Source organism: Scyliorhinus canicula, chromosome 8, assembly GCF_902713615.1.
Source record: "Scyliorhinus canicula chromosome 8, sScyCan1.1, whole genome shotgun sequence".
In the NCBI taxonomy this organism is placed as follows: Eukaryota; Metazoa; Chordata; class Chondrichthyes; order Carcharhiniformes; family Scyliorhinidae; genus Scyliorhinus; species Scyliorhinus canicula.
Window position 1 is genome coordinate 72546357 of NC_052153.1, and position 576716 is coordinate 73123072.

General features: G+C 47.8%; 2 protein-coding genes across 3 annotated transcripts; both read left to right on the top strand.

Annotated features, from left to right (window-relative positions):
* The first annotated feature begins 30951 nt into the window (after positions 1 to 30951).
* nfil3 (nuclear factor, interleukin 3 regulated) lies at positions 30952 to 42616 on the top strand. Of its 2 annotated transcripts, none has more exons than XM_038804726.1 (2): positions 30952 to 31292; positions 40544 to 42616. In XM_038804726.1, exon 2 carries the CDS (start codon positions 40804 to 40806, stop codon positions 42307 to 42309), a length of 1506 nt encoding a protein of 501 aa, XP_038660654.1. In that variant the 5' UTR covers positions 30952 to 31292; positions 40544 to 40803; the 3' UTR covers positions 42310 to 42616. The 2 variants fall into 2 exon arrangements, with proteins under 2 accessions (XP_038660654.1, XP_038660655.1); XM_038804727.1 differs by lacking the exon at positions 30952 to 31292 and adding an exon at positions 31959 to 32406.
* A 57174-nt stretch (positions 42617 to 99790) lies between these two features.
* On the top strand, positions 99791 to 447863 carry auh (AU RNA binding protein/enoyl-CoA hydratase). The gene is made up of 10 exons (XM_038804728.1): positions 99791 to 100063; positions 136788 to 136855; positions 142481 to 142568; positions 226765 to 226851; positions 315662 to 315754; positions 319777 to 319833; positions 410039 to 410226; positions 418249 to 418299; positions 434036 to 434083; positions 447375 to 447863. Exons 1-10 carry the CDS (start codon positions 99814 to 99816, stop codon positions 447450 to 447452), a joined length of 1008 nt encoding a protein of 335 aa, XP_038660656.1. The 5' UTR covers positions 99791 to 99813; the 3' UTR covers positions 447453 to 447863.
* Positions 447864 to 576716: the final 128853 nt, after the last annotated feature.

Consider the following 576716-nt stretch of genomic DNA (forward strand, 5'->3'; position numbering starts at 1 on the left):
TGATGGGAAATCCTTGAAGAAACCAAGCATTAATAGTGACAGTACGTCAGACTGCAGTCAGAGGTTAGTAATATTGTACATTTCCCCACTGCACACAGATAATAGAAAACCTGGTCAGTTTGCAATAAATATTTGCACTAAGCTACATAGCTATAATTGAGTGAATGCCCAATCTGATCTTTTTCCAAGGCGTATTATGATTTATACAATCCAGTCCTAAGTTGTCTGTTGTAAAGCCCTAGAAATTTTGTTACACATTTAGTAAAGCTTACTCATTGTAATTGCAATTTATGTCACAATCCATTTATTGTTCGGAAGCAAGTCAATAACCATTAATTATATAACTATTACTCCAATCCATTTTTTCGTACGTCATAATAGATCTGTTTTATGGCACTCTTTCCTAGCTTAGAGAAATTCAACCAACCTGACAATTGATGTGAACATTAATTCCTTGACCTGAGTTAATTGCATAACATTTTCTCTCACCTTAAACAGCTAAATGTTATTCAAACAACCTTGATTTGTTATTGTATAAGCTCTCTTCCTGTCATTCCTGTTTTCTAATGTTTGCTTCTCAACACTATACCTTACCTGTTTTAACACCGCAGATCTTTCTTTATTTTATTCACATTTTTATTCACTTTAATTTCTTTGTCTTCCTTGCAAATTTTAAACAGATATATAGTCAATTATTCTCCCTTTCCAAGCTTTGTACTCATACCAGTCTTTCCTTCACTCTTCAATGAATGAGAATAAGTCAACCTGGGTTGTAGTTATCCCAGGTGAAACTTTAGAAAGTCTGGAGGAATGAAAAAGAATCTGGTTGGTGGAACCTCCGATCTCAATTAATCATCAGTTATAAGAGTACTGAGCCTGATTTATCAAATCTTTTACGCTCTTTGGCAGTGATGGAGTGGAATTGATATGTATCATTTTTAGGATCTGCTTTAACATTCAATTAATGATTTTAAACAGAACACCACTACCATAGGTTTTACAATCAATTATAACCTTAACCCCATTTCACTTCAGTGTTTTGGGGCTGCTAATGGAAATCCTATTGGATTGTTTGTCACTCATTTACATTTATTTTGTAAACTGATAGCAGTTTCTTAAAAAAAAAAATTTAGAGTGCCTAATTCTTTATTTTTCCAATAAAGGGGCAATTAAACGTGGGCAATCCACCTAACCTGCACATCTTTGGGTTGTGGGGGTGAAACACTCGCAGACATGGGGAGAATGTGTAAACTCCACATGGACAGTGACCCAGGGCCGGGATTCAAACCCACCGATAGCAGTTTCATCCTGGTATCAATTAGTAGGATGCTCCGTCCCGCGCTGCCACATTTCTGCTTCCCCCGCCGGTGGGATGATTCATTTCGCCAGCCGGTCCCATTGTGGGGCAGCCCCACGCCGTTGGGAAACTCCGGCCGGCCGGCAAAGGAGTGCCACAGTTCGGTATCTGTGCCACGTCCTCATAGACTTGCCTCCCAATGGACGTGAAGGTCACCGCAGCCCTCAACCTTTATGTCACCGGTTCATTCCAGGGCTGGAGCAGGCACCAGTGTGGCATTTCACAATCTACAGCCACTAGGTGCATCCAAGAGATAACGGATGGCCTGTATGCCCATGCAACTATTCCACTCCCTGAATGTTCAGATTGTGTGCGACGACTGCCTCCATATCATGCACGGTTGTGCCTGCTACCCAGGGTGTGCATGACAGCCACGTCCTGGGATACTTGGAGATCCCCGGCATCTTTGAGGAACACTCAGGGTGATGGGTTGGTTCTTGGGGGACAAGATACCCCCTAAGGTCCTGACTGATGATGCTGATGTAGAGGCCTGAGACCGAGGTGGAGACCCAATATAATGAGGCACATGTTGCCACCTGTGCTGAGACCTGTGCATCGAACTGCTGAAAATGTGGTTCTGATGTCTGGACCGCTCTGGTGGTGCCTTGCAGTACACCTCCCAGAGGGTCTCCCACTTTGTGGTGGTCTGCTGTGCCCTCCACAACATGGCACAGCATCGAGGCAACATACTGGAGGAGGATGGATATGCAGCCTTTTCTCAGGAGGAGAAGGCGGCGGACCAGGAGGGGCTGGATGATTACCTCAGGGAAGGGCCAGCGTGGGGTCAGGGGCTGGAGCTCAGGCCGCAGCATAGTTCTGACACACCCGGAGGACCAGGGTGGCCCTCATCCCTGCCAGATTTGCATAGGACGAGGTAATGTCTGTCAGCTCAATACCCCTTCCCCCATTTCCCACTTCTCCCCCAAAGTCCCCTCTCCTGAATCCACTCTACATTTCCCTCATTTCCCCATTTTCTTCCTTCCCTGCCATTTCCTCCCTCCCCCATTTCACTACTCCCCCCATTTCCCCGAATCCCTCCTCCCATTTCCCTCCTACCCCATCCTCCCTGCCCCCATTTCCCTCCTTCCCCCATTTCCCCTCATCCCCCATTTCCTTCCTTACCCCCAATGCCCTCTCCTTCATCCCCCTTCCTGACCATTTCCTTCCTTCCCCTCTCCCAATCCCCTTCTCCCAACCAATTTCCCTATTTACCGTCATTCCCTGCATACCCCCCCAATTACACAGCCCCCTACCCATGCACCCTGTTCCACCCTCCACAGGTCTGTGTAACATAAGCCCAGGGTGATGGGCCCTTGTTGACACTATCAGCAGACAAATACACAAGGCAGGAGCGTAATGATAACTTGTTGTGAGGAAATATCTGATGCTCCTCAGTTTCTGCAACAACCAGACTCCTGTCCTTATGCTTACAATGCACTCTCACCCATCTCACCCGGGGCTGTTTAGCTCACTGGGCTAATCGCTGGCTTTGAAGGCAGACCAAGGCAAGCTAGCAGCACGGTTCAATTCCCGTAACAGCCTCCCCGAACAGGCGCCGGAATGTGGCGACTAGGGACTTTTCACAGTAACTTCATTTGAAGACTACTCGTGACAATAAGCAATTTTCATTTCATTCATTTCTTCATTTCATTTCCTCTGAACGGGTCTGCATCAGGGGCATTTTATTTTGGACCGCTGTGCCCGGGGGAGGTGGGGAGTGGAGGGAGTGGAGGGCAACAAGGGGCAGGGGTGCAGGCAGGCCCGCTGTGAAGATTAACATCACAAAGGCTTCACATGTATGAGGTGCAACATGTTTTAATAGTGAATATTTGACATTTCCATTCCCCCTAGCTACGGATAGTGACCCCCCAGTTCCCATCAGCGTTCCTCAATCTTCTTGATCGTTCGTGGTTTACTGCTATGTCTAGGTGTGTCTCCAGGATGCACATCAGAGGTGGAGGCAGTCAGCTGCTTTCCTCACCCTGTGGCCTTCAATGGTGGACTTCCTCTGGAAGATCTGGAGTCGGAGAGCCCTGGCTGACTTGCTATAGCCTCAAGCGTTGCCATGCCACCCTGTTCTGCTTGCTGCCCTTGAGATGCACCAGTGTCAGGAGGGGAGGAATTCAGAAACTCTCGGGTTGGTCTCCAGCACTTCCTCCTTGCTGATGGTGTCCGTAGGGGGAGGCAGTGGCGTAGTGGTATTGTCACTGAACGAGTAATCAGTGACCCAGGGTAATGCTCCTGACCTGAGTTCGAATCAGGGTGGATTTGAATTCAATAAAAAATCTGGAAGTAAAAGTCTGACGATGGCCATGAAACCATTGTCGATTGTTGTCAAAATCCATATGGTTCACTAATGTCCTTTATGAAGGAAATCTGTCATCCTTACCTGGTCTGGCCGACAGATGAGTCCAGGTCCATAGCAATATGGTTGACTCTTAAATGCCCTTAGGAATGGGCAATAAATGCTGGCTCAGCCAGCAACGCCCTCATCAATGGACGGAGGGTAGTTGGAGTGAGCTTCAGATACCTCTGAGGCATCTTGCTCTGGGAATGACGGCTCCCCATTGTCTGCACCATGGTGTTGATGCCCTCAGCGATGCTCCTCAGTGACTGGACCATGCTCTGCAGCGCCTCGGCAATACCCAGCTGCATCTGGGACACATAACTCAGCGACTGGGACATGGGGTGTTGACATGGTCGTCACAGACTGAGCCATGGCTTAGGCATGACCACTCAAGATGTGACATCATGACTTCTGGTGGCGCTTGAGAGCGGGACAGCCGCATCGGGAAGAGCTTCCGCCAGTGGCCACGATTTGCGGCGCTTTCAGGGGTTTCCCCGACTTTTCGATCGCCCCCCCCAACTATTGACAGCCTTTGGGACCGTCATGGGCAGCTAGCGGGGCCAGTTGAAAAACCTGCGAAGAACCCCGTGCGGGTGTCGGCCGGCGGGTGCCGAGGCGTCGGGCCCAGCATGCGCTCGAAGGGCAGAGCAGTGGGGGTGGAGTCAAGCGGGGGCCGACGCGGCAGGCCTGAAGCCAGGGTGGGATGTAGAAGAGATGTCCCACGACAGATGGCTCCCACCTAGAGTGTGCTAAGAAGGTTGAAGTCCAGTCCCAGGGAAAGTCTGGAGGGATGCAAAAAAGAAGAGAAAAAAGTTTTAAATAATTTTGGTGAAAGTTTTTTTTTCTCTTCCCCCGCACCCCCCCTTTGAAAAATTGACTGTTTTTCAAAGAAAAAAGCGGATTGAAGGACAGGAGGGTGAAGGGGGAAAAAGGGGAAAGGAAAAAAAAGAAAGGAAAAACAATACACTGTTAAAGGATGCGAAAAGCAGCGTCGAAAAAGAGAGGAAACATGGGCTCGCTGCTGAATGAGAAGACGAGCAAAAGTGCTGACAGAATGGCGGATGCCGAACCGCATGGTGGGGCGCACTACGTACGGTGCAGAAGATGACTGAGGTGATGGCGGTAGAGCTGGAAAAACAGTTTGCGACGCACTTGGAAGCCTTGAGGAAAGAGACGGCGGCCGCATTGAAACCAATGGTGGAGGAGGCAATCACCCTGATGAGGGTAGCTGTGGCAAAGACATCGGCCGAGGTGAGAGAGCAGGGCGAGAAGATGAAGGAAGTGGAGGAGGCCGTGTCGCAGCACAGCAACCAGTTCACCTCGAGGGGGAAGAGCTGCGGAGGGTGGTGGAGGTCAACAGAGGACTCCAAGCAAAATTTGAGGACTTGGAGAACCGCTCGAGACGGCACAATTTGAGAATTGTGGGCTTGCCCGAAGGGACAGAGGGCCCAAGGCCAACAGAGTACTTCGCTAAGAAGTTGGCAGAGCTGATGGGGGAGGGTGAGAACCCGTCCCGGTATGAGCTGGACCAAGCTCATCGGTCATTAAGGCCGAAGCCCAAAGTGAACGAGCCGCCAAGAGCAGGAATTATCTGCTTCAGTAAGTTCTGCATGAAGGAGAAGATGTTAAGCTGGGTGAAGCAGAAGTGTGAGGTGCAGTGGGATGGTACTGCAGTTCGGATCTACCAGGACTTGACGGTGGAGTTGGCAAAAAGACGAGCGGCGTTTGGGCGAGTGAAGGTGGCACTGTTCAAAAAAGGAGTGCGATTTGGTATGGTGTACACGGCGAAGCTGAGGGTAACGTATGAGGCCAAAGACTTTTATTTCGAGACAGCGGAGGCGGCTGAGGCGTTCGTGAGGGCAGAAGGCTTGGGACAATGTGAGGAGCGGAGCTGGAAGAGAGACTGTGGATTGTGTTTGGGCAGCTAGAAAATGTATAAATGCTACAGCTTTCTTTTTACTGATGTGTATTGTAATTTACTTCTCTTCACATTGTTATAGAGTTCAAGTTAATGGTTGGGTTGATTGGCGTTCTGTGTTGCGACAGTTATATCTTATTTCAGTGAATTGTATGGGTTGGATTGTTGTTTTTGTTTTTTCTTGCTCTGGGACTGGGTGGAAGGGGACGATATATCTTGGCGGGGGAGCCACCCGCGCTAGATAACTAAAGTCGGCGAGTGAACTGTGATGAATGGTTACTGTACCCTTAACACCATGTAGGTGATGCCCCTTTAAGACCGGGGGTCTGGAACCCTGGGGGACTCCTCCTCCTCCTCCATATATAAGGTGATGCCCTGTAGGCGGCACTCAGTGAGTACACATCTCTGTAGCTGGCTAGTTCTCTGCTTATTAAAGCCTTCATTTACGATTCCAGACTCCCGTGTCGTTATTGAGGGTACTACAATTTAATAAGCAGAGAACGTTAGGATGGAAGCAGGGACACCGGAGGCCAAAGACATTTTTAAGTACTGGCTCCGCTGCTTCGAGGCCTACCTGGAATCCTCGGCCGCTCCCATCGAAGGGTCTCACAAGCTGCGCCTACTCCACCCCCGGGTGAGCCACAGAATCTCCGCCATGATCGAGAAGGCGACCACATACAACGAGGTGATCGAGATCCTGCGAAAGCGTTTCATCAAATCCATAAATGAGGTACATGCATGGCACCTGCTATCTACCTGCCGGCAGTGCTCAGGGGAAACGCTGGACGAGTACGTGGAAAAGCTCACAGCGCTCGCCAGGAACTGCAACCATCAGGATGTGATGGGGGAAGTCCACATGAACCTGCACATCTGAGACGCCTTCATGTCCGACATCCGTTCGACCTATATCAGGCAGCGCATCCTTGAAAATGGAGCTAAAGACCTCCAGGACCAGGTAACACTCGCCACCTCACTGGAAGTGGCCCGCCACAACCTAGACACGTACCCCGCGGACCCTGCGAGCCCCCCGCGGACTTCCCCAGACTTGGCCACGCTACGGACCTGCGCCGCGTGGCGACCCGCCCAGACCGGGGGCACACCATGCTATTTCTGTGGGCAGGGCCAGCATCCACGCCAACGCTGCCCTGCCCGCTCCGCCATCTGCAGCAACTGCGGAAAGAAGGGGCATTTCGCGAGGGTCTGCCTGGCCAGGTCCAAGGCTCAGAAACAAAAAGCTCACCAGGCCCAAAAATCGAGCTCACAGGCCCGCAGGCCCTGCAACGCGGCTGCGCACCGGCCGGACACGCCCCTTTCTGACGCGTCATCGACTTTGTGCGAGTCATGGGGTCCTCGTCACTGCTCGGTACCTGGGATTCTGACAGGGGTTGGGAGGGGGAAAAACGAGAAAGGCTCACCCCATCACCAGCTGCTCCTGCAAGACAAGATGCATGATTGTATCGCGGGCCAGGGGTAGGGGGGTAGTTGGGATGGAAGGGATGTGTTAGGGAGGGGGGCATAAGGGTGGTGGTGGTGATGGAGCCAGGGTGTGGGGTGATGTAGGGCTGGTGGTGGGTGTGTGGGTGGCGTAAGGGTGGTGAGGGTGGTGTGAGAGTGGTGTGGGGGTGAGGGTGGTGTCGGGGTGGGGGGGGGGGGTAACACACATGCCATGGAGAACTTCAACTCAGCGAGGTTTCACTTCCTCACCCAATGCCGACCTCCACCTCAGTGACAGCCCTTTCTTGGGCCCACCGACCATGTTCAGTGCCCTCTGCTCTGCTGCGTTGTGGGGCTGCAGTCCGACAGTTCCCCTCCAGTTTTCTCCCGCTCTTGCCGGTTATGAGCGGCCTTCTCCAGTGTGGGGGAAATAGAAAACACAATGTTAGACAGTCTGACACATGCAGCCCAGAGGTGGGTAACTCTTGGCTCCAATGGCCAGGGATCCCGGCCATGGCGGCCGGTATGGGTGCCGGCATGTGGTGCTGGGTGGGGGTTCAGCTGCCTTCAGCGGGGGAGGGGTGGTGGTTACGGGTGTGTCGGATGGGGGTTGGTCCTCGGGACACAGTGCTGCCTACTCACCCTGGCCGCCCTGAGGAGGTTGTGCAGTCTGGACCACCTCTGCCACCTGGGTCCAGGCCTAGTGAATGGCAGCCTCCCACCCACTGCAGTGTACAGGGTCACCCGCCCCTCCTATATGGCATCTAGCAGAGTCTCCAGTTCTGCATCGGTGAACCTCGGGGCCGCACGTCTTGCTGCCATCTTGTTGGCTGGGATGTATGTGTGGGGAATGAAGTGTGTATATGCAGCTGCAGCTTGACAGCCTCCTGAGTGCCAATGATGGACCCGCCGGATCCAACCCCATTTCTCATTGGAATCGATTGTGTTCCTCGTGGCACCAGTGCTAGCCCCTTAATGGTCGTTGATCGGTCCAGGTGCGGCGCCAGTTTTGCTGTCATACAATTCCGCGAATTTTGCTCTGTCGTCAACACTTAGTCTCAGGAACAGAGAATTCTGCCACTTACCTTTAGCAGAGTGCTTCGACCATGTACAAAGCCTGGATTAAGCTGAGAAGTAGCAGAGCTGGTGTCGTAGGTTTACCAGCTACAGAACTACTTCAGGACTAGCAGAGAAGAGATGCAAAGAACAAGTATTACCCTTCACTTCTCCGTAGGCAGTAGTGAAGACAACGTAATGGTCAGACACGGATAAACAAAGAGACGGTGACATGCAAAGTGGTTCTAAAAGCCGTTGATACATATTTCAGCCTTAGAAGAAACAGCATTATAGAAAGAGTAAAGTTCAATAAATGTATTCGAGGACCTTCAGTAACGATTTACATTGATTAGTTAAGAGATGCGAATATGGAAACCTAAAAGATGAATTAATTTGGGATCTCATTGCTGTAAGAGTCTTAGAGGAAACTTTATTAGATTTTCTGTTGTCAGAGGGTGATTTGAGGCTATAGAAAGCTGTGCAGTAAACAAGGCAGGCAGAAGTTAAAAAGCAAATTAGTGTAACTATTCAAGGCGGCAAGAAGGCTTTGTGGAGAAAGTGGCTCACACAGTGCAGTTTGTAGGACATACTCAAAAACAGCAAAAGAGTGAAAAGGGTTTGGTAACCGTCATTACTCAACATTCTTGCTGTGGCGGGAAGAGGATGCAGTGACATAAAGAATGCCCCAACAAAAAAGAGTGCAATTCCTAGAAGTCGAGAAGACAATTTAAAAATGTACGCTGCAGGAAAAGTCTTTGAAATGAAAAATTAAAGGAGAAATCGCTTAAAACGTAGAGCATTCAAGGATTTAAAGGTGGACAAGACAACAAAGTGCCATTCTTGAAATAAATTACGGCGTATAATGGGAACTCTTGGAGTGCAAATATTATGGTTGACACTGGAGCAAGAGTTTCAGTTCTTTCAGACACAGAACAATGATTGATGCAAGACTTCCTCCAGCGATCAAACTTATTAATGCATCGGGGGAGGCAGTAATGTAGTGGTATCATCGCTGGTCTAGTAACCCAGAGACCTAAAATCATTGCTTTGGGGACCCAGGTTCGAATCCCTCCATGGCAGATGGTGAAATTTGAATTCAATAAAAATCTGGAATTAAAAGTCTAATGATGACCATGAATCGATTGTCATAAATGCTGTTCACTTATGTCCTTTAGGGGAGGAAATTTGTTGTCCTTACCTGGTCTGGCCAATGTGTGACTCCAGACCCACAGCAATGTGGTTGACTCTTCAATGCCCTCAGGGATGGGCAATAAATGCTGGCCCAGCCAGCAACACCCACATCCCGTGAACAAATAAAACAAAAAGTTACGGTTGATCCCCAAAAGACCCAGGCAATCAAAGATTTTCCACATCCTCGCAATGTTATGGGAATGGCCAATCAAATAGGTGAGATCTTACCTAACCTGGCACATGTGAATTTAAGGATTGCTTAAGCAGGACCAAACTTGGTGATGGGGAGAACATCAACAAATCTTGCACCAGAAATGAAAAGAGGTGCTCATTTCATTGAACATATTGGCATACTATGACCTGCAACTGCCTACGATAGCTGCTGCAGATGCACCAGCCACTGGTATATGAGCAGTATTCTTTCAAATCCAAAAAGATGGAACACACAGACCAATATATTATGCATCTTGTTCATTGACTGAATCAGAATGAAGATGTGCTCTGATTGAAAAAGAGGTATTAGTAGCCACATGGACCTGTGAGAATGTTTCTAACTATGTCTCAGGCCAAAGGTTTACTAATGAAGCAAACCATAAGTAATTATTATTACAGACGAAAGAACCATCAAGACTTCAGAGAATTTGGCTGAGACTCATGAAATTCAATGCCAGCACTGAGTGCTGAATTTGGGTGCATTTGAGTGCTATAGTGAGAGTTTGGTGACTGAGGGATAATAAGGGTTCATTTTTATCTAAAGTCTAGTCTTTCTTTTATTTAGTTAATTAATTTTAAAGTTGCTGTTTGGTTTAGAAGAAGGTGAATTTTCAATCAGCTTTAAACAAAGGGCACGATTCTCCGCACTCACGACGGGGCGGAGAATAGTGGAAGTGGGATAGTGAGAAGAAACAGAAGCACACTTACATCTATAGACAGAAGACCATTAATGGAATGGACCAACTATCCAGATGATCAGGACGATAACCTGAACAGAGAGCCATTGGTCCCTGAAGATTCTACATAGACTATGAGTTTGAGAGAGAACAGGGAGAATTTGAATCCTATGCAACCTCAGAGAGCTGAGAGCAAGGTCATAAAGATTGCTGAAACTAGTGAACTAGGGATGAAGCCAGAGACTTTCAGGAGAGATGTAAGGTAATATAAATAATATAAGTAATAGGGTCAGAGATTGAAGGGCATGTAATATAAAGGATTAATAGTAAATATGTAAATAGTCTATACCATGGATTTTCAAATTGTGGGTTGATGTCGGGAGGAAGCGAACGATAGCACGGTTCCCATGGTGGTCCCAATCATGGGATAAGCACCCTATGGCTGCGACCAGTTTTTACATTGAGAATGGCAGCTGCTGTCGCCTTTTAAATGAAAATAAATTAGGCTGTGTGGAGTCTTCCGGCCAGAAGCAGTAGCAGAGAGCAGGTCACACACCCAGCACGTACATCGCATGTTAAGCACCCTCCATTATGTGCTTTTGCTGCCAAATCACGAGCAGAGTTGCTTCCATTTTACAGTTTCTGACAAGACGTCTGTGAAGCTGGATCATTTTCTGAAATGTAAGAGAAGGCCAGAGACTCAAATAGGCAGTTACCTATTGGACAAGATCTCACAACAGAATCTGCAAGAGAGAGCTGCGCAGGAGAGTCCAGGGCAGAATAGAGCAATGCTAGTGTTAGCTCTGTACAGAGCTCCAGGGCCTTTGGTTAACAACCTACAAAGAAGAAACTTAACTTGGGAACAAAGCAGCATAAAGATGATGTCTTGAGGTATTGTTTTATCAATTGTTTCAGTGAAAAAAGGATGCAAAGCCCATGTGTGTTATATGCAGGCAAGTACTGGCAAATGAGAGAAATTTCAGATTTTGAAAGAGAAGTGGTGGATGAAAAATTAATTCTGAGGTTGAGACGCTTGAGCCAGTTATTAATTTAGAGCTGACTCCAAATTAAAGATTACACTGCTGTAGCTGACCTGTGATACCACATTAAAAACACACCAAAAGCCAATGAGGCTGGCAGCATTCTGTAGTAGCATCTCCCAGGAGTAACCAGTGCTGAGTAAAACATGCATTTTGTTGTTGCCCTTCACGATGACCGACATGTGTGAGGTTGAATTTTCTGTTTTCATAAAGATGAAGACAGTACAAAGGAACTGGCTGAAGTTCCTTTGATATGCGCATTGCCCTCTGATCCTTTGCAGCACTTGGAAAACCTGGATATCATACGCCTGATCCCGTTCACGGTGGTCCCAGTGTTGAAACTGGATAAGTCAGTCCACAAGTTGACAGCGAAGAGGGCCTCTCGCATGGACTGGTATCCCGTGCCACGTGTAGATGAAGCTAGCCAGGACTATTCATTCACAAAGCTGGACATGAACCATGAGTATCTTCAATTGGAGCTGGACACAGCATCGCGGAAGTTCGCTACCATCAATACCCACATGGGTTTGTACGAATATAATCAACTCACTTTTGGGGTTTCATCCGCATGTGCGATCTTTCAAGAATTAATGGAAGGCATCCTCCAGGGACTGTCCAAAGTAGCTGTATAGCAGGATGATGTGCTCATTACAGGAGTCACTGAGAAGGAACATCTGAATAACCTTGAAGAGGTCCTCAGGCAGTTCTCCAAAGCAGACATCCACCTGAAGAGAAGTAAGTGTTGTTCCAGGCAAAAGCTGTCACGTACCTGAGTAACCGCATGGATAAGGATGGTTTAGGCCTGTTACTATAAAACCAGGCCATAAAGGGCATCCCAACACCTGACAACATGACTAAACTGAATTTGTATTTGGGGCTCGGGATCGACTATGGGAAGCTTATCCCAAACTTGGCCATTCTATTGGCACCCCCACATGTTCTGCTGAAAAAGAACCAAAAATGGGCATGGGGACTACCACAAAAGGAGACATTTGCCAGGGTAAAGAGGCAGTTACTATTCTCCCAGCTGTTAACACTCCAACCCTTCAAGGCTGCTTGTCCTCCCCGTATGGCATTGGAGCAGCGTTGTCCCACCGGTGGGACAATGGCACGGAATGTCAAATAGCATATGCGTCCAGGACCCTCGCTGATGCCGAGTGCTGCTACGCCTAAATAGACAAAGAAGGAGTGCCCATGATAAACACGGTGAAAAGGTTTCACCAGTACATCTATGGGAGCCATTACATCACAGACCATAAGCCCCTACTGGACCGCTTCAAAGAGGTTAAGGGGTTTCCTCTGATCCAATGCTGGGCGTTACTATTAGTGGCTTACGAATATACATTTGAACATCAGCCGGGTGCACAGATAACAAACGCAGGCACCCTCAGTCAACTCCCGCTGCATGTGAGCCTGCCCCCTCTCCACCAGTAAAGGACAAAGTCGTGGGGCCTCTGAACGTTCTGGGCACCCTGCCCGTGATAGCCAGGTGGAATCAAAGGGAACACACGCTGGAAAAACCATGCCAGATCATCCTGCACAGCAGGTGCGAGGAAGTCCCCTGCAGGAGCTGCAGCCCTGTCTCACAAAGCAGCAGGAGCTTAGTGTGAAGGAGGGTATCCTCCTGTGGAGAGCTCATGATCATCCTGCAGCCAGGTTGGCACACAATCGGACCTCAAAGATAAAGATGCTCACAAGGAGCTATGTGTAATAGCCTGGAATCGATGGTAACATCGGGAACGTAAAGGTGCCAGGAACACCAGAAGCACCCTCCATCAGCCTTGCTCCACCTCTGGGAATGGCAAGGGCACCTTAGGTGTACTTGCACGCTGACGTTGTTGGGTTGTTCATGGGATCGATGTATTTGGTCCTTGTGGATGCCCAGTCAAAATGTACACCGGATGCCCATCAAGGGCTACCGTGGAGAAACTGCGCCAATCATTTAGCACCGACAGGATACCAGAGGTATTTGAAAAATGAAAATCGCTTATTGTCACGAGTAGGCTTCAATGAAGTTACTGTGAAAAGCCCCTAGTCACCAGCAAAGAGTTCCAATCATTCATGCATGTCAATGGGGTAAAGGACATCCAGACTGCTCCGTACCATCCGTCCTTGAATGATTTGGCAGAGAAGGTGGTTCAAACATTCAAGCAAGGCTTGAGGAAACAGAGTATGGGCTCCCTCGAAACAAAGCTGAAGCAGTTCCTGTTCCACTATCCAACTATGCCGCATATCACAGCCAGGGTAGCACAGGTGGAACTACTGATCAGCTGACGTCTCTGAACCTGCCTAAGCCTAACATTCCCCTGCCTTGCCAGGAAAGTAGAGGCAAAGCGAGACTTCCAAACAAAATACCAAACCACCAGACACATGATAGAGGTTTCATACCAGGGGACGCCATGCTTGTCCCCAGTTTCGGGTACGGTTTCCAGTGTATCCCTGGGGCTGTGATGGAAAAATCAGGTATTGTTTCATACTGAGTCAGAACCAGGGAGAAGACTGTATGAAAGCACCTGACGCCCTTAAGGGCAGGAGCCCACCTCGGAGGAAACCACGCCGGACATTTCAGTGCCTCCACTGCCGTTGTACAGTCAGGAGGCACAACGCACCATGGACTAACATCCAGGCCAGCAGTCAACAACGATTCGGCCTCAGAAATGGACATGGAAGCATCAGACCTTCCAGACAACACTACAATCCGACCAAGCCCCTGGCAATGACCCTCCATCGTTCTTCACAGAAAAGACGAACGATGACTCAATAAACATGCCAACCCAGCCCCACCACTGGCAGAGGCACAGCCACATGCTACGCAGCGAAGAAGATCCTCTAAGCTGACCTCTGGAGGGGAACCTTTGGACTTGAAGGGGAGGGGTATAATAACCCTTATGAGGCTGACAGTGATACACCAACTAATCTCCCTGTGGGACTCAAAGTATACGAACTTCCCATTAGTGTGTGGAAACCGGCCCAGCTGGGGCTCTTACTTTGCTCTGTAAAAGCCAGCCCACACTGGGACCGGCACTTCCATAGTCCCGGCTGGGACCTATTGTGTTGTACGTCACTGTATCAGACGTTTCTTTGACCTTAAATAAACTCCAGATTATAACTATATCAGGTTAAATAAACTGCAGATTATGACTATATCATAGATTCATAGAATTTACAGTGCAGAAGGAGGCCATTCGGCCTATCAAGTCTGCACAGGCTCTTGTAAAGGGCACCCTACCCAAGGTCAACACCTCCACCCTATCCCCATAACCCAGTAACCCCACCCAACCCAGCAACTCACCCAACACTAAGGGAAATTTTGGACACTAAGGGCAATTTAGCATGGCCAATCCACCTAACCCGCACATCTTTGGACTGTGGGAGGAAACCGGAGCACCTGGAGGAAACCCACGCACACACGGGGAGGATGTGCAGACTCCGCACAAACAGTGACCCAAGCCGGAATCGAACCTGGGACCCTGGAGCTGTGAAGCGATTGTGCTATCCACAATGCTACCGTGCTGCTGTTAGTGGGATGGACTTTGCAGGGTCAATTGAAGTTGGTTGTTTCCGGTGCCGAGGGCGATTTTTCTTTCTTTATTCTTCACGGGATGTGGCCATCACTGGCTGGACCCATCCCTGAGAGCATGCAAGAGTCAACCAGCCGTGGGCCAGAGTCACATGTAGGCCAGACCAGATAAGTATGGCAGCTTTCCTTCCCGAAAGGACATTAGTGAACCAGATGGGTTTTTACGACAATTGACAACGGTTTCATGGCCATCTTTTTTAGACTTTTAATTCCAGATTTTTATTGAATTCAAATTTCACCATCTGCTCAGTGGGATTTGAACCCAGGTCCCCAGAACATTTCCCTGGGTCTCTAGATTACTAGTCCAGTGACAATATCACTGCATCACCACCTCCCCAGTGACCCTTCTGGGTGGTCTGTCTGGATTTACTTTTATTCACCTGATTCTTATTCCTATTGTGAGGAAACGTATACTGCTTAATAAGAATCCAAACTCTCAAATTATGCAAGGACTATTTAAAAAAAAATGTTTTTCCATATAAGGGGCAATTTATTGCAGCCAATCCACCATCCTGTAATTGGATCTGTAGGCTCCAATCACATATCCTCTGGCAAAATGAACTGCCACCACTGCTTGTCATAAAAACATGTTATTTATTACACCAGTGTTTCAACTAAAATAGAATGAACGTTATCATTACTCCTTGTTGCTATAGTTAGACCACCTTAATGCTATTTCCAGAACTTTGCTATTTACAATTTTACCCATCAGAAACACAACCTTCTGGAACATCCTGATTTGAAATGTGATTCGTAAAGGAGTTATGTTGTAATGGTGGGAGTTTTATAACTGTACTCAGTTCCTGAAATAGCTAGGAACAGTTTGTGCCAGCATTCTGATCAGCTGACTCCGGAGATTCTGGAGTGTAACATTTTCCTCCTTTCTAATTGAAATAAGTTTAACTTTGTTTTTGCTGATTTTAGTAAAATGATGTATATGACAATATGGCCATTGTGCTTTAAACACAATGTGCAATCATGTGACATTCTTGTATATTACATTCATTTAATACTTGTTGCAATAACTGGTTTGCTGATTTAATGAACATAGCCTTCTCGCACATGAACAAAAGAAAATTTTAATTTCACTAATATTTAAGAGCCTTCCTTTCAAATGTCTTCCAGATGTTAAGCGCTACTATCTTCTGATGCTATCTCTGAGAGTTTATCAAACCACACCTACCATGATTGCATTTATTAGGAAACCATTCTAAGTGTGTAAATGTATCCATCTAGTGAATATCTCAAGTTAAATTTTGATGACACAACAAGCACTGAAAAATGTCTCAATCTGGTTAATACTTTGATAGCAAGCAATTATAAGCACCTAAAGTACTAAGGAAGCATTGTACTTAGGTGGAGTCCCCAGGCTCAACAATAACTATGATAGGATGAAATTGCACTGCTACATTTTAACAATGGCATTGCCCCGTTTAAAATGAACACCAACAGGTTATGTTTTCACCACTTTAATGAACTTTTGTTAAATTTGCAGATAGACAATGTTGTTGGAACACTGATCAATACTGTTCTGTAGCTGCGAGTGGGGTGAAATCTAAAGGGATTTGCACATCCACAAAAGACTAATCTAACTGCAGAGCTGATGGCAAGAATATATACTTAGAGAGGGACGAGAGTCACAGATGGGATATGGCTGAGACAGAATGTAAAACAGCTTTTTGAGAAATGTTTGATAAGTGATGCAGGAGAAACAACTTAAGTTACTGACGATGCTGGTTAGCATTGGGCCAGAAAGAGATTTGTGCAGTCAAACTCAAATAGGTTGCTCCACACACACAGACGTTTCCCTACCTATTATGACAAAATCAAGGCCTGATTTTTACCTGCTGCAAGAAAGACCTGCTGCCAGAACCAAAACAGGTTCCTAGCCAGCATGGAAAGACGGTGGGACCTTGGGGGTGATTTTACTGGCATTGGTTAATTAGAGGCTACCGCCAGGGCTCCTGTCCAATTAAGGGAGGTGGTCTGCCTCTGAGGGCTGTTGCACAATCAGGAGATCGGCAGCTGCTGCTGAGGCTGCAAGTAGAAGGAGAGGGTGCCTGCATGCTCACGTGGCCTCAAAGGGTCTCAAGTGGCAGCAGCGGAGCTGTGAAGGTGACCATTGTCTCTGGGTGGGCCCTGTCATGGGTCTTGGAGTGACAAGAAGGAAGGCCCCTCATCTCAGGAATCCCCTTGATATTCCTGGTGCTCCCCCCAGGCAGCGAGGCCTGTACCAACATCAGTAAAATGCCAACAGAAATGTAAATTGGTCCTTAATTGTACAGATAATTGAATTAATTGGCCACCTGCCTCCAGTTGTTCGGCAGCTGAGCCACTTCCATTTCCACTTCTGAGAATATCCCGAGGTGGTGGAAAGACATTGGGCTTCCCTCCTGATGCCTTCTGCCGCCAATTTACAACCCCTCTTGCCTTGCAGCCTGCCTCCAGAGGATTGGTAAAATTGCAGCCCATAACTCAGCTCACAGTAATCTCCAGAAACTCAAAAACTGTCATTCCCTACTTGCTTGTTATTCCTTTCACGAATGTGTTTTGGGTTTAAAAATTGAATTCAGCATTATCTTATCATTCTTCCTTAATTTATCTTGACTATTTTATTATTGTGCCTTGCACCATCCATTTTGCTCCTTCACCTTCACTCAGAATCTTCTTGTTCCCTGATGGTGACATTAGGCACATCCTTGGAGTTTTGGTAATTGTAATATAGGTTACCATTGCAAATGCAAAGAGGGATATCTCTGGAAAATTAATTGTAATGATATAATCCTACTTTAGTAGAGTAGGATACACTTCTGTTCTCAAAACCTGTTTATAATTGACTACATTTTGCTTGTCGGCTGTGTTTATTGCAGCATGAGTTTCGGAAATGCCATTCTTGGGAGCTTAATTTTGTTAAATAAAAATAATGTAGCTTACATTATTTTGGTCTCTATTTACTTGTAATAGTCACCTTAAAATATTCCTACTTTGAAATTATTTCAGTGTAACAAGCAAACCAGAGATCACTTTGTTGGACTGTTGTCTTTCTCAATAATTACTGTGAATATTATGTCATTTTATTAACAAAAGCAAAAAGGATTATTGCTTTTATACCCATTATTGTTACCTCTGCCACTGAATGTGGGTGGAGCTAATGCTTGTTGGTTTTTTTTCTGTTCCAATTCCAATTCTCTTCCGGCACCTAGTGGTGAACTAAGGCAGACATTTGTCTGTTTCCACAGCTAGTTATTCCTGGGACAGGTTGCTAGTCTGTCACCAGAGGATTATAGCTTGAGTGGTGCCACTGCGCATCAAGTATGGCTGACTAGGTGTCTCTCCCACTCTTTGGTGTGCTGGAAGGACTCGCAGGTTGACATTCAACCTGCTTTGACTGCGTTATGAACGTACCTTATGTTTGTCTGTAAACAATATAAACTCAAAACCTAATGGACAGATTTCGATGAAATTTGGTACACAGATAGGAGATGACCCGAGGAAGAACTGATTAGTTTTTGGTGAAGATGCAAATCCTGATCCTGGAATATTTTAAAGGATCCATTAACTTTGGTAGATATAGCAAAATAACTTTTTTTTTTGAACGTTATAAGTTTTATTTAGAATGCTGTTAATTATTTTAGAATGTTGTATATTGTCTCAGTCGCTGTGCTGGAATTTGCCACAGCTGCCAAAACGTGAACAGAGTTTTCAGAGCAGGTTGTTGGTTATGGATTGGCCAGAAGCCTCCTCAGTGAGATAGAAACTCTTGATTTTTTTTTGAACTTTGTAGTTACAGAGCATTGATGAGGCAGGGAAAAATCTCAAGGAATTATTGCGTAATTGTACTCATGTTGAATTAACAAAGCAATAGCGGACGTTTGTCTTCTTCTGAGTGTCTTGTTCACTTATCATTGGAAGCGATTGTGGGAGATGAGTACTTTTGATTGCAAATAGCATTGATTTTAATAATTATCACCAATAATGGAATTCTGAAAAATTTGACCACTTATTGAGACTGACGTAGAGTATAAATAAAAATTGATCTCCAATCTAAAACTTGTAAATTTTAAAACATTTTCAGAATAGGATTGATACCGATGGTATAAAATATGGCCTAGAATTGTATGTCAAACTTTTATGCAACATCAGGACCTTATCAAAGCACAGAACACCCATCAAATGCACCCTTACGTATAAAGTAACATTTGAAGCTACATAACTAATATTTGCACACATTTAGCACAACTTAAGAAAAAGTAATTGTGAAAGCTTAATTCTTAATATAACTCATTCTGATGCCATAAAATTGCACTCAAAGAAAAAGAAAGCACAATGCTGGTCTCAGCTGGTCTTCATCGGCTGTGGGCAAAACTGGCAAGGCCCGTATTTCTTGCCCATCCCTAATCCCTTATTTTCTTTTGAGAATGTGGTGGTGAGCTACCTTCTTGAACCGCTGACTCCCTGTGATGAAGATACTCCCATAAAGTTGAGAATCTTAAATTCAAAATGGCTCCCGATGAGCAACAATGTAGATCAGCAAGCACACAGGTGATGGACGAACAAGACTTGGTGTGAGTTATTGGATGACATCAAGTTTACAGATCGTAGAATGTAGGAAGCCAGCCAGGAGAGTGTCGGAATAGAACACTGAACATACAGTGCAGAAGGAGGCCATTCAGCCTATCGAGTCTGCACCGATCCACTTAAGCCCTCACTTCCACCCTATCCCTGTAACCCCTCCTAACCTTTTTTGGTCACTAAGGGCAATTTATCATGGTCAATCCACCTAACCTGCACGTCTTTGGACAGTGGGAGGAAACCGGAGCACCCGGAGGAAACCCACGCAGACACGGGGAGAACGTGCAGACTCCGCACAGACAGAGACTCAGCGGGGGATCGAACCCAGGACCCTGGTGCTGTGAAGTCACAGTGTTATCCACTTGTGCTACTGTGCTGCCCAATAGTCAAGTACAATGACATGAATCAGAGCTTCAGCAGCAGATGAGCTGAACTAGGTGATGTCTGGCAACGGTACAGAGGTGGAAATAGTGATAACACAGATATTTGTTTGGAAGTTTATCTCTGGGTCAAATACAATTCCAAGGCTGGGAAAAGATCGGTTTAGTCTCAGACTGTTGCCTCGGAGGAGTGGAATTGGTAGCTAGGGAACGGATCGAAAACAATGGCTTCAATCTTCCCAATATTTAATTGCAGGAAATTTTTGTTCATCCAGTACTGGATATCGGAAAAGGAGTCTGATAATTTAGCAACAGTGTGGAGGAGTCAAGAGAAGTAGTCGTGAGGTAGAACGCGGTGTCATCATTGTACATGTGAAAACTAACGCTGTACTTTCAGATGATGTTGGAGGGGGGTCAAGTAGGTGAGAAATATGAGGGGCCAAGGATAGATCCTTGGGAGCTACCAGCGCTGATGATGTGAGAATGGAAAGAGAAGCCATTGCAAGTGTTACTCTGCATTGATGAGAATGGAACCAGATAAGAGCAATCCCACCCAGTTGGGTAACAGTGGAGATTGGCCTGCTCAACGATGTCAAAGGCTCCAGAGAGATAAGGATGACAAGGAGGGAGGTAGTTTACAAAAGAAAAGAAAAATGCTGGAAATCTGAAATAAAAACAAAAAATGCTGGAAAAAACACAGCAGGTCTGGCAGCATCTGAGGAGAGAAAAACAGCGTTATAGTTTTGAGTCCCAGAGGACCATAATCCTTTCAGAACTGTCCAGTGATGATTTAACCTGAGGGCCACCACACCTCAGGTGAGTGACAGGGTTGAGAAGGCAGGTATAAACCTCAGCCAGTACAGCCAACCGAGCTAACCGTCCCCCTCATATACAGGTAGCTTGGGCGTGATTTTCCAGAAAGGTTTCTAAGCGTGGTAGTGAGCAGGAACTGGTGCGACTTTCCCGGCATTCGGCTCAGTGAGGCCAGGAATGCTATTCAACATTAATTGGTCCATTCAACGAAGCCCCAAGGGCTTCACACCGCAAATGAAGGCTCGCCAGCCAATTCGTCGGGACCGCGCTCGCCAGCCCTCCCGCTACCAAGGTAGAGGAGCACTTAAACAGCACTTACAATAATATAATAATAATCTTTATTATTGTCACAAGTAGGCCTACATTAACACTGCAATGAAGTTACTGTGAAAATCCCCTAGTCGGCACATTCCGGCGCCTGTTCGGGTACACTGGGGGAGAATTCGGAATGTCCGAATTACCTATCAAGCACGTCTTTTGGGATTTGTGGGAGGAAACCGGAGCCCCTGGAGGACACCCATGCAGACATGAGGAGAACGTGCAGACTCCACGCAGACAGTGACCCAAGCCGCGAATCGAACTCAGATCCCTGGTGTTGTGAAGCAACTGTACTAACCAGCACCTCAGTCAGCTCACAGCCATGGTGCTGAGAGGAACAGCCCCAGGATTTAGAGACACACACTTGAGGAGGCTCCTAGATGCTGTGGAGGCCAGGATGGATGTTCTGTTCCCCTGAGGGTACTGGAGGGTGAGCCACAGGGCAGCCAGTGCAGCCTGGGACGAAGTGTCAGCGTCCGCAGGCTCGGGCAGCATGATTAGGAGGACTGGCCTCCAGTGTTGCAAGAAGGCCAACTACCTACAACCTACAATGGGCAGCCTGGGCGAGTTGACCTCCGACACCCCCTCCCCCTCCCCCGGAACCTTCATACCCCCCAACGCGATCAGTCCCCTCCAGATCCCCCCCCCCCCCGAAACCTCCATCTGCCCCACAACCCAGCCTTCAAACCCCCCTCCCTTCACTCCAACCCTCCCATTATCCCAACCCTACCTAACTCCCACACACCTACCCCCAGCACTGTGACCCATGCATGTGGCTAATGATGCCCTCCCTGTGTCTCTGGAGGAGAAGCTAGCATACAATTACCGAGAGGGGGCCAAGACTGGCGGAGGGGTGCCCGACATAAGGATTCTCAGAACATTCAAGGAACGGGCCCTGGAGGTGACTGGGGCGACCAAGGACAGAGAGGTCACCAATGTGGAGGTTGGCAAATGCAGCAGACATGAGAATCCACCGGGCCCCTCAGTAGAAACTGTCACACAGGAGTTGTTATTGCCATACAGACCTACGCATCCCTCCCACTGACCACACGTTCATTCTCCCACAGGTCCTCCAGCCGACAGCGCCAGCCCATCCAGGGTTCCCCCCCTCTCCTCCCGCCTCCCATGAGACCACCTGGGAGGAGAGTTCCGAGGATGCCACAGTCGATGCATTACAGCTGTCATCCACACCTTCCACCAGCACAGCTACACACACTTTGGTTGGAAGCGTTAGTGGTCAGGCTTCTGGGACACAATCTGGTGAGCACCACAGAGCTGCTGATCCACATCAGCTAGAGGCAGGAACCCCCAGGCGAGACAGCAATTGGAGGGCTGCTGGATCCCAGGACCCATCTGGATCCCAGTCAGATGCTGAGCCTCTGGAATAGGTTTAGGAGCTGATGGAGACATTAGCAAGTGGCCGAAATATTCAGAGGGAGATGTCACCAACACTCCAGCAGGTCCATAGGCAATTGGAGGAGTCCCAGAGGCGACAGGCACAGGGGATGTCAACGGCAACGTGTGGCACCAAGGTCAACACTGCGAGGGTTGCAACTGCAGGGGAGAGCCTTGTGCATGACATCAGCAGCATAAGTAAAGGTGTCCAAGGCATAGCGCAGTCGGTGATGTCCATGGCTGAGGGCCTGGGCAGACTGTACAACTCACTGGGAGAGCTTGACCCAGTACCAGGCCGACCTTGATGAGGTGCTACGGGACATGTCCTGCTCTCAGACGGGAATGGCCGAGGTGCTACGGAGATTGTATCAGTCGGAGCTGGGCATTGCCGAGTCACTGCAGAACATAGCCCAATTACTGAGAAGCACCTCCAAGGCCATTGACACCATGGTGCAGACAATGGGGAACCACCAGGGCTGACAGAGCCATATGCTGCAGGGGCAGCCGGGGCTCAATCCAGCTGTTCCACTATCCCGAGGTGAACCCCAGGGCCCAATGGTCACTGACAGAGAAGCGGGTGCAGGGAGGCAACCCGGACCCATCCTATGGAGTGGTGATGGTGGCCACCAACTCCCTGGGTTCCACCCCTCTGATGAGGCCATGTCTCGCAGCCAGCACCCAGAACAGGATGGCACATCTGTGTATGTGCTGCCATCAACTGCATCGGGGCTCTTGGGTCTCAGAGCCCCCCCGAGGATGCCCGCCAGAGGCATCGAAGGCTACAGGATGTTGTAAGCAGCTGGCTGCCGCCACCTTTGATGTGTATCCTGGGGACACATCTAGATGTAACGGTAGTGCTAGGAATGCAAAGCACATTGAAGATCACCGAGGACACAAGGGGGGGGGGCTCCAGGGTGGGTGGGGGTAAGGAGTGGAGTGTGTGTTGAGGGGAGGATCACTGAGGACACAGGGGGTGAGGGAGGGTGAGTAGGGGTAAGGAGTGGGGAGTTTGGGAGGGGGGAGGGAGGGAGCGTGGGGATAGTAGGGCAGCACCATCAGGATAATGGAGCAGTGGTGTACACTTGGATGAGGAACATTAAAATACCCTCAACACAACCAGTATGGCACCTCCTGGCTCTTGTTCCACGATGTGGGCCAACCACCAATCCCATGCCCCCCCCTCCCCCCCACAAATCCATGCCGCCCACACCGGGCCGTGGACATGTGGTCTGAGCTGGGGCTCATCCCCTGGGTATATGGAGGTTGGCTGCTGCGCCTGTGGTGCTGCCTCCCGCAGTGTTCAAGCACAGTGTCCATGCATTAAGGTGTGATTGGGATGCTGGGCAATGAGCCGCATATGCTACATGGCACGCCCACCCACAGGGATCCACTAGGCATGTGTGAAGTGCTCACATAACTGCGATTGCCAATTCCCTATTAGTAATAGGGCAGCACGGTAGCACAGTGGTTAGCACTGTTGCTTCACAGCGCCGGGTTCCCAGGTTCGATTCCCGGCTTGGGTCACTGTCTGTGCGGAGTCTGCACGTTTTCCCTGTGTCTGCAGGGTTTCCTCCGGGTGCTCCGGTTTCCTCCCACAAGTCCTGAAAGACGCGTTGTTAGGTAATTTGGACATTCTCAATTTTCCCTCTGTGTACACGAACAGGTGCCGTAGTGCGGTGATTAGGGGATTTTCACAGTAACTTCATTGCAGTATTAATGTAAGCCTAGCTGTGACAATAAAGATTATTATTATTACCTTCAGCCACACGGCCAGAGGCCTCTGCGATCAGTGGGAGTTTAAAAAAAAAAATTTTATTCAAATTTTCACAAAAAAAAAGAAAACAGTAACAGAAAATTCAAAGAACAAAAAGAACCCCCCCCCAATCGAGAAAGAGACCCCCCTCCGCCCCGGGTTGCTGCTGCTGCTGACCTTTTGATTCTACCGTTATGCCAGGAGATCTAGGAATGGTTGCCATCTCCTGAAAAACCCCTCCACTGACCCCCTTAGGGCAAATTTCACCTTCTCCAATTTAATAAACCCCACCATATCGTTGACCCAGGCCTCCACGCTTGGGGGCCTCGCATCCTTCCACAGAAGAAGAATCCTTCGCCGGGCTACTAGGGACGCAAAGGCCAGAACACAGGCCTCTTTCGCCTCCTGCACTCCCGGCTCCACTGCAACCCCAAATATTGCGAGTCCCCAGCCTGGATTGACCCTGGATCCTACCACCCTCGATGCCATCCTTGCTACACCCTTCCAAAATTCCCCCAGCGCTGGGCACGCCCAGAACATATGGACATGGTTTGCTGGGCCCCCAGAGCACCTAATACACCTGTCCTCACTCCCAAAAAACCGGCTCATCCTTGTCCCAGTCATATGAGCCCTATGCAGCACCTTAAACTGTATGAGGCTAAGCCTCGCACAAGAGGAGGAGTTCACCCTTTCAAGGGCATCCGCCCACGTTCCCTCCTCAATTTCCTCACCCAGCTCCTCCTCCCATTTACCTTTCAGCTCCTCCACCGAGGCCTCGTCTACCTCCTGCATCACCTGGTACGCTTCTGAGATCCTCCCCTCTCCAACCCACACCCCCGAGAGCACCCTGTCCTGGACCCCACGCGGCGGCAGCAGAGGGAACCCCGCCACCTGCCGCCTGACAAACGCCCTTACTTGCATGTACCTAAAGGTGTTCCCCGGGGGGAGCCCAAACTTCCCTTCCAGCTCACCCAGGCGCGCGAATACCCGTCTATGAACAGGTCCCCCAGCCTCCTGACACCTGCCCTGTGCCAACTAAGGAACACGCCATCAATTCTCCCCGGAACAAACCGGTGGTTCCCCCGTATCGGGGACCCCATAGAGGCCCCCACCTCCCCCCTGTGCCGCCTCCATTGCCCCCAAATCTTGAGGGTAGCTGCTACCACCGGGCTCGTGGTATACCTTGTTGGAGGGACCGGCAGCGGCGCCGTTACCAGCACTTCCAGGCTCGTGCCCACACAGGATACCATCTCCATCCTCTTCCATGCTGCCCCCTTCCCGTCCATTACCCACTTACGCACCATCGCTGCGTTGGCAGCCCAATAATACCCACAGAGGTTGGGCAGCGCCAGCGCCAGCCCCCCCATCCCCGCTCCAGAAACACCATTCTCACCCTCGGGGTCCAGTGCGCCCACACAAATCCCGTAATGCTCCTGTTAACCCGCCTGAAAAAGGCCTTCGGGATAAGGATGGGGAGGCACTGGAACAGGAACAGAAACCTTGGGAGCACCGTCATCTTGACTAACTGCACCCTACCCGCCAGAGACAGCGGCAGCATGGCCCACCTCTTAAACTCCTCCTCCATTTGCTCCACCAGCCTTGAGAGGTTAAGCTTATGCAAGGCCCCCCAGCTCCTGGCCACCTGAACCCCCAAGTACCTGAAGCTCCTCTCCGACCTTTTCAGAGGGAGCCTCCCAATCCACCCCTCCTGGTCCCCCGGGTGAACCACAAACAGCTCACTTTTCCCAAAGTTAAGCTTATACCCTGAGAAATCCCCAAATTCCCGGAGAATCCCCATCACCACCGGCATTCCCTCCACCAGGTCCACCACATACAACAAAAGGTCATCCGCGTAGAGTGACACTCGGTGGTCCTCCCCACCCCGGACCAGCCCCCTCCAATCCCCCGACTCCCTCAGCGCCATAGCCAGGGGTTCAATTGCCAACGCAAAAAGTAGGGGGGACAGGGGACACCCCTCCCCCGTCCCTCGATACAATCGAAAATACTCCGACCTCCTCTTATTCGTGGCCACACTCACCATCGGGGCCTCATACAACAGCCTCGCCCAACTGACAAATCCCTCCCCAAACCCGAACCTTTCCAGCACCTCCCACAAGTACCCCCACTCAACCCTGTCAAAGGCTTTCTCCACATCTAGCACCACCACTATCTCCGCCTCCCCTTCCACCGCCGGCATCATTATAACGTTCAAGAGCCTCCGTATATTAGTGTTCAGCTGCCTCCCCTTCACAAACCCCGTTTGATCTCGTGGATAACCTGCGGCACACAGTCCTCAATCCTCGTGGCTATGATCTTTGCCAACAACTTTGCGTCCACATTCAAGAGTGAGATTGGCCTGTATGACCCACACTGCATGGGATCCTTGTCTCGCTTAAGAATCAAGGAGATCAGCGCCCGAGACATCGTCGGGGGGCAAAGCCCCCTCCTCCCTTGCCTCGTTAAAGGTCCTAACCAACAGGGGGCCCAGCAGGTCTGCATACGTCTTGTAAAATTCAACCGGGAACCCATCCGGCCCCGGCACCTTCCCCGACTGCATGTTCCCTATCCCTTTGACCAGCTCCTCGAGCTCAATTGGCGCCCCCAGACCCTCCAACCGCCCCTCCTCCACCCTCAGAAATCTCAGCGGGTCTAAAAAGCGCCCATCCCCCCCTCCTCCAGAGGTTCGGACCGATATAGTCTCTCATAAAATTCCCTGAAGACCCCCATTAATGTCTACCCACCTCCGCCCCACATTTCCTCCCTGATCCTTAACACCACCAATCTCCCTAGCCACATCCCGCTTACGGAGCTGGTGTGCCAGCATCCTACTCGCCTTCTCCCCATACCCGTACACAGCACCCTGAGCCTATCTCCATTGAGCCTCCGCCTTTCTGGTGGTCAACATGTCGAACTCAGGCCGAAGGCCGCGCCGCTCCCTCAGCAATCCCTCCTCCGGGGCCTCCGCGTACCTCCTGTCCACCCTCACCATCTCCCCCACCAATCTCTCCCTTTCTCTCTGCTCCCCTCTCTCCCTGTGGGCCCGAATGGAGATCAACTCTCCACGAACCACCGCCTTCAGCGCCTCGCAGACCGTCCCCACTCAGACCTCCCCATTATCGTTGGCCTCTAGATACCTCTCGATACATCCTCAAACCCGCCCGCTCACATCCTCGTCCGCCAGCAGCCCCACCTCCAAGCACCACAACGGGCGCTGGTCCCTCTCCTTCCCCAACTCGAGGTCCACCCAATGCGGGGCATGGTCCGAAATGGCTATCGCCGAGTACTCAGCGTCTACTACCCTCGCAATCAGCGCCCTACTTAAAACGAAAAAATCGATCCGGGAGTAGGCCTTATGCACATGGGAGAGGTATGAAAATTCCCTGGCCCTCGGCCTCGCGAACCTCCAAGGATCCACCCCTCCCATCTGGTCCATAAAACCCCTCAGCACCTTAGCCGCAGCAGGCCTCCTACCCGTCCTGGAACTGGATCGATCCAGTGGCGGATCCAGCACCATGTTGAAATCCCCCCCCCCCATTATCAGGCCCCCTGCCTCCAAATCTGGAATCAGGCCCAACATGCGCCGCATGAAACCCGCATCATCCCAATTCGGGGTGTATACATTGAGCAGCACCACCCGCTCCCCTTGCAGCTTGCCGCTCACCATCACGTACCTCCCGCCGCTGTCTGCCACAACACTCGACGCCTCAAACGACACCCTCTTCCCCACCAGGATCGCCACCCCCCCGGTTTTTTGCATCCAGCCCCGAATGAAACACTTGGCCCACCAACCCCTTTCCTCAACCTAACCTGATCCGCCACCTTCAGGTGCGTCTCCTGAAGCATGGCCACATCCGCCTTCAGGTGCGCGAACACGCGGGACCGTTTAACCGGCCCATTCAGTCCCCTCACATTCCAGGTGATCAGCCGGATCGGAGGGCCACCTGCCCCCCTCCCCCGTCGACTAGCCATCACCCTTCCGTAATCCGCCATGTGCCCACGCCCCCCGCTCAGCCCGTTCCCCACAATGACAGACCCCTATCCCGGCCCCCTCTACACGCTTCAGCTCCTTCTTGGCCATTCCAGCAGCAATCCGGTATCCCCCCCCCCCCCCCAAACCCCCCCCCCCCCCCAAGCTAGGGCCCCCCCTAGCTGCGTAACTCCAGTCATTGTACTTCCGTAAGTCAGCCGACTCCTGCTGACCCTGGCTGTTCCCGCCACCCCAATTACCTTCCCCAGTAACACACACCCATTCCCCCAATGCCGACCCCGCCCCCTGCTTCTCCAGCGCGGGAAAAAAGCCCGTGCCCCCATTCCAAGCCCTGCCCCCCCCCCCGACCCAAAGCGCGGGAAGACAGGCACATGACCCAACAGGGCCGCAAACCTCACCCAAACCCGTAACCAGTGAAATAATAAAAATCCCAACATGATATGATAAAACACCCAAGTAAACAGATAACAGTCCCAAAAAGCAGACAAGAAAAAACAGAACAGCAAAAAAACATCGTCCAATAGAACCAAAAAGAAAAAAGCGAAAGGATATCAAGGAGGACAAAGCCTCCGGGCTGTGTACAATGTTCCCCAGCCCCCAGTCTTCAGTTCAAGTCCAGCTTCTCTGCCTGGACAAAAGTCCAGGCCTCCTCCGGGGAGTCAAAGTAAAGTTGGCGGTCTTTATAGGTGACCCACAGGCATGCCGGCTGCAACAGGCCAAACTTGACCCCCTTCTTGTGAAGCACTGCCTTCGCCCGGTTAAACCCAGCCCTTCTCTTCGCCACCTCCGCACTCCAGTCCTGGTAGATCCTGATCTCCGTGTTCTCCCACTTGCTACTCCTCTCCCTCTTCGCCCAACGAAGCACACACTCACGGTCGACCGAGCGTTGAATGCGGACCAGCACCGTCCTGGGCGGCTCGTTCGGCCTGGGCTTCCACAGCATCACCCGATGGCACCCTCCAGCTCCAGGGGTCCCCGGAACGACCCCGCGCCCATCAGCGAGTTCAGCATCAGGACCACGTAGGCCCCCAAATCCGAACCTTACAGCCCTTCCGGGAGGCCCAAAATCCGCAGATTCTTCCGGCGGGAGCGATTCTCCATCTCCTCCACCCTTGCCAACCATTTCTTGTGAAGCGCCTCGTGCGACTCCACCTTCACCGCCAGGCCCAGGAGTTTGTCCTCGTTCTCCGAAGCCTTCTGCTGCAGCTTCCGAATCTCCGCAGCCTGAGCCGTCTGAGTCACCCCGAGCCTGTCCAGCGATGCCCTCAATGGCTCCAGGATCTCAGCCTTTAGTTCCTGGAAGGAGCGCAGCAGCAGCTCCTGCTGCTCCCTCGCCCACTGCTGCCATGCTGCCGGTTCCCCGCCCGCCGCCATCTTGTCCTTTCTGCCTCACACCTTCTTCTGCTGCAAAGTTGATTTTCTGGCCGCTCCACTTCTAGTCCAGCCCATCCACCGACCGCCAAGCACAGAGGTTGCGTTCCCACCGGGGGAAAAGTCAAAACAGCACCGTTGCGGGCCCTTAAAAGAGCCCGAAAGACCAAAAAAACGGGAGCCACCGAACGTGCGGCTTAGCACTGCATCGTCGCAACCGGAAGTCCCTGCGGTCAGTGGGAGTTGTGGGTAGTTGGTGGGCAGACAGGCAAGGTCTGGGGTTGTCCCCGGTATGGAAACACACGGTACAGGGGTTGCCATGACGGTGCCGTGTGCGCACCCCCCCCCCCTCCACCGCCCCGATAACCCCCTCCCCCTACGGCAGCCCACCCCTAACGGGGGCTGTACCTGCCCCCTGCCCAGGTTGCTCCCGAGCACAGGGGCAGCATGCCCAGTGCCAATGGGCTCATTGCCTGTGAGCAAAGATGGCTGCTCACCTCCTCACAGCAGCCCTTCCGCCATGTTCACGTATTTGAAAAAGAGTACTAATTGGCGCCAACGTGACCACTTGCAGGGGAGGCCACTGAATCACAGGAGATATTGGATATGGGGTGGCTCTCGTTAATTGTGTGGAAATAGGGCTAAAGTGCTGATAATTGGTTTCTCACCACGGTATGGCGGGATCCCGATTTCGCCTTGGGGAGTAGGCCGTTTGCATTGCAAATGGTTTGGCGCTCGGCGCAGTTCACGTTTCCACCTCTCCTGCTATTTACTGGCCTCATCGCGATCGAGCGTAACGAGGCTGGAGAATTGCACCGTTTACCTTTGTTACAACCACATAGGATGTCGCTTGTTACATTGGTAAAACATAGAACATAGAACAGTACAGCACAGAACAGGCCCTTCGGCCCTCAATGTTGTGCCGAGCCATGATCACCCTACTCAAACCCACGTATCCACCCTATACCCGTAACCCAACAACCCCCCCCCTTAACCTTACTTTTTTATTAGGACACTACGGGCAATTTAGCATGGCCAATCCACCTAACCCGCACATCTTTGGACTGTGGGAGGAAACCGGAGCACCCGGAGGAAACCCACGCACACACGGGGAGGACGTGCAGACTCCACACAGACAGTGACCCAGCCGGGAATCGAACCTGGGACCCTGGAGCTGTGAAGCATTTATGCTAACCACCATGCTACCCTGCTGCCTGTGTTAGGGTATTCTAAAGCCTTCAGTTGAAAACATGTGATTTTTGTTTTGGTTGAGTTCTGATTAATTTATGTTTTCCTTTTTTTAAAAAAAGTACAAGTTTACGCCATAATCACGAAACTTGAATTCCCCCTCCGCTCTTGTCTTTTGTAACTTCCTACCATTGTCCCGGACCACCTTAAACCGGGATCTGGCAGTGTCCCTGCTGGATGTTACCTAAATAGCAGTTTAGTGAGATCAGCACCCCCTCCGTCTGCGTCCGTAACTCTACTTCTCTCCAGTTATGCAACAGCGTGTTACATTGTGCCGCTTTTCAACCTAACCCAGTGCAATCTCAGCACCCGCCTCCTTTCTGCCCTGGCTGCGGCCGCATTGGCCGCCCCCCTGCTCCTCTTCGCTGTGCAGTCGGACGCGCTGCCAATCAGGCGGTTCCCTTTTTTTTGCTCAGGGTAGGGTTGTTCGGCGGCTGACCTACTAACACAGATCTCGGGCACCATCAGCATCAGACAGACGGCTCTGTGAAGAGAGAGAGAGAGAGGCACGGCAAGCTTTCAATGGGAAGTGGAAAAGGACGGAAAGAGGGCTAAAAAGTAAACACAGGTGGACTTTTAACGCCCACGGCCAGCTTCTGCTCGGGCACTTCGCGGCGTGAGTTGATGCTGTTTTACGGGAGGTAAGTGCTAGTTTGTTTGATGTGTTGCTTTCTGGGGCAGTGAATGTAATAAAATGGATTTAATCTCCGCCTAAAGGCGCAAAGCTCCAGAGCGGCAGCGTTGCGCGTCTCACTGTGACGAACAGCTTCTATATATAAATTCTATATTTATAATATCTATCCATAGAGTCAGACACTGACCATAGACATCCTATTATGTAACCACAGGAGTGCAGCTAGTCCTCGTAACGAGGTGTTCTGCGCCTTGGCACAAAATTAAAGAGAGGGGAAGAAAACCCCCAAAACACACACAAAAGAACACGGTAGTCTTAATTTTATAACGAGGAGTTAGGATGCTTGTGTCGCAGATTTCATGTACGTGTATGTAATACTGAACAAACAGGTTGGTGCTGGGCTGTGTGTGTAATGGGCTAACTATTTCTTTATGTGACGAACTCCCAATTCTGGTGTATATTTTTATGGCATTATTGCGTTATTAATAGGTTGTTCGCCTGCAGAGCACATCCTGTGCCTTGTACTGTAGGGCTTGTTCTTGTAAACATTGCATAATATAGCCATTATAAAACGCTGGCAGCATAAAGAGGCTGAATGGGCGCTTTTGTAATCCTGGTATTAGGAAATTAGAACACGGGGGGCAGTGCTGTCTTGTCCCTTTCTAAAAAAGGAAGAGTTAAAGTATTTTTAAATAGTTAAGTCAATTGATGCAACATTGTTTTAAAATCGGTCACAGCCCAAAGCTTTTTTTTCCAAAAAAAAAAGCAGATTCGACTATTACCAGGATCTTGCTTTACTCACTCCGGTTAATTGATCCGCTCAAATGTATCATTCATTGTGGCAACTGGCTGTCCTGTCCCTTTGGAGCAGAGCACGTCAGTTTGAAAAGGTTGCATAACGTAATGGGGAGCAGGAAAAGGTGGAAATCGAAAGTCAGGATTGAGAGATTGTGCAATCTTAACCATAAAACTAGCACAAAGCAGATATGTTTTAGGAAAGGATCGGGATTTTGTGTGTGTGTGTCAATGTCCAGGAATCCATGAAATAATTTAAAATTATAACCATCTACTGGAATTTAAGCGGACCTAGACGTCTCCTGGCTCCTATCTTCCAGAAAACTGTGAGAAAAGCTTTTGTGTGTATTTTAAAGTTTTTTTTAAGCCAGATGGCGCGGCTCCCCCCCCCCTCCCCAGTACAAAGGAGTATGTTGTAGGCGTTGGTGTTGGGAACACGTGAAGGGCAGCGGTTACATTCCTTTGTTCAGGGCGGATCGAAATGAAGAGCAAGACGAAGAGCTGAATGAGGATGAATCAGCCGCAGGATCAGCACGGATGCTGCTTTCGTCACGTATCCTGACTCTTTACTGTCGCAATCCAATGAGACGCCGATAAAACACACACACACACACAGAGGTACATTATTGTTATGAAGCAATGGTTTCAGGATCGGCATGTCTTTCCAGAACATTTCATCAGTGCAGTCACAAACACGGTTAGCGTTATCAACACATTCACTGACATGGGGAGGGGGGTGGGGGGCGGCTGCCACTCACTCACCCACCCACCAGAAACCGGAGAACTGGCTTTCTCAAGAACAATCTTTCATGGAGACAGATCCATTACTCAGCGGAAGTTTCCCTTTCCCCCTCAAACCCTCTCGTTGTGATAGTGAGCATTTTAATGTGGCCAAATCATCAGTACAACCCCCCCCCCCCCCCCCACCACACACACACACAAATTATTGTGTTTAAAAAAAATATAAATCTGGTGATTTGAGAACCAGTTGATGGATGGAGAGAAAGCTCCGGACTTTAATGTTTTTAAAAATCCAGCTAATTTCTACTCACCACGCATTCATTAATGCTCTCATTATTTAAAATAATTTCTTTCCCAATTGGCTCCGGCTAATTCAGCCTCTTACCATCGATTTACGAAAGATATGTTCTCCCTTCATTGCTTGGAGGAGTTTTCGTGGTCAAGCTGCCTCAGTTGTACTTGTTTTGCTGTTTAAAAAAAAGTACATTGTTGTGTTTAAAATGTGTGTCACTATTATTGTTGACCTGACAGCCGGCCTGAATTGTGTGCGGCTGGTTAAATAGGTCATTTGGTACAATAGCTTTATTTTCCCGGTGCTTCGTAATGTTGTTATTAACAACACTGGATTCGGTCATTGATTTGCAATACCAGGAAAGTTCTTCAGGTGGCGCCACCGTCATCTTCGCTGATGTACAATACTTGGATATTCAGGGTCAAATCAGAAACTTCTTCCTCTGCCCTCAACGCCCAACATTATGCATTTCACATTGTGACAAAGTCAGGGGGGAAGCGAATTTGCCACTAAAAAGTACTGACATTCACTAAGTGCTGACATTGATACTGTAGAAAGTACTGCTGTGTTTTTGGGCTAAATTAATTCAAATTTTGTTTGAAATTCGAATTAGCTTTACATAGCATTATGGCCAGGGATAGTCACTATTCCGCCGTGGAATTGCAATATCGTTTATGTTTTTTTCTCCCATGCCACTTGACTGACATTTCCTCTCCTTAGCCCCTTCTTTCATGAATCATGCTAGCAGGCTTTTTGTCAGCTTGATATATGTCTTCTCATTGGCCCCCATTAGTAATGGTCAGAAGTCAGTTGTAGCATTTCTGCCTAGTACATCGGCTAAGATGGGCTAACAGCACAGGCTTATGATATTTTGGTTTGTTATCATGGCACCCTGCCAAACTACACACATCATTCACCCAATGATTCTCCAATGTTCAATACAATGTACAGCATATTAAATACAATGAATTAATTTACAATACATTTATCTTTTTAGACAACAAGAAATTATTACTGAAAGTCATCACTTGCAATTTTTAGATATTAAAGTCTTCATGAAAATTGACAAAACAATATTGGTTCCTGTATTTACTTGAAACGAGGTCAAAATCTAATGTATTAATCTAATACATACAGTATTATGCACCTTAACTATCATTTTTTTAAAAAATCAATTGAAATGCAACATTTTCAACCCAATATTCACACTTTACCTATTTGAAGAATTGAAAAAACAACCAAAGTCATTGTAACAGTTGTGCATTACACCAAACTTGGAAGATTTCATTTTGGATACTGTGGATGGTTTTTTGTTTTCTACAAATGGTTTTGCAGAATGCAGATAAATAAAATAATTATGCTTCCTACATGGTTATAGTTTTTGAATAGACCTAAAAATGAAACGGTTAACTGACCATCCGCCTGACTAGGGCATATTTTGTTTTTGAGAATGGTCTTACTTTTGTGACATAATTAATGAAACATGGGCAGCATGGTAGCATTGTGGATAGCACAATCGCTTCACAGCTCCAGGGTCCCAGGTTCGATTCCGGCTTGGGTCACTGTCTGTGCGGAGTCTGCACATCCTCCCCGTGTGTGCATGGGTTTCTTCCGGGTGCTCCGGTTTCCACCCACAGTCCAAAGATGTGCAGGTTAGGTTGATTGGCCATGATAAATTGCCCTTAGTGTCCAAAATTGCCCTGAGTGTTGGATGGGGCTACTGGGTTATGGGGATGGGGTGGATGTGTTAACATTGGGTAGGGTGCTCTTTCCAGGAGCCGGTGCAGACTCGATGGGCCGAATGGCCTCCTTCTACACTGTAAATTCTATGATCTATTAAGCATCACCAGCCATTTCTCACGATTTTAAAAGAACATGTCAGGATGAATTGAATTGTTATATGAAGGTTTTCAATCATTGAGTAATAAGTTGATAAATGTAATCTGTATGATCAATGCTAAGAAATAAACAGTTAGTAAAAAGCAATGAACAGTTTGATAAATATTGTGATCCTTTATGAAACAAATTATGTATGTGTTTAGTTTCTCTCTGTGAATACAGAAATAAAATGATCAGATTTCAACTGCTTCCAAGACAACATTTTATAGCTAGGAAATGAGGCTCAAAAATAGGTTAGCACAAGTAAATTTAATTTTCAATGATGTATTAGTGTTCAATATGTCCCAGCACTTTACATATCTTTCAACATTTAAAAACATTGCTGCAAAATCTTAGTAAGATTCATTATACCATTTACCATCCTAGGAAATGCAAATATTAAACATAAAAAGACAGATGTTCCATCTATTTATTATTAAATTATTGTTAAATTCATTTCAGTTTGTTCATTTGAGCTGCAGTCATGAACTCAGTCACATTATCCATTGTTCATTCATAAGCGTTCAATAATGTAGCAAAATAAAACTTTGACCCAGCTCTGCTAAATTCTGCACTTCCCCCTTATAACGGCTGCAGCAATTTGCGGGTAATCCAGATTGTGAAGCACTTCAGCTGATAGTTAAATGTTTAAGCAACATGTTTTATAAATAACTAACTTTAAATTGTCATTGCAGGTGGCCTTGCTAGTTAGAACGGAGGCAATTTATGTGAGAAAATTAATTCACCTGTGATTATTTCAAATAATTAACAGTTTCTGGACCTGCCTTCTGGGGAAATTATATACCCCGTACTTCATATAAGAAGTATTGTATTAAGTAATGAAAACTTTTATGAAAGAAAATGGCACTAAAAAGGGTTATTTGGAGAACTATTCCTCTAGGGTCAAAGGTAACTGATGAACTGCTGATAATATTATAGAATTACATTGTATACCCATTTCAAAAGCAATGTAGGTATCAGTGATTAATGTCCTTTGAGCCAGTCAAAGCAGTTATTTTTTTTATAAATCTGCATAGCAGGAGAGCAGTCACATTGTTAGAAAAGTGAATGGAGGCTTATTCAGTGACCAATTAACTATCACTCAGTAACCAATTAATCATCAGCAATGCTTTCAAATTCATTTCTGAAAATTGAATAAAATCAGAGTCATTTGGGTTTTTTTTTACTTCAATGATATGATTTTTGTTAGGTTTCTGAAAAGTTCCTAAGTATTTTGTGCAAGATAACATAGTCATTGAAATACTTGCCAGTTAATATTTTACAGTTGTCTGGAATTGGCCGCCTCTCATGATCTCCTGATCAAAGAAAAAGAAGATTAATGACTAAGACTTTACAATTGTTCCATTCTGTCTTAAATTTGCTTAATTTTGAAATTGAATTTAATTATCTCAGTCCCAGGACATTTTTGAGGGGCTTCTCAGGTTGGTATCCAAGGCCCAACAATCTTCAGCTGTTTCATCAATGACCTTCCCTCCATCATGATGTCAGAAGAGGGGATGTTTACTGATGACTGCACAATGTTCAGCGCAATTAGCAACTTCTCTGATACTGAAATATTCTAGGTGGTATTCTCCGTCCCACCGCATCGGCTCGCCCCTGCCGGCAGTGGGATTCTCCATCCCGCCAGCCGGCCAATGGCTTTTCCCATTGTAGGCAGCCCCACACCATCAGGAAATCCTTGTGTGTGGGTGCAATGTCGGCGCAACAGAATCCTGACAGTGGCGAAGCCAGCCCTCTTTATCTAAATGCAGCAAGACCTGGAAAACACTCAGGCAAGTAACATTCACACCACACAAGTGCTAGGCAATAACCATCCCCAAACAAGATAATTTAACTATTTTCCCATTACAATCAATTGCATTATCATTGCTGAATCCCATTGAGCACAAACTGAACTGGATGAGCCATACAAATACAGTTGCTACAAGAGTAGATCAGAGATTGTGACTTATGTAATGAGTAACTCTCCTGAGTCCCCGAAGCACATCCACCAGCTATAAGGCACAATGCAGGCATGTAATGGAACACTCCATTTGCCTGTATGAGTGCAGCTCAGCACCAGGGCAAAGCCTGCTTGATTGAAACCCCATCCACCACATTTAGCATTCACTTCCTCCACTACTGATGTGTGGACCATCTACAAGATGCCCTGCAGTGACACAACAAATCGTTTTTGATAGCATCTTCCAAATCAATGACCTCTATCACCTCGAAGGACAAGAACAACAGACGTATGGGGACACCGCCATCTGCATCTTCTCCTCCAAGCCATTCACCATCCTGTCTAGTTACATAACTATTGTACTTCAGTTCTTAAAGTTATCTATTTTGTGAAATTTATTTAAATTTCAAAAAGCAAAGTGACGATTAAAAGGAGGTCAAATCTTTCAAATGATAGACATACATGTCTTAATCTGCTGTTTGGTTGGAGATGGAGGGAGGAGATTTTCTGTTGCTTCATGTCTTTACTTGACGCAGTTTCATCATTACTGTTTCATCAGCAGCAGTGGTAATAGCTCACGGTTGAGAAGAATCCACCTGATTTAGCATAACAGCATGTCTTTTACTGTTTTTTTAAGTTAGCCTTCAATCAATTAAGTGCAAAAAGAACAATTTAAGTCAATTTATTGAGACTTTTTAAATGTATATGTATGTCTATGTATTTATGTTTGCCTTATGTTTATTTTTTATGTATGGAATGGTCTGGACTGTACGCAGAACAATACTTTTCACTGTTGTCACACAAACAAATCCAAATCCAAAGTTACATTTGTTTGGAGGATGCTATTTATCATTCACATTGCTTACAGAATGCCTTTTTACTACACAGTGCTAGCTTTCATAAAGGCAGTTACTTCCAGGCTTGTAATTTTTGTTTCATCAATGATATATATATTTATTTTCCCAAGCATTAAGAATGGGTGATGAGTCAGAGTAGATTCTTTAAAAATGTGAAATGCAGTCTTTATCTGTTATTTCTTTGAAAAACATATGAAGTCACCAGCCTTTATACTTGGGCCAGTAAATCTGTACAATATTCTCTCCTACTGTAATGCAGTTAGTTTTGTATTTACACTGTTGATGAATGAAAGGTTCAAACAAATTATGTTTGAAAATTTTCTATCAGATATTGTACTGACAATTTTATGTGATTGTTAGTCACTTTAAAACATTTTGGTAATAATTTCCACTTGTAATCCGTCTGGGGAGTTAACTTGGTCGGTGGGATCCAGGCCCTGTGAATAATTTTCCAAGTTGTGACTAACAAAAATAATATTTTTTACTACATGGTTATTTTAAGCATATAGAACTTTCAAGAAACAAAATTTTATAAAATAAATATTTGTCCTTTAGACAGATTGGTGAGATATATTACTTGAGCAATCATTTTAGTCTGTTTTCTAATCATCAGTCCTTTACACCTTTCTTTTGCAATATATCTTTATTTTCTAAGCTATCAGTTTTCTGGTCCAAGACCTTGTTGATATGAACTCCAGATAACTATACCCTGTATTGAATTGGAGAGATTGCAGATGGAAAGGCTGCAGCTTCAATTGTAAGTTATCAGGAACAATTAGTTACACAACAGGGCTTCACCAATTCTTTGGTGTCTTTAGATTTCAAGATCATTCAGGGATAATTGCTCCAGAGAGGAACAGTGTCTGTATTTAGTTGGGAGTCAGAAATGTCAGTTCTAATCTGACCTGTACATAATGGAGGGGTGCCTCAAGGCTGTGTACCTCATTTTTAGCCATCATTTTAAATATAACCTTGGCTGGTCGAGCTGTTTGGGTGTTGGAGAACCCCAGCAGCGAAAGAGAGAAGTTTCCTAGATCCAGCAGTTAAGTGCCTTTCCCATGTCTGTAATCAGACATGATGTGGAGATGCCGGCGTTGGACTGGGGTGAGCACAGTAAGAAGTCTTACAACACCAGGTTAAAGTCCAACAGGTTTGTTTCAAACACGAGCTTTCGGAGCACGGCTCCTTCTTCAGGTGAATGGAAAGGCTTGTTCCAGAAATGTTTATATAGACACAGTCAGAGATGCCCCGGAATGCGAGCACCTGCAGGCAATCAAATCATCAAAGATGCAGAGAGAGAGGTAACTCCAGGTTAAAGAGGTGTGAATTGTCCCAAGCCAGTTCAGTCGGTAGGCCTCTGCAAGTCCAGGCTTGTTGGTGGGGGCCGAATGTAATGCGACATGAATCCCAGATCCCGGTTGAGTCCGCATTCATGCGTGCGGAACTTAGCTATAAGTTTTTGCTCAGCAATTTTGCGTTGTCGCGTCTCCTGAAGGCCTCCTTGTAGAATGCTGACCCGGAGATCAGAGGCTGAATGTCCTTGACTGCTGAAGTGTTCCCCAACTGGAAGGGAACAGTCCTGCCTGTTGATAGTCGCACGATGCCCGTTTATTCGTTGTCGCAGTGTCTGCATGGTCTCGCCAATGTACCACGCTTCGGGACATCCTTTCCTGCAGCGTATGAGGTAGACTACATTGGTCGAGTCGCACGAGTATGCGCCGCGTACCTGGTACCCACCAGGTACGCGGCGCATACTCGTGCGACTCGACCAATGTAGTCTACCTCATACGCTGCAGGAAAGGATGTCCCGAAGCGTGGTACATTGGCGAGACCATGCAGACACTGCGACAACGAATAAACGGGCATCGTGCGACTATCAACAGGCAGGACTGTTCCCTTCCAGTTGGGGAACACTTCAGCAGTCAAGGACATTCAGCCTCTGATCTCCGGGTCAGCATTCTACAAGGAGGCCTTCAGGAGACGCGACAACGCAAAATTGCTGAGCAAAAACTTATAGCTAAGTTCCGCACGCATGAATGCGGACTCAACCGGGATCTGGGATTCATGTCGCATTACATTCGGCCCCCACCAACAAGCCTGGACTTGCAGAGGCCTACCGACTGAACTGGCTTGGGACAATTCACACCTCTTTAACCTGGAGTTACCTCTCTCTCTGCATCTTTGATGATTTGATTGCCTGCAGGTGCTCGCATTCCGGGGCATCTCTGACTGTGTCTATATAAACATTTCTGGAACAAGCCTTTCCATTCACCTGAAGAAGGAGCCGTTCTCCGAAAGCTCGTGTTTGAAACAAACCTGTTGGACTTTAACCTGGTGTTGTAAGACTTCTTACTGTAATCAGACAGACACCAACCCTGAATAAAACCTGGCTTAGTACAAGTCTGCATTTCCCTGAATACCCTTTTCATTCGACCTGCTGTTTAGAAAAGAGCAAAATATTGAATGAATTAAATAAGCATGGAAGATATTGGCTGAGATCTTCTGGCTGTTCACGCCGTTGGGATCTTCCGGTCCTGCTGATGGCGCACCCCCGCCATGGGTTTTCCAGATGTGTGGGGTGGATTCGGTGGGAGATTCCATTGATAATGGCAGGACCAGAGGATCCGGCAAATGGCGGGAGCCGAGAAACGCACCTCGGGGAAAGATGGCCCAGCAAACTGTTTAATGTTGTTTTGTTTCAGAATGATTCATATCTGCTTAATTTCTTTCAGGTTATCAAGGAGATGATAGTCTGATTGATGGAAATGCTCATCCTTTCAATCTCCAAAGTGAAAAAATAATTTGTGCAGCTTTGCTGAAAACAAGACTGATATTGAAGATTCGGGTCTCCAATTTCATTGTTTCACAAGCAGTGAAAGTGTAGGAATAGAAACCTGCCCATGGAAGCAAAACTTTCACCGAGACACAAAATAGAAAATAGTTAAAAACATTTCTAACCTGTCCTGGACACACACAGAACCAAGTCCACATAATGGAAGCCCAAAGACCGGCACTTCAGAACGAACCAGCATTAGTTGGATCTTGCATTTCTGAGGAACAAATGGCAGTGTTAGCTCCTGCTTTAGAAAATATGGCAGAATCTTTTTCTGCAGATGACAGTTTGCTGAGTGATGACCCAAGCTGTGGCTCTCTCAAACAGAAATCTTCAAGCTGCCGCAGAAAACGGGAATTCATACCCGATGAGAAAAAAGATGCATTATACTGGGAAAAGAGAAGAAAAAATAATGAAGCAGCCAAAAGGTCTCGTGAGAAACGACGTTTGAATGATATGGTTTTGGAGAACAAGCTGATGGCATTAGGTGAAGAAAATGCACGACTGAAATCTGAACTTCTTGCTTTGAAACTAAAGTTTGGATTAATCACTGCAGCGTTTTATGCCCAGGAGGTACAGAATCTTGGAAACGCTTCTGGGACAAATTTTCAAGACTATAAACCCTCCAATATGAATTTGCCTTCTTTTGCTCCTGATCATGAGCGTAGTTTTCTTGGAAATGGATGTATTTCAGTCATTAAACACTCGCCACCAAGTTCATTGTCGGATGTTTCGGAAATATCATCAAATGCCCGAGAAAGTCCGCTTCTCCAGGTTGCATGTAAAAGCCCCAACTTAACTTTCAAGGTTATAAAGCAAGAACCTCTAGAGTTCAAAGTAGGTTCTGAGACCTGTTTGAGAGAACCCAGAGAGGATACTAGTTCATATGTCTCTGCTGTGTATGGGAACTGTATTGGGAATACCTTCAACAGGAACTATTCACCACCTTCTATACAGATTGCTAGGTCATCAAGTAACTCACCAAGAACATCAGAAGCTGATGAAGGCACATTAGGAAAACATGCATCTGAAGAGGATGGAGAAGATGAACAGCAAGTGCCTAAAGGCCCAATTTCTTCTCCTGTGGAACCCAAAATTATAAACAGTGTCACAGTTAAGGTTCCTGAATCAAACTCTTCCGCATTGCCTCACAAGCTTCGTATCAAAGCTAGAGCAATCCAGATTAAAGTAGAGAATGTGGAGGCATATTATGAAACACCAGGGAAACAACCTTCATCAACCAGTAATATTCCTGCTAAAGTATCTTATCCATTGAACAATGCAGCAATGTTTAAATGCAATCCTTCAAATCCAGTGCATCCCTCCCTAGCTCCTTTGTCAATTCAGGTAGCAAGTATCAATGATTGGTCTCACAAACCAGACATTTGGCGCCAGAAAGAAAGTGAAGAGAAATTGGAAGGGGCTTATAAAAATGTTCATCGCTCCTGTTCCCCTGTTGCACTAACAAACCAATCGCTTGCTGCTGGGAAAGACACTGCCTACATTCATCAAGGAGTACACTTGGAATCAGAAAACTTGTACTTAAAACAAGGCATTGCAAATTTAAGTGCAGAAGTTGCCTCATTGAAAAAACTCATAGAAACGCAGCACGCTGCTGCCTCAGACTCTGGTAAAAGCACTACTGAAAAAAGATTTGCCAACTAAGATTGCAAACTGAAGTAAAAGTAGTAAATTTTATATTATGCTAAATTTTCACTGGAACTGTTTTGTCATTTCACTGTAGTTACATTGTTATTTCTTGCAAATGCTCATGTATTGTCTCAAGTGTACATTATGAACATTGTCTTTTGTGGACCTTGTGATACACGTAGGTTGTACTGTATGATGAGAACATTCACTTCTGTACATTCAAACACCTGATGCAAAGTTATGGATGAATCATCCTTCTGTTTTATTGGACATCAAAAATGAAATATCAGGTACCACAAATTAAACAGTTGATGAATAATAAGACTTGCCTGATGTTTGTTTAACGTTTCAGGGATTATCAAGAAACTATTATGCCTGGTATTTTGGTTTAAAATGTATAACTTCATGGAAAACTAATGACTTCAATATAAGTACAGTGCCTGTGTTTGAGTGGAAACACCCTAAATTAAATAAAAACAAATTCTCTTTGGTATAGATTATACTTTAGTCAGCATACTTGTGAAGTTAAAGTCAAAGACATGAATAAAACTCTTTATTACAAAATATTTTTATAAATGCACACATTTTAAAAAAACTTGGCTGTTTTATTACAAATCTTATTCGAAAAGAAAACATTTTTCTATTTATCTTATAGTTCTACAGTTTATACTGGGTTTCGTCTCACTTCAGTGCTTAAGGATAGAACACTGACCATCCAGTTTCAGAATAAAACACTCTTGGGTTAGTTATGTGTATGGTACAGGTTGGTCACAGGTTCCTTGACGCCACCTCTTTTAAAAAAAAAAAAATGTGCCTTAGCACCAGGCAATGAATAACAGCCCACTTTGCCCCAAAATGAAACTTTCTATTTTACAGCGTATATTTTCCAAAACGTGATTGAGGCTACATGTAATTTATTTTTATTTCTAAGTAACAGAGAGATATATTTGACCCATCCCATCAGTTTGGTCTACATCAGGCTTGTCCAGTGTACGGCCCAAGCCACTGACGCTCTCACCACCATACATGCCCCTCCCCCGACACTCTCCACTCCCACTCTCTGACCCCTCTGCACTCAGTTCCCAACCCCCCTCCCTGCACTCCCTCTCACACTCTCCAGTCACTCACTCAGACACCAGTGGCTCCTTCTGCTTTGTGCTCTACTCCGCCATGCCTGAGACCTGGTGTGCATGCCCGTGCCTCACTCTGGATCCCGCTCCTCAGCATCTCTACCTCCTTGGCCCTAGTCCTGACCCTTGGCACCCTGACCCCATTCTTTTGCTTCCCAATCCTCGGCTCTCTAGCCCACTAGTCAGTTTATTACCCTCCGAGTGAAGACATTTCTCCTAATAGTCCTTAATGGCCTATCCCGTATCCTCCGACTGTGACTCCTTGTTCTAGACCACCATCCCGCCCCAGCCAGAGGAAACATCCCTGCACCCATTCTGTCCAGTTCTGTCAGAATCCTATGTGTTTCAATGACACCCCCTCTCATTCTTCTAAGTAACAGTAAATATAGGCCTAGTTGATTCAATCTCCTCAAAAGACAATCCTGCCATCCCAAGAATCAGTCTGATTAACCTTCGCTGCACTCCCTCCTGGCAGGTATATCTTTTCTTGGGTAAGGGGATCAAAGCTGCACACAATACTCCAGATGTAGTCTCACCAAGGTCGTGTACAACTGCAGTAAGACATCCTTGCTCCTGCACTCCTATCCTGCAATGATGGCCAACATACCAATTGCCTTCCTAACTGTCTGCTGAACCTGCATGCTTGCTTACAATGACAGTTGTACAGGGACACACAGATCCCTTTTCAGGTCCTGACCCGGCACTGCCTTGGTGTCGGACACAATTTTCATGATCGTGGCCAATTAATGAACAGATAGTATGTTTGACATCCAATTAACGACAATAAGTGGCCCTCCAGCACTACCTACATAGGCAGCATGCACCTTTGATGGTGAGGTGGAAGAAAGAGCGTTCCTCAAGTTGAGGAAACTCCTCAAGGTGATCTGGTTCCCATGGTTATCGTGACTGATTATAATTATAACTGACATAATTAATGATAAAGCGGTGGTTCCCAGCGTATTGGCAGGAGGTCACCTCATTCATTGGCTGTGTCTTGTTCTCAGTGGGAGATTGGGATGGCAGAGATCGCATGTCAACTGGAGACCTCCAGTTGGTGTCAAGAGAGTGGCCTTAATAGGCCACTTATCTGGCTTAAATTGGCTGCTGCTTTCAGGGATTAAACATCACGTCCCCCCCGTCTCCAAAATGACCATCAGCATCAATGCCAGAGGTAGGAACATACTAGCAAACCGGCTGGAAATGGAAAGTTGCTGGCTCTCCGCCCTCTTCAACTGAATGGAAATCTGACCAATGTCTTCATTGAGGTGTGAAATTTGTAGATGTTTTGTCTACAAAACCTTACTTCCTGTTCTCATTTTTGTCCATTTTTTTATTCTAAATTCTTATTCATATTAATAATGGAAATTCTCTATGTAAACTTGTGATGGTGTAATTATATCATTATTACATCCTGTCATCAGTGGTATTACTGTAATACCCGAGTGTTGCACTTCCAAATTCCCTAGGAAGAAACCCCTACTTCTATATTTCCCAAATTACTGAAAGTTTCAATATTTAACTATAAATAACTAAAATTTAAAAAATTAATATAAAAAATGGACAATAATAATATCTTTAGTGTCACAAGTAGGCTTACATTAACACTGCAATGAAGTTACTGTGAAAATCCTCTCTTTGTGACTTTAATTTGGGGATTTAATTGGTCTAGTGCACACTTACATTATAATCGCCACCTTTTAGCCCTGTTTTTTCTCAAGAAAGACTGCAGATGGTTTCGACTCCCCTAGCATAAATTTAATGGGCGTTTATTATAATGTAAATATATTGCCTTGGGTGTTAAATTTTGATATCATAAATTTTTTCTCCTAGTGAAATCGCAATAATAAAATGTTATATGAGTCATGAAAGCTGATTGTTTGGACATGTGTAACAAAGTCCAGAAAGGTACAAAATTATTTACTTTAATATAAAAGAACATAAAAAATACAAGTAGACCGTTTGGCTCATTGAGCGTGCTCTGCCATTCAATAAGATCATGGCTGATCTGTTTGTGACCTTCGCTCCACTTTCTTGCCTCCCTTATAACACATGTGGATCAAAAATCTGTCGGGCTCAGCCTTGAATTTATTCAAAACCCAGTCTCCATTGCTCTCTGAGGTAGAGAATTCCAAAGATTAACAATCCTCCATGAGAAGAAATTTCTCATCTCAATATTAAATGGGAGATCCCTTATTTTGAAACCATTCCCCCTAGTTCTAGATCCTTCCACAATGGTCAACATCTACCCCGTCAAGTTTCCTCAGAATCTAGGCCGGGATTCTCCCCTACCCAACGGGGCGGGGAGGTGGCGGGGGGGGGGGGAGGGGGGCGGGGGGGGGGGGGGAGGGGGCGGGGGGGGGGGGAGGGGGCGGGGGGGGGGGGCGGCGGCCGGGGGGGGGGGGGGCGGCGCGGGCGGCCGGGGGGGGGGGGGGGCGGGCCGGCGGGGGGGGGGGGGGGCGGCCGGGGGGGGCGGGGGGGTCCCGGCGTGAACCACTCCAGCATCGGGCCGCCCCAATGATGCGGAAGTCTCCGCACCTTTAGGAGCCAGGGGGCTAGGCCCGTGCCGAGTGGTTCCCACTCCGCCGGCTGGCGTGAAAGGCCTTTGGCGCCATGCCAGCCAGGGCCAAAAGGACTTTGCCGGCCGGCGTAAGTTCATGCATGCGCCGGAGCATCAGCGGCTGCTGACGTCATCCCGGTGCAGGGATATCTTGAGTTTTTACCTTATACAGAAACCTCTACATCTACTGGTTCCCCTTTATCAACCTTATTTGTTACCTCCTCAACTCTCATAAATTTGGCAACACAAAACCATGTTCTTTCTGTTTGATTGTATTATGATTTTCTAAATATCCTATTATTTCCTTAATTATGAATTCCAGTACTTTTCCAATGGCAGATGTTAGGTTTACTGGCTTATAGCTTACTGCTTTCTGTTTTCCTATTCTTCATTGATTTGGCACTTTTGTAGTTTTCAGTTCTCTGGCACCTTTCCAAAGTCTAGGGAATTTGGAAGATTAAAAGCAAGGCATCAATTGGGCGCGATCTTCTGGCCACGTTACACTGACACTCAAGTGTTAGGAGGTTGGTGAATAGCGGGAGAGGCCAAAAACGGGAACCTCACCGGGCAGCAGACAGTTTGCGATGAACCGGCCCGCTCCCGTAGGCAAAATCGGGATCTCGCCGTAGCATAGTGAGAAACCAATTATCACCACTTAAGCCCCATTTCCATATAATTAAGAGAGCTACCCCTTATCCAAAGGCCTCTTGTGATTCAACGGCCTCCCCAGAAAGTGGTCATGCTGGCTCCGATTAGTACTCCTTTTGAAAACATGAACCTGACAGAAGGGCTACTGTGAGGAGCTGAGATGGTGAGTAGCCATCTTTGCTCACAGGCAAAGAGCCCGGGGGCGCTGGGATTACCACCCCAGTGCTAGGCGGGGACCCTCGGCCAGAGTGGGGGACCATCCACAGGGGTGGGCCACCATGGGAGGCTGGAGGGGAGGTGCTGGAGTGGGCAACTGGGGGGGGGGGGGGCAATCGCTTACGACATCACTTCCAACCCCTGGATCCCAACCCCATTTGGGGGCAAGCCTTGTCCCTGCACGTCTGCCCCACTGATCACCCATACCCCCACTAACTGCTGAGGACTCTGGCTGAAGGCTATCGCTAATAGGGAATTGGCAATCGTGGGTAAGTGAGCGTTTGACACATGCCAAGTTGGTTCCCTTGGGTAATGGGGCCATGTGGCTTGTGGGAGTCATTGCCTGGCATGCCAATCACACCTTGATGCCCGGACACTGTGCTTGAACAGTGTGGAATGCAATACCACACACGCAGCAGCCAACATCGGAACACCCAGGGGACGGGACACAGCTCCGGGGACATATCCACGGCCAGAGGCTGGGTGAGCACCGGGGTGGGGGGGGGGTTTGCCTGGAGAGATGGGCAAAGGGTCTGGGGGTCACCCCGTATTGTGGAAGAAAGTGACAGAGGCATCATAATGCTTGTGCAAAATGTTGTTTAATGTGCTGTACAATACACCATTCCCAGTAGTGCCACACCCCCCCAACCCCCACACCCTCCAACACCAATCATCCCCATCCCCAACCGAGTGCCCTCAGTGCCCCTCAACGTATCTGACTCTCCTTGCTCTACCATTACATCTTGGTGTTTCCCAGGATGCACATCTGAGGTGGAGGCAGCCAGCTGCTTACCTCGTCCCATGGCCCTCGATGCCCCTGGAGGATATCCTCTGCGGGCTCTGGAGGCGGAGGACCCCGGTTCACTTGTCGACGGCACATGTACAGCCGTGCAGCCCTGTCCCGTTTGCTGACCCCAAGACGCTGCCTCATCAGAGGGGTGGAACTTGGGAGCCGCTGCCCCATGGGACGGGTTCGGGTTGGCACTCAGCACCCCCTCTTCCCGGTCGGTGGCCAAAGGGTCCTGGGGTTGACCTTTGGGTGGAGGGGCAGCTGGATTGAGCCCTGGTTGCCCTGAATCATCTGGCTCTGCCAATGTGAATTGCGCTTTCACATAGCCGTTCGTCAGTCCAGAAGTAAAACACTCGAACACGTTGGTAACGAATATTCGTTTATTCACGGCCGGGACAAATCTCTAAGTAGTCGGGGAACCACCTTCGAGAAGTGCCAAAGTCCCAGATTACGGACTGTCCCTTTATACAATCACAGCTTAGAGGTGGTCCCCTTAAATTCCTAGATACACCAATGATTTGGCAAGGATCCAGAACATGTACTTATATGGAATTATTATCCTGAGGTAGGGTGGTTACTATGACATAATCATTAGCACGGTTCACTAATACTGCTGCTGCTAACGGTTTTCTTATCCTATCCGTCCATCAGATCCAACTTCCTTATATCCTTCCCTCTCATGCACCTGAGTCAGCTCTTTCACATTCCAATGCCCATTGTCTCAGTTGACAAGGTTTTACACACTCATCTTTGCTGTCTCTGCACTAACAGATACAGAGTTCTGTTCTCATTCCATTCCCTCAACCCTTTAACATCTTTTTACTTGATGATCACAGATATATTTCAGAACCTTAATATTACGTACAGACAGCAAGGTAAAAACAAGACAATAAATGTAATCCACTTCCACATTCCCCCCTTTGACCATTCCATGATCATATAACACTCAAGATATGTTAGGTGGAAATGTGAGCGAGGCGGAGGAATTCCTTCTCTACTGGGTTCTGGCGGGACGCCATCTCCTCATGTAGGTCGGGGGCAGGTTGAACCAATTTTTCCTTTTCGTCTGGGGCGGATTTCTGAAGCATTTGTGGTAATGCAACAGCACCTAAGCGGTTGCACAGGCATTTCACACCGGTAGCTATGATACAGAGCAACAAACAGAGGGTAACGAAGATAATAAGCCCGTGGAACAGGTAAGTGGCCCAAGAACTGGACCACATCCAGTTCCACCAGTCATCATTACTGGTGGGTCGCAGGCGCTGCACTCCATCTCTGATATGGGTCACCAACTGTGTGATATTCTCTGAACTGTCAGGAATGTAAGTGCAGCATTCGGTCCCTATGACAGCACAGGTGCCCCCTTCCTTGGCCAGTAAATAATCCAAGGCCATGCGATTCTGTAGGGCTACCGTTCATATGGCTACTAACTCTGCACTGAGTTCACTAAGTCCCTCCGCGGTGTCGTTTGCAACCTGTTCCAATATGTCGCGGAGGAGCTCGTACTTCTTGAGGGACCAGATGGCGCCTATCTGGGGCCAGAAGAGGGAAGTCACCACCTCCCATGGTGGTATTGACCTCTGGGCCCGATGGAGGGGATGATGTCCGAGTTGCGGATAGTGCGTAATGCCCGGAACAACGAAACCCAGGTAGCAAGACCCTGCCCAATTAGTGGGGAGCCAGGGGTAGGCCTTATGGCCACAAATAAAGTAGGTGCCATTATAGGGTGTGAGGCTAGTTACCATCGAGGAGGTCCATATTTGAGTCCAGTCAGGACCCCCTGTGTGGTTAGCAATGTTATTAATGAGGGCGAAGTCTTTCCAATTGGAAAAACCAAGAGTGTAGTTACATGAACTAGACCCTAACACGTGGGTTCTGGGGGTTTTTACTTCCCGGAGTAAGCAGACTGATCTGGTCTGGGGGTTCTGAATATGAAAGAACGGGGGTGTGTGATCTGATGAGTAGGGTGGCTGTCGCCAACCAGTAAAAGCACGTAACTGGTGCGTTCTGCCAGTCCTGGGCTGCTTTCCTGTGGTTAACAGAGGAGGACTTGGAGAACCTGGTTGGTAAGGCAAAGTGATTAGATACTGTCCTGTTCTGGTATATAACCCATTCAGCCGTCTGCGCTAATGAAAAAGGAACAGGCACCAAGGGAACGCCTCCATGGGCATGGGTGGGGACATGTGTACATACCCAACAAGAGGAGACATTCACTTTCTTAGCATAAACATAAGACATAAACAGAAATGAATTTGCAGTTATATGGTGCGCTGCCCGCTTCCTCCTGGAAGGCGGGTGGGTGAGAATAGTCCTTCGGTCAGGACCTTGCAGCCTGATTTTCTTGCACCGGTAGTTCCACCGGCAAGTGTGGCGATCGTGGATCAGAGACATTTGCATAGTCAGGACTCGAGGCTGCTGGTCGTCGGTGGTCGTGCAGGTGCGGCCAGGGGTGGTGATCCATCGGAGATCTGGCGTCGTTCCATATCGTGAGGTATTTTCTCGGCACAGAGGTAGACGTCGGCCCCCAGGTAGACATCTCCCTCCTCTGGATGCAGTGAAAGAGAGTAGGGTAGCGAGTACTGTGGCGACGAGGAGGAACTTCATCCTGGTGTCCGTGTCCCTAAGACTCAAAGGAAAAGTTTAAAACATCATGGATACTTAATTAACTTACAATGGTGCAAATGTACCCATGCCTTTTACTGCAGTGGGGGTAGTGAGTAGAACCTGTAGGGGACCATCCCATCGAGGTTCCAAACCTTTACGTGTCCAATTTCGGATTAGGACATAATCCCCAGGGTTGATAGAGATGTCATGGGTAATAGACGGGATCTCTTCCTGGGTGGCACGGACCCGGGAATGTAATCCTTTCAAAATTCTAGTTAGTGCTAATATATAATTAGCCATCTCGGTAGTCATGTAATGAAATTGAACATTCCGTGGAACACTGCTGTCCCAGGGCGTTCGAAAGGGTCTTCCATATAGTATTTCCGCTGGGCTTAGGCGAGTTTTTCCTGCGGGAGTGGCACGTAGTTGGAAGAGTGCTAAAGGCAGGAGTTTGAGCCAAGTGGCCCCAGTGTCTGCTTGTAGTTTAGCGAGTTTAGTCTTTAGAGTCTGATTAGCCCTTTCCACCACTCCAGCGGCTTGTGGTCTTTAGGCACAATGAAACTGTTGCTTTATTCCTAGCAGAGCACAGAATTCCTTATTGATTTGACCTATGAAGTAGGGACCATTGTCAGAGCTCAGCCGGGCTGGGATTCCAAATCGCGGAACAATTTCTCGCATCAACACCTTAACTACTGTCGAGGCCTTGTTATCCGTAGTCGGGTAGGCCTCGATCCATTTGCTAAAAGTATCCACAATGACTAACACATATTTATAGCATTGACATCTTTCCAACTCAATGTAATCCATTTGTAGGGTCTCAAATGGACCCTCAGGTAAGGGGGTTGTGCCAAGATCACAGGGGACGGCCTTACCGGGGTTGTGCTGTTGACAGATTAGGCACCGACTGCTAATTTGTTGGGCCATCTCTTGCAGTCATGGGTGCCACCAGCTTTTTAACAATATGTCCCCTGTGGCACGAGCTCCACAGTGAGTTGCAAAGTGTACACATTCGGTCACCCAGGCTGCCAATGCATCGGGCATACATGTTTGTCCTACCGGGGTGACCCACAGCTTATTTTCGTTATCATATATACATCCTAAATTCTTCCACATATTTACAGCAGTTGCAGGAGCGTCCTCCTGCATTTAGATTATGTCAGCAATGGTTGGCATTGGTTTTTCAGAGGGGGACTTTTCCGAGGGGGTTTTAGTCTGCCTCATCATTCTAGGCACCATTATTTTGCCAGATTTAGAAATTTCTTTTGCCTTCTCGTCCGCTTGCCTGTTGCCCGTTTCCACCAGTCCCGTGCCTTTTGTATGGGCTGCGCATTTTACCACCGCTATCTTGTCTGGGAGCATAAGGGCCTGCAATAACTGGGTTACTAACTGCTGGTGTGAGATGGGTGTACCAGCAGAGGTTAGAAATCCTCTGTTTTTCCATAATTGCCCGAAATCATGTACTACCCCGAAGGCGTATCGGGAATCTGTATAAATATTAACCTTCCTTCCCTTCGCCAATATGCATGCTCGTATTAATGCAAACAATTCTGCTTGTTGGGCAGAAAAGGGAACTTCAAATGTTGCTGCTTCCACTACGTCACCGTCTTGATCGATGATTGCATAGCCAGATTGTCTATCCCCCCTTTCGCCGATGGAAGAACTACCATCGGTGAAAAAGGAACAATCTGAACCCGGGATGGGTATGTCGGAGAGGTCGTCCCGGACCGAGGAGACCTCTCGCAACAGTTGTAGGCAGTCATGAGTTGGGTCGAGCATGTCCGTGGGAGGATACGTCAAAAAGTTAGCAGGGTTGATAGTGGTGCAGTGGGCAAACTGGACTTTCGGATTATTAAGGAGAGCAATCTCATATTTATTCTGACGAGCCATCGTGAGATGTTGGGTTTGTAGCTGTCCCAAAAGAGCTGTAACAGAATGGGAACTATAGACAGTGATATCTTGTTGGAGGGTAATATTAGCAGCTGATTGCAGGCTGTTGTAGATAGCTGCAAGAATTTGGGTACAGATAGGATAGCCAAGGGCTACCGGATCGAGTTTAGAGGAGTAGTATGCGACCGGGCGACAGCGGTCGCCGTGGCGTTGGGTCAGGACAGCTGTGGCGCAGTCGGCAAGGACTGTGCAATAGAGCTGAAAAGGGCGATCGTATAAGGGTCGACCAAGGGCAGGGGCCTGGAGGAGGGCCGTCTTGAGACGGTTAAAGGCCAGTGCGGCTTCCGGGGAAAGGGAAAAAGTATCGGGTTCATTGGTGTAGAGGGGTAAGGAGGCGGGAATCCAAAGTAATATTCGGGATCCACTGACGGCAATAATTGACCATGCCCAGCCACTGACGGAGCTGCTTGGCAGTCGTTGGGGGTGGGAAATCGCAGATAGGGTGGATCCGGTCTGGATCTAAGGAACGAGAGGTGGCAGATATCCTAACACCAAGGAACTTAACAGTAGGTTGAGCAATCATAACTTTCGAGGGAGACAATGTAACCAAGGGAGGCCAGAAAATTGGGTAAAAGTTGAGTATCGGCCCGACATCCCTCCTCAGTAGGGTTAGCGATCAAGAGATCGTCGACGTACTGAACAAGAGTGGAGCCTTGGGAGAAGGCGAGGGATTGTAGTTGGTGTTGGAGACAGCGGGAGAAAAGAATGGGAGAGTGAATAAAACCTTGAGGCAAACGTGTCCAAGTATACTGTTGGCCATTATAAGTGAATGCAAAAAGATATTGGCATGATTGATCGAGTGGCAGAGCGAAAAAGGCATGTTGGAGGTCTACAAGGGAGAAGAATAGTGCATCTGCAGGAACCTGGGCTAGAATGGTCGAGGGCTGGTGGAGGAGGAGGGGGGAAGTCCTCATCCTCATCCAGATTTTGGAAAAGAGTGTCTAATTGTTCTCCCAACTGTTCCTTCAACTGGACCAATTGCATGAATGGTCCCCCTCCTCCCCTTGTTCTCGACCTTGTACTCATGGCCGGGGGTTGATATGCTGGTTGGGACGGCGGTGGTGCATAAGGTGGTGGATTCTGACTTGGGAGGGGTATAATAAATTGGATCGCTGCATTAGGGAGGGGTGGTAGAGGCGGTGGCTGTGGTGGCTGTGGAGGCTTCCGACGTCCCCCGCAATTGAACAGATGTTCCTCATCCCCATCGTCCCCATCCTCCCAACCTTGCTTCGCATTGCTGACCGGCGCCGGGGTAGGAGTAGCATTCTTTCGTTCTTTACATTCCTTTTTTAAGACCTCTACTGTTTTAACAATTCCCCCTTCGGTGAGGCCAATGCCCAATTTCGAGGCATTAGCCTGCCAGCTAGCCAGTGTAGATGCATCTTTAAATGACTGACAGTATTCCCTCCATAAAGCAATTAATTTATTTGCGGTGGAACCGCGATTGTTTTTCCAGATCACCTGTTGGGCCTCTAGGACAGGACCCAAGTCTTTAGGTCCCCCCAGAGGCCATTTATCCTTGCCTAGGTTTTTATGGAGGGCCTCCGGCAATTGTCGGAGTTGCTTTGAGTGTTTGGGGTATTGTTCACAGAGAGCCCGGAGAGCACTGCCCTGGTCATCACAAGTATCTACGGTATCTACCGTATCTACGGGCAGCAGGGTAGCATGGTGGTTAGCATAAATGCTTCACAGCTCCAGGGTCCCAGGTTCGATTCCCGGCTGGGTCACTGTCTGTGTGGAGTCTGCACGTCCTCCCCCTGTGTGCGTGGGTTTCCTCCGGGTGCTCCGGTTTCCTCCCACAGTCCAAAGATGTGCGGGTTAGGTGGATTGGCCATGCTAAATTGCCCGTAGTGTTAAAAGTAGGGTTAAGGGGGAGGTTGTTCAGTTACCGGTATAGGGTGGATACGTGGGTTTGAGTAGGGTGATCATGGCTCGGCACAACATTGAGGGCCGAAGGGCCTGTACTGTTCTATGTTCTATATTACCCATGGTGGAATTCTAATTCCACTCTCGTTTCCTAGTAGTCTAGAGAACACTGCCCGAGAATTACCTAATAGTCTGGAGCACACAGCCCGGAATCGTCTCCTAGCAGTCCCGAGAACCCCGCCTGTAAATTCTAGAGAACACAGCCCGGAATTATGGCGGCAGTCCCAGACCGCCCCTAGTGACGATAACTGCAGGGGTCACTTACCCTCCTTAAAACGGGTTTGCTGGACTGACCTGGATCTCGCAGAGGCTTCTCGACAAACCAACGGCAAGGCTGAGCAACGATCAAACTAGTAGTAGGCGAATACCAAGGTGGAAAAGAAAATTTTACTCACGTTGGGGGCCAAATTCATCCTCTACTTTGAACGAGCTCAGTCGATTACGCCGGTTGGGTAGCGCAGACATTCTGGAGATCCCACCGCTGCCACCAAATGTGAATTGCGCTTTCACATAGCCGTTCGTCAGTCCAGAAGTAAAACACTCGAACACGTTGGTAACGAATATTCGTTTATTCACGGCCGGGACAAATCTCTAAGTAGTTGGGGAACCACCTTCGAGAAGTGCCAAAGTCCCAGAGTACGGACTGTCCCTTTATACAATCACAGCTTAGAGGTGGTCCCCTTAAATTCCTAGATACACCAATGATTTGGCATGGATCCAGAACATGTACTTATATGGAATTATTATCCTGAGGTAGGGTGGTTACTATGACATAATCATTAGCACGGTTCACTAATACTGCTGCTGCTAACGGTTTTCTTATCCTATCCGTCCATCAGGTCCAACTTCCTTATCTCCTTCCCTCTCGTGCTCCTGAGTCAGCTCTTTCACATTCCAATGCCCATTGTCTCAGTTGACAAGGTTTTACACACTCATCTTTGCTGTCTCTGCACTAACAGATACAGAGTTCTGTTCTCATTCCATTCCCTCAAACCTTTAACATCTTTTTACTTGATGATCACAGATATATTTCAGAACCTTAATATTACGTACAGACAGCAAGGTAAAAACAAGACAATAAATGTAATCCACTTCCACACCAGTCCTGTACTGTTTCCAGTGCCAGTACTGTACACACCCCTGTCAGCATCAACGGGGCCGAGGTGGAGATGGTTAGCAGTTTCAAATTCCTCGGGGTGCACATCACCAAAACTCTGTCCTGGTCCACTCACATCGACGCTATCACCAAGAAAGCACAACAGCGCCTATACTTCCTCAGGAAACTAAGGAAATTCGGCATGTCCACATTATCCCTTACCAACTTTTACAGATGCACTATAGAAAGCATCCTATTGGGTTGCATCACAGCCTGGCATGGCAACTGCTCGGCCCAGGACCGCAAGGAACCTCAGAGAGTCATGAATACCGCCCAGTCCATCACACAAACCTGCCTCCCATCCATGGACTCCATCTACACCTCCCGCTGCCGGGGGAAAGCAGGCAGCATAATCAAGGATCCCTCCCACCCGGCTTACTCACTCTTCCAACTTCTTCCATCGGGCAGGAGATACAGAAGTCTGAGAACACGCACGAACAGACTCAAAAACAGCTTCTTCCCCACTGTCACCAGACTCCTAAATGACCCTCTTATTGACTGACCTCATTAACACTACACCTTGTATGCTTCATCCGATGCCAATGCTTATGTAGTTACATTGTATATCTTGTGTTGCCCTATTATGTATTTTCTTGTATTTTCGTGAATTCTGTTTAATTCCCTTTTCTTCCATGTACTGAATGATCTGTTGAGCTGCTTGCAGAAAAATACTTTTCACTGTACCTCGGTACACGTGACAATAAACAAATCCAATCCAATCTAATCCAATCCTGGCAGTGCCCCATGGTCTGCACCATCGCGTCGACACCCTCAGCAATTCTCCTCAGTGATTGGGCAATGCCCACCTGCGACTGAGACAAGCTCCGCAGTGCCTCGGCCATTCCCACCTGAGACGGGGTCATGTCCTGCAGCATCTCATCAAGGTCGTTCTGGTGCTGGGTGACATCCCCCAGCGAGGCAGACATACTGCTGAGACCCTCAACCTTGTCTGTCACCGATAGCGCCATGCCTTGGGCATCTTCATTCATTGTGCTGACATTGTGCACCAGGCTCTCCATTGCGGTCACCATCCTAACAGTGTTGGGCTCGGTGCCTGTAGCCTCTGGGACTCCTCCAAGCAACTATGGATCTGCTGGAGTGACGTTGACACCTCGCTCCCTAACGTCTCCATCAGCCGGCATTATTGGGAAGCTCGGAAGCTCCTTCTTTGCAAAGTCTCGGAGCTGCAGGTACCTAAACCCTTCCCCTTGCGCCAGTCTGTACTTCTCCACAATTCCTCCAACCTTGCCAAACATCTCCCCAGGAACAGATTTTTTATTCCCTTGATTCTCCCTCTCCTCCCATCTCCGGAATCTCCCATCCAACCTCCCCAGCTCAAACCTATAATTCGCCCTAATCGGCATCTCCCTTAACTCAACCCCCAAAGTAAAGTGCTGCCCCCAAATCTTCAGCAATGCCACCACCACCGGACTCCCAGAATACTTGCTCGGCGCCAACGAAAGCAGTGCCGTTGCTAACGCCCTCAACCCCAACCCCTTAAACAATCCTTCCTCCATCCTAACCCATTGGGAGTCGTTCTGCAACCCTCCCCCCCCCCCCCCCCCCCCCCCCGCCCAGCCACAACCCAATCCCTCATCTTCTTGTCTGCTGCTCAATAGTAATACAATAGGTTTGGGAGGCCTGCCCCCCCCCCCCCCCACCTGTCACACTCTCTGCAGGACCACCTTTCTAACCCTAGCTACCATCCCCCCCCCCCCCCCCCCCCCCGATGAACGAGGTGATCACTTTGTCTACTTCACTAAAAATGACTTGGGTAAAAAGACCAGCAGGCACTGGAACAGAAACAAAAATCGTGGCAACATTCATTTTAATCGCCTGCACCCGACCCGCCAATGACAGAGGAGGATTGTCCCACCTTACTAAATCAGCCTCCACCCTCCCCACCAAGCTAGTGAAATTGTACCTACAGAGCACCCTCCCCTCCCAGTCCCACGCCACCTGCAGCCCCAGATACCTGAAGTGGGTTGCCACCCTGCGAAATGGCAGCCCTCCCACTGCCGCCCCCTCTCCTGGCTGGGGCACCATAAAAAACTCACTTTTCTCTAAATGTAGTTTCTATCCTGAAAACGTCCCGAATCTTCGAAGAAGTCCCTTTATGCTCCCCACTGACGTACTCGGCTCTGAAATATAAAACAATAGATCATCTGCATACAAGAATACCCTCTGTTCCACCCCATCCCCCAGCTCTAGCCCCTTTCCACAGTCCCAAACTCTTGAGAGCAATGGCCAATGGCTCTATCGCTAATTAAAATAGCAGGGGGGACATACTACACCCCTGCTTGGTACCCAAGTGCAGAGGAAAGTACCCCAAGCTCATATTATTTGTGTGAATACACGCCATAGTATCCCTATATAATAGCCGTACCCACTTCATAAACCTCCATAAATCCCAAATCTTTCTAGGACTGCCATCAAGTACCCCAACTCTACCCGATCAAATGCCTTTTCTGTATCTCGTGCCACCGCCAACTCCATCTCTGTTCGAGGCCGGCGTCATGACCACATTTAATAACGTTCTAACATTCGAGAATAGCCGTCTTCCTTTCACAAACCCTGTCTAGTCTTCCCCCATTACCTTCGGGAGGCACCCCTCCAGCCTAACCGCCAGCACCTTCGCCAGGATCTTGGCGTCTACATTCAGTAATGATATGGGCCTATATGACCCACACTCTGTCGGGTCCATGTTATTCTTAACGACAGGGAGATTGAGGCCTGTCCCAAAATTTGTAGTAGCCTCCCCTCCTTAACGCCTCCTCAACCATCCCCACCATCAACGGTGCCAACTTGTCTTTGAACTTCTGATAATACTCCACTGGGAACCCATCTGACTCTGTCGCCTTCCCCAATTGCATCATGCCGATTGCCTCCTTTACCTCTTGTTCCCCCACCAGTCCCTCCAGCCTAGCCCTATCTTCCTCCTCCAGCCTAGAATACTCTAACCCATCCAGGAACTCCCTCATCCCTCGTTCCTCTCCCAGTGGCTGCGACCTATACAGCTGTTCATAAAACTCCCCAAACAACTTATTAATCTGCACCGGAGCACCACCAATTTCCCTGTCCTATCCCGCACCTGGACCATCTCCCTCGCTGCCGCCTCCCTCCAAAGCTGTCCTGTCAACATGACCTTCTCCCATGTTCATAAACTGCTCCAGCTTGCTAAGAAAGTATCCATGGTTTACTGCATGGCTTTATATATATGTGAGCTTTATTTCTGTGTATTCTCAGATTAAAATGCAGAACAAATGAAAATTAGATATTAAAATAAACAAAATAATGCAGATCTAATACACAGAATTTCAAACAAGAACAGAGAATGTTGGAAAAGCTCAGCAGGTCTGGTAGCATCTGTAGGAAGTGAAAACAGAGTCTGCCTGACTCTACTCTCTTTAGTTCTGATGAGTCAGATGGACACCAAACATTAACTCTGTTTTCTCTCCCTACTGATGCTGACAGACCTGCTGAGCTTTTCCAGCATTCTCTGCTCTTGTTGAAAATTATATATTATGGCCATGATACGTGGCCTCCTACCAAATTCCATTAAATGTTTTGATATTATGAGTACATATAATCCTAAAATTAGAACCTAAGTATGTGTAGTTTTGGCTACAAATGTTTAAATAAATATAAGAGTTCTAAAAAAACACTGACACATCTCAGCAACTTATTTTTAATATACATTCAGATCAATCAAATGCTTTGTTGGAGTTAAGATATGTTTAACAGCAGAGATAGGGATTAATTATCAGAAGAATGTAGTTTGATAAATTAGAAGTCAAACAACATTGAAACAAAGAAACAATTTGATCACAAGCTGATCACTCAAATTATTTGTAAACAGATTAGAACAATATGCATGAACACCCTGAAATTTTTTATTTAGTAGTTTTGATTAGGATTATTTCTTATCTTGTGCTGCATATGACAGCATTTTAATTTAATAACCTTTATTGTCACAAGTAGGCTTACGTTAACACAGCAATGAAGTTACTGTGAAAATCCCCTAGTCGCCACATTCTGGTGCCTGTTTGGGTACACAGAGGGAGAATTCAGAATGTCCAATTTACCTAACAGCACGTCTTTTTGGAAGTGGGAAGAAACCGGAGCACCTGAAGGAAACCCACGCAGACACAATCCGCACAGACAGTGACCCAAGCCGGGAATTGAACCTGGGACCCTGACGCTGTGAAGCTGTGCGACCATGAAAGGTAATTTGAGATATGAATGAGAAGTTCCACTATGCTTGTCAATAAAAAAACACTATTTACTACTGGGACTGTGAATTGGTTTAGATAACAAGTGCTGTACATTAGATCTGCAGAGAAAACTGGCTACAACACAAAATAAAACTTGGAATTTCTCTGTAATCAACTGCAAGAATTATTTTATAATTATTAATTCTTCAAATTAAGACTGTAATCCTGGGTAAGGCAAGTGGAGGACCCTGGCAGTTGACCATACTGAATACAAAGAATAAAGAACAAAGAAAAGTACAGCACAGAAACAGGCTCTTCGGCCCTCCAAGCCTGCGCCGACCATGCTGTCTGTCTAAACTAAAATCTTCTACACTTCCGGGGTCCATATCCGTCTATTCCCATCGTATTCATGTATCTGTCAAGATGCCCCTTAAACGTTACTATCGCCCCTGCTTCCACCATCTCCTCCGGCAGCGCGTTCCAGGCACCCACTGCCCTTGGTGTAAAAAATGCGCCTCGTACATCTCCTCTAAACCTTGCCCCTTGCACCTTAAACTTATGCCCCCTAGTAATTGACCCCTCTACCCTGGGAAAAAGCCTCTGACTATCCACTCTGTCTATGCCCCTCATAATTTTGTAGACCTCTATCAGGTCTCCCCTCAACCTCCGTCATTCCAGTGAGAACAAACCGAGTTTATTTGAGTACAAGAGTTGGCAGGTCATGTTCCAGTTGTATAAGACTTTGGTTCGGCCACATTTAGAATACTGCGTGCAGTTCTGGTCAACACATTACCAAAAGGATGTGGATGCTTTGGAGAAGGTGCGGAGGAGGTTCACCAGGATGTTGCCTGGCATGGAGGGCGCTAGCTATGAAGAGAGGTTGAGTAGATTAGCATTATTTCCATTAGAAAGACGGAGGTTGAGGGGGGACCTCATTGAGGTCTATAAAATCATGAGAGGTATAGACAGGGTGGATAGCAAGAAGCTTTTTCCCAGAGTGGGGGACTCAATTACTAGGGATCACGAGTTCAAGGTGAGAGGGGAAAAGTTTAAGGGAGATATGCGTGGAAAGTTCTTTACACAGAGGGTGGTGGGTGCCTGGAACGCATTGCCAGCGGAGGTGGTAGAGGCGGGCACGATAGCGTCATTTAAGATGTATCTAGACATACATGAATGGGCAGGGAGCAGAGGGATACAGATCCTTAGAAAATAGGCGACAGTTTTAGATAGAGGACCTGGATCGGCACAGGCTTGGAGGGCCGAAGGGCCTGTTCCTGTGCTGTAATTTTTCTTTGTTCTATTCAACCTCTCATCATAGCTCATGACCTCCATACCAGGCAACATCCTGGTAAATCTCTTCTGCACCCTCTCTAATGCCTCCACATCCTTCTGGTAGTGTGGCAACCAGAATTGAACACATTACTCCAAGTGTGGCCTAACTAAGGTTCTATTCAGCTGCAACATGACTTGCCAATTTTTATACTCATTGCCCTGGCCAATGAAGGCAAGCATGCCATATACCTTCTTGACTACCTTCTCCACCTGTGTTGCCCCTTTCAGTGACACATGGACCTGTACACCTAGATCTCTCTGACTGTCAATACTCTTGAGGGTTCTACCATTCACTGTATATTCCCTACCTGTATTAGACCTTCCAAAGTGCATTACTTCACATTTGTCCGGATTAAACTCCATCTGCCATCTCTCTGCCCAAGTAGCCAAACAATCTAAATCCTGCTGAATGGGTAGTCTCCTGTGTCTTCTTTCATGAAATGGCTTGAACAAAACTTGATAACAAATTAACAGAGTAGTTATATGACATAATCAGCTATCTTACAACATGGTATGTATTCTTTAATATCGACTGGCCTCCAAAGAAACGTACTATCTTATATAACTAAATTCTACATTGTGTCCCATGTTAAGCGGTAGAGGTCTGTTTCTAATCACAAACATAAATACAATTGACTGCATTTGGTTTTTGGCAGACTCAATCCAACTAACAAAAGACCTGCTGAACATATTCCATGCTGCACTTACTAAGCTTAATAAAAGCAGGTGCCAAGAACTAAGTTTGACTGGAAGACACTGGTAGGAGCTCAAATCCATCTATTTCTCATGTTGTAATCACATTTAAGTACTGTGAAAGAATTCCCTGGTGAAATACTTCTAAAATGAATTTAATTCATAATTCATTTTAATGAGGTGCAATACCTTGAAAGATACTCATACTCCCCATGCATGAGAGTCAACATTGACAGTTCTCCAGATGTTATTGGCGACCTTCTTGAAATTCCCCTAAATAGAGATACAACAAAAATTATGTTTGTAAGAATCTCAGCCCAAATGTTGTGTAAAAGTAGTAATGGTATTTGTCATTATCAAACTCATTTGATTGTTTTATATTCAGGTTGTAATATCAATTAACCTCAAACATAGAGGGTAACTTAAAACTTCAAATTTGATCATTCTTCATGTTTACTATGATTATTTGCTTTTCATGGCTAGTTGGCACTGAGATCTACAATTGTTAAAAGGATATCCTTTCCTGACTCTGCTAAAAAATAATTCCCAGTATCTCTGTTCAATATAGATAAAATAGAGGATAAAAATATTAATCTTAAATTAGAGGCGGCTTGTTATGTCATTGTCTCGGCTGTGATATCACATGAGTCATTTTTCTTTGCTGTACTTGCAGTAGAGATGTAAGGTCAGCAACTCTGATTTAAAAATCAAAATGAGCTCCAAGTGCTGCATTTGCTACTGTTCAAGTGGCACTGCTGAGTTATGTTAAAGAATTGCTATGTTAATTGCAAATGGTTGTGCACCACTTCAACTAAAACAACTTGTACATATTTGAATTTTCAGCATGGATAAGTTGTCTCTCAGGAAATTAAAATACTCAGCCTTAACATTTCAGATAATTTCACAGTATTTTTCTGAATGGCTGTTCTTGTTCAGGCTCCCAGCTATGTGCCCCCCCCCCCACCCCCCTGCCACACACACCCCTCAACACCCCCCCCCCCCCCCCCCCCCCCCACCACTTGAAGACAACTGTTTTACTTTTGTGATAATCATGTTTTTTTTTACAATAATTATGCAAGATTATAGCCAGGCCTTGTTTCTTACAGTTATTTGTGTATCAATTTATTATGAATGCTGAAAACTATAAAGTAACCACTCTAAAATATTCCATATACTAAGACTGCTGTCATTGTTAGTACAGTATTTACATGTGATTGCACACAAAACACAATGGATAATGAGTGGGACCGCCATAGATTTCTAAAGTTGGAAATGCTGAATGTCTAGTTTGTTAGTATGAGTTTGCCAAAAAATGCATGCTGTTAACTGAATTCATTATTATTAATAACAAGACTTCCACTTGACATGGAACTCAGAGTTGAATGCGATTTACCAAACAACGCTCTTTTATTTGAAGATGACACATTAGTTAATGAGGAGGAGTAACTGTTTGAGTTAATTTGGATTATAGAACATAGAACATAGAAAAATACAGCACAGAACAGGCCCTTCGGCCCACGATGTTGTACCGAAATGTGTCCTCGATTAAGAACAAATGAATCTACACCCCATCATACTACTGTAATCCATGTACCTATCCAATAGCCGCTTGAAGGTCCCTAATGTCTCCGACTCAATTACTTCCACAGGCAGTGCATTCCATACCCCACTACTTTCTGGGTAAAGAACCTACCTCTGACATTCCCCCCTGTATCTTCCACCATTTACCTTAATTTATGTCCCTTGTAATGGTTTGTCCCACCCGGGGAAAAAGTCTCTGACTGTCTACTCTATCTATTCCCCTGATCATAGAACATAGAACATTACAGCGCAGTACGGGCCCTTCGGCCCTCGATGTTGCGCCGACCTGTGAAACCATCTGAAGCCTATCTGTCCTACACTATTCCATTTTCATCCATATGTCTATCCAGTGACCACTTAAATGCCTTAAAGTTGGCGAGTATACTACTGTTGGCAGGCCAGATAGGCGTTCCAGCACCCTACTACTCTCTGAGTAAAGGAGGAAACTGCATCTGACATCTGCCTATTATCTACCACCCCCAATTTTAATCTGTTGTCCCCTCGTGTTTGTCATCCCAATCCAAGGAAAAAGACTCTCACTGCCACCCTATCAAACCCGGCCTGAATATTTATATGTTCTCTATTAGTCAACCTCTCAGCCTCTTCTCTCTAACAAAACCAACCTTCAAGTCCCCTGAGCACTTTCCTCGTAAGACCTTCCCTCCATACCAGGCAACATCCTAGTAAATATCCTCTGAACCCCTTTCCAAAGCTTGACATCCTTCCTATATGTGGTGACCAGAAGTGCACGCAGTACTCCAGGAGCGGCCCGCACCAGAGTATGTACAGCTGCAGCATGACCTCGTGGCTCCGAACTCAATCCCCCTACTGATAAAGGCTAGCACACCATAAGCCTTCTTAACAGCCCTATTAACCTGGGTGACAACTTTCAGGGATTTATATACCTGGATGCCGAGATCCCTCTGTTTATCTACACTACCAAGAATTTTGCCATTAGCCCAGTACTCTGCATTCCTGTTACTCCTTCCAAAGTGAACCACCTCACACTTTTCCGCATTAATCTCCATCTGGCACCTCTCAGCCCAGCTCTGCAGCTTATCTATGTCCCTCTGTAACCTATAACATCCTTCAGCACTATCCACAACTCCACCGACCTTCGTGTCATCTGCAAATTTACTAACCCATCCTTCTACTCCCTCTTCCAGGTCATTTATAAAAATGACAAACAGCAGTGGCCCCAAAACAGATCCTTGCGATACACCACTAGTAACTAAACTCCAGGATGAACATTTGCCATCAACCACCACCCTCTGTTTTCTTTCAGCTAGCCAATTACTGATCCAAACTGCTAAATCACCTTCAATCCCATACTTCCGTATTTTCTGCAATAGCCTGCCATGGGGAACCTTATCAAACGCCTTACTGAAATCCATATACACCACATCAACCGCTTTACCCTCATGCACCTGTTTGGTCACCTTCTCAAAAAACTTAATAAGGTTTGTGAGGCATGACCTGCCCTTCACAAAACCGTGTTGACTATCGCTAATCAACTTGTTCTTTTCAAGATGATTATACACCCTATCTCTTATAACCTTTTCCAACATTTTACCCGCAACCGAAGTAAGGCTCACAGGTCTATAATTACCAGGGTTGTCTCTACTCCCCTTCTTGAACAAGGGGACAACATTTGCTCTCCTCCAGTCTTCCGGCACTATTCCTGTCGACAAAGATGACATAAAGATCAAGGACAAAGGCTCTGCAATCTCCTCCCTGGCTTCCCAGAGAATCCTAGGATAAATCCCATCTGGCCCAGGGGACTTATCTATTTTTACACTTTCCAAAATTGCTAACACCTCCTCCTTGTGAACCTCAATCCCATCTAGCCTGGTCGACTGTACCTCTCCCCTCGCTCTCACTATGTCCCCGCCGCTCTCCTCGCGCTCTTTCACTGTGTCCCCACCGCTCTCCTCGCGCTCTTTTATCCTGAGTCTCCGCCGCTCTCCTCGCACTCTTTCACTGTGTCCCCGCCGCTCTCCTCGCGCTCTTTTATCCTGAGTCTCCGCCGCTCTCATCGCGCTCTTTCACTGTGTCCCCGCCGCTCTCCTCGCGCTCTTTCACTGTGTCCCCGCCGCTCTCCTCGCACTCTTTATTCTGAGTCTCCGCCGCTCTCCTCGCACTCTTTCACTGTGTCCCCGCCGCTCTCCTCGCGCTCTTTATTCTGAGTCTCCGCCGCTCTCCTCGCACTCTTTCACTGTGTCCCCGCCGCTCTCCTCGCGCTCTTTTATCCTGTGTCCCCGCCGCTCTCCTCGCGCTCTTTCACTGTGTCTCCGCCACGCTCCTCGCGCTCTTTCACTATCAAGCTCTATCAAGTCGTCCCTCATCCTTCTCCGTTCTAATGCGAAAAGGCCTAGCACCCTCAACCTTTCCTCGTAAGACCTACTGTCCATTCTAGGCAACATCCTGGTAAATCTCCTTTGCACCTTCCCGAAAGCTTCCACATCCTTCCTAAAATGAGGCGACCAGAACTGCACACAGTACTCCAAATGTGGCCTTACCAAGGTTTTGTACAGCTGAATCATCACCTCACGGCTCTTCAATTCAATCCCTCTGCTAATGAATGCTAGCACACCAGAGGCCTTCTTTCCAGCTCTAAATCCATTATGCACCTGGAGGATTTACAATTTGGACCCTTCACATCAGAACATAAAATGAGTATTGTGCATATGAATAAAACCTGCACTGTTTCCTGTTTGTCTAACTTGATATCCAATGCATCATTAGATGTAAATACAACCCCACATTGCCAACAATCAAACTGAAATATTACCATGACTGTAGTATCACTTGGGATCTGATAAAAAAATTCCTTTACACTTGGTCACCAAAACCTCTCTTCACTGGATCATCAAAATTCAATCGAATTAATCTTTAATATTGTAATGGTAAAAATGTACCAGATCTTTGAGAAAAAGTGGTTTGTTTCACACTATCAATTTGTTTATGCATCTTTTCTCAACAAAAAAAATGAACTGAATTTTGAAAGCATTTCAAGTGAACATAAAAACTTTGGGAACCATTGGCTGGGATTCTCCCCTACCCGGAGGGGCGGGGGGTCCCGGCGTGTTGGAGTGGCGTGAACCATGGGGGCACCCCCCCGGGGTCAGATCGCCCCCCCCCCCCCCAGCGCCCACCCGTGCCGCCAATCCCACCGGTAAGGTAGGTGGTTTAAACCACGGCAGCGGGAGAGGTTTGTCAGCGGCGGGACTTCGGCCCCATCGCGGGCCGGAGAATCGCCACGGGGGGGCCTGCCGACCGGCGCGGCGCGATTCCCACCCCCGCCGAATCTCAGGTGGCGGAGAATTCGGGACACGGCAGGGGTGGGATTGACGCGGGCCCCGGGCGATTTTCCAACCCGGCGGGGGGTCGGAGATTCCTGCCCATTATCTTTCAAATATCAGGTAAAGTCACCATAGTCCCAGATGACCTGAGGCTGGTTTCTCCTTTGACAGAGAGAACTGACTGGTGGTGATTTAACCTGAGGATCATCATACCACGGGGGAGAGGCAAGGTTGAGAAGATGGAGCCTTCATGAATAACCTCAGCTGGTACGAGAATTGAATCGCGCTGTTGGCCTCGCTCTGCATCACAAACCAGCTGTCTAGCCAATAGGGCTATGGTGGTAGAGTGATTATGCTACTGAATAAGTAATCCAACAGTCTTGGAAGTTTTTGGACTTTGGAGGTTTTCAGTATCAGGATCATTTTTGGATACAGGTCCCCGTTTGTCATAATATTGGAACTTCAGACGTATTCCAATGGGAGCCGGCCAATTAAGAACTGCCTCTGGGATTTCTGTCCAAGTAGGGATGGTAGATAGGCAGAAGAGGCTGGAGGACTAATCAACACTGGCATTGGGTGGCCGGAGGCCTTCATCCTTTAACTGAAAGGAAGTACAGCTACAGTGACTGGGATATACACTGGAGCCAATAAGAGGGAGGGGAGATGAGGCTGAAGGTGCTGGAAAGCTTTACTTTAACTCAAGTACTCTTGTGTAACCATGTGGGACTGCTGCAAAGACAGGCCTATACCAGCAGAAGACCATTGGTGTTCCATTTTCAGCAAGTAAAGATCAGATGAAGCGACTGCGATCTCCTGCTGTGCATCCACCTCCTGTGAGTTGTTGAGATATGCACACTTTGGGGTCCTGGTCACTCCTAGGAAGATTGGAATGTCTGACGATATCCCTATTGATTATCTCCTCAACTATATCAACTGGCTTCCCACTGCTGCAGCCTTGAAGCTGCCTCTCGTAAAAGTGTAAGGAGACAAGAGAACATCGGGGAGCATGATTTGCCATTATCCCAGCCCTGCCTCCTCTAAAAACACTTCCAAATTTCTGGGAAAATTCCCCCTTGAATTCAAATCCCATCACAGCAGCTGGGGCATTTCAATTCAATGAATTAAATAAACCTAAAATAAATTGCTACCACCCGTAACAATGACCACAAAACTACCAGATTGACATAAAAACTCATGGACGCCCTTTCGGAAAGGATGTCTCCTGTCCTTTCCCTGGTCTGATCTGTATGTAACTCTAGATTCAAAATAATATGGTTGGCTGTTAACTTTCCTCTGAAATGGCCCAGCAAACCACTTAGTTATTTTCAAGTAGTAGCTCACTCCCATCTTCTCAAGAACAATTAGAGATGAACTATATATGCTGACCTTGTCATTGACACCCACTTACCAAAAACAAAATTACAACCGTACTCGTGAGAGAGAGATTGACAAAAGGCAAGTGTGGTAACGTGATTCCTTTAAGGAGGCCATGGACCATGTGACTAGCTCAGGGCCAATTATGAGCAAAGCCCGGCCAATGGTGACCCTGGGAGCAGGACCCCGGGCAACATGGACCAGGGATCTGAAGTGTAAAGATCTGGTGTGGGATTCTCCGAGCCTCCACGGTGAAATCCCACTCGGCGCAGGGGTGGAGAATGTGAGTCAGACCCGCGATCGGGTCCAATGCCTCCCCGCGAACTGGAGAATCATCACCAGTTGCGCATGCGCGGTCGACGCAGAGCCGGCTGGGGGCCATTAAAAAAGGCACCCGCGGCGATTCTCAGCCGGCAGCTGGCTGAGTTCCCGCCAGTGTGGTTCCCTCATAGAACATAGAACATAGAACAGTACAGCACAGAACAGGCCCTTCGGCGCTCGATGTTGTGCCGAGCAATGATCACCCTACTCAAACCCACGTATCCACCCTATACCCTATACCCGTAACCCAACCCCCCCTTAACCTTACTTTTTAGGACACTACGGGCAATTTAGCATGGCCAATCCACCTAACCCGCACATCTTTGGACTACCCAGCGGACACTTGGAGTGGCGGCTGCGGACCCAGGGTTCCAATCAGGGGCCACCAATCGGCAGGCGCATGCAATCTGGGGGGCTGAGGGCTATATTGTTGGGGCCAGCTTGTTATGTGGGTCCGCCATGTTGCGCGGACCCGCGGCCGGAAGTGCAGGGCCCCGTATCGGCAGTCAGAGCTGTGTGGAGTACTTTGGGCCCTGTTAGCTCCCTTCAAAACGAAGAAACACTCTGGACTTTCTCCAGGAAAGTCCGCAGTGATTCCCGCCCGTTTTCCCGCGGGCGTGGGGACATAGCCAGATTTTCAGAGAATTCCGCCCCGTTGGATTGAGTTCTGTGCCTGTTATCTAACTGTTTTCCCTTTGATCAATAAACTCTTTTGTTTACCACTGGAAGCCTCCAGTGTACGTTTCAGGCCTCCACAGAAAGCCTAGATTTTCTGATTGTATGTTTATTCTTTTAAATATTTTCTTCACAGTATAGAAGATGTTGACAAGGCATATCTCTGGATGTGTTGAGAAGGCAGTACTCTGCTTGACAGCTGCAGTTCGTGTGCTGATGGTGCTTTCACAATGTTCTTAGATAGGGAATTCTAGGACATTGATTCAACGACAATGAAGGAACTGCAATATGTTAAAGTCAGGATTCTGTGTGACTTGTAAGTAATGGTGCTCGTAGGATCTTGTTGCTCATGTCCTGCTTCTGTGTTACAGCTTGCAGGGGTATGAGTGCTGTTGAGTTGTCCCAGTACATCTTTTAGAGAATAGATACTGCTCAAGGAATCAAAATTCAATTTAGTGGCAGGAGAAACAATCAAGTGGATGGGCCTTATGGTTTGAAGTTTCTTGAGTGTAGTTGTGGCTACACACTTCCAGATTGGTCAGTATTCCAGAGAGTTCAGTATTTTTGAAATTATTCTGCCTTGCTCTTGTAGCCTTGATGTATATGGCTGGCCCAGTTAAACCTCTGATCATGACTCCTTGAAACATTGCTTCCTTGTCTTCAAATCCCACATTGTCACACCCCTCCCTAACCTCTCCAGGTTTATAATCCTTCAAGATATCTGTGCTCGTTCAAATCGGGCTTCTTCAGTGTTGGTCGTTCTGGGTGAGTGTGCTTAACACTCAATTTGGCTCTGTTTCTTTACTTAGCTCTGGAGTCGCCAGGTATCGTTAAGACACCACCACAAGGTCAAGGTGAAGTTGAAAGCAATAAAACCATACACCAATTAGTAAGTCCAAACAACCGAGTTTATTATAATACAATTATAATAACTACCCATGCACACGCTAAAAGGATTAAACTTAGTCCTACCGCTAAATAAACTAATACTTATCTCGAAGGAACTGCCTGGTCAGGGAACAAGGCCTCTTGCTCTGCTCTGGTCTGCAGACTTCAGGTTGGTATAAGTTAAAAGGGGTCAGGAGTGCCTATCTCTGGTAGCGATCGTTGTGACGCACTTACTTGCTGGCGGCTGCTGTCCGAACTCTCTCCTCTCTCTCGTTCAAGGTCTTCTTGGCAAAAGCTGGTCGAGGTGCTGGTCCACGGAGGAGTGTTGGTCAAAGAGAGAGAAGGGCTGGACGAGAAGACTGAACCATGTGTGGGACCTGTCTTTTATAGGTCCCAGGGATCCGCGCCCCTTTGGGCGGACTCCCTTACCTGCTTGGAATCGATTGGGTCTCTTCCCAATCGATATGTTTGAATCCCCCCAATACTGAGGCTGTTCCTTAGCTACTGGGCGGGCCTTCAGGCTCTTTGTTTTCAAACCTTGCTGGTGCCTGAGTGTCTGGTATCCTTTACAATGTTGCAGTTGCTTCCCCAATTGTGTCCATTGTCTCTGGAATCGTTCCATTAACATGCTAATTATCCCGGTGATTGCCTCATTAGTATGCGGAATGTTCATTTCGGTGCTGTCTGCTTTCTTAGCAGACAGAATCCACACCTGCTAGGTGCAGCCTACTGGGGCTGCAAACATTGTCCATTTTATCCTGTATGCTTTGCGTTCCTCCATTTTGTATTCAGGGAAATGGCCAACTTCGGTGGCTACATCAGTATTCCCAATATTAAATGCTCCACCATTGACAGCCATGTCTTCAGATACTAAGGCCCTAAGCTCCGGAAATCTCCTTTCTAAACTTCTCACCTCTCTATATGTTTAAGTCAATCTTAAAAATCTTTTTCTTTAATCAAGCTTTTGGCCACCTGCCCTAATATCACCTTATGTGGTTCAGTGTCAAATGTTGTTTGATAATAAACTTGTGAAATGCATTGGGACATTTTACTATGTTAAAGGTACACTATAAATACAAATTGTTTTTATTGTTGATCTTGGTGTCATTGAAGGCAATAGGAAGATAATTAGGCTGGTTCTTGTTAGAGATGGTGAAAGCTTGACATCTCCGTGGCATGAACATTATCTGATGCATGCTAATCCAAGTTTGAATATTATCCAGGTGTAATGAACTCCAACTGGCTTTATTGGTTGGCCAATTGGAGTATGAGCTCCCTCAATGATAGCTCATTGAGGGGGCCCATATAATCACCTGTGTAGGCTTTGTGAGAGTCTTAAGTTGACTGGACTGCTAGCAGCACTGTTTGTAGCTGCTCCTGTAATATCGTTATTGTAAATAAATATTGGTGTGGTGATGGAACTCCTGCCTCCCGTGGATTACTACACCAGGTTTGACAGAAGAATGGCAGAAGAAGAGGGCAGCACGGTAGCATTGTGGATAGCACAATCGCTTCACAGCTCCAGGGTCCCAAGTTCGATTCCGGTTTGGGTCACTGTCTGTGCGGAGTCTGCACATCCTCCCCGTGTGTGCGTGGGTTTCCTCCGGGTGCTCCGGTTTCCTCCCACAGTCCAAAGATGTGCAGGTTAGGTTGATTGGCCATGATAAATTGCCCTTATTGTCCAAAATTGCCCTTAGTGTTGGGTGGGGTTACTGGGTTATGGGGATAGGGTGGAGTTGTTGACCTTGGGTAGGGTGCTCTTTCCAAGAGCCGGTGCAGACTCGATGGGCTGAATGGCCTCCTTCTGCACTGTTAATTCTATGATTCTATTATTAGAGATGTGTGTGCAACAGCCTCACTCTTGACCTTATGACAGATGGATGGCATATTTTTGGAGGCTTCATCACACTTACCTTCCCTCCTCAAACTGTCCCATCCCACTCATTCCCATCATTGGCCCATCCTCCAGTTGCACTTCCTTCCTATGGAAATTGGAGACGGAAAAGACTCTTTTTTATCCAATTTGATTAATCTTGACTGTTAGTGAAACAGCCTTTTGTACAACTAAAATCTGAAAAGGTTCAAAGAATATGAAGAAAATCTTAATTTTCGTCTGATTTTCTTTCTCTGCTGATTATTTAATACTGTGTCCTAGAGATTAATTTTCAATTCCTATAGACTTCAGGCCAATATTCCCTCTTATATCTCGTGCCTGTGCACAGCCTTTGTTGCACTGTGCAGTCCCTTTAAAATTGCTGCAAGATTGTGCATGCCTGTATCTTAATAATAATAATAATCTTTATTATTGTCACAAGTAGGCTTACATTAATACTGCAATGAAGTTACTGTGAAAATCCCCCAGTCGCCACACTCCGGTGCCTGTTCGGGAACACAGAGGAAGAATTCAGAATATCCAATTCACGTAACAGCACTTTTTTTCAGGACTAAAGGGAATTATAAAGGCCTAGACTACTTCTTTCTTGCACAATAAGTTCCAGATTGTTTTTTAAAATATTTTTATTAAAGACATTTTCATTATACACAAACCAAAGAGAAAAAGCAACAACATCAACACACAACAGGCAATAACCATATCCAAACTTGGCCCCCTCTCCTCCAGTCCACATCCCCCTTTCCCCATATCAGAACAGATCCTAACCAAAAGAAAGGAATACCCCCCCATATCTCCTGGTCCACACCATCAGCGCTGACACCACCACAGGGCCCATGGAGTACCTGGCCAACAAGAGGTGCCAGCAATAATGGCCCCAAACAGGCCCCCTACATGAGGTCTCCTCCATCCGCCCCACACCGACCTCTCCTCCACCTCCCACGTCCTAACCTTTGCGATATTTGTTGCCCAATAGTAATTCTGCAGATTTGGCAATGCCAGCCCCCCTCTCTGTCTATCATAGAACATAGAACATAGAACAGTACAGCACAGAACAGGCCCTTCGGCCCTCAATGTTGTGCCGAGCCATGATCACCCTACTCAAACCCACGTATCCACCCTATACCCGTAACTCAACAACCTCCCCCTTAACCCTACTTTTATTAGGACACTACGGGCAATTTAGCATGGCCAATCCACCTAACCCGCACATCTTTGGACTGTGGGAGGAAACCGGAGCACCCGGAGGAAACCCACGCACACAGGGGGAGGACGTGCAGACTCCACACAGACAGTGACCCAGCCGGGAATCGAACCTGGGACCCTGGAGCTGTGAAGCATTTATGCTAACCACCATGCTACCCTGCTGCCCCAAAGAACACCCTGCTAATCTGGGGAACCTTGCCCGCCCATAGAAACTCCAAGACTATTTAATTGATCCTCCTAAAAAAATGACTTTGGCACAAAGATCGGAAGGAATCGAGGAAAAGCTTTGGCAACACCGTCATCTTTACCGTCTGGACCCTCCCAGCTAATGATAACGGCAAAACATCCCACCCCTTAAAATTCTCCTTCATTCCTTCAACCAAATTCACTAAGTTGAACTTGTGCAGCTATGTCCAGCTCTATGCCACTTGTATGCCCAGATACCGAAATCTTACCACTACCAGCCGAAATGGCTACTTCCACAGACTCCTCCCCTGCCCCCGCAAGCTAATTGAGAACACGTCGCTCTTCCCCATGTTGAGTTTATAACCCGAGAACGGACTAAACTCCCCCAAAATCACCATAATCCAATCTAAATCACCACCAGATTCGAAATATACAATAGGAGATTGTTCGCGTACAAAGAGACAATACCCTCTCGCCCCTCCCCGAGGCCCTGAGTGCTATAACCAATGGCTCAATCACTAGGGCAATAAGCACTGGGGAGAGCGGACACCCCTGCCTCATCCCCTGCTGTAATCTAAAGTACTCTGAACTAACGCTATTCATCTCGGACACTCACCTTAGGGGCCTTATACAGCAGCCTCACCAAATCTACGAAACCCTGCACTAACCCAAACCATTCCTACACCTCAAACAAATATGCCCATTTGACCTGGTCAAATGCTTTCGCCATGTCTATCGACAATACCACTTCCACTTCCCAGCCTCCCAGAGGCATAATGATCACATTTAATAACCTCTGGACATTAGCTGATAGCTGTCGCCCGTTCACGAAGCCGGTCTGTTTCTCCCCTATCATGGTATAGGGGGTAACATTAGGATGGATAGAGGGTTGGTTAAGGGAGTCGGCTTATGTGTCATTTTCAGGTTGGGAAGATGTAATGAGGGATGTGACGCAGCTGCTCACTCTGGGATTTCAACTATTTACAATCTATATTAGTGGCTGGAATGATGGGGTCAAATTAATGGTTGCTAAATTTGCTGATGACGTAAATGCAAGAAGCTAAGTTATGAAGAGGATATAAGGGGCCCGATTTACTGGTCTCGTTGCACCTCACCTGGTGATGCGATGAGGCCGTTGAATCTCGCAAGAGGCCTCTTGCAAGATTTGCAACGTTGGAGAGGTCTCTCAAGATTCATTAAAGCTCATTTAAATGTGTCTGTGCTGTATTCTCCCGGTGTCCGGGACCTAACGGCTGCGCTTGGGAGACTTTGAATGGGGGAGGGTTCTCCCAGGCCTTTAGAGAACTCTGGGTGGTTGGGCATTGGGCTGGTGGAACCCTGGCACACCTGGCACCTGGGTACCTTGGCATTGCCAGCCTAGCACCTTGCCATTACCAACCTAGCACCTTGGCACTGTCACCCAGGCACCTTGACCGTGCCCAGGTAGCCTTTCGGTAGCTGTTGTGATACAGTTTGAGCGTAATTGTTCTGTGCCAGTTTTGTTGCAGATGTGGATCGACACCCAGACCCAGAAAGAAGCAAGACAGTTTTCTCCAAACCCTATTGTTCCTCACACGTTTTGAATGGATATGTAAACTCTCCAACCTGGGTTGGGATTCTCCGTTTCTGAGACTAAGGGCTGGATTATTTGATTTTAAGGCTATGTCCGGAGCATGTGTCTAGTCTTACGACCAAAAAGTTGGCGCCGGCCCCGCACCGTTGCTCTGCCCAGTGGGGGGCTAGCAGATATGCGCCACTCGGCTTTACCTGCAAATATGGACGGAGAATTGCCGGATCTGTGGCCACGCATGCGCACAGCGGAGACCTGCAGCGGTCGCGGCGTACAACATGGTGCAGCCGCGCGCGGACCCGGCCTGCCAGATAGTGTCACCCTGTAACCCCCCCTCGCCACCCCAGACCAGTCCCCCAGCCCCAGCCGGAGCCCCCGGCCAGCAGAACGGCTCCGCCCCCCCTCCCCCCCGACTGGCGGCACTGGACACAGTCCGCAGCTGCCACACGAGATCCCTGAAAACTGTGAGCAAATGCGCACTACACCATCGGGAAGTCGATCCATTGTGGGTGGAACATCGGGAGAGGGCCTCAGGTGGAGTCAAAACCGACTCTCCGGCCAATCACAGAATGTGATTTTGGCGTCGGCAATCGGAGAACTCAGTCCTAAGTGTTGACGCCAACGGAGAATCCGTGGACTTTCACGACAGAAAAATCAGCGCTGCAGACGATCCAATTCTGCTACTGTTAAGGGGCTAGCACCGGTGCCACATGGAACACAATCAGTTCAGATTAAAAATGGTGTAGGATTCGCCAGGTCCATGATTGACACTCAGGAGGCTGACAAGCTGCAGCCACACCTACACATTACATGCCCCACACACGCTTATCCCAGCCAAAAAGATGCCACTGGTTGTGCTGGAGTTCACCCATACAGCTGATGGGTCGCCTGGGGGTTGGGGGACACCTATACGACCTGTGGCACCAGGTTCAGAGTGGGCTGTTAGCGGTGTGCGCAGCTGCATGGCTGCCTTGCCAGTTGCAGAAACGGTGCTCCGTGCCCGTCAACCCCGACCCCACAGCCCACCTCCTGGCCACCCCCCACTACTCCTCCCGGCCCTGGCAGGAGCCTCCCGGCCAGCAGCACAACTGTCAGTAACCTATGGCGATGTTGGACACTTTTCCTTACCCCCCACTCTCTCCCTCAGCAGCCGCTAGTGCTGGTTTCACAGTTTTTAAAAGCACAAGTGAACCACGCTGTTGAGAACTCGGCCCTTCGGAAGTGGAGAATCACGGAGGTCCTGGAGAGTACCGGGTCGGTCCTGCTAATGATATGCAAACGGTGTCTACTGTATGTGTGGAGGGTGCCATTTTTGAGGTGACGGAGAATTGCGATTTTGGCGTCAAATCGGCGCCTGCCATGATTTTGGCGTCGGAAGCTATTCTCCGCCAAATCGCATTTCCCGAATTCAGCTTCGGCTAAAGGAGAATCCCACCCCTGGTCTTTGGCTTCCCAAAATCTCCTTCCAACAAGGGGATCAAGAGAGAGAGTGTGTATATTTGGAGGACTTGCAGGGTCTGTGCTGGCTTCTCTACAGAAATGGGGACTGAGTCTCTTGGTGGGTGATCCTGAAAAGCTACTCAATTTAAGGTTTGATGATTGAAAGTCTTCAGTTCAGTTAGGATCATAGAATCATAGAATTTACAGTGCAGAAGGAATTTACAGTGCACCATATTGTGCTCGCTGACCACAACTGCCACCTCTGTCAGCATTTAAGGAGCTGCCTCTTTTCAATTTAAATCTTACATCAGGTCCCCATTGGACCTGGTGTCTGACAAGGCCCCTATGGCACTGGTGAGCCTATGTCTGGCTGCATTTAATGCTGGCTGGCCCTTGACTGGCCAGCCACCGTGCAATTGTGCATCAATTGCAGCCGTGGCTGGAAGGGGAAATCACGGTCGCTTCCAGGCTTGCCGATTGTCTGCACACCACATGCGCAAAATTCAGGCCAGAAAGGGGTAAGACCATGGAAGGATTTGAAAAAAAGGATGATAATTCTACAATTGAAGCATTACTCAACTAAGCACCAGTGTAGGTCAGCATGCATAGGGGTTTGGGTGGAAAAGACTTGGTGCAAATGAAGATATAAGGCGTGATTTAACCACCGCGTTGCGCCCGGCGCAGGTCAGGGCATGCTGGGTGCCAAGAAAGGCCAAACCCAAGATTTGCACCAGGCTTGAACCACTTTGCAATTCACGTTGCCCGCTGGTGAGTTCCAGATCTCCCCAAAGATGGCGAGAATATCATTAACTCTCATTTGCATTCATTTCAATCTCATCTGTGTGACTGAAGTCGAATGCAGCGGCCTCCTGGAAATTAACCGAATCCCCAGTGAGAAATCATGGGAGCGTCGTTTAGTACCTTTTAAAAACATAAAGCTGGTGCGCTGGGTTCTGAGGGGAAATGAGGAGGTGAGTAGCCATTTGCATTTTTTGCCATTCCATGAGGGTTTGGGTGGGGGGCACCAACTCAGGGGGTTGGGCTTGGTAAGTGAGCTGGATAGTTCCAGGTCAGGGGTCGCACCTGGCCAGCGGGGATGAGGGGCTTTGCGTCTTTGAGGCCTTCAAGCCATCTTTAAATATTGCGGAGACTGATATCAGGGGTAACCACAGCTGCAGCCTTTCTGTTCTAACAAATACTTCCAGGACAGATCTTCTATTCTCAAAGCCAATTTCATCCTATTTGACTGTGCTATTTCAAATGAGGAATTAGCCTTGTCAATTGTGATAGCACTTCACACTCCTTAGCTCTCAAATGCCTCCTTGAGGACACGCATGCCATATCTCAGAGGATGGTTAGTGCATAGCCTGTTAAGAAACTTTGATGCCTGAACAATGAACAATGTGCCTGAACTCTTGGAGCAACAGCACCATAGAGGCAGATGTCAACAGTCAAACGCTAAAGAGCAAGTCTTCAGCACTGTGGATCTTCTCGGTACCAAAGAGTAAGTGTGTGGATGGACTTCTGGTTGCGGCTATGTGGAGCTAAGCCGCACATTCGGCAGCTCCCGCTTTAATAGGACTTTTGGGCTCTTTTAAGGGCCCCAAACGGCGCTGATTCGACGATTCCCGGTGGATAAAGGGGTCTGGAGCAAAACCCCTCGGGATTTATGGTACGGACTCGAAGTGGGGCGAGGAGAAAAATGGCAGCAGCTCCCCTGGAAAAGCGGGGGAAGGTGGACAAAATGGCGGCCGGTGGAGCCCCTGAGGAGTGGAGGCAGTGGGCTGAGGAGCAGCAGGCGGCCCTTCTGCGCTATTTCACGGAGCTGAAAGGGGAGTTGTTGGAATCCCTGAAGGTGACGACTAGTAAGCTGCTGGAGACCCAGACAACCCAGGGTGCAGCGATACTTGAGTTGCAGCAGCAGGCCTCTGAGCGCGAGGAGGAGGTTTCGGCCCTCGTGGGGAAGGTGGAGATACACGAAGCGCTTCATAACAAGTGGCAAGATCGGTTCGAGGAGATGGAGCTTCGGTCACGGAGGAATAACCTGCGGATCCTGGGCCTCGAGGAGGGGCTGGAGGGGTCGGACCTGCCGGCCTATGTGGCCGTGATGTTGAACTCGCTGGTGGGGGCAGGATCCTTCCATCTGCCCCTGGAGCTGGAGGGGGCCCACAGAGTACTGGCCAGGCGGCCGAAGGCGAATGATCCCCCGCGGGCGGTGCTGGTGCGGTTCCATCGGTTCAGTGACCGGGAGTGTGTTCTCCGATGGGCCAAGAAGGTGAGGAGTAGTAAGTGGGAGAATTCGGTAGTGCGTGTCTACCAGGACTGGAGTGCGGAGGTGGCCAAGCGGAGAGCCGGGTTTAACCGGACGAAGGCGGTGCTCCATGGAAAGCAGGTGAAGTTCGGCATGCTGCCGCCTGCGCGCCTGTGGGTCACCTACAAGGACCGGCATCACTACTTTGAGTCCCCGGAGGAAGCGTGGGCCTTTGTGCAGGCTGAAAAGTTGGACTCGAACTACAGATTGGGGGCTGTGGGAGTTTTTCTATTTCTGTATCATTGTTTATGCTGTAGCGGGTTATTCTGCTTGTTTCTGTTTTTTCTCTCGCTTTCGGACGATGTTGGTTATGGTTTTGTGTTCAAAGGGGGGTACTGGGGTTTGTGGTTGATCTGTGTCTTTGTTTGTACGGGGTTGGTGGTTGGGTTGGGACTGCTGTTTGGGAGCTGCGTTGGTGGGGTGGGGCGGTGTGAAAGCGCGGGTTTTTCTCTGGTTTACCGCACTGCGGGACGAGGGGGTGGAGCTGGTGGCGAGGGGTGTGGTTATTAGACCGGGTTTCCCGCGCTGAAGGGGTGCCCAGGAGCTGATGCAGGGGAGAAGGGGGACCTCATATCGGGAGGGGTCGGAGTTAGAGCGGGAGCTGCCGGGGTCAACAGAAGTCAGCTGGCTCACGGGAGTACAGTGGAGGGAAAGTTGCGGCTAGGAGGGGTCCTAGCCTGGGGGTTGGGGGGGGGGGGGGGGGGGGGGGGGGATATACCGGTTTGTTGCTGTATTGGCCAGGGAGGAGTTGGTGCGGGTCGGGGTGAGGTTCTATCGCCATGGGAAACGGGCGGGCTTTGGGTGCTGGCCAGGGGCGAGCAGTCGATGGGCTATGGCTAGTCGACGGGGGAGGGGGGGTGGGGTGCCCCCTGATCCGGCTGATTACATGGAACATGAGGGGGTTGAATGGGCCGGTTAAGCGGGCCCGGGTGTTTTCGCATCTGAAGGGGCTGAAGGCGGACGTGGCCATGCTCCAGGAGACCCACCTGAAGGTGGCGGACCAGGTCCGTCTGAGGAAGGGGTGGGTGGGACAGGTTTTCCACTCAGGGCTCAACTCAAAGAACCGGGGGGTGGTGATCCTGGTGGGGAAGAGGGTGGTGTTTGAGGCGTCTGAGGTTGTGGCTGATAGTGGCGGCAGATATGTGATGGTGAGCGGTAAGCTGCAGGGGGAGAGGGTGGTGTTGGTTAATGTGTACGCCCCAAATTGGGATGATGCTGGTATCATGAGGCGTATGTTGGGCCGCATTCCTGGCCTGGAGGTGGGGGGCTTGATCATGGGGGGGGACTTCAATACGGTGCTGGATCCCCTACTGGGTCGTTCTAGTTCAAGGACAGGCAGGAGGCCGGCGGCGGCCAAGGTGTTGAGGGGGTTTATGGACCAGATGGGAGGAGTGGATCCCTGGAGGTTCGGGAGGCCGAGGGCTCGGGAGTACTATTTTTTCTCCCATGTGCACAGGGTTTATTCCCGCATTGATTTTTTGTTTTGAGTAGGGGACTGGTCCCGAGGGTGGAGGAGGCCGAGTATTCGGCTATTGCGATTTCGGACCATGCTCCGCATTGAGTGGATCTGGAGATGGGGGAGGTACGGGACCAGCGCCCGCTTTGGCGTCTGGACGTGGGGTTATTGGCTGATGATGAGGTGTGTAGGAGGGTTCGGGGATGCATTGAGAGGTACCTCGAGGTCAATGATACTGGGGAGGTCCAGGTGGGGATGGTGTGGGAGGCTCTGAAGGCAGTGATTAGGGGGGAGCTGAACTCCATCCGAGCCCATAGGGAGAGGGGGGAGAGGAGGGAGAGGGAGAGACTGGTGGAGGAGCTGTTGAGTATGGATAGGAGGTATGCGGAGGCCCAGGAGGAGGGATTGCTGGGGGAGCGGCATAGCTTGCAGGCCAAGTTTGATTTATTGACCACCAGAAAGGCGGAGACACAGTGGAGGAAGGCGCAGGGAGCGATCTATGAGCATGGAGAGAAGGCGAGCAGGATGCTGGCGCATCAGCTTCGTAAGCGGGACGTGGCTAGGGAGATTGGTGGAGTGAAGGATAGAGATGGGAATGTGGTGCGGCAGGGGGCAGAGGTCAATGAGGTCTTTAGGGACTTTTATAGGGAACTGTACCGGTTGGAGCCGCCGGCGGTGGGAGGGGGAATGGAGAGTTTTTTGGACAGGCTCCGATTTCCAAGGGTGCAGGAGGAGCAGGTGGAGGGACTGGGGGCGCCGATCGAGTTGGAAGAGCTGGTCAGAGGGATTGGCCACATGCAGTCGGGGAAGGCGCCGGGACCGGATGGGTTCCCGGTTGAATTTTATAAGAAATACGCGGACCTGCTGGGCCCCCTGTTGGTCAGGACCTTTAACGAGGCATGGGAGGGGGGTGTTCTGCCCACGGCGATGTCTCGGGCACTAATCTCCCTGATCCTGAAGCGTGATAAGGACCCCTTGCAGTACGGATCATACAGGCCGATTTCACTGCTGAATGTAGACGCCAAGTTGCTGGCGAAGATCTTGGCCACTAGAATAGCGGACTGTGTGCCGGGGGTGATACATGAAGATCAGACGGGTTTTGTGAAGGGGAGGCAGCTGAACACTAACGTGCGAAGGCTGCTAAATGTGATAATGATGCCGGCAGCAGAAGGAGAGGCGGAGATTGTGGTGGCATTGGATGCGGAGAAGGCCTTTGACAGGGTTGAGTGGGGGTACTTGTGGGAGGTGTTGGAGAGGTTCGGGTTTTGGGTGGGGTTTATTAAATGGGTGAGGTTGCTGTATATGGCCCCGATGGCGAGTGTAGCGACAAATAGGAGGAGGTCCGAGTACTTCAGGCTCTACCGTGGCTCTACCTGTCCCCCTTGACGTTTGCGTTGGCAATTAAGCCTCTTGCCATGGCTCTCAGGGAGTCGAGGAGGTGGAGGGATTTGGTGCGAGGTGGGGAGGAGCACCGAGTGTCACTGTATGCGGACGACTTGCTGTTGTATGTAGCAGACCCGGTGGGTGGAATGCCGGAGGTGATGGAGATTCTTGCTGAGTTCGGGAGTTTCTCGGGATATAAATTGAACCTGGGCAAGAGTGAGCTGTTTGTCGTACACCCGGGAGATCAGGAGGAGGGAATTGGTAGGCTCCCGCTAAAGAGGGCAGTGAGGAGTTTTAGGTACCTGGGGGTTCAGGTGGCTAGGAGCTGGGGGACTCTGCACAAGCTCAATTTTACTAGGTTGGTGGAGCAGATGGAGGAGGAATTTAAAAGGTGGGACATGCTGCCGTTGTCGTTGGCGGGTAGAGTACAGTCCGTTAAAATGACGGTGCTCCCGAGGTTTTTGTTTTTGTTTCAGTGCCTCCCCATTTTCGTTCCGAGGGCCTTTTTTAGGAGGGTGAACAGCAGCATTCTGGGATTTGTTTGGGCGCACGGGACACCGAGGGTAAGGAGGGTCGTTTTGGAGCAGGGCAGGGATAGAGGGGGGCTGGCGCTGCCCAACCTCTCTGGGTACTATTGGGCGGCTAACGTCTCAATGGTACGTAAGTGGGTAATGGATGGGGAGGGGGCAGCATGGAAACGGATGGAGATGGTGTCCGTGGAGTCATGAGCCTGAAGGCACTGGTAACGGCGCCGCTGCCACTCCCTCCAACGAGGTACACTACGAGCTCGGTGGTGGCGGCCACCCTCAAAATTTGGGGGCAGTAGAGGCGACACAGGGGGGACATGGGGGGCTCGGTGGAGGCCCCGCTGCGGGGGAACCACCGGTTTGTCCCAGGGAACATGGATGGCGGGTTCCTGGGGTGGCACAGGGCAGGCATTAGGAATTTGGGAGACCTGTTTATTGACGGGAGGTTCGCGAGCCTTGGTGAACTGGATGAGAAGTTTGAGCTCCCCCCGGGGAATATGGTCAGGCACCTTCAGGTCAAGGCGTTTGCTCGGCGACAGGTGGAGGGGTTCCCTTTGCTGCCCCCGCGGGGGGTAAGGGATAGGGTGCTTTCGGGGGTGTGGGTCAGGGATGGGAAGGTGTCTGACATCTACCAGGTAATGCAGGAGGTGGGGGAGGCGTCGGTAGAGGAACTGAAGGCTAAGTGGGAGGTGGAGCTGGGGGAGCAGATTGAGGAGGGGACATGGGCGGACGCCCTGGAGAGGATGAACTCCTCCTCTTCATGTGCAAGGCTTAGTCTCATCCAGTTCAAGGTGCTGCACCGGGCCCACATGTCCGGACCTAGGATGAGTAGGTTCTTTGGGGGCGAAGACAGGTGCGTCAGGTGTTCGGGGAGTCCAGCGAACCATGCCCATATGTTCTGGGCATGCCCTGCACTGGAAGAGTTCTGGAAGGGGTGGCGAGGACGGTGTCGAGGGTGGTGGGATCCAGGGTCAAGCCAGGCTGGGGACTCACGATATTTGGGGTTGGGGTGGAGCCGGGAGTGCAGGAGACGAAAGAGGCCGATGTTTTGGCCTTTGCGTCCCTAGTAGCCCGGCGGAGGATCTTGCTGCAGTGGAAAGATGCGAGACCTCCGAGCGTGGAGACCTGGATTAATGACATGGCGGGATTCATTCAGCTGGAGAGGGTCAAATTCGCCCTGAGGGGGTCGGTACAAGCTTTAGGAGGTGGCAGCCTTTCCTCGACTTTCTGGCTCAACGATAAGGTACTAGGTCAGCAGCCGCAGCAACCCGGGGGGGAGGGGGGGAAAGGGGGGGTTTAGGGGGATAGTGTTTAAGTTAATTTACTTATTGTTAATTTATTTTGTTGTTTATTGGGTTTGGGGGGGGGGGGGGTGGTGGGGTTTGTTGTATGCGTTGTGACGGGTGGTGGGGGGTGTTTCTTATTATTATTGTTATTATTGTTCTGTTGATATATATTTTTCAAAAAATTCCAATAAAAATTATTTTAAAAAAAAGAGTAAGTGTGTGGATCAGGGGAGGGCACCTGAGTACAGCCTCCCTAATATTCCTGGCAGAATATGCGTCAAGGGGCTTCTGATGTGGCTGGGAGTGAGTGTGCAGAGCAAGGTTTGCCAGCACAACTGGCTTGCTGGATAGCACTCTGAGAGAAGGTGGGACACGTAAGAAACTTATCTCAAGATCAAAATGACACTAAGGTTGTGAACCATCTGTTTCAGCTTCAGATAGTTGCCAGGGACAGGGTTGTAGCAAGTGGCTCGGGATCAATGTTTGCAGTGGGGGCCAAAGATAGTGGGCAGGATTCTCCGTCTCTGAGACTAAGTGTTGACACCAATGCAGAATTCATGGACTTTCATGACAGAAAAACTGGTGCCACACCTCAACAGATTCCGCTACCGCTAAGGGGCTGGCACTGGCGCTATGTGAAACACAATCGATTCTAATGAGAAAAGGTGCCGGATTTGCCAGTTTTGTGATTATCACTCAGGAGGCTGGCATGCTGCATATGGCCACTTCACTCGCCACATACGCCATCCCAGCCAACAAGATGGCAGCGAGGAGAGCAGCCCTGAGCTGGAGACCCTCTTTGACATGTTCGAGGAGTGGAGGATGACCCTGGCCCACGAAGGAGGCTGCCAGCTGCCGCCACTCGCTGTGCCTAGGCGCAGGTTGCATAGGCCATGAGTGCTGTGGGCAACACCATGCCGGAAAAAACTGCACAATTTCCTCAGAGCGGCCAGGTTGAGTAGGCGGCACAATGCCCCTGGCAGTAACTTGCATCCCACACACCCGTACCTTGACCACCCCCACCACCAGGAAGAAGGCCCCCTCACATACCTGGAACCTGACCCCCCCACCAGGAGGATGGCCGAACCCCCACTCTGTCCACATACCGGCATCCAGACCCGGCCGCCATAGCCAAGTGCCCTGACCACTGAGGCCATCTCTAACACTGTCATCTTCTGTTCCTCTCACCCTCTCCCGCATCCTTCTTTGGATTGGATTTGTTTATTGTCACATGTACCGAGGTACAGTGAAAAGTATTTTTCTGTGAGCAGCTCAAACAGATCATTAATGACATAGAGTTTACAGTGCAGAAGGAGGCCATTCAGTCCATCGAGTCTGCACCGGCTCTTGGAAAGAGCACCTTACCCAAGGTCAACACCTCCACCCTATCCCCATAACCCAGTAACCCCACCTAACACTAAGGGAAATTTTGGACACTAAGGTCAATTTATCCTGGCCAATGCACCTAACCTGCACATCTTTGGACTGTGGGAGGAAACTGGAGCACCCGGAGGAAACCCACGCACACACAGGGAGGATGTGCAGACGCCGCACAGACAGTGACCCAAGCCAGAATCGAATCAGGGACCCTGGAGCTGTGAAGCAATTATGCTATCCACAATGCTACCGTGCTGCCCATTAAGTAAATGAAAAGAAAAGGAAATAAAGGAAAACACATAATAGGGCAACACCAGGTACACAATGTAACTACATAAGTACCAGCATCGGATGAAGCGTACAGGGGTGCAGTGTTAATGAGGTCATTCCATAAGAGGGTCATTTAGGGCGCTTGGGACTACCGGTTGGCGAGTGGAGCGGTCACAAAAAAAGGGGCTCCCGCAGGTTAACGAGGTTGGGGCTTTTTTTTTCAGGGGGTCTCCGCAACAGGAGGAGGGGGAAAAAATTCAAAGTCCCGCGAAATCGGTGGCAGGGGAACTGGGCCCCCGGCAGGCCAGCGATCCAGCAGTAGCAGCAGCAGCAGCGGCAACAAACCCACCCCGGCACCAGAGCGCAGGGCAGGATCGGAGCAGCGGCCCGGACCGAAGCGGAGCCGAACCTGCAGAGAGGAGGGAGCGGAGGAGCGATCAACGACCTAACCACCCCCACCCCTGCGGGAAAGCGCAGGGTGCGATGAGCGGCGGCCCGGACCAAGCAGCAGGGACAGAGCAGCGGGGTCCGACACCCCCCCCCCCCCGCCGGCAGTGACCACCACGAGGCAAGAACAAAGAGGCCTCTCTCTCTCTCTCTCTCGACCCTGGGTGAGTGAGGGAAAAGGAAGGAAGAAAGAACTTTTGCAAAAACAAAACTCTGAAAAGAAAACTTTTAAAGAGAGGGGAGGGGGGAAAAATATATTTTTTCTTTTTTGCACTTTTTTTTTCTCTCACCCAAAACAAGCCCACCTAGAAGAGTTTTATAAAAGAGGTAAAAATAAAGTGGTGGAGGAGAGAAGAACAAGGGAAGAAACAAAATAATTGGGGGCGGAAAAGAAAAACAAGGGGGGAAAAAAAGAAGGGAAGGGGGAGAAAAAAATGCCAGAAGGGAGCCAAAGCAGAGGGAGAAGGGGCACCAAAGGCAGATGGGGCAATGGGCGAGCCAGTTCAGACGAGCGAATCAGCGCACAAAGCGGCAGAACGGAGGTATCGCCGCATCAAAAAGAGCTGGACAGACAGGTGCATTATCCCCCGGGGCCAGGGGGGAGCTGGAACTGGAAGGCAGTGTGGTGGTATGACTAGGAGCGCTGCCATTGGTGCAGAGCACCGGTTTCCCATTGGCTCTGGCTGGTCATGTGCCTCTTGGCTGATTGGCTGGGACTAGTCATGTGACTGCTCACCAATTGGTCGAGAGGCAAGTAGACACCGCCTCCAAGGCGGGGTATAAGTGCCCAGAGGTCCCGGCGGTCGGCTTTTCACTGTAGTCGACCACCGGGCTAAAATCTAGCTAATTAAAGCCTAAGTTTGGACTTTCATTGTGTCTTGCGTTCAATTGATGGTACATCAGGCAGCCTTTACCGAGGTGCTGAGGGAGCATCAGCAGGTAAACAAGGCAGAGGCTAAGGCAGACATAGAGGCCGCAGTGCAGGCAGCAGTGGCCAAGGCCCTGACAGAGGTGCAGCAGGCCCTGGCCAGATATGAGGAGAAATTCGATGGCCAAGGGGAGAAACTGGAAGCCCATGAGGCGACCATTAAGGAGCTGGAGAAAGCAGCGACTGACATGACCGGATCACGGCTCTGGAGAGGGAGGTGACGAGACTGGGCACAACACAGGGGAGCCTGAAGGGCAGAGTGGACGAACAGGAAAACCGCTCGAGAAGGCAAAATGTCAGGATAGTGGGCCTGCCAGAGGGGATCGAGGGTAGAAACCCCACGGCATACGTGGCCAAGATGCTGGGCAACTTAGTGGGGAGGAAAACCTTTCCCAACCCACCAGAAATGGACAGAGCACACCGGTCGCTGCGCCCGAAGCCCAAGGCAGGAGATCACCCGAGAGCAGTTACAGCTAAACTGCACCGGTACCAGGATAGGGAAACAATCCTGCGCTGGGCCAGGAGAAATAGAACCTGCAAATGGGAAGGACACGCCATTAGAATTTACGAGGACATTGGGGCAGATCTAGCCAGGAGTTCAATAGAGCGAAAGCAGCTCTTCACAAGAGCAACGTGCGTTTTGGTATGCTGTACCCAGCGAAACTCACATACCAAGAAAGAGAATACTTCTTTACAGCCCCCGCTGAAGCAAACAAGTTTGTCAAGGAACACAGGCTGGAAAACCACCAGCGAGGGTAGAGATGAGGGGCCCCTGGCAAGGGGCAACAACACGCCGACGGTGGGGTGGGGAAGGGTGAGGCAATGCCAGGACCCCCCCGCCACGGCAAGAGCACCCTAAACAAAGAGCAAACCACTGCCCGAGGGACTGCCCCAGGTGGGAGACCAGGCCCCAGCACGAGGGAACGAGAGTAGCGGAGAAGGGAGAGCAAGCGAGAGGGGTGCAGGGTAGGATGGGTGAAGAGCGGACAGAAAACTGCAGGGACCCGACCGCATGGAGAGAGCAGCGACAGCGGCCATCCTGGAAGGCCCCCTAACAAAGAGAAACCCCGGAGGGCAGGGGCGCGTCCACCAGATAAGTATGGTTAATCCCACAGGAGCGAGGGGGCAGAAGTCCCCCACCAGGATAGTCACCTGGAACGTAAGAGGACTCAACGGCCCAGTGAAGAGATCCAGAGTCCTCACCCACCTAAGAAATATGAGGGCCGGCATAGTCTTCCTCCAAGAGACACACCTGAGGGAGCAGGACCAACTGCGGGTAAGAAAGGGCTGAGTGGGACAAACCTACCATTCCTGCTATGGGACATGGGCCAGGGGGTGGCGATATTGATTGGCAAGAGGACAATGTTTAGGGCGACAAAGTCGGTTACAGACCCAAGGGGACGGTACGTCATGGTCAGCGGAGCCTTCTCGAGCTACAAACTCAACATGAGCAAAAGCGAGATCTTCCCAGTACACCCGCAAATAGGGGGGGGGCAGCACTAAAGGAGCTGCCGTTTAAACAAGCCCGTCACAAATTCCGCTACCTGGGGATCCAAATAGCCCATGACTGGAAAGGGATTCACAAATGGAACCTCACCAGTCTGACGGAGGAAGTAAAAAAGGACCTGCAAAGATGGAACACACTCCCACTCTCCCTCGCGGGGAGAGTCCAGACGATCAAAATGAACGTACTGCCCAGGTTCCTCTTCCTGTTTAGATCCATTCCGATCTACATCCCCAAGGCCTTTTTCAAAGCGCTGGACAAACTAATCATGGCATTCGTATGGGGAGGGGGGGGGGGCGGGGGGGGGGGGGGGGAGAGGAATGCTAGGATCCCAAAGAAGGTCCTACAAAAAACAAAATCCAGTGGGGGGCTAGCCCTCCCAAACCTACAATTCTACCACTGGGCGGCGACGGCCGAGCGAATAAGGGGATGGATGAAGGAGCCAGAAGCCGAGTGGGTGTGCGCGGTGGAGGCCTCCTACATGGGGATCTCCCTCCGGGCCCTCGCCACGGCAGCACTCCCATCCCCACCCAAAAAATATTCCAGCAGCCCGGTGGTGATAGCTACCCTCCAATCCTGGACCAACTGCGGCAGCAATTTGGCCTGACCAAAATGTCGGACAAAGCACCCATCTGCAACAACCGTAGGTTCACACCAGCACTGACTGACGCCACCTTCAAAAGGTGGGGGCAGGACGGAGGGACACTGACAGTCAGGGACCTATACACGGACGGCAGGATCGCAACACTGGACGAACTGACAGAGAAATTTCAGCTCGCCAGGGGGAACGAGCTAAGGTATCTGTGGCTTAGAAATTTCCTACGAAAGGAGACAAGGACGTACCCACAACCGCCACGACAGACACTACTGGAAGAACTACTGGACGCAAGCATACAAGACAAAGGAAACTGTAGTGACATGTATGACCGACTGATCGAAAGGGCCGACACCGTACTGGACGCAACAAGAAAGAAATGGGAGGACGACCTGGGGATTGAGATAGGATGGGGACTCTGGAGTGAAGGACTGCATAGGGTCAACTCCACAGCCACGTGCGCAAGGCTCAGCCTGACGCAGCTAAAAGTGGTACATAGAGCCCACCTAACAAGAACCCGTATGAGAAGGTTCTTCCCGGAGGTGGAGGATAGATGTGAACGGTGCCAAGTAGGCCCGGCCAACCACGGCCACATGTTCTGGTCTTGCCCCAGACTTGTGGAGTACTGGACAGCCTTCTTCGAGGCTATGTCCAAAGTGGTGGGGGTGAGGGTGGAGCCATGTCCGAAAGTGGCGGTCTTCAGGGTCTCGGACCAGCCAGATCTATTCCTGGGGAGGAGGGCGGACGCCCTTGCCTTTGCCTCCCTGATCGCCCGCCGTAGAATCCTGTTTGGCTGGCGGTCAGCAGCACCACCCAGAGCTGCAGACTGGTTGTCCGACCTCTCGGAATCTCTCCAAATGGAGAAAATCAAATTCGCCATCCGAGGGTCAGACGACAGCTTCCACAGAACGTGGGAGCCATTCACGCGACTGTTCTGGGACCTTTTGTGGCCAACAAACAAGAGGAAGAATAGCCAGGTAGCCAAGAATCAGGGGAAAGTAGTCAAGAATCAGCGGAAAGTAGCCAAGGCATGAAAGGGAGAGATAGACTTGGGGGGGGGGGGGGGGGGGGGAGACAGCTAAACCTGAGGAAATAAAGGTGAACCATGGTGGGGGGGGGGGGGGGGGGACGGACAGCTAAACCTGAGGAAAGAAAGGCGAACCGTGGGGGTGGGGGTGGGGGGGGGAGAGAGGGAGGAGATGGGGAATAAGAGAGGAGAACCAGCGAGGTGGGGGGGAGGCAGGGAAATGAGAGCCGGAAGGAAGGCACGGGATACTAAAACGAGCATGACATCTCCAGGAGCAGGGAACGAGGAAAATAAAGACGGAAGACGGGAGGAACGGCAGAAGCGGAGGCGAGCCCGAGACGGCAGCGAGATCCGTCCGGGAGAAGTAAGCGACAACAACACGAAACACAGCCAAGTATCGCCCACTGTAATTATCTCCCCGGCACCCAAATGTATATTTGCCTCCCCAATCACCCCCCCCCCCCCCCCCCCCCCCCCCGACAGGGGTGTGTACAGTACTTTGCTTCCTGAAGTCGGACGAGGCCTGGCGCTCCTCCTCCTCCAACACATTGTCCCTCTGCTGTGCAATGTTGCGGAAGACGCAGCAGGCCGCCACAATGTCGGCGACCCTCTCAGCACCATACAGGAGGGCGGCTCCATAGCGGACCAGGCTCCTGAACCGCATCCTCAAGAGGCCGACGCACCGCTCGATTACACTTCTGGTTCCTGTATGGGTGTCATTGTAGCCGATCTCCACATCAGTCGGTGGCCTCTGGATCGGTGTCATCAGCCATGACCACAGTGGATAACACGTCACCCAAGAGCCAACCCCTCAGCCGGGGGGGGGGGGGGGGGGGGCGTCTCGAACATGTCAGGAATCATCGAGTATGCCAGGATGAAGGAGTCGTGCACACTGCCCAGGTATCGGGCACAGATGTGTAGGCTGCGCAGGTGATGGTTACAAATTATCAGCACGTTCATCGAGTCGAACCCCTTTCAGTTTGTATAGAGCAACCTGTCATCTGCAGGTGCTCTTAGGGGGACGTGCATCCCATCGATAACCCCCTGGACCAGGGGAATCCCGTCGATGGTGGTCAACCCCGCTGCCCGGGCATCCTGGTGGGCTCGGCCCACACCGAGGTAGATGCAATGATCTGTCTGGGCATATAGGGCCTTCGTGATTGTGTGGATGCACCTGTGCACCGAGGTCTGTGAAAGCCCAGACTGATCTCCACTTGGCGCCTGGAAGGAGCCTGTGTGGTTGAGGTTCAGGGCGACCGTCACCTTGACGGCCACTGGGTGCGGATGTCTTCCCCATTCCCCCATGGTGCTAGGTGCGGCAGATATGTCACACTGTCTCTCTGTTCAGCCGGAGTCTTCGACGGCATGCCCGGTCCTTGAATGACAGGCGGTGCCGGTACACATGAGGCCTCATGCGGCGCATCCTTGGCACCTCTTCTCCTCAGCCTGTTTGGGGGTCAGCTCTCCATCCTGGGCGGCTGCCTCCTGTTCCACTGTTGCATGCTCCGCTGTTGCAACTTCCTCCTCCTCCTCGAGCAGCTCCAGCTGGTACAGCCGTAGGGTATCCCCAGGGCTGCAGCGACGAGCAGGAAGGCCACCGTTGCTGGTTGAATTCCAATATCCATTGTCTGCAGAGGGTGAAAGGCCAATATATTAGCATGGTGTTCTGGGCCAGGGTTTAGAGAACACCAAAGTATATCATGGAGTTCACCTGACCTACAACTGTTTATAGAGTTTGGTTATGAGGAACACAAGGGCCTACTCTACAAATTCAGTTAACATTTTATAAACACATACAATAAGCATTTTTATCAACTACAAACATACATCCCCCACACAGCTACAGTACTCTATATTTAACCCAACTTCCCTTTTACTGATTCACTCAAGTAAAAAATCCATAAATCAGACAATCCCTTTTTGCACAAAACAGTAAGTTTGAATTCCTTCCAGAATACAAGTATCAATTTTAAATTATCAAGTGGTCTGGACACCTTTTCGCATATAGAGAGAGAGACCAAAATAAACCTTCTTTGTCTGAATGCAGCTCCCAACTGTCTAAAACCGAAAATGAAACACAGAGCCACAAACAGCTCCCAGCTCAAAACTAAAGTAAAAGCCAGAACCTCAGCCCAGCTCCACCCACACAATGACATCACTGAAGCTATTTGATAAACACACATTTCTTAAAGGGGCATTCCGATGCCACCTCCCCCCAAGAAAAATAAATAAACCATCAACTTCAAGATGGTTTTATTTTTCACCTTTTCACTTACGTTTAAGAAAATTTGACAACAAATATACTTTTTTTTAAACAAAAACAAAACAGGCAATCATTAATATTAATACAGTCCATGTTATTTCTTCCACCGTCGAACCTGCTTCACTTCATCATATTTGTGACAAAGCATCGGCAATCACGTTTTTTCGTCCTGCCACATGTATAATTTTTAAATGAAATGGCTGTAACAATAAACTCCATTGAAACAGTCTGGCATTGTTATTCCGGAATTGCTCCAAAAACGTCAATGGATTATGATCAGTATATATAATAGTTTCAGACAAATTGCTGGTCACATATATGTGAAAATGTTGCAAAGCCAGCACCAAGGTCAAAGTCTCCTTCTCAATCGTTAAATACTTCCTCTGGTGATTATTCAATTTCTTTGAAAAATAACCAATAGGCTGCTCTATTCCTTCATCATCTTCTTGTAAGTGCACCACACCTACGCCCACATCACTCGCATCGACAGTCACTTTGAATGGTTTTGTGCCATTTGGGGTGGCCAACACAGGAACAGTGGTTAACACAGTCTTCAGGCAGTCAAATGCCTGTTGACACTCCACCGTCCACTGAAATCTGCTATGCTTCTTCAGCAAGTCCGTCAGTGGAGTGTCCACACTGCTAAAATTCGTACAAATTTTCCTTAAAATCCACTCATGCCAAGACATCGCATTATTTCCCTTTGAGTCGAGGGTATTGGAAACTCCCCAACAACTTTTGTTTCACATCCTGTGGGACCAGTCGACCCTGTCCAATTGTATGGCCAGGGAAAGTGACGTGGGCTTTTCCAAATTCACTTTTGGCTAGGTTTACCACCAAACCTGCCTCCTGAAGTCGATCAAAGAAGGCCTATAGTGTGTTAGCGTTTATTAACAGGGGGCTTGAGTTTAAGAGCCGTGGGGTTATGCTGCAACTGTACATGACCCTGGTGAGACCACATTTAGAGTATTGTGTGCAGTTCCGATCACCTCACTATAGGAAGGATGTGGAAGCATTGGAAAGGGTGCAAAGGAGATTTACCAGGATGCTGCCTGGTTTGGAGGATAGGTCTTATGAGGAAAGGTTGAGGGAGCTAGGGCTTTTCTCTTTGGAGCGGAGGAGGATAAGAGGCGACTTAGTAGAGGTTTATAAGATGATGAGGGGATAGATAGCGTGGACATTCAGAGACTATTTCTTCGGGTGGATGTAGCTGTTACAAGGGGGCATAACTATAAGGTTCAGGGTGGGAGATATAGGAGGGAAGTCTGAGGTAAGTTCTTTACTTAGAGAGTGGTTAGGGTGTAGAATGGACTGCCTGCTGGGATAGTGGAGTCAGACACTTTAGGAACTTCCAAGCGGTTATTGGATAGGTACATGGAGCACACTAGAATGACAGGGAGTGGGATAGCTTGATCTTGGTTTCGGACAAGGCTCGGCACAACATCGAGGGCCGAAGGGCCTGTTCTGAGCTGTAGTGTTCTATGTTCTATGAATAACTCCATCAGATGATTCAAATGTTCTTTCCATGCCTGACTAAAAATCACCGGATCGTCGATGTACATCGCACAATTGGGTAATCCTGAAACAACTTTGTTAGTTGACTGTTGAAATGTGGCTGAGGTGTCTTTCATGCAAAATGGCATAACTTTGAATTGGTATATACCATATGGAGGCACAAAAGCTGAAATCAACTTCGCCCTTTCGGATAAAGGTACCTGCCAGTAACCTTTAAGTAAATCCAGTTTGGAAATAAAAGCTGATTGTCCCACGTTCTCAATGCAATCCTTTAAGCGGGGAGGGTGGAAAGTAACCTTGTAACTGCATTAACCTTTCTATAGTCTACACACAACCATTGGGTACCGTCTGGTTTTGGTACTATCACAATGGGTGAGCTCCATTGTCTGCAACCCACTTCAATTATGCCATTTTTAAGCATACTTTCAATTTCTGTGTTAACCTGTGCCAATTTTAAAGGGTTAAGTCTATATAGATGTTGTTTAATTGGAACAGCATTTCCCACATCTACATCATGTGTAGCTATTTTAGACTTCCCAACTTATCTCCTCAAACTTGCCCATGTGATATCAATACCTCTTTCAGGTCAGTTTGTTTTTCCTCTGGAAGGTAACTCAATAATTTATCCCAATTTTAAAGATCATCCTCATTATCCAATTTAATTTGAGGAATGCCAAATTCAGAGTCATCTGGATTTGGTTCTTCAGTCTGAGTTAGATTCACTAAAACCTCCTCCTTTTGCTCTCCTTCCCTTTCAAAGTACCTTTTAAGCATATTCACATGACACACTTGGTGAGTTTTCCTTCTATCTGGCTTTCTTACCATATAATTCACCTCATTTAATTTCCTTTCAAAAACTTGCTTTTAAAGGTTCACCTACCACTGGTAACAATACTAAAACTTTATCTCCACTGGCAAAACTACGAACTTTTGCTTTCTTGTTCACTACCCGTTTCATCTGCTCTATTTAATCGTTCCCTAAGATTTGACATGTAATACAATAATGTAATTTCAGATTGCTCACTCAGCAATTTCTCCTTAATCAATTTAAGTGGTCCTCTTACCTCATGACCAAAAATTAATTCAAAAGGAATGAATTTGGTTGACTCATTAGGTGCATTCCTAATTGCAAACTATATGAATGGAACTCCTTTATCCCAATCCTCTGGATAATCTTGACAATAAGCCCTCAACATTTTATTTATTGTCTGATGCCACTTTTCTAACGTTCCCCGCGATTCTGATTGTTACGCAGGTGATTTAAATTGTTTTATCCCCAAGCTATCCATAACTTACTTGAATAACCTTGAGGTAAAATTTGTTCCTTGATCCAATTGTATTTCTGTGGGTAGTCCATGGCCGCGATTCTCCCAAAGGGAGACAAAGTGCCGACGCTGGAGTGAAACCCGGAGTGTTTCACTCCGGCGTCGGAGGCCGCTCCTCGCCCCCTATTCTCCCACCCGCAGGGGGCTAGGAGCAGCGGCACATCAATCTCGTGCGTCTTGACGCTTGTGTCAAAGCGGCGCCGCCTGAATGACACGGCCGGCGGTGCCTAAATGACGTCACCTGCGCATGCGCAGGTTGGCCGGCGCCAACCCACGCATGCGTGGTTGCCGTCTTCCCCTCCGCTGCCCCGCAAGACATGGAGGATTGATCTTGCGGGGCGGCGGAGGGAAAAGAGTGCGTCTTTCAGAGACGCCTGCCCGACAATCGGTGGGCACCAATCGCGATCCAGACCCATCCTGAGCACCCCCTTTGTTGCTCGATCCTCCCTCCGCCCCCCACAGGCCCCACACGCAGCTGTCATGTGATTTTCACGCCGGCAGCGACCAGGTGTGGGCCCATTTGGGCCGGAGAATCGCCACTCGACCGGAGCAGTGATTCTCCGAGCGGCCTGTCGCAAAACGCGACACGCCGTTTTTGGGGGGGGGGGGGGTGGGAGAATCGCATGCGGGTGCCAGGGCGGCGTGGCATGAATCGCCCGGCCCTCCCGCGATTCTCCCACCCGGTGTGGGGGGTCGGTGAATCGCGCCCCATATCTAGTAAAGAATTTAAGTAACTCCTCCACAATCTTTTTAGCTGTAATATTGCGTACTGGAATGGCCTCTGGAAACCTAGTAGACACATCCATTACAGTCAAAAGATATTGATTGCCACTTTTTGTTTCAGGAAGCGGTTCTACGCAATCAATTAAGACCCTTGGGGGCAGCACGGTGGCACAGTGGGTTAGCCCTGCTGCCTCACGGCATCAAGGTCCCAGGTTCGATCCCGGCCCTGGGTCACTGTTCGTGTGGAGTTTGCACATTCTCCCCGTGTTTGCGTGGGTTTCGCCCCCACAACCCAAAGATGTGCAGGCTAGGTGGATTGGCCACGTTAAATTGCCTCTTAATTGGAAAAAATTAATTGGGTACTCTAAATTTTAAAAAAAATTAAGAGCCTTGTAAAAGGTTGTTCAAATGCTGGGATGGGTATAAAGGGCACTGGTTTTATCACCGCTTGTGGTTTCCCTATCACTTGACATGTGTGACATGATCGACAAAATTTAACTACATCTTTATGCAGTCCAGGCCAATAAAAATGTTTTTGTATTTTAGCTTGAGTTCTCCTTACTGCTAAATGACCTCCTACTGGTACCTTATGTGCTACTCACAACACCACCCTTCTATCCTCTACCAGCAATACCACTTGATGAACTTTTGCCCACTTTTCATCCGCCTGCATATGTAAAGGTCTCCATTTTCTCATCAAGGCATCATTTTTACGGTAATAACATTCTGGTACACACTCAGATTCTTCTTCCATGTATGCCTTCTGATACATCCTCTATATCTTTCTGTTGTAACTCAGCCAATTTTCCTGAACTAAAAACATCTGCCTCAACCTGTTCTTGTTCTTTTCCAACCATCTGATCAAAAATCGTTTCTGATAATTTCAACTTTATCTTCACTCTTTGATTTTTCCTCTTGTCTAAACCTCTTGTCTAAAGGTGACTTTGCAACCTTGTTACTACACAATCCGGAAACATCCCAAGATATTCGTCCTTCAACACTTCAGTTGTCTGATTTTCCACTGGCTTATCAACCACAGTAGGCATCATTCCCACGTGCGATCATTACCCAAGATAAACTGTATTCCTGGACAAGATAATTTCTCTATTACTCCTACTACCACTTCACCACTCTTCACTGGACTTTCCAACCTTACCTTACACAATGGAACACTACTCTTCTCATCCTGAATTCCACATATTACCACCTTTTCTGACAATATTTCTCCCAAACTAAATAACTCCTCATCTCTTACCATCAAAGATTGACTAGCTCCCGTATCTCTTAAAATTGTGACCTATTTACCTACTCCTCCTGGTATACATGAATAAACTTTACCCACACAAGTAAATTCTTTAAAATGAATCTGGCACCTTCTTATCAATCACCTCTTGATCAGGCTGTACAATCTTTTGCACCTCCTTAGCTTCACTTGGGCTTTCCTTTGCCACTTTAACAAAGCCCCCTGGCTTATCCTGTTTTACCACATCAGCTTTCCCAGTACTTTTCTTCAACTACCAACATTGTGACTTTATATAGCCTAGTTTACAGTGAAAACATTTGAAACTTTTCATTTCTCTTCCACCCTCCTGGATTTCTTTTTTAATCTGAGGTATACTGTCCTTATTATCTCCCATGAGATCCCCTTTACCTTTCCCACTTGAGTATTGCACTTTTTCCCAGTTTCTATCCTTCACAGGCTGAAACTGATGTTGGAAATCAAATTTTGATTTATGAACCAATTCATAATCATCTGCCATTTCTGCTGCTCATCTCACAGTTTTAACCCTCTGCTCTTCCACATGAGTTCTCACTATATCAGGAATTGAATTTTTAAACTCCTCCTAAAGTATAATTTCTCTGAGAGCTTCATAGGTTTTGTCTATTTTCAAAGCTCTTATCCACCTATCAAAATTACTCTGTTTGAGCCTTTCAAACTCCAGGTATGTTTGACCAAGTTCTTTCCTTAAATTTTTAAACCTTTGTCTGTAGGCTTCAGGCACTAAATTATGTGCACCTAAGATGGATTTTTTCATATCCTCATTCGTCCCAGATACCTCTTCCGGTAGTGATGCAAACACTTCACTAGCCCTACCTGCCAACTTTGTTTGAATCAGTAATACCTACATGCCCTGTGGACATTTAATTTGTTTAGTTACTTTCTCAAATGAAATGAAAAAGACTTCTACATCCTTCTCATCAAACGTTGGCAATGCTTGGACATATTTAAATAGATCCCCACCAAGCCTTCGACTAAATCGCTGGCTTTGAAAGCAGACCAGGGCAGGCCAGCAGCACGGTTCAATTCCCGTACCAGCCTCCCCAAACAGGCGCCGGAATGTGGTGACTAGGGGCTTTTCACAGTAACTTCATTTGAAGCCTATTTGTGACAATAAAGGATTTTCATTTAATTTCATTTAATTCTTTCTCTTTATCCTCATCACTATCCTCAAACTGTACGCTTCTATTAACATTCGCCAATTTTAATTGACTGTCATATTTCATGGCATTTTCTGAAGTTCAAAATCTCTCTCTTTTTCCCTTTCTTCTCTATCTTTTTCTCTCTCTTTTTCTTTTTCCCTGATCTGTATCTCCCTTTCTCTCTCTTTTTGTTCATGCTAGGGCTATTCTTTCTTTGCCCCTCATTTTGTATTCAAGCTGCTTTAATTCTTTTTCATGTTCAAGTTATTTGATCTGTAACTGAATGTTTGCCATTTCCAATGAGTCTGAATGTGTCTCAAACTATTTTAAATGCTCAGCTACCACCTCAATTACCTCTTCTTTTCATATGTTGTCAGTTAATGTTAACTGCAATGTTTTTGCCAAATATGAAAACCTTTTTATAGTCTCTGTTTCTAAGGTACTGCGTGTGACCTTCACCCCCAAAAACTTCTGAGCCTCTGAAAGAGCCATTGTCCACAACACACTCCTTACTTAAACCAGAATGCTACACCTGAAAAGCAAACACAAATATGCCCACCACTCACTGCCTTTATATTCACTAAGACAACCCAATCACGAGTTGTAGTTGAAAGATAGACTTTTATCCGGACGAGTCCCCAATTTGTCATGGGCTTGAGTTGAGAGAACACCAAAGTATATCATGGAGTTCTCCTGAGCTACAACTGTTTATAGATTTTGGTTATGAGGAGCACAAGGGCCTACTCTACATGTGTTATGCAACAGAGGCTTTAAGCACTTTAAATCAAAAAACAAAGTTTATTCTACAAATTCAGTTAATATTTTATAAACCCACACAATAAGCATTTTTATCAACTACAAACATACGACCCCCACACAGCTACAGTACTCTATATTTAGCCCTTAATAACGTCCCTTTTACTGATTCACTCAAGTAAAAACATCCACAAATCAGATGATCCCTTTTTCTACAAAACAGTAGGTTTGAATTCCTTTCAGAACACAGGTATCACTTTTACATTATCAAGTGATCTGGCACCTTTTAACATATATAGAGACCAAAATAAACTTTCTTTGTCTGAATGCAGCTCCCAACTGTCTAAACCTGAAAGTGAAACACAGAGCCACAAACAGCTCCCAGCTCAAAATGAAAGTAAAAGCCAGAACCTCAGCCCAGCTCCAACCACACAATGACATCACTGAAGCTATTTAATAAACACACATTTCTTAAAGGGACATTCCCATTGCTACCGAGTACATGTGGATACGTTGGTACTGTGGTCTCCGCCTCTGCATGCCCTCCCCCCCCCATCCCTGCATCCATTGGGGCCTCTGGCCCTGGTGCCTGTCGCTGATGCCAGGGTACCGTTGGCTGGCACTGCCAGTGGTAGGCACAGAAGGGGCTACTGTGGGTGTTGCCCAGGATTAACTGCCGGCAGATGGCAACCGGGTGGGGTGTGGCGGGGGTGGGATACGGGAGTACCATATGTTTGGTGTCACTCTGCAGAACCAGGGGTCAGGGTGGGTGGTCAGTGGGGTGTGCAGCCAGATGGGGGTCGAGTTTAGATGAATGGGGGAGATCAAATTGAGGTATACAAGATGATTAAAAGTATGGATAAAGTAGATGTGGAGCGGATGCTTCCTCTTGTGGGGCAATCTGTAATGAGATGTCATAGTCTTAGGATAAGAGTAGCAAATTCAAAACGGAGTTCTCCCTAAGTATTGTGAATGTCTGGTATTCGCTACCCCAGAGTGCGGTGGATGCTGGACTGTGAGTAAACTTAAGGAGCTAAGATATATATTTTTTATTGCTTGTGCAGCTTTGAATTGCTTTTTTTGAGCGAAAGTACAGTGCTGACATTCAAACTCAGCATCTATGCTTACCAGAGCGGACAGCCGCATATTTTTAATTGTTGATGGGTTGAAGGGTGATGGAGAACAAGCAAGATGGTGGAGTTAAGGCCAGGATGAGATGAGCCATGATCGAATGACGCAGATTCGATGGGGCAAATTGCCTAATTCGGCGCCTATATTTTATGAACTGATAATATTCAGGTTTGTTCCAAACACCATGTTGCGCTCTGGGTTGTTTCAATACACTCAAAATGGTGATTACAAATGGTGCAAATTGTCTACTTGGATCAAGCTGCATTCTGAGATGTTTCCATACAATTGTGAGACATGTAATATTCACTGTATCCATTCAATGTGAATCACTGTCCGAGGGGGTTCTTTACAATTCCGAGAATGTATTGATGTAACAATACATCATTGAAGTATGCGACGGCTAACTTTAATGAAACAATGGACCAGTGAATTATGAAACCATCTAAATGTGTCCTATAGCAATGCGGAAACAGCTAAAAGCAGTTGTAATGATGTGTGTCAGGCACTGACTTCCCAGATATGAATGCAGCGTGACCAGCGCCACGCTGCAGCCGTCTTTCCCTCAGCGCGAGGCGGGACCCCGGGAGGCGGGGCAGGTTTCCCCATGACGCAGCCAGGTCAGAGTTCATGGTTACTATGGCGGCGTTGAGAGTTTTCTCAATGCCGTGTCTCTTGCAGCCAGGGGTCGGAGCCCTGCTGACTCCCTGTTCGGTGATCCGCTCGTTTGGAGCCGGGCTCCCGCGCTCTGCATTTAGGAGCCGCACTGTGAAAGCTGGCGCGCCGCCTGGAGCGAAAGGCTTCAGTGAAAGCGCCACGGAGTGGTCAGCTGGAGCTGGGGCGGAGCTGCGGGTCCAGTATTTGGAGGCGGAGTCTACAGGTAACAGACGGGGTCCTAGGCAGGGGCGGGGCAGGGGCGGAGGGGGCGGGGCAGGGGCGGAGGGGGCGGGGCAGGGGCGGAGGGGGCGGGGCGGGGCAGGGGGGGAGGGGGCGGGGCAGGGGCGGAGGGGGCGGGGCAGGGGCGGAGGGGGCGGGGCGGGGCAGGGGCGGAGGGGGCGGGGCGGGGCAGGGGCGGAGGGGGCGGGGCAGGGGCGGGCGGAGGGGGCGGGGCAGGGGCGGGCGGAGGGGGCGGGGCAGGGGCGGGCGGAGGGGGCGGGGCAGGGGCGGGCGGAGGGGGCGGGGCAGGGGCGGGCAGAGGGGTAGGGGAGGGGCGGGCAGAGGGGTAGGGGAGGGGCGGGCAGAGGGGTAGGGGAGGGGCGGGCAGAGGGGTAGGGGAGGGGCGGGCAGAGGGGTAGGGGAGGGGCGGGCAGAGGGGTAGGGGTAGGGGAGGGGCGGGCGGAGGGGGCGGGGCAGGGGCGGAGGGGGCGGTGTCCGACCAGGAGCGATGTTCCTGCTGAGAAAGGGCCTGGCGCTATTTTCAGTTCGAGGTCAGGACACGTGGGCACAGACTTCACAAAACACGTTTATATCTGCGGGGAAAATTTGCCGCCGTTTCTACCTTGGTTCAGTTTGCAATTCTCTAATTATTCACTAATCTCAATTGGGCAAATTCTCCCAATTCTATATTTTCATATTCACCTGCATTCCACTCAAAAATGATACTCGATCGGAGTGGAACAAAATCACCCAACAATATCTGGCCTTAAAGTAAGATTTTGAAAATAGGGCCGTGAAAGTAATCAGGATGTTTTGTACCATTAAAAAAAACGCAATGAGGAATTCTCCAACTTTTTGTCTTTAGCAGGTGTTCAACTATTACATTCAGTTCCTTTATTGGAGGAAATAAGGGATAGCAATTTTTATTGCCATCCAGGAAGGTTTAAAGTAAACACAGCTTCTGGAGATAATCCAGTTGCTATAGTGAAAGGATTGTTTCATGAATGTTGCATGTTTGATTCGATAAATATAAAATATGATCAAATCAAAGTGGAAAGTTATATGTTGTAATAACTCATCGAGTCTGAAACGGACACGTGAAAAACATGTATTTTTCATAGAATCATACAGTCCAAGAAGAGACTCTTCAGCCCAGGGGTGGGCAAACTTTTCCGTGCAAGGGCCACATTCAGAAATTCACAATTTTAAAGGGCCGCATAGTATATTAATTAATAGTCCCGGTTGTAACCAATTAGCGTGCGGCATATACCTCAGCGCTTCCCCCGGCGGCATCCTGCCTTTAGCCCTCTTTTTCTCTACTTTTCAAAAATGGCGCTTTACCCGGTTATGATTCTGGGCGCCTCATATAGAACATAGAACAGTACAGCACAGAACAGGCCCTTCGGCCCTCGATGTTGTGCTGAGCAATGATCACCCTACTCAAGTCAATGTATCCACCCTATACCAGTAACCCAACAGCCCCCCCCCCCCATTAACCTTATTTTTAAAAAAAAGTATTAAAAAAAAATTAAAAAAAAATTTTTTTTTTTTGATGACTTGATCTTGGTGGGCCGCATAAAGACCTTTGCCGGGCCGCATGCGGCCCGCGGGCCGTAGTTTGCCCACCCCTGCTTCAGCCCATTTAGCCTGCAGCGACCAAAAAAACGTACTCTAATCGATAGACACTCCCACTTCCCAGCACTTGGCCCTTAGCTTTGAATGTTGTGACATTTCAAGTGCTCATCCAAGTACTTTTTAAAGATTGTGAGATTTCCTGCCTCAGCTACCCCCAGGTAGTGTATTCCAGAGTGAGTCCCACCACCCTCTGGGTGAAATTAATGTTCCTCAAATCTTCTCTTAACCCCCTTTCGCCTTAAAATTATGCCCTCTTGTTATTAACCCTTCAACTAAGGGGAACAGCTGCTTTCTATCCATCCTGTCGTTATCCCTCATAATCGTATACACCTCAATCAGGTCCCTCATAATCTTATAAATCTCAATCAGGTCCCCTCTCAACCTTCTCTGCTCCAGAGAAAACAACCCGAGCTCTCTTCACAGCTAAAATGTTCCATCCCAGGAAACGTCCTGGAGAATCACCTCTGCACCCTCTCTGGTGCAATCACATAGCACAGTTGCTTCCTAGCTCCAGGGACCCGGTTTGATTCCCGGCTTGGGTCACTGTGCGGAGTCTGCATGTTCTCCCCGTGTCTGCGTCGGTTTCCTCCCTCAGTGTACCCAAAGAGGCGCTGTAGTGTGGCGTCTAGTGGAATATCACAGTACTTTATTGCAGTGTTAATGTAAGCCTACTTGTGACACTAATAAAGATTATTATTATCCTTCCTATAGTGCGGTGGCCAGAACTGAACACAGTAGTCCAGCTGTATCCTAACAAAAGTTCTGTACTGCTCCAACATAACCTTCCTGCTTTTATAATATATGCCACAACAGATAAAAGCAAGTGTCCTGTCTGCCAGGCTTTTTCAAAGTAGGGGTCGTGACCCTCGGGTGGGTCATGAGTAGGTGTGAAAAGGGTCGCGGTGCACCCTGGAATTAACATAAATATCCCAACTACTGGGTAAGATCAGCAAAATGGCAAACAGAAAGAGTGTCACGAAAATGGCTTTTGTGTGGGAAATACAAGAGAATGAATGACCCAGGGGTGAGATGCAAAGTGGACTGGCCAGCTGACAGACATCCCAACAGCAAGCCAGGCAGTTAACTATAATTTGGAAGCATCACACGGACAAGACTGAAGCCGAATAAGGGGACAACTGATCATCACCAATCAATCCGATTCTTCACTGGACTGAACTGAAGTCTTTCAAACAACAAACTTTAAATTGAGTAGTTTTTCCGGATCAACCACCAAGAGACTCAGTCCCCATTTCTGTAGAGAAGCCAGTACAGACCCTACAAGTCCTCCACATATACACACTCTCTCTCGGCCTTCTCGGTGGAAGGAGAATTTGGGAAGCCAAACACCAAATTGGGGGGATTACACATATATTCAAAATGTGTGAGGAACAATATGGTTTGGAGAAAACTATCTTCTTTCTTTCTGGGTCTGGGTGTTAATCCTCACCCGCAGCAAAACTGGCACAGAGCAATTACACTCAAACTCTTGCATAACAGCTACCGAAAGAAAATCCTCGGAACTTTACGGAAACTCGCTACCTTTGCCTGCGCTCTCTCTCTCTCTCTCTCTGTCTCTCTCTCTCCCCTCCCTCCTCCTCCCCTCCCCCCCCCCCCCCTCCCCCCAAATAATCTTGCATCGGAAGTGAAAAAATTGATCTCAATCCTAAAAGCAACCTTTTCGAGTTCAAACCTGTATCACTTTGTCTTATTATCAGTTTAATTTACAGTAATGTTCTGGATTCATCTTTCCAAGCTATTTATTAGCATACTTTATCTTCTCTTGCAAGATTATATTTAAGATTAAGGGCTATTAAGCCTAAATTTCTATAGTCTTTCCTGTGTTAGTCGTGGCTCAGTGGATACTATGTTTGTATCTACATTAGACAGACTACCTATTGTGGGTTCATCTCCACATCTGGGCTGACATCCCAGTGCAGTACTGCAGTGGTGCTATTTTGTTAGAAATGCTGTTTTCCAGATACCATGTTAAATGGAGGCTCTGCCTCTCATGTGGATGCAAAAGATTCCATGGGGCTACATTGAATAATAATAATAACAATACTCATTATTGTCACAAGTAGGCCTGCATTAACACTGCAATGAAGTTACTGTGAAACATACTGCCCATCATGTCTGTGCCGGCCATCAAGTGGGTCCTGAAGGTCAGCAAAAGTCGGTCCTGGGAAAAAAAGTTTGAAAAACACAGTCAACCTCATCTGACTAACTAGAGGGTATATTAGCAGTCGCTATGTAGTACAGAACTCGATTTAACTACCCTGTTAACCTGTCCTGCTGCCTCGGGATCTGTGAACAAGCACCCCAAAATCCTCTGTTCCTCTGAGCTTCCTGGTGTTCTGCCATTCATTAAGTACACCCTTGTCGTGATACTCCTTCCAAAGTGTGCATTACCTCACACTTTACAGGGTTAGATTACATCTGCCAATGATCTGCCCATCTGATCAATCCTTCTATATCCTCTTATCACCTCAGATCTTCTTCACTGTAAACCACCCAGCCAACCTTTGTGTCATTTGCAAACTTACTTATCATTCCCCACCCGCATTTTCTTTGATATCACTTATATATATCAGAAACAATCAAGGACCCAACAATGATCCCTGTAATATGCCACTGGACACTGGCCTCTAGTCACACAAACCGACTTCTACTATCACCCGCTGTCTCCTATCACTAAACCAATTTTGGATTCAACTTGCCATGTTACCCTGGATCCCATGTGCGGACTTTGTCAAAGGCTTTGCTGAAATCTATAAAAATGACATCAACTGCACTATCCTTATCTACACACCTGGTCATTTCCTCAAAAAATGTACTTGTTTCTGTCAAAAATTTCTCAACAATGGTTGCTCACATAAACGGGGTTTTGGAAGAGTATACTATTCAGATTTGGAAACCTATTCTAAATAAATACCCCAAATGATCTATAAATAAGTTTTGCTTAAATACACTTTACTTGCTTCTCAGGCAGTCCCTTGGGATTGAGGATGACTTGCTTGTTCAATGGTTTCTGAGATGGCTGATAAATACAATGTGAAATATCTGCAGACTCTGTTGCATGTGGGAGTGATGGTGCTTGAATGATTGGGTAGATGGGTTGCTTGGAGGTTTGTGCACTCTCCCCGATGTTCTATTTAATCTCTACACATTCCCGACAAGTTTCTTGATGTGTTTGGTGCTTCCCAGGATGAGCTTTCTCTATTTTAATGGGTCACAAACGAGGGATTCCAGTGATTTGGAAGGAAAGTTTGACCTCTCCAGTGGTGCTTTGAGCTTATCATTAAAGCACTTCCACTGTCCTGGGAGTCTCCTGGTGTGACCAAGTTCTGAGTGGAGTTGTTGCTTTGGGTGCCTGTTGTCAGGCATACCACATGTCTTGCCCAGCAAAACTGGTTTTGAGTGATTAGTGCCTTGATAGTGAACAAGTTGGCTTGGGAGAGGATGTTGCTTTTAGACCATCTTTTTTGCCACCAGATTTGGAGGATCTTACAAAGGCATTGCTGATAATACTTCTCCAGTGCTTTGAGGTGCTTGCTGGAGATTGTTCAAGTCTCTGAAACATATCGGAGCACGGGGATAACTCCCGCCCAGTAAACCGTGATCTTCATCTCTTGTTTGAGACCCTGGTCCTCAAATACACTTTTTCGCAGTTAGCTAAAGGCTGAGTTGGCACATTGAAGGCAATGATGATTTTCATCATCTAATTATACTTTCAGCGAGAGGGGGCTCCCGAGATACACAAAATAGTCCATGATTTCCAAGATTTTGCCTGTGATCTTAATCAACGGGAAGAGGTGTTTTGCTGTGAGAGCATGTTGGAAGAGGACCGTAGTTTTCTACTTGTTTACTGAAAGTCCCATTTTCTCATATGCTTCTGAGAGGGAGTTGACAGTGACCAGAACTCAGTTTCTGAGTGAGCACGCATCCAAGCATTGCATGCTTATTGAAGCTCAGTGATTGAGGTTGGAGTAGTTTTGGTTTGAAGATAGTGTAGGTTGAACAGTTTCCATCTTGTCTGTAGATTATCTCCGTGCCTGTGGATAATTTGTTGGAGGTGAGGTAGAGTACTGCAGTGAGGAAAATGGAGAAGAGAGTTGGTGGAATGACACAATTATGTTCGACCTCAGTGCACAGAATATGTGGTGACGCCGTTGTGAGGATCATGGATTGCATGCAGACAGAGAATGATGACAAATTTCTGATGGCAGCCAAATTTGAGTTGGATACTCCATACATTTTCATGGTTGACAGTCAAAGGCATTTGTGAGGTTGAAACAGGCCAAGAACAGTGATCGGTGGCTGATTCTTGCATTTTTCTTGGATCTCAAGATCATGGGCGGGATTCTCTCAAATCTCCCAATGGCCCGACGCCGGCGTACAAAACTGGCGGGAACCACTCCGGCGTCAGGACAACCGGAAGTTGCGCAATCCTCCGTACCTAGGCCGGCGCCAGAGGGGTTGGCATCGCGCCAACCGGCACCGAAGGGCTGGTGCGAGTTAGCGAATGCGCAGAACTGCCGGCGTGGTTCCGCGCCTGCACAGACCGGCCGGTGTATTCTTGCGCATGCGCAGGGGGGTGTCTTCTCCGCATGGCCATGGCGGAGCCCTCCAGAGGCCGGCGCGGAAGGAAGGAGTGCCCCCACGGCACAGGCCCGCTCACAGATCAGTGGGCGCCGATTGTGGGCCAAGCCACCGTGTCCCCCCCCCCCCCCCCCCCCCCCCCCGAGGCCGCACCAGCTGGCCTACCAGCCAGGTCCCACCGTAGCGGCGGGGCGGGACTCACGCCGCTCCTCCTTCCGGGGATTCTCTGATCCGGCAGTGGGTTGGAGAATCCAGCTTCCTATCTATGGTTCCTTTCAATGGGCAAAAATTGCACTGCAACTCCAGAAGGAGTTTCTCGACCACTGGGAGGAGGCTGTTGAGGAGGACCGTGCAATGATCTTCATTGTGGCAGACAGCAGGGGAATTCCTTTGTAGTTACCGTAATAGGGCTTGTCTTCCTTCCTGAGTGTCCCCTGAGATCCCTTTGCATATAGGCCTTTCCTGAGATAAGGGAAATGAGGTTTGCTGCCGTGCCAAGAGTTTCTCACCTCAGAGTTTCCGAATTTCAGCAGGAGTTCCATCTGCTCCAGAGGCCTTGTGTTTTCAACCATTGAATGGCTTTTAAGTCTTGCTCAGTTCAAAGGTATTGCACATGTTGTTGGTATCTGCAAGCTGTTCAGATCTTAAGTGCTCTTTCTACCCACCATTTATATATTGCAGATTTTATGCTGTATTGCTGCCATCAGCCATCTATAAGGACTGCTGCTTTTTTCTTGAGCAGTGGTGAAATTTCTAGTCAATTCAAGCTGTGCACTTATACTCTTATCAGGTCCTGTATATCTTTTGTATTTTAGTCAAACCAGTTGCAATGTTTCCTGGTTGTGAGACCAAAGACTTCTCCGCAGATGCTGGACCTTATTATGGACTTTATATTTATTCAGGCACTATGAGCACACTGTAGCTCCTGGTGGCTGCAGGTTGAGAGGTTGGCAGTGAGGTGCTGACTGAGAAAGGACCACCACGGTGAGATCTTTGAGGTCTTTGATATTAATTTTCTCGTGGCGTTGCTTATGCTACCTCTGATGTTTTGTGGGTCAGGCTGATGGTGATGGTAGATCGGACAAGGTGGTGATCGATCCAGCGGTTGTTAGTACCTGTCATAGTCCAGATGATGTGCACATCTCTACGATCCCTTGCTCAAATTATGATGTAGTTTTGCAGGTTCCAGCTTTTGGACAGTGGATGTTTCCATGAGGTCTTGTGCTTGTCTCACAGGTAGAACAGGGTTTTGGGTCATGGTAAGGTCATGTTCTAGTTATTTCAACAGGATGAGGACTGTGCTGTAATTTGCTTTCCCTACTCCTCCCTGCCTATCTATCACACCCTTCCAGAGATTTGTGTCCGCCCTGACTCTGGTGTTGGAATCTCCGAGGAGAATCAGTTTCTCATCTGCTGGGACTTGGACTAGAAATTGCTCACGGTTGATGTAGATTCCCTCCTTGTTTTCGCCTGTTATGTCATGTGTAGGAGCATAAGGACTGATGACAGTGGTATGTTGATTCCTCATTAGGGTGAGCCAGGCAGCCATGAGGCACTTACATATCCCAATGGAGGAGTCTCTGGAATGTCAGCCAAGCTCATTTTGATGGCGCAACCCACCCTGTGGAGACTCTTCTGAAAGGATGTTTCAGAAGGTGAACAAGGTGTACCCACTGCCTTGTTTCTTCAGTTGGCCTTCTGCACATCATGTCGCACTTAGAGTGGCAATTTCAATGTTGAAACGTCAGAGTTATGAATGCGGCGCAGTGCTCAGGCCTGCCATTGTTTTCTGGCCCAAATCCCACTGATTAGCTCCTAATTATTCACATTCCCACTGCCTGCTACTAATCTTCCACATGCTTTGCTCAATTTCCCAATACTGATTCCCTCAGTACTTTCATGCCTACTATTTTCCTCTAATACCAATTATTCCAACTTCAAGTATTCATTGGTCCTGGTCACCACTCTGAATCCTATGTCTCTTTACCAAATACTCTGTACTCCAATAATTGCAAATTCTCTATCTCCTTGCCAACATACTGCTTTTCCCAAACCTTTGTAACTCATTACATTTTTGTATACCTACTAACCCAAACATCAAACTCAAGTTACTTTTCTTAGTTTCAGAAACTGCCTAACAAATACCCAATTTCTCAGCTACCTTTAGTGCTCTCACACTTCCTTCTACATTTTTAGAAATTAGCACCTTTCTCCCACATAACATATTGGCTCCTCTATTGAAAATAGAGCCATAATGGTTTCATTTCTTTATACAACATGTGTCCTCTGAACAATGCGATTGGAGATCAATCAATAATGTAAAAAAACAATACTTCTGGTAGACATTTTCTGTCCATCAGACTTATGTCACCTTGTGCCATTCAAATTTATGGCTCACGTATCAAAGAAAAGCACAAAGGTCTCTGGGAATGCAGAATGTTGGTGCCAAAGTTTCTGCTGTCTTTTAAGTTACAGTTTTGGGAACTCACTTTTATTTAACAGCAATTATACTTTGTTGTCTTAAAAGGACATTTTACATGGTATAAAGTTCCTGTCGGGGCCTCACGGTAGCATGGTGGTTAGCATCAATGCTTCACAGCTCCAGGGTCCCAGGTTCGATTCCCGGTTGGGTCACTGTCTGTGTGGAGTCTGCACGTCCTCCCCGTGTGTGCGTGGGTTTCCTCCGGGTGCTCCGGTTTCCTCCCACAGTCCAAAGATGTGCGGGTTAGGTGGATTGGCCATGCTAAATTGCCCGTAGTGTAAGGTTAATGGGGGGATTGTTGGGTTACGGGTATACGGGTTACGTGGGTTTAAGTAGGGTGATCATTGCTCGGCACAACATCGAGGGCCGAAGGGCCTGTTCTGTGCTGTACTGTTCTATGTCTATGTCTATGTATTAAACAAAAAAGGAATGCAGCAGACTATCTCCTTGTATATAAAAATATGTGTCTGTCATGGCTCAAACCTCAGAAACCAGATATTATAAATGATTATAGATAAAATGCAGTGTGTTTTTTAGACAAAGGAGAAAACCTGGCAGCTGGATCCTTAAACATTGATCAGCACTTTGAAATCTGCATAGACTAAATTACTGACTAAACAACAAGTAAGGTTTGATTGACAGAAGCTGTGTTTGTGGCCTGAAAGGGACAGATCTCTAATTTAACAGCAGAATAAAACATTTCACATTACATGGTCCGTTAATCCTGTCTTTATTAAGCTAATCTGATTTACCATGAGAAAGTCTTTCTTTTTAAATGTCTTTTAAAAACTATGTTTATTTTAAAAAACATAATAAACAGAATCATACAAACCAATTAATTACTCTATCTAACAGCAAGACTAATAGGCAAAAGAACATATTAATTTAACCCCCAAAACCTAGACTAAACCCTCTAACAGCTAATGCTGACTAGATCCTTATAAAAGGAAATTAATGGCTGCCATTTTAGGTAGAACCCTTCCACTGACTCGCCAATGGTGTACTTAACCTTCTCCAAATGTAAGAAAGACACAAGGTCATCCAACCAAGCCTAGGCAACTGGTGGAGTAGGAGACCTCCACTCAAGCAGAACTCGTCTCCGGACTATTAACGAGGCGAAGGCGAGGACATCTGCCTTCACCCCCGGCGAGTCTGATACCTCAAAAATGGCCACCAGCGGACATGGATCCAAATCAACATTGAGTATCTCTGACATTGTGTTGAAGAAACAGGCCCAAAAGCTTACCAGCTTGGGACAAGACCAGGACATATGAGTGTGGTTAGCTGGCCCCCAGAAAACAATGCTCGCACCAGTTCTCCACCCCAGAGAAAAATCTGCTTGTCCTCACTTTTGTCAGATGCGTCCTGTGTACCACCTTGAATTGGAACAGACTTAGCTGAGCACATGAAGACATGGAGTTGACCCTATGAAGGGCCTCACTCCATACCTCATCATCTACAATGGGACCCAACTTACCCCTCCATTTCACCCTTGTCTCACTCAATGGAGCTGACTTCGCTGAGAGGATATGGCCGTATATGCCCAAAATAGTCCCCCCACTTGTCTTCAACAGGGAAGAGGGTGGTGCCAAAGGAAAGGAGGGAGTTCACAAAAAGATCAGTCATGATCTTATTGAATGGTGGAGCAGGCTCAAGGGGCCAGATGGCTTACTCCTGCTCCTAGTTCTTATGTTAAAAGACTTGTGCGAAAAATCCCCAATTTGAAAGTATCTGAAAAGACTGGAACCAGGCAGTTGGAATTTCTCTGTCAGCACCTTAAAACTGGCAAGCCTCTCCTCCACAAACAGGCCTCTAAACCTCTCCAAAACCTTCCCCTCCCATGATTTAAATGTCGAGTCCAAACCCACTGGCAGAAAAAATGGTTACTGTAGATGAGGACTAGTGCAGACGTGGAACAGAGCTTAAAACGCTGCCTGAATTGTCTCCAGATTCTCAGGGTTGACACCACCACTGGATTCTGGGAAAATCTTACCGGAGAGAAAGGCAACAATGCGGTACTACTGCACCAAGGCTAGAAACCATGCAGGAGCTTGCCTCCATTTGTCCCCATATGGAACCAGGATCACTGAACCACAACAATTTCTTCTGAATATTGGCTGCCCAATAGTAAAGCCATAAATTGGGTACAGCCAATCCCCTGACTGACTATCTCTTTAGAGCAAAGCCCCACGGATCCTTGGAGTCTTACCCACTCAAATAAAGGACATTCATTTATTAACTTTGACAAAAAACGACTTGGGGTGGGGATGTAACGAGGGGACATTGAAAATGAAACAATAATCTCAGGAGTACGTTCATTTTAATAGTCTGAACCCTGCCTGCCAAAGACAGGGGAGATTATCACACTTATGTAAGTCTGACTTGACATTAGCAACCAGACAAGTATAATTTCATTAGTGAAGCAGGGCCCAATTACGGCCTCCCAGACCCCCAGATAACAAAAGCTAGTCTTGGCAAGATGAAAATGTAGTGTCCCCAGTTGGGCTCTTCTCCCTGGGGGATTAAATGGGAAACATTTCACTCTTGTCCAAGTTCAACTTGTACCCAGAGAAGTAGCCAAAACTCTTAAGCAGCTTCATTATCTTGTCCATAGAGGGTACTGGGTCCATAATATAGAGAAGTAGGTCTTCTGCATAAAAGGAAGCATGATGTTCCACCCCTCCCCGATTTTTCCCCCTCCACTTAGCAGAGGACCTCAGCGCTATCGCAAGTGATTCTATTGTCAAGCCCCTATTCAATGGGTAATAGCCAGAGTTCAGAGCATTCGTACGAATACTAGCAGTGGGGCCCTATAGAGTTGCTGAATCCAAGAGGTAAACTTGTGTCCGAATCCAAATCTCACAAGAATCTCAAGCAGGTGTTCCCACTCCACCTTATAAATGCCTTTTTGGCATATAGGGAAACAATCACCTCCGGTTCCGAAGAAGGGAAAGGGACAATGTTTAGCAGGCAATATACATTTGCCGACAGTTGCTGAACCTCTTAACGAAGCCTGCCTGATCATCTAAGATCACCTCTGGGAGGCAGGGATCCAGCCGCAGCGCCAACACTTTGGCAAGTAACTTAAAATCCACATTTAAAAGTGAACTAGGTCAATACAACCCACACTTTGTTGGGTTTTTGTCTTTCCTGAAAATCAAGGAGATGGAGGCCTGTGTGATGGTCGAGGGCAATGAACCCGGGGATAAGGAATCATTATACAGATCGAGAATTAACGGTACCAACTGCTCCGCAAACCTCTTATAAATTTTAATGGGGAAGCCACCCGGACCAGGGGCTTTACCAATCCGCATCAACCCAATGCATTTCATAATTTCCTCTGGGCCCCAATGAGGAGTCAGGACCCATTCCTCAGCCGGAGGCTCCGATCTATAGGGAGCCCGATAGAATGATTGGCATTGACCTGAGGAAGGGCGGAAATCAAGCTGCCGCTCAAGTTATGTACCTGTATAATCTCCCGGGAAGCTGCCTGTTGCTTAGATGGTGAGCTAAGAGGTGATAAAACATACCCCTCAAGCGGCGCAGCTGACCAACTGCTCTGTCAGTAGCACAAATTGTGTCTGCAGCTTTTTCCAACTTGCCAACAACTCCGGGGTTTGGGCAAGTGAGTACTGATGGCAGACACTGGGAGGGACCTGACTCTCATGCCAAATCAACAAAGTGCGGTTCATGGTCCGAAATCATAACTGCTGAGTAAGCAGCCACCACCATAAAAGGGAGGAGGCACCTATCCACTACAAAACAATCGATCCGTGAGTATACGTGATGCACATGTGCTGCACATGTGAGAAAAATTCAAAATCTTTATCACCTGGGGGGAAAAGGCGCCAAGGATCTACCCCCCCCCTCCCCCATCTGTTCCATGAAAATCAATAAAACTCTGGCCACCCCTGATGGAGCCAGAGATTTCAGTTTAGACCGATGCAGAACACAATTTTTAAGTCCCCACCCAATATAAGCTCATGCAAATCCAAATCGGAGGGAGGCCAGCAGATTATTAATGAAATTCATATTGTTCCAGATTGAAGCATAGATACTTACCAGAACCACTGAAGTGCCTACCAGAGAGCCACAGACAATAACGTGTTTGCCATTCGGGTCGGCCAAGATCTTAGCGGCAGAGAACTGGCCCCTTTTATTAAATATTACTGTAACCCGGGCCCTACCAGCGAAGCCCGAATGAAAGACTTGCCCCACCCACCCTTTCTGCAGCCTTGTCTGGCCTCTAACCCGCAAATGAGTCTCCTGCAAAAAAACCACATTACCCAAATATCGAAAGCTCACCCCCACCAACCCTATATGGCAACTCCCTTAGTCTCCTTTCCTGCCCTCCAGTCTCAATTGGGAACCTCACTTTTCCCATATTCAATTTGTATCCCAAGAACTGGCCAAACACCCTGGATCCCCTTGATACCTCCGATACTGCCCACCGAGTCAAAAGTATACAGTAGCAGGTCATCCGCATGCAATGAGATGCTGTGCTCGATCCCCCCGCTCAATCCCTCCCCAGTCCATCTACGCCCTAAGCGCTATTGCCAGCGGCTCTATCGCCAAGGCAAAGAGCAACAGGGAGAGCGGGAACCCTACGTCATCCCACAAAGCCTTACAACACCAGGTTGAAGTCCAACAGATTTGTTCAAATCACTAGCTTTCAGAGCACTGCTCCTTCCTCAGCTGAATGATTCACTTCCTCAGATTCACCTGAGGAAGGAGCAGTGCTCCGAAAGCCAGTGATTTGAAACAAACCTGTTGGACTTTAACATGGTGTTGTAAGACTTTACTGTGCTCACCCCAGTCCAACTTCGGCATATCCACATCATCTCATGATGCAACCCGAAGTATCCTGAACTCACTTGGTTCGTCTGCACTCTCACAACCAGCGCTTTATGCAACAGCTGAACCCAATCTACAAACCCCTGCCCGAAACTGAACCGCCGAGCACCTACAACAAGTACGCCCACTCCACCCAATCAAATTCCTTCTCCGCATTCATCACCACCATTACCTCCCTCCTGCCCTTCTGAAGCATCATGATAACATTGAGTAGCCCCTTCACATTTGATGACAACTGCCTCCCCTTCACAAAACCCGTTTGATCTTCGTCTATCACCCCCGGACTCAGTTCTCAATTTGCGAGGCCATCACCTTCGCCAATAACTTGACATCCATATTTAATAATATTGGGTGGTATGATCTGCATTGCTCTGGGTCCTTCTCCTTCTTTAAAATCAGGGAGATAGAAACCTGAGACCATGTAGGAGGAAATTCCCCCCTCTTGCTTCGTTGTACAACTTTGCCAGCAGTGTTTGCTGGTTCGCCCAAACTTTTTATAGAATTCTGCTAGGAACCCGTCTGGTCCCGGGGCCTTCCCAGCCTGCATCGTCCCTATACCCTCCGTCATCTCCTTCAGTCTAATTGGGGCCCCAGTCCTTGGACCAACGCCTTCTCTACTTTGGGAAACTCTAACCAATCCAGGAACCGTCACATCCCGTCCTCCCTGTCTATGGGCTTTGACTCATAGAGCCTTTTATAAAATGCCTTGAACACCCCATTCACCCCCTCTGGGTGCATCACCACTTTGCCCTTATCATCCCTAACTCTCTCAATGTTCCAGTCAATCTTCCATGCCGCCTCTTGCTTTCTGAACTGATGGGTCAGCATCCTACGTGCCTTCTCCCCATTCTCATATACAGCCCTTCATGGACCCCCCTAACTACCACTTTGAGTGCCTCCCACAGTGTGGCGGCCGTCACCTCCCCTGTGTCATTTAGCTCCACTTACCCTCGAAGGGCAGCCTGCTCGCACACCTCCTCATCCACCAACAACCCCACATTCAGCTTCCACTGGAGGTGCTGGGTGCCCCGTAAATCCACCTAGTATGACGTGTGGTCAGAAACAACAATCGGACTTCCGGTTGCGGCTATGACCAGCTAAGTCGCACGTTTGGCTGCTCCTGTTAGGAAGGTGTTTTCGGGCCGATTGGAGGGCCCCTAACGGCGCTGGAACGGCAATTCCCGGTGGGGGAAGGTTCCCAGAGGAGAACCCCGTCAAATTTATGGTCGTCACCCGAAGTGGGGCAGAAAAAAAAGCGGCAGCAGCTCCCCGAAAAAAGCGGGGGAAGAAATCCAAAATGGCGGCCGGCGGCGCACCCGAGGACTGGAGGACATGGGCGGCGGAGCAGCAGGCCGCTCTCCTGCGCTTCTTCACGGAGCTGAAAGTGGAGCTGCTGGAGTCGATGAACGCGACGACCACCAGGCTGATGGGGGCACAGGCGACCCAAGAGGCGTCAATTCGGGAGCTGCAGCAGGAGATGACTGTGAGGGAGGAGGAGGCCACGGTCCTCGTGGGAAAGGTGGAGGTGCACGAGGCACTCCACCTGAGATGGCAAAACCGATTGGAGGAGATGGATACCCGCATGAGGCGGAAAAACCTGAGGATCCTGGGCCTGGCAGAAGGGCTGGAGGGGTCGGACCTTCAGGGGTATGTGGCAGAAATGCTGGGCTCACTGATGGGGGCAGGGGCTGTCCCTTCGCCCCTGGAATTGGAGGAGGCCTACAGAGTAATGGCCAGGAAGCCAAGAGCAAACGAACCCCCGAGGGCGGTGCTGGTTCGGTTCCAGCGATTCAGTGACCGGGAGAGGGTGCTGAGGTGGGCCAAGAGAGAGAGGAGCAGCAAATGGGAGAACTCGACGGTGAGGATCTTTCAGGACTGGAGTGCGGAGGTGGCAAAGCGGCGGGCCCGGTTCAACCGGACGAAGGCGGTGCTGCATGCCAGGAGAATTAGATTCGGGATGCTGCAGCCAGCGCGCTTGTGGGTGACCTACAAGGACCAGCACCACTATTTCGAGTCCCCGGAGGAGGCGTGGGCCTTTGTCCAGGAAGAAAAGCTGGACTCGAACTAGAACCAGGGGATACTTGGCGGTCGTTGCCGCTCTGGTACTTTAAGCTGGACACGTGGCTTTCTGTTGGTTGGATTTTCACTTGGCCGTATTTTTGGACCCTTTTTGTTTTATATACCAGTTTTTTCTCTCTTTTTCCTGTTATTTATAATGTTATGGTGGGGTGGGGGGGGAGTGCCGGGGGTATGTGTTTCTTGTGGGGTTTTTGGTTGTTTTGTATTTATCGGTGGGAGATCGGGAACGGGGGTGGAACTGAAGATGGAGGGGCGGGGAGGGGCAGGGCGAAAGCGCGGGCTTTCCTCTGGTTTCCCGCGCACGGGGCAGAGGAGGGAGGGGGGTGGGAGTAAGGGGCGTGGTCAGCAATGGTTCCCTTTCCCGCGCTGGAGCGGGGTCAAGGAGGGGTGGTAAGGGGGGGGACGTCCCCCATGCCGGGAGGAGCCGGAGTGTGGCAGGGCAGCCGGGTCAGCGTAAACCAGCTGACTCACGGAAGTACTATGGAGGGTGCGTCGCGGCTAGGAAGGGTCCTAGCCTGGGGGGGGAGGGGGGTTGGGGGTTGGGGGGGGGGGTTGGGGGGGGGGGGGGGTGGGGGGGGGAGGGGGAGGGGGGTGGGGGGGGGGAGGGGGAGGGGGGAAGGGGGGGCCACCGGGTTGCTGCTGAAAAGGCCAGGGAGGAGAAGTTGAGGACTGGAGGGGTGGGGGGGGGGGGGGGCGCCATCGCCATGGGGAGCGGGTCAGAAAGGGAGGGCTGACTCGGGCGAGCAGGTGACAGGATATGGCTAGTCGGCGGGGGAAAGGGGCGGGCTGCCCTTCGACCCGGCTGATAACTTGGAATGTGAGGGGGCTGAATGGGCCGGTCAAGAGAACGAGAGTAATCTCGCATTTGAAGGGGCTGAAGGCGGATGTAGCAATGCTACAAGAGACCCATTTGAAGGTGGCGGACCAGGTCCGCCTGAGAAGGGGGTGGGTGGGACAAGTGTTCCACTCAGGACTGGACGTAAAGAACCGAGGGGTGGCGATCCTGGTAGGGAAGAGGGTGTCGTTCGTGGCGGCGGAGGTGGTGGCGGATAAAGAGGGTAGATATGTCATGGTGAAGGGTAGGCTGCAGGGGGAGAAAGTGGTGATGGTTAACGTGTATGCCCCGAACTGGGACGACGCTGGCTTCATGAGGCGCCTACTGGGCCTCATTCCGGACCTGGAGGCAGGGGGCCTGATCATGGGGGGGGACTTCAACACAGTGCTGGACCCCGTGTTGGACAGATCGAGTTCAAGGACGAGTAGGAGGCCGGCAGCGGCAGAAGTGTTAAAGGGGTTTATGGAGCAGATGGGAGGGGTGGACCCCTGGAGGTTTGGGAGGCCGAGGGCGAGGGAGTATTCCTTTTTCTCCCATGTCCACAGAGTCTATTCTAGAATTGACTTTTTTGTATTGAGCAGGGGACTGATCCCGAAAGTACGGGAAGTGGAGTACTCGGCCATAGCGGTCTCAGACCACGCGCCACACTGGGTAGATTTGGAAATGGGAGAGGTGCGAGACCAGCGTCCGCTGTGGCGTCTGGATGTGGGGTTGCTGGCGGATGAGGAGGTGTGTAAGAGGGTCCGGAAGAGCATTGAGAGATATCTGGACATTAATGACATGGGGGAGGTGCAGGTGGGGATGGTATGGGAGGCCCTGAAGGCGGTGATCCGGGGGGAGCTGATCGCCATACGGGCACATAGGGAAAGGAGGGAGAGACAGGAGAGGGAGAGGCTGGTGGGGGAGCTTCTGGACGTGGATAGGAAATATGCGGAGGCACCAGAGGAGGGGCTGCTGGGGGAACGGCGTAGTTTGCAGGCTAAGTTTGACCTGTTGACCACCAGAAAGGCGGAGGCACAGTGGAGAAGGGCGCAGGGCGCGATTTATGAGTATGGGGAGAAGGCGAGTAGGATGTTGGCGCATCAGCTCCGCAAGCGGGATGCGGCTAGAGAAATTGGGGGAGTGAGGGAGAGGGGTGGGAACATAGTGCAGAAGGGGCCAGAAGTAAATGGGGTTTTCAGAGACTTCTATAAGGAGCTGTATCGGTCAGAGCCGCCGACGAGGGGAGGGGGGATGGAGGGCTTCTTGAACAAACTGAGGTTCCCCAAGGTCCAAGAGGAGCTGGTAGAGGGGCTGGGGGTGCAGATAGGGTTAGAGGAGCTAGTCAAGGGGATTGGGCATATGCAGTCGGGGAAGGCGCCGGGGCCAGACGGGTTCCCGGTGGAATTTTACAAAAAATATGCGGATCTGGTGGGCCCTGTGCTGGTGCGAGCCTTCAACGAGGCATGGGAGGGGGGGGCTCTGCCCCCGACAATGTCGCAGGCACTGATCCCTCTGATCTTGAAGCGGGACAAGGACCCCGTGCAGTGTGGGTCATATAGGCCTATCTCGCTCCTAAATGTGGACGCCAAGCTGCTGGCAAAGATCCTGGCTACCAGGATAGAGGATTGTGTGCCAGGGGTGATACACGAGGACCAGACGGGTTTTGTGAAAGGGCGGCAGCTTAATACGAACGTGCGGAGACTGCTAAACGTCATCATGATGCCGGCAGTGGAGGGGGAGGCGGAGATAGTGGTGGCATTGGACGCGGAGAAAGCATTTGATAGGGTGGAGTGGAAGTACCTGTGGGAGACGCTGGAACGGTTTGGATTTGGGGAGGGATTTATTAAATGGGTGAAGCTGCTCTATTCGGCCCCGACGGCAAGTGTAGTGACGAATGGTCGGAGATCGGAGTATTTTGGGCTCCACCGGGGGACCAGACAGGGGTGCCCCTTGTCCCCCCTGCTCTTCGCACTGGCAATTGAACCGTTGGCGATGGCACTGAGGGGCTCAGGGGGGTGGAGAGGGCTGACAAGGGGCGGGGAGGAGCACCGGGTATCGCTATACGCGGACGACCTGCTGCTATATGTGGCAGACCCAGAAGGGGGAATGCCGGAGGTGATGGAACTGCTAGCAGAATTTGGGGACTTTTCGGGGTACAAGCTAAACTTGGGTAAGAGTGAGGTATTTGTGATACACCCAGGGGACCAGGAAGAGGGAATCGGGAGACTCCCGTTGAAGAGAGCAGGAAAGAGTTTTAGATATTTAGGGGTGCAGGTGGCTAGGAACTGGGGGACTCTCCACAAGTTGAACTTCACTAGGCTGGTGGAACAGATGGAGGAGGAATTTAAAAGGTGGGACATGGTGCCGCTGTCGCTGGCGGGTAGAGTGCAGTCCGTTAAAATGACGGTCCTCCCAAGGTTTTTGTTTTTATTTCAGTGCTTGCCCATCTTCCTCCCTAGGGCCTTCTTCAAAAAGGTGACGAGCAGCATCATGAGCTACGTGTGGGCGCATGGCACCCCAAGGGTGAGGAGGGTCTTCTTGGAGCGGAGTAGGGAGAGTGGGGGGCTGGCATTACCCAACCTTTCGGGGTATTACTGGGCGGCTAATGTGTCGATGGTGCGTAAGTGGATGATGGAAGGGGAGGGGGCAGCTTGGAAACGAATGGAGAGGGCGTCCTGTGGCAATATAAGCCTGGGGGCCCTAGTAACGGCGCCATGGCCGCTCCCTCCCACGAGGTACACCACGAGCCCGGTGGTGGCGGCCACCCTCAAGATCTGGGGGCAGTGGAGGCGACACAGGGGGGAAGTGGGAGGTCTGATGGAGGCACCGTTAAGAGGGAACCATAGATTCACCCCGGGGAACATGGACGGGGGATTTCAGAGCTGGCACAGGGTGGGCATCAGGCAGCTGAAGGATCTGTTTGTAGATGGGAGGTTTGCGAGCCTGAGAGAGCTGGAGGAGAAATTCGGGCTCCCCCCGGGAAACGTGTTTCGACATTTACAGGTGAAGGCATTTGCTAGCCGCCAGGTGGAAGGGTTCCCCTTGCTCCCCAGCAGGGGGGGCGAGCGATAGGGTGCTATCGGGGGTCTGGGTCAGAGGGGGGAGGATATCGGACATATACAAAGTGATGCAGGAGGCTGAGGAGGCATCAGTAGAGGAGCTGAAAGACAAGTGGGAGGGGGAGCTGGGAGAGCAGATAGAGGATGGGACATGGGCTGATGCCCTGGAGAGGGTTAATTCTTCCTCCTCGTGTGCGAGGCTTAGCCTCATTCAATTTAAGGTGCTACATAGAGCCCATATGACGGGGACAAGGATGAGCCGGTTCTTTGGGGGTGAGGACAGATGTGTCAGGTGTTCGGGAAGTCCAGCGAACCATGTCCATATGTTTTGGGCATGTCCGGCACTGGAGGAGTTCTGGAAGGGGGTGGCAAGGACGGTGTCGAGGGTGGTGGGATCCAGGGTCAAACCAGGATGGGGGCTAGCGATCTTTGGGGTTGGGGTGGAGCCGGGGGTACAGGAGGCGAGAGAGGCCGGAATACTGGCCTTTGTGTCCCTAGTTGCGCGAAGAAGGATACTGATACAGTGGAAGGACGCGAGGCCTCCAAGCGTGGAAACTTGGATTAATGACATGGCAAGCTTTATCCAGTTGGAAAGGGTCAAATTCGCCCTGAGAGGGTCGGTACAAGGGTTCTTCAGGCGGTGGCAGCCCTTCCTCGACTTTTTGGCTCAAAGATAGGGTGCAGAGGTCGCAGCAGCAGCAACCCGGGGGGGGGGGGGGGGGGGGAGGGGGGGGGGGGGGGGGGGGGGGTGGCAACAACGGGTGCGGTGGGTTATTTAAGGTTGTAATGCGGACAAATTTGTTCGCAGTTCATGTTTGATGTTAATTGTTGCTTTGTTTGTTTTTTTTTTGGGGGGGGGGGAGGGGGGGGAGGGACAGCGCGCGCGGGGGGTCGGGCGGGGGGGGATATCTGTTAAGAGGGAATATTGTGTAATAGTCTATGGTTAGGGGGGGTAAATATTCTCATGTAAAAAATCTCTTCAATAAAAATTATTTAAAAAAAAAGAAACAACAATCGCCAAATACTCCGAGTTGGCCACCCACGCCAACAGCGTCTTGTCTAGCACAAAAAAATCAATCCGGGAGTACACTCGGTGCACATGGGAGAAGTAAGAACTCTCCTTTGCTCTTGGCCTCCCGAACCTACATGAGTCCAACACCCCCATGCACTCCATTAAACCCCCTCAGCTCCTTTGCAATGCCGACACCCTCAACGACTTGGGACTCGACCAGTCCAAGCTCGGATCTAAGACCGTGTTAAAGTCCCCTCCCCCATAATTAGCCGATGCAAGTCCAAGCCTAGGATCCTCCCTAACACCCGCCTCATAAAATCCACATCATCCCAATTTGGATGTGGAGATGCCGGCGTTGGACTGGGGTGAGCACAGTAAGAAGTCTTACAACACCAGGTTAAAGTCCAAGAGGTTTGTTTCAAACACTAGCTTTCGGAGCACTGCTCCTTCCTCAGGTGAATTCACCTGAGGAAGGAGCAGTGCTCCCAATTTGGGGCAGAGATGTTTAAGAAAATCACCGGCATCCCCTCCAACTTTCCACTAAGCATCATATATCCCATCACAATACTCTTCCCCCCCCCCTCAAACGCAACCCGCGTATTAACTAACACCGGCACTCCCCTTCATATCCAGCCCCAAATGAAACACCAGTCCCCCAACTTCAGGTGCGTCTCTTGCAAAAAAAGCCACGTCTGCCTTCAGACTTCTCAGATGCGTGAACTCACGCTCTTGACCACTGGGCGGGCAGCATGCCCCCCTTGCCCTCTGCCATCTTACCCTGTGGAGCACCACAAAAACTCCTGCTCCAACTGCACTTTCTCATGGCATTCCTCGTCTGCTGATCCATGCATGAGCCACACCAGAGGAGTATCACCTTCCCCAGGCAGTCCTGTACCTTTTGCCCTCAAATACATTTCAAATCCACCAAATGTGCGACCACTTACCCCTTGGCTGGCACCGGAAGTAAAGAGCAGCAGAGTTAACTATGTTTCTCTCTCCACAGTTGCTGCTAGACCTAATGAGTTTATCCAGCATTTTCTGTTTTTATTTCAGATTTCCAGCATCCGTAGTATTTTGCTTTTATTTGAGTTATGGCCATTGTTCTCGCCAATATTTACTACTCAATCAACATCACAAATTTTCCGGTCGTTATCTCATTGCTTTTTGTGGGAGTTTGCATTTCCTACAACAGTGCTTACACCTCAAAAGTACTTCATTGATTATAAGTGCTTTGAGACATTTGGTGGTTGTGAAAAGCGCTATAAAAATGCAAGGATTTTTAATACTAATTAGAAAAGGAAAATAAGAATTTCACCCTTCTTGCCACCCAAGAGTTGAACTCACTGCAATCGTGAGTTGATTAGCACTTTACTAAGTGGTCCTTGTCTTGCACAGATGTACATCTAGTGAGTTTTTCATATTATCGTAATCTTCAAGATAGGTGGAGGTACAGTTTGGGTGGAAATTTCTGTCATTCCCCAAAACCTTTACAGATCAGAACTAAGTGGTGAAATGGCTTGGAGAAGCCATAGGAAGACTTCCCTCAGTTCTAATCCCTTTCTTTGAGAGAACCAAAGTTACCATGTGGCAGCAGAAATTGCACACTATTTGCTATTGTTTTTCTGCCCTTTCAGGTAGAGCAGCCCCTCACGGTTGGAAAATCTAAGGATTGCCTCATAGTGCAGACTTGCATTTTCATCATTGGAGGTTTTCTGTGTACTTGAAGCTGATTCAGAGTGCATGGATCCTGCAAGTTGTTGGATTTAATGCAACAACGTTTTATGATTTGAACTTGGCTGCTATTAAGGATTTGAGAAAGTTGAGAGTGTCAGTCAATCTGCCATTCATAAGTTATTCAAAAAAAGTTATTTCTGTGTTTAAACAGTTTTAAAATTCAACGCCAAGATGCAACTGCCAAAATGTTTGACCTATCACTTCTCCTGTGTATTCTAACTATTAGGAACAAGAGGGTAATTAGAGAAAGAATTGGTCCACTCAAGGGCAAAGGAAGGAAATTAAGCGTAGAACCAAAGGAAGTAGGTGTGATCCTTAATGAGCACTTTGCATCGGTATTCACAAAAGAGAGGGACACATTGATTGGTGGTGTCTCAAAGGGATATGTAAACACTTTAGAACAAGTCATTATTATGAGGGAAGAATTGTTGAAAAGCATTAAGGTAGACAAGTCTCCAGGGCCAGATAAGAGATAAGAGATGAAATCGCTGGGCCTCTAACAGAATTCTTTCTTTCGATGGCCACAAGTGAGGTCCCAGAGGACTGGAATATAGCCAATTTTGTCCCGTTGTTTAAAAAGTGTAGCAAGGATAACCCGGGTAATTATAGGCAGCAGGGTAGCACAGTGGTTACAACAGTTGCTTCACAGCTCCAGGGTCCCAGGTTCGATTGTCGGCTTGGGTCACTGTGTGTGGAGTCTGCACATTCTCCCCTTGTCTGCGTAGGTTTCCTCTGGGTGCTCCGGAGTTTCGTCCCACAGTGCAAAGATGTGCAGGTTAGGTGGATTGGCCATGCTAAATTGCCCTTAATGTCCAAAAAGGTTAGGTGGGGATACTGGGTTACCAGGAAGGGGTGGAGACATGGGCTTAAGTAGGGTGCTCTTTCCAAGGGCCGGTGCAGACTCGATGGGCCGAATGACCTCCTGCACTGTAAAGTCTATGAGCTTGACGTCAGTGATAGTGAAATTGTTGGAAAAGATTGTCGGGGATAGGATATATGCACATTTGGAAGTGAATGGTCTTATTAGCGACAGGCAGCATGGTTTTGTACAAGAGAAGTCAGGTCTCACTAAGTTCATTGAGTTTTTTGAGGAGATGATGAGGAAGGGCTGTGGATGTTGTCCAAATAGATTTTAGTAAAGCATTTGCGGATGTTGCAGGAATTGCGGATCGTGATGAATATTGTCAGAGAGTACAGTAGGATATAGATGGGCTGCAAAATTGGGTGGAGAAATGGCAGATGGAAATTAACCCGGACAAATGCAAGGTGATGCATTTTGGTAGATCCAATTCAGGTGGGAGCCATAAAATAAATGGCAGAACTATCAGTAGCATAGACACCCAGAGAGATCTGGGCGTGCAGGTCCTTAAAAGTGGCAGCACAAATGGAAATGATGTTAAAGAAAACATATGGCATGTTTGCCTTCATCGGACGGGACACTGAGTATAAAAGTTCACAAATTATGTTACAGTTATATAGAACATTGGTTCGGCCACATTTGGAATACTGTGTCCAATTCTGGTCACATATAACCAGAAGCACGTGGAGGCTTTGGAAAGAGTACAGAAAAGGTTTACCAGGATGCTGCCTGGTGTGGAGGGTATGAGCTACGAGGAGAGATTGAATAAACTGGGATTGTTCTCCCTAGAAAGATGGAGTATGAGGTTTATAAAATTATGAGGGGTATAGATAGAGTGAACAGTTGGAGTCTTTTTCCCAGGGTGGAAATGACAATTACAAGGGGGCACAAGTTCAAGGTGAGGGGGGGTAGGTTCAGTGGAGATGTGCGGGAGACGTTTTTTACACCGAGCATAGTGGTGGCCAACTGACGTGGTTGAGGCAGATACGTTAGCGACCTTTAAGCCTTATCCAGATAGACACATGAACAGATGGGGTATAGAAGGGTACAGGCGGTTGGTCTAGATAGGACACGTGATCGGCACAGGCTTGGAGGACCGAAGGGCCTGTTCCTGTGATATACTGGTCTTTGTTCTTGTTCTTTATTCTAAAACATGAGAATGTATTAAAATAGTTTATTTTCTTTCCAATTTCCGAAAGAAGTTAATTCACTGAAGTACATGTCAGATGTAATAAGTAGAAACAATACTTTTGCTTCTATAGATTTCTGTTGAAACTAGAACAGATTATGTATGTTTCAGCTTGAAATAGTCGAACTAAAATATATGGATCTGTTCTTTGCGAATCTGAAGATATTGCAAAGGATTCTAATATCCTGCAGTCTGTTTCCTCTATTATTATTGTGTCGAAATCACCATATATTTGTAGACTGTTGGCAGCTTTCTATATCTGAATTATGATCCCCATTACTTGAAACATAGCGAAGAAGTGATAATATCACAATTATTGTTTCATCTCATTAAAATCCATATCTGCAAGACTTAAAAAAGGAGCTAGATTTTACCATTTATATCTTGAGAGCCTCTGCATAAAATTACACATGCCACCTTTCAAAATGAAATAATTATAATTTCAGTGTTGTTAACAGCAATAGTTAACCATATTATGATTGGCTTAATAATTAGTAGACCAGGGGCACAATCCACTGTGCTGGAAAAATAACTCGCCATAGCACAGCAAGGCTGATAAACGCCAGGAGGCTCCTGGGATAAACCCGGCTCGCAACGCCTGGCGAGATCCAATGTGATATTGCAAGATGTTGCAATGTAAATCCCGCTCATTGTGTGCGGGAAATCTGTATATTAGAGTCAGACAGCTAGCCTCACTCGAATGTTCAGATTCACGAGGTACCTGAAGGCATTGGGATTCATCCCCTTCGCCTCAAAGACCTTGGGCGAGCGCTGGTCAGCACTGGTCCTCACAAACAGGGACAGGACAAAATGGCACTCGTGGGATCGGAGGCCCCCAGCTGCATGCCCTTTGGACAGGGTAGTGCCTTGGCACTGCTGGTGCCACCCCATACTACCTTGGCAGTGCCCACCCGGGCTCTCTGGCAGTGCCACCGTGGCAGTGCCACCTGGGTGGCAGCCTGTCACTTCCAAAGTCCCCAGTTGACACTGCCAGTTGGCAGGGACACTGCCAGGGTGCCAGGTAGGCACTGCCAAGCTGTTAAGCTGGCATTTTCTGCATGCTCGATCGGGCCGGGGGTGCCGTGCGTGGGTGTTGGGGGGGGACATAGTCGTTCATGCTGGTTTGGGGTGGGGTGGGGGGGAGGGGATGTCGGGGATTGATTTGGGGCCTTGGAGAGCGGGATGCACTGGGGTGTTCCGGCGAGCGGAGCTCCCCAGTGTACAAAACGGGGCGATACGCAGCCTCAGCCGCACGTTTCCCATTGAGGCACTTTGTACTACGTGAGTCATGTTGAAAAGCAATGTGCAGCTTGGCACTCCGAGCGCCGGGAAACACGAGGCTAAATGCGCTCGCTATGGGGCTTTGTTCCTTTTTGGTAGAATCGCGCCGCAGGTATAAATGATGAGCACAACGTAACTTACTGAAAAATAAAGAAGAGTGATACCAGGACTGCACACCCCATGAACCTAGAGTAAATGATTTGTGGAATGTTGATGTCACGCGATGGCTATTTCCTGGTAAACCACTGGTCATGACTCATTAATTTGTTTTAAACAAAACTACTAATCTAGTTGAGATGTGCCAGCTGTGACTTCAAGGGAAAATAGACCACATTGTATGTATATGATACTCAGTACAGCATTCCATTATAATCGGTTTATTAGATTTATACTTTACCATGTCAAGATCAAAACAATTTTTAATTTTATTGAAACATTTTTAAAGGGTGACTAATAATACAAATTCTTCAATGCTGACTAATAATACAAATTCTCCAACACCCACATTTTTTCAGAGTCTAACGCACTGTTGACAGCTAATTTCTTGTGAGCTGAATAATGAACTTTGTGCAGAGTATCAGTTGCAGGTTGTTTTTAATGCTCAGAGTGCAAACTGACAAGGACTGAGTGCAGAGTTCACCCATCTAATACTGCAGATGTAATAGTAATAATGTCTAATCATAGAATCTTATAGCACAGAAGACCATTTGGCATGTGCCCATGCCAGCTCTTTGAAAGAATTGTCCAATTTACACTCCAAATGTTTCCCCATAACCCTGCAAAATGGTCCTCTTAAAGAATATGGCCATTTCCCTTTTTTGAAAGCACCTTTGAATTCTGATTTCCTCACCCTTTTAGGTAGAATATTTTATACCTTAACAACCCTGTTTGGAGGGAAAATATGTCTCCTCATGTCTTCTGTAACTCTTCTGCCAATTTAAATCTGCTAAATGACCCACTGTTAACTGGCCCACAATTTCTCCCCACTAGCTCTATAAAACCCCTTATTATTTTGAATGCATCTATTAGAATCATAGAATCATAGAATTAACAGTGCAGGAACATGACAATGACCCAAGGCTGGAATTGAACCCGGGTCCCGAGAGCTGTGAGGCAGCAGTGCTAACCACTGTGCCACTGTGCTACCCACATTAGGTCCCCCTTAATCATCTATTATCTAAGGAGAACAATTCTAGCTTCTCCAAACCCTCCATACACTTGAGCTTTCTTATCCTCTTCTTTCTACGTTCTCCAAGACTTTGACATCGTTCCTAAAAGGTGGAGTCCAAAATTATACACAACACTCCAGCTGAAACTTAACCAGTGACTTGTAAACGTTTAACACGACTTCTGTTATGGACAGGAGGGGGATTAATTTGAACAGCCCTGATTTCTACTCTTACCACCCGTTATAAACAAAAGGTGCTCTGATTTGCTTCCCCTTTATCACTGGCGGCATGTTTCCCAACCTCCAGAGGGTTAGTTTATTTGCCCACACTCAAAACACGAGAGGGGAGGTCCATATATAGTACCTTGTGCACTAATATAGTAGAGAGGGATAGGGAAAGAAGGATTTACTGGGTAAAGACCACAGAGAAAATAATTATTGCTTCATGTGTGTCCAGAATCAAAGTGCAATGGTGTATTATTCACAGAGTCAGCAGGTTGAAAACTGTAGCTAGATAATTCACTTTTCCAGTCGGGATGACTTTCACAATGAGATGAGCATGCAGAGATGAATCAGTCTTCTTTATTTTTAAATACTTTTTTCCAAACATATGTAAAAAAAACCAGCAATACATAAAATACGCACTCCACAAAATCACAGTTTACAGTTTGTACAATTTCCCCCCTCTTTACCCCTCCTTTCCCCCTCCCCCTCTCCACTCCCCTGTGGTGAACAGTTCCTCAAACATCAACATGAACAACCCCACCAGATCTTGAAACCCTCCGCAAACCCCCTCATCTCAAATTTAATCTTCTCTAGTCGGAGAAAATTAAACAGGCCAGGCCACCATCCCTGGTGGCGTAAATGATCTCTAATTTAGCAGGATCCTTCTCCGGGCAATCAAACAGACAAAGATCACCTTCCCCTCCAGAAGCTCCGGCACTTCTGATACCCAAAGAACACCACCATTGGGCCGACCTGACCTCCACCGCCACAATCTTGGAATATGTCCCAAATATCGTTTCTCAGTTTCTCTCCAGCAGCATGGTAGCACAGTGGTTAGCCCAATTGCTTCACAGCTCTAGGGTCCCAGGCTCAATTCCCGGCTTGGGTAACTATGTGCGGAGTCTGCACTTTCTCCTCGTGTTTGCGTGGGTTTCCTCCGGGTGCTCCAGTTTCCTTCCACAGTCCAAAGACGTGCAGGTTAGGTGGATTGGTCATGATAAATTGTTCCTAGTGTCCAAAAAAGTTTAGGTGGGGTTACTGGGTTACAGGGATAGAGTGGAGGAGTGGGCTTAAGTGGGGTGCTCTTTCGAAAGGCCGGTGCAGACCCGATGGACCGAATGGCCTCCTTCTGCACTGCAAATTCTATGATCTATGAAGATTCTCACAACCTCCTTATTGCCTGACACCACAGTCTCCAACCTATTTGACCCCTAGCTTTTCCTCCTATTTATACTTAATCCTCACCATCTGCGCCCCCCCTTACTCCCCCAACCACCCATATAGATCCCCAGTCGTACCGTTCCCCAACTCATCCGGGAGCAGCAGTTGCTCCAATAAAGCGTATTCCAGTAACCTGGGAAACACCCTCCATTCTTTTTGCGCAAAGTCCCTCATCTGCATAGATCTAAATTCACTCTCCCTTGGTAACTCAAACCTCTCCCACAACTCATCCAGACCTGCAAACTTCCCTTCCCGAGTACAAGTACCTCACCCTCTCCAGCCCGCCTCCCTCCATTTCCCATACATCCCATTTATTTCCCCCGGCTTAAACCAGTGATTCCTACACAGTGGTGTCAACACTGGCATCCCCTCCCACTTAAAATGTCTCCTCAGCCGATCCCACACCCTGACCGTCAACCCCCCTTTCTGTCCCTGCCTCTGTAACAGAGCCTTCTTTACCCTTGGCACCTTCCCAGCCCATATAAACACCAAAATCATTGTCTCCAACTTCTGGAAGAAGGCCTCAGGGAGAAAGATTGGGAGGGTGTGGAAAACAAACAGGAATCTTGGCAGCACATTCATCTTTACCACCTGCCCCCTTCCTACCAGTGTCAGGTGTAATGTATCCCATCTCTTAAAATCCCCCCTAATCTCCTCCACCAATGTTGTCAAATTCCACATCTGTATAGTAGCCTATTCCCTCGTCGTCACCTGTATCTCCAAATACCTAAACTGTTCCCTAGCCACCTGGAATGGCAACACTTCTCAGTCGGCCCCCACACCCCTCCATGTTCACCGGAACCACCTCACTCTTCCCGACATTTATCTTGCACCCAGAAAAGGCCCCAAACCGCTCCAATACTCCCATGATCCTACCCATGCTCTCCAGCGGGCCCGAAACAAACAACAACAGGTCGTCCACATACAACGGCACCTGGTGCTCCCTGCTCCCCCTCACAATTTCCTGCCACTCCACCGAACCCCTGAGGTTCATCGCCAAGGGCTCTACCGCCCGCATAAACAGCAACGGCGACAACGGACACCCCTGCCCCGTTCCCTACGCAGTCCAAAACTCTGTAAACCCATCTCATTTGTACGTTCACTTGCCACCGGGGCTACATCTAACAGACGCTCCCACGCCACAAACTTCAGGCCAAACCCAAACCTACCCAAGATCTCAAATAAATACCTCCACCCCACCCAATCAGAGGCCTTCTCCGCATCTATAGAAACAATTATGCTCTGGCAGCCCCCCACACCGACGGATTCATAACAACATTTAACAGCCTCTTAATGTTGCTAGAGAGCTGCCGGCTGTTAACAAACCCTATTTGATCCTCAGCGACCACCCTGGCACACATTCTTCCATTGTCCCCACCAACAACTTCACCAACACTTTTGCGTCCGTATATGACCCATACTCCAATGGATCCTTCCCCTTCTTCAGGATTAGTGTGACTGACACCTGTGTCAATGTCTCCAGCAACTCCCCCCTCCTCCAGCGCCTCGCTAAACATTCCCAGCAAATGTGGTGCCAACTCTGCCACAAACATTTAAAACTCCGTCGGGAAGCCATCCGGTCCTGGGGCCTTCCCCGACTTCATCTCCCTAATACTGTCAATCACTTTCCTCAGCCCCAGCGCCTCCTCCAGTGCCTGAACCCTCTCTTCATCTAACCTTGTAAACTTCAACCCATCCAAAAGCTGTGCCATTTCCCCATCCTATCTACCCGACTCGGCCCTGTACAACTACTCATAATACCCCCTGAACACCTCGTTTATCCTCCCCGACTCTGACACCTTGTCACCCTTCTCCATCTGCACCCTTCGAATTTCCCTAGACACTGCCTCTGCAGTTTTTGGGCCAGAAAATGGCTCACCTTCTTTCCACATTCATATTGCAACCCCACCCCTCCGTAACTGCCCCTACACCCTTCCCGTCATCAATCTCAACAAACTGCCCCTGCAACTTCTTCCTCTCCGCTACCAACTCCTTAGTGGGAGGCCCTGATTATCTCGTCCAGCTGCCGTCTATGCTCCTCCCTCCTCCTCTTACCCCTGTGTGGCTTGAATGAGATAATCTCCCCTCGTACCACTGCCTTCAACGCCTCCCAGAACATGGGGCGGAATTCTCCGACCCCCCGCAGAGTTGGGGGATCGGCCGGGGCCTTTGTAACTCCCGCCACCGCCGTGGCCGGAATTCTCCGCCACCCGGAAATCGGCAGCGGCGGGAATCGTGCCCCGCCGGTCGGCAGGCCCCCCGCGCCAATCGGGGGACCCCCGCGGCGATTCTCCGGCCCGCGATGGGCCGAAGTCCCGCCGCTGTCAGGCCTCTCCCACCGACGTGGTTTAAACCACCTCTGTGCCGGTGGGAGCAGGCGGCGGGAGCAGGCCCCGGGGTCCTGGGGGGGGGCGAAGGCCTTTCGGCCAGCCATGACGCCGATCGGCGTTGGCGCCAGTCAGCGCAGCGGGAGCCACTCTGGCGCGGGCCTAGCCCCTAAAGGTGCAGAGAATTCTGCACCTTTGGGGTGGCCCAACGCTGGAATGGTTGGCTCCACTCCGCTACGCCGGGAACCCCCGCCCTGCCGGGTAGGGGAGAATTCCGCCCCTGGCTGCCGAAACCTCCCCATTCTGATTCTCCTCTACGTAATCCCCAATTGCCGACCTCGCCTTTACGCAAAACCCCTTATCTGCCAAAAGGCCCGAGTCTAGCCTCCATCCCGGCCTCTGCACCTGCCCCAAGCTAAGCCTCACCTCCAGCTAATGCGGTGCATGATCTGAAATCACAATTCCTGCATATTCTGCCCCACCATCCTCATCAACACCACTCAACTAACCACAAAGAAATCAATCCTAGAGTACACCTTGTACACGTGTGAGAAGGAGTACTCCTTCTCCCTGGGTTCCTGAATTTCCTCGGGTTCCTGAATCTCCACCAGTCAACCATTCCCATATGCTCCATAAACCCTCCCAACTCCTTCGCCATCCTCGACCTTCCCATTGACCTGGGGCTAGACCTGTCCAGCTTTGGTTCCATCACACGATTCAAATCTTCACCCACAATCAGTTGGTGCGTGTCTAAGTCCGGGACCGCTCCCAATAAACTCTTTATAAACCCCACATCATCCCAATTCGGCACATATACATGGACTAGGACCACCGGCGTCCCCTCCAGCATCCTGTCACATAACTTTCCCCACCTGGATACTGCACTTCCTTGGTCCCTTCAAATCCCATCCTTTTGTTCAACAAAATGGCCATCCCCGCAACTTTAAAGTCAAACCCCGAGTGAAACACTTGTCCCACTTGTCCCTTCCTCAACATAACTTGACCCTTCACCTGGAGATACGCCTCCTGTAGAAAGATCACCTCCGCTTTTAAACTCTGCAGGTGCGCAAAAACCCGTGACCTCTTAATCAACCCATTTAACCCTCAGACGTTCCATGTCACAACACTGACCGGGACCATTCCCCACACCATCTACCATGATCCCCCACAGATTCTACCTCCTTTTATTACCGCCCTGAACCGGGCCCATTCAAGGTGGCGCCCCTCTCCACCCATGACCACGCTCAGTCTCCAATTTTGGCACATCATAATCCCCCTTCCCATCCATCCCTCCTCCCCTCCCCCTTTCCCACTCCTCCCCCTCCCTCATCTTTCCCCCCATCCCACCTGGCTACCTCTCGCGACCTACTCCCCCACCTCACCTCCGTTTACCAGCACTATCTGCTAGCGTGGTAACTCGTGCTCGGAGGACCCTCCCGCACATCCATCCGCCCCTCCCTCCACTGGTCTCCCCTTAGCCTGTAGCCTGTGCAAATGGCCCCTTACCCGCCTGAATACCCCTCAGTCGGCAACCCCACCCAAGGGGTCCTGTCATATACACCCCTTACCTGAAAAGAAAATAACTCTAAATCACAAATCAACTTCTCACAAACGAAAAACATCACATGGTGGGGGTGGGGGGTGGGGGAGATGGTGAGCATCCCCTTACTAAATTACAATTCTACAAAATAATTTCCCACCCTCCGGCAACACAGAGTTAGCTCCTCCATCTCACACAAACTCTCAGTTCTCCCCCAGTTTATGGTCCCTTATAAAGTCATTGGCCATATCTTGCGATTCAAAGTAGTATTCCCGGCCTTCAAACATGTCCCGAAGTTTGGCCGGGTACAACATCCCAAACCGAATCTTCCTTTGGTACAGCACCACCTTGGCCTTGTTGAATTCTGCACACCTCTTTGCCAGCTCCGCGCCAATGTCTGATATATTTAGACATGGTTTGATCCCCCTCCCATTCGCAGCCTCGTTTATCCCTGGCCCATCTTAGAATCTTCCCCTTCTGCATTAACTTGTGCAACAGCATAATCACCGCCCGTGGTGGCTCCCCCAACCTCGGCCTCTGCCTTAAGGACCTTTGGGCCCGGTCCACCTCTGGGGCCTCGTCCAACACCCTCTCCTCCACTAACCTCGGCCAGCATCCTCGACACATACTTTGTGGCACTTGTTTCTTCCACACCCTCTGGCAGACCCACAATTCTCAGATTCTGTTGCTGGACCTCGTTTCCTGCTCCTCCACCTTCACTCGCAATGTCTTGCATAGATTCCCCCAGGATCCCGCCCTTCTCCTCCAAGGACATGATCCGATTGCAGTGGTCAAACACCACCTCCACCGTGCGTTTCGCGCACCTTGCGCCTCGAGGCACTTCTCTACCCGGTCCATCGAACCTCGCAGAGGTGCTTTCGCTCTCTAATTGACCTTTGACCAGTTACCATGCATCACCTTCCTTTGGTGGCGAAATTCTTCTTTGATGAAAGCCACCAACTGCTCCACTGGCTTTCCCACTGGCGACGACCCTTCTCCCTCCGCCATTCTCGCAACTGTTGCTGTGCCACAGGTCACCTCCAAAATTCATTAGCCAGGTCTTTAACCTTTTTGTCGTGTCTGGTAGCCAGTAGACATACCAGTCTTGGAGAGAACCTCTCACTCTACACCTTCCGCACCACTTTCCTGCTGGAGTTACCGGGTTAACACATATAAAATGCCCAAACCAACGTCTTTTGAGCTGGAGCTCCTCTGTGTGCGACCACTCACTCCATAGCCCCCACTGGAAGTTCCAAGAATCAGTCTTCGAGGTGATGGTATAATTGTTCCAGTTGAGACAGTGTAGATGGGGGAAAAATGGGGGCAGGCATTCAAACCAGGGCGGATGGCCTTTTCTGTGTTGCTGCTTGGTAGATGGAAAAAGGTAGACTGAGGTGTGCAATCCAGCAAGACAGAATAACTGGTTCTCCCAGCTACAGGTTTATGTCACATGATTCCCAACTCTCCCAACCCTTGATCACGTGTATCCCTTTGTCTACGTCCCCGAGATGTTTAATGTTCCATCTATTATCTTGAATGGGAGGTTATGGGGTCCTTTATCCTAACAGATAAGCTGGCCAGGCCTGGCTTAATGAGATGTCGATGCCTTTGTATAGTTCCCATTGAATTTGGTCTCTGCTGCCTCAGGGGATAAAAGGGCCTCTTCAGAGATAAAGAGTTGTGGTTTCTGTCAGGGGAGGCAGCTCACAATTGGCTAACATTCCGGTCCCTCTTAGGTTTATGCCTTTTTGAATGACTCGCCCGCCCTGCTGCACGTTCACCTTCAGCAAGACCAGAAGATCCCACTGGTGGAAAGGGCTGGAAAACCCCAGCCATACCATGTGAAGTCTTAGTCCCCCGGCACTTCCTTGATTGTAATCAATGCTCTTATTTACAAAGCTAAGTATCCCATATATTATTTTAATTCCTTAAAATTTGTCCTGCCACTTTCAAGGATTTGTGAATAGGCACTCCTAGTTCCCTATACACTTGCAACGCCCTCAAAATAGTAACATTTTGATTATGCTGCTCTCCATGTGAGCTCTTTGCTTCTTTGCGAAAAGAGGCCTGAACAATTCCTATCCACCACCACTCCCCTCCATGACTGAACTCGTTCTATCTCTCAGCAACTTCTCCTTTAACTCATCCCACTTTCTCCAGATCAAAGGTGTAGCAATGGGTACCTGCATGTGTCCTAATGATGATTTTTATCGGGTATGTGGAACATTCCTTGCTCCAGGCCTACCTGGGTCCCCTCCCACTCTCCTTTACTGGTATTTCGATGACTATTTTGGTGCTGCTTCATGCTTTCGTCCGGACCTGGAAAAATTCATCAACTTCGCTTCCAGTTTCCACCCCTCCATCACTTTCACCTGGTCCATCTCAGACACTTCCCTTCCCTTCCTTGACCTTTCTGTCTCCATATCTGGCAATAGACTATCTAATAATATCCATGACAAGCCCACTGACTCCCACAGCTATCTGGACTACAGATCTTTGCATCCTACATCCTGTAAGGACTCCCTCCCTTTCTCTCACTTAGCTCCTTTGCCTCCGTCGCATTTCTTCTGATGATGCCACTCTCCAAAATGGTGCTTCGAAAATGTGTTCCTTCTTCTTGAACCATGGTTTCCCACCCACAGTTGTTGATAGAGCCCTCAACAGTGTGCGGTCCATCTCCCGCGCCACTATCCTCGCCCCCTCCCCTCCCTCCCAGAACAAGGATAGAGTCCCCCTAGTTCTCACATTTTACCCCACCAGCCTCCGTATGCAAAGCATAATCCTCTGCCATTTTTGTCAACTCCAGTGTGATGCCACCACCAAACACATCTTCCCTTCACTCCCTCTATCAGAATTCTGCAGAGACCGTTCCCTCTGGGATAATTAAGACCACTCCTCCACCATACCCAACACCTCTCCCATCAACCATGGCACCTTCCCATGCAATCGCAGAGGTGTAACCTGTCCCTTTACCTCTTCCATGCTAACCGTCCCAGGCCCAAAACACTAATTCCAGGTGAAACAGCTTTTCACTTACACCTTTTAAAATTTGGTCTATTGCAGTCACTGCTCCCAATGCAGTCACTGCTCCCAATGCAGTCACTGCTCCCAATGTGGTCTCGCTCTATATCGGAGGGACCGAATGTAGACTGGGTGATTGCTTTGCTGAGCACCGTAAGCTTGTGCGCATTCAGGACCCTGACCTTTCCGTTGCTTGCCATTTTAACACAAGACCCTGCTCTCATGCCCACATGTCTGCCCTTGGCCTGCTGCAATGTTCCAGTGAAGCAAACTGGAGGAACAGTATCTCATCTTCAGGTTAGGCAGGCTACAGCCTTCCGGTCTCAACATCGAATTCAACAACTTCAGATGATTAGCTCTACCCCACTTCGACCCCTTTGTTTTCATTCCATTTCATTTTAACTGTCTTTTCCCTTATATTTGTTTCTTGTCTTTCTTTATATATATATTTTACCCCACTCTTTCCTCCTATCTTATCCCCCCCTTTCCTCCCCTTTGCTTTCCCCTCCCCCCCACATCTACATCTGTTACAGCTTACCCACTGATCATAGTTTCTCTTCTGTTTGGCCTTTGACACCTGTTATTCCCTCTGGGGAATGCCATTAACGTACTCTTCCCTTGGTTTCTGTGGCTCTACGCACTCTTTTCCCTTGGTTCCTGTGGCTATTATCACTCTTTTTCCTTGGTTTCGGTGGCTATGACTCATCTTTCATTCCTTCATCCTACAGTGTAAATAATTCCCACTTTCTATGCCTTTTAGCTTTGACAAAGGGCCACCTGGACTCGAAACATTAGCCTTTTTCTCTCCTTACAGATGCTACCAGACCTGCTGAGATTTTCCAGCATTTTCTCTTTTGGTTTCTGATTCCAGCATCTGTAATTTGCTTTTATTAATGATGTGGACTCTCCTGAGGAAGGAGATGTGCTCCAAAAGCTAGCGATTCGAAACAAACCTGTTGGACATTAACCTGATGTTGTCAGACTTCGTACTGTGCTTTTATTAAGATACATCTCATCTGGACTGAGTGATTCATTAATTTTGAATTGTAGAAACCTGTTTAGCACCTTCATAGAATCATAGAATCCCTACAGTGGAGAAGGAGGCCATTCGACCATTGAGTCTGCACCAACCCTCCAAAAGAACACCCTACCTAGCCCCCCCTGCCCTACCCCCTTAACCCCACCGAACCTTTTGGACACTAAAAGACAATCCACCTAACCTGCACATCTTTGGACTGTGGGAAGAAACCAGAGCACCCGCAGGAAAACCATGCAGACACGGGGAGAATGTGCAAACTCCACACAGTCACCCAAGGTTGGAATCGAACCCGAGTCCCTGGCACTGTGAGGCAGCAGTGCTAACCACTGTGCCACTGTGGTCCGATCCAGTATGTCTACCCTCGCCTTTTGTGACATTAAACTCACCCTTTAGTGAAAACAGAAGCAAGGTATTCATTCAATATCTCAGATTGCTTAACAAGATTTCCATTTTTGTCCATGATCGTCTGAACATGCCTATAAATATCCTCAGGATCAATTCTATTGTATATATTTTTTTGTTCAAACTTCTACAACTTTCATTAGAAATTTGTTGACAGGTTTTTCCAACTCTATTTATTTTAACAGGAATTGTTGTATTTGGAATAAACAGACCACAGTTCAAAAATGCAATCAGCAAAAACCTTGTGAAAATGGTAAGCACAACCATGCACGTAAATGTGTAATTTGTAGTTGATTATATTGTAGAGGCATGATTATACAAGTATATTATACATGTTTATACAAATTAAGTAGAAAATTGTATAATGCTAGACCAACCCTACCCTAATGTTATTTCAATATCGAAAAAGGGACATAGAGCAAGTCCAGGGAACTATAGACTAGTTAGCTTAAAATTGGTGGTAGGAAAGATAATTAAATCTTTACTCTAAGATGTAACTGAAAAACAGCTGGAAGTTGAAAATATAATAATGCACATGGATTTCAAAGGGGAAGTCATGCATAACCAACTTTATAGAATCCTGAGAAGACAAGGGTAATGGAGTAAACATAATATATTTGGATGTTAAAAAGACCTTTTATAAGGTACTGCATGGTAGACTCTTGACTAAAATCAGAGCACGTGAAGTAAGGAGAAAAATTGCAGAACGAACAGCAAACTGGCTGCAAAACAGAAAGTCGAGTGTTTTTGATTAAATGTAGTTATTGAGACTAGTGGAAAATGGCAAGTGGTATTCCACAAATCTATGTTGTGACAACTGCTGTTCACCATTTACAACGTGGACTCAGGAACCAAAAGAAAAAGTCAAACATTTCTGGGTTTAATGGGTGATACTGAGAAAGATTACATTAATAAACTTGCAAAATGGCCTGGTAAATGACAAATTATTTTTTTGATATAGATAATTGTGAGGTGGTGCATTTTGATAGGAGGAAAAGGAGGTCACACAATCTTTGGAAAACAAAAAATTGAATGGGGTAGAAGAGTAACAAGATCTAGGGTACACATGCAGAAATCATTGAAAGTAGCAATGCAAGTTAACAACAAGGACATTATAAATACAAACAAAGCACTGGGATTTCTAGAGAAATAAAAATGAAAAGCAGAGAAGTTATATTAAGCACTGCAAAAAGGATATAGAGTTACTAGTGAAGATGAACATAGGAATTATAAGGATGATTCCTGAATTGAGAGATTATATCCATCAGGAAATATTAAACGTTCCTGTGCCCTATTCTCCAGGAAACATTAAGACTGAGAGATCATGTAGAGAGGTCATTCAAATTCTGAAGTACTTTGATAGGCTAGAAATAGAGAAGGTGTTTCCACTTGTAGATGTATCCAAAACTAGAGGCCATAATTATAATGTCTAATAAATTTGGTGAAAAATTCAAAAGAAACATCTTTTCCCAGAGAGTGGTTAGAATGTGGAACCTGCTGCCACATAGAGTGGTTAACGGAAAGAACAAATATGTTTAAGGAGACTTAAGATAAGCAAATGAGGGTGAAATAAACAGTCACCCAAAAAATGACAAAGTGCCATTTTGGGCAGGTTTGGTGGGATGTTGTCCGCCAGCTTTTTGGGTGAAATCCAGACTGGTGTTCAACCACACTTAGTCATTTTTTGGGCATGGGGAGTTTCTCACTGGTCAAGCCCACACTTGGAATTGTTTTCAGCAGTGGGGAGCTGAACCCACCGGCGGACTGCCTCCTCAGAAATCGGGACACCATTTTGAAAGGGTGAAAAGTGAGCTTGAAAGTCCCCGCATCTCCCACTCAAAGAACAAAGAAAAGTACAGCACAGGAACAGGCCTTTCGGCCCTCCAAGCCCGTGCCGACCATGCTGCCCGACTAAACTAAAATCCTCTACACTTCCTGGGTCCGTATCCCTCTATTTCCATCCTATTCATGTATTTGTCAAGATGCTCCTTAAACGCCACTATCGTCCCTGCTTCCACCACCTCCTCCGGCAGCGAGTTCCAGGCACCCACTACCCTCTGTGTAAAAACACTTGCCTCGTACATCTCCTCCAAACCTTGCCCCTCGCACCTTAAACCTATGCCCCCTAGTAATTGACCCCTCTACCCTGGGGCAAAGCCTCTGACTATCCACTCTGTCTATGCCCCTCATAATTTTGTAGACCTCTATCAGGTTGCCCCTCAACCTCCATCGTTCCAGTGAGAACAAACCGAGTTTATTCAACCGCTCCTCATAGCTAATGCCCTCCATACCAGGCAACATCCTGGTAAATCTCTTCTGCACCCTCTATAAAGCCTCCACATCCTTCTGGTAGTGTGGCGACCAGAATTGAACACTGTACTCCAAGTGTGGCCTAACTAAGGTTCTATACAGCTGCAACATGACTTGCCAATTCTTATACTCAATGCCCCGGCCAATGAAGGCAAGCATGCCGTATGCCTTCTTGACTACCTTCTCCACCTGTGTTGCCCCTTTCAGTGACCTGTGGACCTGCACACCTCGATCTCTGACTTTCAATACTCTTGAGGGTTCTACCATTCACTGTATGTTCCCTATCTGCATTAGACCTTCCAAAATGCATTACCTCACATTTGTCCAGATTAAACTCCATCTGCCATCTCTCCGCCCAAGTCTCCAAACAATCTAAATCCTGCTGTTTCCTCTGACAATCCTCATTGCTATCCGCAATTCCACCATCCTTTGTGTCGTCTGCAAACTTACTATTCAGACCAGTTACATTTTCCTCCAAATCATTTATATATACTATGAACAGCAAAGGTCCCAGCACTGATCCCTGCGGAACACCGCTAGTCACAGCCCTCCAATTAGAAAAGCACCCTTCCATTGCTACTCTCTGCCTTCTATGACCTAGCCAGTTCTGTATCCATCTTGCCAGCTCACCCCTGATCCCGTGTGACTTCACCTTTTGTACCAGTCTACCATGAGGGACCTTGTCAAAGGCCTTACTGAAGTCCATGTAGACAACATCCACTGGCCTACCTGCATCAATCATCTTTGTGACCTCTTCGAAAAACTCTATCACGTTAGTGAGACACGACCGTCCCTTCACAAAACCATGCTGCCTCTCACTAATACGTCTATTTGCTTCCAAATGGGAGTAGATCCTGTCTCGAAGAATTCTCACCAGTAATTTCCCTACCACTGACGTAAGGCTCACCGGCCTGTAGTTCGCTGGATTATCCTTGCTACCCTTCTTAAACAAAGGAACAACATTGGCTATTCTCCAGTCCTCCGGGACATCACCTGTAGACAGTGAGGATCCAAAGATTTCTGTCAAGGCCTCAGCAATTTCCTCTCTAGCCTCCTTCTGTATTCTGGGGTAGATCCAATGAGGCTCTGTGGACTTATCTACCGTAATATTTTTCAAGACGCCCAACATCTCGTCTTTTTGGATCTCAATGTGACCCAGGCTATCTACACACCCTTCTCCAGCCTCAACATCCACCAATTCCTTCTCTTTGGTGAATACTGATGCAAAGTATTCGTTTAGTACCTCGCCCATTTCCACACATAGATTCCCTTGCCTATCCTTCAGTGGGCCAACCCTTTCCCTGGCTACCCTCTTGCTTTTTATGTACGTGTAAAAAGCCTTGGGATTTTCCTTAACCCTATTTGCCAATGATATTTCGTGACCCCTTCTAGCCCTCCTGACTCCTTGCTTAAGTTCCCTCCTACTTTCCTTATATTCCACACAGGCTTCGTCTGTTCCCAGCCTTCTATCCCTGACAAATGCCTCCTTTTCCTTTTTGACGAGGCCTACAATATCTCTCGTTATCCAAGGTTCCCGAAATTTGCCGTATTTATCCTTCTTCAGCACAGGAACATGCCGGTCCTGAATTACTTTCAACTGACATTTGAAAGCCTCCCACATGTCAGATGTTGATTTACCCTTAAACATCTGCCCCCAATCTAGGTTCTTCAGTTCCCACCTAATATTGCTATAATTAGCCTTCCCCCAATTTGGCACATTCACTCAGGACCACTCTTATCCTTGTCCACCAGCACTTTAAAACTTACTGAATTGTGGTCACTGTTCCCGAAATGCTCCCCTACTGAAACTTCTACCACCTGGCCGGGCTCATTCCCCAATACCAGGTCCAGTACAGCCCCGTCCCTAGTTGGACTGTCTACATATTGTTTTAAGAAGCCCTCCTGGATGCTCCTTACAAACTCTGCCCCATCTAAGCCCCTAGCACTAAGTGAGTCCCAGTCAATATTGGGGAAGTTGAAGTCTCCCATCACAACAACCCTGTTGTTTTTACTCGTTTCCAAAATCTGTCTACCTATCTGCTCATCTATCTCCAGCTGGCTGTTGGGAGGCCTGTAGTAAACGCCCAACATTGTGACTGCACCCTTCTTATTCCTGATTTCTACCCATATAGCCTCGCTGTCCTCTGAGGTGTCCTCCCGTAGTACAGCTGTGATATTCTCCCTAACCAGTAGCGCAACTCCGCCACCCCTTTTACATCCCCCTCTATCCCGCCTGAAACATCTAAATCCTGCAACGTTTAGCTGCCAATCCTGTCCTTCCCTCGACCAGGTCTCTGTAATGGCAACAACATCATAGTTCCAAGTACTAATCCAAGCTCTAAGTTCATCTGCCTTACCCGTAATACTTCTTGCATTAAAACATTTGCACTTCAGACCACCAGCCCCGCTGTTTTCAGCAACATCTCCCTGTCTGCTCTTCCTCAGAGCCATACTGGTTTCACATTCTGACCTATTGCTCCGGTGCTCACCCCTCTGCCATACTAGTTTAAACCCTCCCATGTGACACTAGCAAACCTCATGGCCAGGATATATATGCCCCTCCAGGTTAGATGCAACCCGTCCTTCTTATACAGGTCACACCTGCCCCGGAAGAGCTCCCAGTGGTCCAGATAACGGATGCCCTCCCTCCTACACCAGCTGTTTAGCTGCTCGATCTTCCTATTTCTATCCTCACTGGCACATGGCACAGGGAGTAATCCCGAGATTACAACCCGAGAGGTCACTTATGGAAAATGCCACTCCCCACAGACATGGGCATTATCACAGCCCCCCCCCCCCCCCCATGCCAAGGCACACCACCCCTTTCAGCCCCTCCCCCACTTTTAGGACCCCAACCTTTAAGATGCTCCTTCATTCCCACATTCACCTCCCACCTTTCATGCTCTCCCGTCATCACCCCTTTCAGGAGCAGGGCCCTCCCAGGCCCTGACCCTTGGCAGTGTCAACCTGGCACTGCCATCCTGGCACCAGGACAGTGCCCCTGGCACTGCCAGCCTGGCACCCTGCCTTGTATTGCCTTGCCTTGTCCCCGACCCCCCAGAGGGCTCCAATGGCCTCCGAGACCCTTGGAGTGGCCATCATGCCTGATCTCAGCTTGTGGAGACCAGTACTAATCGCCACCCAGTTAAGGCTTCGCCGGTGCGACCGATGATTCCCGGGTGCCGGGAGAATGCGGCCACAAACAGGCCACACATATTTACTCATTTAAATGTGATCATCTGGATCATGCCTAGTGAGGGTGTGATCCAGATCGTGCCAGGAACTGCCAATTGGGTGCCTCGCGCGCGGTTTTGGGCCCCGGCATGAAGCCCGATTTGGGCCTATCCTGCAATGCCCCCGGCGTAACGAGATCACGCCGGGCGTAATGTGCTGGGAAAATCGCCCCCAGAATATATGCCTATAAAGTGCGAGGATATTTGTGTGTAGTAATAAGTGCCAGAACAGACACGTTGGGCTGAACGGCTCATTTCGATGTTATAAATTCTATTAATTTGATATTGTTACAAGAAATGTTTCAACTTTTATTTTAATATTTACTTTTGTTTAGATGACGGAAGCTATAGAAGAAATTAAATGTGATAAAAATGTCCGAACAGTCATACTGCGCAGTGAGGTACCAGGAATATTTTGTGCAGGTTTGTGATCAACATTGACTGACATATATGTTTGAACAAAATGTTTCCAGATTAGAGCTAATCTTTGTTCTAATCAAAAACTAAGTCAGATTTATTCTTTCTGACATGAAAAAAACTAATTGTCACGCTGAAATAGCCAAGCAATTGTATTCGTTATTATTCAAAAGTGCCATCTGTTTTGCACACAATGCACAAGTAAGACAGCATTAATGTAATTTCTACCTTGGAATACTTAATTTAATCTTGAAAGTATAATTTTAAATGCACGAATGTTTTTCATAACGCATTCAAAATCAATTTAGCTATTGGTGGCACTTGTTCTTGTGATTATAATGCGTAGAATCATAGAACCATAGAATTTACAGTGCAGAAGAGTCGCTTAGATTTACTGAAAAGCCTTGTTCCATCTGATTGTTGTAAATTTCATCAGTGGGATCAAAATCAAAACACAAGTAAAATTCTAAACAAGATTTAAGGATATACACAGATAGTAATTTGGTAAAACATGATGCTGGAAGTTGTTTTAAGCATGCTGGACATGGTGCAGGGCCAGAGAGGCAAACATTGGGACTCTGTGCTGCAATCCTGCCTCCATTCCACTAGTGCTGCCAGGTGGGATTTTTTATCTCCTGGAGGGTGCGGTGGCCTGGGGTTTCACCTGAGATGGAAGTGGGCTGATGACAAAGCATGAGGCAAAAGGCACATCTCCATTCCTAGAGACACTGGGGTAGTACTTGAGATCAGCGTAATGTGCCCCTCACCTTCACCCCTCCACTCCCTCTCACTTGCCCCATCCCCGACCCCAATGTTCCCTATAATCCTTTAAAATTTTTTTTAGTGTACCCAATTCATTTTTTCCAATTAAGGGCTGATTTAGCCTGGCCAATCCATTTACCCTGCACACCTTTGGGTTGTGGGGGCGAAACCCATGCAAACACTGGGAGAATGTGCAAATTCCACGCGGACAGTGACACAAGGACGGGATCGAACCTGGGACCTCGGCGCCAAGAGGCAGCAGTGCTAACCACTGTGTCACCGTGCTGCCCAATCTTTCTTTGTACTGGGTGGGCTAAAAATCCTCTGAGAATCTTTTATTGAGTGTGGTATGATAGCAATCTGATACAGAGCACGTTATCATGGAGTCTGCTAACTACCCCTCTGGAACTTGCACCTCGCACTGACCATTCACATGTACGTCTTATTATCCTCTCAATCTTCTTCTCAAGAGGTTGGGTGTGTCTCCCAGTCAGAGGTCACATGACTTTGGTCTGGAGACTGCATGGTATGCCTGTACTGCCACCTGCTGGTTGGAGGTCGCGCTATGACATAACCCATAGGCATATCACCACGAGAACTAGTGCTGTGATTCAACTAATTGGGAACAGAGTCCCATATCGTTCAGCTACGTGTTTCCCGGTGCTCCCAGAGCCGAGAAACACATGGCTATACAACACGATAAGGGGCCTCAGCCGATGCCCCACATAGCCCCGCTTTGTACACTGAGGAGCTTCGCTCACCAGAATTCCACAGTAAGAAGTCTTACAACACCAGGTTAAAGTCCAACAGGTTTGATTCAAACACGAGCTTTCGGAGCACAGCTCCTTCCTCAGGTGAATGGCGAAGTATGTTCCAGAAACATTTATATAGACAAAGTCAGAGATGCTGGACAATGCTTGGAATGCGAGCATTTGCAGGTAATCAAATCATTACAGATCCAGGGAGAGGGATAATCACAGGTTAAAGAGGTGTGAATTGTCTCAAGCCAGAACAGTTGGTGGGATTTTGCAAGTCCAGGCCAGATGGTGGGGGGTGGATGTAATGCGACATGAATCCAAGATCCCTGTTGAGGCCGCACTCATGCGTGCGGAACGTAGCTATAAGTTTTTGCTCGGCAATTCTGCGTTGTCGCGTGTCCTGAAGACCGCCTTGGAGAACGCTTACCCGGAGATCAGAGGCTGAATGCCCTTGACTGCTGAAGTGTTCCCCGACTGGAAGGGAATTCCACAGTGTAGCGAGAGATCAGGATCCCATTTGAAAATGGCGTCCCGATGTCCAAGGCCCTGAAGGGACCACCAAAGGTTGAACGCACTATGGGAGGATTCCAGGTCCTGCCCCCACCATCCAAGCAGGGCATGCCTGACCTGATACATGTGTGCAAAATATGCCAGCTTGGCACTGCCAGGCTGGTATCCAGGTGGCACCAGAAGCATCAGGTCACCACGTTGCCCAAAGGGCATGCAGCAGAGGGACTCGGATCCTCTGGGAGACCCCACAAGGTGCCATTCATCTGGTCCCCATTTGTGAAGACCAGTGCTGAACGGCACTTGCCCGAGGTCTCCGAAGGGGATGAATCCCAACGCCTCAGGTCCCTCGGGAATCTGCACATTAGAGCAAGACTAGCTGTCTTGCTCGAATATGCAGATTTGCCAAAAAGTGATCCTGCCCACAAAAGGTGGAATTTACATCACAACATCTTGCAAGATTGCTTTGGATCTCGTGAGGCGTTGCGAGCCGGGTAGACCCTGGGAGAGGGTTTGCCAGCCATGTCATATGAGGAGTGGTTGAGGACTCAGGGTCTGTACCCGTTGGAGTTGAGAAGGATGATGAGGGATCTTATTGAAACGGGATACTGAGAGGCATAATAGAGTGGACATGGAGGGGATGTTTCCACTACTAGGAAAAAATAGAACCCGAGGGCGCAGCCTTAAACTGAAGGGATTGGATTGGATTGGATTGGATTTGTTTATTGTCACGTGTACCGAGGTACAGTGAAAAGTATTTTTCTGCAAGCAGCTCAACAGATCATTCAGTACATGGAAGAAAAGGGAATTAAACAAAATTCAAGAAAATACAAGAAAATACGTGAGAATACATAATAGGGCAACACAAGATATACAATGTAACTACATAAGCATTGGCATCGGATGAAGCATACAGGATGTAGTGTTAATGAGGTCAGTCAATAAGAGGGTCATTTAGAAGTCTGGTGACAGTGGGGAAGAAGCTGTTTTTGAGTCTGTTCGTGCGTGTTCTCATACTTTTATATCTCCTGCCCGATGGAAGAAGTTGGAAAAGTGAGTAAGCCGGGTGGGAGGGATCCTTGATTCTGCTGCCCGCTTTTCCCCGGCAGCGGGAGGTGTAGATGGAGTCCATGGATGGGAGGCAGATTCGTGTGATGGACTGGGCGGTATTCACGACTCTCTGAAGTTCCTTGCGGTCCTGGGCCGAGCAGTTGCCATGCCAGGCTGTGATGCAGCCCAATAGGATGCTTTCTATAGTGTATCTGAAAAGTTGGTAAGGGTTAATGTGGACATGCCGAATTTCCTTAGTTTCCTGAGGAAGTATTAGCGCTGTTGTGCTTTCTTGGTGATAGCGTCGACGTGAGTGGACCAGGACAGATTTTTGGTGATATGCACCCCTAGCAATTTGGAACTGCTAACCATCTCCACCTCGGCCCCGTTGATGCTGACTGGTGTGTACAGTACTTTGCTTCCTGAAGTCGATGACCAGCTCTTTAGTTTTGCTGGCATTGAGGGAGAGATTGTTGTCGTTACACCATTCCACTAGGTTCTCTATCTCCCTCCTGTATTCTGACTCGTCGTTATTCGAGATCCGGCCCACGATGGTCGTATCGTCAGCAAACCTGTAGATGGAGTTGGAACCAAGTTTTGCCACGCAGTCGTGTGTGTACAGGGAGTAGAATAGGGGGCTAAGTACGCAGCCTTGCGGGGCACCAGTATTGAGGACTATTGTGGAGGAGGAGTTGATGTTCATTCTTACTGATTGTGGTCTGCTGGTCAGAAAGTCAAGGATCCAGTTGCAGAGTGGAGAGCCAAGTCCTAGGTTTTGAAGCTTTGATATGAGTTTGGCTGGGATTATGGTGTTGAAGGCGGAGCTGTAGTCAATAAATAGGAGTCTGATGTAGGAGTCCTTGTTTTCGAGATGCTCTAGGGATGAGTGTAGGGCCAGGGAAATGGCGTCTGATGTGGACCGGTTGCGACGGTATGCGAATTGAAGTGGGTCAAGGCGTTCCGGGAGTATGGAGGTGGTGCGCTTCATGATCAGCCTCTCGAAGCACTTCATTACAACTGACGTCAGGGCCACCGGGTGGTAGTCATTGAGGCACGTTGCCTGGTTCTTCTTTGGTGGTGTATGATGGTGGTCTTCTTGAAGCAGGTGGGGACCTCGGAGTGGAGTAGGGATAGGTTAAAGATGTCTGTGAATACCTTTGCCAGCTGGTATGCGCAGGCTCTGAGTGCACGACCAGGGATCCCGTCCGGGCCCGTCGCCTTCCGCGGGTTCACTTTCAGGAAGGCCGATCTGACTTCGGAAACTGTGATGGTGGGTATGGGTGAATTATGGGCTGCTGGGGCACTCGACAGCGGATTGTTGGTTACCTGCTCAAACCGAGCATAGAATGCATTAAGTTCATCGGGGAGGGGTGCGCTGCTGCCAGAGATACTGCTCGGCTTTGCTTTGTAGCCCGTTATGTTGTTTAGTCCTTGCCACAACCGCCGAGAGTCTGTCTGTGACTCTAGCTTAGTTTGATATTCTCTCTTGGCATCTCGGATGGCTTTGCGGAGGTCATACCTGGATTTCTTGTATAGGACAGGGTCGTCTGCCTTGAACGCCTCAGATCTGTCCTTCAGTAGGGAGTCAACCTCGCGGTTGAGCCATGGTTCCCGGTTGGGGAACGTACGTACTGCTTTCTTTGGCACGCAGTCGTCCACACATTTGCTGATGAAGTCTGTGACGGTGGTGGCATACTCATTTAAATTAGTCGCTGAGTTCTTAAATATAGAACATAGAACGATACAGCACAGTACAGGCCCTTCGGCCCTCGATGTTGCACCGACATGGAAAAAAAACTAAAGGCCATCTAACCTACACTATGCCCTTATCATCCATATGCTTATCCAATAAACTTTTAAATGCCCTCAATGTTGGCGAGTTCACTACTGTTGCAGGTAGGGCATTCCACGGCCTCACCACTCTTTGCGTAAAAAACCCACCTCTGACCTCTGTCCTATATCTATTACCCCTCAATTTAAGGCTATGTCCCCTCGTGCTAGCCACCTCCATCCGCGGGAGAAGGCTCTCGCTGTCCACCCTATCTAACCCTCTGATCATTTTGTATGCCTCTATTAAGTCACCTCTTAACCTTCTTCTCTCTAACGAAAACAACCTCAAGTCCATCAGCCTTTCCTCATAAGATTTTCCCTCCATACCAGGCAACATCCTGGTAAATCTCCTCTGCACCCGTTCCAAAGCTTCCACGTCCTTCCTATAATGAGGCGACCAGAACTGTACGCAATACTCCAAATGCGGCCGTACTAGAGTTTTGTACAACTGCAACATGACCTCATGGCTCCGGAGCTCAATCCCTCTACCAATAAAGGCCAACACACCATAGGCCTTCTTCACAACCCTATCAACCTGGGTGGCAACTTTCAGGGATCTATGTACATGGACACCGAGATCCCTCTGCTCATCCACACTACCAAGAATTTTACCATTAGCCAAATATTCCGCATTCCTGTTATTCTTTCCAAAGTGAATCACCTCACACTTCTCCACATTAAACTCCATTTGCCACCTCTCAGCCCAGCTCTGCAGCTTATCTATGTCCCTCTGTAACCTGCAACATCCTTCCGCACTGTCTACAACTCCACCGACTTTAGTGTCGTCTGCAAATTTACTCACCCAACCTTCTGTGCCCTCCTCTAGGTCATTTATAAAAATGACAAACAGCAACGGCCCCAGAACAGATCCTTGTGGTACGCCACTCGTAACTGAACTCCATTCTGAACATTTCCCATCAACTACCACTCTCTGTCTTCTTTCAACTAGCCAATTTCTGATCCACATCTCTAAATCACCCTCAATCCCCAGCCTCCGTATTTTCTGCAATAGCCGACCGTGGGGAACCTTATCAAACGCTTTACTGAAATCCATATACACCACATCAACTGCTCTACCTTCGTCTACCTGTTCAGTCACCTTCTCAAAGAACTCGATAAGGTTTGTGAGGCATGACCTACCCTTCACAAAATCATACTGACTATCCCTAATCATATTATTCCTATCTAGATGATTATAAATCGTATCTTTTATAATCCTCTCCAAGACTTTACCCACCACAGACGTTAGGCTCACCGGCCTATAGTTACCGGGGTTATCTCTACTCCCCTTCTTGAACAAAGGGACCACATTTGCTATCCTCCAGTCCTCTGGCACTATTCCTGTAGCCAATGATGACCTAAAAATCAAAGCCAAAGGCTCAGCAATCTCTTCCCTGGCTTCCCAGAGAATCCTAGGATAAATCCCATCAGGCCCCGGGGACTTATCTATTTTCACCTTGTCCAGAATTGCCAACACTTCTTCCCTACGCACCTCAATGCCATCTATTCTAATAGCCTGGGTCTCAGCATTCTCCTCCACAATATTATCTTTTTCTTGAGTGAATACTGACGAAAAGTATTCATTTAGTATCTCGCTTATCTCCTCAGCCTCCACACACAACTTCCCACCACTGTCCTTGACTGGCCCTACTCTTACCCTAGTCATTCTTTTATTCCTGACATACCTATAGAAAGCTTTTGGGTTTTCCTTGATCCTACCTGCCAAAGACTTCTCATGTCCCCTCCTTGCTCGTCTCAGCTCTCTCTTTAGATCCTTCCTCGCTTCCTTGTAACTATCAAGCGCCCCAACTGAAACTTCACGCCTCATCTTCACATAGGCCTCCTTCTTCCTCTTAACAAGAGATTCCACTTCTTTGGTAAACCACGGTTCCCTTCCTCCCTGCCTGACTGGTACGTACTTATCAAGAACATGCAATAGCTGTTCCTTGAACAAGCTCCACATATCCAGTGTGCCCAACCCTTGCAGCCTACTTCTCCAACCTACACATCCTAAGTCATGTCTAATGGCATCATAATTGCCCTTCCCCCAGCTATAACTCTTGCCCTGCGGGGTATACTTATCCCTTTCCATCACTAACGTAAATGTCACCGAATTGTGGTCACTGTTTCCAAAGTGCTCACCTACCTCCAGATTTAACACCTGGCCTGGTTCATTACCCAAAACCAAATCCAATGTGCCCTCGCCTCTTGTTGGCCTGTCAACATATTGTGTCAGGAAACCCTCCTGCACACATTGTACAAAGAACGACCCATCTAATGTACTCGAACTATATCTTTTCCAGTCAATATTTGGAAAGTTAAAGTCTCCCATAACAACTACCCTGTTACTTTCGCTCTTTTCCAGAATCATCTTCGCCATCCTTTCCTCTACATCCCTAGAACTATTAGGTGGCCTATAGAAAACTCCCAACAGGGTGACCTCTCCTTTCCTGTTTCTAACCTCAGCCCATACTACCTCGGAAGAAGAGTCCCCATCTAGCATCCTTTCTGCCACCGTAATACTGTCCTTGACTAGCAGCGCCACACCTCCCCCTCTTTTGCCCCCTTCTCTGAGCTGACTAAAACACCTAAACCCCGGAACCTGCAACAACCATTCCTGTCCCTGCTCTATCCATGTCTCTGAAATGGCCACAACATCGAAGTCCCAGGTACCAACCCATGCTGCCAGTTCCCCTACCTTATTTCGTATACTCCTGGCATTGAAGTAGACATCCTGGCATTGAAGTAGACATCCTGGCATTGAAGTAGACATCCTGGCATTGAAGTAGAAATATGGACCAGTCCACTGTCTCTAAGCAGTCACGTAAGAGTTCTTCTGTCTCCTCGGACCAACACTGCACAACCTTCTTAGCTGGATTCTCCCGCTTGAGTTTCTGCTTGTAAGCCGGGAGAAGGAGCACAGTCTTATGGTCTGATTTCCCAAAATGCGGTTGGGGGATGGAACGGTAGGTGCCCTTGATTTATGAGTATCAGTGGTCAAGAGTGTCGTCGCCCCTGGTGGGACAGGAGATGTGCTGGTGGAATTTTGGCAGTACACTCTTGAGGTTGGCTTTGTTGAAGTCTCCGGCCACGATGAACAAGGCCTCCGGGTGTTCTGTTTCATAGTTGTTTATGACTGTGTACAGTTCATCCAGCGCCTTCCTCACTTCTGCCTGGGGGTGGGATGTAGACCGCTGTGATAATGGCTGAAGTGAACTCACGTTGAAGATAGTATGGGCGGCACTTTACGGTCAAGTATTCCAGGTCTGGGGAGCAGTAGGTCGCCAGGGTCGCAACATCCAAGCACCAGGAGGAGTTGATGAGGAGGCAAACCTTGATGAGGAGGGATGATCCTTTAAAACTGAGATAAGGAGGTATTTCTTCAGCCAGACGGTGGTGAATCTGTGGAACTCTTTGCCGCAGAAAGCTGTGGAGGACAAATCACTGAGTGTCTTTAAGACAGAGAGAGATAGGTTCTTGATTAATAGGGGGATCAGGGGTTTCAGGAAGAATGGGGATCAGGAACATATCAGCCAGGATTGAATGGTGGAGCAGACCCGATGGGCCGAATCGTCTAAATCTGCTCTTATGCCTTATGGTCTTATGCCTTTTTAGGCCTTTCGACTCTAGGTTGAGTACTGGGCCATTGAGAGCTGCTCATTGGGAAGCTGCCTTGCTTTAACCCCGGGGTAGCAACCAGATGCTCCACTTTTATTTGTCATAGTCCTGTCCCACGTCACAGGCTGACCTGCCTCTGGGAAATATACCCGAGTCTCTCCCCACCACTACAAACCTTTACAGATGAATTGAGTGCTCTCACTGTCTGAAGTGCTCAGTCTTTGCCGAGGCTCCAATGCCTTTACCAGCTCCTTAACTCCTGGCCTTGCTGCGCACTACTCACTCCTGGACACGTTTTCTCCCTCCAACTGCAGCATCCTTCTCTCTTCTCAAGCTCACTGCTACTCCAATCACACCTTATCTCATGTACATTTTGCTCCTCCAATCACTGATTCTCTGTTTCTTAAACTTGCTGTTCCTCTAGTCACAGCTGCATTTTTTCCTGATCTCTCTCTCTCTCTCTCTCTCTTTCTCTCTCTCTCCCCCTCTCTCCCGTCTCACCAGATGCTCACAATCTTGCTGCTGGGATTTCATGTTCAGCCTCTCCACATCTCCCCTTACCAAATTCGAGCTCACTGTTATTGGTGCCTTTATTAGTTCAGCAGCTCACATCATTGAAGATGTACGTGGCTAATAATTACAGATGTGACACTTGGTAGACCCTTGTGCAGCCGCACAGATGCGCAGCTTGCAGGGAATATTGTCCGTCAGCGGCCCACTCCCATTCAACCAGCTCAAATTAATTATATAAATTAAGTTTAAGTGGGTACAGGTAGGGCAGTCCTTGGATAATTACATGTGCAGTGGTGGGTTTTAGAGTTAGGAGGCAATGATGTAGTGGTATGAAATGAAAATGAAATGAAAATCGCCTATTGTCACAAGTAGGCTTCAAATGAAGTTACCGTGAAAAGCCCCTAGTCGCCACATTCCGGTGCTTGTTCGGGGAGGCTGGTACGGGAATTGAACCGTGCTGCTGGCCTGCTTTCAAAGCCAGCGATTTAGCCCTGTGCTAAACCAGCCCCTTTCCTGGGCTAGTAATCTAGAGACCCAGAGTCATGCTCTGGGGACCTGGGTTTGAATCTTGCCTCGGCAGATGGTGAAATTTGAATTCAGTATAAATCTGGATTTAAAAATGTAAAAGTGACCATGAGACCATGTCGGTTGTCGTAAAAGCCCATCTGGTTTTCTATGTCCCTTAGGAAAGGAAATCTGTCGTCTTTGCCTGGTCTGGCCGACATGTGACTCCAGACCCACAGCAATGCAGTTCACTCTTAATTGTTGCCCTCAGGGATCCGCAATAAATGCTGGCCCACCCAGCGACGCCCGCATCCCATGGATGAATTTTTGAAAAAATTGTAATGTTCCACTTTGCGAATAAATCTAAAACTGATCAGATGTGGACCTCTGGTCTCCTTATTAGTCATTTGGCTGCCAGAGTTTTAAAAAAAATTTAGAGTACCCAATTATTTTTTTCCAATTAAGGGGCAATTTAGCGTTGGCAATTCACCTACCCTGCATATTTTTAGATTGTGGGGGCGAAACCCACGCAAACACGGGGAGAGTATGCAAACTCCACACGGACAGTGACCCAGAACCGGGATCGAACCTGGGACCTCGGTGCCGTGAGGCAGCAGTGCTAACCACTGCGCCACTGTACTGCCCAGGCTACCAGAGTTTTAACAACCTACTGACCCAGTATCCATTTTATAAACCGAATCCTCAAGTCCTATAAATCACATTTGTAAGTCATTGAAAAACTCATAAATATGCCAAAATAAATATAAATTGATTTGATTTGATTTATTATTGTCACATGTATAAGTATACAATGAAAAGTGTTGTTTCTTGCATGCTATGCAGACAATGTATACCATACATAGGGAAGGAAGGAGAGACTGCAGAATATAATGTTACAGTCATAACTGGGATTTAGAGAAAAGATCAACTTAATACGAGGTAGGTCCATTCAAAAGTCTGATGGCAGCAGGAAAGAAGCTGTTCCTGAGTCAGTTGGTACGTGACCTCAAACTTTTGTATCTTTTTCCTGACGGTTGCTGCAGAGACTGATCTCTCTCTACCCCTTCGCCAGGAAATCGAGAAAGGGCAGCCACCGCCAAAAGAACCCCCGTACCGACCCCCTCAGGGCAAATTTCATCCTCTCCAACTTAATGAACCCGGCCATGTCGTTGACCCAGGTCTCCGGACTAGGGGTCTGCGCATCTCTCCACTGCAACAGAATCCTGCACCGGGCTACTAGAGACGCAAAGGCCAGAATGCCGGCATCTCGCGCCTCCTGCACTCCCGGCTCCGAAGCTACCCCAAAGATCGCGAGCCCCCAGCCCGGCCTGACTCTGGACCCAACCACTTCTGACAAAATCCCCGCCACCCCCTTCCAAAACCCCTCCAGGGCCGGACATGCCCAAAACATATGGGTGTGGTTTGCTGGACCGCCCAAGCACCTTCCACACGTGTCCTCCCCTCCGAAAAACCGGCTCATCCTAGCCCCCGTCATATGAGCCCTGTGCAGCACCTTCAGCTGGATTAGGCTGAGCCGCGCGCGAGAGGAGGAAGAATTCACCCTTTCCAGGGCGTCCGACCACATCCCATCCTCAATCTCTTCCCCTAGCTCTTCCTCCCATTTCACTTTGAGCTCATCTACTGAGGCCTCCTCTTCCTCCTGCAACAGCTGGTAGATAGCCGAGATCTTCCCTTCCCCGACCCACGTCCCCGAAAGCACCCTATCCTGCACCCACCTCGGCGGCAGCCGCGGGAACTCCGCCACCTGCCTCTTAACAAAGTCCCTGACCTGCAAGTACGTAAAGGCGTTCCCAGGGGGGAGGTTCCACTTCCCCACCAGCTCCTCCAGAGTCGCAAACTTTCCGTCCAGGAAGAGGTTCCCAAACTGTCTGATGCCCGCCCTGTGCCAGCTCCCAAATCCCCCATCCATTCTCCCTGGCGCAAAACGATGATTGCCTCGTATCGGGGCCCAAACTGAGGCCTTCACTTCCCCCCGATGCCGCCTCCACTGTCCCCAAATTTTAAGGGACACAACCACCACTGGACTCGAAGAGTACTTTGCTGGGGGGAGCGGGAGTGGGGCCGTCACCAAAGCCTCCAGACTCGTTCCTGCACAGGACGCTGCCTCCACTCTTTACCATGTGTCACCCTCCCCTTCCGTCACCCACCTACGAATCATCGCCACGTTCGCTGCCCAATAATATCCACATAGGTTGGGCAGCGCCAGGCCCCCGACCTCCCTTCTTCGCTCCAAAAATACCCTCCTTACTCTCGGGGCCTTCCCCGCCCACACAAACCCCAGAATTGACTTGTTGACCCTTCTGAAGAAAGCCTTCGGAATCAGCACGGGGAGGCACTGGAAAAGGAACAAAAACCTCGGGAGCACCGTCATTTTAACCGACTGAACCCTGCCCACCAGCGAGAGCGGCAGCGCATCCCACCTCCCGAACTCCTCCTCCATCTGCCCCACCAGCCTCGAAAAATTGAGCCTATGCATGGCCGCCCAGGTCCTAGCCACGTGGACCCCCAGATACCTGAAACTCTTCTCAGCCTTCTTCAATGGGAGTTCCCCTATCTCTCTCTCCCGATCCCCGGGTGCAGGACAAACAACTCACTCTTCCCCACATTGAGCTTATATCCCGAAAAGTCCCCAAACTCCTTGAGTATCTTCAGCACCTCTGGCAGCCCCTCAACCGGGTCCGCGACATACAACAGCAGATCATCCGCATATAGTGACAGCTGGTGTCCCCCCGCACAATCCCCTTCCAACTCTTCGAGTCCCTCAGTGCCATAGCCAGGGGCTCAATTGCTAACGCGAAAAGCAGGGGAGACTGGGGGCACTCCTGCCTTGTCCCTCTGGAGAGCGGAAAGTCCTCCGACCGCCTTCCGTTCGTCACTACACATCACCCAGCTGATGAACCCTTCGCCAAATCCAAACCTCCGCAACACCTCCCACAGGTAGCTCCACTCCACCCTATCAAAAGCTTTCTCCGCATCCATAGACCCCACTATTTCTGACGCCCCAGCCACCGGTGCCATCATCATGACATTCAGGAGCCTCCGCACGTTGGCGTTCAATTGCCTCCCCTTTACAAACCCCGTTTGATCCTCATGAATCACCATCGGGGCTACATCCTCCACCCTCCTGGACAGCACCTTTGCCAACAACTTGACATCTATTTTGAGGAGCGAAATCGACTGATAGGAACCGCACTGAAGGGGGTCCTTGTCCCGTTGATGTCTATTCCACCCCGCACTAGGTTCCCATCTACATCCGTGGCTCCCCCAATTTCCCTAGCCGCCTTCCGCTTCCGGAGCTGGTGGGCCAACATCCGACTCGCCTTCTCCCCGTGTTCGCACGCCGCCCCCTGTGCCCTCCTTCACTGCGCCTCCGCCTTACGGGTGGTCAAAACATCAAATTCCGCCTGGATACTGCGCCGTGTCCTCAAAATCCCCTCCTCCGGGTTGTCTGTATAACGCCTATCCACCCTGACCATCTCTGCCACCAGTCTCTCCCTCTCGACCCTCTCCCTCCTCTCCCTGTGCGCCCGGACGGATATCAACTCCCCTCTGACTACTGCCTTTAGTGCTTCCCAAACCATCCCAACCTGTACCTCCCCGTTATCATTAGTTTCCGAATACCTCTCTAAACCCCTATGGATCCGTTCACACACTTCCTCTTCTGCCAGCAGCCCCACATCCAACCTCCACATCGGTCACTGATCCTTCCCCTCACCCAGCTCCAAGTCTACCGAATGTGGGGCATGATCAGAGATAGCTATCACTGAATACTCCGCCCCCAACACTCTCGGGATCAACACCCTGCTGAGCACGAAGAAGTCAATCCGGGAGTATGCCTTATGAACATGGGAGAAAAGGAGAACTCCCTACCCCCTGGTTCCAAAAATCTCCAAGGGTCCACCCCCCCCATCTGGTCCATAAACCCCCTCAGCACCAAGGCCGCTGCCGGCCTCCTGCCCGTCCTTGACTTCGAACGATCCAGAGCCGGATCCAGCACCGTGTTAAAGACCCCACCCATAATCAATCCTCCTGTCTCCAGGTCCAGGATCAGGCCCAGCATACGCCGCATGAAGCCCGCATCATCCCAGTTGGGGGCGTAGACATTGACCAAGACCACTTGCTCCCCCTGAAGTCTCCCACTCACCATCACATCTCGCCCTGCAGAGTCTGCCACCACTTTGGATGCGACGAACGATAGGCTCTTGCCCACCAGGATTGCCACCCCACGGTTCTTTGCATCAAGCCCCGAGTGGAACACCTGTCCCACCCAACTTTTTCGTAACCTCACCTGATCTGTAACCCTGAGGTGCGTCTCCTGGAGCATAGCCACATCCGCTCCCAGCCCCCTCAAGTGAGCCAACACCCGAGACCGCTTCACTGGACCATTCAGCCCCCTCACATTCCATGTAACCAACCGAACCCGGGGGGCCGTCCCCTTCCCTCTGCGCCTGTCAGCCATACCCCTTCCTCAACCCACCACGTGCCCAGGGAAACCCCCAGGCCCGCTTCCCATGGTGCAGACCCTCCACCCAATCCCCCCCTCACCATCCCTTCCCTCACAGTCCCTGCAGCAACAACCCGGCACCCCCCCCCCCCAAGCTTGGGCCTCCCCTAGCTGCGTTACCCCCAACTTTATGCTTCCGTGAGTCAGCTGACTTCTGCTGGCCCCGGCCTCTCCCGCTGTAACCATAACCCTCCCCCCCGGTGAAACACCGCCACCAATCCCTCCCTATCAGTGCCGCCCCCGCCCCCAATTCCTCCAGCGCGGGACGAAAGCCCGTGCTTCCAACCCGAGCTCAGCCTGACACGCGGGAAAGAGGCGTGCACATGACCCATCGGGGCCCCAGCCTACTCCCCAACCCACCAGTGGAAAAAACAAAGAAAAGCACCCCGATAAATAACCAACAGCACCAAAACCAAAAAAAAAACCCCCCGAAAGAACACAGATGACAATAGCCAAAATAGCGAAAACAGCAAAAACAAACATGAAACAACCATTAGTAAACACAGCCAAAATCGGCAAATGGATACCCAGGAAGGCAAAGCCTTCAATCAAATTACATTTCTCTTCGGCACCCCCAATCCTCAGTTTGGGTCCAAGTTCTCAGCCTCGACAAAAGTTCAGGCCTCCTCCGGAGAGTCAAAATAGAGCTGGCGGTCCTTGTACGTGACCCACAGGCGAGCCAGCTGTAGAAGGCCAAACTTTACCCCCTTCCTATGGAGCACTCCCTTCACTCGGTTGAAGCCAGCTCTTCTCTTCGCCACCTCCGCGCTCCTAATGTCCGTGTTCTCCCACCTGCTACTCCTCTCCTTCTTCGCCCACCTCAACACGCACTCCCGGTCAACCATGTGGAGAAAACGGGCCAGCACCACCCTGGGCGGCTTGTTCGGTTTAGGTTTCCGCTGCGACACTCGGTAGGCGCCCTCCAGCTCCAGGGGCACGTTAAATGACCCCGCACCCATCAGCGTGTTTAACATGAGGACCACGTAGGCCGCCAGATCCGAGCCCTCTAGCCCCTCTGCGAGGACCAGAATCCGCAGATTCTTCCGGCGGGAGTGGTTCTCCATCTTCTCCATCCTATCTTGCCATTTCTTATGCAGTCCCTCGTGTGTCTCCACTTTCACTGCCAGGCCCAGAAGCTCATCCTCATTCTCTGAGACCCTGTGCTGCAACTTCCGAAACTCCACGGCCTGAGCTGTCTGAGTCGCTGCCAGCTTGTCCAACAAGGCCTTAAATGGCTCCAAAATCTCAGCTTTGAGCTCCCTGAAGGAGCGCTGAAGCAGCTCCTGCTGCTCCCGCACCCACTGCTGCCACGCTGCTTCCCCGCCTGCCGCCATTTTGTTTTTCCTGCCTCTCGCCTTTCTCTGTGGAAGAATCGACCTTTGGACCGCTCCACTGCGAGTCCAGTCCATCCACCGGCTGCTGGGCACACTGGCTGTGTTTCCCCCCGGGGGAAGTTGAAAAAACACCGTTGTGGGCTCTTAAAAGAGCCCAAAAGTCCTAAATTAGCGGGAGCTGCCGAACGTGCGGCTTAGCTCCGCATTGCCGCCACCGGAAGTCCATAGGTGTCTTTGTTATCTAGGTGTTCCAGGGTTGAGGCAGGGCCAGGGAGATGGTGTCTGCTGTAGACCTGTTGCAGCGGTAGGTGAACTGTAGTGGATCAAGGCAATCGGGGAGGCTGGAGTTGATTAGTGCCATGGCTAACCTTTCTAAGCACTTCATGATGATGGATGTCAGAGCTACTGGACGATAGTCATTAAGGCACACTGCTTGGCTTTTCTTTGGTACAGGGATGATGGTCGTCTTCTTGAAGCAGGGATCTCAGATTGTTGTAAAGAGAGGTTGAAGATGTCTGCGAATATCCCTGCCAGCTGATCCGCACAGGACCCGAGTGCCCGTCCGGGTACCCCATCCGGGCCAGTGGCTTTCCGTGGGTTGACCTTCGAGAAGGCTGCTCAGACATCTGCAATGGTGACCTTGGATACAAGTTCATCCGAGGCTTCCAGGGTGGAGGGCGCGCTCCCGCTGACCTCTTTCTCAAAGCGGGCATAAAATATGTTGAGCTCATCAGGGAGGGGTGCGTTGGAGCCGGCGATTTTATGCCTTCATCGTGTAGCCAATTATGCCGTGCATACCTTGCCATAGTCGGCGGGGATCGTGTGGCTAGTCTGGGACTCCAGCTTGTTCCGGTAATGTCTTTTGGCATCTTTGATGGATTTCCTTAGATCATATCTGGCTTTCTTGTATAGGTCAGGGTCACCTGACTTAAACGCCTCAGACCTAGACTTCAGAAAGCAGTGGATATCTCTGTTCATCCAGGGTTTCCGGTTGGGAAACACGAGGATTTGCTTCTTTGGCACACAGTCTTCTACACACTTACTAATTAAGTCAGTTACTGTAGTGGCGTACTCGTTCAGGCTGGTCGCAGAGTTTTTAAACACTGACCAGTCCAGTGACTCTAAGCAGTCCTGTAGGAGATCATCCGATTCCTCAGACCAACAATGCACGACTTTCTTTGACAGATTCTCCCACTTCAGTGTGGGCGGGCAATAGAGTGGTAGGCATGTTTGATATCTTTGTAGCAGTGGTCCAGGAGTTTGGGCCTCTGGTGGAACAGGTGACGTGTTGGTGGTAACTTGGTAGTATGCACGAGCTTGGCCTGATTGACGTCCCCGGCCACGATGAACAAGGCCTTGGGATGTTTCGTTTCAAGGCTATTTGTGGTGGTGTATATTTTGTCCTGCGCGATTTTCACCTCCGCATGGGGTGGGATGTAAACTGCCGTCAGCATAACGGAGCAGAACTCCCGCGGAAGGTAGTAGGGGAGGCATTTTAGCGTTAGGTATTCTAGGTCCGGGGAGCAGAAACTCGCCAGTGTTGCAACCTCTAGGCACCAGGAGGTGTTGATTAGGAGGTAGAGCCCACCTCTCCTAGCCTTACCTGAGGCCACTGTATGGTCCATTTGGTGGATTGAGAAGCCCTCTACTTGAAGGGCAGAGTCCGGTGAAGCAGGAGCGAGCCATGTCTCCGTGAAACAGAGCACACAGCAGTCCCTTAGTTCTCTTTGAAAAGTGAGTCTGGCTTTAAGTTTGTCTGACTTGTTTTCCAGAGATTGGACATTTGCTAGGAGTAAGCTAGGCAGAGGGGTTTTGGGGCCGCGTTGTTTCACTCTCACCTGCAGGCCTGCACATTTTCCACGCTTCCTGGAGTGACAAATATAATTTGAATAAGCACTTAAAAACTATTACTCCATTTTAAAGCTCAGAAATCAACCACAGTGCAGGAGAACGTTATTCAGCCCAGCGAGTCTGCACCGATCCTATACCTAGACCAACTCCCCCGTCCTATTCTTGTAACCCCACCTAACCTGCACATCCTTGGAGACTAAGGGGCAATTTTTTTAAATCATGGCCAATCCACCTAACCTGCATATCTTTGGACTGTGGGAGGAAACTGGAGCATCCAGAGGAAACCCACACAGACAGGGGGAGAAAGTGAAAACTCCACACAGTCACCCAAGGACGGAATCGAACCCGGGTCCCTGGAGCCGTGAAGCAGCAATACTAACTAACCACTGTGCCACCGTGCTACCCAAAGCCACCTGACACATTCGTCAATGCAGCTGTGTCAACAAATTCTTCAGCACAGCATCCATTAGTGCCTTTGAAGGAAGCAAAAAAACTTTGTAAAGTTTTCAACTGCCAAATAGATGACTGAGTTGTGCTGCAAAGAATGAATGAAAGCTCAGGCATCTGTTAAAGCTTTCAAATAGCTAAATGACTGAGCTCTTTGAAAAAAAAGGAAGAAATCCACGGGGAGAGTGAACAATTTGCTCTGGATTTTAAATTGATTTAATCTCTCAATATTGCGCAATGCAAATAACACTTTATTCAATGGATGATCTATTCTAATGCATTTCAAATTCTTTCCACTTTTACAGTGCTGTTTTTTTACTTTTTAAAAATAAATTTAGAGTGCCCAATTATTTTTTTCCAATTAAGGGGAAATTTAACGTGACTAATCCACCTACCCTGCACATCTTTTTGGGTGTAGGGGTGAAAACCACGCAAACACGGGGAGAATGTGCAAACTCCACACGGGACAGTGACCCAGAGCTGGGATCGAACCTGGGACCTAGGCGCGTGAGGCAGCAGTGTTAACCACTGCACCACTAGTTCTGTCTTCACAAATGAGGACACAAATAAAATACCTAAAATGTTGGGGAATGTAGGGTTTAGTAAGAGGGCAAATTAATGATGGATGCAGTATAATTTGGATAAATTTGAGGTTATCCACTTTGGTAGCAAAAATGGGAAGGCAGACTATTATCTGAATGACCATAAATCAAGAGAGGGGAATGTGCAACAAGACCTGGGTGTCCTTGTACACCGGTTGCTGAAAGTAGGCATGCAGGTGCAGCAGGCGGTAAAGAAGGCAAATGGTTTGTTGGCCTTCATAGCGAGAGGATTCGAGTACAGGAGCAGGCTTGTCTTGCTGCAATTATGCAGGGCCATCCCTGGAATATTGTGTGCTGTTTTGGTCTCCTTATTTGAGAAAGGACGTTCTTGCTCTAGAGGAAGTGCAGCGAAGGTTTACCTGACTGATTCCTGGGATGGCAGGACTGACGTATGAGGAGAGATTGAGTAGCTCAGGATTATATTCGCTGGAGTTCAGAAGAATGAGGGGGATCTCATAGAAACCTATAAAATTCTAACAGGACTAGACAGGGTAGATGCAAGTAGGATGTTCCCGATGTTGGTGGTACCCAGAACCAGGGGTCACAATCTGAGGATGCGGGGTAAACGATTTAGGACAGAGCGGAGGAGAAATTTCTTCATCCAGAGAGTGGTGAGCCTGTGGAATTCATTACCACAGAAAGTAGTTGAGGCCAATACTTTCAAGAAGCAGTTAGATATAGCATTAGGGGCAAAGGGGATCAAAGGATTTAGAGGGAAGGCGGGATTACGCTATTGAGTTGGATGATCAGCCATGATCATAATGAATGGCAGAGCAGGCTCGAAGGTCTGAATGGCCTCCCCTACTCCTATTTTCTATGTTTCTATATTAAGATATTTACTGTAATAAATGAAGACAAACACTATTCACAATTTGTAGGCAACTTTTACTTAAACCAAAGGAATTACACCTTTAATCTTAGCCTAGCTGAAAAACATGTCACAGGTGTACTTTGTGCTGTCCTTTACATAGGCATTCAATTTTCCCAGATTCAATTCAAAAAGAGCTTCCAGAAGATTATTAGTGTTCCTTTTTTAGCGTAGTAAAATGCAATCTTAGAACTGTTGTTCACAGTGAGGTTTTCTCCGGGTGCTCCCGTTTCCTCCCAGAAATCCCGAAAGGCGTGCTGTTCGGTAATTTGGACATTCTGAATTCTCCCTCTGTGTACCGAATGTGGTGACTAGGGGCTTTTCACAGTAACCTATTAACAGTGTTAATGTAAGCTTACTTGTGACAATAAAGATTATTATTATTATTGTTTCATAATTATCATTGCGATGGAAGTAAGCAAAGCAAATTAAAAAAAGGCAATTGCATCAAATAAAGTGCAGTAGTGAATATGTAAATACATACTTTTCATTATTGGGACAGACTGGATCTGTCACCATCTATGTTAATAATTTTTAACAATGCTGTTGTTTAAATTGTTAGACTTCCACATTGTTACTGTTTCCTTTTGACATTTTTGCTGGAAACAAGGAGGCTGACATAATTAGGGATCTAAGTAGCATTGCAACTTTGGCACCATGATTTTCCTTAAGTGCCTGGGAATTAAGCGAGGTTTCTGCTTAAAATACTGCATGAACAATTTTGTTGTGTACTTCCTCATTTCCGATAACTGGTGGACTTTCAGTTTGAAGGGTGTGTTCTATTGCAAAGAGCTGTGGGCACAAGGTAGAATAATTAAAGTCAGGATGTTGGGACTCACCCTTTGAATGTATTTGCTTCCTGAAACACAGTTGCAAATTATATTGCATCTTATGCCTCCACTTTGCCTACTTTTATCAGCTTAATACATTTATGCACCAATTGAGTTTCTATGCCACCTGATCTTAGTTGACTTTGTATTTTTAAAATTTATTTTATGGGATGTGGGCATCGCTAGCTAGACCAGTATTTTTATTTTTCATCCCTAGTTGCCCTTGAGAAGATGGTGGTGAGCTGCCTTCTTGAACTACTGCAGTCTCTGAGATGTTGGTACACCCACCCTGTTTTTAGGGAGGGAATTCCAGGATTTTGCCCCAGCAACAGTCAAGAAACAGCGATATATTTCCAAGTCACGATGGTGGTGGTGGTGTTCCCTGGTATCTGATGCTCTTGTCCTTCTAGATCAGGGGTGGGCAAACTACGGCCCGCGGGCCGCATGCGGCCCGCCAAAGGTTTTTATGCGGCCCACCAAGATCAAGTCATTCAAAAAAAAAATTTTTTTTAAAAATGTTTTTTTATAAGGTTAATGGGGGGGGGGGGGGCTGTTGGGTTACTGGTATAGGGTGGATACGTTGACTTGAGTAGGGTGACCATTGCTCGGCACAACATCGAGGGCCGAAGGGCCTGTTCTGTGCTGTACTGTTCTATGTTCTATATAAGGCGCCCAGAATCATAACCGGGTGAAGCGCCATTTTTGAAAAGTAGAGAAAAAGAGGGCTAAAGGCAGGATGCCGCCGGGGGAAGCGCTGAGGTATATGCCGCACGCTAATTGGTTACAACCGGGACTATTAATTAATATACTATGCGGCCCTTTAAAATTGTGAATTTCTGAATGTGGCCCTTGCACGGAAAAGTTTGCCCACCCCTGTTCTAGATGGTAGTGGTCGTGTGTTTGGAAAGTGCTGCCGAAGGAACTTTGATGAATTCCTGCTGTGCATCTTGTAGATGGTACACACGGCTGCCACTGTTCATCAATGGTGGCGGGATTGAATTTTTGCAGATGGGATGGCAGTCAAGTAGATTGCTTTGTCCTGGATTGTGTCAAGCTTCTTGAGTATTGTTGGAACTGCACTCATCTAGGCAAGTGGAGAGTATACCATCACATCCTGACTTGTGGTTTGTAAATTGTGGACAGGCTTTGGGAGTCAGGAGGTGAGTTACTCGCTGCAGGATTCCTAGCCCTGCCCTGGTAGCCACAGTATTTATATGGCTAGTCCAGTTCAGTTTCTGGTCAGTGGTAACCGCCCAGGATGTTGATAGTGGGGGATACAGCGATGGTAATGCCATTGAAATGAAATGAAATGAAATGAAAATCGCTTATTGTCACGAGTAGGCTTCAATGAAGTTACTGTGAAAAGCCCCTAGTCGCCACATTCCGGCGCCTGTCCGGGGAGGCTGGTACGGGAATCGAACCGTGCTGCTGGCCTGCTTGGTCTGCTTTAAAAGCCAGTGATTTAGCTGAATGAGCCATTGACTGTCTTGTTGGTGATGATCATTACCTGGCACTGGTGTGGCATGAATGTTACATGCCACTTCTTAACCCAAGCCTGGATATTGCCCAGGGCTTGCTGCATTTGGACATGGGCTGTTTCAGTATCTGAGGAGAGGCGAATGATACTGAATGTTGTGCAGTCATCAGCGAACATCCCCACTTCTGACCTTATGATGGGAGGAAGGTCATCGATCAAGCAGCTGAAGGTTTTTGTGCCGAGGACACTACCCTGAGGAACTCCTGCTGTAATGTCCTGGAGCTGAGATGATTGACCTGCAATCACCATAACCATCTTCTTTTGTGCCAGGTATGACTCCAACCAGTGGAGAGTTGTCCCCCTGATTCCTGTTGACTCCAGTTTTGCTCGGGCTTTTTGATGCCACTCTCAGCCAAATGGTACCTTTATGTCAAGGGCGCTGACTCTCACCTCACCTCTGGCATTCAGCTCTTTTGTCCATATTTGAATCAAGGCTGCAATGAGATCTGGAATTTAGTGAACCTGGCCGTATCCAAACTGACTGTCTGTGAGCAGATTATTGTTGAGTTAGTGCCATTTAATAGTGATGTGGATGACTCCTTTCATCACTCTACTGATGATTGAGAATAGACTGATTTGTCCTGTTTCTTATGTACGGCCAATACCTGGCCAATGTTCTGCATTTCCGGGTAGAAGCCAGTGTTGTAGTTGTACTGGAACAGCTTGGCGAGGAACGCAGCCAGTTCTAGAATACAAGTCTTCAGCATTATTGCTGGAATTTTGTCAGCGCCCATAGCCCTTGCAGCATCCAGTGCGTTCAGCTGTTTCTTGATATTACTTGGAGTGAATTGAATTGGCTGAAGATTGACATCTGTATTGCTGGGGACCTTCAGAGGAGGCCAAGATGGTTCATTCACTCGGAACTTCAGACTGAAGATTGTTGCACTGATGTATGTGCTGGCTCCTCCATCATTGAGGATGGGGATATTTATGGAGCCTTGTCCTCCAGTGAGTTGTTTAATTGTCCCCCACCTTCACGATTGCATATGGCAGGACTGCAGAGCTTAGATCTGGTCCGTTGGTTGTGGGATTGCCCTCAAGAAGGTGGTGGTGAGTCATCTTTTTAAACCACTGTGGTTCATCTGGCGTAAGTACACCCTCAAGGCTGTTGGGAATGGAGTCTCAGGATTTTGACTGAGTGACTGTGAACGAAAGACAATATAGTTCCATCTTAGTTTGCTGTGTCGCTTGGAGGGAACTTGCCAGTGGTGGCGTTGCAGTGCATCTTCTGTCCTTGTCTTTCCAATGGCAGAGGTCTTCTGTTGGAAGGTGCTGTTAACGGAGCCTTGGTGAGTTGCTACAGTGCATCTTGTGGATTGTACACACTGTTGCCACTGTGCGTTGGTGGTGACCCTGACCCCTGACAACCCTCCTGATCCTTCAACTACCTCTGACCCAACTACTCCTTGACCACCTGACTACGCCTGTGACATTCCCGCGATTGGGGCCCACCGATTGGCGGGCTGGCCTCTGTGGCTGGGGGCCTCCTTTTTACGCACCAACCCCTGTAGCCCTGCGCCATGTTGCGTCGGGGCCGGCACGTTAAAGGAGGCCACTTCACATGTGCGTGTTGGCGCCGACTTCACTGTGCATGTCCTCGTTGCCGCCGGCGCAACTGCGCATGCATGGATCCCTCGGCGCACAATACGCGCTGGGATCTGCAGCTGGAGCGGCGCGAACTGCTCCAGTGCCGTGCTGGCCCCCTGTAGGGGCCAGAATTAGAGGTGGGAGTGGGCCGTTCACGCCATCGTAAAACGCGACGCCGTTTACGATGGCGTGGACACTCTGCTGCGGGATTGGAGAATCCCGCCCCCTATATTCAAAAAAAAGTCAAGATCATGCTGCTCTTTTTTATAAACCATGCCCTTATCTATCCTCTCTCATCTTTCTCTACACTCATCCAACCTCTCTGGCAATTATCCTTTTTCTCCCCCAAAGGATGGCCCTTTTGCCCCCCTCCTTTCAATATTTTTCAATGTTTAATTTTATTCACTGTTTAATTTTATTTCTGGACTTTAATGTTCGATGAAACAAGTTCAAAACTAATTGGTGAGCAACTCTCCTCTCATAAAATAAATGGCAGATTTTTTTCTCTTGCGTATCAATCACTGTTTCCACCGAGGATTGAAACTCTGTCTTCCTTGACCGTTTCTTTGAAAGCATGTGTTTTTTTGTGCAGTCATCTGTGCTAGCTGTTTATTTGTTCTGCAAAAATTTGCATGAGGTTGTCCCTCAATAGACTAAAGTAGTCCAAAAGCAGAAATGTGATTTTAATAACATCACAAGTTGGTTATCGCATAGTTGCATCAACTTTGTAAATTGTGAGTTTAACTTTCTCCCAGGATGTAACTTGTCTTGTGACACCATTAACGAAAAATAAAGCACCAGTTTCAAGTTATGACTTTGCCAATTAACTTCTATTCAGTAAACGGTGTGACAACAAAAATAAAATGACCGTGCTCTTGGTTTTGTCTGCTCTAAATTTTTGATGATTGAAACACAATTTTTGTACTCAAGTATTGAAAGGCTTTAGTTATGAGGACACATTTAAGAAAGATGCACTTTCTTCCGTCAAACAGAGAATGCTAAGAGGAGATATAATTCCTAATTATGGTGAGTATTGAAGTTAAATAAGAAAGCGTTTGAACTTGTCAGTGAGTTCATCACTAGTGCACAGAATTTTAAGATAATCACAAATGTGAAGAGAGAGGTAGGAAGTATTTTTAACATGGAAGCTTGGTAAGACATGGCATGATCTACCAGAAATAGTCATGGGAGCATAATCTAATATCTTCTTTCCGCTCAGCATTTCCACCCTCCTCTTCCTTTGCTATCCTCATTGTCCTGTCTCTTCCCATTTCATCTTATCCCTCTCTTCTGCCCATTCTTTTTTTCTCTCTCTCTCTCTTTCTATTCTTTTCTTTTCCTGCTTCTCTTACTGTCACCTGCCCAGCACTCCACTCCTCTTTTCAATGTTGTGAGAGGAACATTACATTTGAGTTCTTCTCAAAGTCATGCATCCTGACTTGGACACGCATCTGTGTTTAGTTGTTGGGCCATTATGACAGAATTCCTACCTGGTTCAAGTTCCACCAACATTTCAGAGGGCAACTAGATGCTGACAGTAAATGTTGGGAGAAAATTAATATAAAACTGTTGTGTAATGTTAAAGCAAAATATTGGAAATCTGATATGTAAACAAAAAATGGTCGAAACACTCAGCAGGGTGGTCAGGATCTGCGGAGAGGGAGAGTTAACATCTCGGGTTGATGATCTTTCGTCATGACCTTCTGTACTGTAATACTCCCTGGACTGAAATACTATGGACTCAACTTAAAGTCCAGTTTTGGGCATGTTTGGTGGGGAGCTTTGCAATGGCCGCATTGGTGCCATCGTGGTCTGTATTCAGCGGCACTTAGTGGCAAAAATGAGCCTCCACTAGATTCTCGATATTCCTGCTCCTTCTCCTTTGCCCAACCCGTGCCTTAGCAGCTCGCAGCTCACAAGGGGGAGCTGTTGTTAAGTGCTTTGGGTATTGCGGATCTCACGAGATGAGATCCTGAAAATGAGAGATGGAGCGCCCTCTTCCCCGAGGGGCCTAGCAGGCCAACAGAGGGTCAACAATGCCACCTGGGAGGCAGTGGCAGTGGCTGTCAGTGCGGGAAGCATGACCAGGAGGACCACCATCGCGTGTCTGAAGAAGACCAACAGCCTCCAACAAGCTGAAAGGTGTGTTACCACCTCTCCTAGCATCAGTTCCACCTGCCACCCCTCGAATGTACAACCCCCCCCCCCCCCCCCCCCCCCCCCCCCCCCCCACCAATCGACTGGCTGGTACCTCCCCACATCTGATATTCCTGCTTGTTCCTCTGAACTGCCTGGCATTCATCAGCACAACTCCTTCGTGCCTGGATGTGGTGCCCCCATATACCACTGCTTTAGACACCCCCTGACCCATCAAGCATGCGCTCACAATGCCTGCTCTTTGTCCCCACAGGAGAAGATAGCCCATAATAATCGGGAAAGGGCCAAGGTGGGTGAGGAATCGCAGAGATTCGAGTCTTCACCCCCCTATGAGGAGCAGACCCTGGAGATCGCGGGGTTGTCCCAGGAGAGAGCAGTCACTGACAGTGAGGTCAGCCTGCGCCAGAGAGGTGAGGATCCACTGTCCCATCACCCAGATAACCTGTCTCAAAGTGAGTTGTTCATGTCAGACAAAGTGATCCTTCCCTCTCACTGACCACAAGTCCATTGTCTTGCAGGATCACCATCCGATGAGTTGGGCCATCCGGAGTCCTACTTCTCCCTCCACCCAAGGGAACACCTCAGAGGTGAGCTCAGAGATCACCGGTGAGGCATCACAGCTGTTACCCACATCTTCCACCAGCGCAGAGACACATACCTCTTAGGGCGACATTTGTGGACAGGCGTCTGGGGCACAATCTGGTGAGCACCACACAGTTGCTGATGCACATTAAGTGGAGGCAGGAACATCCAAGAGAGACAGCAGTCAGTGGTCTTTTGGATTCCAGTATACAGCTGGATACCAGGCAGATGCTGAGCCTCTAGACTACGCTCTCCCAGACTTGATGCAGATGATAGGACATAGCCGTGAGATTCAGGAGAGGGTGTCGGCAACTTTGCAGTGACTGCAAGGTCGATTGGAGAGCCCCAAAGTCTTCAGGCGCAGGAGATGGTGCTGACAATGCGTGGTACCGAAGTCAACACTGCTAGGGTGACGACCGCAGTGGAAAACCTGCAACATGACATCCGTGACTTGAGTGGTGGTGTCCAAGGGATAGCTCAGTCTGTGATGACTATGGCTGAGGGCCTCAACATTATGTCACTGAAGGACGTGTCCCAGATGAAGAAGAACATTGTCGAGGCGCTGAAGAGCATTGCTGAGGGCGTCGCCACTATGGTGCAGATAAAGGGGAACCTCCAGGACTAGCAGCGCTCACTCCAGCTGTCCCTCTGTTCCATAGAGGCCCCACAGGCACCATTAGGGAGGAGGAAGCGCTGGAGGCCAACCCGGGGCCTTCCACCAAGGAGACACTGGTGGTCTCCATTTTTTCTGAATCTTCCCTTCCTGACACCGCCGCATCTCAAGGACAGCAGGCATAACAGGGTGGCACAGTGATGCCAGTGACACCAGTAACTCAGCCACCCCCACTTCGTGCCCTCCAAAGGACATCCAGCATGGGCATCAAAGGCCACAGGGGCATGGAAATCAACAGGCTGTCTCCACCTCTGATATGTCTCCTGGGAACACACCTAAACATGGCAGTAGACCATGGAAGATCTAAAAGAGCACTGAGTGGGCACTGGTGGGGGTCACTATCTTTGGCTAGGGGAAGTGGAAATCTGTCAGTGAAATGTTCACTATCATAACATGTCACACCTCACACATGTGAAGCCTCTGTCATGTTAATCTTAAGCGGTCCTGCCCGCACCTCCACCCCCTGGGGCACAGATCAGAAGCCCCCGATGCAGACCCTGTTCATAGGATTGAACATAGAACATGCAATGCAGAAGGAGGCCATTCGGCCCATTGCGTCTGCACCGACCCACTTAAGCCCTCACTTCCACCCTATCCCCATAACCCAATAACCCCTCCTAACCGTTTTGGTCACTAAGGGCAATTTATCATGGCCAATCCACCTAACCTGCACGTCTTTGGACTGTGGGAGGAAACCGGAGCACCCGGAGGAAACCCATGCAGACACGGGGAGAACGTGCAGATTCGCACAGACAGTGACCCAGCGAGGAATCGAACCAGGGACCCTGGCGCTGTGAAGCCACAGTGCTATCCATTTGTACTACCATGCTGGATGGGTGTGAGCACGCTGTTAGCAGAACGAGAGTAGTCAGAATTTAGCAGAAACTCAGGAGCTCCAGAGCTTTCCTCACAGCATTGGGTGGGGTGTGGGGGGTGTTGAGCTGACAGATACAGTCTTGTCCTCTGAGAATTTGGAGCCGATCTGGGCCTCCCTGGTCCTTCTGGCATGTCAGACCCTTACTGCCGCCTGCTCTCCATTGTCTGGCTCCTACTCGGGCTCAACCTCCAGGCCCTCCTGGACTGCCTTATCCTCTTCATCCTCCTGCTCAGACGAAACTGTGTGTGCCTCCGCCTTCGCCTCCTTCAGCATGTCGCTCTGCTATTGTGCCAGATTGTGGAGGGCACCACAGATCAACAAAGCGGTCAAAGCATCGGAACCACATCTTGAGCAGCCCGATGCACTGCTCAACGACAGCATGGATGGCGATGTGGGCCTCATTGTTTTGGGTTTCCGTCTTGGTCTCAAGCCTCCACACCAGCATCATCAGCCAAGACCTCAGCGGGTATCCCTAGGATGGTCCTCTAAGACACCGGGACTCCTAGCTGCACTGCAGGTGTACCTGCACCAGAGGACTGTAGCAGGTCAAGAAGGAGGCTCACCACCATCTTCTCAAGTGAAATTAGCGATGGTTACAAATGCTGGCCTTGCCAGCGACACACAAATCCCATGAAGGAATTAGGAAAAACTGCTTTTTATGTTATCTTGTGTCCTATCCACTTGTTTTTTGACTCTGTAGCTACTGTCTATTGAGTAAACCATCCAATCTTGCATATTGTAGTTAGTTTTAAAAGAAAATACCTAAAATTTGATTAAATTATTTTAAATTTTTGCGTCTGTGCTTTGTACGTTATGTTATGCGTTTTCGCTGTCATCCTAAAGCTGACTTGCTGTCACCAGCAGCACTGGAGTTCAAGTTAAACGTTTTGTGTTCATGTGCTCTTTCTGTATTTCACTTGCCCTGCTATATTCTGTTGGCAACACTTATTACAAAATAACAGATTGTTTGATATGCAATGAGCAATGATATGAACTGCCCAGTTTTCTTTTGCAAATGATCGGACTACTTTGATCAAGATGTACATCCCACTCTTTTTGTTTATTATTTATAAAGTTTGCACTAGAGTGATTATATCGTATTCTTCTTTGACAATTTATTGACCATAATATCTTTATGGCGCTTGATTTTTTTTTGTCCAGTTCTATTAGTACTTTTGCTGTGCAGCAAGGTGACATGAGCATTATAAGTATGATCAAATTACCATTTCCAAATGAACATGAGTAAACTTCTTTGTAGGTGATACCTTGAGCCCCATAAACTCGCTGGACCAGAGAGAATACAATACATTATTAATAGATGAAATTTTGTTTCTAGATTTATAATCAACACTTGGTTTTTCAATTCAAACTGTTAAGATTGAAACATTTTGGCACTGTGCCACCATTTGTTATCGAAAGACAGCTTGGAGGAGTCTCAACAAAAACAATATTTAAGGAAAGATTGCAGGATTTATCTGGAAATATTTTGGTAATTGTGTGCACTTTGAAAGTAGCAAAGGAAAATTAAAACTCAGTACAGTGTGTTGCTGATGTACAAAACTTAATCTTTTGGATAATTTGATTATGTTTCTTTCACGTGTGATCCTGCTGATTGTGTTGGTTAATTGTTTTATGGTGTACTCATTGTAATCAAAACTTTCCTAGGAAACCTGCAGTAATGTGACAGCCAAGCTGTTTCCTGATTCAATGAATTGATATTTATAACAATGTGACAACACTAGTTAAGTAGCATTTTCCTGAAAACAGTATTACAACAATTATGGCACAAACCGTGTATTGTTCTGTGCAGTTTGATCAACTAGAAGTACAAAAAATGGGTTTTATTTAGATTAGTGAAACATTTTTTTAAGAAACATTAACATTGAGGCTCCAGAGGTTCAATCAGTAAACTTGACGTGCGGTACTGAGCCATATAAATCAGAAAGGTTTCAGTTTTAAGCTCCACAGTAAACTTAATTGAAATTAGTTGAAGCAGCATTAGAATGTTGCAAGTGGCCGGAGTATCTTAAGGGAGGGAAAAATTGACAGCAGTTCCTGTACCTGATTGCTATACATTGAGCTGGCAAATGCGTTTGTGTGAATGTTAAGTAAGAGCAGATGTAAAGCCACCTTCTATTCACTGTCATACCCTGCATAACTTAAGAATACCCACCATGACAATGTACGGTATCACTATTGGTGCTTGTGGAAGCATCCCACCTGTTCCTTGATGTTTTTCTTCCAGCATCAGGGAGAGAATGTACCAGTTGCGACCCCAGACACGGTTGCAGTATGGGCTGTTTATAAACCTGGCTATAAAATCTCCCATGACTCTGCTTTCTTTCCATTGTTGCATTGCTGTATTGCTGAGCAAGATAGCAGCAAAGAACAAAATGCGAAGTAACCTCCTCAGTAAACTTGGTGGCTCTCATATGGTGCTGATGCTCAAACCTTCAGGACTTCAGCTCTTACCATTGTCTACTCGGCTGCAGGGTACTGTGCACCAGTATGTACAGCTCATCTCACACCATTCCTGTAGATACCCAGCTCAACACAACAATGTGTATCATCTTGGGTACCCTCCAATCAACGCAATTCCTCTCTTCCTAGTCCTTCGCAACATCCCACCCCTTCACATCAGGGGTGAGATTGCAACAAGAAAGCTCTTGGCGAAGGTCTACATCAACCTAAGTCTGCTGCTACACAAGGACCTTACCAATCCACCTGCTTCTCACCTTCCATCACACTAGCCTGTATGGTAAGATCACTGTGCCAAGGGATAACTGCAGAAGCTATGTGGCAGCAGATATGGAACCAACATGCCACCTTAAAAAACACTTCTTCATCACAGATCCCACAGCCCGCCCACCGGGCTTCAACTTACCATGGCAACATTGGGAACTACAAGACAATTTTTGCACTGGTCAAGGTCTTTGTGCAGAAAATTGGTACGAATGGGGCCTTGAGGGAATCTGGCCTGTAGCTGTGGTGCACCCCTTTGCCCCCTGTCAAAATTCAGCAAGGCCTCAGAGAGTCCATTTAGTCACCAAAGAAGCTGTTGCCTGGCTTGTTGATTACTGTAGATGCTAAAACAAAATTGCTATATGGTTCAGGGTGATGAAAGATTGTTGAGTCTAGCATTGTAAACATTTGGTGCTGGAGCAATAGATTTATAATCTGGTAGTGAAGAGCTCAAGAGGGCTTGCCTGTGCCCAGTACAACAGCCATTGCATTGAGCATAGAGGCTCATGGAGATATTTTAGGTGCAAATTAGGTGGTCATGCTGAATGATTCCATGTGAACAACAGTTAACACAAGTCATTTGAAGATTATAAAGCTTTTTGCCTGTGTGTAGTTTCCTCGGAATCTTATTTCTTTGATTTGATTTGATTTATTATTGTCAGATGTATTAGCATACAGTGAAAAGTATTGTTTCTTGCATGCTCTGCAGACCACGCATACCATCCATAGGGAAGGAAGGAGAGACTGCAGAATATAATGATACAGTCATAGCTAGGGTGTAGAGAAAAGATCAACTTAATACGAGGTAGGTCCATTCCCTGATGGCAGCAGGGAAGAAGCTGTTCTTGAGTATGTTGCTACATGGCCTCAAACATTTGTATCTTTTTCCTGACGGAAAGAGGTGGAAGAGAGTCTGTCCGGGGTGCGTGGGATCCTTAATTATGCTGACTGCCATTCCAAGGCAGTGGGAATTTCTGGCTTATTTGTGCTCTCAGCTGTGGTAAAATTGCTCTGTGAGCCTCTTCTAGCTAACACGAATGATTTTTCACACATAGAAACATAGAAAACAGGTGCAGGAATAGGCCATTCGGCCCTTTGAGCCTGCACCACCATTCAATATGATCATGGCTTTCATGCAAATTCAGTATCCCACTCCTGATTTCTCTTCATAACCCTTGATCGCTTTAGCCGCAAGGGCCATATCCAGCTCCCTCTTGAAAATATCCAACAAACGTGCCCCGACAGCTTTCTGTGATAGAGAATTTCACAAGCTCACAACTCTCTGAGAGACCTTATTCTTAGACTGCGACCCCTAGTTTTGGACGTCCCCAACATTGGGAACATTTTTCCCGCATCTAGCCTGTCCAGTGCCATCAGGATTTTATGTGTTTCTATGAGATCCCCTCTCATTCTTCTAAACTCCAGTGAGTACAAGCCCAGTCGATCCAGTCTTGCTTCATATGTCAGTCCTGCCATCCCAGAATTAGTCTGGTGAACCTTCGCTGGACACCCTCGAAGGTTCACCTCTTCTCTTTCAAAATCTCAAACTTCTTTCTGGAAAGGAGGGACAGAAACTATTGATCAGCGCAGCCAGATGCGACTGGATAAGGCTTGCCAGTCTGTTGCCAGTCCCCTTACTTCGCTGTGTCATAGCAGTGTGTAGAACATGTAGTAGTTTTGGATTTGTACTCGCAATTGCCAAACTTCCAATGACTTTTGGAAAGCATCTATTTTTTCACAATGCCGAAAGCGATCATCATCTTTCCCTTGCAATTTGAGGTTCAATTTGTTTAGAAACGAAAAGGTGTTTGCAAGGTATGGCATAGTTAGCATCCAACTCTCATTTTCCACTACTTCCCTGCATATAAGAACATAAGAACTAGCAACAGGAGTAGGCCATCTGGCTCTTCGAGCCGCTCCACCGTTTAATGAGATCATGGCTGATCTTTCGTGGACTGAGCTCCACTTTCCAGCCCGAACACCATAACCCTTAATCCCTTCATTCTTCAAAAAACTATCTATCTTTATCTTAAAAACATTTAATGAAGGAACCTCAACTGTATCACTGGACAAGGAATTCCATAGATTCCCAACCCTTTCGGTGAAGAAGTTCTTCCTCAACTCAGTCCTAAATCTACTTCCCCTTATTTTGAGGCTTTGCCCCCTAGTTCTGCTTTCACCCGCCAGTGGAAACAACCTGCCCACATCTATCCTATCTATTCCCTTCATAATTTTATATGTTTCTATAAGATCCCCCCCACATCCTTCTAAATTCCAATGAGTCCAGTCCCAGTCTACTCAACCTCCCCTCGTAATCCAATCCCCTCAACTCTGAGATTAACCTAGTGAATCTCCTCTGCACACCCTCCAGCGCCAGTACGTCCTTTCTCAGGTAAGGAGACCAAAACTGAACACAATACTCCAGGTGTAGCCTCACTAACACCTTATATAATTGCAGCAAAACCTCCATAGTCTTAAACTCCATCCCTCTAGCAATGAAGGACAAAACTCCATTTGCCTTCTTAATCACCTGTTGCACCTGTAAACCAACTTTTTGCGACTCATGCACTAGCACACCCAGGTCTCTCTGCACAGCAGCATGTTTTAATATTTTATCATTTAAATAATAACCCCGTTTGCTGTTATTTCTACCAAAATGAATAACCTCACATTTGTCAACATTGTATTCCATCTGCCAGACTCTAGCCCATTCACTTAACCTATCCAAATCCCTCTGCAGACTTCCGGTATCATCTGCACTTTTTGCTTTACCATTCAACTTAGTGTCATCTGCAAACTTGAACACGTTGCACTTGGTCCCAAACTCCAAATCATCTATGTAAGTTGTGAACAATTGTGGGCCCAACACTGATCCCTGACAGACACCACTAGCTACTGATTGCCAACCAGAGAAACACCCATTAATCCCCACTCTTTTCTTTCTATTAATTAACCAATCCTCTATCCATGCTACTACTTTACCCTTAATGCCATGCATCTTTATCTTATGCAGCAACCTTTTGTGTGGCACCTTGTCAAAGGCTTTCTGGAAATCCAGATATACCACATCCATTGGCTCCCTGTTGTCTACCGCACTGGTAATGTCCTCAAAACAGTCCACTAAATTAATTAGGCACGGCCTGCCCTTTATGAACCCATGCTGCGTCTGCCCAATGGGACAATTTCTATCCAGATGCCTCGCTATTTCTTCCTTGATGATAGATTCCAGCATCTTTCCTACTACCGAAGTTAAGCTAACTGGCCTATAATTACCCGCTTTCTGCCTACCTCTTTTTTTAAACAGTGGTGTCACGTTTGCGAATTTCCAATCCGCCGTGACCACCCCAGAGTCTAGTGAATTTTGGTACATTATCACTAGTGCATCTGCAATTTCCCTAGCCATCTCTTTTAGCACTCTGGGATGCATTCCATCAGGGCCAGGAGACTTGTCTACCTTTTGCCCCATTAGCTTGCCCATCACTACCTCCTTAGTGATAACAATCATCTCAAGGTCCTCACCTGTCATAGCCTCATTTCTATCAGTCACTGGCATGTTATTTGTGTCTTCCACTGTGAAGACCAACCCAAAAAACCTGTTCAGTTCCTCAGCCATTTCCTCATCTCCCATTATTAAATCTCCCTTCTCATCTTCTAAAGGACTAATATTTACCTTAGCCACTCTTTCGTTTTATATATTTGTAGAAACTTTTACTATCTGTTTTTATATTCTGAGCAAGTTTACTCTCATAATCTATCTTACTCTTCTTTATAGCTTTTTTAGTAGCTTTCTGTTGCCCCCTAAAGATTTCCCAGTCCTCCAGTCTCCCACTCATCTTTGCCACTTTGTATGCTTTTTCTTTCAATTTGATACTCTCCCTTATTTCCTTAGATATCCACGGTCAATTTTCCCTCTTTCTACCTTTTTGTTGATATGAATCTTTGCTGAGCAGTGTGAAAAATTGCTTGGAAGGTTCTCAACTGTTCCTCAACTGTTTCACCATAAAGTCTTTGCTCCCAGTCTACCTTAGCTACCTCTTCTCACACCCCATTGTAATCGCCTTTGTTTGATTTTACCTTCTCATCCTCCATCTGTATTTTAAATTCCACCATATTGTGATCGCCCCTTCCGAGAGAATCCCTAACTATGAGATCATTAATCACTCCTGTCCTATTACACAGGACCAGATCTAGGACCGCTTGTTCCCCTGTATGTTCTATTACATACTATTCTAGGAAGTTATCACGGATACATTCTATAAACTTCTCCTCAAGGCTGCCTTGATCGACCTGGTTAAACCAATCGACATGTGGATTAAAATCCCCCATGATAACTGCTGTACCATTTCTACATGCATCCGTTATTTCTTTGTTTATTGCCTGCCCCACCATAATGTTACTATTTGGTGGCCTATAGACTACTCCTATCAGTGACTTTTTCACCTTCCTATTCCTGATTTCCACCCAAATGGATTCAACCTTATCCTCCATAGCACCGATGTCGTCCCTTACTATTGCCCGGATGTCATCCTTAAATAACAGAGCCCTTACCATCCACTCTGTCCTTACGTATAGTTTGATACCCTTGGATATTTAACTCCCAGTCGTGACCATCCTTTAACCATGTTTCAGTAATGGCCACTAAATCATAGTCATTCACGATGATTTGCGCCATCAACTCATTTATCTTATTCCAAATACTACGAGCATTCAGGTAAAGTACACTTATGTTGGCTTTTATACCTCTGTTTTGAATCTTAACACCTTGATCAGTAACTTCTCGTAAATTATCTTTCATCTTAACTTTTCTCTTAATTTTCCTGGCCTTTGAGCCCATATCTTCATGTAACAACCTGTCGCGTCGCTTTCCATTAATGTTTTTACTTCCCGTTTTATTCCTTTTAGTATTACTGGGCCTATTCACTGAGCTCCCCTCAGTTACTGTACCTTGTACTGTCGCCCTTTTTGATTTTTGATGATGGTCTCTCTGCCTTACGCTTTCCCCCTTACTACCTTTTGTTTCTGTCCCTGTTTTACTACCTTCCGGCTTCCTGCATTGCTTCCTATCCCCCTGCCACATTAGTTCAAAACACACATGGGCTTTGTATCTTGATTTGCATTGGCACAATTAACAAAGCCATACCTCAAGAAATAATTTTTATATTGCCTTGTTCCCGATTTCAGTTTCTTCTTAGTAGGCTGTTCACCAAAGGCCCTGGAGCTCTGTATACAGCTCACACTAGCACTCCTTTTCCCTGCCGTTGACTCTCCTGGCAGCTTTCTCCGTTTCAGTTGTGAGATCCTACCCTGTTTGCGTCACTGGCGTCTCTTCCATCTTCAGTTCTTCACAGTCCCGTTGCCTTGCCTGCTCACAGCTTAAAAAATGGAGGAATCTCTCCTTTGTGATTTCCCAGCAAAAGCACAGATGTACAGGGCGTATGCCGTTATTTGCTCTCTGCTGCTGCTTCTGGCAGGAAAACTGCATCGTTCGTATTTTAAAAAACAGTCGTGGCTGGCATTCCCAACCTAAAAGCCGGTCATGGCTGGCATTCTTAAAAGCCAGTCATGGCCGTTGGGTGCTTCTATCGCGATTGGGAACGCTACGACCAATCACTCCATACATTCCCGACACCCACCCGCGACCCACCCACACGCCATGGCCCGCGGTTTGAAAGACCCTGCTCTGCAAGGGGACATAAATTTAAGGTGAATGGTGGAAAATATAGGGGAATGTCAGAGGTAGGTTCTTTGCCCAGAGAGTAGTGGGGGCATGGAATGCACTGCCTGTGGAAGTAGTTGAGTCGGAAACATTAGGGACCTTCAAGCGGTTATTGGATAGGTACATGGATTACGGTAGAATGATGGGGTGTAGATTAATTTGGTCGTAATCTAGGCACAACATCATGGGCCGAAGGGCCTGTTCTGTGGTGTATTTTTCTATGTTCTATGATGAATGGAAAATGCTGAATGGGTAAAGCATTATATCTACTTTGGAGCTGTAGATAAATATGCACTGAGAATTGAATATGTGTCTTCCATTTCTCCAGGAGAAAAGCTAGTGCATCTCAATAGCCAAGCTTATAAACCTCAAAAGCAATTGAGCAACCAACAGTATCCTTAATCCTATGTTAGATTTTAAAACATCATTTTAAGTAATGTAACAACTATTATTGCCCACTTACCAGCATGCTAATACATTGTGCATTACATATTAAAATGCCTCTATTCTTTAAAATAAAGAATGTTGACTGATTTGCCGTGAGTATCACCAGTGTTTCAAATATTTTTGTAGGTACGTATGTCTTTTTGATCATACTGATTTGCTGGGATACTCATCATTTGTACTGAGACACTAGACAAGTCACCTGATTCGAGACTTCCATAAGTGTTGCTAGTTACTAAGTTACAACTTCAGATGACTGCATCAAAGCTTCCTCCTCCCTCTGAGCGGACTTTGGCCTCCCCATAACTGTGAAGATAAGATGAGTAATTCTACAAAGAATTTAATTTGCTCCCACTGGTGCCATACTACCATGTGTAGTATGCTTTTCGTCTATGTTGGGACCAGTGACCTAGACAGAAATACATTTTAAGCTCGCTGTCATTATTTAATAAGTTGGGCTCTTACAGTGCTTTATTTAAAAATAAGATTATTCTGGGGGCAGGGTACTAAAAACCTGTGTGAAATATCAGAAGCATTAGCAAAGATTTTGTTATCAGAAAGCTGCAGCAAACTGCCAGAAGTTATATTTGTCATTTTGAGCTCTGTAGTCTGGTTCGTTTACATCAGATGTAAGATACTATCATTAAAAAACATCAAATGATAAGGGTCATGGTTGGAAAAACAAACTTAATTTAGGTGAACATTACTATTTCTGGTAACTGCTAAAAGAGCTGCAGTTGATAAATTATTAAAAACACTTTTGTGCAGTAGCAGCTGAGACTAAACTCTTTGCATTTGCACAAGGTATGATGCTGCTGCAATGTTACACAATTTAGGTTGATGGTTTGTGAATAGGTAGAGCTTAAACGGTGAAAGTATAACTTATTACTTTGGATTCTGGCCATTGTATACCTTGTTTGACTACAGTCTGAAAAGTCGAAAGACATGTTGGCTTCCTCACCTACAACATCCTGTATTCATAGAGTACCTTTAATGGAGAAAGAAGTCTCTGTGGCCTACTCTGACAAAAATGAAAATCAACCCAAATACAAAAATGTATTTTGGACAGGGTGGTGAAAAACATGGTCAACGAGGTAGTCATGAAGGAGTTGCAGAATTTTGAGGAGAAACCAGATCATCATGATGGGAGAGCTCAGGAAGGAGTGGCCAGTGATAGAGCCAAAGGAGAGTGTTTATGTGCAAGGGCCCAAATTGGTAGAACTAGAATTATGAGGGCTGGGGGAAAGGGGTGGTGGCAAAGATTGTAAGTTTGGAGGAGGTTATAGGGTAGCAGAGGGACAAGGCCATGAAGGTATTTAAACAAATAAATCAGAATTTTAAGGTGAAAGTATGAGAGGAATAGGAATCAGGTTAGCAAATAAAAACCTTAAATGCTGGAATTACTCAGCAGGTCAGGCAGCATTTGTAGGGAGAACCAGTTTGCGTTTCAGATTGATGATCCTTCTTCAGAACAGTTCCAGTATTTTATGTTTTTATTTTAGACTTCCATGTTTGGAGTATTTTGCTTTTGTATCAGGTCAGCAAGGGCAGGTGAGGATATGAAAGTAAGGCCTTGTGTGGAATAAGACATGGGCAGCAGAATTTTGGTTGAACTGGAAATTGAAGAAGAGGATGGATGGGAGGTGTCTCAGAGAGCATGGGAATAGTCAAGTTTGAAAGTGACAAAACCAAAGCTGAACGTTTCAATGGCATCTGGGCTGAGGTAGGGAGAGATGTAGATGATGTAACAGTGGTGGAAACAGATGGTGTTTTTTTAATATACAATTGGAGCACCCAATTATTTTTTTCCAATTAAGTGGCAATTTAGCATTGCCAACCCACCTAACCTGCACATCTTTGGGTTGTGGGGGTGAAACCCATGCAGACAGGGGGAGAATGTGCAAACTCTACACGGAAGGTACTCTAAAAGGTATCATCACCCCAAACAATGGGCACATGCACAGTAGCCTTTGGCAGCCTTTGTGGTGCACAGTCCCTCTCAGAGTAGAAGACTCACCAATGATACAATCAGCTAGTCCACCCCTCAGGATCATGAGATGCCTCCCAAGTGCTGAATGTCCACCCAGCCCCTGCTCCCATCCGTCCTGCCCCCGGCCAGGAAACCTGACCAGCTCGCTGTCACAACTTGTGTGCTGCACCCAGGCTCAACATCGCATTGCAGCTAAGGTCCCAGCAAATGCACACTTCCCTCGCTCAGCCCCATCTGTAGAACCTGCAGGCACAGAAGCCTCTTAGTATAGAGGTGATTGGAAGTATACGTTGACCTTCTCCACCACACAACCAGTTGCCACCCTGGTGGCAGGATAACATATGGCCTACCCAGATAGGAGACCCACAGTAGATCCCACTGGGGAAACGGGACAGGGTTCACAGATCCAACCCAGCACTACCGTCTCTTGAAGAAGAGTTCAGCCTGAAGACAGCCGAGTCACCAAACCACAAATCATAAACTCTTTTACTTTTTTGTTTTGTTTAGATACCTTTTAGAGTACCTTCGATCACAGGAAAAAATGATTCGTAAGGGAATGAATTTGACATTCCTTTAGCCCCTTGTTGAGCTCTGTGATAAACATATCTGATTTTACTGTTCACAAAATAAAGCCCACAGACAGATATCTGTTTCTTGATCATAGTTTATTGTAAATAATACTGAGAATGTAAGAACAAAATACAGTAATTAAATGTTCAATATGTATGATTATATTTTCTGTCAAAGTATCTTGACCCAAAGTTTGTCAAGGAGGGATCAAATTGTGAACTTTCAGAAGTACTTTGTGCGGGTGTTTGTGGTTGAAATAATTTATGTTAATTTTTATTTCTTTGAATTTTGTTTCACTTGGGTGTTTTATGAGTATTTTTAAAAATAAACTGACTTTTGAAATATATATTTATAACCACTACTGTATTATTTTTCTGCTGATGCTGGCAACCACACATTGCTTTCTTCACAGCTAGCATGGTCTGTTGTTGTAGAGTTCTAATATAGTCCTGTAATTTGTGTTTAATCAAAGAATAATTGTACTCATCAAAGCCCATTGTTTTTTTAATAAACAGAAAAAATAAGTATAATATCTTCTTTCTTTTAATTTTTCTTCACTGAATATATTTCCTTAAATGTGCCAATTGTCTCATCAAGGACTTCCTAATTTAGCAGTTACTCAACTGGTTGATTATAATGTAGCTGCAGTAACATAGATAGCCATTAACACGAGATACTTGAGTAACAGAATACACCCCTGAATTTCCTTGGGCTTTCTATCATGACACTGCTCTACTATTTTTGGCAGTGTGGAGGAGACTCCATTTACACAAATAAATTGGGCTTCTGCCACACTTTTAAAGGAGTTACAGTGGCGGCAAGTCTGAGGAATGCATCTCTTTAATTCAAGCATGTTTCTCCAAGAATGCCATCAGTAATTGCTATTTTAAAAAAATATGTAAGTACCAATGCAAATCTTCAGTTTTTTAGAAGGTTTTAGAATCCTAGAATCCATACAGTGCGGAAGGAGGCCATTCAGCCCATTGAGTCTGCACCGGCCCTTGGAAAGAGCGTCCCACTTATGCCCACTCCTACATCCCATCCCTTAACCCAGTAATCCCACCTAACCTTTTGGATACTAAGGGGCAATTTAACCTGCACATTTTGGATTATGGGAGGAAACCGGAGCATCCGGAGGAAATCCACGCAGACGCGGGGAGAAAGTGAAATCTCCACACAGAACATCACGCGAGGCTGGAATTGAACCCGGGTCCCTGGAGCTGTGAGGCAGCAGTGTTAACCACTGGGTCACCGTGTTGTTGGAAGTTAATAAAGTTTTACATTTCTTTGTTCTTGGCACATTATAGAGTAGATGTTACATCTAAATTTAATAAAATCTTAGAATACTGTTCATTTTATCAATATTGGGTACTGAGGTTTAATCAGTTTGATGCTGTTTTAACGATACAATGGTCTCGGTGTATGTGAGGAAGGTCAGTCAGGAGACTAACTGCGACATATAGATAGGCAGTGTGCAGTCTTTCAGGATGCTGATGCAGGAAATAGAAGGTTGTCATCTTTTTGATCAATTGATAATCCATATGCAATTTCTGCATCATTTTGTGGAGAATAGCAAGTGCCTTAGGGTTACTTTATCCAAATATTTGGGCATGGGGGTATTGTGTTGTGCTGTAGCAGTTGGATACACTTTCTCATCACTAAATATAAGAATTTGGTGAGTTTATAATCTGAGTTCTATTGGGATCAGCCACATAGGCATGGAACAAAGGCTAGATGATTCGTGAGGCCAATTTGTTCCATTATTATGCTGTGAGATTCATGTGTATGGATAAATGTAGGAACGCGAGTGGGTGTCATCACCAGGGCAAATACATGTCTTTCAGCAGTGGAGGAATGAATCCTCCCCAGACTCAGCTGGTCGGGCAAGGCATTCATGTACTCTTTAAGTTAACTGGACAGTCCCCAGCTGCAACTTCTTCAGTTGCTGTACCCCAAATTTTGGTTATATTATATTATTACCAAGGCTGAGACTTTGTAAAAGGTGAAGACATGACTGCTGTATCTCCTTCTGTCTCCTCTTGTCCTTTTGTTGTGCAGAGGGAAAACTGTTGTTCAAACTTAGATGGGAATTAATCTTATTAGTACATTATAAAAATATGTGTTTTAAATGTTAGTCTTTCTGTTTAAAGGCTAATTGAGGATACAAAATAATTTCTCCTCACTGATGTAAAATATACATAAAACAAAATAATATTTAAGATCAAAGCATAATTATTTAAGTCAAAAGTCTCTTCCCTTTTCACCAAAGGTTACAATGATGTTGGATATTTTCTGCGACCACAAGTACAGGCCACCTAAATACCCTCTCGATATATTTCACATGATGTAACTGCTGACCACAACGGTCCAAATATGGAGACTGTATGCATCTTGGCACATGTTCTGGAACTTGATTTTTAAAGCTTCAGTTAGTTGTCCCTGAGGCTTTGGGATTCATTTACTTCTCCTTGGAGATCTTGGGCGAGCCCCGTTCAGCAGTGACCCCCCCACAATGGGGGAACCAGACAGAACGGCACTTGTGGGGGTCTCCCAAGGGATCGGAGGACCCCAGCTGCATGGTCTTTGGGTAGGGTGGTGCCCTGGCACTGCTGGTGCCACCTGGACACCTTGGCAATGCCAGCCATGCACCCTGGGAGTGCCACCTGGGTGCCAGCCTGACACTGCCAAGGTGGTGTCCCGATCTCTCACTACACTGCGGAGTTCCAGCGGGTGGAACTCCCCGTTGTACAAAACGGGGCTATGTGCGATCTCGGCCTTTGAGCACTCAGAAAGATGCGGCTAAACACCCTCACTATGGGACTTTGTTCCCAATTAGTTGAATCGATCCTCTTATTTGAAATGCCAAGGAGCATTTTTAAAGGGAGGACTGAGTATCGTGAATTACATTGTATCTGTGTTCTCCTTACAGATAAAATCTGTTTAAACATCAAACTCCGTGAAGCCTGTGACAGTTTTAAAACTGTAGATTACTTAATATACATTAGATTATGTGCATGAACAGTGAAGATCAGTGGTTTCTGATTTTTGTCAGCTTGAATTGACTGTAATATTAATTTACAAATGCATGATTTTAGTTTTCAAGGGTTTTAATTCTCAATTTTCCTAGATTGATGTAATAGTATCCACAAAATGTTAACACCAATCAGGAGAAAGTAATACGCTCCATCAGCACTTTATCCATTGCCTAAACATTCTTCGCCTGTACCACTGGTTTACTATCTATCGATAAAGTAATCTACAGGATGCTTGCAGCAAATCACCAAGGCCTCTTCAGTAGTATTACCTGAACTCTTGGCCTCCACCACCAAGGAGGATGAGGGTAACAGGTGGATGGAAAAACCATCACCTCCAAGTTCCTTTCCAAGTCACACCTCGGGTGAGCATATATAGTTGTTCAATTGTTGTGGAAGCCCGAGGTAATAACATAGTGAGAGCACCTTCAAACAATTTGCATCATTTGATGAAGAAGACTACTTGTCAGGAATGCTACATCCAGAGAATGAAAGAATGTTTTTAAAGCAAAAGTGCTCATAAAACTATACTTGTTTCTACTTCTTGAAATAATAGTAATTTTCCTTCTAATCAGAAAAATAATTTAGCAATATTAGGTACTCTGATTTGAATTGTTCGCTCTATGGGTTGCATACTCGCTACTTGTTTAATCTGCGGAAACAAAAGAAAAAATATGTTTCACAAAACTTTAATCATTTTTTTTTAAAATTTAGAGTACCCAATTCATTTTTCCAATTAAAGGGCAATTTAGCATGGCCAATCCACCTAGCCCACACATCTTTGGGTTGTGGGGGCGAAACCCACGCAAACACGGGGAGAATGTGCAAACTCCACACTGACAGTGTCCCAGAGCCGGGATCGAACCTGGGACCTCAGCGTCGTGAGGCAGCAGGGCTAACCCACTGCGCCACCGTGCTGCCCTCAAAACTTTAATCATAACCATTGCTTATCAGTGTCAATTTTGTGGTTCGAACATTCCAGTAATTGCAGTGCAGCCAAAGTATAGACCTTCTGATTTCCCAAATGCCTTTATGTCCACTGTTGTTTGTACATATATACTGTGCTAAATGTTGCTAAGTGTGCTTTACACTCAATTGCTCTGATTTATAACCTTGCTATAGAGTCGCCAGGAATTTTTATGATACCACCACGAGGTTCAAGTTCAAGTGCTGATCAATAACTCAATACACCAGTTAGTGAGGTTCAAATCAAAACACATTTATTATATACACAGTCAATCGCTACTCATGCATAAAATACTATTCACTAGGCTATCACTAACACTAACAGGCCAATACTTAGCTTTGGAAAAGGGACCAACTAGGTCAGGGGAACAATTGGCCTGTTTCGATCCTGAGTCTGCAGGCTTCCAGCTGGTATGGACTAATGGTTAGGAGCGCCTATCTCGTCGCGTGCGTTGACTGGACACTTACTTGGTTGGTGCAGCTGCTAGGCAAGTCTCTCCGAGTTGAGAGTCACGGTCGAGTTCTTTGAGAGCTGCCAAGAAGCTGTTAGGCCGGTCTCTCCTCGCTGAGAGCCAAGTGCCAAGAAGATCGAATTGAACTTGGGGACTCTACTTTTTAGTCCCCAGGGGCTTCGCGCCCTTTTGGGCGGACCCCGTACCTGGTTCCAAGTGATTGGACTGAGTTCTGATCACTTGGATCGATATCTCCAATACTGGAACTGTTCCCTGATCACTGGGCGGTTCCTAAGTGTCCGTTGGCCTTCTTTTGTCTTGGCTCCCGCTGGCGCCGAGGAATCTGGCTTGGCCTCGATTATCTTAACTGTTTCAATTGTTCCCAGAGATCGCTCATCAATATGTAGATGGTCGTCAGTTTCAGTGCTGTCTGGGTTTCTGCAAGTTCTAATATGCAGGAGATTTTGCACCTGCTTGTTTTTCTGTCCTTGTCTGAATTTCCCTGCATTCCTAGCGAATCTCCATTTTAAAGTCGTGAAGTGGCCAACCCAGGTGGCTACAGTACAAAAGGTAAGAGTATTCTTATCGGGTAGCTATATTTGTTCGTATTACACTTTCTGTTCTCCTTTTGTATTTTAACATTTCCTTTTTTTAAAGAAAGTACTGTTTCATGTATATTAAATTTCTGGGGAGTTATTTGAATAAGTGATAAAGTTGATGAGTCGAGAGTAAATTGGCAGAAATTGTTGCTGAATTGCAGACTTTCCTTTCAATTTTTGGTCTCTTTGTAGTTATTAACATTTTTGTCATGTAGCCATAATTTGATAAGCTTCTGAAGTTAAAGGGCTTATATTTGTTGTCTATCTTGTTTGAGCTGGAACAGGGTAGGCTAACAGTATGGTATATAGCCAGAAAATGTGTAAGAGACTGTTAACGATTCAGGGAATTTGAACCATTGCTAAGAATTGGGGAAAATTAAGATTAAGAAATGAAATTGGGACGAAAGAAAATAAAACAGGGAACTGATAAGGGCAACTGTCTGAAGAGATTTTGAGTTACGACTGAGCATATCAGAGAAAACCAAGAGTTTCCCTGTGTAACTAGAGGAAAACAAAGGGATATAGAAGAGGCAACTTCAAAGTGGAGAGATAAGGAAAAGGGACAGGGTGGAACATCAAGGGGAAGAATGATAAATCCATAGGACAATGACTAGGGAGAAAGACACAGACACAGCTATCATCACAGCCATACCCAGCTGCAGAAACAGTTTCCAGGAAAGAAGTAGGAGATTTTGCCTTTGCTGAAACTGAAGACAGTTTTCCCAAACATGGCCACATAACCTGTGTATGGTAATTATTGGCAAATTTAGTTCGAAGAATTATATAATGGATGTTGTTTGGGAACAAAGGGGCATCTCAAAGTTCAGGTAGGCAGTTGGGAGCAAAGGGGTAATTCCAAGTAATATTGTGTGCATAGCCATCAGTGTAATTAAATGTTGTAATGTATTATAGTCCTTCATGTTGTGTGTTTTTTTAAAATTTTATTAATTCTTTATTAATTGTTCACATGATAGCTGAACTATTCTTCCCTGGTTCACATATTTTTCTCACAGTATACCAAATTGAAAACATACACCACTAAGAACTGATGTTCCAAGTTATCCTTCTGGGCTTTGGGATACTCTCACATTCTAACATCAGTGGGATTCTTAACACCATGGACTAAGGGACAGTAGTAGTTTAATTAATGTAGATAAATGCAATGTTCTGCATATTTAAACAGGGAATATGCAACAATGGAAAAATAGCGACAACTGCAATGTGAAAAAAGATTTGAATTTTATTAATCTTTCATTCAAACTTTTCGAGTCAATGTGAAACTGCTATCAACAAGGCCACCAATCCACAGCAATGCATATTGATCACATTTGATGATAACTTAAACCAGATTATTATAATTTTGCACTGGTGAAGTTACATTTGAAATAGTGGGTGATCATTTAACCTTAGTGTGGGTGTGACAGTAGGGATACTAGATTGATTGTTCATTATAAATTCCAGTGTAATTGAAAATCTGGCAAGGCATGCAACAGGAGAATAATCCTAAACTGTAAATTCTATACTCTTTTGACAAGCTCCTTTTAAAAAGACATTGGTTGTGATTTTCCAGGATCGCCCGTGGCGGGAATTGACGTAGGCCTGACCGGAAAACATTGACGGCAGCCACAAGTCTTTGAAAATATTGCCCATTGATCAGACCTTTGGAGACAATGAAACATTTACACTTTTCTGTCAGCTCATGAACTATCAAAACATATCTTGAAGGTGGTTGGGCAAGTTGAAAAGACCATAGGCGGGATTCTTCAATAATGGGGCTATGTCCCCATGCCGGCGTGAAAAGCGGCGCCAACCACTCCGGCGTCAACAGTCCCCAATAATAGGGAATGCTCCCCTTCCTTGGGGGCGAGGTTGGCGCCGGAGTGGTCCCCGCAGCTCCAGCTGACGTGGAACGACCTGTGCGGGTTCATGCATGCTCGGAATGGCCGGCGTTTTTCCGCGCATTCTGCAACGGCCACGCGCATGCGTGGGGTACTCTGCTAGAGTAATGTGTTCAACTCTGTACACTTGAGGATGTCAAGGCATTAGAAAGGGTTCAGAAGAGATTTACTGCAATAGTATTAGGGATGAGAGACTGAAAAAACTGGAATTGTTCTCCTAAGAGCAGAGAAGGTTAAAAGGAGGTTTGGTAGAGGTATTCAAAGTCATGAATGGTTTCAATAGAGTTTCCAATGGCAGTATAGTCAGTGACCAATAGACACACATTTAAAGTGATTGGCAAACGAACCAGAGACAACATGAGGAAATGTATTTTTTTATGAACTCAAATGCACTGCCTGAAAAGGTTGTAAAAGCAGATTCTACACTAGCATTCAAAAGGGAATTGAATAAATACTTGAAGGGAAAAAAATTATAAGGTCATGGGGATAGATCAGGGAGTAGGTTTAATTGAACAGCTCCATCAATGGGCTGGTGCAGGCATGATGGACTTAATAGTCTCCTGTGCTGTATCATTCTATGAGAAGCTGTACATAGCATTCAGTTATCTTTTTTGTTTTACCAATAATTATGAAACTTCTCATTCATGCTCCTGTCTAGTTTTTTATCTAGTTCATTTTGGATCTTAATTAACATGACATTAGCTTCTTTATCTGATGAGCTGCTCCATATGTTTAAACTTTTGTGATGGTGGAAGATCCTGCTAATCTTAGTTACAGGGCCTAATTGTGAAATGCTGTAATGTGAGTAAAATCTAAAATACATTTGAGGAATAAACCCCCGTGATGGTCAACACCCAAAGTAGTTAGCTAATTTGCTTCTCAAAAAAATGGAACATAGTCATTTTTGGTTCAGAGAAGCTCTTAAGGTGGGTCTAAAGAACCATAAATAGGAAATTAACAAGCTAGTTGGAAAAAGCCTTTTGCAACTTGCTTCCTTCCTTTTTTAAAAACATTTTTTATTCTCCTTTTTCACATTTTCTCTCAAATTTACACCTACCAACAATAAACAATAATGAGTAACAAATACGCCAATCCCCATATCAATAACAACGATCCCATCCTCCCACCAAACTCCAAACATCAGCCCGCATGTTCACATAAACAAATGACAAAAAGGAATCAGGAATCACCCATAGTCACCATTAACACATACAGTCCGCCACTCCCCCCAACTAATGTTCGATGTAAGCCAGTTCTCGAAAGTGCACAATGAATAATGCCCATGAATTGTAGAACCCCTCCATCCTTCCCCTCAGTTCAAACTTAACCTTCTCAAGAGTCAAGAATTCCTTCCCCTCTGTAGCAGCACCTTTCTAACTCTGGCCACCTTCCCTCCCCATATGAACAACGTAATCCTTCCCTCAATCTCTCTGAAAAAAGCCTTTGGCAGGAAAATCGGCAGGCATTGATAAATAAACAGAAATCGCGGCAACACGTTAATTTTAACTGCCTGTATCCAACCTGCCAGTGACAGAGGGAGACCATCCCACCTTGCCAGATCAGCTTTCAGTCTCCCCACCAAACTAGAAATGTTGTACCTGAGGAGCCCACCCCACTCCCGGGCAACCTGCACCCCAAGGTACCTAAAGTGAGTCTCTGCACCCCCCCCCCCCACCCCCACCCCTACCCCCAGCCGATACACCACAAAATACTTACTCTTGTCTAGATTGTCTGGAGTCACCACCAACTTCCCTGCCCTATCCGTCACCTGCACAATTTCCCTTGCCGCTGCTTCCCTCCGGATCTGACCTGCTAACATACCGTGGGCGGAATTCTCCGCAAGGCCCGACGCCGCCGTGAAACCTGGAGAGGTTCACGACGGTGTCGGAAGCCTCTCCCGGTCCACTATTCTCCCCTACCCAGGGGGATAGGCGGGTCGTACCGGGAAACTCGGCGGCCGGGCCTCGTCCCTGGCTTCAAGGGCCGGCGCGCCAAGAATGACGCCGCGGTGGTGCCAATGACGTCAGCCGCGCATGCGCGGGTTGGACAGCTCAAACCCACGCATGCGCGGTTGTCGTCTTTCCCCTCAGCCGCCCCGCAAGATGTGGCGGTTTGATCTTGCGGGGCGGCGGAGGGGAAAGAGTGCGTCCCCTTGAGACGCCGGCCCGACGATCGGTGGGCACCGATCGCGGGCCAGTCCCCTCCCGAGCACGGTCGTGGTGCTCAATCCCCGATCCACCCCCCCTAGGCCCACACTTACCTGGCGCGCCATGGTCACGACGGCAGCGACCAAGTGTGGTTGCCGCCGTCGTGAACAGGTCGGGAATGGCAGGCTGCCGTGAAAAGCGGCGGCCCGCGTTTCTCCGTGCGGCATGTCAGAAAACCGGAGACGCCATTTTGGGGGGGGGTTGAGAGAATAGCGGGAGGTGCGGGAGCGGACCTCCCGCTGTTCTCCCACCCATCGTGGTTGCGGAGAATCGCGGCCTTTATCTCCATGTTCGTAAACTGCAACCCTTGCTCTTCTCAGTTGGCGCACCGCCTTCCTGGTAGATAGTCGGGCAAAGCTCACCTGTAGTTTATTCCTCTTTTCTAGCTTTGCTGGATCCTCATCTTCTGCATTACTCCTATCTACCTACAACATCTCATCTATTACCCTCTCCGCTCCAACATCTCCTCTTTGTCCACCCTGGCCTTAAACAAAATCACCTCCCCCCTCACCACCGCCTTTAGAGCCTCCCAGATAACTGTCTTCGACACCTCACCCGTACAATTGAAACCTACATGTTCCTTAATTACCTTTTCAATTTTGTCACAGAACACTTGGTTCCCCAAAAGTCCTACATCTAATTTCCATCCGGCCTCTGCGCTACCCCCTTCTCCAGCACCATATCCACCCAATGTGGAGCATGATCTGACATTGCAATTGCCGAGTATTCCGACCCCTTAACCCCAGCCAGCAAAGCCTTCCCCACCACGAAAAAGTCGATCTGCGAATATACCTTATGGACTGCTGAGAAAAACGAGTACTCCCGTTCCCTCGGGTGTAGAAACTTCCAAACGTCCACCCCCTCCCATTTCCACCATTAGCCCAGCCAACGCCTTCGCCCCCCCCTGATGGGACCAGCAAGCGCGGCCGTGACCTGTCCAACCTTGGCTCCTGCACCAAGTTCCAGTCCCCCCCCCCCCCCCCCCAACTATCAGTTTGTGTGTGTCCAAGTCGGGGGTGGCCCCAGCCACCTTCTTTGCGAATCCCACATCGTCCCAATTGGGACCGTATACACTTAACAGCGCCATTAATCTCCCCTCCAGTGCCCCTGTCATAATCACATATCTACCCCCCCCGATCTGCCACCACCTTCTCATCTGGAAGCGTATTCTTTTGCTGACCATTACCGCTACCCCTCGAGCCATTCCGTCAAATCCAAAGTGAAACACCTGACTAACCCAGCCCTTTCTAAGTCTTTGCTTCCTTCCTTACCAATCAGCAGTCATTTATTTCCTCAATGTAGTCCGGCTTCTTGTCAGGGAAAAAACCGCAGATGCTCTCAAAGATCAAAGCCGTATGCTGCCATATTTATCAATAAAGCGGACAGTACAACAGTTGTATGTTATTTTTCCCAATTCTGTCTTTAAAGATCATTACTGCTGTTATCAGCTGAGGCTCAATTGGTAGCACTCGTGTCTCTCAGCCACTAGCTTCCAGGTTCAAGTCCGATTCGAGGACTTGAACACTAAAACCAAGGCTGACACTCCAGTGTAGTCCTGAGAGAGAATTACAATGTTCGGCGCGCTGTCTTTGGATGAGGCCTTAAAACGAGGCCTTGTCAACACCCTTGGGTGGCCACAGAAGATCCCATGGCAATAGTTTGAAGAAGGGCATGGGGAATTATCTGAGACACCTTCACCAATATTTATACATGAATCATCTTTGCAAAAGTATTATCACCTTGCTGTTTGTGGGGTGAAAGTTTGCTGTGTGTGAATTGAGAGACCAAACATCTGCCTATTTCAGTTTTAAAAATTCTCTGGCCATTGGGATTCTCTGTTGCCACCAGCAGCACACCACCCTTCTGTTTCCCAGCAGCACAGGATGTCTTCAATGTTAAATCCCATTGACAGCGGCAAGAGCAAAGAATCCCGCTGCCAATGAAGGCTGCGTCATCAAGAAACACGCAGCTGTGGGACCAGAGAATCCCGTCCATTTTATTCAATGACTAGCATTCAGAACCCTCCTTTGGGTAGAGAATTCCAAAGGTTCTCAATACTTTTGAGTTATTATGGACCAGGGTTTAGAGAACCCCAAAGTATATCATGGAGTTCATCTGACCCACAACGTTAAATAGATATTGGTTATGGGGAACACAAGGGCCTACAAGGTGTGGTGCAACCAAGAGCAAAAGTATGCTTGAAACAAAACAATGTTTATTTCATGAATCCAATTCACATTATATAAACACAGAGTAAACAGTTTATCAAATACCAATCCTGACCACCCCCCAAAAAATACAGTACTCTATAGATAACCCTTGATAACTTTCCAAACAACATCCACCAGTTAAATCCTTTTTAAAATAAAGACAGCAGATTTAAATGCTCTACAGAAACAGGTATTACTTTCAAATCATCAATGATCTGGAGACATTCCTTCGCTTGCAGAGAGAGAGATCATTATACAGCTGCTTGCTTTGAATGCAGCTATCCACCTCTGAAAATGAAACCAAAAATACACTGCGGCTGCCAGCTCAAAATCGAAAGTGAAAGACAGATGGCCAGCCCAGCTCCACCCACACTCTGACATTACTGCAGCTATTTGATAAACACCCATTTCTTAAAGGTACATCCACCTGTGAAAACATTTCTTCTCATCTCAGTCCTAAATGTTCGTCTGCTTACTTTGAGGCCCATATGATCGAGATTGACCAGCCAGGGGAAATGACCTCTCACTGCATACCCGGCCAGTACCCTTCAGAACCTTCTATGTTTCAATGAGATCACCTCTCATTCTTCTAAACTCCAGAGATTATAGGCCTAATTTACTCATCCTGTCATGGGACAACCCTCTCATCCCAGGGACCCTGGCTGTACTGCCTCCAATGCAAGTGTATGTTATCTTCAAAACAAAGGACAAAAATTCACACAGTATTCTGCGTAATCCCACCAAAGCCCCTGTATAATTGGCACAAAAATTCTTTGTTTTTGTACAACAATCCACTTACAATCAAGGTCAACGCCATTGGCCTTTCTAATTGCTTTCTGTGCCTGATTGCTAACTTTCTCTGTTCCTTGTATGAGCACTCCCACGCCCCTCTGAACATCAACGTTTACAAGTTTCACATTAAAAAAAAAGTTCTGCTTTGCTATTCTTATGACTTAAGTAAATAACATCACAGTTCACAGTATGTAACTTGTGTGCTCTACAGTGAAGACAGATAAAAATATTTATTCAATGTCTCTGCCATTTCTTATTTCTTATGATTTGTCCAGTCTCTGCTTCTAAGAGACCAACATTTACTTTAACAATACTATTTCTTTCTGTATACATTACATAAGCTCTAATAAGAAAAGTCCACATGCAAATACAGCAAGACCTGGACAATATCCAGGTTTGGGCTGACAGGTGGCAAGTAACATTTGTGCCACAATGTAGCCAGGCAGTGACCATCTCCAAGAAGATCAATATCCTGGGGTTACCATTGACCAGAAACTGGACTGGACCAGCCATATAAATAATGTGGCTACAATAGCAGGTCAAAGGCTAGGAGTCCTACGGCGCGTAACCCACCTCCTGACCCCCTAAAGTTGTCCGCCAAGGCACAAGTCAGGAGTGTGATGGAACAGTCCCCACATGCTTGGATGACTGCAGCTCCAACAACACTCAAGAAGCACAACACTATCCAGGACAAAGGAGCCCACTTGATTGGTACCCTTTCTACAAACATTCATTCCCTCCACCACCGATGAACAGTGGCAGCCGTGTGTACCATCTACAAGATGCACTGCAGGAATTCACCAAGACTCCTCAAGCAGCACCTTCCAAACCCACGACCACTATCATCTAGAAGGACACGGGCAGCAGATATATGGGAACACCACCACTTGGAAGTTCCCCTCCAAGTCACTCAGCACGCTGACTTCGAAACATATCACTATTCCTTCACTGTCGCTGGGTCAAAATCCTGGAAATTCACCCTAACAGCACAGTGGGTGTACGTACACCACATGGACTTCAGCGGTTCAAGAAGGCAGCTCTCAATCACCTTCTCGGCAATTAGGGATGGGCAGCAAAATAGCGGCCTCACCCGCAAAACTGAATTTAAAAACAAAATCGTGGCTAATATTCTGTCCAATTATATCATTGCTGTTATGGGGCCTGGAAACCACTCCCACAAGTATTTTTTGACTTGTGCTTTTCCTAATCTCCACCAATATTAATTTTGCTTCCTGATCTTCTTAGCCAAGATTCTTCATCACAGCTTTCCTTATACGTCTTTTACTGCCACGGCTACCCTCCTATTTTTCCATTCTGCCAAACTTTTCAAAATGTTGTGAAACCTGGAATATTAATTTTCTAAAGTTAATCATGTTGTGACCATGTCTCTGTAATGGTTATTAGATCTAAACCACTTATCTCTATTTGTGCCACTAGTTATTGCAAATGCTACATGCTTTCAGGCAAAGAGCCTTTAATTTAATTTTTTTAAACTACTATTTCCTGCATGGACCTTTCTCACTGTTACCATTAGACTATCTGTCCTTTCCTGTCTCACGTTGCTTGTCTTTATCCATATTGCTACACAGTCCTACAGCCTTGACTTTTTTCTTTAGAGTTCTAATTCTCCCTTTGCTCGAACCCTTCTCCCCCTGTTACTTTAATGCTCTATCCATAGCCTTAGTTATACAGTTCACCAGGCTGCTGGGCCCAACGTGGTTTAAGTGGAGCTCATCCCAGGGGAATAACTCTCTATCCCGAGTTCTGGTGCTAGTGCCCCATGAGTCAAAACCCCTTCTTCCCACATCACACTTTGAGCCATGCATTTAATTCTCGAATCTGCTTGGCCCTCTGCTAATTTGTGCTTGGCTCAGGTAACAATCCAGAGATTTTCACCTTTGAGAATCTGCATTTAATTTGGACCCTAACTCCTCAATCTCTCTCAGCCTAACACCATTACTGGTCTGACCCATGTTGTTGGCTCCTGAGTGGACCACAACAACTGGATCGTCCCGCTCCCACAGTAAGTTTGTCTCTCACCATTCGACACTGGTAGGCAACACAAACTTTAGAGCTCCCGATCACAGCTGCAGAGAATGGTATCGATTCCTGTTGCTATACTGTCCACTTTCACCACTGCATTATGTTTTGTTCCACCTACTTGAATGCCTTCCTGTATCTTGGTGCCATGGTCAGTTTGCTCATCTGTCCTGCAGTTCTTGTTCTCATCTATACAGGTAGCAAGCTCCTCGTACTTGTTGGTCAGAGTCTGGGGCTGAGGCTCCTCTGTCACTACATGCTAGGTTCCATTACCTGCCTAATTCACAGTCACAGTCCCCTGTCCCTGACCATCGATTAACTTTAAAGTTCTATCTAACCTAAGGAGTGAAACTGCCTCCTGGGCCAAAGTGCCCAGGCAACTCTTCTCTCTTCTGCCGTGCAATGTTTGAAGCTACGTCTTCAGCTTAACAACTCTGAGCTGAAGTTGCTCAAGCTACAAATGCAGACATGGTTGTCTGAGACGACAATGCATTCCACATTATAGAACTTCTATCACATTCATTACATCTCTTGGCGCAAGATATAAAATATAATACCGATTTTACTCAAACATCTACTGCCAAGCGTCAAAATTAAAAGTTGGAATTTTTCTTAATTTTAATATTTGAAATGTTTTACTGTGCATGGCGTATCAGACTGATCATCATTTCATTACACTCCAATTATCTGTTACGAATTGTGGTCGACAAGTTATCTTCGTGATGTACCATACTATGGCACAGGAATATGAGTTGTTCGTTCATAGCTGTCAAAATAGTAACAAATGATTCTGGCAAAGCTCTATAAAATGTTAGTAGCTAAATGTTAGAGTACCTAAGATTCGTTATCATTTAACTCTGCAAGGATCAAACTGTATGAGCTGAGGGTGCACTATTGTCTGGGAAGTCGCTTAATGAATTGGACAAAGCATTGTGTAACAAAATATAGTGGAATTTAGCACTGCACTTTATCATATAGGGTAGCAGATTGTAAAATAAAAACTAAACTAATTTATACGCAATCAGCTGCAATAAACAATATCCATAGGGGAAGGAGGCAAACTTGAGAAAGTTGAAAATAACTACTAATCCTAATAATGTTGTGCCCAACTCTCTCTCAAAAAAGGAAATGATTTCAGATTGAACAAACAGTCATGCTAACAGGTTGAATTGTTCAACCTCAATTGTTGCCATCCATGCCAGTTTGTACCATAATAATCCTGTTTTTATTCTTTTTTTTTGAAAAACATTTTATTGAAGGCATTTTCAATACATACGTACCAAGAAATACACAAGCCAATCGTGGCAACAGGAAACAAACGCCACCCTCCCTGCCCCACCCCACAATAAACACTCCACACTCACCCAGCTGCCACCCCAGCGCCAGCTTCCCTTTTCCAATTTTTCACCCACCCAGACAAAAAAAATGAACCCCCCGACGACTCAGTTAATGAACAACTTCCACCTCAAGGTGAACCCCCTCCTCTGAACCTCGAATGGTGTACTTGATTTTTTTTCCAAAAGCAAGAACTCTGCCAATTTGCTCAACAAATTTACCCCTGCCCTCGGCAGCTCCATGTCTTGCCAGCACAACAAAGTCCGTGACCCTGTGGTTGCGCAGTGGTGCTTCAGGGCGCTGAGGACCCAGGTTCGATCTCGGCCCCGGGTCACTGTATGTGTACAGTTTGCACATTCTCCCTGTGTCTGCGTGAGTCTCACCTCCACGACCCAAAGATGTGCAAGCTAGGTTGATTGGCTAAGCTAAATTTCCCCTTCATTGGAAAAAAAAGAGGAATTGGATTGGATTTGTTTATTGTCACGTGTACCGAGGTTCAGTGAAAAATATTTTTCTATGAGCAGCTCAACAGATCATTAAGTACGTGGGAAGAAAAGGGAATAAAAGAAAATACATAATAAGGCAACACAAGGTATACAATGTAACTTCATAAGCACCGGCATCGGACGAAGCATACAGGGTGCAGTGTAAATGAGGTCCGTCCATAAGAGGGACATTTAGGAGTCTCGTGACAGCGGGGAAGAAGCTGTTTTTGAGTCTGTTTGTGCGAGTTCTCAGACTTCTGTATCTCCTGCCTGATGGAAGAAGTTGGAAGAGTGAGTAAGCTGGGTGGGAGGGATCTTTGATTATGCTGCCCGCTTTCCCCAGGCAGCAGGAGGTGTAAATGGAGTCAGTGGATGGGAGGCAGGTTCGTGTGATGAATTGGGTACTCTAAATTTATTTTTAAAAAATTCCATCTCTGGGCTTTCAGGGAGGCAAAGGCCAAGACATTGGCATCTCTCCCCACCTGCACTCCCGGATCCTCCGACACTCCAAATATCGGCACCATCGGTCTCAGAGCTACCTCAACACCCAAAGTCTTTGACATTATGACTGAAAATCCCTTCCAGAACCTCACAAACCTCGGATATACCCAAAACATTTGCAAATGATTTGCTGGCCTCCCTGCACACCACTCACACCTATCCTCCACTTCTGGAAAGAACTGACTCATCCTGGACACCGTCATGTGGGTCCTGGGTACCACCTTAAATTGGATAAGGTCTAATCTTGCGCATGACGAGGTGCATTCACCCTCCGCAGAGGTTCATTCCATATTCCGGCCCTCAGTGCACCATCCAACTCCCCCTCCCACTTACACCTAACCTCCTCCCTGGGACTCCTGTTTTTATTATTAATGGTGTGCTTTCTGCTCAAGCATTATGAAACTGATGATGTACTTTCTGGCAAAAGCAAATTGTTCTATTATAATCTAGATTTGTATGTAAAGATTGATGCAACATTTGGAATGGCAAAACTAACATTGTGAATACATCATGCTTCATCTATAAACTTTTCAAAGTAATGGTAGTTCTTTTAAAAAAAATCTTTTTATTGGCATTTTCAAAATTATGTACATTGCAATTCGTTTTCATTTATTATATAGTGCAAAAAGGCTTTTTCTTACGTTTCTCTATTTAATTGTTGCGTCTAATTTGGTGTGCCATCCCCACCGCCTCCCCCCCTCCCCCGAGCCCCCCTTTCCCTATCCTTTCCCCCTCCCCCCCCCCCCCCCAGTGCTCTCCCTGGTTGGTCCAGGTGTGTGTTCCCCCTTCTTATTATTCCCCCCTTTCTTTTCTCCTACCTTCGGCTTCAACCGCGACCTTTTTTGTGGATGGGGTATGTTGCCCCCCTCCCTCTGCATTATTTCTATTTGTCCCTCTCAGGCTCTCTGTCTTCTCCCCCCCCCCCCACGTTTGCCCCTGGGTTTTGCATCCCTGACGTTCCTCCTTGTCTTTTTTCTTTCTCCCTTTCTAATCCTTCCAGTTCCCTTTCTTCCGGCTTTTGTTGGCCTTGAACAGGTTTTGGAACAGGCCAACAAATTGCTTCCATGTAATAAGGAAGCCTTCCTCCGACCTTCGGATGGCATATTTGATCTTCTCCAGCTGGAGAAATTCCGAAAGGTCAGCGAGCCAGTCTGCAGCTGGGGTGGTGCTGCTGATCGCCAGCCGAGCAGGATTCTTCGGCATGCGATTAGGGAATCGAAAGCTAGGGCGTCGGCCCTCTTCCCCATGTGTAACTCTGGCTGCTATGATACCCTGAAGATTACCACATTTGGACATGGCTTCACCCTCAGCCCCCAACCTTGGACATTGCCTCAGAAAAGGCTGTCCAGAACCCAACAAGTTTGGCACAAGCCATGGTGTGTGTGGTTGGCAGAGCTCCTCTAGGAACTGTTCACATTTGTCCTCTACCTCTAACAAGAACATGTTCATTCAGGTTCTGTGGAGGTGTGCTCTGTGCACCACTTTGAACTGCATGATGTGGAGCCTTGTGCAGGAGGAGGTGGAGTTGACCCTACTCGGTGCTTCACTCCAGAGTCCCCACACCACTTCTGTCCCCAGTTTGTCCTCCCATTTCCATCTGGTCTCGTTCAGTGGTGATAGAGCTCTGTCGAGTACCTGTCCATATATTCTCCCACAGAGTCCCCCTTCCTTACTGTCTGTGTTCATCAGGTCCTCTAATAGTGTGGTCTTCGGGGCCCAGAGGTATCCTACTGTCTCTTTGCGGAAGAAGCGTTTTAATTGCAGGTGCCTCATTTCTTGTCCTGTCGGTAGTTCCCATTCCTCCATCAGTTCGTTCACTATTCTGTGTCCTATGTAGAAGTCCCTAACTGTCAGCGTTCCCCGTCCTATCTCCGTTTTTTAAAGGTTACGTCTAACATGGCTGGTGGGAATCAGTGTTTGCCGCAGATGGGGCCATGTGGAAGATCTTGGTCAGCCCGAAGTGCTGTCTTAGTTGGCCCCACGTTTTCAGTGTGGCTGCTCGAACTGGGCTCAATGTGTATTTTGTCGAGGGGGATGGGAGTGACTAGGGCTCGGAGGGTCGTTCCCTTGCAGGAGGCCTCCTTCATCCACACCCACTCCGAGTTGGGTTTGTGCATCCATCCCCTCACTCTTTCCGCTGTCAGAGGTAATATGGCAAATTTGGCAGTGCCAGGGCTCCCTTAATTTTCCTCCTTTGCAGTGTTGGTTTGGGGACTCTGTGCTCTCTATCTCCTCTTTAGATGCCCTTCCAGCTTTTTCGCGTCCCGCAAGGCTATCGCCAGGGGTTTGATTGCTAATGCAAACAGGAGCGGGGACAATGGACATCTGTGCCTTGTGCCTCTTTGTAACTGGAAGTATTCAGAGCTGGTGGTATTAGTTTGAACGCACGCATTGGGAGCGTTGTGCAGGAGTCTCACCCAGGCGGTGAATCCTGCTCCTAGCCCAAACCATTCCAGTACTTCGAGGAGATACTTCCATTCGACTCTGTCGATGGCCTTTTCTGCGTCCAGGGAGGCGATCACCTCATGTGTTAGTAATGGTAGTTCTTGAGGTGAAAGGAATAATCAGTCCAAGTTGTGTGGTGCAGTGCAATATCTATGCTATGTCTGTGATTGTTGTTACTTGACTTCATTGGCAGCACAAAAATATTAAAATTGCTGAAATAATATTTGTTCTGACTGTGTCATTGCTGGGATCTGCAGGTACTGAGCCAGTATGACTGGAACACTTTGGGCGGGATTCTCCGTTGGTTGACGCCGAAATCGGGAAATGAGATTTTCCACTTTTGGTGATTTAGCATGAATGATCCTACATCTGCTTACAGATATAAAACTATGGTACAGCAAAGCTGGCCAGTCCATTTTGGTGCAGTCTATTTCAGCTTTCTCTGTTCACTCTGCCTAACTGCACTTGACCTCACAGATAAAATAATGATTCAGTGGCATGTGATACATAGAAAATACTGTTTGAGACAGCAGGGAGTGGGTTCATAGACTGCAATTGTGAGGAGGATCACATGATGCGGGAGCGGGAACAGCAACGTTTCCACGGGCTCAGGCGCCACTCAATCTTTAATCCTTTTATCCTGTTTACTCGGCACATGCTTGCAGGGCCGGTTTTAAGCCTATTTGACCAATTTTATCAAATTGGGCCCCGCACCTTAAGGGGCCCCCGCGCCAGCGGTGACAGAGTTACCGTTTGAAGCCTTTTCTGTATTCTAACAGTCGCATCAGGTGAAAGAAGTTTTTCAAAACTAAAACTGATTAAAAAATAAAACTTTCATATTGTCTTTCAAAATGTTAGTATATCAAGCATTTAATGTTTTTTTTTGGTTAAAGACAAACATACTACACGAAATATAAACATACATAAATTTTAACTTTTGTAGAGTAGGGGCCCCGCCATCACTTTTCTAATTGGGCCCGCAATTCCTAGCACCGGCCCTGCATGCTTGCCAATTCTGGGAGTTAATACTCCATAGTATGTTCCTTGGAGATTTTTGGTTGCGTGTTGGAGAGAAATGCTGAGGAATCTTTAGAAAGCTGGAAGTAAAGGGAACAGTCGGAAGCAACGGGATGGAGCCTTCTCAATATTCCAACCTAACCCTGAAACATACTCTCGACCCGGTGCTTTTGATGGCTCTGCAGATGACTGCGAATATCATTAATGTGATAGACGACAACCTCGGCTTTCTGACACAGAACATTAGTGCTCATTAGACCGAACTGCAGACTACTAATAAAAGGCTGGATAAAATGGAGGAAGGAATCCTGAAGGTCAAAAATGTTGTTTCCTCAGCCAGAGCTCATATTCAGTTTTTGGAAAACCAGCTATGTGGTTTGTCAGAAATCCTGGAGGATCGAGAGAAGCGAGGCCGGAGGAAGAACATCCAGGTTTTGTCGGTCTGCCAGAAGGAGTGGAAGGTAAGTATCTTGACACCTGGCTACTACGTTTCCTTGAGGTGATGTGTAGGCTGGGTATGTCAAGCTGCAAAGGGCACCCTGCCTTTGAGCCCGAGGGACAATCAACTCCCCCGGTCTATACTCGTTCTCTTTCACAACTTCATGGATCACCATAAAGTTCTGGAGGCAGCGAGAGTGGTGAGACCTGGCTCCCATGTGGGACGAGGATCTAATTTTTCTAGGATTTTTCGGCAGCGATACAGCAGAAGCGGAATGGTTTCAATTAAGTCAGAAAACAGCTCAAGACTTCTGGTGTGAATCATGCCTTGCTTTCTTTATCCTGCGACTCTGAGGGTGATAACCGACAATTCCGTAAAGACATGCGATAATCCCGCTGGCGCCTTGGCCTTTGTGAAGTCCGGAGACGGCGGAGACGGATTGGAGTTACAGTCTGCATCTCATTGAAATATTTGGACTCTCCATCTTTTATAATTTCTTTTGTCTGATCTTGAGTTATTATTTATCATGTTTATTGGGAGGTGTTGATAACTGAGCACCATACTGAATATTATATTCTTAAGAATCTAAGGGACTTCCATTTATGGTGGCTGTGCCGCGTGCACGTTATCTGTCCTTTCTTCTTATCCATATCTTTATGATGGTAATAATAAAGTAACCTTGTTTAGTATTCTTACATTAACCATGGAGAGTTGAGTGGTGCAATTGCTGGAAGGTGGATGAAAGATTTAGCTCTTCATGGGTGGGCCCAAAATTTTGTTCAATAAAAAGGTTACCTCCAAGGTAGAGAATTGTATGGGAGGGGATGGCGGTGTAGGATGATTGTTTTTTTTAAAAGTATTTTATTAAGGTTTTGCAGAACTTTTCATAATAAAACAGTACTAACAATAATAACAAAACAAACTAGAGTGAACATTAACATAGTGCAAAAAGAGAATATACAATAACAATGAAATACACATTACCCCACGTGACTCAGTCTTCCCACACCATCCCAATGAAACACTCACCCCCCCCCCCCCCCCCACCTACGGATTGCTGTTGCTGCTGACATTTTAATTTTCTCCGAGAAAGTCGACAAACGTCTGCCACCTCCGAGAGAACTCTAGCGTAGACCCTCTTAAGGCAAGCTTTATTTTCCCGAGGCTGAGAAACCCAGCCATGTTGTTAACTCAAGTTTCTACACTCGGGGGTTTCGAGTCCCTCCACATTAATAAAATCCGTCTCCGGGCTACTAGGGAGGCATAGGCCAAGATGTTGGCCTCTTTCGCCCCCTGAACTCCCAGGTCATCTGACACTCCAAAGATCGCTATCTCTGGACTCGGCACCACCCATGTGTTAAGCACCTTGGACATTACCCTCGCAAACCCTTGCCAGAACCCTCTAAGTTCCGGGCATGCCCAAAACATCTGGACATGGTTTGCAGGGCTGCCCTTGCACCTCATACAACAGTCTTCTACCCCAAAAAACTTGCTCATTCTCGCTGCAGTCATATATGCCCGGTGGACCATCTTAAATTGAATTAGACTGAGCCTGGCACATGATGAGGAGGAATTAATCCTGCCCAGGACCTCTGCTCACAGACCCGCTTCCAACTCCTCACCTAATCCTCCTCCCACTTGCCCTTGAGCTCCTCCACCGGGGTTTCCTCCGCCTCCTGTAGTTCCTGGTAGATATCTGACACCTTCCCCTCCCCCACCCAGGTGCCGGAGACCACCCTGTCCTGTGTCCTCAGTGGCAGCAGCGCTGGAAAGGCCACTACCTGTTTTTTCAGGAAGGCTCGTAATTGCAGATATTTAAAGGCGTTTCCTGGCGGCAGATTAAATTTGTCCTCTAGCGCCTTCAAACTGGGAAAGCTTCCATCTATGAACGGATCTCCCATCCTTCTGATGCCTGCCCTCTGTCAGCTCTGGAACCCACCATCCATCCTACCCGGGACAAACCTGTGGTTGTTACATATCGGGGTCCAGACCGACGCTCCCTCCACCTTCTTGTACCTCCTCCACTGACCCCAGATCCGCAGTGTCGCCACCACCACCGGACTTGTGGAATAACGGGTCAGCGAGAATGGCAAAGGAGCTGTTATCAAAGCTCCCAGACTAGTACCTTTACATGATTACATGACGCCGCCTCCAGCTGCTCCCACGCCGCCCCCATCCCCAATCGCCCACTTCCTAATCATAGCTATATTGGCTGCCCAGTAGTAGTTGCGAAGATTCGGCAGCGCCAACGCCCCCCCCCGCCCCCCGCTCTCCAACAGCGATCTCCTTACTTGCGGGTCTTGTTCACCCACACAAAGCCCGTGACTATCCTACTCACCCGCTGAAAAAAGGCCTTAGGGATGAAAATGGGGAGGCACTGAAAGACAAACAAAAATCTGGGGAGGACAGTAATTTTCACGGTCTGCACCCCAGATAGATGATTGTTAAGGGACTTGTTTATGGAGAATCTGTTTCGATAATGAACGTGTGTATAGTCCTCCAAATCATTCCCTGCAGCATATTACCAAAGTTTTCATGGATTTTGCGGAGCTGGTGTCAGCTAATTCCTTTGGTGGTGGGGACTAAACTCCTTGTTGGAATGTTATATTTTTGTTGTTTTTATCTGCTTTACAGGAGAAACAAAGGATGAAAAGTTTGCTATGTTGTTATACCATAGGTTACTTAATAAGGTAGTCAGACTTGGTTAGAGAGGTGTTGCTTGCTCACAATCCAAGGTGAAAGAAAAGGAAAACTTCCCTATGTGCCCTGATGATAATCGTGTGACAAATTACACCAATGCATTGGTTTACAAAACATCACATCCCTCCTTTACTTCAGTAGTATGATGATCAACATTAACTTTAACGCTTACTCTATTAATACTTATTTTACCAAGTATTTCCATACACAGGATATACAATCAGTACCTTCTTTTACAAGAGTTGGTTCCGCTCAGACAGAATCCGTCATTCAGGAGTCTTTGCTTTCACACTCTCGATAGTCTGTTCACCACCTGGATCAGGCACATAATCTGATAAAGTTGGTTCTTCTTCAGCTTCCCCGGGTGCTGTTAGTTCAACTGGTGTGGAATCTGAATTTGACGCAGTGGTGATCATTAGGTTCAGGGATTTCCAAACCTTCAGTGTCAGATGTTGGCCTTTCAGATACCAACTCTTCAAATTCTCTTTTTAAAAAGAAATTTAGAATACCCAATTCATTTTTTTTCCAATTAAGGTGCAATGTAGCATGGCTAATCTACCTACCCTGCACGTCTTTGGGTTGTGGGGGCGAAACCTACGCAAACACGGGGAGAATGTGCAAACTCCACATGGACAGTGACCCAGAGCCGGGATCGAACCTGGGACCTTGGCGCCGTGAGGCAACAGGGCTAACCCACTGCGCCACCGTGCTGCCTCAAATTCTCTTTTTTAAGTGAATGTTCGATCTGTGTGTCTCCTCCAAATGCTCTCATCATCAGTTTTCACCCTATAAAAAATAGTCCGTGCCTTTGCGAATATTGTGGCAGGCACCCACATCTCACCTTGATGAATAGTTTCTTATTCAAACTCTTTCTCTTTGACCGAAACTTCTTGGTTTCAATGTTTGTTTACGGCGGGTGACTTGGTTTTGTTGTTGTTGCTTTATAATCTTATAAATGTCAGGTGGTAAGACCAAATCAAATTTGGTTCTCAACTTTTTTAAAAACAACATTGCTGGTGAGTTTTGAGTTGCTGGCAGTGTGTCTGTAGGATATGAGAAATTTGTTCAGTCTTTTAGCTAATGGTCTTTCATCCTTTGATGCTTTGAAGGCATTCTTCAATGATTATACCAACCTCTCTGCCAATCCATTTGCAGAAGAATGCTGAGGCGCAGTTTTTATATGCTGTATGCCATTGTTTCTAAGGTAGGCCACAAATTCCTTTGATGTGAACTGAGGCCCGTTATCACTAACTCATTATTCTGGTTTGCCAAACCCTGTAAATATTTTGTCCAGTCGTTTGATTGTTTTTTTCAGTAGTCGTCAACTTCATTATCATTATTCTGGGCCACTTGGAATGTGCGTCCGCCAGGAAGAGAAGCATATATTCTTCAATTGCTTCTGTGGAATCAATATGTACTCTCTGCATCAGTTATTTTGGCCAATCCCAAGGATGAAGTGGTTGAAAAGGTGGAGTATTTTGTATCCGAACACTGACACTAAGACTGATACTGACCTAATCTTTCATCAGTCCGGGAGTCTAGTCCGGCCTGCCAAAAATAACTCCTTGCGAGATCTTTCATCCTGGGTATCCTTCATGGAGCTGATCCAGTATATAGCACCGCAAGCATGATTGCCCATTGAAGTACACCATTTTGTACCGTTATTCAAGTTCCCTTGTTCAGTACACTTGAATTCTGAATTCCTCCTCTGTTTATCCAGTGGTATAACTCTCAAGATCATGTCCATGACCTTCCCCATCACTGGATTTGACCTCATGTGTCAATGCACTTGGGAAGCTGTAATAGGTACATGGCCAACCTGGGAAAAGTACACATAGTCACCAGTGATTCAGCTTAGTCCTGCATTGGTAAACATGTTAGAGCACTAGCATTCGCAGGTTGTTCAGAACTTCTGTATTTAATCTCGCAATTATATGCTGATAAAACGAGGGATCATTTCTGAAAATGACTCACAGCGAGAGAGAGTATTCCTTTTATGGACCAAAGATCTTTGTTCAGGGCTTGTGGTCTGTTAACAAGGTAAAATGTCTTCCATGCAAGTAGCGATGAAATCGTTTGATCCAAAAATTATGTTCAAGGCTTCCTTTTCCAATTGATTATAATTCTGTTCGACACTTGTCAATGTTCGCAAAGCGAAAGCGATTGGTCTTTTGTCTCCATTTGGAATTATACGAGAGACAACTGCGGCCATCCCATAGGATGATGCGTCACATGCGAGTTGTATTTTTAAATTAGGATCAAAATGAACTAAAATATCCAATTTCTTCAGCACATTTTTGACTTCATTATATGTCTCTTTGCAGTCTTTTGTCCAAGTCCATTATTAGTTTGCACATAATAATGTATGAAGTGGTTTTGATATGGTAGTGAGATTTGGAAGAAATTTTCCATAGTAATTGATGAGTCCTAAAAAGACCTCAGGTTTAGTACGTTTTGCAGTCCAGGCACATCTAAAATTGTAGTCATTTTCTTAGGTTCCTTGTGGAGCTGGTCCTTATTGATTACATGGCCTAGGTAGTTTTTGACGACTTGAAGAATTTGCATTTCTCTCTTTTGATGCAAAGCTTTTTTACCTTTTAAGATGGTGCGGAGAGACCGATTCATTCCACAAATGATAATACAAGAAATAGGGCTTGGTTATTTAATAAACAAACTTTAAACTTTTAAACTTCTGTTAGCACAGGGCTAAATCGTTGGCTTTGAAAGCAGGCCAGCAGCGCGGTTCGATTCCCGTAACAGCCTCCCCGAACAGGCGCCGGAATGTGGCGACTAGGAGCTTTTCACAGTAACTTCATTTGAAGCCTACTCGTGACAATAAGCGATTTTCATTTTCAAACAGATTACGTGTAGTTTCTTAACTTTAACACACTGGCTCCCATTAAACAGCACTTTAACAGGACATGCAGTTCAATGACACTTACACAGACAGACAAAGGCAATACTTGCATTTACAAAGCACTTTTTCTTCTGTTAGGGACATTCGTTCAGAACCCTTTTCCAAAGGCTGCCTCTGTAGCAACTTTTATAGATAGAACAGTACAGCACAGAACAGGCCCTTCGGCCCTCAATGTTGTGCCGAGCCATGATCACCCTACTCAAACCCACGTATCCACCCTATACCCGTAACCCAACAACCCCCCCCCTTAACCTTACTTTTATTAGGACACTACGGGCAATTTAGCATGGCCAATCCACCTAACCCGCACATCTTTGGACTGTGGGAGGAAACCGGAGCACCCGGAGGAAACCCACGCACACAGGGGGAGGACGTGCAGACTCCACACAGACAGTGACCCAGCCGGGAATCGAACCTGGGACCCTGGAGCTGTGAAGCATTTATGCTAACCACCATGCTACCCTGCTGCCCCACTTTTATGACCACTCTTGTTTGATTTCCAAAGCATTCTCCCTTGTCTGCCCAACAGGATTCTTTTCTCTCTCTCTCTCTAAGCTCTGCCCAGCTCCTCAAACAAAGGTTCTGTGTTGGCATTTCCAGATTTGAACCCATCATCATTATCTTGACTGTTTGATTGCTCACTCGTGTTTATACAAAAGAACAAGAGCCATACTATTGATATGCAACTAACCTCCAGTGGATGGACAAAGAGGCCATCAGATTCTGTAATGGGACAATGGCTGATCAGATAGGAGTGTGCCTAAAGACAATGGATCTGGGGCATTCTGTGTATTCCCACTAACGAGTTTAAGTATGACTGGAATAATGTAACCCGACCAGGTGTGGTCGTATCCATCTGACTCCATGCCAGCAGTATTTTCCCTCAGTTGGTTTAGCCTGTAAATTGCCTGCTACATCTGCAACCTCATTTCTGGACCTAATTTCCGAATATCTCCCTCGCGTAAGTAATACTTCTAAATTCTTTTAGTGCTCCTGTTCAGTACTGCTGGTAATTAAAATGTCTTCCAAATAACATTGAACACCGTTGAGGCCACTAGGGATTTGGGCCATGGACTTTTGGAATAGGGCCAGTACTGATGTTGTTCTGAACGGCAGGTGCTTGTACCTGAACAGTTCTTTGTGTGCTCCAATTGTTAGAAGAAGTTGCTATCTTCACCTGGAGGTGCTCTTGGGAAAAATCTATTTTACTGAAATTTTATCCACATGACAGTCTAACAAATAAGAACATAAGAACTAGGAGCAGGCGTAGGCCATCTGGCCCCTCGACCCTGCTCCGCCATTCAATAAGATCATGGCTGATCTTTTTGTGGACTCGGCTATACTTACCCGCCCTTTAATTCCTTTACTGTAAAATAATCTATCTATCTTTGCCTTAAAAACATCCAACAAAGTAGCACAACTGCTTCATTGGGCAAGGAATCCCGCAGCTTCACAACCCTTTGGGTGAAGAAGTTCCTCCTCAACTCAGTCCTAAATCTGCTCCTCCTTATTTTGAGGTTATGCCCTCTAGTTCTAGTTTCGCAGTGGAAACAAACTCCCTGCTTCTATCTTATCCATTCCCTTCATAATTTTTTATGTTTCGAAAGATCCCCTCTCATTCTTCTAAATGCCAATGAGCGTAGTCCCAGTCTACTCAGTCTCTCCTCATAAATCTATCCTCTCAATTCCGGAATCAGCCTGGTGAATCTCCTTTGCACCCCCTGCAGTGCCAGTACATCCTTTTTCAAGTAAGGAGACCAAAACTGTGCACAGTACTCCAAATGTGGCCTCACCAGCTCCCTATACAGCTGCAATATAACCTCCCTGTTTTTAGACTCCATCCCTCTAGCAATAAAGGACAAAATTCGATTTGCCTTCTTAATTACCTGCTGCACCTGCAACAAAACTTTTGTGATTCATGCACAAGGGCACTGAGGTCCCTCTGCACAGCAGCATGCTGCAATTTTTACTATTTAAATAATAAGTTTGATTCCCGACTTGGGTCACTGTCTGTGCAGAGTCTGCACGTTCTCCCCGTGTCTGCGTGGGTTTCCTCCGGGCGCTCTGGTTTCCTCCCACAAGTACTGAAAGACGTACTTGCTAGGTGAATTGGACTTTATAAATTCTACCTCCGTGTACCCAAACAGGCTCCAGAGTGTGGCGACTATGAGATTTTCACAGTAACTTCAGTGCAGTGTTAATGTAAGCCTACTAGTGACACTAATAAAAGATCATTATCCATGCTATACATTCCCCGTTATGCCATGCACCTTTATCTTATGCAGCAGTCTTTTGTGTGGCACCTTGTCAAATGCCTTTTGGAAATCCAAATACACCACATCCCGGTTCCCCGTTGTCCACCGTGCTCATAATGTCCTCAAAGAATTTCATTAAATTAGTTAACATGATTTGCCCTTCATGCACCCATGCTGCGTCTGCCCAATGGGACAATTTCTATCCAGATGTCTCGCTATTTCTTTTTTGATGATAGATTCAAGCATTTTCCCCACTATAGAAGTTAAGCTAACCAACCTATAGTTACCCGTCTTTTGTCTACCTCCTTTTGAAACAGTGGCGTCACATTTGCTGTTTTTCAATCTGCCGGAACTGCCCCAGAGTCCAGTGAATTTTGGTAAATTACCACGAGTCCATTTGCTATTTCTCCTGCCATCACTTGTAGTACCCTGGGATGTATTCCATCAGGGCCAGGAGATTTGGCTAACTTTAGCCCCATTAGCTTGCCCAACACTATCTCCTTAGTGATAACGATTGTTTCTAGTTCCTCACCTGCAATAGCCTCCTTGCCATCAATTATTGAGATGTTATTTGTGTCTTCCACTGTGATGACCGACACAAAATACCTGTGCAATGTCTTGGCCATTTCCTCATATCCCATTATTAGATCCTCCTTCTCATCCCCTAAAGGACCAATGTTGAACGTAGCCACTCTTTTTTTCATTTTATATATTTGTAGAAACTTTTGCTATCTGTTTTTATATTCTGTGCTAATTTAGTCTAAAATCCATCTTACTTTTCTTTATAGCTTTTTTCATTGCTTTCTGTTGACTTTTAAAGATTTCCCAATCTTCTAGTTTCCCACTAATCTTTGTCACATTGTATGCATTTTCTTTCAATTTGATACCCTCCTTTATTTCCTTAGATATCCATGGCTGATTATCCCTTTTCCTACAGTCCTACCTTTTCACTGGTAAATACCTTTACAGAGCACTGTGAAAAATCACTTTGAAAGTCCTCCACTGTTCCTCAATTGTCTCACCATAAAGGTTTGCTCCCAGTCTACCTCAGCCAACCTCTCCCTCATCCCATTTTAGTCTCCTTTGTTTAAGTACACTGGTATTGGATTTTACCTTCTTACCCTGCATCTGTATTTCAAATTCAACCATACTGAGATCACTCCTTCTGAGAGGATCCCTAACTATGAGATCATTAATTATTCCTGTCTCATTACACAGGACCAGATTGAGGATAGGTTGCTTCCTTGTAGGTTCCATTTCATACTGTTCGAGGAAACTATTGTGGATACATTCTATGAACTCCTTCTGAAGGTTGCCTTGACCGACCTGGTTTGACCAATCGACATATACATTAAAATCCCCCATGATAATTGCCGTTCCATTTTTACATGCATCAGTTATTTCTTTGTTTATTGCCCGCCCCATCGTGATATTCTTATTTGGTGGCCGATAGACTATGCCTATCAATGACCCCTTCTCCTCACTATTTCTAATTTCCACCCAAATGGATGCAACCGTTTTTTCCGCAGAACCTATATCATCTCTCACTACCCCCCTGATGTCATCCTTAAATATCAGAGCTACACCGTTACAGTTCTCCAAGGGTACAGTTCGCCCTTACCATCCTGTCTGTCCTTCCGAAGAGTCTGATACCCCAGCATATTTACCTCCCAGTTGTGACCATCCTGCGACCATGGCCGGGATTCTCCAAGCCTCCACGCCGAAATCATGCTCGCCACGGGGGCGGAGAATGGGGTTGTGAATTGCGCTTTCACATAGCCGTTCGTCAGTCCAGAAGTAAAACACTCGAACACGTCAGTAACGAATATTCGTTTATTCACGACCGGGACAAATCTCTAAGTAGTCGGGGAACCACCTTCGAGAAGTGCCAAAGTCCCAAAGTATGGACTGTCTCTTTATACAATCACAGCTTAGAGGTGGTCCCCTTAAATTCCTAGATACACCAAGGATCCAGAACATGTACTTATATGGAATTATTATCCTAAGGTAGGGTGGTGACTATGACATAACTGCTGCTGCTAACGGTTTTTCTTATCCTATCTGTCCATCAGGTCCAACTTCCTTATCTCCTTCCCTCTCGTGCTCCTGAGTCAGCTCTTTCACATTCCAATGTCCCTTGTCTCAGTTGACAAGGTTTTACACACTCATCTTTGCTGTCTCTGTATTAACAGATACAGAGTTCTGCTCTCATTCCATTCCCTTAACCCTTTAACATCCTTTTACCTGAGGGTCACAGATATATTTCAGAACCTTAATATTACATACAGACAGCAAGGTTATAACAAGAAGATAAATGAAATCCACTTCCACAGGGTCACAGACCCGCGGTGCCGGGACACGATTCTCCGTGGACCGGCCAAGTTCCTGCTGAGCTCTGCCAGCATGGTTCCAACCTGGTTCCACCCGGCGGGAGCTCGGCCCCATGGCCGCGCTGGCCATCCTGGTGGGGGGATCAGACTCCGGGGGAAGCCTCCACGACGGACAGGCCCGCGATCGGGGGCTACAGATCGGTGGGCGTGCACGATCTTGGCGGGGGGGAGGCCTATCTTCTTCTGTGCTGGCCGGCTCTGTGGCTCCGCCATGTTGTGTGGGGGCCAGCCCGAAAACGGCCGCTGCATGCGCTGGCCCGTGGCCGGAGGTTCAGGGCCCTAGATCGACAGCAGGAGCTGCGGGGCGCACGCCGGGGGCCCTGCTATCCTTCTTAAAACCATAGAATCACTTCGGATTTTTGAAAAAAGTCTGGAGTGATTCGAGCCCGTTTTCCGGCGGGTGTGGGGACAGAGCCCCATTTTCGGAGAATCCCGGCCCACGGCTCTGTGATGGCCATTAAATCGTACACATTAGTAATGATTTGTGCCATCAACTCATGTATCTTGTTTTGAATGCTATAAGCTTTCAGGTAAAGTGCCCGTATGCTAGTTTTTATACCTTCCTTTTGAATCCTAATATGTCCATTAATAACATCTCCTGAATTCTACTTTCGTTTAACGTTTTTCATAATTTACCTTGTAGTTGAACCCACCTTCCCCCGTGCTAACCTGCTGCTTTGCTTCCCATTAACCCATCCTCCCCCCCCCCCCCCCCCCCCCCCCCCCAATTTTCTCCCTCTGCCATTTCGCACGTGGCTCGGATTGTATTTAAATTTTGATCAAAGCAAAATAATGTGGATACTGGACGTGAAATGAAAGGAAAGTGCTGGAAAAACTCAGTAGGCCTGGCAGCATCTGTGGAGAGTCAAACAGAGTTAATGTTGCAATCCAATATGACTCTTCTTTGAAACGGTTCTGAAGTTCTATTCTGTTCTGCCCAGTCTCTCTGCCTTTTTCTAATTACTTTCACTCTCCTCAGTTCTTCATCATTAGTTGCCTTTTCTGTGCAGCTGATCCTTTTTATTCTCTTCCAAGCTCACATTTTAAAGCTATTTGGTTTGGCACGTTGGTCTCCTCTTGTCGTAAGGTCCGGGTCTCACACCTGCACTAAACAAAACCCCACATCAACATCTTTATAACTTGTTTTTATAGTTATCTGTTCAACGTTCCGCTGAGCAACTGCCTCTTGTTACTAAATACATCCTTTCCTATTGCTATTCTTGTTCCTATTTCTTTGTTTCACCTTCCCTCTGCAGATATTCTGCTTCTTAAATATTTGAATTTTTGCTCCTACTCTAGTCCCATTCCTTCTATGGCTACATTCATATTTCTTGGTGATTTCTTTGTATCACACAGTAAGATAAGCTAAATACTTTCTTTATTATAACTTAGACAAAGACAAAAAAACACATAGTTGACTTTGTTTGCAAGGCTGTGATTCATTTGTGAGAGTTTACTGATGTTCATAACCTACTGAAGTTTCACTCTTGTGCTTTATCAGTTCATCAGAGCGTCCCAAAATTCACTCCAAGCCATCTATTACCTTATGTAATTAGGCTGATGAAACTAGCATACTTTTTTAAAAAATATTTTTTTATTCTCCTTTTTCACATTTTCTCCCAAATTTACACCCAAGAATAAACAATAATCAGTAATGAATGTAATGTCAATCCCCATATCAATAAGAACAATCCCATCCTCCCACCAAACCCCCAAACAGCAGCCTGCATGTTAACATAAACAAATAACAAAAAGGAATCCGGAATCACCCATAGTCACCATTAACACATACAGTCCCCCCTCCCCCCAACGCTCCCAGCCCCCAACTCACCTAATATTCAATGTGATCCAATTCTTGAAAGTGCATAATGAATAACGCCCATGAATTGTAGAACCTCTCCACCCTTCCCCTCAGTTCAAATTTGACCTTTTCAAGCGTCAAGAATTCCAGCAGGTCCCCCCGCCACGCCAGGGCACAAGGTGGAGAGGTTGATCTCCACCCTAACAGGATCCGCCTTCGGGCGATCAATGAGATGAGTGGACTGATGTACCATCAATTCGACTCAAGACAGATTTAGGATCTGAACTGTGGCTTTAATCAGCTAGTTGTTAGCCCGGTGGTCGACTACAGAGAATGGCCGACCGCCGGGAACTCTGGGTACTTATACCCCGCCTCGGAGGCGGGGCCTACTTGCCTCTCGACCAATTGGAGAGCAGTCACATGACTAGTCCCAACCAATCGGACGAGAGGCACATGACCAGCCAGAGCCAATGGGAAGCCAGTGCTCTGCACCAATGGCAGTGCTCATATCCATACCACCACATTCACCCCTTGTGGAGAAAGAAGCGGGGGGGGGGGGGGTCCGAGGACTGCTGGTATGAGCAGCGAAAATCGATAGGGGTGAGCTGCCCACTGGCTCGTGGCAAAACAATACTACTACTACTAATAACAACAGAATAACACAAAAATGTCCAAAAAAAGTACCATGGCCGCATCAGATGGAAACGATCAGCCTATCGGGTGCCCGTGGTGTTCTGGAGGACCGTCGCAGTGGAGCCGGTGACGTCGGGCCGATGGTTGTCCTTGCCTCCGGGAGCGTTGGTCGTAGATGTGTCTCCGTACCCGGGGCCGGTGGTGTAGACGCTGTAATCCGGGAAGAGGGGGAATTAGTGGTAGTACAGAGGAGAGACCGGATTGAATGCAGGGCGTCGGGAATGACTTCTTTCCAATGGGGAATAGGGAGATCTCTGGACCGTAGGGCCAGCAGGATGGTCTTACAAATGGTGCCATTCTCCCGCTCGACCTGACCGTTACCCCGGGGGTTATAACTGGTCGTCCTGCTAGAGGCTATGTCCCTGCTGAGCAGGAACTGACGCAGTTCGTCACTCATAAAAGAGGACCCCCGGTCGCTGTGGATGTACGCGGGGTAACCGAACAGGGAGAAGATGGATAGGAGGGCCTTTATGACGGTTGTTGTGGTCATGTCGGGACAGGGAATGGCGAAAGGGAATCAAGAGTATTCGTCGATAACACTCAAGAAATAAGTGTTACGGTTGTTGGAGGGGAGGGGACCCTTGAAGTCTATACTGAGACGTTCAAAGGGGCGGGATGCCTTGATCAGATTCGCTCGTTCGGGGCGGTAAAAGTGCGGTTTGCACTCGGCGCAGACGTGGCAGTCCCTACTGACGGTCCTGACTTCCTCGACAGAGTAGGGCAGGTTGCGGGTCTTAATAAAATGGTAGAAACGGGTGACCCCTGGATGGCAGAGGTCCATGTGGAGGGAGCGGAGGCGGTCAATCTGCACACTGGCGCAGGTACCGTGGGATAGGGCATCGGAAGGCTCGTTGAGCTTCCCAGGACGATACAAGATATCGTAGTTGTACGTAGACAACTCGATCCGCCACCGCAAGATCTTGTCGTTCTTGATGTTGCCTCGCTGTGCATTGTCGAACATGAAGTCTACTGACCATTGGTCTGTGAGGAGGGTAAACCTCCTGCCGGCCAGATAGTGCCTCCAGTATCGCACAGCTTCGACTATGGCCTGTGCCTCCTTTTCCACCGAGGAATGGCGGATTTCGGAAGAGTGGAGGGTTCGTGAAAAGAAGGCCACGGGTCTGCCCGCTTGGTTCAGGGTGGCCACCAGAGCTACGTCAGACGCGTCGCTCTCGACCTGGAATGGGAGGGACTCGTCGATAGCATGCATCGTGGCCTTTGCGATATCCGCTTTGATGCGGCTAAAGGCCTGGCGGGCCTCCATCAACAGGGGAAAGGAGGTGGACTGGATGAGGGGGCGGGCTTTGTCGGCGTAGTTGGGGACACACTGGCCGTAGTATGAGAAGAGGCCCAGGCAGCGTTTGAGGGAGTTGGGGAGGGGAAGTTTCATCAGGGGGTGCATGCGTTCGGGATCGGGGTCTATCACTCCGTTACGCACTACGTAGCCAAGGATGGCTAGACGGTCGGTGCTAAACAGGCACTTATCCTTATTGTAAGTTAAATTAAGGAGTTTTGCGGTTTGGAGGAATTTTGGAGGTTGATGTCGTGGTCCTGCTGGTCGTGGCCGCAGATGGTGACGTTATCGATATACGGGAAGGTGGCCCGTAAACCGTGCTTGTCGACCATTCGGTCCATCTCCCGTTGGAAGACCGAGACCCCATTTGTGACACCGAATGGTACCCTGAGGAAGTGGTAGAGGCGCCCATCTGCCTCAAACGCGGTGTACTTTCGGTCATTCGCGCGAATGGGGAGCTGGTGGTAGGTGGACTTAAGGTCCACCGTGGAGAAGACTTTGTACTTCGCGATCCTATTAACCAGATCGGAAATACGGGGGAGAGGATAAGTGTCCAGCTGCGTAAACCTGTTGATGGTCTGACTGTAATCGATGACCATCCGGTTTTTCTCCTCAGTCCGAACTACCAGCACTTGGGCTCGCCAGGGACTGTTGCTGGCCTCGATAACTCCTTCCTTCAGGAGCCTCTGGACCTCGGACCTGATGAAGGTCCGGTCCTGGGCACTGTATCGTCTGCTCCGAGTGGCGACAGGTTTACAATCTGGGGTGAGATTAGCAAACAAGGAAGGGGGGTCCACTTTGAGGGACGCGAGGCTGCAAACAGTAAGAGGAGGAATAGGGCCGCCGAATTGAAAGGTCAAGCTCTGCAGGTTGCACTGAAAGTCCAGGCCAAAGTGTGCTGGTAGTGAGGGGAGAATGAGGAGTTTGAAGTTTTTGAAAACCCTCCCCTGGACTGTAAGGTCCGCTATGCAGCACCCGGTGATTTGGACGGAATGCGAACCTGAGGCCAATTCAATTTTATGTTTAACTGGGTGGATGGGGAGCGCGCAGCGTCTTACCGTGTCGAGGTGGACGAACCTTTCCGTGCTCCCAGAGTCCAGCCGGCACCTTGTTTTGTGTCCGTTGAGCTGAACCGTTGTCGTGGTCTTGGCGAGCGTGCGTGGTCGCGACTGGTCGAGCTTGATGGAAGCCAGTCGTGGTGAGAGTTCCAGATCCTCTTCAGTGGCAGAGTAGTCGCTTGCAGGGCCTTCCGAGTTGGCCCAAGATGGCGGCGCCCAGGACCCGCACGTGGAGCCGGGGCCCCAAGATGGCGGCGCCCATGGCCCACACATGGCGTCCGGGGCCCAAGATGGCGGCGCCCGTGGGAGCCTCGTGGCAGCTGGGGGCGCGGGTCGGGAGGACTGTGGGGTCGCTGCGGGAGCCGGGAGGCGGGCCGGAGAGGTTGGTGCACGGCGTGGGGCCCTGGGGGGCCCCGGGGGGGGACGATCTGCGGTCGCTGCGCAGGACAGCAGCGACCGACTTGGTCTGGCAGACCACCGCGTAGTGGCCCTTCTTCCCGCAGCTCTTACACAGAGCGGAGCGGGCCGGGCAGCGCGGGCGGGGGTGCTTTGAGAGGCCACAGAAATAGCAACGGGGCCCCGCTAGTTTGTCGGAGCGAACTGCAGTGCAGGCTTGGGGGGGTCCGGGGTCCACGGAGGATGGGGGTGGCGCGTGCCATGAAGTCCAGGGGGTTGGTGCGCGGCCGGGGGGGGTATGCGCGGGTGTTAAGGTCAGCAACCTTCAGGGAGGTTGCCAGAGTCCATGCCTCAGCTGGGCTGAGGGCGTTCTTCTCTAGCAATTGTTGGCGGATAGAAGGAGACTGCATGCCAGCAACGTAAGCGTCTCTGATTAGAAGTTCCATGTGCTCCGTCGCCGAAACTTGGAGACATGCGCACGTTCTCCCTAGAGCTGCGAGGGCCTGGTAAAACTCGTCAAGGGACTCACCAGGGAACTGTTGTCTGGTCGTCAGGAGATGCCGTGCGTATACTTCGTTGACCGGCCGGAGAAAGTGTCCTTTGAGAATCTCCATGGCCGCATCAAAGTCGCCTTCATCTTCGATCATTGCGTAGACGGATGTGCCCACACATGAGTGGAGGATGTGGAGTTTCTGCTCCTTGGTGGGCTTGCCGGCTGCAGTCATCAGATAGCTATTAAAACACGGACCAATTTGAGAGCAGTCACATGACTAGTCCCAACCAATCGGACGAGAGGCACATGACCAGCCAGAGCCAATGGGAAGCAAGTGCTCTGCACCAATGGCAGTGCTCATATCCATACCACCACATGGACTTTGCTCTGCGTGGGTCTCCACCGTGTGCTCCAGTTTCCTGCAGGTTAGGTGGATTGGCCATGATCAATTGCCCCTTCGTGTCTAAAAGGTTAGGTGGGGTTACTGGGTTAAATTTTGATAGGGTGGGGCCCTGACCCTAGGTAGGGTACCCTTTCGAGTCGGTGCAGACTCGATGGGCCGAATGGTCTCCTTCTGCACTGCAGTGATCCTATGATTCCAAACATTTGCACAAGCTTAATATAATTGCACAATAGGTGTTAGTTATGAGGAAATACTTTTCATCGGAGCAGAAAAAATTAAGAGATCTGATTGTTGCTCAAAATTATAAGGGGCTTTAAGTTAAATTGGGAAAATAAGTAAATTAAATAAAATAAATAATTTGAATGCAGCACGGTGGTGCAGTGGTTAGCATTGCTGCCTCACGGCGCCAAGGTCCCAGGTTCAATCCCGGCTCTGGGTCACTGTCCGAATGGAGTTTGCACATTCTCCCCGTGTTTGTTTGGGTTTCGCCCCAACAACCCAAAGTTGTGCAGGGTAGGTGAATTGACCACGCTAAATTGCCACTTAATTGGAAAAAAAATGAATTGGGTACCCTACATTTTTTTCAACAAAAATAAATAAATAGTTTGGGAGCTCTCTTTTAGATTAAAATTTTAGGCTTCTGACTACGAGTGGAACTGATGATGCAGTATGGTGTTATATATTTTTTAAATAGCTTGGTACAGTATTATCAATTCTAGACATAACTACTACAGTTTCAAGTACTAATGTGAAAAGAAGGAAGCAGTGATTGATTGAACCATTCCTTCTGCACTTTATTGAGAAATACCATAACTGAGTATATATATATACAGTACATATTTTCAGTGACCAGAAGGTGTTAATTTACAGCATTTGGTGTGAGAGTGAATGAGATGAGAGTGAATGAGTGTATATGTGGGAGAGATGAGAGTTGGTGTGTATTTGGGAGAAATGAGAGATAATGAGTGTGTGTGTGTAGAAGAGATGAGAATGAGCGTGCATGTGTGAGAGAGAGATGAGAGTGAGTGAGTGTCTGTGTGTGGGAGAAAGTGAATGAGTGCGTGTGTGGCAGAGATGAGAAGGAATGCGTTTGTGGGAGACAAATGAGAGTGTGCGTGGTGTGTGAGAGAGCTGAGAGTCTGCGTGCGCGTGAGAATGTATATGTGAGAGAGATGCAAATATGCGTGTATGAGAGAAGGCAGACAGTGTGCGTGTGAGAGAGAGAGTGTGCGTGTGTGAGAGAGCTGGGAGTCTGCATGTGTGTAAGCAGGTGAGAATGTATGTGTGAGAGAGTTGAGTGTGTGAGAGAAAGAGATGAGAGTGTGTAGGAGAGGTGAAAAGTGTGTGTGAGATGAGTGTGTCAGAGATGAGAGAGTGTATGTGAGAGAGGTGAGAATGAGTGTGTGAGAGAGGTGAGTGTGTGTGAGAGAGGTGAGTGTGTGTGAGAGGTGAGTGTGTGAGAGAGGTGAGTGTGTGAGAGAGAGGTGAGTGTGTGAGAGAGAGGTGAGTATGTGAGAGAGAGGTGAGTGTGTGAGAGAGAGGTGAGTGTGTGTGAGAGAGGTGAGTGTGTGTGAGAGATGAGAGTGTATGTGAGAGGGATGAGAGTGTGTGTGAGAGGGATGAGAGTGTGTGTGAGAGGGATGAGAGTGTGTGTGAGAGGGATGAGTGTGTGTGTGAGAGGGATGAGTGTGTGAGAGAGGGATGAGTGTGTGTGAGAGAGATGAGTGTGTGTGAGAGGGATGAGAGTCTGTGTGAGAGAGATGAGAGAGTGTGAGATATATGAGTGAGTGTGAGATAGATGAGTATGTGTGTGAGAGATGAGTGAGTGTGAGAGAGGTAAGTGTGTGAGAGATTAGAGTGTGTGTGAGAGATGAGAGTGTGTGAGAGATGAGAGTGTGTGTGAGAGGATGAGTGTGTGTGAGAGGATGAGTGTGTGTGAGAGAGATGAGAGTGTGTGAGAGATGAGAGTGTGTGAGAGATGAGAGTGTGTGAGAGATGAGAGTGTGTGAGAGATGAGAGTGTGTGAGAGATGATGAGAGTGTGTGTGTGAGAGATGATGAGTGTGTGTGTGTATGAGAGAGATGAAAGTGTGTGTATGTGTGAGAGAGAAGTGAGAGTGTGTGTATGTATGTGAGAGAAAGCTGAGACAGTGCGTGAGAGAGATGAGAGTGTGTTAGAGGAATGAAAGACTGTTACGTATATGTGTACGTTCCTCTCAAATTCCTTACTGTATATATTAGTTACTTTCTTTTTATGTATGGGGACTCTTCCACTCTTAGTTTATGAAATCTAAAAGTTTGAAGGGAGCACTGGGCGGGATTCTCTGTTTTTGGGACTATGTCCCCATGCTGTTGTGAAAACTGTGGTCTTTAACGCCAGGAAAACTGGTGTCTAAAGGCCATAGATGCACTCTCTTGCAGGGGGCTAGCTGGCAGCTGTCCTGGAGCCTGTAGCTCTAGCTGCCAATATGGCCCCCCGCACTTCCGGGTCATAGGCCACGCATGCGCACGGCGGCAGCCTCCATGCTCCATGGTGGACTCAGCCTGCGGACTAGGACCGCAGAAATAATGCCCCGCATCGGCCGCTCGCCTGCCCCGGACCGCCCAAACACATTGCCCCCAGCCCCGAATGAGATCCCCCTGCCCTCCGATTGGCCCTCCCCCAACTGTGGCGGTCCTGGACTGAGTCTGCAGCCACCACGCAAGGTTCCCGAACGGCAGGACCATGTTAGATCCACGCCATTGGGAATTTGGCCGGTCGGGGATTGTGAATAGCGGGGCAGGCCTCAGGCAATGGCTTGAGGCGGTGGATACTTGGCGTGGCGTGTAGCCACCTAAGATGGACACTGGGCTACAACATGAAGAACTGCTAAGGCTGCAGGGAGAAAACAGTCTTAGCAAGGACAGGCAGTTTGCAGAAGGCTAATTAGCATTCTGCACTTACAGAAACCAGTTTATGGCCAGGTGCAGGATCTCAGCTAAAGGTGTAAATGGCAACAACGATTTGCATAGTAATGAGGTGATCCAGATCTAGGCCCACACAATAGAAACATTTGGGTTTGAATGGATACTTTGAGTGGACGCCCAGACGAAACGGCACCATAAGTATCCATCACAAAGCACCATAGAAACCGCCCCACCCATCGAGAAGCGACCCTCAGATTGGGGGGTTTGGAAAATATCGATTGGGAGAAGACCCAATCGATACCTAGCAGGTGAAAGAGCCCGCCCCAAGGGGCACGGACCTCTAGGACCTATAAAAAGAAGGTCAAGCACATGATTCTGTTGCTTCCAGACTCCGGCCTAGGCTGTTGCATCCTGACTCCGACCCCAGCCTCCAGATCCTGTCTTTCATCACCGGCCGTTGAGCATCAGCCATCGTTCAGTAAGTGCTAAAACAACGCTCGCTACATGACCCAGGCATTGCTTATACTCTTGCCGACTATTAGTGAACAGAAGGTGCAGTCCAGAAAGGAACAAAGGCCTTGTCCCCTGACCTTGCTGGTTCCTACTTAGATAAGTATTTAGTCGTTTAATAGTAGAAATAAGTATTAGTCTTTAGCGTATGCATGTGTATTTATTATATTGGTTATAATAAATATCAATCGTTTGAACTTACTAATCAGTGTACAGATTTATTACTTTGAACCTGACCTTGATATACTTGTGAGGTGTCTAAATACGGCACCTGGCGACTCCGAGCAGAATTACATACACAGAGCTGTAGTAGTGTTAAGCACACGGCCTTTAAACGGAGGCGTGTTAATACACTCCAATAAACGCGTAATACACTCAAGTAAAACGTGCAACAGGCGTACTTCCTGAGTACGCCGATTTTGGGGGGGGGGGGGGGGGGGGGGGGCGGAGGACAGCGAAACCGGCGCCGGTCCTGATTTTGTGTGCAGACACTGATTCTCTGCCCCGTCACCGAACGTGATTTCGGCGTCGGGGCGCGGAGAATCCAGCTGAGTGTATTTGGCAATTATGTTTTGCCAATGCAGCAAAAAATTATTTTTGGAGCCAAATAAACAGTGTTCTACTTGTCCATAAGTGCCTTAAAGCAGAGTTTCCCAAACTGTGGGTGGCAACTTCTGTTGGGGTTGCTGCCTGATCATTTGGGGTTGTGAGCTCTGAAGCAGCTCTGGCAACTATCAAGCAGAGACCATGGGTGGGGTGTGAAATTTTTTCCAAATTGTTCGTCAACGGGACAGCTTTTTGGTGCCCTGATTGGTCATTCTAAATTATCAGTAAATAATTCTCGGTCTGCTAAGAATTACGCTGACAACCAATTTCAGATTGTCAGTGTGCTGCATTCATGTGTACTGGCAGCTTACATATATTAATACACGTGGCCCTGTTCTTTGCAAACAGAAAGAACATGTATACACATTTGTGCCTATTTCAGCTAAACAAAATAAACGATAGTCATTCGCTGACTCATTCCTCAGGATTATGCCGTGACCATTCAGGGTCAAACTGCCTGATTTAAACATAAATCAATGTTTGGTGCATCCTCCAAGGCAACGCCCCTACCAATCGGAGTCCACTTGCCAACCAATCAGCACTTTCTTCTCCTGCGGTATAAATTGTCGTTCCTTCCTTATATTGGTATTCTTTTGAAGTTTCCTGCTGAGGGCAAGGTGAAAAGCTCCGACATGTCTCTTATTCAGCAATACTCAAGTTCTGTACTACCAAATTGCTATAAATATTAAAACAATTAAAATCATTGAACGTAGGTAAATTGTGTTGCCTTTTTTTACCTGCTATAAATATGGCAGTCAATAAGGCTGCCCTTCTTTAGATATTGATCTTATATTGGTTTAAGAGTCGCCATGTACAAATGATACCACCACAAGTTTCACCCGGATATCGATCAAAGAGCCAAACAACCAGTTAGTTAGTTCAAGATCAATGGTACTTTATTTACACACAAGATTAACTTACACATGCAACATAAACACTACTAGTTAACTACTCCTAACAACTATGATAACCTGTCTTAACTTCAGGCACTTGGTTTAGGTCAGAGGAACAGTGGCCTTTGTTCGAATCTGGATCTACTGGGTCTGGAGAAGTAACTGCTGCTCAGCTGGGCCCATCCGTCTGGTAGCGAGCATAGAACTTGAACTTGCTTCTGGCGGTGCTACGATTGGAGATGGACGTTGCCGGAGCGCCAGGTCCAAAAGAGATCGAACACATGGCAGTGTCTCTCTTTATCCTTGGGGAGTTTCGCGCTCTTTTGGGTGGTCCCAAAAGGTTAGGTTTGGACCCAATTAATTGGGCAGTTCTCGATCACTGCCTTCGATCTGAGCCAATAAAGGGGCGGGTGCCTTGATGTCTGGCCGTGTCCTAAGCGGTCGTTGACCCTGTTGTTTATGCTTCCTGAGTAAAGGGAGCGGTGCTGAATGTCTGGACTTGTATCGGTTATCGGAGTATCACTCCTTTGTCTTACGGAGATGGGCCATCAAAATGCTAATCGGTTGGGGGTTTCGGTGCTGTCTGGATTCTTTGCTCACAAATATACATTCAAGCTCTGTGCCTGTCTGAATCTTACATTGTCCACATTTTCCTTTAGGCTTTGCGAACGTCCATGTTTCTTGTTGTAAGTGGCCATCCCAGATGGCTACAATTGCCACGTCTGGGTGAAATGCCTGACTGGTAAGAGAAGAATGGGAGAAAATAGCAGAAGCCCTGATCATCATTTTCCATCTCCTGTCTGACTACAGGCATTTTGCCAAAGAATTAGAGAACTGCTGACATTAGACAATTGTTTAAAATGGAAGAAAAGGAAAGCCCGAATAATAATAAGCAGTCAGTCCAGCGTAGGTGGCTGAAAAATGATTGAAAGCTGTTCTGGGGGGACATTATTTGTTGTCATTTAGAATAGCACAGATAAATCAAGGACAATCTGAAGGGATTTGTTGTGGAAGGTTCATGTCTGACTAACTTGATTGACCTCCTTGTTCCTGCCTCAAAATATTTAATGAAGGTCGTGCATCTGATTACTCTTTATCTATTTTAGCAAAGCTTTCGATAAGGACCCTTATTAAAAACAAAATCTTTCATGGGATCCAGGTGTTGCTGGCAAGGCCAGCATTTGTTTCCCATCATTTCAAAAGGTCATTAAGAGTCAACCATGTTTCTTGGATCTGGAGTCACATGTAGGTAAGAATGGCAGATTTCCTTCCCTAAATGCCATTATTGGGTTTATAGTTTCATTCTTGAGATTTTTTATTTGAATTAATTGAATTTAATTTGAATTCCACTAGCTGCGTGGTGCGATTTGAATCCATGCCCCAGGACACTAGTCTCGATCTCTGGATTACTAGTCCAATGTCATTGCCACCACAACATCATCTCTCTGAGATGAGTCAGAAAAGTAAAATCTGATGGGATCCACGTGAAAGTGGAAAGGTGGATCCAAAATTAACTAGGTGGCAGAAAACAAAGAACAATGGCTGATGGGAGCGTATGTGATTGGAAGGCTGGTTCCTGTGGAATTCTGCAGGGTTCAGTACTAGGTCCTTTGCCTTTCATAGTACAGAGCAATGATTTAGAATTAAGTGTGGCAGGGGTTTGCTGTGGGGCTGATTAAGAAGTTTGCAGATTATACAAATATTGGCCTTGTGGTTGGACAGTGAGAAAGGAAGATTTAATGTGTGCGACTTCTCAGGTGGGAAGAAAAGTGGCAAATAGAACTCATCCAGAGAAGTCTGACATAATGCATTTGTGAGGGAAAACAAGGCAAGGGAATAAGGAATGAATAGGATATTGAGAAGCCAGCAGGAACAAAGGGGCCTTGGCGTTCATATCCACAGATTCCTGAAGACAGAAGAACAGACAAAGAACAAAGAACATAGAACAAAGAAAAGTACAGCACAGGAACAGGCCCTTCGGCCCTCCAAGCCGGCACTGACCATGCTGCTCGTCTAAACTAAAATCTTCTACACTTCCGGAGCCCGTATCCCTCTATTCCTATCCTATTCCTGTATTTGTCAAGATGCCCCTTAAACTTCACTATCATCCCTGCTTCCAGATAGGGCGGGATTTTCTGCATCCCCAGGAGGCATGTTGAGCAACGGCGGAGGCGGCCCGTCATTGGCTGATGGTGAGATCTTCCGTTCCCGCCACTGTCAGCAGGGTTTTCCATTGCATGTATTCCCCATCGCCGGGAAACCTGTGGTGGGGGCTTCACTGTCGGCCAGACTGGAAGATCTCACCGGCGGCGGGACCAGAAATTTTCACCGGCAGGAATGGCTGGAAAGTCCCAGCCATAAGATGGTTAAGAAGGTATTAGTGACATTTTCTGCTATTGGTGGAGGCTTAGAATACAAGAGGAGGGAGGTTATGCTAAAAAAAGGGAAAAACAAACTTGCATTCATATAGTGCTTTTCACAACCACTGTAAATCTCCAAAGTGTTTACAACTAATCAAGCAGTTTTGGAAAAACAAACTTGCATTCATATAGTGCTTTTCACAACCTCTGGAAATCTCCAAAGTCTTTACAACTAGTCAAGCATGTTTGGAGTGTGGCTTGTATAAAACATTAGTTAGGCCACAGTGAGAGCACTACAGCCAGTTCTGCAGGGAGGATATGATTGCACTAAACAATGTCCAGAGGAGATTTACGAGGAGTCTGTCAGGACTGGAGAATTTGAGCTATGAGGAAACTTTGGATAGGCTGCGGTTGTTTAGAACAGAGGACGTTGAGAGGAAATTTAATTGAGGTGTATAAAATTGAGTAGTCTAGATGGAGTTGTGTGAAGTACACATTTTCCTTAACAGAGGCTAATAACCAGGGAGCATGGAATTAGTGTAATTGGTAGATGGATTAGAGGACAGTTGAGAAATATTTTTATCCTGAGAGTGGTAGGGTTCTGGAACTTGCTGCCTGAAAGGGTGGGAGAGGCAGAAACCCTCATCACATTTACTTGAATATGCACTTCAAGTGCCCGAAAATATATGGCTATGGCCCAAGAGCTGGTAAGTGGGATTTAATTGGATAACACCTTTTCAGCCAGCACTTACACAATGGGCTGTATGACCTCCTTTTGTGGTGTAAATTTCTATGATTCTATGGTTATAGATATTCTAGCTTTTGTCACTGTTTAGACTATTTTAAATACATTTGGTAATTAACACTTCCAGTTTAATGAGCTATCCTTTGCACAAATTTGTATTTTGCTTGCTCTGTTCTCTAATTGGGACCATGAAATATTTTGTTTTTGATTGTAGATTCTGGCTTGGATTTTCTCCTGACATTCTTCCACAATTTCCATCTTAATGGATGCCAAATTGCAGAATGTGGCTCAGAAATTTAAAATATTGTTTCTTATTGATGTATGGATCATGGTTTACTTACATTATGCTTCTAGCTACAGATACTAAACTGTCATATTTACAGTGAATCAGTTGTGATATTGTAGCTTTGCAAACATTTTTGCGGTCATTTTGTGAGGCTAAGGACCTGCTGTTCAAATTAAGAGTATTGAAAAGATTCATTTATTTCAGGTGCTGATTTGAAAGAACGAGCAAAAATGCAAGCAAGTGAAGTTGGTCCATTTGTTTCCAAAGCAAGAAGTTTAATTAATGAGCTGGGTAAGTAATGATCTAAGATTAATAATAATATAGTGAACACAAAATATTTGGAAATGTACAGTGCGCATATTAAACTTGCACTGATTATGCAACTAGCTAAAAACAGTGGCTAGCTTTTGCAGAGTTTTTATGTATTTTATAATTCTAGTGCTTTTGTTCACTTAATAAATTGGATTCATTTGCTGAAGCAAATGCAGTCAACATAGAATGACTCTCAAGTTAAATTAAGGCTAAAAAAAAGTATCTTTTTGTTTTGTATTGAAAAGAATGAGTTTGGAATGAATGATAACCTTTCTTGTCTTAATAAACTTCATTTGTGAGGGATCGAAAAACTGGTAATAACAAAATGTTTAGTGAAGAAGCCATCAGAAAAACATATGCAAAAGTGGACGGCATAGTGGCACAGTGGTTACCCACTCTATCCCTCCCTCCCACCATCTCCTTCACATCCCATCCATCCCTCCAAGGTGCAAATCTATTGTATCCACATAATGGTGTTAATACCGATGTATACCCTAATTTAAAGTGTCTCCTCAACTAATTCCAGATCTTAAATGAAGATTCCACCATTGGGCTGCTTGTATACTTCCCTGGGAAAAAGGAAACGGGGCAGTCGACAGAGCCTCAAGCTCGCTCCCCTACAAGATTCCTCCTCCAACAGGGCCAGTCCGATCCCCCTTCCTCCTACCATCATCTCATCTTCTCGCCATTCACCGCCCAATAATAATGCAGCAGGTTAGGGAGCACCAGCATCCTCCACCCTCAAAGAACAAAGAAAAATTACAGCACAGGAACAGTCCCTTCGGCCCTCCAAGCCTGCGCTGATCTAGATCCTCTGTCGAAAACTGTCGCCTATTTTCTAAGGATCTGCTCCCTGCCCATGCATGTATCTGTCCAGATACATCGTAAATGACGCTATCGTGCCCGGCTCTACCACCTCCACCGGCAATACATTCCAGGCACCCACCACCCTCTGCGTAAAGAACTTTCCACGTATAATTCCCTGAAACTTTTCCCCTCTCACCTTAAACTCATGACCCCTAGTAATTGAGTCCCCCACTCTGGGGAAAAAGCTTCTTGCTATCCACCCTGTCCCTACCTCTCATGATTTTGTAGACCTCAATGCGGTCCCCCCTCAACCTCCGTCTTTCTAATGAAAATAATCCTAATCTTCTCTACTCAACCTCTCTTCATAGCTAGCGCCCTTCATACCAGGCAACATACTGGTGAACATCCTCTGCACCTTCTCCAAAGCATCCACATCCTTTTGGTAATGTGGCGACCAGAACTGTACGCAGTATTCGAAACGTGGCCGAACCAATGTCTTATACAACTGGAACATGACCTGCCAACTCTTGTACTCAATACCCGTTCCGATGAAGGAAAGCATGCCATATGCCCTCTTGACCACTCTATCGACCTGCGCAGCCATCTTCAGGGTACAATGGACCTGAACACCCAGATCTCTCTGTACATCAATTTTCCCCAGGGCTTTTTCATTTACTGTATAGTTCGCTCTTGAATTGGATCTTCCAAAATGCATCACCTCGCATTTGCCCGGATTGAACTCCGGATTGAACTCCGGATTGATCTGCCATTTCTCTGCCCAACCCTCCAATCTGTCTATATTCTGCTGTATTCTCTGACAGTCCCCTTCACTATCTGCTACTCCACCAATCTTATTGTCATTTGCAAACTTGCTAATCAGACCACCTATACCTTCCTCCAGATCATTTATGTATATAACAAACAACAGTGGTCCCAGCACGGATCCTGACCTATATAAGAAATCCAGGTACGACCTTGGCAAAGCCATCTGAGATGCCAAGAGAGAATATCAAACCAAGCTAGAGTCACAGACAGACTCTCGGCGGTTGTGGCAAGGACTAAACAACATAACAAGCTACAAAGCAAAGCCGAGCAGTATCTCTGGCAGCAGCGCACCCCTCCCCGATGAACTCAATGCATTCTATGCTCGGTTCGAGAAGGTAACCAACAATCCGCTGTTGTGTGCCGCAGCAGTCCGTAATTCACCTATACCCACCATCACAGCTTCCAAAGTCAGATCGGCCTTCCTGAAAGTGAACCCTCGGAAGGCAACGGGCCCGGATGGGATCCCTGGTCGTGCACTCAGAGCCTGCGTAACCAGCTGGCAGAGGTGTTCGCGGACATCTTTAACCTGTCCCTACTCCACTCCGAGGTCCCCACCTGCTTCAAGAAGACCACCATCATACCGGTGCCAAAGAAGAACCAGGCAACGTGCCTCAATGACTACCGTCCGGTGGCCCTGACTTCAGTCGTAATGAAGTGCTTTGAGAGATTGATCATGAAGCGCATCATCTCCATACTCCCAGAACACCTTAATCCACTGCAATTCGCATACCGTTGCAACCGGTCCACAGCAGACACCATTTCCCTGGCCCTACACTCATCCCTAGAGCATCTCGAAAACAAGGACTCCTATATCAGACTCCTATTTATTGACTACAGCTCCACCTTTAACACCATAATCCCAGCCAAGCTCATATCAAAGCTCCAAAACCTAGGACTTGGCTCCCCACTCTGCAACTGGATCCTCGATTTTCTGACCAACAGACCACAATCAGTAAGAATGAACAACAACACCTCCTCCACAGTAGTCCTCAATACCGGGGCCCCGCAAGGCTGTGTACTTAGCCCCCTACACTACTGCCTGTACACACACGACTGCAAGGCAAAATTTGGTTCCAACTCCATCTACAAGTTTGCTGACGATACGACCATAGTGGGCTGGATCTCGAATAACGATGAGTCAGAATACAGGAGGGGATAGAGAACCTAGTGGAGTGGTGTTGCGACAACAATCTCTCCCTCAATGCCAGCAAAACTAAAGAGCTGGTCATTGACTTCAGGAAGCAAAGTACTGTAGACACCCCTGTCAGCATCAACGGGGCCGAGGTGGAGATGGTTAGCAGTTTCAAATTCCTAGGGGTGCACATCTCCAAAAATCTGTCCTGGTCCACCCACGTCGACGCTACCACCAAGAAAGCACAACAGCGCCTATACTTCCTCAGGAAACTAAGGAAATTCGGCTTGTCCACATTCACCCTTACCAACCTTTACAGATGCACCATAGAAAGCATCCTATCTGGCTGCATCACAGCCTGGTATGGCAACTGCCCGGCCCAAGACCGCAAGAATCTTCAGAGAGTTGTGAACACCGCCCAGTCCATCACACTAACCTGCCTCCCATCCATTGACTCCATTTACACCTCCCGCTGCCTGGGGAAGCGGGCAGCATAATCAAAGATCCCTCCCACCCGGCTTACTCACTCTTCCAACTTCTTCCAGGGCAGGAGATACAGAAGTCTGAGAACACGCACGAACAGACTCAAAAACAGCTTCTTTCCCACTGTCACCAGACTCCTAAATGACCCACTTATTGACTGACCTCATTAACACTACACCCTGTATGCTTCATCCGATGCCAATGCTTATGTAGTTACATTGTATATCTTGTGTTGCCCTATTATGTATTTTCTTTTATTCCCTTTTCTTCTCATGTACTTAATGATCTGGTGAGCTGCTCGCAGAAAAATACTTTTCACTGTACCTCGGTACACGTGACAATAAACAAATCCAATCCTATCCAATCCCTGTGGAACACCACTGGTCACATTTCTCAATTTTGAGAAACTCCCTTCCACTACTACTCTCTGTCTCCTGTTGCCCAGCCAGTTCTTTATCCATCTCGCTAGTACACCCTGGACCCCATGACACTTCACTTTCTCCATAAGCCTTCCATGGGGAACCTTATCAAATGCCTTACTGAAGTCCATGTATATGACATTTCCAGCCCTTCCCTCATCAATCAACTTTGTCACTTCCTCAAAGAATTCTATTAAGATGGTGAGACATGATTTACCTTCAAACAGCTGCTCCCAATCCACATTACCCACCTCCCGCCGAATTTTGGCATAGTTGGCCTTCCCCCAATATAGCACTCTTCCTTTAGGACCACTCTCGTCTTTGTCCATGAGTATTCTAAAACTTACGGAATTGTGAACACTACTCCCAAAGTTATCCCCGACTGAAACTTCAACCAGCTGGCCGGGCTCATTCCCCAACACCAGATCCAGTATGGCCCCTTTCCGAGTTGGACTATTTACATACTGCTCTTGAAAACCCTCCTGGATGCTCCTTACAAATTCTGCTCTATCTAGACCTCTGACACTAAGTGTATCCCAGTCAATGTTGGGAAAATTAAAATCTCCCATGAACACCACCCTGTTGCTCCTACATCTTTCCATAATCTGTTCACATATTTGTACCTCTATCTCACGCTCGCTATTGGGAGGTCTGTAGTACAGCCCCAACATTGTTACTGCACCCTTCCTATTTCTGAGCTCTGCCCATATCGCCTCACTGCTCGAGTCCTCCATAGTGCCCTCCTTCAGCACAGCTGAGATATCCTCTCTGACCAGTAATTCAACTCCTCCACCGCTTTTACCTCCCTCTCTATCCCGCCTGAAGCATCGATATCCTGGGATATTTAGTTGCCAATCATGCCCTTCCCTCAACCAAGTCTCGGTAATAGCAATAACATCATACTCCCAGATACTAATCCAAGCCCTAAGTTCATCTGCCTTACCTACTAAACTTCTTGCATTAAAACAAATGCATCTCAGACCACAAGTCCCTTTGCGTTCATCGTCTGCTCCCTGCCTACTCTTCCCTTTAGTCACGCTGACTTCATGATCTAGTTCCTTACAGGCTTTAGTTACTACCTCCTTACTGTCCACCAACCTCCTCATTTGGTTCCCACCTTCCTGCCACATTAGTTTAAACCCTCCCCAGCAGCGTTAGCAAAAGCACCCCCAATGACATTGGTTCCAATCCGGCCCAGGTGTACACCGTCCAATTTGTGTTAGTCCCACCTCCCCCAGAACCGGTCCCAATGTCCCAAAAATCTGAACCCCTCCCTCCTGCACCATCTCTCAAGCCACGCATTCATCCTGCCTATTCTTCCATTTCTACTCTGACTACCACGTGGCACTGGTAGCAATCCTGAGATTACTACCTCTGAGGTCCAACTTTTTAACTTGGCTCCTAACTCCCTAAATTCTGCTTGTGGGACCTCATCCCATTTTTACCTATATCATAGGTGCCTATATGCACCACGACAACTGGCTGTTCACCCTCATCCTTCAGAATGTTCTGCAGCAGATCTGAAACTTCCCTGACCCGTGCACCTGAGAGGCAACATCCCATTCGGGTGTCTCGTTTTCGACCACAGAACCGCTTATTCCCTTACAATTGAATCCCCTATGACTATATCCCTTCCACTCTTTTTCCTGCCCTTCTGTACAGCGGAGCCAGCCACGGTGCCATGAACCTGGCTACTGCTGCCTTCCCCTGGTGCGTCATCTCCCCCAACAGTATCCAAAACGGTATACCTGGTTTGGAGGGAGATGACCGCAGGAGACACCTGCATTGCCTTCCTGCTTTTTCCCTGTCTTTTGGTCACCTATTCCCTTTCTCTCTCAGCAATCCTAATCTGTGGTGTAAGCAATTCGCTAAACGTGCTATCCACGACCTTCTCAGCATCGCGGATGCTCCAAAGTGAGTCCATCCGCAGCTCCAGAGCCATCATGCGGTTTAACAAGAGCTGCAGCTGGAAACACTTCCCTCACGTGAAGGAGCCAGGGACATCAGCCACGTCCCTGAGCTCCCACATTGAGCAAGAGGAGCATGTCACGGGTCTGAGATCTCCTGCCATTTTTAATCTTAAGCTTAACTTTGTCCAACTATAATATCAAATAATAGATAAATGAAAAAGGAAAAAAAAAAGAAAAATTGTTACCAATCACACGACAAAAAAAAAGAAATAGAAAAACCTTAACCTTATCGACACACCTCAGGGAAAAGGAAAACTACTGACCAGTCACCAGCCAATCACTTACCTGCTGGCTGTGACGTCACGGTTCATCTTCTTTCTACTCCTACCTGCCCTTGAGTCTCCCTCTAGACCTTTACTCGGCTGGCATCCTTACAGTGATTTTTTTTTCGGTTAGAGGAGGAGGTAGGGAGGGAAACACTGAAGAAGTGTTTGGGATTTAACTGTCACTTGACAACAGCTTCTCCACAAACCACCTTCTGGATACAGTGACCGCAATGCAATGATGCAAATTGAACCCACAAAAGCCAATCAATGGCTCTGCTCTGCTGCCCTCTGCTGGGTGCTAGCCTTCACTTGACCACTGAGTGTGTCTTGCTCAGGTACGCCTTCTGGATCCAGTGACCACAATGCACTGATACAAACTTTCCCCGCAACAGCCAATCAGCAGCTGCGCTCTGCTGCCCTCTGCTGGATGCGTGCCTTCACTTGAACACGCAGTGTGTCTTGCTCAGGTAAACCTTCTGGATACAGTGACTGCAATGCACTGATGCAAATTTTCCCTGCAACAGCCAATCAGCGGCTCCGCTCTGCTGCCCTCTGCTGGGTGCTTGCCTTCACTTGAACACAAAGGGTGTCTTGCTCAGGTACACCTTGTGGATACAGTGACTGCAATGCACTGATGCAAATTTCCCCCGATCAGCCAATTAGCGGCTCTGCTCTGCAGCCCTCTGCTGGATGCCCTCTCCTTATTTACAATAGAGTCTTACTGTCACTCGGCATCTTGCCGTCCAAACTCCGAAATAGGTTTGAAAAAGCGATGGGAAGGAAAATTTGGAGGGATTGAAAAATAAAAAAGAACCTTGGTGCAATTCCAAATCTGCTGCTGACCAATGGCAGGCCACCTCTCTCTGTTGAGAAACGCTCCGGGAGTGCAGAAAATACTCTCTTTGTGTATTATGAGACCATTGTAGTTTAAGGTGTACTTTGTAATCTCTGTTAATAAAATATGTGTGTAATTGTTAAACTAAGGGGGATGTAAAGGAGTATTATATAATAATCCAATTTTTCAGATTTAATAAACGTATTTTTATTTTGTTACACCTAATTAGCCATTATGTGACTCTGTTCCTCCTTGTAAAGTAAGAGATACGGGGCGAAATTCTCCCATCGGGAGACTAAGTGCCGACACTGGAGTGAAAACCAGAGTGTTTCACTCCGGCGTCGGAGGCCGTTCCTCGCCCCCTATTCTCCCACCCCCAGGGGGCTAGGAGCGGCGCCTCGTCAATTACGTGCATCCTTTAGAGATGCCGGCCCGACGATTGGTGGGCACTGATCGCGGGCCAGACCCCTACTGAGCGCCCCCCCCCGGTGCTCGATCCTCCTCCCCCTCCACACAGGCCGCGCACGCAGCATTCGCGCGCTGTTCACGCCGGCAGCGACCAGGTGTGGTTGGCGCCGGCGTGAACCCGTCGGATTGGGCAGGCCGCTCGGCCCATCCGGGCCGGAGAATCGCCGCTCGACCGTTAGAAACGGCGAGTGGCGATTCTCCGAGCGGCCTGTCGTGAAACGCGGCATGCCGGTTTGCGGGGTTGGGAGAATCACGTGCGGGTGCCAGGGCGGCGTGGCGGGACTCGCCCGGCACTCCCGCGATTCTCCCACCCGGCGTGGGGGTCGGAGAATTGCACCCACAGTCTTTTGATCCAGGGTTCCATTCTGGGAACTTCCCGTCCAGTTATAACATCAACTGGAATCATAACACTTGGAAATGCCCACCTTCATCCTTCCCACTCTAAAGATCCATGCTTCATTTTGTGTCCCCTCCTACAACCTTAACTGTCCTTTCACCCGTGATTGCAGGACTCTCACCCTACCACATACCACTGTCCCCATTAATAGTCATGATTCCTCGTTTTGCCACTCAGGATTCAGAATGGATTTCACAGACATCTCTTTCTGAACTCAAACCTCCATGCTTCTCTTCTCCACTTGCACATGAGCACATCTCCACTCACGCTACCCACCCCAAACCCCTACCACCATGCCCCCCCCCCCCCCCCCCCCCCCCCCCCCCCCCCCCCCCATGGCTATTGCACATTCCCCTCCATTCCCCTGCAACACTTTAGTCTGTCCCCTCACCCTTTTTGGTCTCCACACTCACCCCATCTCTTTATGCCTCTCTTCCCATATTCAACCTCTCCCTCCCACCACAAAGATCATTGTCACGCTCCATTGCCTGCTGCAGCTATACACAACTCTAGTTCGGTGTTCATTTGAATCCCAGCAATGAGTTGCAAAATTACTTGCCAATGATCTCTGCCGGGAATGGTGAACCACCATTATCTTGCCATGAAGGTTGGGACTGCAAGTTTCTACAGTCATTTTCTGAATTGGGAAACTGATTTTTCAGCTTCCTCTGTATTATCTGCCCTCACCTGCCATGAATCCTGCCTGCCACTGGTGGGAGAGAACAATTCTGCATATAATTTCAAATTGAATTCAGCTCATGTGTTTCTCACAGTTAAATATAATGCACCTGTTAGCATGCCCTTGACTTTTACCTTTTTCGATGGAATAGCTGGACTCGTTTGCGTTGTTACTTTTTCCGAAGTACAACAGATTTCCTTGAGCCCATCTGAAACGTATTCTGGGTGTTCGTAAGTGACTTTTCTCAGCAACATGGTTTCCTTGAAGCACTAGTGTGTGACAAGGACCTCCTTTGGAAGTTGCTTGAATTTGAGCCGAGCTTGAAGTATGGGTATCTGTAATACTAAAGATTACAGCCATTTCTGCTTTTTTGGGTACGCTATGCAGCCTTTGGAAAGGCTGACAAATATAATGAAAAAGAGTTAGAAAAGAGAAAATAAGCCTTGTTAACAGATTTTTCACTCCATTTGCTTCCTTTATCTTCAAATGGCTGCAATCCTTAGTTTTTCCCAGTAGCTCTGAAGGGCTACCGAAACTCTGGTTACCTCAAAGAGGCACTTCCATCACACCAGGTGTTAGATAAAGGGAGTTTATGTAATTCACCTAAATTAGCTGATCTTGTGCTACATTGTGAGATCACTTTTGCCACATAGCCAGTGCTCCGTGCACAACTATCCTGGGCGGGATTCTCCCAACGGGAGTCTTAAGTGCCGACGCCGGAATAAAAAGCAGAGGGCGAGATTCTCCGCAAATGCGTGACGCTTGACGTGCGGCCTTGACGACGGCCGTCAAGGCCGCACGTTAAGCGTCACGCCGGCTGACGCGGCCGATGACGTCAGCCGCGCATGCACAGGTTGGACAACGCCAACCCGCACATGCGCAGTTGGCGTCTTTTCCCTCAGCCGCCCAGCAAGACATGGCGGCTTGATCTTGCGGGGCGGTGGAGGGAAAAGAGTGCGTCGTTACGGACCCACGGCCCGCGATCGGTGGGCACCAATCGTGGGCCTATGCCCTCTGGTGCCCGTTTCACGACGGCGACGAGCAGGTGTGTTTGCTGCCGTGTTGAAACGGGCGTGAAGCACCGGCCGCTCGGCCCGTCGGCCTTGGAGAATCGCCGCTTGGCGTAAAAAACGGCGAGCGGCGATTTGTGGCGTGGGGGGTGGGGGGGGGGGAGAGGGAGAATAGCAGGAGGGCGTGAAAAATGTCGGGAGGCCCTCCCGCTATTTTCCCACCCGGCGTGGGGGGGGGGAGAATCGCGCCCAGAGTGCTTTACTCTGCCGTCGGCGCCCGTTCCCAGACCCTATTCTGGGGCCTCCGTGGGGCTGGCAGGGGTGTTGCGTGATTTGTGGGGGCGGGGCCTCGGCACGGCGACGGAGACCTGGCACCACATAAAAGACGTGGCGCCTTGGTTCCCGCGCATGCGCAGTTGGGCAGGCACCAACTAGCGCATGCGCAGTGGCAGTCCTCCCCCAGGCCGCCCGCAAAAAAATGGCGCCGGGATATAACATTGCCCGTGGCCGGCATCGCGCCAAATGCGGCGGCGCAAATGACGCCGATTCTCTGCACCTCGGAGAATCGTGCGCGCTGTCGGGGCGCCGTGGCGTGATTGCTCTGATTCTCTGGCCCAGCGGGGGGGCTCAGAGAATCCCCCCCCCCCCCCCCCATTTTTGAATTCATTCATGGGATGTGAGCTTCTCTGGCAAGGTTAGCAAACACCTATTATCCATCCTTAATATTTAGGGGTCCAGGCTAATGCTTTGGGGACATGGGTTCAAATCCCATCACAGCAGATGGAATTTAAATTCACTTAATAAAATCTAGAATTGAAAGCTGCCATCATGAAACTATCATCGATTGTTGTAAAACTCCTCTGCTTCACTAATGTCCTTTAGTAATAGAAACAGCTGCTGTAGTCATGCATTTGCTTATTCTTAGCTTCTAACTTTTCTTCTTCAGCTTGCCTGTACCACTTGCCTCATCAACTTCTACCACCGAGCTTTGATGGCTCTGCACAACTTTATAAAGCCTCAACTAATCTCAGTCTTCCCAGAAGTTTTGGTTTTAAATCTCAGTTATAGTTCTCATTTCTTTAGAAACTGGAAGGTCAGTTTTCTTTCTCTGGTTGCTTTTTAGATTTCCTTTTTGAGTTTCTCTTTTCAATTGGCGTCCGTCTCCGAAAACACAAGCTTTGAAATCACGGATTTCATTACTGTTCCTTGGTGCCACATTTGATCAAATGCTGCTTGATCTTGAGGGTAATCACCTTGGAATTTGGCTCTTTTGTCCATGTTTAGACCAAAGCTGTAATGAGCTGTGTGGCAGAACCCGAACACAGCATTAGTGAACAGATTTGATAGCACTGTCGGTAATGCCTTCCATCGCTTTGCTGATAGTGGGAGTAGACTCATGGGCAGCAATTGGATGGATTGGATTTTCTACATTGTTGGATAGATGCCAGTGTTGCAGTTTGACTGGAACAAATTGGCTAAGAGTACAGCTAGTTCTGGAGTATAGGATCAAAGGACATAGGAACAAAGGAATAGGAGTAGGCTATTCAGCCCTTCAAGCCTGTCTCGCCATTTAATGAGATCATGGCTCATCTGTGGCTTAACTCCATATACCTGCATTTAGCCTATCCCTTAATGTTTTTGCTCAACAGAAATGGGTGGCACGGTGGCACAGTGGTTAGCGCTGCTGCCTCACAGCTCCTGGGAGCCTGGTTCAATTCCGCCTTGGGTGACTGTGTGCTTTCTCCCCGTGTCTACGTGGGTTTCCTCCGGGTGCTCCGGTTTCCTCCCACTGTCCAAAGATGTGCAGGTTAGGTGGATTGGCCATGCTAATTTGCCCCTTACTGCCAATTAGGTTAGCTGGGGTTACTGGGTTACAGGGATAGGGTGGGGGCATGGGCTTAAGTCGGGTGCTAAGGGCCGGTGCAGACCCCATGGGCTGAATGGTCTCCTTCTGCACAGCAAATTCTATGATCTATCTATCTCAGATTTAAAATTACCAACTGTTCTAACTTCACCTGCTGTTTGTGGGAAAGAGTTCCAAACGTCTACCACCTTTTGTGTGAAGATGTGCTTCCGAACATCTCTTCTGAACAGTCTGGTCCTAATTTTTAGATCATGCCCCCTAGTTTTAGAATCTCCAACCAGTGGAAATAGTTTATCTACCCTGTCTATTCTTATTAATATCTTAAAGACTTTGATCAAATTCCCACTTCACCTTCTAAATTCTAGCGAAAACAAGCTGGGGGACCCTCCTATGTTTTGGCTGGGAGGTGAAGTTCGGGGATTTTTTTGTGGGCCTCAGAGATCGGGATGCCATTGTAAAAAAACAGGGCTATGTGCGGCCGAGGCATTCCCTGTTAAGGCCCGTTATTCAAAGCGAGTCCTGTTGGATAGCCATGTGTTTATCGGCATGCCAAGTGCTGGGAAACACGCGGCTAAATACTCTCGCTCAGGGACTTTGTTCCCTTTTGGGAAGATCTGTACTCCTTTACTCCAGATATTGTACTCCTTTTTGCTATTTGTTCCTTGGAAACTTTGCAGTCGAATTCTGTATTTCAGAATCCAAGTTTAATTTGGCAAATTGAAGCTGTTTTAAATACTTTCTTCTTAAAAAATGCCTCTTGTGCCTGTGCTTAAATACCCGCATTAGCTTAACAATAACTTGCAATTATTAATGTAGAAATATTACACAAAGTGCTTCTCGGACATATATCAGGAAAAAATGGTTGTTGAGCTAAAGACGGAAATATTGGGGGGAGCTGATCAGAAGAGGTGGTTTTTGAGTAAGGTTTTCAAGAAAGAAACGGGGGCGGATAGCAGAGGTGTTTAGGGAGGGATTTTCAGACCTTGGGCCTTGGTAGCTAAAGGCACAGCTGCCAATAACAATTGACACTTCGTGAATGTCTATGCTTTAACTTTGTGGAAAATAAGTCATTTGTATTATGCTTTATTAATGTTTGATTTGAAATATAATCTTATTTTAAATTTAGAGTACCCAATTCTTTTCTTTCCAATAAAGGGACAATTTAGCATGGCCAATCCACCTACGCAGCACATCTTAGGGTAATGGGGGTAGGACCCACGCAGACATGGGGAGAATGTGCAAATTCCACACGGACAGTGACCCGGGGCCGGGATTAACCCGGGTCCTCGGCGCCGTGAGGCAGCAGCGCTAACCAACGCACCACCTTGCCGCCCCTTGAAAAATAATCTTTATCGAGTGGATTAAATTCTAAAAGTATTAATTAATTCAGCTAAAGTGAACCAAATAGAAAACAGAAACTTAATATGAATAAGTAGAAAGTGAGTTTCAGCAGTTACCAGCAGCTTTACTAAATCTGTGAAGTGTGTGAAATCCCCAAGGGATTACACATTTTAATTATTCTTTATTTGAACAGCCTTTGCTGTACGTCTCGGACCCTCCATCATGCATGGATAAGGTAATGGGATTGCTAATAAGTTTGGATCCTTCTCAGGGTACAAACTTGACGTGACGAAGTGCGAAGTATTGTCGGTAAATTCCCTGGTTGGACAGCAGACTTCATAGAATCTACAATTCTGAAGGAGGCCATTTGGCCCATCGAGTCTGCACTGGAGCATCCTACCCAAGTCCGCACCTCCACCCTATCCCTGTAACCCAGCAATCCCACCGAACATTTTTGGACACTAAGGGCAATTTAGCATGGCCAGTCCACCTAACTGGCACATCTTTGGACTGTGGGAGGAAACCGGAGCACAAGGAGGAACCCCACGCACATACGGGGACAATGTGCAGACTCTGCACAGACAGTGACTCAAGCTGGGAATCGAACCTGGCACCCTGGAGCTGTGAAGCAGCCTGATCAAGGCGAAATCCAGATACCTTGATTTTCAGGTGACTCAAGTGAACCTTGATGCACAAATCGAACTTAGCCAGTCTGGTGGAGGGGGTGAAAGGTTACTTGAAGAGGTGGGATGCTTTCCTGCTTTCCTTGCTGGAAAGAGTACAGACGATCAAAATGAAGGTTCTGCCGAGATTCCTATACGTGTTTCAATCTCTTCCGATCTTCCTCCTAAAGCTTTTTTCATTAGGGTGGATAAGCTAATCTCAGCCTTTGTGTGGGCAGGTAAGACACCCAGGATTCAGATAGTCTTTCTACAGAGGGGATGCTGTTTGGGGAAGGGGGGGTTGGGGTTACCAAATTTATTGTTATACTACTGAGTGGCGAATGTAGAGAAGGTGCAGGGTTGGTGGGGATGTAGGGGTCAGGGTGGGGGCAAATAGAGGAGGCTTCCTCTGTTGGGTCGTGTTAAAGGCATTGGTCACTGCCCCTCTCCCATTCTTCTCTGCCATACAACTAGCCAGTTGTGGTGGCATCCCTTACAATTTGGAATCAGTTTAGGCTCCATGCCGGTTTTGTCGCCAATCTGCAGAACCATAGATTTGTACCGTTGGGGTTTGGAACTTATAGGATTTAGAAGAGGGAAGGATTCAAGAGATTAGGTATCTCTCTGTAGATGGTAGGTTCATAGGACTGGAGGAGTTGAAGGAAAAATACCAACTCCCGAAGGGGAGGGAATTTAGGTATATGCAGGGGCGGTACTTTGCTCACAAAGAACTTCCTTCGTGCCCCCGTTACCATGTTATACATTGATATAGGTTGTTATCGTGCGATGAGCTGGGGGAGGGAATCTTGGATATACATGTGTAGTTGCTGGTGACGGGGAAGGCTCTGTTCGAAGTGATAAAGGGGAGGTGGGAGGATGAACTGGGCTTGGTATTGGAAGGAGGGGCCTGGAGTGAGACATTGTATCAGAAGAAATTGACTTCCTGTTGTGCCACGCTGTGCCTGATACAATTGACAGTTGTCCTCTGGGCTCACGTGACTAGAGTGTGCATGAGCGGGTTCTTCCCTGATGTAGAGGATAGGTGCGAGAGTTGTTTAACGGGGCCGGCAAACCACTCACATATGTTCTGGTACTGCCCAAAATTGGTCGGGTTCTGCGTCTCGACCCCTTTGACACCATGACTGTGGGGGTGAGGCTGGAGCCGTGTCCATTGGTGGGGATTTTTGGGGTGACGGATTTGCTGGAGCTTCTAGAGAGAAAGGGAGCTGGTGTCTTGGCCTTTGTCTCTCTGATTATCCGGCAAATAATCCGACTTGGTTGGAGGTTGCTGGTGCCACCCAGAGCTTTGGTGTGGTTGGGGTCATGGCAGAGTTCCTGCAACTAGAGAAAATCCAGTATGCCCTCAGGCGGTTGGAAGAAGGGTTTCTCTCTAGGTAGAGACCGTCCATCACTGCCTTTAATTTTCAATTAAGCCATGGCTGCACTTAGCCCTGGTTTGTGCACTGAGGAGCTCCGCTCATCAGAACTCAGCGCAGCGAAATTGACTTCCTGATCTCCGGAGCCCCCGAAATGACCCATGACCCCCACAAACCCCAACACACTATGGGAGGGTCCCAGGGCCCCCCGCGCCCTCCTCAGCACCCACACAGGGCACCCCGTGGCACCTTGCAGTCTGCCTGGGCACCTAGGCACTGCCAGGGTGGCAGGCTAGCAGTTCCAGGATGCCTATGTGGCACCAGCAGTACCAGGGTACCACCAGTCCAAAGAGCATGCACCTGGGAGCCTCCAATCCCCTGGGAGATCCCCAATTTGGCCGGGATTTACATTACAGCATCTTGCGAGACCATGTTAGATCATGTGAGGCATTGCGAGCCAGGTAGATCCCAGAAGCGGGGTCTCCTGGCTTCAATGACCACGCTGTGCCATGGCGAGCTGCTTTTCGTGTGCAGCGTGGCCATTTAATCACGCCCCATATCACTGCAATGCATTTGTATTATTATATCTGATTAGTTGTTTAATGTCCTTGTGCTTATTGAAGTGATTACAATATTATGTATTAAATCAAGGGACACTCCCTTATGCTACTTCAAACTGTGCAATGTCTCTGTTCTTTCCTTCGTTTAAAGAAAATATGATACATCATTCCAACCCCACGACTTTCTGGGCATATGAAACAAATATAATGGATAATCTATCTGTAATTATTTTGAAGAATTTTATGCGGAATTCTCCGACCCCCCGTCAGGGAAGAAGGCCACTGCGCATGCGCTAGTTGTTGCCGGCCCACCTGCGCATGCGCAGACCCCGTGGCGCCGTGTTCAGGCCAGGATCGGCAGCTGGAGCGGTGGAGGCCGCTCCAGCTCCATCCTAGCCCCCTGTGGGCCGCATAATGGGGTCCCGGAACGGGCGCCGACGCCAGAGTAAAACACTCCCGTTTTTACTCCGGCGTCGGCACTTAACTGCCCGTTGGATGAATCCTGCCCTTTGTTTTTTGTTTAGATTCTTTTTTAAATCATTTTATTGCAGAAGGATGCAAAATGAGAAAGAATAATTATCTTTGGTGACCTTGTATCCATATGAAAAGAATTAAAATTATGAATTGCCTCAAAGTAACTTTGCCAGTTTCGCCTTTTTTCCACTTAACTGAAAATTTCACACATGCATCTGCCATCCTTCCTGAGAACCTGACCATGGGCATTCTGCCTATGTGATCTGAAAGATTTCAAATTGTACCCCTGTAATTGCTGTACTCACTTGAATCTGCGCCACATCACATGCTGTACAATTGACTATGACTGGTATTTACACATTTCATATAGGCTACAATATTTGATTTGCTGGTGAATATGTCTAAGTTTGAGTGCAATCTCTTGGTGCTACTAAGCTTCTGAAAAAATTACACTGAGGGTAATTTGGTACAAGTGCTTGACGTATTGAAATTGGAGATGCAAAACTTTGATGAATCACTAAGTTATACTCTGAAAAGTTAATTAATTGTATCTGAGAGACATCAGCTGCCTTCCAAAGCCATTAAATCCCTCATTTGTGAAATGAAATGTAATGAAAATGGCTTATTGTCACAGATAGGCTTCAAATTAAGTTACTGTGAAAAGCCCCTAGTTGCCATATTTCAGCGCCTCTTTGGGGAGGCTGATACGGGATTTGTGTCTTCTGCTGCAGAACTAGTATGAGACATCACCCTCTGGTAAGTTAACACTTGTGCTATTCTTTCTCTCTGCCCTGGCTCGGAGCCTGTCACGTGCAGTTCCCCTCTCTATCCTATTCGCCAAAGTATATGACGTGTCAGGCTCTGAACTAGTAGTGTAAGATCAAGGGACTGTGACTCTTCTCAATGTCATCTTTTGTTTCTTCCTCTGACTGGGATGGTTCCTATTCCTGGGTATTTGAAATGAGAAAAGGGCCAATGCTTGGGTTATGGAAGGGGGAAGAGGGCAATGTAAGAAATGCACGCTTATGTGATCTATAGCTTGAGGGTCAGAAGAGACTGTGGGATGAGGGAAAAGCTGGGTCCAAAGAGGTCGGCCAGAGATCTTCATCATTTATCCCTCTAGTCCCACAAGTGGCCACAGACTCGGCAAACTCTTCTCCATGAGGAATTAAATATGGTTGCCTTCCTCCAGTACTTTTCTGCTGCCTGCTGTTATGCACCACCTTCTGCTTGAGGAAAGAGGGATGTATGTCAGTGACTGCCCTGTAATATGTTTGGGTTGCATGGCTGTCATGGTTGAATAGCTGCCAGTGTGTGTTAGTTGTAGGTGTGAGGCTTGCCATCCTGCACTGTCTGCAAACTTGGATTTTATGAGTATTTATTCAAAACACTTTTCTGATATATTTTCAAAATATTCATAATTAGCTGAGATATAATTTCTCATGATTTTCACCTAGAACATGCTACGACTTCAGTTTGTGGTTTAAAGTAGAAGCTGTCAGAAAGTCAACATTTTCGGGGAGACATACTGACTTTGAAGAACAATCTCGGAAAGTTTATTTTGCCGGTTGTTTATGGTGTTGCTTTATTCATTTTTCATGTTATGCGCAGAAGGGGGTCAGTGAGGGTTAATTTAATCAGCACTAATTTCTTCTCACCACCGTGCGTAAACAGAAAGGTGTTTTTGATTTTCTTCCCCCTTTTATAATTGGTAGTGTATTTCCATCCCCTCTGTTTTGGCGTGATCCAGTATTTTTTAGTAATAACTAAAGATGTTGCAGGTTACAGAGGGACATAGATAAGCTGCAGAGCTGGGCTGAGAGGTGGCAAATGGAGTTTAATGTAGAGAAGTGTGAGGTGATTCACTTTGGAAAGAAAAACAGGAATGCGGAATATTTGGCTAATGGTAAAATTCTTGGCAGTGTGGATGAGCAGAGGGATCTCGGTGTCCATGTACATAGATCCCTGAAAGTTGCCACCCAGGTTGATAGGGTTGTGAAGAAGGCCTATGGTGTGTTGGCCTTTATTGGTAGAGGGATTGAGTTCCGGAGCCATGAGGTCATGTTGCAGCTGTACAAAACTCTTGTACGGCCGCATTTGGAGTATTGCGTACAGTTCTGGTCGCCTCATTATAGGAAGGACGTGGAAACTTTGGAACGGGTGCAGAGGAGATTTACCAGGATGTTGCCTGGTATGGAGGGAAAATCTTATGAGGAAAGGCTGATGGACTTGAGGTTGTTTTCGTTAGAGAGAAGAAGGTTAAGAGGTGACTTAATAGAGGCATACAAAATGATCAGAGGGTTAGATAGAGTGGACAGTGAGAGCCTTCTCCCGCGGATGGAGGTGGCTAGCACGAGGGGACATAGCCTTAAATTGAGGGGTAATAGATATAGGACAGAGGTCAGAGGTAGGTTTTTTACGCAAAGAGGCCGTGGAATGCCCTACCTGCAACAGTAGTGAACTCGCCAACATTGAGGGCATTTAAAAGTTTATTGGATAAGCATATGGATGATAATGGCATAGTGTAGGTTAGATAGCCTTTAGTTTTTGACTTCCCATGTCGGTGCAACATCGTGGGCCGAAGGGCCTGTACTGCGCTGTATCGTTCTATGTTCTATGTTCTTAACGCCACAGTAAATCTGTGATGGGATGGACTCAGAGTTAGTTTATTTGTACACACTCAAAATGCGGGAGGTGGGTCACAATGTTACCCCCCTTGCATTTATACAGAGAGAGAAAATAATATTTATTGCACAGAGTTCATAGGGAAAATAAATGTTGTTTTACGGAGATCCAGAATCAGAGCCGAATGAGGTATTCCTTTAAGGAGGTTGGTGGGCTGGAAACCGATGCTTTATAGCTCACTTTCCTAGTGATGTTGACTTCACACAATGAGATAGGCATGCAGAGATGAATCAGTCTTGGAGGCAATGATGCAGAATTTCCAACAGAAGCAGTGCAGATGGGGGGTAGATGTCTAACCTGCGAAAGAGCTCCTTGTCTGTGAGACTGCTGGTTAGATGGTAAAAAGCAGACTTAGACTTTACAGTTCAGCAAGGCAGCATTGCTGGTTCCACATGCCTGATATCCATGTCACATAACTACCATGTCTCCACATTGTCTTTGACAAGGGATGCGTATCACTTGTCTGAATCCCTGAGATCATTATATGTCTCAACCATTAAGTGTTCAAAAGAAGATTGTGGGGTCCTTTGTTTTAACAACTGAGCAGACTCCTGTTGGCTAGCCTGGGCTATGAAATGTAGACGGCCTTTGTATAGCTGTCTTTGAATTTGGCCATTGCAGCCTACAGGGGAAGTCGTTTTCAACTTATGGGGTAATGAGGTGCAGGGTTCTCCGATACTGCCAGGAAGCTTATTTTGTTCGGGGGTCACAGATAGACATAGCTTCAACTATTTTAGATCTTCATCCAGTTTGAAAGTTTTAGAGATATCACTGAGCATATCTCTATATATTTTATAAAAAAATATACAGGGTGCGAACTTAGGGCCTCATGTTCCGATATTTTTGGCTGACCAAGATTTTGTTCTGCCAGGATTTTAGTTGTGCAGTTATAATTTTTAAAATAGGCTCCTAATATTGATTCTTATTTTCAAACAAGTGAGGAAGTGGGGAAGTAGACATGCAAGAGGAAGATGTAGAATAAATTGTTAGAGATAACCGTAGAATAGGAATTGACTTGAAAAGGCTAAGCGGAGGTGAAGACTTTTAATGATATGTATCTATGAGTAGAGATAGGATCGGTTGGGATTATTTTCCTTGGAATAAAGAAGGCTGAGGGGTGACTTCATTGAGGTGTATAAAATTATGAGGGGAAGAGTTAGAGAGGACAGAATAATTTTTTTTCCCTTGGTGGAGAATTCAAGAACCAGGGGATATAGATTCAAGATAAGTGGCAGAAGGTGTAGAGGGGACATGAGGAATAACCTTTTACGCAGAGGGTAGTCGGAGTCTGGAATTTGCTGCCCGAGTGGGTGCTGGAGGCAGACACCCGAAGGTGTTTTAATAGGTACCTGGTTGCTGGGGTATTTATGCTTAAGGTCCCACTTGAGTGATGTGTCCACGTAGAAGTGATGGAAATCCCAGAAGGACCAGGACAAAGAAACCGGAAGGCAGAAGTTCATCGATGGAATTGGAGACTTCTCAGGGCTCTTCGGTGGAGGAAATGGTGGAAGTTGCTACTGGGACGCCAGCCAGGCCACTAATGGCCGAGATGCTTACCGGCATCTTGGCGGTGGAATTCTAGAAGCTAAGGCAGATTGTGGCCGAGGACCTTTGTAAGTCAGTGGAAGATGCCCTGGCTTCCATTCGGTCGGTGTTGGAGAAACCAACAAGTCGGTAGAAGCACATGGAGCTGCGATAAAGGGTATGGAGGTGCCCTCTCGAGGCATAGCGGCCAGATTACCTCTCTGGAAGCTGAGATATCTCAGTTGATTGATGTGAATAAAGCATCGAGGGTCAAAGTGGATGATTTGGGGAATCGTTCCAGAAGACAGAATATTTGGATCGTGGGGTTGTCGGAGGGAATGGAAGGCCCAACTCCCACTGAATACTTTTGAAGATGTTTGGGACGATGATGGGGGACGGTGGATCCACGTCCACTCCCAGGTTGGATCGCGCCCACTGGACACTCCGACTGAAGTCCTGAGCTAACGAACCACCATGGGCTGTTATTGTGAGGTTCCACAGCTTCCAAGAAAAGAAACAGGTCTTAAGATGGGCTAAGGAACATATAGGATTGACTATATGGGAAGGCCACGTCTTCAGGCTTTATAGAGACGTTGGCGCAGAGCTGGCACGGAAGTGGGTGACATTTAATAAGGCTAAAGCCGCCTTGCAGAAGAGTGGAGTTCCATTCGGAGAGCTGCACCCAGCGAGGCTCAGAGGGACCTTTGAGGCGAAATACTTTTTTCGATAAGCCGGAGGGAGACAGAATCTTTTGTTAAAAAACAAGGGCTGAGTCAGAGTTGATGGATGTTTCTGTGAAGTTTTTGGATGTTGGGGTTGGGCATGTAGAAATGGGGAGTAGTTGGTATTTCCTGGACATGTTCGCGTTTCTTTGTTCTTGTGTGGGATGAGTGTTTCGCAAGTTGGATTTAGGAGGGAGGCTTATTGTTATGGAGGTTTTTTGTTCTTTATCCTATAACTGTCATGTGAACTATATAGCTCCCTGTTGGAGTACGATGTTTTAAATGTTTTTTTATACTGTGTCTTTTTTCTGTTGGTATTTTTCTTCACTCTGGGGGGGGCATACTGCTTGCCGAAGGGTTAGCTAACAGGAAGTGCTTGGTGGGGGTAGCTCAGCTCATTTTATCAGTTTTTAATATAATGAGCTTAATGTTTTAGTTTTGTTTGGGGTTAGGGTTGGTAGAAGTAGGGATTAATGGTTTCTATTTGCCTCACTGTTATTTATATGTTCATTTGAGTGTGGTATTGTTTGAGAGTGAGGAGCTGAGGAAGGGGGGTTGGGAGGCAGGGATAGTTTGCTGACGGTGACTACAGATCTTTTTTTATTTTGTCTTGCTGTTGGGTTTGGCGGCCACCTTGGGTGAGCCTAGTGCTTGTACTCTATGTAAGTGTTGGATGACCCCTCTTGGTGGAAATGGCTGACTCCAGAACGAGAGGGACTGGGAGGCCCCAAATTTGGTTGGTCACCTGAAATGTAAGGGGGTTGAAGGGCCCAGTGAAAAGGTTGAGGGTATTTCCTCACCTTGAAAGTATGAATGCTGATGTGGTGTTTCTGCAGGAGACTCATTTGCGGGTAAGGGACCAGGCAACTTTGCAGAAGGGGTAGATGGGTCAAGTATTTCGGGCTTTGACTGTAGTGCTGGAGGGTGGCAATTGTGATTAATATAAGAGATAAATTTTCAGCCGCTAAAATCTTGGTGGATCCTAACGGCAGATATGTGATTGTCAGTGGGTCCATGGTGGGCACCTCAGTAGTCCTGGTATATACCTATCCGCTGAATTGGGATGATACAGGTTTTATGAGCAATTTGCTAGTCTCCATTCCTGATTCGGATTTGCAGCAGTTAATTTGTGGGGCGGGAGGGTCACTTAAACTGTGTTCTATTTCTGAGGTAGGATCGATCCAGGTCCAAACCTCTGATTCCATCAGGTGTGGCAAAAGTGTTGCTGACTTTCAAGGAGCAGATTGTGGGGGTAGGGTCTGTGGCATTTTTTTGCATCTGAGGGATAAAGATTTTTCTTCTTTCTTTTCTCATGTCCATCAGGTTTACTCATGTATTGACTTTTTTGTGGTGGGTCTCTCCGTTGGGTGAAGAAGACGGACTATTGGTGAATGTGATTTTGGATCATGCTCCACATTTTGTACGTTTGATGCTAGACTCGGGTTCCTCCTAGTGCCCGCCATGGAGATTGGATACAGAGATTTTGTGAACGCATATCCTCCGCCATTCTGGAATATAAATAACAAACAGACCAGATAAGAGCAGAACTAAAATTGTACAGCATAATAAATAACCAACACATATCCCACCCCCCCGTCTTAACCCCTACCTCCATCCTGCCTTCCCCCTTTTTAACCCCCTTAACTGTCCCCTCCCCCTCTGCTGACACCTCAATCCTCCTTAAAGAAGTCAGTGAATGGCTTCCAACTCCAAGCAAACCCATCGACCAACCCCCTCAAGATGAACTTGACTGTCTCCAGCCTCAGGAATTTTGCCAGGGCACTCATTCACAGCACCGCTTTTGGCGACTCCGAGTGCCTCCACCCAAGCAAAATCTGTATCCGGGCTATCAGGGAGGCAAAGACCAGGATATGGGCCTCTCGCCTCCTGGTCTTCCGACACTTTAAATATCGCTACCCCTGGACTCGGAGTCACCACCCTCAATACCTCGGACATTATGTCTGCAAACCCCTGCAGTTTCAAAAGTACCCAAAACATGTGGGCATGATTTGCAGGCTTCCCGCGCACGGTCCACACCTGTCCTCTACTCCCTCAAAGAGCCTACTCATCCTTGCCACCGTCATATGCCCTGTGGGCTACCTTAAACTGAATAAGACTGAGCCTTACACAAGACGAGGACACAAGACCTCCGGTCTCCACAACTCCCCCCCAAACCTCCCCAGCTCATCCTCCCACTTCCGTTTAATGTCTCCCTTCGGGGCACCCTTCCAGACCATCAGCTGTTTGTAGACCTTGGACACCTTCCCCTCCCTAACCCCCTCCCTTGGCAACCTGGGAAAAGAAGGCACCTCCCTCCTCACGAAATCTCGGACCTGCAAGTACCTTAAGCCTGGGCAGTTTGTATTCCTCTTCCATGTCCTCTAGTCCCCTGCGAACAGGTCCCCGAATCGCTCGATCCTTGCCTGCCACCACCCCCAAAACCTTTCATCCAACACCCCAGTGCTAACCTATGATTATAACATCAGTGCCCACACCAAGGGCCCCCCCCCCCCCCCCAATCTCAAATGCTGCCTCCGCTGCCCCCATACCTCAAGACCAACACAACCATTGGGCTCACGGAGTACCTGGCTGGCAAGAACGGCAGAGGCGTTGTCAACAATGCCCTTAAGCTTGTTCCACTACAGGAAGCTGCCTCCATCTGCCCCCATACTGATCCCTCCCCCACTATCCATTTCCTGACCATAGCGATATTAGCTGCCAAGTAGTAATTCATTTTATTTGGCAGCGCCAACACCCCACCCCAAAAAAGCCCTCTTGGCCCAGGGGTTCGTCCCCGCTCATACAAACCCCGAGATCAACGTGTAAACCTTCTTAAAGAATTATTTTGGGACAAAGATTGGAATGTTCTGAAATATAAACGCGAACTTTGGCAGCACCGTCATCTTTACTGTCTGCACGTGTCCTGCCAATGACAGTAGCAGCACGTCCCACCTCTTAAAATCTACCTTCATCGCTCCACTAGCCGAATCAAGTTTAACTTATGTAACTGCGCCCAACCTTGCGTCACCTTGATGCCCAATTATCTGAATCTTGCCCCCACCACCTTAAACGGCAGCTCTCCCAACTTCCTCTCCTGGCCTCTGGTCTCAATTGGGAACACCTCATTCTTTCCCAAGTTCAACTTGTACTCGGAAAACCGACCAAAATCCCTATAATACTTCCAATGCCCCCCAATGGGTCCGAAATATATAACAACAGGTCGTCCGCGTACAATGAAACCCTGTGCTCGACGCCCCCCCCGCACAATCCCTCTCCAGTCCCTCGATGCTCGAAGCACAATAACCATGGCTCAATAGCCACGGAAAAAATCAGCGGGGAGAGCGGGCATCCCTGCCCTGTCCCAAGGTGCAACCCGAAATATCCTGAACTCACGCAGTTCATCCGCACGTTTGTAACCAGTGCCTTGTACAGCAACCGGACTCCGTCACCAAACCCCTGCCTAAACCCAAACCGGCCCAGCACCTCCCACAGATATTCACACTCCACCCGGCAGAAAACCTTCTCCTCTTCCATCGCCACTGCCTCTTGCTGCGCCTCTGGAACCACCCTAAACTTTTTATAACACTCCACTGGGAACTCATCCGGGCAGGGATGTCCATTGTCTCCACTTCTATTTGCTTTAGCAATTGAACCGCTGGCCATAGCGTTAAGATCTTCTGGTAAGTGGAAGGGGATAAACTGGGGAGGGAAGGAACATAGGATGTCCTTGTACGCAGATAATCTGATTCTTTATATTACGGACCCAGTTTCCACTATGGATGAGATGATGAGTTTTGGCTCCTTCTCTGGGTATAAGTTAAATTTGGACAAGAGCGAATACTTTACGGTTAACCCTCTTGGCCGGGATTCTCCCCTACCCGGCGGGGCGGGGGTTCCCAGCGTAGCGGAGTGGCGCCAACCACTCTGGCGTCGGGCCTCCCTAAAGGTGCGGAATTCTCCACACCTTTAGGGGCTAGGCCCGTGCCGGAGTGGTTTCCGCCACGCCGACTGGCGCCAAAACCGGCGCCAACGACCTTTGATGCCCGCCGCCCGGTGTCGGGGCTGGCCGAAAGGCCTTTGCCGGTTCGCGCATGCGCCGGTGCGTCAGCGACCATTGACGTCACCACCGGCGCATGCGCAGTGAAGGGGGTCTCTTCTGCCTCCGCCATGGTGGAGGCGGTGGCGGAAGAAAGAGTGCCCCCACGGCACTGGCCCGTCCGCCGATCGGTAGGCCACGATCGCGGGCCAGGCCACCATGGGGGCACCCCCTGGGGTCCGATCGCCCCGCGCCCCCCTCAGGACTCCGGGGACCGCTTGCACCGCCAATCCCGCCGGCACCAGAGGTGCTCCAATTCCCGCCGGCGGGAGAGGCCTGTCAGCGGCGGGACTTCGGCCCATCGTGGGCCGGAGAATCGCTGCGGGGGGCATGCCGATCGGCGCGGCGTGATTCCTGCTCCTGCCGATTCCCGGGTGGCGGAGAATTCCGGCCACGGCGGGGGCGGGATTTACGCCAGCCCCGGGCGATTCCCCGACCCTGCGGGAGGTCAGAGAATTCCGCCCCTTGTGAGGGGAGCCGATTTGGGAATGTTGCCTTTTTGCCTTGCCAGATCTCACTTTCGGTATCTGGGAATCCAGGGAAGGCGGGGGGGGGGGGGTCGTTTTCTTTGTTTTGGGCTGAAGGGACGTGTATATTTGTTCATTGCTAATGGCGGGCGTTAATTTACTTTTTTTTTGTTACATTGGGGGGGGGGGGGTGGTTTGTTCTTTCTTTCTTGATATTTTTTGTTACTGATATTTTGTGAAAATTTGAATAAAAATTATTGATAATAAAAATGATTGGGCCTCGCTTGGTAAATTAAATTATGGTAGTCTGGTTAATGGGGTCAAATCTGACTTGCAGACGTGGGATAAGCTCTCACTGTCCTTGGTAGGCTGGGTTCAGTCTATTAAAATGAATGGCGTTCTGAGGTTTTATTTCTTTTTCAGTGTCTCCCCACTTTTTTTCCCAAATCCTTCTTTATCAGAGTTAATAAATTGGTATCCTCTTTTATTTGGGCGGGCAAGACCCCAAGGATCCGTAGGGCGTTCCTCCAGAGAGATAGGGAGTTAGGTTTACCCAATTTGTTATTTTGTTATTGGGCTGCTAATATTGACAAAGTGCTGGGGTGGCTAAGTGACCCGAGTTCCATATGGGGACAAATGGAAGTGAGTTCTTGTCTGGGCTCTAGTTTGGATGCTTTAATAACTGCCTCACTTCCGTTCTCTCCGGCAAGATTTTCTTCAAGCACTGATTTTCTCAAAATTCTTCAGCTTTCTGCTTGATCTCTGCTGCTGTACCCATCCTGGTCTGCTTATACTAACTTTGGAGCCTGAACTGGGGGAAGATTTCTCTGTTTTGGTTCTGTCCCATCCTGTTAAATCTTCCATTGTAAAAAAGCAGAATTGTCAGATGCTTAAAGAGTACAAAAATGGATAAAGTCAAGTTGTCAACCTGCTGAGCAGCTGGTGTATGTATAAATGGCCATTCGACGTATAGGTTAGTTGTTCAGTAAATAACTCAAATATAAATTGTTATCGTGGGTACTTTTATCAAATGGTCAAGTGAAACTGCGGTAATGTGAAGTGGAAGCAGTGAAGTGTTATTTGTTTCAGTATGAGCATGTAAATGACTCTTGGAGGGAGCATTTTTATTCGGCTTAAATTGCAGCACCAGTCAGGGTGTAACAGAGTAAGAGAATTTTTTTATTTCCTGCATGCGTTACTCAAAATATTGCACTGTTGGCGAGCTTTACCTTGGCAGTCTTCGGGAAGCTATTAATCTTTTTCCTCATCTGCCGCCATGTTTTCAGAAGACTTTCGACAAGGTCTCACAGCAGATTACTATGTAAAGTTAAAGTGCATGGGATTCTGGGTAATGTCATAGAATCATAGAATTTACAGTGCAGAAGGAGGCCATTCGGCCCATCGAGTCTGCATCAGCTCTTGGAAATGAGATGGATAGTTGGTTAGTGAACAGGAAGCAAAACGTTGGAATAAATGGGTCTTTTTCTGATTGGCTGGTAGTGACTTGTAGGGTATTGCAAGGATCTGTGCTAGGACCCCAACTGTTCACATGTTATATTAATGATTTGGATGAAGGAACTAAATGCATTACCTCCAAATATGCAGATAATACAAAGTTGGGTGGGATGGTGAGCTGTGAGAAGAATACAGAGATGCTTCAGCGGGATTTGGATAGGTTGAGTGAGTGGGCATATGTATGGCAGATGCAGTATAATGTGGATAAATATGAGGTTATGCACTTTGGTAGCAAAAATAGGAAGGCAGATTATTATTTGAGTAGATGTAAATTGAGAGGTGGATATTCAGCGAGACCTTGGTGTCCTCGTATGTCAGTCACTGAAAGTAAGCACGCAGGTACAGCAGGCAGTAGAGCAGGCAAATGGCATGTTGGCCTTCATAGCGAGCGTATTTGAGTTTAGGAATAGAGATGTTTTACTCCAATTGTATAGGGCATTGGTGAGGCCACACCTGGAGTACTGTGTGCCGTTGTGGTGTCCTTATCTGAGGAAGGATGTTTTTGCTATGGTGGGAGTGCAGTAAAGGTTTCCCTGGCTGATTCCTGGGATGGCGAGACTGTGGTATGAGGAGGGACTGAATCGGTTGGGATTATATTCTTTGGAGTTTAGAAGAGTGAGAGGGGGATCTCACAGAAACTTACAAAATTATAGAAGGATTAGAGAGAGTAGATTCAGAAAGAATGTTCCCAATGTTGGGGAAGTCCAGAACAAGGCGTTAAAGGATAAGGGGTAAACCTTTTAGGACTGAGGTAAGGATAAATTTCTTCACCCAAAGAGTGGTGAATCTGTGGATTTTGCGACCACAGAAAGTGGTTGAGGCCAAAACGTTGTGTAATTTCAAGAAGGAATTAAATATAGGTCTTGGGGTTAAAGGGATCAAGGTATATGAGGGAAGGGATAGCGCATAACTGAGTAATCTTTCAGATTGCTGGATAGATGCCAGTGTCAAAGTTGTACTGAAGCAGCTTGACGAGGGAAACAGTTATCTTCGGTCTTCAGCTTTGGTAATGTCAGGGCCTATAACCATTCCTGTATAGTGCTTCCAACTGCTTCATAATCTTGCATGGACTTAATCGGATTAGTTGGACATTTGGTGGTGGGAATGCGGGAGGTGGCCAGGTAGGATAATCCACTTGAGCATTTCTGGATGAAGACATTTATAAGCTCTTCAGTCTTCTTTCTGGTACGTTGATGTGGCTCGATGTAGGCGTGATTGTATTGGTTAATGGAATTCTGTTGGATTCATCAATAGAAACATCCACAAATTGGTGGATGACCCAAAAATGTAGGCAGTTGGATGAATCAGACGAGTGTCTTGTTTAGTAGTGATGTTTGAGGGAGTATACAGGTTAAAATACTGGTGAAGTCTGCCCTTCAAATGCCATGAGATCTTTTATAATAAGAATCTAAATTAGTGTCACAAGTAGGCTTACATGAAGACAGCAATGAAGTTACTGTGAAAAGCCCCTAGTCGCCACACTCCGGCGCCTGTTCGGGTACACAGGGAGAATTCAGAATGTAACAAGTACGTCTTTCGGGACTTGTGGGAGGAAAAGGAGCGCCCCGCGAAAACCCACAATTACGGGGATAAAATGCACTGTCCACGGAGACAGTGACCCAAGCCGTGAATCGAATCTGAGATCCTGACGCTGTGAAGCAACAGTGCTAATCACTGTGCTACCGTGTCACCCTGAACATCCACCTGAATAAATAGGTAGGAACTCAGTTTGTCAGTTTCATCTGAAAGACTCCAGACATGATCTAATGGCCACATCCCGGCTGAACTGAGGCGCGACACGACGCAGGCAGTAGATGCTGGGAGAGGCGTCTTCTGGGATTTACCTGGCTCGCTATACTGCACGAGATCTAATAGGATCTCGCAAGACGCCGCAATCTGGAGCCTGCCTATTGTGGGCGGGGTCAGTATTTGGCAAATCTGCATATTAGTGTGAACAGCTAATCCCACTCTAATATGCGCTCAACTGATCAGCCTGAGACTTTGTGATCTAACCCCTTTGCTTTGGAGAGCATAGGCATGTACCGTTCAGTACTGGCTCCCACAAATGGGAACCAGGCAGGGTGGCAGTTGGGGAGGGTTCTCCCAAGGTGGTTGTCCTCTGGGCAGAGTGGCACCCTAGCATTGCTGGTGCCACTCAGGCGCTAGCCTGGCAGTGCCACCCAGTTGGTAACCTGGCAGTGCCACCCAGTTGCCAGCCTGGTGGATGGACAAGAGTAAATGCAGCATCAGCAGCAGCACAAACTGCCTTTTCCTCAGCTGCATGTCCATCCACAGGGCAGATCGAGCTGGAGTGAAGGCAAGATTTCTGTACTAGCCCAACAGGCAGAGGATCAGCGCTCTTGATATGTCTGAGCAATGGTGCCTCAGGCGGCTTAGTCTCTCATAGCAGGTGGCTGCTGACACTTGAAGTCCCTTGGAACAAAATTACCTTTCCAGTGGAGCAGTTGGGCTTGCATTGCCAGTTACTGACTAGGTTCGACCTCCACCATCCCAACCAGCTCTCTGTCTTTCACCAAGATTTGTGGTACTTCCTCTTGCAAGAGAATTAGGAGAGGGTTTAGTATTTGTATTGACTTGTGTGGAAAGGACGGCAGGGCAACATTTGCAAATGGTGACTATGAGATATGGATGTGAGAAGGATGAGGATTATTATGATTGCTGATTGCTTCGGTGAAGATGTGAGATGCCTGGAGAGAGAGGAATGAGTGGCTATGCAAGACGAGTCTTGAATAGTGCACTACAGGAGGAACATGTGAAAAAATCAGAAAGTTGGATTTTCATAATTGGCTTGGGAATCTTGAGTCGGGCCATTTCCCAGTGTTATGTTTTTGAACTCTGATTGAATATGCATGCATATCATAATTTCACCCCAAGGAGTTGGGGCTGCCTTCTCACGATGTTGGCCCAAGGTGGGAATGGAGCTGGGCAGGCGTCTATTGCTGCTCAGCCAATGTCATGACCAGGTCACAAGTTTGTCTTTAATTCCATGAGCTTCAATAGTTTCTTATGAGGGGTTTTATCAAATGCTTTCTGAAGTTCCACATGAATAACATCATAGAATCATAGAATTTTACAGTGCAGAAGGAGGCCATTCGGCCCATCGAGTCTGCACCGGCGCTTGGAAAGACACCCTACCTAAGGTCCACACCTCCATCCTATCCCCATAACCCAGTAACCCCACCCAACACTAAGGGCAATTTTGGACACTAAGGGCAATTTATCATGGCCAATCCACCTAACCTGCACATCTTTGGACTGTTGGAGGAAACTGGAGCACCCAGAGGAAACCCACGCACACACGGGGAGGATGTGCAGACTCCGCACAGACAGTGACCCAAGCCGGAATCGAACTTGGGGCACTGGAGCTGTGAAGCAATTGTGCTATCCACAATGCTAACGTGCTGCCCAAAATCTGTGTACCTGTCCAGTACTTCAATAATCTTTTTGAAGAATTCAGCCAGGTTCATCTGGCATGACTGATTCTACACAAAACCATGCTCGCTGTCTTTGAAAGTTGAAAATTTGCAATTTGAAAATTGTGCAGCCACTTTCCTAATCATTGACTAATAAATTCATCTCAGTCCCAGGACATCACTATAGAGGTCACGTCACTGGCCCAAGCATCTTCAGCTGCTTCATCAATGACCTTCCCTCTATCATAAGGTAAGAAGTGTGGAGGTTTGTTGATGATTACACAGTGTTCATTCCATTTGCACTAATGGCTACTTCAGCAAGACCTGAACATAATTCAGACCTGGAGTGAAATGGCCATCAACATATATGCCACACAAATATCAGACAATGATCATATCCATAAGCGAGAATCTAATCATCCTTTGCTGAATCCCTTCACTATCAACATCCTGGGATTACCGTTGACCAAAACCTGAATTGGACCCACCCTATAAATCCCGTGGCTGCCAAAGTAGGTCTGAGACTGGGAATTCTGAGGCGAGTAACTCACCTTCTGACCCCCTAAATGAAATGAAATGAAAATGAAATGAAAGCCATCATCTACAAAGCACAAGTCAGATATATGATGGAATACCCTCCATTTGTCGAGATGAATGCAGATCCAACAACACTCAAGATGCTCAACATAATCCAGACAAAGTAGTTCACTTAATTGACACCCCATCTCCCAATTTACATAAGCAGTTATTCCCTTCATCACTGACATACAGTGGCAGCAGTGTGTACTTTATCTAAGATGCACTGCAACAACACAGCAATGCTACTTTGTATCTTTCAAACCCCTGTTCTACTACCTAGAAAGGCGAGGACAACAAAAGCATGGAAACATCATAAACTGCAAGATTCCCACCAAGACTAAATTTAAATGATATCCTTCATGCACTTCCATCCCCGTGCGCTCTTTTCCCACCCTATTTCTTCCTCCTTAATCTTTACCCCACTTTCTTCCTCATGGGCACAAACAGAATAAACTATTACATCTGGTGTGGTTCTCCTGTTTAAGGACTGGGTGGAAAAGTATGAAAATATGTGGTTGGCCATGACTATGAATTTGTTTAAGGAAGTATCTCCGAAGTATGAATGTGGGAAGAATTTTTTTTTGGTTACCAAATAAAGCTCAAACACCATAATCTAGGTACATAGCAAGTACAGTAAAAGTGCAAGATAAGTATATTACTGATTAACAACATTCGAATAGCCCTATAAGTGCTGAACTCTTAAGCACTCAATCGGAATCATGATTGACGAACTGTTGGTGGTAGAGATTGTTTTTAATCATGAATATCGATGAGGAGGAACTGTTTATCACATCTCCTCGCTTCCACCAGCTAATGCCATGTCCCAAATCCAAGTAGCAATCTTGCTTTATGTTGTACTCATGTCTGTCTTCGTGTTTAACTAACATCTTTAGATTTTTTTTATCTGCTGCAAAATTGAGCATTCACTTAAATCTGTGCCTTGCAACCATTGCCTCCAGTCATCTTTGTGGGTCAACATCACAACGTCATAATTTATTTGTATGCTGTGTCAAACTATTGTAGAAGCACATTTAATTTTAAAAAGTTACATTCGATAAACAAAAAAAAATTACAGAAAGGGCACTCAGTGGTGATTCCATATACTTCCAAATGACCTGCTGATGAATGTCTTTGTCTGCTCCTCTTTTCAGTGATGTATCCACAGCTAGGCAACACAGTCGATATGTAGAAACAAAATTGAGCACTATATAGCTACATCACCATAAGACTATAAATCGTAGGTGCATAAATAGGCCATTTGGCTCATCAAATTTGCTCTGCCATTCAGTTAGATCATGCTAATGTTGTATGATAATCCTCAACTCACTTTTCCCACCATATCCCCATAACCCTTGATTCCCTTACTGATTAAAAATCTGTCTTATCTCAGCCTTGAAGATACTTCACGACTCAATCTCTACATCCCTCTGCAGTGAAGAATTCCACTGATTCACTACTCTGAAAGAATAAATTCCTCCTCATCTCTGTCTTAAATGGACGACCCTTTACTCCGAGATTATGCCCTCTGTCCTCGACGTTCCCACAAGGGGAAACAACCTCTCAGCATTTACCCTGTCAAACTCCCTGAGAATCCAAAATGTTTCAATGAGGCCACCTCTCACTTTTCTAAACTCAAATGGGTACAGGCCCAACCTAACTGACCTCTCCTCATAAGAAAATCCTTCCATGCCCGGGATTAATCTAGTGAACCTTCTCTGGACTGCCTACAATGCTGGTATATCCTTCCTTAGATTCGGGGACCAAAATTGTTCACAGTATTCCAGCTGTAGTCCAACTACTGCTTTGTATAGTTTTAACAAGACTTCCCTATTTTTATACCTCATTCCCGTTGAAATAAATGCAAACATTCCATTTGCCTTTCCTATGACCTCCTAAACTTGCATGCTAAGTTTTTGCAATTTATGCACAATGACCTCCTAATCCCTCTGTGTTGCTGCTTTCTGCAGTTTTTCTCCATTTAAATAATATTCAACTCCTTTATTCTTCCTGCCAAAGTGCATAACTTCACATTTTCCTACATTATATTCCATCTACCAAGTTTTGCCAACTCACTTAACCTGTCTATGTCCCTCTAAACTCTATAAATCCATGGGAACAGAATTAGGCCATTCAATCCATCAAGTCTGCTCCACCATTCAATCATGGCTGAGATGTTTCTCACCGCATTTTCCTGCCTTCTTCACGTAACCCTGGATCCCCTTATTAATCAAGAACCTACCTAGCTCTGTCTTAAACACACTCAGTGACTTGGCCTCCACAGCCTCCTGCAGCAATGAGTTCCACAGATTCACCTCCCTCTGGCTGAAGAAATTCCTCCTCATCTCAGTTTTAAAGGCTCGCCCCTTCAGTCTGAGGCTGCCTCTGGTTTTAGTCTCTCCTACTCGTGTAAATATCTTCTCCAAGTTCACTCTATCGAGGCCTCTCAGTATCCTGTACGTTTCAATGAAATCCCCCCTCATCCTTCAAAACTCCATCGAGTACAGACCCAGGATTATTCTTGTTTAGCTCAGTTGGCTAGACGGCTGGTTTGTGATGCAGAGCAAGGTCAACAGCGTGGGTTCCCATACCAGCTGAGGTTCTTCATTTAAGAAAAATGTATTTTATTACAAACATGTATCAAAACAGGTTACAACAAATGAGCATCCCGAGAACATACTTCCCAACAATCAACTATCAGTCCGTACAAATGTTTTCCCCTTTTTCACTGTCTCCCCCACCCTTCCCCTCTCCTCCCCCACTGAATAATTTTTTTAAATTAAGGGCCAATTTTCTTCCGGTGGCGGCGATGTTTGAGTGAGCCTCACATTTGGCGGGCTCTCACTCCGGCGGGGCTTTAGGGCTGATTCCCCGCGATAGCGGGACGACGGAGCAGCAAAAAGGCGGCCGCGAAAGTGATGGAGAGCGGGCTGCAATCGATGGAACCGTGGGAGTCCAGGAAGCAGAGGAAGAGAGAGAGAAAGGAACAGAGGCAAGGAGGAGAGGAAACTGACCTGGAACTTAAGATGGCGGACACACGGACCTTTCATGCTCCAGGAGATGAAAAACAGTTTTGAGTCGCTGAAGCGGGACAACTTGGACCCACTTCAGAAGGCAGTGGATCAGCTGAATCAGAGGCTGGATGCTCAAGATGTAAAAGTTAAGGAGCTGGGAGAAGGAAGGCAGCAGCGAAAGTGCTGAGGAGCGGGCTGCGGCACATGGAACAGCGGGAGTCCAGAAGGCAGAAGAAAAAAGAGAAAAAGGGACAGAGGCAAGGACCTGAAGAAACTTACCTGGGACCTAAGATGGCGGACACACGAACCCTGGACTCAGCAATCCAGCAGGCGCTGGATAACATGCTCCAGGTAATGAAGTCCAGTTTTGAAGCGCTGAAGCGGGACAGCTTGGACCCAATCCAGAAAGCGGTGGATCAGCTGAACCAGAGGCTGGATGCGCAAGATGTTAAAGTTAAGGAGCTGGGAGAGGCGGTGGAGGAGCAGGCGGATGCGCAGACGGTTGCGGCGCTAGACGTTGACGGGCTGAAAGAGCGGCAGAGAAGATTGCTGGACAGAGTGGAGGAGCTGGTGAATAGAGTCCGCAGGAACAACCTGAGGATGGTTGGCCTCCCGGAGGGGGCTGAGGGAGCTGATGCCGCAGCGTTTGTAGCAGACCTAATGATGCAGCTGATGGGGGCCGAAGCCTTTCCGCGACCGCCGGAGCTGGAGGGGGCACACAGAGTGCAGGCGAGGCAGGGGCGGCCGGGCGGACCACCCTGCCCGATGGTGATTAGGTTCCACAGGTTCGTGGACAAGGAGTGGGTGCTGCGGTGGGCAAAGAGCGCCAGGAGCAGCACGTGGAACAACAGTGTTCTCCGCATTTACCAGGACCTAAGCCAGGAGGTGGCTCGGCCGCGAGCAGCTTTTAAGAATGTCAAGGAGGTGCTGTTCAAGAAGCACGTGAAGTTTGGTTTGCTGTTCCCGGCTCACCTATGGGTCATGCACCAGGGTCAACACCACTACTTCTCTGAGCCTGAAGAAGCGATGGATTTTGTGAGGGATCAGGGTCTGGTCCCGAAAAGAGGCCCCACGGACGCGAATTAGGGCCCGAGGATTACCGTGGGAAGGTACGCCGAATTGGCCTGGACTGCTGTTCAACGGTTTGCTGGGTCAAAGGTGCCAAGCGGAACATTTGGGACTCTTTCCTTTGTTCATGGACATTGGTTTGGGGGTTTTTTTTTTCTCGTGTTTTTGTTTTTTCCTCTTTTTTCTGTTTTTTCCTTTTTGGGCGGATTTGTACTTTTTGTGCAGCTCGCGGAGTTCACTGGAGCCGGCTTGCTCCAATGGGTTGGAGAGGGGGATGGGGCGCCGGGCAGTGGGGAGGACGGGGAAACAATGGGAATGAGACAGGAAAGGCGCCGGAGTGTTGAGTCACCGGGCTAGCAGATTGGCTAGTCAAGGGAGTCAGGTGGGGGGAGATCACAGCCAGTGGATGGCAGGGGTGGGGGTATCGGGGGATGTGGTTGGGGGGGGGGGGGGGGGGGGGGGGTTGTTCTGCTGATGTGGGAGGGACTTGAAATAGGCACTGGAAAGGAGGTCGAGGGTGGAGGCAGCCAGAGGGCGGGCCAGGAACGGCGCGACGCACGGGCCAGGGGCCGGCCCGAGAAAGGCTATGGCTGACCGGCAGGGTGGGGGCGTGGGTTGTGCCCCCCGACCAGGCTGATCACCTGGAACGTCAAGGGACTGAATGGGCCGGTTAAGAGGGCGCGGGTGTTCGCGCACTTGCGGGCTCTGAGGGCGGACGTAATTATGTTGCAGGAGACACATCTGAAAGTGTCTGACCAGACCAGGCTAAGGAAGGGCTGGATTAGCCAGGTCTTCCACTCGGACTTGGACTCGAAATCCAGGGGGGTGGCAATCATGATCAACAAGTGGGTGCAATTTGAGGCGGAGGGCATAGCCGCAGACAGGTGGGGCAGATACCTGATGGTACGGGGCAGACTGGAGGGGAGAAGAGTGGTGCTGGTGAATATATATGCCCCGAACTTGGATGACGTGGACTTCATTAAAAGAGTGCTGGGGAAGATCCCGGACCTGGACTATCGCAGGCTAATAATGGGGGGGGGGGGGGGATTTTAACATGGTCCTTGACCCGGCTTTGGATCGGTCGTGTCCCAGAACGGGTAGACTTCCAGCAATGGCAAGGGAGCTGAAAGGGTTTATGGAACAAATGGGGGCAGTGGACCCCTGGAGAGATAGACAGCCGACAGGAAGGGGCTACTCGTTTTACTCGCACGTCCATAAAGTATATTCTAGGATAGATTTCTTCGTACTAAGCAGGGATTGTATAGGGGAGGTAAAGAACACGGAATATTCGGTAATTACTATCTCAGACCATGCCCCGCACTGAGTAGACCTGCAGATCGGGGGAGCGAGCTACCAACGGCCGCAGTGGAGGCTAGACATGGGACTGCTGTCGGAGGAGGGGATCTGTGAGAGGCTTCGGAGGTGTATGCAAAATTACTTGCAGGTGAATGACATGGGGGAGGTCTCAGCGGCGACCCTGTGGGAGGCGCTAAAGGCAGTAGTGCGGGGGTGGAGCTGATTTCAATTGGGGCCCACAGAGCCAAGGCAGACCGGGCAGAGATGGATAGATTGGTCAGGGAAATGGGTTGGATAGATGAAGAGCACGCGGAGTCCCCGGGGGAGGTTTTACTCAGGGAGAGGCAGAGACTACAGGCGGAACTGGGGGCACTATCCACGAGTAGGGCCGTGGAACAGCTTAGGAAGGCGAGGGGAGCGGTGTACGAGTATGGGGAAAAGGCTAGCAGACTGTTAGCGCAGCAACTCAGGAGGAGGGAGGCGGCCAGGGAAATAGGTAGAGTGAGGGATGGGGAGGGGCGAAAAGTGGAGGACCCGGCAGGATTGAATAAGGTACCGGTAACTATAGGCCGGTGAGCCTAACGTCTGTGGTGGGTAAAGTCTTGGAGAGGATTATAAAAGATACGATTTATAATCATCTAGATAGGAATAATATGATTAGGGATAGTCAGCATGGTTTTGTGAAGGGTAGGTCATGCCTCACAAACCTTATCGAGTTCTTTGAGAAGGTGACTGAACAGGTAGACGAGGGTAGAGCAGTTGATGTGGTGTATATGGATTTCAGTAAAGCGTTTGATAAGGTTCCCCACGGTCGGCTATTGCAGAAAATACGGAGGCTGGGGATTGAGGGTGATTTAGAGATGTGGATCAGAAATTGGCTAGTTGAAAGAAGACAGAGAGTGGTAGTTGATGGGAAATGTTCAGAATGGAGTTCAGTTACGAGTGGCGTACCACAAGGATCTGTTCTGGGGCCGTTGCTGTTTGTCATTTTTATAAATGACCTAGAGGAGGGCGCAGAAGGATGGGTGAGTAAATTTGCAGACGACACTAAAGTCGGTGGAGTTGTAGACAGTGCGGAAGGATGTTGCAGGTTACAGAGGGACATAGATAAGCTGCAGAGCTGGGCTGAGAGGTGGCAAATGGAGTTTAATGTGGAGAAGTGTGAGGTGATTCACTTTGGAAAGAATAACAGGAATGCGGAATATTTGGCTAATGGTAAAATTCTTGGTAGTGTGGATGAGCAGAGGGATCTCGGTGTCCATGTACATAGATCCCTGAAAGTTGCCACCCAGGTTGATAGGGTTGTGAAGAAGGCCTATGGTGTGTTGGCCTTTATTGGTAGAGGGATTGAGTTCCGGTGCCATGAGGTCATGATGCAGCTGTACCAAACTCTGGTACGGCCGCATTTGGAGTATTGCGTACAGTTCTGGTCGCCTCATTATAGGAAGGACGTGGAAGCTTTGGAACGGGTGCAGAGGAGATTTACCAGGATGTTGCCTGGTATGGAGGGAAAATCTTATGAGGAAAGGCTGATGGACTTGAGGTTCTTTTCGTTAGAGAGAAGAAGGTTAAGAGGTGACTTAATAGAGGCATACAAAATGATCAGAGGGTTAGATAGGGTGGACAGTGAGAGCCTTCTCCCGCGGATGGGGGTGGCTAGCACGAGGGGACATAGCCTTAAATTGAGGGGTAATAGATATAGGACAGAGGTCAGAGGTGGGTTTTTTACGCAAAGAGTGGTGAGGCCGTGGAATGCCCTACCTGCAACAGTAGTGAACTCGCCGACATTGAGGGCATTTAAAAATTTATTGGATAAGCATATGGATGATAAGGGCATAGTGTAGGTTAGATGGCCTTTAGTTTTTTTTTCCATGTCGGTGCAACATCGAGGGCCGAAGGGCCTGTACTGCGCTGTATCGTTCTATGTTCTATGTTCTATGTATTCCGGGACTTCTATCGCAAGCTGTATACTTCGGAGCCGCCAGAAGAACCGGAGGAGATGAAAAGGTTTCTGGACGGGTTAACCTTCCCAACAGTAGGTGGTGGGCGAGTGGATGAACTGGGGGCCCCGATTAGAGTGGAGGAGGTATTGGGGGGCCTAAAGGCCATGCAGTCAGGGAAAGCCCCGGGGCCGGATGGATACCCAGTAGAGTTCTATAGGAAGTTTTCTGAGCTGGTGGGCCCGGTCTTGGCGAGGGCTTTCAATGAGACAAGGGACAGAGGGACCCTGCCGCCGACAATGTCGCAAGCCGCTATATCACTGATATTGAAGCGGGGTAAAGACTCGGAGGCGTGCGGGTCTTACAGGCCAATCTCCCTGATTAACGTTAACGCCAAGCTCCTGGCAAAGGTACTGGCGGTTAGAATGGAGGACTGTGTACCGGAGGTGATTGAGGAGGACCAAACTGGGTTTGTGAAAGGTAGGCAGCTGGCGGCCAACCTGAGAAGATTACTTAATGTGATAATGATGCCCCAGGCGGGTAGGGAGGTGGAGGTAGTGGTGGCAATGGACGCCGAGAAGGCCTTTGACCGGGTGGAGTGGGACTATCTATGGGAAGTGCTCGGACGGTTTGGGTTCGGGGAGGGATTGGTGGATTGGATCAAATTATATCAGGCCCCAAGGGCCAGCGTCAGGACTAACAGAGAAGTGTCGGAGTACTTTAGGTTGTACCGAGGGACCAGACAGGGCTGCCCGCTCTCCCCGCTGCTGTTTGTGCTGGCCATAGAGCCGCTGGCGATTGCGCTGAGAGCCGCAGAGGGATGGAAGGGGATGGTGAGGGGTGGGGTAGAACATAGGGTCTCTCTTTACGCAGACGACCTGCTCCTGTACGTGTCGGACCCAGTGGCCGGGATGGGAAGTATACTGGGAATGCTGAGGAAGTTCGGCCAGTTCTCAGGATACAAATTAAATACGGCCAAGAGTGAAATGTTTGTGGTACAGGCAAGGGGCCAGGAGAACAGATTGAGAGGGCTACCGTTTAGGCTGGTTGAGGAAAATTTCCGGTATTTGGAAATCCATGTGGCACGAGACTGGGGCAGGCTGCACAAGTTAAATTTGGCCAGGGTGGTGGAGCAAATGAAGGGAGAGTTTCGGAGATGGGATGCACTCCCGCTGTCGCTGGCAGGGAGGGTGCAGACTGTAAAGATGACAATCCTCCCTAGATTTCTGTTTGTTTTTCAGTGCAACCCGATCTTTGTTCCACAGTCCTTCTTCAAAAGAGCTGACAGGATGATCATGAGCTTTGTCTGGGCGGGAAAATCCCCGTGGGTGAAGAAGGCGATGTTGGAGAGGAACCGCAGCGAGGGAGGGCTGGCTTTGCCGAGTCTGATTAATTATTACTGGGCGGCCAACATCGCTATGATAAGGAAGTGGATGGTGGGTACGGGGTCTATCTGGGAGCGGGTGGAGGCGGCTTCGTGTAGGGGCTCCAGCCTGGCAGCCCTGGTCATGGCTCCTCTACCGCTGCCGCCGGCCAAGTACTCCACCAGCCCGGTAGTGGTGGCGACCCTGCGGATATGGGGCCAGTGGAGGAGGCATGTAGGGGAGACGGGAGCGTCGGTTTTGCCGCCAATCTGCGACAACCATCGGTTTGCCCCCCGGGAGTATGGATGGGGGGTTTCGAGTATAGCGGCGTGCGGGGGTGGGAAGGGTGGGCGATATGTTCCTGGAAGGGAGCTTTGCGAGTTTGAGGAGCTTGGAGGAGAAATCTGGGCTGGTAAGGGGAAATGATTTTAGGTACCTACAGTTGCGGGACTTTGTTTGTAGCAGGTCCCATCTTTCCCACGCCTCCCGCCAATGGGGATCCAAGACAGAATAATCTCTAGGGGGAAGAAGGGGAGGGTAGAGTCTTGGGTATTTATAAGGTGCTCATGAGGGACGAAGGGTCCCAGACGGAGGAACTGAAACTTAAATGGGAGGAGGAGCTAGGCGGGGAAATGGAGGACGGGTTGTGGGCAGAGGCCCTGAGTAGGGTAAATTCGACTGCGACATGTGCCAGGCTCGGGCTGATTCAATTTAAGGTCGTTCACTGGGCCCATATGACGGTGGCTCGGATGAGCAAATTCATTGGGATAGAGGACAAATGCGCTAGGTGCGCGGGAGGACCAGCGAACCACGTTCACATGTTTTGGGCATGCCCTAAGCTTAGGGGATACTGGGAGGGATTTGCAGACGTCATGTCCTGGGTGCTAAAAACAAGGGTGGCGATGGGTCCAGGGGTGGCAATTTTTGGGGTTTCGGAAGACCCGGGAGTCCAGGGGGAGAAAGAGGCCGATGTTTTGGCCTTTGCTTCCCTGATAGCCCGGCGACGAATACCATTGGCGTGGAGGGACTCAAAGCCCCCGAAGACTTAGTTGTGGCTTGCGGACATGTCGAGTTTCCTGAGTATGGAAAAAATTAAGTTCGCCTTAAGGGGACCTGTACAGGGGTTTGCCCGGAGGTGGCAACCATTTATTGACTTTTTTGCGGGAGAGTGAGCGGAAGCAGGGGGGGTGGTAGAGTAGAGTAGAGTAGGAGGGATAAAATGGCGGGTAGTACCGGTGGGAGAGGAGCGGGCTTGTGCAGTATGTTACGATTGAAGTGTTGAAAGTACATGGATGTTTGCACATTTCTGCCTTTTTTGCTTTCTTTCTGTTGATGTCTGTAACTGTTTACAAAGCCAAAAACTACCTCAATAAAATTGTTTATTAAAAAAAAAATAAAAAAAATTAAGGGCCAATTTGACGTGGCCAATCCCTGCACATCTTTGGTTTGTGGAGGTGAGACCTACACAGACACTGGGAGAATGTGCAATGTCCACACGGACTGTGACCCGGGGCCGGGATCGAACCTGGATCCTCGGCTACGTGAGGCAGCGGTGCGAACCATTGCACCACCGTGCTGCCCCACAACTGATTCATGAGTAAATATTAAAGTCTTAATCCTCCAAAGTAAAGGTTGAAACAATGTATGTTGCAGCAACTGTTGAGTAAGTATTCATAATTTGTGTTTTTTTCTCTTTAATGACTGTTTAGTAAGGAATACATTCGTTGTTTTAGAATCAGAATTCTTCCAATTTATCCAAATTGAGGAGCTGAAGACAGTTCTAGAGAAAGACTTTATCTCGTACGGCGCAGTATACAATCAAATTTGATAAAAGCACGGACCACGAAGGGAATCTTCTATAAGCGTATGTTACTCAGTCAAATTTGTTTCTAAAATTTCATTCAGTCATTTGAGAAATGTCTGTTCAATGAAGTACTTCTATAACACAGGCATGCTGTTTGGATGCCTTTCATTTTTCTTCAACCACGATAACCACAAAGAATGTAATTGACCTGTGCTTTTAGTTAAAAGAAAAAGAAAAAGAAAATGGCCAAACAAATGGCAAGTTTTATGCAGCTTTATTAACTGTTCCTCAAATATGTGACTGTTAATAGTCAAGTTTTGTACGATTAGGAATGTCAAGAGCAATATAAAAACCATAGCAACAAAGTTTCCTTTATGTAATCTTTCAATACTTCAAAGAAAACTAGTGCATTTAATTTTGAATTTTGAGCAATCCGCTTATTAAATCTTACCTATAATTACAACTGTTTCGGAATGCCCACAGTTTAAGTCTTTTTTTCAGTGATCTTGTTCCAGATTATAAACTATTGTTTTTCTACCACTCTGCAAATAAAATGTTACATAATGAAGTAGAAATAACAAAGTTTAAAGAGTAGATGTGGCATCTTTATGGGCATTTATTACTTTTTTCCTTTAAAGGAGTGGTAGACCTTAATTGCATCCTATAATAACTGATACAGTCTAATTGTTAGGTCTGTTTTTGAATTGGAATAAACAGGAATTTACTTTTACTGACGATTGTGGCACATTTCTAACTTTATGTAAGAATCAGTGTGGCTCCTCAGCAAGGAACAAGAACAAAAAACAATACAGCACAGGAACAGGCCCTTCGGCCCTCCAAGCCTGTACCGGTCATGATACCACCTTTGGCCGAAACCCTCAGCACTTCCTAGTGCCGTAGCCCTCTATGCCCATCCTATCCATGTGTTTGTCGAGATGCCTTTTGAACGCCATTAATGTATCTGCTTCTACAACCTCCCCTGGCAACGCGTTCCAAAAAGACTCTGTGCAAAAGACTTGCCTCGCACATTTTACACCTATGCTCCCTGGTGACTGACCCCTCCACCTTGGGAAAGACTGCCTGCCCATCCACTCTATCCATGCCCCTCATAATCTTATAGACCTCTATCAGGTCACCCCTGAACCTCCATCGTTCTAATGAAAACAGTCCAAGTCTATATGGGGCTGGTTTAGCACACAGCTAAATCGCTGGCTTTGAAAGCAGACCAAGGCAGGCCAGCAGCACGGTTCAATTCCCGTACCAGCCTCCCCGAACAGGCACCGGAATGTGGCGACTAGGGGCTTTTCACAGTAACTTCATTTGAAGCCTACTTGTGACAATAAGTGATTTCATTTAATTTCATATTTCAGCCTCTCCGCATAGCTTTTTTTTTTTTTAATTTAGAGTACCCAATTATTTTTTCCAATTAAGGGGCAATTTAGCATGGCCAATCCACCTACTCTGCACATTTTTGGGTTGTGGGGGCGAAACCCACGCAGACACGGGGAGAATGTGCAAACTCCACACGGACAGTGACCCAGAGCCGGGATCGAACCTGGGAACTCAGCGCCGTGAGGCGGTTATGCTAACCACTTGGCCACCGTGCTGCCCTCTCCGCATAGCTAACACGCTCCAGACCAGGCAACATTCTGGTAAACCTCCTCTGCACTCTCTCTCCAAAGACTCCATATCCACCTGGTAGTGTGGCGACCAGAATTGTGCACAATATTACAAGTACGGCCGTACCAAGGTTCTATGCAACTGCAGCATGACTTCCTAGTTTTTATACTCAATGCCTCGTCCAATGAAGGCAAGCATTCCGTATGCTTTCTTGACTACCTTGTCCACTCGTGCAGTCACTTTCAAAGATCTGTGGACCTGCACGCTCAGATCTCTCTGTATTTCAATATTTCTAAGAGTTTTGTAAGAAGTCTTACAACACCAGGCTAAAGTCCAACAGGTTTGTTTCAAACACGAGCTTTTGGAGCACTGCTCCTTCCTCAGGTGAATGAAGAGATATGTTCGAGAAACATATATATAGACAAAGTCAGAGATGCCTGACAATGCTTGGAATGCGAGCATTTGCGGGTAATCAAATCTTTACAGACCCAGAGATAGGGGTAATCCCAGGTTAAAGAGGTGTGAATTGTCTCAAACCTGGACAGTTGGTAGGATTTTGCAAATCCAGGCCAGATGGTGGGGGGGTGAATGTAATGCGACATGAATCCAAGATCCCGGTTGAGGCCACACTCATGCGTGCGGAACTTAGCTATAAGTTTCTGCTCGGCAATTCTGCGTTGTCGCGTGTCCTGAAGGCCGACTTGGAGAACGCTTGCCCGGAGATCAGAGGCTGAATGCCCTTGACTGCTGAAGTGTTCCCCGACTGGAAGGGAACATTCCTGCCTGGTGATTGTCGCGACACGACGGACTTCCTACAGAAACTCAGCACCCATGGACCAGTTGAACCAGGAACATTCCTCGTTACAATGGACGTCTCGGCACTCTACACCAGCATCCCCCATGATGACGGCATTGCTGCAACAGCCTCAGTACTCAACACCGACAACTGCCAATCTCCAGACGCAATTCTGCAACTCATCCGCTTCATTCTAGATCACAACGTCTTCACCTTCGACAACAAATTCTTCAACCACGGAATTTGCACGGAACAGCCATGGAGACCAAAATTCGCACCTCAATATGCCAACATCTTCATGCAGAAGTTTGAACAAGACTTCCTCACCGCACAGGACCTTCAACCGACGTTATACACCAGATCCATCGATGACATTTTTTTCCTTTGGACCCACGGTGAAGAATTACTGAAACGACTACACAATGACATCAATAAGTTCCATCCCACCATCAGACTCACCATGGATTTCTTCATTCACCTGAGGAAGGAGCAGTGCTCCGAAAGCTCGTGTTTGGAACAAACCTGTTGGACTTTTACCTGGTGTTGTAAGACTTCTTACTGTGCTCACCCCAGTCCAACGCCGGCATCTCCACATCATGGCTACCTAAGAGTTTTGCCATTTATGGTATATTTTCCCTCGATGTCAGACCTACCAAAATGCATTACCTCACATTTGTCTGGATTAAACTCCATTTGCCATTTTTCTGCCCAAATCTCCAACCTATCTATGACCTGCTGTATCCTCTGACAATCCTCAACACTATCTGCCACTCCACTAACCTTGGTATCATCCGCGAACTTACTAATCAGACCAGCATTTTTATTTACAAGTACAGGATTATGGATTCTAACACATTCACAAGCGCACCCCACCAACGCTGCAACCCAGATGCAGGTATAACTTATCCAAGTTGTTGTGGAGCATGTCTCAGTCCCAGGTGAGCATTGCTGAGGCGCAGCGCTGCATGCCCCCGTCTCAGGTGGGCACCGCGAAGGCGCTCCTTAGCGTGTTCCGGTCGCTGAGGACCATGTACCAGACGCAGGCGGACATTGGTAAGGCATTGCGGAGCATGACCTGCTCACAGAGAAGCATCACTGAGGGCATCGACACCAAGGTGCACCCCTCTGCCCCATTTGTCCTCCTGTCCTCCCCCCTCCCCCACATGGCATACCACGTGCAGGCGATGGGTGTGAGCCTGCACTTAAAAAACAAGACAGGAGTCAGACTATGGCATGGATTGAGGAACACCAGAGCTCAGCTCACAGCAGGTTATCATGACCCTCCTGCTTTGTACATTGACCCAGTCAATTGACACAGTCCCATGACTCTGAAGTAATGTAACACAGACCCTGGGAGTGTGCAACAGGGGGCTGGTGGGAAGCGGGTGGGCGATGAGTGGCTGAATGGGGGAATTGCCGGGTTGGGGGAGCGAGGTGGGGACGGGGTGAGGTGGACCGGTTCAGTGAGCAGGTGGAGGACATGGGTAGGGGGACGGTGGGTGGGTGGGAAGGGGAGAGGTGACGAACGAAGCCGCATCCTATGTGACGTAGGCGAGGATGCAGGTCTTCAAGGTCCTACAGGCATGCCGAACACTTTCCACCACGTCCTATCCTCCATCCCCCGGCTGGTCCTCCAGTCGTTCCTACTCAGGCTCTTCCTCGTCCTCCTCCTCCTTCCACATGTTCCTCCTGCTCCATCTCCAACATGTCACCTTGCTGCTGTGCCAGATTGTGCAGGGCTCAGCAAACTACCACAAGCAGGTTACCCTCTGGGAGGTGTACTGTTGTGCATCACCGGAGCGGTTCAGGCAATAGCACCGCATTTTCAGCAGCCTGGTGCACTGCTTGATGACAGCCCAGGTGTCCATAGGCCTTTTTGTATCGGGTCTTCACATCAATCACCAACTTCCATGGCATCATGAGCCAGGTTCTAAGCGGGCACCCCTTATCCCCCAAGAGCCATCCGGTCACCCTGGGGTGTCCGTTAAAGACGCTGGGGATCTGTGACTGGCCCAGGATGTAGCTGTCCTGGGATGTGTGCACACACGTGCATGATCTTCCTGTGGCGGTCGAACGCAAGTTTGACGTTCAGGGAGTGGAACACCTTCCTGTTAATGAAGGGCGCTCCCGGACTGCCCTGTGCGCACAGGGCGATATGAGTGCCATTTATTACCTCTCTGGAGCTGAGGCATCCCGGTGATGGCGGGGAATCCTGCTGCCCAGGCATCTTCTTGTGATTGGTTCAGGTCAAAGTTTTTGCAGTCAGCTGCCCAGGCAAACAGGGCACCAATGACTTCACGGATCTTTTGTGGGCTGCACGTTGGGATATGTCACACAAGTCCCCACTCGAGCCCTGGAATGATCCCGGAAGCGGGAATCCTCCTCCTCCATGTGGTGACAAGCCCGCAAGGATATGGCACAGGTGTTAAACTGTCTCCTTGCTGAGGCGGAGCCTCCTGCGGCACATGCTGTCTGTCATCTGTTCGAATGACCAGTGGCGTCTGTACATCTTGGGCTGTCGTGGGCCTACCCCTCTGGGTCCCTTCCCTGATGGGTGGCTGGGTCCTCAGAGTATGGGGCGGGCCCCTGCACATGGGCTACCGCCGCGAGCCTCTGTTGAAACTCTTTGATCCCCCAGGCATCCCTCACCCTCACACCTCCTGCCAACCCTCAGGGTGCCATCCAACCCACTCTGCTGACACAATCCCAGCCGCAGCAGGGTCCCCTGGGCACCGGACCCCAGACACCCACGAGGAACATTCCCTTGACCGGGAGCTGGTTCCCTCCCACATCCACACACCCATCCTTGGTCGCAGGGATGTCTCCAGTGCTGATGCCCAGCTCTTGGTGTTCTAATGTTGGCTGCTGCCTCTGTGGTGTTGATGCTTCCGGAGTTCAGGCAAGGTGTCCAGGCCTCTCAGTCTGAGTGGGTTGCTGGGCAGTAACAACCACTTGCGACATGGCACGTGTACCCACGGGGATTAATTTGGAAGTTGTGAGGTGCTCGCATTACTAGAGTTACCAATTCTCCATTAGCAAAAAGCCTTCAGCTGTGCAGCCAGAGACCACCACGGTCAATGGGAGTTAGTGACCATCACCATAATACCATGGATGGGACTCTGTCCTGGGTGTGTTTGGTGGGACGGACTGGCAGCAGCTGGAGCTGTCGACGTTTTGGTTATACACCATCTGGGTAATGGCATGCCGGACCTGTGGGTGGAGCGCTCCCCCCACAATGATGGCAGCCCACCGTCTGATCAAGCGTGGATTTCCCTGCCCTCCCAGTGGCCCCTCCACGCCCACTCACTGGAGCCTCAGTGCCCCAGGCTTGCTGCCTAATTGGCCAATTTGCCAGTCTGTCCCACCAAACACACCCAGGACAAAGTAACATCCATGGTATTATGGTCACTTCAACCCAATTTTGAAGATGGCTACTCACCTCCTCCGACCCCCCCCCCCAGCAGCTACTCTAAATGGCGCCCGTGTGACCCCCTAGCTGGGGAGGCGGTTAGATGACGGATTCCTGTTCGTCTGTTCTGCCCCACCTCTCCTGCTATGTAATTCATTGCATCTCTACTTTTCTTCAGTTCTGTAAATGGACCATTTGGACTCGAAGCATTCACTCTGTCGCCATAGAAGCTCCCAGACCAGTTGGGTTATCCAGCATTTTCTGTTTCTATTTCTGATTTGCTGTATCTGCAGTATTTTGCCTTTATTTAGCAGACTGAGCAAATCTTTTCACCAGGGCACACAAGCTTGACTTGATAGATGGAGCACCATCAATGCAAAATTCAACCAGGTGATCCGAGGGAATCTTTTTGTCCTCTGTCCCCTGTAACACACAGAATATTCCATGTGCCATTGCATAACTAGGAAGCGGGAGACAAATCAAAATGTCTTCAAGAACATTGGGCTGGATTCTCCGCATCCCGCGGTGAAATCACGTTTGGCGCAGGGGTAGAGAATCAACTTTCCTGACGGAATCGGGCCGGCGCTGGTCCGGCGATTCTCCGGGCCACGAAAATCCACGTGTTCGCTAACTACTCCACGCAGCTGGAGGGCCGTTGCCGGAGGCCCACCCAGTGATACTCGGCTCCCGACCGACCATGTTCCCGATGGGTGGAACGAACATGGTATGGTCCGGTCGTGACTCTCGCGTGGTGGCTGCGGACTCAGTCCGCGGTCGCCCTGGTGTGGGGGGTGGGGGGTGGTGGGGGGGGGGTCGGGCACTGGGATGGGGCCTCATGGGTGGCCGGGGCACAGATCGGGCCGGTCTGATGCAAGGGCGCACGGCCGATCGGGGGGGGGCGACATTATGGAGATGCCTCCGTGGTCCAAATCCGCCATGGCGCACGGCGCGGCCGCTGGTGGCCACCGCCTTGTGCATTCACAGACTCGAAACTGGAAGTGGGGGGGGGGCCCGTATCTGCAGCCAAAGCTGCGTGAAGCACTCCAGGTCCCTGCCAGCCCCCTTAAGGTAAGTGAATCGACTTGTAATTTTTTTTGGAAACTCGGGAGTGCAACAGCAGCTTTTTTTACGCCAGCGTGGGGACATAGCCCCGTTTTGGGAGAATCCAGCCCATTAATATGTCACATGAAGTGCATTTAAAAGCTAGCATGTGGGTATTGCTTCCCTCTGTGCTCCTGCCGGTATGAAGAGCAAAAGAGGCGCACATTTCAGGTGCTCCACCAGCATGATTTCCTGACCAGCTGCTATTGCTTCAATTCTTTGCTTCATTGCATTGTTTGAGGGCTACTGCTGTAAGTTTATTTGCCGCACCTCTCTACACATTATTTAACCATATCTGGTAAATCAAAGTTTCTGTAATCATGTGAGGTTTCTTTGCCTGTGTAATCTGATAATTCACCTAACAGAGATGTACTTTGAGCTAGTTTGGAGATGATTAAGGCTGTCTTCAGCGTAACCTGTTGCTGTGAAAGCTCTTTCTGACATTGGAAAATGATCGTGGTTTCCTGACGTGTTCCTCATGAATGATCTCCCAAGTGTCATCTAATATTAAATAAGAGCAAAAGAGCTTTAAAAAAACTCAGCAGATCAGGCACAATCTATGGAGAAAAATAGAGTTAATGGGCGCGATTTAACTGGAAAAGAAAATCGTTGTCCGATTTTGGATGCGTTTTAGCGGGATATGTCGCGGCGACTGAAGCATCGAGAAACATCTTGCTATTTAGCGGCACTTTGCTGTTTATTTTTGACCTTGGGGAGTTTCTCTCTGTCGAAGCCACACTTAGGGGAATGGCTCCTCACAGATCGGGGTGCCATTTGGCCCCGATCTTACACCCCCACCTTCAACACCCCCCCCTCGCTTTTATCCCCTCCCCCTCCCCCACCCTTGGTGTGGTCCTCCCGGAGCACCCTCTCACCCCCCCCCCCCCCCCCCCCCCCCCCCCCCCCCCCCCCCCCTCCACCTGGTAAGGCCACCCGGGCCCGATCCCTAGCAATGCCAAACTGGCACTGAACATTTGCCACTGCCAACCTGGAACTCTCGCAGTGCCCCTGGCACCTTGGCAGTGCTACCCTGGCACACTGGTAGTGCCAAGGTGCCAGGATACCACCTGCCCTGTCTCCGACTACCCGCAGTCTCTAATGACCTGAGCGACATCCCCTCAGATGCCATTATGACTCATTTAATTATGCTGATCTGGATCAAGGCCCCAGGATGTGGGCCTCGCTGGCCTGGCCAACGTTTATTGCCCATCCCTAGTTGCCCTTCAGAATTTATCATAGAATTTACAGTGCAGAAGAAGGCCATTCAGCCCATCGAGTCTGCACCGGCTTTTGGAAAGAGCACCCTACCCAAGGTCAACACCTCCACCCTATCCCCATAACCCAGTAACCCCACCCAACACTAAGTTCAATTTTGGACACTAAGGGCAATTTATCATGGCCAATCCACCAACCTGCACATCTTTGGACTGTGGGAGGAAACCGGAGCACCCGGAGGAAACTCACGCAAACACGGGGAGGATGTGCAGACTCGACACAGACAGAGACCCAAACCGGAATCGAACCTGGGACCCTGAAGCTGTGAAGCAATTGTGCTATCCACAATGCTACCGTGCTGCCCCCGAATATTCCATGGTGGTGGTGGTGAATTGCCTTCTTGAACCGCTACAGTACCTGAGGGCAAGGTCCAGATCGTGACGTCTTGTGAGACTCCAATAAATCTGGCGAGGCATTTTAAGCATCGCAAATCTCACTGGAGGACTCTTGCAAAATTCAATGGCCTCATCCTGACACCAAGTGGGGCGTGACGAGGCCAATATTTCAGATCAGTGACCATTCATCAGCTCTTACCTTCTTGTTTTTCATATGCAATGGAGCCAGAAAGCTTGCTGCTTGAGGTAGAAGCTATTCAAAAAATGTGTCCATGTTGTTGGAAGTAAGTCACTGTTAGTTATCAGAATAACTCTCGTTAGACTGTTGAGCTGTAGAGGAGTACAAGGTGAATCATAATGAAACTTTCTGTGTGGATCTTTCTTCCTTACCCCAACTCTCCGATTCACAGTTCGTCTGATCACAGCTTCCCCTCTTTCCTACCTTTCGATCTGATCGATGTGTGCTGCCCACGTGACCCCTGCCTGGCCCTCAGCCTCTCACTTGTAATGTTTGCTGAAACTGCTAGGAAAGGGACAGTCACCAGTCTTGGGACTTCAGAGCTGTTACAGTCTGCTTATCACGGGTGTCATGGGTGCCTTGATCTCAAATTGACAGTAAAGGCACAGTCCCCACCCCCCTACCCATCGCTGGCATTGGGGCTTCAGCAGCCCCCTCCCTCCACCAGCATGGACCCGCCCGGTGAGTGATGCCATGCAATGAGGCTGCCAAATGCCCTCCCCCCCCCCCCCCCCTCAAGCCCTTCCCCCTTCATGCCCTGCCCCTTCTGGCCCCGCCTTTGTCAGGCACCCTGGTAGTGCCAACCTGGTTCCAGCCAGCTAGGGTGCAAACCAGATTACATCAGCTGGAGTGGACTGGGAGCATCTTGCACTGTTTGGGTGTCTGGCACAGATCACGTTTTGGGTCTCTTCTGACATAGTGGGATTTGCGCCATGCGCAATGCAGCTAGAGAATCAACCCCGAGGAAACTGTTTTAGGTGGTGATAAAGAAACTTGAAAATAGCATTGGCAAAGAACATCAAACACTGACTGCTGCAGCTCCATACCTCCCAACATGTGCAACTGCAACTAGATAAGAATGACTTGTGCTCATGCTGTCACCCTGTCACTCACCCTGCATTATCAAATGTTATGGTTAGTTTTGCTGCTTACTTGGAAGGGGTCCTGCGGACTTCTTGTAAGCTTAGATTTACCGGGCAGCACGATGGCACAGTGGTTAGCCCTGCTGCCTCACAGTGCCAAGGACCCAGGTTTGATTCCGACCTTGGGTGACTGTGTGGGATTTGTACATTCTCCCCCATGTCTGCATGGTTTTCTCTGGATGCCTCCGGTTTCCTCCCACAGTCCAAAGATATGCAGATTAGGTGGATTGGCCATGCTAAATTGCCCCTAAGGGTGTGGTTGCAGGAATAGGATGGGGGACTGGGCCTAGGTAGGGTGGTCTTTCCAGGGATCGGTGCAGACTCGATGGGCCGAATAGGCTCCTTCTACACTGTAGGGATTCCATGATTCTATGGGCAACAGACATGGAGATCGTGATTGAGTTGATCCACTGTTCCAGATATTGCTTTCAACATTTCAACCAGGTGGTTCAATGTTTGGGTACAGTTGATCATTAACTCGCAATCGTGGCTTATTAATGCAACTGTACCAGCCAAGTGGGTGTGCTTGGAGGGTGGTTGGTATTGGCTTCCATGCCTATGAGACTCCAGTTTCTGATTCATGGAAGAAGTGGTGGTCTGATTACAGAAAATGTTGCACGATCATGTGTAAAGAAATGGTTTACTAAAATGTTTTAAAATTACAATATACTAGCAGTAAAATGTGAGCTTGTATTGACCCAATAGTGATGGTTTTTGATGTTGACATAGTTGACTGCCTGGATTGGTTATCTGCTTCACTCATATCAAGATCCTAATCTATTATCCATCTTGTATACCCAGGGCCGGCTCAAGGCACCGGCAACTCGGGCAGTCGCCCGGGGCGCCATGTGCTAGGGGGCGCCGGCGCCAGAGACTCGGGTCCGTGCATGCGCAGTTGGGCCGGTGCCAACCAGCGCATGCGCGGTGGCCGCCCTCCCCCAGGGCTGCCCCCCCGGTCCGCCCCCCCCCGCTCGGTCCGCCCCCCCCCCCCCCCGCTGGGTCCGCTCCCCCCCCCCCCCCCCCCCCCTCGGTCCCCCCGCCCCCCCCTCGGGTCCGCCCCCCCGCGGGTCCGCCCCCCCGCCCCCCCTTCGGGTCCGCCCGCCCCCTCGGGTCCGCCCCCCCCCTCGGCCGCCCCCCCCCCCCCCCCCCCCCCCCCCCCAAGGGCGCCGAAGTTCAGCTTGCCCGGGGCGCCAGCAACCCTAGGGCCGGCGCTGTGTATACCGTGCATTGAATTAAATAAAACTGGTTGCTTTCGCGCCATTTTATAGAGATCCGGCTTTGTACAGTTCTACTTTGAAAAGCTGTTTAAATTTATTTATCTGATTATGTTGCATAACTGCCGACACCATTGGTCTTCAGCAGTCAATGGAACGTTAATCTTTTTCTGATCCAAAATTAGCATTTTTTCTGTTATCCAATGAATACAAGAACATCAGTAATTTCTGCTGCCTGTGTTCTGTACGCAGTTTATTGTGGATGCCCATGCTGAATTAATATGATTTAGTTTTGACAGCTGGCATCTAGTGGAAAGGCATAATTGACAAAGCAGTGATTATATTCATACAGTTTGTAAGGATTCCTTGTGAATTACTTTTGTTTTTGCTTCATAATTTTAGGAGAGCAAAATTGAAGCTGTTAATCAGTGCTGTCTAAATGTGATGCTGTGTCTTATTACATGAATTTTAGATGCTGCTGTGTATTATTTTTGAACTAGGAAAGCCTAGTTTTCCTGGAAATGTTGAGTAATGGATGCCTGTGTAATGCTTCTACAGCGCCTGTAATGAAATAAATTTTGTGATTGAATACGTAAAATAACAGGAGGGTTATAGCATATGTAAAAGATTTAAGTAACCTTTTAAACCTCGAGAATGGAATACAAATACTTTGTGCACATCTTGGAACCACAGAAAATCGTGCTAGTAATGTACACTAGCTCAATTTTACATGGTGATTGGATTATTTAGAATACTTTCTTCCCTATCATCCCTTTATAAGTAATTTCGTGCAGGTCTCCACGAGCCACACAACATTCTTCAGTGAGTGGTTGCACAGTAGCACAGTGGTTAACACTGTTGCTTCACAGCGGCAGGGTTCCAGGTTCGATTTCCGACTTCGGTCACTGTCTGTGTGGGTTTCCTCCCACAAGTTCCGAAGGACGTGCTGTTAGGTGAATTGGAAATTCTGAATTCTCTCTGTGTACCCAAACAGGCGCTGGAATGTGGCGACTAGGGGCTTTTCACAGTAACTTTATTGCAGTGTTAATGTAAGCCTACTTGTGATAATAAAGATTATTAAAAAAACGAAAGTAGGTAGAAAACATTCTCATGATATTTCCAAACACAGTGGTGCTAGATGTTTCATGTGATTAGCAGCACTTGTGACTTGAGATATACCTGAGGAACTTATGAGCATGATGCAGGAAAACGTGAACATTATTCAGTTTATGTTTATTCAGTTGAGAAATTGTTTTATATGTTAGAAAAGATTCTTTTTAGGTAACTATTAATTATACATTGAAATATTGCCATCAACTAGAAGGGGAAAACTTAAGTGATTTATATTGAACAATTGAAACCTCAAACGGATTTGCTAACTCTCATTAATTGATTAGAAGAGATTTCTCAGCCCAACTGAAATGAAAATGAAAATCGCTTATTGTCACGAGTAGGCTTCAATGAAGTTACTGTGAAAAGCCCCTAGTCGCCACATTCCGGCGCCTGTCCGGGGAGGCTGGTACGGGAACTTTGCCTCACTCTCAATCTCTTGAGGGAGCTGTGGAACGCAGGGTTTTCCCTCTGCTGTGAGATAAAACTAGCATCACTGACCTGCTTTCTGTTCTTTTCTCCTTTTCTGCAACACAACAACTGTGCTGCCAATAAACAAAGTAAATGTGCTGACAGCACAGTTGCTTTTTGGTTACACAGTGCAATGGCAGAAGGAGAACAAGATAGTCATTCACACCCTCACCAACTCCCTAATTTCTGACTCTATGTATTGTAAAGGAGCCTTAGCTGCCCCTCTCTTTGTCGAGTTTGGGAACGGAAATTGAGCTACATATCATTGAATCCTACACATGTCAGGCGCCACTAAGTCACATGCAAAGTTTGGGGTTTTGTTGCGTGAATGCTGAAAGCATAAATCTACATAAATCTAGACCTAGTGTTTCTGAAGGTCAGTTGATGTAGCGCCTGATCATGTGATAAATGATGACATATTACTTGCAAATGTTATAAAGGTGGGCTTATCTTTCTTTTTGAGTGCCTTTACTCATTGATTTTGTTATTGTTTCTTCCCACATCCACACCTCATCCCTTCTCTAAAACTGGAATAGGTGTGTTGGATTCCTGTTTCAGATCTTTTGTAGTTTCATCTCTGATGTAAACACAACCCACACATTTTGAAAGTTAAGATTTGGCCCAAAATGAAAAATATTACCCCAGGTTTTGGTGAAACAGGATATTCAAATTATTAGTTAGCCTTGTTTGCACATGTTTAGGTTCTAAAAGATATTTTTCCCACTAAGTTACTGAAAGTATTAGCGGAGAATGGTGGACCAAGGGCAACCGGGCATCTACAGGGATAACAAGCCAATCCCATGTCTCATAAACCAAGAGACAAACTATTTAAAAAATCGGCCATTGCATGTCAAGTTTAATGTGCAATTACTGTGCAAATGCAACAATTTTATGAAAGTCATTGAACAATTAATTCCAAATGTCATTTTCATAAAGCCAACCATGGAGCGATACAAATTGTCCAACAACTTTGCCGCTTTGGAATTCACAGGCGATCTCTTCCTTTGTCACAAGTTGAGGATTGATTGGTACACTACTAATGATGTGCGTCATTCAGATGCTATTAGTTTTTTCAGTAATATCTGGACCAAGTAGGGAATGGAAAACAGCAGAGGACAAATGGTAGTTTTTCATATGTTGAAGATGCCACTGGAAGTCTTAACACCTACACAATAAAAGTTCCACTTCAAAAGGAAAAATAATTTTCTGTCAGAAGTTCCCTATGTATATTTTTGCATTATCAAATGGATTACACCAATTAGATAGGCCTTCCAATGATGTGGGGATTTCCACTGTTTAATCTAAAGCTGTTGATGCAAACTTTAAATGAAAGTTTGGATAGGCCTTGTGTAAATCTTGGTGCCTGCCACCGTAGCAATTGAGAGAATGGCTGAATTCTCCGGCTCGCGACACTGGAAACAGGAATCGTGATCGGACGAAGAATTGGGCATCTGGCAAAAATTTATGTTCTTGCCCCCAGCACCAAATCAGGCAGTATGCTGCAGCCCCTCCCCGGCGGGGAAAACGAGGTTTGCGTCCCACCCCGACGAGGGCATGCAAACCAGCATTTGCGTGCATTTAAATGTAATTAGCGGGTTGGACACTTCATGCTCCGCCCTTCCACGATGCTCCATCCATCTCAGGCTAAAGTGTCAAGGGCACAAATTACTACAAGTATTTAAAAATGGGGACTGGGCACCATGGTGTGGAGGGGGTGTGGGAGGCTAACAAAACACTGAAAAACTATCATATGACACTGTAAACAACTGTAGCTCTCATAGCTACCTACAAACCCTTCACAGCAGCCCACTCCATCACTCCCTCACTTGCTGAGCAACAGCTCAGATGCGTTACTCCTGAGGGATCTAGAGGATGTGTATTGAGTGACAGTACAAGAAGACAAGAAACCAGAAGCAGATGGTGCTAGAAACCGAGGAGGGGCAGGAACCTGCTTTCTCAAGGGACAACTTTCACTTCACTTTAGCTGTTCAGATTGGGGATTGAGCCAAATGATAATTATTTAAAAGAATATTTGTCCACTATCAAGTGCAATCATTGGACTATATTTTGACCATATGGGGAGAAGATAGTGGCATAGTGGTAATGTCATTCGACTAGTAATCTAAAGGCCCGGGCTAATGGGGACATGGGTTCAAATCACACCATGGAAGCTGATGGAATTTAAATTCAATTAGTAAATTGGAATATAAACCTAGTCTCAGTAATGGTGACCATGGCAACCAGCATTGATTGTTGTAAAAACCTATCTGGTTCACTAATGTCCTTCAGGGAAGGAAATCTGTGATCCTTACCTAGTATGGCCTACATGCGACTCCAGGCCACTCAGTTCAAGGGCAATTGGGGATGGCCTACAAATGCTGGCATCACTAGTGATGCCCACATCCTATGAAAGGGTAACGTGAGTAAGCATGGATATCTGAGAAAATTTAAATTTACTGAGCACAGTCAGTATTGCAGTTTCCAAGTGGACACTTCAATGCTTCTGCGAAGAAGAACATTCATTTACACTAACACTAAAGCAGCTAACATCTTTACTAGATGTCAAGTTGTGAGTTTAATGGAACATCTTTTACCAACAAGGCTAATACTGCTCATTCTAGAATAGAATTATTTATAATTCTTTTGTGGAAAACCAATTTACATGTATTCATTGCCCTTAATGTAGGAAATGTTCCAAGGCATTTCAGAAAATAGGGGAAGGAAGAACAAAAAGCTGCAGGAGATGTACGAAGGGCTGGGCAAAAACAGGGGCAAAATGCTGCTTTAGTACATAGAAATACATAGAAGTTGCAACATGAAACCAGGCCATTTGGTAAAACTTGACGATATTGTTGTTTACCCTTCACACAGGCAAACACTTCGAATAACATTTTCAATCCTGTTCCCATATTCCTTCAAATCCTTTTCCTTTATCCATTTAGCAATGAATGCTGCTATAGTTTCTGTCTGAGCCACTAAACCCGTAACTGAAATTTACAGCCTCACACTCTTTTTGTACAAAGATTTCCCCGATCCTTGTCCTGAATCTTATATTTATGGCCCCTTGATCTTGATTCTTCCAATACTAGAATCGGGGGCGAAATTCTCCCCTACCCGGCGGGGCGGTGGGTCCCGACGTAGCAGAGTGGCGCCAACCACTCCGGCATCGGGCCTCCCCAAAGGTGCAGAATTGTCCGCACCTTTAGGGGCTAGGCCCGCGCCGGAGTGGCTCCCGCTCCGGCGACTGGCAGCAAAACTAGCGGCAACGGCCTTTGCCGCTACGCCGATCAGCGTCGGGGCTGGCCGAAAGTCCTTCGCCGGTCGGCGTGAGTCCGCGCATGCGCCGGAGCATCAGCGGCCGCTGACATCACCACCGGCGCATGCGCGGTGAAGGGGGTCTCTTCCCCCTCCGCCGTGGTGGAGGCCGTGATGGCGGCGGAAGAAAAAGAGTGCCCCCACGGCACTGGCCTGCCCGCCGATTGGTGGGCCCCGATCGCGGTCCAGGCCACCGTGGGGCCACCCACCGGGGGCCCGCTCGCGCCGCCAATCCCGCCGGCACAGAGGTGGTTTAAACCATGTCGGCGGCAGAGGCCTGACAGTGGTGGGACTTCGGCCCATCGCGGGCCGGAGAATCGCCGTGGGGGGGCACGCCGATTGGCGGGGTGCGATTCCCGCTCCCGCCGATTCCTGGGTGGCGGAGAATTCCGGCCATGGTGGGGGCGGGATTTACGCCGGCCCCGGGCGATTCCCCGACCCTGTGGGGGGTCGGAGAATTCCGCCCCAAATTCTGTTCTCTGATTCATCCTTGCATAATGTTTTTAAAATTATAAAATTAGAGTACCCAATTCATTTTTTTTCAAATTAAGGGGCAATTTAGCGTAGCCAGTCCACCTATCCTGCACATCTTTTGCATTGTGGGGGCAAAACCCACGCAAACACAAGGAGAATGTGCAAGTTCCACACGGACAGTGACCCTGAACCGGGATCAAACCTGGGACCTAGGCGCCGTGAGACAACAGTGCTAATCACTGCACCACCGTGCAGCCATTCCTTGTATAATTTTAATTTTTTTATCATTTCACTCTACAATCTGTATTTTGCAAATGCTGTGTTTATTTGTGGCACAACGCCAGGGGAGCACTTGCTGCACATGCAAAGTTGCAGTGTCAGAGTGTCAACTGGCAGCATTAAAACAAAAAAGTTGACTTGACAGAGTTTAATAATAAAGTTCAAGTTACCGATCTTTATCTATGTGCAGCCCTTAACCAATTGCAAGCTTTTGCATTTAGTTCACCTTATCAGATAGCAACCGTTGCATCTGTAATGCTTCTGATAATTCGTTAATGAAGAGACAGAATCAGGAAATTTCAGTACATGTGATTTTCAACTTCCAATGTGGGGAAGTAATTAAAATATTTAGTTTAAGGACATTGTTTAGTTAAAAAAATCAATTAAAAAGTATTTTGATGAAATATGTAAGGAAAATAAATTATCCAAAGTGGGAGTCAAAATAATGACAAAAATTTAACATACTGGATCTAGCCTAAAGAGGCAACACTCGCATAAAATCCCACTGAGGTTGCGATCCCATTGGGATCTGGGATGAATTGTTGTTGGAAAATTCTGTTTTTCAATGTGCTACAGTGCCAGTGAAATTCCACAGTGAAATTTCCATTATTGTGTCACTTGGTATTATTGGCAGCATACATGTGAATATTAAATGTTAATATTGGAATTTCCATGGGAAAAGCTTATATTGTAAGTTCATGCTTACATTGCAGACTCAAATGCATTTGGAGACTAATGTCCGTTGACAGATCCAACTCCTACCATCAACCATAAAGAGCAGTGGAGCACCGGGGGAGCACTTGATGCACATGCTAAGTTGCAGTGTCAGAGTGTCAACTGGCAGCATTAAAACAAAAAAGCTAACTTGACAGAAGCTTAACAATAAATTTCAAGTTACCGATCTTTAGCTATGTATAGCCCTTAACCAATTGCAAGCTCTTGCATTTAGTTCACCTTATCAGTTAGCAGTTGCGTATGTACCAATGGCCAAGTTGTGGAGTGCACATGTGGAACTGTTCCTCACATCTTTCTGGCTGGAGGCATGAGTTACAGTGTTATTCAGCTAAGAAAGTTCTGAATATTTCACCTCTTCTGTTCCCAGGCAATATCATGGTGAAAAGCCATTGTACCTTCTTAAAAGCCTCACTATCTTTCATATAGAATCGAACCTAATGCTGCAAACAGTACTTGCAGGTCTCATTAAGGTTTTATGTAGGTTCATCATCACCAATCAGTTCTAAGCTCTGGGTCAGACATTTTGGGCATCCAGAGGGTTGGCGGGGAACACATCTCTGCTGACTGAGAGAGCCCCACACATTTTACACTCTAATGAGCATTGATTGGCATAAGGCGGGACTTCTGCCCCTCAGTTGGGAGGAGGTTCCACCTCGGAGAGCTGCCAGTCAATCAGATTAGCTGTAAACTTTCCAATCCCTCCAGCAACAGCCCTTAAGTGACCATAAATTTAGTTGAAGGACATTGTTTAGTCAAAAAAAATCAATAAAAAAAGTATTTTGACTAAATATGTAAGAAAAATAAATTATCCAAAGTGGGAGTCAAAATAATGACTGTGAGATTAAGAGTCCCATTATCTGCCAATTGCGGTACAACTGTGTGGATACACCCTACACAACACTTTAACATGCTGGATCTAGCCTAAAGAGGCAACACTCACATAAAATACCACTGAGATTGCGATCCCATTGGGATCTGGGATGAATTGTTGTTGGAAAATTCTGTTTTTCAATGTCCTACAGTGCCAGTGAAATTCCACAGTGAAATTTCCATTATTGTGTCACTTGGTATTATTGGCAGCATACTGTCAATAGTGGCTGGAATGGTACTGCTTGCAGTGCCCTGAACAATTACTGCATGCAGTGGCCCGAAGAGGTACTGCATGGAGCTGCCAGAGCCCAAGTCCGAGGAACTGGAGGCCCAGCTAAGTATCAGGGGTCGCAGGACGAGAAGGGAAGTCTGGTTGGGGGTTTGGGTGGGGTGGTGTAGTATGGTGTCGTGAGGGATAGGCCTGGGAGCAAGGGAGATCTGGAGGTCACCGGGTCTTAAAAGCAGGGTGCACCAGTCAGAAAGCAGCTTCGGCCCTCTACTTCCCCACCGCTGCTCCTCCCAGGATCGACATTTCTTCATTTCCAGGTTTCCCCTCCGAGCTATTATCTGCCAGTTAGCCTTAAAATTGAGATTTGGTGGGAAACGGCCCTTAAGTAACCATAAATTGGCTACTTAAGGGCCTCAATTGGGGCAAGCCAAGCTTCCCGTCCGAGGCCTTACCCACCTGAGTGTAAAATTGCTGTGAGGTCAAGGCAGGCGGGAACCCAGATGGAATCCCGTCCATGCAATTTAATTCTCTCCACCTGCCCTCAGAACTCCCCTCAGGAGACAGGGAAAATTCTGGCCCTGGAATCCCCTCCCTAAATCTCTCTGCCTTACTATCTCTGTCTCTCTTCATTTAAAACACCTCATGAAAACCTTCCTTATGTGGCCTGATTTCAAATGTTGCTTTACAACACTGATTTGATGCAATTTGGGATGTTTTATTGCATTACAAGCACAATATAAATGCAACTTGTAATATTCTGTACCTCTTATAAAATCAGGAATTCCATTTGTGTTCTTTTTACAGGCTTATTAACTTGAAGTGCTGCATTTAATGTTGTGTGAACCTGCATTTCCAAATCCCTCAGCTGTTCCTTGCCTCCAAATCCCTCACCTTGCCTCTTTAGTTCAAAGAACAAAACTGCTGTTTCTTTTCAACCAAAATACATTATTCCCAATTATTGACTTTGATTATCATCGATCACTTCAGATCCCAATCTCTCACCTTTTTTATATACCACTGCAACTTCCCCATTTAGTCTTTGAAGGAAATAATCTTTAATAGTTTTTTTTGGCACAAAAGCAAAATATTACAGGTACAGAAATCTGAAATAGAAATAGAGAATTTTAAAAATACTCAGCAGGTCAGGCAGCATCTCTGGAGAGGAACAGAGTTAATGGCCTGGATTTTTATGGAGCTGGGGCGGGGGGGGGGGGGGGGGGGGGGCGGGGGATGTAAATGACAATCAGGATCTGATTCCAGGATTCAAGAACCCATTCCTGGGGTTTCCATTTTTCACCAGGGTCTTTTAAGGATACTAGCTGGTTCGAGGTGGAGAGCATTTGGAGTCAGAAACTCAGATTGACATTGAAATAAAATGCTAAAGTTATGAATAGGTGAGTTCAGCTTGGCTGGGGAGGACAAATGGAATCAATGTCGATTTTTAGCTGGAGGTATTTATGGCTCAACCAAGATTGGATGTTGGACAATCAGGTATCACAGTAGCAGTGGAGAAATTGATAAAGTTACAGCTGGGTGTCATTTTTCAAAAAATGATGTAGGCAGCGCTGGCTACACCACCGTTTGTCGCCCATCCCTAATTGCCCTTCAGAAGGCGGTGATGAGCTGCCTTCTTGAACCGCTGCAGACCCTGAGGTGTAGGTACACCCTCTGTGCTATTAGGGAGGTAATTCCAGGATTTTGATCCAGCGCCAGTGAAGGAAAGGTGGTATATTTCCAAATCAGGGTGGTGAGTGACTTGGAGGAGAACCTCCAGGTGGTGGGGTTCCCAGATATCTGCTGCTCTTGTCATTCTAGATGGTAGTGGTTGTGGGTTTGGAAGGTGCTGCCGAAGGAACCTTGGCAAGTGCACCTTGTAGATGGTACACGCAGCTGCCACTGTTCATCGGTGGTGGAGGGATTGAATGTTTGTGGAAGGAGGAGCAATCGAGTGGGCTGCTTTGTCCTGGATGGTGTTGAGTTTCTTGTGTGTTGTTGGAGCTGCACTCATGCAAGCAAGAGTATTCCATTACACTCCTGACTTGTGCCTTGTAGATGGTGGACAGGGTTTTAGAGGTCAGGAGGTGAATTACTCGCCATAGGATTCTTAGCCTTTGACCTGCGCTTGTAGCCACAGTATCAATATGGCTAGTCCAGATCAGTTTCTGATCAAAGATAACCCCCAGGTGTTGATTGTTGGGGATTCAGTGATGGAAATGCCATTGAAAGTCATGGGGCAATGCCTAGATCTCCTCTTGTAGGAGACGGTCATTGCCTGGCACTTGTATGGCATGAATGTAACTTGCTACTTGTTAGTTCAAGCTTGGATATTGTCCAGGTCTTGCTGAATTTGGACAAGGACTGCATCATTATCTGAGGAGTTGCAAATGGTGCTGAACATTGTGTGGTCATCTGTAAATATCCCTACTTCTGTGTTTATGATAGAAGAGAGGTAATTGTCGAAGCAGCTGAAGATGATTGGGCCTAGGACACTACGCCGAGGAACTCCTGCAGTGAGGTTCTGGAGTTGAGATGATTGACCTCCAACTATCACAAACATCTTCCTTTGTGTCACGTATGACTCTAACCAGCGGAGAGTTTCCCCCCTGATTTCCATTGACTCCAATTTTGCTAGGGAACTTGATTCCATAATCTGTCAAATGCTGCCTTGATGCCAAGGGCAGTCACTCTCACCTCTGGCATTCAGCTCTTTTGTTCATGTTTGAACCGAGGCTGTAATGAGGTCAGGAGTTGCGTGTCCCTGGCAGAACCCATACTGAGCATCCGTGAGCAGGTTATTGCTGAGTAAGTGCAGCTTGATACTACTGTTCATGACTCCTTCCATCACTTTACTGAAGATGGAGATTAAACTGATAGGGCAGTAATTGGCTGGGTTGGATGTGTCCTGTTTTTTTGTGTACAGGGCACACCTGGGCAATTTTCCACATGGCTGGGTAGATGCCAGTGTTGTAGCTGTACTGGAACAGCATGGCTAGGAGTTCAGCAAATTCTGGAGCACAAGTTGTCAATACTATTTGGAATATTGTCAGGGCCATAGCCTTTGCAGTATCCAGTGCCTTCAGCCGTTTCTTAATATCGTGTGGAGTGAATCGTATTGGCTGAAGACTGACATCTGTGATGCTGTGATGCTGGGGGCCTCCGGAGGAGACCAAGATGGATCATCCACATGGCACTTCTGAATGAAGGTTATAGCGAATGCTTAAGCCTTGCCTTTTGCACAGATGTGCTGGGCTCCTCCATCATTGATGATGGGGATATTTGTGGAGCCTCCTCCTCCAGTGAGTTGTTTAATTATCCATCACCATTCACAGAGGGATGTGGCAGGACTACAGAGCTTAGATCTGATGCGTTTGTTGTGGAATCGCTTATCTGAGTCTATTACTTGCTGCTTATGCTGTTTGGCACACACGAGCAGATGGAAGCTGATCTTCACACAATGAAAACCAATACAACTTAGAAATTACAGGTAATGGTCCGAATTGGAGTTTGAGTTCCATTTTAAAGTATACAAGACCAGTTAAGTCAATACCAGTCTTTTCCCATGTTTTACTGTTTTCATCCTGCTTGTCTGGATGATATCAGATTGTAGATGAAGTAGAGGAGGGAGTCAAGATCAATTCTTGGAGCAGTCCTGAGGTAATGTTCAGGGGTGGGAAGGAGGTTATTGGTCGGGAAACTCTGACTATGCTTACGTAAATATGAGGGGGGTCAAGTTATGACAGTCCTATCGCACAATACAACTAACTGGGATGCTGGAGGAACATGGTCCTTTTGATTGTGTCAACGGCTGTAGTAAAAACTGTGGAATAGCTCACTTACAGAATGCCAGTTGACTTCTGAATTCACGTATCTATTACCTGTACTTTTAGGGTTCTTTGAGAATTTCCCTGAAATATTTTAATCTGACTTGATCTAAAATTGAGTTTCTATTGATAGTTTACATCAGGAAATCCCCTGTTTGCTAATTGGTAAATAATGATACGCTGTGCTAGATAACCTTTTTTTAAACTACATTTATTTGTGCCATTAAACTGGTATACTATGTTAATGCTACAATTTTAGAATTTTTTATGGAATAATTTTCTCTCCAGTTTAAGCAGCAGTTACTGTACATAGGTAGTGTTCATTGCAATTGTCCATTGCTCCACGACAGCACTGAAATGGCTCTTATGAAAGTAATAAAGTACATCCTCTGTCACCGTGCCAAAGGCTCCTCCTGTCAACCTGTCTGCAGCCTTTTGACACAATTGATCACGCCATTATCCTCTGATACATCACCACTGTCAAGAAGCATATGCATTACTTCTCTCAAAGAGTTGTGAATCTTTGCAATTCTCTAACCCAGAGGGTTGTGGATGCTCCATTGTTGAATATATTTGAGGTTCGGATCGACAGATTTATAGTGTCTCAGGAAATTGAGGGATATGGGGAGTGGCGGGAAACTTAAAAAAAATTCACTCAAGGGATGTGGGCTTCGCTGCCAAGCCAGCATTTATTGCCTATCCCTAATTGCCCTTGAGAAGGTGGTGGTGCCTTTTGAACTGCTGCAGTCCCTGCAGTATAGAAGGTGTTTGACAAAGTCCCGCATAAGAGATTATTGTGCAAAATTAAAGCGCATGGGATTGGGGAAATGTATTGAGGTGGATAGAAAACTGGTTGGCAGAGAGGAAACAAAGAGTAGGGATTAATGGGTCCTTTTCAAATTGGCAGGCAGTAACCAGTGGGGTACCGCAAGGATCGGTGCTGGGACCCAGCTATTCACAATATATATTAATGATTTGGATGAGGGAACAAAACGTAATATCTCAAAGTTTGCAGATGATACCAAATTAGGTGGGAGGGTGAATTGTGACGAGGATGCAGGGATCCTACAGAAAGATCTGGACAGGTTGGGCAAGAGGGCAAACCAATGGCAGTTGCAGTATAATTTGGATAAGTGTGAGGTTACTCACTTTGGAAGCAAAAACAGGAAGGCAGATTATGACCTGATTTGTTGTAAATTTGGAGAGGGGAGTGTGCAGTGGAACCTGGGTGCCCTTGTGCACCATTCACTGAAGGTAAGAATGCAGGTGCAGCAGGCGGTAAAGAAGGCTAATGGTATGTTGGCCTTCATTGCAAGAAGTTTTGAGTATAGAAGCAGAGATGTGTTGCTGCAATTGTACAGGGCCTTGGTGAGGCCACACTTGGAGTATTGTATGCAGTTTTGGTCTCCTTCTCTGAGGAAGGATGTTCTTGCTCTCGAGGGAGTGCAGCGAAGGTTTACCAGACTGATTCCAGGGATGGCGGGACTGTCATATGAGGAGAGATTGACTAAGTTGGGATTGTTCTCGCTGGGGTTCAGAAGAATGAGGGAGGATCTCATAGAGACTTATAAAATTCTAATAGGACTAGACAGGGTAGATGCAGGGAAGATGTTACCAATGATGAGTGTACCCTAAGGATTCAGGGTAAACCATTTTGGACAGAGATAAGGAGACATTTCTTCACACAAGAGTGGTGAGCCTGTGGAATTCATTACCACAGGAACTAGTTGATGCTGAAACTTTGAATATATTCAAGAGGCGGCTGGATATAGCACTTGGAGAGAATGGGATCAAAGGCTATGGGGAGAAAGCAGGATTAGGCTATTGAGTTGGATGATCAACCATGATCGTGATGAATGGCGGAGCAGGCTCAAAGGGCCAAAAGGTCTCCTCCTGCTCCTGTCTTCTATGTATCTGTACATATCTATGTACTGTTCGGGAGGGAGTTCCTGGATTTTGACCCAAATGGAGTTGAAGCCCAAGATCAGTTATAATCATGTTGAATGGCAGAGCAGATTCGATAGGCCATATGGCCTACTCCTGCTATTATTCCTATGTTCTTAACTCTATGGTACTGCAAATGCCTGGTTCCATGCTTATCTATGTAATTGGAGCCATAGAATCATATACAACAACTTATCTTTCTTCTCTCACTCCCACAAAGAATCTGCCTCATGGCAACATCATTTAAAAATGCAACACCAATTTCCACATGTTTGACAATTACACCCAGCTCTACCTCATCACCACCTTTCCCTTGACCCCTCCACTATCTAGCATGTTCACCTTCTTGTCTGACACGGAGTATCTGATGAACAAAAACTTCCTCCAGCTAAATACTGAGAAGACCGAAGCCACTGTCTTCTGTCTGTGACACAAACTCCGCTCCCTGGTCACCGACTGCATCCCTCTTCTGGGAAATTGTTTGAGTGAACCATATCGTTGAGAACCTTGGTGTCATATTTGATTCTGAGATGAGTTTTCAAGTACGTAGCCATGTGACCACTAAGACTGTCTGTTTTCATCTCCATAACATCGCTGCACTCTTTCACTCCATCAGTTCATCTGTTGCTCAAAGCCTCATTCACTCCTGTATTACATTGAGACTTAAGTATTCCATTGCATATCTGGCTGACCTCTAATGTCCGTAAATGTGACATCATCCAACACTCCACATCCATCTCCCACACAGCCGTCCTTTCACTTACTTAAAACCGATTATATTTCTACCTTTCCCAGATCTGATGGAAGGTCATCAACTAAAATGTCAACTCCTTTTCTTACTCCATAGCAGCTTCCTTCCTTGCTGAATATTTCCAGAATTTTCTGTTTTGTCATCTAAAACTCTGCTGCCCTTATCCCTATGCTGCACCAAGTCCCCATCACCCATCATCCCTGTGCTTTATGCCCTATACTAGCTGCTGGTAATGCAATGCCTCGATTTTGAAATTCTCTTCATGTTTTCAATTTCCTCCATGTCCTTGCCCCTCTCCATCTGTAATCTCTTCCAGCCTCAGAACCTTCTGAGATGTCTGCGCTTCTCTAAGTTTGGCTTACATAGATACATAGAAGATCGGAGCAGGAGGAGGCCTTTTGGCCGTTCGAGCCTGCGCCGCCATTTATCACAATCATGGCTGATCATCCAACTGAATAGCCTAATCCTGCTTTCTCCCCATAGCCTTTGATCCCATTCTCCCCAAGTGCTATATCCAGCCGTGTCTTGAATATATTCAAAGTTTTAGCATCAGCTATTTCCTGTGGTAATGAATTCCACAGGCTCACCACTCTTTGTGTGAAGAAATGTCTCCTTATCTCTGTCCAAAATGGTTTACCCTAAATCCTCAGGCTGTGAGCCCTGGTTCTGGAAACACCCATCGTTGGTAACATCTTCCCTGCAACTACCCTGTCTAGTACTGTTACAATCTCTATGAGATTCCCCCTCATTTGTCTGAGCACCCCAGTTTTAATTGGTTCACCATTGGCAGATATGCCTTCAGATGGTTGGGTACTAATGTCCAGAATTCCCTCCTTAAACCTATGAACCTCTTACTGTACTTCAGACATTCTTTAAAACCTACCTCATTGACAACGTTTTTGGTCATCTGCTCTAATATCGCTTTATGTAGTTTGATGTCATATTTTGTTTTGTAATGGTCCTGTGAAGTGTTTTGGGGTATTTTGTTCTAAAAGCAAATTATTGTGATAATACAATTCAGGAGCTGTACCTTTTTTATAATCTGATCAGAAAATGTTGGAAATACAATTGGTCAATTATTTTTTTTTTTTTTTTTTATAAATTTAGATTACCCAATTATTTTTTCCAATTAAGGGGCAATTTAGCGTGGCCAATCCACCTACTCTGCACATTTTTGGGTTGTGGGGGCGAAACCCACGCAGACACGGGGAGAATGTGCAAACTCCACACGGACAGTGACCCAGAGCCGGGATCGATCCTGGGACCTCAGCGCCGTGAGGCGGTTGTGCTAACCACTAGGCCACCGTGCTGCCCAATTGGTCAATTATAACATGATTGGAAGAAGGGAAATGTATTTTTATTCTTTTTCAATTTTTTGTATTCTGTGCTGCTGGGGGCAAGTTTATGTTCTTAAGGATTGATTTATTATCCCTCCCATCTTTTATTATTGACCCCACTGCTCTACAGGTTTGGCATGTAAATTGTGTTGGGTGGCTAGCCCTCTACCTTTCCGTTCTTTTGCAAGCTGACCCCATAATACATTCAGTGAGCAGACTCAGAAATCGCCAGCCCATCTGCCATATGTAAATAAATAATTAAAAGTCAATTAAGCTTGTTAGCAAGTCCATTGACCAGGATAATTTGCCCATTCCATAATGTAGTTGGCCTGGCAGGAGTTTGCAGGCCATCTTTTGTTCCATAGGTGAAAAAAGGCAGGAAGGAATGGGGCATCTCAATCAGGGGATACCCTGTGTGCATCAGGTGGCATTCCATCCCCTCTAAGATGCCACCTATCCTTCCTTTCTTGCCACCTTTCCTCCAAAACCTGGTGTCCCACCCCCCGGGGGTCTTGGAACTTACCTGGTTGTGGCAGCCATCCACCATCTGCATGCTCCTTCTTGGAGCTCTGACAGTGCCTGCTACTGGACCCTGGGGCTGCTAAGTCTCGCTCTTGCCTTGTCTAGTACGTCCGAGCATATTATAGCTGCACAGTGGAATGGGCTTCTTTCCGGCTTGCCATTTGCTAACGGACGTTCCTTCTGCCCGCCCCATAAAATCCAGCCCAGATTAGTCATGATCTCATTGAATGGCAGAGCAGACTCAATGGGCTAAATGTCTTACTTCTGCTCCTCCGTCTTATGGTCTTATAATTTCTTGATTATTAGTTCAATAACTTAACAATTCCTATCTTACACATTTTATATATTGAGGATATGTGTCAAACTGTATTTTATTAAATATTTCATATGTGAATTAAAAACTTATTGGTTTAATATCGGTATCCTAACTTTGCTAAGAGTGTTTGCGCAGTCCATTGCTTGAAAGGAGTGGAGGGAATTGCAGCATAGAAGGCTACGAGGTGATCTGAGAAAGGTGTTTAAAATCATGAATGGCTTAGAGTAAGTTTTAAAAACTGTTTTACAGTGATTGAAGGGTAAATAAGGAGAGTGCATTGATGTAAGATGATTGTCAAAAGAACCAGAGGCACCATGAAGAAAATCTTCTTCACATGAGTGCTTAATATATGGAATATTTGCACTATCCTGATAGGATGGTGGATACAATGCCATTTTAGCCTTCTGAAGGAAACTTGGCAAATAATTGAAAAAGGAAATACTTCATGATAATAAAGCAGGGGAGTGGGGCTGTCCAGATTGCTCTTTGAAAGAGCCAGTGCCGACTTGATGAGCTAATATCTGTACTTCTATACTGTGCTGCTCTATGATCGTCTGATCCGATGACTAAAAAGCTGGAATGTTATATAGTCCAGCAGTCAATGTGCAGAGCAAGTATTCTGTGTTATGATACCTGGATCGCTGACCTACATGTTTAGCAGAACTTAAATTGTAACGGTCCAATGTCTGCTGAAAAGAGTGTTTAGTGATGGTGAACCAAACAGAATATGTAATAACCGGAAAATGTAAGTTATGTAAGTACTTGTTTTTCCTCTTTATATGCTGAGTTTGCTTTTTATCAAATTTCTAACAGTTGCAATTTAAAAAAAAACATAATCTCTCCTTAACAACAGATCTTGTGGATTAACAAATGTTCTACATGATGTATCTGCTCACTTGATTTAATGCATTGTGCTTCACCTGCAATCACGCTCAGACTTTAAAAAAAAAAAAATTTAAATTAAGGGCAATTTAGCGTGACCAATCCACCTACCCTGCAAATCTTTGGGTTGTGGGGGTGAGACCCATGTAGACACAGGGAGAATGTGCAAACGCCACACAGAGAGTGACCCAGCTCCGGGATCGAACCCGGGTCCTTGGCACCGTGAGGCAGCAGTGCTAACCACTGCGCCACCCTGCCGTCCACGCTCAGACTTGATGAATATTGAACATATGTTTCATAGACAATGCTACAAGTATGTAATGCATGTAATTGCATCTATAGGCTCCTCAAAGAAGGGCGTCCCTGATGAGGATATGGATTATCTCTCGTTCATGAGAATTCAATCTTGTTGATTCTCAGAAACATTGCAATGGATTCTTCACAAAGTTCCTTCTAACACCTTAACTTGGTGGCAATTACCTGCCCTTTTTAGTTTGAAGTGTGCATTAAGCATTTTTTTTGACAGTTACTATTTGGTTTCAAATACAAATCTAAATGACCCAATCAATAGACTCAGTTTTAACCCAGAAAATGCAGGGTCACAGATATTACTATAACATCACATTGAATTTGTTTCAACTGGGCTCTGAATTTTATATTTCATATATTTTCAGAACTTTTGGTTGTTGCACATGTTACCTGTTATTTCTGTTTCAGACAATCAGCAGGTAACCTATGAAAAATAAGGATACAAGAATTTAGAGATGGTTAAGGGGCAGTCGTTGCAATAAGCTACCTTTTTTTTACATGCAGTTTTATATACCTGTTCTTTCATCATGTATCTCAATCATAATCTTGCAGAAACTCATGAAACTGCCGCTTGAATCCATTTATAGTCTCTACTTCAGTGGCCTTCCTATGTAATTTATTTCAAATATTCATTTTATTGAAAAACATTCCTCCTGCATTCATATTTTTAAATTTGTATTTCTCAGTATTTGAATCCTTCACCATAAAAATAATTTTCGTGGATCAAATATGTAATTCACTCACAATCTTGAAATATTTAACCACAGTGTTGCGCCCGGCATGGATCTGGCGCGCCAATTAAAAAGTGGAAAACTCCAAAATTGGGGTGCAAAATCAGCCAGCTCCCGATGGTGAGTTCCAGATCTCGCCCAGATACGGCGAGCACTTCTTTAATCCTGATTTGCATTCATTTGCGAGATTGCAGTTGAATGCAACAGCCTCCTGGGAAGTAACCGCTGCCCCAACGGGAAATCACGCTGCAGTTGTTTAGTACTCCTTGTTAAAAACGTGAAGCTGGCGCAATGGCTGCTGAGGGGAAGTGAGTAGTCATTTCCATTTTCTGGTTCAAGGACACTGGCGCTGCTGCCCCGGGCGGGGCTGGGGTGGGGTTGCGGTGGGATGGCTGGTTTGGTCGGGGGACTGAAGCATTCCAGGATGGGGGTCGCTCCATTGGGGGGCATCTGGGGGAGGGGTGAGGCCTGGGGGGGGGGGGGGGGGGGGGCACCCTCTGCTGGTTTTTTCGTCCTTCCTCTCATTCACTCTTGCCCCCAATTCCTCCTTCCCCCCCCCAATACCCCCACCCTCTGTTCCCCTCCTTCCCAACCATTCCCCCCCCACCCCACCATCATTCCCTGACTCTTCTCCCCCAGCCCCCATTCCTTCCCGACCCTGTATAACATCACCACAGGGTGCTGGGTCTGCGCCAGTACTGTCAGAGGGTCAATATACAAGGCAGGAAAGTGATGATAACTCACTGTGAGGAAAGCTCTGGTGCTCCTTAATTTATGCCGAAGTCTGGCTCCTGTCTTTCTGTGATAGCGCGATCACAACCATCCTCTGAACGGGGTCTGTATTGGGGGTGTTTCATCTTGGACCACTGTGCGGCAGGGGTGGCTGGAGCTTGGGGACCCTGGCTCACTTATCAGTCACTGGCATTGCCATACCCATACCACCCTGTTCTGCCTGCTGCCCTTGAGAGGCACAACTATCAGGAAGAGGGGGAGTGGGGTGGGATTTGGAAGAACTAGAGACCGCTGTCGTCTCCTTGATGGCAGGCCCCGGGTTGCCTCCACTGCTTTCTCCTCCCTGACGGTGCTGGAAGAGACCTGGGGGTCTCCATGGGGCAGCTGGAGTGAGCTCCAGAGGTCTTTGAGTCATCTGCCACTGCTAGTCCTGATGGCTCTCCGTTGTCTGGACCGATGCCCTCAGTGATGGTCCTCAGTGACTGGGTCATGCTCAACGGTGCCTCGGCAATGTCCGCCTGTATCTGGGACATTCAGTGACTGAGACATGATGTTGCCGTGCCTTTGGCACCACCACTCAAGATGCGGAAGTCATGCTCAAGGCTTTCCACTGTGGTCGCCACTCTAGCAGTGTTTGCCTGGGTGCCACGTATTGCCAACATCATCTCCTGCGCCCATTGCCTTTGGGACTCCTCCAATAGCTATGCACAGGCTGGAATGCAGCTGACATCCCATCCTGAATGTCACGTTGTGTTCTATCATCTGATCAGCTCTGGGAGAATCTTGTCGAGAGACTTGGCATTTTACTGGGACCCAGCTGAGTCCTGGGATGTTGCTGCCTCCACCTGATGTGCATCAGCATCTGTGTGCTGCTCACTGGTTTTTGCCCCAGAAGCCTGTCCACTGGTGTTGCCCATGGGCGTTTATGTTTCTGCACTGGTGGAAAGTGGGGGTGATAGCTGTGATGCCTCGATGGTGGTCTCCTTGGAGCTCTCCCCTGAGGTAGTCTCTTGGGTGGCGGGAGGGGAACGGCTCCAGATGGCCCAGTCCCATCAGATGGAGATCCTGCGAGACGATGGACATTTGGTCAGTGAGATGGGAGAACCATTTTATCTGATATGAACAACTTACTTGAGACAGGCCATCTAGGTGAAGGGGCAGTGGATCCTCACCTCTGCAGCACAGGTTAACCTCGCTGTCGATGACTGCTCTCTCCCCGGTCAACCCCGCCATTTACAGGGGGGTGAGGACTCAGATCTCTGGCACTCCGCCCGCCGCCACTGTTGGTCCTCCGACCCCCTCGCGGGACTCGTGTACGTGACGTCGGGAAGTCTGGCCAAGTTTGCATCCCTAAAGCTTGGAGCAGGTCTGCACGCTGCCATGCTTGAATGTTGACTGAGTGAGTAGTGAGGAAGCGTTTAAAAGCAGGATCCTCTTGCTAGCGGCGAAAGGCTGAGGCCCAAGTCTGACGAATTAGGCGGTGAGACCGCTAGTAATGGTGAGAAACTTGTGGGGCTCATTTCCAGCACAAAGTGCTGTTAAATATGGGACGCGATCTTGCCAAAGCAGTCGTTGAGAAGCACCCGCCCAAAATCACACTTAGAAATATTTCTGTTAAATCGCGCCCATTATTTCGAAGAAAGGAAACCCAAGTTTCTTTCATCATTATTTAATTCCTGAAACCAGGTAAGATCATATTAATGCTTTATACAGTAGCTATTTCATCTCTGATATATTTTGTCTTTACATTAATGTAACCATGTACCTATTTAACCTTTTCAATTCAGCCAAGAACTCTATTTATGTTGCCTGCATTAATGCAGCATAAATTGGATCTCTTCCTTGATGAATTGACTACATGAATATTTCATTTAATTGAATCTCATTTTATTGTGTTTGCGTACTGAGTATCTTTTCATTTAACCGCTTTGAAATGCATCTGCCACCTGTTAATGCAGTTGGATAAAAAATTCAAGTTCTTATGAATCTGGTTGCATTGTTCTTCGTTCGATGCTGTGTCTCCTTTGCAAGCTCAGTGTTAAACATTTAATTTTCCACGTTCATATCATCAATATGTATTTTATGATAATAAGGGTCCCAGTAATGACAACATTCTACACAAAATTTGTTTACAATTGGAAAGTTCCCATTTGTGGTTACCCACTATTTTAAAATACATTTTCCATCCATGATCTTACTTAATACATGATGACACCTTTACATCTTGGATCTGCCCAAGCCCTGTACATACCATCTAGGCTAAAATTCCAGTGCATTCCTTTAGAGATGCCATCTGTTCATGTGACGGATGAAATGGCTACTGCCTGAGCAGGGAGACAGGTGAGGGAGAAACAAAAGACAGAAAGGTAAGAAGCAAAAGTGAAAGGCAGAAAAAACAATGGTGAAAAACAAGGAGCCAGGATGCAAAATGAAGCAAATGTGACTAACAAGGTTAAACACACAGTCTGAAGACTTTGCCGGAATTGGAGCGGGGCGTGGTCGGTAGATGCTGGGAGAGGCCTCCCAACAACCATTACACCTTGCGAGATCTATCGCTACCTTGGGCATGGCTAAGAGCCCACTTAACCGTGCTGATGCCAGATCTAACCAGGTCTCGGAATCTATTGGCCTCCCCAAGGAGACCCCAGTTTAGTGGGTGGTCAGGGACAGGGAAGGATGGAGCCCTGGCTCTCCCCGGTGCCTTGTCACTTCCAGGCTGGCATCTTGGCATTGCCACCCTGACAGTGCCAAGGTGATGGGGTGGCACTGCCAGGATGGCAGGACTGGAACCAGGGTGGCAGTGCCAGGGTACCCAGGTGCCAGGGTGGCACTGCCAGAGATCAGGCCCTGAGAGGGGCTATGCCCATGAAAGGAGGAATGAGTGTAATAAAGGTGTGGGGTGGAGGACGGGCATGAAGGAGGTTTGGGGGGTGTGAAGGGTTGGGGCTCCTGGATTGGGGAGACGAAAGAGGGCATGGGAACACCTGGAAAGGGGGCTTGATCTCTGAGGAGCCAATCTGGCCAGTGAGTTCAGCTCTCCAGTAATTAAATAAATTCCATGTGTGGGCTAGCTCGACGAGAAGCTCCCCAGGTCTTGAAAAAAATGGCCAAGTATGGATAGATAGCGGTGGGGAACTCACCGACAGAGCCGGTGAGAAATTCCCAGCCAAACCCGCCTGAAATTACACTTCAAAACTTTAGATTGTGTTCTTTGTGTCTTAATGCAGAAGCAGTCGCAATGAGGCATAAACAGTTATGATATAGTTGCAATTACAGGGACATGGCTGCAGGGTTACCAATGGTAGGAGCTGAACATTCAGGGGTATTCGTTATTTAGGAAGGGCAGACAAAAGAGGAAAGTAGGTGGGGTAGCATTGTTAGTAAAGGAGGAAATCAATGCAATAGTGAGGAAGGATATTAGCTCGGAAAATCATGATGTGGAATCTGTATGGGTGGAAGCAAGGGGCAGAAAACATTTTGGGGTTCTCTGTCGGCCCCCAAACAGTAGTGGAGATTCAGGGGAAGGTATTTTCAAGACCAGAGATGCATACAGTAAGGGTACAACTAATCATGGTGACTTGAATTTACAAAAAGATTGGACAAGGTGGCATAGTGGAGGAGGCGTTTCTGGCGTGTGTACACGATGGCTTTTTAGACCAATGCATTGAGGAACCAACCGGAGAACAGGCTCTAGACTGGGTACTGTGCAATGAGAAATAAGTAATTAACAGTCTTGTCTTCCTGGGCCAGAGGGGCAGAGTATGGGAAGATGGCGAGCAGGATGTTGGCCCATCAGTTGAGGAGGCAAGAGGCAGCGAGGAAGATTGACAGAGTGAGGGATGATAAGAGTAAGGTGGTGATGGACACAGAGGGGTGTGAATGGCATGTTTGAGGCTTTCTACAGAAGGCTTTACAACTCAGAGCCCCCGGCTGGGGCAAGGGGATGCGGCGGTTTTTGGACAGGTTGGAGTTTGCCAAGGTAGAGGAAGAGCTGGTTGAGGGACTGGAGACCCCAATTGGGTTCAGGGATGTGATGGACAGTATGGAGGTGATGCAGGCAGGGAAGGCCCCGGGGCGGACAGGTTCCCAGTGGAGTTTAATAAAAATTTTGGGGGGTCCTGGGACCATTGCTCGTGCGGATGTATAATGAAGACAGGGAGAGGGGGAAACACCCCCTACCTTGTCACAGGCTTCCATCTCCCTGAACTTAAGAAAGGATAATGATTCAGAGCAGTGTGGGTCGTACCGCCCAATATCATTACTGAATGTAGACGCCAAGCTGTTGGCAAAGGACTGCGAATCGCGAATTGAGGACTGCCTTCTGGGGTGAGAGGCGAGGATCAAACGGGTTTTGTGAAGGCGCACTTGGGGAGGCTACTCAATGTAATCATGATGCCTCCGGAGGGGCAGGATGTGGAGGCGGTGGTGCCGATGTACTTGGAGAAGGCATTTGATTGGGTGGAGTGAGAGTAACTGCTGGAGGTGTTGGGGCGGTTCGTGTTCGGACAGGGGTTTGTGGACTGGGTCCGGTTGCTGTACAAGGCGTTGATCGCAAGTGTGTGGATGAACTGAGTGAGTTTGGGGTATTTTGGGCTGCATCGGGGAACAAGGCAGGTGTGGCCACTCTTCCCGCTGCTCTTCGCCTTAATAATCATAATAATAATAATCTTTATTATTGTCGCAAGTAGGCTTATATTAATACTGCAATGAAGTTACTGTGAATATCCACACGTCACCACACTCCAGTGCCTGTTCGGGTACAAAGAGGGAGGATTCAGAATGTCCAATTCACCATACAAGCACGTCTTTCAGGACTTGTGGGAGGAAATTGGTGCACCCGGAGGAAACCCACGCAGACAAGGGGAGGATGTGCAGACTCCGCACAGACAGTGTCTATCCATGGGATTGGCAAATCTCTCATGATTGAAGCTCATGCGGTTAAGATCCACAAGGTAGAGCTCATCACTGCCATGGATCTCTCCAATCCCAATATGTGAGCTCACATTGCCTCAGGGAACTCTGCCAGATGTCCACATGTCTGCTGACGCACCAAAACTGTGTTCCCTAAGGTAACGTCTAAGGCCTACCACCATGTCTACTGGAGCATCATCATGTCTGACGTCCTTCCCCCGAAAGGGACTGTGCATGGATGTCTCTGACTTAGCCAGCTCATCCCGCACCCTTCACCATGTGCCACTGATTCTGGTCACACACTATGGCCCTCCGATGCACTCGTCTCTGTGTTGGCAGAGTGCGGTCTGCCTCCTCGGACATTTCTTCCTGTTGATTCCCAAGGGATAAGATGGCCTGGGAATGAGTGCTGGGACCTGTGTGAAACACAAAAGGAGTTGTAGCCCCTTAAATTGTGAGAGCACTCTCTGTTAAATGTAATTTTCTTTAGCATCTAATCATTTTTGAAAAATTATTTTTAAAAAAATAAATTTAGAGTATCCAATTCATTTTTTCCAATTAAGGGGCAATGTTGAGTGGCCAATCCACCTAACCTGCACATCATTGGGTTGTGGGGTGAAACCCACGCAAACACGGGGAGAATGTGCAAACTCCACACGGACAGTGACCCAGAGCCAGGATCGAACCTGGGACTTCGACGCCGTGAGGCAGAATGCTAACCACTGCACCACCGTGCTGCCCTTTTAGCCTCTAATCATAATTGTGGTGATCTTATCATGAAACCCTACCTTTGCATACCATCTCATACCAATGTCTTCTGCTTATTGAACTAACAGGATTATCTCCATCATTATCACCAGGTTACAAAGTGCCTCCTCTAACACCATCTTCAGCACCTACAAAGGGTGATTCTCCATCCACGACAATAAGTCAGGAGGGCACCTGATTAACTCTGTGGCAGTCTCCTCCATGTTTCTGATCAGCCATAGCCTCATAGACCCATTCCCAGTCCAAACTATGTTCCTGGCAGTAAGGACACTCTTGTCCTGCAGGAAATGTTACCTAATATATGGTGCCACTGGGGACAAATCTCTTGAATCTGGTAGTGCGTCACAGTGTATATGCACATTTCTACCGTGTACACCAGGAACATCCTGGAGTTACAAACCTTCTTGCCAAATGAGACATATTTGCCCACAAGTCTCCCATTATGATGTGAACCATCACTTGAACCTCTGTTTGCTTCTGCCAAAGAACTCACCTTGCTGGAGCACAGCAAGTCATGGAACTGTTGCTGCATTGAACCCAAAGTGGGGCATGATCCCTTGCTGTGCTCACAGCAGAAAAGTTACTGTGTGCCTTGCTCCTTGTGGATGGATTCTGCCAGCCACTTGGATATAAAGTGCTTTGGCATCCCTGGACCATCTTGACCAAGGTCATGGTCACTGAAGCAGGGCTCAGCCCATTCTGCTCCTTCCCCACTTGACTGGCTTTTTGATATTCTGACATGACAAATGAACAAAACATGGACATTTAAGGCTTCCAGCTTCAAATGGTCCTGCCTGCTTGCATACATGAACCACTTTCTCTATCTCATCAATGTTGTGGGGTGGGATGCCGATGGGTGAGCAATGGAACTGGACAATTGCAGGGTGGCCTGCAACTTGTTCCTTTTGTAACAAGATGGCATATTGTGCTCCTGCGCACAAACTACCCTGCTGGCCTGCTCCCCCTGAGTCACACTGTTTTTGCACGACCCAAGCCCCAATTGCATGGCCCAGCCCTGATGGATGGTGGAAGGGCAAAGGCTCTGCATAAGATGTCGATCAATCATCACCTGAGACATTATGGTAAACTGGGTCAGTACACAATATCATGAGCAGCTGATAGTCCCAAGATGCTGCCATCCATGGCTGCCTCGTGAAGCTTTTTAAGTGTTAACTTTGTTGAGTGTGCTCCTTCATTATAAGGTGAAAATATAACAGTAATGTCTATATTTTCCTGACTATTACAGATAGTGCTTGATGCGCTATCAATTGCACTTAAAGACTCGAATCGGTACAAGAGAGGCTTTATTACAGTGATATGTTTATCCTTCGACTGCAGCTGGTAGAATGGCAGCTCAGGAGTTCTCATATATATTTATACAGCTCCCTGTGGGCGGAGCTAGCCGGCAGGGGCTTCCGGCAAACCTGTAATACAGGTACTGCTGTACATCCCCTAGTACAGGCACACACACAATTACACAGTGGTGGATCACCACAGTGCACATCCGACTCTTGATTGACGTCACCTCCCAGCAATCCACTTCCTGCTTCACAGCAGAAATGTCTTACGAGCTCTTTAAAGAGTGCCCATGATGTGCTACTCACACAGGACCCGCTCCACATCTGTACTGCTTCAGGGGTTGGTGGAACCGACTCCATCCTGCACCCACTCCTTTCAGAACGAAAATCCAGCAGTTTGCTGAGTTACTGCAGTCGGGGAAATTTCCTGACTCTGCGAATTCACCTTGGGAGTGAAAATCCAGGCCCATGTTCCATGTGGTGACTAAAATCAGATCAGCTTTAAAGCCTTTATTTTGATTCCATAACATCAGATGCCACATGAGTATGGCAAACTCCAGTGCAGAATGGTATATTTTTCCAAACACCATCCTATGATGAGATGCAAATCATAGATCTTCTCTGCCTATTCTGATAAACAGACAAGCAAGATACCTAATTTTATTGTAGCAAAACAAAAGAATCAAGGTCACCAAAGGACGACACCGAAAAATCGCTAAACACAATTTCACCTTAATTTTGTATTTTAATATAATAGTTAAATCAAATTCAATATTAATTATATATTACACTGTGGATACAACAAAGTTAGATCTTGTTTTATTCCAAGGCTGCCTGCTAGAAGCCAGGTTGAAAAATGAAATGAAATGAAAATCGCTTATTGTCACAAGTAGGCTTCAAATGAAGTTACTGTGAAAAGCCCCTAGTCGCCACATTCCAGCGCCTGTTCGGGCAGGCTGTTACGGGAATTGAACCGTGCTTCTGGCCTGCCTTAGTCTGCTTTCAAAGCCAGCGATTTAGCCCTGTGCTAAGCAGCCTCATCTGGTTTAATGTTCCACTGCAATTATGACAGATGTGAGCTCATGTCCAGGGGACAGATGAGGGGATGTAATTCCAACTGTCCCAAAATCCAGGGCACAAAATGTTGAATACCCATATAATAGGCAGATATCCTAAACAAACTAACAGTTTCGCTAACTGATAGATATTCTGATGATAATGGCTTTCTTTCAAATGTAACCAATGAAGATAAACATCTGCACCATAGTTTCTGAGTACTATTCAGGCACACGGCCTCTTTCTTTATTTTGCTTTTAAACATAGTAACATATATCACAACATTAACGGACCAGAGGCGGGTTTCCCTGACCCCCCCGCCGGGTTGGAGAATCGCCAGGGGGGCGGCGAGAATCCTGCCCCCGCCGTCCGCCGAAATCTCAGGCACCGGAGATTCGGCGGGGGCGGGAATCGCGCTGCGCTGGTTGGCGGCAGCTTGCAGCGTCCCCCGCCCCCGGCGATTCTCCGGCCCGCGATGGGCCGAAGTCCCGCTGGTTCTTTGCCAGTCCCACCGGCGTAGATTAGACTAGGTCCCTTACCGGCGGGACCTGGCAGCGCGGGCGGGCTCGGGGGGGGGGGGGGGATGGGATGCGGGACGATCTGGCTCCGGGGCGTTCCACCATGGTGGCCTGGCCCGCGACCCACCGATCTGCGGGCGGGCCTGTGCCGTGGGGGCAGTCTTTTCCTACGCGTCGGCCGTGTAGGCCTCCGCGATGGCCGACGTGTAGGTGAACCCCCCCCCCCTCCCCCCCCATGCATGCGCGGGGATGACGTCAGCAGCCGATGACATTCCCGTGCATGCGCGGACTCGCGCCGGCCGGCGGAGTCCCTTTGGCCCCGGCTGGCGCGGCGCCAAAGGCCATCCACGCCATCCGGCGGAGCGCAAACTACTCCGGCACGGCCTAGCCCTGTAGGTGTGGAGGATACCACCGGGTACGGGAGAATCCCACCCCAGATGTTCCAGGTGTAACGATTTTTCATTGCACTTTATCCTGTCAACAAATGAGGGAAGAGGATGGTGAATCCTTGAATTCCCAAGGTGACAGTGTGGGGATGGAGCTTAACAATTGCTACATTTAGCCCAGTAAGAATGAAACTACACAAGGGCAGTCTCACCAACTTGGATGGAGGAGAGCATAGGAGGACAATAATGTGGTCAACCAGGTTAGAAGCTGTAGAGAAATTAAAGCCCAAAAATGCAGTCACAATCATAAAGAATGTAATTTACAATCTTGTTTCAGGCACTTAGATGTTGTGTGAGGGCTGGGAACATGATGAAACAGGAAGATGCGGAAGAGCATAGATTTATGAGGCATCAACACACTGAAGGACTTGCGAATCGGAGGTAGTGGTGCTAATGACAGATTTGAAAGGGAGGGAGATTGTACCTATCAATAGAATTAGCTAATATGAGGATCAGGAAGTAGATTTGGATCATCGGTGGCGACACGGCAGCACAGTGGTTAGCACTGTTGCTTCACAGCGGCAGGGACCCAGGTTCGATTCCCAGCTTGGGCTACTCTCTGTGTGGGTTCTGCACGCTTTCCCCGTGTCTGTGTGAGTGTCCTCCGGGTGCTCCGGTTTCCTCCCACAAGTCCTGAAATACGTGCTTGTTAAGTGAATTGGACATTCTGAATTCTTTCTCAAACAGGTGCTGGAGTGTGGAGACTAGGGGCTTTTCACAGTAACTTCATTGCAATGTTAATATAAGGTGACTTGTGATAATAATATTATAGATTATTATTATAGATTATTATTATTAAGGGGATGGTTGAAATTGGAAAAGAAATAAGAGAATTTTCACTGAATCAAAGCGTTGTTACGGCGCAGAAGGAGGCCTTTTACCCTTATTGTGTCTGCACCGGCTCTCCAAATGAGTATTTCACTTAGTGTCATTTTCCTGCCTTCTCCCTGTAACCCTGCATGTTGTGACTTTTCATATAACAGCCTAATTCACTTTTGAATGCCTCATCTTTCCTGTACAGTATGATCTTTGAATATTGGGTGGTTTTGGCAGAAATGAGTTATCTCTCTTGAAGCTTGATCTCATTTAATGATATCTGATGGTGGATGGCTAGGATGCATTGCCTTAGTATTCTTAAAAATGTACCCTCGGAGTCGACAGAGTGGAGATGAATGGAGTGAACATTCTGCTTGGGGCAAAGATATCACAGCATGAGGTGAGAGAGTGCTTGGTCTGATCAATAGCTTTAGCATGGCAAGTGGAATGCCAAAGGCTAGACGGTTGAGATTTTGAATGACAGGTGCATGTGATTTGGGGAGAATTTCTTCTAGTGTTGGGTATAGAAGGCATTTGGGTATAACATTATAACACCAATTGACCAGCATTTCCCGAGAACAGCGGAGGTTTGGCAGAGGTGCACGGGACTGCCATTGTATCTACAGTTTGCATCCTCACAGGAGGCGAGGGAACAGCGGGAAGTTGGAGTGTCATTGAATGAATGTGCAGTTATTTTTAAATAAAAGGAACTTACAAGTTTAGTTCAGCAAATCTGCAGTCAAATGCTTTCAAGTGAAAGTGTTCCCCTGATATTCTGGGTATTTTTTTTTCATTCATTTTTACAGGATGTGGGCTTCGCTGGCGAGGCCAGAATTTGTTGCCCGTCTCTAATTGCCCTTGAGAAGGTGGGAGTGAGAAGTTGGTGGTGAGCTGCCTTCTTGAACCACCGCAGCCCATGTGGTGTAGGTACACCCACTGTGCTATTAGGGAGGGAGTTCCAGGATGTTACCCCAGCGACAGTGAAGGAACGCGCAACATATTTCCAAGTTAAAATGGTGCGTGGCTCGGAGGGGAACTTCCAGGTGGTGGTGTTCCCAGGTATCTGCTGCCCTTGTCCTTGTCAATGGTAGGCGTCGTGGGTTTGGAAGGTGCTGCTTGAGGAACCTTGGTAAGATTTGTCTGCTGATTCCAATATTAGTAGGGCATCTCCATCTCGTGGTGCCCCTACCTCTCCCTCCACCTGAGCAATGTACACCATTTTTGTGGTGCTGTTGGCCACCCTTCCCATTAGCAGCCCTGTTCCACCCATCATCCCTAATTGAACAGCACTCCTGGAGGCAGCTTCTTAATTGGCCACCTCTGAGAAGATTATACTTGATGTCCTACCACTGGCTGTTCCGAATTCCTGACCCAAAATGCATCCTGGTGGTGCTATTTGCATGCAAGAACTAAAATTCAGCCATTAAAGCTCAGAATCCTAAATGCTTTATAACAGTAAAATGACTCATTTGATAGCTATTTTCCTATACTAAAAATTTATGATGTTCACTCAAAATTGTCAGGTCATTAATTAAGTATTTTCGTCCTTGTTAGATTATTTATTAGATCAGTGTTTTTCAAACTTTGTTGCTTGGGACCCATTTTTACCAAATGGCCATCCTTCGGGACCCATACCAACCGACCTTGATGACCCATGCCGGCCGGCCTTCACGACCCACTGGCCGACCTTTGTGACCCACGCCAGCCAACCTTCAGAACAACAATTTTCACTTACCTTTAATGTGCCAGATGAGCCTGCTTGGCCCTCACGATGTCACTCGCTTTTTTGTTCAGTGTTACATTTATGAAAATGTCTTCTGCTGATGATTTAAGATCTCACTTCATCCACTGAAAAAAATAAAGAGGTTTGTCCTCGAACTCGCAAGGTTTAGTCTTCAAATGTCTTTGAGGTTTTGAGGGTTTGAAATTTTGTTTTGCCAATACTTTCCATAAGACCATAAGACCATAAGACATAGGAGTGGAAGTAAGGCCATTCGGCCCATCGAGTCCACTCCGCCATTCAATCATGGCTGATGGGCATTTCAACTCCACCTCCCAGCATTCTCCCCATAGCCCTTAATTCCTCGCGACATCAAGAATTTATCTATCTCTGCCTTGAAGCCATTTAGCGTCCCGGCCTCCACTGCACTCTGCGGCAATGAATTCCACAGGCCCACCACTCTCTGGCTGAAGAAATGTCTCCGCATTTCTGTTTTGAATTTACCCCCTCTAATTCTAAGGCTGTGCCCACGGGTCCTCGACTCCTCGCCTAACGGAAACAGTTTCTTTGCGTCCATCCTTTCTAAGCCATGTATTATCTTGTAAGTTTCTATTAGATCTCCCCTTAACCTTCTGAACTCCAATGAATACAATCCCAGGAACGCCAGCCGTTCCTCATATGCTAGACCCGCCATTCCAGGGATCATCCGTGTGAATCTCCGCTGGACACGCTCCAGTGCCAGTATGTCCTTCCTGAGATGTGGGGCCCAAAACTGGACACAGTACTCCAAATGGGGCCTAACCAGAGCCTTATAAAGGCTCAGTAGCACATCGCTGCTTTTATATTCCAACCCTCTTGAGATAAATGACAACATAGCATTCGCTTTCTTAATCACGGATTCAACCTGCATGTTTACCTTTAGGGAATCCTCGACTAGCACTCCCAGATCCCTTTGTACTTTGGCATTATGAATTTTCTCACCGTTTAGAAAGTAGTCTATGCTTGGATTCTTTTTTCCAAAGTGCAAGACCTCACATTTTCTCACGTTGAAATGCATCAGCCATTTCCTGCACCACTCTCCCAAACTGTCTAGATCCTTCTGCAGCCTCCCCACTTCCTCAGCACTACCTGCCTGACCACCTAACTTCGTATCATCAGCAAACTTCGCTAGAATGCCCCCAGTCCCTTCATCCAGATCATTAATATATATGGTGAACAGCTGCGGCCCCAACACTGAACCCTGTGGGACACCGCTGGTCACCGGCTGCCATTCCGAAAAAGAACCTTTTATCCCAACTCTCTGCCTTCTGTCAGACAGCCAATCCTCAACCCATGCCAGTAGCTCACCTCGAACACCATGGGCCCTCACCTTACTCAGCAGCCTCCTGTGTGGCACCTTATCAAAGGCCTTTTGGAAATCCAGATAGACCACATCCACTGGGTTTCCCTGGTCTAACCTACTTGTCACCTCCTCAAAGAATTCTAACAGGTTCGTCAGGCACGACCTCCCCTTACTAAATCCATGTTGACTTGTTCTAATCCGACCCTGCTCTTCCAAGAAATTAGAAATCTCATCCTTAACGATCGATTCTAGAATTTTACCAACAACCGAGGTTAGGCTAATTGGCCTATAATTTTCCATCTTTTGTCTTGATCCTTTCTTGAACAAGGGGGTTACAACAGCGATCTTCCAATCGTCCGGGACTTTCCCTGACTCCAGTGATTTTGAAAGATCTCAACCAACGCTTCCGCTATTTCTTCAGCCACCTCCCTCAGAACTCTAGGATGTAGCCCATCGGGGCCAGGAGATTTGTCAATTTTAAGACCTTTTAGCTTTTTTAGCACCATCTCTTTTGTAATGGCAACCATACTCAACTCAGCCCCCTGACCCTTTATAATTTTTGGGATATTACTAACGTCTTCCACTGTGAAGACAGACGCAAAGTACTTATTAAGTTCTCCAGCCATTTCCTCATCTCCCATCACTAGCCTTCCAGAATCAGTTTGAATTGGCCCAATGTTTACTTTGGCCTGACGTTTGTTTCTTATGTATTGAAAGAAACTTTTACTATCATTTCTTATATTACTGGCTAGCCTGCCTTCATATTTGATCCTCTCCTTCCTTATTTGTCTCTTTGTTAACCTCTGTTTGTTTTTGTAGCCTTCCCAATCTTCTGATTTCCCGGTGCTTTTGGCCACTTTATAGGATCTCTCTTTTTCTTTGATACATTTCCTGACCTCCTTTGTCAGCCATGGCTGTCTAATCCCTCCCTGGATAATCTTTCTTTTCTTGGGGATGAACCTCTGTACAGTGTCCTCAATTATGCATACAAACTCCTGCCATTTTTGCTCTACTGTCTTCCCTGCTAGGGTCTGCTTCCAGTTGATTTTCACCAGTTCCTCTCTCATGCCCTCGTAATTACCTTTATTTAACTGTAACACCATTACATCCGATTTTGCCTTCTCTCTTTCAAACTGCAGACTGAACTCAACCATATTATGATCGCTGCTTCCTAAGTGTTCCCTTACTTTAAGATCTTTAATAAAGTCTGGTTCATTACATAGCACTAGGTCCAGAATAGCCTGCTCCCTTGTGGGCTCCATGACAAGCTGTTCCAAAAAGCCATCTTGTAAGCATTCCATGAATTCCTTTTCTTTGGATCCACTGGCTACATTATTTACCCAATCCACCTGCATATTGAAGTCCCCCATGATCACTGTGACCTTGCCTTTCTGACATGCCTTTTCTATTTCCCGGTACATGTTGCGCCCCTGGTCCTGACCACTGTTAGGCGGTCTGTACATAACTCCCATTATGGTTTTTTTGCCTTTGTGGTTCCTCAATTCTACCCACACAGACTCCACATCATCCGACCCTATGTCGTTTAGTGCCATAGATTTAATTTTGTTCTTAACTAACAAGGCAACCCCACCCCCTCGGCCCACCTCCCTGTCTTTTCGATAGGTTGTATATCCTTGGATGTTTAACTGCCAGTCCTGAACCCCCTGCAGCCATGTCTCTGTGATGCCTACCACATCATAATCATTCACGATGATCTGTGCCATTAGTTCATCTACTTTGTTACAAATGCTACGAGCATTCAGGTAAAGTGCCTTAATGTTAACTTTCTTATCAGTACAGATATTGGAAGTCCTAAGATGTCCAAAGTTATCCTTCCTTTTTGTTGCATTCCTAGTCTGCCTCAAGCTTAAATCCACCTGCCTACATGTTATCCTCCTGCGTATCTTGCCATTTAACTCCCTGCTCCCTGTCGCTTTCACTTTCCCTTCCCCCCAACTCAGAAGTTTAAAGTCCTACTGACCACCCTATTTATCCTCTTCGCTAGAACACTGGTTCCAGATCGGTTCAGGTGGAGACCGTCCCAACGGTACAGATCCCCCCGGTTCCAAAACTGATGCCAATGTCCCATGAAGTGGAATCCCTCTTTCCCACACCAATCCCTTAGCCACGTGTTTACTTCCCTAATTTTCCTATCCCTATGCCAATTGGCACGTGGCTCGGGCAGTAATCCAGAGATTATGACCCTTGAGGACCTGTACTTCAATTTTCTTCCTAGTGCTTGATAGTCCCCGAACAGGTCCTCCACCCTAGCTTTACCTATGTTGTTAGTCCCAACGTGGACCACAACAACTGGATCCTCCCCCTCCCGCTCCAGTATCCTTTCAAGCCGGTCAGAGATGTCCCGCACCCTGGCACCGGGCAGGCAACACACCATGCGAGACTCCCGATCCGGCTTGCATAGGATACTATCTGTCCCCCTAATTATAGAATCCCCTATAACAACTACTTGTCTTTTTACTCCCCCCTCTTGAATGGCCTTCTGCACCATGGTACCGTGGTCAGTTGGCTCATCCTGTCCAGAGCCCCTTTCCTCATCCATACAGGGAGCAAGAGTCTCATACCTGTTGGACAAGGTCAAGGGCTGAGGCTCCTGCACTCCTGAACTCAGGTTCCCTCTGCCTGCCTCACTTACAGTCACACTCTGATGTCCCTGATCAGTTCCTGCATATAATACACATGAACTTTGAATCCTGATTTGCAATGGAAGAATTAATAACCCATACCACAAATATTCATCTTCATGCTGCTTTGTTCCTGTTTTCAGCTTCTTCTTCATGGGTTGTTCACCAGAGCCCAGAAGTTCACTCCAGCACTCCAAAATGGACAAATCTCTCTCGCGCCTAAAACACATGATGTTAGCTTACGGAATGCGCAACCTGTACTCGACCGCTGCTTCTGGTGGGAGGGCTCTGTCATTTTCTGAAAAAACTGTCCCTGGACAGCGTGCTGACGTCAGGGGGAGTCGTTCCACCCCGCTGGACTCTGGGCCTGAGCACTGATTGATCCGCCACGCATGCGCGGGATGGCCGGCAATCTTCAAAGTCAGTTGTGGCCGGCATTTTAGAAGCAAGTCTTGGCCATTGGGCAGATTGATTGATTGATAATTATTGATTGATTGATATTTACTGTCACATGTACCAAAGTACAGTGAAAAGTATTTTTCTGCGACCAAGGGAGCATACACAGTATATAGTAGACAAAAGAATAATCGACAGAGTACATTGACAAATGTTACACAGTGATTGGTTACAGTGCGGAACAAGAGCAAACAAAAGCACCATAGGGTGTCGTGAATAGTGTTCTTACAGGGAACAGATCAGTCCAAGGGATAGCCTTTGAGGAGTCTAGTAGATGTGGGGAAGAAACTGTTCCTATGTCTGGATGCGCGGGTCTTCAGACTTCTGTATTTTCTGCCTGATGGAAGGGTCTGGAAAGGGCAAAGCCTGGGTGTGAGGGATCTCTGACAATGCTGTCTGCCTTCCTGAGGCAGCGGGAGGTGTAGACAGAATCAATGTGGGGGTGGCAAGCTTGTGTGATGTGTTAGGCTGAGTTCACCACACTCTGCAGTTTCTTGCAATCTTGGGCCAAGCAGTTGCCATACCAGGCTGTGATGCAGCCGGATAGGATGTTCTCTATGGCACATCTGTAGAAATTTGTGAGAGTTGATGCGGATATGCCAAATTTCTTTAGCTTCCGTAGGAAGTAGAGACGTTGTTGGGCTTTCTTGTCTGTTGCATCAATGTGAGTGGGCCAGGACAGACTGTTGGTGATGCTGACCCCCAGGAACTTAAAGCTATCGACCATCTCCACTTCGGAGCCATTGATGTAGCCGGGGGGGGGGGGGGGGGTGTGTGTGTATGTGTGCCATACTACACTTCCTGAAGTCGATGATCAGTTCTTTGGTCTTTCCAACATTTAGAGATAGAGAGAGGTTGTTTTTGGTACACCATTCAACCAAGTGATCTATCTCCCTTCTGTAGTATGATTCGTCATTGTTTGAGATACGACCCACCATAGTCGTATCATTTGCAAACTTATATATTGAATTGGAGTTAAATCTTGCCACACAGTCGTGTGTGTCTAGGGAGTACAGTAGAGGGCTGAGCACACATTCCTGTGGGGCCCTGATGTTGAGGACTATTGTGGAGTAGGTGCTATTACCTACCCTGATAGACTGCGGTCTGTTGGTGAGGAAGTCAAGGATCCAGCTGCACAGGGAGCGGTCAAGTCCAAAGTTGCAGAGTTTGCAAGGTTGCAAACTCTGCAACTTGACCTGCACATTGCCTATCTGCTCACCCCTGACCTGTCTCCAGTGGTGGAAGTGGCAGATGAGCACCTCGCTTGGGTCTATTGATGGCCTGAAGTATTAATTGTCACCTGGTGCCTCAACTCAACTTAGCCATGATCTTACCCTCAACACTGAGAGGCCCATGCGCTATGGGAAGCCAGACAGCTTTAACTGTGCAGCTAGTGCAGAGGAAGAGGGGGAGAATCTCCTTTGGGGATGTACCCATCAGAGGCGTCACCCTCCCCTGAAGGTCATGGCCCCCTTTAACCCTCGCCCCACCAGCCTCTAAACCTGGCCCCCAACCCTCTCACTACCCTCGCTGGGGCTTGTTAGTCAGGCCTGCCAATACTCCAAATGTATTTTCAGTCCCGCCTCCATTATCTCCTACTTTTCTGGGGCAGTCTGTTGTCCCAGCAGTGACCATCGCTTGAACTTGATGCTGCTGGGCCCGACAGGGCTGCTAGCCAATCTGATTCACCAGCAGGTCTGTAAGGTGCGACTTGATCCCCAGATGGTCTCTTCTTAAGCCAATTAATGTCCCGTCGAATGTTAAATGACTGTGGGCAGCTGGCATTTGTGAGAATGTGGTCTCTGCCATCTCTTCAGGTGGTTTGCCAACTCTTTGGCTAGCTGTCCTACATGCAAGACAATAAAATATTACTACTCTATTGTAGTTTCAGTAGTTTCCATGTTAATAGTAAGGTAAGATTGAAATAAAGCTGTTCTGATCTGAAAAAAAAATTATTTTCACCTTAATTTGTATGTTACAGAATTATTTTTGTATATACCACAGGTAACCTGCCAATGCCCACAATTGCTGTACTTGATGGAGCTGCCTTAGGAGGGGGCTTGGAAATGGCTTTGGCCTGTGACATTCGTGTGGCTGGTAAGCGACAATCCCGTTGAATACTTGGTCAAATCAAGTGTGAAGGAAAATGTAGAGTGAAGGGTTAACATTTGAAATACCTGATGCTGATGTACCTATGGTGCAATATCACATGATTGAGTAACACAAAATCTGGAGGGAAGAGGTTCAACCTTGCTTAGAACTACTGAGATATACATGCAGCTATAAGCAGATAACATTTTTGGAATCTATTTTATTCCAAACATTATCAAATTTGTACACACAAAGGCTTAACTATATCATACAGTTTGTCATTTTTATTTGAACAAAGTAACAGCAACAACCCTAAATCCCCTATTCCCCCCCCTCAGCCGGACTATCCTCCCTCCCTTACTAGTTTGACCCCAACGATCTCTGACATGATCTCAAAAAATGAGACCCAGAACCCAACTAACGTGGGGCAGGAGCCTGATTCGCCGGCCCCCCTGTCAACGCTCACACCTGTCTTCCACCCTAGGGAAGAACCCACTCATATGCATCTTAGTTAAGTGCACTCTATGTACTACTTTAAATTGTATCAGGCTCAACCAGTGCAGGAGGAGGTAAAGTTCACCCTATGCAGGATCTCACTCCACACCCCTCCCTCCAGCCCTCGGCCCAGCTCTAATTCCCACTTGCCCCTCACCTCTCCTCGTGATGGTTTCCCAGTCTCCAGTAAAAACTCATATATATTGGAGATCTCTCCTTGTCCCATCACATCCGGTGATAGCATCCGATCTATCAGTGTGGGTGTCGGCAGCTGGGGGAACGAGGACAACTCTTTACGAATTAAGTTCCTCACCTGCAAATATCTGAATGCACTTGCATTTCTCCTCCATCTCCTCTAAACTCCACGAATAAATCCCTGAACCTCTTAACCCCTCTCCTTCTCCATATTCTGTACATTGTGTCCAGCCTTGATGGGGCAAACCTATAATTGTCACAAATTGGTGACAGTAATGACATGTCCCTCAGTCCAAAATGCTGTCTAAACTGGTTCCAAATTCTTAAAGATGCCCCTACTACCGGGCTCATTGATAGTCTAGCTGGGGCGAACTGAAGAGGGGCCATAACCAACGCCCTTAGACACGACCCTACTCAAGAGGCCTTCGCAGCTGACCCCAGCCAGTACCAGGCTCCACAAATCATCTTCGCGCTTTCCCAGTGTTCCCGCCCTATAATAGAGCACCAGGTTTGTTAGGACCAACCCACTCCATTGTCGCCCTCTCTGCAGGAAAGTTCTTCTAATCTTAGGAGTCTTTCCTGCCCAAACAAAGGCAGAGATTACCTATCAACCCTAGCGAAAAAAGATTATGGGAGGAAGATTGGAAGACTTTGGAACATGAATAGAAACCTCTGTAAAACGTTCATTTTGACTGTGTGTACTCTACCAGCCTAGGTTAGTGGGAGGGCATCCCACCTCCTCAGGTCCCTCGTCACCTCTTCCACCAGACTGGTCAAGTTCAGTTTATGCAGGGCAGCACGGTGGCACAGTGGACAGCACTGCTGCCTCACGGCTCCAAGGTCCCAGGTTTGATCCTGGCTCTGGGGCACTGTCCATGTGGAGTTTGCACGTTCACCCCATGTTTGCATGGGTTTCTCCCCCACACCCCAACAATATGCAGGGTAGGTGGATTAGTCATGCTAAATTGCCCCTTCATTGGAAAACATGAATTGGGTACTCTAAATTTATTTTTTAAAAATTCAGTTTATGCAACAGTGTCCAATCGTGCACCACCTGAATCCCTAAATACCTAAACTTTGTCTTGGCCAGCTTAAAAGGCATCCTTCCCAGACCTGTCCTCTTCCCCAGGGAATTTACCGGCAACATCTCGCTCTGGCTCACATTCAATTTATACCCTGAAAAGTATCCAAATTGTTTCAACAATTCCATAATGTCTTCCATATCTGTGAGAGGATCAGAAACGTACAACAAATTGTCTGTGTAAAGGGACACTCCCTGTTCATCACCCACCCCCCACCCCAATACCTTTCCATTCCCCTGATGATCTAATCGCAATGGCCAATGGTTCAATCGCTAGTGCGAACAATAGTGGAGATAACGGGCATCCCTGAATCGTGCCCCTGTATAGTTGGAAATATCCTGAGCTTACAGCATTGGTCCAGACACCAGCTGTGGGGCATTTTTTAGCAGTTTCACCCAGGAAATAAAAGTAGAATCAAACCTAAATCGCCCCAAAACCTCAAAGAGGTAGCTCCACTCAACATAGTCAAAGGCATTCTCCGTCTCCATGGAGATGATTACCAACGGCACCTGCTCCACAGAGGATGACATGACCACACTCAAAAACCTCCTGATGTTGGACGACAGCTGTCGGCCCCAGGCAAATCCTGTCTGGTCCTCAGATCAGTTCTGGTAGGCACCCCTCCAAACGTTTTGCCAGAACCTTAGCTAGTATTTTTGCGTTAATGTTTAATAGTGAAATAGACCTATAAGACGCACACTCAAGGGGATCTTTGTCCTTTTTCGAGAGATCGAGGCCTGAGTCAACGTGACATGCAGCACCCCTCTCAGCAGAGAGTCGTTGAACATTTCCAGTATGTGTGGCGCCAACAAGGCCGCAAACTGTTTATAAAATTAGGTCGGAAAACCATCTGGCCCTGGTGCTTTCCCTGATGCATGGAACCAATACAGTCGATAACTTCCTCCAACTCCAAACTTGCCTCCCGCCCCTCCCTCCTCACACTTTCTACCACTGGGAAGTCCAATCTGCCCAAAAATCACGCCATCTCCGAGCCATCCTCCGGTGGTTCAGACTTGTATAGCCTACAATAAAAAACCTCAACTCTCCATTCATCTTATCCGGGGCAGTAACCAGCTCTCCCCCCTCATCTTTAACCTGAGCTATTTCCCATGTGTCTACCTGCTGTCTTAATTGGTGAACCAATAATGGACTCGTTTTATCCCAGTACTCATAAAATATCCCTCGCAAATGGCAAAGCTGGCTCACCGCATTCGCCGTCGATTCAAACATCATTTGTAGCCTCTTTCCCTCTGCCAACAAATCTGCCGGAGGTGCCGTGGAGTACTGCCACCTCCAAGATTAAGTCTACCAACCTCTGCCTTTCAGCCCTGCCAGCCTTAACCTTGTGGGCCCTTTACGATATTATTTCTCCTCTGATCACCGCCTTCAACGCTTCCAAGAATGTGGAAGGCGAGACCTCCCCATTCTGATTGGAATTTATGTAATTCCCTATGGCCGAAGCCACCCTTTCACAAAACCCCTTGTCTGTCAGGAATGATCTGTCCAACCTCCATGCTGGGCTCAGCCTGCCTCGCATCGCATATCCACATAGTGTGGAGCCTGATCCAATATTACTATCGCCAAAATCCGGATCCTAACGTAATGTGGCGGGAAGCCGATAATCACCACTTAACCTCTATTTTGATACAATTAATGGGAGCCACCCCATATCCAACAGCCTCCCGTGATCCAGTGGCCTCTCCAGCAAGTGGTCACGCTGGTGCTGATTAGTATTCCTTTTTAAAAACATGAACCTGGCAGCAGGGCTTCTGCGAGGAGCCGAGCAGGTGAGTAGCCATACTTGTAAAAAAAATCTATATTAAATCATCTTTTTTATCTAATGCACATTTTTCATAGAATCATAGAATTTGTCTGGACTGAAGTTTTAGCAAAACCTATCATCACATTCATCATACAACCGTATGATCTTGGTACACTGGCGAGAGGGTTTTGTATTGAGTGGAAATTAATTCTTGTTTAGCTTCACATCGCATCAGAGTGGTTCAGAGATGCAGTTACTACAGTCTGAAGCAGCATGTGAGTAGACCATATCCAGCAGCCTCCATCCATAAATCATCGGCATATTTCTCACGCTACTGTTTGGCACGTGGTTCCTCATAATCAATTCAGGGTATAATATTATGGTTGTTGGAGGCTCCTACAAGTTGAAGAATGAAATCCCTATAAGTAGCACTGAACAATTAGTGTGTAAAACATGTCTCTGAACAATGTGTATTTCTGTGCTTTATTTTGCAGCTACCTCTGCAAAAATGGGACTTGTGGAATCGAAGTTGGCAATCATTCCAGGTGCAGGTATGGTTCATACTACTGATTATTTTTTCCAGGATTATATTCTCAATAAATGCATTTGACCAATAAGTGAATATGTTTGTTTCTTCAGTTGCTGTAATGTTCAATTTCTACTCACCTACTTTAATGAATGAAGATTAGCACTCCTGCCGAATGCCGATGACAGCTCATTCTTGTGTTCTTGCTCCAACAGCTTTAACTAACCATTTTGCATAATTTGAGATCAGGAATTTCCTGGCAGCATGCAGACGTGTTTAAGCCACTAGAACAGGGGGCGCGATTCTCCGCAACAACGATGGGTAGGAGAATAGTGGGAGGTCCGCTCCCGCATCTCCCGCTATTCTTCCACCCCCCCCCCCCCAAAATGGCGTGTCCGGTTTTGCGACACGCCGCTCGGAGCAACGCGGGCCGCCGTTTTTCACGGTGGCCCGCGATTCTCCGGCCCGGATGGGGCGAGCGGCCTGCCGTTCCCGACCTGTTCACGACGGCGGCAACCACACCTGGTCGCTGCCATCGTGAACATGGCGCGCCAGGTAAGTGTGGGGCCTGTGGGGGGCGGATCGGGGATCGAGCACCACGACCGTGCTCGGGAGGGGACGGGCCCACGATCGGTGCCCACCGATCGTTGGGCCGGCGTCTCAAGGGGACGCACTCTTTCCCCTCCGCCGCCCCGAAAGATCAAGCCGCCACGTCTTGCGGGGCGGCTGAGGGGAAAGACGGCAACCGCGCATGCGCGGGTTTAAGCTGTCCAACCCGCGCATGCGTGGCTGACGTCATTAGGCGCCGCGGCGGCATCATTCTTGGTGCGCCGGGACTTGAAGCCAGGGACAAGGCCCGGCGGCTGAGTTTCCCGGTACGGCCCTCCTATCCCCCTGGGGAGGAGAGAATAGGGGACCGGGAGAGGCTTCCGACGCCGTCGTGAACCTCTTCGGGTTGTACGACAGCGTCGGGCCTTGCGGAGAATTCTGCCCAGGATCTATAAAAAGGAGTTTGGACTAGCACTTAGAAAGCAGGATAAAGCTAGTGTGACCCGAGAAGGGGGAAGAAAATGACTCTTTCAACTAAGTGGAAAGGGCGTGTTGGGAGAAATGTACTGATGAGGGACAATTGGTATGGGCATTTGCTCGAGGCAGGGAAGAAAACCATCTTAAAAGAACAAAGAACAAAGAAGAACAAATCTTAGACTGGAGCAATAGACTAAGGGGCAGAGACCCTCATAACATTTAAGAAGTATTTAGATGTGCACTATCGATCACAGGGCATACAAGACCATGGGCCAAGTGCTGGAAAATGGGATTAGAATAGTTCGGTGGTTGTTTTTGACTGGCGCAGACGCAATGGGCTGAAGGACCTTTTCTGTGCTATAGGACTCTATGACTATAAGAAGAAGGCACCATTCTGAACTGGGAACAGCAAACAGGAAAAGAATGCCAGCATAAACTGAGGAGGGAGGGGAGAAGAAGAGTGTCAGTAAAGAATTGTAGGGAACGTGGTGTGGGTTGTGGAGTCAGGTTAAAAGTGTTATCTTGCCCTCTGTGGTGAGGAGATTGTAGTATGCATCCATGCCATGCGACAACTTTGTAAACAATTTAAAACAGACAAGTTAAGTAGCTTTACAGATAATACAGGACCATGTGATCTGGACTGGCTTTTCCTAGAATATTTTAGCATCTTGAAGTAAAGATTCAAACGTCTTGTCTGATAGAAGAATCTTATAGTGCAACCTGAATAAATTGTCAAATTTATTGTTGCATGTTACATAGTTTTGTTTGTTGAAAAACCCTACCTGAAAATGATGACATTTTTCTGTTCAGTGTGGTCAAACCCTGGGCGGGATTCTCTGATCCTGAGGCTAAGCGTTGACGCCGTTGTAAACACCGGTGTGTTTCTCGACGGCGTCAACGTGGCCTCAGGAGCAGAAATTCCAACCCCTACAGGGGGCCAGCATGGCATTGGAGGGACCCACGCTGCTCCAGCTGCCGATCCCGGAGTCAGATGGGGGCCATGGGGTGCACGCATGCACAGTGGGACCGGTGACAACGAGCGCATGCGCAGTGGGACCGGCGACAACGAGCGCATGCGCAGTGGGACCGGTGACAACGAGCGCATGTACAGTGGGACCGGCGACAACGAGCGCATGTACAGTGGGACCGGTGACAACGAGCGCATGCTCAGTGGGACCGGTGACAACGAGCGCATGCGCAGTGGGACCGGTGACAACGAGCGCATGCGCAGTGGGACCGGCGACAACGAGCGCATGCGCAGTGGGACCGGTGACAACGAGCGCATGTACAGTGGGACCGGCGACAACGAGCGCATGTACAGTGGGACCGGCGACAACGAGCGCATGTACAGTGGGACCGGTGACAACGAGCGCATGTACAGTGGGACCGGTGACAACGAGCGCATGCGCAGTGGGACCGGCGACAACGAGCGCATGCGCAGTGGGACCGGTGACAACGAGCGCATGCGCAGTGGGACCGGCGACAACGAGCGCATGCGCAGTGGGACCGGCGACAACGAGCGCATGTGCAGTGGGACCGGCGACAACGAGCGCATGTGCAGTGGGACCGGCGACAACGAGCGCATGCGCAGTGGGACCGGCGCGATTGCCATGCATGCGTGGTGGCTCTCTTCTCCACGCCGGCCCCGACGCAACATGGCGAAGGGCTACAGGGGCCGGCGCGGAGCAAAAGAGGCCCCCAGCCTGAGTGCCCCCCCTCCACCAGGCCCCCCCCCCCCCCCCCCCCCCCCCGATGCATCCACGTTGAGGTCCCGCTTGGTAAGAGCAGGTGTGGGCGGCGCTGCCGGGACTTGGCTTTTTGAGCGTGGCCGCTCGGCCGATCCCGGGCCGAGAATCGCCGGGGGGGGGGGGGCCTTAGAGCGGCCCCCCGACTGGCGCCGTGCTGACCGCACCGGCGCCTTGCCGATTCTCTACGCTCCAGAGAATCGGCGGGGGGGGCGGCGTGGCGCGATTCGCATCGGTCCATCCGGTTCTCCGGTTGGGCACTGGGGTGAGAGAATTCTGGCCCCTACCAGTGATCAATTCACATCAACTGTTCTAATTTGGAATAAGTTTGATTACAGATCAACAGTATTTTGCCATCTTTGCTAACAAATGGCAAAAGACCACAAACGCATTGAGTGCACTCAAATCTACCAGTCCGCTCAAAACTATCCTGTGCTCTCAGCAATCTGCAAAAATAATACAAGGAAATTAACTACTTAAAATATATCTGTATTTAGTTCATTTTTTTCATTGAGACAAAACAATCTTTTCACTCTCCAGTGCATGCCTGAGAGCGAATACTAGATTCCCATCAGTGTTTAAAATTAATTTTCGTCTCTGGGTCAATACTTCCCAATCACCCACCTGTCCCAAGTTGCAGGGCCTAAATTGCCCGACAGACTTGAAGGATCAAAGTGCATGAGGAAAGACCACAAAAAAGGCCTAATAAAGAATATTTAGCTAAGTACCTACAGCATATAATGCACAGAAGCCACCTGCAAATGTGTTAAACATCCTTGTCACATAAAACGTTGACCGGGACTTTCCGGCCCCATACCCTCTCCCGCACCCTCTGCCTAGCCTCTCGTACACTTGGATCTGGCATCTCACTGCATACAGATCCTTTCTCTATCTTAATCTCCGAAAGATGTACAGTATCGATGTTTAAGCTGGTGACTGTGGTAAACGATTTAATGATAGTGGGTGGAATTCTCCGCTCCCCTGCCGGGTCGGAGAATCGCTGGCGGGCCGCCTGAATCGCACCACGCCGTCCTGATGCCGGGACACGATTCTCTGCAGAGCAGAGAATCGGTGCCACTGGGGCCGGCGTGGTTGGCGCGGCACCGGTCGGGGTATGCGGCAACTCTCCGGCACGGGCTGGCACGCCGATTCTCCAGCCCGGATGGGCCGCGGAGCCGTCACCAAAAAGCTGAGTTCCGCCGGCGCCGTTCTAACATCCTCTGAGCCGGCGGGACCTCGGCGATTAAGGGTCCGGGGACAGCTTGTGTGGGGGATTCCGACCCCGGGGGGGGGGCCTCTGCAGTGGCCTGGCCTGCGATCGGGGCCCACCGATCGGCAGGCTGGCTTTTCTGTTCTCTGGCCTCCTGTCTTCCGCGTCGGCTTCTGTAGCCCTGCGCCATTTGGCATCATGGCCAGCACGGGGTAGAAGGCCACTGCACATGCGTTAGTTGGCGCCGGCCCGACTGCGCATGCGCGGACCCCGCAGCACGGGTTCAGGCCGGGATCGGCAGCTGGAACGGCGTGGGCCACTCCAGCGCCATGCTAGCCCCCTGTGGGCTGCGGAATGGGGTCCTGGAATGGGCGCCGACATTGGAGTAAAACACTCCTGTTTTTACGCCAGCGTCGGCACTTAGCCGCCCGATGGGAGAATCCCGCCCACTTATCGTTCTTGCCTTCCTCTTTCTCCGCTTGCGGGGAAGGTTCCAATTTTTTGATTATCTGAAATTTAAAATTCACAGTGGTTTGGTTGTGTTGAGGGGAGAGAACAAAGTAATAAGTGCATGCTTACAACACCTGCAGCTTGTGAGTCAGAAAAAAACTTATGGGATGGGGAAGAAGTGGATGAGATGAAGGATTACATCAGGATACCTCATCACTGATCCCTGCAGCCCGACCATTGGACAGAGCTTCAGTGATCTCCCTTTCCATGATAGCCAGCACCATCTCCTGCAAGGAGGTTAAAATATGCAGATGTGCTTGCCCCTCTCCAGTTCTTGCTGCCTGTAATGTTCTGCACCATATTCTTCTGCAGGCAAGAGTGAACTGTGCCGATGAGTGTCATGTTTGGGTGATTGAGTTGCCATGGTTGAATAGCTGCTTGTGTGTGGTTTGTGAGTTTGAATTCATGGGTTAAACAATGCCAAGTATGTGAGATAATGCACATGAATGAAAATCCTGATAGAGATTGTTGATAGATGGGTAATGAGAGTGTGGTGAATTGAGTGGTGGATGAGGCGAGCGGTGCAGTTGGCAGGATATACCATTTGAAGATAAATTCACTAACTTTGACAGCTGATGTCAAATAGATAAATTGATGTCTGTGCTACATCCATGTTCTTGGATGGAATTGACTTTTGCTGCTACTTGTTCACACTGCCTCTAGAGCATATCTTTGACCCTGGACGTGATTCTTCCAGCCCCGCGTTGGTCCGGAGAATCGCCGCATCCGCGCCATGCCGTCCCGACACCAGTGTGCGATTCTCTGAGGTGCGGCGAATTGGTGCCATTTGCGCCGGCGCGTTTGGCGCGGCGCCGGTCACGGGCCGTTGTACGAGGCTGGGCCGCCAATTCTCCGGCCCGGACGGGCCGAGCGGCCGCGCGGAAAAAGGAGAGTCCTGCCGGCGCCGTCCACGACTGGTCGCTGCCAGCGGGAACTCTGCACAAAGGGTCGGGGGCCGGCCGCTGTGGGGCGGGGGGGGGGGGAATGGGAGGGGTGCTCTATCCACGGGGGGCCTCCGATGGCCCGTGATCGGGGCCCACCAATCGGCAGGCCGGCCTCTCCCCCTCCCCCCGGTCCTACTTTGTTGCGTGTCCGGCCCCAGAACTCCCCCGCCATGTTGCATCTGGGCCGGCGTGTTCCGTAAAGCCACTGCGCATGCGCGGGTTGGTGCCGCCTCCATTGCGTGCCAGGAAGTGAGGCTGGAGCGGCGTGAACCACTCTAGCGCCGTGCTGGCCCCTTGTAGTGGCCTGAATCTTAGTGCCCGTGCCCGTTTCGTGCCGTTGTGAAACTCAACGGCGTTCACGACGGCGCGGACACTCTGTCCTGCATCGGAGAATCGCGCCCAATATATCCTGAACTCCAGAAATAAAGGAAATTTTCTCCTCCTTTACCTCTTTCAGCAAGACCTTTATTATCTGAAAACTTTGGTGCTCACTCTGTCACATGTTCAGCCTTTGTTCAAAGTAATACAACTCAGACTGAGTCTTTGGGGGTAAAAAACCCCATCATTTTTTGCAGCCATATTGCCACCTCTCTTCTATGAGGTGTGCATTGCCTTTTTAAGTACTGTGCTTTAGCCATTAGCAATTTCAGGGCCCTCCGTGCACAACCAATGAAATATGCAGCGGGTTCTGGTTGCACACAATTGTTTAAAAAGTAGGTAGTACCAATTTAATGTGCTGCCTGCAGAGCAACGAATGGATGCAGGTTTGTCGCATATCGTGATCCCCATACCCCTTTTTTGGGGGATTGCCAATTCTCCCCATGGTCTTCAAGGGAATTTTGTTGAATGGATAGAAAGATAGAAAGATGACTGGAGATAGAAAGCAAAGTGAAAGGGAAAATGCCCATTTTTATTTTGGTTGAGTATGGTTTATAATGTGTTCAAAGTTTTTTGCTGGGAATTCAATTGTTTTATATTTGTTTAAATGATTTGGCAATTGGCACAAAGGGAATGATTTAGAAACTTGTTACAAATGAGAAGCTATGGCAAATTGTGAGAAAGATGATGGACATCTGTCACCCATCTGTCCACAACAGACAGATGGGTGACAGAACAAATTTAGTGCAAAGAAATGTAAAAAGTGCAGGGAAAGGAAATATATTCTAAATACTAAGTTTCTCAACAGAGTGGAGAAATAAAAATCTTCAGAGTTACAAACACATCTTTAAATATTGGAATGAAAGTCGAAAAGGACATGCAAAGGCAAGTAAAGACAATACCTAGAGACAATGGGTGCGATTCTCCCAAAATATGTTTAAGTTAATTTGTGGCGGGTTTTTCAGGGAATTTCCAGCTGGCTCTGCCGGCGAGTTTCCCACCGTTATTCCATGACATTTCGTCACTTTTTAGGCCCTGGGGTGTTCCTCACTGGATTAGCTCACAATTAAAATTTTTGTTGACACTGGGGAGCTGAACTCGGAGAGCGGGCTGCCATTTTGAAAGTGTGCCCCAACACACCAACCATGGGCAATCTCACCCCCCACACACATGGACACTGCCCCACACTCCCCTAGTGAGGACACCCTGCTCTTCAGCCGCCCCCCTCCAAGCTCCTGACAGCACTCCCTCCCATCCAGGTCCCCACCTGTCACCACTCCAAAATCCCAGATGCCCTTACTTCCTGCCCTGCACTCCTCCACTCTTCAAACCTCCCTCCACCCTAATTTCAAGGGCATGGCCTCCATCTGCCCCTGACCCTTGGCAGTGCCACCCTGGCACTTAGACACCCTTGCACTGCCAGCCTGGCACCAGACAGTGCTCCTGCAAGCTTGGCAGTCTCATCAGGGCACCTTGGCAGTGCCAGGGTGACCGTGCCAAGGTGCCAGCTGGGCAGTGCCAAGGTATCCACGCTCCAGGGTGAAGCCAGTGAGCCATGCTGCACTTACCCTGACTGCCATGGGGTTTCCCTGGCCCATGTTTGTGTGGACCAGTACTGATCGATGCCTGCTGCAGCCTCCCTGGGGAGGCCAGAGAATCGACTGAGGGCAGTGGAGCCCCGGCTGGTTGGTCATAAGTAGGTTTACGACCTACTTCCGGGAGCCTCATTTGGCCCTGCCCATTTTGGGCGAGTTCCGACTCCGTCACGTGGGAGTTTGACGAATCCCGCAAGGCGATGAGGTTGTCGGGGGTCCACTGGAGGGCTCTCCCGAGATTCTCCAGCCGCGTTGTGCTCTCGCTTGAATGCAACATAGCAAGAGAATTGTGCCCAATGAATATAAAGGCAAGGAAAAAGTGGTAAGGATACAGCAAAAATCAACAAAATGCCCCCAGTAATGAGAGATCAATGTTATGAAGGAAAGCTTGAAAAATTCAGCCTTTTCAGAAAAAAGGATAGTTTAAAGGGGATCTTATAAATAATACACTTAGAGAAGGCAAATAGTGAAAGATGGTTTTCACTGGTTGGCAATTTCTGATCAAGTGGCATAGACTCAGTATCATAACTTGAATAAAGGGAGAAGCTAAAATGTACACAAGGGTTTTAGAATATGAATTTTTTTACCACAAGAGACTATTGAGAAATGGACATTAACATTGTTTAAGAAACAAATCGAATACATAGCTGAAAAGGATGAATAAATACATACATGGGAAGAGCAGTGAAAGTTATGTTTAAGCTCACTGCAGAAAATGGATGAGTATAATCATGGTTATAATTTATGTAGAGTAAATGTACCACCAATAAAGATCATAGTGTGCATTTCTGTTTGGGTCCTTAAGTAGGATTAAGCCTACATCCATTAGCCTTTCAGTAGTATTTAATTCAAACAAGTGGACTCTCTACATGATGAAGTAGCTTCTTGTCTGCCGAGAGACAGGAAAACATTTTTCTGTTTGTTTTTGAACAGCAACAGGCATTCCCTTGTGTCTGATCTCATTAATTATTGATTGGATAGTTCAGAGAAGTGGTGGAATGTTTTCAAAACTGCTCAATCCTATCCCAGACCCACTGGAGGAACCTGCTTCATTGCTTTTTCAGCTCTTTTTAAAAGGTTGGTATGTTAAGTGTTACATTAGCCATTATTAGGATGTAAGAAAGTTAAATAATTAAGTTTAAAGGCATTTCTTTATTTCTAATTTGTTTCTAAGAGGAGTGACATTGAAATAGATACTCAAAGCCTCCATGTGTCAGTCTCCTGTGTCTATCTCAGTTGATGCTGCTGCTCTAAATAAAGGCTGTTGGAATCTAATGTGGACTTTCACAAGTACATTTCACAACTGCACAAGACTAAACTGGAGAGTACAGTCTCCGATTGAGAATTTTAAGAATTTGAACCAACAATCTGCAGGCTGGAACTGTACTCCAGCAAGCAGCTTCCAGATTAAAAGATTGTTAATGTTTTGAAAAAATGGGCAGAATTTTCTGCTTCTGTCATCGGCAGGAATTGTGGTAGGCGGGGCACTAAATTTGAAGTGATGGAAAAAGTCAATTTCCAACTGGTGGGAAGGTAATTTGGAATTTTGTTCTCCTGATTGGCAGGTTAAAGGCAGGTCGGGTTTCCCTCTGATCAATGGTGGGAACCACGTTTGCATTCATTTGCATCACCTGAATGATCATTAAAAGGCCTTCAAAATTAATTGCCCTCCCAGAGGATAATAAGAATAGTCTGTTTTCCAACTGTATATAAGATATATCTAGGTGTGCACCTGGCAAGCTTTTGTTCAATGACTGTGAGGTATGTAGGCACAGTTTCATTTACCTTTAATAGCTTTTCTGCATGATTTGGGGTGCTTGTATCACAAGCTGCGGGGAGGCAGGGGGAGACAAAGACAGGACTGGGGGCAGGGGTGTGGAACATGGGAGAGAAGGGGGATGATGGAGGCATGACTGGGGGAGGGGGAGTTGGTGTGTTGGGGGAACACAGGTGGGAAGGGGGGGAACAGTGGCAGGACGAGGGTTGGTCAATGAACAGAGTTGAGTTATGAAAGATGGGGCGGGATTCTCCGACCCCGACCCCGGGCCGGGTTGGAGGATCGTCGGGGGGGGGGGGGGGGGGGGGGAGCGATTCACGCGACGCTGCTCCGACGCCGCTCCCTGGTTCTCCGGTCACCGGAGAATCAGCGGAGCAGCGTTGGAGCGGCGTCGCGTGAATTGCACCCCCGATGATCCTACAACCCGGCCCGGGGTCGGAAACTTCCGCCCCATCTTTCATAACTCAACTCTGTTCATTGACCAACCCTTGTCCTGCCACTGTTCCCCCCCTTCCCTCTCGGGTGGGCAGGAGGCTTCCGCTTGCAGTTGTCAACTGGGCCTGGGTGGAGGTGGCTGAGGCAGTCAGCACTGTGAGGCTCATCAGGCGGACTGGCACGCGGTGCCCTAAGAAGATGAACAGCTTCCTTAGGGTAGGTGAGCCACCACCTCTGTTCCTCTGGCATCGCTCCCGTCCCTCACTCCTCACATCACACCACGCTCCCATAGAGGCCAATCAAAACCCATCTGCCTGCATCTTCCTCACATCCCACTCTACACCAAACCCCAACACCTGTATTGTCCTCTTGGCTAGGTGCCTTGCACACACATGCCACCAGCTACAGACCCCCCTTCGTGTAAGTCACCTCCATGTGTCTCACCGTGTCCTTTGTGTCCTTTGGGAAAGGCAGCCCATATCAGAAGAGAGCGGGAGAAGATTGGAGGGGGCGTCTCAGACCTTGACTCTCACCCCGCTGAGCAGAGGGCAATGGAATATCCGCGGAGATGCAGGAGAGGGCTATTTCCTAGGCAGAGGTGCCATTTGACAACCAAGTGATCCCCTAATACAAAATGATGTCCCAATAGCAAGTGAGTCACCACTCTCCCTCAGACCACTCCTTCCGAAGATCTCACCATGTGTCTTGTCTTGATTATTGATTGGTTAGGCAGGCATTATAGGTACTCATCATTGTCCACATGTTGCCGATGTATACTGCATGGAATCCCACTGGCTATTGAGGAGTCCAATCTTGCATTTTGTGGAGGAACAATGTTTATCCTCGCCAGCTAGTTCTGCAGCCTGCTCTTCATGGGACGTGAGTACACTAAACTCCTCTTGGCTCTTTGCTGCCCATTACGGACAATCTTATCCCGCAAAAAGATAGCTGCATTGATAATGAGCCAATGAATGTGTGCGGGTGCCGTTTATATGGCATCAGGACCGTTAAACCCCATGAGGTAACAGCGAGCAGATGAATCACTGACGGCCCCATTCCCACCATCCAGCAGGAATCACACTGACTTCCCTATCCACAACCACGCAAAGTCTCCAGAATGGCAATTGCTGCTCAATACCTTATTCCTTAAAATATTAATAAAACTACTGCTTGAGTTGACAAAATGCACAAGAGTTCCAACAAACCTGCTGAAAATATTATAAAGTGAGCTTGACTCCACACCATTTTAGAGAAAAGTCAAAGTAGTGTGAAGTGGCTCCTTAAGAGTCCCTCATACTGTTCTATTTTTGGATGGAGGTTTTCTTTGCACAATGGTGACAGGATTGGAGGTGGTGGGAATGGCTTGGATAATAGGAGGAAACTCCATTGGGATGGCTTCCCAAAGCCTTCTCACTAGAGGAAAAATTTCGAAGGGATGGGCGCCACGGAGATGAGCAACCAATTAAGATGATAAAGGCCCTAATTAGCGGTGATTTTGTGGCCTGTAGTAGTCGTGGGTAGGAAAGGTCGCACCTGCAGCCAAATGATTCTTCTGGAGGGCTTTCCCTTTGCTCTGGAGGGCCTAATGACTTTGGCCATCATAATCTTTACTTTGGATCTTGAGAGCGTCTCTAAATTCAAATCCTTAGCTGGTCTCAACAATTCCTACTTCTATCAGTGTAGCTATTGAGGCACCAAAACTGGCAACATTCTGGTTGGGCAAGTAGGAGGCTTCCTCCTGTGAAATTGCTAGATCAGTCTTGCTGCAGGCTCCTTATTGGTCCTGAAATCGGGTCCAGAATCCAATGGGAAAATCCTCCTCATTCGGGGACTCGGCCCATTGTGGGCGGAGCATCGGAAGAGGGCCTCAGGTGACATCCTGAGGCCATCCATACGGCGTTCCATGAGTACACCGCTTTTGAGGGAGCTGAGCATCGCAAAAACAGCGCCGCCCCCAATTCCGGCGTAAATTAGGGTTCTCCGGCCGATCGCCAAACGTGATTTCGCCATCGGGGATCGTATAATCCCACCCATGGAATCAGTTGAGGGGGCATTTTAGGGTGGAAGGGATATCTGTGTTAATGCCGCTGTGCGACAATCATGGGTTTGAGCCGGGGGGGAAGGATAGTGTATACAGGGGGTGGAGGGAAGTGGGGCTGATCAAGGTGAGGGATCTGTATTCAAAGGAAGGGTTCGCCAGTCTGGAGGAGCTAAGGGAGAGGGTAGAGCTGCCCAGGAGGAGTGAGTTCAGGTATCTGCAGGTTAGGGACTTTGCGCAAAAGGTCTGGAGGGAGTTCCCAAGGTTGCCCGGATACACTCTGCTGGAGCGACTGTTGATTCCGGATGTGGAAGGAGAGGGAAGAATTGGGGATATATACAAGTTGCTGGGGGAGCAGGGAGGCGAGCGGGTGGTGAAGATCAAGGAGAAATGGGAAGTGGAGTTGGGAGGGGAGATCAATTGGGGAGTATGGAGTGTGGCACTGCGTAGGGTAAACGGGATCTCCTCTTCTGCAAGGATGAGCCTGATACAGTTTAAGGTGGTGCACAGGGTGCATATGACTCGGGCGAGAATGAGTGGCTTCTTTCAGGGGGTAGCAGATGAGTGTGAGAGGTGTGGGCGGGGGCCAGCGAATCACGCGTACATGTTTTGGGGTTGCGAAAAATTGGGAAGATTCTGGGCGGGAGTATTTGCGGTCTTAGCCAGGATTGTGGAGGAGGAGGTGGACCCGGACCCTTTGGTGGCGATATTTGGGGTTTCAGAGAAGCCAGAGCTCATGGAGAGGAGGAAGGCAGATGTCTTGGCCTTCGCCTCTCTGATTGCACGGCAGCAAATTTTACAGGAGTGACGGTCGGCATCACCACTGGGGGGAGCGGCTTTGTTGGGTGACCAGTACGACTTCCTGCAATTAGAGAAGATAAAGTATGAGTTAAGGGGCTCTGCAGGGGAGTTTGAGAAAAGGTGGGGATGTTTGTGACTGTGCTTGAGGAGCTGTTCATCGCAGGGAGGTGAGAGGGTGAAAAAGGGAAAAAGTTTGTACAGGCTGTATAGTTGATTGCTGGGAAGTATGTTTCTCAGGGTGTTTATTTGCTGTAACCTGTTTTGATAAATGTTTGTAACAAAATACATTTAAAAAATGCTTTGAGCATTTAGCAGCACAGTTATGGTGCCAACTGGTGCTTAAAGCACAGGCTGATTGAAAGACCCAGAAAAATCAGGGTCTGCATTATCATTGGAAATCTGGAGGTAAATCTTATTATTTTGCACGAAGACAAACTAGGGCACCATCAAATGATTAGGCATAGTTTTGAAGGCATTACGTCTAATGACTAGTCAGTTTGTTACAAGCATAGAATGCTTCAGAGGTCCAAAACTGTTAACCAACTCGTTATATAACAACCATTAATGTACCTCTATGTTACAAATGCATGTGCCCGAATTTATGTAACTATTAATTTTTACCATACTACTTCAAATTAAAGCAATACTGAAAATATGAACCCTTAATGGTGTGTACAATTTATCTTAAATCTAAATACAGACTTTTAGAGTAATGGTGCCCTTTGGAGTTTCTTTCACTGGATGAAAATACTCAAGCAAATAAAATAATAATAAGTAAATAAAACACAAATTTCAGCTAATTAAATTGTGGCTATTCAAGTACATTATATCCTCTTAAAATTGCCTACTCACCCACCTTCCCCAATAAATCCTATTTCATTTTAATAAGCAATGAAAGTAGGCCAGCAGATGTTCTTTTTGTTTAAGTGCTTGGTAAAGTGATAGTTGACTGAAGTAGCTTTTCACAAAGAGTAATCCTGGTCAGTTTATTTTTAGTTTTTGTAGTCCCTTGAGGAATATGATTCCACAGTAGTTGGTTGCATCTGCTGCCCTTGTCCTAGGTGGTAGAAGTTGCGGGTTTGATGAGTTGCTGCAGTTTATCTTGTGTGTGATACTGCTGCCACTGTGTGTCAGGAAGTGAATGTTTAAGGTGGTGGATGGGGTAGCAATTAAGCTGGCTACCTCGTCCTGCAGGCAGCTTGGTGGCACAGTGGCTAGCACTGCTGCCTCACGGCGCCAAGGATCCGGTTCGATCACAACCCCGGGTCACTGCCCATGTGGAGTTTGCACATTCTCCCCGTGTCTGCGTGGGTCTCACCCCCACAACCCAAAAAGATGTGCAGGGTAGGTGAATTGGCCATGCTAAATTGTCCCTTAATTGGAAAGAAAGAATTCATAGAATCATAGAATTTCCAGTGCAGAAGGAGGCCATTCGGCCCATCGAGTCTGCATCGGCTCTTGGAAAGAGCACCCTACCCAATGTCCACACCTCCAGCCTATCCCCATAACCCAGTAACCCGACCCAACACTGAGGGCAATTTTGGACACTGAGGGCAATCCATCTAACCTGCACATCATTGGACTGTGGGAGGAAACTGGAGCACCCGGAGGAAACCCACGCAGACACGGGGAGAATGTGTAGACTTCGCACCGACAGTGACCCAAGCTGGGAATTGAACCTGGAACCCTGGAGCTGTGAATCAATTGTGCTAACCACAATGCTACCGTGCTGCCCGAGTACTGTAATTGAGTGCTCTAAATTTACGGGGGTGGCATGGTAGCACAGTGATTAGCAATGTTGCTTCACAGCTCCAGGGTTCCAGGTTCAATTCCCGTCTTGAGTCACTGTTTGTGCGGAGTATGCACGTTCTCCCCATGTCTGCGTGGGTTTCCTCTGTGTGCTCCGGTTTCCTCCCACAGTCCAAAGGCTTGCAAGTTAGGTGGATTGGCCATCCTAAATTGCCCCTTAGTGTCCAAAAGGTTAAGTGGGGTTACTGGATTACGGGTATAGGGTGGAGGTGTGGGCTAAGTAAGGTGCTCTTTCCAACGGCCGGTGCAGAGACGATGGTCTGAATGGCTCTTTCTGCACTGTAAATTCTATAATTCTTTGGATAGTGTGGAGCTGCTTGAGTGTTGTTGGAGCTGCACTCATCAAGGCTCACCATCACCTTCTCAAGGATAGTTAGGGAAGGGCAATATGTGCTGGTCGAACCAGTGAACCCCCTCGCCCATAAAAGGATATGAAAAACTGGAGAGTATTCAAACACATTCCCTTTTTTAAAAATATTTTTATTCTCCTTTTTCACAATGTTTCTCCCGAATTTATACCCACCAACAACAAACAATAATCAACAACAAATATATCAAACCCCATAACAATAACAACGATCCCATCCTCCCACCAACCCCCAAACATTAAAGCATATTAACATAAACAAATGACAAAAAAGGAATCAGGGATTACCCATAGCCAACTTTAATATACACAGCCCCCCCCCCCAACCCATCCACCCATCCCCCCCCAACTAATGTTCTATGTTATCCAGTTCTTGAAAGTGCATAATAAATAGTGCCCATGACTTGTAGAACCCCTCCAAGCTTCCCGTCAGTCTCTCTAGTGTTATACAAGTGGCTCGATCTTCCCTGCCAATGCACCTTTTGCTGTGCTTGACCCTGCTGGCGGACTGGTCGAATCCGTCTTCCCAGCATTCGTTCGCTGGCTCTTGGACATTCTTAGCCAACTAAATCTCCCCTGGGACATATTTTGTGAAGATTCTCCCCACACGAAATGGGTGGAAAGAACCAAAATCCCAGGGTGAGATTCTCCACAAATGCGAAGAATCGTAAAGGCTGCCGTGGGACACGCGGGGCTAGGAGCGCGTGTTGATCCCAAACGGGCATCTGGCGCCCATTTCACGACGGCAGCGAGCAGGTGTGTTTGCTGCCATGTTGAAACGGGCGTGAAGGCCCGGCCGCTCGGCCCATCGGCCTCGGAGAATCGCCCCTTACTTATCTCACGATTGCCCCCCTCTGAGCCCTTCTCTCGTGTATTCCCCCCTCCCTCTCCCCATTCAACCTGGTGTCCTTCTCCTTCTCTACCACCCCCATTCCCTCACCTATCACCCCTTGTCCCCCATGGTTTGTTACTTCTGTCCACCCTCCTCCTGGGAGGTGTGCTGCGGCACCTCCCCCTTTTTACTTCAGTGCACCAGCTTGTTCACTCGTGTAGTCGCTCGCCCCGAAGACCGGATTGCCATTTTTACAACCACATGAGATTCCCCCCTCTTCTCCCACACCCCCTCCCCCCATGGCCCCAAGTATAGTTAGACCTATCCCCCCCCCCGCAAGGATTGTTAAAGTACGTGTTTAGACTGTTGTCCTTCCATGATGTTTCTCGAGTCCATTCTTCCAAGCGAACTTGTTGGCTTCCTCCAGGGAGTCAAAGTAATGTTCCTTGCCCAGGTCTGTGATGCAAGGTCTGGCGGGGTAAAGCATACCAAACCAAACCTTGCTCCTGGACAGTGCAGATTTGGCGCCATTAAATTTGCCCGACATTTTGCCAGCTCCACTCTGGCACAAGCAGATGCTCTGTCCTTCCCACTTAAACGCCCTCGTATTTTTTGCCAACCTCAGGATCTGCTCTTTATCTTGGAATATATGGAGCTTCAATATCCTTGCCCACGGTGGTTCCCCAACTTGAGCATCTGCCAGAGTCGCTATGGGCCCATCGCACCTCTGGGAGCTTGGTGAAGCCTTCCTCCCCACCAGCTTTCTGACCATTTCTGCTACCTAATTTGTGGGGTTCCTCCCCTCTGTCCCCTCAGGTAGCCCCATGATCTGCAGGTTCTGCCAGGAGGACCAGTTTTCTTGGTCCTCGACCTTTTCTTTCATTACCTCTGGGTCTTGACCAGCCTTGCCACCTTGGCTTGAGTGAGGCGGCTCCGATTTTCCTGGTGGCTCTTTCTAGGTCCCGCACCATTGCCTCTTGGGCCTCCAGCCTATGCTCCACTTTGTCCATTGCTTCCTTCATGGGGGCCATCGCGGCCTCTACTGCTGACCCCATCGCTGCCAAGATGTCCTCCTTCATCGCTTCCCTGTGCCTCTTGAGCTCAGTTGTGAAGAACTCCATCGGCTTTTCCAGCATTGCCTGGGTCTGCACTGGTGATCCCGGGGGGGGGGGGGGGGGGGGGGGGGGTCCGCCATGGTTGGTTCTGGGCCGCCATGCTGGTCCTCCTGCTCGGAGGTCGAGGTTTCCCTTTCCCTGCTTTAGCTGCTTTTGCGGCTGGATTGCTGGCTCTTCAGCATTTTAGTCAATCTAGCAGTGGATGGCGGATTAGTTTGAGGAATATTTTGCCTTTTTTGTGCCCTTTTGGTTGGGTTGAAAGGGCTACCCTGAAGTTCGTAGACGGGAGCCACCTTTTGTGCGACTGCTCAGCTCATGGCTGCCACAGGAAGTCCTCAAACCCAATTGGCCTCCTCGAATTGGCAGAAAGTGACCCTTAATGCTTCTGAGCGGCTATCCACTACGTACTATTTTTAGCATCCAGCCACTCCTGTTCCCAGCCTCAGCAAGACCTAAGAATCACGTCCCTGGTCTTGCAGAATGCCTAATGGATGGCTAGAATTCAGGGGTAGAATTTAGGACATTTTATCTTGTTATCTAATACCTGTACTATCAGCCTCAAGGTCAATTTGTCCTCTTATGAATTACAACTCACCATAACAAAAATTGAAGCTTTCAGTGGCTGAATGAGAACATTTTTGAGAGATTTAGGTTTGAAAGTAAAACATCAAACTCTGATTTTATTATTTCAACAACAGGCACACTGATTCTCTTAGTACTGTGCCTCCTTCATACACCTGTTCCCCTTTTCTAAGCCGTTGTCATTCAGCACCCTGTGCTTCTTCTCAGATTATTTTGACTAATAGTAACAATAGTTACCAAGGCAATTTAAAAAATGAAGAGCAAACACTAGGACTTATTTGGAAAGGAATAGAATTGAAGGTTGGGATTCTCTGTGTCATAATATCCACTCATGTATATAATGAGATGCAGACAGACAGTGATTGACACACAGGATGGCCAGCAAGCATACAACACAGTACAGCCAATCACCAGACAGGACACTACCACTATAAAGCCAGAGGGCACTAGGTTTCCCGCTCTCTCGGGACCTAGCTACTGAGACAGTCAGAGTCCACGAGATAGCAACTGCAAACACCATGCGGTAGCTAGTAAGTCTGGTGAGGCTTCTACAAGGTCACCAATGAGATCAGTATAGTGTCGACCCACAGCTGAATATGTATAGCAGTTCTATAGTTGAACAAAACAGTGTTGGATCTTCTCCAGTGTTAGACGTCTGTTTCTAACTTTCCAGCATCAAGTGCAGTCCACATCGAACCAACCTGCCGAACACACCATGGTATCAGAGTTATACTGATCTTGACGGACCTACCTCGAGTGAATCTGCAATGACCAGCAAGCAGCCATCCGGTGAAATGGAAAACATCCAGCCTCCTCCGCAGCTCCGCATCTCCGGCAACCTCGGCGCCAACTGGAAAATCTTCAAGCAAAAGTTCCTCTTGTACATCGAGGCCTCCGACCTCAAGGCAGCAGCGGATGCCAGGAAGATCGCGCTATTTCTCTCCACTGTGGGGGATCACGCCATCCATATCTACAACTCCCTTACGTTCGCTGACGGCGAAGACAAAACAAAATTCAAAACAGTCTTGATGAAGTTCGACAGCTACTGCGACATTGAGGTGAATGAGAGCTTTGAACGATACATCTTCCAGCAGAGGCTTCAGGGTAAGGATGAACCTTTTCACTCCTTCTCGACCCATCTCCGCATCCTAGCGCAGTCATGTAACTATGACTCAACGGCTGATTCCATGATCCGGGATCAGATAGTTTTCGGGGTCCACTCCGACACCCTGCGGCAGCAGCTCCTTAAAATCAAACAGTTGACCCTCTCTGTCGCTATTGAGATGTGCGTTGTCCACGAGCTTGCCAAGAATCGTTACTCCCATATCAGGACGGCAGAAACTGCAAAACTGGCCTCCCACGAGGCGAAAAGGGTAGCAGGCAATCGCACAGATGCAGGGCCTGAGCATCGAGGAGAGTGGCCATTTCGCGCACTTTTCCCGGATCTCTGCGCATGCTCGCCACGACCGAGTGGACCGAGACCGACAACCTAACTGCGCAGGTGCGTACGTCAACTGACCACACTGCGCATGCGCGATGGCGCACGGAACTCGCTGACATCAGCGTCATGATGTGTCCAAATTGTGGCTCCACCCACTTAAAGTGGCAATGTCCGGCAAAAGGACGCCGATGTCTCCAGTGTGGCAAGCTTGGCCACTACGCAGCCCTTTGCAGATCTGCTCCACCGCTCAGCAGCCAGCGATCCCAACTGCGGCGCAGAAGTGTTCACTCAACACAGCAAGGCATGCCAGATTCCGATCCCGACAGCCGAACGGACCCTGATGCTGACTGCCTCAAGTCTTCATATCGGGTGGGCATCATAACCACACATGAGCTGGCCTCCACCACACCTGCGCAACACCTCTCGATCCTCTGTGGATCCAGACGACGAGTGGTGTGCTGTCCTCACAGTTAACAAGGCTCACATCCGATTAAACTGGACACCGTGCGTCTGCGAACCTCATCTCACAATCCGACCACGACACCATCCAGGCCCGACCAAGCATTCTTCCACCGGCCTGCCAGCTCCTTGACTACAATGGCAATCCCATAGCTGTCAGTGGCACGTGTCAACTAGGGGTATCCAACAAGGCGATCAAGGCATCATTATGATTTGAAATCGTCAGGCCTGACAGGGCGTCCCTGCTCGGTGCTCGAGCCTGCAAGCTCCTGAACCTGGTTCAGCGCGTCCACACCATGTCATCGTCACCGGCGACGCCCTCACCCGATGGAAATTTGCAAGCCGACATGGACGACATTATCACGCAGTACCACAGCATATTCGATGGAATGGGCACGCTCCCATACCTATATAAAATCCTGCTCAAGCCGAATGGCACCCCTGTAATTCATGCATCACACCGAGTGCCGGCACCCCTCAAGGATCGTCTGAAAAAGCAACTACAGGGCCTCCAAGACCAGGGCATCATCTCGAAGGTCACAGAGCCAACAGACTGGGTCAGCTCCATGGTCTGCATAAAGAAGCCATCAGGGGAGCTCGCGTTTGCATTGATCCGAAGGATCTAAACCGCAACACTGTAGCATTGTGGATAGCACAATCGCTTCACAGCTCCAGGGTCCCAGGTTCGATTCCGGCTTGTGTCACTGTCTGTGCGGAGTCTGCACATCCTCCCCGTGTGTGCGTGGGTTTCCTCCGGTTTCTCCGGTTTCCTCCCACAGTCCAAAGATGTGCAAGTTAGGTGGATTGGACATGATAAATTGCCCTTAGTGTCCAAAATTGCCCTTAGTGTTGGGTGGGGTTGCTGGGTTATGGGGATAGGGAGGAGGTGTTAACCTTGGGTAGGGTGCTCTTTCCAGGAGCCGGTGCAGACTCGATGGGCCGAATGGCCTCCTTCTGCACTGTAAATTCTATGATTAAAAACATCATGCGGGAGCATTACCCGATCTCGAAACGTGAAGAGTTGACCAGTGAGATGGCTCATGCCAAATTCTTCACTAAGCTGGACGCCTCCCGGGCTTTTGGCAAATACAGCTGGACGGGTCCAGTCGCAAACTGTGCAGGTTCAACACCCAGTTTGGTCGCTACTGCGACAACTTCATGCCTTTCGGCATCATATCTGCCTCCGAAGTGTTTCACCGCATCATGGAGCAGATGATGGAGGGCATCGAGGGGGTGCCAGTATACGTGGACGACGTGATTATCTGGTCCACAATGCCCCAGGAACACATCGCTCGCCTCAAGCAGGTCTTCTAACGAATTCATGAACATGGTCTCCAGCTCAACAGGGCCAAGTGCTTATTTGGTCAATCAGATATTAAGTTTCTAGGTGACCACATCTCACAGCAGGGTGTGCGGCCAGACGCCGAAAAGGTCTTAGCGATCAATGCCATGAAGACCCAGAGGACAAGAAGGCGGTCCTCCGCTTCCTCGGGATGGTCAACTTTCTCGGGACATTCATTCCCAATATGGCATATTGTAGCTGGGTCCCGAGAGAGAGGGAAGCCTAGTGCCCCCTGGCTTTATACCGGCTGTGTTTTGTCTGTTGATTGGCTGTACTGTGTTGTATGCTTACTGGTCATCCTATGTGTCAATCACTGCCCGTCTGCATCTCATTATATACATGAGTGGATGTGATGACATCTCCCCCTTTTTTTTGTCAAATAAATACTGAGGTATGTATACGTATATATGCCTGAATATATACAAACGGTGCTTGAACAAACATGGGAAGGTGTCGATAGTGCAGATACATGGCAAATTAAGCAATATTTACAAAGGTTAAATCAATGAATTCAGTCACAAATTTTACAAAAGTTCAGTCTACAGATTCATCTTTGTGGTGGGCGACGAATTCTTGTCGATCGCTGCAGAGGTGGATCAGGGGCCGCCTGAACGTGGATAAGTGGGATCGCTGCCATCGTGGTGGTCGCATGGGCTGGCAGGATCGCTGGCAGATCGGCGGCCTCGTGGCAGGGTACGTCCAGAGGAAGCATGATAGCCGGCGGAGCACTGCGGTCAGGTGGTGGGCGTGGAACTCTTCACAATGCCCGTCTGTTGCGCCGTAGCAGGGAGCCATCAGCCATGCGCATAAGGAAAGACCTTGGGGCAACTTGTTTGACAACAACAGTTGTGGCTGACCAGCTGCCCTCAGGCAACTGGACGCGAACATGATCAGCCGGAGCCAGTTCGGGTAGATCCGTGGCATGAGCATTATATGTGGCCTTCTGTTAGGCCCAGGACTGCTGCAGTTTTTGTAAAACCGTGAGGTGGTCAAGGTGTGGAACATGGATGGCTGGAACTGTGGTCCTCAGAGTGCGATTCATGGAGACAACCCAGTGGACAATGGGGTTTCCTGTATGCCAGCATTGCCAGGTTGAAGTCGGAGCCTGAGTCTGCAGCTTTGCACAGCAACCACTTGACAATATGGACCCCTTTCTCGGCCTTCCCGTTGGATTGCAGGTAGTGGGGACGGGAGGTAACGTGACGGAAGTTGTAGGCCTGTGCAAAATCAGACCATTCCTGTCTGTAAAAGCATGGACTGTTGTCGCTCATTACCGTGAGCGGTATCCTGTGCCTGGTGAACGTTTCTTTGCAGGCTTTGATGACTGCCTTCGACGTGAGGTCGGACAGTTTCACCACTTTTGGGTAACTCGAGAAGTAGTCGACCAGGAGGACAAAGTCACGCCTCTTGGCGTGGAAAAGGTCTACACCTACTTTGGACCACGGTGAGGTCACGATCTTGTGCTGTTGCAGTGTTTCCTTGGGTTGAGCCGGTTGAAACTTCTGATAGGTGGAGCAGTTGAGGACCGTGTTGGCAATGTCCTGGTTAATGCCCGGCCAATAAACCGCCTCCCAAGCTCTGCGTCGGCATTTCTCGACTCCAAGGTGGCCCTCATGGAGTTGACCCAGCACCATAGCCTGCATGCTCTGAAGAATAATGATCCTGTCGAGTTTCAGAAGGATTCCCTCCACAACCGCAACTCGTCTTTCACCTTTGAAGAATTGGGGACATTGTCCCTTCTGCCAGCCATGGGTAAGGTGCTGCATCACACGCCGCAGTAGAGGATCCTTGGCCATTTCCTCACGAATTTGGAAACCCGTTCATCAGAGGCTGGGAGGTTGGTGGCACACAATTGCACTTGCGCTTCTATGTGGCAGATGAAGTCACCTTGCTCACACGGTGTGGTGATGGACCGGGATAGGGCATCTGCAATGATCAGCTCTTTGCCTGGCGTGTAGACAAGTTCGAAGTCATAGTGGCGGAGTCTAAGAAGAATTTGCTGTAACCGAGGTGTCATGTCATTTAAATCCTTCTGGATTATGTGGACTAGAGGCCTGTGGTCCATTTCCACCGTGAATTTCAGCAGGCCGTAAATGTAGTCATGAAACTTGACTATTCCTGTCAGGAGACCCAGACACTCCTTTTCGATCTGGAAATACCAACAGGTTTATTTGGAATCACTAGCGTAGCTCCTTCATCAGGTGCGTGAAGAGGTAGATTACACAAACACAGCATATATAGACAAAGCCAGTAATGCAAGATGGTGCTTTGAATGCGAGTCTGTGCAGGTAATTAAGTCTTTACAGGTCCAGACTGTGCAACAGGAGAGAGGGATAATCACAGGTTAAAGAGGTGTGAATTGTCTCAAGCCAGGACAATTTGTAGTATTTCACAAGCCCAGGCCAGATGGTGGGGGATGAAATGTAGCAAGACATGAATCCAAGATCCCGGTTGAGGCCGTACTCATGCATATGGAACTTGCTCGGAGATTCCGCGTTGTCATGCATCCTGAAGGCCGCATTGGAGAACGCTTACCGGAAGATCAGAGGCTGAATGCCCTTGACTGCTGAAATGTTCCCCGACTGGAAGGGAACATTCCTGCCAGGTGATTGTTGCGCGATGTCCGTTCATCCGTTGCCACTGCATCTGCATGGTGTCGCCAATGTACCATGCCTCAAAACATCCTTTCCTGCAGCACAAGAGATAGACAACGTTGGCCGAGTCACATGAGTATGTACCGCATACCTGGTGGGTGGTGTTCTCATGTGTAATGGTGGTATCTATTTTGATGATCTGGCACGTCTTACAGACGTTGCCATGGCAGGGTTGTGTGGTGTCATGGTCGCTGTTCTCCTGAAGGTAGAGTAGTTTGCTGCAAACAATGGTCTGTTTGAGGTTGCGCAGTTGTCCAAATCGTGTCTGCCATCGACACCACGAACTACTGGTTCAACGTGGAGAGGATATCCAAGAAGATCATGCATATAGACACTGACAAATCATTTACAAGGATGATGCAGAACTGAGTGGTCATAATTGTCACGAAGGATGATCAGGCTGATTAATTTTTTTTCTCGAAAGGTTTATGTGTCTGGGCATCAAACTACATATGGAGTTGATAGGGTAGACGTAGAGAAAATATTTCTACTTGTGAGGAAGTCCAAAACGTGATGTTCTTTGCTTTATAGATGAAGATCGCTTTGAAGTGTAGTGTCTCACAAAGAACATAGAGCTGTGATTTTAACAAAGCTAATTTATTAACCCTACAATTAAATAGATTCGAATTGCTAACTAAGATTAACAAGACTACCGCTAAACTAAAATATGGTTCTATCCGCAGAACTTCTGAAAACACGACTACTCTATAATACGCCTAATCACGTACTCTCTGAATCAAGGGTATCACATGATTCACGTGTATGCTCTTGGTCACCCTCTGGCGGTTGGATGCATTCACATTAAATTATTAATCCTTCATTTATAATACAATATACATATTGTCGCATCCCCTTTCTTTGAAGTTGTCTGGAGACTTGTACAACATATTTATAGAACATGATTGTTGTTTATGCTATATATGGTAGCTTATATGATTGTTGTTTATGCTATATATAATGGCAGATAGAACTTAACCCGGACAAATGTGAGGTGATGCATTTTGGTAGCCTCAATTCAGGTGGGAGCTATAAAATAAATGGCAGAACCATCAGGAGCATCGAGACACAGAGAGATCTGGGCGTGCAGGTCCACAGATCCTTAAAAGTGCCAACACAGGTGGAAATGTTTGTAAAGAAAGCATATGGCATGCTTGCCTTCATAGGACGGGGTATTGAGTATAAAAGCTCAAAAATTATGTTACAATTATATAGACATTGGTTAGACCACATTTGGAATACTGTGTCCAATTCTGGCCACCACACTACCAGAAAGACATGGAGGCTTTGGAGAGAGTACAGAAAAGGTTTACTAGGATGTTGCATGGTATGGAGGATATTAGCTATGAGGAGAGATTGAATAAACTGGGATTGTTCTCCCTAGACAGACGGAGGCTGAGGGGCGACCTGATAGAAGTTTATAAAATTATTAGGGGTATAGATAGGGTGAACAGTTGGAGGCTTTTTCCCAGGGCAGAAATGACAATTACAAGGGGTGCAAGTTCAAGGTGAGGGGGGAAAGGTTCAGTGGAGATGTGCAGGGTAGGTTTTTTTACACAGAGGATGGTGGTGGCCTGAATGTACTGCCAAGTGAGGTGGTTAAGGCAGATATGTTAGCGACCTTTATAACTTATCTGTATAAGCACATGAACAGACGGAGTATAGAAGGCGATTGGTCTAGATAGGACACGTGATTGGTGCAGGCTTAGAGAGCTGAAGGGCCTCTTCCTGTGCTGTACTGTTCTTTGTTTTTTGGTTGCACTGTTAGTGTCCAAAAGGTAATCATTTTTAATGTTCACAAATTGAGTCTGTCCAGTTTCTTTCTTAGACGTGTGGATCTTCACAGTTGTGTTTGTTCCAATTCTGCTGTCGTTGTATTCGCGGCTGGAACAACATCTTGATATTGTACCATAGGAATTGCCTTTAGTAGCTTGTCTAGTGTTATGTGTGGAAATGTGGGTCGAAGAGTCTTCACCTTAAGCTCTCTGCAATTCCCCCTTAGGATTGAACCCTCTTCCGTTACGACGATGTATGAATGTGGAGCTGCCTGGTGAATTACATATGCCACGCTCGACCATCCACTCGGAAGCTGTACTCGTACAGTATCCTCTTGCTCTAGCGGCACTAGATTCTTCACTGTCTGGGTCGCTGTTGGGTCGCTGTTTGAATCCCATGCTTTTTAAAGTAGTTTCTTGGTTTTTATGTACTCCCTTCTCAGCCTTTCCATTGGTTTGTGGATGAAGTGGGCTGGAGGTGACATGCTGAAAGTCGTACTGTTTGGAGAACTCCATCCATTCGCTGCTATAAACACACGGTCCATTGTCACTCATTATGGTGAATGGGATGCCATGCGAGCAAATATCTCCTTTGTAGCCTTGATAACTGCCTTTGAACTCGAGTTGGGTCACTTGATTACCTCCAGATTGTTCTAAAAGTAGTCGATGACTAACAAATACTTTTTGCTTTGGTAGAAAAAAAGATCAATGCCTACTTTTGACCATGGAGATTTGACGATTTCATGCATTGTAAGTGCCTCCTTCTGTTGATGGCACTGGTTCTTCTGACACGTTTTGCATTGTGCGACGAGGTTACCAATATCATCATTAATTCCTGGCCAATACACAAATTCATGAGCTCTTCTTTTACATTTTTCCATCCCCAGATCGCCTTCATGCACCTTGCTGAGGATTATGTGTCTTAAAGAAGTTGGTATCACAATACAATTTTGCCTGAGCAGGAATCCATTTACATTGTTTAGCTCTGCTCGCATGTTCCGGTAGTTGGAACAAGTTCCTTTGGGCCAACCTTCCCGCATGTACGTTGGATTGTTTCATCTTTGCATGCTTCTTCTTTGATGAGCTTCGACTTTTTGTCAGAAACAGGTAGGTTTTCTCAAACAGGATTGCTTGAGCTTCAATGATCTGACGATGTCTGTCGTCCCTGGATCATGAGTTGCTCGCAATAGTGTACCAACTACAACTATCTCTTTTCCTGGCGTGTAGACTAGCTCAACATCGTACCTTTGAAGTTTTATAACCATTCTCTGTAGTCTCAGAGACATGTCGTTCAAGTTTTTAATAATGGAATGAATGTGGTAACCCATACACATAGTTATGGAATTTGTCCATACCTGTGATTAGACCCAAACACTCCTTTTCAATTTGCGTATAGCGCTGCTTGGTTGGTGTCATCGCTCTCAAAATATATGCAACTGGTTGCCATTGCCCTTCACTTGGCTGCTGTAACAGCCCTGCACCTATACCGTCTTTGCTGGCATCTGTCAAAATCTTCGTATTCTTGGGATCGAAGAAGGACAGAACGTGTGCTGTGGTTAGTGCTCTTTTCAGATCAGACCACCCTCTGTTCTGTTCCTCAGACCAAGTGAAATTAACATTTTTTCTGATGAGCTGTCTCAGTACCGTGGTGCTTGATGCCAGGTTTGGTATGAAATTTACAATACCTAGCATCCTTAGGACTGCCTTTTTGTCATGACATTCTAGTGATGGCTGCAATTTTTTCATTGTCTGGCTGGAATCCTTGAGCTGATAGTTTTTTTAAAAAAATAATTTTAATTGAAAAATGTTGTATTTATGCAACAACTACGGACCGTAATAAAATACCAACAATAACAATAATGATAGCAATCATAAACATTCGGCCATCCTCAATGAACAACAAAACATATTAACAACAACTTAAATGAACACAATGTTAAGTTACATAACCATAGAGAAAAATAGAAACAATAATAAGGAACCCCCCCCCCCCCCCCCCCCCGGGTTGCTGCTGCTTTTGACCAAGATACCTATCTTTGAGCCAGGAAGTCCAGAAAAGGCTGCCACCGTTTATAGAACCCTTGTATTGATCCTCTCAGGGCAAATTTGACCCCCTCCAATTTTATAAATCCCGCCATGTCACTGATCCAGGTCTCCACACTTGGGGGCCTCACATCCTTCCACTGCATCAAGATCCTCCGCCGGGCTACTAGGGACGCAAAGGCCAGGACACCGGCCTCTTTCGCCTCCTGCACTCCCGGCTCCACCGCAACTCCAAAAATCGCGAGTCCCCACCCTGGTTTGACCCTGGATCCAACCATCCTCGACACCGTCCCCGCCACCCCCTTCCAGAATTCTTCCAGTGCCGGGCATGCCCAGAACATATGGGCATGATTCGCTGGGCTCCCCGAACACCTGGTGCACCTGTCCTCACTCCCAAAGAACCTACTCATCCTAGTCCCGGGCATGTGGGCCCGGTGCAGCACCTTGAATTGGATGAGACTAAGCCTCGCACATGAAGAGGAAGAGTTGACTCTCTCCAAGGCATCCGCCCAAGTCCCGTCCTCTATCTGCTCCCCAAGTTCCCCCTCCCATTTAGCCTTCAGCTCCTCCACTGACGACTCCGCCACCTCCTGCATTACCGTATAAATGTCAGACACCTTCCCCCTCTCCGACCCACACCCCCGAAAGCACTCTGTCCATCGCCCCCCGCGAGGGCAGCAAACGCCTTTACCTGCAAGTATCTGAACATGTTCCCTTGGGGGAGCCCAAATTTATCTTCCAGTTCCCCCAGGCCCGCAAACCTCCTGCCAATAAACAGGTCCCTCAGTTTACTGATGCCCACCCTATACCACCCCCTAAATCCCCCATCAGTGTTCCCCGGGATGAACCGATGTTTTCCACCTAATGGAGCCTCCATCGAGCCCCCTGTTTCCCCCCTATGCCGTCTCCACTGTCCCCAGATTCTTAGGGTCGCCGCCACGACCGGGCTCGTGGTATACCTCTTAGGAGAAAGCGGCAATGGTGCCGTTACCAAGGCACCCAGGCTCGTACCTCTGCAAGATGCATCTCCATTCTTTTCCACGCCGCCCACCCCCCATCACCCATTTATGCACCATTGACATATTAGCCGCCCAATAGTACCCCAAAAGGTTGGGCAGCGCCAGCCCGCCTCTATCCCTCCCTCGCTCCAGGAAAACCCTCTTCACTCTCGGAGTCCCATGTGCCCACACAAAGCTCAAAATACTGCTAGTCACCCTCCTAAAGAAGGCCCTGGGGATGAAGATGGGCAGGCACTGAAAGAGGAACAAGAACCTCGGAAGCACCGTCATTTTGACGGACTGCACCCTCCCCGCCAACGACAATGGCAGCATGTCCCACCTCTTGAACTCCTCCTCCATCTGATCCACAAGCCTGGTGAAATTATGCTTGTGAGGAGTCCCCCAGTCCCTGGCCACCTGCACCCCCAGGTACCTAAAACTCTCGCCTGCCCTCTGAAGCGGGAGCCTACCAATTCCTTCCTCCTGGTCCCCAGGGTGCACCACAAACACCTCACTCTTGCCTAGATTTAGTTTAGAGCCTGAAAAGGTCCCAAACTCAGCTAGCAGCTCCATCACCCCCGGCATCCCTCCCACCGGGTCCGCCACATACAGTAGCAGGTCATCGGCATACAACGACACCCTATGTTCCTCCCCACCTCGCACCAAACCCCTCCACCTCCCTCAATCCCTCAACGCCATCGCCAACGGCTCGATTGCCAATGTAAACAACAAGGGGGACAGGGGGCAACCCTGCCTGGTCCCTCGGTAAAGCCGGAAGTACTCCGACCTCCTCCCATTCGTGGTCACACACGCCATCGGGGCCTCATATAGCAGCCTCACCCATCTAATAAACCCTTCATCAAATCCAAACCTCCCCAACACCTCCCATAAGTACCCCCACTCCACTCTATCGAAGGCCTTCTCTGCATCCAGCGCCACCACTATCTCAGCCTCCCCCTCAATCGCCGGCATCATGATGACATTCAACAACCTCCGCACATTCGTGTTCAGCTGCCTTCCCTTCACAAAACCTGTCTGGTCCTCGTGTACAACCCCTGGCACACAGTCCTCTATCCTGGTGGCCAGGAGCTTTGCCTGCACCTTGGCATCCACATTGAGGAGAGATATGGGCCTGTATGAACCACACTGCTGGGGGTACTTGTCCTTCTTTAAGATTAACAAAATCAGCGCCCGCGACATCGTCGGGGGGGGGGGGGCAAAGTCCCCCCTTCCCACACCTCATTAAGTGTCCGCACCAGCAAGGGGCCCACTAGGTCCACAAACGTTTTATAAAACTCCACCGGGAACCCATCCGGCCCCGGCGCCTTCCCTGACTGCATCTGCCCGATCCCCTTAACTAGCTCCTCCAGCTCAATCGGCGCCCCCAACCCCTCCACCTGCTCCTCCTGCACCTTCGGGAAAGATAGCCCGTCGAGAAACCTCTCCATTCCCCCCCTCTCCACCGTTAGCTCCGACCAGTGCAGTTCCCCGTAAAAGTCCTTGAAGACCTCATTCACCTCTACCCCCTTCCACACCACATTCCCACTCTTGTCTCTCACTCCAGCAATTTCCCTAGCCGCATCCCGCTTGCGGAGCTGATGAGCCAGCATCCTACTCGCCTTTTCACCATGTTCATACACTGCCCCTTGTGCCTTCCTCAACTGTGCCTCCGCCTTTCTAGTGGTCAGCAAATCAAATTTAGCCTGTAGGCTGCGCCTCTCCCCCAACAGTCCCTCCTCTGGTGCCTCCGCGTACCTCCTATCTACCACCAGCATCTTCCCCACCAGTCTATCCCTCTCACTCCTCTCGCTCCTCCCCCTGTGTGCCCGGATGGATATCAGCTCCTCCCGAATCACTGCCTTCAGGGCTTCCCAGACCATCCCCACCTGGACCTCCCCCGTATCATTCACCTCGAGGTATCCCTCAATACTTGCCCGGACCCTCCTACACACCTCCTCCTCCGCCAACAACCCCACGTCCAACCGCCACAACGGGCGCTGGTCCCGCACCTCCAACTCCATCCAATGCGGAGCGTGGTCGGAGATTGCAATGGCCGAATATTCGGCCTCCTCCACTCTCGGAATCAGTCCCCTACTCACCACGAAGAAGTCTATCCGAGAATAAACCCTATGTACGTGGGAGAAGAAAGAGTACTCCCATGCCCTCGGCCTCACAAACCTCCATGGGTCCACCCCTCCCATCTGGTCCATAATCCCTCTCAGTACCTTGGCCGCCGCCGGCCTCCTACCCATCCTAGAAATGGACCGATCCAGTGAAGGATCCAACACCGTATTGAAGTTCCCCCCCCCCCCCATAATCAGACCTCCCGCCTCTAGATCCGGGACCCGTCCCAGCATACGCCTCATAAAGCCCGCATCGTCCCAATTTGGGGCATACACACTAACAAGTACCACCTTCTCTCCCTGTAGCCTGCCCTAACCATAACATACCTACCCCCCTTATCCGCCACCACCTCAGATGCCTCAAACGACACCTTTTTCCCCACCAGAATCGCCACTCCCCGGTTCTTCACATCCAACCCAGAGTGGAAAACCTGCCCCACCCACCCCTTCCTCAGACGGACCTGGTCCGCCACCTTCAGGTGGGTCTCCTGAAGCATTGTCACATCTGCCTTTAGCCCCTTCAGATGAGCAAGTACCCTCGACCGCTTCACCGGCCCATTCAATCCTCTCACATTCCAGGTGACCAACCGGTTCAGAGGACGTCCCGCCCCCTCCCACGTCGACTAGCCATAGCCCGTCGACTGCCCTCCCCAGGCCAGCACCCCCCCGCCCTCCCCAGTCCCCACAGCGACAACACCTCACCTCTGTCCCCCCGGCCCACACCAGCTCCTTCCTGACCCTGCCAGCAGCAACCCGGTATTCCACCCCCCCCCCCCCCCCCCCCCACCCCCCAGGCTAGGAACCCTCCCAGCTGCGAACCGTCCTCCATTGTACTTCCATGGGTCAGCTAACTTCTGCTGACCCCGGAAACTCCTGCCAGAAACCCGAACCCTCCCAAAGTGGGATCATTCCCCATTCTGTCCCTCCTCCAGGCACTGCTCCAGTGTGGGGAAGAACCAGTTAAGGCCCCCCCCCTCCCCCCATCATCATCTCCACCCCCCGCCCCGCACTGCCCCACCACACCCTTCTGACGCAGCTCTCAAATACCAGCCCCACTCCATAGCCCCAACCCGACATAGAATACAACAAACCCCCCCAACCCTTCCCGCAAGATACAAAACTTAAAACAATGCCCCCCAACCAAAAACAGAACAACACCCCAGTAAATAACCATATCAAAATTACAAAAGTACAGAAAAAGAGAACACAACAACAGCAGAAACCAGCAATAAAGCATTACAACCGACCCCGCAACCCCTAACCCCTAGTTCGAGTCCAGTTTCTCCGTCCGCACGAAGGCCCACGTCTCCTCCGGGGAATCAAAATAATAATGCCGGTCCAAATAAGTTACCCACAGGCGCGCCGGCTGCAACATTCCAAACTTTATCTTCTTCTTGTAGAGCACCTCTTTCGTCCGATTAAATCCGGACCGCCGCTTAGCCACCTCCGCACTCCAGTCCTGGTAGATCCGTACTACCCCATTCTCCCAATTGCTGCTCTTCACCTTCTTGGCCCAGCGCAGCACACACTCCCGATCACTGAACCGGTGGAACCTCACCAGCACCGCACGCGGGGGTTCATTCTCCTTAGGCCTCCTGGCCAGTACTCTGTGGGCTCCCTCCAGCTCCAGGGGCAGATGGAAAGATCCTACCCCCACTAGCGAGTTCAGCATCGTGGCCACGTAGGTTGTCAGATCCGACCCCTCCAGCCCCTCCGCAAGGCCCAAGATCCTCAGATTCTTCCGCCTCATGCGGTGATCAAGCTCCTCGAAGCGTTCCTGCCACTTCTTGTGAAGTGCCTCGTGCCCCTCCACCTTACTCACGAGGACCACGGCCTCCTCCTCTCGTTCAGTGGCCTGCGCCTGCAACGCCTTGATGGCAGCACCCTGGGTCGTCTGAATCTCCGTGAGCTTTTTATTCGTTTCCTGCAGAGAGCTCAGCACCTCAGCCTTGAAATCTGCAAAACAGCGCAGGAGAGCAGCTTGCTGCTCCTGGGCCCACAACTTCCACTCCTCTGGTGCTCCGCCGGCCGCCACCTTGGAATCCTTCCCCTGTTTTTTCTGGGGAGCTGCTGCCGTTTTTTTCCCCCTTTCCACTCCGAGTTCGAGTCATGAAATGCGGAGAAAGTCGATCAGCATACCTTCTCCCATCGGGAGTCATCGAAAAAAATTCCGTTTTGGGCTCTAAAAAGAGCCGAAAAGTCTGTTTGAATCGGGAGCTCCCAAATGTGCGGCTCCCTACGTCATTGCCACCACCGGAAGTCTCCTTGAGCTGATAGTTGATCACCCAAGAAAATTAGTCTGGAGATGCCAAATTGGCATCTGTTCAGTTTGAGACCAAACTTTTCAATTCGCTTCATGACTTGCAGAAGTCGTTCATTGTGTTCCTCTTCATTTGATGACCAAATGATGATGTTATCAACGTATACTAAAAGGCCTGCAATACCTTCGACCATCTGTTCCATCGCCCGATGAAAAATTACTGAAGTTGATAAGGCATTCTATTGAAACAGTATCTTCCTTATGGTGTGTTGAATGTGCAGAACATAGAACATAGAACACTACAGCGCAGTACGGGCCCTTCGGCCCTCGATGTTGCGCCGACCTGTGAAACCATCTGAAGCCTATCTGACCTACACTATTCCATTTTCATCCATATGTCTATCCAGTGACCACTTAAATGCCCTTAAAGTTGGCGAGTCTACTACTGTTGCAGGCAGGGCGTTCCACACCCCTACTACTCTCTGAGTAAAGAAACTGCCTCTGACATCTGTCCTATATCTATCACCCCTCAATTTAAAGCTATGTCCCCTCGTGTTGGTCATCACCATCCGAGGAAAAAGACTCTCACTGTCCACCCTATCTAACCCTCTGACTATCTTATATGTCTCTATTAAGTCACCTCTCAGCCTTCTCCTCTCTAACGAAAACAACCTCAAGTCCCTGAGCCTTTCCTCGTAAGACCTTCCCTCCATACCAGGCAACATCCTAGTAAATCTCCTCTGAACCCTTTCCAAAGCTTCCACATCCTTCCTATAATGTGGTGACCAGAACTGCATCTAGCTTTAGTTGTCAAAAACCCCTGGATGCATCTAGCTTGGTAAAGATCTTGGCACCTGACATCTCACTCATGCTAAATATCCTGATTCAGATCCTTGGGATTGATACAGATTCTCAAGTCACCGTTAGCTTTCTTCACACGAACCACAGAACTTACCCAGCCAGTTGGCTCTTCCACTTTGGTGTTATCCCCAACTGCTGCATATGCTCAAGTTCCACTTTAAAATGTTCCCTCAAAGGAGCTGGAGCCCTCCTGGGTGGATGAATTACTGGTCTGGGATTTGCTTTAAACTGGATTCTATATTCAAATAGTAGTGTTCCCATACCATGAAAGACATGAAGACATTTCTGAATAATTGCCTCAATCTGGTCATTGCAATTGGATGAAATCCTATCTGAGCTGTAAATGTGTTTCACAAGCTGCAGAATCTCACATGCCTGAACACTCAACAATGAAGATCGTTTTGGTTCTACAATTTCAAATTTGATCGGAACCTTCTTCTCTTTGACCTCAACTGTTAAGTAGCAGGTACCCATTGTGGTAATCACATTGCCATTATAGTCCCGCAACTGACAGTCGTTCTCATCAATTATTGGTTTCGTTTTTAATTCGGCCCTGTCTGTCCAATTAATGAGATTAGCTTGTGCACTGGCATCCAATTTCATCTGTATGTTGGTTCCACTAATTATTGAAGGAATCGTCCTATCATCATCATTTTGAATGATGGAAATCTGTGCTGACATTTCCGAATCTAAAGTTTTCTGTTTTGCTTTCTCTACGCTTTCCACAGTTTTGACAAAGAGTCTTCAAGGCAAATACACCGTCCACAATGTCAGGTTTGATTGCTTGATTAACATGTTTTTTGCTTATTTCTTGCACAGCTCTTCCCTTGTGCACTGTACTAAGCTTTTTAAGCTTTGTTGCGAATTTGTTCCCGATCTGCTCTGAAATGCATCGTGGTTCAGTTTATGAAACTTCGCACTGGTTTTGTCAAATGCAGGGCATTTTTTACCTGGTGGCCATTGCCACACCGTTTACACATCATGACGCTCGTGATGTCATGCGCAAAATATTTGTCATCTTGCGCGTGTTTCTTTTTTGATGCGCCACAGCATTAATGACGTCAGCCACGTTTTTAGTTTTCGCACTGCTTTCACCGACCAACATTTCAGAAAACTGATTTCTGGCAAGTTTGCTTGCAGTACACATACGGATTCTGCCTTCTAATGTTAAATCAGACTGTCTCAATAATGTTTCCCGCAGTTTGTTGCTTTTTACTCCGTAGACTATCTGATCTCGCAGAAGTGAGTCTAGGAGAAACAAAAAATTACATGTCTGCGCTTTAGGTCTCAGATCCGTTATGAAGCAGTCAAGCTTTTTTACTTTGCCTGAACACATACCTTTCAAACGGTTTGTTTTATTGCAATTGCCAGTGCTTGTCGAACTTTTCAATTATTTTATTTTACTTCTTATCTGCCTCATCCTCAAAACGGAATGAGTCGAAAATTTGTAGGGTTTGCGACCCAGCCACTGTTAGAAACAGCGCTATTTTTCGCTGGTACTGCCGCTTCTAGGTCTAGGGCAGAGATATACAATTCAAACTGCTGCTTGGAATTGCGCCAATTAATGTCTACTTTACCCGATGTACAAAATTGCTGTGGAGTTTGCAAACCTTCCATCTAGCTTAGACTGGGAAGTTCTTCGATGTCGATGATGCAGTCAGAGCCTGGTAGAATTTATTTTAAGTTTCGAGGCAGGGAGCTTTTTTTTCAAACTTCTCTTCTCTCACTGAACCTGTCTATCTTAGCAAACACCTGTTACCATGCGATGTTCTTTGCTTTGTGGAATAGGATGGCTTTGAAGTGCAGTGTCTCACAAAGAACATCAAGCTATGTTTTCAACAAAGCTAATTTATTAACACTACAATTAAATAAGTTTGATTTTACAAGAATAAAGCTAAACTAAACTATGATTCTATCTACAGAGCTTCTGAAAGCATGACTACTCTTGAATCCACCTAATCACCTACTCTCCAAATCAAGGGTATCACATGATTCATGTGTATGCTCTTGATCACCTTCTGGTGGTTGGATACATTCACATTCAATTGTTAACCCTTCATTTACCATACAATATACATACTGTCACAATAAATACAATGAGCAACTCATAAAACAATTGGGAATTCCGAAACTGTGTAATCTTTTACCACATGGAGTAATTGAGGCTAATGGATATAAGAGCATTTAAGTGGAAGATAGAAAGAGGGTCCCAGGCTCATGAAGCCCAATTCCTTTTTCAGCCCAACACACTGCCTTCTTCTGTCAGTCTGGCTAGCTGTTGGGCAGGAAACCTTTTCAAAAATTGAAAAAAATGTTTGCCATTAAATTTGGCAGGGCACACAGGAAGCCCCTAGTTTCAGATTTCTTGACTGAACATCTTTCTCTTCCCCAGCTTGCTTCCCGGTTCTGAGTAAAATTGGGGCCATGTTCTCATTTTCTTTGTATCCTTGTCATCATAACATAGTATCCATTGCCTCCGGAATCTATATTACTGCAGGGAAGCAAGTTAAAAAACATTGTGCCCTGAAACAGAAATATAAAGAACACTGAAAATAAAATTAAAAGGAAGTACAGTCCTTGCTCTAGTTGGAACTTAACTTGATAAATTACCTGCCTATTAATAGATCCATTAAAGAGATTTGAAACCAGTTCTTCGAAAGGGTAGTTTAACACTCTGTGTTGAGAATATTACACTGCTAGTCATTTCAAATGCTGGTTATTGTGGTCATGGATTTAGGTCCCAACTATATAAATTGGTGGCTTTCACCATTTGGAAGGACTTGAGAAATTGCGAATGATTCGAACAATAATCAATCAAAGATTTCTGTATTGTTCGAATCATTCGCAAGTTCTCAACCTAGAATACATAGAAAATTAATGAATCATTAATGTTAGCGAGCTGGAAAGCAAATTTAATATGGGAAAACAGCCATATAGGAGAGAAACAAATTTAATGACTTTGAAAATGAAAATTAGAAGGAAATATTTTACTGTATGATTGCTGAGACAGACAAATCTATGGGGAAGGGACACATTCCACAAAAACAGAGTTACATTTTTCTTTTGCAAAAATATACTTTATTCCTAAAATATCTGAAAGAACACGACACACATTTTAAAATGGCCATCACACAAAGTTCGACAATATTCAGGTTTTCGACATATATCATGTTGCACTCTGAGTTAGCACAGTTGCTTCACAGCTCCAGGGTCCCAGGTTCGATTCCCGGCTTGGGTCACTGTCTGTGTGGAGTCTGCACATTCTCCCCGTGTCTGCGGGGGTTTCCTCTGGGTGCCTAGGATTCCTCCTTCAGTCCAAAGATGTGCAGGTTAGGTGGATTGACCATGATAAATTGCCCTTAGTGCCCAAAAAGGTTGGGTGGGGTTACTGGGTTACGTGGATAGGGTGGAGATGTAGACTCGATGGGCGGAATGGCTTCCTCTGTACTGTAAATTCTAAATTCTATGATATGACCCGGGCGAGGATGAGTGGTAATTGGCTGGGTTAGATTTGTCCTGTTTCTTGTGTACAGGACAATCCACATCTAAGATCTACAGTCCTGCCACAACCAGTTGCGAATGGTGGTGAACAGTTAAATGACTAACTGGAGGGGGAGGCTCCACAAATATCCCCATCCACAATGATTCAGGGGTCCAGCAGATCAATGCAAAAGACAAGGCTGAAGCATTCGCAATAATCTTCAGCTGAAGTGCCGAGTGGATGATTCATCTCGGTCTCCTCCGGAGGTCCCCAGCATCACAAATGCCAGTCTTCAGCCAATTTGATTCACCCCATGTGAAATGAAGAAATGGCTGAAGGCACTAGATACTGCAAAGGCTATGGGACCTGGCAATATTCTGGCAATAGTACTGAAGACTTGTGTTCCAGAACTTACCGTGCCCCTAACCAAGTTGTTCCCATACAGCTACAATACTGGCATCTACCCAGCAATGTGGAAAGTTGCCCAGGTGTGTCCTGTTACACTCAAAGCAGGACAAATACAACCAGGCGAATTAATGCCCAATCGGTCTGCTCTCAATCATCAGTAAAGTGATGGAAGGGGTTATCAACAGTGCCATCAAGTGGCACTTACTCAACAGTAACCTGTTCACTGATGCTCAGTTTGTGTTCCACCGGGGTCACTCAGCTCGTGATCTCATTGCAGCCTTGGTTCAAACATGGACAAAAGAGCTGAATGCCAGAGGTGAGGTGCGAGTGACTGCCCTTGACATCAAGGCAGCATTTGATTGACTGCGGCAGTAAGGAGTCCTAGCTAAACTGGAGTCAGTGGGAATCGGGGGGAAATTCTCCTCTGGTTGGAGTCATACCTGGCACAAAGGAAGATGGCTGTGGTGGTTGCAGGTCAATAATCTCAGCTCCAGGACATTACTGCAAGAATTCCTCAGGGTAGTGTCCTCGGCTCAACCATTTTCAGCTGCTCCACCAATGGCCTCCCTTCCAACATGGGTCAGATGTGTGCATGTTTGCTGATGATTGCACAATATTCAACACCATTTGCGATTCCTCAAACACTGAAGCTGTCCGCGTGCAAATGCAGCAGAACCTGGATAACATCCAGGCTTGGGCTGACAAGTGGCAAGTAACATTCACACCATACAAGTGTCAGGCAATGAGAGAACCAAATCATCTTCCCTTGACATTCAATAGCATTACCATGACTGAATCCCCCACTATCAACATCCTGGGGGTTACCATTGAACAGAACCTGATCTGGAGTAGCCATATAAATGCTGTGGCTACAAGAGCGTGTCAGAGGCTAGGAATCTTGTGGCAGGTAACTCACCTCCTGACTCCCCAAAGCCTGTCCACCTACAAGGCACAAGACAGGAGTGTGCTGGAATATTCCCCACTTGCCTGGGTAAGTGCAGCTCCAACAACACTCAAGAATCTTGACACCATCCAGGATAAAGCAGCCCGCTTGATTGGCACCGTTTCCACAAACATTCACTCTCTCTACCACTGATTGTCAGTAGCAGCCGTGTGTACCATCTACAACTTGCACTGCAGGACCCCACTAAGGCTCCTTCCAAACCCACAACCACTACTATCTATAAGGACAAGGGAAGCAAATACATTGGAACACCACCAGCATCTGAAAGTTCCCCTCCCAAGTCCTGACCATCCTGACTTGGAAATATATTGCCGTTCCTTCACTGTCGCTGGGTCAAAATCCTGGAACTCCCTTAGTATAGTGTACGTAAACCACATGGACTGCCGGTTCAAGAAGGACAAGGACAATTACAGATGCGCAACACATGCTGGCCTAGCCAGCTAAGCCCACATCTCATAAAAATGAATTATAAAAAAGGTGGCCCACCACTGGTCTAGAGGAAGCGTAAATGGGAAAAGCAGAATCATCGCCAACAATGCTGTTCAAAAAAAAGGGAAACAGACGTAATAATCTGAAATTGTTGAACTCGTGTTGAGTTCGGAAGCCTGTAAATTCTGTAATCGAAAGAGGGGGTGGTGTTCCTCAAGTTTATGTTGAATTTCATTAAAACAGTGTAGAAGGCCAAGGTAGGACGAAGAATTAATGTAACAGGCAACCAGACTCATGCCTCCGAGGCGAAGTTTTCCCTCTCCTCCTCTTTGGAGGACAGAAACAGGCCCTTCGACCCTCCAAGCCTTTACCATCCTTGGCCAAAACCCTCAGCACTTCCTAGTATACCCATCCTATACCCTCTATACCCATCCTATCCATGTATTTGTCGAGATACCTTTTGAAAGCCGTTAACATATCTGCTTCCACGACCTCCCCAGGCAACGGGTTCCAGGCACTCATCACCCTCTGTGTAAAAAATCTGCCTCCCACTTCTCCTCTAAACTTTGCCCCACGGACCTTAGACATATGCCCTCTGGTGTCTGACGCCTCCACCTTGGGAAAGAGTGCCTGCCTATCCACTCTATCCCTGCCCCTCATAATCTTGTAAACCTCTATCAGGTCACCTCTCAATCTCCGTTGTTCCAATGGAAACAGTCCGAGTCTATTCAGCCTCTCCGCATAGCTAACACCTCCAGGCCAGGCAACATCTGGTTAACCTCCTCTGCACCATCTCCAAACCCTCCACATCCTTCTGGTAGTGTGGCGACCAGAATTGTGCACAATATTCCAAGTGCAGCCTTACCAAGGTTCTATACAACTATACCATGACTTGCCAGTTTTTATACTTGATGATCTGTCCAATGAAGGCAAACAATCCGTATACTTTCTTGACTACTTGTGTTGCCACTTTCAAAGATCTGTGAACCTGCATGCCCAGATATCACTGACTTTCTATATTCTTAACAGTTTTGTCATTTGCGGTATATTTCTGCTCTATGTTGGACCTATCAAAATGCATTACCTCACATTTGTATGGATTAAACTCCATTTGCCATTTCTGTGCCCAAGTCTCCAATCTATCTAACAATAATACTCTTTATTATTACAAGTAGGCTTACATTAACACTACAATGAAGTTACTGTGAAAAGCCCCTAGTCGCCACATTCCGGCGCCTGTTCGGGTACACAGAGGGAGAATTCAGCATGTCAAAATTACAAAACAACACATCTTTCGGGACTTGTGGGGGGAAACCGGAGCACCCGGAGGAAATCCACGCAGACACAGGGAGAACGTGCAGACTCTGCACAGACAGTGACACAAGCCCAGATTCGAACCTGAGACCCTGGAGCTGTGAAGTAACAGTGCTACCCATTGTGCTACAGTGCTGCCCATATGTCCTGCTGTATCCTCTGACAATCCTTTCGGCTGGGTTGCTGATTTTTCGGTGATTTGGGCGCCATTGTGGTCGATGGGTGCTGATTTGGGGGATGTTTTGTTCTTTTGGTGCTCGTTTGTTGGGGTTAAAGGACCTTAACCAAGGTTTCTGAACTAGAGCCACCTTTTGTGGACCGCTCAGCTCATGGCTGCCACCGGAGCTTCTGGGATGAAACTCTGTCAATGGCTCCACGATGGAAAAGCGGCAGAAGAAAGAACAAAATTGACTGTTGTCACCGGTGCCAAACTATGACCGTAATCTGCTTGTGTTTCGAAAGTGTCCCTGAAAGCACTTCTCAAAAAATGACCTGCCTGAGTCTTTATGGCCTGATGGTAAAACTATCATCACTCTCCTTGACAGTAACTGAAAAAGCAGATTGATGCTAATGATGACATTGGGTCATGATCTGCATATTTCAAAAGGATCCTTCACTTGGGACGTGTGTACTGCTCACCTGCCACACCTGCTCACTCCCTTCACGATTGCCCCTCGCTTCATCACTATCTTAGGGTGGTAATTGCCTGATCTTCAGTGCCACATTGCCAACAACGTTGTTGTTGTTCGCAATTCCCCGCTGCTCTTCAAAATAGTGCAGTGACATCTTCTGAGGAAGCTTTGGTTTAACATCTCATCCAAAATGCGACGCCTCCAACAGTGTAACATCCCTCAGTACTGCACAGTAGAGGGGCAGTCATGAAGGGAGTGAGCAGGTGTGGCAGGTGAGCAGTGCACACGTCCCAAGTGAAGGATCCTTTTGAAATATGCACAGGAGTGTAAGCTACATTATGCGCTGAAGTCTGTTGTGTGAAACTTGAACGAACAACCTCTCCACTCAGGAGTAAGAGTGCTACCACTAAGTAATTGCTAATTTATTGGAATAATTTCTCTAGTTTCTTCCTCAGAATTTTTAATGTTATGTGACGTGTTAAAATTATCATGTATTTTGTGACCTCTTGGCCGGGATTCTCTGAAAACGCGGCTAAGTGTTGACACCGGCGTAAACAACGGAGTGTTTCACGCCGGTGTCAACATGCCTCTTGGCCCAGTAATTTTGTTGCCCACAGGGGGCCAGCACGGCGCTAGAGTGCTCTGCGCTGCTCCAGCTGCCGTACGCGGCCCTGCACTGCTCGCCGTGGGTTCGTGCAACGGCCGCCGCGCAATATGGCAGAGCCACACAGCGGGCCGTCACAGAAGAAGGTAGCCCCCCCCGGATTGCGCGCGCCCACCAATCGGTGGCTTCCGATCGCGGGCCTGGTCGTCGTGGAAGCCCCTCCCCAGAGTCTGATCCCCCCCCCCCCCCCACCACAACCAGGACGGCAATGCAGCCGCGGGTCCGAGCTCCCGCCGACGGGAACTCGGCCGGTCGACTGCGGAGAATCGCCACAGGGGCCTCTTTCATCGGCCCCGACCGGCGCCACATGCGCAGCCGGTGGGAATTCACTGGTCGCCGGAGAATCGCGTCCCGGCGTCGGAGAATCCCGGCCCTTACTGAGGAACAATATAAAGGCCTTAGAAAGGGCACAATGCTGATTCATCTGAATAATACAGTTATACGATTAAATTCTTTGGATTGTTTAAGTAAAGTTAGCTTCTATTATCCTGAATTTAGAAGGCTGAAGGTTGATCTAATTGATGTATTAAAAATGATTAGAAATTTGATAGGGTTGATGCAGAGAAATTATTTTTTCTGGTGGTGGAATCCAGAACAAGGGGGACATCTTAAAGTTAGAGCTTCATTTAGCAGTGAAACCAGAAAATCTGGAACTTGCTTACTCCAGAACACAGAATTATTAGTTGAGATTTAAAAATTTTCAAGATTGAGATCAATAGGCTTTTGCTGGTTACGGGATATAAATGAAAGGTGGGTGAATAAAGCTGTGGTACAGATCAGCCAGGATCGAATTGAACGGTAGAATAGGCTTGAGTGTCTGAGAGATACTGCAAACATCAGCAAAAAAGAAATATGAATCTCAACTGAGCTGCTATTTAACCTCTGTTAAAGTCGCTACTCTTATCCTTTACCTCAGCTACTGGCGGACTTGACAAGTCATGAAACCGATTCCTCCACCCCTCGGTTGCAGTGCCCTCTGGGAGTTGTAGATTCCTCTCCACACAGTTCCCTGCTCTCCTTCATGCAGGCATAATGTGGAGATGCCGGTGTTGGACTGGGGTGAGCACAGTAACAAGTCTTACAACACCAGGTTAAAGTCCAACAGGTTTGTTTCAAATCACTAGCTTTCAGAGTACTGCTCCTTCCTCAGGTGAATGAAGAGGTAGGTTCCAGAAACATTTATACAGATAAAGTCAAAGATGCAAGGCAATACTTCGAATGCGAGCATTTGCCGGTAATTAAGTCTTTACAGAACCATAGAGAGGGGTAACCCCAGGTTAAAGAGGTGTGAATTGTCTCAAGCCAGGACAGTTGGTAGGATTTCTCAAGCCCAGGCCAGATGGTGGGGGATGAATGTAATGCGACATGAATCCAAGGTCCCGATTGAGGCCATACTCATGTGTGCGGAACTTGGCTGTAAGTTTTTGCTTGGCGATTCTGCGTTGTCGCGTGTCCTGAAGGCCGCCTTGGAGAACGCTTACCCGGAGATCAGAGGCTGAATGCCCTCAACTGCTGAAGTGTTCCCCGACTGGAAGGGAACATTCCTGCCTGCCGATGATCGTGCAGTCATCGGCAGGCAGGAATATTCCCTTCCAGTCGGGGAACACTTCAGCAGTCGAGGGCATTCAGCCTCTGATCTTCAGGTAAACGTTCTCCAAGCCACCCTTCAGCTTCATGCAGGGATAGAGAGACTACATTTCCCAGCCAGCGCCAGGGGACCCTCCTCCTGCTTTGGTGGGAGGAGGGTGTTGGGGTGATGATGCTGTGGAAAACCTTGCCTAATTCATTTAGTGGCATCAATTAAATATTCTTTTAAAATCTCCTCATACGCTTTCTTTGGCCTTGCGGAGATTGCTGCCGATTCCAAGAGACTCCTATCCATTCTGGGAGGATCGGTGTAGAATCTGTTAAAGCAGCATTCATTGACCAGGCAGGTCGACAAACCAAGATTATATCATAGAACATAGGGGGACTATGATTCTATGATATAATCACAGGCAGGGGAATGGGAACCGGATTTCTAGTCCAGCAACTAAGGTAGCCGATATTCAGGACGCCAAATTGTGTAGTGACGCAGTGGGGAAGGGAACACTGACAAAGGAGAGTACTTGCTGGCACGGAGATGGGTTGAAGTGTGTATACTTCAACGCAAGAAGCATCAGGAATAAGGTGGGTGAACTTAAGGCATGGGTCGGTACTTGGGACTACGATGTGGTGGCCATCACGGAAACTTGGATAGAAGAGGGGCAGAAATGGTTGAAGGAGGTCCCTGGTTATAGATGTTTCAATAAGATTAGGGAGGGTGGTAAAAGAGGTGGGGGGGGGGGGGGCATTGTTAATTAGAGATAGTATAACAGCTGCAGAAAGGCAGTTCGAGGAGGATCTGCCTACTGAGGTAGTATGGGTTGAAGTTAGAAATAGGAAAGGAGCAGTCACCTTGTTGGGAGTTTTCTATAGGCCCCCCAATAGCAGCAGAGATGTGGAGGAACAGATTGGGAAAGAGATTTTGGAAAGGTGCAGAAGTCACAGGGTAGTAGTCATGGGTGACTTCAACTTCCCAAACATTGAGTGGAAACTCTTTAGATCAAATAGTTTGGATGGGGTGGTGTTTGTGCAGTGTGTCCAGGAAGCTTTTCTATCACAGCATGTAGATTGTCCGACCAGAGGGGAGGCCATATTGGATTTGGTACTTGGTAATGAACCAGTGCAAGTGATAGATTTGTTAGTGGGGGAGCATTTTGGAGAGAGTGACCACAATTCTGTGACTTTCACTTTAGTAATGGAGTAGGATAGGTGCGTGCAGCAGGGCAAGGTTTACAGTTGGGGGAAGGGTAAATACGATGCTGTCAGACAAGAATTGAAGTGCATAAGTTGGGAACATAAGCTGTAAGGGAAGGACACAAGTGAAATGTGGAACTTGTTCAAGGAACAGATACTACGTGTCCCTGATATGTAAGTCCCTATCAGGCAGGGAAGAGATGGTCGAGTGAGGGAACCATGGTTGACAAGAGAGGTTGAATGTCTTGATAAGAGGAAGAAGGAGACTTATGTAAGGCTGAGGAAACAAGGTTCAGACAGGGCGCTGGAGGGATACAAGATAGCCAGGAGGGAACTGAAGAAAGGGATTAGGAGAGCTAAGAGAGGGCATGAAAAATCTTTGGCGGCTAGGATCAAGGAAAACCCCAAGGCCTTTTACACATGTGTGAGAAATATGAAAATGACTAGAGCGAGGGTAGGTCCGATCAAGGGCAGTAGCGGGAGATTGTGTATTGAGTCTGAAGAGATAGGAGAGGTCTTGAACGAGTACTTTTCTTCAGTATTTACAAATGAGAGGGGCCATATTGTTGGAGACGACAGTGTGAAACAGACTGGTAAGCACGAGGAGATACTTGTTAGGAAGAAAGATGTGTTGCGCATTTTGAAAATCTTGAGGATAGACAAGTCCCCTGGGCCTGACGGGATATATCCAAGGATTCTTTGGGAAGCAAGAGATGAAATTGCAGATCCGTTGGCAATGATCTTTTCGTCCTCACTGTCAACAGGGATGGTACCAGGGGATTGGAGAGTGGCGAATGTCGTGCCCCTGTTCAAAAAAGGGAATAGGGATAACCCTGGGAATTACAGGCCAGTTAGTCTTACTTCGGTGGTAGGCAAAGTAATGGAAAGGGTACTGAGGGATAGGATTTCTGAGCATCTGGAAAGGCACTGCTTGATTAGGGATAGTCAGCACGGATTTGTGAGGGGTAGGTCTTGCCTTACAAGTCTTATTGAATTCTTTGAGGAGGTGACCAAGTATGTGGATGAAGGTAAAGCAGTGGATGTAGTGCACATGGATTTTAGTAAGGCATTTGATAAGGTTCCCCATGGTAGGCTTATGCAGAAAGTAAGGAGGCATGGGATAGTGGGAAATTTGGCCAATTGGATAACGAACTGGCTAACCGATAGAAGTCAGAGAGTGGTGGTGGATGGCAAATATTCAGCCTGGAGCCCAGTTACCAGTGGCGTACCGCAGGGATCAGTTCTGGGTCCTCCGCTGTTTGTGATTTTCATTAATGACTTGGATGAGGGAGTTGAAAGGTGGGTCAGTAAATTTGCAGACGATATGAAGATTGGTGCAGTTGTGGATAGTGAGGAGGGCTGTTGTCGGCTGCAAAGAGACATAGATAGGATGCAGATCTGGGCTGAGAAGTGGCAGATGGAGTTTAACCCTGAAAAGTGTGAGGTTGTCCATTTTGGAAGGACAAATATGAATGCGCAATACAGGGTTAACAGTAGGGTTCTTGGCAATGTGGAGGAACAGAGAGATCTTCGGGTCTATGTTCATAGATCTTTGAAAGTTGCCACTCAAGTGGATAGAGCTGTGAAGAAGGCCTATGGTGTGCCAGCATTCATTAGCAGAGGGATTGAATTTAAGAGCCGTGAGGTGATGATGCAGCTGTACAAAACCTTGGTATGGCCACATTTGGAGTACTGTATGCAGTTCTGGTTGTCTCATTTTAGGAAGGATGTGGAAGCTTTGGAAAAGGTGCAAAGGAGATTTACCAGAATGTTGCCTGGAATGGAGAGTAGGTCATACGAGGAAAGGTTGAGGGTGCTCGGCCTTTTCTCATTAGAACGGAGAAGGATGAGGGGCGACTTGATAGAGGTTTATAAGATGATCAGGAGAATAGATAGAGTAGACAGTCAGAGACTCTATCCCCGGGTGGAACAAACCATTACAAGGCGACATAAATTTAAGGTGAATGGTGGAAGATATAGGGGGGATGTCAGAGGTAGGTTCTTTACACTGAGAGTAGTGGGGGCATGGAATGCACTGCCTGTGGAAGTAGTTGAGTCGGAAGCATTAGGGACCTTCAAGTGGCTATTGGATAGGTACCTGGATTATGGTAGAGTGATGGAGTGTAGATTAATTTGTTCTTAAGGGCAGCACGGTAGCATTGTGGATAGCACAATTGCTTCACAGCTCCAGGGTCCCAGGTTCGATTCCGGCTTGGGTCACTGTCTGTGCGGAGTCTGCACATCCTCCCTGTGTGTGCGTGGGTCTCCTCCGGGTGCTCCGGTTTCCTCCCACAGTCCAAAGATGTGCATGTTAGGTGGATTGGCCATGATAAATTGCCCTTAGTATCCAAAATTGCCCTTAGTGTTGGGTGGGGTTACTGGGTTATGGGGATAGGGTGGAGGTTTTGACCTTGGGTGGGTGCTCTTTCCAAGAGCCGGTGCAGACTAATGGGCCGAATGGCCTACTTCTGCACTGTAAATTCTATGATTAATCCAGGACAAAGTTTCGGCACAACATCGTGGGCCGAAGGGCCTGTTCTGTGCTGTATTTTTCTATGTTCTATGTTCTATCATAGAATTTGCAGTGTAGAAGGAGGCCATTCGGCCCATCGAGTCTGCACCTGCTCTTGGAAAGAGCACCCTACTCAATCCCACACCTCCACCCTATCCCCGCAACCCAGTAACCCCATTTAACCTTTTTGGACACTAAGGGTAATTTAGCATGGCCAATCCACCTAACCTGCACATCTTTGGATTGTGGGAGGAAACCAATGCACCCGAAGGAAACCTACGCAGAACGGGGAAAACGTGCAGACTCCGCAGACAATGCCCAAGCCGGGAATGGAACCTGGGACCCTGAAGCTGTGAAGCAACTGTGCTAACCACTATGCTACCGTGCTGCCATATTTATTCACGATATTACACTCTCCCCGAAGGGCCTCCCTTCCCGACCTGCTCCCAGGTCGCGGTTTTTATACTAGAAGCCTGATTTAAGGGGAAAGCCCCGCCCTCTCGTTTCCGGGGGAACTCATAGTCAGAGGTCACCTGGGATCTAATTGTTCTGATACTCTGACCTCCCTGAGGGTTATAACAGTTGTCAACCCTACCAACAAGAGAGTCAAAGGGTATAGGGGGCAGACAGGAAAGTAGAGATCGCGATCAGACTAACCTTGATCTTATCACATAGTGGAGTAGGCTCAAGGGGCTGAATGGCCTACTTCTGCTCATTTGTATGTATGTATGTTATGGGGCTTGTGACCTATTTGATTTCTGGAACGCTTTTGTTTCCTGTTATTTGTCTTTTTGTTACTTCTGCTGCAGTCCATTTCCTAAGAGGCCATAAGATGTGCTTGCAAATGTTTTTGTGGCTCCCTTCAGTGCTGTTCAGTAATTGTCCAATCATAAATGCACTTCAATCATGTTTTCTCCTTGTCCTCTCCACCCCTTCTCAAGTAGAACACTTTCTGTTGCTTAGTGTTCCATTAAATGACCTGTTTCAGAACTGAAATAAAAGCAAGATAATGCTGGAAATACACTGTAGGTCAGTGGAGAGAAAAACAGAAAAAAACCAGGCTGGATTTTACCAGGGGCATCAAAACCCCAAAGTCTGGATAAAATACAGGTTCCAAACCTCCAATTGCATGCAGCAGGACCAGCTTGTCTTTTTTTTTACAGGAGGCTGCTTGTGGGCATACTGTCCAATTCAGGATGGTGGGATTCCTTATGATATTGACCCAATCAAAGAGCCAGCAGCTCTTGAAGTCTCAGCAGCATCACCAGCGGCACTGCTGAGGCAAATCAAAGATCTCTGTGACTGTTCGAGATGGGAGAATCCTCGCAGAGAAAAATACAATTGAAAATTGTGGGTGTACGAGGGGAAAGGTCCTCCAGGGAGATTGTTTGGGCTCCAGGTGATGTCTTTCATGCCCATGGAGCACCAAAGCGCCAATGGTCCTTGGACTGCTGCAGGAAGACTACATTCATGAAGTTGATCGTCTCCCCATGTGGCAAGGGGCTGCCCTGCTGTTAATGAAATTCCAGCATCCCTGTAAAACTATTCTCAATAGGGCCTATCGTTATGTAAAGCGGCTGTCTTCCTTCTTCCAGCAGCCAGCCAATTGGCCTCTCAGCCTGCTGCTGGGTAATGATGTGACCATTAATTCACAAGACACGTGGTTGGAAGTGAACAGTTGTTTTAATAGTCTTACAACTGAGCCTGCCTGCGACGAGATGAACTGGCAGCAGGCTCACAACTGCAGATCTTTATACTTCCAGTTAGTGGGAGGAGCCATGGGCGGAGCCAAGGGTGGAGCCCAGTACAAACTCCTCATCTCCCCCTATGGGCAGAGCCGCGCAACTGCTCGTATACCGAGTTTACAAAGACACAACACATACAATATAACAGTGTGAATTACTAGGATTGTGATTCACCACATTCACCCCCTGTAAAAAAAATCAAGTCCAACTGGGGTGATGGGTTTACAAATTGAGTCGGCCCGGCGGTCGAGTCGTCCTCTGAGATCTACGAAGCACCGGGGTTGCAGCCTCTTCTGGTGGCTGGGTGGTGGCGGTCGGCGAGGGTACCATGGCGGACTCCGGGGGTGATTCGGTCAGAGCTTCGTACCCGACTGGTTCGACTGGTGACGGGGAGTGCCGGAAACCCATAGGCTCGGGGGCGCGGAGCACGGGCAGTGAACCTGCAGGCGTGGGGGCGCCGGGCGCGGGGGGTTGGGTGGGGTGTAGTGTGAGGGGCACCTCGGCGGTAGTAGTGTCGGAGTTGGATCCTGCAGGCGCCAGGTCCCGGAGGGAAACAGTGTCCTAACGGCCGTCAGGGTATTCGATGAACGCGTATTGGGGGTTCGAGTGGAGTATGTGGGTCAGTTTTGTGGGTCCGCACATGCTTCCGGAGGAGAACCGGGCCCGGTGTCTTCAACCATGCTGGGAGCGAAACCCCCGTGGTAGTGCCCCTGGAAAAAACAAATAGCCGCTCGTGAGGCGTCTGATTGGTGGCCGTACATAGGAGGGACCTAATGGCATGGAGCACATCGGGGAGGACCTCCTGCCAATGGGAGGTCGGGAGCTTCCTGGACCGGAGGGTCAGTAGGATAGTCTTCCAGACCGTCGCGTTCTCCCTCTCCACCTGCCCGTTCCCCCTGGGGTTGTAGCTGGTAGTCCTGCTCGAGGCAATGCCCTTGTCGAGCAGGTACTGACGCAGTCCGTCGCTCATAAAGGACAAACCCCTGTCGCTGTGTACATAGCTGGGGAAACCGAGCAGGGTGAAGATGTTGTGCAGGGCTCTAATGACTGTGTGGGAGGTAATATCAGGGCACGGGATAGCAAAGGGGAAGCAGGAGAACTCATCTATGACGTTTAAGAAGTACACATTCCGATTGGTTGAGGGGAGTGGCCCCTTGAATCGATGCTCAGGCTTTCAAAGGGCCAGGATGCCTTTACCAGGTGGGCCCTGTCTGGTCTATAGAATTGCGGTTTGCATTCCGCACAGATCGGGCAATCCCTGGTTATGGCTTTTACCTCCTCGGTGGAGAAAGGCAGATTTCGGACTTTGACGTAGTGGGCGAGCCGGGTGACCCCCGGGTGGCAGAGGTCATTGTGGATAGCTTTCAGGCAGTCGTCATGCGCACTGGCGCACGTGCCGCGGGACAGGGCATATGGGGGCTTGTTGAGCTTCCCCGGTCGGTACATGATATCGTACTTGTAGGTGGAGAGTTCGATCCTCCACCGTAGGATCTTATCGTTTTAGATTTTGCCCCTTCGTGAGTTGTCAAACATAAAGGCAACCGATCTTTGGTCGGTGATGAGGGTGAACCTCCAACCTGTGAGGTAGTGCCTCCAATGACGTATAGTTTCCACGATGGCTTGTGCTTCCTTTTCGACCGAGGAACGAAGTTCCGAAGCAGAGAGGGTTCGAGAGAAAAAGGCGACTGGTCTCCCTGCCTGATTTAGTGTGACTGCGAGAGCGACCTCTGAGGCATCGCTCTCTATCTGGAAAGGGCCGGATTCATCCACCGCCCGCATGGCCGCTTTGGCGATGTCCTCCTTGATGCAGGTGAAGGCCTGGTGAGCCTCATCTGATAGAGGAAAGAGTGTGGCCTTAAATAGTGGGCGGGCTATGTCCGCATACTGAGGGACCCACTGGGCATAATATGAGAAAAACCCCAGGCACCTTTTGAGGGCCCTGGGACAATGAGGGAGAGGGAGTTGTAAGAGGGGGGCGCATACGGTCCGGGTCGGGGCCCAGGACTCCGTTTTCCACGACATAGCCGAGGATGGCTAACCTGATCGTGCGGAAAACGCATTTCTCTGTGTTATACGTGAGGTTGAGTTTCTGGGCAGTCTGGAGAAATCGATGGAGGTTAGCGTCGTGGTCCTGATGATTATGGCCGCAGATGGCGACGTTGTCCAAGTACGGAAACATGGCCCGCAGCCCGTACTGGTCCACCATTACCATTGCTCGTTGGAACACCGAGACCCCATTCGTGACGCCAAAGGGAACCCGGAGGAAGTGGAAGAGACGGCCGTCGGCCTCGAACGCCGTGTAGTGGTGGTCCTCCGGGCGGATTGGGAGCTGGTAGTATGCAGACTTCAGATCCACCGTGGAGAAGACGTGATAATGAGCGATCTGATTCACCATGTCTGCAATCCTGGGGAGGGGGTACGCATCGAGGAGCGTGAACCGATTAATGGTTTGGCTATAGTCCACTACCATTCGGAATTTTTCCCCGGTCTTGACGACCGCCACCTGAGCTCTCCAGGGACTATTACTGGCCTCTATGATCCCCTCACGTAGAAGCCTATGGACCTCGGTTCTGATAAACACCCTGTCCTGCAGGCTGTATCGCCTGCTGCGAGTGGCTACGGGTTTGCAGTCCGGAGTGAGATTGGCATAGAGTGGAGGGGGTCGATTTTTAGCATAGCGAGGCTGCAGATAGTGAGTGGGGGCAAGGGCCCACCGAAGCTGAGTGTGAGGCTTTTGAGGTTGCACTGGAAGTCAAGTCCCAGTAAGAGTGGGGCGCAGAGTTCGGGGAGTACGTATAGCTGGAAATTCGAATAGCTAGTGCCCTGGATCATTAGGGTCGCGGCGGTGCGCCCTTGGAGGTCAACAGAGTGAGAGCCCGAAGCGAGGGAGATAGTTTGCCGTGCAGGGAAGATAGGGAGCAAACAGCGTCTTACCAGATCTAGGTGTACGAAGCTCTCGGTGTTCCCGGAGTCAAAGAGGCACGGTGTCCTGTACCCGTTGATTTTAACGGTCATCATTGAGTTGCGGAGGGATTTCGGACGGGACTAGTCCAACGTGACCGCGCTGAGTTGCGGGTAGTCGGCGGCTCGATCAGCTGTGCTGGAGTGGCCCCGTGATGACTGCCCTCTGAGTTCGTAGTCTTCGAGGTGAGTTTCAGAATTTGAAGAGGATGGATCCCAAGATGGCGGCCCCCGTGGATTGCACGTGGCGGGCGGCGAGGAAGATGGCACCCAAGATGGCGGCCCCCATGAGTCGCATGTGGCCGGCCGCGTGGAGGGGGGTTGCCAAGATGGTGGCCCCCATGAGTCGCACGTGTCGGGTGGGGGCGGAGTCAGAGTACAGGCCACAGCATTTCGGGGCCTGCGGACCTGTGAGTTTTGAAAACGAGTGCTCTGGGCTGCGGGAGAGTTTGGAGAGGGGGATTTCTTCGCCAGGCAAACCCAGGCATAGTGTCCTTTGCGACCGCAGCTGCTGCAAGTCACGTTGCGGGCCAGGCAGTACTGCCGTGGGTGCTGGGGCTGTCCGCAAAAATGGCACACTGGGGCTGCGTAGCGGGTGGGTGGCCGCGCAGCGCAGTCCTGGGGCAGTCACTGGTCGGGGGCCCAGGATGTGGTCGCTTGGTCTTCGGGGAACGAGGTGACGCTGCGGAACGAGACCTCCATGGTAGTAACCAATTCTACAGTGTCCTCCAAGTTCTGGGTCCCTTTTTCAAGCAACCGCTGGTGCACATAGTTTGACCCGAGCCCTGCCACGTACACATCTCTGACGGTGAGCTCCATATGCTGTTCGGCTGATACAGCTTGGTAATTACAGTCCCGAGCTAAAGCTTTTAAATCTCGCAGGAATTCATCCAACAACTCCGCGGGGCGCTGGCGGTGGGTCGTAAAAATGTGGCGCGCGTAGACCTCGTTGATGAGCCTCACGTACATTCGATCTAGCATGGCTAGGGCCCCCGTATACGAGGTGATACTGTTAAGTTGAGTAGAGATACGGTGGCTCACCCTTGCGTGCAGTAGGCTGAGTTTCTGCTCCTCTGTAGTTTCTGATGTGCTTGATTCAGCCAGGTAGGCCTTGAAACATCTGAGCCAGTGTTGAAAGATTTCTTTCGCCTCTGCAGCCTGCAGGTCGAGTTCTAGTCGATCAGGTTTGAGGGCTGATTCCATAGTTCTTTTCTTCAAGTTTCCTAAGACTATTAAATTGATGTGACCATCAATTCACAAGACACGTGGTTGGAAGTAAACAGTGGTTTTAATAGTCTTACAACTGAGCCTGCCTGCGACGAGATGAACTGGCAGCAGGCTCGCAACTGCAGATCTTTATACTTCCAGTTAGTGAGAGGAGCCATGGGCGGAACCATGGGCAGAGCCAAGGGTGGAGCCCAGTACAAACTCCTCATCTCCCCCTATGGGCAGAGCCGCGCAACTGCTCGTATACCGAGCTTACAAAGACACAACACATACAATATAACAGTGTGAATTACTAGAATTGTGATTCACCACAGGTAACTTCTCCAGTAGCAGAACTACATCAAGGAGCCATCCCAGCCTGGCCCTCTGCAATTTCACCACCCCCATCAACTTCTGTTCTGTCTGCTCAGAGGTCAGTAAAATTTGATCCTTAATTTTGTAAAAAAATCATTCAAAAGATGTAAACACAAGACCAACATTTATTGTTCATCTCTAGTGCCTTTGAAAGGGTGGTAGTGAGCCGTTGCCTTGGGCTGCTGCAACCCATGAGATGTAGGTGTACCTAAAGTAGTAGTTTGGCCCACCTGAGTTGCTTTTGAGGCATTGCAGAGATGCAGATAAGAGTCAACTACTGTTACGACCCCAGTTGATGTTAGAGTTGGACAGGAAGATCCCAGATTGGAACCCTGGCTCAAAAGACTAGGGGCGGGATTCTCCAACCCCCCGCCGGGCTGGAGAATCGCCGGGGGGCGGCGTGAAACCCGCCCCGACGCGGGCTGCAGGATTCTCCGGCGGCGTTTCTTTGGCAGGGGCGGGAATCGCGCTGTGCCGGTTGGTGGCCATTGGCAGCCCCCCCCCCCGGCGATTCTCCGGCCCACAATGGGCCGAGCGGCCGCCCGTTTTCGGCAGATCCCGCCGGCGTAAAATACACCAGGTCCGTACTGGTGGGACCTGGCTCTGTGGGCAGCCTGCGGAGTCCTCGGGGGGGGGGCACTGGGACACTGTTTCCCTACGTGCCGGTCGGTGTAACAGTCCTCCATAGCCGGCGTGGGGAAGAACCCCCCTGCGCATGCGCTGGGATGACGGCAGCACACGCTGGCGCAACCGTGCATGTGCCAACTCCCGCCGGCCAGCAGAGGCCCTGAGCCACCAGTTGGCACACTGCCAAGCCCTTTGGCACCAGCTGGCGCGGTGCCAACCCTGCCGGCGCCGGCCTAGCCCCCTGAAGGTGCAGAGGATTCTCTTGATAATACTTTCCCTCAGCAGGTTGCATTCCGAAATCCCGTCCAGGTTTTACAAATGACTCTTTGACGTCAAGCTTCCGCTCCACTTTTTAAAATGATATTTTATTGGAGGTATTTTCAAAAATCTGCATAATAATAATTAATCATCTTTATTAGTATCACAAGTAGGCTTACATTAACATGCAATAAAGTTACTGTGAAAATCCCTTAGTCGTCACACTCCAGAGTCTGTTCGGATACACTGAGGGAGAATTCAGAATGTCCTAGTCACCTAACAAGCCCGTATTTCGTGATTTGTGGGAGAAAACCGAAGCAACCGGTAGGAAACCTATGGAGACACGGGGAGAATGTGCAGACTCTGCACAGACAATGGCGGGAATCAAACCCCGATCCCTGGAGCTGTAAAGCAAAAGTGCTAACCACTGTGCTATCATGCACAGAACGAGCAAACAACAGCAAACAGTTAACCATGCACAAACTCTGTCAAGTCACTTCTACCTCCTCCAATGAAATCCCAAATATTGCCACCTTCGAGCATGGCGCCGCCTCAACTCCCAAGATATTTGACATTACGTTCGCTCTACTTTTAACAGCGAATTCAATCCAGAATTTTATACCAACCCCTTTAGGACTTTTTTGCTTGACTCCTTTATAAAGTGCTCATAATTTCTTTAACTCTTGATTCCCAGACTGTATTAAAATGGCATCAGACAATTGATTCACTTTTGAAGCCTGTTGTCCCACTTTAAATCTGATTACTGCAATGTCCCTTTAACTGAGAACACTTTGTTTATTCTGCCTTGAATTCTTCTGACAATACCTTGGTCTCTGTTCACTATACTCCATTCTTTCTGTCCCAATTAACTGATTATCTAGACTGTAATGTATGCTTTAGGAAGCCTGCCTTTTTGCAATTGCCATCCAGTCTTTCTTCTGGCAGAGTTTACATAGAAATTACAGTGCAGAAGGAGGCCATTCGGCCCATCGAGTCTGCACCGGCTCTTGGAAAGAGCACCCTACCCCTACCAAGGTCAACACTTCCACCCTATCCCCATAACTCAGTAACCCCATCCAACACTAAGGACAGTTTTGGACACTAAGGGCAATTTATCATGGCCAATCCACCTAACCCGCACATCTTTGAACTGTGGGAGGAAACCGGAGCACCCGGAGGAAACCCACGCACACACGGGGAGGATGTGCAGACTCCGCACCGACAGTGACCCAAGCCGGAATCGAACCTGGGACCCTGGAGCTGTGAAGTTATTGTGCTATCCACAATGCTACCGTGCTGCCGAGTTGAAAGATGTTCACTCCCCAAGGTCCTGTTTTCAACTGCAAACAAATTAGCTCAACTAAAATTTCAAACCTTCTTTACCATACAAGGTCCCAATTGCTAAACAATACCTTACGCCTTTTATTCTTCATGCTGTAGCCATCTCTAAGCACAATAGGAACACAGTTGGAATTTAACAAATCCCTACATATACAGACACTTTCGGCCAGCATTAATATAACTGTAAGCTTTATCCTTCCAGGCACAGAAACATTAAATTAAACACATTTGAAACTATAACTTATTTCTAACTTATTTCTAATGTTTACCAATGCAAATCTAATTTTTTTAAAACCACTCACAACACACTGCTGTGGGTCTCGAATCACATATAGAACATAGAACATACAGTGCAGAAGGAGGCCATTCGGCCCATCGAGTCTGCACCGATCCACTTAAGCCCTCACTCTCACCCTATCCCTGTAATCCAATAACCCCTCCTAACCTTTTTGGTCACTAAGAGCAATTTACCATGGCCAATCCACCTAACCTGCACGTCTTTGAACTGTGGGAGGAAACCGCAGGAAACCCACACAGACACGGGGAGAATGCGCAGACTCCACACAGACAGTGGCCCAGCGGGGTATCGAACCTGGACCCTGGCGCTGTGAAGCCACAGTGCTAGCCACTTGTGCTACCGTGCTGCCCCATACAAACGGACTGTGAATGGAAGGCAGATTAGTGAACCAGGTGGGCTTTTGCGACAATCCAGTCATTTCATGGTCCCCATTACTTTTTAAAAAATATATTTAGAGTACCCAGTTAATTCTTTCCAATTAAGGGGCAATTTAGCATGACCGATCCACCTACCTACACATCTTCGGGTTGTGGGGCCAATACCCACGCAAACATGGGGAGAATGTGCAAACTCCACATGGATAGTGACCCAGGGCCGGGATCGAACCTGGGAGCTCGGTGCCCTGAGGCAGCAGTGCTAACCACTGCACCGCCGTGCTGCCCATGGTCCCCATTACTGAGACAAGCTTATTATTCCAGAATTATTAATCAATTGAATATAAGTTACACCAGCTATTTAGGTTGGATTTTAACTTGTGTCACCACAGCATTAGTTCAGGGCACTGGATTAATAGTCCAGTAAGATTACCCCTATGTTACCTCTCACCAGAATTCAAGGTTGTTGGCCTGAAATGTGGGCTGAATTTCACGCGCGTCCCGCACCGTCGATGTATTTGAAGATTGGTGGTTGGTTGGTTGGGGGGGGGGGAGGGGGGGGAGGCGGGGGGATCGGGGCTTGTAACTAAGCCAGCCCATCGCCACCTTGCCCGTTCCTGACATGTCCCCATATACAGCGGCAGGTAGCCTGCATGGCTTTTGATGCATGGCCAGTTAACTGCTGCTTGACAGCCTCAGTCTGCCTTTGCCACAATTTTGCAATCTGCAGAATCTGCAGGGAAAGGCAGGGGCCAAGACCCTGTCCGGCCGCAAAGACTGCATGGGCTGGTGTTGGGCAGCAAAATGTACCTCATTTGGGGAGAGTCCCCTCTATCTACCTCCTCATGATCAGAAACTCTAGCCTCTCCCCAGCCCCTCTAATGTAACTGCCCATCCACAGTATTTAATTTTTGGTTTAGAACTGACCAAACTGAGAAACTGAATTTAAGCCAGTAGGAATTCGTGAACAGAACTTGAGTTTATAACCTTTTTTAGGAATGAGAAAAACTTGACAAAACTAATGAAATTTTGAAGATATTTTGACATTGTGAACATCACTATATTTTTATTTTTTTATAAATTTAGAGTGCCCAATAATTTTTTCCAATTAAGGGGCAACTTAGAGTGGCCAATCTACCTATCCTGCACATCTTTGGGTTGTGGGGGTGAAACCCACGCAGACACGGGGAGAATGTGCAAACTCCACACGGACAGTGACCCAGGGCCGGGATTCGAACCCGAGTCCTCAGCGCCGTAGGCAGCAATGCTAACCACTGTGCCACCGTGCTGTCCTAACATCACTATATTTAAAAAGAATGTCAAAAGCACAAAATGTGAACAAAAATTTGGAACAATATCGCCTTTGTTTGAATTGTAGTGAAACAAATGTGCTGTTTCTTTTTCTTTATATTTGTATATTTTATTTTAACTAATTTAATTTGTCCTTTCTTCGCCTTCCCCTGGGGTGCCCCGAGTTGCATGTGGTTTCTGATGACAAATGTGCTGAAGTTTCCTCTCGGTCCTGTTATTCTTACTCTTCAAGTGACTGGAAAGATCTGCAAGAATTTCCAGGACACCTTTACCTTCATTGTAGGCACTTTGATTTACAGCACAGCTTAGAATATATGACAGGTTGCTTAAACAAATATGCTTTTACTTTCTCCTTTTTTTAATAGTACATCTGAAAGGCTCTTCAATTAATCCCACACCACTTTCTGACAAAGCTTCTTTAAATATTTAATAAGGAAGAGAGAGGTCAAATTGAAACAAAGGCTTTTTTGATCTGGGGAGATAGTTATGGCGAACAAGGAAATGGCAGAGGACGTAAACAGATACTTTGCATCAGTCTTTACAGTGGAAGATACTTCGAACATCTCATCAGTACTAAAGAATACGTGGGAAGAAGTAGATACAATCACCATCACTAGAGAAGTAATATTAGATAAACAAATGGGGCTGAAGGCAGATAAGACTCCTGGCCCTGATTGTTTGCATCCTGGGATCCTAAAAAAAAGTAGTTACAGAGATAGTGGAGACATTGGTTGTAATTTTCAAAAATGCTTATGATTCTGAGCTAGTACAGGAGGATTGGAAAATTGCCAATGTGACACCCCTATTCAAAAAGGTGAAGGCAAAAACAGATAATTTTAGGCCGATTAGCCTAGCATCTATTATTAAGGAAGTAATCTCAGCACGTTTGGAAAATCATAATCTAATCAAGCAGAGTCAGCATGACTTCATGAAAGGGAAATCATGTCAGCCTAATTTATTAGAGTTTTTTAAGCAAGTCTCAACCAGAGTGGTTAGAGGGGAACCAGTAGATGTGTTGTATTTGGACTTCCAGAATGCATTTGACAAAGTAGCACACAAAAGGTTAAGTTATAAGATAAGAGCCAATGGTGTTGGATGTAATATATTGGCATGGAAAGAGAATTGGATATTGGGCAAGAAACAGTGAGAAGGGGATAAGGTGCGAGATCATACAGCCTCATTGCGCCCAACGACGTTAAATCTCATGAGAGGTCTCTTAAGCTTCACTTAAATATGTCTATGCCGGAGTGCCCCAAGGCCCAATATCAAATGTCCGGGTCTGAGAAACCTCGCTGTAACGCCATTTAGCACTGATTTCCACAAATATGGACCAGGCATAACGACATTTGGAGGGTCTCCCAAGCATTGGAGGCCCCGAGTGGTTGGGTGCTGGGCCCTGGCACCCCCGATGCCACCCAGGCACCTTGGCACTGCCAGTCTGACATCTTGGTAGTGCCACCCTGGCAGTGCCACCTTGGTTCCCCTCTAACCAGCGAACCCAGCTGGCACTGCCAACATGCCAGGAGGCAGTGCCTGGTTGCCCACGGCAGGGTTCAGACTCGGCGATGCTCTGCCCTTACGAGGTGGGTTATGGTTGGGGGGCTCAAGGATTCCCTAATTGGTAAATTGGGGATTAGGAGGCCGTGATGGGGGGTTGAGAGATCAGGGCGGTATTGTCAAACGGCGTCCCGATCACTTCCTGCTTTACGCCCCAAGATCCAAAATAAAACCAGAATCCCGTTTAATAGCATGGTCGTTCTTGGCATTGCAGGCACCGAGCAACACCCCGCTAATTGTGCCCAAAACAGGACTCTGTTTTTTTCCCATTCGAGGTGTTCTTTTTCAGGTTGGCAACCTGTGGGGTCCCCAAGATATCAGTGCTGGAACTATATAGCTGTTTACAATACATAATGATGACTTGGATGAAGAGAGCAAATGTACTGTAGCCAAATTTACATGCAACTCAAAAATAGGTGGAAAGGCAAGTTGCGAGAGGGATACAAACAATTTGCAAAGAGATAGGCCAAATGAGTGGGCAAAAATTTGGCAAACGGAGTATAATGTGGAAAAATGTAAAGTTGTTTATTTTGGAAGGGAGAACAAAATAACAGAGTATTATTTAAATGGAGAAAAACTGCAGAAAGCTGCAACATAAAGGGACTTGGGGTACTTTGGGCGGTCCCTGGGTCATCACCAATTGGTTGATCAGGTTTCAATCACCCTGTTCGATTAAGTCCAATCAGGGGCTGCCAAACCAATTTTGGGGCGTGTACTCAACGGCCATGGCTGCAGGTGTTGGGGGGCACAATGTTTTTCCAAAGGAGTTTAGGCGCAGCGTTTAGGCACCACTGTGTCTGGTAAACAAGTGTGATTGACAGTGCAGTTCTGTTGTTCCTGAGATGGCCTGGAGATGGTCTTTTCCCTGTGTATTGCAATGTCCAGGCAGCAGCCTGCTCATCAATTTTCATTAGACTGCCATGATGTGGAGATGAGTTGGAATGGGTGGGCACAGTAAGAAGCCTTACAACACCAGTTTAAAATCCAACAGGTTTGTTTGGAATCACTGGCTATCGGAGCGCAGCTTGTTTATCAAGTAGACTGCAGCCTGCTTGTGGTGAAGGGCGCAGGTCCGGCGGTCCCCTCCAGTCATCTACCACTCTCGGCGGTTGTGCGCAGCCTTCTCTTGGGGGGGGGGGGGGGGGGGGCGGTGACAGAAAACGAACAGTGTTAGACGGTCGGTCGCATGCAGCACAGGTGGTGGGTAGCTGGTGGCTTCAGTGGCCAGGACACCCGACCATGGCGGTCAGAGGGTATAGTCTCAGAATAAAGTGTTGGCAATTTCAAGACTGAGATGAGGAGGAATTTCTTCTCTCAGAAGAGAGTTGTGAATCTTTGAAACTCCTTGCCCCTGAGAGCTCTTGGGCATAGTCCTTGTGTATATTTAAGTCTGAGATAGATTCTTGATCAGTAAGGGAATCAAGGGTTAAGGGGAAAGGGCAGGAAAGTGGACGTGAGGAATGTCGAATTAGCCATGATCCTATTGAATGGCAGAGCAGGGTTGAGGGGCTGAACAGCCTACTCCTATTCCTGTTTCTTATGGTCTTACAAAAAGCAATGTTCCTCTTATTTTCACTGCAGCACTTCACTCATATGAACACTGTTGACTGTACTAGACCTCAGAAAGCAAAGGTGGTTGAAATAGCCATTGTTTATTACATGATGGACTCTCCACAAATACAGACTCACAACTGGAGATCCCTGTCCAAACAGAAATGTCTACATTAATTTTTTAAAATAAAAATGAAACACTCTTAAAACACTGTGCCGACGGTACTGTTTAAGCCAGGCCCTAGATGGACATGAAGTTCACTGACTTCTCAAATCCTTTGTGATTCCCTTGTGCTGAAGATCCATGGAACTCCAGCTTGACAATAATGGATGTACTAACAACAAATTCCTCTGGTGTTATGTATTTAGCAAGGTCAAAACTTATATTCACATTCTTTAATCACATGGCAACTTCTTTTGAGATAACCTTATGTCTCCTTTCCATGTGCTGGATTCAGATCTGCTCGAATAAATTCCTAGCTCATTACAAACAGCAAAAAATTTTGCAATAGATTGAACCCACCATGAATTTTGCTGCAGACCGAACATTGGTTTTGGTTTTCCTTTCATTTTAATTCCAGGCATACCTACCTTCCATATTTTCAGGCTATTCTTATAGTCTATGTTCTAGAGCAGTGGCGGGCAACCTGTGACCCATGGGCCACATCAGGGTTTCTGAGTGTAGTTTGTAAGATATTTTGTTGATTGTTGCGCAGCATTGCCAGAGTCCGATGGTTTCCGTCTGTGCAATTGTTCCCCCCTTCTGGTACCACTAAAGTGATTCACACATAAAGCAAGGGCAATATGAAGTGAAGTGCATGCTGATGGCACACAACATTGAGAACCATGCACTCCCTCTTCATCCAATCAAAGCGCACTGAGTATAATGTAAGTAAGGTGCTTTTACCATTTGTAGTTGATGACAGTTCTATTAATGTATGAATGATTAAGCATTGTCTATAACTTGTTATGAAATACTCAGCATGTATTAAATGAATTTAATCTTATTGATGCAGTCATCATTAGCGCACATACATGGGGCGGGATTCTCCCCTACCCGGTGGGGCGGGGGGTCCCGGCGTAGCGGAGTGGCGCCAACCACTCCGGCGTCGGGCCTCCCCAAAGGTGCAGAATTCTCAGCACCTTTAGGGGCCAAGCCCTCACATTGAGGGGCTAGGCCCGCACCGGAGTGGTTGGCACCACGCTGACTGGCTCCAAAACCGGCACAACAGCCTTTGATGCCTGGCGCTGGGGCTGGACGAAAGTCCTTCGCAGGTTCGCGCATGCGCCGGTGCGTCAGCTGCCGTTGACGTCACCACCGGCGCATGCGCGCTGGGGGATTCTCTTCCGCCTCCGCCATGGTGGAGGCCGTGGCGGCGGCGGATGAAAAAGAGTGCCCCCATGGCACTGGCCCGCTGGCCGATTGGTGGGCCCCGATCGCGGGCCTGGCTACCGTGGGGGCACCCCCGGGGTCCGATCGACCCGCGCCCCCCCCCCTAGGATCCCGGGGGCCCGCTTGCGCTGCCGATCCCACCGCCACCAGAGGTGGTTCAAACCACGGCGGCAGGATTGGCCTCTCAGTGGCGGGACTTCGGCTCATCGCGGGCCGGAGAATCGCCGCAGTGGGCTCGCCGATCGGCGCGGACTCACGGCGATCGGCGGGGCGTGATTCCCGCCCCCACCAATTCCCGGGTGGTGGAGAATTTCTGCCACGGCGGGGGCGGGATTTTTGCTGGCCCCGGGCGATTCTCCGACCCTGCGGGGGGTCGGAGAATTTTGCCCCTGATTTCAAACTTGAGGCCTATTGAAATGAAAGAGTGCCACGCATGTGGCCCACTCACTAAACTAGGCTGCATATCGTTGTACCAGTTTTCCCTCGTACAGGAGTCTAGGTAAATTTATCATGTGCCAGCAAATAAACAAGGAACGCTCTTCAACCAAATTCACCTAATGGGTTTAACACACATTGTCATCTAATTCATCTTGACTTCTGAAAGTGACAGGAAAATGTTCCCCAAACTTTGATTTCAACTTTAGCTGCTGAATAAACTGTATTAAAAAGTAAAAGAATGACTGAAATTAGGAATAACATAACGGAGACTTCCGGTTGCGGCTATGACTAGCTAAGCCGCACATTTGGAAGCTCCTGCAACAAAGGTGTTTTTGGGCCAATTGGAGGGCCCCAACGGCGCTGAAAAAACGAATCCCGGTGGGGGAAGGTCCCCTGAGGAGAACTAGACCGATTTTATGGTCGGTACCCGGAGTGGAGCGGCAAGAAAAACGGCAGCAGCTCCCCAAAAAAAGCGGGGGAAGAAAATCAAAATGGCGGCCGGCGGTGTATCGGAGGAGTGGAAGAAATGGGCGGAGGAGCAGCAGGCCGTTCTCCTCCGTTTTTTCACGGAGATGAAAGTGGAACTCTTAGAGTCCATGAACGCAAAGGCCACCAGGTTGGTGGGAGCCCAGGCGATCCAAGAGGCGTCGATTAAAGATCTGCAGCAGGAGATGACCGCGAGGGAGGAGGAGGCCACAGTCATCGGGGCAAAGGTGGAGGTGCACGAGGCACTCCACATGAAGTGGCAGAGCCGCTTCGAGGAGCTGGACACTCGGATGAGGAGGAAAAATTTGAGGATCCTGGGCCTGGAAGAAGGCCTGGAGGGGTCGGATCTCCCGGGATATGTGGCGGAGATGTTGAGCTCCCTGATGGGGGAAGGGGCCGGTCCGGCGCCCCTGGAATTGGAAGAGGCATACCGGGTCATGGCCAGGAGGCCTAGGGCAAACGAGCCCCCGAGGGCGGTGCTGGTGCGGTTCCAGCGGCTAAGTGATCGAGAGAAAGTCCTGAGGTGGGCTAAAAGGGAGAAAAGCAGCAAGTGGCAGAACTCGACGGTAAGGGTGTACCAGGACTGGAGTGCGGAGGTGGCAAAGCGGCGGGCCCGGTACAACCGGACAAAGGCGGTGCTACACGCGAAAAAGATCAAATTTGGAATGCTGCAACCGGCGCGCTTGTGGGTCACCTACAAGGACCAACATCATTATTTCGAGTCCCCAGAGGAGGCCTGGACCTTTGTACAAGAGGAAAAGTTGGACACGAACTAAAACCTGGGAGCACCGGCGGTCGTAGCCGCCGGGGGACTCTTGATTGAGCAAGTGGCCTTTTTCTTTTTCAGGCCAGGTCGGAACTGGGTAAAAGTTTCGTGGAGTGTTTGGGGTGTTTTTTCTCGAACGGTTGACTTTTCTGAATATTTTGAAGGTTTCGAGTTGTTGGGTGTTTCTGTATATTTGTACTGTTGAAATCTCTATTGTGGGTCGTTGGCTTCTTATGGGGTGTTTTTTCCCGTTTCCAATTTCCCTTAGTTATTTACCCCTCTTACCCTTTTTCTTTGGGTGCTTGGGGGGATTTTTTGTTCTTTTTTTTTTTTCTTTTCGGGCTATGGTTATCTGCGGTTATTTATACTGTTTGATGGAGGGTGATGGGTGGGCACACTGTTAGTTGATAGTTAGTTAATTATTTTGTTATTTAAGTATGTAGTTAAGTATTTATGTATTTAGTTGCCATTGGGTATTTGTATTTATATCGTTAAGTTGGGGAGACGGGACGGGGGGGAGCGGGTTGATTATGCGGGTCTTTCTCGGGGGTTTTAAGGGGATCTTTCACGGGCGCAGATGGGGTGAACCGGGAGGAGTCGGAAGGTGGCAGGAGCAGCCGGGTCAGCGGAGACCAGCTGACTCTCGGGAGTGCGATGTGGGGTACATCGCGGCTAGGAGGGGTCCTAGCCAGGGGGGGGGGGGGGGGAAAGGGGGGGGGGGGCTGGGGGGGGACACCGGGTTGCTGCTGGAAAGACCAGGGACGAGAAGGGGAGAGCCGGGGGGGTGGGGGGGGGGGGGGCCATCGCTATGGGAAGCGGGTCAGAAAAGAAGGGATGACCCGGGGCGAGCAAGGGACAAGACATGGCTAATCGACAGGGAGTAGGGACGGGTCGCTCTGCGACCCGATTGATCACGTGGAACGTAAGGGGGCTGAATGGGCCGGTCAAAAGATCAAGGGTCTTCTCACACCTGAAGGGACTGAAGGCTGATGTAGCAATGCTGCAGAAGACTCATTTGAGGGTAGCAGATCAGGTCCGCCTGAGAAGGGGGTGGGTGGGACAGGTGTTCCACTCAGGCTTGGATATCAAGAACCGGGGGGTGGCGATTTTGGTGGGAAAGAGGGTGTCGTTTGTGGCGGCAGAGGTGGTGGCAGACAAGGAGGGCAGGTACGTGATGGTGAGGGGTAGGCTGCAGGGAGAGAATGTGGTACTGGTAAATGTGTATGCCCCGAACTGGGACGACGCGGGTTTTATGAGGCGCCTGCTGGGCCTCATCCCGGGACTGGAGGCAGGGGGCCTGATCATGGGAGGGGACTTTAATACGGTGTTAGACCCTGGGCTGGATAGATCGAGTTCCAGGACGAATAGGAGGCCGGCAGCGGCAGAGGTGTTAAGGGGGTTCATGGAGCAGATGGGAGGGGTAGACCCATGGAGATTTGGTAGGCCTAGGGCGAGGGAGTATTCTTTTTTCTCCCACGTCCACAGAGTGTACTCTAGGATCGATTTTTTCGTATTGAACAGGGGGCTGATACCGAGAGTGCAGGACACGGAGTACTCGGCCATTGCGATATCGGACCATGCACCACATTGGGTGGACGTGGACATGGGGGAGGCGCGGGACCAACGCCCGTTGTGGCGCCTGGATGTAGGGCTGTTGGCGGACGAAGAGGTGTGCAGAAGGGTGAGAACGGGCATTGAGAACTATCTGGGTACGAATGACACAGGTGAGGTGCAGGTGGGGACGGTCTGGGAGGCCTTGAAAGCAGTGATTAGAGGAGAGCTGATCTCCATAAGGGCACACAGAGAGAGGAAGGAGAGGCAGGAAAGGGAGAGGCTGGTGGGGGAGCTCCTAGAAGTAGATAGGAAATATGCGGCGGCGCCAGAGGAGGGGCTATTAAGGGAGCGGCGTAGCTTGCAGGCCAGGTTCGACCTACTGACCACTAGGAAGGCGGAAATGCAGTGGAGAAGGGCGCAGGGTGCGGCGTATGAGTACGGGGAAAAGGCGAGCAGGATGCTGGCACACCAGCTTCGTAAGCGAGATGCAGCCAGAGAGATTGGGGGAGTGAGAGAGAGGGGTGGGGATGTAGTGCAGAAGGGGCAAGAGGTGAATAGGGTCTTTAGGGACTTCTATAGGGAATTGTATAGGTCTGAACCGCCGAAGAGGAGAGGGGGAATGAAGAACTTTCTCGACAAATTGGGGTTCCCAAAGGTACAGGAGGAGCTGGTGGAAGGGTTGGGGGCGCCGATAGAGCTGCAGGAGCTAATTAAAGGGATAGGCCAGATGCAGGCGGGGAAGGCGCCGGGGCCGGATGGGTTCCCGGTGGAGTTTTACAGGAAATTTGTGGACTTGGTGGGTCCAGTGCTGGTGCGAGCCTTCAATGAGGCGCGCGAGGGGGGGGTTCTGCCTCCAACAATGTCGCAGGCCCTGATCTCCTTGATTTTGAAGCGGGACAAGGACCCGGTCCAGTGCGGGTCCTACAGGCCTATCTCCCTCTTAAATGTAGATGCCAAGCTGTTAGCAAAGGTCCTGGCAACCAGGATAGAGGACTGTGTGCCAGGGGTAGTCCATGAAGACCAGACGGGGTTCGTGAAGGGACGCCAACTTAACACAAATGTCCGGAGATTGTTAAATGTGATTATGATGCCAGCAGTGGAAGGGGAGGCGGAGATAGTGGTAGCGCTGGACGCGGAGAAGGCATTTGACAGGGTGGAGTGGGAATACTTGTGGGAGACGTTGGAAAGGTTTGGGTTTGGGGAGGGATTTATCAAGTGGGTAAAACTGCTCTATTCAGCTCCGACGGCAAGTGTGGTAACAAACGGGAGGAGGTCAGAATATTTTGGGCTCCATCGAGGTACTAGGCAGGGATGTCCCCTATCTCCCTTACTCTTTGCATTAGCGATTGAGCCGTTGGCGATGGCACTGAGGGGTTCAGGGGGGTGGAGAGGACTGACAAGGGGAGGGGAGGAACATCGGGTCTCGCTCTATGCGGATGATTTGTTGTTGTATGTGGCAGACCCGGAGGGGGGAATGCCGGAGGTAATGGGGATACTAGCGGAGTTCGGGGACTTTTCGGGATATAAATTAAATCTGGGGAAAAGTGAGGTCTTTGTAATACACCCGGGAGACCAAGGGGAGGGAATTGGGAGGCTCCCCTTCAAAAGAGCAGTTAAAAGTTTTAGGTATTTGGGGGTGCAGGTGGCAAAGAACTGGGGGACCCTCCACAAGTTGAACTTTTCCAGACTGGTGGAACAGATGGAGGAGGAGTTTAAGAGGTGGGACATGGTGCCGCTGTCGCTGGCAGGGAGGGTGCAGTCAGTTAAAATGACGGTCCTCCCGAGGTTCTTGTTTTTGTTCCAGTGTCTGCCCATCTTCCTCCCCAGGGCCTTTTTCAAGAAGGTAACGAGTAGTATCATGGGGTATGTGTGGGCACATGGCACCCCGAGAGTTAGAAGGGTCTTTTTGGAGCGGAGTAGGGATAGTGGAGGGCTGGCGTTACCCAACCTTTCAGGATATTACTGGGCGGCAAATACATCGATGGTACGAAAGTGGATGATGGAAGGGGAGGGGGCAGCCTGGAAGCGCATGGAGAGGGCGTCCTGCGGCAACATAAGCTTAGGGGCACTGGTAACGGCACCATGGCCGCTCCCTCCCACGAGGTATACCACGAGCCCGGTGGTGGCGGCCACCCTCAAGATCTGGGGGCAGTGGAGGCGACACAGGGGGGAAGTGGGAGGTCTGATAGGGGCACCACTAAGAGGGAACCACAGATTTGCGCCGGGAAACACAGGAGGGGGATTCCAGAGCTGGCAGAGGGCGGGTATTAGACAACTGAGGGACCTGTTTATAGAGGGGAGGTTTGCGAGCCTGGGAGAGCTGGAGGAGAAATTTGGGCTCCCCCCGGGGAACACGTTCAGGTACCTCCAAGTGAAGGCATTTGCCAGACGACAGGTAGCGGGGTTCCCCGCGCTCCCCGACAGGGGGGTGAGTGATAGGGTGCTATCAGGGGTCTGGGTCGGGGAGGGGAAGATCTCGGACATCTATAAGATTATGCAGGAGGTGGAGGAGGTACCAGTAGAGGAGCTGAAAGATAAGTGGGAGTTAGAGCTGGGGGAACAGATAGAGGACGGGACATGGGCAGACGCCCTGGAGAGGGTCAACTCGTCGTCGTCATGTGCGAGACTAAGTCTCATTCAATTTAAGGTACTGCATAGAGCCCACATGACGGGGACAAGGATGAGTCGGTTTTTCGGGGGTGAAGACAGGTGTATTAGATGTTCGGGAAGCCCTGCGAATCATGCACATATGTTTTGGGCATGTCCGGCACTGGAGGAGTTCTGGAAGGGGGTGGCAGGGACGGTGTCGAGAGTGGTGGGGTCCAGGGTCAAGCCAGGATGGGGACTTGCGATCTTCGGGGTTGGGGTGGAACCGGGGGTACAGGAGGCGAGGGAGGCTGGAATATTAGCCTTTGCGTCCTTGGTGGCTCGGAGGAGGATCCTGATTCAGTGGAGGGACGAAAGGCCTCCGAGTGTTAACACCTGGTTAAACGACATGGCAAACTTCATCCAATTGGAAAGGATCAAATTCGCCCTGAGAGGGTCGGTGCAGGGGTTTTCCAGGCGATGGCAACCCTTCCTAGACCTCTTGGATCAGAGATAGAGACTGAGGCCGTGACAGCAGCAACCCGGGAGGGGAGGGGAGGGGAGGGGAGGGGAGGGCGGGAGGGAGGGGGGAGGAGGGGGGGGGGGAGGGGGGACAAAGACGAAGGAAGTACGGTAGCGGTGGTGGCACGGGCAAGGCCTGCCCGAGGACGCTGCTAGAAATGATAAGTTGGTCTGACTGTCGGTTCGCCGGCGGGGGGGGTGGGGGGGGGGGGGGGGGGGGGGTGGGGGGGACGCGCGGGCGGGGGGGGGGGGGAGACTTTTTTTTCTTTTTCTTGTTAAGTAGGGGGGTTTGACTTTGTTTTGGTATAATTTGAATGTGAATGTAGGGGGGGTTAAAATGTTTGTATTTTGAAAAATTCAATAAAAATTATTTTAAAAAAAAAAGGAATAACATAACATTTTTGCAGTGGTTGTTGAAATAAATTAGCTCTTGGTCCAGTGGAAAATGATAATTAGTAAGAGCATGTAACTTAACACCAGAACAAATTTCAAAACAAAACAATATTATATTGACTAAAAAGTTGCATTGAGTATGTAATTCAATTAATTTCACAGAGGGAATGATCCATTTTAATTTTTATGAAGAGAGGCAGCCCACATAAAATTGGTTGAATAGCTTGTGTGCTGTAGGGGTCCATGAGTGAGAAAATTCAATTGCATAGCACTGCTCGGAAGGTGTGTCATATGCTTCCATCCAAAGAGCTAGAAAGGCTGAATTCTTGATGGACTGATGCAATGCACAAATACAAAAATTGGCTAATGAATTTACAGGAAACTCCTTTCTTATTTTCTCCTGAAGCAACACGTGTTAGCAAACAAGATGGGCTGTTCCGTGGTTATTTAAAGGGCCACTCAACAAGCTGCAGATGAGGTCCTTTTGCTTTATTTGTGCTCAGACCAAGTTGGTAGAAGTGTTGTAGTGAGATGCTGCAGAAATGTGAAAGTTTCTGATCGCCACAAAAAGGCTGACAGAATTAAATACTCTTGATAAATATGGCATCACAGCCCTGATGCACCTGTGTGCAGATGTCTGTGAGATCCCAGACAAGTCCCCGCACGGCCCTAGAAAGACCCAGAGGCATAAAACTTCAGGGCAACCGTCACCTTGCTGGCCCTCGGGAGCGGGTATCCTCCTCCAAACTCTCGCGGTGAGCCATCATCTAACACAAGTGCCACACGGTCTCCCTGGTTAGCCAAAGTCTATGACAGTACAGGTGGTTCGGCATCTCCTTGAAGATCAGGCGCTGATAGTATACATGTGGCCTAATGCGGCGCCTCCTTCTCACAACATCCTCAGCCTATTGAATGGCCAGCACTGGAGCCTCACCAGCTGCCCCTGCTCCTCTGGGGCAGGCTCCTGTTGTGCAGGATCTTCCCCGAGCAGGTCTTGTGCCTCCAGCGTCTGTGCACCTGCAATGGCTGCTGCAGTCAGGTAGCTCGCGAGCATTGTTGGCTGTACTCCAAAATTCAATCTCTGCAGGAGGGGAAAAGATGAGTTAGCAAGGTAAGTATTTCCTTGCCCATCCAAATACAAAAGGCACGTCAGCTCCACCCTCCACATGTCTACCCAAAACCTACCCTCACCCCTCAGCCATTCCCCCCCTCTATGTTGTCTTCCATACTGCACCCCTGTCCCCATCAGTGAGTGGCACCGGGGAGCCTCGACCTCACCACCCCTGCCTGTCAACAGGGGTACCAGTGGCTGCTGCAAGCCGTGTCAGCAATAGGCTTTACGGCCCCTGCCCTGTCTCCCTAGTGGGGTATACTGTGCATGTCCTCATTGGGTGGGCCATGAGTTATATCGCCAGAAGAGTGGCACCTGGTTGAGTGGTGGAGAGGGTCATCATGTGCCACCAATCATCTCCATGCTTAGAGTCCTGTGTGTGGGCAGGTCCTCCAGCTGGGGGTGAGGCGGGGAAGTGTGTGTCTGCTGGGAGCATAGCTGCAGTGTGATGTGGGTCCTGGGTGTGATACAGAGGTGTGACAACCTATCCGGTGGCAGGATAGATGGGAGCAGGGGCGCAGTGGGCAGGCAGGGCTTGGAGACACTTGGTTATGCAGAGTAGGCTAGAGGGGCAGTGTGCCAGGGAGGGTGCCAAAAGCCACGGTGCATATGTTCTTTGTTTGGGGTGAGCTCTGCTATTTCCCTGCAGTGGGGCTGTGCTGCTGATGAGTGCACTGAGGAGTGGCAGCACCTGGTGAGCCACTGATTGAGCTTGGCCATGCCCATCCCATTGATGGGTAAGCTGGGGTCTGAGGGGTTCCAGAAGGGTGGCCTGGGTGGGCTCCCAAATGACTAGAGGCTCTGTAAACATTTACAGGAGACAGTGAGCAGTCAGCAGAGTGAATAAACAGGGCCCTGCAATATGCATTTAAAACAAATACTGCAGCAATGGTAGCCTGAGCCAGGCCAGTCTGATCCTGAGGTGTCACCCCGAATCTATGGAGCTATCACCAGTCACTACCTGCTACTCGCCTGGACTCTGGCAGTCACCCCCCAGCAAGCGCTACAATTTGTCACAGTTTTTCAAACTTTGTTTACGTTCTCTCTCCCCTTCAGCAGCCAAGGTGCCCAATCCCTGCTTGTAAATACCTGTAGTAAATTGTACCCGTGTGAATTCCGTCTGAGATGGGTGTAGTATTGCGGTGGCCGGAGCATTGTGGGTCAAATCCACTAATCACATACAAATGCGGCAAATGCTGGTGTCGCATGTTGCCGCCAGCGCGGGGTGCAAACCTTGTTATTGCCGCCCGTGAGGGACTGGGGCATGGTGCCTGAATCGACAGTGGTGCCGACCTTGATTTTGTCAGACGCCCGATTCTCCATCCGACCCGTTCGTGTTGGCAGCAGCGTGAGGCGGAGAATTCTGCCCACTGATATGATGAGAGGAAGGACTGCAACAACTCCAGAAAATCAGTGGAAATTGCAAACTCTTTTAATTTCTGCAAATTAGTCAATCAAGTAGCAATTGATTTTTGGTTGCTACAATTTAGTTTTACTTCCATTATTTGTTCGACCAAAAAAGTGTTCAATTGCTGCTGAAGTTGTTAGAATCTTCTGACATGTATAACTTCCTTTAATTATTTTTTTGCGAGGTTCATATCATTTAAAGTAATAATAATAATCACTTACTGTCACAAGTAGGCTTCAATGAAGTTACTGTGAAAAGCCCCTAGTCGCCACATTCCAGCGCCTGTTCGGGGAGGCCGGGATGGGAATTGAACCCGTGCTGCTGGCCTTATTCTGCCTTACAGGCCAGCTGTTTAGCCCACTGTGCTAAACCAGCCCCAAATAGTGGTTTAAGGTTTAAATTGTGAGGAGAGATTGCATAAACTACTCATGTATTCCCTTGAGTTTAAATGATTGAAGAACTAATTAACTGAGGTGTATAAAGTGATTTGATAGGGCAGATGCTAAGAAACTATTTCCTCAGTTAGGGGAATCTGAACCAAAGGACATGGGGTGGGATTTGCTGACCACCCAGCCATGTGTTTTTCGGCAGGGGAGGTGGCCCGCCGGCTGGATCTACCAGTCCCGATGTTGTCAATGGATTTCCCGTTGACAGACCCCTCGCTGCTGGGAAACCTGTGCATCAGCGTAGGACCGGAATTTCCTGCCAGTGTGAACAGCTGGTAAAGCCTTCCCATTATCTTAAAAGTAGAACTAGGACAATTATCAGGCAATACCTTTGGCTAGTGGAAATCTGGCACTTGCTCCATCAAAATGCGTGGATGCTGGATCAACTGAAATTTTCAGGACTGGAATTAGTGCAATTTGTCAAGGGATAGGGAGCAAAGATGTGTAAATGGAATTTAAATATATAATCACCTGTTCCAATTCCTATGTTTTCTAAAATATTAAAAAATCTTTCTGATCTTTTGGGCATCATATGGCCTTTACTCAGCTACTGAAGCAAGACCAACTTGACTAACTCTTCAATTCCATTTGAACAATGTGGCTGGTAGATAGCCACTACGTACTGTGTGGCCCTGATAATAGTTTCACAAACTGTATGCTCCAGTATGCCTCCGAATCTCCAAACAAATGACCCACCGACCTCCCACAAGTTTTTAAATCCCCTAAACGATGGTCATAATTTAAATTTCTGATAAAGGATTTTTAAGCGACTCCACTGACAGTTCAGTGGGCATGTTATGAAATGTTGACTCATAGAAATCATAAATTTCCAACTTTGAACTTTGGTCTGTATTGACTTAACTTATGTCAGCCAAAGCAACAGTAATCGCCCGACTGAAAAGTTTGGGTGTGTGTTTATTCTGACAGAAGTTGAGGACGGATTGGAATGTTGGCTATGGGACTTTTTGTCAACATAGGAAAGATGATTGATGAAAAACAAATAAGTGTTTAGCAAAATTGAAATGTAATCATGAGCCGGCATTATTTTGCAGCGAAAGACTTTCAAAACTTTCTGGACTGAGAATTATGCTGCTTCTCAGAAGTTGCTTAATAATGTTGCCTCATGACTCATTGCAACATCTTCATCAGCTGAGTCAATTTGTACATCAACATTTCTGGACATGCTTATTTCAAAACTAAAAGTTGCAGCAAAACTGGGAATTTCATGGGTGTTGATTTCAATTGAATTTCCTGCCAAAATGTCACTTGTTCAACGATGAAAATAAGTTACCGTGCATTAGGATCGTTTGTTGCTCGGACAATGATTCATTGTTCACTTTTTAGAACAATTCAAAATGAAAATAAATCAGCTTTGACTTTTCTTGTTGCGTGTGATAGCTTGCTTCTGACCTGTAATTAGATCAGCTGAGTCTAGTATATTTTCAGTCTTCAATTCTACCCGTGAGAGTGAAAGAAGAACTGTTTTGTTGAACAGGGTTCAATATATATCCACGATGGGAAACTATAGTTTCGTAATTATAGCTGCTTATAAATATTATGCTTTTTGTATTTGGTGCACTTAATTACTGAGTAGAGAGCACTTGTTGAGTTCCCATTAACATTGTTTTCTTCTTTATTTGTTCACCTGAGTATTGCGACCATGCCAAAATATATTTATCAGAGTTAGCCCACAGAAGGAAAATGCTTGTTTAGAGCCGCTAAGTCATCACTAAAATTTGTGATTGGCGCAGATAGCGGCCATGGGGGACATCTTAGTTAGCCCGAAGTGTTGTCTCAGTTGGGCCCTTATTTTCAGTATGGCCACTACTACTGGGCTCGTTGTGTATCTTGTTGAGGGGATTGGGAGTGCTGCTGTAGCCAGGGCCCGGAGGGTCGTTCCTTTACAGGAGGTCTCCTCCATCTGTACCCAATCTGTGCCGGGTTCAGGGCCGGTTTTAAGCCTATTTGACCAATTTCATCAAATTGGGCCCCGCACCTTAAGGGGGCCCCGCGCCAGCGGCGACAGAGTTACTGTTTGAAGCCTTTTCTGTATTCTAAGAGGAACTATAGGTCAGTTTTTACTTTTGGGGAACGCACCGCATTACCGTTGACAAATCCTTCAGCCCTGCGCCGCCAAATCCTTCCGCCCGGGTAAGTAAGTTTCAAAATTTTAGTATACCAAGCATTTAATGTTTTTTTTGGTTAAAGACGAGCATACTACATGAAATATAAACATACATAAATTTTTACTTTTGTAGAGTAGGGGCCCCGCCATCACTTTTCTAATTGGGCCCGCAATTCCTAGCACCGGCCCTGGCCGGGTTCCTGTATCCATCCCCTCACTCTTTCTGCCGTTGCTGCCCAGTGGTAGTATTGTAGGTTCGGTAAGGCCAAGCCCCCTTTGATTTTCCTTCTTTGCAGTGTCAGTTTGGGCATTCTCGGGTTCTTACCCCCTACACACACAAATGCCTTGATTAGACTGTCTACATTTTGGAAAAATGCCTTGGGGATGAAGATCGGTATGGATCTAAACAGGAAGAGGAACCTTGGCAGTATGCTCATCTTAATCGTCTGCAACCACCCCACCAGGGAGAGTGGGAGTGAGCCCCACCTCTGTAGGTCCTTTTTCACTTCCTCCACCAGGCTGGTCTGTGTGCAGTCTCTGGCTATCTGGATCCACAGGTAACGGAATCTGTTCTGGGCATTTTAAACGGGAGCCCTCCAGCACTACCCCTCCCCGATTTGGGTTCACTGGGAATGCCTCACTTTTGCCCAAGTTAAATTTGTAGCTCGAAAAGGTTCCGAGTTCTTTCAGAATCTGCAGTATTGCCTTCAGTCCCTTTGCAGCTTCGAGGCATAGAGGAACAGGTCGTCAGCATAGAGTGAGACTCTGTGCTCTCTGTCTCCTATCTGGATGTCCTTCCAGCTTTTTGCATCCCAGGCAATGAGTCTTTCACAAAACATTCGGCCATCTGAACCTTTTAGGGTGACCAGTCTTCAAGGAGACTAAAGGCAAGCAAGGAAGCTCTTAAGCTGCTATGCTTGTTGGGCCACAATAATATGCAAGACAGACAAACACCAAACTACCCAACTTCATCATTACTCTCAAGTTTTATGCTCAGGTATTCCAAACACAAGAACCAATCATTGTGCTGATCATTGCTGTAATCCAGCATAACTAAACACAGCCAGTTACTAGAATTTCAGTTGATCGGTGGGCCCCGACCGCGGGCCAGGCCACCGTGGGGGCACCACCGGGGCCAGATGCCCCCACGACCCCCCAGGAACCCCGGAGCCCGCCCACGCCGCCAGGTCCCGCTGGTAAGGGACCTACTCTGATTTACGCCGGCGGGACTGGGTACAGGCGGGCGGGACTTCGGGTCATCGCGGACCAGAGAATTCGGGCGGCCCCTGCGCCCATTGAATCGCGCCGGACCTCGCCATTCTCCGAGGCGGGCGGCGCGACTCTCGCCGGGCCGGCTTTTGGGGGGACAGGAGAATTGGGAGGACGGCGGGGGCGGGATTCACACCGACCCCCGGCGATTCTCCCACCTGGCGGGGGGTCAGAGAATCTCGCCCCTGGAGTTTCAACATCACGCCACAGGATTTTTCTTCTCCCCACACCACCTCCGAAGGCCATCCACAAATGGACTGGAAAACCCTGGCCAAGCCAAGACAATCGGAAGAGGAGACGTGAGATGGATTAAAGAAGAACGTGCAGAATGATATTCAGGACTTTTCAGAAGACGAGCTGTTGCAGTTCGGAGGGAAGACATCAGGCAAAAACTTTGCCCATAGTTTTGGAAATGCACATTAATTATATATTAGACATGTTTGCAACTATGGACCTGTTAGTTGGTTTGCTTGTTTAGTTGTGGTTCAGAATTGATTCCATGATTCAGAATGAAAAAATGGTTTATTTCCCAAGAATTAAAATACATATTTCTGGTAGCACAATGGCCCAGATTTTGCTGGGCTGGGGCACCTTACAGAAAGCATTAGTAGGCTTTTTTCCTGCACCCTTCATCTGGATTTCTTTTTGCTGCTGTTTACCATTGCTGTTTCGGTACCGGAAAATATTTTGCAATGTGATATTGAGGGCATCTAAGGATCTTGATGAGCTATGTGGCCAAATGTCTGTCTCCTTAGCCATTGAGATTTAAGGATTAACAAATAAACAGATTAAGAAGGAAACGTGGTGGGCCCAATTTAATGGAAACATTTCTTAAGTATAATTTTGGGCGCGATTGCTGGGGTGTTTCTCGATGGCCATGATGGCAAGAATTAAACATATTAAACAGCACTGAATGCCGGAAATGAGCTGCTACGTGCGTCTCGCCATTACTGGCTGTCTTGTCGGCTGATTTGTCAGATTCGCGACTCAGTGTCTCACTGCTAATGGGCAGCTGCATTTAAACCTCACCACTCTCTCCAGTCAACACACAAGAATGACAGCGCGCAGACCTGCTCCTCACTCTGGGAATGCTGACCTGGACAGGCTTCTCGATGCTGTGGATGAGAGACTGAGCATTCTGTTCTCCCGAGGTGTTCGGAGGGCCAGCAGCAGAGCCACTAATACCGCTGGGAGGCAGTGGCATAGGCTGTCAGCGCGGACAGCATGATCAGGAGGACCAGCATCCAGTGTCGGAAGAAAATCAACGACCTCCACCGAGCTGCTCGGGTAAGTTACTACCCTCGCTCCTAGCATCAGTTCCGCCTACCACGCCTCAAATTCACAACCCACCCCCTCCCCACAGATCACTGGCTAATACCTTACATGCACCGCACAACCATTCTTCGTGCTTGTTCCTTAGCACCCCCTGGCACCCACCAGTACAACCCTTCATGTCCAGTTACGATGCTCATACATGTAACCTACTATAGATCCCACTGATCCATCAAGTGTGCGGCTCACAATGACCTTTCTTTGTCCGTGCAGGACAAGATAGCCAATAATAAGCGGGAAAGGGCCAAGATGGGATGGGGGGGGTGGAATACCAGAGATCCAAGACCAATGGTGCATGTACATCTTGGGCCGTCGCCAGCATCCTCATCTGGATTCCTCCTCAGCCTGATGGGTGGCCTGGTCTTCAGGATGTGTGGCACATGAGGTGTTGCCTCCAGTCTGCATTGACTCTGCTCCCTTCTCCTGCGTCTGGCTGCCTGGGCTGCCACCAGCACTGCGAGGGCATCCTTTGCAGGACCAATACCACCATCCATTCTGGTAACTTTATTAATTTACGGGATGTGGGCGTCGCTGGTTAGACCATCATTTATTGCCCATCCCGGAGTTGCCTTTCAGAAGGTGGTAGTGAGTTTCCTTCTTGAACTGCTGCAGTCCTTGATATGTAGGTACACCTAGAGTGCTGTCAGGGAGGGAGTTTCAGGATTTTGCCCCAGCGAAGTGAAGGAAAGGCGACATATTTCAAAGTCAGTTTGGTGAGTGACTTGGGGGGGAACCTCCAGGTGGTGGGGTTCCCAGGTATCTGCTGCTCTTGTGCTTCTAGATGGTTGTGGGTTTGGAAGATGCTATCTAAGGCAGGCATTTTCAAAGCGGGTGTCGCGAACCATCCATCGCGGCGTTCCCAATCGTGGGAATTCAGGTGCAACGGCTGCAGCAGCCTGCTTTTAAAAATGCTGGCTGCGGGCGGCTGTAAAAATGTGGGCGTACTGCGCATGCATGCCCGCTCATCAGTGAGCATTCCCGGAGCCCAGAGAGAAACACTGTCTCCTCTTGACGTTAGCGAGCTGACCCAGGAGGAGATTTGTTTTAAATTCAATTCTGTCTTCCTACATCTGTCTTGAATCTGCTCATGGCTGAGCCTGCAAAATTCTTTGATAGTGAATTTTAGAGATTAAAAAGATTCACAGGGCGGCGCATGGCGCAGTGGTTAGCACTGGGACTACGGCACTGAGGACTCTGGTTCGAATATCAGCCCTGGCTTACTGTCCGTGTGGAGTTTACACATTTTCCCCGTGTCTGCGTGGGTTTCACCCCCACAACCGAAAGATGTGCAGGGTAGGTGGATTGGCCACTCCAAATTGCCCCTTGATTGGAAAAAAAATAATTGGGTATTCTAAATTTATTTAAAAAAAGAGATTCACAATACTTTGAGTTAAGTAATTCCTTCTTATCTATGTCCAAAATCGTTGCATAGTAATTTGCAGACTATATCCCCAGGCTGTAAACCACCCATCTGAGGAAAATTTACATTCTGCATCTGCTCTGTAGAGTCCTGAGAGAATAATGCCTGTTTCAATTAGGTTATTTCTCATTCTTTGCTACTCTAGACTATAGAATATAAGCCCAGGTTCACCTCTCGCATTAAAGGTAAGAGAAAATGGTGTGTTGCGAAGGTCGCTGGCGTGAGTCACAAAGGTCGGCTAGCCTGGGTCCTGAAGGATGGCCGGCCTGGGTCCCGGGCAAAAAAGTTTGAAAAACACTGGTCTAAGTGATTCACTGCAGTGCATCTTGTAGATGGTACACACGGCTGCCACTGTTCGTCGGTGGAGGGTTTGAATGTTTGAAGGAGGAGCAATCAAGCGGGCTACTTTGTCCTGGATGGTGTTGAGCTTCTTGAGTGTTGTGGGAGCTGCACTCATCCAAGCAAGCGGAGAGTATTCCATTACACTCCTGACTTGTGCCTTGTAGATGGTAAACAAACTTTGGGGGGCCAGGAGGTGAGTTACTTGCCATAGGATTCCTGGCCTTTGACCTGCCCTGGTAGCCACAGTATTAATATGGCTAGTGCAGTTCAGTTTCTGATCAATGGTAACCCCCAGGATGTTGATTGTGGGGGATTCAGCGATGGTAATGCCATTGAATGTCAAAGGGCGATGGTTAGATTCTCTCTTGCAGGAGATGGCCATTGCCTGGCACTTGTGCGGACGGCACGGTGGCACAGTGGTTTGCACTGCTCCCTTACAGCTCCAGGGACCCGGGTTCAATTCCGGCCTAAGGTGACTGTATGAGGTTTGCACTTTCTCCCTGTATCTGCGTGGGTTTCCTCCTGGTCCGGTTTCCTCCCACAGTCCAAAGATGTGCAGGTTAGGTGGATTGGCCATGCTAAATTGCTCCTTAGTGTCCAAAAGATTAGGTAGGGTTACTGGGTTATGGGATAGGTGGAGGCGTGGGCTTAAGTAGGGTGCTCCTTCCAGGGCTGGTGTGGACTCGATGGGCTGAATCTGCACTGTGGGAATTCTATGATTCTATGAATTGGAGGAGAGAGACCGACAATCAGTGAGGGCTTTCACCAGGGATCCTCAAATCCCCCTGAGCCTCCCCCACCCTCACATGTCCCGCCTTTTCTCAGAGTGCCATCCACCAAACCGGTTGCGCTGGAAAACCTCACTCTGCATACTCACCCCCGGCCACAGCAGGAGCCCCTAGACCTCAGACCCCTGCTGGGAATATTAGCGAGATTGTGCTCAGGTGCCCTTCACTGATCCACAGACTCACCCTTTGGACGGCAGGATATCCCCAGTTCTGAAGCCCAGCTCTTGAGTGTTTGATTGTTGGCTGCTGCCAAATTAGTGTTATCAGGCAAACTGTTCAGGCTTCAAAGTTTCATTGAATTGCCAGCCAATAATCATCGTCTGAGACACTGCATGTGTACCCACGAGAAGCCGCTTGAGAATATTTGGTTTATTGAACAGTCAACAGCAACAAAGATTTGAAAATCAACTACATAACATACAAGGAAACATCGCCGTTCCATATTTTTACCAATACAAAGCTATATCAGCTCATTTTCACAAAAAAAACAAACACACAGTATCATCCCTCATAGGTTCATCAACAGAAACAGAGGATAAGCCTGAGAATGTGTTATCATGTCCAGAACTTTGTTGGAGAAATGGTCTATCCATCAATGTGTCACTTGTTCCACTTATCAGTGCCAATCTCTGTCCAGGAGCCGCAGCTGTGCAGACCATCCCACATGGCCCAATCTCACTGAAACCAAATCCTGGCATCCACATATTCCATTGGCGCCCAGGGTGCAATTGAACATACCTGACTTCCAGCATGTTTAACCCACGGTGACGTGCCATTTCCATGCAGTACTCACCACACCAGCAACAAAAGCATCAGCAATCTGCAAAGGCATTTCTTCAAAATGCAAAAGCATTTCCTCAACGGAGTCATCAGGTGGTCGATTCGGATCAATGTCGGCACCAGGTCCCGCAGCGTATTCTTTCTTCAAACCGGATTGCCTTCTGGACTCATACGTTCCCCTGAGACTGTTGTTCAAGGACTCAGGTATCTTTGAAAAAACTTCTTTCCAGCTACAGAAAAGGAAGGAAACAGCAGCAGCAACCTCCTAGCATTTGCACCCACATGCAGGATCAAGCAGCAAACACAACCGGCAGCTGGGAAGACCCCCAACCTGGAACGCTTCAGCCTCTTGACTCAATCTAACCCCCCCTGATGGTTCCACCATCCTATCCAAGCACTGGGGCAGCAGCTCCAGTGCCCTTGAACAAAAATGGAAATGGCCACTCACCTGCACAGTTCCCACAGCAGCCAGTGTGCCAACTTCACGTTTTTAAAAAGGAGTAAGCATTTTTTCAAACTTTCAAGATTTTTTCAAACTTTTTTACATAATTTACAATTCACACATTTAACTAACAATTAACAATCCCTCCCTCAACCCAAAAACAATTAATCAACAAATTTACTACCCCCCCGTGGGGGGGAGCCGGTTTCATGCAAAATCGCAATTCTCCATTGCCACGACAGAACACACGTACAATAAACACTATTGGCATATTATTAGTGGGCTCGACCCGATATTCTCCGAGGCCTCTGCGATTCTCCACCTCCATTGGGGCCAATTCCCGATGTTGAGGCTCACTTGTGTTTTAAAAATCGTGAAACAGGCGCCGTGGCTGCTGCGGGAGAGAGAGGGGGTACGGAAAGTGTCCGACATCATCATATTTTGCTGACAGTCGTATCACTGGCCGATGGGCCTCTGACAGGGACGGGGGTCCAGGTGCGGCACCAGTTTGTTATCATGAAAGGCCGGTGGCTGTGGGGTCTGGATGGACGTGTATGGAACACCATTGCCGCGGCTTGCAATGCAACCATGCAGCAGCACACGCCGCTGATTGCCCACTGTTAATCTAGGGCCACAGGTCGTATGGGTGTCCCCCAGGCCATCCCCCCTCGGTGCCCTCTGGTCCCAGCGACACATCAGTGGGATGGGCGCGCTCCAGCGCCAACAGTGCCATCTTGTTGGCTGGGATGAGTGTGTGTGGGGAGTGAAGTATGCATATGTGGCTGCAGCTTGTCAGCCTCCCGAGTGTCAATCACGAATCCGGCGAAACCCGCACCATTTTTCATTGGAATCAATTGTGTTCCACATGGCACTGGTGCTAGCCCCTTAACAGTTGATGAATCGGTCCAGGTACGGCACCAGTTTGTTGTCATGAACGTCCACGAATCTCAGGAACGGAGAATCCAGCCAAATGTTTAATGGTTGTAATACAGCCATTCAATTTCCATCTGGCCAGAACCTGCCAGAACTTACTCCTTGGTAAATTGGTGGATAGACTGTTCAAACATTGCTCATGCCTATTATTGGAAGGGCTACCACCTGTTCCACTTCTGTCCCTGTTCAATGCATTTTGGCCTTTAAACATTGTATGATCTAATTAGGACAGCCCTCAAGAGCCACCTGGTAATACATTCATCAATGTGACTGAGAATTTTCTCTTTCATTTGTTGCTCTAAAAAGCAAAACTTCAAAGCATGTTCCATTTATGTCCTTGACAACCTTGTTAAAGTAGGGTCATTTCTGCTCTTTACCTTGATACTGTTTCTTGCCATTATTCTCCCAAACCTTTCAACTAGTTGACGTCAATTAACCTATTTGGCGAATCGTTGCTAAGTTTCCCAAATGTGGAAGATTTTCTTACACTGCCTTACCCAGACAAAAATATATTTTGAAGTAAATAAGACTTCAATATCATGTTGTGCAAAGCAAGGCAAGTAGAATCGTTGTCAAATCTAACCTTTGTAAGATACTCCTTGCTTAAGTTTTTTCTCTGCTGCACCTAAACGATGCTTAAGGCCCGGGTAATTCGGCAAAAGTCTACCTTGTATTCTCTTCATTTTCTTAATACTTTGAATGTAATTAAGGAGACACAGCAAAGTATTATTCCAAATTTACATTAGGTGGAAATTAGTACAGTATCGTCATCTTCATTTTCATTCACTATTTTCTTCAAAACAGAGATATCGAACTTTTAAATTGTGAAGCAAAATAAAATTTTGACAATTAGATTGCAAGAAATACAGAATGTTGCCATAGTAACTTCCAAAGCTTGCAGCTCTTCTTCCTGTAATGCTTTACATAATCTGCCACTTTAAGGTAATGAGCATACAGAAATACTAGGACAATCAGGTCACCCCAATCTGTTTTATCCATTACGCAGATATTGAAAGGAGGTTGCTGACGGTATTTGAGAATTGAAACCCAGAGCAGGGTTTTCATTCTGCAAAGACATGGGTGTGCATGAAAACTCGTGCCATCAGCAGACATGTTGCTTTGCTGGTCTCACCCACTGGGCCATTTTTCAATTCACAAGTGACAGCTAGCCAATCAAGTGCAGTTAAACAGCTTTTAGAGCCTATTGTCAGAGACCAATTTGAATTTTCTAGTCTGCCTCCTAGAAGGTGTTGGGGAAAAGGCCTGCTTCCGAGAGATGGCCTCCTAGTGGCAAACTGGAATAGGAAGGCAGTACTCCAAGCTGGCTTTGAGCCTTTTGCACCTGCCCGATCACCCTGAGGGGGATTCTTCCAAAATGACAGCCCGGCTGCTAATTCCATTTTTTATTTCAAAAGTTTAACCAAGTTGGAGAGAGGGTGCTTCTCTCCTCTCACACCTGTGCTGGAAGGCCTCCTATTAGCCTTCCAGCCTCAAGAGCCCACCCTCTGACCACAAATTCGCCAATTTCAGAAAAATCACTCCTGGCTGATTGTACGCCAAATGGCATGGGGGTCATGACTCCCATTTGATCCGATGACAGATTCCCACCCAAAAACCCAAATCCTGTACTGAATATCATATCATTGGTTCTGGATATAAAATGTGCTCTGGCTGGATAGATTTGAAATTTTTTTTAAAGTTATAAATTGCTGCATAAACAGCACAATCAGAGGATAATGCTCAAGATAATTAGGCATGAGAACCAATATCAGATTGTACTGCATGGATCGGAATCGGAACTGGGATGAAGTCAACCACTGAGGTCCTGTGCAATTTTAGCTAGATTACCTTATTATTGTTCTCCAATCTCCTTACAACAAAGGCCAATATACAATTTGCCTTCCTAATTGCTTGCTGGGCTTGCATGTTAACTTTGTGTCCCTTGTATGAGTATACCCACACCCCTCCAGACATCAATACTTTCATATTTCATGCCTTTAAATAATATTCGGTTTTTCTATACTTACTGTCAAAGCGAATTTCCCCACATTATACTCCATCTGCCTCATTATTGCCCACTCCCCTAACCTGTCTATATCTCTTCGCAGCCTCTTTTTGTCCTACTCACAGTTCATATTCCCACCTAGCTTTGTATTGTCAGCAGACGTAAATGCAATATCCCCGGACTGCTTGTTAGCTCATTAATGTAGATTATAAATAGCTGTGCCGTTCAATAGGATCATGGTTGATCTGACATGCCTCATGTCCACTTTCCTGCCCTGTCTCCGTAACCCTCAATTCCCTTGCTGATCAAGAATCTCTCTATTTATTTGCCAATTTCCCTATCATAAAACTGGTGGATGTTGAACCTGGAGAAGGGTGTGCACATAGCCTGGTCACATTGAGATCCAAAAAGATGAGGTGTTGGGCATCTTGGAAAATATTAAGGTGGATAAGTCCCCAGAGCCTGATGGGATCTACCCCAGAATACTGAAGGAGGCAAGAGAGGAAATTGCTGAGGCCTTGACAGAAATCTTTGGCTCCTCATTGTCTTCAGGTGATGTTCCGGAGGACAGGAGGATAGCCAATGTTGTTCCTTTGTTTAAGAAGGGTAGCAAGGATAATCCAGGGAACTACAGGCCAGTGAGCCTTACGCCAGTGGTAGAGAAATTACTGGAGAGAATTCTTCGAGGATCTACTCCCATTTGGAAGCAAGTGGTCGTATTAGCGAGAGGCAGCACGGTTTTGTGAAGGGAGGTTGTGTCTCACTAACTTTTTCGAGGAGGTCACAAAGATGATTGAATCAGGTAGGGTAGTGGATGTTGTCTATACGGACTTCAGTAAGGCCTTTGACAAGGTCCCTCATGGCAGACTAGTACAAAAGGTGAAGTCACATGGGATCAGAGGTGAGCTGGCAAGATGGATACAGAACTGGCTAGGTCATAGAAAGCAGAGAAATGGAAGGGTGCTTTTATGACTGGAGAGCTGTGACTAGTGATGTTCTACAGGAATCAGTGCTGGGATCTTTGCTGTTCGTAGTATATATAAATGATTTGGAGGAAAATGTAACTCTTCTGATTAGTAGGTTTGCAGACGACACAAAGGTTGGTGGAATTGTGGATAGAGATGAGGACTGTCAGAGGATACAGCAAGATTTAGATAATTTGGCGACTTGGGTGGCGAGATGGCAGATGGAATTTAATCCGGACAAATGTGAGGTAATGCATTTTGGAAGGTCTAATGCAGATAGAGAATATACAGTGAATGGTAGAATGCTCAAGAGTATTGACAGTCAGAGAGATCTAGGTGTACAGGTCCACAGGTCACTGAAAGAGGCAACATAGATGGAGAAGGTAGTCAAGAAGTCATACGGCATGCTTGCCTTCATTGGCTGGGGCATTGAGTATAAAAATTGGCAAGTCATGTTTCAGCTGTATAGAACCTTAGTTAGGCCACACTTTCAGGACCCCTCATTCTTCACACTCCCCAATCTTTAGGAGGCCCCTTAATATCACCTTTCAACCCCCATGATTCATGCCCTCCTCATCCACCCTTATATGGGCATGAATGCTCCTCATGCCCTGGCCCTTGGCAGTGCCACTCTAGCACTGCCAAGAGGGAGAGCCAAAGTGCCACCCTACTCTGTCTCTGACCACCCAGGAGTCTCCAATGGCTTGGGAGACCCCTTCCAGGTGGCCTGTGGATCAGTAATAAATGGCGCCTTGCCGAGATCTCCCAGGCATGGGCATTCGTTCCTAGGCCTAGGGAGAATCGGGCACCGACATATTTAATTGAGCCTAAATATGTTAAACAGGATTTCACTCTCGCTGGGCAAGATCCAGATATCAACATCTTGCGAGATCTCGTTAGAGCATTGCAAATCTCACAAGTTCGATCCAACCCTGGAGCTTAAAGCTTATCACATGGCACCTAAAAATGAGGCATGTCCTATCTATCCCCATCTGTACTCTGCTCTGACTTTGAGCACAGTGGGAATCTCCTGATCATTGCCACTGCTTAGAAGATCAGGCCATTATGAATTTCTAAGTGCATTTCTAAGACTTCCTTAATAAAGGTTTCCAGCATTTTTTTTGGCAATTAGTGACTTCTGATTGGCTTGTAGTTCGCTCTTTTTCTCACCATCCTTCCTTGAATACCGGTGTTATATTTGCTGACCTCCAATCTGTTGGGATAGTCCTCGAATGTGGGGAATTTTGGAATATCATAAAAAGCACAGCCACAAAAACTGCAACTACCTTGCCCCTACCGGGGCAGCACGGTAGCATGGTGGTTAGCATAAATGCTTCACAGCTCCAGGGTCCCAGGTTCGGTTCCCGGCTGGGTCACTGTCTGTGCGGAGTCTGCACGTCCTCCCCGTGTTTGCGTGGGTTTCCTCCGGGTGCTCCGGTTTCCTCCCACAGTCCAAAGATGTGCGGGTTAGGTGGATTGGCCATGCTAAATTGCCCGTAGTGTCCTAAAAAGTAAGGTTAAGGGGGGGTTGTTGGGTTACGGGTATAGGGTGGATACGTGGGTTTGAGTAGGGTGATCATTGCTCGGCACAACATCGAGGGCCGAAGGGCCTGTTCTGTGCTGTACTGTTCTATGTTCTATGTACCTCTTTTTGAACCTTAGGATGTAGGCCATCAAGTACTGGGGATTTGCCTGATTTTTTGGCCCTTCATTTACTCCAGAACTTTTTCTCTGCTGCTTAAGTTCCGTATTCTTTTTAGCCCCTTGATGTCCCTTTATTTCTGGAATGTAATTTCTATCTTCTACTGTAAAGACAAAATATTTGCTCAGTCTCTGCCATTTCCTCATACCTCACGATCATTTTTCCTGTCACTGCTTTTAGCTACTTTGCTCCCTTGTAAAAACTCTTGGAATCTGATTTTATATTACGAGTTACTTTATTCTCATTCTATTTTTTCTCTTGTCATTAACCTTTTGATGGTCCTTTGCCGGTGTCTAAACACTCCCAATCTTCAAGCTTACTACTATTCTCTGCCATATTTAAGCCTCTTTTACTAATCCAATGCTATTATTAACCACCTCAGTAAGCCACTGATGGAACTTTCTCACTGAGTTTTTTTGTTTTTCAATGGGATATTTTGAATTTGTTTCTTTGTTTTGTCGTTTTGTCATCTGTACCGCGGTACAGTGAAAAGTATTATTGTGCGTACAGTCCAGACGGATCATTCCATGCATGAAAAAAAACAAAGGGCATACATCACTACACATTGTAAATACATAGACACAGGCATTGGGTGAGCATATGGAGTGTAGTATTACTCAGTAGAGAAGTTGCGTGATGTGATCAGATCAGTCCATAAGGGGGTCATTCAGGAGTCTGGTAACAGCGGGGAAGAAACTGGTTTTGAACCTGTTAGTGCGTGTTCTCAGACTTTTGTATCTCCTGCCCGATGGAAGGAGTTGGAAGAGGGAATAACCCAGGTGAGAGGGGCCTTTGATTATGTTGCCCGCTTCCCCAAGGCAGTGGGAGGTGTAGACAGAGTCAGTGGATGGGAGGCGGGTTCACGTGATGGGCTGGGCGATGTTCACGACTCTTTGTAGTTTTTTGCTGTCAGATAGGATGCTTTTTATGCTGCATCTGTAAAAGTTGCTAAGAGTCAATGTGGACATGCTGAATGTCCTTAGTTTCCTGAGAAAGTACAGGCGCTGTTGTGCTTTCTTGGTCATAGCGCGACATGGGTGGACCAGGACAGATTATTGGTGATGTGCATACCTAGGAATTTGAAGCTGTCAATCATCTCCACCTTGGCATGCAGACAGAAGTCAATAATCAGCTCTTTAGTTTTGCTGACATCGAGGGAGAGATTGTTGTTGTTACACCACTCCACGAGGTTCTCTATCTCAGTCCTGTATTCTGACTCATCATTGTTCGAGATCCGGCCCACTACGGTCGTGTCATCAGCAAACTTACAGATGGAGTTGGAGCCAAATTTTGCCACACAGTCATGTCTGTATAGGTATCGAGGACTATCATGGAGGAGGTGTTGTTGTTTATCCTTACTGATTGTGGTCTATGGGTCAGGGAGTCGAGGATCCAGTCGAAAAGGGCAGCACGGTAGCACAAGTGGATAGCACTGTTGCTTCACAGAACTAGGGTCCCAGGTTCGATTCCCCGCTGGGCCACTGTCGGTGCAGAGTCTGCATGTTCTCCCCGTGTCTGCGTGGGTTTCCTCCGGGTGCTCTGGTTTCCTCCCACAGTCCAAAGGTTAGGTGAATTGGCCATGATAAATTGCCCTTCGTGACCAAAAAAAGGTTAGATGGGGTTATTGGGTTACGGGGATAGGGTGGAAGTGAGAGCTTAAGTGGGTCGGTGCAGACTCGATGGGCCGAATGGCCTCCTGCTGCACTGTATGTTCTATGTCTTTGTTAAAAGGGAGGAGCCAAGTCCCAGGTTCTGGAGCTTTGATATGAGCTTGGCTGGGATTATGGTGTTGAAGACGGAGCTGTAGTCAATGAATAGGAGTGTGACGTAGGAGTCCTTGTTCACGAGATGCTCCAGGATGAGTGGAGGCCCAGGGAGATGGCGTCTGCTGTGGACCAGTTGTGGCAGTATGCAAATTGCAGTGTATCTCGGCATTCTGGGAGTATGGAGCTGATGTGTCTCATGACCAACCTTTCGAAGCACTGCATAATGATCAATGCCAAGGCCACCGGACAGTAGTCACTCAGGCATGTTGCCTGGTTCTTTTTTGGCACCGATATGATGGTTGTCTTCCACAACATATTGCTTCTAGAAATTATCAGAAAAACAATCTACAATCTCATCATCCATATCACTTTGCCAATTTGATGGTCCATTCTATGTGAAGGTTAAGGTCCCATAATTGCCTTTGTTACAAGCTCCAAATATTTATTATTTAATGCTTTGTCCAATGCTGTAACTACAATTAGTGGCCTATAAACTATTCTGACCAGTGTCATCTGGCCTCTATTATTCCTAATTTGCAACCAGGCTGATTCTACTTCCTGATCTTCTGAGCCAGAATCCTTTCTCACTACTGGCCTGATATCATCCTTTACTATCAGGGCTACACCTTCTTTTCCATTTTGCCTGGACTTTTGAAATATTGTGTATGCTGGGATATTAACTTCCCAAACTTGATCACTCTGTAACTCGCGACGGGTCGGAGAATTGGCAGGGGCATGGGAAATTCCCGCCATGCCGCTCCGATGCCGGCCCGGCAATTCTCTGGCGACCAGAGAATTGGCCAATCGTGCCCGCGCAGTCGCCGCAGCGCTGGTCGGGGGCCTCTGAAATAGGCCCTCGCGACGATTCTCCGCGGGCGATGGGCTAAACCCCCGCCAAGTTCCGCCAAGTCCCACCGGCATGGTTCAAACTTGGTACCACCTGGCGGGAGCTCGGATCCGCGGCCACTGTGGACGTCCTGGTGGGAGGATCTGGCTCCGGGGGCGGCCTCCGCGGGGTACAGGCCCGCAATCGGGGGATTCCGATTGGCGGACAGCTGTGATCGGGAGGGGGCTATCTCCTTCCGTGCGGGCCCGCTGTTAGGTCCCCGTCATGTTGCTCCGCGCTCACGCGGAGACGGCATCCACGCGCATGAGCCGGCATGGAGACGGCAACCACACGCGTGCACGGACCAGCACCGGCAGTGCAGGGCCGCCTTACGGCGCCGGAGCAGCACGCAGCATTCCGACGCCCCCTAAAAACCGGAGAATTGCTGGACCAGGAAGCCCATTGACGCCGATGTTTTTGCCGGTGTCAATACTTGGCCGGGATTTCGGAGAATCCCGGCCAAGTCATAGCAATGGCAATTAAATCTAAACCATTTATCTCAATTTGTGCCGCTAGTTCATCTGTCTTGTTAAGAATGTTTCACACGTTTAGATAAAAAGCCTTTTATTTGTTACTATGATAATTTGTATGGACCTAATTTGCTGATGTACTATTACTGTTAAACTTTCTGTCCCTTCCCATCCCACTCTACTTGTCTTTACCCAAATTGCTGCACTGCTCAGTTGCCTCAACTTTTGTCTTTTAATATCTTAATTTATCTTCAAGTGAACCCTCCACTGCCCCAACGTTCTGGGGTGATGCATAGACATGAAACTAGTTACATAATTTGCCAGGAAGTGAATCCCATTTTTGTTTAAGTAGGGTTTACCCCAACAGAATAGATCCCTCTTTTTTGAGTACGGGTGCCAGTGTCCCATGAATCAAAACCCCTTCTTCTCGCACCACTCTTTGAACCCTGTGCCTAATTCTCTAAAATGCTTGACCCAATTGGCGTGTGCCTTAGGTAACAATCCAGAGATTGTTACCTTCAAGGTTCTTTGTTTTAGTTTAAAATTATGGGTCACTTTTTAAAAATATGGGGTCTTTCATTTAAGAAAAAGATGAGGAGAAATGTTTTTTTCTCAGAGGGTTGTGAGTCTCTGGAACTCTGTTCCTCAAAGGCTAGTGTAATCAGAGTCCTTGAATATTTTTAAGGCAGCTAGATAGATTCTTGATTAACAAGGGTTGAAAAATTATCGGGGAGTAGGCAGGAATGTGGGGTTGAAGTTAGAATCAGATCAGCTATGATCTTATTGAATGGCGGAACAGGCTCGAGGGGCCGAGTGGACCCCTCCTAATTTGTATGTTCATATGATCTTAGTGAATGGTGCAGAAGGCTCAAGTGTTGTAGACCGATACCTGCTCTGCATGAAATATACGAGCATGAGCAGGTCATTTAGCCTTAAGTCTATTACGATATTCAGTAAGATTGTATACGGTCTGTGACTTATATGAATCCTATTTCTTTTGACCTTATATTTAATATAGTCAGAAGTACCAGCAAATATTCTAGTGACGTCAGTCCAATAATTGACTGTTGAAATGCACCTTTCAATGTAAGTCAAAGGAACGAATCAAAATATACATATGCTGTCATTGTCAAGATATTGTAACCAATCGTTTTTTTAATAAATTTAGAGTGTCCAATTCATTTTTCCATTTAAGGGACAATTTAGCGTGGCCAATCCACCTAGCTTGCACACCTTTTGGGTTATGGGGGCGAAACCCACGCAAACACGGGGAGAATGTGTAAACTCCACACGGACAGTGACCCAGAGCCGGGATCGAACCTGGGACCTCGGCGCCGTGAGGCAGCAGTGCTATCCACTGCACCACCGTGCTGCCCATTCTAACCAATCATAATGCACCAACAAAAACCTTTGTTGCGCAAGGTGGAGAATGAATTTGGCTTTTCTGCTTGTTGAATTTTTAACAATGTTTTCAGCTAATTGCTGGAAAACAGGAAAGCAATATTGGTTAGAAATCATTCAAAGTATCACTCCGACACTTGTTTCTCCAAGGCCACTTTGGTGATACCAATGAAAAGGATCAACCTAGTGCATTCTAGGGAAGGTCCATACATGAGCTTGACTTAAAATTGACCTAATGGACAATCCAGTGCAACCTGACCCAGGAGACATTGCATGGTTTCTGGTATGTGTATTATTTTCTTCCATAAAAAGAGGTTTACTTTAAACAAAAAGGTCTTGTCCAGAACGTTTCTCCTCCTTAAAATATATAAAGCAAGTTAGCACATAACAAAATATTTTACTTGTAACTTCAAAGAGTTATTACATTTTTTGTCTCTTTTGTTTAAGTATATTTTCTTTGCAACATGGGTTATGTGGCTCACCTTTTGAGGAAGTGTGCCTGGCAGTATGTTCCTAAATTTTAGAGGGTTGTTAACAGGTATAAGTTTGGCTCATGATGAAAGTTAATTGAAACAGTTTTGTTCTATTTTCAAAATAGGTGGCACGCAGCGTCTTCCTCGTATTATAGGAGTATCACAAGCAAAGGAACTTATTTTTTCTGGACGTGTGCTTGATGGCGCTGAAGCAAAGGCAATTGGTCTGGTTAGTCACGTTGTGGAACAGAATGAAGCAGGAGATGCAGCGTATCATAGGGGATTATCCCTCGCAAAAGAATTCATACCTCAAGTACGCCTATCTTTTAACATTTGATTTTAGGAATTAATTTTTAGAAGATTTTTCAGTTTTGTACATTTTATAAATGTATTAATACTATTGGAAAAATATACAATTCTTATCAAAATTGTGATCTGAAAAACATTTTTGTGTTTGTATATGCTGTGCGATGATTCCGGGAACATGGCTTACCCAGCACATGATAGGTAATTGACTCAGTTTACTGGACGTGTGGAGTGGAATGCATTGATGCCGCTGCCGAGGCACCGGAAAATTGCGGTTTGTTCATGAACCCGGTGGCGGGCACAATTTTGGCGTCAAAACCAATTCTCTGCCAATCGCCTTTTCTGATTCCAGCGTCAGCTGACGGAGAATCCTGCACAGCATCTTTAGTGTCTTAAATATCCATGCTTCATTGCACATCTTAAGTTCTACCTGTTTAACTATGGCTTTAAATATTCAATGTTTAGGAATGCTCATTTTTGCATTTAGTCCTCCTTTTACAGAAGTGATTTCACATTTAAAGCAGCCATCTTAGTTTCTATTGTTAGTGCTCACAAAGCTTATTGTTGTAATCTCTCTGTTTATTTTGTTGACATTTCGGCTCTGTTACATATCTCCTCTGCCTCCAATTCATTTAAAGTCAGATTTGGCTTATTTGCAGTGGTTAGAGTCCCGGACAGTGGTACACAATTTGTCATTGGACAAGATTTGTGTGTTTTCTTGCAGTTCGTGATCAATGTGTTTTGCACGCAAGGTGGACATATTTTCTTACCCTCAGAGTGAGTGTCCCAATTTACATAATTCCAGCACCATGATTTTTGTGAGTTTTGAAATAAAGAAGGTTATCTATTATCCCATACTTGTCCAGGAGGTTTAAAGCACGCTGCTTTCCTCACTTGTCTCACAAACATTATCAGTCACACAAAGATTCGGTACAGGTGAAGGAAGAAACAATACGATTAGAAAGTTAATTATCTCACTCTCTTTTGTGATAGGCCTGTAATTTCTTAGATGAGTTGATGCTCTTAGTTGAAGTTGGACTTATAAGCAGAGGATTCTCAGTAGGCTGTAAGATGTCTTGTGGTTAAATTTCCAGGAGGTTGGTTGCAGGTGAACTTGATGTTGAAGTCCATCACATATTTTCAAGGCATGGCTAATCATTATCTTGGCTGCATAGTTGACTTGCAGCTGGTTGACTGGCCTTCTGATCAATTTGGATGGAACTTTATCTCTGCAAGCAGCTTTTAATTTTTTTCAGGCAGACAAAAAACATGGCTGTGTGTATTAGGTGACTTGTACAAGTTCAAAGTCCTTTGTCCAAAGAAAGGTGATGTGTTGATTACGTATCCTGTGTTTTTGCCTGACAGTTTGAAATTCATCCTGTCTAATTTGGGTAAAAGGCCATTATAATACAATGAAAGGTCGATGGGAACCATTTCACATGCATCTAACACATATTATGTTTTGATGTTTTGTCCATGGTGAAACAACAAGATAAGTCGAATGGAATGCCATAGTTCTTTTTGTTGCTGGTTCATCTATAAACAAAGGGTTGCATGAATATTCCAGATAGCTCTGATGTCCATATTTAATTAGGAATTACTTGAAACTCAGGACTATCTAGCTCAGAATGCAAAAGGTAACATAGTTTGCTTTGGTCATTTTAATAGACTGTGTTCAAATTTTAAAAAGTATTGTCTGAAGGTTTATACTATACTCGAGCATAAAGCATAAAAAAGCAAAGGGTTAATTTCTAGAGGGATAGAATTAGAAAGCAGTTATATTAAACTTGCATTGCACTTTGGTTAGGCCACACCTGTTGAGTACTGTGAACAGTAGTTCTCACCATAATATTGCAATGTAGCCAATTTGAACACAGAGAACTCCCACAAACAGCAATGTGATCATGACCAGAAAATGTGTTTTTGGATGTTGATTGAGTGATAAACATTGGCCAGGTCACTGGAGATGTCCTTCCTGTTCTTTAAAATAGTGCCACCGGATCTAAAATGCAGATGGTGCCTCAATTTACCGCCTCATCAAAAGACAGCACCCCCAACAGTGCCGCATTCCATTGATACTGTACTGGAGTGTCAGCCTTGAATTTTGTTATAATAGTGGTAAAGACAATGTTTCCACTTGTATGCAAGAGCTGGGAGCCATGAATATAAAGCAGTCAGGGGCAGCACGGTGGCACAGTGGGTTTGCCCTGCTGCCTCACGGTGGCACAGTGGGTTCACCCTGCTGCCTCACGGTGGCACAGTGGGTTCACCCTGCTGCCTCACTGCGCCGAGGTCCCAGGTTCGATCCCGGCTCTGGGTCACTGACGGTGTGGTTTGCACATTCTCCCCGTGTTTGCGTGGGTTTCGTCCCCACAACCCAAAAGATGTGCAGGCTAGGTGGATTGGCCGTGCTAAATTGCCCCTTAATTGGAAAAAATTAATTGGGTACTCGAAATTTATTTTGAAAAAGTAATATAATGCAGTCACTAATAAATCCAATGAGGGATCCAGGAGAAACCTTTTATCCAAACTACGTGAGAATATGGAACTTGCTACCACAAGGAGTAGCTAAGACAACCGGCTACTGGGGTGTTTAAGGAGTCACCCATGTAGAGCACAAACAGTGGCATGGATTGTTGACTCAAATGACCTGTTTCTGTGTTTTAAATGCCATGCAAGTGCCCCACCTGTCCAAATGGAACACCCGATATCCACTGATGTTAAAAGAACTGGTAGGCACATTCATGATGGGGGTCAAATTCTGTGTATTTAACTTTTTGAATCTCTCCTACCCCTTACCGGGACATGTGGGAAGGATAGGCAATTGAATACCAAGGGTTTTGCATCTATTTAGCACCCTTCATATGCAGGATGTTCCAAAGCCAATTTATTATTTTTGGAGTGTAGTCATTATTAATTTGTAGGCAAATGTTGGAACAAGTCCAAATGCCAGCACTTAGGTAAATGACTAGTCTGTTGTGTTTGAGGGGATGAGGGAATATTTTGCATCCACCTGGAGAGACAGACAGTTTGGGTGGGATTTTCTGGCCAGTGGGATCTTCCAGTCCTGCTGATGGTGACCGCACCCCCCCCCCCCCCCCCCCCCCCCCCCCCCCTTGCTGGTTCCCTGGCAGCAGAGTGTGCGAACAACAGGAAACCCTGTTTACAGTGGAAGAACCGTAAGATCCTGCTGCCGGCAACTGGCGGGCTGTCTCCACAGCCCCAAAACACACTGTGGAAAATCCTGTCCTTTATCTTGTAACATCTCATTTGAAGGACAACACTTCTAACAAAAGAGTTCTCCCTCGTACTATACTGAAATATCAGCCTAGATCAGGGGTGGATCAGGGGTGGGCAAACTTTCCCGTGCAAGGGCTACATTCAGAAATTCACAATTTTAAAGGGCCGCATAGTATATTAATTAATAGTCCCGGTTGTAACCAATTAGCGTGCAGCATATACCTCAGTGCTTCCCCCGGCGGCATCCTGCCTTTAGCCCTCTTTTTCTCTACTTTTCAAAAATGGCGCTTCACCCGGTTATGATTCTGGGTGCCTCATATAGAACATAGAACAGTACAGCACAGAACAGGCCCTTCGGCCCTCGATGTTGTGCCGAGCAATGATCACCCTACTCAAGTCAACGTATCCACCCTATACCAGTAGCCCAACAGCCCCCCCCCCCCCCCCCCATTAACCTTATAAAAAAAAAATAATAATTTAAAAAAACAAAAAAACAAAAAAAATTTTAAGACAATTGTTTTTTTTTTTTGATGACTTGATCTTGGTGGGCCGCATAAAGACCTTTGGGGGGCCGTAGTTTGCCCACCCCTAGCCTAGATTGTAGGGTTAAATCCTGAAATACTGCAGATTGATAAAGAAGGCTTAGCTGTGATATTCACCGTAAAAAAATTCCATCAATGTGTCGGTGGGCGACACTTTTTTATGACCACCAACCATAAGCCACTACTGGGTCTCTTTAAGGAGGACAATGGATTCCCCCCCATAGCATCATTCAGATTCCGCTCTGGGCTCTATTGCTGCCGGCGGATGAATACATTTTTCAGCATTGACCAGGGTTCCAGATAGCCCATACCGACGCCCTCAGCTGTCTCTCGCTGCTTGTGAGCCCCCCCCCACCCATCTCCAGTAGTGGCAGACAAATTTGTGACGACTTTAAACTTCATGGACACTCTGCCGGTAACAGCCACACAGATACGCACATGGATGCACAGACATTCCACATTGGCGAAGCTTCGCCACATTTTCCTGCATGGCAGATTACACATCACCCTCCCCCCATTAGCCGTGCAACCCTATGTCCTGAAATAACAGGAACTGAGCGGCGAGGATGGATACCCTCCTTCAGGGAGCTTGTGTGGTCATCCCGCAGCCAGGCCAGGAACTGATCCTTCAGGACTTGCACAGTGGTCAGTCAGGGGGCCTCAAAAATGAGGATGTGGGTTCAAAAATGAAGATCTTGACACAAAGGTATGTCTGATGGCTAAGGATCAATGGTGACATTGAAGAGGTCACGAGAAGATGTCCGGTGTGTCAAGAGCACCAGAAACTCCCTCCTTCTGTCTTTCTTCACCTTTGGGAATGACCAGGGCAGCGAAAGTATAAAGGCCACAGGACACCATGGAGGAATTTTCAACCAGGGGCCGCTGTTTACATCCGGAACTTAGGAGATGGTGCTCCTTGGCTCCCAGGGAGTGTGTTGGAGAGAATAGGGCCTATACCTGACAAGATCAAGATCCAAGGGAGAACCCTGCATAAATACATTCACCGCCTTAAGCGATGAGATCCCGCCTCAGAGGATGCCCTCTGCCAAGGCATGCAACCCGCTGTGGCCCAAAACGCAGACCATCAAGATGATGATGAAAAGGCTTGGAGAATGACACCAAAGCGTCTGCACCTACTGCCGATGCCGTGTCTCGGGCCAAACCCCCGCAACAGCCCTCTGGAGATCATCTTGGAAAAGGGAGTCTACGAACCGTTATATGCGAGCGAATCCAGACCAGCCACTGGCGGAAGCATAGCGTGTGTAAAGTGGCGCAGAAGGCTCCTCAGTTTGTGGCAGAAGGGGAACTTTCAGACTGACAGGGAGAGGGCTGTAATCACCCGCATGAGGCCCATGGAGATACCATGATTGATCTCCCTGTGGGACATGTGGAATATGAGCTTCCCCACTAGTGGGCGGAGGCCAGTCCAGCTGAGGCTCATCAGTACCCAGTATAAAGGCTGGCCCGGACAGGGAGCGGCATGTTTGCTGTCCCAATGGGACTGCACTGTGTAAATAGTTTGCTGCCATAGGCAAATCTTTTGTGACCTTTATTAAACCAATGTTCACCTTATCACTCGGCTTATGGATCTTAATAGTGACAAACTAGAGCAGTATCAGGTTATTTGGTGTGAAAGTGTAAGTGTGCACGAGGAAGTGAATCTTTACGTTTTTCTCCTGCTTCACAATGAAGCCACGTAAAAAAAGTATTCACAGATTCCATTTTTTCCCATGCAGTGGAGACATGTCCTGTTACGGTATATTTTGAACTTTTAGACAATACTTAAATCTTTTGAACATAAGCAGTCTATTAAAATGGCCACTGCAAACATATAACTTTGAACATTCTGAGCCATATAGTCCCAGGTCTCAAATACCTCATTAAATATCAACATTCACAGCAATCTGGAAAATTCACACATTCCTTTGACTAAGGATGGGCAATCAACAAAAAGAACTGTAGCATTTGAACTGACTGATCTTTTTGTTTCATCACAGATAAATTAAATACCAAAACTCAATGTGTGTTAAATGTTAATGGATCCCATTAACCTTTCATTATAATATGATGGCTCCTCATCCAAACCTGACAGGATGAATTTCAAACCGTCAAACGACATCACAGGTTGTGTAATCAACACGCCACCTTTCTTTGGACAAAAGACTTTGAACGTGTGCAATGCACATGATGGGCACGGCTATGTTTTATGTCTGCTTTTAAAAACAACAAAAGCTGCTTGCAGAGATATAGCCCATTGGACAGCAGTGAGCGAGCTTCAAGTCAACTATGTAGCCAAGGTAATAAATGACCATATCTTGAAAGTGTGAGAAGGACTCTTCCCCAATATGTTCAAACGTTATGCTCACCTGAGAACTAACCTCCTGGAAATTCAATTACAAAGAACCCTCACAGTTTACAAAGAATTGTCTAATAAGACTATTACTTCAACTAAAATCATTCACTAATCTAAGAAACTACAGGCCTGCCACGAAAGAGAGACTGAGAAAATTATACTTTGTAATTGTATACATTTTTCTTCACCTGTATTGAATCTGTGTCTGGTTGCTAGTGTGAGATCAGTAAGCGAGATATCATCATGTTTCAAATTCTGGGTGAGCATGGGCTAATAAATAATCTTGTTTAGTTTGAAACACTCAAAATGTTTGCTGTTGGAATTATTTACTCTCTGGATAAGAAATTACACCTACCTCAAACACATAACACGTTGATCATGAACAGTAAGAAAACGCGTTAATTTATTAACATGCATTAACAACATCAGCTAATGTAATATCACCAAAACCTTTCAAATTGTACTTCTGTTTCCCGAGTCCAAATCATTTATGTAAATTGTGAATAACAAGGGTCCCAAAATCAATCCTTGTGAAACACCACTTCCCACCTTTATCCAGTCTGAGTAACTTCCTTTAACCCCAACTTGATGTTTTCTGTTTTGTAATAAGTTTATTATTCATTCTGCTACTGATTCCATTCATCATGTGTCTCTTTGAGCATTCCTGGTGGATGGGGATGCTCCTCCTGGTCCGCAAGGAATCCTTTGGTATTGCTCTTCTTCCCCTCCTGATCATGACCCTCCTCCCCAGTCCCAATCATACGCTTCCTCAACTATGTAATTGCTGGGGACTGTCCCCAAAGGGCCCCAAATTACTTCTTCTTGCCATTGGAGATCTCTTGTGTCCACTGGCTAGGTTGTTTGATTGGAAGTCGAGCTACAGGTTGTTTATGAAGTCATGCATTTAAGTTTATGAAGTTCTCCACATGTCTGGCCTTGCCAGTTTCTTTCACCAGCTTTCGCCTCAACTGCACATTCCCACCTCCCCTTAAGTATTGGCGCTTTCTTTCCGCAGCTCACAGGCAGATGCTCATATAACCACATGATGGGCCTTTTTTAAACTCACATGCGGAACCCAACTTCTAATCATTGCCCTTGTTAATCTTGTGCCAAGTTTTGTTTGACTACACTCCTGTGAAGCGCCTTGGGACATTTGCTGAAGTTAAAAGTGCGATATAAACACAAGCTCTTGTTATTGCCATGCCTCTAGGTAACTCACTACCTGCATTTCGGTTTACTTCAATACTTCTGCCCATGTTTGTGTGGGTCTCACCCCCACAACCCAAAATATGTGAAGGATAGATAGATTGGCCACGCTAAATTGCCCCTTAATTTAAAAAAAAGTTTTATTTCAATCCATATGGTACAAATAGAAATACAAATAGAAATAGCTGCTCTTTTTTTCTATTTTATGCATTGCATTAGTTACTTTGTGTGGAATGATAAAGACTGAGGTTTCTAATCTTTTGTGTGTTATATATTTCCCATTATTTATTTTCTGTGTCATCATTCAATGACAGGGCAAAGAGCAAGAGATCACGCTGTAAAACATATTCCTTCCTATTAGGCCCTAGAATTGCAGGTTGTTAGATAATTCATTAGCATTTGGGAAAGCTTAAATGTTTAAATATCAGGAACTTGCTACTCATTTCTGTAAGTGCCATTCACTTGCTCCTTAAACTGACAAGTATATGTCAAAACAGAAACAGCTGTTCTCTTTCTAATAAGACGAATTTCATTAGTTATATAGGGTGGAATGATAAAGATTGAGCTTTATTATGTATGTTATCATTATATATTTATTTATTTATGGATACCTAGTAATGTGCTAATATACTATATCTGTGTTCTACGTTTCTTGAAATAATTTAACAGTCTCATGATTTCTTACCAGGGGCCTATTGCAGTGAGATTAGCAAAACTAGCTATCAACCGAGGAATGGAGGTAAATCTTGTTTTACTTTGTCTATTGCTGGTATGCTAAACTGTTCCTTGTAATTTGATTCAACAGCAGGTGTTATTTAAAATCAATTATTCTCAGATTCTCAATCACTCTACACATGCTACCCTTGCTATTTAGAGCTAGATTTACCAACCCGCTTGATAACTACTGTGACTTTTGGGAGTGTTCCTTGTCATTTCACTTGTGTAATGCTGGCGCGAAGGTGAACCCCCCTGCGCATGCGCGGGTATGACGTCAGCAGCCGCTGACGCTCCCGCGCATGTGCGCACCCGCGCCAGCTGGCGGAGTCCCTTCGGCCCAGGCTGGAGCGGCGCCAAGGCCTTCCACGTCGGCCGGCGGAGTGCAAACCACTCCGTTGCCGGCCTAGCCCTGAAGGTGCGGAGGATTCCCGCCCCATATTTTCATATTACATTTAATACACCAAAATTAGACATAGATAAAGCATCTTATTCTTAGATGCAAAACCCTTAGGCCCAAAGGGTAACCCACATTTCATCATAATATGTAAAGATTTTCTTTGGTAAATTATTTAGTGTATGTCTTTTTCACAGACGCTTGTATTCGATGCACATCAAGTACAGTTCAGTAATCACATCACAGTTGATACTAGAAAACGAGCCATGGGCTGGATTCTCCAATTCTGAGACGAAGTGCTGATGCCGGCATGGAAATGGTGGCATTATAGGATCGAAAAAAATAGCACAAAACGGCCACCGATCCTCCATGGTGGGAGGCCAGCAGGCACGCAGTGTAGAGCACCCGGCTCGAGCTGCGAATCGGGCAGGAGAATTGCCGGGTCCATGGCCACGCATGCGCAGGCAGCGGCCTGCAGCGGCTGTGCAGTGCAACATTGTGCCGGCGGCGTGTGGATCTGGCCTGCCAAATAGTGACCCCCTTTGGGCAGGCTCGCCACCCCCGGACCCCCCCCCCACCAGTGCTCCCAGCCCCCGCTAAAGCCCCCCCTGCCCGTGGATCGACTCTCTCCCCCCCCCCCCCCCCCCCACCCCGACTGTGGCGGCGCAGGACTTAGTCCGCAGCCGCCACCTCGAGTCCCTGGAAATAAATAGCATGTGTGACCGACGCCATCGGGAACTTGAGTATCAGGGGGAGGACCTTGGGTAATGTTTTTGAGGGGGCGGAGCATTGCAAAAGCGGCGCCGCCCCCGATTGCGACGCCAACGTGGATTCTCCAGCCGATTGCGATTTCAACGTTGGAAACTGGAGAATCCCGCCCTACGTCTTTATTAGATTAGTGCCTGCTGTTTCTGAATTCATGACGATATAATAGTTAACAAACCAGTTAAATATTTGTCAGGAATCTGCATCACAAACAACCCTGAATAGAAAAAAATAACCCTCCAGGGCAACTGCTGGAAAATTGATTTTGAATGAACTTACTGCTTCTAAGGGCAATTTTTACATTTAAGTCATTACACTCTCGCAAAAGCATAATTTGAACTTCACTGAAACAAGCCTACAAACTATGCCTGCCTGACGTACATACAGTGTATTAACAGTGTACCATCTTATTCAAGCAGGATACCAGAGATTTATTAGAACAAGCATTTGTGACCATTTACAGAAGATTATGAGGAGAGATTGAGTGGACTGGGACTATACTCATTGGAATTTAGAAGGATGAGGAGGGATCTTATAGAAACATATAAAATTATGAAGGGAATAGATAGGATCGATGCGGGCAGGTTGTTTCCACTGGCGGGTGAAAGCAGAACTAGGGGACATAGCCTCAAAATAAGGGGAAGTAGATTTAGGACTGAGCTTAGGAGGAATTTCTTCACCCAAAGGGTTGTGAATCTGGAATTCCTTGCCCAGTGAAGCAGTTGAGGCTCTTTCATTAAATGTTTTTAAAGTAAAGATAGATAGTTTTTTGAAGAATAAAGGGATTAAGGGTTATGGTGTTCGGGCCAGAAAGTGGAGCTGAGTCCACAAAAGATCAGCCATGATCTCATTGAATGGCGGAGCAGGCTCGAGGGGCCAGATGGCCTACTCCTGCACCTAGTTCTTATGTTCTTATGTTAATAACTTTGACTGAAAGGTATCCGGAATTCAAAGCTCAATTTAAATTAACTAACTGTCATCTTTCCATACATTTCTTCAGAATGGCACAATTATGTTCCAGCAATTATATTTCAGACAGAAGTTGCAGGGCATAAAAGGTTGACGTTTGATTATCAATTCAAGTCCCATCTATTATGCTGCCTTGTGAATGTTAGCTTTGTTAACCTTGGAGTCAAGAGAGTGGTTGACCCAGGGGGTTAACATTGTACTTTTATCTCTGGGTGCCAATATTGAATCTATAATAATTTAATTTGTATACAAGCTCGTGGTCAGCATAGTGACAAAATTGTTTCTAATTGGCTATTCTGCATTAGGCCACAAGCATTCGTGGTGCACAAAAGGGTTAAAAAGGAAATCAATTCTTCCAAATTGTATGACGTAGAGTGGAGGAAGCTTTACTCATTGAATTGTCTTGTCCCTGAACGAGCGGCATTCAGTGCCAAAAGCATTATTTTCCTTGGTGTACGGATACATTTAAATAAAGCACCGTTGTGGATCTCTGTGGAGTTTACAATTTCTCCCCATGTCTACATGGGTTTCATCCGGGTGTTCTGGTTTCCTACCACAATCCAAAGTTGTGCAGGTTAGGTGAATTGGCCATGCTAAATTGCCCCTTAGTGTCCAAAGGTTCGCTGGGGTTACAGGGATAAAGTAGAGGTGTGGGCTTAAGTGGGGTGCTCTTTCAAGGGCCAATGTAGACTCGGTGGGACGAATAGCTGCACTGTAAATTCTATAATTTCTGATCCCAATAATAAACTGGACATTGAGAGCATGATAATTGGGCTTGTCAGTTCTAAAAAGAAATGAAATGAAATGCATCTTTTACATGTCCGGCGCGGAAACTGGCCATCTGGCAGCACAGTAGCATGGTGGTTAGCATAAATGCTTCACAGCTCCAGGGTCCCAGGTTCGATTCCCGGCTGGTCACTGTCTGTGTGGAGTCTGCACGTCCTCCCCGTGTGTGCGTGGGTTTCCTCCGGGTGCTCCTGTTTCCTCCCACAGTTCAAAGATGTGCGGGTTAGGTGGATTGGCCATGCTAAATTGCCCGCAGTGTTCTAAAAAGTAAGGTTAAGGGGGGGGTTGTTGGGTTACGGGTATAGGGTGGATACGTGGGTTTGAGTAGGGTGATCATTGCTCGGCACAACATCGAGGGCCGAAGGGCCTGTTCTGTGCTGTACTGTTCTATGTTCTATGGCCACACTGGTCCATGCCAGTGTTTGTGCTCCACACCTGTCTCTCACCTGTTTAAATAGCTTCCCCTTAAATGTACTATAGTATCTGCCACAACTATTCCTTGTGGCGACAAGTTCCACTTATAATCAATTTTTAGGTTGCTGCGCACAGAGTTTGTTGGCTTTATTGGATGAGATTTTCCTGCTCTGTTCGCCACCAGGATTGTCTCTGCTCCCACCCAGCTTTTGGCTGGGCAGCCAGATCTCCAGCAACAGGTCCCACCATGATGGGGCCAGAAAATCCTAGTTGACCATGATCAAAGTGTTTTAATGCGTAAATTAGTATATTTTCATATGCTCAGGGTGTTTTTTCTATGTTTTAAATGATTCCAGCAGCAAGCCTTTTTATTAGCAGACATGTGCCCGTTTATTAGCAGAAGGTTTAAACATGACCTCTTGCACACACTATCTCACACACACACAAATTAGTTACAAATGAAGAAAAAGAAACAATGCAATTACAATCTGGGATTATTTTGGTCTCTTTCATAGTAGTCTTGTTTTAGATGATTTGATGCTTTAGCTGAAATGGAATTCTTGTAAAAGCAGGGGATTTTCAGTAATCTATGAAGCGTCTTGTTGTGGAGTTAGCAGGAGCTCAGCGCTTAGATGAACTTAAGGGTGGAACAGGTTGGTGGGAGAGTCCTTCTCCCACTTTCAAGGTATAGTTGTACATTACTTTGGATGTGTAATAGTCTTGCAATTGCTTTAATGGCTTAGATCAGGGGTGGGCAAACTTTTCCGTGCAAGGGCCACATTCAGAAATTCACAATTCACAAAGGGCCACATAGTATATTAAGTAAAATAATTACTTCACCCGGTTATGATTCTGGGCGCCTCATATAGAACATAGAACAGTGCAGCACAGAACAGGCCCTTCGGCCCTCGACGTTGTGCCGAGCAATGATCATCCTACTCAAGTCAACGTATCCACCCTATACCAGTAAGTAACCCAACAGCCCCCCCCATTAACCTTAAAAAAATTAAAAAAAAAAAAAAAAAAAAAATTTTTAATATTTTTTTTAATGACTTGGAGGGCCGCAGAAATACCTTTGGCGGGCCGCATGCGGCCCGCGGGCCGTAGTTTGCCCACCCCTGGCTTAGATGGTGTTTCTGATGGTATCTGTTTCAGACCAGCTTCTGTTGTTATAATTTAAAAGCAGGTAATAAACTGCCTTACCCACGTAACCTGTTACAAGTCCAAAGTCTTTTTCCAAATAAGGTAATGGGATAGACTGGGAAAGATTTTGTTGTGGTTCTTCACACTCTTGAGAGTTTAAGACAGCTAAGGTCCTTGTATTTGTGTGAGGTTCATCACACAAGGTTGATGAGATCCCTTTCATATTCATCTAACACCCATAAGTTTCAACGTCCCTATTAACCATGATCCTTTTTTATTCGTTCATGGGGTGTGGGTGTTGCTGGCTGGGCCAACATTTATTGCCCATCCCTGAGGGCATTAAAGAGTCAACCACATTGCCGTGGGTTTGGAGTCATATGTAGGCCAGACCAAGATTTCCTTCCCTTAAGGGCATTTGTGAACGACTTAGGTTTTTACAACAATCGACAATAGTTTCATGGCCATCATTAGACTTTTAAGGCGGGATTCTCCCGAATCCGCGCGATGGCCCGACGCCAGCATAAAAAATGGCGCGAGCGACTCCGGCATAGGGCCAACCGGAAGTTGCGGAATTCTCCACACATCCAGGGGCTGGGCCGGCACCGGAGGGATTGGTGCCACGCCAGCCGGCGCCGAAGGGACTGCGCAGACCGGCCGGCATATTCTAGCGCATGCCAACGGGGGTCTTCTCCGCGCTGGCCATGGTGGAGCTGTTACGGTAGGAAGAAGTGCCCCCAAGGCACAGGCCCGCCCTCAGATCGGTGGGCCCCGATCACGAACCAGGCCACCGTGGAGCTGCCCCTGGGGTCGGATCCGGCGGGGGTCTGAGAATCCTGCCCTTAATTACAGATTTTTATTAAATTCAAATTCCACCAACTGTCCTGACGGGATTTGAACTCGGATCCCCAGAGCATTACCCTGGATCTCTGGATTACTAGTCATTGACTAGTTTGTTGACAGACCATCCTTAGCAAAAGGAATGTGTGAATTTCACAAGTGGCTGTGATTGTCCATATTTTCATTTGATATTTGCTCATGTTTCAAGACTGTTTGTAATTGGATACTGTCAAATCACATGATATGTTACAGCCACTGGAAACAGTTTTTGGTATCCACGTTTTAAAAATATAACTTTAGGGTTTGTATTATCATCATGCCTGTACTGGGCATGATAAGATAAAGAATTGACTGTTATATTCATGGCCCTAGTTTTTCTCCCTCACAAATGAAAACACCTCTTCTACGTTTACCCAAAACCTTTCATAATCCTAACAAACGCTAACAGATCATCTGACAGAATATATCCCAGCCTGTTTGATAGTTTCTGCTGTGTATAAGTTCTCATAGGAGTATCATAGAATCCTTATAGTGCAGAAGGAGACCATTTGGCCCATCGAGTCTGCACCAACCTTTCAAATGACCACCCTACCTAGGTCCAATTCCCCTCCCTATTACTGCCACCCCAGCCTAAGGGGCAATTTGGCATGGCCAATCCACCTAACTTGCATATCTTTGGACTGTGAGGGGAAACCGGACCACCCGGAGGAAACCCACGCAAACTCCATACGGTTACCCAAGGTCGGAATCGAACCCGGGTCCCTGGCGCTGCGAGGCAGCAATGCTGTGCCACCGTGACACGCCTCTCAATTCTGGTAATATTTAATACAATTTCAAATCAGGGCAGGAAATGATATAAAGAGAGGGAAAAAAATTGGATTGAGAAGTGAAAGAGAAAAAGTGAGAAAATTTTTTTTTATTCACAGCATTAAAATCTGTAGGAATGAGACGAAACAATTCTATCGTAATTAAATTTCAGTGCCAGGGAAGTTGTTTTGAGATAATTAAGACCTACCAAACCCGAAAGGAATAATTAGACTGGAATAAATATGCCTTTACTTTTTCTGGTAAATTTTATCTGCATCTATGAGTTAAGTAAAGAACCTTTCTCTGTTCAATTTATTTGAATTCCTAGCTGGTAGAGTGCTGTTAGCCGTACTGTTATTTTACTACAATATACAGTCTGTTAACTGTTAGTTCATTTATAAGCTAGATGGTGAACTAGGAAACCAGAACCAATCTTTTTATTTAGTACCATATTTATTCCCGTACCAGCCTCCCCGGACAGGCGCCGGAATGTGGCGACTAGGGGCTTTTCACAGTAACTTCATTGAAGCCTACTCGTGACAATAAAGCGATTTTCATTTTCATTTTCATTTTCATTTACAATATGCAACATTATATAGGCTACCACCTACCTCGCCAACACCCAGTGCTCCAGACATCTCTCTTTATATGTGCTCAAGACAATTAATCAATCCATTTCCTCCACCTCTTTATCCATAACCTTAACAATACAATTAACATAACATTAATATTATCTTTCCTGTAAATGGCATTTAGGTAACTACTCTAAAGTCCCCGAAAACCTATTACATCTCCGTTTTTAAATATGAGAATTAAATTAGCCAACTGTAAGCCCACTGGCACTATTCCACTTTCTAATCCATCTGGAAAGTTTTATTAATCTATCGATGATTTCCCTTCCTTAAATCTTCTTTGATCTCTTCTGATGTCATGTCTGCCATCTTAGTCCCCCCGAGTCCCCCTGGCAGCTAACTATTTAATATTTTGCCATTTTGCTATCATTAACTTTGTTATTTTTGGCAACTTTGATCAGTAGATAGCAGCTGCAAGCGTTTATACAGGTTAAATTAAATTTTAATGGATAAATTATAAATTTGAATCATAGAATTTACAGTGCAGAAAGAGACCTTCGGCCCATCGAGTCTGCACCAGACCTCCACTCTATCTCCATAACCCAGTGACCTCACCTAACCTTTTTAGACACTAAGGCGCAATTTAGCATGACCAATCCACCAAACTAGCACACCTTTGGACTGTGGGAGGAAACGGGAGCACCCGGAGGAAACCCATGCAGACCTGGGTAGAACGTGCAGATTCCGCACAGTTTAGTGACCCAAGCCAGAAATCAAACCTGGGACCCTGGAGCTGTGCTAACCACTGTGCTACTGTGCCGCTGAAGTTGAGATTTAAAAGTCGGAATTTCAACTCTCAAGGATCGGTGGATTGGTTGCGGCTGGGAAGGTAAAACTAAAATTCTCAAATTCAATCCCAACACACCTCAATTTCCAGCGTGAACGGGTGCTTCTGGCCGAGGATGTTGATTATGATCATATGTGGCCACTGTCACCATTGGAGACACAAAATCTGGACAGAATTTAATTAGGCAATCAAGTTGAAATTGGATATTCTGATCCGCTAAATTTTATACTGCGTTTCACACATGTGATTTCCCCTCAACCCGACACCACAGCTTGGAAACCTACCTATGTGTTAATACCAGATAATGGTACTTGATAATGTCAAGTAATTGGTTTTTCAATTCTGTAAAGGTATAATTTATTCTGGTGAGTGGAATTTTCCAGCCCATATCCAGATTGATAATGGAAGTAACATTCACGTCAGGAATAGAAATATTTTCAATATCCAATCATGGGGAAAAAACCATGAAAATATCAATGAATATTAGTCATTTTTATTACTGTTTCCTACATATTTAAAAATGTGTATTTGGGCTGGCTTGCATAGAAGCAGAGTGCTACTTGTTAGTAGTGACTACCTTAGAAATTGAAGAAATGCTTTGATGCCTGAATCCTGTCACAATAAATGGACCTTATTATAGCCTGAAGAATGTATTTTTGTTGTATAAGACTAATAAATGATCCCTGAGATATTAAGTTTAAAATAAAATCAGCATTTTAAATGTAAACAGCAAATCCTGAAAACACACATGATCTGTTGAGAGAAAAGCATGTGTTTAATGCTTTAGATCGATGATCCTTTATTATAACCAATTTAAATATTTATGCAACAGGTAGGAAAAGTTCAGGTTTCTGAAAAACAGCCTGTGAACCAGTATAAAAGGAAGTAAACACCAAAACCCCAATTTCTGATGCAGCACCTTTGCTTTAAAATCTTTGCTGGGAGCCTGTAACCACATGCACCAGTCTTGGCTGCACCCTAAATCCAGATTAAATCCGACAAAAAGCTGATGTTCTGTGGGAATATGAAACTATGCTACCAGAATGCGTGAGCCTCATTTTGGATTCAGTTTTGATTTAAATTAAATAATGAGCAGAATTCCCAGCTGTAAGCAAGGGACCACCCACTGTGTGCTGCAAACACTTTGTGGAGTCTAACCTGCTTAAGCAGGCCTCTTAACTATATGTTTATGGGAAATGTTTTGTCTTGTGCTTTATGTTCAATGTTGCACAGTTTTGCCTCAGACATTAGTTTTTTGTTTGAGGTTTTGCCATTTTACTGGGCACTGGTATTTATGAATTTTTGTGGGCTTTTGCTGCTAATGCTTTCCTTCAGTATCTGTACTTTTTTGTATTAAAATAGCACTGTACAATGTGCTGAATGGATTGTTTGCCTAGTCGAAAATGTATTACATTCTTCAGACAAGAAAGAAGAGTCATTAGGAACCACCAATGCAGATGTAACAATACCTAAGGTGTTCTGCCTGAACCCATCATAACCCTTGGAACTGCAATTATAAACTCCTCCACCTATACCATGACACGTGAAAAGAGGCTATTCTTCATTGCATCTGTTTTACAAACCACATTTCTACCATCTGCTGCATCGAAATAGAGAAAACAGGAGCAGGAGGAGGCTATTCGGCCTTTCGAGCCTGCTTCGCCATTCATTATGATTACGGCTGATCGTCCAACTCAGTAGCTTGATCTCCCCCCCCCTATATCCTTTGATCCCCTTTGCCCCAAATGCTATATCTAACTGCTTCTTGAAAACATACAATATTTTGTCCTCAACTACCTTGTGTGGTAGCGGATTCCATGTGCTCACCACTCTCTGGGTGAAGAGATTTCTCCTAATCTCAGTCTTAAATGGTCTACCCCGTATCCGCAGATTGTGACCCCTGGTTCTGAATACCCCACCTTCGGGAACATCCTTCTTGCATCTACCCTGTCTGGTCCTTTTATATAGTATAACGTGACAATGCCAGAAATGAGGAAGATAGCTATTTCTGTGAAATAGAAAGTGACCATAGTGTTAAACTTCTGGATTTATTTTCACCACCAAAAGGATTTGGTAATACAGTACATTTAAGTAGTGTATTTCAAATTAGTGGAACAACATGGTTTAAAAGTTCTCCACACTGTTGTATGTTACAGTCACTGAAACAAAGAGGAGCTTCTGTTAATGAGTCAGTCATTGCCCAGAGACAGTAGTTAATTTGTTATTTCAGGCATCCCACAAACATGCACACATATCACAGTTAGGATTACCTACTCATTTGCTGCGAGCATGGGTGCCTGCTAAGAATCCACTTTTATGGTGGAGGAGTGAAAGGGAGGGTATAAAAATTATTGAGATGCCTGTTGGTTAATCATTGAACCGAGAGGTTGGAGGACAGTCCACCCACTTCCTATGCTCCAAAGGATCAAAAGGAATGAAGAATACCCCATTCATGTTCATTTAGGATTGTATACTGAGGTCTAGGTTGTGTATTTTAAGACAGGATATGAGGGAAGGAGTTGGCATTAAGTAAAGGTTAGTGGCTCCAAAATTTGGCAATACAGCCCAGAAGTTTCAGTGCTCTCCGGGTGCCACTTTAGTACAAAATGAAGTCCTCAACACTTCTGATCATTGGTGGCAGCTGTCTATCAATTGACAGCTGCCAAATCAAGGATGATTTCTACTCAGATTTGCAGGTTTCTGTCATGAGTCTTCATGTGACTGAACAGGCTGATCCTTGACCTACAAACCTTTGGACTCGTGAGGCAGGACATTCCACAAGATAATAGGATCTAGTGTAACCTGCACCTAATGCCAACTTGGTTGTCCTTTAGGGAAGGAAATTTGCTGCTCTTACCTGGTCTGGCCTACATGTGACTCCAAATGCACAGTAACATTTTGACTTATAAATACCCTCTAAAAGTCACTCAGTTCAAGGGCAATTATGGATGGGCAACAAATGCTGGCCGAACCAAAGGAGCGCTCATATCCTGTGAGTTAAATAAACCTTCTATTTTGGATATTGCTGTTTTAGTTCTCTCTTAAACACGCACAAAACACCCCCACAACCCCTACCTCAACAATCCTATTTAAATGGATTATCATCAACTCTCAGGCTAGTTGCTGCTCACTTTCTACTGGCTCTGCTTGAGTTTGTGAAAGTGGGTGATTGAGGAATTGCTTACAGTTGGTGAAATCTGCACCAAATTGGTGTTGGGAAGGCTTTCGCTGTTCTCTAAGCAGACCACTTTCTCAGTATTGGTTGCCATAGTAACTGTCCACCTTGGGCTGTAGCATCAGAACAAGATTGTGCAGAGGCAGCAAATAAGAAGACAAGTTCTTCTGGGAGGAGGAGGGAGAGGAGAAGGACTCTCTCAGTGGAAGGTCTTATCAACTTAGCAGGAGCATTTTCTTATATCTACCAAAGCCAGAAGTCAAGTCTACGTTTTCTGTGATTCAGAATTCTGCTAGTTCTTGGAATCAGACCTTCAGCTCAAAGCAGGGTGAGGAGGCTTCTGTGGATGATCATGGCCCAGAATTTATACAAGCTGTGATACTTCCATCACTCATCTGCACAAACCAATCACACACATATCATTTGAGAAATACTGCCATAAGAAATATCACTGAGATGATTGGAGTGCTGAAACAAAGGCTTGTTGTCTCAAGTGTTCTGGAGGAGTTCTCTCACACTCACTGACACAGGTGCCCCAATCGTGATGGTCTGCTGCTTTCTCCAAATTTAGCCATCATGCTACCACCGGTTCGGTGACCATTTCAGGCGGAGGGCGAGAAGCTAGGGAGGAGGTAACCAGCACATTCACATTCCAGGTGGGCTAATTTGACTCCAATTTCCGTGACTATACAATACACATTGTCCCACTGCCTCCCCCTCCACCATTGTGTTACAGGCCATCACAGTATCCTTTTGACCATATTCTTGAAATAAAACTCACCACAAGACAACCAGTAAAGACCAATTTTATCCACAGAACATCAAATAAGTAACATAAAACTGAACTAATCACCTTTGTTTTTCCCTCAATACCGTTGCCTGGCCCAGTGCTTCTATGCAGTGTGACTAGGCCTGCAACAATGATGGAAAGCTGCTGAATTTCAATGAGCGATACTACAGATGGTCTGAGAGCTCTGGCAGTCCTACCTAGAATGCCCAGCTTTGGTTTGCACAATCTCAGCACAGATAGCAGCATCTGGCTGGCTGGCTGATGGGCAACGAGAGCACTGACAGGGTGACAGTGTTGGGACCATGAGTGTTGCTGTCATGAGAGTGGTGAGCCAATTCATGCTCCACAGATTGAGTGTCACTCCCTGGTGTGGAAATCAGTACTGTTTAAAGACAAATTGACCACTTATATCTGCAGCAGTGATAGCAGCAGACTGAGCCCACCAGACAGCAAGCTGAGGTTTCATGACCTCACCCTGAGCTTCCACTGTAACATTCAGATGTTGGCTATTGCTCACATTGATTCCTTTGGAATCTTGGAAGCTGAGCCATCGGCCATCAGGTGCTGCATGATGGTTGGCCTTCAAAATGTTCTCATGGAGTTGGCCACAATATCCTCACTTGAAAGGATGGTCACCAAGCTCTGCACAAAACTCTGCATCAAATTGGAGCCAACCTCTTGAGTTCTTCTTGACTGACAGCCGGTCGACTGGCAAGCTAGCCAGTGCATGGTATGTATGTGCTTATCCCTCAGTTGTTTTCTGTATGCTGCCGCTTTGAAGTGCTCGTCTGAGTTCTCTACAGCGGAACTGTTGTGTGATCTCACCCTCCAGGGAACTGGCACCCGTGCAGCTCTTTCCCTTTTTTCTGGCTGCAGTCAACTTGTGTCTAATGACTCACCACTTGCAGATTCTGCCTCTATGCTATCCTTCAAAGTTTGTTCAGTGCCCGTGTCTCAGTTGGTGATGTAAGTGCCAGATCAAAATGACTGTGTTTCTTCTTCATTTGTCTCATCGTCTTCTAGATCTTCAGTCTCCTGCACCATTGCAGCAGTGGTCAGGCTGCAATTCTTGGGTGTCTGAAAGCATAAAGGCGCAAGGGTATGATCGGGGTGAAGGAAGTGAGGGGAAGCAAGTGGCGCATGGTTAGGCCATAGGCAATTTGTGAAACATATCAATAACACATTGCAGAATAAAGGTGAAGTGAGATGTGAGAAGGTGGAATAATCAGGAACATATCATGTTCTGTGATAACTTCATTCCCTCCTGCATATGCAGCTCACCCAGATAATTGGCTGCTGCTGCAATCTAGTATGGGCCACATTGTCCTACAAGGGAGAGGCAAAATTGTAGTGCAACATGTTTTGGAGATATGCATATGACCGTTGAATATCTGGATGTGTGGAAGTTGTGACATTTGTGTGACTTGCAGCAGTGATAAATGTGAGAGATGGGTAAGATGAGGTTATGAAAGTGACGTTTAAGTTCCAGCTGATAGAGATCATTGGTAGATGAGTGAAGGGGTTGCGGTGAATGGATCAATGTGTGAAGCTTATAGTGCTTTTGGTAAAAATGGCATATGAGGATGTATTCATTGACTGTAGCCACTTATGAGAGGTCAGTACATGTCTTTTGGCATTGCATAAGACTTTGAAGATAGACTTCTGGCATTGACAGCAGTAGCTGCCTGCTCCTATTGCATTCTCAGCGTCTGTCTCTTTCCTAGTCCCTGAGGGAAGAGGATCTGCATCCTCCTAAATACGAAGGCATTAGAGAACCTAGGGTATGCTGTCTGACCTGTTGTTCTATTTTGTAGTTTCTTCCTAGTCTTCTTCTCTTCTTTGACCAGTTCCAGCTCTTGTTGCAGTTAGATTCAGTCTGGTTTCAACTGGTGTTATCCTCTCACTAACCTGAATCCTCCACTGAAGTGTGTAGCCACTCAACAGATGGACTGCATACCACAATCACTATAATTAACAAGCAACCTTTATGTGCTCCCTGCATTACTTTGGGTGTGAGGAATCATGCATTGTGATCTACTCACAATCTTTTGGGCTTTCCATCTTAGTCCCTACTGAATTTGAATATATCTTATGGCGGATATCTAGTTCATGTTTCATATGTTTAAGAATATAACTTTTAAGTTTTAAAAACATAACTTTTAGGTTGGAGGTTAAAGTATTAAATGTACCATAACTAGAAACATCTGATTGAGAAACCCAGAAGCAATGCTGAAGTCAGTGGATTTTAAATAATTACAGTTCAAAGTATTTGTTCAATGAATGACCCATCTCTGGAGTTCTCGGTAGAACCGTGGTGTCTATTGTTGTCTCAAAAAAGGAAGTTGAAAACAGCTTTGTGAACATGAGAGTTGCTTTGAGGAAGCAACGAGTCAAGAGAGAGAATAATTACATCCATTAGAAATATAAATAATTCACATAGGTTACAGAATCAAATAGTTGTGCTGAAGGTACAATTATTTGTTTACATTTCTTTTTGAGGCCATCCTGAAGCATGAAATGCTGTCATGGAGGTAGGCTATGGGGGTAGAATTATCTTTTGTTTAAGTTATCTGGGGGGGGGGGGGTCCTCAGAAAGTAGGCAGTTGTAGCTTTGCTTTGGTATAAACTGCATCGCACTGAATTGAGAGAACGAACAGGAAATGATTGTTAGTTAGGCTTGCAGTTCTTAAGCATAGAAAATTCTAACTTTATCATTCACCACGTGGAATGCAAGTGTGGCTCAAATTCAGTTTTGATTTTGTGAAGCAATACGTAAGTGGGAGATTTGCCTAGTTTGCAACTGGAAGAATAAATCTACAATAGCCCTACAAGAGCCTTGTGGCAGATAGCAATGAGCAGAGCTAGCTTGGAAACTGATAAGGCATTTTTGTGTATGCAACCAGACCAAGAAGCTGAGGCATCAGCCTTCATAAGGTATTAAATAAAAATTGGAGAATCACTTATCCAAACAGCTAATGGAAGGATCCCCATAAAATAATACCTTGGAGAAAAGCTGGAATACTGAGGAAAGTTAAAGTGAATTCAGGGAAGCTGTGGCATACCTTGTGCATTGGTCCCTAAAGAAGTGAATGAACCTTCAAAATCGTTGCAATGTGTCAGGGACGTCTTGGGGAAAGCAAAAAGTAAAAGGTTCACAACATATGCAATTATAAAATATAGTGTTGTTAATAATGTCTGCTTTGTTTGGTTCTTATATAAAATAAAGTTTGTTTTTGTTTAAAATGTGAAATCTTGTGGCGTATTCTGTTGGTTGATTGCTGGGATTTCTCTTTAAATGTTAATTTTCCCTCATTGGATTGTAACTCTCAACTATTGTCCTTCACTTATTTTTGAGATAATACAGCTAAGTGAAATGAGGCTAAATTTACAGTGCAGGAGGAGGTAATTCGGCCCATCAAGTCTGCAACGGCCCATGGAAAGAGCACCGTACTTAAGCCCATGTCTCCACCCTATCCCCGTAACCGTACCTAACCTTTTGGACACCAAGGGGCAATTTAGCAGGGCCAATCTACCTAACCTGCACATCTTTGGACTGTGTGAGGAAACCCGAGCACCCGGAGGAAACCCACGCAGACATGGGGAAAACGTGCAGACTCCGCACAGACAACCATTAAGTGTTTACAGTCCATTGACTGAAGTATTGGAAAAGTGCACGCGAGACACATGTGAAAGGCACAACTCAACTTCAGATCATAAGGAGGAACTGTTGTTCCACTCAAAAATTACATTATTGTACAATTAGAAATCAAACATTACAGGTACTCTCTTGGAAGTAAAATGTCAGAATCACTTATGGGAATACCAGCATCTCTGAATCAGAGCAATAAGCCAAGCAGAGGCTACCAGATCTTTCCAACTCTCCCAGGAATATATGCTAGCTAGATCATTAACTTAATTTGCATCGTGCCTTTACATAGAAATATATCCCAAGGTGTTGTATCAAGCAAATGACAGACACTGTCCCTGAAAGGGCCAACAGTCTCATCATACTCCCTGTGGAAGCCAGATCCCAAAACTGGTGATAGTTAGTATGAAGGCACGGCATTTCTTGAAGGTGTCTTTTTTAGCCACATTTCTGAAAAATAATTTGTACTGATGAAAAAATGACTTGCAAATGACAGATCATTTGCATCAAGACATGTGTTTATTCTTTTGTTCATGAATGTGTTTTGTAAAGATAGAAAATGTGATTATTGGTATAGTTTTCAAAAAATTGTCAACTGCTATTTCTTTTTCAGGTCGATTTGAAAACTGGCTTGGCAATAGAAGAGGCCTGTTACGCTCAGGTATATGTTTAAACCGTTAACCTGTATTTGTGCATGTATGTGTCACTCATATTTTAGCTGTGTACGCAACAAGAGAAAACAAAGCATTTTACAAAGTTTACGTGTTTCTTCTCCTCCTGGTAGAAAGGGTGGTCGGCAGCTTGCTGACTTTAAAATGTGCTGCTCTGCAGTGATGATACACTGGGGATGGCGTCAGTAAGCTGAGAGTGGGACTTCCCAACACCCCCCCCCCCCCCCCCCCTCCCTCGAGTGCAGAAAGTCAATCCCTCAGGAGCTGCTGGCCAATCTGAATGGCTGGCAGCTGAGGGAAAGAAGTAAAAGAATGAAAAAAATAATCATGAAAAACACTGGTTCTGAACCTATGTGGATTTGTGCACTTTAAAGGTAAAAAGAAGGATTTTACAGCCCTCCGCCTGCATTTTAGAAGTGTTGCGGGTGGCTTGTACAATAATGTCTGAACTAGAGCAGCGCCAGAAGAGAGTAGTGACTACTGCTGGGATTACAACGAGTTCTGAAAAGAATATGAATGCCGGATTTACTGATAAGTCCGGCTTTTTGGTTCTGAAGGGATTGAGAAGCAGGGGGAGGAGAAGTGTGGGAGGATGTTGGGTTCTGGAGGCAAAATGGGGAGGCACAAAGGGGAGGTAAGAACTTGGGGATTGCCCCGATAGATGCAGCCCCCCACCCCCCAAAGGCGGTATCCCCCCCATCCTTCCTGCCTTTTGCCTGAGCTGTCAAACCTAGCAGGCTGCCCTCCTTTGTTCCAAGTTGGGTGGGAGGGTGAACTGTGACAAGGAAGCAATCCTTGTAGGCAGGGATCCTACAGCATGATCTGGACAGGTTGGGCGAGAGGGCAAATCAATGGCAGATGCAGTATAATTTGGATAAGCTTGAGCTTATTCACTTTGGAAGCAAAAACAGGAAGGCAGATTACTACCTGAATGGTTGCAAATTGGGAGAGGGGAGTGTGCAGTGGGACCTGGGTGTGCTTGTGCACCAGTCACTGAAGATAAGCATGCAGGTGCAGCAGGCGGTAAAGAAGGCTAATGGTATGTTGGCCTTCATTGCGAGAGGTTTCGAGCATAGAAGCAGGAATGTGTTGCTGCAATTATACAGGGCCTAGGTGAGGCCACACCTAGAATAATGTGTGCAGTTTTGGTCTCCTTTTCTGAGGAAGTGTTCTTGCTCTCGAGGGAGTGCAGTGAAGGTTTACCAGACTGATTCCAGCGATGGCGGGACTGTCATATGAGGAGAGATTGTCTAGGTTAGGATTGTTCTCGTTGGAGTTCAGAAGAATGAGGGGGGATCTCATAGAGACTTATAAAATTCTAACATGACTAGACCAGGGTAGATATTACCAATGATGGGTGTGTCTAGAACAGGGGTCACAGTGTGAGGATGCAGGGTAAATCATTTTGGACAGAGATGAGGAGACATTTCTTCACCCAAAGAGTGGTGAGCCTGTGGAATTCATTACCGTAGGAAGTAGTTGATGCTAAACTATTGAATATATTCAAGAGGCGGCTAGATATAGAACTTGTGGAGAATGTAATCAAAGGCTATGGAGAGAAAGCAGGATTAGGCTATTGAGTTGGATGATCAGACATGATCGTGATGAATGGCGGAGCAGGCTCGAAGGGCCAAAAGGCCTCCTCCTGCTCCTATCTCCTATGTATCCATGTTCCGTCTTCTCCAGCCGCATATAGTATTGCAGCAGATGTGCAGCTCCCTGATGCCTTACCAACCCACTGTAATAGATGAATTGCTTGGGCTTGCCACGGCTCTACTTTACGTGCCCCTGACCCCGCTCCCACCTTCAAAAATCTTGATGGGGGGAGGAGCTGTGAAATTCCTCCCTTTATCTTTAAAATGCAGAATTCCGCGTTGATGCATAATAGTTTTGTACGATTAGTTTTTTGCGTTTTTACTTTTTTCCCTCAGTTACTCTTTTGTCATATACCATTCCTGGCTAAAATCACAGTTCATGGACCTGCTGTTTGGCTGTTGATTTTGCTGCTTAGTAACTAGTTGTTCAGAAGTGCCCCTCTTCATTTGGGTATCACCTGGCTTTGCTCAGCACTTTGTCATACTAGGTAGAGTTGACATTGCTGCTTACCATACTGTATTGATATTGTGGGTTTGAGCTGTGTTCACTCTTTGTGGAAATGTCAGTGTGGTGTACCACCAAGTCATGTAAGGTACTGTACATTAAGTTTTTATTTGATGGATTCTTCAAATTGGATTCAATCTTCCCGATTTCATTATCACAACAAGAATTTGCAAGCATCAAGACTGATTTGACAAAAGCAATAGGGTTATCCAGAAACTACTGGAGAACAAACATCACCTATGTAGGGTTTACCTCAATGACAAATAATCACAATACAAAGATGATGTCTACTGAAACATCTATAGGTCTGTCCAATGCAATCACAGAGAGATGCAAGACACTTGGGTGAATCAGAAAACAGATAAACTTCAGTCATATGCAGATCAAAAGACTGGAAGATATCCTACAGTGCTCTGAAATCACAGTGACTTCACTGCAGTGTTAATGCAAACCTACTTGTGACAATAAAGATTATTATTCTAAATATAATACTTCACCACCAGTCCTTGGAGCTGACATATAAACACAGGTCACAGAAAAGACCAATTTTCTAGAAAGATGTGCAGATCAATTTAACCACATCCTCCATCAGCCTTAATCCATCAATGAAAAAGTAATCAACAGATTACTGTTTTGATGCCCACATTGTTCGGAACAACAAATGCAACAAATTCCGTTCTCGCGGCAAGCCTCCAAGAGCTCATGCTATCCTAGCTGAGGTCTACAAGGTCAATGTCAGGTCAAGAAGTTCACTGAATGTCGTGTTATTCATCCTGGGGTAACACAGATTGCAACACGATGCAGATAGACTGCAAAGCATACACCAAACTTAGGCATTGGTTCAATATGACTTATTGAACTTCTGTAACAATGCACACAGGTGGCTGTGAGTTGACTCCCTACTACTCTAAGTAAACTAACATTGGAAAGAGGCGGAGTGCTGATGCCTCGTGTGTTTTATAGTTGGAAGCCCCCTCTGGTGTTCTGTCTGGTGATTGGTTGTGTTCTGTCCTGCCTGTTGATTGGCTCACCTGGGTGTCTGACACTGCCTGCTTTTACCTCATGATGTGCATGGGTGCATATTATGACATCCCCCCTTTTAAAAAAATTGTCGGTTGGTTGTAGCATATACAACATATTTACAGAGATAACTATTTACAGCAATTGGTGAGTGAATGCATATGAACATGTAAGTTGTCTAGCATGCATATACAGAACAATATATACTAAGGAAATATTTATAAGTCCAGTCGCTGGGGCTGCCGTTGGATTCTTGTCGACCGCCTGAGAGGTGGGGTGGGGCTGATGGCGCCTTGACAGGCGGGAATGCAGCCAGATTGGTGGCCTCATGGAGCGAGGTATCCGGAGAAGGCATAACGACATCTGGGAACGTGAGATCCGGTGGTGGCCAGGCAAATTTGCGTAGTGCCCTTCTGTTGCGCCTGACAATGGATCCATCAGCCATGCGAACCACAAGTAACCTGGGAGCAGCCTGTCGAACAACAACAGCTGGAGCTGACCAGCCTCCACCAGGCAACTTGATGCAAACAGCATCCTTCGGAGAGAGCACGGGCAGATCAGTAGCATGAGCATCGTATGCCAGCTTTTGCCAGCGTCTGATTTGCTGCATCTTCTGCAGCACTGGAAGGTGATCCAGGTCAGGTAAATGAATGGCCGGAACAGTCGTCCGCAGGTTACGATTCATAAAGAGCTGTGCCGGAGACAGACCGTTGGACAGAGGGGTTGCCCTGTACGTCAGGAGAGCAAGGTTAAAGTCCGAAGGTGAGTCCGCAGCCTTTCAGAGCATTTGCTTCACGATATGGATCCCTTTTTCGGCCTTCCCGTTAGATTGCGGGTAGTGCGGGCTCGAGGTGATGTGCTGGAACTGACATAGCTTTGCGAAGTTGGACCATTCTTGGCTATAGAGACAGGGACCGTTGTCGCTCATGACCGTGAGTGGAATTCCATGCCTGGCAAATGTCTCCTTGCAGGCCTTGATGACAGTCCTTCATGTTAAGTCGGACAGTTTCACCACTTCGGGGTAACTTGAGAAGTACTCAATTATAAGGACGTAGTCATGCCCATTGGCATGAAAAATGTCGATCCACACCTTAGACCATGGAGAGGTCACGATCTTGTGCTACTGAAGCGTTTCTTTGGCCTGAGCAGGCCAGAAACGCTGGCAGATCACGCAATTGAGGACGATGTTTGACATGTCCTTGTTGATGCCAGGCCAATAGACAGCCTGCCGGGCCCTGCGCCTGCACTTCTCAACACCGAGGTGTCCCTCGTGGATCTGCGTGAGCACTAAGCTCTGGAGGCTGAGAGGAATAACGATGTGATCCAACTTGAGGAGGATCCCCTCAACAACTGTTAGGTCATCCTTTACATTAAAGAACTGGGGACATTGCCCCTTCTGCCAGCCATTCGTAAGGTGTTGTATGACCCACTGCAGAAGAGGGTCCTTGGCGGTCTCTTCTTGAATGTTGATGAGTCGTTCGTCGGATGCCGGGACGGTAGTGGCACACAGTTGCACCTGTGCCTGAATTTGGTGGATGAAGTCGACCTGTTCACAGGGCGAGGTGATGGCGCGAGACAGGGCATCTGCAATGATTAGCTCCTTTCCAGGTGTGTAAACCAGTTCGAAATCATACCAGCGGAGTCGAAGGAGAGTGCACTGAAGCCTGGCGTCACGTCATTCAAGTCCTTGTGAATGATATGGGCTAGGGGTCTGTGGTCAGTCTCTACTGTGAAGGTTGGCAGACCATACACATAATCGTGGAACTTCACAATACCGGTGAGAAGGCCCAGGCATTCTTTCTCTATCTGAGCATACTGTTGCTCAGTGGGGGTCATGGCACTTGACGCATAGGCAATTGGAGCCCAGGACGAGGAGCTGTCCTTCTGGAGGAATACCGCCCCAATGCCATCCTGGCTGGCGTCTGTGGAGATTTTAGTCTCCCACTCAGGGTCTTAAAAAGCTAGAACAGGAGCAGTGGTTAGCTTTGTCTTTAACTCAAGCCACTCAGCCTGATGTGTGGGTAGCCACTGGAAAGTGGTGGACTACTTCACCAAAAGCCTGAGAGCCGTGGTGTGTGACGCGAGGTTGGGAATGAACTTTCCCACAACATTTACCATACCCAGGAATCGGAGTACCACCTTTTTGTCTTCTGCGGTCTTCATTGTGTTGATGGCCTTGACTTTGTCCGAATCCGGTTGCACGCCCAGCTGGGATATTTGATCACCCAAAAACTTGATTGATGACATGCCAAAGGAGCATTTGGCTTTGTTCAACTTAAGGCCGTTGGCATGTATGCGTCTGAAGACCTGTTTCAGATGAGAAATATGTTCCTCCGGGGTCGTGGACCATATAATGATGTCATCCACATAAACCCGCACACCATCAATGCCCTCTAGCATTTGTTCCATTATCCTATGAAAGATTTCAGAGGCCGAAACAATACCAAATGGCATGCGGTTGTAACAATATCATCCGAAAGGTGTATTAAACGTGCAGAGCTTCCTGCTGGTCCCGTCCAGTTGTATCTGTCAGAAGCCACGCGATGCATCTAGTTTTGTAAAGAATTTGGCATGTGCCATCTCACTTGTCAGCTCCTCCCGCTTCGGGATCAGGTAGTGTTCCCGCATTATGTTCGGTTAAGATCCTTGGGATTATACAAATACGCAATTCTCCAGAGGTGGTCTTCGAACAGACCATCGAGCTGACCTAGTCAGTTGGTTCTGTCACTTTAGATATTATACCCTGGTCTTGGAGCTCCTACAGCTCTGCCTTTAACCAGTCCTTCAGAGGAGCCGGCACTCAGCGTGGTGCATAGATCACAGGCGTGGCATCAGGCCTGAGCAAGATTTTGTAGCGGTAGGGCAGCGTGCCCATCCCGCTGAACACGTCCGGATATTGCAATAGTAGCTCGTCAATGTCGGCCTGCAGATTCATGTTGGCAGAAGACATGGCATGTACGCGCTGGACGAGATGGAGTAGCTTGCATGCATGGGTACCAAGCAGGGAAGCCTTGTCGGGCTTGACGATTTCAAACCGCAATGTGGCCTAGATGGCCTTGTTGGAGACATGCAGGTGACAGGACCCTAACGCAGTGATGGCATTGCCATTCTAGTCATGCAGCTGGCAGGCCGGCGGACGAATTGTTGGCTGCCTTTGGATGCGAGCAAGATCTGTTTAGGAGATTAGATTGGCCGAAGCACCGGTGTCCAGCTTGAATCGGCTGCTGCATTGGTTGACTTGTACAATTGCACGCCACTCGTCCACAGAATCCACCTTGAGGATGGGTATGTGTGTTGCTGAACATGAGGAGGCCTTGTCATACATGGTAATGATGCCCACTCGATATGGGGACTCCGGCCAGTGGTCCTCTGGATCCATAGTGGTATCAGGTTCCGAATCCAGCAGCCCTTGCTGCACACTTTGAACGCGTTTGCGTTGGAACTGGGATCGCTGGCCCACAATCGGAGGTGCAGACCTGCACAAGGCGGCATAATGGCCAGGCTTCCTACAATTTAGACATTGCCTGCCTCTTGCAGGACATTGCCGCTTTAAATGGGCAGTGCCGTACTTCGGCACGTCATCACGTTGACGTCGTAATGCTCCGTGCGTCGTCGCACATGCGCAGTGCGGTCAACCGCCGCTCGCACCAGCGCAGTATGGTCTTAGGCCGCTTCGTTCTCCTGTCCCTGGTGTGCATGCATGGGACCACGGGAAAAGCATGCAAAATGGCTGCCTTCATCGATGCTAAGGCTCGGCATTCGGGCGATGGGCTGTACACACTCTGCCTCGTGGGAGGCAAGTTGGTCCTGCTCTGCCGATTTAAGGTGGGAATAGCGTCTTTTCGCCTGTTCATGGACTTTGCACGCCTCGATGGCTACTGGCAGGATCATATTTTTTATTTTTAGGAGTTGCTCCCGCAGGGCGTCGGAGTGGACGCCAAACACGATCTGATCCCTGATGAGGGAATCAGCGGTGTCACCGTAGTTGCAGGATTGCGCTAGAATGCGGAGCAAGGTGTACCAGCACAACTGGCTCACTGGATGACACTCTTGAGAGAAGGCGCAGCAGCCATGGTAAGGGTGGGGGAGGATTGGGGGATTTGAGGGTCCCAGGGTGGAAGCCCTAACTGATTGTCAATCTCTCACTTTCTCCAATTCCTTCCTGATAAACCATCTTTGCTGGAGTCGATCTTGCAAAGGCTGCCCACGCTTTGCTTGTGGCAGCCTAGGCGGACAGAAGCTGGAAATGGCAGCAACGTCAACACAGGCTGGAGGTGGCACCACATGTGCAAGGGGCCACTGCACACCCTGATGACCTGGCCACCTCTCAGGCTGAGGAGGGACCCAGAAGGTGAGGCCAGCGATGGCCCAAGGTGTACAGGCGTCGTTGGTCATTCAGAGAGCTGACGGACATCATGTGCTACATAAGACTGCGTCTCAGCAAGGAGACAGTGCTATCGAGGACATGTCCTCATGGACATGGCACCCCATGGAGGAGGAGAAAGACACCTGTTCCCGGTGGCCATGAAGGTCATTGCAGCCCTCAACCTTTATGACACCATGTCAGTCCAGGGCTTGAGCTGGGGCCCTTGGCATGTCGCAATCTTCCGCCCACATGTGCATTTGGGAGGTGACGGATGATCTGTATGCCCGGGCATCCAACTATATCACCTTCGAGCTGAGCCAGGCCCACCAAGAAGCCCGGGCTGCAGGATTTGCTGTCATCGCCAGGATGCCCCAGATCTAGGGGCGATTGATGGCACACATGTCGCCCTGCGAGCACCGGGGAATCAGACAGTGCCCTATATTAGCAGGAAGGTGTTACACTCCCTGAATGTTTAGATTGTGTGTGACCACCGCCTCCGAATCATGCACATATGCGCTCGCTACCTTGGGAGCGTACAATACTGCTACATCCTGCGGCTCTCAGCGATCCCCAGTGTGTTTGAGGACCACCCCAGGATAATGAGTTGGCTTGTGGGAGACAAGAATACCCCCTGAGGTCATGTCTGATGACGCTAGTGCGGAGGCCTGAGATTGAGGCAGAGGCTCGATTTAATGAGGCCCACGTTGCCACTCGTGCTATCGTTGAGCGGTGCATCCAGCTGCTGAAAACACCGTTTCGATGCCTTGGCCGCTCTGGTGTACACCCCTAGAGGGTCTCTCACTTTTTAGTGGTCTGCTGTGCCCTCCACAATCTGGCATAGGAGCAAGATGACATGCTGGAGGAGGAGCAGGACGAGGCGGACGGACATGCGGCCTCGTCTGAAGAGGAGGCGGTCCAGGATGGGCTGGTGGACGAACCCGAGGATGAGCCAGAGGATAGAAGACAGGAAGCGACAAGGCTCCCACATGCCAGGAGGATCAGGGAAGTCCTCATCTTCTCCAGATTCTCCGAGGACGAGGCTGTGTCCATCAGCTTAACACGAAATCCTCCCCCCGCCGCATTTCCCTCCCTCCCCACATCCTCCCCAGTTCCCTCCCTCCCAAAGCCCCGCTCCCCTCCATTTCCCTCCCTCCCTCTCATTTCTGCTTCAATCGCCCCACCCCATTACCCTCTCTCCCCATTCCCTTCCCCCCCACCATCCCTTTTCCCTCCCTCCCCCAATCCCCCACCCCCTTTTTCATCCCTCCTCCCCATTCCCCTCCCCCAATCCCCTCTTTCCCTCCCATTCCCCACCCCCATCACGCCACCCCATCCCCGACCACCTTGTTACTCCCTCAGTTCAGGGTGAAGGGCCGGTGTTGCCACTGTTAGCAGGTCACAATAAAGCAGGGGAGTGATTACTCGCTGTGAGGAAAGCCCTAGTGTTCTTCAGTTTCTGCTGAAGTCTGACTCCCTGTTTTTCAGATGACAGCGCGCTCAGATATATTCGCTGAATGGGGTCGGCATCAAGGCCTTTTGAGCTTAAACCACTGTGCCCGGAGGGGTCAGGGTGTGGGGGGAGCCGAGGGCACATGGGGCGAGGGTGCGGGCAGGCCCGTTAAACATTTTACTGTGACAGATTTCTATTCTCCCTAGCGACAGTTAGTAACCTGACCATTGCACACTCAGTGCTCCTCACTCTTCTTGGTTTTCCTTGGTCTACTGCTGCATCTAGGTGTGTCCCCAGGATGCATATTATAGGTGATGGCAGCCTGCTGCTTTCCGTGCCCTGTGGCCTTTGATGCCGTTGGTGGATATCCTCTGGAGGGCATGGAACCCGAGGCCCCGGCTGACTTACAGGCGTCACCTTGCCACCCTGTTCTGCCAGCTGCCCTTGGGATGCGCCTCCAGGGTTTCCTCCTCCCTAACCGTGCCCGTCGGGTCCTGGGGGGACTTCATGCGACGGAGGAGCAATTGGAGTGAGCTGCAGAACTCCTGAATCATCTGGCACTGCCAGTCCTGGAGGCTCCCCATTATCTCCACCATGGTGTTGATACCATCAGCGATGCACTTCGGTAACTGTGCCATGCTCTGCAATGCCTCGGCAATGTCCATCTGCATATGGGATATGTCCCTCAGCGAATGGGACATGATGCCGAGGCCCAGAGCCATGGTCATCACAGACTGAGCCATGCCTCGGATACCACTACTAAAGACGCTGACGTCGTGCTCCAGGTTTTCCACGGCGGTTGCCACCCTAGCAGTGTTGGCCTTGGAGTCACTCATTGTTGGCACCATCTCCTGCACCTGCAGCCTTGGGGACTCCTCCAATCGGCCTTGCATTGCTGGAATGTCGCTGACCCCCCCCCCCACCCCTGTATCCGATCATTTGCATCAGCTCTGGGAAAATCTTGTCCGGATGCTTGGCATCTGTCTGGGACCCAGCTGTGTCCTGGGAACCAGTAGACCTCTGACTGCTGTCTCCCTTGGTTGTTCTGGCCTCCAGCTGATCTGCATCACCAGATTGTACCCCAGAAGCCTGTCCACTAATATCACCTACCGAGGTATGTACTGATGGAAGGTGCGGGTGATAGTTGTGACACCTCGCCGATAGTCTCCTCAGACCTCTCCTCTGAGTGGTCTCTTGGGTGGCGGGGGAGTGAACGATTCCAGATGACCCGGCCTCATCAGATGGAGATCCTGCGAGACAATAGGCATGTGGTCAGTGAGAGGGAAGATCATTTTGTCTGACATGAACAACTCACTTGAGACAGATCATCTGAGTGAAGAGGCAGTGGATCCTCACCTCTCTGGCCATGATGGTGTCCAGGATGAGTCGGTTCTTTCTGGGAGTGGTGGATAGGTATAGGCAGTGTCCGGGGGGGGGGGGGGGGGGGGGGGGGGGGGGGTCCATCGCTGACAGCATCAACACCATGGTGAAGATAATGGGGAGCCTCCAGGACTGGCAGTGCCAGATGATTCAGCAGGCCAACTTCGCTGTCAGTGATTGCTCTTTCCTCAGGCAACCCTCCCTAATTTCAATACTCATTCCTCATAGGGGATGAGGACTCGCATCTCTGGGACTCCGCCCCCAACTTGGGCCCTTTCCCATTTATTATGTGTGGTCTTCTCCTGCGGGAACAAAGAGAGGGCATTGTGAGCCGCAGGCTTGATGGGTCAGGAGGCATTCTATATCAGGTGGCATGTGTGGGCACCGCACCTGGAAATGAAGAGATTGTGCTGGTGGGTGCCAGGAGGTTCTGAGCAGCAAGCACGAAGATCGGATGTGGGGAGGATATTTCAGAACCTCCTGATTTTTGATCACAAGTCCTTTTTTAGGAAGACGAATGAGATGATTTTGAGGTTTGTGTGGGCAGGGATGGCTCCTCGGATGAAGGATCGACTGGGGTGTGGGGGAGAGTTGGTGAGGGGGTGAGGTTAGCTTTGCTGAACTTGTTGAATTATTAGTCTGCAGCAAACAGTGCAATGACTACGAAATGGAGGAGTGGTTGGTTTGCGACAGATGAAGGCGGCCTCATGTTAGTTGACCAGTTTGAGGGCTTTGTTGTCAGCGCCCCTTCCGTTATCACCGGTTTGGTACTCCATGAATTCAGTAGTGGTAACAGCACTGAGGGTTGGAACGAGGCATGTTGCTGTGGGTCCCGATTTGTGACAATCATCAGTTTGCACTGGCAGTGTTGGATGCGAGTATGCAGGGGTGGTGGGAGGCAGGGATACAGTACTTCAGGAATTTGTTTATGGGAGGAAACCTTGCAGACCTGGAAAAGCTCGAGAACACGTACCAGTTACCAAAGGAGAATAGGTTCAGGTATCTGCAGGTTAGGGACTTCATTAGGAAGGAGGTGCCGTTGATCCCGACGCTGCCACCCCGGTGCTGCAGGATAAACATCTGTCCGAGGATGAAATTGGGGAGGGCAGTGTTGCGGACATGTATGGGGAGCTGATGAAGAGGGGAATGTGGTCCCATAAAGGAGGTCATGCACAGGTGTGAGGAGGAGTTTGGGGGAGCAGTGGGGGGACGTTGGGGTATGGAGTGTGGAATGAGGCTCTGAGGAGGATGAATGTGCCCTCAATGAGTGCTAGGCTAAGTGTTACCAATTTAAGGTGGTGCATGGACCACACATGACGGTGTCCAGGATGAGTCGGTTCTTTCTGGGAGTGGAGGATAGGTATAGGCAGTGTCCGTGGGGGGTTGGGGGTGAACCATCTTTATATGTTTTGGGTATGTCCGAGGTTGAGGGGATTTTGGGATTTTTCGATGTAATGTCAAAGATTCTGGGGTAGAGGTAGTTCCGAGTCCAGAGATGGCGATATCTGAAGTGTTGGAGGGTCCGGGAGTACAGGTGGGGAGAGAGGCCGACGTCTTGGCTTTTGTCTCCCTGATAGCCCGGAGATGGATTTTGTTGTGTTGGTGGTGTTCTAAGCCGCCAAAGGTGGGAGTATGGGTGAGCGATATGGCACAGTTCCTGCAGTTGGATAAAATTAAGTTTGCAATTGGGGGGATAGAGGAGGGGTTTGCCTTGAGGTGGAAGCTGTTTATCGTCTACTTTAAGGACTTTACTGAGCTGTCAGTGGGATTGGGCAAGTTGGAAAAGGGAGACGGGTACCGGGTTGGCAGCGAGATGAATGGGGGCTGTTGTTGGGGGAATGAAGGGAGTAGGATTTTGTTACCTGTTGTCGCACTTGGCTTTGTATTTCTTTGATTTTCTATATTTTAAACGTTTTTTTAAAAAAAAATTAAAAGCAGCTCCCCCTTGTTAGCGGCGAGCTGCTGAGGCGCGAGTCAGGCGAATCAGACGGCAAAGGAGCCAGCAATGTCGAGAATCTCGTGGGGGCTCATTTTTGACACTAAGTGCAGTTGAATATAGGCCACGATCTCGCCAACATGGCTGTAGTGAAACACCCCACGAAAAGTGCCGAAAACCAGACTTTGCCATTGTTGCATTGAATTGCGCCATCGCAATGCATGATCAGTGACGCAAAAGCCTTATTATTGTTGTCTACCTTTTTTTTAAAAGTTGGTTTCAAAATGGGGTATACTAAATCTTGGCTTTCCCTCCAACCCAACCTGTCTGAAAATTGCCCCGTATGATTGTAAAGACCCATAACCAATTTTAAAAATACAATACATATCCCTTCTTTCAGAATTTTAGCATGACACTTATTCATTGTTGAATAAATTATAGTGATGCTGTCCTTTCAGCTTGGTTTTTAATTCCTATCCTTCTGCATTGATATGGAGTTGACAGAGTGACAAAGCGGACAGCAAACAAGGCATTAAGTATGAGCAGCAGCATATATTCAGATCAATTTTGGGGGTTTGGTTCAGTAGCTCAATAGTGTTTGTGAAACATTCCTTCCTAGAAAATCACATACAGCAGGAAATTGCTTCAGGAGTGACCACATCATAATGGAATTGTTCTTGGCCATTATTTAGTGGAAAGTACCAAGAGGTGTTCAGCAAGCCAAACATTGACTCAGGACTCTGGATGAAAATGCAGGAAAAGGATGAAACACAATTTCCAACAGCTGTATACAGTAATGAATTTAAGCTTTTACACAAGATAATTATTGCACACATTATACATAACAATGCTATGTTAGGCTGTAAGCAAAAACATCCTTTTCAATTGTTTGTAAATCATAAAATGAACTGTGCAATGTTCAGGACTGATTGCATTATTTCAACTCTCCAGAGACTGCCTCCACATGCCATTTTACCTAGCAATCCAATGAGCCTGAATTTAAAATCGTGTTTTTCCCTTAAATTTCAGGTGATTCCGACAAAAGATAGAATTGAAGGACTTAATGCTTTTAAAGAAAAACGACTTCCCCGATACACGGGGGAATGATATCAGGGCGTGGAGAAAAATGAGCCTTTGAAATGGGACGAAAAACATCTAATTCATGGTATTTTTTATCTCATCTGTGTTCAGAAATGACTTTAATAAATACTAAGAGCCATAATGTATCTGATTTTGAGTATTGTATCTTTAAGAAAAATGTGAAGCATTGCTGTGATTTACTGCACATTGAACATTTACTACTATATAATTATTTTGCATTCATATTTCTATTCTTAAAACATACCAGTGAATGGGTAAGGTAAATCTTGTAACCTTCATCTGTATTCCTTGGAGTACATATTCTCCACAATTATCCAAGAAACTGCATTCAATATTTTCACAAATGTTCATATGTTTTCTTTGTATCAATCCCTTCTTTCTTGACACAGAATAAATTGAAACAAGTTTATGCTAAAATGGGTTGGGACGTATTTATTGTGAATGGAGATGCATAGAGGATTAATTTCAGAAACTTGCACCATAACTCATCACCATGCTGCGATTTATTTTGTAGCTTTGTAAAAATGTTAATCATTGTATATTAAATAACCTTTGACCCTGTAGAAAAAAGCAGTAAAGCAAAGTCCAGAGTCACAGATGACCAGCTGCTTTCCCCTTTGAGGGGGAGAGCTGATTGGTGGTGATTAAACCGGAAGATCATCACCCGTCAGACAAGTGGCAAGATTGAGAATGCAGGCCTTCATGAATAACCTGAGCCAGTTTGAGAATTGAACCCGCTGTGATGAATGGTTACTGTATTACTGTACCCTTACCATCATGTAAGGTGATGTCCCCTTTAAGACCGGGCTTGGTACATGCCCGGCATCTGCTGTCTACCTGCCGGTAGCGCTCAGGGGAAACACGAGATAAATTCGTAGAAAAGCTCACCGCGCTCGCCAGGAACTGCAATCATCAGGATGTGACGGGGGAAGTCCACATGAATCTGCACATCCGAGACGCTTTCATGTCCGGCATCCGTTTGACCTTCATCCGGCAGCGTCTCCTCGAAAATGGAGCAAAAGACCTCCAGGACACGGTAACACTCGCCACCTCGCTGGAAGTGGCCCGCCACAATCTAGGTATGTATCTTGCGAGCCCACCTTAGACTTCCCCAGACTCGGCCACGCTACGGGCCTGCGTCGTGCGGCGACCTGCCCAGACCGGGGGCACACCGTGCTATTTCTGTGGGCAGGGCCAGAACCCACGTCCATGCTGCCCAGCCCGCTCCGCCATCTTCAGCGACTGCGGGAAGAAGGGGCATTTTGCGAGGGGTCTGCCTGGCCAGACCCAAGGCCCAGAAACAAAAAGATAACCGGGCCCGAAAATCAGGCTCACAGGCCCGCAGGCCTCACAACGCGGCTGCGCACCGACCGGACACGCTCCCCTCTGACGCATCATCGGCCTCGTGCGAGTCATGGGGGCGGCCATCTTGGTGGCGGCTATCCTATTGACCCGACACGTGCGACCGACGGCGGCGACCATTTTGTGAATCCGACTCAGCTGAGGACTCGGACTACCCGCAACTGGGAGCGATTACACTCGACCAAACGCGTCCAAAGCACCTGCAGAATTCCATGATGCAGGTCCAAGACAACGGGCGCGACACTCCCTGCCTCTTCGACTCTGAGGGCACAGAGAACTTTATCCACGCGGAAACGGTAAGACTCTGCTGCTTGCGCACCCATCCCGCATCCCAATCCATAGCCCCCCTGCTGCTCGGGCTGGATTTCCAATGCAACCACCGAAGCCTGACATTGAAGTTCGGCGGACCCCTGCCCCCCCTCACGGTATGCAGCCTTGCGACACTGAAAGTCGCACCCCCTCTCTCTATTCGCGAACCTCACTCCGGACTGTAAGCCCGTCGCCACCAGGAGCCGGCGGTACAGTGCCCAAGACATGACTTTTATAAAGTCAGAGGTCCAGCGTTTACTGGGAGAGGGGGTCATCGAGGCTAGCAACAGCCCCTAGAGAGCACAAGTGGTGGCAGTACGGTTTGGGGAAAAGAAGCGGATGGTCGTGGACTACAGCCAGACCATAAACCGCTTCACGCAGCTTGATGCGTACCCCCTTCCTCGCATAGCAGAAATGGGCAATCAGATCGCCCAATGCTGGGTATTTTCCACTGTTGATCTCAAATCCGCCTATCACCAGCTCCCTATCCGACCGAAAGATCGCCCCTACACTGCCTTCTAAGCAGCCGGCCGGCTCTTCCACTTCCTTAGGGTCCCCTTCGGCGTCACAAATGGGGTCTCCATCTTCCAGAGGGCGATGGACCAAATGGTGGACCAGTACGGCTTGCGGGCTACATACCCGTACTTGAACAATGTCACCATCTGCGGCCATGATCAGCAGGACCATGATGCAAACCTTGAAAAGTTTCTCCAGACTGCCCGGGCCCTCAACCTGACCTACAACAAGGAAAAGTGCGTTTTCCACACAACCCGACTAGCGATCCTTGGCTGCGTCGTGGAAAACGGGGTCCTAGGTCCCGACCCTGACCACATGCGTCCCCTTAAGGAACTCCCCCTCCCCTCTAGCCTCAAGGCCCACAAACGGTGCTTGGGGCTTTTCTCCTATTACGCCCAGTGGGTCCCCAAATATGCGGACAAAGCCAGCCCACTCATAAAGACCATGACTTTTCCCCTGACGGCTGAGACCCGTCGGCCTTCAGCCTTATCAAGGCCGATATCATCAAGGCCACTATGCACGCAGTGGACGAAACCATCCCTTTCCAGGTAGTGAGCGATGCGTCAGACATTGCCCTGGCTGCTACCCTCAATGAGGCAGGCAGCCCAGTAGCTTTCTTCTCCCGGACCCTCACCGCCTCCGGGATTCGGCACTCTGCAGTCAAAAAGGAGGCACAAACCATTGTGGAGGCCGTGCGACACTGAAGGCACTACCTTGCTGGTAGGAGGTTCACCCTCGTTACCGACCAATGGTCGGTAGCCTTCATGTTTGATAACGCACAACGGGGCAAAATTAAGAATGATAAAATCTTGGCGTGGAGGATCGAACTCTCCACCTACACGTACGATATCAAGTATCGTTGAGGGGAGTGCAACGAGCCCCCAGATGCCCTGTTCCGCGGCACGTGTGCCAACGCACTGGAGGATCTCCTGCGGGCCATCCACAATGACCTCTGTCACCCGGGGGTTACCCGGCTCGCCCACTTTATCAAGCCCCGCAACCTACCTTACTCCACCAAGGAGGTCAAGGCCATGACCAGGGCTTGCCAGATCTGCGTGGAGTGCAAACCGCACTTCTACCGGCCAGACAAGGCCCTCCTGGTGAAAGCCTCTGGGCCCTTTGAGCGACTAAGCGTGGACTTCAAAGGTCCCCTCCCGTCCACCAACCGCAATACCTACTTCCTAACCGTCATCGACGAATTCTCCCCCTTCCCATTCGCCGTCCTCTGAACCGACATGACTTCGGCCACTGTGATAAAGGCACTGCACAGCATCTTCACTCTGTTTGGTTTCCCCGCTTTTATCCACAGCGATCGGGGTACATCGCCTCGAGCAGAACGACCAGCTATAACCCACGGGGAAACGGGCAGGTGGAGAGGGAGAATGCGACAGTTTGGAAGGCTGACCTTCTGGCCCTATGGTCAAGAGGTCTCCCAACCACCCGCTGGCAGGAGGTCCTACCCAATGCCCTACACTCCATTCAGTCGCTCCTCTGCACGGCCACGAATGAGACCCCTTACAACCACTTGTTTGTCTTCCCCAGGAAGTCCACCTCTGGGGTCTTGCTTCCACCTTGGCTGACGACTCCGGGACCTGTTCTTCTCCGGAGGCACGGGAGGAGCCATAAAACGGACCCCCTGGCCGAGAGGGTCCGACTACTACATGCGAACCCCCGATACGCCTACGTAGAGCACCCCGACAGCAGGCAAGACACGGTTTCCCTCCGGGATCTGGTACCCGCTGGTTCCCCCACCACAGACATCCCCCTTCTCATGGTTTCCTTGCGGGACCTGGCACCCACTAATGCCCCCCCCCCCCCGATCCCTCCCTCCGTCGGTGGACCCAACTGTGCGTGCCCCCTAGCCCTTCCACACCCCCCACCATCGCCGGTACTGCTACCCCCAGCCCCGGCCAGCCCCCTACGCCCCGACCCCCTACCCCGGCCCGGACCAAAGCTCCGACCATCGTGCTCCCGGATGTACTCTCCGTGTCCGTTGCACCACCGCCCGAGCTGACAAGGTCGACGAGGACAATCCGGCAGCCGAAACGAATAGACTTGTGATCCCACTTCGCCCCCGATGGACTTTGTGTTTTTTTTAAACAGGGGGTGAATGTGATGAATAGTTACTGTATTACTGTAGCCTTATTATCATGTAAGGTGATGTCCCCTTTAAGACCGGGCTTGGAACCCTGGGGGACTCCGCCCACCAGGGAGCCGTATATAAGGGGCCGCTCTGTAGATGGCACCAGTAAGCACCTGTCTCAGCATCAGGTGAGTTCTTAGTTTATTAAAGCCTTCTTTACCGTTCTACTCTCTAGCGTCGTTATTGAGGGTACTCCACCCGCACTGCTGACCTTGCTCTGCATCATGAACCAGTTGTCCAGCCAACTGAGCTAAGTTAGCCCGAAATAAACATTTGGGCCCTCTCTCTTCTTCAAGTGAAATGAATTTGAATGTTGTGCATAAACTTAAAATTTGGAATGTATAACACAAAATTATTTTCAAATTCAAAAATATGGAGAACTTCATCACTTGCCAACAGTGCCTTAAAAAGCACATTAATAGTGATTGTGTAACTTATGTGGTAATGTATTATCATTTAAAATGTGTTTCTGTATTACTACCAGCACTAAAAGGGTAGTATCGAGGTCATATGCCACAGAATGTTTAGCGCAACATCCAAGACTGGGCATTTTTACAGAGTATTTTGAAATCAGCTACCAAATTTATCTTAATAATTCATTAACCTATGCTGTTCTAAAAAGTGAAATAAATGCTCTTCTTATATTTGGTGAATGAAGATTTTCTCACCCTTCATGACTCACATGGCCCATAATTTCCTCTCCGGCCAGTAACTTCAGTCGCTGATGCAGCGCACATGCGCGACATGATGACCCAGAAGTATGGGCGTAGGCATGTATGCTGGAAGCAAGCGGCCTTCAGTTCTCCCGACCAGCTTTTTTTTGTTGCAAGGTTGAAACGCTGCGCTGCACTGGAGCTGCTGAATGAACAATGCAGGGATCGCGTGGAATTGGGCCACTTGCCCAGATTTTAGGTGAGTTTTTACATCTTTTTATTTGCACTTTTAATTTTTGGTCAAGCAGAGGCAGGAGGCATGTTATTAGTATTTAACTTTTATAAATATGTTTAAAATGAAAATAAAGTGAAAGGAAGATTTTTTTTATTTTGGTTAACTTTGGTTTGTCATGAGGCTGTTAATTCCATTCAAAGGGTACTTTACTGTATAGAGTGAGTTTGGAGTCACAGAAGGTGAAATAATTACTTTTTATAAACATGAGGATGTTAATTCCATTAAAGGAACCATAATGGACAGATTGATGTGATCACTCGCTAACGAATATGACTTTCTACCTAAATTGCTCAGTGTTACTGGTCACGTGTTTTGTGGGTTCTTGCATGACTGATCCTTACGCCGAATCTTCAATTACTCACTTGGCAGGAGTTTCCAAAAGGTTGGATCTGTCCTCTGATGCTAGTTTGCAGGCATTCCTTTCTCAGGTTCCTTTTTGGGACCTCCTCTTGCCGTTGGGTGTTCTCGAAGAATCAGGACGTTCCTCCAAGTAGGTCTCTTCTTTTTTTAATGTAAATTTAGAGTACCCAATTTTTTTTTTTCCAATTAAAAGGCAATTTAGCATGGCCAATCCGCCTACTCTGCACATCTTTTGGGTTGTGGGGTGAAACCACACAGACACGGGGAGAATGTGCAAACTCCACACAGACAGTGAGCCAGGGTCGGGATTCAAACCCGGGTCCTCAGCGCCATAGGCAGCTGTGCTAACCACCGTGCCTCCCAAGTAGGTATCTTGTGAGCAAAGGTCTCTCAGGCATTGACTTCAATGTTCCATTTCTTGAAGGTGTCTTTGAAGAGCTTCCTTTGTCCTCCTCTTGTTTGGGATCCATCCTTGAGCTGGGTGAATAAGATTTGCTTTGGCAGTCAGGACGTTGACATTCTAAGCATATGGGTGGCCCAGCGGAGTTGGTTTCAAATGATCATGGCCTCGATAGTGGTGCTGTTGACTCCTTCATGGACATTAATGTTAGCACGTGTGTCCTCCCAGCTGATTCAGAGCTAAAGTACATGTGAATTTTGCAACGTATTTTAAGCTGTGTTGTTTAAGAATCTCCCTGATGTAATATTCATCCTTAGAAGCCTCAGCGATTACTTCAAATGCTTTAACGAAGTTTAATGCCTTAGTTGATACATGCAAGCCTCCTGTAAGCTAATGTGAACCATCCATCTGACAGGTATTGCAGCAAATCAATCACCCATCCCTAAGTGTACTGCCAAAGGACATCCTGAAACGATGTCAGAGGAGATGTGTGCCAGGACACTGCGCTTCAGCAGCAGACATTGAGCTTGTAACATTAACAACTGATATATGTCAAAACCCTCCTTTCCCTCCCTCCCCTCTTCTCTCCCTCCTCTTCACAAATAGGCAGAACCATTGTGTTTATGTGGGAAAATGTATTTTATTGACTTGTGTAAGAATATTTATTGCAAGGAATTTGAAAAAGTTGAGGTAGTTTAATGTCATTGTTCAGCTGATAAAGTTAAACATTAAATGTCAACTGGTTTCAAGGTTTTGTATTGATAAAATTATTTTTGTTAATAAATGTTTTACATTAAACTTTACAAGCTTCTACAAATTTTTCACTGAAACATCAAAACACAACATTTAATTATGAGATAATTATAAATGAATAAGATAATTGAAGTAAACAAGGCAGGAACATAACATGGGTTAACAGTGGCACATGGTTAGCACTGCTGCCTCAACACCAGGGACCCGTGTTCAGTTCAGACTTTGTGGGGCTTTGTGGTGTTTGCACATTCTCTCCGTGTCTGCATGGGTTTCCTGTAACCATAGAATCCCTACAATGCACAAGGGGGACATTCAGTCCATCAAGGCTGCAACAACCCTCTGAATGAGTACCCTACCTAGACCCACTCCCCCGCCCTCTCTCCAGAACCTAAACTAAACTTTGGACTGTGGGGGAAAAAAACCAGAGCACCTGGAGGAAACCCAGGCAGACACAGGAAGAATATACAAAGTCCGCACAGACAGTCACCAAGGCCAGAAGTAAACTCGCATCCCTGGCGCTGTGAGACAGCAGTGCTAACCACCGTATCACTGCAATTTCTTCCGGATGCTTCGGTCTACTCCCACAGTCCAAAGAACTGCAGATTAGGTGGATTGGCGTTGTTAAATTTCCCCTTAGCATCCAAAAGTTAGGTGGGGTTACAGGGATAGGGTGGGGGTGTGGCCTGCATTGGATGCTCTTTCGGAGTGTTGGTGCAGACTTGATAGGCCAAAAGACTTTCTTCTGCTCTGTTGTGATCCTATAAACACAAATCAAACAAAATCAGATGTTACAAAGACAGTGACAGCAAATCTTATGACCATAATCTAAATTAAAATGTACAAACATTTTTAAGCATGCCACGTGTAAAGTTATATAATAATATAGTGCAGATTAAAACAGTTTCACAATTTAAGACAAATAACCGGACCTATGTTCACTTTCGGGCAGCACGGTGGCACTGTGGCTTCACAGCGCCAGAGCCCCAGGTTCAATTCCCCACTGGGTCACTGTCTGTGCGGAGTTTGCACGTTCTCCCTGTGTGTGCGTGGGTTTCCTTTGGGTGCTCTGGTTTCCTCCACAGTCCAAAGACATGCAGGTTAAGTGGATTGGCCATGATAAATTGCCCTCAGTGACCAAAAAGGTTAGATGGGGTTATTGGGTTACGGGGATAGGGTGGAAGTGAGGGCTTAAGTGGGTAGGTGCAGACTCGATGGGCCAAATGGCCTCCTTCTGCACTGTGTGTTCTATATTCTATCTTTTATAATCACATTGTATCATAAAAAAAATTAAAAATTACTTTAAAAGAATCAACAACAGAAATGCCTGTTTAAAAGAAAGAGCAAAAAAAACTGTGAAAGAAACTTCTACATACCATTAAAACACTTGTTAAAAAAAGTTGCCTGTTGTTTTCAATCTAAATCTGTTGTTTACATGGGCGTTCCCAAGCTGGCTGCGTCATAAGAGGACCGGGCTGCACTCTTCCTGTGCCGCGCTGGAGCCTGCGTGGACCAGGGTTGCAGGAGGGAAAGGAAGATTGGGCGCATCATCCGAGTGCCGGTAACTGCGCAGTTTTTCTTACTAAAATCGGCGGCCCGTGGCTTCCTGCCGCGAGCCAAATGTTACGGGCCAAATGCTCTTCAGAAATCGTTGAATGTAAAAATTGAAAAGCGCACATTATCTATCCAGTTCTGTTCAACAACGTATTCACATTCTGGCCAGACATGGTGCTGGTTTCGTGGAAACAGGCGTATATGAGGAGCTGATGATTTGTTAATGGAATTCAACCGCAACAGTTTTCCAAATAGTAAACAATTGGACAACCTTAGGATGGGAAATTGTTGAAAACTATTTAATAACCTATCTGATACTTTTGCAATTCTAATATGAAGAGGACCTCTGAAATACATCAGTAGACTTCTACAGACGTTTGCCAAGACTGCACCAACAAGAATTGGACAACCTCAGGATGGGAATAGTTGTGACTAAGCGATATATCTAACAAAGTTCAATTTTGTTGTTTTACACAATTGTTGACAACTTCTGCAACCTGTTTCTAGAGCAGTTGAATGATTTTTATTAGTTCATGATTGTAGAATTGAGCAATTTTCTTTAAAGTTGAAAATTTATGTCAACATCTTTATATATCTCAATGACTCAGTGCCTTAGGAAATCGGTAGCATTTTGCGTCTTTATCTATATTTGAACAGATAGGTATAACTGGTGCTCAATATAGATGGCAACTTATACAAATAGCAAATCCTAATTGTAATTAAAATTGAACAATTGGTGCGTTTGGAAAGTGACTAATACTGAGGGCATTTTGTTTTGTTAGAAAACAAAGGCATATTCCTCATGAGCATTGCTAATTCCAATAACGTGTTATGGGGTAATCTTTTGCCAAAGGGTGAAAATGATGCTAAATGGGTGCAGTATTAACAAGACTAGCAAGTTTGAAAGCAGGAATTAGCATGCAATTTTAGTCCCAAATGCAATATTTGAACTTTCCTAGGGCTGCTAGCCCGAAAACCTTTAGATTTAGCACTCAAGTGTTGCTTTGGTGTAGGTTTTTGTGGAACAGAGCATGTTCATTTTTCACAACCATGCCACTAAAGGTATGGAGAGCTCTGGCTGGCACACTGTGCCATATTGCTGGATGACTCTGACCAAAGGAAAAGGCACATAGGTTCTCGGATGTGAGATTAGAGGTTCTGTAAAGGAGGCGGGTTGTCCTGTACCTATCAACTCCTCTCTCCTTCTACTCCTGTCACTTATGCTTACAGGAGCTGGTGTTGCTCTGCCTCATCTCATCCTCCTCCCATTCTTTGCTCAGACCAGGGGATGAATTAGCTAGATGCCATGCCCACGCACCCTCTATGGTAGTCACCACTGTTTGTATAAAATATGAGAGGTAATACAGTAAGGCTCCTGTACTACAGGTACGGGGGTAGATCCCTGCCTGCTGGCTCCGCCCAGTAGGCGGAGTATAAATGTGTGTGCTCACCGAGCTGCAGCCATTTCGGCAGCAGCTGCAGGAGGCAACACATCTCTGCTTAATAAAGCCTCGATTACACTCTACTCTCGTCTCATCGTAATTGATAGTGCATCAATTTATTAAACAGAAATTTTACAGCGATGGACCTATGCATCAAGCCAGATCTACGCATAAAGCCTGCAGCTGCACCCTCAAGCAGACAACGCCACGTCGGCGTTCGACCACTGGCTAGCTTGCTTTGAAGCCTACATCGAAGCAGCGACAGAACAACCTTCAGAAGCACAGAAACTCCAGATCCTGTTCACACGGTTGAGCTCTGATATTTTTCCCCTTACCCGGGATGCGCCCAACTACACTGAGGCCATGGCGTTTCTGAAAGAGAACTACATCCGGCCGATCAAAAAACTCTACGCCAGGCACCTCCTGTCCATGCGGCAACAACTCCCCGGTGAGTCATTGGACGATTTCTGGCGTGCCCTGCACACCCTGGTGAGGAACTGCAGTTGCCAGGCAGTTTCGGCCGTTGAACGTACTGAACTTCTAATCAGGGACGCTTTTGTTACGGGCATAGGGTTGGCGTATATCCTCCAGCGCCTCTTACAAGGGGGTGTACACGACCTCGCGGCGACCACGAAACCCGCGACCTTACTAACGGTAGCCTCCCATAATGTACAAGCGTACGCCCCCAACCCCACAGTGCCCCCCCTCATGTACATCGTGGGCCCCACCAGTGGCCGCCCCCAGCCAACCCCAAGCCTACGCCGCGCAGCAGCCAGCAAACCCCGGGGTGCCCAATTGATATTTCTGCGGGCTGACAAGGCACCCCCGGCAGCGCTGCCCGACGCAGAGTGCAATCTGCGGGAAGGAGGGGTATTTTGCTGCGGTGTGCCAGGTCCGGTTGATCGCCGTTGAATCCAGGCCCATTGTTCCTGCAACCCCACGTGTGATCCATGAGCGCCGCCATTTTTGTCCCCGCAGCCCATATGTGGCCCATGGGCGCCGCCATCTTCCTCTCAGCAGAACACGTACGGCCTGTGGGCGCCGCCATCTTCCCCCCCATCAGACCTCGTGCGGCCTGTGGGCGTCGTCATCTTTAACGCCGCATGCCATGGGCGCCGCTATCTTCGGCGCCATTTTGGATGGTGCCTCAGGACCTCTGCTCGTCAGGCACCTCATCTGGTGGCTCATCGCCTGCAACCACTGCCGACTAGCCCGGGGCCCACCAGCCGCAGCTCCCCTCCATCACGCTCGACCAGTCCTGGTCACACAGCCTCGCAACTGCGACAACGATGGTGAAAGTCGATGGCCACAAGTCATCTTGCCTTCTCAGCTGTGGGAGCAGGGAGAGCTTCATCTACCCCGCTACGGTAAGGCGCTGCTTCCTCGTGGTACACCCCGTTACCCAAAGAACCTCCCTGGCCTCCGGGTCCCACTCCGTGGAGATTCAGGGGTACTGCATCACCACCCTCACCATCCAGGGCGTAGAGTTCAGCAACTTCAGGCTCTACGTCCTCCCCAACCTCTGCGCTGCCTTGCTATTCGGCCTGGACTTCCAGTGCAACCTCCAAAGTCTAACTCTAAACTTCGGCGGCCCCCTACCACCCCTCACCGTATGTAGCCTCACGACCCTTAAGGTTGACCCACTCTCCTTGTTTGCGAACCTCACCCCGGATTGCAAGCCCGTCGCCACCAGGAGCAGACGGTACTGTGCCCAGGACAGGACCTTCATCAGGTCGGAGGTCCAGCGGCTACTGCGGGAAGGCACCATTGAGGCCAGCAACAGCCCCTGGAGAGCCCAAGTGGTAGTTGTAAAGACTGGGGAGAAACACAAGATGGTCATTGACTACAGTCAGACCATCAATCGATACACGCAGCTCGACGCGTACCTCCTCCCACGCATATCTGATATGGTCAATCAGATTGCACAGTACTGGGTCTTCTCTACAGTGGACCTGAAATCTGCCGACCACCAGCTCCCCATCCGAAAGGCAGACTGCGTTCGAAGCAGACGGCCGCCTTTACCAATTCCTTAGAGTTCTCTTTGGAGTCACTAATGGGGTTTCGGTCTTCCAATGGGAGGTGGACCGAATGGTTGACCGGTACGGACTGCGGGCCACCTTCCCGTACCTCGATAATGTTTCCTTTGGCGTCACTAATGGGGTCTCGGTCTTCCAATGGGAGATGGACCGAATGGTTGACCGGTACAGACTGCGGGCCACCTTCCCGTACCTCGATAACATCACCATCTGCGGCCACGACCAGCAGGACCACGACGCTAACCTTTTCAAATTTCTCCACACCGCCAAACTCCTGAACCTCATGTTTAACAAGGAGAAGTTCGTGTTCAGCACCAACCGCTTAGCCATCCTTGGCTATGTGGTGCAAAATGGAGTTCTAGGGCCCGACCCCAATTGCATGCGCCCCCTCATGGAACTCCCCCTCCCCCATTGCCCCAAGGCCTTCAAATGATGCCTGGGGTTCTTCTCATACTACGCCCAGTCGGTCCCAAACTCTGCGGACAAGGCCCGCCTACTCATCCACTCCACAGTTTTCCCACTGACAGCTGAGGCCCACCAGGACTTCAACCGTATCAAGGCCGACATTGCCAAGGCCTCGATGCACGTGGTCGACAAGACCCTCCCCTTTCAAGTCGAGAGCGATGCATCAGACGTCGCTCTAGCTGCCACCCTCAACCAGGCAGGCAGACCTGTGGCATTCTTTTCCCGCACCCTCCATGTCTCTGAAATATGGCACTCCTCTGTCGAAAAGGAGGCCCAAGCCATCGTTGAAACTGTGCGGCATTGGAGGCATTACCTGGCCGGCAGGAGATTCACTCTCCTCACTGACCAACGGTCGGTTGTCTTCGTGTTCAATAATACACAGTGGGGCAAGATCAAAAATGATAAAATCTTGAGGTGGAGGACCGAGCTCTCCACCTACAATTACGAGATTTTGTATCGCCCCAGTAAGCTCAACCAGCCGCCCGATGCCCTATCCCGATGTACATGTGCCAGCGCACAAGTGGACTGACTCCAGGCCCGACACAATGGTCTCTGTCACCCAGGGGTCACCCGGTTCTTTCACTTCATAAAGGCCCGCAACCTACCCTACTCCATTGCGGATGTCAGGACGGTCATCAGAGACTGCCAGGTCTGCGCGGAGTGTAAACCGCACTTCTACCGGCCAGACCGAGCGCACCTGGTGAAGGCCTCCCGTCCCTTTGAACGCCTCAGCATGGATTTCAAAGGGCCCCTCCCCTCCTCTGACCGAAACACGTACTTCCTGAACGTGGTCAATGAATACTCCCGATTCCCGTTCACCATGCCATGCCCTGATATAACGTCTGTCACAGTCATCAAAGCCCTCAATAGCATCTTCAGTCTGTTTGGTTTCCTCGCTTTCATCCACAGCCACCGGGGAATCCTCCTTTATGAGTGATGAGCTGCATCAGTTCCTGCTGAGAAAGGGCATTGCCTCAAGCAGGACAACCAGTTACAACCCCCGGGGAAACGAGCAGGTGGAGAGGAAGAACGGAACGGTCTGGAAGGCCGTCCTGCTGGCCCTACGGTCTAAAGGTCTCCCGGTCTCCCGCTGGCAGGGCGTCCTCCCCGACGCCCTCCACTCCATCCGATCGCTACTTTGCACTGCGACTAATGGAACCCCTATGAACGTCTCCTTGCCTTCCCGAGGAAGTCCACCACCGGGGTTTCGCTCCCAACATGGCAGGCAGCAGCAAGACCCGTCCTCCTCAGCAAGCACGTGCGGCTCCACAAGGCGGACCCGTTGGCCGAAAAGGGACAGCTGCTACATGCGAACCCACAGTACACCTACGTGGTGTACCCCGACGACCGCCAAGACAGTCTCCCTCAGGGACCTGGCATCAGCTGGTTCTCCACCCCCCCTCCAATTGCCCCGCGTCACCCACCCTCCCCCCAGAGCATCTCACCACAGCTCCCGCTCCAGGACGATCCGTCCTCGCATTGGTTCCACCCGGGGATGAGGATGAGGACTACATGCTTCCGGAGTCACAGGCGACCAAGCCGGCTCCTGCATGACCACTGGGATTGCGGTGCTCACAACGGAGGATCAAGGCACCCGACCGGCTAAATTTGTGAACTTTCACCAAACTGTAATCTTTAAAAATGCTCATATGCCATGTAAATAGTTTTTTAAAATGCTCGCATGCCATGTAAATAGTTTTCCACCGCCCCTGGACTCTTTTTTTAACAGGGGATGAATGTGGTAGTCACTACTGTTTGTATAATACGTATATGAGAGGTAATACGGTAAGGCTCCTGTACTACAAATAGGGGGGTAGATCCCTGCCTGCTGGCTCTGCCCAGTAGGCGGAATATAAATGTGTGTGTGCTCACCAAGCTGCAGCCACTTCAGCAGCAGCTGTAGGAGGCAACGCATCTCTGCTTAATAAAGCCTCGATTACTCTCTACTCTCGTCTCGTCGTAATTGATAGTGCATCGCCCTCTTTCTCCTGCTAACTTCTATTGGAGTCCAAAAAGGAGCATTAGCACTGATTTTGCAGTTGAAGTCCTCAGACGTTTCCTGTAATAAACATAAATGTTGGTGCAGTCTTGGAAAAGTGTCCGCAGAAGTCTACTTATGTATTTCAGAGGTCCTCTTCAGAGCTCCAGTAGTAAGAAATGGTGAATATCCTTTTAAGTGGTGCTTGAAATTCACATCAAAGCCTTGTTTACTCCCAACTCGCAGGTATGAGAGGGCATATGGAACAAGTACAACCACCAAAATGTCATGAAGCCTCTTTAATAAGTGGCATTTTTAGTGGTAATCCAGTTGGCCGTTCCAAGAGCTGTTTTTAACTCCTTTACTGAGATGGCTTCTTGTATTAAATATGGGTTAAACCAGTATTGCAGCTTAAGACCTCACCTTGGCCACCTGAGAGGCTTTTTAGTACCTCGAGTAATTTGCATAAATTGCCCCAAAATTTGTGAAGACAGTATCAGTAGTAATCTGCAGAGTAGAGTCTGTATGAAAAGCTATTAAATAGATGTGTTAAGAATTCCATTCAACCACCGAAACCAAAATCAATTATTGTTTTTACAACAGTCAGGTGAAAGATACACCAGAATATGTTTTTCGAAGTTGTATATTTATGCATTTATCATCTGCCAGAATGGAAAATCATCAGTTGACCTCAGATCAACACTATTCACCTGTGCCAGCTGTGGAAGGGGCTGCCACTCCAAATCAGCCTCTACAGCCATAACAGGCACTAGTCAATGCAGAAGTGACATATGTCCGGGCGTAATCCATCATCTCCTGAGGCAGATGCCAATAATAATAACCAGGACTTGTAAAGTGTGTCAGCAAATGTTATCTCCGTGGTGTTGCTGCACACCATATTACTAAACCCTTGCAAAAATTTACTTCTCATCTTGAAAGGTTTAAACTGTTTGCTTGCCGTCTGAGCTTCACAGGCAAATTTCCACATTGAATCTGAGATCTGCATCCCCTTTACTGGATTTATTACATCTATGACTGACAAATGAATTCAAAATCATTTTACACTGTGAATTTATATACAAACACCAGGGCCGGGATTCTCCAATCCCGCGGCCACGTTCTGACGCTGGCGTGAAAAGTGGCGTGAACCACTCCGGCATCAACGGTCCTCAATTGTCAGGTATGCACCCCTTCCTAGGGGGCTAGGTCGGTGCCGGAGTAGTCTCCGCTGCTCCAGCCGGCGCGAGTTTGGGCGTGCGCGCTACGGCCAGCGCGAGTTTGCGCATGCGCGTGGGTTTCCATCTCCGCGCCGGCCCCTGAGCAATATGGCGGAGCCCTACAGGGGCCCGGCATGGAGGAACATAGGCCCCCACGGAACCAGCCCGCCCACCAATCGGTAGGCCCCAATCGTGGGCCAAGCCACCATGGAGGCACCCCCCGGGGTCGGATTCTCCCCCCCCCAAACCAGGACGGCCCCAACAGACACAACTTCAAGGTCCCACCATGTGGGACCGTACGTTACCCACACCGGCGGGACTCGGCCGAACTCAGCGGGCACTTGGCCTGTTGAAGCCCAGAGAATCGCCAGGAGGGTGCTTTCAATGGCCCCTGACCGGCGCGACGGCGATCCCACGACCGCCCGAGAATCGGTGAGCCGGCGTTGGGGCGGCATGGCGTGATTCACGTGCCCCTCCGGGATTCTCCAATTCGGCACGGGTCGGAGAATCCCTGCCCAAGTTGCTCCGACAAACACATGTAGGTTAACGTTTATAGCATAATTTTAACATGACCTTGTTACAACACCTTTGGCTGGTGCGCAGTCAATTCCAGCCCCACTGACCAGACTCACAACACAACATAGAACATATAGTGCAGAAGGAGGCCATTCGGCCCATCGAGTCTGCACCGACCCACTTAAGCCCTCACTTCCACCCTATTCCCGTAACCCAATAACCCCTCCTAACACCCAATAACAAGATTAGAAGGTCGTTTAGATAAGAATTAGGTGTGAATAACCTATGAGGAAAATAACTTAAAGATGATTCGGAAGGTGAATGAGGTATACATATGTTAATGTATAATCAAGGAAGTTGATAGGGGCAGATAGCCGAACACACAGAGGCATAATCAAAGAGGAACAAAGGTGTAATTGACCCGATGATGAGAAGCCAGAGAGGCAGTTAACATCTAGCAGTCTCAGAAAGTAGACAAACCAGTTTCCAGCCACCAAGGCTGAAGGCCAACATTTTCCAGCTAGCAACCTAGAGGTCACATTTACAAGAAACAGACCTCTAAGTTTCAGAGTCCAGGCAGTAGAGAAAACCTTTCTAACAGCAGTTTTAAATATCTTTGCTGGACTAGGAAAAGACATTTCCCAGACTTTAATATCACCCCTGTATTGTACGGTAACTATAAGCTGGTTATTTTATTTGGATGTTGTTGGGGAAACGGGGAATTCTTATGGAATTCAAGTATGGTAGATATATTTTGGAACAAGGGGTACATTCTATATAACCATGTGTGTGCTTAGTGATTCATACATCTTACTTGCATGAGAGTAGAGTAGCCCTGTTACTGTGTATTTAGCTTTTCTTCACTTTAATAAAGTCCTTAATAATTGTTACACAACAACTGGGCTGTTTATTCTCACTGGGGTTTCACTTGTCTTCTCACACAAAATAAAATGCTACATCCCCACGAACCGGTGTTCCAAGTTGGGAGAATCTCGCAGATAACATGAGCGTATTTCGTGAGAATGTGAAAACCTTAACTATCCAGATGGCTGCACAATGTAAGCCTAGGTACTTTCACCATACTGAAGCCACGATTTCATCACTGAGAAAACAGGAGGCCAGATATGCATACTTCTATATCAAAAATTCGGTGTCTATAATTGCTGGAAAGAACGAGGCAAACAAATTCTGTTGAAGCTTCGCATCTTCAAACTTTGTAACTATGGCTATAGTGGGCTGAATAGCATGGTAGAAATGCTCTCACATTTTTTGATATTTGCACTGTTGAGGAGTTTATTGGACAGTTTCCATTAGTAAATTGTCAACCCAGTGCTTGTAAAATCACCATTTTTCTTGGAGCCAAGGTGGATCCACCATGACAGGCAATATTTCCAAGTTAGGATGGTGGGAGACTTGGATGGGAACTTCCTGGTGATGGTGTTCCCATGTATCTGCTGTACTTGTCCCCTGTCCTTATAGATGGTGGTCGGTTTGGAAGGTGCTGCCTGAGCAGCCTTGGTGAGTTCCTACAGTGCATCTTGTAGATGGTACACATGGCTGCCACTGTGCATCGATGGTAGAATGAATTACTGTTTGTGGAAACGGTGCCAATCAAGCAGGCTGCTATGTCCTGGATGATATCAAGCTTCTTGAGTGTTGTTGAAGCTATACTCACCTACAAAGTGGGGAGTATTCCATTACACTCCTGACGTATGCCTTGTAGGTGGTGGAGGGGCTTTGGGGAGCCACAGTATTTATATGGCTAGTCCAGTTTAGTTTCTGGTCAATTGTAACCCCCGGGATGTTGATAGTGATGTGTTGGGTATGCTGGGTCTGCGAGGACTGCGTTTATCATAGCAGTGAGAGAGACACGCTTCCAATACTTGAAGAAATGCAACTATATTTTATTGAACTCTTAACTATAAAGCCAGAGGGCACTAGTTTTCCCGCTCTCTGGGGATGCAGCCTCTGAGACAGTCAGAGCCTGCGAGCAACAACTAGAACATCCGCCATGTGGTAGTAAGATAGTCTGGTCAGGTTAGCCTCAGGTCTCCAGTCAACTCAGCATAGTGTCAACCCACAGTTAAAGTATGTTTAATAGTTAAGAGTTCAATAAAATAGAGTTGCATTTCTTCAAGTATTGGAAGCGTGTCTCTCTCACTGCTATGTGTATATTATGATAGATAGTGGGGGATTCAGCATTGGTAATGCCGTTGAATGTCAGAGAAAGATTCTCTGTTATTGGAGGTAGTCATTGCCTGGCACTTGTTTCTGGTCAATGGTCACTTGTTTCCTGTTTCTGGTCAATGGTAACCCCAGGATATTGACAGAGGGGGATTCAGTGATGGAAATGTGGTGAGGAACAAAATGTGGGAAAATGTCCAAGAATAACTTCTTAAACAGTGTTCAAACTCGTCATTCATTTATTAACAAAATGTATAGCACTGACAATGGGTGCTGTTGATATGTGTCAGGAGGATGTGGTACTGGGTGACATGATTAGACAGACAGTTTTAATTTGCAGAATGTTGCTCCATTAGTAATTTTGGTCTTTGCTTCCAATTGTTTGAAGTGTTCTGGGAACTTTGCCATAGATCTAACCACATCCTCTTAATACTCAATATACTCATGTTGGTGAACTTTTGCCCCATATTAAAGCAAATTATGCATATTTAAAAACAAAATACCTTAATTGTAATTTTACAAAATCATAATTCCCCCAGTAGCATTTTAAAGCTATTTTTACTCGAACATGAAAATAGTCTAGTTGTACTGATACACATAGGAATCCAGTTGAACATGATCTGTGTTGCCACATCTCCAGGTCAGATTCAACATCAGACGTAACACTGGAGCTTGAATGTCTACTGATTGAGTATCAGACCATAGGGTGATATGACACTCAGTCTTTAGCTTCCCTAGGCCTGTAATCATTTTGTAAATTCATTCCTAACTTTACTGTTGTAATGCTCATCAGCACTTAATGAAATGAAAATGAAAATCGCTTCTTGTCACGAGTAGGCTTCAATGAAGTTACTGTGAAAAGCCCCTAGTCGCCACATTCCGGCGCCTGTCCGGGGAGGCTGGTACGGGAATCGAACCGTGCTGCTGGCCTGCTTGGTCTGCTTTAAAAGCCAGCGATTTAGCCGAGTGAGCTAAACCAGCCCCTAAGTCATTTGATAGATTAACTTCAGCTTTCCTTGGATTGCCACCTTGTCCTGGTGTAGAGGCCTGAACGATCCATTGACCCTGAGAGCAATGCCATCAGGAGTCTTCAGCTCCTGGCAAGGTTACCCACAATGACAAGATCAGAGGGGATGAACCAGACAAAGCGCAATTCAAAACAAGTCCTCAACGGCGGATCAGGCGGAAGATACTGGTAGCCTCACGGTAGCATGGTGGTTAGCATCAATGCTTCACAGCTCCAGGGTCCCAGGTTCAATTCCCGGCTGGGTCACTGTCTGTGTGGAGTCTGCACGTCCTCCCTGTGTGTGCGTGGGTTTCCTCCGGGTGCTCCGGTTTCCTCCCACAGTCCAAAGATGTGCGGGTTAGGTGGATTGGCCATGCTAAATTGCCCGTAGTGTAAGGTTAAGGGGGGGTTGTTGGGTTACGGGTATACGGGTTACGTGGGTTTAAGTAGGGTGATCATTGCTCGGCACAACATCGAGGGCCGAAGGGCCTGTTCTGTGCTGTACTGTTCTATGTTCTATGTTCTATATGTGGCTGCAGCTTGTCAGCCTCCCGAGTGTCAATCACGAATCCGGCAAAACCCGCACCGTTTTTCATTGGAATCAATTGTGTTCCACATGGCACTGGTGCTAGCCCCTTAACAGTTGATGAATCGGTCCAGGTACGGCACCAGTTTGTTGTCATGAACGTCCACGAATCTCAGGAACGGAGAATCCAGCGAATCCAGTGGGTATACGGGTTACGTGGGTTTAAGTGGGGTGATCATTGCTCGGCACAACATCGAGGGCCGAAGGGCCTGTTCTGTGCTGTACTGTTCTATGTTCTATATACTGTTATGACGCCCTGGCCAATTACGCAGTCAATTCCAGCCCCACTCATCCCAGAGTCACAACACCAATAATTCTTATAAAAATACCTGAAGTTTTTTTCCCTTGGCTGTCCAATAATTACGCCAGGTTTTTAAAGTTTTAAACACAATTACTCTTTATTTATAACAGGAACAAATCTAAAATACGCAATAAATATAGCTGCTTAATGACAAGCTAATACCTGACTACCCCTTTAACTGCTGCACCCTTTACCCACACACACAAGCCAGAAAAACACGGGGGGTAGGCTGGAAAATAATAAGGATGAAGGTCAAAAGATTAGAATCTTTGCTTCAGCTGGTGATTTATTAGTAGTTTTGCTTCAGTCCTGAACTTCAGTTCAAGGCTTTTACTGCGGATTAAAGTCTCTGGTTTACAGCCTGTTACGATCTTCCTTGCAGTTTAACAATATCTTGCTCACAGTTTTTCCGGAGAGGCCCCTTGCTTCGCATCAAATTTTGCTTCCCTGTTTCTGCCTTACCTGGAGAAAGAATTTGTCGGTTCACATCAGCTTTTTCTGCAGAGAGAGTTATCAGATTCTGAAGCTTTCCTGCACAGCCTGTAGATATTCTCCTGTAACCAGATTCATCCAGGCCCCCTGCCAGTTCAGAAACACAGCATTTTCTGGAGGGAAATAGAGGGGAGAGAGAGAGTGGGTTTTCTCTCTAAATTGATAAAAGCGAAACTGAAAGCTCCTTGGGTCTCTGAACCGTTTCAGTAGGAACAGATCCAATCACCACGTGTTACTGGGCAGAGCACAGCCTTTTGGGCCAATCCATAGGCCAAATCAATCAAATCGAGACTTACCCAATCTCTGTCATTGGTGCCGATCATTCCCCAACTCCTGTCCATACCAGCAGAGGCTTCTGCTCGAATTAAAGGCATGAACAATTTTCCTTAAAGACGCAAGTCCATAAATCATCCATGTAACGTCAAAAATAAAAGAAAGAGGAAATAAGGGAATAAACAAGAACAAACAGGAAAGACCCTTATAATACTTGTATGGTATGAACAACTGTGATGGCGGATGGAGGCAGCAGCAGTAGGGAGATTCCCAGTCATGATGTTCCCTTACCATTAGAACTAGATATACCCTCTGTCAAGGACCATGTGTCTGTTGATATGCAATGGTATGCCCACGTTAAAAGATATCCTGCACCAGGTGTCTACTTAGAGGAACCCCCACCCCCACACACAGACAAGCCCTGCAGTGAGAGGTGACAGGGGCAGTGTGGTGAGTTCTGGATGCCCCTAGCTTCGGACTGGTATGTAGGTGGTGGAGTTTGATTCAGTCGTCTCACTTGGAATAGGAAGAGAAGAGCGTTTTGGCAGCGTTCTTCACAACTGAACAGCCCTCTTCAGGATCCACTCTGCCCACCCCACATGGGGAATGGGCCAGAAAAGGCACCCTAAAATTAGTCTGCTTCATCTCCAACCTGGCTTGAAAGCTGATCCAGCAGCTCATCTACCTGCAGTCAGAAAATCAAAGTTTAAAAAAAATATATTTTTATTGAACCGATTTTCACCATTTACGCCAAAGGAAAAAAACAACCCAGCGATACAAAAACAATCACAACCAAACACAGAACTGCCCTACTCCCTCCGACACCCCAGCTCAACAATCAACGGTAACCAACTCCTGAAAGAGCATGATGAACAAACTGCTACAATTGTAGAACCCCCCCTTTGCCCCTCTCAGCTCGAACCTCACCTTCTTCAATGTCAAAAACTCCAGCAGGTCCTGCCACCATGCCAAGGTACAGGTTGGAGAAGCTGACCTCCACCCCCAGAAGACCCGCCTACAAACAATCAGCGATGCTAAGACATCTGCCCCCGCTCCTGCCTACAACTCAGGCCGGTCGAATACCCTGAATATGGCTTCTAGGGTACCGGGCTCCACATCCACATGTAAGACCCCAGACATGGTACTGAGCACTGTCCTCCAAAACATTTCCAGCTTCGGGCAGGACCAAAACATATGAACATGGTTCGCGGGCCCCTCCCACAGCGCTCACAGGCATCCTCCTCCCCCTCGAACAGCTGTCTCATCCTTGTAAAAGCCCTCAATCTCTTCACTAATACCCCTAACACCCTCTCGTTCCATGTCACTATTCTGACCAGGAATCTCTTCCCCCCCCCTCGTATCCGTCATCATCAAAACCCTGGGCTCTTCCCCACAGGCCTGACCTACCCCATCACTTGGTTACCGTCGAAACCGTCTCTCACTCGCCAACATTAAGGGCATTTAAATGGTCATTGGATAAACATATGAATGATAAGGGAATAGTGTAGACGGGCTTTAGAGTTGTTTCACAGGTTGGCGCAACATTGAAGGCTGTAGGGCCTGTACTGCGCTGTAATGTTCTATGTTCTCCCAGCATCCCCCGTCCACTTCCTCTTGCAAAAGCTTCTCCCCGTATCGATTCTCTCCTCCCATCTTTAACACCTTCCAGCCCATCGAAACCTGTTCGATCAGGTTCCAACAACCGCCACCCTACCCTCCACCACACTCCCGTTCACGAGCCAACCTTTGCTTGTTAGTGCGGACGCCCCTGCCCAGGCCCCCTCCTCCCAATCTCCTCCCCCTAACCCAGTCCCCGAGAAACAAACAAAACCAGTGCAAAACCGCACCCCAGAAAACTGCCATAACCCCAAAGCCCAATATAATTTCAACATAATCGTAATCCACTATAAACAATGGTAAACTACCCTCCCCCATTCAACCAACCCAAAACCCAGGCATTCGCCCCAACAAATACAAAACAAGAACCACCAAAAAGAGAGATAAAGACAAAGCACATTCCCCACTTCTTCTTGCTAAATCCCAATCCCAGTCCCACCTCTCATTCAGAACCAATCTTTCGGCCCTCACGACTACCTCCACCGTCTCGAAGTAGAAATTCCTTGAGTTGTATGTCACCCTCAGCTTCGCTGGGTAGACCATGCCAAATCTCACGCTGTTGATATGCAGTGCTGCCTTCACCCGTCAAAAGGCCACCCGCCTTCTCACCAGTTCCACCGTCACATCTTGGTACATACAAATACCAATGCCTTCCCACTTCACCTCACGCCTTTGCTTCGCACAACTCAGGACCTTCTCCTTGACGTGAAGCTTATGAAAGCAAATTAGAATTGCCCTTGGTGGCTCGTTTGCCTTCGACTTAGGCCAGAGCGACCAATGTGCCCTGTCCAGCTCATATCGGGAGGGTTCTCGCCTTCCGCAACAACTCAGCCTACATTTTCGCTAAGTACTCGGTCAGCCTCGGGCCCTCCACCCCCTCAGGCAGGCCCACGATCCATGACTTTTGCCACCTCGACCTGTTCTCCAGGTCCTCCACCTTGGCTCTGAGCCCTTTGTTAGTCTTCACCACCCTCTGAAATTCTCCGGCCATCACCTCGGACAGAGTTTCCATTGTGAGGTGTGAGGCCCCACCCAGCGATCCAGCCTTCGCCATCTTTCTTCCTGCCGGACTCACCCGTTCTCTCGATGGCAGACTTAATAATAATCTTGTCACAAGTAGGCTTACATTAACACTGCAATGAGGTTACTGTGAAAATCCCCCAGTCGCCACACTCTAGTGCCTGTTCGGGTACACAGAGGGAGAATCCAAAATGTCCAATTCACTGAACAAACACATCTGTGGGACTTGTGGGAGGAAACCGGAGCACCCAGAGGAAACCCACGCAGAGACGGGGAGAACATGCAGACTCCGCATTTGCTAGCCCCCTTCTTTCCAGTACAATTCTTCTGGGCCTTTGACATCTCCCACCTTCCTTATACCTTCCTGCACCAGCTCATTCAAAAACTGCGAAACCAGGCATTAAAGTTCAAAATCCAGAGCCTCAATCAGGAGCCACCCAACGTGTGACCTCCACCTACGTGCTGTCACTGGAAAAAACTCAGAAAATCAAAGTTAAACTCAATTTTGGAACCTGGAATGTGTGAACCCTCGTGGATCACGAGCAAAACAATTGAATGGAACAGAGAACTTCCCTTGTTTCCCGTGGCCTCAGGAACATTAACATTGTGGACCCGAAGAGCAGACAAAGGGCAGCTCAGGGAAGATGGCAATGGTTACACCTTCGACCGGAGAGGAAAACCCGAAGATCACCCCAGGATGCATGGAACTGGATTTACCATCAAGAATAAACCCGTCAACAGACTCTCGGAACTCTCAGTTGGCATCAATGAGTATCTCATGACCCTCATCTACAACTTGGAAAGAACCAGCAGACAACGGTCTTGCGTGCCTAAGCCCCAAATCTTGATGCCAATGATTCATCCAAAGAAGGCTTCTACTCCACCCTTGGACACCATACTCTCCAATATTCCGAAGGAAGATAAGATCATTCTCCTTGGGAACTTCAATGCCAGGGTTGGAACGGACTCATCATTTGCATCAATGGTTGGGGCATTGGCACTCAAGACCATTGTCCGCTGGTCCTTGGCAAGCCGTAGATGGAGGGCCATGAGGCACACGTTGATGCAGACTCAGAGTTCGAAGAGTCTATTGATGAATTCATTCTTGATGGTGGCAATACCATCTCCACTCTCAGAAGAGAATCTCCAGGCCGTGCTCGATACGTTTATGGAAGCATATCCAAGAAAAAGTCTCAGCGTCAACATCAAGGAGACTCAAGTCCTTTACCATCCCGCTACAGGGCAAGATCTGGTTTCTACCTCCACCAAGGTCAATGGAGAAATCCTACCAAACATGGAATATTTTCCCTACCTGGAGAAACGCTTTTCATCTAAGGCTGACATAGATACGGAAATCTAAGATAGAATCCAATCCTCGAGCACCTCCTTCGGATGCCTAAAGACAACTGCAACATTCATGCTTGACACCATTTCTCCATCGCCATCGCCACCATCCTTCACCTTGTCAAGAACAAGCTTCCCAGTGGAGTGGACATAGTCTACAGGACGGATAGGAAGATTTTCAACCTCAACTGGTTAAAATCCAAGAAAGAAACAACTAATATCGCTCTTGTACCTTCAGTATGCGGATGACAATGCCACCTGTTCTCTCTTGGGAGAAAACTTCCAAGCCATGCTTGACAGCTTACGCAGAAGCATACCGAAGAATGAATCTCAGCCTCTACCTCAAGAAGACTCTTGTCCTTCCCACCTGCCCCAGGGGAAGATCTAGCCTTTCCCTCCATCAAGATGAACAGAGAAATCTTCCAAAAGAAGGAACATTTCATCTACCAGGGGAGCCACCTCTCATCTAAGGCTGATATCGATGTGAAAATCCATCCCACGAGCGCCACCTTCAGACACCTAAGGACAAGAGTGTTCGATGACCACAACAACCCTGCTGATACAAGATCTTTGTGTACAAGGCTGCCGTCCTCCCAACTCTTCTATACGGCTCAGAAACTTGGACTACATGCAGACGCCACCTCAAGGCCTTGCAGAGGACAATCAATGCTGTCTGAGATGGATTTGCTGCATCAGCACACTAACATCAGCATCCTTGTAGGAGCCAAGAGTATCAGCATCGACACCATGATCATCCAAAACCAACTCTGGTGGGCCGGCCACGTGCTTTGTCTGCCAAAGCAAATCTTTGCCTAGCTCAAGGAAGGCTCCCGAACAAGAGAAGGACAAAGCAAGCATTTCAAAGACACCCTGAAGGCTTACCTCAAGAAATGCCACATAAATGCCAAACATCTGGGAGACCCTTGCTCAAGAGAGACCTACTTGGAGGAACCTCCTGATTGAAAGGACACAATTCTTTGAAGACACCTGACAGCAAGAGGAGGCCTGGAAAAAGAGCCTGAGAAAAGAATACCAGCGATCTTGGGTTCCACGACCGACTCCACCTCCTGGAACTCCTGACAAGCGTGCAGTCGAAGATACGGCTGTCGGATCAGGCTCATCAACCACGCAAGGACCCAATGATCTCATGACCAGTAACGTGGAGTTTCTTAGGTGGACAATCATACTCGTTAGCGAATGACAAGATATTAGATTCAATTTTAAGCATACATTCCTGTTTGAATGACAGAGAGCTTTAAAGATTTCCCAATCTTCATACATAAACTTTGTGTGTTTCACAATATAGTCCCACTAAGACCATATAATTTGATAAATGAGGGTTGCAATGCAATCTGCTTGAGACATTTGACTTAATCTGATGAACAGATAACCCCAATCCTGTGTCTAATTTAAACTCTGAGGTGTATATCCACTTTAAGTTTAACACTTCACCATTATACCATTTACCTCTCCGAGTGAGATTGCTTCCTTTGTTTGTGGTTGTGGGTCTTCAACTTCTCACAAGTGGCTTTGATTTAAAATCTTCTCATTCTTCTTACATGTCAGCATTTTTGATTGAGAGACAGTTTTGAAGTGGCCTATTTTTCCACAGTTCTGGCACTCTACCCTCCCTGCTGGACATTCTTACGTATGCAGTTTGTTCCTGCCAAATTGATGATATTTCAGGATGGTGGTTGGCACGTTTTTTTTCTCTGATTTGGTGGGCTAATGCTTTGCCCTCCCTACTGAATAGTCTCACTTGACCTTTTCCTCTCTCTCCTTCTCCGCGAACAAAAGCCCTATTTTGTTTTCTGAGCTCAGTCTGCCTTGTGATTTGCACTGCTTTTGTTAACATTAAATGTTAACATTCTCTTGTCTGCAACAGATTTGATAATGCTTTGTCTAAGACTCCTGTAATGATTCTGGCATGAATCAACTTGACAATTCCATAGTTGTAGGTCCCTGCCAGTCTACATAGAAGATTGATAAATAAATCTACGCTTTTGCCTGGTCTTTATTTTTTCATATTAAATATAGGCCTTTGAATTATTAGGTTCTAACCATGACTGAAATATGAATTGAATGCTTTCAGGACGTCTTTGTAAGATGTTGAAATCACATCAGCATCCTGCCTTGTATGTTGACTACGTAAAGTAATGTACTGATCTGGGCTTTTTAATTTTGTTGTGTGAGTTAGAAGCGATTCTGTACCTTGTTCCCCTCTTTCTATAGTTGTCCCAGTTCTCAGCCTGTTGCTAGCCTTCTTCATTCTGAAATGGTTCTGGGAGTGGCAGTATGGATTTGATGTTTCTACTGAGCCTTGGTTCTTATAGAATCATAGAATTTACAGTGCAGAGGGAGGCTATTCGGCCCATTGAGTCTGCATCGGCCCTTGGAAAGAGCACCCTACTTGTTGCTGTTCTGCTACTTGCTGCCTTGCGCCTGTGCACACCGCTGTCTGGACTCTGGATATGTATCTTAGCTTGTGGTTGCTGCATCCATGATGCCCCAACTCCACGGTGAGTGTCGAATTTGACAGCACTCGACCCTAATTAGGTGATTGCAAGATTGATCTGCTCATGGTCAATGCACAGGTACTCAGCCTTCAGGCTACCAGCGGCTATTTTCCGTGGAATCTCTACAATATAGAAGGAGGCCAGTCAGCCTCTCGAGTCTGCACCAACCCCCCAAATGAGTGCCCCATCCTTGTAACCTGACCTAACCTGCAGACCTTTGGACTGTGGGAGAAAACTGGGGCACCCGGAGAAAACCCACGCAGATACGGGAAGAACGTGCAAACTCCACACACGCAGTCACCCAAGGCCAGAACCAAATCCGGGCCCCTGGCGCAGTGAGGCACAGTGCGAACCACTGTGCCACCTTTGCCAAGTCTTAATGTTTTCTCCAGCCTAAGAATATAATAATAATAATATAATAATCTTTATTGTCACAAGTAGGCTTACATTGCAATGAAGTTACTGTGAAAAGCCCCTCGTCGCCACATTCTGGCGCCTTTCAGGTACAGAGAGGGAGAATTCAGAATGTCCAAATGACCAAACAGCACGTCTTTCGGGACTTTGGGAGGACACCAGAGCACCCGGACGAAACCCACACAGACACAGGGAGAATGTGCAGACTCCACACAGGCAGTGACCCAGCCAGGAATCGAACCTGGGATCCTGGTGCTGTGAAGCCACAGTGCTAACCACTGTGTTGCCATGCTGTCCTGAATAGATATTAGATGCCAGCTTTTATTCAATTTCACCTTTGATTTATAGGTTCGAAACCCATTGCAGAGACTTGAGCACATGATTTACATGGACATTTTAGTGCTGCATTATTGGAGCTTCTACCTTACTACGTTAAATTGTCTACCCTCATGTGTGTAAAAACTCCCATAGGAGTCATGGAAGAGAATTACGGTCATCTTTGAGCTAACATAATTAAAACATGATCTTGTCATTTATTTTGTTACTATTTGTGGGAGCCTAGTGTAAATAAAATGGTTGCCATATTTTCCAGATTAAAAGAAGACTACAGTTTTGTCCTTAATTGGCTGTAAAGTACTTCAGAAGATCCTGATGTGGTAATCTGGAAAAGACTGGATTTTAAGCACAATAACATTTGACACTTAAAATTTTTAAATTGGATATTTTAAGTCAAGCCACAGTCAGCTTCAGCAAATAGCCTGATGGCAGTTTGAACTTGACCAAGTTCAAAACACTGAAAGCCAGTCACGTTGCCACGGCATGTCTGCACCTGCCCTGTCAATCACCCATCAGGAGATCATTGATTTTATTGATAGGCACCAATTTGTTTTGGGTTGTCCAGATCAAGCCAGACTTTCTGGCACCTGTCGATATCCTGTCGATATCTTATATGGTTATGTGCAAGCTACTAGAGATGTACACCTCTGGGTAGGCCCTGTGTCCTGTCAAGCGGTCATCATCAAATCCATTGGGTGTTGGGACCCCCTCCCGAGGCCTTATTGGCCAAACGCCAAAGAAGTTTCAGGAAAGGTACGGGAAAGGAAGGGTATAGGAATCAAATACCTGAACTCTATGCAGAGGCAACTCAGATGTCTGAGCAGAGGAGGAAGGAAGCAGTGTGCGAGACCCACCATCGCAATCAAGAAAGTCCCTGAGGAAATCGAGACTCAGAGAATCGGACCCTCGGCGCAACCAAATCCATCAATACGGGTAGTACAGCAAATCTTGGGAATCTTTTCTATTGGATTTTAAGTTAATTTAAGGATAAATATTGTTGTTGTTGAATAAAATTGGTTTGACTTTATACTTGTGTTGTCCTTTGTTCTCCTGACTAATAAAGGCACCTGGATAAAACTTTTCATAGGTTTCATAGAAATTCTAAAACTTTTGATTAAAATACTGGTTGAAGTATCTGAGATTTTACAGATATAACACTGAGATCATTTAAGGTATTATATTAATAGGTGCTCCTTCTCCCTTCTATCAGCCATAATGTTGGTGGAAGGATCTACACAGGACAACTCATGATTTGGCATCTACTTCAATGCTCAAAAGTATATACTTTTTAATTTACTCATTCATGCATGTGGGCATCGCTGAGTAGGCCAGCGTTTGTTGCCCATCCCTAATTGCCTTTGAACCACTATAGTTCATAGGTCTAGATACACCTACAGTGCTATTATTAAGGAAGCTCGGGGATTGTGACTCAGTATCAGTGAAGAAAAGGCGATATATTCACAGTTACTTAATTGAAGGCTACTTGTGACAATAAGCGATTATTATTATCATTATATAGTTCCAAGTCAGGATGATGTGTTGCTTGGAGAGTTACCTGCAGGTAGTGGTGTTCCCATGTATCTATTACCCTTGTCCGTCCATGTGGTAGCGATTGCCCGTTTGGAAGATGCTGTCAAAAGATCCTTAGTGAGACGCTGTAGTGACTCTTGCAGAGAGTACATTCAGCTGCAACTGTACATCAGTGGTGGAGGGAGTGAATATTTAAGATGGTGGATGGGATGCCAATCAAGCAGGTTGCTTTGTTCTGGTTGGTGTCCAGTTTCGTGGGTGTTTTTAGAGCTGCATTCATCCAGGGAAGCAAAAAGTATTCCATCATACTCCTGACTTGTGCCTTGTAGATAGTGGGCAGGGTTTGTAGATTAGAAGGAGAGTTATTTTCTACAGAACCCCAGCCTCCGACCGGACCCCAATTTATATTAGGAAACTGGATGAGAAACCCCAACAATTGTTTAATTTGTAAACTGTGAGGAAAGGAATCTTCGCTCCAGAAGTGATTGCACAGACAACTAAGGGTCTTTTATATTAAAACAAACTATTATTAACACAGGATTAACTCCATTAACATTCATGAATAAACTGTTTTTCAATTAATAGTTAACCAGTCTGACAAAATAAAGGTCTTTGAGTTTACTTTCCCATTTACTTCTAAACATTCAATTACTTATTCATGAAGTTAACAGTGGCTTACAGAGTTATTCACAAAGTCCTTTTGGAGGGAAGCTTTCAGAAATCATTCTGAGAAACACACCTCCTTTCTTTTGAACCCAGAGTAGAGCTTTCACAATGAAACTAAAAACAACAGACACAGGGCGGAGCTGAAAACAAAATAAAACAAACGACAGCCCTCACGTAACAGCCGGACTAGCTGTTAACCCCTTAAGCAGACATACCTTAATCTAAGTTCCTGTAATAACATTACCACAACAGATACATTGTACAATATATCTCTAATTTTCCTACATTCGTCACATGCAGCCACAGTGGTTGGTCCAGTTCAGCTTCTGGTCAATGTTAACCATGATGTTGACAGTGGGTGATTCCGTGATGGTAATGCTATTTAATGTCAAGGAGAGATGGTTAGTGTGGTAGAACCCACGGAGGGATGGTTGACTTGCAGAGCAGCAAAGCGCAAGTTGGCGGTTGACTCGCAAAACAAGCCCAAACCTGCGGAGTGTCGGTTGAGCTCTGGACAGTCGACGCTCGGGAAATCAAAGGGTACAGTGGCATTCTTTGTCGTCCTTTGTAGTTAAACTTCAAAAAATAAATTTGTTAACTTTCACCTGACACGTAGCTGAGCCCCGCAATTATTACATTTGGTGACGAGGTAAACTGGGACAACAGTCACCAGCTCCTGGAATTGGGGGGCCAGGGGCCTGCTGGGGGGGGGGGGGGGGGGGGAGCGAAAGATCTGTCTTTGAAACCTTAATTTTTTAAAAAACCTCTGCAGTAACAGTAAGTAAAATATAATGCTCCTGGTGAGGCTGCATTGACTTTTGGAAAAGAAAAGATTCTGAAGTGGGCGAGGCAGACCACGAAATGCACCTGGGAAGGGAGTGGGCTGCACATTTACCAGGACCTGGGTGAGAAGCTGGTGAAGCGGTGGGCCAACTACAACTGGATAAAGGTGGCCCTCTTTAAGAAGGGGTGAAGTTCGGGGTTTTGTCCCCTGCCCACTTGTGGGTGACACACCAAAAGCAGGAATTTTACTTTGACTCGTCAGAGGAGGCGATGAACTTTATGAGGGACCTTGGACTGGGAGGAGTATATGGACATTGAACTTACGAGAGGAGCTCGTGGGGCACATCGGTGGGCAATTTGGGGTGGGTTTCGACGGGGGAGCGGTGATGGTCCCAGGCACAGATGCGTTCCCTTTATAAAACGTTTAGTGCGAAGCTGGGGCACTGTTATTGAGGATGTACAGCAAGGCGAGTGAGAGGGGGAGCTCCTCCCTACATTGTTGCAGGCTTCCATCTCCCTTATTTTAAAGAAAGAGAAGGACCCAAAACAGTGTGGGTGATACTACCAGATATCGCTACTGAATGTTGATGCGGCATGGTAGCACAATGGTTTTGTTTTTTTAAATAATTTTTATTCAAGTTTTTCAATAACAAATTTTCTCCCCACAATTTAAAACAAACAAGGTTTGTTTTCACACCAACACAAGAAAAGAACTCATCCCCCAAATAAATAATAACAAAAAACCAACAGCAATACAAGAAAGAAGAAAATAACAACATAGCAAAAACAAACTCCCTAACCATCCCCAAACCCCCCCCCAAGTTGCTGTTGAGACCGACCACTCTCTACCCCTTCGCCAGGAAATCGAGAAAGGGCTGCCACTGCCGAAAGAACCCCTGTACCGACCCCCTCAGGGCAAACTTCATCCTCTCCAACTTGATGAACCCAGCCATGTCGTTGATCCAGTCCACCGAACTCGGGGGCTGCGTATCCCTCCACTGAAACAGAATCCTGCGACGGGCTACTAGAGACGTAAAGGCCAGAATGCCGGCTTCTCTCGCCTCCTGCACTCCCGACTCCGAAGCTACCCCAAAGATCGCGAGCCCCCAGCCCGGCTTGACCCTAGAGCCGACCACTTCCGACAAAGTCCCCGCCACCCCCTTCCAAAACCTCTCCAAGGCCGGACAAACCTAGAACATATGGGTGTGGTTCGCCGGGCCTCCCGAACACCTCCCGCACCTGTCTTCCCATCCGAAGGACCGGCTCATCCTTGCCCCTGTCAGGTGAGCCCTATGCAGCACCTTCAGCTGAATTAGGCTGAGCCGTGCGCAAGAGGAGGAGGAATTCACCCTCTCCAGGGCATCCGACCACGTTCCATCTATAATTTCTTCCCCTAGCTCTTCCTCCCACTTCACTTTGAGCTCTTCTACTGAGGCCTCCTCCTCCTCCTGCATCAGCTGGTAAATAGCCAAGATCTTTCCTTCACCGACCCATGTCCCCGAAAGCACCCTATCTTGCACCCCCCTTGGCGGCAGCCGCAGAAACTCCGCCACCTGCCTCTTAACAAATGCCCTGACCTGCATATACCTAAAAGCGTTCCTAGGGGGGAGGTTCCACTTCCCCACCAGTTCCTGGTAGCACAATGGTTAGCACTGTTGCATCACATCGCCAAGGTCCCAGGTTCGATTCCTGCTTGAGTCACTGTCTGTGCGGAGTCTGCTCGTTCTCCCCGTGTCTGCATGGGTTTCCTCCACAAGTCCACAAATACACGCTGTTAGGTGAATTGGACAGTTCTCCCTCAGTGTACCCGAACAGGCGCTGGGGTGTGGTGTCTAGGGGATTTTCACAGTAACCTCATTGCAGCGTGAATATAAGCCTACTTGTGACAATAATAAAGATTATTATTATGCAAAATTGTTGGCGAAGGTGCTAGCATCGCAAATTGTGGACTGTGTGCTGAGGGTGATAGGGAGGACCAGAAGGGATTTGCGAAGGTAAGGTAGTTGTTGGCTAATGTGTGGAGGCTACTTAACGTAATTATGATGCCCTCGGACGGACAGGAGGTAGAAGTAGTGGTGACGTTGAATGTGGCGAAGGTTTTTGATTGGGTGGAGTGGGAGTACTTGTTGGATGGCGGATGTTGGAAGGGTCGCAGGTGTCAACTGCCTCAATATTCCAGAGTGCTGAGGTGACCATCCTTCTTTCATAGAAGTGCCAGATTATAAACATGCTGTTTATATATTTGCTCAATTGATGCTGGCACTCAACTGGCAACTGCAACATAACTCCAACTTACAATGGAATACTTATGTAGTTATTGACAGTGAAGATTAAACCTTGAAGTTCTTCACTTTAAGTAATGCCATTGCTTGTCACTGAAGGCAAGCTTTAGTGTTCCTGAAATCAGTTTACTTTGGAAGCCAACTTTATAGCTTTAAAACTTTAAAGCAAAAATTATATGGCAATCTTCCATTCTTCAAGTTTCTTCATCTGTGTTCTGACAATCCAATCCTTCTCTCCTAAACTTCTATTATGCCTTTCTGTTTCCTCATCTGAGAACTCCTCTCCAGTGTGAGTGACAAACCCTGAATCTTGGCCATCCGTTTCTGAAACTTCTGCCCTGACCCCTTCCCAGCTCTCCCCAGGACCACAATTGGTTTACTCTTGTCTCCATCTTCCTCTCCACCAGCCTCCAATTTTCATTGATCATCCCCTGCCATTTGTGCCACTTTCAATGCGATACTATCACCAAAAGTCTCTTCCCCTCCCCTCCCCTTTCCAAAGGACCATTGCCTCTGTGACCCTCTGGTCCACTCTTCTATACCCCCACCATCTGCGCCCCTTCCAATGCTATTTTCCCACACAAGTGCAGGAGATACAACACCTGTATCATGGCAAGAGATACAACACCTGTGCACTGCATAGGCCCAACCCCCTCCTCCTTATTTATAATCATCTAGAAAGGAATAATTTGATTAGGGATAGTCAACACGGTTTTGTGAAGGGTAGGTCGTGCCTCACAGACCTTATTGAGTTCTTTGAGAAGGTAACCAAACAGGTGGACGAGGGTAAAGCAGTTGATGTGGTATATATGGATTTCAGTAAATCATTTGATAAGGTTCCCCACGGTAGGCTTTTGCTGAAAATACGGTGGCTTGGGATTGAGAGTGATTTAGCGGTTAGATCAGATATTGGCTAACTGTAAGAAGACAGAGGGTGGTGGTTGATGGGAAATGTTCAGCCTGGAGTTCAGTTACTAGTGGTGTACCACTTACCACAAGGATCTGTTTTGGGGCCACTACTGTTTGTTATTTTTATAAATGACCTGGAGTAGGGCGTAGAAGGATTGGTGAGTAAATTTGCGGATGACACTAAAGTTGGTGGAGTTGTGGACAGTGTGGAAGGATGTTGCAGGTTACAGAGGGACATAGATAAGCTGCAGAGCTGGGCTGAGAAGTGGCAAATGGAATTTAATGCAGAAAAGTGTGAGGTGATTCATTTTGGAAGGAGTAACAGGAATACAGAGTACTGGGCTAATGGTAAGATTCTTGGTAGTGTGGATGAGCAAAGAGATCTCGATGTTCATATACATAGATCCCTGAAAGCTGCCACCCAGGTGATAGGGTTGTTAAGAAGGCGTACGGTGTGTTAGCTTTTATTGGTAGAGGGATTGAGTTTCGGAGCCATGAGGTCATGTTGCAGCTGTAAAAAACTCTGGTGCGGCCGCAATAGGAGTATTGCGTACAGTTCTGGTCGCCGCATTATAGGAAGGATGTGGAAAGGGTTGCAAAGGAGATTTACCAGGATGTTGCCTGGTATGGAGGGAAGATCTTATGAGGAAAGGCTGAGGGACTTGAGGCTGTTTTCGTTAGAGAGAAGAAGGTTAAGAGGTGACTTAATAGAGGCATACAAAATGATCAGAGGATTAGATAGGGTGGACAGTGAGAGCCGCTTTCGCGGATGATGATGGCTGCATGAGTGGACATAGCTTTAAATTGAGGGGAGTTAGATATAGGACAGATGTCAGAGGTATGTTCTTTACTCAGAGAGTAGCAAGGGTGTGGAATGCCCTGCCTGCAGTGGACTCGCCAACATTAAGGGCATTTAAATGGTCATTGGATAAACATATGGATGATAATGGAATAGTGTAGATGGGCTTTAGATTGGTTTCACAGGTCAGCGCAACATTGAGGGCCGAAGGGCCTATACCCTGCTGCAATATTCTATTGTTCCTCCTCCACTGTTTACAATACAGTATAACTATACACTGGAGTGCAGATCCATGGAGAGAAATAATGGACCCTGATGCTTCTCCCTTTTTCAGGGCCTTCATCCCACACCTCCACCCCCCAAACCTCCTTCTTCAATCATGCATTTTATGTTCTCCTCTTTCAAGATTCACCAATCAAATCATGAATCATAGAAGAGAAATGATAATTCCCATTGTTGGCAGCTGGTTACAAATATTGTCAGAAATATATGCAGCATGGGTCATCAATATTGAGAGCAGCACTGATATAATCTAGTGTTAGTTTGTGTGCACTCCATAGGTGATCTCACCACAACTATTAAACTAACCAGATACAAATTGTATTTTAACAGCATTGTGTAATATTGTTAATTTGACAGGAAAATGTCCCATTAGTTATTTCAATACTGTGGAGACTGTCATAATAGCCACTCATGTATATCATGAGATGCAGACAGGCAGTGATTGACACACAGGATGACCAATGAACACACGCGGCACAGAACAACCAATCACCAGACAGGACACCACCACTATAAAGCCCACAGGGCATCAAGACTCTGCCTCTCTCTCACAGGACACAGGTACTGAGATAGTTAGAGTGCACAAGCCAGTGAACATCATCACCATGTGGTAGAGAGAGCTAGTCTGGTCAAGCCAGTAGGAGGCTATCAGTTAGGTTTGATGTGGAGATGCCGGCATTGGACTGGGGTGAGTAGGAAGTCTTACAACACCAGGTTAAAGTCCAACATGTTTGTTTCAAACACTAGCTTTCGGAGCACTGCTCCTTCTTCAGGTGAATGAAGAGGTATGTTCCAGAAACATATATATAGACAAATTCAAAGATGCCAGACAATGCTTAGAATGAGAGCATTTGCAGGTAATTGAATCTTTACAGATCCAGATAGGGGTAACCCCAGGTTAAAGAGATGTGAATTGTCTCAAGCCAGGACAGTTGATAGGATTTCGCAAGCCCAGGCCAGATGGTGGGGGATGAATGTAATGCGACATGAATCCCAGGTCCCGGTTGAGGCCGTACTCATGTGTGCGGAACTTGGCTATAAGTTTCTGCTCGGCGATTCTGCATTGTCACGCGTCCTGAAGGCAGCCTTGGAGAACGCTTACCCAGAGATCAGAGGCTGAATGCCCTTGACTGCTGAAGTGTTCCCCGACTGGAAGGGAACGTTCCTGTGTGGAAGTGGATTACATTTATTGTCTTGTTTTAACCTTGCTGTCTGTACGTAATATTAAGGTTCTGAAATATATCTGTGATCATCAAGTAAAAGGATATTAAAGGGTTGAGGGAATGAAATGAGAACAGATCTCTGTATTTGTTAGTGCAGAGACAGCAAAGATGAGTGTGTAAAACCTTGTCAACTGAGACAATGGGCATTGGAATGTGAAAGAGCTGACTCAGGAGCATGAGAGGGAAGGAGATAAGGAAGTTGGACCTGATGGACGGATAGGATAAGAAAACCGTTAGCAGCAGCAGTATTAGTGAACCGTGCTAATGATTATGTCATAGTCACCAGCCTACCTCGAGGATAATAATTCCATATAAGTACATGTTCTGGATCCTTGCCAAATCATTGGTGTATCTAGGAATTTAAGGGGACCACCTCTAAGCTGTGATTGTATAAAGGGACAGTCCGTACTCTGGGACTTTGGCACTTCTCGAAGGTGGTTCCCCGACTACTTAGAGATTTGTCCCGGCCGTGAATAAACGAATATTCGTTACTGACGTGTTCGAGTGTTTTACTTCTGGACTGACGAACGGCTATGTGAAAGCGCAATTCACACCTGCCTTGTGATTGTCGCGCGATGTCCGTTCATTCGTTGTCGCAGCGTCTGCATGGTCTCGCCAATGTACCATGCTTCGGGACATCGTTTCCTACAGCATATGAGGTAGACAATGTTGGCCGAGTCGCACGAGTATGCACCGCATACCTGGTGGGTGGTGTTCTCACGTGTAATGGTGGTAGCCATGTCGATGATCTGGCACGTCTTGCAGAGATTGCCATGGCAAGGTTGTGTGGTGTTGTGGTCGCTGTTCTGAAGGCTGGGTAGTTTGCTGCAAACAATGGTTGTTTGAGGTTGCGCGGTTGTTTGAAGGCAAGTAGTGGGGGTGTGGGGATGACCTTGGCAAGATGTTCATCTTCATCAATGACGTGTTGGAGGCTGCGAAGAAGATGTTGTAGTTTCTCCGCTCCGAGAAAGTACTGGACAACGAAGGGTACTCTGTCGGTTGTGTCCTGTGTTTGGCTTCTGTGGAGGTCGGTGCGGTTTTTTGCTGTGGCGCGTTGGAGTCGAGCGCATATCCCGTTCGTACGAGGGCATCTTTCAGCGTCTGTAGATGTCTGTTACGCCCCTCCTCGTCTGAGCAGATCCTGTGTATACGGAGGGCTTGTCCATAGGGGATGGCTTCTTTAATGTGTTTAGGGTGGAAGCTGGAGAAGTGGAGCATCGTGAGGTTATCCGTGGGCTTGCGGTAAAGCGGAGTGCTGAGGTGACCGTCCTTGATGGAGACGAGTGTGTCCAAGAATGCAACTGATTTTGGACAGTTTTCGCAGAAAAATCTATCAGGTTTAGCTTATATCCCTGTTAGTACGTATGCATTAACACACTTCCGAATTCTGGAGGATTGATCAGAACTGCTTGAACACTTGTGGTTATTTCTGTTCCCAATTGGATTCTAATTCAAATTTTGGGTTCTCGTGGAGTGGGGGGGGGGGCCACTTCTAAGTCAATTCCTGGCGGAGTCGCCAATAAATGTTGCTCTATATGCTTTTACTTAATTGCTCTGTTTTAATAACTTTTGCTCTAGAGTCGCCAGGTATCTTTCTGATACCACCACGAGGTTCAAAGCCAAGTACTGATCAATAACTCAATACACCAGTTAGTAAGTTTCAAATCAATACACATTTATTACACACACAGTCAATCACTACTCATGCATAAACTCTACTTACTAAACTATCACTGCTACTAAAAGCCTATACTTAGCTTTGAATGGCCCACCAGGTCAGAGGAACAATGGCCTTTGTCCGGTTCTGATTCTGCTGGCTTCAAACTGGTACGGAATAGTAGCTAGGAGCATCTATCTTGTAGCGTGCGTTGACTTGAGACTTACTTGGTTGTGCAGCTGCTAGGCAGGCCTCTCCTCGCTGAGAGCCACGGTCAAGAGTTCTTCGAGAGTTGCCAAGAGAGCAAACTGAACTTGGGGATGCTATCTTATAGGTCCCGGGGTTTCGCGCCCTTTTGGGCGGACCCCGGACTTGGTCCCAATTAATTGGACCAGGTCTCAATCGTTCTCATCGATTTTCTCCAATACTGGAGTTGTTCCCTGATCGTTGGGTGTTCGTTGCCCTGTCTTTGCCTGAGCTCCCACTGGCGCCGGGGAGTCTGTCTTTGTCCCGATTGTTTCAATGTTTCTGATTGTTTCTGGAGATCGCTCATTAGTATGTAAATGGCTATTGGTTTTGGTTCTGTCTGGGTTCTGCAAATCTTAATACACAGGAAACCTTGCACCTGCTTGTGTTCCCTGTAGCTGGCCAATTTTCCCTACGCTCCTCATGAGTGTCCATTTTGAAATCGGGACATGGCCACCCCAGGTGGCTACACTCCCTCCTTGTGATCCTGAACGCGAAGCGGAAGGATCACATTACTGCGATGTCTTCATTCCCTGACCCAGCGGGCACTCATGTTTAGGCTCTACTCTGACCCTAACTATGCAATAAATTTTTAACTAACAATTTTACATACACATCATCAAAACTCTATGGGGGGCTATGTCATTAAGGACATACATTACAAAACAAAAAAACTGGAACCACTAACTATCCTCAATATACTACTCTCACTTAAATCATTCAAGCATACTAACTTCCGAACTGTACAAATGGCAGCATTCAAATTTTCCTCTGGTTTGGCAGTCAAACCCAGAGTTTTACAATCCTTTAGTCACAAATGAACACATTTCTTTATTTACAAATGAAGACGCACAAACAAAACAAATGTTCTTTATTCCATGTCAAGGGGTTCGGGAGCCTGGTGGAAACCGAAAATAGGGGATCTTAATCTGTATACTGGGGTGCGAGAGCGGCGGGCTCTCCTTTACCATTTCTTCATGCGAATAGTCTGCACGATGCTGCAGAGTATCGCCAGTGCTAGAAGTGCTTCGACAACATATGAAAGGGAATACCATGGGGTCGGGGTACTGTTGGTTGTTACTGGGCTCTGTGTACTATGGGGGAGAGAATCATTGACGGCCTGTGGAGTGGGGGTGAGGGGGTTCGCATTCGCGCGCAACCAAATGCATAGTGTCCATATAAGAAAGATGGATGTCGTCTTCATCTTCTCTTCTCTCTTCTCTTCTCTTCTTGTCCTGGAGCTTCTGGAATTCTGTGAATACAACCATAACATCTGTTATTATCTTGCTTAAGATCTCGTGTGTTAGTCTGTCTGACCTTTAGTGCCAATTACTCTTTATATTTGATCACCATCTGTGACTCCCTCATTTTTTTTTAAACCGAATTTCAGGACAAGACATCCTTGAAAAATGCTGAAACAGTGCGAGCCGTCTCGCAGCCTGTGCGATTTTCCATCCCAATGTTTGAGGATGTAAATAGCATGAGGGGAAGCAACCGAAGGGTTACTATAAAACAAAACAAAAACTTTTGAAACAAAAGAACCAAAATGAGGTGCGTGTAGCTGTCGTCAGTCACTGTTGCTGAAGTCGGTGGGCGTGGAGAGGCGGAGTCGTGTGTCGGTGGCGGAGTCACGGTTGAGTCCGTGGATGGGCTGGACGGGCTGGGGGAGGGTAGGAATGCGTTTTCTGTGGACGGGGCGAGGTCGTCTGCTGCGGCGATCAGGATGTGGTGTGCGTGGTTGGATTGCGAGCCACATGCCTTGAGCTGGTTAATATGAAACCACGCAGTCTTTCCGTTGGGGTACTTTATCTTGTAGACAGAGGGGCTTACTTTGTCCGAAATGGAGTACGGACCTGAGTACTTAGGGTGACAGGAATGTGCTGGGATTGTAAAGGGATAGCATAACCTGCTGCCCTACTGCAAACTCAGTCGCATGCACTGTCTTGTCGAAACAAGCCTTGCTCTGTTTCTTTCTGGTGCCCAATTTTACTGCGGCTGCAAGTTGTGCCGTTTTAACATTACCTATGAGCTGTCGCACAGCTATCTCGTGGGTGAGGGCCGTCACTTCGGGGCTGGTCAAGTCTAAACCTAATAAGTAGTCTGTGCCTTTCATGGGGCGTCCGGTCATGAGAGTGTGGGGGGTGTATCCTGTGGACATGGAAACCGTGTTTCTTAAAAACATCAACGCAAATGGGAGGACTGAGTCCCATGTGCTGTTGTTCTATTGAACCATCTTCCTAAGGGTGGCTTTTAGTGTCCGATTCATTCTCTCGACAATACCACTTGACTGGAGGTGGTATGCGATGTGAAATTTTTGAGTAATGCCAAATATTGTCAGGACGTTTTTCATTACGCATCCCGTAAAATGGGAGCATTAGTCGGATTCAATGCTGCGGGGGAGTCCCCATCTCGTAAAGATGTGGTGGGTCAGAATTTTGGCTGTGGTCTTCGCCGTATTGGTCCTTGATGGGAATGCTTCCACCCATTTTGTAAATGTGTCGATGACCACCAACACATATTTATATCCATTTCTGCAAGGGCGTAAGGGTCCTATAAAGTCAATCTGGAGGTTAGTCCATGGGTCATTAACGGGGCGGGTGTGGCTAAGTCGAGCCTTCTTTGCATATCTGTCCGGATTGTTCTGGGCACAGATCAAGCAATTCTCAGCGTAGTGGTGATGTCTGCTTTCAAACTTGGCCACCAACAGAGCTGTCTGAGGTGGGCTACAGTGGGCTCAATTCCCTGATGTCCATGACTGTCATGCAACAAACAAATGGGTTGGTTCCTGTCCTGCTCAGGAACCACATAGAGACTATCCTTAAAGATCACACCGTCATGTGTGGTCAGAGAATTCCTAAATTTGTCGTAAGGGGCTGGGAAGGTTCCCTTTAAAACTTCCCTGAGCTTTTCGTCTTGTCGCTGGGCCTGCGTTAAATCTTGGATGTTGGTCTGTGAGACCTGAACTGTGTATACCGGGGCACTTTCGGGGGGGTTCCAAAATTCCTGGAACCTGCTTTAGCTAGGGCGTCTGCTTTTACATTTCCAGGTGGGGAAGAACGGTGGTGACTGCGAACTTTTATGATGCCATATTTCCTGTCCTATGCCTGATTTAAAATAGGGCGGAGTAATGGGGCTGATGGTAGGGGTTTACCGTCTGCAGAAACAAATCGTCTTGCTTCCCACAGGGGTAGGAATTCCGTTAAGCTGTTACAGACATACAAGGTGTCCGAGTATATGTCTGCTGGGCTGGGGAATGAATTGGGGTGATCTACAATATACGCAATTGCTGCCAGTTCTGCTGCCTGTGAGCCTAAGTGTCCTGGCAACTTTAGTGAAATTTCCTCTAGGGCGCGTCCCTGCGCGTCCTCTACATACATTCCGCACCCTGTTATGCGTTTACCGTCCAGTACTGTGGAAGAGCCATCCACCTATATTCTCAGGGGTGCGCACGTGTCTGTGTGCTGGGATCTCTGGGGTGAACTACCTATCTACTTGGGAGGTGTTTTTGCGATGAAGGGGCCTGTGTTGTGGTGTGGTGAGATAATCTCACTTTCATGAGGGGAGCCTGGGTACTGTAAATTATCTGCAAGGAAAGTGTGAGTTTTTGTCCTTTTAACAGTGATGTCTCATCCCTGTAAAAGAAGGGTCCAATGGGCTGCTCGGATTTGGCTGACTGTGCCATCTTTGAGTCGTCCGTCTAACAATAGCTGTGTCGGGGTGTGTTCTGTGAGGATTGTGATGGGGTTGAGTCCTGTTATGTATGAAAAATACTGAACTGCCCAAAAGACTGTGAGAAGGTGCCTTTCACAGGCAGAAAATCCTTGCTCTACAGGGTCTAAAACTCTTGAGGCGTATGCCACGGGTCTTAACTGTTCATGCCGTTCCTGGAGGAGCACGGCTGAAAGGGTGCGGTCTGTGCTTGCTACCTCTATAGCGTACGGGGAGATGGGGGTCTGGGACCTGTAGTGCGGGGGCTGCACTGAGTGCTCTTTTTAAATCGTCCACGCCATCTGTATGCTGCGGAAGCCATTCCCAAGGTACCTTTTTCTTGAGAAGGTCGGATGAGGCGCTGCTTTAGTGGCGAAACCATCGATGTGGTTTTGGTAGTAGCCAACCAGTCCTAAAAATGACCGGAGGGCTGAGACATTTTGGGGAAGGGCAATTTGACAATCGAGTCAATCCTTTTAAGGTCGATCTCGCGTTTACCATGCGTGATAATTGTTCCCAAATATAGCACCTTGTCTTCCAAAATTTGGGCCTTTTTGGGGTTAACCTTACATCCAATTTCTTTCATGAGTCCTAGGAGTTTGGACAGAAGCGAGATGTGCTCTGCCTTGGTGTCTGTCTGCAGTAGCAGGTCGTCTACGTACTGACCAGACATTCAGGGCGGGAAAATTTAGCTAAACCATTTGCCAGCTGTCGGTAGAAAATGGAGGGGGAGTTATGGAATCCTTCTGGAAGGCATGTCCGCGTGTATTGCTGACCTTTAAAAGTGAAGGCAAATTTATACTGGCATGCTTTAGCCAATGGAATGGACCAGAATCCGTTGCTGATGTCCAAAACCGTAAAGTATCGTGAATGGAGTCCCTGCTTGAGCATGGTCTCGGGACTTGTGGCTACAGTGGGGGCTGCTGCTGGGGTGACTTTGTTAAGTTCCCGGTAATCAATGGTCAGTCGCCATGATCCATCGGGTTTTCTTACTGGTCAAATCGGGGCATTATTAGTGGAGGCTACTGATCATAGTACGCCCTGTTCTAATAAGCTTTCTCACTCTGCTTCCTGGGGAAGTCCATACTGCTTCTGGGGTCTGGGGTCAGGGCCTGTAATCTGAACCGAGCCAGTCATTCTGCCACAGTCGTGCTTATGATGTGTAAATGATGCTCTGTTTTCCTGCAGAACTGCCCTAACCTGCTTGTCTGTGCTAATTGTCCTCGGGTCAAACCAGTATTCGCCTACTGCGCTGATCCTATCAGCATAGTCGCCTACTGTGAGCATTGTGGGGGCTGTTGCTGTTTTTGCCATTCTCCAGACACATTTGTTTACTGGATCGAATGAAAGGTTGTGGGAGCTCATGAAATCAATTCCCAAAATGTGTTCTGCTGTGTGGGGTAGATCTACTAAAACTATGGGGTGTTTGGTCGTTATATTGCCAATCTAAATGGGGATACAGGGGCTGTGATGTTTCCCTGCTGTGAGTGGCCTGTAAAGCCGCTGAGGGTGATGGTGTCTGTAGTGGGCCACGTGTCTTTCTGAAACATGGTGGAGGAATTAAGTGTGGTGCGGGACCCTCCTGTGTCCCAAAGAAATTCAACGGGCTGACCCCGTACTTTTGCTACAACGACCGGACGGCCGGACCTATCCCAAAGGGCGTCTTAGACCCAAATTGGGGAGCCCGAACACCGTCAGTCAGTGCCGTTCGTGTCTGCCTGGTCTGAACGAGCGCTTACACTATGAATAGGCTTTGTCCTATTCCTATTTAGGGTGCCTGTCTGTTGGGCTCTCTGTGCTTTCTATGGGACATTGCACTCTCGTGCAAAGTGTCCTGATTGACCACAGTTATAACATTCTTGCGATTTCTGGGGTGGGCTGTTCCTACCTTCATTTACCCATGCGGGGTTCTGGTGCGTATTAATTGCATGCATGTCTGCATCTGCCTGCTCTTCATCGGGTTTCCTAAACGCGGGTTTATTGTGCACGGATTGCTCCCAAGCGCGGGACAACCTTTTAAAACCCATTTTTCGTTGTGGGCCTCATCTGAGGGGTCATAATTCGCGCAAGCTCTCTGTCCTGCCTCTATTGCATGGGAGATCAGGATTCAACTCCATTTTGTCATGTTATCTGAGGACAAATGGGCGTGGGCTAATGCTCCGAAAACTGCCGTGAAATTAATCCACAAGCGTCCAGCAAACGCTGTGGGGTGCTCGGTCTTTTGCCTGCATCTATTCAGGCCTTCTACCGGGTGTCCTCTGTTATAGCCGATCGCATCAAGAATCTCTGTGTGCATCCCTGCTAGGGTGCCTCCTCCTATATTCTGTGGGTCGGGAAGGGCTGCTACTATGGAAGGGTCTAGGCTCAAAACTGTGAGCTCTCACTCGTCCAGGCCGTACATGGTTGTCTGCTTCTTAACCTTTGCAAAGAATTGGTGGGGGTCTGAAGTGGGGAGGAAAGGTGTGATTTTCTCACACGCGTCCCGTAATTGGGTCACGGTTAAGGGAAATCCGTGTCTCCTTCTGCTGCGGCTCTGCGATGTGTGGACACCGGATTCATGGGGGTGTGTTCTACTTGTTCTGTGGGGGGTTGGGGTGCTCTTCTTTTCTGGGGCTTCTCCTGCGCACATGCTCCATGTACGTACCTATGGGCTGTTTCATTCAATTCTTGCCAATCAGGGCCGTTTTCCTGATCTAATTGGGATCCGAATGTGCTCTGAAAGCCATTCTGGACTGAAAGCAGAGATTGCAATTCTGCAATCTGCTTCCGGCACTTTGCATGGTCTACCGAGCTCTGCCTTTGTTCCGTGGTGGAAGCATGGAGTGCTCGTAGGGCTGCCTTTAAATCGTTGCACTGTTTCTGCAATGCCTCTACCTGCTGTTCTGTTTCTTCTCTTACCAGGACCGCACGTTGTGTGTCCTGGTAGGCCTTGTCGTACTGGGTCTGGAAGCTGCTTAAGTGCACCAGACAAGAGTGGTGTGCCCTCTTGACATCATCCACCTCTCTGTGTTTTGCTGCCAACCTCCCTTTTAACTCTCTGTTATCCTTCTCTATGTCGCTTACATCGACTTTACTCATCCTATTTCTCTCCTCTATCTCTCTACGGAGTGTCCTAACGACCTCCTCTTTGCCTGGCAATTTTGCCAGACAGGACACCATTGCCATCGGCTTGCGAGCTTTTCCCAAGCTTTTCTTGTGGATCTCTGTCAAGTTCTCCCACCAAGTATGTCCTATACTCCCGGGACCGATTTCCTCATTTGCACAAAATTCGCTCCAAAGGGGCCATCCTTTCCCTTTGAGGTACTTCCTTATCTCATCTTCACAAATGGGACACTGTCCTACTCTACTGGTCGCTGCGACCACGAATTCCTGCGGGTTCATAAGGCGTTCCATTGCCTTCATTGCCATTTTTCCTATCTGAGTTTTCTTTAAATTTGGAACAAGAGGTAATAAAGCGGTGCTGCAAACACGAGTACGACTTTCACTAATTTCCGAAATACAAACTCCCGACAGTTTTCGCAACAAAATCTCTCAGGTTTACCTTATATCCCTGTTAGTTACGCATGCACTTCCGAATTCTGGAGGATTGATCAGAACTGCTTGAACACTTGTGGTTATTTCTGTTCCCAATTGGATTCTAATTCAAATTTTGGGTTCTCTCGGAGTGGGGGGGGGGGGGGGGGCACTTCTAAGTCAAATCCAGGCGGAGATGCCAATAAATGTTGCTCTATATGCTTTTACATAATTCCTCCACCTCAGAATTTTGTCATTCTTTAATTTGCCCCGTTGTGCGTTATCGGACATAAAGGCGACCGACCGTTGGTCGGTGACGATGGTGAACCTCCTACCGGCTAGGTAGTGCCTCCAGTGCCGCACAGCCTCCACTATGGCTTGTGCTTCCTTCTCGACTGCAGTGCCGAATTTCCGAGGTGGTGAGGGTTCGGGAGAAGAACCCTACTGGTCTGGCTGCCTGGTTGAGGGTGGCAGCCAGGGCGACGTCTGATGCGTCATTTTCTACTTGGAAGGGAATGGCTTTGTCCACCGCGTGCATGGCGGCCTTGATGATGCCGGCCTTGATACGGCTGAAAGCCGTCTGGGCCTCAGCCGTCAGGGGAAAAACCGTGGTCTTAATGAGTGGTCGGGCTTTGTCCGCATATCTAGAGACCCACTGGGCGTAATAGGAGAAAAGCCCCAAGCACCGTTTGAGTGCCTTGAGGCTACGGGGGAGGGGGAGTTCCTTAAGGGGACGCATGCGGTTGGGGTCTGGGCCTAGGACCCCGTTTTCCACGACGTAGCCGAGGATGGCTAGCCGGGTTGTGTGGAACACGCATTTCTCGCTGTTGTACTTGAGGTTTAGGGCCCGGGCAGTCTGGAGGAACTTCCTCAGGTTTGCGTCGTGGTCCTGCTGGTCATGGCCGCAGATGGTGACGTTGTCCAAGTACGGGAAGGTAGCCCGTAAGCCGTACTGGTCCACCATTTGATCCATCGCCCTCTGGAAAATGTAGACTCCGTTTGTGACACCAAAAGGGACCCTGAGGAAGTGAAACAGCCGACCGGCTGCTTCGAAAGCCGTGTAGGGGCGGTCCTCTGGGCGTATAGGGAGTTGATGATAGGCCGATTTTAGGTCGGCCGTGGAGAATACCCGATACTGGGCGATTTGAGCCATTTCTGCTATGCGGGGAAGTGTGTACACATCGAGTTGCGTAAAGCAGTTTATGGTCTGGCTATAATCCACTACCTTTCGTTGCTTTTCCCCGGAGCGGACTACCAATACTTGAGCCCTCCAAGGGCTGTTGCTGGCCTCTATGATCCCCTCTTTTAGTAGCTGCTGAACCTCTGACTTGATAAAAGTTATATCTTGGTGGGTGCGCAGAGAACAGCGCCTTACCATGTCTGGATGGATAAAGCTCTCCGTGCTCCCGGAGTCGAATAGGCAGGGAGTGTCGTGGCCGTTGATTTGTACCCGCATCATTGAGTTCCACAGGTGCTTTGGCCGCGATTGATTGAGCGTGATCGCTCCTAGTTGCGGGTAGTCAGAGTCCTCGGTTAAGTCGGGCTCACAAAATGGCCGCCTGGAGTCACAAAATGGCCGTCGCCGTCGGTCGCACGTGTCGGGGTTCGAAGATGGCCGCCACCAAGATGGGCGCTCCCATGACTCGCACAAGGTCGATGATGCGTCGGAAGTGGGCGTGTCCGGCCGCCGCGCAGCCGCGTTGCGGGTCCTGTGAGGCCGGGAGCTTGATTTCTGGGCCTGGTGAGGATTTTGTTTGTGGCCTTTGGGCCCAGCCAGGCAGACTTTAGCGAAGTGCCCTTTCTTCCCGCAGTCGTTGCAGATCGCAGAGCGGGCCGGGCAACGCTGCTGTGGGTGCTGGCCTTGCCCACAGAAATAGCATGGGGAACCCCCGGAGTGAGCAGATCGCCACGCGGCGCAGGCCTGTAGCGTGGCCGAGTCTGGAGGGGATCGATAGGGGTTTGCAAGATCCACGGAGTATGTACGGAGGTTACGGTGGGCCATTTCTAGAGAAGAGGCGAGCAGTTACCGTGCCTTGGAGATCCTTTGCCCCGTCTTCTAGGAGCCGCTGCTGGATTTACGAGGACCTGATACCGGACACAAAGGCATCACGAATATGCAAGTTCATGTGGGATTCTGCCATCACTGCTTTATGGTTGCAGTTCCTCGCGAGCGCAGTGAGTCTCTCCACGTACTCGTCCAGAGTTTCCCCGGAACGCTGGCTGCAGGTTGAGAGCAAATGTCTGGCGTATACCTCATTAATCGGCTTTACGAAACGTTTCTTCAGTATCTCGACCGCAGTTTCGTAGGTCGTAGCATTCGCGATCACAGAGGAGAGTCGGTGGCCCACCCGGGCATGTAGTAATCTCAGCTTGTGAGTGCCGTCGTCATCAGTCGCTGAGGAGTCAAGATAGTCCTCAAAGCACCGGAGGCAATATTTAAACATTTCCAGGGCTTCCGGCGACCGAGCGTCCAGGTTGATTTTCTCCGGCTTTAGAGCGCTGTTCATCTTGATGCGTCTGATGATTAAATTGAGATACCCTCAATCACGACACAGGAGAGAAGATTGGTAATTCAAAGGCTTTAATCATCAGAGAACTGAACAGCAGCCGAGAAGTGTGCTCACCACATGCTGCCGAGTGAGTCTCATCTTATATACCGTTTCGTGGGGGCGGAGCCAGAGGCGGAGTCCCCCAGGGTTCCAAGCCCGGTCTTAAAGGGCCAATGTATTAAAGGTAAGGTACAGTTACAGCAGCTACTGATACCATTTATCACAGGTCAGTAGAAGCAGTTCCTCTCCGTTCTGACTGGCACATATTCCACAAGAATTTCGCTCAAATATTTGTTGCCCCCCGATGCAGAGTGAATGACATGTTGAGATTACAATAGAATGTCAGGTGTCAGCCTGCTTACTGCCTATCGAGTGTCTATTACAAGGTCCCATTACAAGGAAAAGAACACCGCAAAGTAAAATTTGAGTTTGCCCCTTCTTCACAGAATGGGGTATTATCCAGGTGTCCTAGATTTCCTACTAGTCAGTGTTGACATTGCTGATTTTTTTAAAAAGCCGATCAACCATGAATTTGCCTGAACCTTTGTGAAGGACAAGTGGTAGGCACAAGCAGCGGATTAAAAATAAATATATTTGGAAAGAATCAAGAGGTCCATAAAATTGAAAGTATTGTTAACTTGACCCCCAAGCCCCACAACATTTCAATCAAATACTTTTCTCCTGCAGCAAATAAACAACTGAATTATAATGAATGTGCCGATTTGATCAGCATGGAGACACAGTGAATGGGATCTTGGACTCGAGAAACCTGCCAAAGAAATGGTGAATGTAAATCCAAAACGAATGAAATTCCTGCTCACAGCAAATGGCAGTGTTGGCAGATTAAAGGCAGTCTTTCAGAAGCAGAAGGTTTGGACATCAAGAACTCCAATAATGACAGCAAGCCAGATCGAGGAACAGCACCTCCCATGCACACGGGCAGCACGGTAGCATTGTGGATAGCACAATCGCTTCACAGCTCCAGGGTCCCAGGTTCGATTCCGGCTTGGGTCACTGTCTGTGCGGAGTCTGCACATCCTCCCCGTGTGTGCGTGGGTTTCCTCCGGGTGCTCCGGTTTTCCTCCCACAGTCCAAAAATGTGCAGCTTAGGTGGATTGGCCATGATAAATTGCCCTTAGAGTCCAAAATTGCCCTTAGTGTTGGGTGGGGTTACTGGGTTATGGGGTTATGGGGATAGGGTGGAGTTGGTGACCTTGGGTAGGGTGCTCTTTCCAAGAGCCGGTACAGACAAGATGGGCTGAATGGCCTTCTTCTGCACTGTAAATTCTATGATTCTATGATTTTGATTCGACATTTCATTACATTTTGGACTCGATATTGACTTCAGCAATTTCAGATCAAAATCTCTGCTCCCATCCAACACATGCCGCCTCTGTATTTGCTTAAAAACCTTTCAAGTGCCTAAATTCTTTCCAGTAATTCATTGGACTGAAACATTAAATCTGTTCCTTGATCTACAAGTGCTGCCTGACCTGAGTATTTCCAGCATTTATGAGTTAGTAAGAATCTGCATTAGACAAGGGCACACAGAAAAACCATGCACTCTGATTACACAGGCTGGCTGCATGCCAAAAGGTGTTATGCAATCTTATTGTACTGTTACACTCATACCCTATATATGTTCATAGCTTGAATAATTAACTTTCTTGTGTAACAGAAATCATGTGAAATGCAGACATCTTCTGCAATGAGCAAAATTGAAAAAAATTATGTTTAGTCAGAATCAAGAGGAAGAGACGGCACGGTGGTACAGTGGTTACCTCTGCTGCCTCACAGCGCCAGGGACCCGGGTTCAATTCCAGCCTCGGGTGATTGTCTGTGTCGAGTCTGCACTTTCTCCCCGTGTCTGCGTGTGTTTCCTCCGGGTGCTCCAGTTTCCTCCCACTGTTCAAAGGTGCAGTTAAGTGAATTGGCCATGCTAAATTGCCCCTTAGTGTGAAAAGATTAGGTGAGGTCACTGGGTTATGGGGATAGGGTGGCGGCATGGGCTTAAGTAGGGTGCTCTTTCCAAAGGCCGGTGCAGACTCAATGGGCCGAATGGCCTCCTTCCACACTGTAAATTCTATGATTCTATGACTCTATGATTATATGAAAGGGCCTGAGTGTCCTTGTATACCAGTCACTGAAAGCAAATATGCAGGTACAAACAGTTAAGAAGGCAAATGGTATGTTGGTCGTCATTGTAAAAGGACCTGAGGATAGGAGCAAGGATGTCTCAGTGCAACTGTACAGGGCCTTGGTGAGACAACATCTGGAGTATTGTATCCAGTTTTGGTCTCCTTACCTAAGGAAAGATATACTTGTCATAGAGGGAGTGCAGCCAAGGTTCACCAGACGGATTCCCGGGATGGCAGGATTGTCATATCAGGACAGATTGAATAGACTATGCCTGTATTCACTGGAATTTCGAAGAATGAGAGTGGATCTTACTGATACGTTCAACATTTTGAGAGGACTGGACAGACTGGATGCAGGGATGTTGTTTCCTTAGGCTGGGGGGGGGGGGGGGGGGTGTCTCAAGCAATGGTCACAGTCTCAGGATACAGGTTAGGCCAGATAGGACTGAGGAGAGGCAAAATGTCTTCACTCAGCGGGTGGTGAACCTGTAGAACTCTGTGGGTGGCATGGTGGCACAGTGGTTAGCACTGTTGCCTCACAACACCAGGGACCTGGGTTCAATTCCAGCCTCGGGCATCTGTGTAGAGTTTGCACGTTCTCCCCTTGTCTGCGTGGGTTTCCTCTGGGTGCTCCGGTTTCTTCCCAGCGTCCAAAGATGTGCAGGTTCGGTGGATTGGCCATGCTAAATTGCCCTTGGTGTCCAAATGGGTTAGATGGGCTTACAGGGTTATGGAGATAGAGTGGGGGAGAGAGCCTGGGTGCTCCTTCAGAGGGTTGGTGCAGACTTGATAGGCCAAATGGCCTCCTGCATTGTAGGAATTCTATGAATTATATGAACTTACTGAATATATTTCAGAAGGAAATAGTTAGATTTCTAGACTCTAAAGCTGTTAAGGGCATGGGGAAAGAGTGAGAATATGTCATTGAGATAGACCATCAGTCATGGCCATTTTTAATGGCAAAGCAGGCTCGAAGGGACAAATGATCTACTCATGTTCCTATTTTCTATCTTTCGATGTATCTACAAAACGTCTTTTTCTCTTTGAAAGTCATTGATAACAGCTTTTGGTATATGCACATTAAATTAAGTCGATGCAATGTTACTATTTGGAACTGTGGGCTGTGATATCTTTGTGACCTGCTATAAGCATCAACCCGGGTTAAACAAATAAGCCCAATCGTAAATCAGCAGCGATAAGTGGCATCCAGTGAAATGCAGTACAAACATTAATGTTTAAATAAAGCAGCCAGCCAAATCTCAACTGATTACAACCTTTTGCAGTTTATTGGAGGTTGTCTGGGGCTACGATTGCTAGTTCCAGAACTTTTAATAAAAAAGCCAACTTGAGTAATATGTAGTAATCAGCCCCGGTAAAGCTGCTGACTAGACGTTAAGGGAGGCCTTTTTGTGCTTTTAGTGCTCTGGACACATTGGCCATGATTCGGTGATCGTGTTTCGGTGAATCCAGGCAGAGCTCCAAATCAGACTCCGCACTGGGTCAACTTGTCTTTGAACTTCTTATAATACTCCACTGGAAACCCAGCTGGCTCTGCCACCTTCCCCTATTGCACCTTGCCGATTGCCTCCTTTACCTCCTGTTCCCCTTGTACAGAAGGGTTGGATCTACATCTCCCGCGTACCTCGTGTCCACCTCCAACATCTCTTCTACCAGCTTTTGACACTCCTCCCTCCTCTTTATCCAACTTGGCCTTAAACAATATCACCTCCACCCTCACTACTGCCTTTGGGGCCTCCCACATCACCGCCTGTGATACTTCCCCTGTCCAGTTAAATCCTACATACTCCTCAATCACCTTCCCGATCTTATCACAAAAACTTTGGCCCCTCAACAATTCCATGTCCATTCTCCACCCCGGCCACTGGACCCCCGCCCCCCCCCTCTCCAGGACCACATCCACCCAATGCGGCGCATGATCTGAGATCGCTATCGCCGAATACTCTGATCCTTTAATTCCAGCCAGTCATGCTTTCTCCACCACAAAGTAGTCTATCCTTGAATATACTTTGTGAACCGGAGAGATGAACGAGTGCTCCCGCTCCCTCGGGGGCAAACACCTCCACAGGTCCACTCCTCCCATCTCCCTCATAAGCCCAGCAAGTGGCTTCAGCAACCCCCCGATTGGCAAGCGAGCGTGGCTGTGACCTGTCCATCCTCCGCTCTTGCACCATATTCCAATCATCCCCTACTAATAGCTCAGGTGTATCCAAGTCTTGGATGGCCCCTAGCACCCGCTTTGCTAACTCTGCACCATCCCAGTTGGTGCCACCAACCTCCCCTCCTATGTCCCTGTTACAATCACATAACTAGCCCCCTGGTCCGTCACCACCTTCTCCATCGGAAACCTTACTCTCTTCCCCACCAATACCCCTACCTCCCGAGCACTACTATCGAACTCTGAATGGAAAACATGGCTCACTCAGCCTTTCCTGACCCTCAACTGGTCCTTCATCCTCACGTGGGTCTCCTGCAACATCAGTACATATGACTTCAAGCTTTTTAGGTGCGCAAACACTCTTCATCACTTCATTGCATTCCCCTGCAAACTCCTTATATTCCATATTACTATTCCGACCAGGGATCTCTCAGCTGCCCTGTCCCTTCTATCCGCCATCATCATAACTCTGGGCCCTGCCCACTTGCCCTGGGCCACCCTGCCCCTTTGTTGCCATCAAACCCCTAGCAGAATCCCCCATCCACGTTCTCTTGAAAACACCTCTCACGATATCGATCCCTTCCCCTCGCCGTTCACACCTCCCAGGCCCACTGAAACCTGTTTGACTAGGCTCCAATGACCGCTGCCCCTCCCCCACCACGTCCAGTTCACTAGCTAACAAACGATTGCTAGTGTGGAGGCCCCTGCCCAGGCCCGCCTCCTCCCTTTATCATGCCCAGCCCCTGAAAAAATCCCCATCAGATAAACAGCTAAACAAACCTAGTGCAAACACACCCCCAGAAAACATCCATCGCAAAAAATTCCAAATCCTACCCTACCCAAACAGGCAACTTCACACCCTTAATCCGTGAATAAAAAACGAGAAACAAAATTATGTACAACCTTCCACCACCCTACCCTCGGTCCAAGACGAAACCTCAGCATCATTTCTCATTTCTGCCCCAGTCCTTCTGCCTTCACAAAAGCCTCCGCCGCCTCCACCGTCTCTAAGGAAAAGTCCTTTAAGTTATGGGTCACCCTCAACTTCGCTGGATACACTACGCTGAACATCACACCATTGCTGCACAGTGCCACCTTCACTGACCGAAGGCCGCCTTCCTGCTCAACAACTCCACAGTTAGGTCCTGGTATATATGTAAACCAGCTCCTGCCAATTGCACCTCCCAATTCTGTTCCGTCCTATTCAGGTCCGTAACAAATTATTACCGCGCTTGGCGGTTGATTAACCTTCAGTTTAGGCCTTAATGACCGCTGAGCCCTATCCAGGGGTATACGGGGAGGGATCTTCCCGCTGCCCCAGCAACTCCATCAACACCTTGGCAAAGTATTCAGTCGGCCTCGGGCCCTCCACCCCTTCGGACAGACCCACAATTCTTAACTTCTGCTGCCTAGATCTATTTTCCAGGTCCTGCACCTTTGCTTTCAGACGTTTGTTGGCCTCCACCACCCTCTGCAGCTCCTCACCCATTGAGGTGAACTGGTTGCTATGCTGCGACAAAGCCTCCTCCATCCTCTTCAGCTCCTCTCCCTGCTCCCGCACCTCGGCCGATGTCTTCGGCATCGCCGTCTTCAGTGGGGTTTCCTCCACCAATACCTTCGTTGCTGCCATCATTTCCTTCCTCATCACCTCCATGTGTTTGGCCAACTGCTTCTCATACTATGCGGCCATCACCTCGGTCATCTTCTCTACTGTGAGGGGCGTGGCCCCACTCAGCGATCCAACCTCCGCCATCTTCCCTGCTGACTCGTTTGCTCGACGGTGAATCTTAGCTTGCCCCCTTCTTCCCAACGGCTTTCTTCTGGTTTTTAGACATCGCCCTCCTCCCTTGTCTAAAAATTGCCCCTGGGACCAGGCATTAAATTCCAAGAAAACGAGCCTCGAGAAGGAGCTACCCAATGTATCACTTCCACCTACTTGCCGCCACCAGAAGTCTTTTACGAACAATTTAACTGTTAATTGAAAAGCTGTGTTTTCCTTGGCTGTTAATGGGGTTAATCCTGTGTTAATGATAAAGTTTGTTTTAATACAAAAAAAATCCCTATTTGTCAGTCAGATCACCCCTGGGGGTGAAGTATACTTTCCTCACAGTTTACAAATTGAAAAATTGGTGGGATTTCTCGTCCTGTTTCCTAATATAAAATGCGGGTCTTATCTGGTACCGTAACAGAGCATACAGGTGTATTTGGTACCGTAACAGAGCATACAGGTGTATTTGGTACCGTAACAGAGCATACAGGTGTATTTGGTACCATAACAGAGGATTCAGGTGTATTTGGTACCATAACAGAGGATTCAGGTGTATTTGGTACCGTAACAGAGGGTACAGGTGTGTTTGGTACCATAACAGAGGATGCAGGTGTGTGTGGTACCGTAACAAAGGGTACAGGTGTGTCTGGTACAGTAACAGAGGTTACAAGTGTGTCTGGCACTGTCACAGAGGGTACAGGTGTGCTTGGTACCGTAATAGAGGGTACAGATGTGTCTGGTACAGTAACAGAGGGTACAGGTGTGCCTGCCACTGTAACAGAGGGTACAAGTGTGTCTGGTACAGTAACAGAGGGTACAGGTATGTGTGGTACCATAACAGAGGGTACAGGTGTGTGGTACCGTAACAGAGGGTACAGGTGTGTGTGGTACCGTAACAGAGGGTACAGGTGGGTGTGGTACCGTAACAGAGGGTACAGGTGGGTGTGGTACCGTAACAGAGGGTACAGGTGGGTGTGGTACTGTAACAGAGGGTACAGGTGTGTGTGGTACCATAACAGAGGGTACAGGTGGGTGTGGTACCATAACAGAGGGTACAGTTGTGTGTGGTACCATAACAGAGGGTACAGTTGTGTGTGGTACCATAACAGAGGGTACATGTGTGTGTGGTACCATAACAGAGGGTACAGGTGGTGGCTGTAAGCTCTGGGAACGTGCTCAAGAGGATTGGCCTCCAGTGCCTTAAGAAGGTCAACAACCTACACCGGCAGCACAGGTGGGTTGACACAACCCAGGGGAACTCCTCGGAAGAGAGATCCAAGGAAGAAACGATAGATGATTCACATCTGTCATCCCAAACCTCCACCAGCGCAGATACACACGCTGTAAATTGTAAACATTTGTCAGGCTTCTGGGGCACAATCTGGTGAACACCACACCGCTGCCGGTGTACATCAGGGGGTGGCAGGAATCCCCCAGGCGACACAGCAATTGGAGGGCTGCTGGATCCCAAGAACCTGCTGGGTCCCAGCTTGATGCCGACTCTCAGGAACAGGGGTACCCGGAGCTGATGGAGATGATAGAGAGCATCCGGGACATTCAGAAGGAGATGTCAGTGACACTCCAACAGGTCCTTAGCAGATTGGAAGAGTCCCAGTGGCTACAGGTACAGGAGGTGTCGCCGGCAATGCGTCGCACCAAGGCCAACACTGCTAGGGAGGCAACCGCAGTGGAGAGCCAGTGCACAACCTTGGCACCATTAGTGAAGATGTCTAAGGCATCACACAGTGTACGATGGCCATGTGGCAGAGGGTCTCTGCAGAATTATGGCTTGCTGGGGGTTGTGACCCAGTATCAGGCTGACCTTGATAAGGTGCTGTGGGACATGTCCCGTTCTCAGATCGGAATGGCTGAGCGGCTGCAGAGCTTGGCCCAATCACTGAAGAGCATCGCTGCGGGCGTCTACGCTATGGTGCAGGCAAGGGGAGCGGCCAGGGCTGGCGGAGCCAGAAGATGCAGTGGCAGCCGGGCCTTGAACCAGCTGCCCCTCCATCCCAAGGTGAACCCCAGGGCTTATGGCACTTAGTGGCTGGGTACCAACCCTGACTCGTCCCATGGAGTGGAGATGGTGATCACCAGCTCCCCCCCTCTGATGAGGCCGCGTCTTGAGGTCAGTACACGGACAGGGCGGCATGTCTGTGCATGTGCCATCGACAAGTGCTCCTGGGCCTTCCGACCCCCAGAGCTCCCAGAGGACACACGCCAGGGGCATCGAAGGCCAAGGGACGTGGTAAGCAGCTGGCTGCCTCCAGCTTATATGTGCATCCTGGGGAGATAGGTAGAGAACGGAAGAGGTTCACTGAGGGAACCAGGAGAGGGGGGAGAGGGTGGGGGGTTTGGTAGGGGATGAAGGAGGGTGAGGGGGTGCTGGGAGAATGAGCCAGTACCATCGGGGGTCGGGAACTGTATGACACCTATTACACATTCTAAACATCTGAGCACAACCAGTATGATGCCTCTGTCACTTTGTTCCGCAATGCTGCTGACCTCTGAACTCTTGGCCCATCTCTTCAGGCATCCCTCCCACTTTCCGTGACCTTCATCCACCCTCCAGCGGTGGACATGCCCCCAGAGCTGTGTCTCATCCCCTGCGTGTTTGGATGTTAGCTGCTGCGTGTGTGGTGTTGCATCCCTCAGTACTTAAGCACAGTGTCCATGCATTAAGGTATAAGTGGGATGCTCGGCAATGACTCCCACATGCTACATAGCCCGGCCATCCACGGGAATTTACTTGGGTTGTGTGAAGTGCTCATTTAACCATGTTTGCCAATTCCCGATTAGCAATAACTTTCAGCTGCACAGCCAGAGGCCTCGGCAGTCTGTGGGGGTTTTGGGTGGTCAGTGGGCCAGACGGACAGGAGCTAGGGCTGTCCCCAGAACGGGTCACATGATCTAGAGTGTGACATGCTGGTGCTGTGCGCAGTTGACCCCTCCCCAACTGCCTCCTCCCATTTCCCATAGCGACCCACACCTCTAGAGGGTGCCCCCCACCCCCTCCAGCTCAGGGTCCCACACCCCCCGCCGACCATTGGGGCAGTCAGCCCAGCGCCACTCGACTCTTCGCCTGTGAGCAAAGGTGGCTACTCCCCTCCTCTGCTTCCCATAGAAGCCCTTCCGCCAGGTTTATGTTTTAAAAAGGAGTATTTATCGGTGCCAGTGTGACTTCTTGCAGGGGATGCCGATGATTGACAGGAGGCCATTGGATATTGGGTCGCCTCCATTAATTGTATGGAAATAGAGCTTAAGTGGTATTTATTGTTTTCTCACCACGCTACGGCGAGATCCTGATTTCGCTTTCACAAGCGAGCCAGTTGCATCGCAAACTATTTGGTGCCTGATGCAGTTCTCTTTTACGGCCTCTTCCACAATTCATCGGCCACGTTTCCCTCGAGTGTGTCCTTTAATTTATTAGTTTGAAAATAACACCAGTTTCGATTTGAAAAAAGAAACAGAAAATGCTGGAGAACCTCAGCGGGTCTCACACATCTGTGGAGAGAGAAGTGTTGACGCCAACGGAGAATTTGTGGACTTCAACGACAGATAAACTGGCACCGCACCTGGACCAATTCCACTACCATTGAAGGGTTAGCACAGGTGCCACGTGGAACACAATCAATTTCAATGAAAAACGGTGCGGGATTCGCCGGGTCCATGATCGACACTCGGGAGGCTGACAAGCTGCAGCTGCACATACACATTGCACTCCCTACACACACATCCCAGCCAAAAAGATGGTTGTGCTGGAATGTGCCCATACAGCTGATGGGTTGGCTGGAGCCAGAGGGCATGTGCAGCTGCAGCAATGATGCCCATCCACCCTGACCCCACAGCACACTGCCTGGCCACCCCACACTACTGCCCCCAAGCTCTGGCAGAAGCTCCCCACTCAGCAAACTATGGCGCTGTTGGACACCTTCCGTGCCATCTCTCTCCCCCTCCCTCAGCAGCCGCCACGCCGGTTTCACGATTTTTAAAAGCACAAGTGTACCACGGCATCGGGAACTCGCCCCGTCGGAAACGGGGATTCACGGAGGCTCTGGAGAATACCGGGTCGGGCCCGCTAATGATATGCCAATTGTGCCTACTGTACGTGCGGAGTGAAATGCATTGATGCCATTTTTGAGGTGATGGAGAATTGCGATTTGGCATCAAATCGGCACCTGCCGCGATTTGGGTGTCAGAAGCTATTTTCCGCCCAATCTCATTTCCCGATTTTGGTGTCGCCTAACAGAGAATCCCGCCCAATTTAACTGCTGGTGATCCACGCTAAGAAGGAGGCTGATAATGGCAGAATGTGTGAATGGCAGAACAAAGGTAAGCAATATGTCAAAGGACAACTAGGAACAGGAAACTGACAGCACTAATGGGGTGGAGTGAGGGGTGCACAATGGTGAGGGGAAAACAGAATGATGGAAGAAATGAAAAGCAAGTGATAGAAATAAAACTGGGGTGCAGGTGAAGGACAGAGTTCACAGTCTGAGATTGTTGAACACAATGTTAAGTCCGGAAGGTTGTAACGTGCCTCATCGGAAGACGAGGGGCTGTTCCTCCAGTTTGTGTTGGGCTTCACTAGAACATTTCAGCAGGCCAAGGACGGACATGTGGACATGTGGACAGGTCGGTGAGTTGAAATGACAATGACAGGAAGGTCTGGTCCTGCTTATGGATGGCCTGAATGTGTTTTGCAGAGCGGTTACCCAATCTAGGTTTAGTCTCTCTAATGTAGAGTAGACCACATTGGGAGCAGTGAAGGCAATAGACCAGATTGAAGGAGATGCGCGTGAAGCGCTGCCTCAGCTGAAAAGAGTGTTTAGGCCCTTGGATGGTGAGCTGGGAGGAGGTAAAGGGGCAGGTGTTACACTTTCTGTGATTGAATGGGAAGGTGACATGGGAAGAGGGTGAGGGGTTGGGGGTGATGGAGGTGGACCAGGGTATACCAAGGGGAACTGTTCTCGGCCGAATGCTGACAGGGGGAGTGGGAAGATGTGTTTGTGGTGGGATACTGCTGGAGTTGGCGGAACAGGATGATCCTTTGAATGTGGAGACTGGTGGGTGAAAAGTGAGGACAAGGGGGACCCTATCCTGGTTCTGGGAGGGAGGAGGGGGAGTGAGAGCAGAGGTGTAGGAGATGGATCAGACATGGTCGAGAGCCCTGTCAACCACAGTGGGTGGGAAGCCACAATTAAGGAAGAATTAAGACATTTCAGCGGTACCATTTTCGATTGGACAGATCGTAGAATCCTTACAACGCAGAAGGAGGCAATGCGGCCCATTACGTTTGCTCTGACCCCCTGAAAGAGCATCTGAACCAGGCCCAACCCCCACCCCATCACCGTAACCCTAACTAATCTTTTTTGGACACTAAGGGGCAATTTAGCTTGGCCAATCCACTTAACCTGCACATCTTTGGACTGTGGGAGGAAACTGGAGCACCTGGAGGAAACACACGCAGACACGGAGAGAAAGTGCAAATTCTACACAGTCAGCCGAGGCCGGAATTGAACCCGGGTCCCTGACGCTGTGAGGCGGCAGTGTTAACCACTGTGCCGCCATGCTCTCCCATGCGATCTGTGATTGCATGTATTGGTGCGATGGAGCCGAAGGAATTGGGAGAATGGGATGGCGTCATTGTAGGATGTGGGATGTGAAGAGCTGTAGTCGAAGTAGCTGTGGGGGTTAGTGGGCTTGTCATGCATACGAGTGGACAGTCTATCCCCAGAAATGGAAATAGGGAGGTCAAGGAATAGAAGTGTAGGAGATGGACCATGTAAATGTGACAGAGGGATGGAAATTGTAAGTGAAATTAATAAAACTCATCCAGTTTCCAGAACATGAAGCAGTACCAACAAAGTCACTGATGCACCGATAAAAGAGTTGTGGGAGGGGGGCTGGAGTACGACTGGAACAAGGAATGATCCACATACTCCATAAAGAGACAGGCAAAACTGGGTCCCATACTGGTACCCATAGCCACATCGTTTGTTTGAAGGAAGTGAGACAATTTAAAGGAGAAATTGTTCAGTGAGAGGATAATTTCAGACTGACAATGGAGCGTGGTGGTGGCTGGGGATTGTTCAGGCCTCTGTTTGAGGAAGAAGCGGAGAGCCCTCAGACCATCCTGGTGGAGAATGGAGGTATAGAGGTCTTGGACATCCACCGTAAAGAGGAGGCAGTTAGCGCCAGGGACCTGGAAGTTGTTGATGTGATGTAGGGCATCAAAGGATTCATGGATGTGGGTGGGAAGGGACTGGAGAAGAGGAGAGAGTGTGGAGTCAATATGGGAAGTAATGAATTCATTGGAGCAGGAATAGGGTGATACGATGGCCTAGGAGGTAGAAGCAGGCCGTCCGGGATTGGGAGACTATGAGGTTGGAAGTTTAACCCTTTTGAGTTGTCTTTGAAATGGATCGATTCCCTATCTTCAATATTTTCCTCATTTCTTATCTATCCGATTAATCTAATACTTTTTCTTCCAATCTTGGGTCTTGGAAGGAGCTTGAAGATTCCACTGAGAATTTACTCTTTAAAAAGTGTTATATTCCAATCTGCTTTTGAACTAAAATTAGATATAAAATTAGTCCTTTTAATAGTATTCTGTTGTTAATAATACTCCAGTATCCTTTTAGCAATGCAACAAGTAATGCAGCTTTGCGATGGATTAGCAGCATATTAACAGCTGTGCGGAACTGGCTGTGACTGTGTGATAAGCAAAAGATTTGATGCTGTCAACTTGTTTTTGAATAAAATCTATCACCATCTGCTTAAGCATTTAATTTGCTTTGCTGCAAATAGAGAAAGATTTTCATTTATAGAGTGTTAAAGTGCTTAAACCAATAAAAGTACTTTTGCTCTATCGCACCATTGCAGCCATTTTAGATACAGCAATGCCCAAACAAATGACTGGAGAATCTGTTGCAGTGATGGTGCTCAACTGGGAAATCCCGGACAAGACGGTGAGGCGGTGGTGGGAAGGAGAGGGGGTAGAATGGGTTAGGATGGAGGAAGGATCCTATGGGGGGTCCAGCTTGAGGGCTATGGTGATGACAGCTGTCATAATATATACCAATATATCATGGTGCAGACACACACTGATGGACACACACAGGAACCAATCAACATGTACAAACACCGCAGCCAATCACCAGTTAGAATACACACACTGTAAAGGCAGAGGGCACCACGGTTCCCGCTGATTCTCGGTGCTGCCTCTGGGTGTAACAGGAACTTATTCAGCCCAGCACGGACTCACAACTCGTGCTGAGAGAATCAACTGGTTCGGACAAGGCTTAGGTCTCTAGTTCAAGTTAGCATTATTTAGACCCACAGTCATCATGTGTTAGTTAGTTAGAAGTAGTTAATAAAATTGAGTTGAACCTTCATCTGTGTTGGAAGTGTCTGTTCATCCCTCAAGCCTACACAAGCCAACACATCAACAGCGTTGCCAATGGCACCAAGGAAATACTTGGAGAGCCCGGTGGTGCAGAGCACAGTAAAGGTCTGGAACCAGCTGAGGAGCCATTTCAGGGTAGAAGGGATGTCGGTGCTGGTGCCGCTGTGCGATAAACACATTTTTGAGCCGGGGGTGGGGGGATAGACGGTATGGAAAGAAGTGGGGCTGGTTAAGCTGAGGGATCTGTACCTGGAAGAGGGGTTTCCCAGAGGAACTGAGGGAGAGGGTAGAGCTCCAGAGAGGAAGTGAATTTAGGTACCTGCAGGTAAAGGAATTCGCGTCTAAGGTATGGAAAGAATTCCCCAGGTTGTCGAGGTCCACCCTGTTGGAACGATGGCTGCTTCCAGCTCTGGAAGGGGAGGGCAGAATCGGGGACATATGTAGCTGAGATAGCAGGGAAGTGACCTAGTGGTGAAAATTAAGGAGAAGTGGGAGGGAAAGCTGGGACGGAGGATAAACTGGGGAGTATGGAATGAGGCACTACGAAGGGTAAATGCAACCTCCTCGTCCACAAGGATGAGCCCGATACAGTTCAAGGTTGTACACAGGGTACATTTGATGCCGGCAAGAATGAGTGGGTTGTTTCAGGGGTGGCAGGCGAGTGTGAGAAGTGTGGGTGAGGACCAGCGAATTACAAACATATGTTCTGGGGCTGCAAAACGTTGGGGAGATTTTGGCCAGGAATGTTCGCGGTGCTGGCATGGATAGTGGAGGAGAAGGTTGAGCCAGATCCATTGGTGGCGATATTTGGGATCTCGCAGTTCAGCAATAACTGCCATGGTGGAATTTGAACCAATGCCCCCAGAGAGGCTTGGGCCTGTAAGTTACTAGCTCAGTGACATTACCATTCTGCCACCGTCTTCACGAGGTATCCATAAAGTTGAGTGTTACAATTATCATGCACTGCTGGTAGGGATGGGGCATGTACAGACAATGGTAGATGACTGAGAGGGTCGGTGTGGACAATCTGTGTACCCGGGCCGTGTCAAAACAAATATTCATACTCGGTGAGTAGAAGCGTCCAATGCTGAATTCTAGCTGATATGATGGGTGAGAGTCCCTTAGCCTCCTTAAAAAGGCAAAGCAGTGGCTTGTGGTCTGTCACAATAGAGAAATTACGCCCATAAAAATATTGGTGGAATTTCTTGACTCCAAATATTACCATAAGCCCTCCATCTCGTTTTGAACATAATGCTGCTCAGTGTCCGCCAGGGTCCTCGAAGCGAAAGCAATGGGGTGTTCCGTGCTGTCGTCCCATCTGTTGGCCAGCATCGCCCTAATGCCATAGGGGGAGGCATTGCATGTCAAGATTAGCAGCCGAGTTGGATTATAGTGCGTGAGCAGCTGTGTGAACGACAGGTGCTTTTTACTCCGGCGAATGCTTTGCCCTGTGAGGCACCCCAGAACTACTCCTGGTCCTTCTTCAACAATATGTGGAGTGGAGCCAAGAAAGTGGCCAAGTTTGCAATGAACTTCCCATAGTAATTTACCAGGTCTTGGAACAACCGGAGTTCAGTGCCGTTCTTTGGGGTTGGGCTCCCTTTTATGGCCCTAACTTATCTTCCACCAGGTGTCCCTGTCCACCTAAATAGTTACCGCTTGAGCAAGGAACACACACTTGCTCCCCCTTAGCCGGGTGCCAATTTGGTAAAACCGCTGGAGGACATCTTGCAGGTTGTCCATATGCTCCTTTTCGGTGGTGCCCATGATGAGCATGTTGTCCAGATGGACGGACACCTTTGGCAGACCCTGCAAGATATTCTCCAATACCCGGTGAAAAATCGCCGCGGCCGATGAAACCACAAAAGGGAGTTGGGTGTTTTCAAATAACCCCCATGGGTCTTTATGGTCACAAATTTCCTGGACTCAGGGATCTAACTCCACCTGTTAATAAGCATGACTCATGTCAAGCTTTGTAAAAGAATACCTTCCAGCCGGTTCTGCACATAATTCCTCCATTCTAGGCATTGGTTACTGATCCAACTGAAGCTCTGTTCACCATGAGCTTAGAATCATCGCAGAGTCAGACAAATTTGTTAGGCTTCATTACCAGCACCATGGGTGCCGCCCATTCCTCAAATGGTATAGGGCGTATGACCTCCAAATCCTTCAGGTGTCAAAACCCTGCATCAACTTTGGCAAGCAATGTATCGGGGACAGGCCGCAGCCTAAAATATTGGAGCTGAGCATCAGGATCCAGTCTGGCATCTGGATCTACATAGATATGGGTTTTGGAGACCTTTATCCTGCTCAGACCTTCCTGGAACACTTTGGGGTATTTATTTGTCCGCCGTACAGATTCCCGGTGCCCATCTGGAAAACCTATTGCCAGTTTAAACGGAGGACTTGCAACCAGTCACGGCCCGACAAATTGTGGCTCGGTCCTCATAATACAACCAAGGGAAGACGGACCGACTGCTGCCCTTGTGTTACCGGAGTTACGGTGGTCCCCATGATATTCAAAGGCTTGCCGGTGTAGGTCGCCACCTTCACTTTGGTGTTGCGCAATGTCAGCGGCATGGTCCCTGTGTGGAGTTACCAAAATGTCTGATGGTCAACGATGGAGATGGTAGCTCCAGTGTCCATTTCCAACACCACAGGGTGACCATTCACTTGTAATGTGACCTGGATCGGTGCTACCTTTGGGGCTGTAATGCAGTTCAGCTGCATAAAACAGTCCTCCTCATCCAGCAGGCCCATGTGCAAGGTTCTGGTTCGCGGTGATCTCCATGGTTGCCGTGGACAGCATTCCCTGAGCCAGAATTGGCCTCTCAGGCTAACACGACACCTCTGACCACACATTTGGCAACGTGGCCGGCTCTCCCCTTCATCGTTGGGGGAGGTAAACCGCTGGTCAGTGGTAGTTCCCGAGAACCTGGCCTGACTGCGGAAATGCGGCTGGGATTGCCCTTCCGGAGGTGATCTTGCCACACTGGCATTGTCCAGTGAGGCAGTGAGGGTTTTAAATGGAGAGCGGACCAAACTATAGATGCCAGAGTCCATGAACCCTGGAAGCTCCTGCCCTCCTTCCTCTGTGTGCTCCCGGAACAGTGAAAGCTCGATGACCCATTTCAAATCCAAGGTGGGCTCTGCCAACAGCTTCCTCGGAGTGGCTGTGTTGTTTATGCAACACAGTAGCCAATCCCTCAACATTTCAGAAGGTGGGTAGCCTGAACGCATAATGCTTAGACAGATGCCTCAGGTGGGTCAAGAAATCAGTGACCGATTCACCTGGAGATTGCAACGCCGTATGAAACATCTATACCACTGCATGATCATAATGTTCAGCTCCCAAAGCGACCAGCTCATCAAATGATCTAGAGTGTGGTGAGCCAGGTAAGTTAGACTTTTATGATCCCAAAAGTCGGCGCCCGGTAGGCATTCAGGTGGATGACTTTCTGATGGTCTTCCCCCAAATTCCCATTAGCCTGGAAGAAATACCTCATGCATTCAGCATATTAGCTTCAATCTTCCAGGCCTGCATCAAGCAGCTTTCCCAAACAGCGGTATCCTAAACTATTACATCCCCGCGTTCTGTGATAGTGATCGACTGGGCGTCTAGGCGGTCCCACAAGCCAGTCCGGAGTTTCCTTTTGTCCTCACTGCCAGTTTAGCAACTTGAGCAAGCCAGCATTGGTGGAACAGAGATTTATTTAACTATATACAATATTTGGTCACAGCAATAACTTGCTCGCACTCAATCCTTGCTGGGAGATGTAACCATACTATATCCTGCTTTGGGCCAGCTTTTATGTAAGCCTGTAACGAGTTCCAGTTGGATGTCAGAGTCCCGACTGCCAAAGCAAATCTTCTTCACTCAACTCAAGGAAGGATCCCAAACAAGAGGGGGACAAAGAAAACTCTTGTGGGCTTAGCTCAAGAAATGGAACATAATCGTCAATGCCTGAGAGACCTTTACTCAGAAGAGACCTACTTGGAGGGACCTCTTGATTGAAGGGTCACAATTCTTCGAGAACACGCAATGGCAAGTGGAGGCCTGGAAAAGAAGCCTGAGAAAGAAATACCAACAACTTAATGCCCAAGGCCTGATCGTGGAAACTTTTGGAAACTCCTGCCAAGTGAGTGACTGAAGATGTGGCTCTAGGATTGGGATCATCAGCCGCGCAAGGACCCACAGAACACATGATCAGTAACACTGAGTATCTTAGGTGGGCAATCATACTCCTGGATCTTTAATGGACTTAACATCCTCATGTTTATAAAAAATCATTCTTTCACCTTCTGTGACTCTAAACTGACTTTCTACAGTAAAGCATCCTTTTAATGGAATTAACAGCCTCATGACAAACCAAAGTTTAAAAAATAAAAATACACCTTCCTTTTATTTTATTTGCATTTTTAATCATTTATAAAAGCAAAACACTAATAATATAAAACATTACCAAATAAATGTCTCCCGGTGTCCCCTCAGTGTAAATAAAAAGGTGTAAAAACTCATCAAAACTCTGGCTAAGTGGACCAAGTTAGTGCTGTGGCTGGAGCTTTCACTCAGCTGCTCCAGTGAAGGGTGACAAGCAGTTCAAAAAAATCTGGCCAGGAGCTTAAATGCTTCCAGTGCGCATGCCTGAATGCCCGCACTCCCGGGTCGTCAGGCTGCACATGTGCGGTGCACCAGCGACTTAAGTCGCGAATCATGCAAGAAGTTACGGGCCTTTATTTCACCAATACTTGCCATATGATTGGTATGTTTATGTCGAATAGAAGAACATAACATGTTGACAGCGTGGTTTTTGAAGATTTGGCTGAGAAGTATACCTCAACCCTGCCACAACCAGCTAGCATGGAAATGAAACGACTAGGAAGAACTTACCACATTTAAACGATTCTGAAGCTCTGTAAGGATCCTATACACCGTACCTTCTGGGACAGTCTTGCAACTTGCTCCAACAGGCACCAGGTTCTGGCAAAATCATTTAAATTTGGGAGCACTTAAATAGTACAAGTCTACCGACCGTGCAGACGGAGGCCATTCAACCCAAAGTGTCTGCACTGGCTCTCTGTATAAACAATTAACCTCGTATCACCTTCCTGCTCTTTCCCCATCGCCTTGCAAATTTTCTTTTTCAGTTTAACAGTCTAGTTCCCTTTTGAACCTACCTCCACGGCACTCTTATGTAGTGCATGTAGTGCATTCCAGATCCTAACTATACACTGCCTGGGAAAGATTTACCTCATGTCGCTATTGCTTCTTTTACCAAATATATTAAATCTGTACCCTTTCAGTCTCGATCCTTTCTAGCGGAAACATTTTCTCCCTATCTACTCTGAACACACCCCTCGTGATTTTGCACATCTCTGTCAAATCTCCTCTCAGACTTCTCTTCTCGAAAGAAAACAGTCCGAACTTCTCCAATTCTTCTTTTTCTCCTCATAACTCAAGTTCCTCATCCTTGGAACCATTCTTGTGAATCCTTCCGAAAGTACATTGCCCATAACTGAATGCAATACTCCTGCTGAGGCCAAGCTAGCGTCTAATACAAGTTCAACAAAGAACAACATGGAGAGGCAATATAATCTAAATAATTAATCTATTATGAGAGGAGTTAGAGAACAGAACAGAAGCACCCAAGGGTTAGTATTCACAAATCCTAAGAAAGGATGTTAACAGGGCAGTTAAGAAAGTATATGTAATGTGTGGTTTTATAAAGTCAAGGAAGTCAAACTAATTTACAGATCACTGGTTAAGCTCAGCTGACACATTGTGCACAATTCTGAGTATTATAAGAATAATCATTTTAGTGTCACAAGTAGGCCTACATTAACACTGCAAAGAAGTTACTGTGAAAAGCCCCTCATCACCACATTCTGACGCCTATTCAGCTACACAGAGGGAGAAGCTAGTACAGGAATTGAACCTGTGCTGCAGGCCTTGTTCTGCATCACAAACCAGCTGTCTAGCCCACTGAGCTAAACCAACTCATCACACTTTAGGGAGGATAACAAGCCCTTGGAGAGGTAACTGAGGTGGCTTAATTTCAGTTATGTGAAGCAATCGAAGAAGCTGAAACTTTTCTCCTCGGATCAGAGAAGGTTAAGAGGACATTTATTAGCTGTATTCAAAATGGAAGGGATTTTTATAGAGCAAGTAGTGAGAAACTGTACGGTTATCCAAGTGGTAATCTAAGGTCGCAGATTTAAAAAAAATAGAAAATAAACACAGAGGTTTATTTATATCTGAAATGAAAATGTCGTGGTTGCCGATTTCAAAATCTTTCAAAAGACAATTCAACATGAAATGGACCACTTTGCAGGATTGTGAGACAAGGGCCGGGATTCTCCCCTAACCGGCGGGGTGGGGGGTCCCGGCGTAGCGGAGTGGCGCCAACTACTCCAGCGTCGGGCCTCCCCAAAGGTGCGGAATTCTCCACACCTTTAGGGGCTAGGCCCGCGCAGGAGTGGTTGGCGCCACGCCGACTGCCGCCAAAACCGGCGCCAATGGCCTTTGACGCCCGCCGGCCGGCATCGGGGCTGGCCAAAAGGCCTTCGCGGTTCACGCATGCGCCGGTGCGTCAGCGGCCGCTGATTTCACCACCGGCGCATGTGCGGTAGGAGGGTCTGTTCCTCCTCCGCCATATTGGAGGCCGTGGCAGCAACGGAAGAAAAAGAGTGCCCCCATGGCACTGGCCCACCCGCCGATCGGTGGGCCTCGATTGCGGGCCAGGCCACTGTGGGGGCACCCCCCGGGTCGGATCGCCCCGCGCCCCCTCCAGGACCTCGGGGGCCCGCTCGCGCAGCCAATCCCGCTGCCACCAGAGTTGGTTGAAACCACGTCGGCGGGAGAGGCCTGTCAGCGGCGGGACTTCGCCCCATCGCAGACTGGAGAATCGCTGCGCGGGGCACGCAATTGGCGTGGCGCGATTCCCGCTCCCGCCGATTCCCAGGTGACAGAGAATTCCGGCCACGGGCGATTCTCCGAACCTGCGGGGGGGGGGGTTGGAGAATTCCGCCCCAGAGCTGGGGTATGGGATTAAATTGGGCAGCTCTTCACAGAGCCAGCACAGGATCGGCTTCCTTCTGTATTGTAAGATTCTATGAATCTAACCTATTGGCTGCCAATTACTTTCCATCCAATCCCTTGTAGCTGCCTCCCATAGGCACTCCTGCACCCTGTTATGTTTCTTAAAAGAATGCTAGAAGTCGTTCAGCAGTTGAAGGATGGTTTATTGTGCTCCACAATAAATTACTTCGTTAGCTTTTACTTACAGAATGGCACTTGTAAAGATACTGCTTTTCTATGCTCTGCAACTAGGCCTAACCACTTGCAGCCCTGAGCTCAACTTCCGTCCTGTCCTGCTCCTCTGTCTCTCCAGCCAAAGTGAGCGAGAGCGGGCCTTCGGTGTCACTCTTATATGTCCCCGTGCTGCCCCCTGGTGGTACTTCCATTTCCCATCAGCCCCTTCTGTACACACTCAGGCGAGGATCACTACATCCCCCTTTTTCACTTTTGTTTTTTAGTTGCAGAGCTGTAACTAAACACAAACTCAAACACAGTTAGGTTTATATACAAAGACAAGGCAGAGCAATGAAATTGTCAGTCCATGTTTATAAGTTCAGACGGTTGGGTGCATGTCTGATCCGGGTAGACCTCCTGAGTGGGCATGGAGATCCAGAGTCTTTTACGTCCATTTGGACATCTGCTGCTGGAGTTCCAGGATGTTGCATGACAGCGTCCTGCAGATCTAGTGTTGGAAATACCTGTCGACAAGGTGTAACTTTTAGAAGGTCTCGGCGATTTTGTCGAAACAGTGTTCCATCGTCAGACTGCACAACGTAGGATCGTGGTGATATTTGGCGGAGCACTGTCGCCATTTTAGACCAGCCCCCAGCCGGGTGTCGCAACCTCACCGTATCGTTGATTGCCAATGGATGCAGTACTTTTGCCTGCTGGTCATAGTGCTGCTTTTGCACTTGACGTTGGTGACGCATCTTATCCAGGGCAGGCGAGTGATCGGGATTGGTGAATTGTAGTGCCGGTAATGCTGTCCGCACATCTCTGTTGAAGAGCATTTGAGCCGGTGATAGTCCAGAGCTCAACGGTGACGAACGGTATGACAAGAGGGCCAAGTGTATGTCGGACTTTGAGTCCGCAGCCTTGCTGATTAGTTGTTTGATAATGTGGACACCTTTCTCCACCCTGCCATTTGATTGCGGAAAGTGTGGATTCGACATCACATGCTTGAAGTTGTAGTGCTTGGCAAAGTCTATCCATTCCCAGCTGGCAAAGCAAGGACCATTGTCGGACATGACCATCCGTGGGATGCCATGCCTGGAGAAGGTTTCTTTGCAGGCCTTGATGACTGATGCCGCTGTGAGATTCGGGAGTTTCAGTACTTCCGGAAAGTTGGAGTAGTAGTCGATGAGCAGAACATAGTTGCGGCCCATGGCGTGGAACAAGTCAGTGCCAACTTTGTCCCACGGTGGCGTGGCCATCTCATGCTGCTGCAGTGGCTCCTTGCATTGTGCCGGTCGATGTCTTTGACACGTGTCACAGGTGAGCACCATGTTCGTTATGTCCTCGTTTATCCCTGGCCAGCAAACAGATTGTCGTGCTCTCCTTTTGTACTTATCGGCACCAAGGTGCCCCTCGTGAATCCTGCGGAGCATGTCCGCCCGGAGCGCCAGTGGGATGATGATTCTGTCATTCTACAGTATTATGCCAATCACCACGGACAGTTCAGTCCTGACGTTTTGGAACTGTGGGCACCGCCCATTTGGCCAGCCATGCTGAAGATTGTGTATGACTTGAAGGAGGGTGGCGTCCTCCTGTATCGCCTGACGAATTTGCTGCAGCCTCTCGTCCGTTGCTGGGAGTGTCTCCTTGCACCACTGTGCATGAGCTTCCACATCATTGATGGAAGCCAGTGGCGGGTTGTCAGCGTCCATGGCTCGTGATAATGTGTCAGCTATTACAAGGTCCTTGCCAGGGGTGTAGACCAGCGTGAAGTCGTACCTCCGCAACTTCATCATCATGCGTTGTAGGCGCGGTGTCATATCATTTAGATCTTTGTCGATGATGTTTACCAACGGCCTATGATCAGTTTCCACGAGAAACGTGGGGAGACCGTACACATAATGGTGGAATTTGGTCACACCTGTGATCAGCCCTAGGCACTCCTTCTCTATGCGTGCGTACCTGCACTCTGGCGGTCATCGCTCGTGAAGCGTAAGCCACTGGGACCCAGTCCGACTGGTCATTCTGTTGCAGTAGCACCGCACCAATTCCATGTTGACTGGCATCGGTGGAGATCTTTGTAGGTTTTGCCGGGTCAAAAAATGCGAGCGTTGGAGCTGCCATCAATTGATGTCTCAGATCGTCCCATTCATCTTGGTGATGTTGGGTCCAGGCAAACTCCGTGTCCTTCCTTATCACTTTCCTTAACGCCGTCGTCCGTGCTGCTAGGTTCGGTATGAATTTGCCGAGGAAGTTGATGAATCCCAGGAATCGTAGCACCGCTTTCTTGTCATGTGGTCTCTGCATGCTCTGAATTGCAGCGATTTTCTCAGCATCCGGCTTCACCCCGTGCTCTGATATTGTGTCGCCCAGGAAGGTCAGAGAGGACCGTGCAAAGGTGCACTTGGCCCGGTTGAGCTTCAGTCCAAAGTGGTGGATCCTTTGGAAGACTTGCTTCAACCTCGCAATGTGGTCTTCCTCTGTCGTTGATCATATTATGATGTTATCCACATAGACACGGACGCCTTCAATGCCTTCTATCATCTGCTCCATTATTCTGTGAAATATTTCGGATGCAGATATAATGCCAAAGGGCATCCGATTATAACAGTACCTGCCAAACGGCGTGTTGAAGGTACAGAGCAGGCGGCTGGACTCATCGAGCTGCATTTGCCAGAAGCCCTGTGAGGCATCAAGCTTGGTGAAGATGCGAGCTTGTGCCATTTCGCTCGTTATCTCCTCTCGCTTGGGGATAGGGTAGTGTTCCCTGCGAATGTTCTTGTTCAAGTCTTTGGGATCTAAACAAATCCTGAGTTCACCAGACGGCTTCTTAACACACACCAGCGAGCTGACCCAGTCAGTCGGCTGTGTGACTCGTGAGATAATGTCTTGAGATTGGAGACGTTGAAGTTCAGCTTTTAGCTTGTCCCGCAATGGAGCCGGCACCCTCCGTGGGGCATGAACGACCGGTATGGCATCCTTTTTGAGCAGGATTTTGTATTTGTAGGGTAGCGTACCCATGCCAGAGAAGACGTTGGGGTACTCGCTGAGTAGCAGCTGTATGTCATCGGCAATGCGTGATGAGTCAGCCCCGTGCATGAAGATCCTTTGAATTAGCCGCAAATCCTTGCAGGCTTGAGCACCTAGCAGTGAGGATCTTTTGTCATCTACAATTTCAAATCGTAGTCCTGTTGTGACTGTCTTATTGGCAACTTGTAGGTGGCAGGATCCCCTCGAGGTGATCTGGTTTCCGTTGTAATCAGTTAACTTGCATGCGGCAGGTAACATCTCGTACGTCCCTGGGACGGATGCGAGATCTTTGCTCGTCATCAAGTTTGCAGACGCTCCCGTGTCCAGCTTGAACATGATGGGGAAGTCATTGATTTGCACCGTAGCACTCCATTCGCTTGTGGAGTCGATGGCATGCACGTGTCGAGGCTTTGTTGTCAGCTCCTGTGGTTCCGCTGTGGCGTTTATGATTCCAATGCCGTACGTGTTCTCCCAGGAGTGGAATTCTTTGTGGTCGGAGAAATTGTCTTCGGGTGCCGGAGTGTCCATTACATCAACTGTGCGTTCTTTAAAGTCTCCATGCCGTTGCATTGTGGAGCAATATTTGGCTGTGGACTGACATTGTGAGGCACAATGGTTCATTTTGGAGCATTTTCTGCACCTTTTTCCTTCTGCAGGACATTGCCCTTTTAAATGGGCGGAGCCACAGTGATGACACGTCATGACGTCATGCGTATGTTGCGTTCCTGCATGCGCAGAGCGACTTTCAGTCCGGGGCCGGTATTGCGAGAAGTGCGCATGCGTGTACCGAGTACTTCCGGGATCGCGTCTTTCGGGATGGCGCGCATGCGCAGACGGGCCGGCGACCGGAAGAGGGGGCCCATGAGGAGAGGTCACCATTTTCACATCTGCCTCGTGGTGAGTTTTTTCCAAGTTTTGTTTGCTAAACAGCTCCAGTAACTGCTGCTTTTTCTGCTCCTGTAGTAAGCATTTATCTATGGTGGTTTTCAGTGTTAAGTCATTAATGATTCTTTTAGATTTCCGTCGGCAAGACCATAGATTAATTGATCTCTGATGATTGAGTCTGTTAAATCAGTATAGTAGCAACCTTGTGCTAGCAAGCACAGATCTGTTACAAAGTGGGAGATAGTCTCCCCGTTTTTTGGAATCTGTTACGCAGGTTGAATCTTTCAATGATTTCATTGGATTGTGATTTACAGTGGTCATCAAATTTTGCCACTATCACTTGATACGTGGTTTTATCTTCAGTATCAGCATATGTAAAAGAGTTATAAATGTCTATCGCCTGCTGGCCTGCCGTTGAGAGTAAAAGTCCAATTTTTCTGTCATCGGTGGCTGCATTTAAGTCCAGAGCTGACATGAATAGCTGAAACTGCTGTTTAAACATTTTCCAGTTGCTATTTAAATTACCTGTAGTTCTCATCATGCCTGGACGTAGCGTGTGATCCATTGCTTCAGATGGTCGTCTGGAGTCGAGAGGCTGCGAAGTCTTCCACAGTTGGGCGGCCAGCCTGTTGCTTTTGCTGGTTGCGTTGGTTCTTTCTGTTCAAAGAATCCACTCCTGTACCATGTTATGTTTCTTAAAAGAATGCTAGAAGTCGTTCAGCAGTTGAAGGATGGTTTATTGTGCTCCACAATAAATTACTTTGTTAGCTTTTACTTACAGAATGGCACTTGTAAAGATACTGCTTTTCTATGCTCTGCAACTAGGCCTAACCGCTTGCAGCCCTGAGCTCAACTTCCGTCCTGTCCTGCTCCTCTGTCTCTCCAGCCAAAGTGAGCGAGGGCGGGCCTTCGGCATCACTCTTATATGTCCCCGTGCTGCCCCCTGGTGGTACTTCCATTTCCCATCAGCCCCTTCTGTACACACTCAGACGAGGATCACTACACACCCCTTCCTCAGCCCCTTCCACTCTCTGTGTTTCTGCCTTCACTGGCTGACTATTCCACGCCTCAATTCCCCTTGCCTCCACTGGTCCGAATTTGGCTTCCTTTCCTAACTCACCACCTTTCTCTACCCTTCTTCTTTTCAATCCTCTCCCATTGTCTTTTCCCTCCCCCCTCTTCGCTGCTGCTCTTGGCATAATCTGCATCATCTCCAAAATGTTTCCTCCTCCATGTTTCCTCCTCGTGCCAGCTGCTGCTCAGTTGGTAGAACTCTTGCTTCTGTGTCCAACCCTTTTGGTTCCAGTCTTACCCCAGGGCTTGAACACAAAAATCAAAGCTGACACTCCAGTGCAATTCTGAAGAAGTGTTGCACTGTTGGATGTGTTGCCTTTTTCGGTGAGCCATAAACCAAGGCCCCACCTGGCTGTTTTGGTGAATATAAAGGATTCTCTGGCACAATTTCAGAGAAAAGCAGGGGGTTTATCCCTGGTATCCTGGCCAATGTTTATCCCTCAATCAACATCGCAAAAATAGATTACCTGTCTATTAGCACATTAATGTTATTGGGAGTTTGTTGTGTTCAAACTGGCTGCCCTGTTCCTTACAGTAAAACAATGATATCGCTTCAAAAATATTTCACTGGCTGTAAAGTGCTTTGAGACATCCATTGGTAATGAAAAGCACTTTATAAATACAAGTGTCTTTTATTCTTTTCAACATTGATTTTATGATATCCCTTCCCTGTAGCCATCTGGGATGGCCACTTTCAGCATATAAAATGGGCACTCGCAGAGCATACAGGGAAAATGGACAATGCAAAGTAAACAAGCAGGCACAGAGTCTGAATGTGTATTTGGGAAGACAGACTGCAGACGGAACCGAAACTCTTGGCGATTTACACATTGATGGCCCATCTCCGATAAACAAAGAATTGGTACTCAGGTAGCCGATACTGTCACAGACGTTCCGGTGCCACTACCCAGCAAGAAGACACAAACAAAGCAAGGCCAACGGACACTTAGGACACGCCCAGCCATCAAGGCACCCGCCCCTTTATTGACTCAAATCGAAGGCAGTGATCGAGAAGCTGCCCAATTAATTGGGCCAAAGTTTAAGGCCCGCCCAAAAGCGCGCAAAGCCCCCCCCCCCCCCCCCCCCCCGAGTATAAGAAGGAACCCCCGCCATGTGTTCTGTCTCTTGGAATCGGCTCTCAATCGGAGAGACCCTTCCCTCTGCACCATCAGAAGCAAGTAAGTTCAAGTTCAACGCTCGCTACCAGACGGACAACCATAGCTGTACTCCTGTTACCTCTTCGAACCAACAGCCTCAGATCTGAACAACGGCCATTGTTCCTCCAACCTAAGTGGGCATCCGAAGTTAAGTATAGGTGTTAGTGATAGACATAGTTTAGCCTATATGCATGTGTAAATCATACTGTATGTAAATAAAGTAGCATTTACTTTGAACTAACTAACTGGTGTATCGGTTCTTTGATTGGTATACGGTTGAAACTTGTGGCAGTATGAAGAGATACCTGGCGACTCTGAAAGCATATTCATAATTAAGATTAAGAAAGGCAACCTTATTAATCACCATATTTAGAGCCACAAAAGAGAGAAACACCCCTCTAATCCTGCTGACAGTATGATATGATGACTACAGTTTACATCCTTATTTTATTTAATAAACATGGACATAGGCATTTGTAATAGAAAATATACAAAAATAAATAGACTGTAGGGGCTGGATTTATGTCTCTTGGTGGAGGCACAAATGGGATTGGGAAATCTGAAATCTTTTATTGCAAAAGAAACTAATTTCCCCTCCCTTCCTGATCCCATGCTATTTTTATGTGACCTATTCACGGTTAGAAAAGGCATTGGATTGTGACCCTACAGACATGTCCACTGACATCGGGGTCACCACTATAAAAGCTGCAAAAAGAATTGTTTTTCCAACGCATCTATTTTCATCTCCTGTAGTTCATTTTGAGAACTGTAATGTCTCTTTTTTTGAGTTATAACCACTTCTGCCAAGTTGGGAAGAGTGTGGGATTGGTGTGGAGCAACTTTCTTGCAGCATTTTCTTCAACTCCTGAAACTCCAGAACGTCCTTAACAGCCAAGGGATCCTCTACCAGGGTGTGGGAGTGCACGGAGGAGATTCTACAGCCAATCCAAGCACAGTTGCAGCCCTGCGAGCAAAAGACATCTATTGCAGGCTTAGGGCCTTCAATAGTTAGGTATCCACTTTAGAATTTGTCCTTGTGTCATGGATGCATGCACCAAGCCACCTCCAAAACATAGAGACACAGGTTCTGCAGTAGCAGCCTGAAGTGATTCACGTGCCATGTGCACAGGTCCAGGGATGGGAGGAACCAAAATGGCAAGCACCCACAAGAAGGAGGCATCGAAGAGTGAGGCATTTGAATGGATCGATAGGATCAGGGTAACTTACTGGAACAAGAGTGAGAGACAACGCCAGAGGAGGCTGGACCTATCATAGAGGTGATTGTTGTGCTTTGCATCTTTCTGCAAGAAGATAGCCAAGAAGATGTCAGAGGCATACACTTCCAGTGGTGTACAATGTCACCGTGACCCCAAATCTTTTTGTGTGGCTTGTTTCAAAGTTCCACAACTGACCTGTGTAACATATCACAGTCAGCAGCACATAGGTGCACACGCCAAATCACATCTTTGCCAGAATTGGCCAGTTTATCTTGTTCAAGGCAATACTGCATCTCAGACACAGAGGGTGACGGCTTTTACCTTGATTGCTGACCGAGAGTGTGGTCAACTGTTCGCATGTGGCGATAAGGTATCCCTCCTAGAATACAGACCGATCCATTAACATAGAACATAGAACAGTACAGCACAGAACAGGCCCTTTGGCCCTCGATGTTGTGCCGAGCAATGATCACCCTACTCAAACCCACGTATCCACCCTATACCCGTTACCCAACAACCCACCCCCCCAACCTTACTTTTTAGGACACTACGGGCAATTTAGCATGGCCAATCCACCTAACCCGCACATCTTTGGACTGTGGGAGGAAACCGGAGCACCCGGAGGAAACCCACGCACACACGGGGAGGACGTGCAGACTCCGCACAGACAGTGACCCAGCCGGGAATCGAACCTGGGACCCTGGAGCTGTGAAGCATTTATGCTAACCACCATGCTACCGTGCTGCCCCAAATTAACCAAAAGGGTTTCCACTTTTTAAATATCCAACTATTCTATGACCACTGCAAGAGGTTCCTGTGTGGATGCACCTTGTCAGCTGCCACAATTCATTAACGTTAAGGGAATCCAGGCTACCCCGAGTCTTCTGACCAAGCCCCCAGATACATAGATTGATACTTGGGGATAAGGGGTACCTTTGAGAAGATGCCATGAACCGAAGACCAGAAAAGGTACCATGAGAGCCACTTTCACGCATGGACTAATGGAACTATTGGAGGTAAGCTGCTCACTTCTCTGGTTATATGGCTGTGAGGATCATGGTGGTCGGTCTCATCACGCTTGGAAAGCAGGGCTATACCTGCAACTGCACTATCTGTAATTCTTTTTTTTTATAAATTTAGATTACCCAATTATTTTTTCCAATTAAGGGGCAATTTAGTGTGACCAATCCACCTACTCTGCACATTTTTGGGTTGTGGGGGCGAAACCCACGCAGACACGGGGAGAATATGCAAACTCCACACGGACAGTGAACCAGAGCCGGGATCGAACCTGGGACCTCAGCGCCGTGAGGCAGCTGTGCTAACCACTAGGCCACCGTGCTGCCCCACTATCTGTAATTCTGCAGGGCAGCTGCTCTCACTTGGACCCAGCTAATAGTTGCTGTTTTGGAATCAGTGGGATTCCCACATATTACGTGAATTCTTCAGCCTTCTCTTCTGCTTGCTCAGCCCTTGGGGTGGTGTCCCAGTGGCTGGACAGGCTTTGGTTTCAGGATGCAACAGCTATCCGCTGTAGCCACCGATCCGAAACTCATGAAATAGTCCTGTTCAGTGACCATTCTTCCTCTTCCAATGCCATGACGGAGCAAGAAGGTGCAACGGCACAGGAGTATTCTGGATCTCTGGCATGGACTGCACATGCTTCCACTTGGGGCTTACCTTGAGGTTGGCCACTCTCTCATGCTCCCCAATCCAAGTAAGGGCCGAGGGCATGATCACAATGGACTCCTTCATTCAGAGTGCATGAGTTTGCAGGTCCAAATTATTTGGCCCAGGGTGAGACTCCTAGACTCTGCCTAACTTCCCTGCAGAGCATACCTGTGACTGCTGTCCTTCTGTGGAGTGAACTGTGCACAGACACCTCTACATTCACACTATTCCTGTGCTCCTCACTCGATTCCGCATTTAAACCAACAGGAGTGAATTGGTGACTGCTGCTTTGGAAGATTGTGATGGTGCACCCTCGGACAGACGTGCCTCTCTGACAAGGCCTGACCCCTCCTGCGGCCCCAGGAACTGAGAGAAACGCAAGGTAGCCATGAGGTGAAGTCATGAACGGAACCACCATTCTCTTTGATCTTCTTCCAAAGTCATGACTAAACTGAATTTGCTGCCAGTTGATGCCGATCAGGTTGAACCCCTCCATGGCTTTGAGTCACCCATCATCGTTAGGACCCAACATACATCCCCAAGGCCTATTCCTCCACATCCCTACCATCAGTCTCACCGCCACCTGTCAAATCCATCAACACCACAGCCTTGCACTTGGCAGGGAAGATTCACTGTCACCCACCCATTCTGAGGTGGAATCCATGGTATGGTCCATGCCCTTCCTTCCATAGCTCTGACCCCTCTCAGATTTGAGATCCTACTCCCAGTCTTGGCAGCTCCCTCTCTTATGGGCCCTCCTTTCTGAATGGAAAAGATAGAAAGGGTGACATCTATGCTCATTGAGGCATGAAACTTGGCTTTGTCTCCAAGATGTTCAAATGTCTCTTGCTCAATGTTTCCCCTTCACATGTACATTAAATTCGCCATGGTTATGTTGTTGATGTACTCTGTATATCGTGGCACCTAAGGCTAGCCATGTCATGTACAGCAAGGCCAGACTATGCATGTAATAGGAACATCTCACTCACTATACCATAGCATAGAAGATCACTGAAGTGCTTACTCACCTAGATCCATATTGTGTGGTGTTGGCCCTAGGAGCTGGCCATCTCAGCTACTTTCAGCCAGGCTTCTTTGGTGGTCCAGGGAGTCAGCCTGGGCTCTAGCGGGGAACAGAACATTTCTGTGGGTCTCCACCTGCTGCAGCAGAATCTCCAGGTTGTGGCCGGAGAACCTGGGTGCTGGTCCCTCTGAGATTCTTGGCTACTTTGGCATGGACCATCCTGGGATTGAGGGAGAGGAGGCACCAGTCAGAATGTGTGGCTGTCTTGTCTTTCCTTGTCATGAACTTTCTGGGATGTAAGGTGAGTGAAGGGGATGTCATGCTCTGTGTGTGGCATGTGAGAGAAGGATTTGCCTAGCACTGGTCTGGTTCCCTAAACATTGCATTGTAACAGGGTGGCAAGCCATTTTCCAGATTGCAATTGCAGCATGGCGTCCCAGGGGCATTCTTAATGTGCTTTGTGGTGCCTCTGGGGATAGACCTGAAAGTGCTGATTGTGTTACATCCTCTGAAGGGGAATATTTTGAGATGGGTATTATGGGTGTGAGAGGGTCTGAGTTGGAGTGAGGACGGCAGCAGGTAAAAATCAGTGAGTTTCAGGGGTAAGCAGCAAAAGACTGGTGCAGGCTTCACAAAGAATAGGCTAGAGTGGCAACATTGGTTTAGAATAGTGGACTCAGCAACAGTGGTTTCAATAAGGGTATGCAGCCAATTGGTCAGCTCAGACACGGCAACATTGTTGTTATATATGTATATATATATATATATGTATATATATATTACTCTTTTTGTCGAGCCGAGTTGTTGAAATATAGGCGTAGTTTTCAGTAATGATAAAGTAATTTAATGAGTAATATGAAATAATCTTGTGAGTTCTTTTTACTTAATTGAACTAGTAAACAAACAAATAACTGTAGATTAAGCTATTAAATAAGATAATGCTATATATTGTTATCTATTAACTTCTTCACTCGAGCTGTCTCTCTTCTGTACTCTCTGCACTCCTGACACATTCTCCTCCAGGAAAGAGTGGGGAAACCTTTTTATAGGTCCTGATGGTGTGGCCATCTAGTGTTCAATTGCCTGTACTTGCTTAACATAGTCTGATTGTGTATTACTACCTACAGAGATCACTACAATTGTTTCAGCCAAAATCTAAATAATACTTGGTGCAAGGGTCATATGGTTCACCTCCAGTGGGCTCTCACGGTTATCTCCAGGCACATCTTTGACAATGACACTTTTAACTGCCCTTTTAAGAGGCAGTTGGGAAGAATCCGCCTCCATTCCCAGCCTCTTCCTGGTGCGATCCGAGCCTGAATCCAATTGCGACTCACATACTGTACAGTATCTGGAACCTGCCCCAGCTTCCCAGAGACAGAAATGCAGTACAAAATGCAGGTGTGGGCTGCATTTTGGACTTCACAAAAGGTCCTGGATCATATCTGGCCTCACGGTAGCATGGTGGTTAGCATCAATGCTTCACAGCTCCAGGGTCCCAGGTTCGATTCCCGGCTGGGTCACTGTCTGTGTGGAGTCTGCACGTCCTCCCCGTGTGTGCGTGGGTTTCCTCCGGGTGCTCCGGTTTCCTCCCACAGTCCAAAGATGTGCGGGTTAGGTGGATTGGCCATGCTAAATTGCCCGTAGTGTAAGGTTAATGGGGGGATTGTTGGGTTATGGGTATACGGGTTACGTGGGTTTAAGTAGGGTGATCATTGTTCGGCACAACATCGAGGGCCGAAGGGCCTGTTCTGTGCTGTACTGTTCTATGTTCTATGTTCTATATTTCATGAGCATGAGTGGAAAACCCGGACCTTTAACTTTAAGATGAGGGCTGAATTGCCTTTCTTCACCCTGACCTCATTGCTCCCACATTTTAACAGCGCTCCCCCTACTTCTGCAATGTCATAGAAGACTAATAATTAAATAAAAATGTTTGCATTTATGTAACAACATATTATGTTGTCAAAATACTTCAAACCAGTTTTTTTTTAATTCATTCACAGGATGTGAGTATGATACATATGTATGTAGCTTGGTGATTTACTGAGGGAGTACCTATGACCTTGATCAACACCAACACAGTCATTACAGCAACATCCTATTTGCCTTGAGAAGGTGGTGCTGAGTCTTCTTGAATACAACTAAGTGACTTATTGAGCCATTTCAAACGGCAGTTCAGATCATTGTTGCAGGTTCTGGAGTCACATATATATCACAATTGAGTAGATCAGGTAAGGACAGCAAAAATCCTTCCCTAAAAGACATTCGTGAACCAGATGGGTTGTCACAATAATTCAGTAGTTTCATGGTCACCATTACTGAGACTAGCTCTTTATTCCAGATTAATTTAATAATTTCAATTTAAATGACCTCTGCTGCCATAGTGAGATTTGAAAACAAAAATTTAGTATGCAGGTATATCAAGTGATCGGGTAGGCACATGGAAAGTTGCCATTTATTGCAAGGCTATTGGAATATAAAAGCAGGGAAGTATTGCCTGTACAGGCAGCTGTACAAGTTACATCTAGAATACTGTGTGGTTTTGAAAGAATATATAATTGTTTTCGGTGCAGGTCAAAGAAGATTCACTGAACACATTCTTGGCATGAAGGGCTTATTTCATGAAACAGATTGAACCAGTTGTGCCTACACCCAAAGGAGTTTGGAAGAATGAGAGAAGAATAGGGGCGGCACGGTAGCATAGTGGTAGGGGCGGCAAGGTAGCACAGTGGTTAGCGCAGTTGCTTCACAGCTCCAGGGTCTCCGGTTCGATTCCCGGCTTGGGTCACTGTCTGTGAGCACGCTCTCCCCGTGTCTGCGTGGGTTTTCTCCGGGCGCTCCGGTTTCCTCCCACAGTCCAAAGATGTGCAGGTTAGGTGGATTGGCCATGCTAAATTTCTCTTAGGTTAGGTGGGATTGCTGGGTTACGGGATAGGGCGGAGATGTGCGCTTAAGTAGGGTGCTCTTTCCAAAAGCCAGTGCAGACTCCTTCTGCACTGTAAATGCTATGATTCTATGAAATTACAGAATCACATATGATCCTAAGGTGACTTGATAGGGTAGATACCAGTAGGATATTTCCATCTGTGGGAGAGACTAGAACTAGGGGACGCAGTTTAAGAATAAGAGGTCTACTATTTTAAGCTGGCGATGAGAAGATTTTTTTTCTCAGAGGGCCATTTGTATATGGAATTCTCCTCCTCAGAAGGCAGTGGAGGCTCGGTCTTTGAACTTATTCAAGGCAGAGTAAGATAGATTTCTGATAGATAGGGGAGTCTAGGGTTATTGGGGGGGAGGGGGGGAGATGGTCAAGTGAAGTTTAGGCCTTTGACAAGGTGTGGTACAGATGGCTGCAAAATAAGATAAGAGCCCAGGGTGTTGGGGGGAAAGGTATTCGCATGGATAAAGGATTGGCTGACTGGCAGAAGGCAGAGAGTGGGTATAAAGGGGTATTTCTCAAGGGGTATTCGGCCCGCGATGGGCCGAAGTCCCGCCCTTTTTTTTGCCAGCCCCGCCGGCATAAACTGGAGTAGGCCCCTTTCCGGCGGGACCTGGCGATGCGGGCGGCCTATGGGGTTCTTGGGGGGGGCACGGGGGAATCTAGCCCCGGGAGGTGCCCCCACAGTGGCCTAGCCCGCGATTGGGGCCCACCGATCTGCCGGCGGGCCTGTGCCGTGGGGGCACTCTATTGTTCCACACCGGTGGCTGTCGTAGTCCGCCATTGTCAGTGCGGAAACTAAGCCCTCTGCGCATGCATGGGGATGACGCCAGCACACGCTGGTGCTCCCGCGCATACACCAACTCATGCCGGCCGGCGGATGCCCTTCGGCGCCGGTTGGCGTGGCGCCAAGCCCCTTTCCTGCCGGCCGGAGGATTCCGCACCTTTGGGGCGGCCCGACGCCGGAGTGATTCACGCCACTCCGTCCCACCGGAGTTGCCCGCCCCGCCGATTACAGCAGAATCCCGTCCGAGGTGTTCCGCATGGGTCAGTGTCGGGACCACAACTATTCACGATATACATTAACAATCTAGAAGAAGGAACTGAAAATTTGTTGCTAAGTTTGCAGATAATACACAGATATGTAGAGGGATGGGTGGTGTTGAGGAAGCGAGGAGGCTGCAGAAGCACTTGGAAAAGTGGAAAAGTGTGAAGTTATGCATTTTGGAAGGAGGAAGGGAGACATCGACTATTTTCGAAATGGGAAAAGGCTTTGGAAATAAGAAGTACAAAGGGACTTAGGAGTCCTAACTCAGGATTCTCTTCAGGTTAACATGCAGGTTCGATCCCGGCTCTGGGTCACTGTCTGTGTGGAGTTTGCACATTCTCCCCGTGTCTGCGTGGGTTTCGCCCCCACAACCCAAAGATGTGCAGAGTAGGTGGATTGGCCAGGCTAAATTGCCCCTTAATTGGAAAAAATAATTGGGTAATCTAAATTTATAAAAAAAAAGGTTAACATGCAGGTTTAGTTGGCAGTTTGGAAGGCAAATGCAATGTTAGCATTCATGTTGAGAGGGCTAGAGTACAAGAGCAGAGATCTACTTCTGGGGCTGTATAAGGCCCCAGACAGACCCCATTTGGAACACTGTGTGTGATTTTGGGCCCTGTAGGATTTGTGGAGTGGTTGAAGACTCTGGGTCTGGGTCTGTACTTCATGGAGTTTACAATTATGAGGGTGGATCTTATTGAAACTTACAGAATGCTGATAGCCCTAGGTAGAGTGGACATGGAGAGAATATTTCTATGCGTAGGAGAGACTAAACCAAGGGCACAGCTTCAGACTGAAGTAACGATCCTTTAAAACTGAGGTGAGGAGGAATTTCTTCAGCCAGAGGGTGGTGAATCTGTGGAACGCATTGCCGTAGAAGGCTGTGGGGGTCAAGTCACTGGGTGTCTTTAAGACAGAGATAGTTAGATTGTTGATTAATAAGGAGATCTGGGGTTATGGAACGCCGAGAATCACCCCACTATTCAATGGCATTTTTTTGTTTTGGGGAGTTTCTCTCCACCAAGGCCACACTTTAGTCGATTTCCTGTTGGTGAGACCATCTCGCCAGCAGGAGCAAATATTTGCAGATTGGGGTGCCATTTTGAAAGGAGCTCCAATCTCCACCCCCACCTTCCATGCTTTATTGACCCCTCCCACTTCACCCCCCCAAACCTTGTTGAGGCCCTGACCCAACACTTGGCAGTGCCAACCAGACACTTAGCACTGCCAACTTGGCACACTGGCAGTGCCCCTGGAACTCTGAGACTGCCAGAGTGTTCATATGACATTGCCAGGGTGCCATGCTGGCAGTTCCATGGTGCCCAGGTGCCCGGGGAGTGTCTGTCTCCGAACACCCAGGCATCTCTATTGGCCTATGAGACCCCCATGGTGCCGTAACGCCTGGTCAACATTTGTCAAAATCAGTGCTAAACGGTGCCCTGGCAAGGTCTCGCAGGAGCGGCCGTTGACTCCCGGATGCTGGATGAAAACCTCGTCCTGGTAGGTTCATTTCAATATGCAGATCTGGGCAGAGCGAGTTGGGTGACTCGCAGATCCGATTTGGGGCTCTTCTGGGATTCACCCGAAGGGTCTGGATCAACGCCGGGGCACAACGTGATCACTGAATCATGCCCAAAACAAGGGGCACAGTGGTTAGCACTGCTGCCTTACAGCATCAGGGACCTGGGTTCATTTCCGGGCTTGGGTGACTGTATGTAATTTCCCCGTGTCTGCGTGGGTTTCCTCCGGGTGCTCCGGTTTCCTCCCACAGTCCAAATATGTGCAGGTTAGATGGAATGACCATGATAAGATGCCCCATGGTTTCCAAGGGTGTGCAGGTTAGGTGGGGTAATGGGGTTATGAGGATAGGAGAGGGGGAGTGGGCCTACATAAGGTGCTCTTTCAGAGGACTGCTGCAGACTCAAAGGACCGAATTCTGCACTGTAGAAATTCTATGGGAGCTGTGATTCACTCCTTTTTAATACTGGAGAGCATTGTAATGAGTAATGTCAATGTTGTGAGCTACTTTGTGTAAAGCCATGATTTGGTAGCACCAAACATTAATGTTATGAATTTCTTCATTCTTTAAAGCGATCGATAGTGATTTTCAACTGAAAATTGGACTGCTGGTTTTTGAACTCTGGGGTTGGACAGCAGTGATGACTCTGGCTCATCTGATTCAATTCACATCTAGGCCGCAAATGGGCAAATGGGCAAGCGACAGTCCCATTGTTTCCAAAGTGAGGCAGCTTAGATATGGAAAATGAGATCCCAAACTGATTTTCAATTTGTAGCTATGAACAGATGGGGCTTTGAAGGGACTGCCGGTAGTAGCGCAAAAAAAGACCAAAAGTTTCCTTTCAGGAGGAGACTGGGTTTGGATCTCTGCCATCAGTCAGTGCCCATTTAGTGAAGTAAATTGACTTAATTAAAGATTTTTATTCCTGCATTATTTTGTTTTTATCTTCCCCTCCAGGGTAATATATTCTTTTAATTAACTGTTATATCCTATATTTACTCAGTTACTATTGATTGCACACATGAGAATCATGACTACATGGGAAAGGCACTTGAGGGCAATGAGTACCTGTGGGACCAACATTTCAGTCCCTTAATTGGTTATTTGATTTATTCAAAATAGAAATATTGCAGTATTGGGCTATTTCCTTCAGGAGTTGGAGGAGAGGCTGAGGAGTGTAAATTGGCAAGAGAAAGACTGGCAAGAATGAACAAAAACCTTACAAGGGAGTGAAGCCATTTTAACAATGGGATTGAAGGTTACAAGAATCGACAGTGTATAGATAAATATTTTATGGGAAATCTCTAGTTCCTGTCCTCTTCTGCGGGAAATAGAGGTCCAGGATTAAATAATTTAGGTTGCAATGTCAGATTGATTTGCTGCAATTTCCACATGATTACCTTTGTGGGTCAGAAAGAAAGTTCACATTCTCCTGCTCAGAAGATAAATTAACTGGTGAGATTCCAAACTCGTGCAGATTCTACGTAATCCTTTGTCGGGATTGATTTCAGTGGACCAAATGGTCTTTTTATTTATTGCCTACTTATCCTTTCTTGTGTGGGACCCCCTTAATCTATTGTTTTCATCTCAGGTGCTCTCCAAAAAAGCTGTGGAGGAAAAAAGGGTCATCTTGCCCATTGAAGTTCTTCGCTCTTGTATATCATGTCTCCCTCATGGCAAGCTATTGAATTTTTAAAACTTCCGTTTTCTTTTGGCTCTATCACCACGATTGGTAAATTAATCCCTGCATTTATTACTCTTGGTGTGAGAAATTTTCATGATATCTAAAGTAAATTTATGATTTATTAATTGCGATTTTATGACCTGTGGACCTACTTTTAGATGTATATGCAATAACGAGCCTGGCTATGGTTAAATGAGTCCTACAGTGATTCTAGGTACCATTTATTCATGTACATGATCCTGCACTGCATTTCCCACAGCAGATGCTTATTGAACAAACGGATCACGAATGTGGACACTTTTAAATCTGGAGTTGAAATCGGCTAAGACTTTGAAGAAGAAAGAAATGGCATGGAACTCCTTCCGTCTTTGCAACTGTTGTTCTTCAGCCCTGTGGAATTCGATGAGCCTGTGACTCCCGTGAAACTATGTGTAATGAATGCAGCTTTATTACATTATATTTAATGCCAGCTAAACCAACAGCAGGCGTTTACAGTGAGCTAGTGTCTAAATCATTCTGTGCAGCTGTGATCTCCTTAATGATAGACAGAGCAGAACTGTGCAGACAAGACCCTCAAGTTATCTGTTGCTATGCACTCCAAAAGTGTCAACTTATTTAGAGTTTGCTGTTCTACTAACAGCAGGAACCTTGTCCTACACATATTGTTTTAATCTGCTCGGATTCTATTGGCTGGGGATAATTGGTTTACCCCATAATCCTTGAGTTATATGAACTCCCCCAATGAGGGGGTGGAGAGTTGGCGATCATTAGCAGTGCAGCTGTATAAATAGAGCTGGCCAGTGTGGTACCGGCTAGTGAGGGAATTCTAACTGCTGGTATGTTGTACATATTATTGTAAATAAAGTTACTTTCTGTTTGACTCTACAAACTCATGCTGGATTCGTCATGGCCCCTCACAAAAGATAGTAAGATGTGAAGAATAATTTTATGAAATTGTACCTTTATGCAATAGGACAGAATCCAACAGTGGCTCGGATACTGAACCAAAACCTCAATATTTTAGTTTATTTCGAAAAAAGACTTTGCTCCAGGTGTAATTGCAGAAAGAAATAAGGATTTAGTATTTCAAAACAAAATTTTATTATTAACATGATATTAAACTCTTCAACATCACACCCAAAAATACCTTATATTACCCCTTAAACAATACTAAATACAGTAAATACCCTTAATTACTATCTCTATTCCCAATTAAACAACAAGAAAGGAAAAAACATACAGCTCTTAATCCATCCTACATCCCAATGCCACAGAGTAATACTTGCTTTCCAGAACAGGATTTGGCTCCTGTTAAAATTCCTGCAGACTCTAGCTGGATATCTTCCAAAAGTTGTTGCAACTGGTTTGCTTCTGCTTCCCTCTTGTCCTTAGACAAGCCTGCACAGCTTTAAATACTATTTATCTTTTTTTAACTATCCTATTGCGAGAGAAAACTGCCTTACTTGTGGACTCAGTGTTAGCTAGGTCAGAACGCAACTCACAATGTCCTCAAAAGGTCTAAATGCCTTAGCTCCTCCCGGCAATTACATCATTTTCCAACCTGAAAACACATTAACCCCCCAGGGACACCCCTTAGTCAAAGAACTGTGCATTAGTCTGAGCTTTACGATGGTCAATTTCACCTCTGGCTCCTAAAAGCTTTCTGGTCTTGCAAAACAAGATTCTTTTAAAAACATGACTACTGTAGTCAAACACACTCTAACCCAGGCTACTAATCCTTAAATTGCCAAATGTTTATAGCCCAATATATCTAAAATAATGCATCCCTCACAACAGTACATTTTAAATTTTGATTACATAGGTGTAGAAATTTAATCATGAAGCGTCTATTTTACAGGCATAAAATGGGCATCTAAGAATCCAAATGAAGAATGGAATGTGTTTGCTTACTGGGGTTCTATACCACCAGTCGTATTGAATAGGGCTGTTCTGTAGTCATCAAGGTCAAGTGCAAGAAGTAATAAAAAGTCTCATTACAAGATTTAAATAAGGGTACTTCTACACTTCTGGTAGAATGCATTTGTAAAATTGGTCTGCCCCAGTGTCTGATCCATCACCAACCAAGTTAAAAGGCTAATTGATTCCATACAGTTTAGATGCTGTTTTCTTTGCCTGTTTTATGCTTTCCAAGGCTGAATTCTGATCTGTGCAAGGTGCGCTTGCTAGTACTAGAGTGGTTTTGACTGCCTTCTGTTCACTTTCAATAATTGTTGGTGTCATAGGTGATCTGGCATGTTGATATTTTGGAAATGCACACTTTACTATCTGTACTGCCTGAATTGCCATATTCATGTGACTCTACCATGAATTAAGCTGACTGTGAGCTGCCATTTCCCATCAGTTCAATAATCCTCTCACTGAGACAGGCACTGAAGAATTATAGTTGTCCTTTATACATGAAATATTTCATGTCAGATCATGAAGAAAAAATAGATGTTTGAACCCTGGAGATTGTGCAGAGAAGACACAGCTCAAAAATGGTCAAATTAGAAAAATGAAACTGCTGAAAAAATGTTTAGCCAAGCACTGAGCTGCAGAACAAAGACAAAGGAACAACAAACACACAAGGACACAAAGAAAGCAACCACTTACTGAATGCTGCAAGTAAATACTGGGTGGGAGAATATGGCAATCTCCAGTTGAAATGAACAGTGATATGTGGGAGAATTGGCATTTTTTCCACTTACAATGGTAAACCTATGAGATTGCAACAGATTTAATTGACAAACCTGAATCAATAAGATTAGCCCACTGTAAACACTTCTGGGAAGATCTTACTACAAAGTGTATATCACCCTAAATTTGATCGATGAACGAAGATAAAAGCCTTGAATGAATGCTTTAGATCCTGAGTGAATGTTGGGTATCAATGCTTCGTATTCAACACGAGAGCACAAAGTGCACAAAAAGTAATTGAACAAGATGTGACTGAAGTAACATAACTTGCGGAAGCATGAGAATTCGGCTAAAGATGACCTGATTAAAGATAGATTAGCTTTGGGGAAGTGAGACCCCTTGGTATGAACACATCTACTAAAAGATGAAAAACTAATGCTAAAGAAAGTGATAGACGTGGGTTGAAATGATGAAGTTGTGAAATGTCAGCTAGAGCATATGTATGGCAGAGCAGAGCAGGAGACAAATTATGTTGAGCAATTGCAGATTGTGGAGGACAGCATGCAAAAGAAAAGAATTGGCCATCATGGGGAAGTCAAGTTTTAACGCAAGAAGCGGAATCATATCACACATGACGTTTGGCAAAACAAAACAAGCCTATGCTGATGGCCACTGGAGAGCTATCAACATACGTGTTTGATGAAGAACCATACAACAGGTTGGTTCAGTTAAGTCTTTAGGCGACAAACAGTTTGTGCCTGTTGTAATGATGACTACAGAGGGAGAGCATCAAAAAAATAAGAAATATCAGATAGACATGGATGTGTCATGCACACTATGACCATCAAAGTGGTTCAACAAGGTGATCCAAAAATGAATCTCTTGAAAGTAAGATTGAGGCTATGTTCCCAATTATTATTTTCCAATTAACGGGCAATTTAGCATGGCCAATCCACCTACCATACACATCTTTGGGTTGTGAGGGTGAGACCCACGCGCAAACATGGGGAGAATGTGCAAATTCCACACGGACAGTGATCCAGGGCTCGGGATTGAGCACCGGTCATCAGTGCCGTAGGCAGCAGTGCTAACCACTGCATCACTGTGCTGCCCTAGATTGAGGCTATGTGATGGTAGCATGATACTCACATCGAGAGGCTGAATTTGATTGACAAACCAATGCAATGGCAAGAAGGAAGAGCTGGAATTCAAGAACATAGATGTGATGCAAAGGCCACTGATCTCAGCGGAGGCAAGTCTAAAGCCTGGATGTATAACCCTAATCATGAGAAAAGAGGAAGGAAAAGGAAACAAAAGATTCCAGAACGCAGAGAACAATATGTAAGTCAGCCACAAGATTGTTGTCAACCACATTAGCACAAGGAAATGCACGAGTAGAAAGCAAATGAAGCAGTTGTACAGGAAACTACACACATCTGAGCTGAACAGGAAGATTTGAAATGCAAGATTCCAGCTGAGTATATACTGTTCAAAATGCACAATAAATTGATTTTCAATTAACCAAGCTGTGTGGAATTTAAAAAAAACAAATCTCAGAGACAAGATAAATATACCAGGAGGAAAGAATGGCCCACACTTCCACAGTTGGCAACTCAAAGTGAGAATTGAAAATTCGCTACCAGGTATACATGTGCAACAACAGGCATATATAATCAACTAGCAAAGCTACTGCTTCACCATAATCGGCTGGTCAGGAAGAATGGATCTCACCAGCTGTACTGAGTACAGAATTGATATACATTCCAGAGGTCTATAAGTTCCCAAGAGCCGCAATGGAACATCAGTCATCAAGGCAACAAGGTTACAAGAACGATACTCTCCAGAGAAGGAACATCATGCAGACAAGCAGCGAATGTCAATGAGCACACATTCCATTCAGAGACCACCATGGTTTAAACACAATGTGTGCAATGCATGTGCAAACTAGTAAAATTAACAGTTGTTAATGCATGGGAACAGTGGATGTAGAGTGGTAACTTGGGTAACTCAGTCACACAGGACCATTATGCAAATGTATCTTTTGTCACTAAGAAAATGGGAATGTGTGTACTTTTGTTTGATACGAAAAAGCAGGGGCGCGATTCTCCGCTCTCACGCCGGTTCGGAGAATAGCGGGCCGCGCATATTTTCACGGCGACGCCGGTCCGACGCCCTCCCGCTATTCTCCGAACCCCGCAAAAACTACACGTCGGCATTCCCGGCAAAGGCCTCGAAAGACCCCCCGACACGACCAGAATCCCGACTTATTGGCCCCCCGCTATTCTCCAGCCCGGGTGGGCCGAAGTCCCGACGTCATCACGCCATGTTTTCACGCCGGCCAACACACCTGCTTTTGAAGTTCGTCAACCAGTCGTGCTGGCTGACGAGAGCTTCGAGGAGGTGAGCTCACCGCTCAGCGCACAGCTCAGCGCACTGCTGGAGTCTGGCCACAATGGGGAAGGCATCCCCGAGAACGGGAAGGGGTCCAGAGCGGGGGGAGTGGGGGAGACGGAGGGGGGAGTGGGGGAGATAGGGAGAGAGTGAGCGAGTGACTCGTCCAACCCCGGTTACAAAATGTCTGCCACCATGCCATGGCATGCCGGTCACGAGGAAACGGCCGCTGGTTGCCCTGTGGCTTATGGCCACAGGCCACTGACGCACCCGTGAGGAGGACATAGTTTACTGGCCGTTGGATGCAGAAAGTGACCAGGGGTTAGGCTGCCCGCGTGTCAGCAGCGCGACCAGGCCACCAGGACACACAGGTATCCCGTGGCAGGCGGCTGCCGAGGTGTCGACTAACCTCCGTCTAACTAACACGTCCCATTTCTCTGCCCCCACCACCCTTCTGTAGGTTAGCACAATGTCTGCGAACAGAATGGCTATGTTCTGTGCAGTGGTTGGGGCCGCTGCACTGCATTTGGAGATGCAGCAACATCCACAGCCACAACCCGCAGTGGATGCAGGGCCAGCTGCAGCAGCAGAGGGAAGGGCCGAGGAGTTGCCAGTCGTCGAGCAGCATAGGAGGAGGAGGAGGAGGGGGAGGAGGGGGAGGAGGAGAGAGTGAGGGTGCAGCCACGGCACCAGAGGCGATGACCAAGGCCGAGGGTGTACCGTGTCCGGATCTCTTTCCTAACAATGACGGACATCACCTGCAGGAGAAGACTCCGGCTGAGTAGGGGGACGGTGATACATATCTGTCACCTCGTGGCGCACCTCGCCCCATGTGGAACGGGGGGAGGACACGCGATCCCGGTTGCCATCAAGGTGACGGTCGCTCTTAACTTCTATGCGACCGGCTCCTTCCAGTCTCCGAGCGGGAACCTCTCCGGGATCTCCCAGTCATCGGTCCACAGGTGCATCCGGGATGTGACCGACGCCCTCTATGCCATCGCGGACCGCTACATCACCTTTCCCGAGGACCGAGCAACTCAAGACTCACGAGCTCGTGGATTTGCCAGCGTGGCCGGGATACCGATGGTGCAGGGGGCAATCGATTGTGTTCACGTCCCCTTGCGCCCGCCTGCAGGGGACAGGGACTGTGTTCACAAACAGGAGGGGGACATACTCCATGAATATCCAGGTGGTATGCGACCCCCACATGACGTTCATGAACGTCTGTGCAAGGTTCCCAGGGAGTGTGCATGACTCTTACATACTGGCGCAGTCGTACATCTCTGCGATGTTTGAGGGACGTCCCCCCCAGCTGAGGGGCTGGTTGCTAAGCGACAGGGGTTATCCGCTGAGGTCTTGGCTGATGACGCCTTTCCGGAGGCCTCAGACCAATGCGGAAACCCGATGCAACGAGGCCCAGGCAGCAACCAGGGGTGTGGTAGAGCGCTGCCTTGGCCTCCTGAAGATGAGATTCAGGTGCCTGGACCGCTCCGGAGGGGCTCTGCAGTACCAGCCCGACAGGGTCGCTCGCATTGTTGTGGTCTGCTGTGCGCTGCACAACATCGCGATGCAGAGGGGAGATGACCTGCTGCAGGAGGCGGAGGGAGAAGCCAGTGGCAGTGGTGCCAGCACAGAGGAGGAGGAGAGGGAGGAAGAGGAGGCTGGCGGAGTGGCGAGCGCAGCATGCAGACACGACCCAGGTGCTGGTGATGTCCAGGAGGCGGCACGATGGACCCGGCGAGGACGGCGGGCACGCGACGCCTTGGTGGCAGCACGGTTCACGCGTCGCATGCGATGTCCCCGCTGAACACCAAACCACCACCTGCATCGCTAGTCGTGCAGAGGGTCAGCACACAACTGTCACCACCACAACCCCCCCCACCCCCCCCCCCCCCCACCCCCTCAGTGTACACTGCTCCACTTCGACATCACCCTTACCACTGGGTCCAGACGGTATGGCACAGCATTGATGGCTGTGTCAGCGGGTGTGATCAGTGCCATGTGGAATGATGACAGCCCGCTCTGCGAAGAGCTGTGAGCTCAGAATCGTTAGAGAGAGTCTGACCCATGGCAATAGCTGAACCACCCACCTTTGTGGCCGCTGAGTTCGTCACGGACACTCCATCACGTGCCCGCGTGGGCTAGCTGTGGGAGGGGGTGGGGGGAGGGGCAGGGACTGCACACCCCGCACCGAAGTTTCACCGCTCGTCAACCCCAGCGACACTCGGTCACCATCACGATTCCTGTGGCTGTGGAACAATCACACGGTATTACAAGTAAGGTGGAACAGTGCGTTTAATGTTAACAATAATTTACAGGTGTCCTAGCCCCTATAACTAAACTGTGCCCTTCACCCGTGCCAACTTACTCAGTGTCTCTCTTAGTTGCCTTACGGGCCCTACCACTACGTCTAAGTGATTCCCCAGATGATACAGCAGGAGTGGAGGAGGACTGCTGCGAATCACCGCCTTCGGCTCGTTTCTCCTTCGGCAAGCGTTTCCTGGGGCGACCCGGCCTTGATGGGCCAGGCTGCTCTGCGGGCGTCTCGGGTGGCGTTGTGCCACCCTGCTCTGCCTGCTGCCCACCCGATGCACCAGGGATGGGACGGGGGGAGGCCGAGAATTCCGGGATGTCCCGTGATGGAGTTAATGGGACGGGCTCCGAAACCTCCTCCTCCCTCGGGGAGCCCGGTAGCCCCCGTGCATCATTTTGGGACAGAGGTGCGAGTGGGGAGGTGCCCCATCGCGCTACCGACACCTGGCGCTGCCAGTCCTGGAGGCCTGCAACGGTATCCACCAGGATCCGAAGGTTTGCAGAGACGGAGTCCAGGGAGTTAGACATTCCCGCCAGGGACTGTGCGATCTCAACCTGTGAGTGCACGATGCCATCCAGCACGTGTGTCAGGCGGTTGATGCTCTCCGCGACTGACTGCTGGGACTGTGCCATTGCGTGCTGCGACTGGGCCATGACCTGCTGAGACTCGGCCATGGCCCGCAGGGCGCCGGCAATGTCGTTTTGGCTCTGGCACATTGCTGCCTGTGAGATGGCAACCCTGTCCAGGGCCGAGGATGGCTCGTGCACATTAAGCCCAATGCCTTGCATAACCTGACCTATTGCCTCCACCGCGGATGCCACCCGTGCGGTGTCGGCCTGTGTTGCTGCCATGAGCGGCACCACTCCCTGCTCGTGGATGCGATTCGACTCCTCTAACAGCATCTGCAGAGTCTGGAAGACAGCCCTCATCCCGGCATTGTGTCCCTGGGTTTCTTGATGCATCGGCTGTGCGGGTGGGTTGAGAAACTCCAGGAACTCAGAAAACGTCTGGGAGCCAGCTGGATGCTGGGCCTGGCCTGCCCTCCACCAGTCCGGGCCCTCGGCTGCTCCGACCTCCACCTGCTGTACCTGCTCAGCTGTGATGTGTGACCCAGACTGTGACCCAGGAGCCTCATCACTAAATAGCCCAACCGGGGTGAGTGTCTCTGGGATGGTGGATGGTGTGGGAGAAAGCTGTGCCGCAATCTCGAGGTCGTCTTGGGTGGACGCCTCCTCTATGTCATCGGCCCGCTGAGAGGCCACAGGGCATTCGCGGGCCATTTCTCTCTCTTGCTCTGTCGCCGCCCTCTGGGCGTCCTGCTCCACAGATTCGGTTAGGGAGGATGGAACTCCCCGCTGATCGGGCACCCTCTGTCGTGCGGCCCTGGATGTGGCGGGGGCAGATGCCTGCGTCTGCCTGGAGGCAGACGGCCCTGGTCGTTCGGCATCACGTCCTAGGGAAGAGAATGAAATGGGTTATTTAGAGACGCTCGGTCGGGCGCTGGACGGTCCCAGTGGGCAGGGTGTGAAGGGACAGAGGATGAGGGAGGTGTCCAAGTGGGCAGGGTGTGTGAAGGGACTGAGGATGGGGGAGGTGTCCAAGTGGGCAGGGTGTGTGAAGGGACAGAGGATGGGGGAGGTGTCCAAGTGGGCAGGGTGTGTGAAGGGACAGAGGATGGGGGAGGTTTCCCAGTGGGCAGGGTGTGTGAAGGGACTGAGGATGGGGGAGGTGTCCAAGTGGGCAGGGTGTGTGAAGGGACTGAGGATGGGGGAGGTGTTCCAGTGGGCAGGGTGTGACGGGACAGAGGATGGGGGAGGTGTTCCAGTGGGCAGGGTGTGTGAAGGGACAGAAGATGGGGGAGGTGTCCAAGTGGGCAGGGTGTGTTAAGGGAGAGAGGATGGGGAGGTGTCCAAGTGGGCAGGGTGTGTGAAGGGACTGAGGATGGGGGAGGTGTCCCAGTGGGCAGGGTGTGAAGGGACAGAGGATGGGGGAGGTGTCCAAGTGGGCAGGGTGTGAAGGGACAGAGGATGGGGGAGTTGTTCCAGTGGGCAGGGTGTGAAGGGACAGGATGGGGGAGGTGTTCCAGTGGGTAGGGTGTGAAGGGACAGAGGATGGGGGAGGTGTCCAAGTGGGCAGGGTGTGTGAAGGGACAGAGGATGGGGAGGTGTCCAAGTGGGCAGGGTGTGTGAAGGGACTGAGGATGGGGGCGGTGTCCCAGTGGGCAGGGTGTGAAGGGACAGAGGATGGGGGAGGTGTCCAAGTGGGCAGGGTGTGAAGGGACAGAGGATGGGGGAGGTGTTCCAGTGGGCAGGGTGTGAAGGGACAGAGGATGGGGGAGGTGTTCCAGTGGGCAGGTTGTGAAGGGACAGAGGATGGGGGAGGTGTCCAAGTGGGCAGGGTGTGTGAAGGGACAGAGGATGGGGGAGGGGGGGGTGTTTGTCATGCAGGGTTGTCTCACTTGTTGCTGCTCCGCCAACCTCGCATTGCGCGATCTCCCGGGTGGCAGATCCCCCAACAAGGTCCAGTGCCCTCTGCTCAAACGTGGTGAGGGGGTGCAGGATGGGCGAACCCCCTCCAGGCTTGTTCCGCTCACGAGTGTTGTGAGCGGTCTTGTCCTGTTGGGGGAGGGGGCATAGGTAGATCATTACAATATGGCAGTATCAGCAGTCCGTTCAGATACTGGCACAGTTTGGGGGTCAAGTTGTAATAAGACCATTGCATCTCTCCACGGGGGCCAGAGCGCTGGGTCTGTGACTACTTTGTGAACCACCCTCAACTCACTCTGCCCCAATCCCCCTCCACCCCCCATGCCGGGGGGGGGGGGGGGTGATTACGTAAAGGGGGGAGGGATGGTTGTGACCCGGGGGCACCCTCTTGGCACTTACCCTGGCAGCCCTGGTGAGGTTGTGCATCTTCTTCCGACATTGCTCTGCAGAGTGAGGGGTCTGCCCCACAGCACTGACGGCACCAGCCACCTCACGCCAGGCCTGGCGCACCGCGCTGGCAGGGTGGCGATGCCCTCTACGCAGGCAGATGATGCCCCTCCTCTGCTCGATTGAATCGAGCAGCGTCTCCACGTCAGCCCCCACGAATCGCGGGGCTGCTCTCCTGAGCTCCGACATCCTGGCCTAGTTTCTGTGCTCGCACGTGCCTTTTTACGGCGTCGGGCGGCCTCACGTGGGCGTGTTCGTGTCGTCGTCGCGTTCCGGCGTCATCGCGCACGTGATTGACGCGGCCCCGTTCCTAGTCCATTTCCAGGACGTGAATACGTCGGGAACGGGGCCGTGTCGGGCCGTCGCAAACGGCCGACTTCGCGATTTCCCGCGGGTGCGGAGAATCGCACCCTAGATTTTTGGATTTTGTAAATGCAATCTTTACTAACTGTACTAACTGGCTTTCCATCATTATGTGACTCTGCCATGAGGCAAGCTGACTGTAGGCTGCCATTCTGCATCCATTCAGTAAAGTCTTTCACTGAGAACACACTGAAGAAGTACAGCTGTCCTTATACATGAAACATGGTAGATTTTTCTTTGTCTATAGCTAATGAGGTGGTGACTGGTGTGTTTCACTACACCACAATTACTCCTGTAGCTAGGAATATGGGAACTGCTGGATTCTCATAGATGGCGGCAAATTACTATCAGAAACTTCATAGGAGATCCAGCACTGAAAGAAAACTAACAAAAGATCAAATTTTGTTAATAATAAGCCATTTTTGTAAGCAAGGCCGTGTACTCATTTAGATTTATGAATGCGTGTAAGTTACAAGCAGATCACATACATCAGTGATTTATACAAACTTCCACTGCCAACAAACTGATTTGTAAATTGCATGGGGCTAAGTGATTACTCAACTCTTAGTGCAATGATTAGAATTATTCTGTGTTGCTTTTCAACTGAAAAGTGGTCATTATGACGCACGAGCTACTATTCTTATTTCTGACTGACCTGAATTATTAATCTACTTGGCTGACAACACATCATTCACTTACATAGAATAAACACCGGCATTTCCAGGTGCTTCCATCACTAGCAATCTATTGAACTCTGTACTTAACATAGAATTGGGATCAATACTGGTAAGTTTCACCACAGGTCGTACTCAAGAAAGACAAAAGGATATTCCTGCATCCTCTTGACTTGGAAAAGAAAAGTGGTGGATTTGTATTATGAATATGGGCCTAGATTTACAGCCAGGTGTATTGATGGATGAATTGTCGTTGCCTGTGACAATTTTACCGATCCGACGATACTGACCATTTCTTTCCGGACCTTCTGATCCCAGCTGCAGAAGAAATGGGCAGTATAGTGTCTGCAGGATATGTACAATGAACATGGCAGAGTTGGGGAAGGGGAGGACATACACTCTTTTTGTGACAGTAGCTGCCATATTCAGTTAAGTTTTTAAAGGTTGAAATCCTTTAATGCATTTATGGGCTAGTGAATGGGTGAATGAATTGATGAGTGGGTGAATGAGTGAATGGGCAGATGGGTGAGGTAGCTAAGTGTGTGTGTGGCTGAGGTGGGTAGGGTAGGTAGTGGGTGAGTGGATAGCTGGTTTGGGTGTAGTCTGGTGGTCAAGGATAGTCAGGTCTGGTCAGGTGTTAGTCAGGTGGTCAAGGGGAGTAGTCGGGTGGTCGGTGGGATACTTGAGTGGTCGGTGTAGTTCAGTCGGGTCAGAGGTTAGTTGGGTGGTCAAGAAGACTAGTTGACTGGCCGGTAGGATTGTTGGAAGGTCAGCGGTTGTCTGGTTGGGTCGTTGGGGTACTCGGGTGGTCAGAAATTTGGGTTGGGGTAGGGTTGCGGAGTCATGTGGTTGGATGGACAGTCAGGTGGCTGGAGAATCGCTACAGTACAGAAGGAGGCCATTTGGCGCATTGAATCTGCATTGACCCTCTGAAAGAGTATCCTACCTAGGCCCACTCCCCGCCCTATCCCCAAAACTCCACCTAACCTGCACATCTTTGGACACTGAGGGAATTTATTGTGGCCAATCCACCTAACCTGCACATCTTTGGACTGTGGGAGGAAACCGGAGCGACTGGAGGAAACCTGCACAGATATGGGGGCAAAGTGTAAACTCCACACAGTCACCCGAGGCCGGAATTGAACTTTATATAGGATGTAAAGACATTGCAGAGAATGCAAAAAAAGATTCATGTGCATGGTTCAGGGGATGAGGAGCTTCAGTTATAAAGATTGGTGAAGTTAGGGTTGTTTTCCTTGGAGAAAAGAAGCTGAGAGGAGATTTGATTGAGGTATTCAAAATCAGGAGGGGTCTGGGCAGAGCAGATAGGGAGAAACTGTTCTCGTTCATGAAAGAAGTGAAAACAAAATGATACAAATTTGAACAAAATGGCAAACAAAGCGAAAGCAATATCTGAAGAATCTTTTTACACTGCAAGTGGTTAAGGTCTGGAATGCACTGTCTGAGAGTGTGGGGGAGGAAGGTTCAATTGAAACAATCAAAAGTGAATTATACTGTTATCTGAAAAGGAAAAACATGTAAGGTTACGGGGAGAAGGTGGGAGAATGGCACTAAGTGAAATACTCATTTGGAGAGCCGGTGCAGACACGAGCTGAATGGCTTCCTTCTGCACTGTAATGAATCGGTGAATTCTCTAATACATGTGCCAGGACACCCAAATCCCTTTGTATCACTGAGATCTACTTAAATAGTATACTGATTTTCTATTCTTCCTGCCAAAGTGGACAAGTTCACATTTCTGCACATTATACTTGATCTGCCCACTCTGGCACAGTAGCACAGGGGTTAGCACTACTGCATCACAGCGCCAGGGACCCGGGTTTGATTCCACTCTTGGGTAACTGTGCGTGTGGAATTTACATGTTCTTCTTGTGTCTGTGTGAGTTTCCTCCAGGTGCTCCGGTTTCCTCTTACAGTCCAAAGATGTGCAAGTTAGATGGATTGCCGTGCTAAATTTCACCTTAGTATCCAAATATGTGTAGGCTAGATGGGGTTTGGAGCTAGAGTGGGGGAGCAGGCCTAGGTAGAGTGCTCTTTCAGAGGCAATCCTGAATTAATCCATCAGAGGTTTTAGCTCCCTGGGCAATTCCCACATAAGTATGTGCACCAGGACCTCTGTAGGGTCCTGACGTGCATCTCCTGTTGGATGACAATCCCATCTCCGATGACCCAGAGACAGGAAGACCTGGGCTATTATGTTATTTACAATGTAGGAAGCAAACACCAAAGGAAGGCAGGAATAAACATTCAAGTCTCAATACCAGTTCAGACAGGAAGTGATAGACAAGAAAATTCCAAGGAACTTCTAAGTTGCCTTCTTCCATTCTGACAGTTGCATGAGGCAATAATAATAGAATTGGTAACTAATCGTAGAAATCAGTCTCCATCAATTAGTTAACACCAGTCACTGGCATTTGGCAATGAAATTCCAATGGAGAAAGCTTTGGGAACCTAGATCCAAGTTCCATGTTCCCCGCAAACTTGCTGCACCAACCACATGTCATGTTATGTCTCAAATTGCACATACAGTATCCCAATCTATTAAATATTGTTTTCTGAAAGAAATGTATTTTATTGACTGTTGTAAATGGCTTCCTGCAGCCCCCTTAAACATTGTTTGTTCGGCTGTTCAGGACCTGGAAATAACCATTGCACTGTAAGTACTGCCCAGATTCTTACTTAGTTTTTCAATTTCTGCCCATATGTTCTATATGTTTAAGGTATTTAGTCATGTCAGCAGAACTGACACAAGAAAACACAGCAATCCTCTTCTGTTTATTAACAAGTCGATTGCCTATTCATTTTTCTCCCACTTCAAATGCCCAGATAAAATTATATATTCCCCTCTTTAACATTTTTAAACTCATGCTGTACCATTTTTAGTTTTGAACATTTTTAATTGTCTTAATTTGAAGGATAACTGAACAGTCCAAGTAGCTGTCACTAATTGTTAAATGTTGTATTTTCTATGGTATAGAAGAGGCTCATCATTTTCATAAGGCATCTGCTTATTTTTAAGTGTATGCCAGCATTATCCAGTGTATAACTGTATGACAGCATAACAAGATGCCTGCACTGGAGTTCTGTGTCACTCAAATGTGTTTCTACAATCGCTTCAAAGATCAGTCAAGCTACCATTTGGTGAGACCCGGGGTGAAATTGTCCATTTGAGAGAATAAAGGCGGGATTCTTCATCCTGGGACGCCTGGGTCACATTCCCTAATGGGACAGAGAATTGGATGTCGGAGCAAAATCGGAATCAACGGCAGGCGCCAACCCGATCATGATACTCTGACCGCCCCAATGGCGGCAGGAACGAGGTCCACGCGCATGCCAGCCAGGGCATGTAAATAAATGCAAATGGGTCTTATAGCATCCTTTTAGCGGGCCTGGCAGCCTATGCTCCGGTCTTCCATGATTCTCCAGTCCCCGCGGCCAAGAATCATATGGGCGCAGATCACTTGTGGTCTCTACCAATGTGGCACTGGTGTGGTGGACCTTGCAGTGGGATAAGGGAGCAACGGTTGTCCCTTCACCACCTGTCAATTGTTGCATCATGAAACTGTCAGAATTGGCAGACGGTGACTTAGAAGGTCCTTGCGATTTTCTTGTCTACCACTTCCTGTGTTCCATCTCTGGACTGGTATTGAGTCTTGTATGTTTATTCCTTCCTTTGAAGTTTGCCACTGTCAATTCCAAGGCTCGAGCGGGGACCTGTGTGGCATATTGTAGTCATCAGCCCACAGGTGCATCTGGGAGGTGAGGGGTGCTCTGCATGCCCGGGCATCTGACTGTACCATATTCGAGCTGGACCAGATCCACCAAAGTACTGGGCTGCAGGATTCGTCGCCATCACCGGGAAGCCCCAGTTTCAAGCGGCCACTGATGGCCCACATGATGCCCTGCGAGAACTGGAGCCTCAAGGAGTGCCCTATATAAATGGGAAGGTGTTTCACTCCAAGTGTTCAGGTCGTGTGCGACCACCACTTCCGTATCATGCACGTGTGTGCCCACTACCCAGGGAGTGTGCGTGACAGCTATATCCTGGGGAACTTGATGATCCCCAGTGTCTTCGTGGACCACCCTAAGGTGGCGGGTTGGCTTGTGGGGGACAAGGCATATCCATTGAGGTTATGGCTGATGACGCCAGTGCGGAGATCTGAGACCATGGTGGAGACCCAATACAATGAGGCCCATGTTGCCATCTGTGCTGTCAATGAGTGGTGCATCACGTTGCTCAACTTACGGTTCCACTGCTTTGACCGCTCTAGCGAGGCTCTATGGTACACCACCCAGAGGCTCTCCCTCTTTGTGGTGACCACTGTGCCCTCCACAACCTGACACAGCAATGGGGTGGCATGTTGGACCAGGAGGACCAGGATGAAGACCAGAAGAAGTTGGAAGATGAGCCCAAGGAAGAGCCTGAGGATGGAGGACAGGTGGCGGCAAGGGTCCAACATGCAATGAGGGCCAGGGAGGCCTTTATCGTCTCAAAATTCTCAAGACAAGGCCGTGTCCGTCAGCTCAACACCACCCCCCCTCCCCACAACCCCCCTTCACACCGTCCCTGCACCCCAACCACCCTGCTTCACCCCTCCAAGTGTCTGTGTAACCTCACTCCAACGCCTGTGTTGGCATTGTCTGGGGGTCACTCTACAAGGCAGGAGAGTGATGACCACTTTCTCTGGTGAGGAAAGCACTGGTGCTCCTCAGGATCTGAATAAGTTTGAATCCTGTCTTTCTGCTGACAGCGCTCACACCCATCCTCATGACACAGTCTGCTTATGGGCTTTTGATCTTGGACCACTGGGTGAGGGAGTAGGGGGGACGGATTGGAAGGGGTAGCGGGGGGAGCAGGGGTGATGGTGCGGGCAGGACCGCCATGAAGATTAAAGTGACAGGACAGAGGCTTCACATGTATCAGGTGTGAAATGTTTTAATGGCAAACATTGTAATGTGACAGATTTCCATTCCCCCGAGCAATGGAGACTGACCTTACCAGTGGCCACTCAGTGCTCCTCACTCTTCTGATCCTCCGTGGTCTAGTGCTACATCTAGGTGGGTGTCTACAGGATGTCAGAAGTGATGCCCTTGGCGGATATCCTCGGAGGGCCCTGGCCGACTTACTGGTTTCACAATGCCACCCTGTTCTGGCCACTGCCCTTGAGATGTGCCAGTGCCAGGAGGGGGGAGGTATTCAGAAGATTTGGACACTGCCTTGGTCTCCTTGGTGGAAGGCCCCTGGATGGGCCCAAGTGATTCCTCCTCCCTGAGGGTGCCCTGGGTGACTCCATGGCATAGAGTCATCTAGCTCTGCCAGTTCTGGAGGCCTCCCATTGCCTGCACCATGGTATTGACACCTTCATCAATGGTCCTCAGTGACTGGGCCATGCTCTGGAATATCTCAGCAATGTCCACTTGCATCTGAGACATGTCCCTCATCGACTGGGACTTGATGTCAGGAGAGAGGTGGCAACTTATCTTTGCAGTTCATAGGAGGTCATTCATCTTCCTACATTGGATGGCGGTCTTCCTGGTCATGCTGCCCACACTGACAGCCGCTGCCACTCCCTCCCAGGCAGCATTGCTGGCCCTGCTGCTGGTTCACCAACCCCCTCGGGGAAACGTGGTACCTGGCCTCTCATCCACTGCATTGAGAAGCCTGGCCAGGTCGCATCCCCAAAGCGAGGAGCTGGACTCTGCGCTGTCATCCTCGTGTCCTGACTGGGAGTGAGTGATGAGGGAATGTTTAAAAGCTGCTCCCCCTTGTTAGCGGCGAGAAGCTGAGGCATGAGTCAGGCGAATCACACGGCGAGGGAGCCAGGCGTAGCAAGATTCACGTGGAAGCTCATTTTTTGCACTAAGCATGGGTGAATATAGACTGCGATCTCGCCATTGGAGCCGACACCACCAAGCCCTCCCAAAATGACATTTTGGCATTTTGGATGAATCACGCCCAATATCTTGTGTAAATAAAAATTGTGTAGTTGTTAGAAGTGCTCAGAGAAGCAGAGCTGTCACTCAAGCAATGTTTTCCTTTGGGCTCAGATATTTCAGTACTCTAATGATTTGGCTGAGAGCTCAGAAATCCACTAGACTGCCTATGTTATGATGTGTCGAGTAAATTTCATGGTGCATGCAGAAGACGTGACGGATTCTCTGACCCGGGGGTAGCACCAACGGCGGCTTCCCTATTCTCCGGCGCCGTTTTTCAGATGCCGGCGGGATCGCTACCACGACAGTCAGGGGCCATTGACAGCGGACACCCGGCGATTGTCTGGGTGCGATGGGCCGAGTGGCCGACAAGTTTTGCTCACTTCACACACGACGGGACCTGGAAGGCCCCCAGAGCCGTCCTGGAGGGGAGTGCGGGGGGGATCCAACCCCGGGGGGGGGGGGGGGGGGGCTCCACGGTGGCCTAGCCCGTGATCAGGGCCCACTGATCGGGGGTGGGCTGGTTCCGTGGGGGCCTGCTTTACTCTGCGCCAGTCCCCTGTTGGGCTCTGCCATATTGCCCGGGGGCCGGCACGGAGAAGGGAACCCCTGCGAATGTGCAGAGATACGCCGGCCGTTCCGTGCACGTGCGAACACATGAGGGCCGTTCGGCACCGGCTGGAGCTGTGGGAACCACTCCGGCGGCTCACTAGAAAGGGGAGAATTCCTCATTGACGCCGGAGTGTTTGGCGTTGGTTTTCACTCCATTACTGGAGAATCCCGCCTATGGTTTTCTGGGTTTACTTGACCTAGTTACCGTGCCAGAGTTTGTAGAATTTTTTGCCCTGTTGCCGCATATTTGCGCTCATCCTTCACAAGTTCAAGAGTGTACACTTCTGGCTTTTGGAGAAGCGTCAATAGGTATTTATGCGATTACCAAGTTAGTCATTCTCTCAGCCAAGGCTGGATCAAAAGAAATCACAGTCTCTACCCTTTTCTCTAAAGCAACTAAAAGAGCGACCTATAGACTATTTTGGGTGTTGTCTGAACGACCTGCAGACAATGAACACAAAAGGTGATCTTGACTCGCAGTCGATCTTCTAAAATGGACCATATCTTATTAGAACAGTTTCATTCTGCTTCTGAGAGAACTCAACACACTGCTGTGCTCAATAATCTGTGGGCCCGAGGTTCAAGTCTGAACAACTTGAAACCTTGATGTCACAAAGTTGTTTCAGATAATCTCCCTACATGACTGCGGAACCTTTAATCTGCACTGGTCCTCATAGTGTTGTAGATGGTGAGCTTGAAAATACTAAATCTTCAGAAACCCCACGCTGCCTCCACATTATGTTTCCTTTTCTTATTACTGAACACAAATGCACCAACCATTCAAATAGGATTGGTAAATACAAATATGCATTCTTTATTCATGAATATTAAATAACACATGTACAATCATGGAGTGTTCTTGATAATACATCTTACTTAAATTACTACAGAATACTCATCATGATTTACCTTACATCATTTCCCATATGTTGAGGTATATAGATAATAACCACGTCTACTTTAAGGTGTACCACAACACCCACCACTTTCCCACCTCAGCCCAAATAAACCTGGGGCAGGAAGGCTGGCAGACTAACCCTCCTGCCTGGAAACAAACTGAGCACCTTAATGACTCCTAAAGGGTGTCATCTCACTGCCATTGGTATTCAGCCAGCAGCAAGTTGGGCAGTTGCCTGGCTGGAATCCAAACTGGGGGCATTCCTCATTCAAAGGCATTCTCTACTTGATCGAAGAATCTGATTAGGAAAGGCTGGGTGCATGGGCACTGAGCCATAACCTAGCCTTTTCTTGAGAACTCCCAGCCAGTGACTCCCTTTTTGCAACCCCATCACGTCCTCACACACCTTTGGCCTGGGTCAATCATGGATTATAGGCCTCTGCTTGGTGCATTACCATCAGCAGGTGTCACTCCATGCAGCGATGACAGGAAATGGGGAGCTGCGTGCCTCAGGATGGCCATTAGTCCTTGAGGTGTGGGATTTCAGCCCTTACCCTCTTAAATCCCAGGGAAGATCTCATGTTGTTCTGTTAACTGCCAGATGGGCACCTAATTCTGATGGGCCTTCCTCAATTGAGGCATTGTCGGGCTCTCTGGTTCTCCAGCCTCATTGCCAACATTAAATTCTGCCCATTGGCTCTGTGCTTCAACTGTGCTGTCCATATTACGAACAAGATTTGTGCTGAGCATGTTATGGAACATTAATAAGAGTCAAATCCGGAGACTTCTTTTTGTGTTCTTCCTGGTACCTCAAATAATCTGTTCTAAGTGGGAGCTGTCTGGATTCTTTGAGAATGAAAGTAAATCCAAAACTGTGCTAACCCAAACGTTGGGCGCGATTCTCCGACCCCCACGCCGGGTGGGAGAATCGCGGGAGTGCCGGGCGATTCATGCCACGCTGCCCTAGCACCCGCACGCGATTCTCCCACCCCCCCAAAACGTTGTGTCGCGTTTTGCGACAGGCCGCTCGAAGAATCGCCGTTCCGGTCGAGCGGCGATTATCCGGCCCGGATGGGCTGAGCGGCCTGCCTAATACGACCGGTTCATGCCGGCACCAACCACACCTGGTTGCTGCCGGCATGAACATCGCGCGACCGCTGTGTGGGGCCTGTGGGGGGCGGAGGGAGGATCGAGCACCGGGGGGGTGCTTAGGAGGGGTCTGGCCCGTGATCGGTGCCCACCGATTGTCGGGCCGGCGTCTCTGAAAGATGCACTCTTTTCCCTCCGCTGTCCCGCAAGATCAATCTTCCATGTCTTGCGGGGCAGCGGAGGGGAGGACGGCAACCGCGCATGTGCGGGTTGGCACCGGCCAACCTGCGCATGCGCGGGTGATGTCATTTAGGCGCCGCCGGCCGCGTCATTCTGGCGGCGCCGCTTTGACGTGGGCGTCAAGGCCTGGCGCGTGAGATTGACGCGCCGCCGCTCCTAGCCCCCCGGGTGTGGGAGAATAGGGGGCGAGGAGCGGCCTCCGACGCCGGAGTGAAACACTCGGTTTTCACTCCGGCTTCGGCACTTTGTCTCCCTTTGGGAGAATCGCGCCCGTTATGTTTAAAATGTACATTCTTTTAAACTATAAAAGATGGCTGAGACAGGTCACCTAACCATAGGATGGGCCCTTTGTTCTGGAAACTACCAACAGGAGTTGCGGGAATAAAATAATCCTCCTCTTATCATTGTGAAATCTCATGCCCAATCTTGAAACCAGTGGACCAATTGATCAAATTTCATTATGCCGAGAAAGTTGTAAACAGACCTATCTCACACCTGTCTGGAGCTATTTCCATTGCAAAAGGGAACAATTGAGAGGGAAATGGACATAATTTGCATCTTGATAAGCTGCCCCGTATAGTGGAATCAGAGGGTCAGCCTAGACAGTGGGTTCCGGGCACAAGACTCTTTCAAAGTCGAATGAGTGGGACATTATCATTCCAGAAACCAAAAGACAATTCCACACAACAGATAATCATCCATTTTGACATCATTATGGAGAAGGAATGTCACATGACTTGAGTGACCATTTTGAAATCTCTCTATTACTTTAAGAACTGAGAAACCTTCAGATTGGTATTTTTTTTTAAAAACAGAAAAGGACTCCAGCAGCCTGGCTGGTCAAGCAGTTAGCTACCATCGAGTCATAGAGGTTTACACCATGGAAACAGGCCCATCGGCCCAACTTGTCCATGCCGGCTACATCTCTCAAGCAGTTAGTTACCATCTCGCAAGCAGTTAGTTACCATCTCTCAAGCAGTTAGTTACCATCTCTCAACTCCTGGTCAAGCAGTTAGTTACCATCTCTCAAGCAGTTAGTTACCATCTCTCAACTCCTTGAAGCCTGTTTGATTTGAAAGTCTCCAATCATCACCTGCCAATTCACCTAAACACAGAAAGCCCAATGTCATTTGTTTCAATGACTTTTCATGTTGCTGTCTCCAACCAGGAACTGATCTGGACTGAACTGTACCGTGATGGAAACACCTTCTGACTTTGAATTCTCGGGCTTTGGAAATCATGTGAGTCATAGAAGTTACGGTGCAGAAGGAGGCCATTTGGCCCATCGAATCTGCACCGACCCTTGGAAAGAGGACCCTACTTAACCCTAAGCTTCTACCCTATCCCAGTAACCCCACCTAAAGTTTTTGGGCACTAAGGGTAGTTTAGCATGGCCAATCCACCTAACCTGCATGCCTTTGGACTGTGGGAGGAAACCAGAGCACCCAAAGGAAACCAAGCAGGCTTGGGGAGAAAGTGCAAACTCCACACAGTCAACTGAGGCTGAAATTTAACCTGCGACCCTGGATCTGTGAGGCAGTAGTGCTAACCACTGTGCTACTGTGCCGCCCCACTAATATTAATGAACTAATATTAATTTCTGTGGTTCTTTTCACGTTAAAGAACAAAGAAGGATACAGCACAGGAACAGGCCCTTCGGCCCTCCAAGCCTGCGCCGATCATATGTCCTAGCTAGACCAACTGCCTGCATCATCCAAACCCCCTCTGTTCATGTGCCTATCCAGATAAGCCTTAAAGGTCGCAAATGTATCTGCCTTAACCACCTCACTTGGCAGTGCATTCCAGGCCACCACCACCCTCAGTGTAAAAAAAATCTTCACCGCACATCTCCACTGAACCTTTCCCCCCCTCACCTTGAACTTGTGCCCCCTTGTAATCATCATTTCTGCCCTGGGAAAAGGCCTCCCAGCTGTTCACCCTATCTATATCCCTAATAATTTTATAAATTTCTATCAGGTTGTCCCTCAGCCTCCGTCTCTCTAGGGAGAACAATCCCAGTTTATTCAATCTCTCCTCATAGCTAGTACCCTCCATACCAGGCAACAGCCTGGTAAACCTCTTCTGTACTCTCTCCAAAGGTTCACGTCTTTCTGGTAGTGCGGTGACCAGATTTGGACACAGTATTCCAAATGTGGCCTAACCAACATTCTATATAATTGTAACATAATTTTTGAGCTTTTATGTGGTACTGTACACCTCTATTAGGGGATGTAAGGTAGGACCTGTATTACAGGTTCGCCGGTAGCCCCTGCCGGCTGGCTCCGCCCAGTAGGAGGAGTATAAATATGCGTGTCCTCCATTGATCTGCCATTTCGCCAGCTGCAGCAGGAGGCCACGCATCTGACTGCAATAAAGCCACAGTTGTACCCAACCTTAATCTTTGTGCAATTGATTGTGCATCATTTTATATTCGATGTGAAGGCAAGCGTGCCATATGCTTTCTTTGCCACCATTTCCACCTGTGCTGCCACTTTTAAGGATCTGTGGACCTGCACGCCCAGATCACTCTGTGTCTCTATGCTCCTGATGATTCTGCCATTTATTTTATAGCTCCACCTGAATTGGATCTACCAAATACATCACCTCGCATTTGTCCTGGTTAAATTCCATCTGCCATTTCTCCGCCCAATTTTGTAGCCTATCTTAATCCAGTTGCATTCTCTGACAATCTTCATCACTATCTGCAACTCCTACCATATTAGTATCATCTGCATCACCCAGGGGCTGCTTTAGCACAGTGGGCTAAACGGTTGACTTGCAGAATGCAGAACATAGACCATCAGTGTGGGTTCAATTCCAATACCAGGCGCTGGAATGTGGCTTTTCACAGTAACTTCATTGAAGCCTGCTTGTGACAATAAGTGATCATTATTAGTATGGTGTTACACATAGTTGTAAAATTTTCCTCTTTTTTTCTATCCCCCGCTTACTGATTTTGTGCGTGAGGTTATATACAGTGCCATATTGGCAGTGCCAAGATGCCCAGCTGGCATCAGGGGTGCCAGGGTACCATCCTTCCCAGAGCCCAACCACCCGGGGGCCTCCGATCACCTGGCAGACCTCCAAGTGCTGCCATGCCTGGTCCATGCTTGTCGAAACCAGTGCTAAACAGCACTATGGCAAGGTCTCCCAGGCACAGGGGTTCGATCCCAGGCCTTGGGAGACTCTGGCGTAGACATATTTAAGTGGGGTTAACTGCTCACTTAAATATGCTAATCTGGATCCCGCCCAATGAGGGCGAGATGCATTGCAAAGTCTTGCAAGATCCTGTAAATCTTGTGAGGCGTCCCAAGTGTTATAAATCACACAAGAGGCCACTCACAAAATTTAAAGGCCTCATTGTGTCAAGGATCGGTCGTGAAAGGCCGTACAAACACGCTCGATACATCTTCATTGCACTACTCCCTAGAAAAGAAGACACACAATATTCCAGGTGTACTTTCACCATGCCCTGAATATTTGCAACTATAATGTGAGCGCATAGCACAAGTGGATAGCACTGTTGCTTCACAGCACCAGCGTCCCACGTTCGATTCCCTGCTGGGCCACTGTGTGCGGAGTGTGCACGTTGTCTGCCTGGGTTTCCTCCGGGTGCTCCGGTTTCCTCCCACAGTCCAAAAACGTGTAGGTTAGGTGGATGGGCCATGATAAATTTCCCTTAGTGACCAAAAAATGGTTAGGAGGGGTTATTGGGCTACAGGGATAGGGTGGAAGTGAAGGCTTAAGTGGGTCGGTGTAGACTCGATGGGCTGAATGTCCTCCTTCTGCACTCTATGTTCTAACTGTTAAATCTTTAACTCTAACCCCCTTGTACTAAACGGTAATGTACTATTTTTCTTTCCTAATGACTTGCTGTACCTCCATGTTAACTTTCTGTGTTTCATACATGAGGCTACTTAATTAAGGAGAAGCAGTGGCGTAGTGGTATTATCACTGGACTAACAATCCAGAGACTCAGAGTAATGCTCTGGGGATCCAGGATCAAATCCCACCAGGGCGGATGCTGAAATTTGAATTCAATAAAAAATCTGGAACTTAATGTCCCTGAAACAGGGCCGAAGGGCCTGTTCTGTGCTGTACTGTTCTATGAAACCATTTTTGATTGTCGTAAAAACCCATCGGCTCCATTAATGTCCTTCAGGAAAAGAAATCTGTCATCCTATCTGGTCTGTGGTTGACTCTTAAATAACCTCAGGGATAGGCAATAAATGCTGACCCAGCAACAGCCACATCCCATGACGAATAACAAAAATTCCTCTGAAGACCAACAGAGGCCGTAATTCTCCGGCCATTGGGATTCTCTTTACTCGTTGGCAGCGTTCTCCCGCCAGTGGTTTTCCAGTGGGCCATGAGGGGTGTCATCAATGGGAAATCCCATTGACAAGCGGCGGGATCGGCGTATCCAGCCCATAATCTCATCTGGCATCTTTTAAAATATGTTCTGCTTTCCTCACTTGCCTACCAAAGTGGATGCTTCTACATTTCCCCATATTATATTATACCTGTCACCTCCTTGCCCTCTCCCTTAGCTTGTTAATATTTTTACAGCATTACATTCCCACCCAGCTTTGTATCATCAGCAAACGTGGATATATTACACTAGAGTCCATCATCTCAGTCATTGATTCTTGATGTCGCGAGGAATTAAGGGCTACGGGGAGAATGCTGGTAGGTGGAGTTGAAATGCCCATCAGCCATGATTGAATGGCGGAGTGGACTCGATGGGCCGAATGGCCTTACTTCTACTCCTATGTCTTATGGTCTTATGGTCTTATGATATAGATTGCAAATATCTGAGGCCCAAGTACTGGGGCGGGATTCTCCGTTCCCACAGCTGGCCAATGGAGTTTCCCATTGTGGCCACCCGATGCCGTCGGGAATCCCACGGCCGTGGATGCGCTGCCGGCAAAGCGGAGTATCCCGCTGACGGAGATCCCGCAGCTGATCTTTGCAGCACCAAACTAACTCCAACCTGCCAATGCAAAATTACCCGTTGAATTCTACTCTCAATTCTGTGCATGTTAACCAATCCTCAATCCATGCTAATAGATGGCCCCGAACCCATCCTGTGGAACAATCTTCTGTGCAGCACCTTGAAAATCCAAATATACTTTATCCATGCGCCTCTCCTTATCTATCCTGCTCCGTTGTGAGCTTGATTTGTCAACCATGATTTTACTGGCTCAAACCAACTTGAGTGGTTAGACTAATTTATCGTAGTTGGTTCAGAGAAGAATATTGGCCAAGACACAAAGAAAATGTCATGCTCATCTTCAAATAGTGCTGTTTAAAAAAGTCTTATTGGAAGAATAGCGCCTCTGGCAATGCAATATGCCCACGGTACTGCACTGGACTGTAAACCTCGGTGACCTGCTGAAGCACGAATGCACAACATTCTGATCCTGCACCACCAGGGCACAAATTTGTAAATCTGCTATTTCAAGACAATTTACAAAACACCATTATTAGTAAAATGTTGGGAAATGTTAATTAAAGAAACAATGAAGACTTGTCTGAACAGTAAGTTATTTCTGCATTTAAAGCCAAACAGTTCTGTGCTCAGTAATTGTAACCAGTCATGCTCCCATTAAAAATAAATATCCACTTGCTGATGTGTAGGAGGAAAGGAGTTCTGCCACCTTGTCATATAAAAACAAATTTACACGTTTCCTACCTTTAAACAGACATCTCTTGGTAAAACATTAACTGATTATGTCTTAACTTGTAATTTCTCTCCCACCTTCCAGGGTTTTCGGTCTTTTCCACACAAAACAATGATAAATTGTTTGTGGAGGCAGCGGTGTAGTGGGTAATGTCACTGGACTAGCAATCCAGAGACCCAGGACAAGATCTGGGGACCTGGGTACAAATCCCACCGTGGCAGATGGTGAAATTTGAATTCAATTAAAACATCTAGAATTAAAGTCTAATGATGACCATGAAACCATTGTCGATTGTCATCTGGTTCACTCATGCTGATGTGCTCTGGCCTACATGTGACAACAGATCCACAGAAATGCCTTCTGAAATGGAGGGCAGTTAAGGATGGCAACAAATGCTGGCCCAGCCAGCAATGCCCACATCCGCTGAGCGAATAAAAAAGAATAAGAGTAAGAGGAAGGGGAATAAAAAATACTTTTCTTCATGTTGTTCCGTTTGCAAGCCATGGTACAGTGATTATGAGTCACAGGCCTACATGCCGACTCAGTTGAACGTTCAGCTGTGATGACGAAATGCCGTACATTTCTTTCTGGAATAGAGTGCAGATTAGCGAGGCCATTTGGCATTCTAGGATTTCAGATGAACTCAGTGGGAGTTTGCAGAATGCTGAACAGATATTGCTTAAAGCACAGTGTAGTCTGCAGCACCGTTCAATGCAAGTGCTGCATCTGGGACACCAATTGATTTAAATAAAAACAAACAAAGAAGGAAATAAATTATGCAATAATTTATGTTATTTCATTCTGGTAACTCGAAGTTCAAGCAAAGTTTAAAATAAACATTTTCTTTACATCCAACTGTAAAGAAGGATGGTCACTTTTTGCAAACTAAGTATCTTCTGGAAAAACAGGCCATCTGAACATTTTAAACAGGTTTCCTGTGGGAAAATGAGCTAAAGAAAATATATTCGCCAAATCCAGATTCCGAAGAGAAATCCTTAACAGCTAGAACACAGCTGGAGACTTTTCTCTCCTGAACAAACTATTTTTATGCTGCAAATAACATTATAAATAGAACCAAATATATGCCATCTCCTTTACTGTGCTATTAGTCTGTCTTTCATCAAGTGCAAGGAAACCTCGACATCCATCATAGACTGTAACCAGCTGTCAAATTCTAAAAATACATTTAACCACGCAATCATCTTTACAGTTTTAGACTTAGGATCCTTTGCATTTGGTTGAACCCTGGAGTCTGGCAACTTCAGGAAGACATAAATGTACACAGGCATGTAACACGTATAAACTTTGCACACTGCAAAGGATTGTGGGACTTCAGTGAGCACAATGCTGATTGCAAGTGGATCATGGCCAAGCTGAACAGAGTCTGTGATTTATGTACACACTAGGTTTTTTTGCTGTGGAGAAGGAAAATAATTTTGAATTACTTTGAAATTTGTACGCCTTCAATCGGAAACTTGGACCTGCCATCCTGAGAATTGGTGCCTAACCCGTCCCCCTTTCCCCCCAACCACGACAGACCTGCTGCCATTTTATTCTCAGCTGAGCATTGATTGGGAGCAAGTGGGACTTCTGTCTGTCATTGGACGAAAGTCCTGCCTTGGAGCGCCGTTGGTCAATCTGATTAGCTGATAGTTTTCCAGCCCCTCCAGAAACAGCACTGCAGTGGCCAGAATAGGTACTGCAGCACTGTGCCTGTCCCGGGACCACACTTCAGATAAGTGTGGCGATATGCCTATGGGCTATATCATTGATGGATGGTGTGCGACCTCCAACTAGCAGGTGGCGGTGCAGACACACCATGCGGTCTCTAGACCAAGGTCACGGTATCAGTTCTCCCATATAAGGGGAGACACATCTGGCCATCTTCAGAAGAAGATTCAGAGGTTAAGACATACAAGTGAATAGTCAATGCTACGCACAGATTCCAGAGGAGTAATAAGCAGATTCCTTGATAACGTGCTCTGTATCAGATTGCTATCTTACCACATGAGACTCAGTAAAAGATTCTGGGTCGGACAAGTCAAAGTGTTTGGTGGATTCCTTCATAAGGTATAAAGAATCAAACGCAACACCGAGTGTCCCGGGGACAGCAGGGTAGAGGATACCTGGAGGGTTGAGAGCCAGTGGTACTCTCGCTATTGGAGGGTAGGCCAGCCAGGGTGAGAAAGGACCGGTGCTCTCAAGTCCCAGAAGGAGGATGCCCCAAATCTGAAGGGGCATCTCTCCTCTTCTGCCGGAGATGGAGAATTTTGTTAACTTTCACAATTTTGAACTATTTTAACCCACATGGGCTTATGTGCTGGGATTGATCGTTACCCGTGGATCTTGCAGAATACAAACTCCCTCGATAAGGGAGGGGGGTACTCTTAACAATGTTTACTTTGTATAAATAGAGTCGGCCAGTAAGGCACCAACTGGAGAAGTCTCAGTAGGGAACTACTGGAGCAGGTCATAATAGTTAAGTATAAAATAAAACAAGTTTGTTTCCTCAACCAACTCAGTGAGGAATCTTCGTTGCCCTTAGTAAAGGTATCCTGGGTTGGATTCTCTCAGCCCACGGTAGGTCGGGGAATCGGCGGTCCGGGCGCGAATCGCGCAGCGCCTTCCAACGCCGGTCCGCCAATTGTCCGGTGAGCAGAGAATCGGCACCATTGGCACCAGCCCGGCGCTGGTCGGGGGCCACTCCACGCGGCCCCCCTGGCGATTCTCCGCCCGGGATGGGCCAAGTGGCCACACAAAAAAGCCGGTGTCCCGCCGGCGGCGTTCACATCTGGTCTTACCCGGCGGGATCTTGGCATTCATTCTGCGACCGGCGCCATGCCGGTGCCAATGGTGCCGATTCACTGCTCACCGGAGAATCGGCGGACCGCCGTCGGAAGGGGGCGGCCTGGTGGAGGGGGAAGGAGGGGTCTGACCCCGGGTGGGCCTCCACCGTGGCCTGGCCCGCGATCGGAACCTACTGATCGGCGGGCTGGCCTCTCGTGGTGGGCGCCTCTTTTGCTCCACACCGGCCCCTGTAGCCCTACGCCATGTTGCATCAGGGCCAGCGCAGGGACCAAAGTCGGGAATCACACCTGTGACCCTGGAGCTATGAAGCAACAGTGCTAAACAATTTACTACCGTGCCGCCCAAACGGGGCTTCCTATCCAAGGCCCTGCCCGTCCTACCATGAATCCTGTCCAACCAGATTTATGCTCCCACCTTATGCCTCAGAACCCGCCAAGGTGAGTGGGGGGGGGAGAACGTAGAATGCTGGCCTTGAAGGAATTATGAGAACCTTTTGAAAATTCCAAACTACTTAACTTCAGTGCAATGATTCCATCATCTGCCATTGTGCGGGGAGCTAATTCAGCTCACAGATTGAGAACTCTTGTTGACCGACGTGGGGCGGGATTCTCCGTTTCTGAGACTAAGTGTTGATGCCAACCCACAATATGTAGACTTTTACGACAGAAAAATCGGCACTGAAACTGGACCGATTCCATTACCGTTGAGGGGCTAGCACCGATGCCGCATGGAACACAATCGATTCCAATGAAAAGCGGTGCGGGATTCTGTGATTGACACCCAGGAGGCTGACAAGTTGCAGCCGCACATACACTTACACTCCCCACACACTCATCCCAGCCAAAAAGATGGCACTGATTGCGCTGGAGCATACCATACAGCTGATGGGTCGGCTGGGGCCAGAGGGCACCCTTGGGGTGCCCTGAGGGGGACAGCTACACGACCGGCGGCACTAAGTTCAACGTGGGCTGTTAGCGGTGTGCTCAGCGGCATGGCTGCCTTGCCGGCTGTGGCAATGGTGTTCCATGTCCATCCACCCTGACTCCACAGCCCACCTTCTGACCAGCCCCCACTACCCTCCCCCCAGCCCAGGAAGAGGCCCTCGGCCAGCAGCACAATTGTCAGCAAACGATGGCACTGTTGGACACCTTCCGTACGCTCTCTATCTCCCTCAGCAGCCGCCACGCTGTTTTCACGATTTTGAAAAGCACAAGTGAACCGCGCATCGGGAACTCGGCCCATCAGAGGCAGAGAATCGCAGAGGCCCCGGAGAATACCAGTCAGGACCGCTTATGATAGGCTAACGGTGTCTACTGTGTTCCAGAGCGCATTGACACCGCTGTCGAGGTGCTTGAGCATTACGATTTGGCGTCAAATCAGCACCTGCCACGATTTCGGCGTGGGAACCGATTCTCCAACCCAATCGTCTTTCCCAATTTTGGCGTCGGCTAACGGAAAATCCCGTCCCATAGTGTTTTATTGGTTCGACATAATTGAGCGGCATATCTTCAATAGTTGAATGATATGTGAATAGCTCTGGGAAGACTAGAAAATGCAACATGAAAGATGATAATCAACCTTTTAATTCAGTGTACACCATGGAGAGCATTACTCACTGGCATGCAACAAGACAGGTGTAAAATCTGAAGGTGAGTATGACAAATGTGTAGTGAGTACTACTTATGGGCGAGTCCACACTTTCTTGCCATGGTGAGTGGAAAATAAGTAGTTCATAGGATGAGCCTATCTAATTTTAGAACACTTTTACATTTAGTGTTGCCTGCTGTAAAAGCTGCATCACTGGAACAAGTTAATTGAAAGTAGTGGGAAAATGTTAAAAGATTTATCTGACTTAAATTAGTCAATGTTAACTGTAACACACAATACTCCACATGCTTTGATCAAGTTGTGATCAATTAGTCAAAAGGCAAAACTGTACCTGTGCCAGATCTGTGGTTATGGAATTTTGTTCAGGTCTTCAGATCTCACAGATGAGTAATAATGTATCTTCCATTCCTTGGTCCACAGTGAATTCTGGAGTGAATTGGGGCATTGAAGAGCATTTATCTTCCTGTACAGTCACTCATTTTCATTTTTTTTTTGCATAGTATGGAAGAGAGATATTGAAAGAGTGAAAGGAGAGAATGGGAAAGGAGTAGGTAACTGGATTGGTAGACTTTTGGCTCCTAAGATGATGATATGTACCCTGATAGTCAACTCTGTATTAAACATCATCCAGTGTGATTTAGGAGCCTCAATCTGGCATGTCAGTCTCAGATACCTGTGCTGCATAGTGGGGTGTAAAGTGCAGGATTCACTGCCTCCGTTTTCCTCTGTGTCTTCTTCTCGGTCAACTGACTTTCCAATTGCCCCTGCCTCTTACAGCGCCCCTTCAAATAGTCAAACTCACTGAGTCATGACAATTGGTGAATTTCTCCGAGTTGCCAACTTCCAATCTAGCCTGTAGGAGTTCCAGACGTCCAGAATGTTACGATCCACTGGCCAGTTGAGATTGGTGCAGGAATCATTGAAAACAGGTATGGGAAACACTGAGAGTTGGTAAAGGAATCCATCAACACTGGTTGAGGAAACATTGAACACTGGTGCATGAAATACTGAACACTGGTGAAGGAAATACTGATGACTGATGTGGGAAGTACTAAACACTGGTTTAAGAAATACTGAACACTGATATGGGAAACACAGAACACTGGTATAGGATCTATTGAATACGGGTGAAGAAAACACTGAAAGCTTGTGTAGAAATACTGGTAAATAGTATAGGAAACACTGAACCGTGGTTTAGGAAACACTGATGTAGGATATACTGAACAGTGATATAGGAAATACTGAACAGTGATATAGGAAACACTCCACACTGGAATAAGATACGCTGAACTCTGGTTTAGGAAACACAGAACACTGGTATAGGAAATACTGAACACTGGTGAAGGAGACACTGAATACTGGTGTAGGAAATACTGGGAAATAGTACAGGAAACAATGAACACTGGCATAGGAAACACTGAACACTGATGGAGGAAACATTGGCTAATAGTACAGGAAACACTGAACACTGGAATAGGGAGCACTGAACACTGGAATAGGAAACACTGAATGCTGGTGTAGGAAACACTGAACACTGAAATAGGAAGCACTGAACACTGGGATAGGAAACACTGAACGCTGGTGTAGGAAACACAACACTGGAATAGGAAGCACTGAACACTGGAATAGGAAACACTGAACGCTGGTGTAGGAAACACTGAACACTGGGATAGGAAACACTGAACACTGGAATAGGAAACACTGAATGCTGGTGTAGGAAACACTGAACACTGGAATAGGAAGCACTGAACACTGGGATAGGAAACACTGAACGCTGGGATAGGAAACACTGAACACTGGGATAGGAAACACTGAACGCTGGAATAGGAAATACTGAGCACTGGAATAGGAAGCACTGAACACTGGGATAGGAAACATTGAACACTGGAATAGGAAACACTGAACGCTGGTGTAGGAAACACTGAACACTGGAATAGGAAACACTGAACACTGGAATAGGAACTACTGAACACTGGAATAGGAAATACTGAACACTGGGATAGGAAACACTGAACGCTGGGATAGGAAACACTGATCACTGGAATAGGAAACACTGAACGCTGGGATAGGAAACACTGAACGCTGGGATAGGAAACACTGAACGCTGGTTTAGGAAACACTGTACACTGGGATAGGAAACACTGATCACTGGAATAGGAAACACTGAACGCTGGGATAGGAAACACTGAACGCTGGGATAGGAAACACTGAACGCTGGGATAGGAAACACTGATCACTGGAATAGGAAACACTGTACACTGGGATAGGAAAAACTGAACACTGGAATAGGAAACACTGATCACTGAAATAGGAAGCACTGAACACTGAAATAGGAAACACTGATCACTGGTGTAGGAAACACTGAACACTGGGATAGGAAACACTGAACTCTGGTGTAGGAAACACTGAACACTGGAATAGGAAACACTGAACGCTGGTGTAGGAAACACTGAACACTGGGATAGGAAACACTGAACACTGGAATAGGAAACACTGAACACTGGAATAGGAAACACTGAACACTGGGATAGGAAACACTGAACACTGGAATAGGAAACACTGTACACTGGGATAGGAAAAACTGAACACTGGAATAGGAAACACTGATCACTGAAATAGGAAGCACTGAACACTGAAATAGGAAACACTGATCACTGGTGTAGGAAACACTGAACACTGGGATAGGAAACATTGAACTCTGGTGTAGGAAACACTGAACACTGGAATAGGAAACACTGAACGCTGGTGTAGGAAACACTGAACACTGGGATAGGAAACACTGAACACTGGAATAGGAAACACTGAACACTGGAATAGGAAACACTGAATGCTGGTGTAGGAAACACTGAACACTGAAATAGGAAGCACTGAACACTGGGATAGGAAACACTGAACACTGGGATAGGAAACACTGAACGCTGGGATAGGAAACACTGAACGCTGGTGTAGGAAACACAACACTGGAATAGGAAACACTGAACACTGGAATAGGAAACACTGAATGCTGGTGTAGGAAACACTGAACACTGGAATAGGAAGCACTGAACACTGGGATAGGAAACACTGAACGCTGGGATAGGAAACACTGAACGCTGGTGTAGGAAACACTGAACACTGGAATAGGAAGCACTGAACACTGGAATAGGAAATACTGAACACTGGGATAGGAAGCACTGAACACTGGGATAGGAAACACTGAACGCTGGTGTAGGAAACACTGAACACTGGAATAGGAAGCACTGAACACTGGGATAGGAAACATTGAACACTGGAATAGGAAGCACTGAACACTGGGATAGGAAACATTGAACACTGGAATAGGAAACACTGAACGCTGGTGTAGGAAACACTGAACACTGGTTTAGGAAACACTGAACACTGGAATAGGAAGCACTGAACACTGGAATAGGAAATACTGAACACTGGAATAGGAAGCACTGAACACTGGTTTAGGAAACACTGTACACTGGGATAGGAAACACTGAACACTGGGATAGGAAACACTGAACACTGGAATAGGAACTACTGAACACTGGAATAGGAAATACTGAACGCTGGTGTAGGAAACACTGAACACTGGTTTAGGAAACACTGTACACTGGGATAGGAAACACTGAACACTGGGATAGGAAACACTGAACGCTGGTGTAGGAAACACTGAACGCTGGTGTAGGAAACACTGAACGCTGGTGTAGGAAACACTGAACACTGGAATAGGAAGCACTGAACACTGGAATAGGAAATACTGAACACTGGGATAGGAAGCACTGAACACTGGGATAGGAAACACTGAACGCTGGTGTAGGAAACACTGAACACTGGAATAGGAAGCACTGAACACTGGGATAGGAAACATTGAACACTGGAATAGGAAACACTGAACGCTGGTGTAGGAAACACTGAACACTGGTTTAGGAAACACTGAACACTGGAATAGGAAGCACTGAACACTGGAATAGGAAATACTGAACACTGGAATAGGAAGCACTGAACACTGGTTTAGGAAACACTGTACACTGGGATAGGAAACACTGAACACTGGGATAGGAAACACTGAACACTGGAATAGGAACTACTGAACACTGGAATAGGAAATACTGAACGCTGGTGTAGGAAACACTGAACACTGGTTTAGGAAACACTGTACACTGGGATAGGAAACACTGAACACTGGGATAGGAAACACTGAACGCTGGTGTAGGAAACACTGATCACTGGAATAGGAAACACTGAACACTGGAATAGGAAACACTGTACACTGGGATAGGAAAAACTGAACACTGGAATAGGAAACACTGATCACTGAAATAGGAAGCACTGAACACTGAAATAGGAAACACTGATCACTGGTGTAGGAAACACTGAACACTGGGATAGGAAACACTGAACTCTGGTGTAGGAAACACTGAACACTGGAATAGGAAACACTGAACGCTGGTGTAGGAAACACTGAACACTGGGATAGGAAACACTGAACACTGGGATAGGAAACACTGGACACTGGGATAGGAAACACTGAACGCTGGAATAGGAAACACTGAACACTGGGATAGGAAACACTGAACGCTGGTATAGGAAACACTGAACACTGGGATAGGAAACACTGAACACTGGGATAGGAAACACTGAACACTCGGATAGGAAACACTGAACACTGGAATAGGAAACACTGAACACTGGTATAGGAAACACTGATCACTGAAATAGGAAACATTGAACACTGGAATAGGAAACACTGAACGCTGGTGTAGGAAACACTGATCACTGAAATAGGAAACACTGATCACTGGAATAGGAAACACTGTACACTGGGATAGGAAACACTGAACACTGGAATAGGAAACACTGAACGCTGGAATAGGAAGCACTGAACACTGAAATAGGAAACACTGATCACTGGAATAGGAAACACTGTACACTGGGATAGGAAACACTGAACGCTGGGATAGGAAACACTGAACACTGGTGTAGGAAACACTGAACACTGGAATAGGTAACTCTGGACACTGGAATAGGAAACACTGAACTCTGGTGTAGGAAACACTGAACACTGGAATAGGAAACACTGAACGCTGGTGTAGGAAACACTGAACACTGGGATAGGAAACACTGAACACTGGGATAGGAAACACTGAACGCTGGTGTAGGAAACACTGAACACTGGAATAGGTAACTCTGGACACTGGAATAGGAAACACTGAACTCTGGTGTAGGAAACACTGAACACTGGAATAGGAAACACTGAACGCTGGTGTAGGAAACACTGAACACTGGGATAGGAAACACTGAACACTGGAATAGGAAACACTGGACACTGGATAGGAAACACTGAACGCTGGAATAGGAAACACTGAACACTGGGATAGGAAACACTGAACGCTGGTATAGGAAACACTGAACACTGGGATAGGAAACACTGAACACTGGGATAGGAAACACTGAACACTCGGATAGGAAACACTGAACACTGGAATAGGAAACACTGAACACTGGTATAGGAAACACTGATCACTGAAATAGGAAACATTGAACACTGGAATAGGAAACACTGAACGCTGGTGTAGGAAACACTGATCACTGAAATAGGAAACACTGATCACTGGAATAGGAAACACTGTACACTGGGATAGGAAACACTGAACACTGGAATAGGAAACACTGAACGCTGGAATAGGAAGCACTGAACACTGAAATAGGAAACACTGATCACTGGAATAGGAAACACTGTACACTGGGATAGGAAACACTGAACGCTGGGATAGGAAACACTGAACACTGGTGTAGGAAACACTGAACACTGGAATAGGTAACTCTGGACACTGGAATAGGAAACACTGAACTCAGGTATAGGAAACAGTGGATGCTGATGTAGGAAACACTGCCATTGGGATTTGATAAGTAAAATTGCACTTCTAATACCAAGAATCATTTACCACTAATTATTACATTACTTTCAGGTAATTTTTTGCAAGAATGAAATACTTTGAAGAACCTAACTTTCTTCTGCCGAATTAAAATAGCTGCTTGGTGACAGGTGTGATGCATAGTCCAATAACAATCATCCTTCTGGACAATCAGGTTTGAAACTAAACGTAACAATGCCCATTAACCTTGTTTTGTTTGGAATTCCGATGCCTATAGAGATTCTTTTTCTCAAACCTTGTCACAATTTAGTGTCTTAATTCTCTGTTGCTGTACTCTATTTATGCCCTAAATCTGGGACATGCTTTTTCAATGAAATAACTTTGTTTTGGAACATTAATATTAGTCCTTTTCTTAGAACCCTTTTCTCCATTAAATAGTAATGTTGAAGGATCCATGCTGTGAAGAAAGGTAGTCATTATCCATCTCTTTAATTTGATTAATAATGGATATTGCTCTCTTTGTCAAAGCATTACTCTTGAGATGTTTAAAACAGATACAATACCAGTCATCAAGCTAATAAACACTAAAGAATAACTCACACACACACACACAAAGAATCCTTCTGTTCTGTGGAAACCTGTCTATTCCATCTTTAGGCTACAGCTTTTTCATTTAGATTCTCATTTTTCTCTATGCTAATCAAATCCCTTGGCGACAATATAAGAATGTTGAGATGTGATTGTTACAGGCTTGAAGCTTGAAATACTCGTGTGTGACTGGAATAGGAACAAGTGATTAACTATAAACAAATCACATGTCAGCAAGCTGCCTGCAGCAATTCTTCAGGACAAATGCTCACGGATCAGTGCAATGGACATATTTGTTGACTGACGTTTCCTAATATGGACCTCCCAATCCATGTGAATCTCAAGGCTTCTTGATCCCCAGTAGAATAGTTTAACCAGCGTGAAGAACAGTAAAGCAGACTGATTTAGTCTGACATTATAGGTATCATGATAATGAAAGGGCTCTTGTCTCATCTTTTGTACGAGCTCAACCAGTAAGGAGATCTGTAGAATGATCAGCTTTTGTATTACCTTTCATGAGCAATAATTATGAAAATGAAAATCACTTATTGTCACAAGTAGGCTTCAAATGAAATTACCGTGAAAAGCCCCTAGTCGCAACATTGCGGCGCCTGTTCGGGGAGGCTGGTACTGCCAATTGGTGTCGTTTATTACCATTTATTTTAATATTGCTTCTTGAAATAACGTCATCCTTATTATTACATAGCATTATCACTGACAACTCGTGCTCTGTAAAGAAGCTGCAATGGAGTCTTACTGTTGAAAATGAATGATTGCACAGTCAAAAGCAAGATATATTTGGAATCTTTTGCTCTGTGGTTTAAACATATTTATAAATATGCGTCTCGCAGTGAATGCTTGGAACATAACTGATCCCCAATAAAAGGATGCAGAAAACAACGTACGTTCATCAGGTGTCATGAGTTCGCACTTCAGTCACTTTGAAACTGAATGTAATTGCGTTTCTTAATGTAATTTAGCAAAATACACCACTGACAGATTTCTATATAAATGTGACAGGGGAAACATAAATCATCGAAACACGCAGTCGTTAGCAGCAAAGTGTAGGATATTGCACAGTAGCCCAGAGACATGCATTAGGGTGTAGGAAAGTATATAATTTTCTAGTTAGTGTACTAGTACAATCTTTCCTCGTACAAGTCTTGTAATGGCACCAATTTTATGAGACGGAAATCAATCCTGGTTTCAACTGTCTCGAGGCCCATCGCTACAATATTTAATTTGCAAACAAAATAGTAAAAGCGTTAAAGCTTGATAAAACATGGAAGAATTCTTTGGTGACAAAGGGTTGTAGGAAGTTTGAAGAGATCAAGGGAGATGGGGTAGAGATCACAGTGGACCCTGTGATGGGTGGGGCATGAGGGCACGGCACAGGGTGGGAGGATATTTCCAGGCTGTGTGTGTAGAGTTGGGGGTGAGGAAGAGAAGGAAAAACCCCATACTCCTCCTGGCCCAGAGCATGGCTGGAAAGAGACTGAGCACACCTATGCATCTGTCCTCAACTCCTTCAAACTGGAGGTACGTCACTTCGGGTGGGCTGTGTTCAAGTTTGACGTTCTTTACATTTTTACTTTGCACCTGGTTCCAACCCAGACATTTGAGTTTAAAATTCCTTTCAACATTTTGGGTCAATAATTTTCAATCAGGATAGGCAGCTGATGGAAAATTGCTCATCCCTATATCTGCCAGTTCTGGTGAATGGCCATCGACCTAAAACACTACCTCTGTTTCTCGCTCCACAGATATTGCCAGACCTAGAGGAGTTCTCCCAGATTTTCTGATTTTATTTCAAATCTCAGCATGTGCAGTACTTTGTATTTGGCAATTAAGTATTGTCATCTATTGCCAGTAAGTACACCAGTTTGACTCATACACATACTAAATGCTACAATCATGAACAAATCTGTTTTAATAAAATACTCCCATAAAATTGCAGTTGTAATGTCACTTCCATAATGGTTATGAATAATATTCCCACTATTAGTTGCACCTGACGAGAATTGACATGGATGGGATGGAAATCCTGGAGAGGCAGCAAATATTCTTTGACTTTTGGCAGGAATTTCCAGTCCCGCCATGAGCGGGCTTGGAAAATCCCAGACCATGAGCTGGATTATCCACCAGCGTGATCCTCTGTTTCGCCGGCAGAGAACTCACACCCGTGGATTTCCTGACAGCGTGGGGGTGCCCCAATGTTAAACCCCATTGGTCGGCTGGCGGGACAGGGAATAACGCTGCCAGCCAGGGTGCGCTGCACCGGAAAACAGGTGTGGCGGGATGGAGAATCCCGCCCGCCACATGTTTTTGAGTGAATTTTCGACTTCCATGCATCCCAAACTCCTTTCAATGGCTCAGTAGGTAAAGGCACCACCCAATGCGGTACAGAGTCATGCACAGTAGATGCTCAAGGATTTGGGGTGGGATTCTCTGACCCCCCCCCCCCCCCCCGGCTGGGTTGGAGAATTGCTGGGGTTGGCGGCGTGAATCCTGCCCTGCCGCCCCGGCGCCAGATTTTCGGTGGGGGCGGGAATCGCGCCGGTCGGGGGCCCGCGATGAGATTCCTGGTCGAGTCTTCTTCTGGTCTCAGGAAAACCCAACCTGCACACTTTCCCGGCTCGCAGACCGGTGTTGTGACTTCACACACCATTTATGTCTTTACACACCTGGTCAGGTTCACATTTCAGATTGTGACCAGCGAAAGAGTGGGGGAGGAGTGTGGGCACAAAGCTGGGCTGATTAGAAGGCTTTGTTCTCCAACATAGTATCTCAGCTCGCAAAAGCATTTAAAGACTCCTTAAAACTCATCTTTCACCTCTCTCAGCCACCACCCACCCTGGGACCAGCCCATGCCCCCTTAAATCACCCATATCACCTGTGCCCCCCTTTATTTGCCATTGTCTCTCAGAATCCCTATGCCCTCATGTCTCCTCCATAGCTACTCACCCAATATGCATCATGTACAGTTCTCTGATTCCACGCAATATCAATGGAAAATATTTTATATTCCTTGGTTAAAAAAATGAAGCATTTACCATCTAATAAAGTCTCTATTATTTGATTCAAGAGAAAATCCTATTATCTTCCTCCAATTCAATTCCCGTGATATCAAGAAATGACTGTGGGCCCTGACAACATTGCAGCAATAGTACTGACGACATGCACTCCAGAATTAGCTATGACGCTAGCCAAGCTGTTCCAGTACAGCTACAGCACTGGCATCTATCTGGAAATGTCGAACAATGCCCAGTATGTTCTGCCCCCAAAAGCCAGGACAAATCCAACCTGACAAATTACTGCCTCACCAATTTACTCTTGATCATCAGAAAAATGATAGCTGGGGCCATCATTAGTGCTAACATGTGGCACTTACTCAGCTCCTGACCTCATTACTCAAACAGAGATAAAGGAGCTGAACTCGTGGTGGTGTGAGAGTGACTGTTCTTGACATAAAGGCAGCTTTTGACCAAGTGTGACTTCAAGGATCCCCAGAAAAACTGGAATTAATGGGAGTCAAAGGGAAATCTCTCCACTGGCATCATATTTAGCTAAAATGAAGATGGTTGTGGTTATTGGAGATCAGTCATCACAGTCTCAGGTCAGCATTGCAGGAGTTCCTCAGGGTAGTGTCGCAGACCCAATCATTTTCAGCTTTTTCATCATACGGCCAGAAGTGAGGATCCATTCTGAGTGCAGTCATTGATCAGGAACATAAATAGATCAGCCATATAAATAAGAGCAGGACAAAGGCTGCAGCGAGTAACTCACCTCCTGACTCCCCAAAACCTGTTTGCCATCCAAAAGGCAGAAGTCAGGAGTGTGATGGAATATTCTCCACTTGCTCGGATGAGTGCAGCTCCAACAACATTCAAGAAATGGGACACCATCCAGGACTAAACAACCAGCTTGATTGACACGCTAGTTGCTATTGAGAAGCAATAGCAACTAGCAATTTCTTGAACCACTGCAGGGGTGAGCGGGGTGTGACGGGGGATGGGGAGCGGGGCCGGCACCATCAGGAAGTTGGGAATTGTATTACACATTAAACACCCTTATGCACAACCAGTATGATGCCTCTGTCACTTTCTTCCACAATGCGGGCCAACCTCCGAACCCTTGACCCGCCTCGCCGGCATCTCCACTGCCCCCTGCTGGGCACACTGCATGCAGATGATGGGTGTGAGCGAGCATTCAGCAGAGAGGCAGGGGTCAGGCTATGGCATCGATTGAGAAGCACTGGCATTCAGTTCCCTGTGGGTTATCATTACCACCCCCTGCCTTCAACAGTGACCCGCTGCCAATACTGACACTATCCTAGCACCCTGGAGTGATGTGACACAGACCCTGGGAGAGTGAGATATGGAGTTGAGGGGTTTGGTAAGGTATCAACGATGGACCAGGCCGCGTCCTAAATGACGCAGGCGAGTATGAGGGCCTCCCTGGCCCTCCAAGCGTGCTGGACCCTCGCCGCTGCTGCTTGTCCTGCAGCCTGCGATTGGTCCTCTGGTTCCTCCCTGGGCTCATCCTGCAACCTCTGCTGTTCCGGCGCCACCTCATCGTCCTCTTCCCCATCCCCCTCCTCCTTGGAGGTGGCCACATGTTCCTAATCACCAGCCTCCAACATTTTGCCCTGCTGCTGTGCGAGATTGTGGAGGGCACAGCAGATGACTACAAAGCGGGCGGTGTACTGGAGTGCACTACCAGAGTGGTCAAGCATCAGGCTGTATCTTGAGGAGACCGATGCACCGCTCGCTCACAGCCCAGCTGGCCACATGGGCCTCATTGTACCGGATCTCCGCCTCGGTCTCAATCCTGGTACTGCCGTCATTAGCCAGGTCCTCAGCGGGTACCCCTCACTCCTCAAGAGCCAGCCACCCATCCTGGAGTGGTCTTCGAAGAGACCAGGGATGACTGACTGCTCCAGGATGTCGCTGTCGTGGGCACTCCCGGGAAGTGGGCATACACATGCATGATCTTCATGTGGTGGTCACACATGAGCTGTATGTTCAGGGAGTGGAACCCCTTCCTGTTAATGTAGGGCACTCTTAGGTGGCCTGGTGAGCACAGGGTAACATGCGTGCCATCACTACCCCCTGGACTTATGGCATCCTGGAGATGGGGGAGATACCTGCTGTGTTGGCATCCTGTTGGGCTTGTTCCATGTCAAAGTTGATGTAATTTTCCGCCTGGACAAACAGGGAATCTGTGACCTGTAGGATGCACCTATGGGCTGCAGCTTGTGAGATGCCAGCAGATAACCCGCTCGAGCCCTGGAAAGATCCTGAGGCATAAAAGTTTAGGGCTGCAGTGGTTTTAACTGTCACCATGAGTGGGTATCCTCCTCCTCCATGTGGTGCCACATCTGTGAGGACAGATGATGGATAGCATGTGCCGCAGGAGTCTCCGCCTTAACAAGGAGATGGTGCGGCACAGTGCCATGGCACTGTGCCGCACCATCTCCTTGTTGAGGCGGAGACTCCTGCGGCACATGCTATCCATCATCTGTTCGAATGACTAGTGATGCCTGTACACCCTGGACCTTTGTGCTCCTCCTCTGGGTCTGTCCCTGGCCTGATAGGTGGCCGGGTCCTCATGGTGTTGGGTGGGGTCCGGTCCATGGGCCGCTGCCTCGAGCATCTGCATACGTGCTGCTGGCACCGTCTCCAGTGTCTGGCCGCCAGACAACCAGTAGCACCATAGGGCAAGTTCTGGGTCCAATATTTCAATATATCAAAAGGAATTGGGAGAGAGTGTTAGACTGACAAACAGCGGTGGCTCTCACTCCGGGACCCTCTATTCCCCCATTAATCCCCCCCCCTACCCCACCTGGAACACCCTGCCTAATTACTTGCGGCCACAGTGGGCTCTCCTCACTGGACCCCAGACCCTGTACCCGGACACCTGCTCACAACATCACCTGGACCTGGTGCTGGTCCCCTCCCTGTGGCACTCACCCACTCTCCAGACGAGAACATGTCCCTGGAGCTGTGTCCCATCCCCTTGGTGTTCAGATGTTGGCTGCTGCGTGTGTGGTGTTACCTCCCGCAGTGTTCAGGCACAGTGTCCAGGAATCACGGTCTATTTGGGATACTAGGCAATGATTCTCATCTGCTACATGGCCCACCACCCACAGGAATCCACTGGGTTTAGTGAAGTGCACACTTAACTATGGTTGCCAATGAGCAATAGCCTCAGCCACACGGCCAGTGGCCTTGGCAATCGGTGAGGATTATGGGTGACTGGTGGGGCAGACGGGCAGGGACAAGGGTTACTTCCAGAATGGCTACACACAATCCAGGGATTGGCATGGTGGTGCCACATGCGGTCCCCCCCCCTCCCTCCCCCAGCACCTCTCCCGCCCTCCAATGGT

Coding starts and splice junctions, on each gene's coding strand:
- nfil3 (XM_038804726.1), top strand. CDS start 40,804: ATGGAAGCCCAAAGACCGGCACTTCAGAACGAACCAGCATTAGTTGGA.
- auh (XM_038804728.1), top strand. CDS start 99,814: ATGGTTACTATGGCGGCGTTGAGAGTTTTCTCAATGCCGTGTCTCTTG. Junction 142,569..226,764: donor ACCAGGAATATTTTGTGCAG/GTTTGTGATCAA, acceptor CATTTATTTCAG/GTGCTGATTTGAAAGAACGA. Junction 410,227..418,248: donor CAAAAGAATTCATACCTCAA/GTACGCCTATCT, acceptor ATTTCTTACCAG/GGGCCTATTGCAGTGAGATT.